At 37.7% G+C, this 576,716-nt stretch overlaps 12 protein-coding genes and 1 long non-coding RNA gene across 64 annotated transcripts; 7 read left to right on the forward strand and 6 right to left on the reverse strand.

Moving 5' to 3' along the window:
- Nucleotides 1–2,311: 2,311 nt before the first annotated feature.
- On the reverse strand, nt 2,312–7,788 carry mims1a (mitochondrial inner membrane scaffold 1a). Its single transcript, XM_088600852.1, has 5 exons — nt 7,647–7,788; nt 7,094–7,132; nt 4,591–5,028; nt 3,279–3,390; nt 2,312–3,024 (listed from the first exon to the last, which is right to left on the reverse strand). The coding sequence occupies exons 3-5, from the start codon at nt 5,007–5,009 to the stop codon at nt 2,740–2,742; spliced, it is 816 nt and encodes a 271-aa protein (XP_088456978.1). The 5' UTR covers nt 5,010–5,028; nt 7,094–7,132; nt 7,647–7,788; the 3' UTR covers nt 2,312–2,739.
- A 90-nt stretch (nt 7,789–7,878) lies between these two features.
- rnmt (RNA (guanine-7-) methyltransferase) lies at nt 7,879–21,815 on the forward strand. 4 transcript variants are annotated; one of them, XM_088600853.1, is made up of 11 exons: nt 7,879–7,959; nt 10,073–10,419; nt 11,847–11,982; nt 12,587–12,709; nt 14,025–14,140; nt 14,792–14,973; nt 15,397–15,561; nt 17,236–17,353; nt 18,742–18,843; nt 19,368–19,401; nt 21,484–21,815. In XM_088600853.1, exons 2-11 carry the CDS (start codon nt 10,186–10,188, stop codon nt 21,519–21,521), a joined length of 1,248 nt encoding a protein of 415 aa, XP_088456979.1. In that variant the 5' UTR covers nt 7,879–7,959; nt 10,073–10,185; the 3' UTR covers nt 21,522–21,815. The 4 variants fall into 4 exon arrangements, with proteins under 4 accessions (XP_088456979.1, XP_088456982.1, XP_088456980.1 ...); XM_088600856.1 differs by having other exon boundaries at nt 7,946–7,963; XM_088600854.1 differs by lacking the exon at nt 7,879–7,959 and adding an exon at nt 8,015–8,232.
- A 25,372-nt stretch (nt 21,816–47,187) lies between these two features.
- mc5ra (melanocortin 5a receptor) lies at nt 47,188–58,342 on the forward strand. Its single transcript, XM_088600857.1, has 2 exons — nt 47,188–47,508; nt 56,347–58,342. Exon 2 carries the CDS (start codon nt 56,439–56,441, stop codon nt 57,423–57,425), a length of 987 nt encoding a protein of 328 aa, XP_088456983.1. The 5' UTR covers nt 47,188–47,508; nt 56,347–56,438; the 3' UTR covers nt 57,426–58,342.
- A 3,719-nt stretch (nt 58,343–62,061) lies between these two features.
- Nucleotides 62,062–62,970, reverse strand: mc2r (melanocortin 2 receptor). The gene has a single exon (XM_088602301.1). It carries the CDS (start codon nt 62,968–62,970, stop codon nt 62,062–62,064), a length of 909 nt encoding a protein of 302 aa, XP_088458427.1.
- A 20,081-nt stretch (nt 62,971–83,051) lies between these two features.
- Nucleotides 83,052–103,399, forward strand: fzd6 (frizzled class receptor 6). 2 transcript variants are annotated; one of them, XM_088600859.1, is made up of 7 exons: nt 83,052–83,312; nt 86,207–86,628; nt 93,711–93,907; nt 94,544–95,561; nt 95,833–95,978; nt 96,338–96,727; nt 97,914–103,399. In XM_088600859.1, exons 2-7 carry the CDS (start codon nt 86,443–86,445, stop codon nt 98,041–98,043), a joined length of 2,067 nt encoding a protein of 688 aa, XP_088456985.1. In that variant the 5' UTR covers nt 83,052–83,312; nt 86,207–86,442; the 3' UTR covers nt 98,044–103,399. The 2 variants fall into 2 exon arrangements, with proteins under 2 accessions (XP_088456985.1, XP_088456984.1); XM_088600858.1 differs by having other exon boundaries at nt 83,052–83,299; nt 86,195–86,628.
- Nucleotides 103,400–105,119: 1,720 nt separating this feature from the next.
- On the forward strand, nt 105,120–118,159 carry cthrc1a (collagen triple helix repeat containing 1a). 2 transcript variants are annotated; one of them, XM_088600863.1, is made up of 5 exons: nt 105,120–105,379; nt 107,203–107,271; nt 114,193–114,402; nt 114,898–115,114; nt 117,722–118,159. In XM_088600863.1, the coding sequence occupies exons 1-5, from the start codon at nt 105,263–105,265 to the stop codon at nt 117,862–117,864; spliced, it is 756 nt and encodes a 251-aa protein (XP_088456989.1). In that variant the 5' UTR covers nt 105,120–105,262; the 3' UTR covers nt 117,865–118,159. The 2 variants fall into 2 exon arrangements, with proteins under 2 accessions (XP_088456989.1, XP_088456991.1); XM_088600865.1 differs by lacking the exon at nt 107,203–107,271 and having other exon boundaries at nt 105,122–105,379.
- On the reverse strand, nt 118,058–125,712 carry slc25a32a (solute carrier family 25 member 32a). Of its 2 annotated transcripts, none has more exons than XM_088600861.1 (8): nt 125,489–125,712; nt 125,194–125,404; nt 124,004–124,154; nt 122,912–122,997; nt 122,229–122,389; nt 121,253–121,366; nt 120,812–120,957; nt 118,058–119,243 (listed from the first exon to the last, which is right to left on the reverse strand). In XM_088600861.1, exons 1-8 carry the CDS (start codon nt 125,504–125,506, stop codon nt 119,117–119,119), a joined length of 1,014 nt encoding a protein of 337 aa, XP_088456987.1. In that variant the 5' UTR covers nt 125,507–125,712; the 3' UTR covers nt 118,058–119,116. The 2 variants fall into 2 exon arrangements, with proteins under 2 accessions (XP_088456987.1, XP_088456988.1); XM_088600862.1 differs by having other exon boundaries at nt 125,499–125,708.
- A 173-nt stretch (nt 125,713–125,885) lies between these two features.
- On the forward strand, nt 125,886–151,586 carry dcaf13 (ddb1 and cul4 associated factor 13). Its single transcript, XM_088600860.1, has 11 exons — nt 125,886–126,079; nt 129,298–129,497; nt 131,637–131,744; nt 132,129–132,218; nt 132,978–133,133; nt 134,436–134,513; nt 134,622–134,704; nt 135,124–135,288; nt 138,232–138,367; nt 146,285–146,448; nt 151,313–151,586. Exons 1-11 carry the CDS (start codon nt 126,010–126,012, stop codon nt 151,398–151,400), a joined length of 1,338 nt encoding a protein of 445 aa, XP_088456986.1. The 5' UTR covers nt 125,886–126,009; the 3' UTR covers nt 151,401–151,586.
- Nucleotides 151,587–158,105: 6,519 nt separating this feature from the next.
- rims2a (regulating synaptic membrane exocytosis 2a) lies at nt 158,106–425,858 on the forward strand. 43 transcript variants are annotated; one of them, XM_088600907.1, is made up of 42 exons: nt 158,106–159,224; nt 201,364–201,396; nt 201,982–202,068; nt 210,757–210,967; nt 212,757–212,768; nt 228,529–228,842; nt 276,083–277,038; nt 292,401–292,609; nt 295,923–296,042; nt 300,365–300,464; nt 301,895–302,018; nt 302,806–302,852; nt 303,907–304,019; nt 306,432–306,479; nt 310,784–310,914; nt 311,427–311,619; nt 313,219–313,372; nt 314,363–314,386; nt 317,641–317,709; nt 320,095–320,251; nt 321,798–321,908; nt 323,773–323,838; nt 325,511–325,618; nt 329,319–329,381; nt 330,998–331,060; nt 333,729–333,779; nt 334,932–335,006; nt 338,449–338,628; nt 342,636–342,745; nt 343,461–343,493; nt 347,004–347,060; nt 354,999–355,031; nt 358,255–358,293; nt 361,385–361,491; nt 362,912–363,084; nt 363,653–363,934; nt 389,422–389,636; nt 419,731–419,872; nt 420,316–420,428; nt 421,537–421,638; nt 422,342–422,481; nt 422,874–425,858. In XM_088600907.1, exons 1-42 carry the CDS (start codon nt 159,058–159,060, stop codon nt 423,087–423,089), a joined length of 5,748 nt encoding a protein of 1,915 aa, XP_088457033.1. In that variant the 5' UTR covers nt 158,106–159,057; the 3' UTR covers nt 423,090–425,858. The 43 variants fall into 43 exon arrangements, with proteins under 43 accessions (XP_088457033.1, XP_088456992.1, XP_088456994.1 ...); XM_088600866.1 differs by lacking the exons at nt 329,319–329,381; nt 330,998–331,060; nt 333,729–333,779; nt 334,932–335,006 and having other exon boundaries at nt 158,107–159,224; XM_088600868.1 differs by lacking the exons at nt 329,319–329,381; nt 330,998–331,060; nt 333,729–333,779; nt 334,932–335,006 and having other exon boundaries at nt 158,107–159,224; nt 358,258–358,293.
- On the reverse strand, nt 211,192–256,993 carry LOC148651065 (uncharacterized). The gene is made up of 3 exons (XR_015925650.1): nt 256,735–256,993; nt 212,648–212,750; nt 211,192–211,502 (listed from the first exon to the last, which is right to left on the reverse strand). It is a non-coding gene; the product is annotated as an uncharacterized LOC148651065 (long non-coding RNA).
- An 8,598-nt stretch (nt 425,859–434,456) lies between the features above and the next one.
- dcstamp (dendrocyte expressed seven transmembrane protein) lies at nt 434,457–441,637 on the forward strand. The gene is made up of 4 exons (XM_088600912.1): nt 434,457–434,528; nt 437,080–438,139; nt 439,023–439,355; nt 440,912–441,637. The coding sequence occupies exons 2-4, from the start codon at nt 437,102–437,104 to the stop codon at nt 440,972–440,974; spliced, it is 1,434 nt and encodes a 477-aa protein (XP_088457038.1). The 5' UTR covers nt 434,457–434,528; nt 437,080–437,101; the 3' UTR covers nt 440,975–441,637.
- An 8,018-nt stretch (nt 441,638–449,655) lies between these two features.
- Nucleotides 449,656–474,278, reverse strand: dpys (dihydropyrimidinase). 4 transcript variants are annotated; one of them, XM_088600914.1, is made up of 11 exons: nt 473,438–473,573; nt 472,919–473,232; nt 469,991–470,149; nt 468,815–468,994; nt 464,843–465,032; nt 462,650–462,806; nt 461,593–461,734; nt 458,399–458,541; nt 453,950–454,157; nt 450,508–450,631; nt 449,656–449,868 (listed from the first exon to the last, which is right to left on the reverse strand). In XM_088600914.1, exons 2-11 carry the CDS (start codon nt 472,946–472,948, stop codon nt 449,780–449,782), a joined length of 1,422 nt encoding a protein of 473 aa, XP_088457040.1. In that variant the 5' UTR covers nt 472,949–473,232; nt 473,438–473,573; the 3' UTR covers nt 449,656–449,779. The 4 variants fall into 4 exon arrangements, 3 of the variants coding, with proteins under 3 accessions (XP_088457040.1, XP_088457039.1, XP_088457042.1); XM_088600913.1 differs by lacking the exon at nt 472,919–473,232 and having other exon boundaries at nt 473,438–474,260; XR_015925651.1 differs by lacking the exons at nt 449,656–449,868; nt 472,919–473,232 and having other exon boundaries at nt 453,950–454,171; nt 473,438–474,274.
- A 4,292-nt stretch (nt 474,279–478,570) lies between these two features.
- On the reverse strand, nt 478,571–495,518 carry lrp12 (low density lipoprotein receptor-related protein 12). Its single transcript, XM_088600917.1, has 7 exons — nt 494,302–495,518; nt 485,797–485,853; nt 483,574–483,709; nt 482,647–482,849; nt 481,199–482,300; nt 480,629–480,761; nt 478,571–480,381 (listed from the first exon to the last, which is right to left on the reverse strand). Exons 1-7 carry the CDS (start codon nt 494,372–494,374, stop codon nt 479,533–479,535), a joined length of 2,553 nt encoding a protein of 850 aa, XP_088457043.1. The 5' UTR covers nt 494,375–495,518; the 3' UTR covers nt 478,571–479,532.
- Between the last annotated feature and the right edge of the window lie 81,198 nt (nt 495,519–576,716).

Raw genomic sequence — 576,716 nt, forward strand, 5'->3', positions numbered from 1 at the left:
ACAACCTTGTACGTAGTGCCCTCTTAAAAACACCCCGGTTCTTTTTCACGTTGACGAATGGGCTTTGCATAAAAAGTGCAACAGTGGTCTTGTAGTTCGTAAAGTTGCAGATTCGAGCCCTTTTGAACACGTGGCTCGACTGACGGGTCGAATCTTTACACGTCCCTCGGTGCGCTTCCCTCCATCAGTTTTCCAAGCGCTTTATCCCGCTCACGGCCGCGAGGAAGCAGGAGTCGAGAAGGGAGCGAGGCCTTACCCGCGACTCCGGTCCATCACCGGTCACTCCGACACAGACACGCACACTCGCACCAATTAACCTCCCGGAACGTCCTTGGGCTTGGGAGGGAAAACCGGAGCACCTGAAGGAAAACCATGCAAACACTGGGAGAACCCATGAACTCCACGCAGCTAGCGCCCCAGGAATTTAACCCAGGGCCCCAGCAGTGAGGCAGGACTGCTGGCCATGGTGCTACCCTCACACCAGGTATCAGAAATCAAAAAAGTAATTGGCAATTATAATGGGTTTTTTTCCAAATGGAGACACACTCTGGATCACTCCATCACACAGATTCATTCTAGCCCACAGTCATACAAGGGATCATTTAATGATGTTAATTAATGTTGACATTAACTATGTCAGATTTTCAGTTCATATTTCCTACATGATCCGTTTGGATCACTGGGAGAACTGGAGGACCCTAAAAATGGAGTCAAACCCAGTACCCAAGAGCTGTAAGGCAGCAGTGCCAACAACCACTCCACCATACTGTCCATGTGATCTCACACCCTACACATCTCATCCATAGCAATCACACTATTTATTTTCTGTTGCTGTTTTCCTGAAGAAAAAGTATAATATTCACCAAGATACAAAATACCCTGTAAGCCTGTTCATGTCAAATAAGTTCTATATGTTTTCTAAAAGTAACAATGTGGACTTTACATTTACACTTATTGTTCTGGACAGAAGACACGCGTGTTTTTAGTGTAAAAACAATGCAAATGTGTTAGTCACCAACATAAAGTCACTTATCTCAGCCAGTGTATGTTTGGATTCATCAACTGCTGAAGCAGAATTGACAAGTCACAAATCTCAGAGCCCACTGAACACTGCCCTTTTTTATGTTAAATTTCTTTTACCAGATAAATACAGTGTCTTGGATTTTATCTCAATCTTGTTTAATTGCCTTTGCCACTTATTGAGTCCTCTTATTATCTCACCTGCAAATGTGACTGGTGTTACAACCTAGTGCAGAATCTAGATTTCATTTTTCTTCAATCTCCTCTGCTTCTGCTATGTCAGATTTTCAGTTCATCCGTTTGTTTGTTTTTTGCCACACGGGAGATGTCTAAAGAACTTTTCTCTTTGTTTACAACCAGAGCTCGCAGATGGCCTGGTGACAAGGACACAGCCCCTGCAACACAAAGTCTTGCACCATAATAAATTCAGCTTTAGAAATTAAATGTCCTTAAATGAAGAATTCCACTGAGATTCATTTTTATCAAGTCTCAAGCCACTGAAATAGTCACTATGTCAGTGAAGATGGACCACTGTAATCTCATACAGGAGAAGGGGAGTTTCACTGTTTAATTTTTCCCCTGTCCCGCGGTAATAATTTCTGCTCTGTTGTTTGCTGTCGCTGGCTGGTAACTTTGTCAGGGTACAGTTTTCAAAGGTCAGAAATAATTTAGTACTAGTGCCTTAAAATAAGTCTGTCCTTGAAGAGATTTGTGCTGTATGATGTTTTCCTTCATCTTATATTTACTTAACATGCACCGTGCCTTAAGCAAAATAGTGGTAGGACACGGTATGTACTGTAACATTCTTTCGTAAAGAAGGAAGTTGAAAATGCAACACTAGCCGTGTATAGTGGTCTTTGCATGACAGCATTGATACATCAAGCACTGAATGCCAAGATCCCAGCATGTCCATAATGCATATTGCACCAACCATGTCCATCAAGGACTGTACACAGCAATGAACACTTTTAAATTCAGGACAGCATTCGAAGTTGAAAGCAGTGGCTATTGATAATTCCTTTATTGTGTGTGTTTCTGGATTAAATACGATGCCTGTCCACGTCGTGGAAATCTTCACAATGCAACGTAAAATCCAGCTATAAAGGCCCTATTCAAACTTGGAATTTTTGTGTTACTGGGTAGTGTTGATCTGAATAGACAATCACAGAACAGTTAATCAGACATATTATTAAACTCTGAAACAAATGAATAATTCAACGTCTTTCTTGTCACAAGCACAAGGCATTTTAAAATGTTGAATATTTTCTAAAAGCAAAGCCAACCCAAAGCCCTTAAAACGTGAATAATTTATTATAGTGCTGTACAGGCTGATGAAAACAAACCTTTAGAGGTTTTAGTCTCTCTTTTTAGCATTTGATCACTTGTATTTCATGTAAAAACAATTATTTTTCAAACCTATATATTGTACAGAAGTAGCATCCCTTCCAATTTGTGATATATACCGTCATCACTGGAAGAACACAGGACAGACAATGAAAGAGGATACTATTACCTTTCAATCAGATCTCACCAAGATATTTCCAGAAGTTCATGAAATTGACAACTTTGATGGTCGAAGAGATTTGTTAACAGAGTGCAGGAAATCTGCAGACATGATGAGTACCTACATGGCCAATTCACATTCAACACGCTTTCTAGTCATCCTGTCCCCAGAAATGACCAGAACTACCCTTTTCAGTTCGAGACAGAATAAACACATTATTTTTTCCTCCGGAAAGCCACTTTGTCTTTGGTTTCTTGTAGTTTTTCTGAGAACTTGTCCTTGGTTTCAGTAAATTTGTCCTTCGTCTCCTCCATCTTCTCCGTGATCCTCTCCTTGGTTTCCTCCATTTTCTCCGACAGACGCTCCCTCGTCTCCTCCATTTTGTCTTGGATATAGTCCCTGACGGGGGGTGGTGTGGACAGGTAGCCATGCTTGCGCAGGTATTTTACAGAGTAGGATGTTCCTCCCAGGGTTACAGTGTATCTCGCTGGGGTGGCAATCTTCAGGAAGAGAGGAGAAATGAATATACAGACCGCAAACCCCAGAGTGTCCACGCTCTGATTTCTGAGTCATGTATTCCAATGAGAATACTCCAGAATTATTTGTGTTAAACGATGCTAATATGTAATCCCAATCCAAATAACCGAACAACCGTTGAATACAGTTCTAGTCTAACTGTCTTCGGTTCTTTTGTTGATTTTAACATATTCATTCAAATTCGTTTCCAGCATTTCAAGTTAAGTACAATACTCACCTTATACATGGCGTAGGCTGTCAGTGCATAACCACTCTGGGAGTCCTTCAGCATGCTTACGAGCCTTTCGGGCAATCCGACAAACTCCAGAAAGGGAACCAAGTTCACTCCCCTGAAGAACACATTGAACACAGTTGTTTCTTCTCCAAATTCAACTACCGTCATCAACCACTTCTGATGGGGCCCAGGCAATGCTAGCTGTCAATGCAGGATGACGGCACACCGCGGAAATGATCCTGAATTCCCCGCCTTTGTCAGTTACCAGTTATCCTTTGACCAAGCAATTGACTTAAAATTGGCTTAGAGTATTGACTGTTCCCATGTGACGACACTGGTCACGATCGTCAAGATCAGTTTGTGCAAAAGCTCCGCTGCATCACTCGATCACATCATTACACAATGAGCTTGATGCTAGCTATGCTCAAATCAACCTTCATGCAAATGGGAGGTGATTAAATTGAGAGACGGTCCTCCGGAGACCTTTAGATCTGATGTCTGATCACTGTCGCCTTTTTCAAATCAAGAAAGGAGTCGTACAGTGAGATGTCAGATGATGCATGGGTGGTAGGCCGGCGCACACAATGGTAAAAACAAACAAGCCAAACTGCAGACTGCAGGGGAGGGAGAGACCGCACAAGCTGGGTGCGGTGAATGTATTCAAGCTGAAACTGGGTCTGTGGTCTTCACAGCTAAAGAACAACATGACAGGGCAAATCCGGAGGAAACCCTACAGCACATCAACGAGAGAGGGCTCCATCCAGAACCCCTGGACAAACTAGAGGATACATTCAAAATATTATTTCAGGAGGTAGATCTTTGTCTTTATTTCCAACCTTCTTCTTTAAGTGGGTATTGGAGGGCTAATAGAAAAGTTTCAGCTGGGGAATGAGCACTTATTTTTTTAAATAGGACAGTGACCAACTTAGCACTTACAGCCCACCGACACTCTTTTAACTACAAGGTATGTTCGTAAGCTTGTCTTTTCACCAGCAGGCACCCCATTTGTGCAGGCCATCACTATTTGAAGCCCCCATGTGCATCTTATTGGAGATCTTGTCTTAGGATCTGTGGGAAACTCAAAAGTAGGTCCTGTATTCCTGTAGTTTACCGAGTGAAATACTGACAATGCCTCACCATAGCACAAATACCTTTAAATTATTTTTGCCTGGCATTATCAATGGAGCTTCCCAGGCAATAAATGGTTGTTTCCTTGTTAAACTCGGGTTGCAGAGCGAACAGCTCTTTGTGAAGACCCTTAACAAAGTGGAAGCCACTTTCCACACAGGTCTGAAGCTCAAAGCTCTCCACTTACTTCATGGCAGCATAGTAGAATGAGCCGAACCACACTGTAGACGTCACAAGATGCACGGGAATCATGACTTTTCCGTACTGCTTGAAGGTCTTCTTAAACCTCTGGTAGAGGCCGCTGGATGTGTCCTGAAGGGGGTCCGCCTCTGTCTCAGGGGCTGCGCCGGGTGGCGGATCACTGCCCGTGGCGCCCAGGGCCCCTTGTGGAGACACCGGCGGGGGCTCGTCGTTGATGCCGGCCTTGCGCGGCTCCGCGGCCGTCCGTGCGGAGGACGCGCTCACCCATCGCCGGGAGGGAGACAGCCACCCCTTGCAGGGACCTCCGGGTGGGACACCGCCCGCTGGGCCTGGAGCCGGGCACAGAAGGAGAGGGCGTGCCGCGTGCACCTGCCGGAGAACAGTCTGTAACAGAAGCCGCTGCATCTCCAGGCTCCAGTACCGTCTGGGAGCAGATTACAAAGAACAAGAAAACGCATTTACTCCGGCGGGGTCTGACAAATCCCCGCGATCAGCATCAGCGCATATCAACCTAAATACATGTTTTTAAAAGATCTGTCTTCATTTGAATCGGGCGACGTACATTCCGGCCTTCCAGGAAAGCGGACTTAACTCTTGTTAAGTTACTGAACCTGGGACCGAACAAAAATATTTCTTTTAATCAAACACGATCGTGGTAATGTACCCACTTGAGATGCATTATCAGATGCGACAAACTGCTTTCTTGTAAGTAATACTAATTAATGCTTTGTATTTGTTGTGCAATAATGTTTACAAACACCTATTTGCATTTTAATGTCGAAACTGCTTCCTTTACCTTCATTGAAATAGAATGTAGCCTGAAAATTAAGTTCTGGCCTTAATCCTTTACACCGTATAATTGCTATTATCCCAGGAATAGACAATTTAACTATTCTGGGGGTAGATCGATTTTACAGATCCGTTACGTGTGAACTTTCAGCTCGATGTTTCCTGTGCCACATCTTTTCCATTACTCTTGATATCCCACTGAACTTCTGTTAACTGTACGTTCTACGGTTATGAAGATGTGGCTTTTAGATTATACAACTAAAAATCCGTCCACAGTATTTGTGTTCTAATTCTTACTACAATACTTTTGTGTAGCACAGTGCAGACAGGTTTTGCTAATCTTATTATCCTTACTCCATATTATTTTTTTTTGTTGTACTTGCATGATTCCAGAGCAATATTTTGTATCATGAGGTCTTGCTGCAATGCAATATTGTAACATAACATTTCTTGATTTATAAAGTTACATTTTTAACAATGTATCCTCACATTTGATCACTTCTCCCAAAGCTGTCTAGAAGATGAAAATGATGATAATCTTTCTCAAAGCCAGCCTATTCAAACTGCGGTTTCCCGTATTACATTTTATATTTGGAATTTATATTTTTGCTACCCAAAGGCAAAACCCTATATCTGTGTTAAATGTATCAGTCAGGCTTTTGACCAGCCCTGAGTTCTCTGAATAGTAATGTTCTCATCATCATTTGAAATCATTCCCATTTTTATCCCCTAGACAAATCATTTCTTTGTGTTTTTTTGTTGTTGCAATACTGGAAAAAACTTAATATTTATTTTAGTCTCCTTTGCAAAATTCCTTACTATCTTTCTTATGGTCTAATATCCTTTTTATCTCAAGAATGCATTTCATTAGTTTTATAACTTTTTTTTAACACTTTATGAAGTGCTTCATTTCTCCTTATATTCTTCTTAATTTACTTATTCAGCATTCTGGGCCACTGTTTTCCTGACTCTGATTTGTTTACTCGTGAACTGAATCTGTTCTGTGTTACAAGCAGAATACATATAAACCTTTGCCATACACTTTCTAGAAGATCTATATGTAGATTTTCCCTTTCTACTTATGTACTGTCTCATTCCTTCATTGTCTGCTTTTCTGAACTTGCAAATGTTTGTGTTGACTCGCCTGCGCAGTTTGAAGACCTATTCGAAAACATCAATACTAAGACAGCAGTTCCCTGATGTTTCTGTTTTTCTTACTCCATCTTGTCAGAAGAGACTACATCAATACAAGTATTTACTCCGGGAGGTCCACTGACGCAGTTATCTACTAGATTCCTAAACTGACATTCCTATTGGTTTTTCCCAATCTTAATGTTAAAAATCCTCCATGAAACCACTTCTTTTTTCACATACTGTATATATATATCCTTAGTTTCATCATATAAACCTGCATTATAATTAATTTCTGAATTTGGTGACTTGCATTCCACACAGGAATTTAATAATTGTGACCAACACAATTTTCAAGAACCTTTACATTCACAGATTTTGATTCACAGTCTGACAAATCGATAGGTGATTTTTTTTTGTCAGTCCTATGAACAAGAATGATTAAGAAAGTAACTTTCACGTTGTAATTTGTCATAAAACAATCATCAACTAGAGAGGAGATCCCTTTAGGTTGTAGTAGTCCAAAAAACTAAGTGTACTAAGAAAAAAAACTTAAAAAGCAGTCTTACCTTAAAAGAATGATTGATTCAACCGTTTTATTACCTGAGCTGAAATACAAAAATATTTTGGTTAAAAAAACATCTGCGAAGCCGAATATATCAAGGCCGGATATATCAATTTTGATTAAAAAAATCGTATCACTCTTTTAAACCATACAGTATATTCTGGCTACGCAGAGATTCTTGCATTTCGGGATGTCCAAGAGTGAAATTATCATTGTTCACAGGAAAAGAAAACAAACGTTCAGCGATTAAACTTCTAAATGCCTGGTTTCTTACACTGTATATTGGTTTCATTTGTGATGCCTACGTTTCTGTTCACCTAATTTAAAAGGCCTCTCGAGACAATTGGCATTGACAAGCCCTGGCTGGAAGATTTGTACGTGACTGGTGATTTCTAAGCCTTCGCCCTCACAGTCAAGTCCAGCTTTAGAAGCAGTTAAGGCCCCATTCTGAACACCTGCCAAATATATGTCGGCAAAAACTCCCCAGCAAATAAGTAAAAAACACACGGGGTTTTTCGATTTAAAACGCAGTTCTATTAAATGTTCAGAGTACGTACGTTTAGAACTAGGTCCAGCATGATGTGGTGAAATCCCAACTAAAGTTTGAACCGAAAGACAGACATGCCCGCTCTGTCATTCAGAACACACCAGCTAGATGGCATGCCTCCCCGCATGGTGGGAAACACGCGCGGGACTCTGGGAAATGTAGTGCAACGAAGCCTCAAAACTAGTGTGGCACTATCCTCTACTTTCATCATTAAAACTACAAGGTCCAGCACCGGCGATAGGGCGGGGATTTTCTCAAATAAGGAAACAGGATCTACTGCTTTCCCAGCATGCTTAGGAGCGGAAGTAGCATGCCGTAACAAAGTAGGTATGGTGCGACGGTGAAATGTTAATAGTGCGGATATTATTATTTACAGAAATTAAATATCTTTTTCAGTATTTTTAATTGCGCGTGTGCTAATGTTTCAACAGAACTGGTTCTTTCCCTAGTTAGATTAGCTCGGAATTAGCCTCGGATAATTTTTGAGTGTAATGTAAACAACTGTGTTGTAATGCTTCGTTCGTGTTCCTGGGCATCTTCGAAAATCTGCTATCAGCTATAATCTTGGATTTAGACGTTTGAAAAAAAAAACCCACGTAAGATCGTTAGACAAACCGCGGCTCGATTTGTTAAACGACTAGTAACGAAATGTGTGTCGCAGTTTGCAGTCTAATCCCTATGAATGTATTGTTTTGGTTTAGTCGGTAGCTTGATGCATGTTCTCTTTAGATGTTTTTGTTACGTGTTGTGCTCGGAGTGGGTTATTGAATGATTTCAGGACGTCTTGAAGCCGGTGTGTGATACTGAGTTGATGGTATATACTGAAGAACTTCGTACGCGCCCCACGTTTATCACGGTTGAGAATTAACGACGCAGCGCTAAACGTGTATTATCTGTTGGAGTAGACTATCTGAACGTGAAATGGGGGAAAAAAACCTGTTTTAAAGACGTGAGCAAAAAGGAAAGTTTTCCATGGAGCCGGAGTGGGGAAACAAGCTACGTTTGAGGATGGGGGAGGGGCAGCGTGAACCTGTCCGCTTGGCTCTCTCACGAATTTCATGGAGTGGTTCTTGTTTCTCGGGTGCGGTGTTTTGCCATGTTACGGTCCTTTTGGCTTTGGCCGATTTTGTTTCCCAGTGAAGAAACGCGAAACACCCGCTAAATCCGAAATAAAGCTGGGCGCTTTTCATTTCACCTCAGCCTGTCCGGTTTACAGGTGACGCCGGTCATTAATCTAGGATTAATCCTGCTGTTGACCGCTTGTACATGTGGTGGCGCATTTCGCCTGTTGGGCAGGACACCGCTACATTGCCGTTTTCAACAGAAAACAACCACAACTACAATATTTAAAATCGTTTCATAATAAAAAAAACAATTATGGTAAATAATGCTACAAATCATATACCCAGAGAACGACATGTACAGCAAAATTCTAGCGAACACTGTTTCCTTTAAAGGACCATAAAATATATAAAAATACATTTTATCTAAATTATTCACATTATATTCAAAGTATAGTCTCCAATACACCCTGCGTCTCTGGTATCGGCATGAATCGATTTTACTCGGAATGGCGTTTATTCATCAACAAGTAAAGGCGTGGAAACGGAACCTGAGTGAACGGTCATTAGGAGTCAAGGGTGTAATGAAGACACGGTAGCTCTCCTGGACTTCGTGTATCGGTAAACTGCCACATACAGGATCCATCCATCCAATATAACTCCGTAACTAACACTTTAGTATCTGCTTTGGGTTCTGCCATGGCTTCTGCACACTGAAGAATTTACTGGCATTGTGTGAGACCCATTAACCACACTGTAGTCTCCAGTCTCTCCCAACCCCCTTCCACTCTGGTATCATCACATGACTGTTATTTATTCAACAAACTCCTGGATATTGACAAAGAATGGTTTGGGGTTCCTTGTCGTTTGGCAACGGTAGAGAGCATGTACGAAGGCGACACTGCAATTTCAGCGCTGTTTTGCTGGTATCGGGGTCAGTCAGCGCCAGGTTTAGGAGTTGGCTTGGTGATGCTGTAATCTTGCTTGGACACTGTTTTGTTTGCCTCACTCTGCGACCAGTGCACCAGCTGTTGTTGCAGCAATGCCAGAGGAATTCCTTAATGTTTTAGCAAGATAACGCAAGTCCCCATATGGCAAGGGTCACTCTAGCCTGTAACATCAAGGACCTTCCGGCTCAAATCACATATTTTAAACCATTCGAGAGCCTATTGGAAATAATTGAGTAAACCAAACATGATTTTTTTTTATTCTGGGGCGCTTGCATTTCTGAGGTTTTTCAGTATGTGCATTGATTTCACCGTTCACTGTAGAGTCAAAGAGGTGCAATGAAGAAGAAGTTTACCTAAGAAACTGTAAAGGTCTCTGTTGGTGTTTGGATGCACTCGTGTTTACAGATTTCGCCTTGTTTTCGCAGAAAACATAGCGAAGGAGGAGTGAGGATTTGATTCAACAGTCGACACATCTCTAGTAGTAAATTTGAAGGAAAAGAAGAAAAGCTGCGTGGAGAATCGGTGCTCAGGAGTAGCCATGGAAGGTGCGGCTCAGAAGGAGGAATGCTCTTCGGATGGAGGCGTTTTCCAACCGGAGGACCGCAAGGATTTAAACAGCGCGGCTACAGAAAGGCACACGGAGGGAGATGGAAATGGCGTCGCCTGCATTAGTTCTGGCATCTGTGGGAAAGGAGAGGGTGCCAGATCGGACCAGCAGTCCCCAAGGAAGAGGAAACGGGAGCCGGAGGACGAGCCTCTAGCCAAGAAGCTGGTAAGGAACCTTAAATATGCTGCTTAATCACTAAGAGGAGAGTCTCGTAGGTCTGTACACTCCGTGCACAGCTCAAAAACAACCTAATCGAAGAAGGTTTCATCTTCTAAGCGAAAGGTCCTGATTTTGTTTTCAGGTGGCGCAGTGGTTAGCATTGCTGCCTTGCACCCTGGGGCCCTGGGTTCAATTCCAGGCGCAGGGTGCTGCCTGTGTGGAGCTTGTGTGCTCTCTCCCGTCTTGGAGTTGGGTTTCCTCCCACGGTCCTCGGACCTGCTGGTAGGTTAATTGGCTTCTGGGGAAATGGCCCCTGGTGGGAGTGCACCCTGTGAAGGACTGGCATCCTGCCCAGGGTGTACCCCGCCTTGTGCCCTTAGCCTGCCGGGAGAGGCTCCTTCTCCTCCGAGACCCTGAATTGGAAGAAGCGGTTAGAAAATGCATCTTGAAATCGTTTTCAGCTGTCTTACCCTGTACGGCCACAAAAACGTTGATTTGACTGAGTAGGAGTAAGTGTCTGGGGAGAAATGGCGCTGGCCATGTGCACACCTGACGTGTGCCTATAGGAGCATATTGAAAAGAGCTAAATGAGCTGGAAGGCCAGGTAAGAGAGACTGTAAGTAGCAGGAATATCCCTATGGAGAGTGAAATGTCATACTTTGGATAACCATTTTACACAGGAGTTAATTAAGGACGTACCTCGGCTTGAAAGAGGAAGGTGCTCAGTTTTGGAAAGTCTGGGTGCAGGTGTCCTACAGCGGTGGCCACAACCAGGAGGCCCAGTAGAGATGTGTGGCTCGATTTGTGTTGTGTTTTCTTTGCGCTGGATGTGGCGTTGATAAGATATTGAAAAAGCTTTTTGTTAGGCTGCTACGTTGTGGAGGGTCTGTTGAAGATGTTCAGCACTACAGAAATTCCAAGAGGCACTTTCTGTACTCATCAGAGGGGTACAGCAGCAGCTCAGCTCACCCTGATGTTTGTAACCAGTATCTTACACGTGTCTTAAAGGCACTTCAGTAAATCTCGAGCATCAGGAAATATGTTTCCAGTTGTTCAATTCACTCATCTCTGTAAGATAAGTTGGAGATCTTGAATGATTGTCACGTGTTTAAAGATCAATGATATCTGCGCCATCTTATATTCTTGTAGTGTCTTTTTCTTAATGTTGTTGGTTCTTATTATAGACATTGTTTCTATTTGGCGTTGTGCTTCCCTATGCTGAAAGGCACTTGGTTCCATCTTGTACTTCTAAGGAGCAGATGTACTCTGCTCTGCAAAGGTCTTTTATCCCGTGGCCTCAGCAAAGATAGGGTCCAGATGCATTACCAGTGGCAGATGAAGAGAACGCATTTTTATCTTAAAGGTACGTTTGGTATTGCTATGTTGAGCAGAAGATTTGGTCCCTCAGTTTTTATTTCTGCGTCTTTTTGCAGCATTCAGACCAAGGCCATAGTGAAAAGGTAGCCATACATTATAATACACTTCAGGAAGTTGGCTTAGCAGCTCGCAGCCAAAGCAGAATTTTCTACCTCCGGAACTTCAACAACTGGCTCAAGAGTGTGCTCATTGGTGAGTTATTTTCTGATTTTATTTAGTCCTTTTGTATGATATTTTAAATGTAGGGAGCTGTTGTTAGGCTAAGAGCAAGGATGTGATCAATACAATTATGAAATAACTCAGTGAACACATGAAACTTTTTTTTTGCATTCAGCACCTATTGTCCTGTGAACATCAGAATAGCCTATAGATTCGTCGATGAAATATGCATGGATAGATTTGTTCATTCTCGTGGTTAAGGTATAAATGTGAACCACTTCACTGTTTTTGTTCTCATTTCTGCAAAGAAGTTTTCAAATAATATTCCAAATAACACATCATACGTCTCACAGTTATGTTTTGCGAAAGGCAACAATTGTTTTGGGGAATTATCCCCTGAAGCAAAACAAAACCTCAATAATTGATAAATTACCATTCATAAATAGAAAATGTGAGCTTGTTGTTTTTTAATCAAGGGCAAACGTGTAACAGACAACAACAAAGACAAAATGGTTGCGGTCCTTTTTGTTTCCTAATGATGATATTATTTGGGAGCCATTTAAAATGTATCTCACAGAGGCACCACTGTACGACGGATACGAAAGAGATGTTGGTTAATTGGATGTATTCCTTGCAGGGGATATCCTGGAGAAGGTGCGACAAAGCCGTAGGGACCTGACCGTTCTGGATCTTGGCTGTGGGAAAGGGGGAGATTTGCTGAAGTGGAGGAAGGGGAGGATAAGCAGGCTTGTGTGTGCAGGTAGGTGGAGTCCCGGGTCTGGGGGCACTGTCCTGAGCGTCGGAATGATTGGAGATCGTCTCGGTGTCATTTCCCAGCAGGCTGTGAGGGCTGTGGCTGAGGCAGCGGTCTCCATCTGCCGTCCTGCTACCTTTGGCTTTTCACCTGGGGAGCTCTCATCTGCTGAACCAGAACACGCCTACTATCAGGCGACTCAGGATTTTTAAAGACGCAGAGTTGCCCTTTTAGTCTTGAGTTAAAATCCTCAAGTAACTGTTTTTAGATCGTGCATCTTTGTTTTATTAATTTTAAGAATTTGAACATGTTTTTTTTTTTTGCTCCGAATCCTCATAATTTGAAATTGACTCCAGTTCCCTGCCCCACCGTGTAGGGAATGGTCCCTCTCCCTCGCTGCATGCTCTGTGGAGCTGCGGGCTTCGCAGTCTGTGCCTGGAGAGTGTATGGAGCAGAACAGCGCCGCTTCTAGCTGATACTGTACTTGCACGTGTGCTCACATGTTGGGTCTCTCAGGATCCAAAAAGAGAAGCAAAGAAAGCACACCCAGAAGTCCCAGAGGTCCTGTCCAGAGAAAAAGCAATATACAACTATACAACAAAATAAATTTCACTTAATATCTGCTCACTGAAAATGCACTGTATTTAGGATCCCAACCTTCCTTCCAGTTTAAAACAAATGGTGTTTCACTTTCACATTTGGTGAGGATGATTGGGGAAACAGTTCTATATGTAGTTGGATCTTCAGTTAGACAAATAATATTTGTCCTGACAAAGCCTATTGTGCCAAACCATTACATAAATGTCTGAGGACACGTTGATTGACTCGGCCCCTCAACCCTCACTTGGGAAATTCTTGTCATAATCGTCTAATAAAATAGTTCAGGCACGATCAAACAGTGCATCTATTGGACATATTCCTCATTCTGAGCAAGCCCCCTTGCTTGTTGAACCAATACACTTTTTTGTCATTCTTTTTTTCTTCTGCTGGCCTATCGTTATTATTGCTGACCCTGTTATTTTAACTTAGACTTGTGCAAGTGCCAGCCTCTGGTATTAAAAGGTTTGCATGATCTTTCTGAGAATAGACTAAAACTCATTAGATGACAAAGAATGGAATAGCTGCCAGTTGTTTAACTTTTAACACTTCAGTTATTGTGAAAGTGCTTTACAGGCTTAGATGGGTAACTCCAAGGAAAATGTCTGTCAGTGAGGGGCTGATAATTTCATTTTCAGTTTCTGCTCATTCTTATTATCCTCTAGACATGCCTTGGTTCTTAAGGTAGTTCCTTCTCAACACCTTGCTGTGGCGTTTTTCACAGATATCGCCTCGGTGTCTGTAGACCAGTGCCAGCAGCGCTATGAGGACATGAAGAGTCGGAACCGGCCCAATGACCATATCTTCAACGCGGAGTTCATTACGGCAGATTGCTCAAAGGTGCGCATTTAAATTCGGCACAAGTTTGCGTCTTTGTTTTATAAATGATGCTCATCTTGCATGTTTTACCTACAGATAAATGAGAACTTAGTTATAACATAATACATTGTGCATATTAAGAAACAATAATATAGAGACATTAGAATAATCAGTAATATGATAAGACATTCCTCCTATCCAGCTGAAATGTCATGTCTAGGGTGGTTTAATACAATACTGCAGGTGTCCATAGTACACAGGGTGAATTGTTCAATGATTTCTGATCGATACGATCCTATTTTGTGTTCTCATAGCTATTTTGATAAGTAAAATGAGAAAGTAGCCTTTGTAATTGTATTCACCTCCCTACAGTTTCCATGATTCGTTGCCATCTGAACTTACTGTCATGACCCCTTAAACCAGATTGTTACATTTTAAATCTAAAGCAACATCCAAACAAAATGGTAAACCACTGATAGTTAAAAATGCTGTTTGTATGTAAAGTTAGATTTTCAGAGAAAATTACAAGATTCACAGTTGCATGAAAAATTAAACCATTTAATAAGGGCGGCTTTAATGAGTTTGAGTGTAAAGGATTTGAAAGGTCACGGCATCTGTCTTTGCAAGTTCTCTCGGTAACAGTGACATGCTGTTTTTTCCCCCCAATTTTAGGAAGTCCTGGCGGAAAAGCTAAAAGACCCTGAGATGACCTTTGATGTCTGTAGCTGTCAGTTTGTGTATCACTATTCCTTCGAGACGCGGGAGCAGGCTGACATGATGCTGAGAAATGCCTGCGAAAGGCTGAGACCAGGGGGCTACTTCATTGGCACAACCCCTAATGCCTTTGAGTTGGTGTGAGTGCCTTTCTTTAAAATCTCTTTTTTTTCCACTTTCCATTTACAATATTCTGTCATCTGTATTGATGATTTCTTCATTCCTGCCTGACGCTTGAGGTCTGCTATTATGCATTTTGCCAGCTCTGTCCCAGTCACAAAATCTTCCCTTCAGTCCAGTGGTGCCTTGTTTAATATCCACACGTATGCTAATGGCACATCTTCATGGGCATAAAACTTTTTCTAGGCCTGATAATAGCAGCGATTGACTCTTGGAAATTGAGGGCTGTTGCCCATTCATGTGTATAATCTTTCAGAACTTAATTTGATAGTACAACTGTAACGTCTAGCTCCCAAGTTAGAGATATTACAAAGTATTTGCAGGAGTAACTCAAATAAAACGTCATTCATGCTACTTCAAAGACTTTTTAACTTTGTTTTCAGAAAACGACTTGAAACTTCAGAGACTAATTCCTTTGGAAATGATGTCTACAGAGTCACATTTCAGAAGAAAGGGGAGTATCCCCTCTTCGGCTGCCAGTATGACTTTAACCTAGAAGGTGTGGTTAATGTTCCCGAATTCCTCGTGTATTTCCCATTGTTTGAGGAGTAAGTACTTTTGTGTTTTGTGTGTATACAAAGCATCCAAAACAATGCAGTTTTGACTGTTGTATAAGCACTAAATCACCTTATTAGTGCAAGATTGGACACGAGCCATGAGCTGTTCTATGGGTTTAGCTTATGTAATGGTCGAAGTCACTTGAGCACTTCATGCTCATTCATGCCTGGTGAAAACTGAGAAAGAAAAACCATACTTGCTTCTCAAGAGATCGATCCCATTTTTGCATCTGTGTGGGTTGGAGGCTTGACCTCTGTGTTGGAGCCAATGAATCTTTATTTAGGAGTCAAGGTTTTATGCAGATCACCTTGATGAATGTCTGCAAATGTGGTGTAGATGTGTTGGTCTGAACACGAGCTTCTTGTCATCATGCAGTTTGGCCGTAGCGTTACATCGATCAAAGTCTGGAATCTCTCTTCCTTTTTGTGGCGCATCATGACATGCTGTTCCAACAGGACAGCGAACGTCCTCATGCTGCTTGCGTAAAAGTGCCTTTCTTGCCAGCAGAAGTTGTGAATGATGCGTTGTAGATGCCCTACATGCCACATTTGATACCCTATGAGCATTTGTGGGATGAAGGAGTTGAAGGGGTCTAGCATGCAGCATCTAGGACTACAGCTCGGATCAATGACAGGCGCATGGTTCTCAAGCTCTATGAGCCTTCATGTGCAATCTGGTGTGTTGCATCCATAGCAGATGTGAAGCTCGTATTCCTTCCAATGGTGGCCACATACAGGTCTACACACCTTTTCCAAAGTAACACGTTTTGTGGCCTAACAGCCTGAAATCAAGACGCATTAAATCAGAATGTATTTTACCTTTATGTATGCACTGTAACACAATCCCCAAGTGAAACAAAAAGGCTAAAACATACATACATTACATATCCCATTTGAATCGAAGAGCTGAGAGCAGATTTGAAAGTTTGCCTAAATCGAAAACTATAATCAATTCTGGATCAAAAGTTAGAAGAGACGGAGGTCCTGTACAACCTTTTGTTAACTGTCAGGTTTACGTGAGATTTTGAAAGAAATCCCTGAAAGTTCTTGGAACTAATAGATGGAGTGTCAAGCTTAAGGTGTATCGACGCAAGGAAGAAAGATAATACATTTTACAGGTGATGATGCGACACATTAATCAAAGAAGAGACAGAAAAGCCTTCAAGCCTTGCTGGAGTCTAGATCACACTCTCCTTTTCTCCCTAAAATGCAGTTTTCTCTTGGTACCAGCAGGTGTCACTCTACACCTTTTGGTCTGTGAAGCTGATGATCAGGCAAGGTTAAAAACTGTACATCTGCTCCCTTGTAGATTCATCTAATCTGTTCACCAGAACCTCTCAGGTTAAAAACCTATTTTTATTCTATTTTTAACGATCACAATTCAAGAGTAAACCAGATAAAAGTACGTTCAAAAAATAAATTTAAGTTCTGTAAAAAACATTATCCAGAAAACATGTCTTTATATAAATGAACTGTGTCATTTAAAGAATATAACTTGGCTCCACACAGAGGGGTAGCTGCAGGAGCCTACAAAAATATAACTGATGTAAATAGGTATAGTACTAGAAGAGAACAGACCAGTAAAACAGTGTTGTGAAATGACAAGACACTTACAAATAAAGGACTGACAAACCTGCATTAATAATAATTCACTTTTTTTTTCAGAATGGCTAAGAAGTACAACATGCGCCTGGTGTTCAAGAAGACGTTCTGTGAGTTTTTTGCAGAGAAGATTCAGAATGAGGAGCACAGACTCTTAATGAAAAGGATGCAGGCACTGGAAGTAAGCTCTGCTTGTGTACTCTTTTTTTTGTTCGCTCTTGGGTACTGGTGATTAGAATAATATTTTTCTGTGTGATCTTATGGTTAGTAGCAATCTTGCATCCAGAGTCACCCTCTTCTGCAAACCCAATGTCAGCCATCTTTCTCTTGTACAGCCTTTCTTTGTAGTCTTATCTGTTAATGTATTTTTTACTTTTTGTGCTGCTGACATCTATGCTACTTAGATATGCAAGACCTTATTGAGTATTCTGATTTGGGTTTTGCTTTGATGTAGGTGTAGATACATTGAATCATGCGCCAGGTGTTCCAATGTTAATGAAGAGAGAAGCCAGAGACTGAGTAGGAACTCTGTAAAGCTTCAGAAAAAAATCTCTACACTTAGTTGTAACAGAAAGAAATATGGAAATTTCTAGTCTTTTAATATGTAAAACATTGACATAAGAGATATAGTTTTCAGATTGCATTTCAGCATCATTCACACATTGCTATAAGTGAGCAACTGCAAGGGTTTCTCTACTGTTATGCATGTTGAATAGTTTATTGCCTCAAGAAAAGAGAAATAAGTACATAAAATGTTTAAATGTTTTTTTCAGATTGAGGCCTAACATGCTTTTAAATGAGTTTTTATTATAAAATATAACATTGTTATTGCAATGTCTTTAACTATTTTGTGAAATATCTGTGTTTAACAGTTTGTGATTCAATTCTGATGTTTCTAATAAATATACAGGTCAAAGTCACCTTTTTTACAGGGTTCTTTTATATTTTCTATATATCGGCAAACAGCATGCATTCTTTTTCTGTGCCTTTGACATCAACAGGCATAAGTCAAATGGTTCATCTGAATTTTTAACCAAGAGAGATATATTTTCTATAACAGATGTAGTATCAGGACACTTGGAAATTATTAGAAGACTGAATAATGCTGACTAGAATGCTTTGTTTGCACTAGAATTCAGTTTTCTTCTGTCCATTCATCCATTTCCTAACTGCTATATGTAGTACAGGGTTGCTGGGGAGCCAAGGCCTATTTTAACAAGCAACTAGCGGAAGGCAGGATACACCCAGGACTGGACGCCAGTCCGTAATAGAGCACACACAAACTCACACGCCAGTTAACCCGCCACTATGTCTTCAGACTTGGAGGGGGGGATTCGGAGCACTTGGAAGAAAATCACATGGACATAGGGAGAACGTACAGACTCCGTGTCGATTGCATCCTAGGAGTTGAATCCAGGGTCCCAGCACTGTGAGGCAACAGCACTAGCCACTTTGACATGCTGTTCAGGAGGAACTCGTACAAAATCAGAACCCATATACTGTCATTAGGGAGATTGCTTGAAGCAGTATTTAAATGATTAATCAAACAATGTTTTCTGTTGCATATAGCAATACCCTGCTGATGGAAGAAACAAGTTAGTGTCAGACACTCCGGGAGATTATGAACATGCTGAGGGAAAAGCAAAATCCCCTGATGTAAAAATTCCTTTGGTAAGAACCATGTTTAGCAGCAATCATTTGTTTAATTTAGTACTAAATAATACATTTCAAACTTTCCTTCAACTGCTTCATTTCCTTATTAGTATCGTGGCCATGTACCTTGTGTCTTTCTTTTTTTGTGCGGCTTGATTTTTCTTGGCTAAGAAATAAGTCTGAAACGTGGCAGTGGTTTATTCAGGTTGTACATGGCTGGCTCAAGTCCCATCAAGTGGCATCTTTCTGAAGAAACTAAACCTCTGTCTTGCCGTACACTGTATATAAGAAACATATAATCTGCTTTTTATGCCAAAAAAAAAGTAATGTCAGGTAATTGTCAGCTTCGAGCCAGTTTAAATTAGGTTTCTGTTCCAGTGAGACTGTGAACTTAAACCCTGAGCCTTTGTTTTAATCTAATTTATGATGTTCTAAAAAGCATAATAGCAAAATCTTTGAGCTCTCTGAAGATACAATCAATATAAAATATATTGTGTAGCAATGTATTCTGAAAAACTGAGAGCATTGTTTTTTCTTAACAGGGCACTTTAAGCAAGTCCGAATGGGATGCAACAAGTAAGTTAAAATCCTTCTGCTGTTGTTAAAAGGAATCCAGTCATTATTTGAGAGAGTGTGTCTTTATTTCCCCCGGGGGGGTGGGTGAGTTGTTTTACAGCAGGGGTGTTGGTGTACAGATGGACAGAAGAAGAAAACATGACGGGAACAGCAATATACTTACATATTTGCATAGAAGGTCGAGTGTTGAGTAATGATATGGCTACAGGTATGAATGAGAACTTGAATCTGTTGGTTTTGGAGTTGGGTCTCTGTGTTCTGATGGGAGTAACTGGAAATTCTTTTTAGCTACTTTTGAAATTGTCCATTTAAAAATAGTTTTCATTATGGTTTTTTGTTTTGAAAGAGAGAATGGTAAGTTTTTTTTCCTCCTGTGCACTGTAGGCATTCATTCAAAAGGGTAATATGTCCTTTTAGAGGTAATGTCAGAAGTGAGATTACTAAAATTGCACTTGACCTCAGTACATTAAGGAAGAATGAAGAGCTGCTGTGTTTATTAAGTTACTTGAATGCAAAGCAGTTTTCGTTCTCTCCAGTAAACATAAGGTGCTTTTGCCTAATTATTAAATGACTCCTTATGCTTCTCAAGAAATTAATACTTGACTTCAAGTGGTTTGTTCTTAAAGAATGGAAAAAAAAGCCTGTACTTACCCTGTTTTGTAGAATGCTATTCAGTCCTCTTCTTGCTCCTATTATCCCTGAATGGATATGACTGGGAAGTACAGCTGAGCTGCGGTGAAATGAGTTTATCTGTTTCCATTGATATACCTTCTCAATATGTCTTAACCATTAGATCAAATCTAGTGACTGTTTTTTTTTCTTACCTGTGAACATGCCAGGTCTCTTTTCTATATTCTTTGCGTGTGTGCTTTCTGATACCTCGAATAAGGTAGTAGTGATCTGGGTGCTGGACTGGTGTCCATTTCCCTGCTTTCTCCAGTCATTCCTCCTCCTCCTCCGTAGCTAGGAAAGCTAAGGTTGCTGCTGGAAGAGCCTGGTTAGGGGGCGCTCACTCTGTTGTCTGTATGGGTCCTGATCCCCAGTATGGTGATGGGGACACTCTACATCCTTTGGATGAGATGTAAAACATTTTTAAAAAATTAATTATTTTTTAATGTCATAGAAAATCCCAGGGCATTTCTTGAAAAGAGTGGAGTGTCCTGGCCAAATTTCCCACTGGCCATTACCAACCATGGCCTCCTAATAACGCCCATCTATAAATTGGCATCATCACTCTGTTCTCCCCACTGATAGCTGATGAGTGGTAAGCGTCCTGGTGCCATAGTATCATCCTGGTGGGACTGCACATTGGTGGTGGTGGAGGGGGGTCTGCATTACCTGTAAAGTGCTTTGACTGGAATGTCCCAAAAAGCACCATATAAGTCTGAGTTATTAATTATCACTATTATTCCCAACATATATAAAAATATCTGTATTTCATGGAGATTTAACCTGTGTACCACCCAAGTGGAGTCATGTGCCTTTAGTTCACTTACTGCTACAGACAGTGGGAGAGTCTTGTAAAAATCGTGAACATTTAATAGGCTGTTCACTATGTAATACTTCATTAAGCTTAGAAATAACTAACTTTAAAAGCAAATCACAACCAGAAAATGAGAGGCATTGAATGAGATTCATGCCCTGTGATTTAAATAGCTTTTTTTTTCCCTTGAGAAAGCAACCACAGAGAAAGGCAGGACTGCCTCACTGTGGCTTTGAGAGGGTTCAGCACAAGCACTCTGCCTGAAGCATACTTTGAGACTGGTGGGTTGTGTTTGTGTTGCAGGAAATGGGTTATAGATTGATAAAGTCGAGCTTACTTTCGTAATAGGTTTGCTTCTCCTGCAGTGGAGTTCATGGCTGGAATGACTCACGACAGTTAAGATGCTGAAATCCTCAGGCAGATCCTAATTGCTAGGTGCACACAAATGAAAGACCAAAGAGAAAAATGTTTGTTAAAGCAAAGTAATGCTTAGTTTATAAATCTGAACAACCTTCAGACTTTCTTCATATTTATGCATGTACCGGGTTTAGGCTTTTATTGCTGTGAACTTTAAATGGATTTTTTTTTCTTTTGTACAGGCATATACCTGGTGTTTGTGTTTGAAAAAACATCTTGAGCATCCTGTGGGAAATGCTCCCTGCTGAAGAAAACCTGCATGTGGCTCAGGATGGGACCATAGGATGATTACCTGCGTAGTTTGTTGTTTGTTAAAGTAGTCCTAGTGACTTAAAACGGGTCTCAGCACGATGTGTAGGAAATAGGAGAGACTCGGGAGTGGAACAGAAGATCAGCTATATGTAATATAAATGAGCAGTATCTCAGAACGTCACTACTGTATCAGAGAAAGGGTTCGTCCATGGTTAAGGGTTAACTTTTGAGGGTTTTTTAATTAAATTTTTTCAAGAAATGATTGCTGGTGGTTTGTCCTTTTTGTTTTATGGCAGAAGCGGGGGTGCCGATTTTAAAGCGGTATTAAGCTTTATAATTGCTTGCTGTGCCTGGTGATTGTTCAGGTCTTCTGCTTTGTTGGCTCTTAAGTCCTCCACGGCTCTGTGTTTCTCACCTTATAGTCATTCAACCATCCCTACTGAAATGCTGTGAATAAACACCGAATCAGCTTCTGGCATATATTCAGTGCTTTGCCTGTCCATATATCCACTTAACTGTTTTTTTTTACTATTTTACAGAAACCAAAAGTAAATTATAGGTAACTTCTCCCCCCCAACCCCCCACATACAGTACTGTTTGATAATGTTTGATGTTCCCATATATGAGCGCTCAACCCCTGGTCTGGCCTGATGTTCAGATTAAGATTTTGGACTGGACTGAACTACCCCCCCCCCCCAGATTATTTCTGGTAATGGTGGCATGTTTATGGTGGTTGTGAGTTCTTACCATTGTATTTCAAGGTCAGTGTCAGGCACATGGGAAGACTGAGGCAGCAAGAATATTCTGACTGAACTAGTTTAGATTTTTTTTTCATGGTTAGTCAAGCTATTAGTTGAGAGTCCGAAGAATACATGCAAGTTCCCCGAAGATCACATGCAGATATCTCCTGAGCAAAGCTAAGGTATCCACTTCAGCAACATGGTTGGGTAGCTTGTTCCAGACTCGCACAATTCTGTAAAGAAGTGCCTCCTGTGGTGAGTTTTAAATGGGCTCCAAATCTGTTATGTTGACAAAGCAACTGCCCATACAACCTCCTCTCTACAGCCGAGGTGGCTGTCATCTGGAGCAATCTGGAGTGCCGATGAGTGAAGCTCTAGTGTCGGACTTTCTTCACGTTCGTTCTCTGCCTTTTTGTCCTCGATCTCTTGAACGCTCCGGTTTTGAAAAGGGATAGTCGGCCCCTAGCTTGCAGTATATTTTCTCACTGCAGTCCTCTTGGTCGAAACCCATGAAAACAAGCAGTTAATGAATGGGTTGAGAAATCTCAAATTTAGGAAATCAGCTGCCTAATTTCTCAATCAATTTGTTCTGAGTCTTTAAAAACTGAGCATTTAATTGGTTACCAATAATATCTGCTGGTTTGGGGTTCTCTTGCTCCAGCGTTAAAGACTCCTGCTAAATACCTAAAATGTGTTCAATGTAAAATTGTTCTCTACTTTCTCTTATCATTTTTCCTTTCTAGTTTTAAACTGAAAGTATTGTTACCACCATAAAAGGAAGACCAAGAGCTTTAGGATAACAGAGTAAGTTAGACTCATATAAAGCTCCTCATTGATGAAACCATTAGCAGGGAGCTTAGCAACACAAACTTGCTGTCATGTTACTTAGCAACCAGCCAGCCTTGTAGGAGCCTTTTCAATGAGTGACTCATGGACATGTTGTGCCTTGGACAGCGTTCAACCCAAATCATATTTTAATCTTATCAAAATTAATTACATAATTAAGATTGTAGGTGTCGTTCTTGTAAAAATAATGCTAATTAATGCAATGGCTGGTTTAGTTCTCATTTCCGCCACTTTCATTTCTGTAGGGCAAATATCGGCCAAAACATTATACCTGAATGTTAATTCTCAAGTCATGAGGGTTAAAAAAAATGCTTTGCCTTTGCAAAAATGTGAATAAGCATCCCCTGCTGTGTAACATTGTAATGCATTCAGTTAACCATTATGATTTGTAAGGACTATACACATTGAGAGGCATCGCAGTAATGTTTAGTGGTTTACTTTAAAGCACAATAATGGGAAAAATCACATCTATGGCCGAAATAATAGTAAATCAATGGCAGAGAACAGTTAATAATGTCCTATTTTTTTTTAAAAGTATAGATAAAATGGTTTTACTGAGGAATTGATTATATCCTAGTGCAGTTACCTATATAGCTGAACATTCTGGATGTAATCATGACAGGATATCTGTCATACTTTAAAATTTTAAGAATGAAATGGGACTTTGGAAATCAGATTTCTGGAGTAATACATCATTCAATGTGCTATTGTTTATTTAGCATAGATTAATACATTCCTTTTAACCAAAAAAGTGTTGATATAGTCCTGGACATATCAGTGTTAACACTGTAAAGGGAACGATAATTTGAGAACTGTTTTGTACACATTATATTTATACACAAACTGAATTCTGACACTCATCTCTTTTGCAGCTTTACGTTTCTAGACCTAACAAAGTTAGTGTTTGGTTAAATGCCCCTCAGACGGCTTTTAGTCTGTGGTAAAAAAAAGTTAATTTGTCAGTGATAGAATTACTGAATAATTTCCACTGCAAAAAAAATATTTTTCCCTTATAAAGGGAGGGAATTTAATTGCTTGAAGTCTGTATTACTTTCAGATTCTCAAATGGTACTGTATATGACAGCAGTTGTAAGGGAGGTTTTTAATATGCATGTATGGGAAACATTCTGTGATGGGACTGAGCAGTATTGGTGACAGCACATTCTTAATGAATTCAGCATAACAAGGCCCTATTAGAATGTCTGAAGACCCCTGCAGTGCTAAATGCACTAACTAATGAAAAGCATCAAAAACTCTAGGTTTCTCTAGGTTTTCAATTGGCAGGAAATTGTTAGGAGAACACATTTAAGAGAAACAAATTGTGAATATCTCTGGGGGAAGCAGCAAGCTCTGCTTACATTTAAATATACCTAAGGTTTCTATTATTCATGAGGAATCCTCTGGTGAAGCAGAAGCTGAAAACTTCAGGAGTCTTTGAAAGATAAATGACCTTTCTTTACATTACATTAGCTGGGATAATGAAGGGAATCTTACTGCCTTAACACCAACATGTGCAGCGTGATTTTACAGCTTCTGTAAAGTCAGAAGGTTAAATAGCATCTTTCGTAGTGCATTAGCTGATGATTTTCTGTGGTAAGGTTTAAAGGAGATTATTGATTGAGTTTGTGGATATCCGAAGTATGAGGTTGTCTGTGAGTTGAGAAAATATCAGGTATTCTATGCTTTTGAAATATTACATAAGATACAAAAGTACATAGCAGTGCAGTACCGCACACAGTTATCTCAGCTCCATCACAGCATAGCTTCAACTACAATGGTAGTTTTCTCTGTTGAACAGCTGACAATCAGATCTGTGGTTATACTGCTCCCATGACTGTAAGTGAAAGGGAAGAAGGCGTTTGCTCTTGGTGCATCATTTTCTGTGATTTTTAAAGTACAATCTCAGTTACAATACATCTTTAATAAGTTCAAGTGCTACTTCTTTAACGTCACCAAACGTCCATCTTTCTTTAAAACACCACCCTCATTTTTTAATTTCCATCAACTGCTTCTTACCTGTTCTTAGTTCTGCACACTTGACCACAAAATGTCATGAGAGACATAGATAAGCTCAGTAAAATCAAATTACCACATCTGCAATTGGAAATTTACCACACCGATATCACCACACTCCCAAAGTAAAAAATCATTTTCAAGTTCCAGTGAACATTGAATGTTAACTTGAATGTTCCTTACAGTAAAGTTATTATCAGGAAAACCTACCCCTCTGGTCAGCATTGAATTAAGTAAGCCTTAAGGCTTTTGATTCTGGAAATCATGAAACTCTGAAATATCCTCCTGAAGCATGGATGTCCTGCAAAATCCCTTGCCTGCTTCACTGTGATATGCCTGAAGTAATCCTCAGAAAATCAATTTTGGAGTCCTCTGAAGTGCAGAAAGGAGTCAAAGAAAGTTTTAAGATAAAATCCTAATCTTATACAATTTATTCTTAATCTGATGCACACTATCACAGTTATTGTAAGATCCACACTTAGAAATCCCCTTCAGTGTCTTGGTTGCCAAAAGATCTGTTTTCTTCCAGTTATATGATTACAAAGTTTGTCACCAATGTTGGGAGCACAAAGTAATCACAGGGTTATCATAGAAAATGTCTCAGCTGTTTCAAATGACTTTGTAGTATTTCCCACTTATTATATTTCTAAACAATTGTCATGACTCTCATGACTCAAACTAACACATTTTCTGTTTATTCTCTCTTTTACATGTTTTATGATGAAATTGAATTAATTTGCTCCAATTGCTTTGCTCTGTAACTTCTGTAGTAACTGTGTGGAAACTACAGTATATCCTGTTTGAATCTGTTGTTTATAATCCTGACCTGTGTAACCAACCCTTTTTTTTATTAGCTGAAATTGGCCAGAAGGGACACTTTTTTCCTAGCCATTTTGGATGTTAACTATAAGCTCACAAGAACCAGAGTAACAAAAGTATAATTTTAGTTGTTTATGTCATTGTCAATAATGTACTAAGAGGCAACATCAAAGTCAATCCAATGTACTTACAATGAATCACAAACGAGAGAACAAAAGTCAAAACTAAGGGGAAATGCATTTAAAACTGACAACTTTCTTATTGGACATGAAGTAAGAGACAAGATGTAAAAAGGGTTAACTTAAGTCAGTTCTGCCTGAAAATTAGACTTCTAAGCAACAGGGGTTTATGGCAGGAAAGGGGGTTAACTGATAAGGATTCCAGATGCGAGCTAGGAACCCCCTGGGGGCGTAATCTTAAACTGACCATTTCTCAAATACCATGACCCCCCCCCTTACCATAACACCGAATGACGTCCGAAGCAGCAAGGAAGGACTATATAACCTAAAAGTTTGTACCGGCACATGGAACAATACTTCGGTTTTGTTGTTTCTTGCGGGAAACAATACTTCGGCTTTATTGTTCCTTGCATGCAATAAACTCATCTGTTTTACTTCATCTCGGGATCCAGAACCTTATTCTTTCTGTTACAACAGACGTCATGCTATTACTTGAGATACAGATCTCAGTCCAGCCCTCTCTTTGAATTGTATAATTTGGCTAACTATTTTCACCTATTCATGGGCTTTAATCAATCGCTAATTAAACTATCAGTGCCAAGAACCGGGTTGATTATCCCTACGTCATTCTCTTTGAATGCCAGAAAAAAAGGACATCACCGATGGAAGAAATTAATTCTGTAAGATCTGACTTGGATAAAAGAAAAAAAAAGAACTATTAAATATGTCTTTTAGGAGCCTGTACACTGGAGTGTCCATGATATTAAGCTAGAATGATACTTATAATTTGAAAGAATAAAACATAATTGAAGAATAGAATGGAATAATGGAAAATAATTAAGGAAAGTTATAGTCATAAGAAATAAAATGCACCCTATTTTTGAGGGATTTATACCACATTGAAAACTTGTAAAAAACTTGTATTATTGCCTGCAGCTAACTTGACTGAATGGTGTGCCAGTGTATTCCACAGCAATGATTCTGACGGTGTATGATTTAGAACAGGGGTGTCCAGTCCTGGTCCTGAAGGGCTGGTGTGTCTATGAGTACATTTCTAGGCCTGTTTAAGGATCCAGCACCAGGGAGACAACTGTTAAAACTGAACAATTAATACAGTAACCAACAGGTATAGCTCTTTAAGAGCTCAGCTGGAGTGAAACTCAGCTCAAAAACACCACATCTCCAGGAACAGAATGGGACACACCTGATTTAGGACAGGATGAATGACCACATCAACATCACCCTCTGAAATCAGCAGATATTAGACCAGATTAAGGATGAGGCGAGATGCAAAATATTTCAGAAGGCACCTTGTTAGCTGTTTAAATGCTTAAAGAAAAGGAAACAATTTTGCATAAATGAATTACAATTAAAGATGGTGGGAATGTTAACTGCTGATTTTACATGTAGTAAATCTAAAACAGACAAATAATAAAATGGGCACTGTCACCTTGCAATGGCTGTACAGTAAATTTAAAGCACCTGAAATCCAGAATGAGGCTGTCTTAGATACGACAGTCTGTGGCAGCTGGGTCAGCTTTGTTGCTTTTACTGTTTACTTGCTTGATTTTGCTCTTCTGACCATCTGAACATGTTTTTTCACATAGTATACAGTATGTTATTATTCATTAGATGACAATCTGTACTGAGAATTATTATTCGAAGCTGTTGAAGCCTTGCAAATTTGCACGACAGCTGAACTGATGTCAGGATAGGATGGCAGTGCTCTTACTCCGGTCTCCTCAATCTGTATTTAAGTCGTGTTTTGATAGCAGTGGTTCCCAATCCTCAGACACCTGCTGGTTTTCATTTCCCACCTTCATTACATAACCGAAGCCTTACTGGATCTAGGAGGTCCGGCTGCTTAACTGAGGGCTCGTCTGGAACAAAACCAACAAGCGTGTGGGTCATCAGGACCAGCACTGGGAACCATTGTTCAATAGGCTGGATTAAAATTAAACATCACAGGACATTCTTTCATGTACATTAAAGATTTTTCTTAATGCAGCTCGAGATTTTCTCTCTTTTCCTTTACAAGATGTATCTGATTAAAACTGGTGTTTTAATTCCACTTGATGTGTCTGCATTGCTAATTTGGCTCTGAAAATGCTGTTGTTCTTACTAAGAGTATAAGAAGGCTTATCGTTCGCTTGCCCCATTAATGTAGACTTCCAGATTATTTAAATAACACTGTAAAGCTCAGAGGCAGAATTTATCCCCTCTGTTATATTTACATAAATGGTTTTGTTTCTGGATTTTTCCTCACTGCTTCAGTGACTATTACATTAGTAGTCTGCAGTCCAAGAAAATAAGAGTATTTAGCCTGGTATCAAACACCACCTGCTTCCAGTCACAAGGCTGGGAACAGCATAGTGGTTGATACCAGGCAGGAAACTTTGATAAGTTTTATATTGATTGCACTCTATCTGAGCCTATTGTCAGAGTTTATTAGCATAAAAATGACTCAGTTATAGACAGAATTGCAGAGACGTTTATCCTGGTAAGAAACAAGGCAGGGCACACACACAATTACTCCAGGACCAGCTTTCCCAAAAGCCAATTAACCTACCAGGATGTCTTTGGACTGTAGGAGGAAACCCATGTGAACACGGGGAGAACATACAAACTCCACGCAGACAGCAGCTCAGGATTTAAACCCAGGATTCCCAGCGCTGTGCCACCCACAGCAAACATTTTTACCAGACAACCTGCCTTTCCTGTAGGCCTTAATAACAATTGACAGTCCTATTGAAACTCAATTTTCAGTTTCAATATCAGTCAAGATGAATTACTTTCAATAAAATCAAGTAAATTAAAAATCTAATTCACAAATGACATCTGAGATGAGAAAATCCCCGTTGGCAGTTCATTATAACGTGTGTGCTGGAAAAGCTATTTTCATTTCTCTGAAAAGGAATGCTGAATCCATGCACTTTTTTTCTGGATTCTGCCATGACTTTGCACAGTGGCATGTTAAGAAAGGATATTTGATATTCAAAAAATTCTTTTGAATATATTTTCAAGAAGAAAAAGGATATATTCAGTCAGCCATAACAGGAATGAATCTGATTTTCTTCTAATCATTAGCGAAATAAAAAGCACGTAAACTCTATTTCAATACATTTCGAACAAAAAAACTTTCTCTTTTGAAAAGTAAACATCATTACTAATGTACTGTAATGAACGCCATAGCTGTGGATTCCTCTTAAAGAAAATGTTACTTGTTCTACCCTTATCTCACATATACGAAACACACAGCAAAGCTGCTTCACAGCTCCAGGCTCCTGGATTGGATTGGCAGCCTGTCCATGTGGAATGTGCACACTAGCTCCATATTTGTGCCAGCTTTCCCCAGGTGCTCCAGTTTTCTGACACAATCATGCAAGCTAGTTTTCATTTGCTACTCTGAATCGTCCTCTTCCAGGGTTTTCATGGTTAGGAAGTTTGTTCTCTGTACAGCCATTACTGAAATGGAGCCGATGAGTCAAATGCCTTCCCCTTTATATAGAATTCCATAATAATCATTCTTATTCCACTCATTCCGGTCATTCTTATTGTAATATCAAGAAGGAAGTGTCCGACTCAAATCCAGCACAGTTCGTAAGGAACATTTTTTTAAACCTGTAATCATGTAATGCTGACAGGTTGTTAAGTGATTTGACAATAAAGTTCAGAATTCAGTTTTACAATTAAATGATTTTCTTCTGTAAATTTATACTTCGACCTGAGTCAGAAACAAAAATGTTTGTCTTACATCTAACTATTCAATATAGAGATAAGAGGTTTGTTAACAATAAGATAGTTTTAATGTAATAGCAAGCATGATTCAATGTAAGTAGATAAGCAATAATTAAGCTCAATTAAACAAGGTAACCTGGTTTTCATTCTGAAACACTCAGCTCTTCAGAGGACAGAGAGCTGTATTTGGATAATTGTTTCTGGAGGTAATTTGATGAAAACCCAAGCATATTGCACAATGTACAGTAAATGTCAAACATCTTTTTCTTGCTCAGAAATGCACAGACCCTATAGTCAATGGAAATTCCTATATAACATATGACATTCCCATATAAATATTATTTCAGCCTTGAAGCTGTGCTGTGGATATGTGCCCAAAAAGGCACTTCTATCATATTCATTCGTGGTCTCATATAAAATCTCCTTGTCAAAATGGTGATCTTAAGCTAAAGATCTACTCGTTTATGGTCATGAAGTCCAGGGATGGAATGAAAAGCAGCGGACTTTGACCTTCCAAGATGGAACTTGTGTATCAGTGTTTCAAATGGAAATGGTAGCGTTCAGTGTTTGGGAAATAAATTGCTTGTTAACTGCAACTTACTTGTTAACTCTGCATGCAGATCATATTGGAATATTTCTGCAGTGAAACATCAGCTGCACACCCTGTACTTATTCGTCCATCCATCGCATTACATTAGTCTTGACAGTGACTAGTGAGCACGAAGGGCAGCGACAAGTCAAAATTCGTGCAACCCCTCACTCTTTCCTGTGGCAAGTCCGGGGGCTTGTGACAACATGGCGACCATGCAGGACTTTCTCAAAGTTTGTGATTTTGTGCTTAATTTATTTGAAATTTGTACAATTTTTCTATATCGTCAACTAATTTGTTAGCGAGATTTAATAACTGGTCTGAGAAATTGGGACTGCAGTTCCTTTTAAAGAGAGTGTTGTTGAAGGGGTATATTACAGTCTATGCCACACCAGGCGCTCGTACTTCCTGTTAATGGACCAATAGACATTCTAGTTCCTGTGTATTCCTGCAGGAAAAGAGCAGTGTTACTTCTGTGTTGAGTCGGATGATCGCTCAGAGTGGACCCTAGGCTTCTATAGTGAAACCTGCAACACTGTAGCTGTGCCACAGCCTGAACATTCAGCTTAGTTTGAGAGTTCATCTAAAGAACATTGTCCTAAATTAACACCCACTTTCATCCTCTAAGAGCTCATTCTGTAATAGGTCAAATAAATACTGGTGAGTAGCTGGGTTGTGCTTGAGCTTTTTTTAATATCAGCATTGATATTGAATATTGTTTTGCATTGGAGTCTGTTACCTTCTGTTCTTTTTCTACCTAAATATTGATTACTTTTATCAAGGGAGGTTTGTTCTTGATGTCTGTGAACATCTGCATTTCTACCATCTCAAACTCATGCATGTACATTGAATATTTCAGAAGGACAGAAAGGAGATGCTGTAGAATGCAAAATAAATTGAGCCTGGGATATAAATTGTTCCAAGGGATTCTTTGCTTGTTTATATTCAGTATAAAAGTTAATTAGCTTTAAAAAAAATAAAACAGCCTTCTTTAAACTATCAAACAAACCTTCTAAATACAGAACTGAAATGTATCCTTTCATTATCCTGTTCACGACATGTCTTTGAGATCTCTCTATATTCAGCATACCTTTGTGAAGGAAATATGCGACAAACACAGATGTACTTCAAACACATGCTGGGCATCAAAAGAAACTACATAAGGCTGCAACAAATTCACATATTTATCAGAACAATGACTGTAGCAGGTGCACTGACATTTTATTGAACTGGACTTAGGTACATTCTAAATGCTGAATAACATTTACCATTAACAGGGCTGATCAACATGGGATCTATTGTGAAAGTTACAGGCTAGTAACTTGTGTGGCTCTTATTGGAAGACATATCAGTTACTGTCCATATTTGCAACACATTCTTCGTTCCAGGTTACCAGTGCAGTCTTCCTTGTAGTTCTTGGACAAGCTCTTTGGTCTTTGAGCCCCAGATGTTAAACATCATTCCAGCTGATCACACAGATGTTCAATGGGGCTCAAGTCTGATAAGTGGGTCATCTATGACATCTCCAGGACGTGCCTTGCCAAATGTTGTCATGACAGGATGAGCCTGCAAGAAGGGCAGCAGGTGAGCTCCCAGATTTTGATCAGCATCAGGCAGTCAGGTTGCCATCAGTCACTACAAGAGGAGTTCTGTAGCAGCGAGACACTCCTGTCCATCATACTTGCACCTCCCCATTGACTGGTCTGTCGTACACAATGTACATTCAGCAGAGTGCGTTACATAAATTCTTGATTTGGCAACCAACAGTGTATTCCAGCCTCCAACATACTGACAGCACTAAGTGCATTAAGCTGTTAATATGTTCTTGTTTAGAATATGAACACTTGTTCCCATAATTACTGAGCACCTGTTTTGAGAAGGAGATTTAGTCCTGTTTAGGATCTAATTTTGTTTTAATGGGATGCAAGTTCTCTCTTTGCCTTGTAAAGTGTTTTGTGTATTAAGATTGTAGGGATGTAATTCTGGAACTGGTAGGGCTCTGAAACTCACAGACCTATAGATTGTGTTACTGCTGTATGTTGTATTACACTGTGTGTTGCAGAGTTATGCTATTTATTGTTATTAAATATTTTTGTCCTGTGTACTTTTGGACCTGTACATTACTCTATCATCAAACTGTGCTGGACAATAAAAGATCACACGTGCCATGTAACTCTGTAGTCCCTGACTTTAGGGGTGAAATGAATCATCTTTACTATTTGCTTGCATAACAAGACCCCAAAGTTGTAACAATAATGACGTTTCTTTTGATGTTCAGCATATTTTTGACTACATTCTTTCTATGAATTCAAGCCATAACTTGAATTAAATTAAACTTACTCAAGACAGCCTTACTCTCCTTCAGTTTCAAACATGCACTGTGTTATCTATATGAGGTAAATATCTGCACATCCATATGCAGACAATTAAAATGGGAAGAGATATTTCTGCAATACGTGTGTGACTTGAAACATGTGGGAACTATAATTAAAAAGCACCCCAGTGGCTCAAGATGGTGCCACAGTTCCTCAAGTGAGCAACATTAGCTGCTCGATTGTTCTCCTGGAGTGATAAAAGTGTGGCTCTGTCTGGTGTTCTAATGATGTCTCTGGGGTGTTGATTAACTTACGTTCACTGCTTTCATTGTCATGCCTACAAATACGTTTGCTACAACAACCGCAATACAGGGTTGTGCACTTAATTTAGCAATTTAAAAGAATGTTTCCCACTCCTTGCCAAGACTAATTTTTCTCCTCATCCTATTTTATTTTTGGTTGTAGTGGTAGACAATCACTTACAGTATCTGTGGTATCCAAATGTTCGTCCGTGACTGTGTCTTACTCTTATGAATTATCTGAGAGGATGGGGCCATCTAGTCATTCATAATGAATCGCTGCTTCTAAATAAGTCACCAAATCGCCAACAAATAAAATGGAGAACCCAATGAATAACTGACATGACAGGGGAAAATGTCAAGACAAGCATATGGAGTAGCCACGTGGCATTATGCAGAACAAAGAAACAGAATAGGAAAAGAAAAGTCATGTCTGATCACTTATGGCAAACAAACTGGAGGTCTGGGTGAAATGGAGGACTGCTTTTTTTAAGTGGGATTAAAGGTGTAGCCTGGCAATGTAAATGACTCATATGTTTTATTTTTACTTCCAGCTTGTGCTCTTGCCTAAGATGTCAGATCCAGAGAAACGGTGACAAAGGCGCACCTTGATTCCCTGGGTAGACAATTAGGCCTGTGGCCAACACAGGAGTTGTTTGCCATGTAAACGGAACTCACTGGTTAAGGCTTCTTTTTGTAGAAATGGTGATGCTGTGGACAGTGCAGTATGAACGATTTTAATTCATTTTTTCAGAGTTTAAATGTAAAGGAAGTTTATATTTTTTTCTGCTGATTATACCAGAGCTATGTCTATCTCTGACTTAACCAACTTCTGTATTTACCCAGCAGATTAATGTTACATGTCATATGATCACATCAATAGCAGTTTAATTACCTTATATAAGGCACTCCATCAGTGTTTAGAAAAAGAAAAACATGTAAGTACCATGGAGGAATGTTTATGAATAAAATGTTGTCCCTGGAAAGTAGACCCTGGAAAGTAGCATAGATTTGGCTTTACGTCTTTTATCTTCCTACAGTTTCCTTTGTGTCCATTTTTTCAGCCTTTGCGGTGTCATGGTAACTATAAAGGCTGAAGCAGGTTTTAAGTACTTCCTGCTGTAAAGCGTCATTGAACACAATTATTTTTCATTATTTTGTCAATATCTGCAAAGGCCACAACCCATTTCATTTTACTCGCCATTTCAAATAGATTCAGGAAATTGTAAAACTGTTTCAACGAAAGCTTTATGTTTTTCATCCACAATGGCAATTTTTAAATCATGTTTACCAATATTACTAGTAAAGGTTCCTTTTTTGTAAATGTGTGAATGTGTTCCTTGATCTAGATTGGAGACGGTTGGACTGAACAGCAGATACAGACAAAGTAACAGATTTTGCTGAGACTTGTCCCTCAGTTGCTCATGGGCTCAGAGCGTTCCTCCCTGGATTGCAGCAAACTCTGCTACACCCAAACACTGCATTGTCGGCCACGCGAGAATTCAGCACTGCCTACGTATCGAGGAGGTGGCCTTCTGTAACAGGCCCACAGCCACTGAGGCAAGGCATCCATTAGGCACACCATCAAACAATTTTTGAGCATATCCACATTCTTGGAGGAGGTGCTTTCATTTTCTCCAGTAAAATACCCAGCTGTATTTAATAGGTACAACAGCAGCATAAGAACTTCTTTAGCAGTATGACAAGGTTACAAGAGCAGTACTCCACCCATGATTTGAACCCACAGTCTTCCAAAGTGCAGAGCCCTGACTACTCTTTCACACATTGGCCTAAGTGCACTTCAGGCTGAAAACACAAGGGATTTCTTTACACGAGGGATGTGGGAGTTTCCGACAAGCGTCCTCGCCGTGTTGTCTACTCCCATTCTGTACAGCTTCTCATTTCCTTTTCAGGAATGAGCTACTGAAATCCAAAAGGAGGCGGAGGCGATTAGGCCTGTGATGCCTAGGTATCGAGGAGGTGACATCTGTAACAGGTTCGCCGCCACTGAGACCTGTTACACAAGAAAAGCATCAGCCAGGCACAGTGTTTAAAATACAACCACCGTCCTTCACTCAGGATTTGAGCCCACAGCCTTCCAGCTAAGAGTGCAGAGCCCCTGACCACTCTTCCACACTTCTGCCTAAGTGCATTTAAAACCGCTGACAGGAGCCACTTCTTTACATTCTGCAACACGCTTCCCAGCCCAAACTTTACAACTCCGCATTTCCTTTTCGGATCAATAAACTACTGAGATCCGAAAGAGCTAATAGGCCTAATCACCTCTTCTACCTAAGATGCACAGGTCTGCGAAGGCCCCATTACAGTCTCCATCGGCCTCATTTTTACAAATTATTCTTTTTTCCATTTGTTGTTCTGGAAGATTCCAGTTCTTAGTTGTTTTCCCCCCACTCTTGTTTGATTCTTGTTATTGATACTTAGCCTTCCCCGAGTAATCTGTGCACTTCAGGGCTATCGTATTTATTTTAAGTTGTTATCATAGAGAAGGGACATGCGGCGCTGCTCTTCTTAGCATAATAATGACGAGACGAGACTTTAGTGCATCGAGGGGCTTTTCAGAAAGTTCCAATTATTTCAAAGGTCAAGTTTAACCAAAGTGGAGACTTCTTCTCCCAGCTCTATGATCCTGAGAACTTTGTAAGGGATTTGAAATGACCGAGGTTTGTATAGAGAAGGGTTTTAAGGCTTAGGAATCACTCAGTCCAGAACGAAAAATATTCCCCTTCAGGAATTCTGTGCTGTCACTAAAGATTAATTTGCATGCCATTATTTTATTTCATTGCTTTTGATCTGCGTAACATGTCCTCCAGCATATTTTATATTAACATCTGATGCAGACTCTGATTTGTGTTTTTAGCTTTTTGTTGACATTCGTAAACTATTCCCTGTTCTCATTTTAAAATTATTTTTAATATAAGGAATATAAGTTGCAAAGCTGCAGTAGCTTTAATATTTGCTGTCATTATGTTCTGTTAATCAAAACAGGAGCTGTTGATAGAGTTCAAAGAAGATAAACTTACAAATGAGAGGAGGCTTTTCTGCCCATTCAGTGGTTTCCACAACCACATACTCTAAGGACGTCGGATGTATTGGTCTTTAATGATTTGGTTCAGTGTTGACATCATTTTTATGGATGGGCACTACATTCATCAACACAAACCAAAGAGAAAAAACAAAGAAAGGCCGACACATTATTGAAAAGTCTCCATGTATAAATGGAAAGTAAAACACTTAATCACTAACACATTCCCTCCTCGCTCATGGCCAGACAGGTACATAAACAGCTAGAATACCATGACATAAATAAACACATTCATAAAACATACAATGCACTGCATGTTCTAGAGAGTCACAAAACAGAAGAGACAAAAAGAAGAGAAAAATTGAAAAATTCTACATCACACTATTATAAATTATACATGCGAAAGCACATCCCTATCAAAAGCTCACTGCCAGCCTCAATGAATAAGCCCCAAGTCTCTCAATATCCTGAAAACCACAAAGTCCAGCAGACCCACCGTCCAATCTTCAAGTTCTATTCAGCTTCTCAAGGACACCTCTCATCAGTCCCTGTGAATATAGTCTTTTAAATTGCCAAGTGGCAATAAACAGTGTCTCTTTAGACACCAAAGATCATCCATCCATTTTTTACTGTTTATTCATTGCCGGCATTGAGCACAAGGCAGGGTACACCCTGGATGGGACACCAGTCCGTCCCAGGGCGCACAGACATGCGCACACACTCGCACCAGGGCCACTTTACCTGCCAGTATGTCTTTGGACGGTGGGAGGAAACCGGAGCACCTTGAAGAAACACAGACAAACATGGGGAGAAAATACAAACTCCACTCAGCTGGGACCCAAGGCCCCAGCACTGTCCCAGTCCTTCCCATGTGACCTCCATAAGGTTTTCTTAAAACAAGTCCACGTAGTCCATTAACATGATGCCTGCCATGATTGCTTGAACCACTGGAGCTCCCTGTCCACTCTACACCTGGGGGCAGCTTCAAACGAATCCACAGGATTCTTCCAGGAACATTCAAAAACACCTAACGCCACTTTCCTCCCATTGACACAATCAACAAAGGAGCGTGTCCCATCATGCTCTGCAGGGTCTGAAGAGAACTGCGTCACAGCGTTCCATGACCAATTCCGACTACCATCCTCAGCCAATACCTTTACAGGGAGGCACTGCCGGCTTTCAAAGTCAAACGCTTCACCACATCTTTTGCCATGACTAGTTCCTCTCGCATTTGCACCAACACAGCCTAAGATCATTATTTTGGTCCATTTCTCTAACAACAACTGCTCCACCACCACACTTCTTTTCCCACACCCGTGAACTATTAAGCAGATCAAAAACTCACGTCCCAACGAAGACCCAAAGACAAATCGATAAGCAATTCAATTCCACCGTTTAAAATCCCTAATTTAATTTTGCAAAAACATTCCCTAAAAAAAAATCAATCTGGGCAATTTAAAAGAAATGTATGATTAATTTTCTTTCTTAACAGCAAAGTGCACACAGTGGTGACTGTGCATTCCTACCTCATGCCGAGTTGTTGTACCACAAACACCAAATTACAAGGAGGGGGGAAAAAGAGGTCCTTACCTCTCCATCCTGCAGTACCTAATCTTCTCTCTCAGCATCCTCCAAACACTGTGAGAGTGGGTCTTAAATTCAGCCATTACAGTGACTTATGGGGACGGATATTAATTAGCTCTAATTTAGTGCAGCTGCCATTCTTAACTCCCACCCTAATGCATGGAATGGTAATGATTCTAATGCGCTATGTCGGTGATGCTGGTCAAATGAGTACACCAGAGGGTTGAACAGCTGTCCGTGGCTGTTAACTTTGACTTAATATGCCGAATGAAACAGCTTGAGAAGTCATAAGTCATTTAATATTCTGATTGGATGAAGAGCCAATTAATATGCATACCCATAATCCATTTATTCGTCTTTGCTTGTTTAGATTTTACCATCATATAGGATATACTCACTGTTTATGATTTTATAGGGCTTCAGAGTATTCTAAGACTATTCTGGTAATTCTTGGACCAGATAGCACCACTCGGTATACAGATGTGTGAAAAACATTTTTAATTGCCAGCGTCAGTGCAGTGAACCATTTATCTCTTTAGTTTTGCTTCCCAAATGCCCACTTTCAAAGCTCGCTCACTGTCATTCAAGCTATGAGCCAATTAAAAGTTCTTTGTACAACAGACCTGCTCATGGACAGGCCAGTGTTCTCTAGCTCCTAGTTTAGTTGAAGCATTATTGCTGTCAGCAGTTCCTGCCAGTTCCTAATTTATTTCTAATTATCCAGATAGTGTGATTACTGCCAAAATAATTTTGTTCTTTCGGAGCGCTCATTAGAAGGCATGATTTGCAATTTTGTAATTAGCATATTTGAAAATAGTTTGGACCAGTTTGGACTGTACTGTATATATGGTGGTTATTAACTGATGTTCGGGAGGGATAACAAGGACAGTGAATTTCACACAGCTGTTCCTAATCAACATCACCATTTATGGAAATTAACTGTATGTCGAACACAAACACCTCCTTTCGCATTCGTCCCCAGCATCCCTCCTCCAGCCCATCTCCACGTCACAGCTACCTCTTGGTTCACTCACTCTGTCTGGGGTTCGATCCTCCCTGTTCTGCGGCCGGAAGGCTGCCCATTATCCTAGCAGGTCGAGCCAAACCGATCTCGCAGCGTATTCCGAACAATCACAAAGCATTCAATTCTTGGATGCTCTTGTCCCTAGTGAACTGTTAATAAAACAGAAACAAATATTATTATAGTTTAGTCTCATATAATATCAGTACATTATCTGATACTCACATTTTTCCAAATGGATTTTTGGACCTGGATTTTTCTTGATTCCTTTATTTCTTTACAAATTAAGTGCAACGCACCTGTGCCAGTTACCAAAAGGAGTCTGATTAAACATTTCCTTTGATAAAATATATACTGTAGGTGATTTCTGTATCTCTTACTCAGAGTAGTACATTCAAGGATGCCTAATCCTTGCTGGAAGTCCATTTAATAACACCAGAAAATGTTGCTGTCAGAGAAGTTATAGTGGACGAAGAGCAGAAATGTATTATTAGATTGCATGACACTTCAAGTCATTTTAGTTTTATATCAGTAGAAATCCTGTGGTTATACTGTATCAGCAAGAGAAAAAGTTCTGCAACTAAAATTGTATTTCAAATCCTTTGGTAAAATCAGCAAGTGAAATAGTGTGCAACTAAAATGGTATTTCATTGCACACAACGACTTGCCTAAATACACTGTCCATTTTATAGGTCACATGTGCTACATTTGACGTATGCACTAGGTTATGCATTAAACAACACCTTTAGATGTCATGAACGTTGCATAAGGAAGTGGAAGATATTTTATATATTTTAACTTAGCCAGCAGCCATATCACTCTGCAACTCACAGCTGGCAGCCCACTGAAGCTCAGCAGGTGTGAGCCTGGTCAGTACCTGGATGAGAGACCTCCTGGGAAAAACTTAGGTTGCTACTGGTAGAGGTGTTAGTGGGGCCAGCAGACACTGCAGTCCATGTGGGTCCTAATGCCCCAGTATAGTGACGGGGACACTATACTGTAAACAGGTGCCGTCCTTCAGATGAGACATAAAACTAAGGTCCTGACTCTCTTGTCATTAAAAATCCCAGGGCATTTCTCGAAAAGAGTAGGGGTGTAACCCCTGCGTTCTGGCCAAATTTCCCATTGGCCCTTACCAGTCATGGCCTCCTAATAATCCCCTTCTATGAATTGGCTACATTACTCTGCTCTCCTCCCCACTGATAGCTGATGTGTGGGGAGCGTTCTGGCGCACTATGGCTGCCGTCGCATCATCCAGGTGAGGCTGCACATTGGTGGTGGTGGAGGGGAGTCCCCATTACCTGTAAAGCGTGGAAAGAGTGGAGTGTCCAGAAAAGCGCTATATAAGTGTAAGCAATTATTATTATTTTTAACTTCTGTATACTGTAAATGTGTGCATTTTGATTACTTTCTACTCTGTTTATATTTATTTTTATATTATATATTTATTTATATTACTTTATTTCTGTTTAACAAAGTTGTTATTTTTGCATTCAGTTTTTCTTTTTGTAATTTCCTTCATTCTTGTACTTTCAAATTATTATTGCTTGTATTATGATTATTAGTTCTATATTGTACTTAACTAATCTTCTTTTCACACATTTTAACAAGTTTTCCTTATTTATATTGTCTTACCCTGATTACATTTTGACTGTTTACATTTTGACATCTAACCAGATCTTTTTGGTTTGTTACTTTTCTTGTGTCTTTTGGATGTCTGTGACTGATCTGGACAGTGCCCACATATTCATTGGTGTATACATTAGAGCCTATGATGTAAATTACATGTGCCAAATACATCATGGGAATATTTTACCCTGATTGGTGAATTTGAGTCATGTGATGAATTGCATCACTTGTGAACTTGTGATACAGTTCATCATATGACTCAAATCTTTTATAGCCAAAGCATCTCAAATTAGGTCATGAAGCAACGAATGTCTTTAGCTGAGACAAATGTGGTACAAAACAGTGGTTGTGGAAACTTCTGACCTACAGAGCCTGGAGAGTCACAAGCCTTTTGTGCTGAGTACCGAAAGAAAGCCTGATCAAGAAAGAAGATCAGTTACTGGCAGCAATTAGCATTGGTGATTAAGTTAGTTTGAACAAAAAAATGCAGCAAGCCATGGGACCGAGATTATCTTGAGTTCTTCTTGCTGAGAGCTTGAGTTTCGATTTCCTCTGCGCACTGTGAATGTCCTCATTAACTGTGCCTACGCTACCCCCTTATTCAACTCTTTTCCTCCTCAGCCGTAGACAACTGGTCACTTCTTGTTGCTTATTTTCTGATTGTGTTTTTCTCCTTTCCGCTGGTATACATACACTACTGTATATCCAGTAAACATATACAGCAATAGAATTTTATTTACAAGTACTTTTCAGGCAAATTCATGTACTTTGGAATGGCGCACTTGCATAAGACATTACATAGGAAAAGCAAAAAGATAAGGAAGGTTAACGGACCTAATAAAAGTCAAGTTATATTATACCCTGAAAGTGAAAACAGAAACTTTTAAGTGTGCTTTAAAAAGGCTGGAATAGCTTTGGGCAGAGAGTTTCACGGGCATGGTGCCACATAGAAAAAGTCCCTCTTTTTTTGTGTGGAGCCTGGTCTTCAGCAGAACAAAAAAAAGTGTGAATCAACAGATCTCAGATTAAGAGCTGGACTATACTCATGTAAAATATCCTTGTATTACCATGGAGAGCTAGGCCATTCAATGCCTTATAAACAAGTAAGAGACCTACAGAACCTTCAGGTCTACTTTAAATTATATTTACAGAGGGCAGCTGTCATGACTTTACGGTAATCTGTTCTTGATGAAAGAAAAGTGTGCCTCAGTTGTTCTTCACCAGGCAGGCAGAGCAAAGGTCTAAACTGACCTACATTGTGGGGATGGAAGAAAGATACACTTGGTTCTTGGTTCTTTGTGGCCCTTTGCTCCTACTGTATTCTGTACCCTTTTCTGTGATCGCCTCTCACTGTGTATATTCAATGTATATACTTTGTGTATCTTTTTCTTTTATTGCTGTTCTGAAAAGGTCTTTGAGAAGCCACTTTTAAAGGTGCTATATAAAAATGAAGTTCCTTGTTATTACTATACCCTTGTGGCAGATAAATGATCTGATCCAGAAGAAGAAGAATATGTTAGTGACTAAGCATCATAAACCATACCATACTACCTTAGGTGATAGTCAAAACGTATTGCTTGCAACATGTAAAACTTTCATTGGCAGCAGGAACAGACATGCCAGATTAGAATTCTCCAGACTGAGAAGTACAAAGATGAGGCCCTTTATGAAAGTTTAAAGCCTTCCAATGTACCTAAACGCTGAAAGAAATAAACCCTACTGTATATTTCAGAAGTTTTTTTTTAATCATTTCCGCTTCTTTTGTAAGATTAATTTAAAACAAACAATGAGAGTACACTCCATGACATTAATCTCATAAAAGCCACTCATTAAAGCTCACACTTTCACAGGGTTCCTTTTGTTCTGCATCTACCATTTCCTAGCTGTAACAATCTGCATGATTTTTCTGTGCTTTCAAGCTTCGCCGTATGAAGTAAACCGTAGGTACACCGAGTCTTAATCTCAGATAATATGTAAGTGTCTTTGATAAATTTTACAATTATATATTTATAATTATGCCTCCTGCTTCCTCATAACCCCACACTAAAAATGTGCTGGCCGTTTAACCAGAGCCAGTTAAAGGTTGTGTAAGAGAACAGACTTAACAGAATACCACTGCTATAAGGTAAGTTAAGGCATAAAATTGTAGAATTTCATATGAATATGTATGTGTATCAATACATAGATAATTTTTACAATAGATCACTGAACAATGGTATATTGATAGGGCTACTGTACTAATATAACCAGTAACCACACTGTAATTGTTCTTTATTTACACACCTGAATTGAGCCAAATTGTTTTTCCGTTTTTTGCAATGTTTTAAATTTGATCACTAAAATACAGAAAATGACTCGCTTAGGTTTTAATCAAACATATGTGGTTCACAAATGTTTTTACTGTCTTACTATTTATATGCATGCATCAGTTTTGCATTTCAAAATGAGTTTTTCTGCCTTTGCTATTTTATTGTGCTTAATTTATCTTTTACAGTGCTTTGAGATGCTGGAATGCAGAGCACTCGAAGGATTGATCAGCTGAAAATTTTCACATGGATTTTTCACACACCTGTCAGATCTAACTCCCATACATACAGTATTTTAATGAAAGAAATCATTGCCTCTTTTGTGACAGAAAATGCAAATCTTACTTATGGTGATATAGTACTGACAGACAGTAAAGCCCATCATTGCATGCATCATGAAATGGTGAAGAAAACTTGCCAAATGCTCTGGTATTGTAGGACTACATCTTAGAACTTTGTATTCCTTTGACATTTTGAGACCTTTTGACCTTTAAGCAATGTGAGAATCATAAAACCAGCTTTACTCTTTCATTAGAATTCAGTCTCACCACCTTCTCCCTTTGCCTTCTAAATTCTGCACTGCGCTGCAATTCTGAAATGACCAGGGTGCCGTTTCACATTACGCACAACAGAAAAAAAACACAGGAATAGCTATTACCAGTTACCAAATAAGTGAACATAGGCCCTCTGTAAATCTCTGTAAGACTTTTCAAAGCAAGGTTGGATAGCTCTGAGGGAATTAGGAAACTTTAATTACCCTGGAGGACAGTAGAAAAAAGGGTGAAGATTTAAAATATAAATCTTAGCTACTGTATGTGTTTTTTGGGCAGCAGGCTGGCTGACATTGATCCAGCTTACCCCAGCTAGCCGAAGGGACTATGCTAGAATATAAAACACTTACTGTATACTCATCAAAACCAAAAGCAATACACAGAACAGCAAACATGCGGAAAAATACAGAAACAGTGACATTTAAAGTTGTCTTGATTCTGATTCATTCCTTATGCTTAATTTTAATCATCCTTTTTTAGCATCCTGTGTGTGTATATATAAAAAAAATCCAAAATAAGTTTTCATTTTTAAATGCACATAACAGAAGAGGAAGGACAGACTTCTGTATCCTCAAGGATACACTGGTATCGGGTGTCAAGAAGAAAGTTGCCTTCTGACAGGGAGACCTTAAGCTGGTGCAGTTAGGCCCAAACTTCAGTTTGGAGATAATACTATCCTGCATTGAAATAGAGCCCCTTGTCCTTTGAGAACGATTTCTTGTCCCGTATAAGATATTGCAACAAAGAAGGGCTGATTATGTGTGGGACAGATTCTTGCATGAGGCAGAAGGCTGTGCAGGCAACCTCAGTTACTTTAGGAAATCCAGGAAGCCCATATCCAAAAGTGCAGGACCACCTTCTTAAACAACACGCAGTGTATCCTGTCTGATCGAGGTGTATTTAAGCAGCATAAAAGTTTAATATTATACCAAACTCATAAAAAAGTAAAAACCATAAAATACACATTAGGACAATTTAGTATAAAGGATAAAATCCCAGATTCCTATCAAAATCTAAGTTGTGAGGTATGAAATAATATGAGTCACACAGGAAAAGGTAGCATTGTGATGGGGAAAGACATTTTCCCTGTTTCTGTTTTCTTTCTTGTTTTATAAGTGAACACTTGTCCTCCTCTCATTTCACTTCTTAGTCAGAATCCTGGAGGGAATCCATCTCCTGCCAGGCCCCAGTTCTGTACAAACACTAGTCCATGCTGAGTAATCGATTTAACAAAATCTGGGCTTCCCATATAATGCTGTGGAACAACTCATTTATGTTGCCTTTTCCACCTCTTACTAATAAAAATGTGACAAGTGTAGATTAAATAACAGTAGATACTCAGGAAAAAATACTGTACAATATATTGTTATGCAGGTATGTTTTTAGAAAAATAAAGTATATGGATTTTGGATATTGATTAAATGTTTTCAGCTTTACTTGGATAAACTGATCATTCACAATTTAACTGTGATACGCATACTAGCATTGACAGCTGCAGAAGCACGATGTCACTTCCTTAGTGAGAGTTGATTGGGCACAGGTGATGAGGTGGTTTAACCTGATGAGTGATAAGAAAGGACCTAATATTTTCCACTCATCAAGACAGCAATGCCTTCAGGTCATTAGCATGATAGAAGCTGGACTAAATTAGTGCACTGTTACTGGTGTACTGTATATAGCCAGCACTTTCTAACCTGCCAAGACCTTTTTAGCCAAATACAGCCTGTTAATGATAGCCCATGATCTGAGTAATCATCAGTCATGCCACTTTACCTTTAGCAGAGTGATGTTCAGGGCAGAGGTGTGTGCCTGCTACAGAACTCCGCATGTAGTAATTGATGGAACGGGAGACAGGGATATTTTTACGAGCGTTCACTCTCCAGCCGGCTCTGCGTGAATGAGATCAGGCCAGCTGTCTTCTAATCATTTAGCCAATCAACCCAATTCCCAATTAGTCAACCTGTTTAAGACTCAACTGTCCGCTGGACCAGTGCTCTGACATGGGGCTACTGAGAGCTGACAGACAATCAGCTCTGCATCATCCACTGATGGCTTTTATAAACATAGCCTTTCAAAGCACCGATCCAGAGGAGAATTGCTTGTCCTCGGGCAAGTTCTCTATCAGCTGATATCCCAGGCAGCTCTCCTCTGGCCATGCTAATCAGACAACTGGCCATGCTGTCTGATTATCAAGACAGCCTTGATCCTTCTCTTCCGAAAATTCCCAGAGAGTTCTGAAGTCTTGCGGTTGGGTTTCGACCTCTGCTCTGCTCTTCAGTGCCTGCCTTGGAGCTAGATTGATCAAGTCCTGAGACCTCACTTGCTCCCCTTCCTGTGGGCTCATCCTGGTGTGACAGCCTCCCAATGGAATGACACATGTCCTTATTCTGCTCATGTAACAGCAGCTTTCCTGCATGTGGAGGCTGTGACAGCCATGCTGTGGATGCTTGAACCCATCTTACCACTTGTGGCATGAGCAGGGACCACACATGACCAATCTGACTTAAGAGACCAGTGAGCAGACACATATCTGTCTGTAAAAGAATAATGGAATAGAATCCTTCAAGACAGGATGAATCACATTATGATGCAAAGCACGTGTCACAGATGTGCAATTTGGAATGCTACCAAGGAAAGTGCACATGCTGATAGTCTGAGGCTTTCACAGTAAAGCCCCTGTTGATCAACACTGTTGATGACAAATGTTAATTACCATAATGAATTTACTTGGGCCATGTCTGTTCAATAAAATGTCAGTGCGCCTGCAACACATTTTTTGTCATTTTCCTGATGGTAACTTTGAGAATTTGTCGCTGATGCAAATAATGAGTCTTTTGATTTTCATATACTGTATACTGTATGTAGGTCAAACTTAATGGGATGCCAGCAGTGAAACAGTGGTTTTGCTGCTTATGATGCAAAAAATGTAATTTAAAAGCCTTTTCAGTCTTTTTCATTCTTTGCAATTTCAAATTGCAATTTCAAGCATTGCAATTTTGCCTCAAATATAAAGTTAACCCTTATGTTGCACACAAAGTGTTTTCAAGTTGTTGTTGCTTAAAATGAAGAGGTCTTAAAGTGATCTATTTTTCATGCAAAATGACAGAGACAAAGATGCAAAAAGACAAAGATTGGGCTTCCTTATTTTTTGTCCACCCTTTGAGAACATCAGTTTTACAGCAGACAAACCACAGTCACTATATGTCTAACACCACTCAAACTAATGGAATACATCTATTCTTAGTGCAATGGGTTTTTTATAAGACAATCCTTCGGCACCTTTGTGAAAATGGGTCAGCTCTAAGAAACTAGAAGCTCCCTTGAAATGTACAGCTCTTGATCCTGAAATCTACAGTAATTTGCAATGTGTGTTTTTTTGGGTTATTCCTTCTTGAAAAATAAATGTAAAATGTGCTGAAACTAATATGGTTTTAAAGTATTGGTGATTGAGCACTGATGCATATCAATTCAATTATAGTGCTTGATATCAAGGATCTTAACAGTCCGGGAATGCAGTGACAGATTAAAACATTTTGTTCTCTTCTGGTGACACTGTATTTGTTAAAGATAGATCAATTTTCCAGGAGGAGAGAGTGTTGTTCGGCAGCTCTCAAATCATGTTTTTATCACAGAAACAAGCAGGGTGATAGATACTGACATTCTTTCTGTACAGCATTCTAAAACGTTGAATCCAAATGTTGAAACTATTGAATTGGCTCTAATTGGGTACTAATTGGAAGGCACATTTGGTGTTTAGAAATCAGAGAAGAGAGAAATTTATGAATTATTGAAAATCTGGAGGAAGGTTTAGCAAAAAAGCGAATCCTACCGTCCTTGACTTGTGCATATGCAAGGGAATAATATGAAAAATAATATGACGTGATTAGTTGGGAAAAAATGAAACAGTGCAGGACTCCTTAGAAATTGTAGATGTGGGTGTGAGGGTACAGGTGGTAGAGTAAGGTGATTCTTTTGGAAACATATAACACTCAAACAGAAAAGAAGTGGAAAAACAAGCTCTTGTCTAACAGATGCAAACATTAATGTGGGAGGTGGAGTTCTTTTTTCAGGATCAAGTCAATCTCTTCAGAGGGTATAAATGCAGAGGAACTCTCACTCAGCCTGTGCTGTGCAGAATTACAAACCTGCTCTGTCGTATCGATAGAGAGGACTGAATGAGCAAGGCTCGGAGGGGATTAGGACTTCTCCTTGCAAACCCGTGAACACGATATTCCAAAGGACATCAAAAACCTACAATTTCTGAATGCGACACAAAGACATAGGTAAGATTTTGTCGATCCTTCTTGTAGATATTTCTAGTTAATACAAAAATGCACAGCCAATAGAGATCATTCCAATTGATGTCAATTGGAGTTCATACAAAACAAAAAAAGTAAAATTCTATGTAAAATATCATTATGAGCTACATTTTAGATATTTACATATACTGTATATATTGAAGTGATTTATTTATTTATTTATTTTTAGACTGTTATCTACACTGTAGTCCATTTCTGGTTATTCAGCAGCTATTGCAAAGTTTTGGTGACCTGACTGGTAAAAATTAAAAATACCATTTTAAACAGTAACCTTTAACCTTGGTAAAGCTGCAACCTTTTTTTTCCTCTTAAGTTGTGCAAAAGGATACAATATATAACATACTAGGATTTCAAAATGTAAGAGCCTCTTGCCGGAATATGATTGTTTTCGATTCTTTTTTGAAAGGAGTTTTTTTTTAAGCTGATTAAGCTCAGTCTTGAGGCATGATCAATACCCGTGCCATGTGCCAGAAGGAACACATGGCCTGAGATTTCCTGGTCCATGTCATGTGCAAACTGCGATGCCAGAATCAGCTGGGAACTGCCTGGGAACTGGCAGGGAATATGAAAATGGGGCTCAGCCTCTGGAGGATTAGGGAAAAGTAATGGAAACACACTTCAGTTTTGTTGGTTAATTTTGCAACCTGAAGGTAATTGTGCTCCGACTATCTCTCCTTGAGGCTGCATAGTCAGAATCTGTTGGCTTTTTCCTGATAAAGGCCACTGAGGACTTGGAAGAAGGAAGGCAAGATCAAAGTCCGCCACTAGAACTACTTCCCAGTCCTCAGACACAATAGGAAGACTATTACCCGAGGAGAGAAATAAGGAGCGAATGTAAATGTCAAAATGAGTATTATGATAATAATATCTTATATTGCACCTTTAAAAACAACTCAAAATGCTTTACAGCAAAAGAAAATGAACAAGGAGATGAAGTAACAAAATTAGTATGACGCATAAAAATAATTATGAAAAAAGTGAAAAAATTAAACCGTGATGCTTTAAGTGATGGCAGAAAATTTAGACGTTTTTTACAGGAAATACAAAGCTTTTAAGAATTGCTTCTAGAAAAGAATATCTAATGAGATACTAAATAAACATCCACAGACAGCTTTTAAATTGTAATCATATTAATCAGATAAATTAAGAGAGTGCGTACTAAACTAGCAATGAGAGTATTACCAAATAGTTTTACTAGCATAGGTTAATCACAAACCATATTACCAAGCTGACAGGCTAATACTGTACATTTTGTATTTTAATCATTAAAAATATATAATCACTGTTTTTTCTGTTAGAAATTGAGTGATGCTACCCATTGAAACCTAATTCTATTTAATGAATAATGAAGAAGCCAGAAGAAGCTAATTTGAACCCTCTTTCCTTTTCATTTTCTTTAAGTGCACAAATAGCTTACTGAATCTCTTTTATCATTGTGGACCAAAATTGCATATTAAGAGTGTTCTTAGGAACTCTGTTTCTTTAAACTGCATTTTATTTTACTTCTGCTCAGTGCGTTTGTGGTTCTTCTTAGAAAAGTCACAGTTTTTGCCTTACAGTGCTACTGAATGCATGCATTGTACATGTTTCGTGCTGATAAGCCTACTGCAATTTCTTCTTCATTGCTCCTGAAATCTTTGTCCACACATAATTAATAAGTACAGTTCCATCAAACTTGCCTTCTAATTTTACTGTCTCCTGAGTCTCCTATTCACAAAACAATGTCAGAGACAATGAACAGTAAAATATCTTGGTTGCTAGAAAATGGCTTTATCAAACAGTCCTTCACAGAAATACCTTCAGATTCCAGGTACCTTGTTTGAATGTTCTGATACAGCCAAACTAGACAAAAAAGTGGCCGGCAAATATTCACTTAAAATGATATAACGGTGGCGATTTGAAATTTACTTTAAAAAATTATGAGTTGATTCAATTTATCATGAAGCCTTACATGTGAAGCGTGTTTTTATGATATCTAAAAGCTTAATTTTACTAAGGGAGATGTTTGTAATTGAATTCAGCTAATTGATAGACCAATGTGTTCAGTGATTAGACTTGGATATTTAATACGCTGATGCCTGACTACTTGAAGATTCTGTTCAAGGGCATTGGCACATTATTATCTTAGTAGCCAAAAGAGCAGCCTGCAGAGATGGGATTGGAGAATGTAGAATAACGGACTGAAATTGAAACAGCAGGGAAAGCAGGAAGATTAGTGACCCAGAGAGTAGATTGCTCAGAAAATCTAAAGGGAAAGAAAGGCAGAAAACACAATCACTGTATGAATGGAACATTGCTAATATTGCAAGAGGTGGAAGGAAGATTAAAAGTTATTTCTAGCTATTGGAAATAGAAGCCCAGTGTGTGGGGATCCTCAGTCGTGACTGAGTGAGGGTGGGCCTTATTTGGCTACAAGCATTTCTTGTCTCACGGTCATACCTACCCAGTAAGGCCAGTGAAGCAACTCATACCATTCCAGAAAGGCAACATTGTTCAACAGTAGGGTAGTGAAATTATGCACATTTGATAGGTTGAGGCATAGCGGTACTGTGGTTAGCATTGCTTCCTCGCAACGTTGGGGCCCTGGGTGCAGTTGCTCATCTGGTCTGCTACCCGTGTGGAGTTTCCTCTGGGTGGTCCAGTTTCCTCCCACAGGCCAAAAACATACTGGTAGGTTAGTTAGTTTCAGGGAAACGTGACCCTGATGTGAATGTGTCAGTGTGTGTGTATCTGACCTGCGATGGACTGACGTCCTGTCCAGGGTGTATCCTGCCTTGCGCCCACTGTTTGCAGGGATAGGCTCTCCCATGACTCCGAACTGGAAGAAATGATTTGAAAATGGTTGGATAGATGATAGCTAGTCCCATGTATTCAGTTTCCAATCAAAACCACTTCAGCAATGAAGAGTCTCCCACACAAAGCCTATGCTATTTATACTAAATACATTATTCATCATTTATTTATTTGTGGCATGCCTACTTAAGAGGGGAATTACAGCAAATCTGCCATTAGAACCCTGGTATACAGCCTCTAATTACTTGTAAATAGCCACACTGGGTTTATTGACTTAATCATAGCATAATTGATATAGGGTTTAGAATGTCACATTCTTAAATGGATACAATTAGGCTTTTGTTTGCTGTTTAAAAGGTGTACATAGTGCTACCACAGGTATCGCAACCACGGGTGGTTGAAATGCTGTATTTTATTACTCCAGGATTTCACTAGTTCATGATAGTTGTGAGTTTTTGCATTTCTAGACACAGCTGCAGTTGAATAAGCCCTTGGTGCTATTTTTTTAGTTTTTTTTACTATTCTTATGCTTCTAAACGGATTAAGGGTTTTGATAGAAAAGGGGTTAAGAACGTATGGAATTGAGAATCTTCTAATGTCAGTTTGGAATAGATTGTGTAGGATCTAAATATAAAGTCCTACTTGAAATTGTCATATTTGCAAGCTCAGTAACAACAAAATGTGCAAACTCTGTAGGCAGGTGGGGGGATTGTGTGTGTAAATAAGAAGCTATATATATATAAACCTTTAAAGCTATACATTTTTATATTTTAAAATTTTGCATCCTAATGACGTCACTTACGAATGAAAAAATACTCAAACTTCAATCTTCTTAGTTGTTGACAAAGACTGTCAGAAATACTGTAGAAAAAGTGAACAAAAAACCCCCATCTGAAACAAAGACAGGCAGACGCACATCAAGTGGCTCACAGACGTCCTGACAATGAGATGCTGATTTATGCAGACAAGCTCTCAGGCTGTGCTCTGTACACCTCCATTCTGAAGTTCCTCATTTCAATAGTTGGTAATCTTAGCTGGGAAAGGCTGCACTTTAACTGAGAAACTGCAAACATCATCCACTTTTACTTCCAGTGAAAAGAAGCTGGTTTTCCCTGGTATTTTAAATGAAGAACTAATACAGAATTCAAAAAGTAGCATCCATGATATCTTACAAATATTATTGATTAACATCGGTGTTTCACCATTGCATACAGGGAGTGCGCCAGTGTAACACTGAAATGGGATAAATATCAGAAACACTTCTCATCTGGTGAAGATCAGGTTGCACACATAACCACACTGCATCTGTGTGCCTTGCAATTCAGAAGCAACAGTAAACTAAAAATGATGAACAAATCCAACAAGTACTGTTGATTTTGAAAAAATGTGATTTTTAAACTCATTTAAAGGTCAGAAAGTTAACCTCCTTTTTGGCCCATAGTGCATAGTATAGTCTGGATTTTGCTAGTGTGAAACAAGATGACCTACTGTAACTGTATTTTGTGCTACGTTTTTCTGAGGCAGCTTTTTTCCCTTCTGTTTCAAAGGACCTCGGTCCATTTTCTAAAAGGACATCATGAGGCTGAAGTACATATGAAGAAAAAGCTAATCTGATTATTAATATATTGACCCTGCAGCCAGGTTCTGCTTCACATTTTTCTGGGACTTCGAAAGTTTTTTTCCAAGTGACACATAGATTAATATGAATTATTTTTATGCTATCCTCCAACATCCCACGCCTGGCTAGGCACCTTCAAAAATGAGAAGAAAACACACAATCCCCTTGACCTACAAAATCCAATAAAAGACTCTTTATTAAATCCTTGTTGGTGAAGCTTAAAACTCAATAAATGGTGGAGATCCATTAAGGTCAGCAATTACAAAAATATTTTTTAGCATTGAAAGAATGGCTCTAACACTGTACACCACAGGCCACATTCTAATTCTGTTATCTGGTTAATTTCTTATTCCATCTCTGCTGCTCTGTGATATATGTGATATGGTAGTGCAAGTGAAGGGGTATTTGATGTGAAGAGGGCACAATTACAGTATCTAATTAATAATCTTTGTATTTTTAGAGCAGCTCTTAAAACCTTATCATAATGGTTACAGTCAGGAACTGAAGCCTAGGGACACGGGAAAACAAACACAAAAACAGTTTAACATAAAAGAGAAAGTACGAAATTATTCCATAATCTATCACCTTTCTATACAATTTTCTACAAAACTACAGAAGGCCAGATACTTAAATACATACTGTTATAATATTTTTATAGGATTTACCTTTACAAATTCTCTTATTTTCTGTTTAACAGGAGCCATACAAAAGAAAAAAGAAGGATAAAACACCCTTTTTCTTTACCACAATTAACGACTTAAGTCAATTTACTTTGGAGCCATTTCACATAGATAACTAGAAAGGGGAATACATTAAGCTTTTAAAAGATCTACAGATTCATCCAGGGATGTTGGTGGGGATTGCTAATTTGACCTTTTAAAAAACGGAACGCTGTGCTGGTCCCTTTCTTTCCATTTCTTCACTTTTTCACATCTTGGCTGTTTCCCAAGGGTCGCTCCAGTGATAACGAGAGTGTGGGCTCAGAGACACAAAAGCTGTGAATAGTCTTAGTGAAGCAGTACCTATCCATCTTAAATTATATTACTGTATACGCAAGACAATAGTTTGACAATGAAACTTTTTTCTCCAAGATTTGATTTGACTTCATTCTGATCAATGGGAGCTCTATGAAATTGCATTTAATTTTGGTCGATTGTGCCGGTTGTTTGAGATGAAATGGAATGCAGTATACTGTATGATTACACACACATATCTGTTCTAACACAAAAGACTATGGAAGAGAAATACAATTAGAGTGCCTCCATTTTTGTGCTGCTTTGACACCATAGTCAATAGTTTCTCTTCTTCCATTTTAACAGCTTTTCAAACAGCATGGTGTGCTACAAAATGTCCTCAGAGTACACAGATGTATAGAGAGACACACAGAACAAGAATGCAACGTGTCTTGAAGATGTACTGTAGTATGAGCACAGCATGTACTTGTCAAAATATTAATTTTTACTGGTATTTGTTTGCACACCCCATAGTGCAGCTAATAGTTTTAATTTGTGTATTTTGTATTTTAACATTATCAAGAAAAGTCAGAATAACAGCAGTTACACAGCAGAAATTTGGTAACCTAGTAACGCCAAACAGTTTTATTAAGGAATAAATCTGTAGAAAAACATCTCAGAGACCATTGTTTTTTTTTCTGTACGTGGGTAAACAGATGAAAATTACTTATTGGAAGATAATAAAAGACAAACTTCATAATAAAACAATGTGCCTTCTTTTCAGAAAAAAACTAAGCTAAGGCTAAGTTCCTTGCTTACACTGTTGTGATAAAACATATTTTTTTATTTCCTGTTATAATTTGCAATTGTATTCAAGGATACAGATTGCAATTTGTGTTAATTAATATTAAGATTAAACAAATATGATAGGTACTGTATTTGCATGTAGGATTCCTGAAGTATAATTGCTGTAATAATTACCATATGAAGGGAAGCAAAGGAACAGTGTATTAGAATGATGAGGAAAATCTGGTAGAAAAACTTCTGGCATGCGAGGGATATATTTGCATAATCTAAATAAGGAAAATTTATGAATAAGGGAATTTGCATGGTAATAATAAGGGTTTGTTGCTAAAATTGTGTGTATCTACACTCTGCCACAAGTTGTCTGGTTTTAATTAGAAATCTGGCTGACTGTTAAGTAAGAGTGTTACATTTCACACAATGTCACTTTTCAAGTTAATCACAATTAAAGCGAAAATATAAGGTTCTGTACCTGACATCTCGCCAATAATTAAGAAACAAAATCTATGCTGCCTGTCTTACATGAACATTAATCAGCTCTATCTGTTTCTGAATGCTGGAGACTTCTGCTTGCTCTTCAATATACTGTAGCACTGAATGTAAATCCTTTGTTATATACTAAGCTTTTTCACTGGTTAAAATTCAGCTGTGCCATGGTGAACAGTCAGCTCTGATGATGAAACAGCTGTCTATGGCAGCTTGCTTGGGACCTAACATTTAAAGTCTCTTAAGACTAGCGGTTCTCAATCTGTCTGTTGGTTTTTATTCTGGTCACAGTCTTCATTACCACCATTTTGTTTCTGTGTCTGCTGTGTTTTAAATGTACTTTTTTTTCAGGTCTGAATGTTTTGTGAGATTTGGAATCGGCAATAAAGAGTTACTGAACTCCCATTATTCTGGTGGGTTCCAGAAGGAGAAAAAACACCAACTGGTACAAATGATAGTGTCTGACACAACGTCACCTGTGATCATCAAACAACTATCATCTTAGGAGCTCTTTACTTAGAAAGAAGAAGGAAATTCTTAATTAGAAAGTTGAGGAGAGAATGTCTCATATGCTGAATTTGTTGAAAATACACTTTAATCTAGGGTATGTTTGAAACCATAGAGCGAGCAGTTTTAGCATAACAGTTAGATGCATCACTTATTACTGGTGATTAATAAGCTAGTTGAAACAAAAAACAATAAAGTTTTCTCAGGATCAAGAGTGGGAACCGACGATTTATTTTACTGCATATGGTTCCGCTATAATGCTGTTATGGTCAGAGCTCACAAATATCAATATATCCCAGGATTCTAAATCACTTCTATTTGCTCTTAAAATATTGCAGCTCTGAAAGTGGTTGCTTGTGAAATCTATAGTACTGTAACGCATACGGCCTCCATTGCTTGCAAGAGCTGGCTTACCAGAGCGGTGACGTCACCGCCCTTCCCTGTGAATAGCAGGGATCGCAGTCGCTGGGCTGATGGGAGATTTCCCTTTAGCTCAAGTGGCTGGGTCCCTGTTGAGTGACGCCGGAGGCCCAGGTTCGAGTCCCCGACGGTGGGGGTCCAACTAGAGGCGGCAGCATCGAGGGTGCCCAAGTGAACCCTGTAGCGTTACAGTATAATTGATAGATTAATTTGTATGACTTATATATTATATGAAAATATATGTCAATACTTTGAAAATAGTCTACATAGAAACAGAAAACTGTCTTCTCCTATGTCAGAACAGGGGAAAACACACACAAACAGCTTTTTCCAAAATGGGTATAAGTCATTAACTTATTAAGTCATGAATTTAGAAGTCAAGAGACTGATTTATGGTGTGTAAAGTCAGATGCTGTAAGTGAAGTATTTGTTAAAATGCAGTTTAAGACACCTGGGTTATTATCACTATTTAGTACTGTACTGCTTCAAACACGTTAAAGATGTGAACATATTTCCAATTACACTAGGAGTTAGAATTCCAGAAAAATAATCAGTTATCAAAGATGGAAGATCCTGATGGCATCTCCAGCTTGAACAAAATTCATTTGAACAAAATCCATTTGTGGCTTGCAGACAAAGAAACGTTCATTGTAATGGGGTGTAATAATTATTTAATTGGTGTTTATATCACATTTGGAAGCCTGGCCTCATTAAAGTAAAAAACCAAGATGATAATGTGAGCAAGTTTAAATGGATCATTGAAATCAATTTAACATAGGGCAGGGTAAGAAAAGACTGCAGAACTGCTCCTATTGTTATTTTAGACAATTTTAGATGAATTATTTGGTTATCTTATTGTAACTTTGCCTTTGTTATGTTTCTTTTTTTATCAAACTCTAATAGAGAGTTTCACATTAAATGAAAAAATCTATGATAATACTTCAAGAGCTTCAAAACTCATAATTTCTTGTAGGTTTTAACACATTGCAATATTACATAGTTCTAGATTTTCTCTGAGTATAAACATTTTACAGGTTTAAACTATTTAATTATAAGGGGACATATGACGTAACTTTCTCCTGAGATTAATGATGTGGATTTTAATCCCGCTATCTGGGTGTTCTCTTGTATTTCCTTCTAACCCCTGTGCTGTGCTGTGGGAAGCAATATTGAATTTATTCTTACTGTTGTGTACCTTTCTTCTTTTAATTACTTGCACAGAAAACAATCTTTCAATGATGTGCTTCTCACCAAGGCCCTGAACAAGACAGAATCGCCAAAGACCACTTCAGTAGTGTCCCTTTAAACAAAAAATGAATTCTTCTGACAAGATGCTCATGCAGGGTCCTCTGGCCACCAGCTCTAGCAACTCACAGAGCAATTTCACAGATCTCCCTGGGAAGACCAAACCAACAGCATGTGAGCAAGTCAATATAGCAACAGAAGTGTTTCTGACTCTGGGCATCGTCAGCCTGCTGGAGAACATCCTTGTGATCTGTGCCATCGTGAAAAACAAGAACCTTCACTCTCCCATGTACTTCTTCGTGTGCAGCTTGGCTGTTGCAGACATGCTGGTCAGCGTGTCCAATGCCTGGGAGACCATTGTGATCTACCTGTTGAACAACCGGCAGTTGATTATGGAAGACAACTTCATCCGCCAGGTGGACAATGTGTTTGACTCCATGATCTGCATCTCCGTAGTGGCCTCCATGTGTAGCCTGCTGGCCATCGCGGTAGACCGCTATGTCACCATCTTCTACGCTCTCCGCTACCACAACATCATGACTGTAAGGCGGGCAGGTTTCATCATAGCTGGGATTTGGACCTTCTGCACTGGATGCGGCATCGTGTTCATCATTTACTCGGACACCACCCCGGTGATCATCTGCCTTATCTCCATGTTCTTTGGGATGCTGGTCCTCATGGCCTCCCTCTACAGCCACATGTTCCTCTTGGCCCGCTCTCACGTGAAACGGATTGCTGCCCTCCCTGGATACAACTCCATCCACCAGAGAGCCAGCATGAAGGCCGCTGTCACGCTGACCATACTGCTGGGTATCTTCATAGTCTGCTGGGCCCCCTTCTTCCTCCACCTCATCCTCATGATCTCCTGCCCGAGGAACCTGTACTGTGTCTGCTTCATGTCCCACTTCAACATGTACCTCATCCTCATCATGTGCAACTCTGTGATCGACCCTCTGATTTATGCTTTCCGCAGCCAAGAAATGAGGAAGACTTTCAAAGAGATCATTTGCTGCTACAGCTTGCGGAATGCCTGTGGACTCCCGAGCAAGTATTAGAAAAGACTGGCTGCATTCAGAGATTCTCAGATTGATCAAGCATTTTTTTCCACCTAAGGTGTAAATGTATATAAAGGAAATCAGACCTTAAATGCCTTGTTATCCTTGTATCCTTGTATAGGATACATTTACTTGTGAAGACTCGGACATCTCAGTCTCTTTAGCCTAGTTTAATTCTGGACCAAGATAAGGTTTTAAATGCAAAATATTTTCGATCAAATTCTCTGAAGGTACACCTGTCAGAATGTCTGTAACCCCTGGTTGAAATCTGTGTGCTGTGCTGTATATACCTTGAAAGAAGACGGAATATAACCACCATTCCTCTCTTATAGCACTATATCAAATTAGTCGACTCCTGGATTCTTTAAAGCCAAAATGAATCTGATAAGTTGCTGTAAGATGTTGTTAAAAATAATCTAAGAATCAAATGTGTTTTAAAAAAACATTTAATCTGAAACACTGTTACAAACTACAAATAGTGTTAGGATGTACTGAAATTTCTAACAAGTCTCTTAATCAATCAAGACAGGAAGGATGGATTACAAAATGTAAAGAACTGCACATTTTACTGCTACCCAGCAAAACATTGGATGGGAACACAGAGATCTCTCAGCTCTCATGTTCTACTAAGATAAAATATTCCATGTTGTGATGTTGTTCCTGTGAATAAAGCTCCAATGTTGGATTTCACAATATTTTAGTTAGTCTTTGAATAAAGTGACAAATGCAGTCTCCTCAATATATTCAGAGAACATCGCAATTGTATGTTGTTACTGTTTTTGTCATTATACTTGAAAAAATACTTCATTTACATTAGTTTATGTATTAAGGTGGTCTTTTAATGAATTTATTTCTCTGTTGTTTCAATGTTAGATATCAAATTCTGTTCACATTAAAGTTGACATTTTTTTATCAAATCGATTTTTTTAATTAAATGCTTTGTCATAAAAGGTCATACTTAACATCGTTCATGGAGACCTAATGGTCTCATATGGCCAATAGAGCCTGACCCTAGCTGCCCCCCAAAATTGCACAAACAGGGGAACAGGGGAGTGAAAATGAACATCTGAGGTAACGTTCCAATTTAACAGAGAGCGGTATATTAAACACTCCATAGCACCATGGAGGAAAGGATCACTTCAGATCTAAATAACACTAAAAAGGAAAATCAGCTGCAGCATGTCTTTATGGTCAATCACCCCCTGTTTTAACATCTCAACTCCAAGAATTAAACACTGACTCACCATTCCTCTGTCCCATTGCCGTCTCTCTGTATACATCACGCCAAAAGAAGAGTTCATTGCTGGGGTACTGGGGTTACTGTGACAACAACTGAAGAGCGGGTGTTTGAATTTCATCAAAGGTGTGTGGTGGGATTTCCTTTGGCAACAACAAGGCTACAAAACGCATGCATGCAGCAATACAAACCTTACTATTCAGTGAATGAATTCAAATCATGCTCTCCTGACCCTTTCTAATTAAACCAAATGACTGCACAATATAGTCCAGTATCCAGTTATCAGGAAAACCCATCTTTTAGGTAATTAGGTAAGCATGGGAGGTGTGTATGCAAATTGAGATATGTGAGTACTGATAATAGATTATCTCAATGTTTAAATGACCATCTATGAGGTGTTAAGTAAGTTCTTAACAAGTTAAGTGCCTGAAGACCTTGTTGCTCAAGATCAGTCCAAAAGTAGCAAACTATCTCATCCTAAAAATACAAATATTCCTTGAGGATCCAGGCAGCTTGTAACCCTGTTTGGCCTTGGTGTGGCCCACATCTGCTGTGGACGGTTCTGCGGCAGTCCCTACTAGAAAAGAAACTGCGCTCAGTCATAGTCACCATTTTCTTGGATTTAAATGCAGTTCTCATGGCTAACTGTACGGTATGTCATAAAAATCTAATATAAAAGGGAAGTAATATGCCAGTTTGTTTTAAAAATGAGACAAGTTATCAAGCATAAAAGGTATGGAATGGTAACGGAAAATATACTACTGCTTTTTGAGAATAAAGCTAAGCACAAACTGGGCTTGTCTATGCATTTATTGCCCTGCCAGTGTATAATTAATAATAATAATTATAATAATTGCTTACATTTATATAGCGCTTTTCTGGACACTCCACTCAAAGCGCTTTACAGGCAATGGGGACTCCCCTCCACCACCACCAATGTGCAGCATCCACTTGGATGATGCGACGGCAGCCATAGTGCGCCAGAACGCTCACCACACATCAGCGATCAGTGGGGCTGAGAGCAGAGTAATTAAGCCAATTTATAGAGGGGGATTGTTAGGAGGCCATGATTGATAAAGGCCGATGGGAAATTTGGCCAGGACGCCGGGGTACACCCCTACTCTTTTCGATAAATGCCCTGGGATTTTTAATGACCACAGAGAGTCAGGACCTCGGTTTTACGTCTCATCCGAAGGACGGCGCTTGTTTACAGTATAGTGTCCCCGTCACTACACTGGGGCATTAGGACCCACATGAGCCGCAGGGTTAGCGCCCCCTGCTGGCCCCACTAACGCCTCTTCCAGTGTATGTTTGGTTGTAGGTGTATTTTACTATAAATAAACATTAAGTGTAGCAAAATGGCCATTTTTTAAGTGGATGAAAATGTTTAAAACGTTTCCTTGTTTAATTTTCTAGGTGTTCAAGCTGAGGATAAAAGCATAAAAAAATTCTCTAAATTTATTCATATTTTATGTAACACTGCTTGTTAGTTTTTTTTGTGAATTTTCCTTTAGCTGTTGAAATTGGAATAAACAATGAAATTCAAACATATCAACATATTTTCACTTGTGGAGGAGACACATGGAATTCTGAAGCTTTGTGAGATAACATTCATTCCTGTATGAACTTGATACACCAATTTAAGACCAGGTTAAGTTTCACCCCAGAAATCTAATAAATGTTGGATTGTCTTGCCTAAACCAAAGGCTGAAAGCAAAAATGGCACTCCGTCCTGACTTTTTTCAGTTTATTGAAAACTTTACCATATGAGATCTAGTGCATATATCATGATGAAATTAAATCCATAACTTTAAATGGAATAAAATGCTTAGAGAACTCAAAACTGATTGAGAAAGATAGTGCCTAAGTATGACCAATAAGCCACAGAACATGCAGACATTAACAGGCACCTGATTGATCGGTTTCCCTTTCTTGTCTTTACTCATCTTGCTTCACATGACAAAATTACTGCCTGTTACTCAGGTATGTGGTGCAATAAATTATATTATCTGATTGTCACAGCAGATGATTGAAACAGGTTCCTGTATACATCAACATTTTTTTTAACATGACTTCCAACTTCCTTTTCAACTTCCCAGAGATGGTCAGACCGTGTAAGTGTTTGCTAACAAATGAAGAACTAATTAGACAAACTGATTTATATAAAGTAGATTTATAGTAACTACCATGTTTACGCAAATAGTCTTCTAAATGTAACATGATGTCATGCACAGATTTGTTGATTCGTCGTCCATATGCAAATCTAGATTTGTTTTAAAGACACACCATTGAAAAATAAAAACAGGTGCAGTTTTCCTTGTGGATATGGTTTTGGATTTTCTTCCTCTTAGAGGTCTATTAATGTTACAAGGTATATTGCAGGTAAGTCACCAACTACAATTTCCATAAATGCATGAGGCACCCTTTGTTCCATTATAATGCATATGAGAATCTAGACATCTCCGAATATTTAGTTATCCATCAGGTATTTTACTACATGAACACATGAAAAATCAATGCCTAACACAAAGAGGCAAATGTCATGCAGAAATAAAGAATAATACTTTATTTTACTCACCCAACCACAACTTTTCATTAAAGCTAGAAGGCAGTTCTTGTGAAGTGGGTTTCTTAAACTTCTTTGGGAATTTATCCTGTTAGAAACATTTATAAACACTGTACTTTATGTGGTGGATTGCTGATTTGATCTTCCCATTTCTTTCAGAGAACACTAATGAAACTGATTTCAATCATGCCACCTGAACGTTCTATTAAGGCTTTGTACTCTAGATATGCAAACTCACCTGCACTCATATCAATGCACCCATCCACTCATAAATCAGAAATCCAAAAGTTACCAATACGAGTCAAATGCAAAAGCAGGATCTGTGACTGTGCATGTGTGTAATTTATACATACGCTTTCATAAAGTGAGCTGTTTATACAAAAACCCAAGCATCTTGTGAAGGTAAATTATCTAATTGGCTATTTTGCTAACTACTGTTCATAAGCCAGAAGGAGCCTGTCTTATTACATCTTTGTTGGACCAGTTTAAATATTCACCATAGTCCAAAAGCTGTGGATGATTTGAAGAAAACTAGAAAAAACTCCAGAACTATGGGACCCATAGTCCCACAGGGACAAGAATTGGGGAAGACACCTGTCATGGAAGACCAATGCTAATTCTATTTTAACTTCATTCTTTCTGTAGGTCAAAACTGTTGCCAAAAATGTAAGATCCCCTTGCCTAATATGTTGAGTTTTTTAAAAGAGAAAACTGAAGCCACACTTCCCTTGTCTGTACTGTATCATGTTCCATTATGTTATCACATTATATTAGATTATATCATATCTTACTAAATTATCTTAAAAGTTAAAGCAGAAATTTCAAAAAGAAGCTCAGAAATAGCCACCACATACCCGTGTACCTGAGCAAAAAAACATTTTTCTTAGTGTATTTCTTAGCTCCGCACTTCGGAAAGCATAAATGACAGGGTCGATCACTGCGTTACACATCAGCAGAATCACATGGACCTGGAAAAGGGACCGGTAGCATTCACAGTAGGGGTTAAGTGGGCACACCATTAAGATGAGAAGATGAAAGAAAAATGGCGACCAACAGATGATAAAAACGCCAAAGAGAATTGTCAGTGTGATGGCTCCCTTCATGTTGTTCTTCTGGCGGGCACGATTTCCTGGCAGAGACGCTATTTTCCAGACATGTGTCCGGGCCAGCTGAAATATGTGCACGTACAAAATCAGAATTAAAACAAGGGACACCAGAAAGAGCGCTATGAAGCAGGTCATAATCACAGTAGCGCGGAAAAAGATGATCATGACCACGCCGCTCCCCGCACAAAATGTCCATATGCTTCCCAGGATGACAGCTACGCGTTTCATGGTCATTATGTTGTGGTACCTCAGGGCGTGGAAAATGGTAATGTACCGGTCAACAGCAATGGCTGACAAGCTGAAAATAGATCCCGTGAAGGACATACAAAGCAGAGTGTCCATCACGTCGTCCGTTTTCGTTTCAAACTTTCCCCTAGAATCCAAGCGGCCCGCGTCGGTGAACACCAGCATGGTGTTCTCCAAGGCCTTGGACACGCTGGAAATCACATTGAACAGAGCGAGGCTGCAGATGAAGCAGTACATGGGGGAGTGAAGGTTCTTGTTCTTTATGACGGCCACCACCACCAGCAGGTTCTCCGTTAGGCTCACCATTGTGATGGCAAAAAATATCTCATTGGGAATTTTCACCTCCTTGCAGTCTGTTTCATTCACATTAGCCCCTGTGGAGTTGTTCATGGCGTTTGTGTTGCCCTGCTTCTCGGCCTAAGCTCCTATTAGGTCCTTTGTTTTTTCTATTTGAGATTTCCCATCAAAAGTCTCCTAGAAGTAGCAAAAACAGAGGATTAGTAGGTAACACACCTTAAATCTGATTCAGTTTATACTGTATTCTTCCCCGGGATTTGCAGAATAAAAAATGACCTTCACATTTTCATACAACACTCATTCGCGCCTTCTTTCTGAAGTCTGAAACCTTCAAAATTTTTATTAAAAAAGACTGCCAACAGTCTGAAACTGAACTTAGAGCGAGAAAGCTTAAGCGTGTGAGAATGAACATGTTACAATTTTACAAAAGACCCACAAAACTGTGTAGAGAAAGGTTGATGAATTAGCCACTTAAAAGAAACAAGTGACTCACCCCAAGCACATTATGAGTGTAAATAAATCTTGGTTTATTTTAAATGCAAATTGAGTCAGAAATTCTCATTAATCAAACGAAGGAGTGCTTGAAAAAGTACGTGCAGTTAGGGAGAGCAGAAATTGTGCCCAAATTAAAAATTGTACAAAAGGACTCCAGCCTGTTTAAAGGTGATCTGAGAAAATGAAATAAAAAGGGGACTGAGGTATGAAATCAATTGTCTCTGCCTCTGAAGTTCTGTAAAAACAGGACTGAAAGGCTCTGTCCAAAATAATCTTGGTCATGGCTTTTTGAATCCTTTTAATGAAATGCAAAACGTATAGCTCCTTAATACAGACAGGGCCATGTTAAAATTAGAACGCTATCATTAAACATCAGATATTGATTATACTTGTGAGAGCCACTCCTGAGACCATCCTGATTGTCATCACAAGAACTGAATTGTAAAGCAGAACTGTCAGATTTATTCTCTTGGTATTAAGTGCAACAGGAATTTTATCTGTGTAGAGAGAATGTGATAAATGACATATTCCTAATGGAAACCCTCACTGTCAAGGAGTAAATGTCAGTGATGACTGCTCATTTTTGTAATATTCATTCACACTCACAAAACATCTTGGCTACTCATGGGATGTCTTTTAACCTCCTGAAATGGAGTACAGAGCAATAAACTGTGAAAAGTGGATCTTCTAGGTAATGTTTATCATGTTTCTAGACATTATTTGGAAGGCAAAATATAAATGCACACCAATTTCTCTGTTCTTAGAAAAGATAATACGGACTTTGGCTGTATTATTTGGTCACTTTAGAAGTCTGTATGTTTCCGATTCATGGCCTCTTGATTTAGACACACTGTTCCAACAGATAAGAAGCTTATCTTGTCGTTGGTAAGATTTATTATAAATGGGTTTTTATGCCTTTCACTGCTTGCAAACTGTGCTCAAAACTTTAGATCTCATACTGTAAATACTTAATGAAAAATATGACACCAGTCTACCCTGCCTGCTATGGTACTGCTTGAGAAAAGAAGGAATAAGAATACCACTCAGTGTTATGTGTAATCAGCCACTCAATACCTGAAGCACACTCTTCACCTTCTTGTAGGCAGAGGCTATTTTATGAGCAAATGTGCTCAGTAGATTCTGTTAAGAAGAGCAATGTTAATAAAAGATAATCACATTTTACATCTGACCGACATAGCCCAAAACAGAATTGCTGTGTATTAAAAAGTGTTAAATGGGCTTCATGTCCGAGGCCTTTAATGTGTTGTAAAATGGAGAATTCAAATTCTCCTGTTTTGTCATAACGTACTGTAGGTATAGAACACAGCGTTATCTCTGCCCTGAGACAGAGTTCATGGGGAGAGGCTTTAACATTCAGGTTGTACTTTCTCATCTATCATATCGTTTTAGAAACAACACAGTCCGGTACTCTTCCGCATGTACGATTACTGATAGAAGCAATTAAGTTGCTAAAAAGAGAGTTTTGATAATCATTAAGATTAGAATTAAGTCCACAATAGTGGGTGTCTGTACATTTTTTTAAAAGTCAACAACATCTACAAATGCAATTATTTCAATCAAAAGGTATAATGAAAGGCATAATTACTTAATTGTGTTTTTTTTTCTGTTTTAGGCTTGTTACTACCAAAAATGTTTTTAATTACACTATTAGTTACACTAAAATTCTAGATCAGTTTAGATCAAAATTCTCTACATTGTGGATCCTGGCTATCTACAAACAGCTGATCAATATTGTGTTAGACTGCAGTAATTGGATCCTCTTTTCTAACCCGTGCTCTTTCTTAAATCAGTTACTTTCAGGGAGGCTCCTTCAATAAGACTTTGTCTTGTCTTAGGACCTTCTTCTAGTCAGTAGTACGTGGGCACTTACCCTCTCCTTTAAATCCAAAGTGAATATATTTTGTCTGTTCTACTTCCCTTGAAGCTAAACTAGCTTGTTATGACATTCTTTCATAACTTGTGGATTACTTTAATGTACTTTGTACATATCTAGTAACTTTTTCAGTGTAATTTTGCTATTCCTCAGTGCATCATTTCTTATAGTAAAAAGCTTTCAGATACAAGGACAGTCAATCATAATGTATTTTGTTTCATTTTATTATTTCAAGTCGCACAATGACTTGGAAATGCCAGATGGAGAGCTGTTAATTTAAATCTCAAGTCTGGTCTTTCATTTATATGTGTGCTCTAATTTTGAACAAAAAGTATTTCACAAGACATATCGAGCAATTGAGCAAAATTAATATGTACTGTAGGTGGGTTGAGTGTGAAAGGCTGAGAGAAGCATGAATGAAAAAATAAACTCTGTGGAAAGTATTACTGGTAAATTGACATACCAAGTGAGGCAGAATAAACTGAATGCTCAGGGAAGAAACTTTCCTTCTTGAATGAAAATGTCTTTCCATTGGGAGCCATCTACACATGGGTACTGTAGGTCCAGTCTGCTGTTTATCTGATTAAATTCAAGCTTCATAGACAAAGGTGAACGCACCTGTAAAATTACAGTCTAGAGAGGTGTCATTTTTTTTCTTAAAACATGAACTTAACTACTGTGAGGTGCAGCTGAGAATGTGCTGAAAATGTGGAAGGCGCTCAAAAACACAGAGGAGTCTTTGAACCAATCTTTGGCCAAATCAGTTAGTGATCCAGACAGATGAAGTCCCAGAGGCTGGTCATCCTCAGACCGGAAGGACACTAGAACATTTTCATTAGTAGTATTTAAAAACTTTGCCTTCTTTGTCAGCACGGTTGCTTCAGCAAATGAAGAACATGTAGAAAATGTAGGGTTTATTTTGAACGTTATGGACACAAAGGGGATATTCTTTTTTGTTTTTCTAATATGAGCAAGAATAAGGAAATTAAAATAAATCATTTATCAGTCTTTATCCTTTTGTTGATGCACTTACATATATCAGAATTCATTTTAACTGTTACACTTATTACATTTTGTCACAAAGAATGATGCATCATTACTCCGATCTTCTGTTTTCATAATGGATACCTCCAGGCATAAACCTTTTGTTCTTTGAGACAAAATTGCTTTGAAGGGCAATCATGCAGGATTGTTTCAGCAAAATGCAGATACTTCAATACATTTATTATCAAATTCAAAAGGATTTAGCAATAAGTGTTTCTAAGGTGTGAGTAATCAAGAGTGTGGACATTTTATGTCTGAATGCAAGAATTTATGGATTGGTAATGTTAAATGGCAAAACTGATTTGAATCTCCCTGGTGTGCTAAGTGCAGTGGTGCTTTAGAAACTAATAACTTGTGAAAGTGTGTGTTAGATAAATTATCATAAGTGGCATAAGTAATTCTTAACACTGTGTTTGATTCTCGTTACTCATGGTGACATCTCTTCCTTCACTTAAACGAAACAGCTTTTATACTAAGCTTGTGTACGTTTTATCAAGGAAATAGAATCCCTTGTCATCTTTCATACACCATGCTTCAATTTTTGGCAACGTTTGACATTTCAATAATATTTCTCTTTCAAACTAAAGAGCAAAAAATAACACCTTGGACTGAAACTGTATTCGACTTGCCCCTTTGATCTCATGTCAACATGCTCAGGCACTGTTCCTCTTTAATATGCAGTATGGCTTTTATTGAAACCTATTTGAATTCCCAGTGATAGATGTTGAAAATATTCTTTGGAACACCCCTGTTAGAATGTGATTGAATAGAAATATATGGTATTGCTTTTTTGGTTTGAGTAGTACTTTACATATGATTTGTACATCATCAAGCACAATAGGAAAAATATATATGCCTAAATATTAGTAGAATGTAAGACTGGGCAAATATCTGGCAGTTGACATTTAATGGAGATGAATGCAGAGTTCATAGAGAACACAGAGCTCAAACAGGTAAGATTCAGATGCTATGGTTCAAACATCTCATTTTCAAGACAAGAAGAGAAAGCAATAGAAAAATGAAAACAAAATGTTAAAGGCTGTACATATACAGGATGTATATATAGTTCAAAGCATACATTGCAGATTTACAATAACAACCTAGTCACAATAAAAAAAAAAGATTTGCATCTACTGAGAAATCTGAGCAATCACTAGCTCAATGTTACAACAGCAAGAAGAAACCAAGAAACATGTGGTCTCAGAGGATAATGCACCAGAAACTCCTTACTTATTTAAAGTAAGAACAAAGTGTTCTGATAAAGTGTTCAATTTAGCAAATGCTTATAGTAGAACCATCCTGACATTTTGATACAGTTCAGAATGTTCCCAATTTGCCTCAATAGCTGAACAGGAGGATCGCTTAGAATTGGTTGCAATGCTTGCATTTCTATTAACTTGTATTTTAACAGACCAGCATCCCTAATTATTTTCTCATCTGATCCGGTTTTCCAGGATGCCATCAGCCAAAATGTTCGTTCACCAGATGTGTCAGTGACACCTCACACTGACCTGCGAGAGACAACGACTGCTCAGATGTGTTTTCTCCCAGCTCTGCGACTTGCCTTTTTCACACTGTGATTGTAAAGCACAAACAGCAGAACAATGGACCAGAGGCAAAGTGTGCAAACAGCTGATCATTGGAGCCTCCCTCCCTTCCATTTCTGTGACCTATCACAAACGCTGCTTACACAGGGCCTCCAGTATAGTAGATGACCCCTCCCACCCCTCCCACAAACTCTTTGCTCTCCTACCATCTGGAGAAAGATATCCCAGTGTACGGGCTAGATCCAGACTCTGGAACAGCTTCTTCCCGCAGGCTGTCAGGCTCCTCAACATCCTGGAATCTAATTGCACCCACTCCAATTCCAGAAACAGGGTTTAAATCCCCCCCCACCCCCACCCACCCAGTGTGTTGTGGATATTGGATTATGTATGTGCCTTGTAATTTGTACTATCTGCACTTTGCACTATGTGTATCCTGTCTACAATGGCTATGTCAGTGTCCTGTCCGTATTTGCACCGTGGACCAGGAGGAACGATATTTCGTTCCACTGTATACGTGAACTTGAACTTGAATGGAGGGAGCTGAGCGATAGACTATTGATAACCTTCAGTCAAGCAGGCACCTAGCACAGAACAAGAGCTACATCTCCAACTGATCCCATATTCCCAGGGCTACCTTGACAATTCTGCACCACTACCGGGCAACTGACATTGCCTGCATTCAGAATAGTGACTTCTGCCCTCTGGTGAAGGGCTTTCACTGTGTGAGTCAATAAGCACACTTCTTCTTCTACCAAGGCATTTCTGCACTTTACAGTCCTACATGTACTGTAGCATGCCGCAATAGCTACAAGAACATTCGTCCGACTTGCTAGACCAGAACAAATAAACAGACAATTAATAATTGGATTTTGTTTCCCCCAGAAGCCTTCCATAGACAAGCTGTGGGTCAGGATATAACAGGAAGAAGATAACTTTCGCAGTTCTACTCTGTCAACCACTAATGGGCACAAAATAGCAAGCTGTCAGCCCCCCTACTGTCACTCTGGCATTTCTCTTCAAAAACCCCAAGACTGAAGGAGAAAACGAAAATGTTACAAGAAGCCAAGAAATGAGGGCAATGTACATCTACTTGACATTCGTTTTTTCACTGGGGAAATGCTGACTTTTGTGTAAAGGTTGGAGATTATGCTAGAACAAAGGAGATGAACTTTATACTCTGGTGCAAAGAGGTGGCTTTATATGTATTTTCAAGGAGAGGAGAGGTATGTGCACGTATGGATGTTCTTATTCAATTAATGAATTCCTATTATTAAGCCAGAACAAAGGATTCCTCTTAATATCCTAACTCATTCTCAAAGGTCATGGACACAAAGCTCAGTTATCGAGAGCCTCAGTCACATGACAGACAGTACTATATTCCATTGCATGCCAGTGCATTTAAAGAATAATAGACAGAACCTTGATCTGCTTCTGTGCACCTATTACTAATTTCTGGTGTCTAGAAGGGTTTGTTAGGACCGTGGCTCCATTACATTTTTACATGTACAGTGTATAAATATATTTGCAAGTGAGATTTTGGAGGAGACAGATGTAAACATCAACAAGTATGTGGCTCAAACAGAATTAAGTCAAGACTGTGGGGCAGAATGTCTCATGTTCTAAATTGGTTGTTCAGATACTTGAGCGGGTATACCGTATTGTGTGAAGAACTGGCAAATAATTGTGTGAAAGAAAATAATACAACAAACAAAAAGAACAAATTTAGTACCTTGTCTGGTTTGCTAGATTTCCAGTATCATCAGACATGTCTGACTTGCCCGTTTTCAAGTCTGCTTATTTTTTCTAGTGAATATCAAAATACTACTCATATGTAGATATCGAATTATGAGATACTGTAGATGCTAATGCCACACCTGTACTGATGCACCTCTGTAAGAAACCTGTGCATATTTCCTGCACCTCTCCATCAAAGTGCTCTAGAGTTACACTGCTTCATATTCAGTCCATTCAGTGACCCAGTCGCACATTAACTAATAGTCTGGGTTAGTATGGGATTAAGAGAATCCTGTTACGTCAAAAAGAAGGCTTGATTTAGTAGGTTAAACAGATTACTCGGTTCACATCACATAACATGCAGTACAAGTGGTCAAGAGTGTTAATACTGTAGTAATTAAGTTTTCTAAATTATTTTTGAACTTTTTCATAGATAAATTAACTCTTGCTAAATTATAGCCATTTTCACTGTTCTCAGAAAAAAAGAAATCGTTGAAAGACATACTCCTTCACAGGCAAGTTATTCCACACAATGCACAGGTCGGTGCAATACTGTACATCTATTTGCTTATCAGCACTTCAGTTAACTTAACTTTCTAAAAATCCCCATTCACTGCCATCCCACCCCACCTACATTCAATGTCTATTGAAAACGAACTAACACTGTAATGACGCTACAGAGAAATATCTTACCTTTAAAAAAGTGTTTTATACCATCTCTTGTACTGCTTTCATATTAAGAATTTTAACTGTCCTGTTATCCTGGCTGAAGTGCACAATGAGCACACAGTCACATGGGGAAATAGCTGAAAGGTCTAAATAATAACGACTGTTATTGTAACCTTGAAGAGCTTTATAATCAAGGGTGTCTGGGTTTCACGCAACTCATCCCTTCAGTTTCACCTTGTCGTCCATGCTGGTCTTCCAAGAAACACTTCTAGCTGCATGTGGTATATATAATGGAACATAATTACAGTTTGAAACCCTTTACTCATTGGCATGGTCTTGGGGAGTCTAATACTTACTTGTGTTGTGTTCCTAAGCATCGTGCTGCACTCCAGTAATATCAGTGAACCCAGGTGTTCAAATAGGACGGTACTGCTACACTAGTATGTTGGATAACCCAGGATGGTCTAGCATGTTATATTGTTATACTGGGGCTGTTGTACTCCCAGTCTGCTTAAAGACACAAGAATGAAAGTAATTTCTGCTCGTGAGTCTCTTAGGAGAGTGAAAGAATCTGATCATTTTTTTAAGTAGAATTTTCCCCCAATTAAGACTAAGAAAAGTTACTTTTGCTTTAAAAGCAGGTACTCATCCAGAGCTGAACTCAAGAAATGGCTGACCTCGGTTATGGTGTGAATATCTCTTTGCTTCCTCGGTTTCCCCTTATTTCTCTCATTTTGTTTCGTGCGGATCAGAGACTTTCAACCTCAGGCACAGAGAACACAGAGCATTTTATTAGGGAATTATTGAAGAAATCAATAACCATTCCTTCTGCTAGAGAATGAAGTTTCCCAAACCACGGGCATGTTTAAGAGCTTTTAAAAAAACATATACAATAGACAACAGTGAAGGAAGAAGGAAAGCAGGCAAAATATAAAATGGAAGCATGAAGTAGTGTGTCTGTGTGAGACTTAATTGAAGGAAAGAAGGTAGGAAAGACAGAAGATCTCATGGAGAGGAATTTGCTGATTCCATATAGTGTGTCTGCCATGACAGGTGCTGCACAATTCTTGATTGGAAATGTTAAGAAACTCTTTTCCCAGAAGAAGTGCCTGATTTATTTGAAATGTAGTTTTGTAATCAATCATATAATCCTCCACATGCTGTGTAAAGGAGATTGTCAGAAGACACCCTTGTGAGAGTTCTGCCTGGGAAATATTCCAAGCACTTTAGACTTGAATCCATTATGCCTGGCATTCTTTTTCTGAAAACATTCTTAGCTTTAAAAAAATGCATCAATTTATGGAGTACTGTAATTCTATTTCAAGGAGTCTCTCGACTATTATTCATTTCCAAACTTGATTGATGTTTGCTGTCGCTTGCTGTCATTCATTTGCAAGCCAGTCCTAAAACCACAGGCAGGAATGCATCCTAAATAGAACAAGCCAGCCTCATAACAAAAAACAAAATGTAATGACTGTGTTTTCTGATTCTCTATATCCTGGCCCTCAGCCTGTTAACAAGGCTAAAGGCCACAGTAAGCTTCAGAAAGCTTCACCTTTCCAAGTCAATGAAAACCTTTCTACAGCAAAGGCCATCTGTAGAGATGTGCTGGATTATATCTGAATGACATGGGTACCAGTAGGCTAGAGTCTAGGATTTACAGTGAACATCCAAGCACATTTAAGCTAGAATGGAAGAATGGGGAGAACAATCTAGAGACAATCTAAAAGGAAAATACTTACTTGGTAAAGTCAAAAAGAGAACTCAAAGACCAAGTAATTACATTCTTAAATCTAAATTGCATGAATATATGGAGCAAAATGCAAGAATAAAAGGTAATGCTTCAGCATGCAATTATGACGTCATCTGAATCACAGAAACACTGAGAACAGACTGGTGGTGAGGAATACGAAATTAGAGGAGTCTGCAGAGACCAGAAAGAGGTGGAAATATAGTGCTATACAGCAAAGGGAGCACAGTAGCTCAATGGATTAGATTGATAAAATTGACGTTAATTCCTTTAGTCTCTCTGACACGAGTTTGAAATGTTGAAAAGAGCGCCAAGATTTTCCACCTGCACAGCAGACCATTTTTCTCCAATTGCAACCTCGCCTTGAAGCATAAGACCTCCTGTTAGAAGGTATTGATCTTCGTAATACGTTTGAAGAAAAATGAATTCAACTTTTCGAATTTGCACTGACTGAATTTTCAGACATGGATGACAGCTGGGTATTAAAAAGGGTCACTGTGGGAGCCACTGTCTTTCATGCACTTGCTTGACTTTTGTCTCATCATGTGTAGGATTTTCCCTTGCCTTGCAGCCTTTATCAATGGCTGTACGTTTTGCAAAGTACAGTACAAGTGACTCAGCTTTGGCTGTGGCACTGACAAATGATTGGAGCTCTCTGCTGTTTCTGTTCATGGCTGCACCCAATGCTTGCAAGCTCATGGCTTTACAGAATATAAACTCATCCGGTGTGTAAATCCCTACTTTAATGAGTTCAAATTGAAAGGTGTTTTTCGGCAAGAAAGACTGATAAAACTAGCCCTGCTGCTGCCTGTCTCGTGGGCTGGAGAAAATTAGGTGATTTGTCTCAACAGGAGTCTTTCCCAATTAGCCTGTTAGAATTGTAGACTCTGTGGCACTTTGGAAAGAAAGTCAAGGTAAAAAAAAACAAAGTTCAACTTAGACTGTCTCTTTTACTAAGTTTAACAAGTGAATACCTCATGTAGCTAAGATAAAGCAGAAGTGAAGAAATGGAAACGTTATGAGAAGTTTGCAAAAAATATGTAAAAAAAAATCTGTATTAGAATAGCAATTGTATGATACAGTTTGTATTTTCGAATCAACTTTTTTTCAAGAAGCGATTACAGGTTCAAAGTCCTCCCAGGGTCTAAAATACTACAACGTTTCAAAAGAGTAACACATTTTGGACTAATTGTATTATCTAGACAAGCACTGGGAAAAACACGTTGAGAGTAAGACAAAAAAACCACACACAAAAACGACAATGAATGGCACGGCAATAATGATAATTTGCAGAGAAATAAGGAGGGAACAATTGCTGTAGGACTGAAACGATAAGTCAACAAAGGCAGAATATTTAATACGTTGTTAGTGTTTTATTTTAAAATGTTGCTAGCACTAAATTATATTCAGTCTTGGGCTTTATTAGCACACAAAGTATTAATTAGAATGTTAATCCTGTGAGGGCTGCGCGATGTTCAGTTGTTTCTCATTTATAATTAATTTGGCTACTGACTTTTGTAGGTGGTGGAAAATTACATTAAGAAGGGAAAACAGAAATGTATTCACTTAGTAAAGGGGAAGGATCATAAAGTATTTATAATATATAATAATGATTATAATAATAAATACCTCATAAGCGTGTATATGTTGAATTTTGATCTTTGCACTTTAGGATCCATGTGTTACTAATTGATCTGACCTTTAAATCTGATTCTTTGGCATGGCCCTAGATACGTCTAGCTGCTTAAATTCCAGTGACCCAACAACACAGGGAGCAATGCTATGACTATAAATAAGATTTTTATAACCTTGACCATTCTGATGCTCAGGGAAAAAGACACATCCATCCTGCACTGAAGAGACTGATGGACTTTCTAGACAATTTCTGAAATGTTTTACTTTTACTTGGTTTGCAAGGTAAGAAACAAAGCACCCACTCTACTGTTCTTATGAGAATCCACCAGGGGAAGATTTTTTCCTTAATTCATTTCAATTACATTTGCTCTCATTTACAAAAATATTATTGTTAATAGAATTACATTAATGAGCACCAGAATATGCATTTTGCATCCAAGCACTTGACATTTTCTCTTAATAACCTTAAAGAACCTCAAATGTATTTTTCTCTTCATTTCATGTTCATTTCCATGCAGGAAATTCACAAGTGGTCCACACTTCTAGAGCAACTTCACATTCCTGTAAAATGTACCATTATTGTGCTATTTTTGGAAAACGATTTGCTTTTGGGATTTCAAACTGGAAAAAATGAAAACAACAAGAAAACACATTCGCTATCAGTCTATTGTAAGTCTTTAATGAACTTAAATCATACCAAAACACTGGACAGAATATTAATCTCAACAAGGTGTACACGCGATGCTTGTAATCGAAAGACAGACGCTTAACGATAACTGTAGTGTAGTGAGTAGACATCGCGAGACAACAGAACGAGAGAGAGGGTGTGATGTGTGTAGTTAATAAAACAGTCAAAAGAATATAAGAACGGCTCTTTATTAAGATACACAACAATAACTGAACAATATGGTTGTGTACAGCACGAGTTAGATTTAAACTTCAGTTTGTAGGATAGAAGTGAAGACTTCTATAATTTTCAGGGACATACTGAATTGCTGTTTTTTATAGTGATTAGTGAACTGTTGAACTTGACTGTCGAAGTTGAAGATATGCAATGCATGATTTGCATTATAGTTGCAATGTTGTGAATAGTAGTCCGTGGTAAAACTGTTTGCATTAGAGTGCCCAATACTAAGTACGTAAGTAAGCAGTTTATTGCAATTCACCCCAATCAACTGTTGAACAAACATCAAAAGAAATATCAGAAAATAAACATTTGCACATTGTGAATGGAATCTTCAAGAACTTCATAAACGTTTTTTTTATCATTCGGCAGGTGCGGTTCACGTATAATTAATGACATTACTGAACAGCAAGCAATCAAAAATTCAGATAATGACTCAGATAATGTGGCAAAACAAAGAGGCCTTCATGGGAGTCGTTAAATAACACAATTTTGAAATAAATTCTTATTCAACTCAATAGGTAGTGCTTGAAAATGTCTCTTAAAACCACATATTGTAGGTACTTCCTTTAGTTTAGCTGGCAAACTATTGCAAACTTTCACAAACTTAGCAACAGCAATATGTCATTATGCCCCTTGGGCCTCGCCTTAGGTCTTTTCGTTCGATAACTGAGTTCTCACACGGGACTGTTTGAAGCCCTGCGCATCCTGCACTACAGCTTTTTTTAAGCCGCTCAGGTTTTTAAGTCGTCCACTCAGCAGGAAAAAAAAAAGATGGAACATTGGTGCTCCTATACTGCGGGTTTTTGTGTTTGCCGTGTGCTTACCCAGCCTCATATGCTGTCTTGTGTCCTTTAAAAAAGTTATATATCCATCAACTTTTGGATATGGCATTAATATACCCCCATGCAAAATCACTCTTATCTCCGAATTCTGACATATTCTCCATTTTAATATAATATAATACACATTTTGATCAAATCTGCTCAATGGCTATTGAATCTTTATTTATTTAGGATTGCTGTGGTCTTTCTTATGTAGTTATGAAATTACAAAAGGGGTTGTGTTCTACATTCTAGGTAACATTACAGACACTCCAGCAGTAATACAGAAAACAATGTGTGACCTAGGCCTCTCTAGTCATAAATCCATTACATTTCTTGTATTCCTCCTGCTCTGTATGGAAACCCATTTGGTTAATTACTTTGCATAGTTTTATTTCTTTATTATATATTTCTTTCTTAACTTTATTAGCTCCTGTCAAGTAAACTCTTTCAATCTTTTCAATCAGGTTTTGGATTCCCACATAGCACCGAAGCTGCCCTTGTGAAGGTTGCTATCGATCTAACACAGGCTGGGTATTGGCTTCTAACACAGGGCAATTTTCTAGCCTGGAAAATAATGAATCTCAGTGCTACTTTTGACAACATGACGCACAACAAAATGCTTTGGAAGGATCATCTTCTTGCTTTGGTTCTCTTGGGGCCACTTCCATGAGAGAAAGCAGCTTGCCTTTCAGGTGGGTTTGGGTCTGTTGCTAAACTGGTGTCCTCTGGTGTTCCTCTGGGATCCATACTGGGACCTAATTTGTTTAGTATTTATAGAGTGTGCTCCCGCTTGGCACAAATTCATCAAATTCACCAAAGGCATCCTGGTGTAAATCTTCCATTGTGTCCTGTTGCTACTGTCCTTGAGCTCATAAAATGGAAACTAATGGAAAAACAACTTGCATTTGAACAAAATTCAATTAGAATACCTCCACTGATGTTGTTTAGTGAAAGAATGAAAAACATGGGGAGTCATTTTGGAAACTGCTTTAACATTTGAGTCACATATCCAGAACATCGCCGAGATGGCATTCCACGAGCCCTGGAAAATTGTTCAGCTACACTATATAAATAGCTACTGCAGTGAACTGCATGTTTTTCTCTCATCTGAAATACATTACTGTACTGCCCTTCTTATCACGACTACAAAGTACACAAAAGTTTCAGAATATCCAACAGCGCCTCGACCAGCTGGAATTCATATAACTCCGGTCTTGAAAACTCAACGCTACTGTAGCTTCCTGTTCAAATCCAGATAGGCTATAAAACTATTAATTCTAAACTGAATAAATTCTGATGATTTTTAATATCTTGAGGCATCTATCTATCAGTTCTACTTTATTGCGTGCTCTATCCAGGTAGGGTTAGGTTTAGCATTCACACACTTCTTAGACAATTTTTAAACTCAGTGCTGGATTTTTGGAGCCCAAGTCAAGTTTAAAATGGCTGTTTTTTTCTCCTTCCTGAATTTTTTTTCCCGGAAACCCTCTGAGGCCTGGATGGCACGGTGCACAAGCACGGTAGTTGTATCCTGAAACTAAGTAGGTGGGATGAAAAGTTGCCACCAAGCATTATTGAATCTCATTTAATTGCAAGAGCTTTGATCAACGATCTTGATTGTTTCCCACTCATACTTTAGGTTTGGGGAACATGTCACTTTCTGATGCCCCAGGAGTCTCAGATATAGATTGTGGAAATGCTCAGTTGACACCCCAGGTAAGGGTTAGGGTTAGCATTCATACACTAGTTTGACAATTTTTAAGCTCAGTGCTGGGTTTTGGGGCCCAAGTCAAGTTTAGGACAGGTGGTATTGTAGTCCTATCTGAATTTTTTTTTTTCAGAAACTCTCTGGGTCCTGGATGGTGCAGTGCACCACACGGCAGTAGTATCCCGAAACTGAGTCGGTAGGATGAAAAGTTGCCAACAAGCATTTTATAATTTCTTTTAATTGCAAGAGCTTTGATCAACGGTCTTGATTATTTCCCACTCATGCCTATTGGTCTGGGGAACATGTCAAAATCCGAGTCACACATATAGATCGCGGAAATGCTCAGTTGACACCCCAGGTAGAGTTAGGGTTAGCATTCATACACAAGTTTTTTTTTCTCCTTTCTGCAATTTTTTTTATCCGCAAGCTCTCTGGGCCCTGAATGGCGCGGTGCACTGCGCGACAGTTGTATCCCAAAACTGTGTCAGTTGGATCAAATGTGGTAACCAAGCATTATTGAATCTCATTCAAATACAAGAGCTTCGATGACTGGTCTTGATTGTTGCCCACTCATACCTTTTGGTTTGGGGAACATGTCAAAATCCGATGCCCAGAAAAGTTCAGATACACAGTATGTTTGGAATGAGGGACCAGAAAGTCATGGCATACAGCAAAACGTAAGAACAATTTTATGGAGGTCTGTAACCATTAGAGTCTATGTTTTTGCCCATGAAGAAGCAGGAGGCAATTATTGGACTAGGATTGGCTTAGCAACCATAAATTAGAACAAGTGTTTTACTCAATGCTATCCAAATACAGTATTGGGAGTCACACAATAGATCCCACTTGTGTTTCTAAATAATGCAACATAGAGAAATGACTTAGAAGAATTAATATCCATAAGTAATATTGTAATTAACTTGAGATACAGTTGCATGTCTTTGTACTGAGGGAGGAACCCAGAGCACCCAGAGAAAACCCATGTAAACCCAAGGAGAACATACAAACTCCACACAGAAAGCACCCCAGGCCCATAATTGAACCCAGGGCCACCAGTGCTGCCAGGCAGCAATGCTAAGAGCTGCACCCTTGTGCTGCCCAATATAACGGGTATTGCCAGTGGCTATTTGATCTAATCCAAGCATTTCTTGGCTGTTTGAGAACAATAACTCACAGTTTCTTCTATTGCTTCTATTCTGTACATTGAAGTTTCCTATTCCCAAATCATTTAATAAAAAATGAAAACTCATTACATTAAAAAGAGCCATTACTTATAAAAGACACCTTTTCTCAATTAATTTACAAGTCTTCTGCAGCCAAGGAACCTTGTGAAATGCGGATTTAATTGTTTCTATTTTATTCCAACAAAAGATTGGTTTGTTTTTTATCAGTTGTTTACAGCTGCTGGAATCGTATATTTTGGTGAAAGGTGCTTAGCAAACTTTCAGCCAAGTTAAACGGATTAAGCTATTGAAAGGCTTTGTGTTTATTCTCAAATTCTGCAAATTGTGTTTTATGTCCGTTTGTTCTGCTCGGTTTTCTCTGTGTTCAATTTTAATTGTTTTTGAGTAATCTGTCATTTTAGTCTTGTTTTTTGCCTGCAGTGGCTCTGCTAAGTAATGAGTAATTTAATCACAACTTTTCACAATTTAGGCTTCTAACTCAATGCAAAAAACGTTTCAGAAAATGCCATGCGCGAAAAACTGTACTTACACAAGTTGTGAAAGGAATGAAAAAAATGTCAGTGACAGACCTTTACCCTACAAGATTGGTCATAAGTTCTGCACAGACAAAAGCTCATAATGGCAACGAGACATGAAGTTCAGAAGGCTTTGTTTGGTTTGGTTGGCTGGGGAGTTTTGAGATTTAGAACTACTACTTAAAGGGCAGATTAATGAGATAGGGGAGCCCCACTTCTTAGTGAATGAACAATTCAGAGTAGCCAGACCGAGAGCCTAGCTGTTTTAGAAGCTGCGAATACCTGGACATACAGCAGGTTACATGTCCTCAACAAGTTAGTGCAGCAACAACTTCCCTTATTTGTATTTATTTGTCAGATTTTCGATTTATTAACCGAGCCTCTCAGTTGAAAATATTGTAAATAGGCCCACATTTTAAGTGGCTTTGGATAAAGCACCAGCTGAATAAACAACAGATCTAAAATTCAACATTCTTGAAACGTGAGGTTCATGAAACAAATTAACTTCACATGTTCTTTTAAATGTAAATTTTAAATATTCAAACTCAAAATATTTAAAAAATAGTTTCCAAAAGACAGTATTATTGTTATGCATTATGATTTAGTTTAACATTTTCAAAGAATGAGAATCTTATTTGCTGCTTTGCAATTAAAATTTCCCGATAGATGGCAGGAAAAAACATCATCCATAAAAACATGAGCAATACTCACACTCCTGTCATCTTTTTCTCTGAAGCTGAGGTCAAAAGACCAGTGTTATGCAGCCAAATGTGCTGTCTCCTATTTGAATTGGAATAGATTAATAAAAATCAATTCTTCATTCTCAGTGTTTGCTGTCTCCTGCAGTCATTTCCATTAGTATATCACTGTCCTCAAATTGAAGCAATTGCTTAGTGCTCGCAGGTGTGATATTTTGCAAGGGTGACATTTACCACAGGCAGTGAAATTAAAATGGTAAAGATTGCTACTTGGGCTTCATATTACTTACATCTAAAAACTACACATTTGTTGAAAGTCTGCATGAATGCAAATTCCAAGGTGTTGCAGATGTTAGCTGTGTAAATCTAACTGAAACCCTATTGACAAATGGACAACTACTGTATGTTGTGGAAAAGTTTAATTCCCCTTTTCATAATTTGGAAGCCACTGATTTGGTAATTACTGTAATCAGATACAAATAATCACATATCATTTTTTACCCCCAGATATGAATTACTTGCAGCACTATTTTCTGTTACAATGGCTCATCAAAACGTCTTTATCGCTCACACCTGGGAAAAATGATAAACCAGTATTGGAAAAGAAAAGACAGCACAAACCTCTTCAAAAAGTGTGAACTAGGAGTAAAACCTGCCTCAACATACGTTTTCCTCTTTACTATAAAACTCTCACTGTATATAATGTGATCTAACAAGGGCACCTTCCTCTTGAAGTGCTACTTCACCATGTTTCTCCCAGCATGACTTCCCTTTACAGAGCAAAAGATTGTTTCTTTACTATTTTTTAAGTCTGGGTCTGTACAAGTTTGCTACTGTGTTTTTCTAGAATTATTAATTCCTTTGACAAACAAACTGTAAACGTTTCTATATAAACTATGCTTCAGGTGCCATTATTTCCTGAATTGAGAGCCAACACCTTATCTAGGGAGCAGTTACACTTCTGCACTTCGTGGCAATGTACAGTTCCTGGATACAGTCTTGAAACAGTAGGGAAACGGTATAACTACTGCTACTACTTAACAATATGTAGATGGTTTTAGTTCACTCTCATTAGTAGCTGACCTGTTCCGATTGGAGGCAGGAATAGATTGCTGGACGTATGATAGCAATCTGAATCATTAGATCAAAGAAGCGATTGATCAATGAGCCAGAATGAAATACAAAAGACCGTGGCCCTCTAAGAATCAAGCAGAGGAAAACGTGCCGTAATGATGAGATAAACATCATTAGCTCTCCTTCTGTGGCGCGGACGTAGCAAGGGACTGGAGCTGACAACTTGAAAGTGGGCATAAATACAGTAAATATCGTGGCACAGGTATTTTTACATTGATTGCATATCAGATCTAACTTTTGGGGTTTACATTTTTTTTTGATTCAGCAGTAAATATTGAGTTTTTAACAGTATTTGATTAGTATTAAAGAGTGACCACAGCAGTTTGGGTGCATATTGTTTAACATAACACTAGCATGTAGGTAGCACTTTAGATTAGGGATTCCATATCCCATTAATTAAAAGTATTAGTAGCGTTATGCAAGTTAAATAAAATATATTGTCTATTAGTTAAGCCACCTAACCCTCACTCATAACCTTATTATAGTTATTGTATAGCTTGTATATGACGTACAGTGTAAATATAACGTTTAAATAACTTGTTTTCCTGTATTAAACAAATAAAGGAATTTAAGAGTACTGAGCATAGCCGTGGCATCCTTTTCCACTTAAAAGGGAGGTTGTGTCTGCTGCCTTTTAATTCATCAGCCAAACATACGCAGAGGCATTTTAAACTCAAAACAGAACTGGCCCCAACAGCCGGTTGATATGTTAATACTTCCTCGGTAGGCTCCCGCACTTTCATTTTAGTTTTCAGGAGGTGGAAAATTACTCGGATAATTAATGTAAAAAAAAAACCAACAACCCGTCAGCGTTATGCGTCAAAGTCTCACACACAGTTAAGGTTAAGAGACTACAACGCACAGGCGTTATAAAAAAAAATACAAGACGAACGTCATCATGGAACCGATGTGCCACCTGGTGGTAATCTTCTCCACGTGGGGAATTAATTGCACGCGGTAAATCAATGTAACGTTCGGAAAGCGGCAGTTGCTAAGATACCTTTTCCAGCTGTTCAGTATAACAGCCTCGTGTTGCTACAGTACAAGAGCAATATTGGTAACACATTTTGGATTACTGACGGAACGTCATTATTTTAAACATTTGAAAGCCACATTAAAGGTTATCTCCAATTTATACATTTGGACCGCTTTTCTAAGTGCATAAACAATGTTTTGTTAAAAATGTTTCCGCACTTCAGTCTGTTCATGGGGCTTTCCGCATACCTGCAATTAATTTACTTTCCCTTTTTATTTTTGCTAACAGTTAATGACCACAATCCAGATTTGACTCTTTGATCTTCTCCAGCCTAAACCTCAATAGTATTTTTTTGATCATGGTTTAAATCGTTGTTTTTTCTTCTTGTTTTTCAGCGTGGCATTAACTTCTCCGTTTTTTCTCTCCTCTTTTATGTTCTCATGGGAACACTGATTTATTTTAACCTCTGAATCTATGATTAAATCCAATGACTTATAAGTAGTCTTAAAATAAATATTGCTCGCACTTTTTTCTACGCCTGTAAAAGCGATCGTCTATTTTATGCAGACTGATTACGGTACATTTATTAAATGGCGTGGATCTTCAAAAACGGGATCTTTTGGATCGAGGAGTTCTTCAAACCTTATCTCAAAGACTAAGACGATGAAGGTTCAAATCAGTGATATTGAAGACATTTAGAATAATCCGGGACTTTAGAGATGGTGAGAGCGATGTAGAAACAAACAAGCTCAAGCAGAATGAAAGGGGGATTCCCATGCACATCTCCCGGATCAGGGCGAATAAGCTTTCATGCAGGTGGAGATTACTTGCAGGAGCATTTAGCCACGAGAACCAGAAGCAGATTTTACACAAAGAGTTGTTGTATTGAAGGGTGTATTGATCCAAAGAGCTATATATTTATATTGAGGGAATGGCAGAATATGTGAAGAATTTTAATGGAGTTCTTGAATCATTAAACTATTAACAGCTGGTCTGCGGCAACGGACATTACATTTACCAAAAAAAAGTCTTATTAAAATTCTTGAATATCTTCCTCATTTGCCGAATGCCTTGAAAACATGTGTACTGTACATTGCAATACGAAGCGATTTATATAAACGTAGAGCGATTATGCATAATTTAACCATCTAGATCAATTGACTTAATGCTCCTTTTTGCTATAGACTAAAAAAGGATAGAGCGATGGTGACAATAGGACCGTGGCATAATTTGAACCGAGCCTTGTTTGGCATAATCATAAACGTCCTTATCAATTGGGCTGATGTTTTATTCAGAATGGCACAACGCTCATGCGGCTAGGCAGCTGCGAGAAAGTCTACAACGGCAGTGTGCCACACCCAGTGTTTCAACCCCCAACCTCACTGCTCTGTTCAGAGTCTAGAGCCCAAACCATTGTTCCACACAGCTGCGAGTCAGAGCGCCCAGCTCAACCTGCCTGGACAGCAAATGTAACAAAGTGACATATTACATTCAACTGCTGCCCCCAACAAGAGCTTTCAAGCCACGATCCACTTATCCCCCTTCTGGATGGTTTCCGAAAGTACAGGATATTCCCAGAGAGAGAGAGAGAGAGAGGGGGAGGGACAGAGCCAGGCAGGAACTGTATTGTGAGGAATACAGTGCCGTCAAGACGGAATGTAACCATTTTAGTTACAAAACAAATGGAAAAAAGTGCCGAGTAGCTAAGGTAAGCTTGAGTTGTTTGTACAGTCGCTGCTGTTGGTAACTTCTTTAAACTTCAATCAAGCAAGTTGATTCAATGAAATAAAACATGTCTTGTTAGGGAAGGCCTTTTCCCCAGCCTCTAGAAGGCGAGGGATGTTTACTTAACTTCCTGTACTTTGTTGCCGAAAATGAGTAAAAAACGACATCTTCTTTGATTCTCTCCGGGACTTAGCTTTCAAAAATCACAAAGCTACAAAGATATAATCTGAAGAAAATGCGTTGAATATGTATTGGGTAACGCGGATCAGCGTTGCAGTCCAGCAGTAAGTAGTTAAAAGTTTGCCCGTGCAGTAGTACGCGCAGCGAGGAATCTCTCCCAAAGCGAGCTGTTCGGAAAAGTAAATTATTCTTCACCTTTATGGCGCTGTGCCAGTGGGAACATACAATGTAACAATTTAAAACACTGCATCCTGTCACTGTAACAACCCCGTTAATATTAATCGAAGGTTACTACAGCAAATAATCATAAGCGTTGTTTTCATCTGGGATACCGTTTATCGATTCACCTGTCACACACTGATAACTTCGTTTATGATCTCGACAAATTCTTCACATTTGACCTGTTTTTTTTTAGGAAATGTTTTTAAATTGTCGAATGGGAATTTTACACTTTAAAAATGAAATTCAGAGAAAGACTGTCTCTTAACGTTTTAATATAGAAACAATGAGTGTTTTTAATAAGACTAGCTTCAGATTTATTCATATTATCATCTGTGTCATATTTTTACCCCCTTTTTAATCAGTTTTACTCGATGCAACTGCTACAGTAGTTCGAGTGCCGATGTCGCTGTGTGGAGTAACTTATGTGACACCAAAGAAGCAGGTCGTGTATCAACAAGTTACTAGAAACTGCTTAATTGTGTGCCAGACTGTGCATTCAATCGGTCTAGGCTACTTAATGATAAGATGTTTATATCATAATGTGGTTATTCTTTAAAAAGTGTTTAATTATAAGGACCCTGGGTTCTGCTTCCGTCTGCTTATACAGGCGAGTGGAGTCTGTTACGCAAAACAGTATTATTTGTACAAATAAGTACCACGTTGGAGTCGTCTGTATCGGTTAATCTTGCAGACTTGGTGAAGGAAAACGCAATAGTTGTTAACTCTCATAGATCTCAATTCATACTTTCTAGTTTTCGTGGCACTTGTGCTGCTTGTATGATTGTGCTATGCTACTATTTGTAATAAAACTGTCATCTTGTTAAATTATTTTGCTGTCCTGTTTACTTCAAAGTAAATTTACTTTGAATTTACTAGTCTCCCTTAATAAGGGTGTGAGCTAAGCAAGTAGTAAAAAATACTACTGAGTATAAATGATTCCTGCAACATTAACCTCTGTGATTTGTGCTCTGTGGCATTATGGGGAGAATGAATGAATGAATGATTGACATGAGGGTTTTGTTTTAACATGCAGCAGGAATGTGATGAGGTGTGAAAATGCAATCCCCCTCTTTTGGGGTATGAGTTAAAAATCTGCCCAACTCCCTTTTTCCTAACTGTGACTTGAGCATCTTCTTTAAACATAATAGCAATGCAGCTTTTTTTTTGTCTGAGGTTACAAATGATCTTCAAGTTCAAGTTAGCGTTTGTGTCATTCCAGCCATATACAAGTGTACAGTGGAATGAAATATCATTCCTCCCAGTCCACGGTGCAAATACAGACAGGACACTGACATAGACATTGTAGACAGGATACACATAGTGCAAATAGTGCACATTACTAAGGCAAATACATAATACAATATACACAGCACACTGTGGGGATTTAAACCCTGTTTCTGGAATTGGGGTGGGTGCAAGTAGATTCCAGGGTGTCGAGGAGCCTGACAGCCTGCAGGAAGAAGCTGTTCCAGACTCGCTCCACCAGACTTCTTGTCCCCTTCAGCAACCTTTTCACTAACACGTTGTTTCCAAGTACGGATCATACCAAGCAGGTCAGATGGCTGGATTATGAAACCATTGAAAGGCTTGATTTACAACTCATTACTGTAAGCATGATGGGGAAGATGTCTAAAGGATAGACGTTGGAGAAAAACAGAGGGAACGGGCTCAGGTTGGTACACTAGTGCCAGTAGGCTTATGAAGACTGAGAAAGATGACACAAGCTGTTGTGAGGAGTGTCTTTCTTCCCATCAATAAAATGAAATATAACCCTGCCCCAGAAATTAAAGACTTAATTTGAGGCTAAAAGAGAATAAAGTCAGTATAGTCATTGGCCTGGACAGAACATTTTCAAGCATTTGAAAGCCTTGTTTTGTTGATATTTGATTTCACTTCCAGTTTACTGAACTACAGCTGCTTTGATCTTGAACTGATTGACATTAAGGCCTGAATATTAGAAAAACGTTTGCGTCCTGTTTTTCCACTAGAATAATTAAAGAGATTTCGAACTAGATTGCAGAATAATCAGTCTATTTTACATTATCCTGTTTCCCACGTCTTATAAAAATGCTTGTCTGTCTTCAAAAAAGTTGGTAATACATTTGAAGGGATGATGTTTAGCTCTTTCTTCAGAAAAGCAGTAGAAGGTGTGTTGGTGTTAAAGCATAACTAGCCCTCGAAAACAAAGACAGCCTTAGAGCTGAAGGGTTTTGTAAAGTTATGTAGTTCTGCTGCTTTTTTCACCTTGTAGGAACAACACTACTGGAACGGAATTTCACCGAACTCAGATGAATGTCTAAAGGCACTTGAAATCAAGGGCTTCACAGTATTGTTTGAAATCGATTTTCCTTGCCAGCTCATTATAGCATTATTTGTGTCTGGAAGAAAGCCTGAAGAAGGAAAAAAAAACATTGAATGACCTGGAGCTGATATTTATTTTTTCCTTTTTCTGCGACGTCTTTGTTTTTCATTTCAGGAAAAATCAAAGAGGTTTGACCTTGTTTTCGCCAGGCGAGGAAGAGAAACGCACAAGCCCACTGGCACTGAAGGGCCCTCGCAGGGCTCGGCTGTCCTTCCACTGCCCGCGGTCGTCACGGCGATGACCGGCAAGAGCGAAGAATGTGGGCGACCGCCTGCCGCTGACGAGTGAGGTCGCCTCGCTTCTGGAGCCCAACCCCAGACTTGATCCCGATACCACCTGCTTTTAACTGAGCAACCAAGAAGATGCTGAGCCTGGGGTTCACTTTGATTTGCCTGGAGGTGATGGGGGTGACCCCCAGCTGGGGCCACAGTTCGTTCACCTGTGAACCCATAAAAGTCCATCGCTGTCTTGGTATGCCCTACAACGCAACCCTCTTCCCCAATCTTATGGATCACTATGACCAAGACATTGCAGCACGAAAAATGGAAGTAAGTTCAACCCTTTCATGATTCTGGTCTGACTGGATGAGCTTCCAATTATGCCTAACAGTTCATAGCTGTCATAGTTTGGGCAGCTTTTTTAGAAAGGCACTAGCTTACACAGTGGAAGGTTGTGCACTGTGAACAGGTGATCAAATACTATCAAATTCTTCAGAAGTGATTTTTGAAGGCATTTTATTTCTTTTAATACATATCAGTGAAGCAGACCTACTGTAGGAGGCTGTCTTTCTTTGTTATACCCAATCTGGGGCACATGATGATTTTTTTTTTAGTCTGGCAAAAGGGTGTGAAACTGTAGTTTTAAGACAGTCTCCTTAAACAATGCATTGTGGGAGCTATGGGTGGGGATTTATTCAACTCAGGGTCACTTAACACTGCTTCAGAAAAAAAGTTCTGTGATTTATTTTTGAAAGCAATGTCTGCTGTGTGAATCCCCGAATTCTACCTCACAACATTGTGGGGTGGAAAAAGGAGGATTCTGGGAAACTGAAAAGGGTTGGGGGTTAATTTTTCATCCTAAATTTACCGAGATTTTGCAGGACAACCCTAGGATATTTTATGGACTTCGTGTAAAGCTAAGCAAGGGATTGAATCATTTCAGCAAAGAATTGTGCTTGAACTAACAGAGGAAAATTGCCGATAGTTGAATTTTATGTTCGTGTGATTTTGTTGCAAAAAGCGGAGCTGTTCCACTATGGAAATCCTCAAGAAAAAGCTACTTTAAACCAGTTGTTCACAATCCCAGTCCTGAAGAGCTCCTATTTCTCTGGGTTTATGTTCCATATGGCCCTCAGTCTCTGCATGGTTTGATAACCTGGGTTTAGACTTTTTTCTACACTCAATCCTTGGTTTCAGAAATAACTCTCCAGGCCCAGAACTGAGACCTGTCTTAAAGCAAATAATCTGTGTAAGGCTCTATGACATAGTATTAGATGTGAAATGATACAAAGCACAATGCATTTTGTATAATGCGTTATACCGATAATACACTTTTAGATCATTAAGATCACTTTTAGAACATTTAAATTGTAATGGTTTAGGTTTTAAAAGTTTTCCAGTTATCCTGTAGTTTGTTTCCTGATGCATTGTTTCACTGGCTTAGTAAGGTTTTTAAGGGGTTTGTGGAGGTAAACATTTTTGTCTTTGCCTTGAAAGGTGAAGCTTGTAGACTCCTTTAATTGCATTTTATTAAAGCTGTGTCTTTGGAAATGTATAACAGTGATGTGCCCTGATTTCAATGCACCCTGTTGGTGGTTAAGATCATGTTGCATTTTGGCTTCGGTCATGGGCAAATTTTCATTCTTTGCTGTGTGGGGGCCTTTGATTTAGAGAGGAAGGAAACACACCCAGCAGCACACAAAGGCTAGCAAACATTCCTGCCTACAGACGCACACAGGACTTCATATTCACAGGCAGAGACTCACAAATACATATATAGTACATACACACTTACACCTGTACTAAAAATTGTCAAGACTTCGAATACATCCACTAGTATAAAATTTAAAGAGCATTTCAGCTGTGGTTGTTGTCTGTAGATCTTGAGGTGTGAAATTATCAGTATCTTTTTTTGATCATTTGGACTTGAAATTTGATTTTTTCTTTTTTTATTATCTCCCGGGAGGGATTGTACCATTTTATATGCATCCTCTAAAACTTGCATAATTAAGCCATGGTCTTCTATGCTTACAATACAAAGAGCAAAGAAGAAAACTAAGAAACTAGATTGAACACTGATGCATCTCTTGTAGGTAATATTTCAATTTCAAAACCACCCAGCTGGATGCATAGATTTATTTGGCATGACAAGCCAGGTCAACTCTTACTTCCCTCTTTAGTCCTTTGAGGAATCTCAGGCACAATTAGATGTTTACATAACCAGGTCCTAACCAGTCATTTCTGTATTATATGGATACAATATGACCTAGCCCAGATTTAAACCTGTAATCTCTGGACTGTCGGGTTATAATATGACAGAGTTTCTAACTGAATTAAGTTTATTTTAAAGTTTCAGTTGGCAGAAAAATTGATGTTTTCAAGCTTTATTTTAGCAGACCAATTAAATGTTTGTAGACACAACTATGTACTGGATCTTTGCACTTCTTTATAGTCTTCGTTATTAATTAATATTATTTGGTGGGACAGTATTCACAATTCCCTTTTCAAAAACAAGAATACCTTTGATATTAACTTCCAAAATTCTTGCCTATCAATAGTTTGGCTTTGTTTTTCCATACAACTCTAGTTTGTTTTCTTCAATGTGCTGGAGAGTTTAGGAATTTTGTCATTCTGTGAGAAATTGGTAAACAAAAGGTAATTGTTTACTTCACCTCCTTTGAATTGGGTTGGCGATTTTGGGATGAAGTCCTGGCAATGGGATACAGATGACCAGGTAATTCATTTTTCATCCCATAACATAGTCTTTTGTTATAATTGACACAAAAAAGGTGAAAGGTTTTGGGCTCATTTAAAGGCGTGCCAGCTTGCCATTCCATTAATATCTAAATAAAGTGCAAGAAATGTTGTGAATTCATTAACCTTTCACCTCCCCTAGGCCAAATTGTGAAAACCTTGATTTTTGTCAGCATTTGATATATTGTGCTTTACACCCTTGTCGGCATTTCTTGCAAGTTTCATTTTGTTCTCGCCCTTGTTGACGACGAGGCACACTGTTGACTTCAGAGAGATGTAAGCCAGGCCTCATACTTGCACTTTGACCAGTTCTCCCAGGGGCAAGCATGCATGGAAAAGGCACAATCAAAGAAGACTGATGTTTCTTGGCATTTGATTTCATATAGGATAACTCACTTCTATTTGAGGTGTTAAAGTTCATCAGACAAATACAATAAAGTCAGATTTGTTTTTGTTGTCAAACCTTGGCTCTATAGGACACAAAATGTTTACAATAATTATATATGGATGGTGTACCGTGTATTATACTTCTCATATTGAAGGGTAGAACAGCTGGAAATAGAAGCCAGCTAACAGAATTCTTATTTTAAAATGTTTAAATTGCAGGGTTCAAATCGCTACAATTTGAGGTTTTATAGCAACGAGTCAAGAATTTTTGTTTGGAAGAGCAGACCAAGTCAGAGTGGTCAATGAACCACGTGTTGCTCCAATAAAACGGCACAACTCTAGTTTTCAACTTTCTTTGCAGGAATATTCTCATTCTTGGCTTTGCAAGACTTTCCCAGGCTTAGCTTTTTATTTGTGAAATGTTATTGTTTATCTTTATTCAGTGTGAGTGTAGGGTTATTTGGTAAGTTACATGGCCTTTCTTGGGTGCTGTGGGAGAAAAAAGCAAACTAAAATGTATGTCTGCAACATTTATAAATTGCTGGCTTGCTTTGGAGGGGGAGCCCCAGTATTTATGGGTAAGATTTCAGTTGCTTTACCATTTTAATCCTCTGTTTTGATCTTTAACGACTTCAAAAACTTTGCAAAGCTGTATGAGCAGAAAGATGCAACAGAAAATACAAGTCAGAAATGTTTCCCAATAAAATGTTTCCAGTCCATTCGAAATAATCCTTAATAATCAAATTAACAAAGCAGGTCATTTTCTTTTTTTGAAATTCTTGTTAGCAACAGAAAACTGGCTTATTATTCCTATTTGTCTCTTGGTATGTTTTTTATGGTAACTTTTTTGTGAGTGGAAGGTACAGTGGGCACTGTTATTCACTACACCATGGAAAAACAAAAGGAATAGCATGTTGAGTTCATAAGGTCACTAAAACAGCTGGAACAGTTATTTCACATGTGGAAGGACTCTGTAAATACTACTCATGGTCTGGCTTTTTTTTTGTCCCACCAAAGAAGATTTAAAGAGTTCCAGTGACAATTTCCTCCTTCTACTGTAAAATCCAATGAATACATCTTTCTGGATTTTTAATGAACATCACTCTTACGTATTGTGAGACTTTGTGACAGAGTATATGAAGATAAGCATAGTTTGCCCTGACATGTTGGCCTGATAAGCTCTGTGTTGGAGAGTTGAATTGCAAACAGTTGCAAATGGCAACAGCAAACTGCAAAGTTAATGCATATTCACGAGCTATCAAGAATGAGGGTGTGGTTTTGTCGTCAAGGGGAAAATAAAGCATATGTTTAGATACAATGTTAGTGATGGAAGTTTCAACTAAACATGCAGAACTCACCTTGTCAACACTTCAGTCCACATGAGTGGATGAACTAACAAACATTCAAAACCGCAAGAAAATGTAGTGGTGCCTTTCATTCAGGCCAGAGGTTGTCTTTGTCATTACTATTAGTTACTATATTATACATTAATAAAGAAAGATCTGTGGTATATATTTATTATGAAGAGGTTATTTAAATTTGGAAACCTATAGTAGAATTCCTGTTGTGCTTCAACCACAGAGCTGAAAGAGCAGTTTGACATTTTATTGCACAGAAATACAGCACTGAACTGAATAAAAGTATACTGCTGCAGCAACATCCAGATGTGTAGCATCTCATGTCAAGTGCATTACAAAAACTTCTCGAAAGCATTATCTGCCATTCCAGTGTCCTTTATTTTCTCTTTTCATTAATTACTCTGTCTTTCTTAGAATGACTTTTATAGTGGCTTTAGATGGATTGGGAAAGAATCTGCACCCCTCCAGTGTTTAGATCGCACTTTACTCCGAGTCTGCTCCTTTGTGTTTCCAAATGGAGCTGCAACACTTTCCTGCTTCCTTCTCCCTAATACAGTGGAAGGAAATAATATTCAGTATTCTTCATGAAGGGCACCCTTTGTTGAATGTTATAGGCACATCTGTTCCTTTTTTGATTTTCTAGCCAAGCTATGTGTACAGGAAGGTAAGAACAGTTCTATTTTAGGATCCATCTGTGGAAAGGAACTTTGTTTAATCATCTGGCTTTAGAATTTTTATGAATACCACTATATGCAGTATTGAATAGCTTCAATAAAAAAAATGTTTTGGGCTGGATCTTAGGCTGGGTGTTCTTTTTTTTCTTTGAGAATGCACGTAGGTAAAACTGTTTTCTTCATTTTAATGGCATAGAACCTAAAGAAACAAAGTGTGAGAGTGTGCCTTTTGGTGAATTGTGTGAGCTTGCAGCTTTGATTTCTGATCAGCTCAGGATTGCCACGAGGTGTTTATAAAAACTGTAGAATGAAGTAACCGACAGCAACAACGTGTAATTCATCCATTTCCAAAACCCGCCTAGTCCAGGAAAACAAAGCAGGATTTGTTTCAGCAGCACCTCACTGACAGCTGGCTTGATTACCAAGCCCTGTCTGTCCAGGCAGTAAAGTTTCTGATGCCATTCCCCACAACCTAACTTTTGGAAATGGGATATTCAACGCTTGTCAAATTGAAGAATCAATATCTAAATAAACTTTGCTTTGAACCAGAAATCGCCTATTGTCATAGCCAGAACCTTATATACAGCATTTTTTGTCTTAAAATGACATCAGCCTTCTCATTATCTTTATCTTACTGGTCGGTCTGTTCCAATTAAAATGTCCTTACTGGACACAAACTCAGCATACAATATGCCATATTTAGATTTTCAGAAGGCTTTTAACTTTTCTGATCAAAGATTAATTTTCTCCCACATTTGAGGAGATGTGTTTGGGTTCAAAATGAATAGAAAACAGTACAGATAAGAGTGAAGGCTTCAATTGGAAAGAAGTACAGAAGAAAAGCTGACCTTGATGAGATTACAATTTACATTTACATCTTCTAGACAATGTGGGCAAACAGTGCTAGAATGTATAGTTACATTTTAGGTTTTAAACAAGGAATTGTTTGTTTTGAGCTGTGCAGTGCTCTAGTAAGGTTTTAAGGCAGCGCTTAGAACTTTATTTAAAATTTTGTTTACCACAATATAAGAAAGATTTTGCTGCTCTGGAATGCATCTAGAAAAGAGCAACAAGATATCGTATTATCTGTGGTTTAGGGGAATGTCCCTCATTGATAAACTGAAGGTACTCATCCTTCTTGAATCTTGGAACAGAGATGATTAAAGATTGTGGATACTTAGATCAGATTCCTTTTGTAAAGGCAGTGATGAAGTCAACCCAATGGAATTTTTCAGATTTAAAATTGAAACATGAGCCAGGGGACACAGGCTACAACTATGTAGAAATTCATTCAAAACCGGGAATAGAGGTACTTATTTACGCAAAGTGCTGTCGAAGATGGAACAAGCTACTCAGTCTTGTCATTGAAGGTGTCGCTCAAGTTCAGGAAATGACCAGTTCTTGTTTTTAAGTTTGTTTTCTTTTGTTCTCTATCACTACAATGTTTCCATGAAAAAAAGTCTGTGTGGATTTAAGAGGATGTGGTAACACGTCTCAGAAGTCAAATATATTTAGAGGTCAAAGATGTGAATGAGGGAAAAAAAAAGTAGGAAACTAAAGCGCACAACCCTTAATACATCTGCTCTTCATTTGTTGTTTCCAGACTTTTAATTTGTCGTGGTCTGCAACAGTATTGGTGTTTGGACTGACTCATTTAAGTGCACAGTGCACATAATTTTGGTCATGGTATTTTGCAGTTTTACAGAATACTTCATCATAGTAATTGAATGAGATCATTTTATTAATTCTTGCAACTTTCTGATGCTGTGGGGTGGACAGTGAACACAAGTTACAAACGAGAGGAAACCATTCAACTAATGCAGATTCAATAGCTGACTTGTCTTGAAGTATATCTTATATGATTCTCATTATTTTGCAGTTAGATATGATTCATGAGGTTTAAGGAGTTAGCTAGAGGTTTCTTTTCAAACAGCATAAGATAATAATACAACCCTATTTGTGGTCTTTAGTGGTTTGTAGTCTTGATTAGGGTGAACTATTTGCATTTAAAATCAAATAATTTTAATAGAAAAAAATCTTTAGATTGCATTGGATGTTATAGCTAATAAAAATGCCTTTTTGTTGTTACTTAACGAGAAATTGGACTCATTTTTAATTTATTTAATAATTGTCTTGTTTTAGAAAATTATTAATAAATGGATCATAGTGCATAGTTTGCCTATAAAAATTCCATGCAGCACATGCTGTTTCCATGACCCCTCTTTCCTTTCTTTTCCAGCCTTTTGCTCCGCTGATCAAAATGAACTGCTCTGCTGAAGTGCACTTGTTTCTGTGTCAGGCCTTTGTGCCAGTCTGCATAGAACCTACAAAAGTCCTGATGCCCTGCCGTGCCCTCTGTGAGAGGGTGCGTACTGACTGTAGGAGTCTCATTGACATGTTTGGGATTGTCTGGCCCCCTGAGTTGAGGTGTGAAAGGTAAGGTTCTGTGGTTGTGACGTACACACGATCTCACAAAACATCACCCTGCAGTGCAACGCCGTTGCCCAAGCTGTTTCAAAGTGCTGCGTCATAGTGTTGAGCACGTTTTGCCTGCCAGTGTTCAACCAAGGGACTGCCTAAAAGGGAACTGCAGACCCAGTTTCTCAGACCAGTTATTAAATCACGGTAATAAAATAAATTCATTGATGTTATAGAAACAAATTACAAATTGTGAATTAAGCACACAATTGTGAACTTTGTGGAAGTACTGTATAGTCGCCATTGTTGTCATAAACCTTGGCTCTTGCAATGGGCGAGAGTGAGAGTTCCCATGAATTCCGATGTGATGTGGCCCTTTCTGCTCGCTAGTCACTGTAATCGCTAATGCGATGTACGAGCGAATACCTACAGGCTGTGCCGCAGACATTAACCTCAGAAATTTTAGGTAAAATGGGAATGATGTTGGGAGGTTTCAAAGTTTCCAGATGGCTTCAGCTGAGAGCCCCTCTAACCAGTCAGCCCTGACCTCCACACTGCTTCATTTCGTGCTGTGTTTGTATCACTCAGGCTTATGTTTTCTCCAGTTAATTGTTCAGCGCTGACTTGAGCACCGTCTTGTGTTGGGACCTTCAGGTTTGATGAATGCCACAGTTCCCTGGATGGCTCAGCTGCTCCTCCCATGAAGCAGATGACAACACAGAAGCCCTCCCCCTCTGTGCAGAGAGACTTTGGCTTCTGGTGCCCTCGGCAGTTCAAGACCCCGCCTGGCCAGGGCTCGGAGTTCCTGGGTGTGGCAGACTGCGCTCCCCCCTGCACCAACATGTACTTCAAGCCCCACGAAATCGAATTTGCCAAGAACTTCATCGGGGTCTCTTCCATCGTCTGCCTGTGCGCCACGCTCTTCACCTTCCTCACCTTCCTGATCGACGTCAAGAGGTTTCGCTACCCCGAGCGGCCCATCATCTTCTACGCCGTCTGTTACAGCGTCGTGTCCCTCATCTACTTCATCGGCTTCCTGCTGGGCAACGGCACGGCCTGCAACCGAGCCGACGGGGAGCTGGGGAGCGTCGAGACGGTGGTCCAGGGCTCCCAGAGCAAGGCCTGCACGGTCCTCTTCATGCTCCTTTACTTCTTCTCCATGGCCGGGACGGTGTGGTGGGTCATTTTGACCATCACGTGGTTCCTGGCGGCGGGTCCCAAGTGGAGCTGCGAGGCCATCGAGAAGAAAGCCGTGTGGTTCCATTCCGTGGCCTGGGGAATCCCGGGGGCACTGACAGTCATGCTGCTGGCCTTGAACAAAGTGGAGGGGGATAGCATCAGCGGGGTGTGCTTCGTGGGGCTCTACGACCTGGACGCCCTGCGCTACTTCGTCCTGGCCCCGCTGTGCCTCGGCGTGGTGGCGGGGCTCTCTCTGCTCCTGGCGGGCATCATCTCCCTCAACCACGTGCGCCAGGTCATCCAGCATGACGAGCGCAACCAGGAGAAGCTGAAGAAGTTCATGATTCGCATCGGCGTTTTCAGCGGCCTCTACCTGCTGCCCCTCGTCACGCTGCTGGGCTGTTACATTTACGAGCAAGGCTATCGCAAGACCTGGGAGAAGACCTGGATCAGCGATCACTGTCAAGAGTACCACATTCCCTGCTCTTACCAGGTACTACTATCCCGCCCTTCTGTGACCAAATTAACTAAAAACGTGGATGCTGTTGGGTTTCTAGTCACTATAATCAAAATCAATTTATTGTCACAATAAAAACAGCCTACTCTAAACTCTAAATGATTATTTTTAGTTATTGGATTGATCATATGTTGTATTTAAAAATATAATGCGCCTTATATTATTGGTTTTACTTGAGGAGTGACTACTCGTGGATATTGAGGGCTACATTTCATTAATATTTTAAGTTTTCTTTCCTTTCTTTCAGAAAGTCTTAGACAGGCCCAATCTGTCCCTTTTTTTAATAAAATATCTGATGACGCTGGTTGTCGGAATCTCAGCTGTATTCTGGGTCAGCAGCAAGAAGACTTGCTCCGAATGGGCCTATTTCTTCAACAAGACCCGCAAGAGAGAGTAAGGCCATTGATTTCCAGTTTCCAGTGACCGGTTCATGTTTTCCCATGTTTTAATTGATGTTTTGTCGAACTTCAGGTGAGGTTTTCGACTCCTCAAAGGTTCTGGGTGATAACATTTCTATAATTCTGTGGTGTTCAGTGGAGTATGTCTATAAACGGAGGCAACAATGAAACATGAAGATTATTGCAACCATAAAAATCATAGATGCTAATGATTTTACACAATACTTTCAGTGTTGGAAAGGTAAACATGACACAGCCTACTGGATGCAAGTGTAAGTTAAGCAATGGCAGAATTTGCAACTGAGAGTTATATGGAAAGGTGTACGTTTTTAATTCAATGTTGCTGATTTGCAGCCCTATCAGTGAGAGCCGGAGAGTGCTGCAGGAGTCCTGCGAGTTTTTCCTGAAGCACAACAACAGAGTGCAGCACAAGAAGAAGCAGTACAAGCCCAGCTCCCACAAGCTGAAAGTCATCTCCAAGTCCATGGGCACCAGCACGGGGGCCAAGCCCAACCACGGGACCTCCACTGTCGCCCTCGCCAATCACGACGCCCTGGCGCAGAGCACCCTCTCCGAGACCCCCGGCCGGGCTCAGGCGGTCACGAAGGCCGGGGGTCGGGAGCCGGCCGGCCAGGCGGTGCCGGCCCGCGTCCCGTCGGCCGACACGCCCCAGAGGAGCAAAGCCGGCAGCTCTGGCAAAGTCAGCAGCCGCTCTGAAAGCCTGCAGAGAGTCCCGGATGGAAGGTGAGGAGTAACAATGAGCTGTACTACAGGCCAGAATAACCTGAGCCATAAGATAGCCTTAGTACTTCACAAGCCTAATACTAAGTTAGTCATAAATACAAAATACGTTTGCCATATTGTTAAAACAGAAACAGAACTGAAACAGAAAAACAGAACAGCTATTATGCACTTACACTGTTGCTGTTTTGTTTTTCATGAACAGTACTTATATATATTAGAGCAAAGACTACGTGAAATGAAAGCTGTTCAGAATTATGTGTTTCCTGTCCATTTTCTTTATTATTATTTGGATAAACATGAGTTTATCAAACGCCTAAGCCTGAAAATGCATGTTTAAATGTTTCCACTTTATGTTGTGTAAAATGCCTGCGCGCATAAAGATTCAGCGAATGGCAAAACCATATCCTTTTCTTTAAACCTTAATTCCCCCCAAAGCTGTGGGCTACATTTTCAGACTTATGTTGTAAAAATGTCTAGTTTCTCCAGCTTCTTTTTGTTCTCTTTATTATTTTTTTCAACAGACGGATTCTTTTGATCAGACAATTCCAAGTTAAAAGCTGTTACTTGTTACCACACGTCTTCTATAAACTTTATAATACTTTATACTGTTAAACAAAAAACGGGCACGGGAAATGTAATTTACAGACATTTCATCAGTGTAAAGGAAAATTCAAGGAAAAGAGTCTCATGTTTTTAACATTTAAAAGGTACTGCAACATATAATAAGCCAGCACGTGTGCTGAAACTTATTGTAGCCAAAGACTATTGTAGAAAACCACATATTCTGTGTGCAAACACAACAGGATTACCTTTGTAATACTGAGTTCTAGGCATGCATGGTGTCAGGGTGGATCCCGTAAGAATGTACTGGTACACTATGTACTTAAGAACATAAGAATAGTTAGAAATGACAGTAGACCATTTGGCCCATCTAGTCCATTTGATAGTCAGTAGCTGAAAAGTCCAAGAATCCCATCCAGTCATTTATTGAAAAAAATGAAAAGCAATTTCACTGGAATCTCTACATAAATGCTGTAACGTGTACAATTGAAGTGAAACAATTATACAGCACTCAAACAAAATGAGAACAATTTTCCTTAAATTGTCATTCAATCTAAGTAGTTTTAGGAATGTCCTGCAAAAAGTCTGTTGTTTTCTTTAACGGTAAATTCTCCGTTCTCTTGAGGCTGACCCCCAGGAGTGACTGGGTGGAGAGCCAGCAAGCATCCAGCAGCGTCAGGGGCCCGACTCCTCTTCTGGTGCACGCTGTGGCCGAAGAAACCCAGGAAAAAGACCGTGGCCGTTCAGGCACTTGATACCCTGTTTCTCGGAGAGCAAGAAGCAGTCTCCAGGTGGCTCAGGATTCTGCAGCACACTCTGTGTTCATTAAAGGGCCCGAATGCAGTTTTTCAAAATAGTTGGGAAAATGTTTAAAGACTGCCTTCTGGTAATTTATCCATACCGTCATTAAAATAAGACCACTAGAAAAGAGTAGTACATTAGTCTTGGCTAAAAAACATATCCGTTAAATGGTTTATAATCCATTATTTTCTTTTCTTTTCTTCAAAAAATGCTTTTGTTTTCCTTTAGTCAGTTTCTGCTGACTCCATCACTTCAGAGACTGCTTACCCAAGACATCCTGAAAATCTCTATATGTACCACTCCATTTAGTCATTGTTTGCAAACCATGTGCTTCTTCAGATAGAATAACCTGTTTTTATTTTTTTTTCTGTTTTTCAGTTTCAAAACATTTATCGGTGAATGTGTACTAGTGGCATAGTGGTAATTTTACAAGCTGTTTGCTTTCTGGAATCAAAAACGGTCAACACTGAAAGTCTAGTCTATACACTGGATTCTAGGGAAATTTAAATGTACATAAATGTTTTTAAAGTCACACTATTTTTAAAGCATCTTATTTATCTTAACAGTTCATTTCAATTACTTCTGTTAAATGGTTTTTATGACTAAGGATTTTAAAGTGCCTCCACCTTTTTATATAAAAGACATGAATTCAGTACATGTATATTACCTTCTCCCCATTTTAACTAGGCTGTGTAAAACAAACTACTGTAGTATGTTTGTGTGTGTAACGCAGTAACTAGTATTGAATAAGCATGCACATTCATTTTCAGTGTTGTCTAAAATCCTCATACCACTTGAGAGAAGTGGCATTTCTCTTCATAACAGATAAATTGTTTATCGCAGATTAAGTATTTGTTTAAAAATATGAAAAATGCTACAAGGTTAGGGGCATTTGGAACCAGAGAGCCATGTCTCTGGGACCTGAGATCAGGAGCAATTCAGTGATTGGTTTACTCATCAGCGGTCAGGCCATTAATTGCTGGGAGTCATTAGAAAAAACCTATCCCAGACCCTCTGAAACAGTAGTGTTAACAGGCATTTAATACTATGAAATATCGTTGTAATGGAGGAATAAATTCAATGTTGCATTCTGGGACTTCAAACTTTATTTTAGTTATAGGATTGTTTAATCAAAAATGTAGTCATACATTTAAAGCATAGGACAAGTTTAAACCAGTTATTACCTGCTTAACGCTGTTGAAACTTTAATACCACACTTTAATAGAATGTATAATATTTAAACTATTTTCTATTTGTATTTTGTGCTTGTGTGCAGTAGTTGTGAAACATTTGTTTTCTTTCTGGGTTTTGTTTTGTGCGAGTTGCTGATGCTAGAAGCAGGAGCTCACTGCCTTTGCTCAAACAAAGTGCTGCACAGGCAGCTGTTTCTTTTCTTCACTCTCCTGAACATGTATATCAAACACTCAGCCCTGAGGGGACCGTTTACTGTGCGGGCGTGAGGAAGTTTACCTTGAAACAGCCTTCTAAAGTGTTTGCTGAGTTGTAGAAAAACCCCTTGAGATAGAAGGCTAAATCACTAAATTCATTACTCTTGTCATCTGAATTATGAATTTAAACCCTGCTGTCAAAAGAGAAGATCTTGAGAGTTCAGAATGTGTCATGCTATGATTTAAGCTATGTAATGGACCAGCATTTTTTTTCTGCAATGATTTTATTGTTCTTTAGAGATTAAACTCGGATAGACAAACCTTAAACTAGCCTGATTTATGTACTGTACAGTATACACTCATACGCTTGATGAACTATAATCAAATGCAAATTAAGCATGGAATTCTAGGTGTACATGCCATGAAAACTGAACACTTGCGTGACTATCATCAATATTATAAGTGTAAACTGACCATCAGTTCAAAATAATTGGATTTCTAGATGTACATGTTTGCAGTTTTTAGACCTTGTGATCAGTATTGTGTGGACCCTGATTTGGCTTTGATGACATCAAGGATGTGCTACCCATAACGTTTCCCCTCAGCAATATGCAGAACTTCTCCAGGGTGATCTGCTTTCCTGATTCACACCAAACAGTAGATCACATGCGCACAGCTCCAGTTCTGCAGAGCCAGAATCCAGCTGTATTTCTGGACAGTAGAACTTTGGAAAGTATTGGAGTGAGTCCAGTTAAGTAATGATTATCTCAGCAATTATCATAAAGCATTGATGTGTAAGGAAATACAGTACTTCTATGGATGGTTAACTAGGGCACTGTGATGACAAATCAAGAATACTTATTTTTATGCCTTCTTAACCATGTGTTCAGTGTGAACAAGTCTGAGCTACCTGAAGAGAGGCACCACAATTTGGCTAACATTTCCTTGTACGCTTAAGAAAGTCTTCTGTTCCTCAGTTCTAATTAGGACACCAGGAGTAGAGTATGTAAACCAATCCTACAACAGAGCAGATCTGCCTCTGTTCTTCACAGAAGGAGTGACATCATTGTTTTTCAACATGAGCTATATTTTTCCATGCTAATCAGACTTTTGGTGAGACTGTCCAAAACACTCAATTTGTGTTTCAGCCACCCACATAATGTGGTCCTAGTTGACCTTGAGAATCAAGTTGATGCAATTTAACAAATGCATGTTGTTTCTTTTGATTTTGTCATGGAAGTTTGCCTCAGAATCTCGTTGATTAAGTCAACCTCGAATAGTAGGCTTGGAGACACTCATGATGCCAGAGGTTTTTGTATTTAGTATTGTTGCCCATTGGGTGAGATATGGCTTCCCAGACTGCAAAGTTGGGCTGAACATTTGTAAGTTTGTTCCCTGCTGGGGTAGTTACTGTCCCATCAGCCTTGAATTTCTTGAAGCAGGGACGTGTTATATTTTTGGAACTGTCAGAGTTGTTGAAGTCTTTTTTTTTTTGGAGCTTTGGACACTATTCTGAGTTTCCCTTTGATGACGTGGTTACTGTGTGTTTTGCTTTTGTGTTCAATCTCCTTTAAATACCCAGAAACAATCAAGGTGACGTCCAGAAACATATGTAAACTTTCTGAGGCTTTCTGAAACATCCAGAGTCAAAAAGGCATTAGGGAATTAAATTGATGGTATTTTCATTTTGAAATATATGTAATTATTTTTGTAATGCTACTGATATATTTAGTTCTCCTTCATATTTATCATTTTAAATTATAAATGTAATTTACACCTATGTTGTCTTGCTGAATCAAATTTCAGTTGAAGTTTGCATAGGATATGAAAATGGTAGCTACTGCATGCCTTAATATCAGTCAGTTACAGAATATAGTAATCAAAGTTACAATAAGGGCGTAATTCATACTAAAACTACATTAAAAAAAGTATTTAAAGTTTTTCAGTACATTACTGCAAGTATTACTAACCAATAATATGAGTACATTAGTTGAAGGCAACACCTACTGTTGAATGACTTTGAAATGTTGTCTTTGCATTTTTTTGGCTAAATCTATAAAGATCACACATTATATGGTAAAAAGTCCACAGAGAACTTTTTAGGAGTGGATTTTTAAAATAATGTTAGATCTATGATCTCCATCTGAAAACCTTTTTACACTTAATCACAAGGGCTAAAACATAGGAAATGGAGGCTGTGCCTGTCTTTTGCAATTGAACATTGTAAAGTTAATTTTATTTTTTTTAATCAAAATTAACAATGTTATTGGGGAATGCAAAATATAAGCTGGTGTGATTTATCTTACAAATGTTCTATTTTTTTATTGAAAATTGTTCATTTTTGACCACAAATGAAGGGCTTGATATGGATTTTGTATCTTCTTAAACTGGAAACAAAGCAAATTAATACAAATGCTGTAATTTGTGATTTTCCTGCCACTGACAGATATACACCTGGGTATTTACACTGGAATTGTGGGATAATAGAGGAATCTTTTTATTCTTCCATATTGCATGTGAAAACATGTCTTTTTCCCTGAATCTGTATACTGTATCTTTGTTCAATCATTTTATAATCATTTATAATTATAAATCTTGTTTTGTAATTGTAGGTTCACCTGTCTCAGTGTCGTGGGAATGACTTGAACACACTGTATTTAGGGTGGTTGCTGTTTTCTCTGCATTGTAGTTGTTCACTGAAGCTCTTCACTTCTTATATTTTAATTTGGTATGTTCAGTTAGGAAATGTTCTGAGAATTACTAGCAATATATGCACAATATTGTATAACTTATAAATGCTGGGAAAAGGCTTTGATTGAAAAGTAAGTACCATGCGTTTTTGTTAAACTTACATGGAGATCAGACTTTTTTTTTTTTGCATGAAAGACCTACAAAGAGAACACCTGTGGCAGCTACATTTGACTGGGAATTCACATTTTTTATTTTTGTAAGGTGTAGATTGGAAGTATTCATTTTGTATTGATTTGGGCTTGTGTTATTTGTCCTTCAGCTGTATCAAAGGGGTTTAAAGAGAGCTGTAAGACCCTTGGCAAGCTGTGTATGAAATAGGTGAACAGCAGGACATCAAGCAATGCAATACATGCAATGGTAGAATCCGAAAGCCCAGACAATAGCTCTCAGAGTTGAGACAGAACACAGCCAGTCCTCTTTCATTTAGGCCTTTATATGCTGTGTCAGTTTTTTTTTTCTAGAAGGCATATAGGAATGTAAGCTTGTTTCAGGAGGCTTTTAGTGATTATGGTAGGAACCCTGGAGCCATAAGTGCCTATTCATGTCCCTGGCCTTTGCAGTGCTCTCTGTGTGCAGTTTGTCCAACGTGTACTGTACATGCAGGGCAATAAACGTTTTGTGTTGTGTTTGTCCTTCTGTCAATTTGCTCCATTTCTTACATTATTTGTAACTGCTGTTTTTTCTGTAATGGATGGAGTATGAGTTTAAAGTACGAGTCTTAATGTTTTTGTAACTACTCATCCATGACCCTTTTTGCCAAATATTCTTGGCAGTGTTTTTATATTAAACCATTGTCTACACACCAATGATAAAAACATGCTCTTAATACCTCCTTTTGTGACTATTTTTCTCTTTGCTGACTTGGAGAAAAAATGATGTCCTTACGTTTTGACTTACACTGCTACATAAGTTAAGGACATTTTAAAATGTCACATATGGAAATAAAAGTACTGTACATATTCCATGCATGTGTTTACACACTGTAGGACCACAAAGCATTAATCATTTGTCTCACCTTCAGAATTTTTCACTGGTCAACGCTATTGTGTTCAGATATTTTATCTTTTCTATTGTCCAGCTCTTTTCCATTCCACTTTTGGTCTGAATGGAATTAAGTTTTGTACCGATTTAAATTTGTATTAAAATAAAAATTAAAAAGCTTTGAAAGGAATACTGTTTTGTTTGGTTGATATTGTTTGTACGCTCTATATGCGCTGACTGAAACAGCTTTATTTTATGGTATTTGGCAGTTAAAAATACCTATGCAGTATTAAAAGTATATTTAAAAGCTTACTTGATATCTATACGTGCAGGGCTGAAAAGCATAAAAGGCACCTATGTAATGACCACCTTCCTCAGATTGAAGGTTTACAGTTAATCCTGTTCACAGAAAATCTGTTTTACTAAACAAAGGTACCTTTTCCACCATTGTAAAACAAAATTTTAAAGCATTAATCATTTAAATTGCCCTTCATTAGATACTGATGGGTGTTGCTTCTGGCAATGTGACCATTTTATTAGCATTTGAACTGACAATGGAATAATCTATTTAAACAAATTTTAACCTGGTAAGAAATCCACAGTGTGGTACATCATGAGTCACAACACCTTCCTACCATGGACTTGCAGTGATTTGTGTCTACCTGACTGAAGGCCCCCACATTGACCAAGTCCTGGGATCTCACTTGCTACCCTTCCTGTGCACTCAGCCTAATGTGACAACATTACAATTTTCCAGCAGGACAACACATGTCCTCATATGAGTGTGGAACCCATCCAGAGTTAGTGCTGTAGATGCCCTACTTGCCAGACCTGAGACCTACTGAACATTAGTGAGGAAAAACTGGCACAATGTGTAGCATTTGGAGCTTAGAGACCAGTGAACAGGCACATGCTTGTTCAGGCTTTATAACAGGATTGGAACAGAATCCTACCAGACAGCAGTTCCAACATGTCACAGCTGTCACTACAAAAAAACTGCTATGAAAAACAGCATTGCCATTTTCCTGACAGCTTTAGAAATCTACAGTTACTGTAATTGCAGTTAAGCAATGAGAGTATTTTGAAGCTTGTACATTCCATTAACAAACGTATCGTCACCAATTTTACGTTTTAATTAAACAATTTCTGTGATGTTCTAACATACATCATTTGGTAGGGATGTGAGTTCAATTTTTCCTGATTTTAAAACATCAGGCGTGTCTATACGGGTTAACAGAGTGGAGTGATTATACAGTATGAATATATAATCAGTTTTAATAGTGACAAAAATATTTCGTTGTTTATAGTAAAACTGCGTTATTTTCATCGGCCTTTGTACGTTTTACGAATTTTCAATCAGAAGTGCACCCAAATCGGTTTTCAATGACTGAATCCGGTCATTTTTCGCAAACATAGCTTTTACAAGATCATTTCCAGACACGTTCTACAAAGGAAAAGGGTGGCAATGTGATCATAATATAAAACGCATTAGTCCACATCCTCCGGGCTTCTGAAGAAGAGCACTAAAATCATTGGTTCACTGAGTGAGAGTGACAAGGGGTGTACACTAATTTTTTGTCTCTTCCAGGGACGTAACTCGGTGCGGAGTGGAGCTGCTCAGCCAAGCGATTTTGGAACAGATGCCGCTTTGTTTCAGAAAGTCATACGCTGCATATGCAGAATGAAAACTTCAACCTACCTAAAGCATAACATATGCCTATAGGCTTGTGTAAAGGATATCTATAGAACTACGGCTGATTTTTGTGTCAAAATGTACTTAATGAATTATCCTAAGCTTCCAATAAATGCTGAGGGGGAGGATTCACGGTTACAGATGCAGGAGAGGTCTTAGAGATACATTCCGACCCCCACCCCCCCTCCCCATCAACCCTAAGGGGGTTTTAGTTTTCGTGATCCTAGACAAACATTAATTCACCAGTAGGAGACAGTGCGCACTTCACCTCCCTAAATCCTGCCTAGCTACTAAAACCATCTTTTCAAAGAAGCGCTGAGAAGCCTCACTGTTCTCTCTCGCGAGTTGCGCGGTTTGAATATGGTCTCCCTTCTGGCTCGTTTGCTCTTCTTTGCCTGGATGGTCCTTCACTACTGTGGGACAGAAAAAGTTAGACAGAGGGCTCTTCGCCAGAGGGACGCTGAATTCATTGAAAGAGTAAGTCCTGATTGTTTTGCACGTCTGTGTAGCACTTTTGAAATGAACAAGGACTAAGGATTTGTGTCGTTACAGAGACCCGAGTCATTTTTTTTTCTAGTGTCCCATAGTTTGTTCAGTTATGTGGCTCGTACTTCTTCAGCATATAGACCACCTCTTACATAGTGCAACCACACGTAGCCTTACTTTCTACACCATTAGACTTTACTTCATAACGGTTCTAGTTATAAAATTCCACCAGTATTTAGAAATGTCCAAAACGGGACGTTCTTACACGTTGTTCCGTGTTTTTTAAAAGTTTTCTTTTAATTTACTTCGCAGCGTATTGCATAAATCTGTTGAACTAAGGAATACATATAGTCAAGTTTTAAACTGCTAAAATAGTCGCAGGCTTCCCTTTAAGAATAACGTCAAAAGAGTATTTGTTTTCTGATGTAGACAGACCATTTCTAACACGGATTTAGCGCAGCGTCATTGACCAGCATGAAGGATTGTCTTGTGATTTTATTGTGTTACCCTAGAATCCTACTGAGCCACCGACTCCCTAAACATCCTAAAAAAAATATTATATTTCGTTAGATTAGATTTTTGTGCACTCTTTATCTATTAGCATTTATTCACTTATAAGTTAGGTCTGCCGTAATTTTTCAAAGGGTGCTGTTGTGTACTGTACAGTACCTCTCCATCATTCAAAACGCATCTATCAGTCACTTAATGTTTGCAAAGTTGACGTACGCGACCTAATGTAAGTGCATTAATTGCTTAAACGATTTAAAAAGTTATGTCCTTTTGTTATTTTGATATTCCCCGAAGAAAAATCGCAGCAAAAACAGTATTGTTCTTTTCCAATGTTTTACATTGGCGCTGTGAAGGTGACTGAAAGGGGATAGGTGATGATAGCATCGGTTATCGATTATCATCACTGTGTCATCTTGATTAGATGCTGAATAATTCAGATGTGTAACCTTTTTGGGAGTATATGAAATTCAAAGCTGTTTATACACAGGCAGCATGGGAAGAGCAATTTACAACTCGTGTGTTTAGAAAAAAATATATACTCAAAGGCAACAGCATAGTTTTAGGCTTTCCGAACTTTCCAGAACAGTACTGATTTCCTCGTCCTCATTGGATTGTCTTGTTCTGGCTGGTTGCCACAAGTTACTGCATTCAGTCAATTAACAGGACAGGCATCAAGAAGACAGGACACAACTGCTGTCACTACCCTGATAGAGGTACAGCAGAACCTGGCCACAGAGACTGCCTCAGACCTGTCGGCAGTAAATTAACATGTGCTGTAAAGTAAAATACTCCGAAAGAAAGACAGCTTTCTCCAGATTGGAAAGATAACTCACTGCAGCGCTGTATAGCACCGGAGGCGAAGCTGCCAAGAGTTTCCATTCTGACATGGCCTTTTCCATCTGGAATTCCTCTTTGCATTGAAGGAGGGGGCCGACCTGAAATACTGTATGTCAGGCAGGCAGTCCAGCCAGAGGGCTGATGCAATCCATTGGTCAAGCCAGGTGATGGAGGGAATCATAAAATGCCACAGGACTGGAAGGGAATACCATTTTGCTTCTTATGAGCTTTGCTGGTTGCTAGTTACAAGTCAACATGAACTCCTTAAGTTTTATGGAGAAAGATAATGCTTAGGTTCCTCCTAGACTTGCTTACCCTAATGAGCATCAGACAGTCCAAGATTAGTGCTAACTACTGGCAAATATTCTGCATGCATTTGCAGCATATTGTTTACAACATCCTGTAATGGCCAGTGGACTGGAAAACGGCATGTGATTTTGATGTACGTTGTTTATGTCACCTTCTAGTGCACGGGAAGTGATTCGAGCAGCCCGAACTGTACCAGACACTCAGCTGAAGCCTCTCGCCCCTTTCATGTAAATGTGGTAAACTTTTATTATAACCCTCCTGAGATCCCCTCTCTAGACACCCAGGCATGGCATTGTGTGCACCATATCCCTGCAAAGTTGCTTCTGTCTCTCCTGCTCAGTGCTGGTTTCAGTGCCTCTCACACGCCTAAGGTTTTGGTTCTTAACCTTGCATGCCTGAAAAGAAATGTAATAGTGATTTGCAATAATTTAGCGCAAGCTGAAGCCTGAGATGGGTCTTTCTGGGAAATTCATATAGGGATCGTTTTAACCCCTTCAAGAGCAGCTGCTTTTTGTCTCACGAGAGGAGGAGAAACTCCACCTGTCACTTGTTGAAAAGCTGTCAAAACCTTCAGTCCTTGGGGACTTTTGTGAAGCTGTCTTGACAAACCTTAAGAAATGTTTTCAATCTGAGATTTTTCAAAAGTGCACCGCTGCTTAATTGGAATTGCGTTTTCCTGTCATATGTGGATTTTAATTTTTCACCTCTGTGTTTGAACGACATAATTGAGCCATTCGTAAACCCTACTCCATGTCAGGGAGATTATATATAAGCAGCTGCTTTTCAGCTGAGGCACTAAAAGAATCCCAATTAAGTTCTTGAAAAAGAATTCCTCGCAATTAGAGAAAAAAGGTTTGCTCACAAATAATAGACATTTCCCTGGATAACATGGAACAATGTTTTTAACCAACACATAACATAAGAATGTATTTTGAGTAAAAGAAATAGGGAATTAAGATTTTAGAAGGGAAAGGAAACAAAAATAATATTTTGTGAAGGAATCTAACTGACTTGCTCAATATCAAGGCTTTACTGGCAACATTACCCAACTGAATTGAAGTTTTTTATGTCTGTGGATACCTAAAGAAATTTCCTCATGATAGAAATGAGAAAGCTGACACAGTGACACAGTGATTAGCATTGCTGCCTCACAATGCTGGGACTCTGGGTTTAGTTCTGGACCTGGAGTGTTATCTGTGTGGAGCGAATATGTTTTCCCTGTATTCATGTGGGTTTTCTCTGGGTGCTCCGGTATCAAACCACAATCTTAAGACATACTGGTCGGTTAATTGGTTTCTGGGAAGCCTGGCCCTGGTGTGAGTGAGTGAGTGAGTGAGTGAGTGTGTGTGTGAGTGTGAGCGAGTGAGCGAGTGTGTGAGTGAGTGTGTGAGTGAGTGAGTGAGTGAGTGAGTGAGTGTGTGAGCGAGTGAGTGTGTGTGTGAGTGTGAGTGAGTGAGTGAGTGTGTGTGTGAGTGTGTGTGTGAGTATGTGAGTGAGTGTGTCTGTGAGTGAGTGTGTGTGAGTGTGTGTGTATGTGAGTGTGTGTGAGTGAGTGTGTGTCTGTGAGTGAGTGTGTGAGAGTGTGTGTGAGCGAGTGAGTGAGTGTGTGTGAGTGAGTGAGTGTGTGTGTGAGCGAGTGAGTGAGTGTGTGTGTGAGCGAGTGAGTGAGTGTGTGTGTGAGTGAGTGTGTGTGTGAGCGAGTGAGTGAGTGTGTGTGTGAGTGAGTGTGTGTGTGAGCGAGTGAGTGAGTGTGTGTGTGAGTGAGTGTGTGTGTGAGCGAGTGAGTGAGTGTGTGTGTGAGTGTGTGTGTGAGCGAGTGAGTGTGTGTGTGAGTGAGTGAGTGTGTGTGTGAGCGAGTGAGTGTGTGTGTGAGTGAGTGAGTGTGTGTGTGAGCGAGTGAGTGAGTGTGTGTGTGAGTGTGTGTGTGAGTGAGTGTGTGAGTGAGCGAGTGAGTGAGTGTGTGTGTGAGTGAGTGAGTATGTGAGTGAGTGAGTGTGTGAGTGTGTGTGTGTGAGTGAGTGTGTGTGTGTGTGAGCGAGTGAGTGAGTGTGTGTGAGTGAGTGTGTGTGTGTGTGAGCGAGTGAGTGAGTGTGTGTGAGTGAGTGAGTGTGTGAGTGTGTGTGAGCGAGTGAGTGTGTGAGTGAGTGTGTGAGTGTGTGTGAGTGTGTGTGAGTGTGTGTGTGAATGTGAGTGTGTGTGAGTGTGTGTGTGAGTGTGAATGTGAGTGTGAGTGTGTGTGTGAATGTGAGTGTGAATGTGTGTGTGAATGTGAGTGTGAATGTGAGTGTGTAAGTGAGTGTGTATGTGAGTGTGTCTGTGAGTGTGTCTGTGAGTGTGTCTGTGAGTGAGTGAGTGAGTGTGTGAGCGAGTGAGTGTGTGTGTGAGTGTGTGTGAGCGAGTGAGTGTGTGTGTGAGTGTGTGTGAGTGAGTGTGTGTGTGTGAGTGTGTGTGAGCGAGTGAGTGAGTGTGTGTGTGAGTGAGTGTGTGTGTGAGTGAGTGTGTGTGTGCGAGTGAGTGTGTGTGAGCGAGTGAGTGTGTGTGTGAGTGTGTGTGAGCGAGTGAGTGTGTGTGAGTGAGTGAGTGAGTGTGTGTGTGAGTGTGTGTGAGTGTGAGTGTGTGTGAGTGAGTGTGTGTGTGTGAGTGTGTGTGAATGTGAGTGTGTAAGTGAGTGTGTATGTGAGTATGTGAGTGAGTGTGTCTGTGAGTAAGTGTGTGTGAGTGAGTGAGTCCATATGTATTGGACTGGCATCCTATCCAGGCTGTCTCCTGCCCTGCGCCCGATGCTTGCTGGGATAGGCTGTGGCTTCGCCGTAACCCTGTATTGGATAAAGCAGCTAGAAAATAGCTGCTTTATAGAATACAAATGAGAATGTTTATAGTAGCATTTCAACGTAGAATTGTTGCATGTTTAAAAAACTGTTAGTTCACTGTCAGGATTAAAACTGTCACTGTCAACAGGATTAAAAGGCATAAGAGTGTATTTTGTTTTTCATAATGAAAAACAGTAATATTTCATGTTTACTTCAGAGCCTATTTGTTCACTTACATTTGCAGTCTTATAATCACCAGAATATCAACTTTGTATTATTTTAACGCATACTTTCATGCTATGGTTTTTGCCAGCACAGATTGCGACAATGTTTTTTTTGTTTTCTATATGCAAGCTAATTTTGGTGAACAAACCATAGACTCGTTTGCTTTTGGGTGGTGTTCAGCCAAGATGTGAAAATAGATTGTAACAAAGAAGTCAGATTGATGTTTTATTTTATAGGCAGCCTTTAAAATCAAGTTGGTTTCAAATGAGTGTAAAAACTGCTCAACACAAAAAAAAAACATCCCAAATTGCCAAAGGCATTTCACCATCAAAACAGAAACTTAACATATCTGCCTGGCTTTGTTTTAGCCTTTTTCTGTGTGCACATTTTTAGAGTTTTGATCAGAAAAGGCATGGATTCAGAGGCTCTGATAAGGGTTATACAGGGAATCCTTCTCCCAAAGTGTAGAATGAACCCTGTAATGTGTTAGTATCACTGACACACATCCACATAGAAATCCAAAAGATAAATGGCCCAATTTCTGCTGAGCCTGAATTGATTGAGTAGCAATGACAGCTGGCGGGGGGGGGGGATGGGGTGGGGTGGGGTGAGGAGTAGTGGTCAGAGCTGAAAGGTTGTGGGTCCAGGTCTCGAGTGGGATAATGCTATTGTCCCCCTGAGTGCTTTGCTCAGTCTGCTCCAGTTAAACGTCCAGCTGTAGAAATACAAAAGTTATGTTGCTCTGGACAAAAAAAGCTTAGTCAAATGAACTATATCCCCACCGTTTAAAGGAGTGCTATGTTGCTGAATAGGCTCCTACAGGACCATGTGAGGTGTTCATTTTTTTTTCCATACTGGCACAAAATCCACCGTTTCCATATTAGTTCACACTTGACAAAAAAGCACCTGATCTAAGAACACACTGCCTCTGTGTGATTTCCACACAACATCTATTGCTTCAGTAAACTTCAGCATGCTATATCCTGTAAGAAACCTGATAATACTTGAAAGTATTGCACAATCCCTTTCATGGAACTGTGGGCTGCAGTATATACAGTATTTAATCATTGGGCATACCAGCACTTCTGTGAAAACACATACAACGTTTATTCTGAGAAATGCAGGGGAATGAGTTTCTATCCCTGTGTGGTTTCTACTTTCTTTGGTATGAATGTGTTGAGCATCTTAGAGTCTGAATGGCCTTTGTGAAAATGCCAGGACTTCTGTGTGAGATTGGTATGTCAGATCTGTCTCTCTTATAGATATGTGAGACATACAGTACAAGAGCTGAATTTTCAACAGATAAACATGAATGCCTTTTTTTTCAGTTTATTTAGTTTTTAGACCTTCAATCCCTGTTAGATTCTGTCATTTCTTTTTGTAGATTAATTTCAATCAGCACTTGTTTCCCAATCATCACAAGCATCCTGCTTTCCAACTTGCAGAAGTTATAGCCCAGTTCCACTCCAATTATCTGAGCATGGCCAGCGTAAAGTAAGAGGATGTGCCCTCAGATCTCCACCAGTTCAGATGTACAGAGCCGCCATCGCTACAGCCTCTCAATGCGCTGGATTAAACAAGCGGTGTTTTGTCAGAGCCCTTTATATAAATCAACATAAATTAATACAGATCCACAGGGAACAGTGCTGTTTTAGATGGCACAGATCCATGTCTGTGCAAAAGCAAAAGCATTGCCTTACATTCTGTTGGTAAATGTTTTTGTCTAGACACTTTCAAACTTACAGTTATTGCAGCAATTCTATAATTGCCGTTAATTTGATTTAGTTGCCAACTCCTCATTTTTTTTGCAAGGATAGACATGCATAGTTTTCTGAATTGCTTCTTTGTTGTGTAGACCTTTCCTATTTTCAGATTCATTTTTTTAAACCAGAGACTGACCTCAGATGGCAGCCACACAGATGTAGCTCCTACCTTTCAAATAGGCTTTTCAGTTTTTCGCTGCAACTAGTACGAAATTTCATTTAAGCCTGTCACGGCTGCTATTCCTTGTAAAGAAACATTTCTTTGACCTGTCAGAAGTTCTGATACACCCATAATGGAAGACATTTTTTAAAAGCAACTGATAATCAGCAATAAAACAAAATCGAATTGATTAAATCAATCTTGTGAAACTGCTCTCAATAAATAATCTACTAGATTTAAGTACACCAATGCTTTCAGGGGCTAAAGTGAAGTTGTTTATTATGTCACTTGTATGATTCTTTTCACACCGTAAATAGTGGAGAAAAGCATCCTGATACCCAACATATCTAACAACAGCCAAGAAATTTTATGCCATTTTCAGAATGGGTTGGGGACACAAATACAGCATACTGTACGTTGCACAGCGCTCTGAAGCCTGTTGAAACACTGTTTACTCAAGCTGACAAACCTCTACATCATTGTTGGCCTCGAAAAACCTTTCCATTAGATATTTCTGCTGCTACAGCTTGATAGCATTCAAATAATCTAAGCAAAAAATATAAATTATAAATTAAGTATAAATTAGTAAAAACACACATAATAGAATGTGAATGAAGTATTAAGAGATTTTTTATGTAATCTAAGCCTAAATGGCATGGTGGCATTGTGATATGTTGAAATAGTTTTATACCTTCTGAGTTATTTCTTCTAATGCTCACAAGCCCCAGATGTGCATAACTACCAAGATGTAGACTAACTTCTATCAATCTGAACATTATTTTCAAATTTTGAACCAGTGCCGTTAGACTGTATTTTTGATCTTTAAACTCATTTTAACTTTGTTTTTTCTCTAATAGAATATACATCATCTTGGGCCTTCAGAAAACATCTCCTAAAGGTTTTATTGAGATTCTGAAACAAAGAGTTTGATGTTGTTATATGTGTAATCACAGCATCTCAGTAAGCAATCAAGGGAGCAAATATAAAATACAGCTCTGAATCACAGGGTTGTATTTTAACTTTACTGTTTAAAAAAAACAGCAAATCCAATGCTTCATATATTTCTTATCCATTAAAGTGAAATTGAAATGCATGATATGGTGAGCACAAGGTAAAGTGTATTATTCGATCTGTTACCTTATTTTCTGTAGTGTTATTTTTTCTTCCTTTATCCTTTAACTACCACCCAGAAGAAACTAGGTCAGCATGTGTTTCTTGGTATGAGGATTTACTAAAATAGCATTGTTTTCTCAGAATATATAAACTAATTTTATTTACATTACACAAATTCCATGTATTTTTTAAACAATTTTGATCACCTTTTTAAATGAGAATGATATAACAAATATTCTGAATACACTCATAAACGAAAGCCTGAACAGCTTTCTGTGAGACGTGGAGGACACTGAATAATGTTCTGTTCCAAAACAGAATTGTATACCTCCGTGTCTTTGTGAGCTGAAATAATCTCTTTTTTTATGTTTATTTGATTATAATCACTTAATTTGTGCTTAATGCAAAAATAATTATTAAATTCCACAATTGCAGTTTCATTTATTACTATAAAGAGAAGTAGAACTTGATAAACTGGTTCCTAGTGCATTGTTTGGGTCATATTATGCTTATCTAACTTGAATCCATGTCGTCTCAAAAGCCTACTTGTATTTAATTTTAAGAATCAGAATAGATTTCATTTGCTGGATTGGTCAACAGTGTAAAACATCTATTTGTCACAAAGAATTTACTGTATGTAGGTATCTTGTTCTGTTCTGTTTGTGAACAATTACAACATTTGATTTGCCCTCCTTTGAGAATGTATGATGAAGATATTTCAAGGTCTCTGGGTGAGAGGATATTAGTGGGAGGTGTAAGTCTGTCTGGGGAAAACCTCAAGCGGAAATGAACTCCACGAGGGTTCGTGAGGACAGAGGATCACATCTGACAGCGACTCACTACGTAGCTGTTACTGCTCTGCTACTCCGAGGGGTGTTGTAGGGTTTGGCACAAAGCAGTGATGCGATGGTCCATCTGTGTTAGCTCCTGCTGGGTGAGCAGACGTTTCTCCATCCAGAGGATAAAGAGACAGGAACTCACTGACCTCACTGCACTCAGTGGGAGCGCTTGTGACTGCAGGCAGCATTTCTGGCAACAGGTCGTAAAAAGCCTTTCTTGTTGTTTTCCCATTGCTAGTACAATGGCTGCATGCAGGGGCCTGCAGGCACCCCAGGCAGAGACGGAAACCCCGGTATGAATGGTATACCTGGCATACCCGGCCGAGATGGGCTGAAAGGGGAGAAGGGAGAGTGCATGAGAGAGATTCTGGAGGAGCCCTGGAAACCCAATTTCAAGCAGTGCGCCTGGAAGTCCCTCAACTATGGCATCGACCTGGGAAAAATTGCAGTAAGGACGCCGACAGAAGCTGGAACGACAGGCTGGGCGAGACCCAGTCCTGAGGGGGGAAAAAAGTCTAGTTAAAATGGAAAAAAAAAGATTTGAATATGTGATATTAAAAGGCTGTTCATTTTTAAATTATTAACGGTGTACACTTGTCTCCATGTCCCACAGTAACTTGTTAGAGGGAAAAAAAAAGAATATCCCAGGAGACAACTTTTCCTAATAGTTTATAGAATTCTTTACATTTTATGGCTTTAAGTTGATTATAGCACCTATATAACTTATAGGGTGAAATCTGGGTGTAAATAATTGGTAAAGGTACCGAGTCAGAGGTTCAGCCTATAGTGTACACACTGTGGATTTAAGCCTAGCCCATGAAGAACTGAAATAAAGCTTCATTTTGAAATATTATTATTAAATAATTTATTATATATTATATTATGAGATGCTCAAAATGTTATTTTTAAAATTGTACATCCTGCTTTATGTTTCTAATTCTAGGAGTGCACTTTCACAAAAATGCGCTCTGACAGCGCCCTCAGAGTTGTCTTCAGCGGCTCCCTGAGACTCAAGTGTAAGAATGCCTGCTGCCAGCGATGGTACTTCACTTTTAATGGGGCTGAATGCACAGGCCCTCTGCCAATTGAGGCCATCATCTATCTAGACCAAGGCAGCCCTGAGTTTAACTCTACTATTAATATACACAGAACCTCCTCAGGTAAGTGCTTACAGAGAAGAATGGCGAGTATTTTGCAGAACTGAGCTAAGAACAGAAAACTCTTCTGTCACTCAGTGAAATGTAGATACATTTCTGAAGTGTCATAGCAGGTGGTGCAATGGCTAGCACTGCTGACTTGCAGCGCTGGGGCCAATCACGTGCCAGTTTCTTGCTGGGATAGGCTTCAGCTCCCCAATGACCTGTTTTGGACAGAGTGCTCAGACAAATATCAAAAAAGAATGATGGAAATATCATCATCAGTCATATCAATTACTCATATTATTGCATGAGGGAAGATGTCTTTTTCACTGACTGTTCTAACACAAAATGAAAAATTCTAACCCAACATTACATTTTCGATTGGCTTTCACATACATTTTCCACGTCACCTCTTGCAGGAAAAGATTATTTTCCTTTCATTCCTTGTAGTGGTGAGTGAGAACCTGCAGTAGGCTTTGTGTCTTTGCAAACTCTGATGCCCTTGCTTGAGAGCATGGTGGTTACAGAAAATATGGCTCCATAACCGTTAGTTGCTTTGCTACATTGTATTTGAAATGACACATAGTTTAGGTTTGTGAATGCTTGGAATGCTCTTACATAGTACTTTTCCAAACTTCCAATGGCCAGTTTTAATGTTACAGTCTAGCAAACCCACTGACCACAGACACTGATGCAGCAGTGTCTGGCCATGCAAAGAATGTTGAGCATTTCTAGTATAAAACGTTAAGAAAATTCAAACGAATAGGGAATAAAACAGAAGCACATACCAGAAATCAACAATCTCTGTAGTATGTCAAGTAATACTTAATAACTCTTTTCTGCTCTCAACTAAATTGTGATGAAAAGCGAAAGAGATAAAGCTAGCCCAAGTCGAAGCCTGTCTTATAGATGCCCACTGGGTGGTATGTCAGATGACTGTCCTGTTTCTCCATTGCTTAGTGGTTTGCTGAAGTCAGGTCCTCCAATGTAGGATGCACAAAATCTCATGACTCATGAATCCAGCCCAATTTAAGATTTAGTTGCAGAGAAACCAGGAATTCCTTGCTGGTCTCCTTTCCCATGTTCTGTAGTTACTTTGCTGAATATGCATTGATATTCAGCTCTGTCAACAAGTGCCCCACTTAATATTTTGGTCACAGCTGGGATTGTTATAGAACTCTTCATTTTTAAGGAAGGTTTTGGAAGAAATAATTTTCATGTGCGATCTCAGTCTAAGCCAGCCAGTTTCCTTCAGTTATTTGGCCTTAGCCATTTAGAGTTGGAGTCACACTATTAGTTTGTCAATTTGCCAGGACCTTGGTCAGTAAGGAGACAGAATGCGGTGTGACAGCTTTCTGTCTCATGGTCTCAGGTCATGATTGGTCAGAACGTCATCAGGTGTCGTGGCAAGTCCATGTAGTACATCCCTTACTGGTGGGGTTTTCCCACCCAGTCAGGGTGTGAGTCAAGATGGGCTGTCCTCCAATCGCAGGGTGTGAGGATGGACCCAGTTTCTAGTGGGTGATGTCGGAATGGCAGTGCATCCCAGTTATCGGAGCTCAGTCTGAGAAACACTGCAGGCTGTTGGCTCAGAGGAGACCAGTTCAAGGGTATATTTCCAAGACAGGAGAACATTTTATATAGTTAATTGTAGCCTTTCTGCTGCAACAGTTACAGTAGGTACTTCTTAACTACTGTATTTCCTAAGCATTTTGAAATGTTAGCTAATGGATCACTACAATGCAGGACAAATGTGTCAATTTATTAAAATGTTAAGAACCATGTTTTTTTTTCCCCCAAAATGGAATGTCCAATTATTTTGAAACCCAGATATGATTTTGCAGAGTGGCCTAGAGCATCTTTCACAAAAAAAAAATAATCACTAAGCCTTAAATCTTCCTTCCAAAATCTAATATCCTTTCATTCGTGGAATGCAGAGAAACAGACAGCTTTGAGACAGCTTAAGGCTATTTCTGATAACATTCAGTTCCTCAGACACTGGGTCAGCAAGACAGCACTAGCTTGCTATAAACCAAATAACTTCCTCATTAGCTCTTATCCAATCGGTCTGTTTCTAGGAGCACTTGGCTACAGATTAAGAATGGCATAACAGTGTTGATGGATTCATTCATGACAGTACTGCTAACCTCCTGACAATAATGGTTACCCTGCACTTTGGGAGGCTTTGATCGGAGAGCCACCCAAGATTCCCATGATAGTGACACAGCCTCTGGCAAACAGCAACCCTTTAAAACCTGTAGCCGTTTTCAAGGCATATTAATTTAGCAATGCTCAAGCTTTAGCCACACTAGGGACCAAATTAGTTGCGATTAACAAATTACTGCAGTGGTAGAGCTTTTCAGAACCCCAAAGCACTTTACACAGAGGGGAGGGGCCCATTTCACCCAATACTAAAGGTGCAGCATCTACACCCATTCTGTGCCCACATCCCCACTGTGAGACAGTAACTACTGAGAACCAGTCTTTGTCGTCTGCTGCTCAGTTAGGGTCAATTAGAATACACACCAACATTTACTTCAAATTATCCCTTCAAGTGTACACTCCATGTAATTTAGAAGCAAGCATTATTATGCGGAGTCTCTGGTTTGTGCTGTGTGTTGTCTGCAGTTGAGGGACTGTGTGAAGGCATTCATGCTGGTCTGGTGGACGTTGCCGTCTGGGTGGGGACCTGTGTGGATTATCCCAGGGGCGATGCGTCCACAGGCTGGAATTCCGTGTCCAGAGTCATCATTGAGGAGCTGCCGAAGTGAAAAGCGCCACCAATCCGACTTCAGCCCGTTTTTTTCCCCGAATTACACGGTGGATTTTCCTTCAATTAGTTTTTTTTTTTAAATCCGTACCCATGCTATATGAAACTCAAGAGTATTCAACAAAAGAATTTATCAGGAACCTTTTTTTTTTTTTGTTTGTATCACGTTAATGTCCAAATTACAATTCTACACATTTGTAGGATTCTGTCGTAGTTTTATTTTAGCATTCTTTAGTAACCGTTGTCAGAATTTCATTTTTACTCATGTCAATAAATGAAACTTTTTATAAAAAAAATTGTTGATTTGAGCAGTTTGAAAGTTGTCATTGAAAATAAAAAATGTAACAGGACATAGTTACATTAGATACTTCCACGATTACCAGGAGCTAAAATATTTCAATATGACTGCAAGTTAATTGGACGCATTGCAGATTGTTTGACAGACCAGGCTACAGCTTTGAATTTCATCCCAGCTAAGGTACTTAAAGCGATGGAAGATCGTTTGATTTTACTGAACTTTCTTTTACACGTCACTCGAAATTCATTAAATATTTACAAACAGGCAAAATATTAAACTTCAATTAAATAAAAAAAAATCAATTCCACTTCTAAATGAAGATTAAGCCAAAATGTCAAATGTAGAATATACATTCAATGTTTCTTTTAAAATGGAATACAGTTGCATTTAGTAAAAAAAAACTGTTTGCATGTTATTTTACTGATGTATTTTGACATTTGCAGCACAGCATCTGTACGACACCCTAAAGTTTTATGGTTCCCACCCCCCACAATCTCAAACACTTTAAGTGCATAAATATTTTAAATACAGATACATCGCAGCTTTCAGTTAGGTACTGGGACTGTGAAACCAGTCCAACTTACAGTTCACCTAATTTCTCGATGAATTCAAAAAATAAAAATCTTTGGCTTACACCTATGCACACAAAACTTACATGTACATCATTTAGGAGACATTCAGAGTTACGTACAGCTAGCTGTGTGCTGGTCATATTAAAATATCTACGCCCATATAATTTGACATTACAGCTTCCAGGTTGTGCAAACTGCAGCTGCGTCACGCCCCTTGAAGAAGCACAGCCAGGGCTGGTCAAGGCTGCTTCTCAGGTAGGTAAAGTACCGCTCATGGTAACACACAGTAACTGTCTCTCTAAGAGCTGGTACTGCTCTTCAGCGACGATCTCCATTGGGATGCCATTACCTCATCGCCCGGACTGACATCCTCGGTTTTATTTTCAGCCGCGCAGGCCACGCAAAAAACTGGACACATTTTCATAGACTACGAAAGTTATACAGCACGCAGGGGTCACCCTGATCACGTTGGGTACGATTCCTTTGTAAAATCCACGGACACCTTCATTGCTAAAAAGAGAGAAACAAACTTGCAATACAGTGTCTATGTTCCAGCCATAAGCCTCTATTCTTATTTCATTTACAGTATACAAAGTTGATTATAGATAGATACTTTATTGATCCCAAGAGGGAAATTGCAGGAAAATATAATCAGGATTGGAATTCTAAACAACAGCACCAATCAGAGACTTTTCCGACACCGTTAGATACTATTTACAATATACATTTGGAAAAAAAACCATTAGTAATTTTACAATACTAAAAATTTTGCTACATACATTTCAGAATAGCTTTGAAAAAGATAACTACATTATTGCGCTTATTGCATCTCAGATGCAAAAAATGTTTTTTTCCTAGTAATTCTTATGATTGAAACTGTTATTTTAAACTTAATTTACTTGCCTAGGTATCATGAAGAAAATCACTGTGCCCATACATTTTTCACAATATGTGCTTTTTATACCCCAATCAACAGTTGCATGAGAAAATGGATGCTGCATTGATTATCGTTATTCAGAAAAAAACAGAATAGACCTATATTTAAAATAGTTCTAGATCCACTGAAATAATAAGCTTACTTGATATTGACCAGCAGCCATATCACCCTGCAACTCACAACTGGCAACCCACTGAAGCTAAGCAGGTGTGAGCCTGGTCAGTACCTGGATGGGAGACCTCCTGGGAAAAACTAAGGTTGCTGCTGGAAGAGGTGTTAGTGGGGCCAGCAGGGGGCGCTCACCCTGCAGTCCATGTGGGTCCTAATGCCCCAGTATCGTGACGGGGACACTATACTGTAAACAGACGCCGTCCTTCGGATGAGACGTAAAACCGAGGTCCTGACTCTCTGTGGTCATTAAAAATCCCAGGGCGCTTCTCGAAAAGAGTAGGGGTGTAACCCCGGTGTCCTGGCCAAATTTCCAATTGGCCCTTACTAATCATGGCCTCCTAATAATCCCCCTCTATGAATTGGCTACATTACTCTGCTCTCCTCCCCACTGATAGCTGATGTGTGGTGAGCGTTCTGGCGCACTATGGCTGCCGTCGCATCATCCAGGTGGATGCTGCACATTGGTGGTGGTGGAGGGGAGTCCCCATTACCTGTAAAGCGCTTTGAGTGGAGTGTCCAGAAAAGCGCTATATAAGTGTAAGCAATTATTATTATTATTATTACTTATTATGAACATTACTAGACTCCAAACACTAGGCGTGGCCAACGCAGAGATGGGCAGTTTCAGTCCAATACCTTTACCATTTAGTGAAGAACAAAAATGTAAAATATATAGAATATGTATTTTACTAGAAACCTCAAAGACCAACACAGAACCATTTACAAAGAGCAGCTCAATATCTTGCCACAAACAAAGCAGAAGACAATCTTCCAAGGAATCTTAACCACAAACCTAAAGATGACTGTGTGAAATAACCCTGCTGTGTACTTGGTGATTACACAACTCAATGGTATGCGAGACCAAACTATGGGAAACAATTTTAGGTTCTGCTTGCTATCCAAGTAACAAATATGTGTGAATCTCTACCTGGGCTACACTATTCCACTGTACAGGCGAACACAGACGTACCTCCAGGTCCGCCTGATGACATCTGTGAGTCCAGCGTATTTATTATGCTGGTCCTGTAACCGGGCGCGGATCACTTGATAAGGATAGGTCACAGACACGGCAAATATTTTGGACATAGCTGCCATGGTCACATACTCCAGCGGATTCTGCGGTGAAATGTAAAAAGATTTCTTGTGCGACTCATTTCTTTTCAGACCTGCTGATAACAGAAGCAGTTGCCACTACCTCCAAACACTGAAGCTATAGTACATTTCAGCAACATGTCAACCCTTCAATAATTTCCATAAATGCAAACAGCTTTGGCCTATCAGCAGCTTCTTTCAGACACGCCATATTTTAAAGCAGGAAGTGGCTTTGAAGTTGTGCCTTGACTAATGTCAAGATGTACACAGTCAACCGTAACTTGGAACTTTGCTTAGAATAGAAGTTTCAATTTCTTACCAACTGAGCTTGCGCTGGCATGTTCTTGTATTTGCTGTACTTCCGTTTGAGCTCCTCGTATGCCATGAACTGCAGAGCGCCGTGTGATGTGCCAAACAAGCCAGGCACAAAACCCTATTGGACACACATGCGTTTTAAGAGAGCAGTCAATAGCATTACCTTCACAGTGCTTGGCTGAAAAAACGAAATACACTAATTAAAACTGAAATACGCAACACCTGGAAACTACAGTATGTGTTCGTGGAACAAGAATCACAACTAGTATCTTTTAAAGAATTATGGTTAATAATAAAAACTCCATAAACCCAGAGGGCAATGAATACGACCTGTTAAATAGTTATCCCATGAATATGCAGTGGCTGCTCATTTGATTTTAAATGTGAGTAAAATAAACCTTGAAAGTAAAATAATGACAACACAGGACGCTATGTATTCATAAATATTTCATAAAAGCACTCTTGAAATACTGTTTTGGGAGAAGTAATAGTTTAATTTAGAATCAGGAGGGGTTGAAAAGAAATTTCACCAGCTTCCTTTAGAAACATGGAATATTCTGGTAAAAAAATACATTTTCTGCTACGTGGGTCGAAGAAGCAGAACACTTTTTTTTTTCTCCTTCTCATAAATAGCTGGTCCACTTTGAAGAGCACTACCTCTAGTGGATTTGTTTGAAACAGCAGCAAGAGATTTAAAAAGCATATACAGTATATGGAACAAGTAATAGGTTTATTCCATGCTAAAAAAAAGAAGAAAGAGAACACACCTGAAGAAGGCTCCACGGCCGAAACGTTGTGTTCTCTTTCTTCTTTTTTTCAGCATGGAATAAACCTATTACTTGTTCCTTTGCAGCCTACGCATGCTGACGCAGCTACCCACCTGAACATATACAGTATATGCTCTGTGGGTAGACTTAACCCCTTTGGCCTTTGAATAAAATGCACCCATGCAATATTTAAAAAAGAAAAGTTCGTATTACCCTGTATAGCCCTGGTATGCCCTCATAGCGGTAAATCTTCAGCAGAGCATCAAACATGCCCTTGTACTGTCTTTTGGACGGGTCAATGCCAGCATCGTACTGCAGAACTAGGCGAGTCTTTGTCACCCAGATGGGGTTGGTTATACAAAGTGTCAGAGCCCCTGGAAACAAAGTCAACGATTTAGGGATACCTTAGAGACCATAACAAATACATAGCAGAAGTACTCCAATTTCGATTAATCAAAACCAATCTTTTCTCATACTCCTCTGAAAAAAAAATTGAATTCTGCAAGAATAAACATAGCAAACCTCAAAACGATTACATTCAGTTAGGCTTCATTTTTGCCACTTCATAAATGAAACTGCACAGCATTTTCCACACAGATGAGCTACTTCGATAAATTATATCAGTGATTGAGAAAATGTACCAAAAAAAAAGTCAGAAAAACTACCTTTAACTGTACAATAAGTCAGATGTCAGCTTGTTTGATGGGGTTCTTTATTTCACAATTTCATTACACTCTCCAAAAATGCCTGGGAATTTCTGTTAAAATGTCGCACAGTTACAATTATGACCTATACACATTGCAAAATGCATCTAATTATGTATTACCACAAGTACTTGTTTTCACTTTTAGTTTAGATCCTATGTTCTTGTATGTAATGAGTGAAATTTCACTCACCTGCCTGGGCAGCTGAAACCAGGTGCTGAGAAGCAGTGAGTTCAGACTGATTAGATTCCTGCTTATAACTCTTGATTGCATTGTAGCTGTGCAAAGGGAAACACACAAGGAGTTAGACCTTCTTAGTATGTGCTTGTGTTTATAGTATACAGTCTTCTTCATTTAAGATTGAAGAGGAACAAACGGCCATAAAAATGAAGCTATTGTGAAATAACCGGCATGAAGAAAATGTATAAGTAAAATTCATATCACAATTCTTTTACCACTCCTAATGACTTGAGTTTAACGTTCTAAATCAGAAAATCGAGCAGACAATTAAAATGGTGTAGAACAATTAATGTGGTTTCATAAAGGAAAACAATATTCTTACCTAGTTTAAAAAAGTAAATCTTTGAGAATTTTCACACAAGGTATCTTACAAAATTATATTTATAAAAACAATCCATTTATATTTTCCATTACATTTACAAATATGATAAGCATCGATTTTGAAACGCCACACACAAAACTCACAACAGCGCCAAGAATCGTCTGACCTACATATCCTCATTGTTTTATCTTCTTTAAATGAACAGTTGCTTCCTCAAGAACCTTCCCTTTGCAATGAAAACATTTAGAGTCAAGACATCCCCATTTACAGTTTGGATGCTATGCCAAAAGAAATTAAATTCTTGTGTTTCCTTTTTTTCCTTGTGGCAAAGATGAGGTTTGTTTTGAGTGCAATCCAAAAATGAACGCAGCATTGAATATTAACATTATTCACAAAACAAACAGTATAGACTTGTGTTTTCAATTGTTTTAGACCCACTGAAACTATAAAGTTACTTATTATGAACATCACTAGTATCCAGACACTAAGTGAAGTGGCCAACATAGAGATGGGCAATTTCAGTATAATATCTTTACCATATAGTGAAGGACAAAAATGCTAAATATACAGAATATATATTTCACTAGAGACCTCAAAGAGCAACACAGAAGCAGTCACAAAGAGCTTAAACAGATATGTAAACAGTAATAAAAAAAGCCAGGTTTTAAACATTTTCCGTCCTGTCGGGTCTTGCAAAGCCTGGCATTAAGTGTTATACGCACAAGAAAAAGTACAGCCCCCAGGATGCTCCAGCACCCCAAACATTGGGGGTCACTCCTTGGTACAACCCCCGAAGTCCCTCCAGTCTCCAGACACTTTGCATACAGTGGAATATTCCGTTGTACTTAGGCCTCAACGCCAGTCCATCGCTCACTGCACCCAGAAAACAAGGCAAATATAGTTTGGTTTCTTTGCACAGGCCTAATATGCTTTTCGAGCATGTTTAAATATACTGACATATACAGTAACTGCTGGAAAAAAAATATCTTGGTTTATAATCCCCATGATGTTAAATGCTGTTTTTATACTCCTCAGATGTCTGGGATTTTATTTTACATGTAAAAACGCGATTGTTAAAAGGCAACAGACCACTATGCTTAAGAACTGAAAACAGCCAAACAGCTCCAATTAGTCCTATTAATAAGTCAGTTAAGGGTTCAGTTGTGTAACAGAGCTCAGCTGGAACTAAAAGCATGGGGAATCTCTGACCCGATACCCTGATCTTCTTTCTCCAAGAGGGACATCTGCCTCCATCAATCCACCCAGTCATGTGTCCACAGAACATACAGTATTATTCTTATGAAGGATGTTAAGCATGGACTGTGGACAGTGAACTACGGAAGACTATCATTCACAGTCACTGTAACCATCATAATTTCACTGTGGCTGGCCAGTCAGAGAGTAAAACTGAAAAATTTAAAATGAGAAGAATGAATATCCTGAATCTACCTGTACCCAGGCAAACTTAGGACTCCTTATAAATGTCGAGGAATTTTCCCAAAGATGAATGATCTCCTCCACCCACTTTGGGGAGACATATTTCTGGAGAGTGCACTATAACACAGTCTTCCCAACATTGTTGCTTAACTGGTTTTAGCCCAGCAGTTCTGTCAAACTGGTTCACTTAATATTACTTCCGCATAAAAACCTTAATAGCAGTTTTCAAACCATGTCAAAAGCAACATATATCAGAGCTACCTTGATAAGCATGTAGACTCACAGGCCTTTGAGAACATTTTAAATGGCGAAATTAACGAGGGAAACAGGGTTTAATGCATTATTTTGGAAGATACCACATGTTACATTTATTTCAAACAAATGTAACAAGAACAATGTGATCGCGTTTGTGTTTATTTGGCATATAAAAAGGCGACAGTGTCTATCTTGCCACGTGGTAAGAGAAAGCACTTACCTGCGAATCTGATTTTGACAAGATCTAGCGGATGAAGCACTAGAGTCGACACCACCCCTCCGCTCAGACCGGCCACCAGGTTCTCGTATCTGACGTGACTGAAGAGCCGCTGGAGGTCTACTTTACCCGGGAAGGGCGAACTGGGTGCACTGGGTGCATCAGACAACGTTACGGTACTCTCTCCCGCAGCAGGGCTCATGTTTGATTGCAGCTATTGTAAAATAATATGCAAGTCAGGCAGACCGCTTTTAAACGTCATTCGGCGATACAGTCACGTACTGTCAGAAGACATCACCTGTCCCAACCTGTTCATGCAGCCCGTGGTCGCCCGGACCAGACCCACGTTGCACAGCTGAACTTGAACACCAAGTGCTCTCGCTTACGACTTTTCACCTACGACCTCACATACTGTGTTGCGTGAAGCTAGCGGCTCTTCAATTGGTGAAGGGGTTGCGTCATTTCTCTGATGCGAACGGCCTCAGTAAAGATGGAGGAACGAGAAGACGGGGGGTCAAACGGGGTGACTTTATCTGGCAACCTAAGGTTTATTTAAATTGTTGGAAGGTTTTTTTTTTGTTTTACTCCTTCATCAACTAACAACGGCGATTAAAAAAAACTAAAAGGAAGAAACAAAAACATTTTGCCCACAGTTATTATGGCCCTCCGTGGCTTCACATTACAGACCAAACACGTGATAATACGGATGTGACCCTTGACCTTTCACACGTGTTCATGATGGAGTAATGTGTATCTTTACTTTAAGTTTCGTTCGTAAAAAACGGGAGAGTTCATGTTAATCGCACATCACCTACCAAAATGAAGGTCAAAGTACTAAGCAGAAACCCAGATGATTATATTCGAGAAACAAAGAAGGATATACAGAGAGGTAAGGGCACGTTTTCTGTTTTGCAACTCGCGTTGACTGTTTTCTTTTCCACCCACAAAACCATGTAAGTCCATGTGTGTACGGCGTAGACATACTGTAATAGCGTTATCCCTATCGACTTGCCAAATGTACAGTAATGCGTGTAAAGTAAATACAGTCGAAAAATTAAAAAATAAATGATAAAAGTGAGGGAGGTGCAAATCAGAATTACAGTGCTTGTGCGGGGCAAATTAGAAACATCATCGACCGATAAACAACGTGCAAGTAAGAAATCGTTGAATATTAGTGTAAAAAGTAATTTTTTAGTAGTAAATATTCGCGAGAGTATGATGGAGACCACTAGTGCCGTCTGATCTAATGAGGATGATCAGTTCCGAATTTAATGGGCACTTCATGCCAGATTCACAGACTAAAATACAGTAAAAAGGAGCGTTAAGCAGTGTGACACTTAAATAAGCCACCTGAGATGCTGGGTCACAGGAGTAAGAAAAACAACGATCATAACAGCGCTTTTCGTTATTTCATTAGCAATCAGCTCAATGTTCGAAACATTGTGCTACTACGAACTTGGTTTATCCAAGATCCACGTTTTAATAACAATCTTGACTGAACGGTTTATAGTAATTTTGTCCCGAGTTACGGGATATTTGGCGATTCGTACGAACGTAACAGTCACCGAAAAACCATTTTTCATCGACACTGTATCCAGGGCAGTACGTGAACAGCCATTTGTAAAGTTGAGTTGCAGTTGCAAGAAAAAGTTTGTGAACCCTTTGGAATTACCTGCATTTCTGCATTAATAATTACTCATACAAATGTGGTCTGATCTTCAACTGAGTCAGAATAATGGACAAACACAATCTGCTTAAACGAATAACACAAACAATTGTACTTCTTGTCAATATTGAACACATCGTTTAAACATTCACACTCCAGCCTGGAAAAAGTACAGTATGTGAACCCTTGTATTTAGTAACTGGTAGAACCTCTTTTAGCAGCAGTAATCTTAACCAAACGTTTCCTGTAGCTGCTGATTAGATTTGCACTGTTAGGAATGGTCTAAAATTCCTCCTTACAAAACTGTTTCAGTTCATTGATATTTCTGGGATTCCTTGTGTGAACAGCTCTCTTCAGGTTATGCCACAGCATCTCAATTGGGTTGAGGTCTGGACTCAGACTTGGCCATTCCAGAACACAAATGTTCTTCTGTTTAAGCCATTCTGTTGTTACTTTACTCCTAGGTTTCAGGTCCTTGTCTTGTTGCATCACCCAGCTTCTATTAAAGAACAAGTAATAGGTTTATTCCACGCTGAAAAGAGAAGAAAGAAAACATTTCGGCCGTGGAGCCTTCTTCAGGTGTCCAGGTGTTCTCTTTTCAGCATGGAATAAACCTATTACTTGTTCCTTTGCAGCCTTAGCATGCTGAAGCAGCTACAACTTCTATTAAGCTTCAGGTGACAGACCGCTACACCGATATTCTCCTCTAAAATTTCTTGATACAAGTTTGAATTCATTGTTCCCTCTATGATAAGCTGTTCAACCAAACAGCCCCAAACCATGATACTTCCTCCACCATGCTTCACAGTTGGGATGAGGTTTTGGAATGCAGTGCAGTGCTCCCCCCCTCCAAACAAACATAGCATTGCGCTTTCTGCCAAAGAGCACAATTTGTCTCATCCATCCACGGAATATTGTCACAGAAGCGTTGTGGAACATCCAGGTGGTCTTTTGCAAACTTGAGACGTGCAGCAATGTTTTTTTAGCAAGCAGTGGTTTCCTCTGTGGCATCCTTTTATTAACACCATTCTTGTTCAGCGTTTTTCTTATAGTGGACACATGAACAGAGGCTTTGGCAAGATCAAGAGACTTCTGCAGGTCCTTTGCCATTACCCTGGGGTTCTTTTTCACCTCCTTCAGCATTGCAGGATGCACTCTTGCCGTGATCTTTGCAGGACGCCCACTCCTACTGAATTTCCTCCATTTGTACACAGTTTGTCTTACTGTGGATTGATGAACATCCAGGCCTTTAGAAATGCTTTTGTAGCCTTTTCTAGTGTTATGCATCTCTACAATTCTTCTTTCAAGGTCCTCTGATATTTCTTTTGATCAGGGCATGGTTCATATGAACAGCTCTTTCTTGAGAAGAGCAGACTGTCAATAACCAACCTTTCTGTGCCTTTTTTTATAGGGCAAGGCACCTCCAATCTCATCTCATTGATTGGAACACCTGACTCCAATTAGCTTTTGGAGAAGTCATTAGCCTAGAGGTTCACATACGTTTTTCAACCTAGACTGTGAATGTTTAAATGATGTGTTCAGTACTGACAAGAAGAAGTACAATTGTTTGTGTGTTATTAGTTTAAGCAGATTGTGTTTGTCTATTATTGTGACTGAGGTTGAAGATGAGACCACATTTTTATGAGTAATTAACGCAGAAATCCAGGTAATTCCAAAGGGTTCACAAATGTTTTCTTGCGACTGCAATTTCAGAATACCCAATTCATTTTGCTTTTGTTTCTGCACACATTACATGATCTTAGTTCTGCTGAATCAATTTCTTTGTAGTAAGTGCTCTTTTCGACATCGAGACTGTTCAGATTATTGTCATCTGCACTTGTGCAATGAAATGCTTATTTGCATGTATGCTCCAATACAGAGACATTAAGGAAACACCAAAAACGTAAACACAGAACAGCAGCAGCAGCAACAATGAGTTAAATAACATACAACTTAAAAACAAATATCAGTGTGAGCCAGTGGTAGGGGTAGAGTTCAGTAATCTGACAGCCTGTGGGAAGAAACTGTCTCTGAATCATGAAGATCGTGCCTTTATGCTCCTGTAAAGGTTACCAGAAAAATGAGAAACCAGGATGATTAACGATACTTCCAGCCTTCCTGAGACAGTGAGTTGTAAAAATGTCCCAAATAGAGGGGAGCTGCACCCCAGTGATAGACTGGGCTGACCTGATCACCCCCTGTAACGCTTTCCGGTCAGACAACTACCCGCTGCCAAACCACACTGTAATCCCACATGTGATCACTCTCTCAGTAGCGCACCTGTAAAATAGACCAACTGTTTTCAGCTGTCTGAGGAAGTAGACTACTCTCTTGGCCAGTTTTGTTAAGGGTCCTTTTGCAAACAGGCAACATACAGGGCTGTGGGTAAAATCTGATTTAAGTGTCAATTAGTACTCTTTATTTCTGCCATTCTCCTGCAGTGCCAAGGAACTATGACCCATCTCTCCACCCTTTTGAAGTCCCGAGAGAATACAGCCGAGCTCTGAATGCAGTCAAGCTGGAGCGAGTGTTTGCTAAACCTTTCCTGGCTTCCCTGGATGGGCACAGGGATGGGGTGAACTGCATGGCCAAACACCCCCAGAGCCTGTCCTCTCTGCTTTCAGGAGCCTGTGATGGAGAGGTAAGTGCTGAGTGCGACAGGATGTTCATTTGACTAAAGGGAACCCATGAGATCCTTGTGACTTGCTTCAGGCATTGTAAGGGTGGGTGAAAATGTGGACATGTTAAGATGCAGGCTTTTTGGTTGTCTGTATGTTTTTACAAAGAGGACGTCAATAATAAATATGTGACCAGCAAGTATTCCTACTATTCTCTATGAGTTTGGTTGAATGGTTCTTGAAGGAATGCTATTCAAAAATGCTGTCTGCAGTAATATTAAGGCAGCATTGCAAATACATTACTTATTATATTTTTTGGTTCTGGTGGTTCTTTTCAGCTTCATTTATTGATGTTTACTTTGTTGTATATGAGCAATATAGAGGCTTCCTTGTATTAAAACAGTCATCGATTAAAATGCTCCTGAAGTTTTATTTTACAGGTAAATGGTTGAAAGAATATAACAACCTCAGTACGGCTGCTTTAAAATGTGAGCGACCTTTGAAGCGCATCTCATTTGTACGATAAAGGATGGTATTTCGTTTTATTTAACCTTATCAAATTAATCTTGTCTTCAAATATCAATAAAACGAAATCTCCAGTCATGCAAGTGAACCTCGATAAAGCTGGAACTCTTGTGGCTTTATCGTGTTCAATTACCTAGACAATAGCAATGGGAGTTTGGATTAAGGGAGAGATGCGTTCACTTCTGGTGATGGTTATAGCGGTAGCATTTTTAATAGGGAGGACAAGACATCTTGTTCCTCAATATTACCATTCCTACTGGGAAATTCCCACATTTTTCCTGGCCCGCCAAGGAAGATAAGCAAGTCCTTTGTCCTTTGTCAAGAATAAGCCCAAAAGCACTGCGATGAAACCTCAGTTCTGCTGCTTGTAGCCACTACTTTTTACTTACTCAGACTTCATGACCACAATTGAGGACAGGGACATAGAGAGCAAGGTCTGAGAATTCAGCTCCTGCTTCCTCATCATCGACCAACATTGACCCTGCAACATTTGCCAACACCAGCAGTGTGACCTCGCTGTCCCTGTACCTGGAACTGCTCTATTAAACGCAAGACCTCTCCTCTGCCAGGAGAAAAGCTCTTCACATTCTTCTAGGAGAGAACAACCATGACGTCTCAAACCTCAAACCTGCAGCTTTACACTCAGCAGTGCCAAGCTAAGTGCATGTTGGAGATCAGTCAAGGGAGACGAGAAGGCATCATCACTACAAACGGCTGGATGCCAGCCCCAGGTCCCAGGACTGGATACTCTCTAACTCGGCTACGCCTTGATATCCTCTCCATGAAAATCATGAACAGGAGTGGTGATGGTGCACCCACCTTGAACGAAGTCGACTTATTGCGGACAACGCAGACACAGGTCTCACGAGTCCAAGAGGCAGAAGTGGCAGCACAAACTCCCACAAGACATCCTGAGGAATGTGCTCATGTGTCTTCGCTGGGTGTCTTCGCTGGGTCTAAAAAAACAGGGGAATTCTGGACTGGCAAAATCTCAAAAACTCAAAAACGTCTGTGTGAATGCAAGGAGCAGGTCAGTTATGCGACTCCTGGGATGAAATTCACATTGTTCATCCTCAGTCCCAAGGCTCACCTAATGGACAGAGTCCACGCTCCAGAGCTCTTGGCACAGGGAGTGTGATTCCCCCTATAGTTGGAACATGCGGCCTGGTCTTCCAGGAAGCACTGCCTGAGTCTGCCAGCCCTGAACTGGAGTTACCGGCTGGGAGCCCCTCCACTGCATGGAGGAGAGATGGACTGTATCTGGTTGGCACCATTGCCACCTCTTTCACCAGCTCAGGCTCCTTCCCCGCCAGAGATTGAACATAGTAGCAGTGCGATGTTTGTGTCTGCCACTTTCTTGGTTTCTGAAAGGATTTCTGGGTATTAAAATAAAATTCCCATTTCTCCTGTCCAGGTTTTTTTTATAGTAATATATGTGTTTGTGTATTTTTCTTCAGTCATCTTGTTACAGAATGAGGTAGCATCTTGAAAGTATGGTTGTTTAAGAATTCTTCATAACACGTGGGCTTTTGCCAAATGTGAATGACAATTAACAAACAATTGCCTTTTCTGTACTTACATTTTCTATATAGAGAAACAGTAGGTTTTTGGTTTCATCTTACGATTTGTGTCAACAGGTAAAAATTTGGAACTTGACCAAGCGCGAGTGTGTCCGTACTTTGCAAGCACACGAAGGCTTTGTGAGAGGGATGTGTGTACGGTTCTGCGGTACTTCATTCTTCACAGTAAGTCAGTAAAAAACAATCAAATTACCAGTTATTTTTTCTGCACTCACCTGGTTTGGAAAGACCAGTTATATGTTTTTTTTTTTACATCTCGACTCTAAAGGGGCTAAAAACCTGCAGCCGCATACGGGAGAATGAGGAGGTGTAGACCAACTCCCATGACCCACCCACCTTTGCGACACTTATATTTTGAACACATAGCATTTTTAAAAAATGTTCTCTAATCACTTGGATCAGACGGCACCCCGATTTCATTGTCGTCATTTCTTTTTGACGTTTGTGGTATATTGTAACAAAAAATCTACAGACTACAGAAAGTTAGAAAGGTCTCTTTAGGATGATGAATGAAGCTGACTTTTGGGTTGTTCTTCTAATGAACTGCAGACCGGCGATGACAAGACCATCAAGCAATGGGATATGAACGGACCTGGATATGGGGAAGAAGAGGAGCCTCTTAACACTATTCTTGGCAAGGTATGATCTTTATTCCATGATGCAGGTGTTTGAAGTGTCTGCATTATCCTGTATTCTTAAGTATTTTGAGTTTGTGAACATTTATGGCTTAAGGGTACATGATTGCCCCTCAGATACTGAAACTATTACTGATCTAGTAGTACAGGAGTTAGTACTTCCCGTCTTTATATCCTCGAGGCAAGAAAACCCAACTCTGTGACTCTCTTAACAGAATGTGCCATACTTTTAAAATGCTTTTAAACGTTTATATGCAATAAATGATGCTGGAAAATAAAATGCACAGCCTTTTCAACATGTAATTTTTCTTCTTACGAATTAATTGGCCTTAATCTTTCTACTTTTTTCGTACCCATCTGCCATTTGTACTTCTGTACTAATTGTATGAAGCATCGCTTAATTTTTTTCATTTTGATTTTCCTGCTCACTAAAGCTCTTCCCGGTTTTGAATAATCTTGAAAAAATTGAAAAAGCAGGCTCTAAATGCAAAGTACAATCAATACATCTACATCAATAAAATGTTTGAATCAAACATGGAGTAATCCCTGATTGTTACCCCCACAAAAAATGAAGTAATGTATTTACATCCCACAAATGTTTTTTCAGTTCATTTCCTTTACTTTTAGCATTGTTCCTTTGATTTACTGTAAAGATAACAAGCAAAGTATCTTGTCTGGCACATGCCGGAAATGCTATTCTGACTGTATTGGATAGCCTTTAATTTGACTACATGATGAGCCAGGCTTGCTGTTGCTTTCCCAGTCAGTGTACACGGGAATTGACCATCATTGGAAGGAGGGAACCTTTGCCACGTGTGGCCAACAGGTGGACATCTGGGATGAGCAGAGAACTAGCCCCATCCGCAGTTTCTCCTGGGGTGTGGATAGTATCATCAGTGTCCGCTTCAACCCTGTGGAGGTAAGGACAGGAGTGACGTTAAATCCTTTGTCATTAGACTGAGTGAGTAAGTGGGGAGAAAAATAACAAAACACAGATGGTATAACATAAGAGTAATACCATTTTATGATATTACTTTTTAATATATTCAGAACTCCATGAAACTACTAGTGTGCTATATTGAAGAAGACAGCCTCCATGAGCTAATATGTTACTTTGTGAAATACGGCTTGTAATTCTGAAAGCTCTTGAATTGCTTAACTCCAAATTTGGCAGGTAATTGTTCAGATATCAGCACAGATAAAATATGTTGAAATAAGAAACTCTTGAAATTTGGTGTTTTTAATCGCCTTCAGTCTTGCTTTGCACATTCAGATCACAGGTTGTATACATAAACTTTATGCAATATGAGGTATATAAACATAAAGGACGTCTAGTTTGTTCTTCTTGATATGTATGCTGAATTGCACCTGCTGGGATATCCAAAACTCCACTCTAGGTCTCTTGGGCATCAATTCAGTTGCATAGCTAGCAATGCTGTATAACTATCGAAGAATTCCTGTATAAAACATACTTTAAAAGAACTGGATCTGCCTCTGATGCAGGTTTTATTATAATATTACGATTTGTGTAATTTAAAGTTCTCTGTCTGCACGAAGCAGTTTGTGATCAAAAGCTCCAGAGGACACATTTATCACTTCTGTGAAAAAAAATAATTTTAAGAATGTCTATACAGTAAAATAGCTGTAACAGTTTTCTGTCCGATTGTGTTTTGAAGTATATATTGTTCAGTAAAAATAAAATTGTGAATGGTAGAAATGACCACACATTTGTCCTGGACTGGGAATATGAACACATTATATTGAAGGTTTATGCATCCTTCATTTATGAAATATACAAGACCCCTCCTCCTTTTTATTCGAATTTATCAGTTCACATTACTTGTTCTCTGAGTAAAAAGGGGATATTTTTATTCAGAAAACTCCCAACTTAATGTTTTTTTTTTTGTATAGGTTAGAATTATGTGCAGGATAATGGATTAATGAGCAGCTGAAGACGGTAAAATGTTCAAACAAAGCTCATACCCTATTTTTGCTTTGACACGTAAGGACATAAGAGGACATTTAAGGAGATCCAAACAAGATGAAGCCATTTGGTTTGCAGTTCGTAGTGAATTAATCCAAGGATCTCGCCCAGACATTTATTGACAGAATTTTGGGGCATCTTCTCTTAAGTGTTTTACGTCTTTAGCATTTATGTTTTACATATTTCTTTCTGCGTTTTTGTGATTCTGGGTTTAATGGCTTCAACATCCTCTTGCAGCCTGAACTTCTTGCGAGCTGTGTTTCTAACCGGAGCATCGTGCTGTACGACATGAGGCAGGCGACTCCGCTGAAGAAGGTGATTAAGAAGGGCCCAGAGCCTCTGCTTTTTCATCGCTACAAGCAAAGTTGGCAATCTCAGACATGTCTGCGTGTGGTATTGATACAGTGTGCTGTTACTCTTTAGGTCATAATGAAAATGCGGAGCAATGCTTTGTGTTGGAATCCAATGGAAGCCTTTATGTTTACATGCGCGAATGAAGACTACAAGTGAGTGGATCGATGTGTTGTCTTCAATTGGGAATTGTTGCCCTGTTTTGAAAACTTTCTATTGTTGTTTTTAGCAAGAAAAGAATGCAAAGCCCTTATTAGCAGATGTGTAAGTAGTTATCTTTTAGCATGTATAGCTTAATTGTAACATGTGGCTTTTGTTTAATTAAGTGAATTTGTTCCTAATTGTGCCTTCAGATACCAAAAGATATAACAACCTTTATTTTATCTAGTGAATTTAAAACCCTTACCTCAGAGTTTCTAATTGTTAACCAGTGTGTAGTTGATTTGTAGTACTTCCCAGAGCTATGGCCTGCTGGACTCTCAGAGGGACTAGATTGGATTGCCATCAGATGGAATAATTTGCTCTGTCTCGGAGTGTGCGTGGACTAAAACCATAACTTGCTTTTCCCTCACAGCTTGTACACCTTTGACATGCGACGTCTGGACTCACCCGTCATGGTGCACATGGACCACGTGTCGGCAGTCCTGGATCTTGATTATTCCCCGACCGGGAAGGAGTTTGTCTCCGCCAGTTTTGATAAATCCATCCGCATTTTCCCAGCGGACTCGGGGCACAGCAGGTCGGTCTCCGCCTGCCTTTTCATGGTCTTTGTCCTCCCCACCCCCCTCACCCCACTTCTCTCATGAGCACATTTGATCAAGCAGGACACAGGTAGCTGTCTGTCAGTGCCGGTCACCGCTACTGGTGAGCTTCCAGCGTGCAAGGAGGTGGTCACTTTTCAGTGCATCTTCACCGTGAGCTGCTTGAACAGCATGCTGTTAACTGTTAACATGCTGTTAACCTTTTTTGAATAACGTGCTGGAAAAAAATTGAAGTCAGAACAATTTAGGGACTCTGGATAGCCTGGATGTTGTTAGAATTGAAACATTTATGAAGATGTATACTGTGCATCTGTGGATAATATTATGAATTTACCTTTGTGTTAGGGGATTTTTGAGAATTTTAGTGTTTTTTTTGTACTTTCTATTTGTCCGATACAGAAGCCACTGGTTTCCAGGCCGGGTCTTTTGGAGTCAGTGTGTCTCTGTTTTTTGTTTCAGCCAAATTCTTAAAGGCTTACAGGCTTCCTGATTTTACTTTTCTGTTTGGGCCATATATTTTAAATGCTTTCCACTCTTGTAAGATCGGAAGAGATTTGTAATGATGTCATCCAAGTGCCAATGTCTGAGTGTCATACTTTGGTGGTGGTGGAGGGGAGTCCCCATTACCTGTAAAGCGCTTTGAGTGGAGTGTCCAGAAAAGCGCTATATAAGTGTAAGCAATTATTATTATTATTATTATACTTGCCTTTTGTAAGCGTAGTTCTTGAAATGGAATTGTTGTGCCCTGGCACAAGGAACAGAATTTCACTGGGGAGTGTTTCATGCCTTGTCTTCCCCCTGCGTCTGTTCATCATCAATCCATCATCTATTAAGAGCTGCTTAGCCAGAAATAAGGGCAAAGGTTAAGAAGAGTCCGCTTAATGTCCGGGATGCCGGAGTTATTGGAAACAGTGCCGTTAAACTAGGGCATGTTTGGAACTCGACACTGAGCGCAGAAATAAGTTTAAACACGCAGATCAATTAAAGCGATCAATTAGCACTGGGATTTTAGAGCTCAGTTGGAGCGAAAATTAGAAGACAGTGGTCCCTCGGGGTCAGGATTGGGGAATCACTGATCTGTGCAATGAAAAGCTGCCATCGAGAGGAGGATTTGGACTTTGTCATTGGCAGACTATTTATTCTTGGTGTTGCTTATTAAATTAAAATAGGTCCGGCTTTTCTATAGCTGTATTAAAAACCAGCACCAGTGCAGTTTGTACAGAAGGCCGGAGTTGGCGAACGCAGGAATAGATCGTACTGATACAGTGACAGTCTTGTATTTGTTTTTCTAAGAAGGTATTGTCTTGTGTTTTGCCAATATCATAATTTAAATTATTACTGTCAACAGAATTAACCAGTAAGTCTTTGTTTAAATATTCAGTGTCAGAAATTTGATGTGGTATACTCTCCACTTTGCCATTAAACCCCTTCCTCTGTATTGTTTTCTGAATTTCTTAAATGTTTGATGCTGCCCAATGTTCCCTAATATGCCTAATAGGTATTGCTTAAAACTGACACAAAACTTTTTAAATTAAACCGGTTAAAAGTTTCTGAGAAGTCTTTTCTTAGAAATGCAAATAAAAATCTTATGTGATTATCACATTATTGGCATTCTGAGGTAAAAATCATTGTCTGTATTGCTAATTGCCATACTTGGGTAATATAAAAATATTTTGTCCTGAGACCTCAGGGATGCAAATTTGTTCTCTCATTCAGTCAAACTACACCTAATTTGTTTAAAAGGATGCAGTGATTATTTAGAAGAGGATAGCAAATAGCAGAATAATCTGATAAAAAGGCTTTGAAAGTTTTAATGATGGCAGAAGAACTGTGATATGGATTAGAGATCAGTTCAGTGCTTACGAAGAATTAATTTAGCAATCTTCATGTAGTCCTACAGAAAATAATTGTTTAATGCAAGTGGTATTGATCCACGTGTTCATGGGAACAAGTCCCTTGTGTGGGGTTGTTAAATATTGATTTTGATGCAGTATTAAAATGTGTTTGGTCATGATTTAGCAGAATATTCCACAGTTTGCTGAACTTGGAATAACGTGTTTTATGAGGTCAGTGTAAATTGGGGCCTTGATTAGCAACTTTAAGATAACTGGATGCCAATTAGGATGACTGCTGAGCCCAGAAGAGAAATGATGAGTGAAGGAGACAGGGAGGATTAATATCAGTAGATGAATACTGTGCAATCATGCATTGCTCAAGCAATATTAGTCTGACCAGTTCTTCAGATGGGTCTACTGTAATGCAGAATGGTGTATGGTGGTATCTTTTTTTTTTTGGAATAAAAGAAAGATGTTGATTTCTGCTGTAATATTTACTTTCTATGTAAGAAGTGAAGTAAGTAAGTGAAGTACTTAGAATGTGATACTGTTCAGGTTTACCTTACACCTGGTAAAATGATCATTTAAGGTTCTTTATGATGTTGTTTTTAGTTTGGTCGTTGCAAAACATTTGTTTCTAGATTGGATTTCAAACGTTTAATCTGGCCTAAACATTTAAAGTAACCGTGACTTTGAAACCTTGCTTTGAATGTCACAGTCGTGTCCGGTTCTGTCTCGTTGCACGTTGTTTAACTCATGTAGTAAGTGATTACCTGTTGCTATCTGTGCTCAGCCCTGCTATGGAGTTAACACCTATTTTAGCAAATAAAACTTGCTTCCAACGGGAATATGATTGTCGAATGCTAGCTCGCGCTGTAACAGTTGAGGTGCTCCAGGTAGAGGGTTGAGCGTATTGTGCATTAGGTTTCGACCTCAGAGTAAGGCTGCTTTTATTTAAGTATGAGGACAAACTGCAGCAAGTCTGTGCAAGACGCCTTTTAATATGGTATTTTTAAGCCCCATGTGAAAGCACTCCTGTCTTTGCAACAAGGGCGGTGTCTTGACTGAGCTGTTTGTGTCTTCCAGGGAGGTTTACCATACAAAGCGCATGCAGCACGTTATCTGTGTGAAGTGGTCATCGGACAGCAAATACATTCTGAGCGGTTCAGACGAGATGAACATCCGTCTGTGGAAAGCTAATGCTTCAGAAAAACTTGGAGTGGTGAGTATTCAGTATTTCAAACTGTTATTTCATACCTTTTGGCTTCCATACTTTAAAGTCAGGTACCTCATTTTAGTGGATAAAATGACTTTTAGAGCCTGACCTTGCAGACATAGGGAAGTTTTTGGAGAATATAATAATGGGTTATTCTGGCCTAGTTTAATCTGAAATTGATCTTCTTTATGATGGTTAAAGACATCTATACATTAGAAGCTTCTGTCTGATTACGTTCAGTGAATCCAAATGCCTTCATCGATCTTCATCCAGTACCAACATCATTAACTTTTTGGACAGGCATTTTGACAAGTCAGAAGTCTTGATATTATCTCTCACAATAATGTTCATTAAAATTCCTGAATGCTCAAGTTCACATTTTTTGTAGTTTTCTTTGGTATACTTTAACATCAGTGCAGCATTAGATATAGATTTATACTGCACAGATATATAGGACACCACATAAATATCTGCGTATTGTCAGAGTGATTATTTATATCTTAAAATGGTTCATTATATGTATGATTTACAATAAAAAAGCAAACTCACAATTCACAAGGATCACCCTATTCCATAAATCAGTCTCCAGGGATTGATGCTTAATTTAATATGAAAAATAGATGCATCTTGGGCATTGTATTGGCCTGATGGTTAGTGCTACAGTCTCTCTGCTCTTTGGTACTGGGTTAGGTTCAGGTGTGGAGTTTGGTCACTTGGTATTCATGTGGGTCTCTCCGGTTCCTCTCACCTTCCAAAGACATGCTGACTAGGCCCACGTTGTCGCTGTGTGTGTGTGCAGCACACTCGGCCATTGTTTGCATTGTGACGACAGTGTAGATTTAGCACATGAAACCATTCAGGGCAAAGTGACTGAAGCCTCAGCTGCCGACCCCCCTTCCCCACAGCACGTTTATCTCTTCCACATGTCAGCACTACTAGGCGATGGTGATTTTTTATCTAGATAAAAGGAGTAAAGCAGTAAGTACATTACTGCAAATCTGGAGGGTTTTTTTAACACTTGGAAAAAACGCATGAAATTAACTTTACAGTGATTTCACAATGAAAAAGGCTAGTCCTGATGACAAAGAGTTTTAATCCGGAAATCTGATTGTAGTTAGTGTTTTTGATACTTGCATGGAGCCAGCAGTTTTTAAACGTGCATTGTGTGTGCTCACAATGAGTGTACCAGCTGCCACAGAGAGCTGCCCATTCGAGCCCTGTTGCTTTCCTTGTGAAGAAGCGATGTCCTCATGGTTATCCACATGTGTCAGGCTGCTTCCTGCCCTGCGTTCCCCAGTGTGGGCTTTTTTATGGGCAGTCTGGCTGAATGCCTACACGACTTCTATGGAAAAGAATGCATATGTGCCAGAAACTCCAGCAAAATACTGTGATTGATCACGGCAGGTATCACTTTGATGGGAATGTTTCTGTTAAAAAATCTTACAGTGATTAATGTCCGGTATTAGCAACAGCCTGGTGCTTCAAAAAGAAAATCTCTAACTACAATACTAATAGAGGTGAAACCGCATGAGTAGATGTTGTGTGACAATATCACACTCAGTGAACGGGTGACATTCTAGAGGGAACATCCTTAAGTCTGGTGCTTTTCAACCTCATGCTTCACAGATGTGCAGTAATTCAGACAGATGTCCACCAGGGGAGCACATGAGTAAGATCAGTGCAAATTTCCTGTGACCTCGGGAATGAGGACCTCAAATAGTCTACTATGGAGATTTTGCTTTTTTTTTCCAGGAGTGAATAGCCTTAAATTAGGCCCACAGCCAGAAAAGTCTGGTTTTGGATGACAGTGTTGTGATATAGAGATTGTATTGTCTTGCTTTGTTGGTGTCTTCACTCTGTTTCATGCGCTCCCCAGCTGACATTTTTACAAGATCATAACTGGAGAATACGCTACGAGCAATAGAATTAACAGAATTGAAAAGGCATTTTTTAACCTTCCTATTATTTTGCATTAATACGAAGTAGTCATGGAATGAAGACTGGAGTTGGCTCTTATGTTTGGCGTTAATGCAGAGAGTATACAAGTTGTCTGGAACCTCCTCAGCCCAAAAGGTGGAAGGGAAGTTTGTGAAATATTGTAAACATGGAAAGGTTTATTTAAATACTTCAAATTGTACTTCAGCCTAATCTAAACTGTAAGCATTGCTGCTGGACTCTGAAATGCTTTTTATGCTCTTGATTTAACTCAATATTGGGTGAGGGCCCTACTTTTGGCATGTGTTTTACTGTAAGTATATAGGACGAGATTTATTTGCAGGCCTTGCACTTAAAGTGATCAGCTGAGGGCTGCACCAATCAGCAGTTTTAATTGTCCAATCACTTAAAGCAGACCCTGTGAAATAATGACGCATTAAAAATCAAATTGTTCTGCATTTAGTGAGGGGTATTTAATTAAACAAGAAATGCTGAATCAATTCTCTGTCTGTTCTCGATAACTAACTGTGTGGTTGGATCAAGACGGTGGTTATGCGTGTGAGTCTTGTGGAGTGACCGCTTGAAATCAATGAAAACCCAGTGTCATTAACACCCTGGTGATGGAAATCCATGTCACAGATTGCTCTGGGACTTTTACAGACAGGAATTTGTTTTTAGGCCTGAAACACAGGGGACGTTATAACGATGGCCATATTTATGGTTCTGAATAGCTATCAAACATGGCAGATTTACATTGTCATATTTACATGGTGACAATTTCATGACCTTTGCTACCATATTTACATTACGTGGAAGAATATTATTTTTGTTAGGTACACAATTTTAGTTTACTTTTTTCCAGAATTTTAGGTGTTTTAGTTATCTAACCTTTAATTGAATTATCTTTTTAAAGAATTTGAAGAGGTGGATGACTTTTGCATTTATCCCATGTTGCTTCTGTTGTCCATAGATGCAGGGTTAAGTTTTGCTATGTACATAAATAGCTTAAATAGCTTGTGAACCAGGGGAGTCTTCGGGGTGTCTGTAAGTCAGGGCTCTCTCAATGGTTCACATGCTCATAGCTTTAGTTCCATTGAATTCCCTAATTAGTCTAATTTAGTTCATAAGTCGAACTCGCCACATCTTTCCAGGTCTCACAATTCTTTATAGATGCTGCAATTCAAATGAGATCTCTCTTCCAAAACTGCAAAAGACTGTGAAAATGTAAACTTTTTCCAATCAATTAGCTGCAGTCATTGAGACGTTCTGCTGGAGCACTGTAGCTCAGAAGGCCTGTGTGAGGTTTTGGCACAAGACAGGAAACTTGTGCTGCCCCTGGTTTCCACCCATGAGAATTCAGAGGTGTGCGTCACATCTGAAACCATTTGTCACGTTTCATTGCTGTTAGAATATGCCTTTAATTAGTAGTTTTATGACATAGAAAAGAGCAGTACATAGACACAGTGTTTCATTTAAGCAAAAGAGAATTTAACATGCATTCCAAAAATGGGTATTGTGACATTATCTATTTAGAACAGGGAATTGTTGAGACCTCTGTAAGTAGTGGAGTAACGTTATTAAGACTTTGCCAGGATATGCTGTAGTTATGACACCTGAAGAAGGCTCCAGAGCCGAGTTGTGTTTCTGTTCTTCTCTTTTTAGCATGGAATAAACCTTTACTTGTTCCTATGCTGTAGATTATCATTTGTAACTGCCTCTACAGCATCTTCAGGAATAAGGCCAAAATTTGTTTTGGTAAAAATACGTAATTTTAAAACTTTTTAAATTTTGTATTCAGTTTCTTTGTGGACTTTGAACATTAGTCCTTCAATATTATTTTTATAAAAAAAACAGTTTGTTCAGCTATTGGAAAACACCAGTGAGCTTAAAAGCTGAATTGACTTCAATTCTCCTCCCCACTGATAGCTGGTGTGTGGGGAGTGTACTGGCACACTTTGGCTGCCATCGCATCATCCAGATTGGGGCTATATACTGGTGGTGATGGAGGGGAGTCCCCATTACCTGTAAAGCACTTCAAGTGGAGTGTCCAGAAAAAAACACTATATCAGTGTATTCTTAGTAATATTTAAAACTTTATACATTGTTCCCAATCTATGAATAATACAAATTCAACTGTTTCATCAGTTTAATCAGCCTAGTTCAGTCCAGTGTCCTAAAACTAGTAGCTGATTATAGAAATGTTTCTGGTTCTAGAAACCCTTTCAAATTTGTTTTCCTCTGTGATGCTAGTTTTTTTTAAAATAGCTCTTAATATGTAAAAATACAGAATATGATTTTTATAGTAGTTCAGGTGGGTAGCTGCGTCAGCATGCATAGGCTGCAAAGGAACAAGTAATAGTTTTATTCCATACTGAAAAGAGAAGAGAGAAAACACAACGTTTCGGCTGTGGAGCCTTCTTCAGGTGTGATTTTTATGTTCAATTTGTTTTTTCAGGGAAAAGAAAGAATATTACATGGTAATTTTTTGTTATCATTTGGATTTGGATCTCCACATATTCGGTGAAACAAACATCCTACTTCATAGGAAGATTTTTCAGTGCTGGAATGTCTGCATACACCAGTGTCCCAGGATCCTCCTTGTCTTCCTTTTACCGGCCTAAAAAGCTGAAAAGAATTTCATAAATTACTTTTAACAAGCTCCTGTTTTGTCTAGGGAAGCAGTGTGGTTGGGCGTACTCAGCAGCAATTTGCTTTTCTTAAATTGAATTTAAGAAAATCATTGCCTTTAATTAAAATAAAAGCCCTTTAAGGGGGAGTACTTCAGCAGTCTCTTGCAGTGTAAGGCAGGGAGGCCTAGCGATTTATTAGAACAGGAGGAGCTATCAAAGTGATCTTACTAAAGTGAGCCTGACTGCAAGAAAAGAGGTTTTATTTATTAACATTAATGGATGTGGAATCTGTTCATTGTTGAGGTGTAGAAGCAAAAGCAATCATTTAATTAGAGGGAAATGATAACTCCTTTTTCATTTTGACCGTTCACAATTTCATGCACAGTGTGGTTTCTAAATATTATATTGCTCTTCATGTTGTCCGTTCATTTGCTTGTTTTTTTTTCTAAGACTGCTTTAAAGTTCCACATCACGTTGAAATTTAAATATTTTCTTACAGAATGTAGCATAGAATAATTCCTTACACTTTTATAGCGCTTTTCTGGACACTCCACTCAAAGCACTTTACAGGTAATGGGGACCCCTCCAACACCACCAGTGTGTAGCCCCACCCCTATGATGCGACAGCAGCCATAGTGTGCCAGTACGCTCACCACACACCAGCTATCAGTGAGGAGGAGAAAAGAGTGATGAAGCCAATTCAGAGATGGGTATTATTATGAGACCATAACTGGTAAAGGCCAGGGGGAAATTTGGCCAGGGCACCAGGGGTAACACCCGTACTGTTTTAGAGAAACACACTGGGATTTTTAACTACCAAAGAGACTCAGGACCTTGGTTTTATGTCTCATCAGAAGGGCAGAGTGCCTTTATACAGTATAGTGTCTCATTTGCTATACTGGGGCATTAGGACCCTCGCAGACTGCAGAGTGAGTGCCCCCTGTTGGTCCCACTAACACCTCTGCCAGCAGCAACCTTAGTTGTCCCTGAAGGTCTTCCACAATTGTGTGCTGGTTTGAATGTTTTACTCACCATTCAAATGTAAGTAGCTTCTTTTGGACCTAGCCTGATTTAAACAAGAAATGGCAAAGGTAAGGGTCACAATTTTTGAAATGAGTGATGTTTTTCACTTTAGCTTTCCCTCCCTCTTGGATTTTAAATAGTGATGATGAGGATTTTTATTTCCTCCGTTGCAAAGGATGTAAATGAACCACGTATGTCTGGAAAATGACGCGATTGTATGAAATCACTTTGCTTGTTCAGTGAAGTTTTATCTCCCTTATGGTCTTGCTGGAGTAGTTTGATTTGGGGTAGATAGATTCTTTAAAAATCCAGTGCATTTTTGAAAAGTAACTTTAAAAAGTTTAAATTATTTTCAACAGGTTCAAAAAATAAATGCAGTTGTTGCAGTACCTAGTTATCTGATCAAACTTAAGGCATAATCCAAGGCATAAGGGATAAAATCATTTATCCTATGAGAAACATTTTAGGTCAGGAGTAGTAAGCAGGTCTAGTTGTAATGTGTCCGTAATGTTTAAGGTGGCAGTAGTACATTTAAGTGGAGAAACGTGTGGCCAGTATGATCTCTGCAGTAAGCAAAAACTGTATACACTACCTGACACTTCTGTTTTGAACCTGAAAATGATCTTAGATTTATTATGCCTGTACCCTTAAGCGTCAACAATAATTTAATCTTAGTGAAGACAGTCCTTCTTTACTTTTTGCAGTACTCAAAGTTCCTGATGTTTTTGTTTTGAAAGTTTAGAAATGTTGCTGTGGAGATTGAATGTACTGTATTTGGAAAAAATCAATGTTATCCTCATCAGCACGCATTTATGTATAAATTTCGGAGTAAAGCAATGCTGAAATCACGCCTTAATCAATATGGTAAATAGCGTATCAGAAGTACACATCTAAAATATTTCTTGCTCAAATGAACAATTTAGAACACGGGGCACTAGTGCTGGAATGGTGTTATTCCATTTGCAGCTTCAGGATTCTCAGATACAATGTTTGGGTTTTGCACCATCCTAAACCATATAATGCAAATTTGCATCATGCATCATACTAATGTAAGCTCTCAAAGGGGACCTCTATTAAAACTCATTAACTTCAACGTGTTAACATTTATGATACAATTATGATATGATATTTTATTTTCCTGTTGTGTTTTTTTAGCTGTAGAAATCAAATAATTGTATCTATGTGTACTATGTGTATCCTGAGAAGCACTACACTAATATAATAATGACAAAATGAAACTACAGCTACAGTAACCAGTAGATATTGGAATCTTGCTGTTGAGATGTTTGATCATCAATGGCACTGAGGAGCGTTGCTTGAACACTATAGTCCAGTCATTGGTGGCTTGAGCCTGGACTAATCCATGGGATTGAGTCTACACAGGATTCTTCAGGCAGCAGTGCACTGCCAGAGCACCTCTGAGGCTGGGAGGGTTTAAATCTGTCTGGGTGTTTTCTGTGTGCTGCTCAGCAGTAATCTCTTATCAGGCTTGACAAAAAGCCAGTGATAGCTCTATAACTGCTCTTTCCAATGCTAGGTCTGCTGGATGTGCTGTGGAGCTCACAATGTCAGATAAATAGACAAATTAGCAGTCACAGTACTGTTCAGATTTCTGAGGATACTTGTGTTCCATGTGTACAAATACATGGATTGTAGTGGTATGTCATGTTGGCTGACAATGGGCAATTCCAAATTTAGGAGTATATAAGTTGTTACAAAGCGTAACAGTAGATTTCTCCTACACATCCATAGAGGTAGGATTTTACAGTACAGTTACAGATCAATTTAAAAGAACAAGGAACCAAACTCGCTACTCTGACATTCCTGCCGGTCAGAGGCATTCATCTTTTGACATGCTGCAAGTGCATGACAGGAGAGTTACCAACAATTGGAATAGTGGCATATCTCTCGCTGACATCACTGCAAGTGTGCCAACACCAGGTAAGTCATAAGAGTCAACGGTGATCTGGAAAGCTAGAAGACCCCGGTTGACAAAGCTTACCTTAACTTTGTGTTACTCTGTCAGTTGTGCACTGCTATTTGGAAAGTCCTGGTAACAGCTGATCTGTGACTCAGTGACTCAGTAGAATACAGTTGTGAGAGGAATAGTGGGTGGGGGTTTAACAGCACTGTTGTAATTGGAAAATTCCAGCAGCAGTCAAGTTCAGGAAGTGGGGGTTCTTGTGGCAAACAGACGGAGAGACAAATTCTTGGGAACTCCTCCGAAATTTTGGTGGGATAAAAATGTTTTTACAGCGATTTGCGTCATGGTCAAAGATGTGCACCTCACCGGGGAATTAAGCGGTAACGGTTTTTGTGTCCCGCTTTGATTCAGCTTGCTCCTCGGGAAAAAGCCGCACTGAACTACAACCAGAAGCTGAAGGAGAAGTTCCAGCACCACCCCAAAATCCAGCGCATTGCTCGTCACCGTCACCTGCCCAAAACCATCTTCAGCCAAATCAAGGAGCTGCGGATCATGAGGAACGCTCAACGCAGAAAGTAAGTGTTATAGCTTTCTTAATTAACATCCCATCATCATCATTTCAGGCATAGTTACACATCCTCCTCTCTAGGCTAGCAAATCAGAATGTCAGAATCCATCTTAAGGTTTAATGTTATCTACTGTTTGCGTCAGAGCTGCGCTGGCTTCAAAGCAAGCATACATGTGCATATGAAAGAGGAGAAAATCAACACTGATTAAAAGCCTGCTCAGATAATTTAATTCTGTTTTCAAACTATTTTTTGAATGAACAATTTTCAGTCTGTCTGATGTCTGCAAGAATGGAATCCTGTGGGACAAATGGAAAGCATAGCTGCAGGAGGCAATAACTCTAGCTGCTCCGAGGGGTTTATTCATACAGAGTTTCCAAATCTGATACTCTGGGCTTACTAGAACATATAGGGGGAGAGGTGACATTGAAGATTACCTTTAAACAGGCTTCTTCCAATAAAGAGCTGGATGATCCACATCCATGTTTAAAAAAGACTTCTCCCCCCATCAGTGCAATCCCATATCCCTTTGGGTTGACTTGAGCAGAGGAACAGTTTGTATAACCTTCACCGCATTACAACCAATGTAGTGGAGAAACTATACTGTAAAAAAGGTGCCGTCCTTCGAGTGAGAACCAAGGTCCTGACTCTCCTTGGTCAATAAAAATCCCAGGATGTTTCTTGAAAAGATTAGGGGTGTTAACCCTGGTGTCCTGGCCTTATTTCTCCAATGGCCTTTACCAGTCATGGCCTCTTAATAATAATCCCTGTCTATGAATTGACTTCATCACTCTGTTCTTCTCCGCACTGATAGCTGATGTGTGGTGAGCGTACTGGCTCAGTTTGGCTGCCATCATATCATCCTGGTGGGGCTGCACATTGTTGTTTGTGGAGGGGAGTCCCCATTACCTGTAAAGCACTTGGAGGGAAGTGCCCAGAAAAGCACTATATAATTGTAAGGAATTATTATTAATTATTATAAGAAAAGAGGAAACCATTCAGCCAATCTATAACCTTTGGTGGTTAGTATGTGATTGGTCCATACCACCACGAAAGGTGTTCACTGGGTCAGCTGTGATTTAGTAACTCAGCTATCAGCATGCTAACCCTGAATGCCCTCCATGCATACAGATCATTTTCATTCTGATGGTGACTTTCTGATGCACAGGTTTTTTTTTTTTCCTTTTGAAGCCATCAGTGTCTGAAAATTATCCCATGGATGTACCACACAGGGGTACTGATCTGGAAATTGTGGTCCACCTACTGACCCACCAGCACTACTTACAGCAGAAATCTCATTTTCTTTGGAGCTCTCCCATCCCTGACGCAGTCTTGCTTAGCTTCTGACTGTAAGAATAAACTGTAAAAAATGGGAACACAATTAAGAAATATCAGAAGCTAAACATCCTGCGTGATTATTAATGTATTACAAATTTTGCAAAAATTATTAAGAATTTTTTTTAATATGAATGGTGCAGTAAACCTGCTGCCACTTAAAAAAAAAAAATAAGACTGAAGTCGTTCCTTTCAGTATTGGCTGCATTTGATAGATTTTCAACCCTGGCAGTTATTTTCAAACCTTATCGTAAACAAGAAAGTTTATTTCCTATTGATGTGTTACAAATACTGGGCTTCCTTATGATAACCTGGAACCACTTTAAATCCAGTGCCACTCCAATAGACGTTACAGCCATCTTTAGATATTTGCAGATGGCTAGATTTGTGTGTTGCGTGGGCATGTGCGAATGCTGCGTGGGTGTAGCATCCGGAGATCCTCCTGTGCGTGAATTGTGCTAAGAGTGGCTTGCTTTTGCAGTGCAGCTATGACGGCTGTGCTGAAGTGGCCATGCTTCATGATGACTTAGAGTAGGGTCACCCTGAGACGCCATTAGGTCTCCGAGCCACCCAGGAGTGCAGGATGTAAATGGAACGAGTGCGCCGAGTGCCAAGTTGAATACAAAAGAGCTGTTTAGCAGTTAAGAGTTACATTGTAAATTGACTCTACACTGGCTTTCCTCCCGTTTTGTGAGCATAAATGGGGCTAAATACAGAGCTCCCTTACAAAGCGTTCGTTTGGATCAAGTGGTGGCACATCTCCGTTTCCACTCTGCGAGTGCTGTGGCTGCGTTTCGCTGGCTCCTAGAGAAGCCTACTCGAGCTGAGGGAAGTGGGGCTGCTCTGTCCTTTCACAATGGGGGAAGCACACCTCCACCTCTTGTCTTTTTATGGGGGCGCACACCTGATCATCGTCATATTGCAGTTAAACTTTTTCCGAACATAGCAGCAGACGAATTGTTTTCGGTAGCTGTGCTTGCATAATCCAATGCAGCTTTCCTGTCTCCTCTGCACACTGTAGTTAACTAAACTAGTTTCGGGTTCCATTGTGCCTCATGCAGCAAACTCAGGCAAGCACTGGACACGAAGTCATGCTTCCCTGTAAAATGTATGTCATGGGAAGATGTGTATTTCTCAAATGAAGCAGCAAGGTGTAATCATATAAACCCTGTTAAATAATTGGTTTTTCATTCTTCTTTACCTTTTTTGACAAATGAGCCTCTATGTTTTTATTACTTTCATAGCCAGCAGCTATATCACCCTGCAGCTCACAACTGGCAAACCAGGTGTGAGCCTGGCCAGTACCTGGATGGGAGACCTCCTGGGAAAGCTAAGGTTGCTGCTGGAAGAGGTGTTAGTGGCGCCAGTAGGGGGTGCTCGCTCTGCAGTCTGCATGGGTCCTAATGCCTAGTGTGGCGAACGGGACACTATACTGTAAAATGGCACTGTCCTTCGGATGAGACGTAAAACCAAGGTCCCGACTCTTCCTGGTTGTTAAAAGTCTCAGTGTGTTTCTCAAGAAAGAGTAGGGGTGCTGCACTGGTGTCCCGGCCAAATCTCCGATTTGCCTTTACCAATCATAGCCTCCTATTAATCCCCATGTATGAACTGGCTTCATCACTCTGTTCTCCTCCCCACTGATAGCTGGTGTGTGAGGAGCGTACTGGAGCACTTTGGCTGCTGTCGCATCATCCTGGTGGGGGCTGCGCGTTTGTGGTGGTGGTGGTGGAGGGGAGTCTGCATTACCTGTAAAGCACTTTGAGTGGAGTGTACATAAAATGCTATATGCAATATTTTATTGCCAAGTGTAGGGAATTACTTGTAGTTATTTTTGAACATATACAGATGTCTGCTATGTTTACCAGTGGGGCTGGCTGAGTTTGAGCTTCCTTACAGAGGTGTGGTGAAGATGTTGCTTACGATTCAAAAGAGCTCAGATGAACGCTGTGATCTTGATATTTTTTTAGTAATCGGGACAGTTTTTTTTTTCAGCCAGTAAGTACAATATGTTATTTTTTTGGCCTAGGTCATGAATGCTAAACACGTTATTTTGATTGTCAGCATTTTATTACTGCAGCATCAATATTAGTACACTATTTTGCTGCTTTAGTGCTGTGTACAGAAAATAATGGGTAGTGCAGAAATGCATTAAGGTGATAAGCTAACTTTGATTGTAGTTCAATATTACAACAATATTGAATGTAGTAATACGCAATGTTAGCGTATCTCAGTATTGATTAAAAGATGAAATGTAATTTATGCTGGGTGACCCTGCACCCTTCTCACCTCGTTTAGTTGTCTTGATCTTTAGAACAAACAGGGAATTCAGCTCACCTTTGTTTTTTTGGTTGTTTTTTGGGGGGGTGTTGTACAGAAAACTTACACAGGCATCACATTACTAAATCATGATTTTACCCCTCTCTTGATCAGTAAAGGAGACAAGGACAGTCCAGAGCATACTGTATATATAGGGTCAACCAATGTTTTAGTACAGCTCATTCTTTTCACATAAACAGTGCCAGAGAAAAAATAATTTGCATGTCTCCAACTATACCAGCTACTCGGGTATAGTTGGTGTTTTTGTTTACTACACTGAAAGAAGGGACCCAAATTGGTAGGGAATTCCTGAAGGTGGGGACAACAGATGTAAAGAAACAACCACCAAGATTTATATAGTCTTCAAGATCTTGGAAGATCTTAAGTTGTCATTAGGAGGTTGGTATGTCAGCAGAAGACTTTAGAAACAGCATAATATTTGACAGTGGAATATGGCCCGTTGGGCAGTAATAATTGTGATAATTGCTTTTGGACAGGATTCTGCCAACGTATGTGCCAGCTGTAGACCATGGGTTGCACATGCTGTAACACCAATGAAGAGCAAGTTGCTGTATCACTGATAATAGGAAACAAAAGCATAGCAAAAAATCTCTCCATCAGATAAGAAAAGATATGGTTGAGGGTCTGTCAGTACTTGGAGGTGGTAAATGGATGATTTTACTGCACAATGGATGGAGTCAAAAGCTGAGTCTGCAAAAAGAACACCAAGATTTGCGTATGTTTTTCCTATAAAAGCGTCCCTGTATCACCATGGTCCTTCTGATCTTTCACCAGTTTCACACTGGAAACGTGCAGATGGGTGTCTCCTGCAAGCTCAGACTTGCCAGAGATGAAGAGTCTGTTTTTCCCAGTTTCATCTAACAGTGAGCCCTCTGATTGAAGAACAGTACTTCTGTAGAGCACTATCCCATTGAATACAACCTGAACACATTTGTTTTATAAAGAAGAGTGTTCTCTGTGCGTCGCGTGTCATCACTGAGCTCTTTGGCTCTTTAAAGGAACGACTGGATAAGATCCTTACATCATTTAGCTACTGTCTTACGATAAGAGCATTGTGAACCAGCTTTCTTGCCTTGACTATGTTACAAGATTGGCTCTGTGGTTCATTTAGAACAAGTATCTTGTAAATGGCAGAATGTTTGACTGTGCTGTAGATACAAGTTGCTCTCGTCATAAGTTGTCACTTTTGTTTTCTTTCTAGGCTAATGAATGTTCGCAAGCACAGCAAGTCTGGTTCTGTGCCTGTGATGACGGAAAGAAAGAAACACATGGTGGCTGTCGTGGAATAGCTGAGGACAACCAGCGATGGGACTAAAATCTACCATTCCTACCAAGGACCCAATGAATCCCAGCTCATTTTCTCCTTTACAAAAGCTGAAAAACAAGATATTCCATTGCTCCACAATGTAGACTTTTTTTGATTCACAGTTCTGTTTAGTACCTTTAAAATAAACCTGTCTCCCATGTCTTCAGTATTTATTTTTAAAACCTGCTTTGTTTTTCAGAATATAAGAAAAGGTACAAATGAGAAGAGGCCTGTTATCTTAACCAATTTTCAGTCCAAACATGCTAATTCTTCCATGAATACAGACCAGCTCTAATCTGATAAGAAATCTTTAATAAGGAACTTTATCAAAACCTTCTGAAAATCTAAATATACTATATCAAATGCTTGATGTGTCTCCATTATTATCACTGCTTGTTAAAAGAAGTCTAACAAGTTAATTTAGGCAAGACCTTAACAAGTTTAATTTAAATGGAGCAAGACCTACCTTTTCTACTTCCATGTTGATGATGACCTAGGGTCTTGAAATGTTCATTTAGTACCCCAGTCTCCTTTCTTTATTTAGAAATCTCCCTTTATCTTTGATGCCTTCAACATAATCAATTACTGTTTTTTGGATGTTGTAATACTGAGAACCATTCTATTATTACTTCATTCACTCCATTATAGTATTCCTCTGATCATTGTCTGAAGTATTTTATTTTCCTGTTTTTTTTCCCCCAAATTCCCTCTTTTAAACATCTGGACCACAGCTATCCATCCTTTGGTTTACATACTGTTGTAAATCTGTTCTGTTCTTCAGGCAGAATATCTTTAAACTATTGTCATCACCTCTTCACGGATTCCATGTCTATCCTGTCCTGTTCTGCTCCTCTTAAACTCTGTTGCCTTTCTTCAAAATCTGCTTTCCTAAAATTGTAAATTTGATTTGGAGTAAAGTGTTGAGGTTCAAAGTATATTTCAAAGCACACTGTGTTACGTTCGCAGTTGTTTAATGGTTCTCTCTTCTATGTTTTTCCACTCTCTTGATTGCTTGAGAAGACCGTCATTCCCTTTTGCAGGTAATGCAATCTTAATCATGTTAACCATTTCAGTTTTGGCTGTTGACATTCCTATTGAGTTTTCCCAGTCTATGTGAGAAAAGTTAGTCTCCCATTATAACCACTTCTTCCTTTGCATATACTTAATTGTGTATCATTGACATAGAATTAATATGTGTATATGGTGGTCTTTAGCATACTCCTGACACTGTATCTTCCGGATGGTTTTTTTATAAGTATGATCCACATAGTTTCTTAGACCCTTGATGTCTGTAGCCTACACTTGTGAGCCTCTATAGTTTTTGGCAATGTAGTCCCACACCTCTTCCAGTTCCATCTTTCAGGCCTCTCCTGAGCACCCCCAAACCAATAATGTTGTATTTATCTCTATCATTCTCCATTAGTCAAGTCTCTTTTATTACTAAGTTATATTATAATAGCCTGCTAAAGTAATAGCTTCTATATTATGCATTTATAAGATATTAACAATTAAGTACCTGGTCTAAGGTTCTCTTTGTCTTTATCCCTAATGCTTCTTCCTTTTAGTTTTTCATTGGCTTCTACTCCGTTCCTATTCTAGTTTATATGTTTTTAGTACTTCTCTGTGATTGGTTGTTTTAGGACTAGTGGTGCCCGTCTTTATTTAGATGACCAGCAGATGTGTACTGGGCGATGACTGGAAGCCATCGAGTATGTAATTCCCCAGTCTTCAGGTTTGGTAAATTCAACTAATCGCAAAGGATACAACTTCATTCAGTGCCACCAGTAAAGCAAGTAACCCAAACTTAACCATTAGCGAAACTATCAGGATTTACCAACTTTATCACCTACCTTAACTTTTTAGTTTTTCCCTGAAGCTTTTGACCAGACTAGATGTACCAGACCTTATCTGGACCCAGAGGAAGAACGACACTAATATCTTTGAAGTGGTGAAAAGGGAATTAAAAATACAACAGTGGTGTTTAAATATGTCTGGCTGGTGTACAGTAATTTATTCAGCTATCAAATCATAATCTCGGCAAGTGTCATAGAGTGACAACTCTTGGGTGTGGGGCAACAGGTGTCAGGGACTATGTTGACTTTGAGTTTGCACAGCATGGCTTGTGTCCTTAATGATGGCACATTCGTCTTTCCTTGTTCTGGGGCTTCCTATTGATCACAGGACCTCCTCCTTGCTCAGACACTCCTCAATTGCCACATCGTTCTGAGGTGACATGGGATTGCAAGACGCATCAAGCCAGGCCTCAGACTGAGAAGGGAGGCTCTAGAACAGGGTACGAACACACAATGTCTCGTTGCACCTGGCCAGATGTATCAATGAGCCCTGAGAGGTTAGCTGCGCCCACATGCAAGGCATCAAAGGGACACTTCCACTTTGCCCCTGGAACAAGTCCTGCGCAGTGGATAGGGGGGCTTTAAAACCCCCCCCGATGAGCACACAGAGACTGACCTGGAGGGAAAACTGCACCCAAGAGAGGACTCTGGCCCCAGGGACTCCACAGAGATCATCCTCCTCCCTAGAACCGGACTCTGAGGAAGATAGGGTAGGCAGGCGCATAAAGGAACATGTTGTCTGGGACAGCAGGGACTGGAGAGGATGACCGAAGCTACTACTGAGGTTCTCTGGGCGTAAGGAGGCACGGCAGGCCATCAACTGGATCTGAGTTTAGAGGTCGGGGAAGCTGGACTGGTCCTCTGGGACATTTGGGTTTGGGTGACTGGGCTCCATGTTCTTGGGCAACTGGGTTCTTGCACTAGTTTGTGACTGTGTGTTATTCGTGGATAATTTGTCTAATGTTCTGTGTTAGGTGGACGGTTATAAAAATTGTGGTTTCATGGGGATCCTTTTGTGTGAGGGAAACGGTAGATTGATAGACTGTAATAAAATGTGATTATGTAGAATGACCGTCTTGCTGGGTCTGTAGTTGCACTGGTGGTTCCGGGAGATATAAATAACCTGTTGCAGGGGGGAAAGGGTCCTCGCACCCTTATATTTGCTAGGTGGCACAGTCGCCTACAGAAACGAAAATTATTCCTGCATTGAAGGGGTCGCCATATGTGACGTAAGCATAATTCTAGAGGGCAATGTCGTTGTCCTTCAGAAAATGCTGTGTTTCATGAACGAACGTAAACGCAAAACACGGACCGAAAACACAAAAAAAATGACACCAGGACTCATAGAATATAGAATAAAGGATTCGTAGAACAGTGTGCGTCTGGAGTAATTAAAAGAGACAAAGGATGAATGGACCACAGTTTCTGATGTCGACTCAATAGTGACGGAATTAAAGTTCAATTGGAAAGGAACAAGAGCAAAAGAAACGTGTGGAAAGGTTATATATATCGACATTGCATCTCCAACAAACGTACTGCGCAACTAACATAAGCTTTTGGAAGTTCCGCTACAAAGTATAAAAGTTTGCATTACATTTGATCTAGTTTTGCTTCATTCGCGCAGTCTACTACTTGTAGTACGGTGTACATCCACGAGGTGAGCATTTTATCTGAAACTGTCGTGTCGGACGTACAGTACCTGAAAGAATATAAAGTAAAACATTCATGCAAAGTAAAGATTCATGCATTTCATACAAATACATCCTGTAATCCTATTTCTACTTCTTGAAACACAAAACAGTGGATACAATTGAAAAGTACTTGGAAAGCATTTAAAACCAGGAACAGGATATATGCTTTGCGTGTAATGAATCAAGGATCGGTGTTGTCAATACAACAGTTATCATACTAGCCACACGTTTTTGGAGACATACTGGACCGTCTGGTTTCTATAACTCACGTCTTCAGTTGTCTTTACGGGTCACCCAAAACACATTCGTAGTCCGCAGTATTTACATCTGTCCACTAACTTGTCGTAGTACAAGGTTCTTAGGACACCATTAGACCTTTTATAATGTCGTTTAGCTTCCTAGTGTATGGAAGAGGCATAGCTACCTATAATCTCTCATCCATAATGATAATACCCTTAGGCTAGCGATAACTGGCCGTCATAATCAATACAAAACAATACAAACACACGGAAAGTGTATCGTACCTCTACACGACTGGACCATAGTTCACAACGGACTCCCCGTATGGTAATAAAATATTCGGCGGTTTTGCCAGTTGGTCTGAGCTCTCATTACATTCGGAAATGACACTATACACAGATTTTCCAACTCTGTTTTGCTTTCAAATCATCGACAAGAAGCCGAATTTTGAGCGAATGAATGGACTACTAAGGACTACAAGAAACACGCTTTCTCTCTTTCTTGTCCCTTTGCGTTAAATCAAGAGGAAGGGAATGGGCGAGTAGTTCTTTTATAGTCGAGAAATCTAAAAATGAGAAAACAAATTTGAACTTTCGAAATGTCAGCTTTACATAATTGCCGTTTAGTAATTTGCAAATAAATACAACAAATGCCGTAACTGAAAGCCGATGGGTTTTTTTTTTAATTCATTCACCACAACCCCAGTTGAACACGTTTCTTACTACAGTACAGCCTTCGCAGGCTCCATAAAAAGAGTATGCTACAACTTGACTGTATCATTAAAAATAACTCGCAAATAGTACACCCTGTAAATTAACCGTATGGATTGCCAAACTTCCGCTTTTCGCACACCACATAGACAATCTTTCTGCTTTTTTGACAGACCTTTCTACCAAATTATCCTGATCAATTTTCTTAGTGAATTGTTCAAAGTGAATTCAGTGGCACCAAAAATATAGACATCCTTGATCAGTTTTAGTCTTGTAAAAGTTTAGAAATTTGTTTTTTTTTTAATTGTACACAAAAGAACTGTTGTACACAAAAAATAAATAAGACAATCAGTTTGGATGCGTTTAATTCAGAAAACATAAATTCAATGCAGAGAGCATAGAAAATGCTCTTAAACGGAAAGATATTAACTGTAAACCCGACTAAAAGCGCAATCTTTTTGTTTGAATAACATTTTCTCAATTAAATTAATTCTTATTTCAATATTATAAACGTTTATTAAACATTATTTATGCAACTTCAATGGTGTTTATTAACTTTAATAATTAGTTGTCGCGACAAAATATATTTAACAAAAGAACTACCAAACTCCCTTCAAGCAAATATATTTAAACAAGTAAATTGTGTTAAAAATATCGCTCGGTGGTAAAGCGGTCTGAAAAAAGGAAAAAAAAGCTATTTGTGTTTTTTATAATTTTCAAAGCATTTCTTCGGAGTGTTTTTTCGTCCCGTGAGAGAACTGTCTCAAAACTTATCCAAAAAGTATGATAAATTATTAAGAACATTCTAAAATATTCTTGTATAGCGTCAGGAGTTGTGCGACTGAAGATCATAAGTGTATAAATCAGATATTTATCTTTGTAAGACTTTGGTCTAAGAACGAAATGCCAATCTCATTGTATGAAGTTGTATGAAACATGTGACCGCCTTCTGTGAGATCACTAATTTCACTAATCACTAATCACTAATCACTAATTTGTCTTTCTCTCAAATCCATTCCTTCAAGTCTCTTTTCGTGCCAACCGATCCCATACTTACAGAATTTAACGAGAACGTCACAATATACGAAAACATTCACATATGTGCTGACATAGTATCAAAATAATATGTAATAAACTTCACCCCAAATACCTAACTTTACAATTTACAAATTTACTTGAGAAAACTAACTCCAGTATCTGTAGTATCTTGCCTAATGAAGAAATCACAATTATATGATTATGATAACTATGCCGATGATGAAGACGAAAATGATGAATACTGTATATAGGCTACTAGTGGAAAATAATACTGAAATATAGCAAAAGTGATTTTAACGAATGTTTTATTGCTATACCATATGTCGTTGGTATATTAGTTTTTTTTTGTAATAGTACTGCATTGAGTATTATACTAGGTAAAATCAAGCAATGATAAACGGGGAGTAGATCTTGTCATCACTACCTGAAACCGATTTATTTGGGCAATTAAAAGAAAAAATAATATTTTGAAAGAAAATGTTTTCCAGGCATTGCTGAGATGTTTGAATTTTTACAATTTAAAGCAGGCTGTTAATCAAAATTACATTTAACCCCACCTTTAATTTGCAGCCAAAACGCAGTTTCTGACAAACTCCAGAAAGCATGCATACACAATATCACGACTGCTGAGAAAATACTACTAGAAATCCAGTCCCAGAAAGATAAACGTCAGGTAACAGGTCCCTCCTCAATGTATTCCTTGAGACAACGATTTAGCATTTTTAATTCAATCTATAAAGTGATTAGTTGAAGCTCAATACTACACATGCTCAGTGTCAAGCTACGGTTTTCGTTCTATGATCAGAATGCTCCATTAGCGAAAGTGGCCTCAACCCCTGATTTAACTTTAAAGCGTGATCCAGGAGATGGGAGAAAATGCATGGCTTTTGCTGACCCAGTGTGTATCTGAAGTTTTTTTTTTTCCTCCAACACAAAAATGCCAGAAAGGCTCAAACTAATTTAATCAGTCTGATCTAGTAATGTACGGGATCCTTCATTGTCAATTTCATTAATCGAATGTTTTTTTTGGAGAGCGCGAAAGTGTTCCGATTGACTCGGTTCCCATTCCATGCAATTATCCAGCCCGCGTTTTCGGTGTGATCACGCTGCCTGCTGTCAATGAACCAGCCTGGGCTCCTCTCTTCCGCTCCCCACCTCGGTCATCGCTCAGCTTTGTTCTACGTAGTTCTAATGCTCCGCCTAGCCTTCCTATCGGGATTTTTTTTTTCATTGCATCCATTTTTGTGCATTTAAGAAATCACCAAGAATTAAGAACCGGCAGGAGAACAAGATATAAAAGAGAAAACAAGAAGGACGTCTGAGAGAGCGAGAGGAAAAAACAAAAAGGGGGGACAAGACAACCTTTATTTCAGGAGGCAAAACAGCTCCCTCTGAAAGATGAAAGCAATGGGTTAGAAAGGATTTGACATGATTGCAAAATAAATAAAAAAAGGCAAGAGCATATTTTATATTCCGCTGCATATGCATCAATGGACGGAGAGTGAGAAGTATGTTTGGAATACTCGCAGCCGGTTTTTATACGACTCAGATGGGCATTTTATTCGCGTCCTCCTCCCTTTTATAGCCTCTAAAGCAGGATTCCGGTGTGCTCTGAAAACCCATTGTGAGACTCCTGAGATCCATCTGGCTTTTTGGCTGTTTCCTCACGCTGGCCGGTGATGGCAAGAGATGTCTTCTCCCGTACACTATCGATGTGACCCTTAGGATTTTTTTGGCAAATTATTTGATCTCCTTCACCTTTCAAAGGCACGGATATATTTTTTAGCTTTTCTCATTCTCTCTCTTTTTTAAATTATTACTGAGTATTGCACACCAGACGTCCGGGGTCCCCGTCACGTTGTCCTTTTTTTGCCGCTGTTAATAATGCAAACACACATACATTTACACCTATACATGTAAATAAAATACTACGATATCCGCTTCATAGTATCAGGGTCTTTAAATGCTCTATTCGTCCTTAGACCAGTGCGATAACCGAGAATGTGGAAGCTGGTACTTTAATTTTTTTTTGGCATTAGCAATTACTTCCAATTAAATTAAGTATATTCTATTGCTGGTTGTTGATCTTTTAGCAATTATATCTAAAGATGTCTGCTCCACTTGGGCCCCGGGGCGGGCCAACCTCTCCCCCTGCGGCTCCTGTTGTACCGGAGATGCCGGACCTCAGCCACCTCACGGAAGAGGAGAGAAAGATCATCCTCGCTGTAATGGACCGACAGAAACAAGAAGAGGAAAAGGAACAGTCCATGTTAAAGTAAGTCATTTAGATGTTAACAGTTGTGAAGCAAAGGAGTTAAAGGAGAGGAGGGACGGTCAATGTGGTGGCACATAAAAACCTTGTACAGGCTAAACCCCTCTTGCAAGCTGTTCAAACCGCAGCGAGGGGTCGCGCAGTTGTCTGGTGACCATTAAAATTAAATTATGCGTTTTCTTAACCATTTGTTTTTTTTTTTCTAGCAATGAATGGGGAGTGTAACTGCACTCCTGTCCACTGAAATCCAATATGGATGCAGACGCGTATAAGTACACTGCCGACAGATTTATTGTAGGTTTTAATGTCTGAACAAAATAGTGAGGATGGAACCAAATTTATAAAAGAGATTCGCATCTTATCCAAGCACAGTATTGTGTGGAATTTCTTTCACGTGTCCTGTTTTTATTAAGAGAGGGGGATACTGTTGTATTTTCCAGCTAATATAAGACATTTTCTAGTTAGTATCTATACCATGGGCCTACTTTTCACTCTGTTGGCTTTGGGTTGGGTTAGCAACGGCCGCCATCTTCGCAAAAAAAATTCCCATCAACTCCCTTTTATCGTAGACAACCCAACGTGTAGTCTCAAGCGAATCTACCGCTGCTGACATCACTATTTTAAACTTCACAGAATAACTGTGTGTACTTCTACATCATCTATATTTCCCAGTGTGTAGGCTTTGCTGTTGTAACGAAACCACAGAACTGTTTCTCCCCTGCATCTCTCTCGCTGTGAACCTTTCAGTACCACGGCGCTGTCCACTTTCCTTTAAGGTGGAGCTGAATTCTTTCGGTTATCCCTGCCTATTCCTGCGATTTAATGTTTTATGACAAATTGAATAAGGGTGTAAAACTCAATTAGAAAAAAAAATCCAATTTCTTAGCGTTGTCCATAGATGAGCCCGGCCAAGTCTTTACACTTGTGAAGTTAAAACGAATAAGACTTTTAATTAAAATTTACGTGTATTAACAGGGTCACTGTGAGTTGTTTTTTTTTTAGATATTTTATGCTTTGATGGGAATTGTAAATGGCACCGTATTCTGTAATTCTGTGAGTAGTATCTTGCTGATGTATTCATATTGGTATGCTGTGTAGTTAGGGTAAAAGCATAGGTTGCAAATACATTTTTTCTACATTGTAGTTATATTTTGTGATTTTGTGTCACATGCTTTGTTAGCATGTGGGGAGAAGGGAAAACCTTTAACACATCTCATGTTATTATGTATCCTAGTTTTATGAACATACATTCTGTGGGTTTTATGGTTTTTATTGGACACTCAGTATGCTGTAATTCATATGCAACAGGACACTATAATCCGTATTTGTACACACCCTATAGTTATGTACTTGTTATTATTTAATAGCTATTCTATCGTTAAATGTCAGATAAATAAGTACAGTTACAATGTCGATTTTATGATTGGTACACTTTCTTACATGTGATGGTAATTCATCTGGCAGCTGAAAATACCCCTGCCAAAAACACAGTACCCCAGTATGCTTTGCTTTTATACTAAGTTATAAATTATTTGTGAGGGGTGTAAATATATTAAGCATAAGCATTTAATATAACAAAAGTTGTTTGGTGGACACCAGTATGCGAGACATTATTTAATTGAGAAATGGTTTGAAAACAGTGTCTCCTTCAAAAAACAGCATAAGCATAATGTCAATATATTCAATTTCTTCTCCTCTCTCGATCTTTAGAACCTTATTTCTTTCTTCCATACCTTGCATTTTTGGGAATAAACCTTAGCTGACAGTGGTGAAGTGTAAGGAGTAAAAGCATGTTTATAAAACCAACTGATTTACAATTGAGTGGATCACAAGCACACCATAACGTTATCTGTTATTTTTATAAACTGTTAACTGTGTTTCTCAAAACGTCTGCTGCTGAAGGCTTGCTATTAAAATGAGCAAGGTTTGTGGGCGTATCCGGTCAGATCTGAAAGCAATACAGTCACAAGAAATTCAGTAGCATATTTGCAAAATTAACGTGAGCAAACTGGAATGTTGTAAGGTTCAGGTTTCTATCTCTATGAAAACCAGCTTAGTGATAATTATTGGACTACACTGCTTTTTCATGCCCATGATATCAATGTTCAATGAAAGCTGAAGTAAATGAGCAGATAATATTTCTCTGTTCAGTGCATTTTAACATGTTTTTCAATCTAAATAAGGAATTAGCTCAACATCTTTAGCCCATGATCCAAACTAGTTTTTGCATTGCTGTTAAAATGGCAAAATGTTAAATATTTTAGCACAGAGTTTTCTTCCTTGCAGTACATTTAGTGATGGGGTTGTTCTCAGCCATTGTCTAACTTTGTGTTCCTTGTGACTAGGAAGCACTGTGCTTTTTGATACTGGGTAAAACAATAGCGAGACAGGTGGTTAGTGGCGGTAGACTTTCTTTGGCCAACAAAGTAAATGCAGGGTTAAGTTTCCTACATACTGTAGAACCTATACAGATAATACTTTGCAAAACCTTTAGAGAAATATTATGTCTTGTGCACAGTCTTGTATTGCTCGCAAAGATACTAATAGCACCTGCATTTATTTATTTATTTCATACATATCGAACGTGATGTCTTTTCTGAAAGATGTTAAAACTCAATAGATAAAATAATTCTTCGAGTCATTTTTCAATGTGCCACAAGAGTTATTTAGTTTCCCTTCTCATGCTAAAATGCCCACTGCGTCATTATGTAGTAGTAGATTGTGTCTGCTACAGTAAATTACAACGTTCTGGAAGTCTCAGGTTTATTCAAAGTTTATCCTTTGTTTAGTGATCTAGTCACTAGTCAGGAGTAGTGTTAAAGAGCCATAAGAACACTGGCAGGTCTGCCCTCTTATGGACAAAAGTTAATTGTCTGGACTATTACTAGTCCTTGGCTTTTCTTTTTTTAATGTGATACCCCTTCAAGGATTATGCTATTATGTTTTGGGTAAGAGAACCAGGAATCTCAATCTAATTCTTCTGAACCACTTTGGGGGTACGGAAAAAGTGATAAATAGAATAAATAGATGGACAAGCAGGTCACATGAAATGCCAGTTTCTAAACGTGCATCAAGAAGGCCTGGTAACTGACTGCAGCAACACTAATTAAAGTTTTTAAACCAGTCTGTGAACATGCAAATTCCTGGATTAGTCAAACTTTTATAATTTGAAATAAGGATGTATGTTAGAAAAAAGACCATGGGGAGTCTTAGAATGTTTTAATGGGTTAGTGTTATTTCATGATAGTTATAGCTTACAAATGATTTCACTTTTAAGTGATAAATAGTGATGCAGTTGAATGGTGCTATAGAAAGGGTTCGCAAAAGGAAATTTGCGCATTAACAAACATCAAGATCTCTTTAGTAAAATGTTTTCAAATGTTTTTTTTAATGTTTTCTATTATAGGTCTTACTATGTACTGTTGAAATGTGTAAACTCTCAGCATCTTAGTTACACATACAGTATAAAGTCACTGAATATACAAAGACTGTACTCTAGATGAACATATGTCCATTGAAAGCAACAGTCAAGCGTAATTCAAATAATTCAACAGAAACTAAAATACAGTAGCTGGAAGGTGGAAAAAAAACAGATCACCTGGTAATACAAAAGTCAACTGTATTAAATTGTATTACATTTTGATTGTCTGTCATTGTACAGTGCTTTTACTGTGCATTAAAACTGCCCTCTTCTGACTTGGAGGATGAAGAAATATTACCAGAAATGTGTGTTAGATTGTGATAGGAGGTGCTGCGGGCCTAACAGTTCTTAACTGCTGCAGAATGTTGTAACAAGTTGCCCAAGGAGGTGATCACTGACATTCTCACAAAAATCAAAACATAACATTGAGGAAAACAAAATCAGCATGACAAACGGATAAGAAATACATTTAGATATGCTATTATTTCAAAGCAAATAAGTTATATTTTAATATAACTTATTTGCTTTGGATTTAATGTTTTGTTAAAAAGTCAGTACATGAGACATTACTTAAATCATTATCAGTTAGGAATGCGTTAGGCTTGGTGTTTAATGCAGTTTTGTGAGGACAGAATGAATTTGTGGAATTAATTGCATAGCTCATTAAAAAAAATGGTGTACCATTTTATAGAATGTGTTCTTGTTTGTGACATTTGGAAGTAAAAGAGATTGAGAAAAACATTAAAGTGTACCTGCAATGACATCACTTCCATGTTACACAACTCTGAGCTGCTTTTAAGCCTACAGGGTTTATTAACAGAGCCCTCAGGCACATTGGAGAGAGCAGGAAGGTTAGCCTTTACCATTGATGCATTAGTGCCACACTGTGACGTCACTGAAACAATGGAACACAAGACTGGAAATGCTCCTGTAAACAATTATTGCACGTCAATAATATTTATGTTCATTGAGATTACCTTTTTATTCAGATTTTCTTGCCCCACAACATCACACTAAAAGCTGAAAGAAATGAATTTACATATGAAGGTTCCAGCTGATAACTGTTATCCATAGTATGTTTTATCCAAAAACAATCACCATTTACTATGATTCCAAGATTAATATTATGATTCTAATTGTCTATGAATGATTAAATAAATCATTTAAATAGCTTACAAGCATGCATTGTCTGAAATGCTGTAACATAGAGGGACAAAATACTTGGGAGTAATGTTTTTTTTTACTTTCAATTATTTGGCACTTAATTTGTGAATGTTTAAGCTCATAGATATTCTGAATTTCTTTTCAGAATTTAAGACCAACAAACTGCACTGCAACACAAAATAGTTAAATAACTACCTGTTTGCAGTTCACCCTTAAAACTGTTTCCTTTATAATATGTTAAGTGTTTGTCAGATGAAAACTGTCTGAACATGGGTCAGTAACTCATTCCATGGTAGCTCCTTAGACAGATTGTGCCAAAAACAGGAAATGCCACAAATCCTAGGGAATACTCTGATTATAAATGTGTGTAGATGTTCATTTACTGTGTCACAAGTTGAGCTTTTCTGCCCTGTGTTCTGCCTGTTAGCCCAGTGCATATAAAAGTATTGTACGACAGTTCACAACAGCTCTGAGAGTATGAGAAGGAACAGTAGAGATTCTGCCTGATTGTACTTTTGATGAGGCCTGTTTTTCTGAGACATAGAAGAAGCTCTCTCCACTTAAACCTCTGCTAAGTCTGGATCTCTATTTTTTCCACGTACGTTTCTACGCTTAACCCCATTTGTGTTTCTCGTATAGATTTTAACATTCACTACAAGTAAGCCTGCTTCTTGTTTAAGTGTGGAACTGTTAAACTATTAAACTGTAGGCAGTATTATACACTGGTCTCTCATTGGAACAGCAAAACCCCTTAAAGGCTTGTTAGAATTATTAGATATTTTTTCAAGTAACAAGGAGAATGTATCTAAAAAATCTTACAGAATTTCAACCTTTGATTTTTATTTAATAGATTTTTATTTCACTATTATATGTATATAAACAACTAAGTTGTGTATTGGGGTCCCAATTCTTCATGTAGTGAGTGAGAAGATCGCTCTACAGGAAATTTAACATTTTGTGTTTACTTCCTGGATTTTTAACTGGGGGCTTTCTGTTGTTCTTTTGTGCATGTCCTTCTTTATCTTGGAAATTATATATGCCAAAACATTCAGTGAAACTGCACCTTATACTGCTCTTATGTGGGGACCTCTGTTCCACTAACTTGAAACAGAATTACAGAAAACATGTTGCAGAACATTTCAGTTTGTAAACGTATGCTTTTGTAATGCAATACCAGCTGAAATTATTTTGCTTATGTATTGGCAGAAGTACACATGCTGTATTTATTAAAAGAGAAACATGTCTTCATATAGTTTTAATACTTCTGTATATAATTGTCAGTTTTGTAAAATGTGGTTTGATAAATATAATGCATATAACGCCTTTGTTAGGCTTAGCAACTGCATTTTTATTTCATCTTAAAAATATTACCTTGTGTTTACCATTACTTTTAATATCTGGATGAACATAGATCTGTTCACCATTTTGCTGATGATGAGGTGTTGTGCTGTGGAAGAAAGAAAGTAAAAAATACAGTTTGATCAGGTTTCTTACACAAATACACCACAGGTACACCACTCCATGGTTGATGTCATTCCTACCTTTAAATAAAAAAGGTATCACAAAAAAACAAGCAAAACATAATTTGCGGATTCACTAGTGGTACCATGATTTTCAGTTGGCATATGGTACCCAATCATTCATAAATCAATGTAATTAATACATAAAGACGCACTTTTTCAGTTGAAAGTACCATTGTAGTCCTTTGGCCAAGTTTTGCAGTGTCATTTGTCATTTCAAAAACTGTCTGAGTCATAGTACCGTAGGCCAACATGGTAGCATGGAGTAAAAATTAAAAAAGCATTTCTGAACCATTAAAAGTGTAGAATGCATAACATGCAATATAATGTATACATAATACTTTAAGTGTGATGTGTGGCTACTACCACCTACCACTAAAGTTATTATTATTGTTCTTATTGTTGTTATTTGAATATATTTGACTTACCTTTGTTTCAAAGCGATGTACATTTTATATCCATTTTACTGAAGCAATCTGATCTTCGTGGTCAGAGGTACAACTGCAGTGAATCCACTTTGAATCCACAGCATTCGAGTTGTAATTTCAGAGCCCTAGCCACCACTTCACTCAGGAGAGAAATAAATAATTTAAAAAATGGAATCTGAACATACAGTAGGAACTGTACCATATGGATTATTGAAATTGTTTTCTTCTGATTTATACGGCCCTCAAACTGGTTCTGCCTGTGAACTTTGCACAACAGGTATGGGTAGTGTTATTTCTATCTGGATTGGATGCAAATTGTTAGTGACACACTGAAAGATGGACATTGAACAGTTTCAGTTAGGTTTTGTAGTTTTGTAAGGAATTTAGGAGAATGTGGTTTAAGTTCCAAATAAATGAAGTAGCTCAACAGCATTCTGTGATGGGTTCGTTTTCAAGGAAGCACAAAGTCTGAAGCTGCTGTAGTTTGCCTGAAAAATGTTCTAGTAACAGAGCACAGTACTAGTGTTAGGGCTGAAATGTGCATTCTGGGCTGTCTGAGAGAAATCACCTATGGCAACTGTATTTTTGTCCCAGTTCATTTACAAGTTCTAAATTCATAAGCCAGACAAACCTAAATAAATATTGCTTTTTAATACAAGACAACTTTACCAGCTGGTTTTAATCAGATCTGTTTAATATTTCTGGTTATGCATTGTGCCAGAGCTACTGTATATGTGAGCCATGATGAATGCACGTCATGATCTGCCTCATACTGAATTTCCTGGCATTTATAGTGTCTGTTTTTTTTGTACTTTGCAGAATGTGTCAGAGCAAATGTACTTCTGACGTATTATTGATTTTACATTGCACAATGTCTTGTGTCACAATACACAATATAGCAACACTCAAATGTATCCAGAATTGGTCTTTACTGGCCTTAAGGTTTTTGTCCATTCATAACACAGGATGAATATCTTTAAAATTAAAATTAAATTTTCATTTGCCATAATTAACAAATACTAGAAACAGGAGGTGGTGTATTTAAAGATTATTGAGAAAAGACAGACTTAGCATAAGACATTTTTGTTTTATTATGTGAAAGTCTAATTTAAAATGCTTGTGAACTTATTTTGCCTCCACACCCATGACTCATGTAAAACATTGACTGGAGTTACACAACTTTTAACTCCAAACATTTATTTAATCATCTGACTGTGCTGTATTTTATTGTATGTTTAGCAAGTAATCCATCTTGACATTTCACCAGGTTGCCTAGAACTCTTGATGATTTATCCCTGGAAATACAGTGAGTCATGTACAGTACAATATTTTCCTACTGTTGTAAATGTACTTTATCATTTATACACATTATACAGCTATATAATGGTGTGAAACAATATTTTAGTTTAACTGTTGTCTGTAACCTACAGTGACCACTGTGTAGTTTATGCATCTACTCAAAATAGGTTATTATATCAGTGAAACCAAAATGTGTGAGTTCCTCTTTCCTTTGGTTTTTAGCATGGCCTTTCTCCTTAGCAGGGGCTTTTATAATCAATTTGTGTGTTGGATTTCTAAAGAGTACAAACGAATATTACATGGTAGCACATACAATAATGGACAAACTTTAACAACCACGGTGTGGCAGACTGTATCAATCCATCATTGATATAAAAAGGGGAAGAAAGGCAAAGAAGGGAAAAAAAACCCAGGGGAGAAAGAGAAAGCCACAGGGAAAAGAGAAAGAATAGTGGAAGGACAGAAGAGAGTTTTTGTGGTCAGCAACCTTACCTCTGGGAGGCGGTGGTGGAGTTGTAGATCCAGACTTGGAGCAGGAGACGGAAACGAGCCAAGTTCTTCACATCCTCGTTTTTTTCTTCCTCAGCTGGGCTTCCCCAGACTTATCTTCACATCCGTAATCAAATGGCAAGAGTTCAAGAGCTTAAGACCACTGCCTCCGGGTGCAGCTAGTTAATCTGTCTCTGTAGCCGTGCCCCCTGCAAGCTATATATATTTATTTTGCTTTTTACATGGAAAATCTGCACTTGTTTACTTATTGTGTTTTTTTTACGCCCTTCCATTCGATATTCAATTATAACAAATAGGTACAACTGTTTTTACAAAAAAGGATTTTTGACTATTAATTTGTTTTTGGTCACAGGACACATTTCTCGTTAAATCGGGGTTTTTTTCTTCTCTGTGATGTTTCATTGGGAAGGCTCATAGATGAGCACATTGGCATTCTTGCACTTTTAGTCTTGACTCTATTTTTAAATCTCTGTGGGCTGCTTCATGTTTAGGTTACAGCTGTACAGATGGCTGCATTCAGCATGACCTCTTCCTGAAAGAGTATGTCAAAGCTCAACTGCAGGCTAGTATATTGTCACTGCTGATTTTCGTAGCATAAGTAAAAACTATTGGTTTTGTCCCATGTAAAAAAAGATTTTTGAGAGTTAACAGAACCACAGACTAAGGCCATCGTCTTTGAACAGTGCTGTAATTTCATCTAAATAGGCTCAATGCCTGCAAGAGCTCAGGGTGAGGAAAAGGTTAGAGGTTTTGTGTCAGATGTGTCCAAAAACTCAGTGATATTTTTTTTAGAGTGCATGTGCTTACAAATATGTAAAAGGATCGGTCACCAAGGAAAAGATATCTATAAATAAACAAATCTGTGTCAGTGAATGACTGGAGCACGAGAACCAGACAAATACAGCGAGGGGTAAAAAAAGAGACCAGCTGCTGCAGCAAGCTTAATGACAAAGGACTGCCCTGTACTGACAAGGTGTGTCCTCATTATGGTAATCATGATACATTAGGTGAAACTGATGAGATTGGTGATGTGTAACATTTGACTATATATCAATGTCTTTAATAAACTGCTGTTGTGTAACCAACTTGCATGAACTGTGAAGTACATTTTTTGCCTAGATGACAGTGAACACCGTCTGTTACAATATTATTCATAACGTACAGAAAGATTGATTTGTAGCAGCAGCGGTAGGCACATAAAAAACATAATTAAGAATGTTGCATATTATACATGTCAGTTAGTACTTCTGGTGCATTGTAGAGTTCTTGCATGAGAGGTTGAAGTTTCTGAAAGTGAGATTGTTAGGGAGTTATGCCATCCCTGTTGACGAAACCAGAAATACTGTATATGGCAGCTGTTTGGGTTAGAATACAGTTCAAATTTGAATTTGAAGTGAAATTGCTGGCATAATTCTAGCTGTACAACCTTTGTGTATGAATGTTCAGGTGATCTACTGTACACACTTTCTTATAAACACTAAATAAACGCATATTTACATTGTTACTGGTGATGTCAGTCTAGAGAAGATGCAAGATACTTCAAAGACCTTCTAGGTGGTTAATTCAGAGAACTTCCACTATGCAGAAGAGGCCTGTCTGTCACTTTCTTCCTGTATCGTGACTCATTAGTGTCTCTCAACCCACCATGCAGTGCCTCTGTTGACAGATCTAATTAAAATGGATATTTTATGTTCAAGAGTCCTGCTGTGTGCTATTCTGAGTTAAAACATCTACTGTGTTCTGCTAGCCTTTTGACTTCAAAATGACACTTTGTATGTAGTTTTCCTATATTTAATGTTATATGTAACTTGCAGTGCACAGCTCTGTGAACATGTATTTAAGTTTTAATACCATAATGTGAACTCAAGTCAAAAATAAAACTTCTTCTACTTCCAAGCAAGCCCCTCAGTCATCCTGCCTACATAATGACCACACTACTCTGGAGGTCTTATTGACAGATAGTGTTTATTTAGTCATTATGTACTGCCCAGTCTCCTTTGGGATTTTCAGTCTTTTAGTATATTTTCAAGGGGATTATGTTTGAAAACGTTTGATATTTTATCCCAAACACAAGATATATCATACAGGTTAATTCTAATTTTTCCTTTGTATTCGTGTGTGTATGAATGTGTGTCTTGCAAAGGATGGGCATCCTATCCTGCCATTACTGAATATTGATTCTGCATTACTGTATGTAGTATACAGTAAGTAGAGTTATTCCTCTATGAATACTTATGATTCAGTTATGTCACTCTTTTATGGTTGGGTGGGACCTTAGAAATTTTTCAGATGATGGGTATTATACCTGTGCCGAGTTGTTTAGTACAATTGGGTTAATACCATCAGATCTTACAGTTTTGTTACTAATGAGTGCTTGTAGCATGTCTGACTCTTCTTTTATAATATTCCTAAACCTGAGGCATGTTGTCTATTTTTTCCTTAGTAAATACCCAGATCAAATTTTCTTTTAATATATCAGCCAGTTCCTATTCCTGTTCGTATGTAATCATTTTCTTTAGTGCCTTCTTTCTCATTATTTTTTTCTGAATTGATTGACCGAACATTTTGGCTCACTACTCTCTAGACATTGATGTACTGGTGGCATGAATCTGGAGATGCTCACTGTTCTCTTGACTTTAACTTACTGGTGGGCTGAATCTGGCCTGTGCTTAATGTCTTTAAAATGTTTTCATGTTTTGGTTGTGAGGATGCCTGGACCCACGTATAGTAACCAGTAAAGTTGTTCATAAAAGGAGTGCTGGCTGAGCTCTGTAGTCTGTACATCATTGATTAAGTCTGAGATTTCCAAAGCAGTAACACTAAGTAAGGCTGTGTCTAATCGGTATTAAGATGAAGACCTCAAAGGAAAACTAGGTTGCTGCCGGAACTAGTGCTGGTGGATCAGTAGGTGCTACTCTTCCCTCTGGACCAGAATTTCCGAACTAATGGCCTAGTAATATGGAGATTGGGAACACTGTGCTGTAGGAGTTGTCATCCTTCACATGGCATGTTAAACCTACAGTACATGGTCATTAAAGAGGATCGGGTTGTAAAGGACTAGTCAGGCATTCCTAAAGATCCCTATTAACTCAACTGCCACTGTATTGCCCCACTTCTTCACCTAATCCAAGGTGGGTTCTGCACTTTAGTGGTTGGATGTAGTAAATCATCTCCTACAGGGGACAAGAACTGCTTTTAAAATAGAAACATTTTAAAGCAGGGTATAAAGCAGGTTATACTTCAGTCCCAGCAACCAGTACCATTGCTCTTACCAAAGTAATATACTTATGAAAAAGCCAGAGTCTATAGTATGTATTTCCATAGAATAGAATATACAGGGGTGGCATGTTTGTGTAGTGGTTAGCATTGCTGTCGTGTAGCCCTGGGTTCAATTCCTGGTGCGCCATCTGTGTAGTGTTTGTTTATTCTCCCCATGTTCACATGGGATTCCTTTGGTGCTCTGGTTTCCTCCCACAGTCATGCTGGTAAAGTTATTGGCTTTTGTGATAACTGGCTGTGGTGGTGCGTGTGCATATTTGTGTCTGTGAGTCTGCCCTGTGATGCACTGGTGTCCTGCCCAGGGTGTATCCTGACTTGTGCCCGTTGCTTGCTGGGATAGGCTCTGGCTCCCCTGCCACCCTGTACTGGAAAAAAGTGGTTAGAAAAAGGATGGGTGCAATACATGGTACGATATAAGTAAAAGTTTGAAATGTTTGTTTTGGTACTGATATACGAGATTGATATAGGTAGGTTTGTCATTTTGGATTTTTGTCAGCTCCTAGACTCCCTCTGCCTAACTATCAACTGGCATTGATAAATCATTCATTATCACTATCCTTCTGGTGTGAACACCAGACTGTCTGACCCCATTAGGTTTGTATATGAATTTCCAGGTTGACCAAATTCACATAAATCTCAGAGCAGTTGTCAACTTTTCTGTACACAAATGAGTTATAAATTCATCTTCCTTTGCCTGTCCTGCCTTTCCTTAAGATCAGGGTACTTAAAGATATGCATGAACTAGTAAATATAAAAGATTTACAGTTCCTTTTACTGTTGGAGATAAAGCAATGAAAATATACTTATATTAAACACGCATAGCCTTTCTTTGAAGAGAATTAGTATGTGAGATATATGTATATACACTAGATTGCAGTGCTGGTAAATTAATAACACTACAAACATAATTTTACAGTGTAGATCGATACCCCCAAAATAAATTCATATACACTGTTTTATCTAGAGAGCTTTTTTTCTGAACTACACCTGCAGTTTTAAACTTTGGCAGTGAGGAGCTCAAGTTTAAGAAGCAGGAGCCACGTGACTTTCATCTGTAGATGGTTTGCTGTGTGTTTTAGAAACTCTGAACATTGTTCAGACCTTTTCGTAATGAGAAGCATTTGAACATGTATTTGAACAACAAGTATTTGAAATGTTTCAATAGCTCAGTGAAAAATCCCATGTTAAATCATTATCAGCAAATGATACTCCTAACAACCAAGCAACACAGGACCATGTGGCTCAGTATGGTGGAGAGTTACCCTGAACCAACATCACATTGCTCCTTCAGACAGTTTTTTTCTCATGTCACACAGATCTACCGTTTTAAGATATGTGTCCTTCAGTTGTAAAGACAAAGCTGATAACAGTCCAATAACTCTTGCTTATTGAGAGGTTACAACAGGTAAAGAAAGTATATTACTTTTGCTGCATGAAGCTATTTACTTTGGCCGTTCCCTTAGAAACAAATCTGGCCTTTATGTGTTAGAAATACAGAGGAGCCACAGTAGCATTGTAATTGGTCTAAAAACAAGAAAAAGAGCATTGAATAGATCAAGTTATTCATAGAATTGTGCTGCTACCTAAGTTGGTCATTTTAGGAAGTGCCAGAATTCTGAAGTGACCTTGCAGAGTTCCTTGTGTAGGAACTGGGATATTGTCAATGTATGAACACTGACACTGACTTTGCAAATCTTTTATAGTTACTGTTGACGTTACAGTGGCATCCTTAACTGCTTTCCTGCTGGCTCCTCTGTTTGTAAAGGCATCATGATCTAAGTAGTGTCTGGGTAAGATGACTCCTTCTTCGCTGTACTCTAAGGGATAAGTAACCTTCTCCTGATCTGAGCCTCTCTAACACTTCATCCCTGACTTATTTCGAAAGCTCCTTGGACTTCATGGTCGATTTGCCATATAGCTCTGTGAGTTGTGACTTGAAATTTTATATCTGTCTCAGGGTACTTCCAGAGACAGATGCATTTATTCTGAAATAAAGTTAAAATTTAAAACAGACCATTACTCTGAATTTGTGACTTTTAGACATCTGTTTTGAACCTTAACAGTTTTAGGGCCTTCAAAGTAAAGGGTAAAATTCTAGTCACATTGAGTTTTTCTAGTAAAATCAAGTAAATAGTAACATTCTTTTCTTTTATTTATTTTCAAAGCTAATTTATTTACCTTCTTTTACCATGTTCTAGCTAAGAGTTTAACAGACAATTGTGACAGTTGTAAAAATAAACTCCTGTTAAAAGTATCATGATTACAAACTCAACACCAAAAGCATGTGGAGACTTTGTAGGTGGGTGAATAACTGTAAAAGGTAAAGGGCAAAATAGTCATGTCAATGTAAAGATTTCTGTTTTCCATTTTTTGGGGAGATAGTGATCTAGCACGATACAGGGCAAAGCACAGCTTCTGACTTTACAACATTACATAAGGAGCTGGAAACATGCTGGGAGACAGACCCAATAACTGTGAGAGCACAGACTTCTTGGCCAGCAGTACTGGGTGTAAAGCAGGCAGTCAGCAGTATTCTGGAGCAGTGGGATGGGATTCTGCTGTTGTTTATCACTTTTTATAGATTACTCAGTTACCCTTCTGTCACCTCAGAGCATATAAGTAAATGTCTTCCTGCTTTGGCAATATGTTTAACTGTATAGAGAATAATGTGAAACACATCACAAATATGTTATATGTGACACTAACTAGAATACATTTTTTTTCTTAAACTAGGATACCTTTCCTGTCCAGTTCCTTTCTTCGTTTCGTTATGGTGAGAACTTTAAGGTGGATTGACTGATGTATGGTGATGATGGCTGCTCTTAATGATGATGGCTTGCATCAGACCTGTGCCAAAAACACGATGAATACAAAAAGAACTAGAACTAGAAAAAAAAAGCTAGAATCTTTGAGTGCTACTTCTTGCATGAATGAGCTTTCAGAATATTTAAATAGTATTGTCCATGAAATATGATTTCACTTAATAAATTATGGAATATCATTGTTTAAGGGTTAATATTTGTGTCTATACTGTATATATACATGATAAACCAACAGTTCTATGTACAAATCCCTACATTCCATCCCCATTCATGAGATTGGCAGATTAAACATTAATGTTGCTGCGCATGACTTCTAGCTAAGCACTTTGGAAAACAGTTTTATTTATGTGAGAGTGGATTTAATTTTAAAGCAGCAAGTTAAAAGGAAATATTATTTATTTATGCAATTCAGCTATAAATTTGGTAAACATTATGCTTGCTTCATTTGACAGGTTACCCAGCAACATTTTGTTTTCCATATTGAACAAAGGTCACTGTTATCTGTCATGATGACGCACCTGTAGGCTGTTGCTAAATACCGTAATAATACCAGCTATTGCCATAGCATTTGGAAGATAAGAAAACAGAGTGCCTTTCAGTACTGCCAATGTCCCATGAAGAACATGACCTCTTATCCTTCTGATCTAGGCCCCAGACGTGTTGTAAGCTTGTACCTCGGTAATGCAGTGATGATTTTACTGAAAATGTTACTGACATCAAAGTACATGTCAGCAGTAGTTGTGAAAATGTTTTAGCATCTTTACTGTGCCTCTTTTGAAAAAAGAGTTTTTTTTAAAATCTGAATTCATGAAGGAGCTTGCCTGAGCACACATTTAACTCCATGATCCTGGGTTATGTCACTAGCTGACTGTGACTGAGATGCCACACAGATAAGATCATTTTATTGGCCTTATCCAATTTATTGTATAAGGAATTTGTCTTTTCACATATCCCAACTTGCTCTCCATGAGACACACAGACAGGGAGAGAAGCTTGGGGTCAGAGCGCAGGGTCAGCCATTTATACAGCCCCCCCAGAGCAGCTGGGGTTAAGGGCCTTGCTCAGGGAACCAGAGAGTAGTTCTGCTGGCTGCAGGATATGAACAAGCAACCTTCCCGCCACAGGTGCAGATCCTTAGCCACAGAGCCACCACTTCACCCCAAGCAGAGCTTAACAATTACCTGAACACCTTCAATGGACAGGTGGGAGTAGTCAGCTTAGGCTCTGTGCTCTCAGTGAACACAGTGACCCCTGTGTTGTTAATGGATACCCCCCTGCTCTTACTTTGTGGACGTGTTGAGAAGGCAACCATTGTTCAAAACTAGAAGTACAAGAGAAAGTTCCTTCCGTGGTTTATAGCAGTTCAAAAATGTAATTTTATTTTTCTTTTTAGAGGATGGAATGGCAGGAGAGGCATGTTGGTGTGGCAGATGGTGCTGCTACTACACATACCCTGAGTTTGAGTCTTGAACCTTGTGTGTGGAATTTGTATGTTATCCCAATGTTTTTTCTGGATTTCTGCTGGGTGCTCTAGGTTCCTGGCTGGCTACGTGGTATTCCTACATCCTCTGTGTGCATCCCATTCAGATCCCACTTTGTGCCCCATTATCATATGAATACAGTGTTTACAGTGCATTTAGGTACCTGTTCCTCACAGGATTGTATATAAGATTCAAACATTAGGGTGTGAAGACATCTTGTGTCAACAGAATAATTTTGAAATCAGAAGTTATTTTCATCTACTGGTTGCGTGAAGCACCAACTTGGAAGGACTTTTGAAACACTCAATTGTGCATATGTGCTTCACAGTTTGAAAATAATTAAAAGTATTAAACCAAATTAAGTATAATTTTTCATATACTGTACACCCCAATTTTTGCGTCAGAAAATAGTTGGTAACATACATTCCTATTGTTTTTAAACACATTACTGCCTAACGCACTCACAAAGGATGATAATTAAACAGTTGCCTGTTTTATGTATTTTATGTTTTTACTTTAAATCCAACTATAGCGAAAACTGTTTTAACTGAGACACATGAGAATAATGCTTTCATTTTGGGGCACAACTAGGGGTTTTCATTCTGTGAACTTTTTTCGTAGATTATACTAGAACAGGAGAGACATATGGGGTATGTGGCTTGCTGTAGTTATGTTTTTTTGCGACTGATGCATGACTATGAAGGCCCCAGCGCTATCGAATAATTATTTTCCCTGAGTAAATGTGGTTTTGTGAAGGATGCTGGTTGGCAGCACAGTGGCGCACTGGTTAGCATTGCTGAGGCCATGGATTCAATTACTGAGAGGCCATCTGTGTCTGTGTGTGCCCTGCGATGGACTGGCATCCTGTCCTGTCCAGGGTGTACCTTTCCTTGTGTCCGTTGCTTGCCTGGAGATTAGAAAATGGATGGAAGGATGAACGTTGGTGGTAAGAAAGCGGCGAAAACTATCTACATTTGAGATCAGCTTTGCCTCAGCAAACGAGGGGATAAATCAATAAGTAAAGTAAGTGATCATATCCCAAAATTTGTAAGGATTTCTCCAAGACTATACCCAAGCGGTTGGTACTGTATAGCTAAAGGCTTTATTCTCCGGCACAGTTTTGGTGAAAACAGAATTAATTCAGGCACAGTTGGTTAAACAAATATTTTTTAGCAGTGACAATACACACACTATACTAAATACAACATAAACATACAACACACAAGTTTCCCTTTGTACATTACAAGTTTACAGACAAGGCGTTTCAGAGACCTATGTCTAGACTACTTAGAAAACCCCAGACTGCTACCAAGTATTCCACTCTTAATGCCTACAGAGGCCAGAACAAGGTAAACCTTCCTTCTAAAGTAAACGCAACACAGCCTGTACCCTTTCACTCTGAAAACCTGCATGCCACAAAAAAAAAATCTTCAGCCTATCTTCCTATTCTAAAATGCACCCACTATGCAGGCGAGGCTGTTTTAACCAAGAGATTCTTCACTCAGGAAATCCAAGTTCCCTAAAAACTACAGAATAGCAAGCTCTCTTTAGCAAGATTCAAATACTCAATTCCAATCGGGTCTTTTTGGATGAGTTTGAACAAGGACCTCTTGCCTGGCACAAGCTGCATGCTCTGCCTACTCCTGTCTCCTCTCATTTGTCTCTGTGGTCTCTCTCTTCCCCCTGATCTCTGTTGATTCTACACATTTGACAGTCTCAATCATGTGACCGGAACTTAATTAATTAAGGTAAACCAGAAGTTCTCACACCCAGCACAACCAAGTAAACATCTCTTGGTCTGAAGCTCTAGAAAGTGGAAATATTGACACTAGTTAAGTGTTATTCATTGTGTCTAGGATTCTTAGAGACATCTCCATCACCTACTCCAGCCTCTAACAGTTTTAAGACTTCAAAAACCTGTTTCCCAAGCTGAAGCAACCTATTCACAGCAATAGTGTGGCATACAGTACATGTGACATTTAACATTAAAAAATAGTTAATAATAATTTAACCAATAAAATGCTATCAGAGCTATACCAGTTATACTATTTTTTTACCCCAGTGTGAATAAAAATCTCCTTTGTTTAAAAAAACCCTCTTATTTTATGCAGAATGATAGTAGTGCATTTTGTTACACACATTTACTAAAGAGAGTGAGGAAATTATTCTTCATCAGCCAGGCTGTGTACCATCTGCATTTGAATTCGTTTTAACAACTAGAGCAAGCCATCTCTACTTCCAGAGATTTTCCTAACCCTTGTCATTCTGGTTATAACCTAATGTGCTACAGTAGTAATTATAAATGGTGAAAAAGTTTGGATTGACACATCTTGGCTGACTCAGCCATTTGTGTCATCATGACTCAGCCATGTGTCAACAAAGTGTAAATTGGCTCATATTGGGGGAGGGGGGAACACCACCTGCTCATGTCCCATCTTCAGTAAAGCCCTCATTCCTCCCATTGGTGGCTAGAATTCAGGTGTAGAGGTGCTTCTTCATGTTCTGATGTTTGGTTACAGATGAGATGGAGTTTGTTCAGCCCAAGCTTGCTTGGTTTCTTATTGCTTGGAGGATCTCACCAAGGTGATTTGTTTAGTTTCACGGGGAGTCAGTGTCTAAAACATGGCCTGATAGCTTGATTCAGGAACCCACCTCTCTTTTTGAATAAGCACCTCATATAAATAATCTGCATTTAAGATTCACTCTTGTGGAAACCTGCGTAAAGGTGCTAGTGTAATGAGGATACCCATTTACTGATAGTCAGTTGTTTGATACTCCAGTTTGTTGTTCTGGGTTTCTTTGCAGATACTTGCAGATCATGCTGGGGAACCTTTAGAACTGTTCAGTGGCAATCACAAAATAGGTTATTACATTTTAATTATACTGTTAGTGACTTACCATTTCTTGTGGTTGGCCTACAGATATTATATGGTCTATATTTGTTGCCCTAGAGTTCAGTGTTTTTCATTGAATGTTTTTTTACTCCAAAAAAGCTCCATATAAGATGAGTGTGAGGTTAACCAATTTTTTCCACAATGACTACAGTAGTAGTTGTGTATAAAGGACAAAGAGATGTATGAGTATGAGTTTAAACAAAACACTTCCACCACAATATCAATATTATAAATAGAATTATTTCATATAAGGAGACAGCTTCTTTTATTTCTTCTTGCCATTTTCACAAGGACACCCTGTGCTGAATTAATATCCAGAGAAGCTATTTTAGGCTGTTGGACTCCTGGTAGAGTATGGCAGTGTTTCATTTCAAGCTGGTAGCGTACATAAAGAGAAAACCTTCATGCTGTTTACAGGGCTATAAATAGTTTGAATGTTGTCAGTTTTATCCAGGATGAAGCAGAAAAGCGGACAGATTGTTTAGAATTGAGTGGTCTATTTCAAATCTTGGTGCTTTTTTCTCTTTATTTAAAATACGTTTTAATGTAGTATAGCGCCCATATAATTTAATTTTTATTTGTGTTTTCCATATTCTCCGTGCGTGTAGTATTTTTTGTATTTTGCAGCAGAGGCACTCTTATCCCCACCCTAGTCAGTTTTGTGAAAAAAAAAAAAACCTTTGTTATTTCCTTTAGGAAGGACTTAGTGCCATTTGCCCGTCGATAAGACGATGGAAATGAAAAACCTTCAGTAAAATCTCACATCTGTCTCTTAGAAATAAAGTGTCCGTCGAAAAGACAAATGTGGCAGAAGGGTCCATTTCGTGATGAAAAATGTTCAGTAGGTGTTTTTATTTCAGAGCTCAAATAGAAAAAAGAGAAGGGAATGTCTGATTGGTGCAGCAATTAGCCTATTATCAAATAAACATGCAGCTCAGACAAGACAATGCAAAACCAAATAATGCAGAAAAGCACAGGAAAGCATATAATCACAGAGAGATGGTGAGAACAGTTCCTTAAAGAGTTGTGATACAAATGAAATTTTCAACCACTCCAGTGTTGTGTGGAAGTTGTGGCAGATTTCTCTGAAGAGCCCTGAATACGTTGTGCATTGTGAGTATATCGTATCCATTGTTTTAATTGCATTTTTAAAGGCATTCTTACAAGAAAGAACCGAAGACCAGTGACGAAGGAGGTTACCATATTCAAGACTGCTTGTTGGCATTAAATACTCATTAAGGCTTCACTTTCTAACAAGATTCTCAGTGAAGTAGTTCAGAATATGATTGTGGTACAATAAGAGAATTTCTAATTGCTGAAACATGGTCAGTTTTGAGACTGTATAGATGGATTTGAAGTCATTGGGTTGCAGATAAATTTTTGTCACTGTGTTCTATGATTGAAATTTTTACGTGGTTGTTAGTCACAACAAAGAGCTTTGTTTTAGTGATTTTAAAAACAGGATTGAACCTGGAGAATCTGGAGAAGGAATCCTAAGCTTCTATGCATCTGAATAGGAAATATTCCTGAGTGGTAAGGAAAAACAATTCGTGCTGACTTTATAAATACAATACATAATTCTATATAAGATTCATGAAGAGAAAACTAAATATAAAGCAGGCACATAGTAAATAGCCCTAGTTCACAGTAAAATGTTATCACTGGATATGCAGACTAGAATTATTTATATCATGATGTGATGTTTTTCAAACAACCGTTCAAGGAGTAAGAGGTGTATTCTAAAATCCAGGATTTTAATAACTGCTTGACAAAAACATAATGCATTTTTGAGATAAGATTGGAGTGTTTAATAATGGAATTAGCACATACTGTATGTACAGCACAGTACATACGTTGTGTTGTGTTTTTAATTCTATTTTTACAGATAAAGGAAAAAAGAGATATAAAGTGTTTATATGTGGATTTTCATTTTGGATTAATTTACATGCATGTGATATGGGTAACAAAAAATTCAGAAGTGCGTTGAAAAGGAAAGCCATATTCAAGACTTTAGTCATAGAAAGGCTGGATATCTCGAGGATAAGAGCCAGCATGGAGCTCTCTGTAGCTCGCTCTGCTCCCTCCCTCTTGTCCTGGCTACAGAAACAGGACACAGCTGGTTGTAGCAGGTGTCAGCTGGTGATTGTAGTGGAAAAGCATATAGCGTTGGCTATGCTATTTCTAAAAAAGACTGAGTGGGGATACATTTAAAGTAAAACTCCACATTCTGAAACGGGCATTACACCCACAAAACCATTCTCAATCTCTCAATCTCTTTATCACTCCTCTTTCTAGTATGGTTTAAGCCACCGTATTTGTTTCATAGGACATCTATCGGTTGGTTATATTTATGGCTCTGTTTAATTCCTGATGTCACAGAAGCTTCATTCTGCACTATTGCTGCAGGATATGATGAGGCTTCGGCATTAGATTCTAGCATTGTTTTGGTATCATGTTACAAAAACTAGCTGCTCTTTCTTTGTGTTCTTTTTTTTCTGCAATGTGTGTGTATGACGCCCCTTAGGGAGTGAGGTTGTCTGTGCACCCCGTGTGTAAATTGTTTGACTTCAGGGACAAAACAAAAGGATTAACTTCCTCTATGTATGTCTTTTTGTCACAGGCTTGATGTTAGCCATTATCTGTACGTGGCTTGGAGGTACTGAAAGGGAATGTAATAGCAGCTGACCTGCCACTAGAGTCTATTAAAGAGCTCTGTCTTTTGAAAGTAGACACACCAGGTGCTAATTAGTTAATGAATTACATTATTGGATAATAATGATAATTCCACATTCTCACATGGGGTTAATTAGTAGAATGTTTAGTTGTATGAAGGGCTTTCAGTATGTTAGCTGTGGTTGAGATTTTCATAGCATTCTGAATAAGTTTCTTTTGGCTCTTCTGGTGGAGATCAAGCCCCCTACTCTATCTGGTATTGCTATTATGTATTATGTTTTCAGAGCCCTGGAGCCACCTTGTTTAAAAGTGGGATCTGTCAAACAATGTTTGAAATATTGTAATTTCTCAAATTCAGAAGTTTTGCCGAAGAAACTGTATAGCTGCGTTTTAAGTCAGTAAATTCTAAAAAATATTTTTTCTAACATGCTTGTTTTTTGCATAAATAAATACAGACAAACAAATACAGACAAGTACACACTCACACCAGGGGCAATTTTCCCCAAAAACAATAAACCTACCAGTATGTCTTTTGGAATATGGGATGAAACTGGAGCTCCCAGTGGAAATGGGGAGAACATACAAACTCCATGCAGATAGAACACCAGGTCCTGAATTGAACCCAGGGCCCCATCACTGCAGGACAACAATTCTTTTTGTTCACAATTCAACTGGATTTTAAATGAACCAATTAATAATTTAAATTTTTAAATAAATAATAATAATAAATTAAGATGGTTATACTGCTCCATCTCCATTTTAAAATCACTAAAAACTTAGATGTAAACTAATTAAGGGTATCAGATATTTTTACTTGCTTTAGTTATTGGAATATTAGGAAGTAAGTGCTGAAAATCAAGAAATGTCATTTATGATCTCTAGTTATAGAAGCCTGCTGATATTCTAGGGTGAGCAAAGTTCGAACCACACCATATGTTATCCACATAGACAGGTGTCCATTGACCACATGATTATACATATTGTCTGTGTGAATGACCATGAGCCTAGTGTCATCCTGGCAGTCCTTGCTATGTTGAGATACAGCACAGTAAAGCCAAGCAGAACAGGAGTGTTGCAGATTCACTGAGGAAAGGGTGGAGTATCAAAGAAGATATTGGAGTAAGCGTTCTTAGCTTGGCAGAAAGTGTTTTGCTTTGAAAATGCAAGGACTGGTTACATTACAAAGTATGGTTCCATGAAGGCTAATGGGTTTTTAATGCCAGAAAAAATACAACTGATTTTATTTATATTCTTTGCTCCTCCTCTTTGTGCACCAGCTACAGAATCTTTCTGCAAAGGATAGTAATGTTCTGGAGACATTAATGGGGCATTCTGAACTGGTGCTACTTAAAAACAAATCTGACCATCAAATGACTTGTCAAAAACTAGCCATTCAAGGATCTTCTGGATTTTACCAGCCTTTTGCTGTCCCTCAGTTTGAGACATTTGGTGACCACATCTTTTTCTTTCAATTCAATTTCTGAACCAGGTTTGATTGGGGGTGGAGCAATGGTTAATATTGCCGCCTTACAGTGCTGGGGCTCTGGGTTCAATTCTTGGGGTGCTCTCTGCATGGAGTTTATATGTTCACCTGGGTTTTCTCTGAGTTTCCTCCCATAGTGCAAAGACATACTCTACTGGGAGGCTAATTGGCAACTGGGAAAACTGGTCCATGTGTGAGTGTGTACCCAGGTACCGTGCAATGGACTGGTGCTAGGGTGTATCCTGTCTTGAGCCTGTTGCTTGCCTAGATCCCCTGGATAAAAAAGTTTGGGAAAAATGGTTGGAAAATGGATGGATGGAAGCTGAATTGGAACATTCTATAAATTTTAATGAAACAGGGAGCACAGAATGCAAAGCTGGTTGAAAAAGATATAAACATGCAAATGAAGATTTGTATAAAGAGAGTATAAAGGAAATATTGTTCTGGAGGTATAGTTTTTTAAATTACTTAAATGTTGAAATAAAATTATATGATCCTTATACTGTATGTAAATGTCTTATCTCTTTGCTCTTGTAATTTTTTTAATTAAGCATCAAGCTACATACTTTTTTGCATGTGGGTGAAGCATCCAGTAGTTAGGTGCTTCAAATAGCCACTGTCAATGGAAAAAAAAAAATCATCAGTGGATACATAGCAGGTTTATAAAACAGTCTTTTACAACCTTTGTGCAAACTGGTTCCTATTATGAATTATGAAGGTGGAGGAGGGGGAGGTTTACGGAGTATACTGAATTAACCGGACAGTTCATTAAAAAGAAATTGGACAATCTATTCCTTATTGAATTATATTACAAAAAATAACCTAATGATGTTATGTTAGGCGATACAGGAAGATATTTCTTGTAAAAATGCATTTTTAGTGAAGCGTCTGTTTTGATTGCAAATTAACAGTTATAAGCTTGTCTGTGGGAAGCTGCAAAATACCGAGCCTCCTTTTGCAAAACGAACAGATTGTGTTGATATCTGTTTTGTTTGAGTTGGTAATACAAACCTCACTTGTGATATGACTCATTCTTGAATTGTTTTTTCCATGGTGCACATTCCCAGTTGGCATTATGGTGCCATCTACAGTAACTCCAAGTTTAGTTTTTTTAATTAAAACATCTGGTACATTTTTATAAGTCTTTGAAATGCTTATGGGTAGTTTAGTCTCTAATTTGCCCTTTGTATTCAGTCTAACATAATGGTGATGTTTTGTCAATTTTATGATTTGTAATTATGCTATACTACTGTCTCTTTGAAATTACCTGCAATCCTGTTCTTGTATTTTCTTTAAAAACAGGAAATTGCTTTGTCTGAGTTTGGATTTCCCATGACCAGAAAATGTTGCATTGTGCTGAAGGAAATGTTAATGTTAAATGTTAATCTGAAAGATGATAATATTAATGATAATAACAACAACAGTAATAAAAAACTTTATTTTATATACTGCCTTTAAAAGTGGCTTCTCAAAGCGTTTTACAGAACCCTTTACATAGCATGCATTAAAATATAATAAAGTTTGCAATTCATTTTTTGAGTATAAAATGTATGTGCTTAACATAAAATGTGTCCATTTCAGCAGTGGCAAAAAGATATTTCTGAAATAGCACCTACATGAATTCCAGTTTTGAGAAATTTTGTGATGCTTCGTTTTCACCTTGTATTTCTGAAAGAGTTACCACACCTCTTTGTGGAAAAAATGTGAAAAGTGTGTGATGTGGATTCATTCTGGAATTATAGAGATTGATTCTTCAAAACGGCAAAGACAGAAACTTTGCCCGAACTGATGCTGAGTGCAGATCTTCTGCTAATCTCATTATATTGCCAGATCTAGTGTGATATTGAAACAACGATGATCACTAAAAGCACTTAAGTGAGGATCTGATTATAAGAGCATATGGCCTTGCCGTAGAGCTGTTATCTAGAGGAGACAATGGCCTTTTGGTATAAATTTGTGTATGTGTGAAGTCTGGCCAGTTTATTCTGTGCAAGAGCTTTAAGGCATGTCTGTATAGGAGGGCACACTCAGGGGAATTGTAATGCAAATACGTTATTCCTGCATGGGTGCTTTTTAAAGTATGGGAATCCCTTTATTTATACCATTGCTAAAACAAATCATGTGGAAAGGTGCACTATGAGGTGAACTTTTTAAGTGTAAAAAAGAGTAGAATGGGTAGCATGCTTGTAAGGGTAATGAACAGAAAATATGAATAGTAGTATAATGGTTGCCTACATCTATGTTGTCCAGTTCTCGTTATATGTTTTAATTGGATCCACATTAATGTCATCAGCTGGGACTGGGAAACTTCTCAAGACTGATGGAAATCTTGTTCCCAAATAGATTTTTTAAGGAGAACTTTATCAGATGCCCTCTGAAAATCAAAGCATGTTGTATCTTCAAGTCTTAATGATTGTTTCCATAACTACACATAAAAGGCTTATTTTGACTATTCATTGGTCTATATTATAATCAACACATTGGTAACTGCTGTGAAGGTTTCTTTTTATTTTTGTAACATTGTTTGCATCTGTATTCAAATCTCCAAGTGTGATGCAGAAAAGCTCATGCATGCTTTAATCTGTTATTGTAACAATATGATTTCTGGTATAACCAAATATGTTATTAAGTTGCATCATGTTCAGAACTCCGCTACTCAGATCGTCACCAAAACTAAAATCCACGAGTGTGTATCACCTGTTTTAGCCTTTACGCACTGGCTACATGTTGGTTTTAGAATAAAATTTAAAATACGTCAGAACCAACTATCCAACTGCAGATTCTTTAAACTCTTTGGTCTCCTGCCTTCAATCAGTTCACTATGAGGCTCTAATCTCTGGGAGGCAGCGTCATCTGTTCTGTTGCTAGAAGGAAGACTATTCCAACCCAACGAGATTTTACAAGTCACTCAGCACTTTCATACCCTGTATTAAAACTAAATTTTTTTGTTCTAGTTTGTAATTCTGTTTAATTTACATTTTTACGTTGTCCATTGTCTGATTTATTGTACAGCACCTCGATATTAAGTACCACAAAAGACTCTACTTAAAATAAAGGACATGTTGTCTGCAAGTATTTGGTTCAATTTTATTATACAAATGGTAATGCCTATCTGTTCATCAACATCTTCAAGTCTTACACAGAATAAGTGACCTGCTACTATTGAAATATGAAAATAAAATATGAATCCTCTGCAAAATGATCAAACTGTACAGTATTTACAGTATACTGTTTAAACCTCTTTGTAACTTAGCTCTCTACCTGATATGTGTTGTCATGTTGTATCACGTGATATTGTACCATCATACTAATTGAGAACCCTCGCACTATAGCTTCTGGTTTACACAAGAATCATGGCTGTGATGAAACATTTCGCAATGAAGGAGCAAGAGGCCAGGTTTAAAAACAAGAGAAGGGATATCCATTACTTTGCTATTGTTAGCAGTGTGGGCTATTATTATAACCTGCACTAAAATAGATCACAGTCACGCTTCACTTTTGTTGTAACAATACCTGCTTTGTGCTGCAACCTTCAATTCATCTTTTAAGACAAATTCTAGTAAATAAACCTAAATATGTTTGGCTAATCTGTGTGCCAGAACAACATGCTACTGAGGCATCAACATATTCCTAAGAGAGGTTTAGATATAATGGCATCACTCTCCTGCGTATTCCCATGAGGACTTTAAAAATATATGAAGACACTACTATGTCCCTGTACAATATCAACAGCAGAGGAAATACAGAGTGTTACAGAAGAGTGTTAATTTCCAGCAAGATTTTTTTTTTCAAAGAACAGGTGGGAGTTTGAGGTGACATTAGGTGATGAGCTGCATTTATCCATCTTCTCAAATGTTAGCACCGGTTTTTAAAATGTAGCTAAATATGACCCCTTCCACCTCTGCAAAATGTTGACAGAAATTGGGTTTCTCCACATACTAATTTCTTGTCACTCATTTTGAAATAGCACAGCATTCCCAGCAGCTCAGCAAGGGATTCTTAAGAACTTTTCCCGGTGATCTTCAGAAGCATATATACTGTACAAACGAATCCTGATGTTCTGAAGGGAGCGTTCCTGCAGTTTTTCATACAGTTTCTTGAATCACTGTATTCTCCTCATGGCTGCATATTCCACCCATCTCTGTGTCTGCACGGGTGTCTTTGGGTTCCACTACCTCTTAGCATATTGTTTAAGCCAAAGCTTATTTTAATTAAAAGACTCAATAAACATCCACAAAACATCTGACTCTTTGATGTCATTATTCCTCCTTGAATAGTATCTTATGAATATAAGTAGATTATTCTGGCTAGTTCTGGTTTTCTGTGTCTCTGTTTTTCACTTTTTGTCATTTTGAAAAAAAAGTTACTTCTAATAAAAGACTTACTAATCAGAATTTGAAAACCTACAAATCTACAAATGGTTACCCAAAATGGGAAGTTAAGCATTATGAAAAGCATCAAAATGTATGTGTTTTAATCAAGAAAATCCCAAATGTATTTATATCTTAAACAAGACCAGTCTATGCAACTAAAAATATTAAACCTAACACTGTATGTGCAGTGAGGTCCACTTACCACAATGTGATCTGCAAGGTGCTGTATAAGGCAATATATCAAATAAATGAAATTGTTATTATTTCTAATGACCAGACATCTGTTAGTTTGTTGCATTCTGTCTTGATAAAGGATCTTTAGATGCTGTTGGTAAACTGTCCACATCTCCAAATCATAAATTATGTAGAGTATATTATTCTCAGGGTGGCACAGTAGTAAGCATTGTTGATTCGTAGAGCTGGAGCCCTGGTCACAGTTCTGTATCTAGGGTGCTGTGGAGTTTGTACTGTACTGTATGTTGTCCTCATGCTGGTAGGTTAATTGACTTCTATAAAACCTTGGCCCTGGTGTATGTGGATTATTGAGTCTACTGTATGTGCTAGACTGGTGTTCCATCCAGGGTGTATCCTGCCTTGTGCCCGTTGCTTGCTCTGGGTCACGATAATCCCAAATTGGATAAACAGTTATAGAAAGTGATGTGTCATTTCATTACATTTAGAAATTCACTTAAAGGGCTTGTGATGTGGTGCTGAATTAGTACTAAGATCTCCTATTTTGACTTTATTGGTTTCAAATATTTTTTTTCTTTTAAGTACCCAATATGTGATGATGTATGCTCATGAATGTCTCACAGAATGCAATCTCGAGCCCCGACACCCCAACATTTTTCTTTTGCTAGACACAAAACAGACAAAAACATGCTAGAAAAACAAACAACATTACTGAAATGGAATTTATGGAGTTATCTCTAGATTTTTAAACTAGAATGTTTAAATTTCTCATTCTGTATATTAACTGGCCTGTGCCTTAACAACATGAAATTAATGACTGACTTCTAAGCTTTGCTTAAAAAAGATAAAAATGTTTTTATCTTTACATTGTTAACTGATTTAACTTTATCTAAAATGCTCTTGAGACAACCTAGCACAAACCATGTATTAAAGAGTAGATTGTATAGTTTTTTACAATTCTGTTGAGTGAGCTTTAGAGGAATCAGAAGGTCTTTGCCACAAAAGCTTTGAAAACAATTGGTACCAATTAGTTCTTTCAGCATGAGTCTCCTTGAGAGATAAATGGTTTAGAATTAAAGCTTATGTCAAGCAATGAATGTTTAAAGATAGCTTCAACTGCCCTTAGGTTATTTGCAATTATAATACTGTTAGTTTTGTTAGTGGACAGTTTTTATTATACTTTGTTGGTTCCTCGGTTTGAATTTTTCTTTTCAAGGCAGTGTGCATCTCACAGTTAGAATGCTCATATTTAAGAGTGTTTCACTTGTATTGCTCTGCTGGGAAAGGGGGTTTGCTGCTGAGGTTATGTAACCTTTATTGTTAATGATGTATGTCAGATGTTCATCACAGATCCATGGGTAAAGTGACATTTAATTAGCTTCCCATTTCACTCTATAACCTCTAAAATCCTCTCAAGCCTATACTAGTATTCTCCTTCTCCTGCAGGTCTGCTTTTATCATGATCAAGAAGGCATGCAGGCTAGCCACCATGCCTTTGAAAACTCGCAAACACGCAAACTCCATAAAGAAAGTGCAAAAATTCAGGAATTGAGTCCACCATTATGGAATGTGCTGTCTGTATTACTTGAAAAGATACGTCACATAACCTCAGGTGTGATAATTTGATATACCTGTGGGATTTTGAAAATGTTCCTGTGGTAAACTGTTCCCAAATATCACATGCCACTTGGAATTATGCATACTGTAAGAGGTATTCATAATAATAATAATAATAATTGCTTACACTTATATAGCACTTTTCTGGACACTCCACTCAAAGCGCTTTACAGGTGATGGGGTCTCCCCTCCACCACCACCAATGTGCAGCATCCACCTGGATGATGCGACGGCAGCCATAGTGCGCCAGAACGCTCACCACACATCAGCTATTAGTGGGGAGGAGAGCAGAGAGTAATTAAGCCAATTCATAGATGGGGATTATTAGGAGGCCATGATTGGTTAAGGCCAATGGGAAATTTGGCCAGGACGCCGGGGTTACACCCCTACTCTTTTCGAGAAACGCCCTGGGATTTTTAATGACCACAGATAGTCAGGACCTCGGTTTTACATCTCATCCGAAGGACGGCACCTGTTTACAGTATAGTGTCCCCATCACTATACTGGGGCATTAGGACCCACGTGGACCACAGGGTGAGCGCCCCCTGCTGGCCCCACTAACACCTCTTCCAGCAGCAACCTTAGTTTTTCCCAGGAGGTCTCCCATCCAGGTACTGACCAGGCTCACACCTGCTTAGCTTCAGTGGGTTGCCAGTTGTGAGTTGCAGGGTGACATGGCTGCTGGCCTCACACATTCATCACACATTCATCACAGACAATATACTTCTAATTGTATGGTTTATATGTTGTTAACATGGTCCAGTATACCTTCTCTGCAGAATTACTCTAAACGGTAGATTACATAATCACATGTAGATTACATAAAATAAGTTTAGGAACTCCAGGTTTATATGATAGTTTACCATATGACCTTTTAGAATATTATTCATAATATCAGCAGCTGTGGTAATTGTGTTTTCCTATTTCCACAAATGATTGTTCATTATTCCTGTCATAATGATCCTGTTCTGATTTCTGTTGTGCTTGGTGACTACTACAGGAATGTGTGAGGCTGCTGTTGTTTATTTTCAAAAGGTCAGGACCCAGGAGGTGTGGGGCAACAGCACTAAACACTACGCCCCTGTGTTTTCCAAAGTGAACACAATCAGATAATTAAAGTTAGTTCCTGTATTGGACTGGGCAGGCTGCTATTAAAAAGGTTTGTGCACAAGCCTGTCTCAAGGAGTGGCTGAATTCTATGCCACTCAGAAGTGACACTATGAAAAAAATAGGAACAGCTTCGATTGAAGCTTGGCAGGTAATCTTTGCAAACAGATGGATTTTAGTTATATTTGGCAGCAGATTAGCGGCTTCCCCGCTGTTCTGATGATCCTTTCCCTATACAATTTGACAACGAGTAATGTTTTTTGTCAGCAAGTGTTGAAAGTCAAAGATACGGGTTGCAAATTCTAACAGAAAATTGCTATGCCAATATTTAAAGGCAAATACAATATAATATTCTCTTAGTATAATTAAGGTTAATAATAATGTTATGTGCAATAGGAAAAGCTGCTTTGTGCTCTGTTTTGCAGTACCAACCAATGAATATCTAAGGCTTTGCCTTAAAATCTAAATCTTTAAAATCTAATGCCTTAAAATGTACATTAATTAATGTAAAAGCTTCTTGACTTCACACTACCACTACCTGTAAAACAGAAAAGTGCTACCTGAGCCCAGGACACCACGTGCAAAGCAGCCTTAAGCACTTAACCTAACCTTTAAAGAGCAGTTTAACACAATCATGACAATAAGAAAAAAAGGATTATACTACCTTCTTTTTCTATCAAAGTAAAGACTGAACTTTAAAGTAGGATAAGGTTCGAGATTTTTACATTGGTGCTACCCACACTGTACTTCCTATGTGAGTAAATTCCATTCGCGATAGTACTAAGAGAGAGACTGTTCAGCTTACAATGTTGGCTTCCAGAATCCTGACTAAATATTTGTCTATCTTTATATGGGTATATCTGCTGTATGTTATGAGCTCACAGACACCAACATTTCCAATGATTTCCTTCACTAATATAGAGGTCTACTATATTTTTAATTCTCTGCATTAATGTAATTAGTTCCCCATTTCACTCTATAACCTCTAAAATCCTCTCATGTCTATGCTCTTTGTAGACTGAAGCCCTGCTTTTATCACAATTAACCCATTGAAATGTTGGTGAAATTATCCCTTTCAGCATCAAGTACTCTATTCGTGTCACGATCGCTACTCCTCCTCTTAAGGGCGCTCCAGCTTCTCCTTGTTCCGCACCATTACCCGCACCTGTTCCTTATTCCAGCCCCTCTTCAGTTCCCCCTTAAAAGCCCGACGCAGACGTCATTCGAGGCTCTTCATTGTATTCCGTTTAGTGAGAGCCCGGGTCCTGCTGCGTCTGGCTCCGTTATGGTTTTAACTTTCTGTTCCTGTTCCCCCCCCCCCGCCGGTCCCGACCCGGTTCCTGGTTTTTAATCTCCTGGATGGATCTCCTGGCCATGGACTTATACTTCTGTTTTGGTTTCCTGTTTGCACACGCCCCCCTGTCTCCATACCCGTCCCCTGCATGACTTTTTCCTAGTGTTTTCTCACTATTCCGGATTGTGTCGTCTGCATAGGGCCCGGAAAGAACTGTTCGTGACAATTCGGCTTGGAAAGCTAGACCACCATCAAAATCAACTCCCAAGTAGTGCAATTTATCCACGGACCAATTTATCAATGGACCAAAAACCCGTTGGTCACAACAGTGGTGCAAACTCTGTCCACTCGGTAAAGTTGGAAAGCTAAAGTTTGTAGATGAAAACATGCATAACAAACCAACAAGAGCAATAGAATCAATTTATATAAATGGTTGATCTTTCACTCTGGGATTACAAAGACATCAGTTACTAATATACAGTTTAATGAGGATAAGATTTGATATAAGAGTAGGGGTGTAACCCCGGCGTCCTGGCCAAATTTCCCATTGGCCCTTCCCAATCATGGCCTCCTAATAATCCCCCTCTGTGAATTGGCTTCATTACTCTGCTCTCCTCCCCACTGATAGCTGATGTGTGGTGAGCGTTCTGGTGCACTATGGCTGCCGTCGCATCATCCAGGTGGGGCTGCACACTGGTGGTGGTGTAGGGGAGTCCCCATTACCTGTAAAGCGCTTTGAGTGGAGTGTCCAGAAAAGCGCTATATAAGTGTAAGCAATTATTATTATTATTATTATTATTATTATTATTATTATTATTATTATTATTATTATTATTACTATTATTGTCTGTCTCGTAGGTAATATCAGTCTCATCATATGGTTAATCGCAATCATATTCTCAAAGACAATTAAATTTAGGACTTAGGATCGTAATCTTTGCTTTATCACATTTCTTGATAAAGATATTTATTGATGAGTTTTAGATTAGGGCTGGATTATCACCCTGGTCTGATTTCCTTTCGCTGCTGGCTCTGTGCAGGGACATCCCAGGGAGTGCCAGAGAGAGAAGGGGAGGTTTTGTTTAGGACTGTATTGAGAACAGCTCTCCAAGAAAGTTAGCTTCTTTCTGAACTTTCTTTGCTCAACATCTGCTTGGGTTCTGCTACAAGTAAGATGAGTGAGTGGGAGAAATTTAGTTAGTTCCGGCTATACCTTTTTTCTGAATATACCCGGATAGTCAGGATGTTGACAAAAGGAGTCCAACTGTATTAATTTCTTTGATCCGGTGAAAATTACAATTCATGAAACACAAGATATATTCTGATGCGGAAAGAATACATTGGGTGGAATTCTGTTCTTTACTGACTCACTCTCAGCCTGGTGTCTTGAAGGAAGTTAAAGTCCTGACTGGTTGCAGTCACATGATTGGTAAAGCCAGATTGCCAGGTTAGATAGAGAGAGAAGAAAATGAGCCAAGAAATTAGTTGTGTACTACCTTTTAAACTGGGAAATCACAGTTTAGGTAATTGGTTACGATGTCCTCAGGTATAATCTTGCAGGTTCTTCTTTGGTTGGTCACCTTTTGGGTGATGGACAGTGACCTCTGACCCATCATCTTGATTCCAGATTGAGAAGAGTCCTGCTGCACCGTACATCATTAAGGTGTTTCTGAAAATTAATGCAGCTGTATAATTTCCTTGTCTGCTACAGACATGGGGTATTCTTCTTATCAGAGAGGACCCTTTTAGCTGCATTTCTAGTGGTTGACAGTGCAGTAAAGAGTTGTAAGCTGATGAGTTACAGTCTCATTAAGGCCACAGAAAGATTTTTACAGGTAGATGTCTTTTATAATGCTTAATTCTTAGCATGCCTTGCTGCTACAATGCAGTATCCAAGCTCTGTGTAGAGTGTAATGTGGTGTTAAGAAAATATTGTGGTGCCCACTTTGGAAAAAGCAATAGCAATTTGTCACTGACTTTAGGAAAGAAAAGACCCTGTACTGTTAAAGATTGCCATTTTGATCCCAAATGGTAATCTTTAACATTATCGAGTGGAATGACAGCACGAACACCTTTGGGGTGGGGAAAATGCACCAGAGCAAATTCTTTACCCAGAGAAGACTGAATGTGTTTGGTGTGAATCCAAATGAGTAAAGAACGATTCCTGAAAGTGTGCTTACGTTCTCTGTGGTATGGATGTACAACGGAAATCGAGATGATAAGTCTTTGATCTGCCATCTCTTATCACACTGTATACTGGACAGACCACCAGGCTGGTTCAGCCTCTTGTTAATAATCACTGAGTTTCTCACACCTGACAGATGTTTTAGATCTATTAAGGCAACTACTGAGTTTGTGGTTCTATTTAACGAGGGGAATCAGATTTACAAAGTAATTGAAAATGCAATTTCTGACTATTGTTAATTCAATACTGAGGTGCATGACTGAATGGGATATTAAGAACTCACCTACTATTTTAAAGTCATAAGTAAACATAAACATAACTTTTTCAAAACATTTCTTCAAAATGTTTTTGTGAAGTTTGGTTTGAGGAGATCAGGCTACAGTCAATTTGATGTGTTTCTACTTAAAGATGCAAAAAGAAAGACACTTCAAGTCTAATTCAAGCTACATTTATAAGGCCCCAGGGAAAAAAAAAGATTTGAGCTCTGAATTCTACAACTTCTCAGGCAACTTGGCTTAACACTGAGGCATTAAGTAGCTTTTCACTGTAAAGTCTTCAGTTAAATGTATGCTCTCATTACAAAGCCATTTAACTTCATTACGTAGATGGGAAACTTTTTTTGCTTTATTCCATCAAAACAGCAATTATATTTCACCTGGAGTATTATTACCTAACCATCTACAAACTCAATCACGCTTTTGTAAGCAGGTTCAGAGCGAATTCACTAGCCTTCGTTTGACTGCAGCTCAGCTCCATCCTAGCAGATATCCATGTGGCAGAGCCTTAACCAGCTGTTATTTGTTGTGATTTAATTTAAAAAAAAGTAACCGAGTAAGCAGCCTGTAATCTAACAATCCTAAATCTCTGCCACAAAAGCACAAAAATGGTGGGAGCAGGAAAGTGGTGAATAACATACTGTAGATATTTATATCACTTTAGACAATCCTTAAGTGCTTGAAACACAAGAAGGCAGGCACAAAAACAATTCATCGGCGGCCATTACATTGAGTTCTAAAATAATCTTAAAATGAAACTGAAACAAACATAACTGGAAGTATTCCACAGTATATTTCATGCAAACATACTGTTTGTACACCACACCTGACATCATTACTGCTGGTAGCAAATGAATCTCACATCTTCTTTTTCCTGCACTGGATCTTTTTCTTTTTTCATTGTATAGGCTTTTGTTACTTTTTTATTCAATTGGGGAATAAGAGATGCTGGTGGATAGTATTACTGCCTTACAGTGTCTGGTCCTGGGGTGCTATCAGCATGGAGTCTGTATGTTCTCCCCTGGTTCACATGGGTTTGTTTCTCGTGCTCCGGTTTCCTTCCACAGTCCATACTGGTAGGGTAATTGGCTTCTAGGAAAACTAGCCCTGTTGTGAGCTTGTGTGTCTGTGTCCTACAGTCGACTTGCATCCCATCCAGGGTGTATCCTTGCCCGTTGCTTCCCAGAATACGCTTCAGCTCCCCTGCGACCATGAATTGGATAAAATGGTGAGAAGATAGATGGATGGGGAATTAGAACTCAAAGTTTGATCTTTTATCGAGGGAAATGAATTCTGTAACATTTTTGTTACGGTTTGTGTTATTTTATTTGGTGTGTATTGCTCCCTTGATGTTTTAGGGTTATTTTGCACTATGTTTTAAGGTTATGGAAGTTTGCAGTTACTATACTGTACCTCATGAATATTCTTTTTGATAAATTTAAAGCACAAATTTATTGAATGAATTCCCCGGAAACAAACGTAGAGAATCAATTTGGATACCTTTTTGTAGTATGATCTGTGATTTATTGTTAAGTGTCCTCTTGTAACAAATGCTACATTTTTACAATGTGTTCTGGTGTTTCTTGGTCCAACACCCGGTTGTGTTTTAAAGCCCTATAAAAAGAACCTGTTAATTGCTGTTAGAAACCAATTGGCTATTTTATTATATTTTAGTTGCTGGCGGGCAGAGTCAAGGAGAACTAATTGAGTGATGTCGTAGAGGGGAAGCGAGGAGTTTGTTCCCTCATTTGCCCCTATCCCTCTCAAATTTTGTGGGTGGGGTGGCATTCGTTTTGATGGCCTGCTTATGCAAAGTTGTTACGGTCAACTGGAAAGCAGAAGCTGCTGAATTAATGACTTGTAATGTAAAAAAGTAATGACTTTCTAGTACCTCTAATATATGGTTTGGAGTGGCTGAGATAATGAGTTTCCTGATAACATCATTGAGTTCATGCAGTCACGTACAGTATCATCTCTGTGTCACTGGCCAGAAAGTATAATACATTCTTCTATTGGCTTTCTCTGTGAAATCCAGAGACTTTTGCTTCCAGCAGGAAACACAATCTCAGAGAAATCAGTTTATCATAGATGGGTGTATATTTACTGTATACTTAGATGAAACAATATTTCAAATGAAGAAGAGACAGTTTCAGATCTCTCTTTAACTGATTAGCTTTTATGTGTTAGATTTTTAGAAATTGCTAATCTACAGCATGTTGCTTATTTGCTTTAGTTTGTGATGCTTTCTGTGAATGTTTTGAGCATATTATATTAGATTCTTTGATATATGGATATATGCTGTTTATGTTTATCTGCAGGCACTTTTTACTCTCTTCCCTGTATTTCTTTACCAATTAGAATTTATACCTTACTCACCTATCAAACAGCATTGCCGTGGTATAGCTAAAAAGTCCTCTACGTGGCTTTTGAACTATTGAAGCTGTAATGTGATACTTTTGCCTTTTATTTAATAACGTAAGTAAACACTAAAAATAGGACACATTGCAATTTAATCAGCACTGACACAAGAGAGTTGATAGTTGTGGTTTAATCCACAAAACTCACCCTCCTGGTTCCATTGCTGTGGTGTCATCTGACTGGTCATTCTGCAGGTAGTATGACATTCATACTGTACATGATATCTTTCTGAAAAATCATTAATAATTGACAGATACAAGAAAATTTCACCCTACTTTCTTCAGCTGCTGTATGCGATTTTTTATCGCAATATACTGTATGTGTGTTAAAGCTTTTGTTATTTGTACTGTATGCTCTATTTTAAAACCTGAACACAAAAAACAAAAACCTTTTTAAAAGCAACGTATCGCTGTTTTAAAATGATACGTTCCTAAACAGGAAAAGATAGTGGATTGGATTTCTGGATCATGTTAAATTCTGGGAGAAATTTGGCTTACAAAATGGGATGGAGTTTCATAGTTTACTGAGTTGGCTGGAGCCCTTGGTTTTGATTGCCTAAGAGCAGGTGGAAAAAGAAGTGAATCTCAGAGAACTGTGTAGTAAGGACTATCTCTTGTGAAGGCAGGCACTGAATAGTGTTCAGTGAAATGTAACATGCAGTGTGACACACAATTGTCTCATTTTACTGTAACTGTTTCAGCATTGCTCCTGATTTCCTACTAGGGGATCTCTTTCTGTGTGTGGGTTGAATACAACTCTTAAGGCTCCACAAATTAAATTGATCAGTTCTTCCAGTCCTAAAGTTTGTATGACAGCTCATTGTGTAATTTCTATGCCAACCGTGCAGCAAGAGAGCTGTCAGACTGATTCATTTTCAGTGTTTAGGCACTTGTCTAGAGTTAGCTAGTGTGATTGCCTCTGTTAAAAACTACACTTAACCCTACAGTTTCTGTTATGTTAAAAACTATAATTATTAAGTGTTTTTTAATATAGGTTTTTAGTTCCCATGATGAAGTTGCAGGAAGCCGTGACGTCAAACAGACACGCTATAAACTGGGACTTCATTCACTTTTCAATACATATTTTTATGAGAGTTTAATGTAAGAAATGTTCTTGTATAAGTATACCCACCGGCGATTCACCTTTTGTTTTATGAAATGCTTAATTTAATGTTTATAGATATGAAAGTTACCACAGCTAGAAATATGTTTTAGGATAAAAGCATCACAACAAGGATTACAACACACTAGTTAACCCAAATAAATTGTATTGGAAAAGTTCATGAAATTAACCATTTGTGACTGTATTGTGGTTCCACTGTCTCCCTCTTCTGGTGAATGTTGACCTGAGTCAAATTACTGTAGCTTTTTTAAGCAGAGAAATGCAGTACTACTCCCATCACATAAATGCAATGTAGTGAATTCACTATTACAATCTAAACATGTTGATTTCTCTAGTCTTCTGAAATGTATCATTAAGATGTGCCTATTACTGACACGTGAGACAAATGCACCACATGGAAAAAAATGAAACATATGTACAGTAATAGAACACCTGCTTGCTTTTTATCTGCCATTTCATTTTATTACATTTATATAGTTTCCTCATAGGTACAGGTGTTTAATTGAGCAATTCATTCATTATATATACTGCAATTAAAGGGCCAAGTGTTACAAAATCCAGCAGTATATTGGATAATTAGTTAGCATGCTAGAATTCTAGAACATTTTTAATATCAATGTAAGGATTAAAAACAGTTTGCAATATATTTTGGAGAGTTGTGCTAATGATGTATTTAATCCCTTATTCCTCTGGGTTCATATCACCAGATATTCTGGAATAATGTGTTTAATACTGAATGTGGGCCAGGGAAAAAAAACAAGCCCTTTTTAAAGGGGTTTTTATTTTTAAAAAGGAGGAGCCAATGAACAGAAGCAAGTGAGAGAAATCACATTCTTGTCAAGATAATTATCTTGGCCATTTGTAAATTATATACTTTTTGCTATAGGCCTTTTTATTTGCGGTTTTAAGTTTTTTAAATGTTCTTTTCTTTAAAAAAATGTTGGTTTCACTCGCTGCTATAACCTGAATGCCTGAATGCCAAGGGTGAAGTCAGTGCAGGGCTCCTCCAGAAACAAGTTCTGCTGTTTTCTACCCTGGCAGGGAATGTTCCATGGGGACTTGTAATGCTGTTCTCTTAGCACACCCTAGAGTTCACTGTTGAGTAGAAACTCAGGGTATCATTCCTGGGGGTGAGCTAATGGACTGCCATAATAATAATAATAATAATAATAATAATAATAATAATAATAATAATAATAATAATAATAATAATAATAATAATAATAATAATAACCCTATACAATTTATTGCATTAGGAATTTGTCTTTTCACATACTCCAGCTTGCTCTCCATGAGACACGGACAAGGAGAGAAGCTTGGGGTCAGAGCACAGGGTCAGCCATTTATACAGCACCCCTGGAGCAGCTGGGGCTAAGGGTCTTGCTCAGGGGCTCAACAGAGTAGGATTTCTCTGCTGGCTGCGGGATTTGAACCAGAAACTTTCCAGCCACAGGTGCAGCTCCGCCCCAATATGTGGACTGTAGAGTTTCCTCTCTGATTGTGTCACTTGAGCTCCCATTTGAATTACTTCTTTCTTTATTAAATTTCACTATTTTAATGCAAAAGTTGAAGAAAAGTCCTGTATATTCAAACGGGTAAAAAAATATAAGATCACTTTATTTCTTGTATTAGGAATTTGTCTTTTCACATACCCCACCTTGCTCTCCATGAGACACACACAGACAGGGAGAGGAGCTTGGGGTCAGAGCACAGGGTCAGCCATTTATGCAGCACCCCTGGAGCAGTTGGGGTTAAGGGTCTTGCTCAGGGGCCCAACAGAGTAGGACTCTTCTGCAAGCTGCAGAATACGAACCAGCAACCTTTCCGCCAGAGGCACAGATCCTTAGCCACAGAGCCTCCGCACTGCCCTAGGAAAGTGGTGGTAAATGAATGGGGTATATCCTATAAAAATCCTGTAAAACTAGATGCAGTATGTTAATAGTTGCAGTCTTACATATTGGTGTGCTATAACAAAAAATATTTATAAGATTTTCATTAAGTCAAATAGTTCTTCAAAAGATATGTAAAAGAAAAGTTTATCAAGTGGCATAGAAGGTTGTCTATTGAATTTACTAAGTTATAAGTTATTTGAAAGATATTTGGGGGTGGCCATACAGTACATGCTGTTAATTAGAGTCATTGATCCTATCCATAGTACATGTGCATCATATCGTTGAAGTGATAATGAAGTGTTAGAAAGGATGGATTAAGTATGTCTTAAGTTTTCTGAATTGTTCTTCTGCTCTGAATATCCAAATCCATTGAAGAACATGTACTTTATTAATATCTGTATCTGTTCTATGTCATTAGTTTGTTACTAATCCTGTTAATAGTATGACTTGACTGTGCAGACTTTCACTTGAATGAAAATAATGTTTTCGGAAGCTGTCTAGAATGCTGGTAATTACTAGTCACTTTGGTGGTGGTGGAGGGGAGTCCCCATTACCTGTAAAGCTCTTTGAGTGGAGTGTCCAGAAAAGCGCTATATACTTTAAGTGTAAGGAATTATTAGTATTAACTCTTGTAAAGCAAAAGTAAACCTTTGTTGCCTTATCTACTGCAATTTGTGAACATAAGAATGGTTACAAATGATTAGAGCCCCCTTATCTCTATGCCGTAATACAAAAGTAAACATTCTAAACACAACACGAAAGTAAAGATGTTTTTTTCTGTTGTGTTTTATGTGGAGACTGAATTCATTAATGTGAGGCAAGCATAGTCTTTGTTGACTTTTGTCCTTTATAGCTTGTTTTAAGGTCACACCAGGAGACTGTTACAAGATTTGAATGTAAAGTCCAAGTTCTTTTTTAACCTGTGTCTCTAACTTATTCATTTCATATCAGAGAAGACTTGGGTGCTTGCTTTCTATCCTTCTGACGAAATGAATGCTCTTTTAATGTGCTCATCTCTCTCCCCCAACATTTTCAGGGTTACAGCCTGAAATGCAAGTATAAATCTCTTTTTCACAAGCTATACTAGCATTATTTTAATCAGAGCATTGATACTTACAGTTGACTTTAAGTACAATTAATTAGTCTTTAAAGACATGTACAGTATTTACACTTAATGCTTTAATGTTTAAAACTTATTAGGATTCAGCACTAGTTAAATTTGTGCCACAGAGGAAGGTGAAGGACTACCATAATGTCACTCAAATCTAATTATGTTAGGAATTGTATACTGTAGGTCAAATCCACAACTGTCTGAACTGAACTACAATTAGGCCGTTTAGCTTAGTGCCTTAATATGAACAAACTCAACACAAAACATAAGCAAAAAGAAAAGGTGATTGTACACATCCAAACTGAGTGTCTTTGGGTCATGGCTTTTCCAAATTACCATTGTGTTAAGGACATAAGGTAGTTTGTGACTACATCCCCAGTCCGGATTATCCCAAAGGAATTAGCCCCTAAGAATGCTGCTCCCCATTTATATAGCTTGGTGAACTGGAGCAACGGATGTAAAGTACCTCAGTTAAGGTGCCTGTAGCAAGGACTCATAGCTCATAGCCTGTCTGTCATTAGTCCAGAGTCTAATACTAACCCACTACTCCATCCCTTCCCTCTGCACCAAGTACAACATATAGATAATTCTAAACAAATGTCATGTCTCCCTCATGAAATGTACTGGTTCCCACTTTGTAAAGGTACAATATCTACCATTTCATTTCATGGTAGATATCGTCATTTATTTAGTAAAGACAATTACAGATGAAGAGCTATGACAAATTGAGTACAGTAAAAAGAGCAGGAGGAAATGTTTAGGAGTGAAGGCATACATTTTTTAACATTTAGAAAATATATGTAATATATTTTTGTCTGTGACTGCCTTGAAATCACTCAAGATGATGGGCTGAATTACTCAGCTTCAGGGTCCTTGAAGGACTTTTTCCATGAAGTGTTTTTTTTCCTGACTTACAAGTTTCATAAAGAATGTGGTTATTCATTATATTTAACACAAATGATCTTTTTCTAATGTAAACAAAATAGTCTTTCTTAAATGAATTTAGATAAATAATTTTATCATGAATACTTTGGAAGTTACGGTATTCTTTTAAGTGCAGTCTATTTCAAATAGCAAATAAAATAAAAAGTATGCCCAAAAGCATTTCCATTGTCAGATGCTGTGCCTCATTTGTATTTGTTGATGATAATACGGGTTAAGGCTAATCAAGCCTTGAATGTACAGAGATGTAAATGTGATTTTATTTATTGCTCTTGGCCAACTTTTCAACAATTTTCAAGGGAGGGATTGGTCTGCTTTACCAGAATCTACTCCTCTGTTATACTGTTGAATGCTCCAAATCAATTCAGGCAGAGATTCAGTGATCGGGACAGTGAAATGTGGGTTTAGACATGGTCGCCATCACTCACATTGGAACCTTCTGTATGTTTGTGTTTCCTTTTTTAAGTTCTTATTTTTATCCTTTGCTTTGAGGACACATTTATTAATTTGTCTCACTACTTAAATTACATTTTCTGTTGCGTTATTCTCATTATTGTCATTCTCATTTGTTGCTTTTTCATTGTTTTCCTTCTCGTTTTGAGTTCTGTGTGCACTGAGCTGTGCAAACTTATCTTTTTAGGGTCAAAGAAGAACAAAAGCCTCAGCCAGCACAGTAAGTAATGCATAACCTGAAAGTGCTATAGGCTTTGAAGCGTCTACCTTTTGCTGTGTGCCCTGTGCTTCCTGCAGCTTCTTTGGTATTAGGTGTGTCCCTGATACCTCGATGGGCTGTACCTAGTGTGTCATCTGCTTCCTGATTGGCTTGTAAGAGAGCTTCATGCGGCTTCTTACTTCATCCACATGTGGGCTGGATGCGTCTACTCTGCTACCTGCTTTTTGAACAAGTAAAATGACACATACATATACATGTGTGACTCTCTCTCTCTGTACATATCCCCTTTTATACATTCTTATTGGCTGATTTCTTACTGCGGTGCCCATTCCCCATTGGCTGTAGCTTCCCTGCTTGATACTTCTTTTTACAACTATCACTGTGTACAGTAGTATTATTATTGACGCTAATAATTTTGTTATAATTACTATTATTGGAGCTATCATTGTTGTTAGCATTAATTTTTTAAAGACTACCTCTATTTCATTTTCCTGTCGGATTTTATTTAATACAAAGATTAAGGGCACAGCAATGTTTTTGTTTTGCTTTTGGTTGTTCAGTCACACTATTTGCTTATTTAAACAGGTGGTTTCCCTTTAGTGGTATCACTGAGCTGGTAAATAACGTTCTTCAGCCCCAGCAAAAATCGCAAAATGAAAAGGAGCCAGAGACGTAAGTAAGCTGCCCTGAGAAAATTATTGTGCCTCTAGTTTTTAAATAAATTGGGCCCTTAAATTAACAACACATAGGCACTTAAATATCCATGGCTTCCTATGGGAAATTTAGTCATCTCTGTGTTTATAGGGCCTATTGCACTTGAGACACATTAGTTGCTCAATGGTGTGTACTTTTTGACACTGAGGTACAAATTACACGGGACATTGTATTTTTCAAAAAAGTCTATTTTTTAGCTTATTTCCATGGATTGGGGCTTGAATTTAACATGGCTTCCTCGTTAGAGAAAGACAAGTCTAAAATGTATTGCCCAGAATACTAGGGATGCAAGCTTGATTTTTTAAGATCTTACATTCACTTTCTATATACATACTGTATATATAGAACATATTAAAATGTTTTTTACTAACTACTAAGGTTATATTTCTGTATTGAAACAATGACAACCGCTATTATTGCTGCTACAATATCATATGTGAATTACATGTGAAATGTAGGCTTCTAATTATTAAATTCGTGTAACGTATATTCATAGTAGATTGTAGATAGTAAAACTGCATATTAAATGCTGTTTCCTCACACTGATTCTATGTATCATTTTATCACATCCAAATGAAGAATCTGTATTCAATGATGTGGGAATTTCATTATCAGTACAGATTTCTGTGAAATTCATCATTTTGTTTTGGGCATATCATCTATTTGTTAACCTTTAAAGCAACTGAATCAATTGAGAGATCAGTGTTCCTTCAGCCATGTTTCATGTCTGTCTTATGAAGGACAGTGATAACTGTAGACTTATAGGTGTAATTAAAATTTCTAATAGCAGAGAATTTCAAGTACTGTATGTGGGGGAAAATACATAGACAGCATCACAAAGGCAAAAACTTTTTTTGGACTGGGATTCTGGACAGATATTTATAAAGCTCTAAATGGCCCCAGTGGTCTAAGCTTTGTCTTTCAATATATAGTTCATGCACTGTCTTTCTGTAGTAGTCAGCCACAGAATATGTGAAGTATTTGTTTTCCAAATGTATTCAGTTTACACAATTATATTTATCTATCTGGTTTGACTTATAAATATTTTCTTCAACTGAGCTTTTCCCTTAGTAATGTACTGTATAGTTTACCATTTACTTTGTTTAGCTTTAGTACTGTATGTTATGCAATATTGATGCTTCTTAATATAACTTAACAATGGGGTGTTAAGATGGGTTCAATTTGTTTCTTTACAGTTTGCACAAGGGTTTCACCAACATTAGTGGTGCACAGTAACAGTGTCCGGCCTTGCGCATGGTAAAATGATGTTCTGTGATCTACTAAACAGGCACAATGGGATGACTGGCCTTCTATCATTTGTAACCTTTCTTATGCCCTTAGGTTCTTAACCATGTGAGTTTTGACTAAGGACACAACAGTCCTTATGTCTGTATTTTATTTTTTTAATTGGTTCAACATGGAAAGCTTCAGAAAAAAAATGTAAACATTTTATTAAAAAGACTCTATAGAAAGAGCAAAACGGTTGTTGGTAAGTCTGTGGACTACATCACTCGGCCCTTTTCAGTTTGGTTGTTAGGAAAGAGTACCTTGGCAGGAGACTGTGGATGGCTTTAAGATTGTTAATACAGCTGTGTAGGAAGTTACCACTGCAAGAAACAAATACTAGAATCACTGTATGTATCTACCTTAAGCAAGTCATAATTTACTTCAACACAGGTAGCGAAGAGTTTGTTTTTCCACTTCAGTCATACCAGAAGAGCTTTTTTTGGAGTTTTCTGACTCCTGTCTGTGTTATATGAAAATATCGCTGTATGCTAGGTTTTTTTACTGTTGCTGCTCTGGTAGTGTTCCCTTATGTCAGCAGGCCTACTTGCCTGAAGTTAACTCTGGTCAGAGTTTAGAGCCTAAAGGTAATTAAACATGCTTGGGGTGTTCAGCGTTTGGGTGTGTGGTCCTTCTTTTGAAACAGAAGCCAAATGTTTTATTTGAATGACATCGCCGTAGGAGATGCTGTCTTTCAGATTAAGTATTAGACCATGGTTCTGAATGCTAGGGATCATTTAAGCTCGCAGAATGATTTGCAGGAGAAGGCAAACTCAACCGCTTTTTCTGAACACCGATTAAGATATTAAATAAGTCCTAACTATACTCCTACTATACAGTAGCATAACGGTTTTAGTTACATCCCACTTCTCCATGGTTTAGAGAAATACTGCAAAAATGACTTTGGGTCCTCAAACACAAACTGCTGTACTGTAGGTTCATGTAGTGACATACTGTAGTGTTGATAGACTGTGCCACAAGTATGACATTCCTTATAATCTTCTAACTGCTCTTGGCATGTTCCTGTTGTGATCAGATCTATTCCAGGCCTGATTAAATAAATCACTCAACACTCATAAAGTTCCATTGCCATCCTTGATCTGATGACACGCATATAACATATAGGATATCTGCCATCTATATTGCTCTGTGCCATTAATGGGCATTTACTGTATGTGTTTGAAGTTAGATTAGAGAGCAACAAGGGGAACAAAATATCTGATAAAACTTTAAATCATTTAGAACAAAATATAGTATTAAAATAATTTCTTCAGGAGGGATTAAGTAGTAGAATATTCTCTTATTGTAATACTGTACTGTATATTGTTGTGATTGTATTAGGATATTGTTCAGAGAGTTAAACTGCTGTTTTCTCTTGCATCTTTAATCAAGAGTATAGCTGCTAACATTTACTATACCAAATACATGTGAAATAATTGACCTTTAAGTTTCTGTTTAATTCTTCACCATCAATAGCCATGTTTATAGCACCATTTTTCTTATAGTTGAGTGTAATCTTCAATGATTACACAATGATCTGTGTTGAACAGTACAGCATGAATGACATGAACACAGAGAGCTTAGCAATGGATATGGCCCTCTGGTGCCTCTCCACATCAGGTTTAATCAACCACTTTGATCAGAGATATCTGCTGTCAAGTAGGAAGCACACAGAGGACATGTCTTTCATGTAGTTTTGTGAATGGGCGACCTCAGTCTTTATAATTGCCAATGCAGCTGAAAGAAGAGGCCTTAGTTTTATCTAAGGCCATGATGTTGAATCTGATACCCTGGCTTCTTCCAAGAAATGACAGGAGAAGATCCCTGGATCAATTAACTACTACCAGAAAGCTTTAATGGCTTCCTCTTTGTAACTGTTCTCATGTTATTATGTTCACAAAATTAATATAGTGTAGGAATAGGAAAAGCTGCAGACCATGGTGTGGAATTCTCCAGGAGGTATGTCTTTGAGATATTAATTGTAGCACCATGGAATTTATTTTCCAAAGACAACGAGATGCCAGTCATCAAATGGGTCACTATCACAAGCGTCGTGAAATATTGATGCTACAAAAAATGTAACAGATAATATTCTAGTATTACCTAGTAGAAAATGAAATACAGTACCATACATCCTGCGAAGATTTCAATGACAATGCAGATGTTCTGGTTAAATATTTATTACAAAGCTCTTCTTAGAAACCTTCATTTAAACATGCACAAAAAGAAGCAGGGCTTATTTTCAAATATCTGTTAGATATACGGTACATATGTGCTTTTAATGGTTTTATTGTTTTTGCTGTGGCTTTTGTTGCTCTTCAGTGGTTTATGAAGGAGCAGTAAAATTTCTTCCAAAGCATTTGAAAGCCCACATGTAATCATGCTTTTGGCTAGGTAACATGACCCACACAACAGGTGATGTCACTGTGCTGCTCATTCCTCTGAGGCAAGGTTGCTTAAAATAGGCAAGAGAAATGGAACCAATAAAAAAAAAAACTCCCATTTGTGTTTGATGTGTATTAAGACCTTGAAAGCACTTGACCTGTGTTGCAAAATAGTGGGTTTACTCTCCAATTGAGCTAATATTCTTGAATTGTTACTCTGATATACAATATGTCTGTGTTCTTCACAGCATAGATCTTAATGATTGAGGCTGTGACGTGTGGATAGTAGTCACTCAAACATTCTTGATACCAGTATCCTGAAGAAAAGTACGTCTGGTTATGAGAAGAATGTACAGTATTTTTCCATTAGATTTTTTCATCAGGGTGGTGGCTTACTGTATTACTGTATTTTTACGCTAACAGCCCAGCCTATGACATCCTGAACATTCTCTTCAGTCATAATAACAAACCCTTAAATCCCTGTATATACTGGTTTATATATTGTTTAAGTGTTTTAGTTCTCAGTAATTAATGGAAATGCCAGCTTTTTCACAGCCGTAGTTACCTTGTGAAATTTTCCAGATGCTGATAGCTGAGTCATCTTTTGTGGCTCAGTCATTGGCAAATTCGTTTTCTTAAAAAGATAAGTATATTTTATAGAGATTAGATAAGATATTTTACAAGCTGAAAATCTTACGGACTGCTGTATTGGTGTGTTTTGTTCAGTTTGGGTTCTGATTAGGTATTTCATCAATCTTTCAGATGGCAAAGGATGTGGTTTTAAAATACATTTGTGCAAATGAGATTGGTTTTAAAATAGCACATCACTGTAAGGCTGTTCCTACAGTGTAGAAAACCATTGCATTTAATTTTACGGTTTAGAAAAGAATAAAAGCACCCAACAGTCTTGCTAAAAGGCAGCCATAAAATGTGACACTTTAGTTTCCTTGTCTATTCTACATTGCTAATATGCAGTTTGCGGAGCGTGTGAGTAATGTACAGCATGAGGAATTATGCCAGGTTTTCTGTGTGCTTACTGACTGAGATGCAAGAGCAGGTAGACAGCTGTGAGTGTCAGTAAATGCCAAGTTTACTTTCTGAAGGCGATTAGTTTTGACACATTGATAATGCCTGTCCGTAGCAATTACATGTGTATTTTAAAGTTCTGTTTATGGGAAAAGGTACCCCATCAGGTTATCACCAACACCAAAGCATAGAGTAAAAGGAGAGGACAAGTTAATTATTAAAAACCCTAATAAATTTTGCAAAGGATATGTGAAGTGAACTCATTCTGATCGTGATATTATGAAGTCAGCCAGTGTTTGGTTTCTGGGGGTCCAGTACATCATGTCATGTGTCATACAGAATGCATGGAAATACACACATGCACTCATGTGAAAAATGTAAACATTTGAATTCCGTGTCCATTCACTTCTGAAGGCGCCTTTCTCAAATGGTTGTACTATGGAGCACCAATAATTTACTACTGTACAGTAGGGTACAGTATGGAGAAGGCTGCTGTCCCGTCTTTAAATGTGTAATATGAGAAGTTACAAAGATGCAAATGATGCAACCTGAGCAACTTGTCAGAAATATTATCTGTGGGTGTAAAGATTCTAAATTTAATACGATTCTGATACATTTATAAGAGTGAGTGTTAGGTGCAATTATTTCTAGCAAAGTGTTTTGGCTAAAATAAATATTAATTAACTTTGACTGTTAGTCACACTGAGATGCTAGTTCTGAATGGAACTGCTACCAGCACTCTATTTTAATGCCTCTTTCTGTTTGCTAAAGTAGAAATCCAGTGAGTCAAACCTTTGTATGCATTGTCACAGATTTAATAAAGACATGTGCTTATTATTCATTAAGCACCAAGAAAGCAGGGTAAGTAAAATTAACGGAAGCAAGTGCTGTTAAATGTGCAAAGAAAACTTGATGCCCACCTACAGTATGTAGGGTATGTAAAGTAGAATAGGTTTTACAGGTAACCATATTCAGTCTTTAAAACTGAACTATTATTAAGATACAGTGTGTTTTTATCACCAATTTCAGGTGCTGTACCCTGAATGTTATTGCTTTGGAGACCATTTTATACCATCATTTGGAGAAGTCAAAACAATGTGTATATAAACAAAACGTTTTGTGAGTGAACTCATCTGAGGACTTAATGGAAGTTTGCTTTTATTTTTACTTAGGCAGAGAGAACAACCGTAGTCCACACTTGAATGAATTGGATGTGATGACACAGATGTCATGTGAATGCGCAGGGTTTACCAATGTCTAGAAACAGGCGTAACCAACTTGTGCTCTGAAATCGACATGGCATCAATTGACATGGCTGTCTTATGAGTGTTGTGGGAGAGTTCTCCAACAATGCTTCAGAAATGCAGTTTTTTAAATGAAGCCCTTTTTCATGTTTTATAAAATTAAGCACATTTTCATATTGAGGCCAGATGCCATTATACTGTATATGAACTCTTCTCGCATATAAATAATAAGGCTTTAAGAAGTGTCTGGAAAAAATAAAGAAATGAGTTTGAATATTAGAGATAGGGACTCCATCAGGCAGTGGTCTGAGAGAAAACTTATGGGATGTAGGATTTTGGCTGGGTGAAGTGCTGGCTCTTCAGTGATGTCGACCAAGGTCACTCAAAGTCAGCAAGCAACAGGCTCAAGGCAGGACACACCCAGGACAGGATATCCGTCTCTCGCATGGCAAGTACAGACACGAACACTCATGCGCACACAATCACAGGGAGAACATACAACCGCTACTAAGATAGTACCCAAGGAATTTAATCCAGGGCCCCAATGCTAACCACTGTGCCACAAGACTAACCAGAAAAGGTCATATAGTTTGTAAATGATTTAACAAGGAATGGTTACAAAGGAATATATTGCTCTATCTTGAGTAGATTTTAAAGTGAAGCTTTGTGTCTGACTGTGATTCCCTTGCTTGGTTTATAAAACAGAATCTTATATTTTCCTCGATATTTTTTTTTTAAATCTAAAAATGCCAATATCAAAATATCTAAAAAAATAAAAAATACCCTTTCTTTGTCAGTGTACTGTATGGTAAACCATAACCTGTATATCAGTGAATTTCAATTTCAATAAATAACACACTATGAACATATAATAATGTATGTGGTGTTTCTTGGTATGTCTTAAAATGTATTCAACGAAAGTAGAATGTAGCAGTCCGCAAAAAGAAACAATACATTGTGTTGTACATCTATTATTTAAAGTTAGTAATATCAAAGTTTAGAGACACATACTGTACATCAAAACCATTATTTGTAAGTGTGCTCACGATTAACCAAACTTTCTTAAAGGGAGCATTAAAGAGGTGCTTATATGTACTTCAGAGAGTGTAGTAGCGACAGTTACATTTATGTTCCAATGAATGGTTATGTACATAGTGTATGTGGAAAGTGTTAATAGATGTAATCCAATCTTTAAATACAGTATTACAATCTAAGAAAATCCCTCATTCCAGGTAGTGGGAATAGTAATGTTTCAATTAAATGCACAATATTTGATTTTCTATATTTCTCGCAAACGTATGATTTACATTTGGTAATACAGATAAGAACAACATCTGTGCATCTACAGTATTCCATACATTTGGCATTGCATTGTGGAAATATTAATCAAGAGATTCTGAACAGTTTTGAGTGCTAGACATTTTAGCTTAGCAGCAACTCATGAAAACAGGGTTGGTAATAAAATAGGTGTATTAGGTTCACGTGTTAAATAATCAGGCTAAAACCTGTTAACAGCACTAACAAGTGCTTAAATGGTTATGTAACCTTTTCAACTAGGAGAAACTAGCATTTAGAGCAGCCAAAGACCGCAGATGCTTCCTTTGGGTCTGAACATATTTCAGTTTCAAATAATGCAAAACTCAAATGATGACTGCCCGATCACTCGATTTCTTTCTTAAAAGAGGCACCAGTTTTCTACCAGTTGTACTTTAAGACATTATATTATTGACATTATAATATTGAAGACAATGTTATAAACAAAACTCTTCAACCCCACACTAACGATGGGGGTAATCAAGGCATGTCATATTCAAATTATGCAATCTACTGGTAAGTTGTCATTTAGAATATTGTGTTCACTTTTGGTTACCACATTTTAAAAGAAGATATTACTCTTTGGAAGCCTTTCAGCCTGTATAGTAGTAAGTAGCTTATTGAAACAAGGATGTTAAGGATGTTATTACTTTAAAGAAGGCAGGGTGTAGGCTTCAACCAAATGGCTGAGTAACTTGTTCCATATCCCCACAACCCTTAAGAGGTGCCTCTATTCTCGTTTTTAAATGCACTTCCATGTAGTTTCCACTTGTGCCTTCTGGTTGGTGTTACATTATTTCCTTATGTAATCTAAACTGTATGAAAATAACAGAAAACTCAGGTTCTTATAGAGAATAAGGACATTTAATAGACAGCTTAAGGTTTCTTGTGTTGTTTTAAGAAAAAAACATGTACTTCTTTATTGTGTTTGACAGTAAAATGAAAGCTTACTTGCATTCTTAGTAACTCCACAAAAAAGAAGGAAAAAACAGTGTTGTAATAGTTACTGTAATAGTTAAGTCTGGCAAATATTAAGAACAGCAGGGAATCACCCATAGCCTGTTTTATGGGACATGATCAGCAACACAAAATAACTGGATGTTACAGGTAAGGTTGAATTAACAAAGTGTTCAAGAGACATAAGTGAGAAAGAATTCAATTAAATTAACTAAGAACAATTAACTGGGTCCAAACATGATACATGGGTGAAAAGGCCTCCTCTCATTTGTATTCTTTATATTTTAAAATTCTGAGAATTTTGGTGATGGCATGATACCAACTACCTTGCTGACAAAAACCTTTTTCCTTGTGCAAGTGGACTGGATTTAGACACAGAGCGAAGACGTCTCTGTCTCTGGCGGTCCTGACGATCTGGCCTTTTCCCGTCCTCGTAGGAAGTTGCACCAGCAGTTCGAAATGTACAAGGACCAGGTGAAGAAAATGGGAGAAGAAGCACAGCTGACGCAGGAGCAAAAGGGGGACGCTCCCACCTGTGGGATCTGCCACAAAACCAAGTTCGCCGACGGCTGCGGCCACATCTGTTCTTATTGCCAAACTAAATTCTGTGCTCGTTGCGGAGGACGCGTCTCTCTGCGGTCAAATAAGGTACGCTCTCTGTCGCCTTCCAAGCTTTTGCAGAGGTAGATAGATAAGACTTTATTGATCCCCAAGGGAAATTGATGTGTTACAGCAGTCCAGCCCAAGACAAGGAAAAATAGGTGGGGCCCTGGTTCTGATCCCTGGGGAACAACATCTTCCCCTGGAAGAGAAGCGAGTGGGAAGTTAGGGCACTCTCTTACGATAAAATGTTTCTTTCTCTAGTCAGGCTTTTCAACAGTTTGCTCAGAGATGGGACAGTGACAGGGGAACTCATGCTGGTGTAGAACATGATTTAATCTCAAGGAGCTGAAGGAATAGCGTTCATGGTTTGGAAGTGATACCTTTGGTCACTGTCAGAGGCAGGTTCATTATTTTCATTACCTTTCACTTTCACTAAATGAAGGTTCCACCATAGTGTGAAATTATTACTTTATTTTAGGGACATTCAGAAAAAAAATTGTTTATCCAAAACAACGCTGGAAATCAAGAGAGAAGCTTCTGGAAATAATCACCACCAGGCATCCACACACACATACATGTCCTGGGAACAAAATGATACAGTATCTTCAAATGTCCAATATTCGTGTCATGTGTATTTTCCTGGTTTCCTAGGTACCAAATACTAATTAAGCAGATTCTTTAGCAAGTAACAGAACAGTTATCATAATTATCTACTCTGCCCAGAACAGTGGTGTCTAATAGTATGGAATAACATTAGTTAGATTTTTATGACCCTCGAGTTACTGAACAGCCACTGTGGGCCTTTAATTCCTGCATTCCTGTATGTGAAAGATGGGGACACTAAACACTTTTTACACAAAGAGTGTTGGGAGTGTGGAACAACCCGCTCTGCCATGTTGTCGATACCCTTTTTTTCAAGAAACAGCTGGATGACACCCTCAGATCACTTAGCTAATAACCACAAAACATCTTAGGGGGACTGAATAACCTCCTCTTCATTAATAACCCTTCATGTCTTTTGTTTTGTACTAAGTTTCTAGTGTTTTTTTTTGTGCAAAATATTGGCTTTATAGATACATTTTTAGAAATAAGGTTTTGAGACTACATGTTTTTTAACAATAAATATAAAACTCTCTGATATACAGTATAAGAAAAATATATATTGTCTAAATTATGGTTTGAAGAAGTTCAAGTGGGTAGCTGCGTCAGCATTCATAGGCTGCAAAGGAAAAAGTAAAGGTTTTTTCCATGCTAAAAACAGAAGAAAAACAGTTTCAAACAACTGAAGAAGGCTCCACAGCTGAAAAGTTGTTTTCCTAAATCATGGTGTGTGCTGGTTTTGAACAAAATGTCCCTTATATTTCAGACAATCATAAGTATGATTCTTTATTATTCATCTTCTGTTACTAGCTAGAGCTTACATTCTGCGTTAAAAGAGAGCAAAAAGGCCTATTTATCCCAGATTTCTCGGTTAAGTCAAGTTCTCATGTTCAATACATTTTGTAGCCACCAGGGGGCACTGCTACCTCAGCAAAACTCCACCGCAGTGCAGAGACGTCTTTACTGTTTAACCAGTTACCTTTTCTGTTTTTTGTTGTTGTTCTGTGGTATTGTTGTTTTATTTATTCCTTCCCCGTCTTTGTAAACAAGACCAATAAATTACAAGCATAGTAGTTGCAGCCTCTAAAATCACAAGTATCGTGATAAAATGATTGCAATACGAACCTGCTGCATATCTTTGCTGCTTGCTAAGGCATAGGGAAACTATGCATAACTCACTCATGGTGTCTTTTTTTCTCTTGCCAACATGCTTGCTTTCCTGGACCTGCTGCAGGAGGACAAAGTGGTTAGCATATTCTTTTTATTACTTTTTAAATCATTGCCATATTTTTAACCCTGTGTGTGTTTTCTCTGTGTTTCAAATATCCAGTCCTAAAGGCCTTTGTGTATCTTAAATGATTATGCCCTGAGTACATCTAATTAACTTATTAACTAATCTAACATTTTACTTTACAATGCCTTACTCACAATAATTAAGGTCAGTTAAGGTCCCTAAGACATGGAAGACATGGACATGGTTATCAATTATCAATTAGGTTTTGAAGCCTGTGGTTTTATACATCAGTATTCAGAAAAATATAAAAGGTTTACTGTGGGATGAGATATAATCTTCAAATTATAGAAAGCAATTAGAGGTGAACAATCTTAAGGATTAAACTGGCACAGCAGGAGAAGAGTATGTAAAAGGAACATCCAGTAACCCCATATTAAATGTGTAGTGTTGCAGAGTTTGTGTAAAAAGAGTTATGTTTTATAAAATAAAATAAGATTTATCGTCCCCTGAGGGAATTTTTTTGTGGACACACAGCACTTCTGTACATTTAAATATAATGCAGAAAAAAACAAACATTGCACATCACTATATTGCACATGTACAGTATAACACATAAAACATTACAAAACATACAGTATGGCACACAAGTGGATTGTAAAGGTCAAAATTGTGTTTATCCTGGCCATTTGCATTGACAGCTTTTAATGGATAGTGGAACAAGGGAATGTTTGTATCGGTTTGACTTACATTTGGGAACCCTAAAACGTTTGCCAGAAGGAAGAAGTTGGTACTCAGAAGTGAGGATGTGGGAAGGATCTGATATAATTTTTTCTGACTGTTTGGTTATGGCTTTTTCAAAGATTGTCTGCAGGGAGGGGGTGCTGTTTCACTCCCATGACCTTCAAAGCTGTTTGGATGAGACGGGTAATTTGCGATCTTAATTGAACTGATAAATTACCAAACCACACTTATACCATATCTGATAATGGTCTCGATTACAGTATGGTACATTATTTATGTATTATGTTTTGTGTTCATTTGAGAAATTAAACATGATGGTACATATTTATAATACAGCATCAACAAAATATTCCTTATCCAATTCTGCTGGTTGTATAATTAAGGAAAAGGATTGATTACAGTACAGTAAGTTATCTGAAGTTTATGTTTATGACAAATCCTGCTTTTCAGCTTCTATGAACATATTATTGTCTTTTAAATATGTTGACAGAAACCATCCTTGCCAACTCAGAGTTAATTTTATGTTTAACTAGATAAATATATAAATGCTATTTGGATACCGTTTAAATGGTATGGTATTACTTTGTGACAAAAAGGATTGGTGTAAGTTTTTGTTTGTTTTTCTTAAAAGGAGAGATGATATTCTAGGAAATCAAGCTAATGTCTCAAGTCCTAGCATCAGAAAGAAAAGAATCAGTGTGTGATAGCCTACTTTACCTAAATCATACAGGATTTGCTGATTTTGAAACAGGAGTTTCAAGTGACAACGTTACAATGTGGTTTTGTTTTTCTGTGACTCTGGGTGTCAGAGTGTTTTTCTGTGTCACTTCTGCACTAAAATTCTTTATATGCGATACCTAGCGGTTCTGATTATCAGAGGTTTTGTAAAAGTAAAAGGTGTATAAGTGATTGGAGTAAAAACCTGTTTTTAAATACGCAATACTTGTAAATGCATACCCTGTCAGCTGAGTAATACGTAACATGGTACTGTATATGTAATATACCTGTCACTAAACAATTACGCAGTACACAGTTTCAGGTTAGCTCCAAAAGTGGTAATTACAACTGTTTACAGTATACATGTTCTACTGTTAAAAATAAAGTAATGGTCCCTTAACTATGAATGTATATTCTTAATCGCAGTGGTGGGTGATTGGTGCCTCAATTTATATCATGTGCACAAAGACCTTAAAAACAAAGATCACATATGTCATTACGTGATCATGAAAGTGCTATATAGGAATAATGCCTCAATTTTAAAGTCTCTGTTTCACGACAAAGCTCAAAATATGCTTGTCATCCGCCTCTAAGAAGTGAGCCTCCCTCGAGCTTCAGTGTTAAATTTCAGCACCACTTTGACGTGGTTGTGACTCAGGGTCAAACACGAAAAACGTTTCAGGTGACATCAGGCACGGATGTCATTACTCTTACCCACACAGGTTATCCAGTGAATGCAGCTGCTTCTAACATGAGAGCTCCTGACTTGTTGACAGGATCAGGATTAGCCTTGAGATGGGACAATTCAGGTTCAGTTTTTACCTGCTGCTCATATTCAAGTTAAGGACGCTTGTCTCAAGAAAGCTTCAAAGTAAGCTGTGTCTCTGCCCTCCCAAAAAATCAGTGTTAGGGGAGAAACTGCTCTCATTGTTAGCTCTTAATTTTTAAACCATTTTATTACATCTTAGTATGGCTGTGTTGAATTCTCACACTTGTTTTAGAATTTGGTGGTTGAGAATATTATTCTATTTTCATAATTTGTTAAAGATTCGACTTAGCATCTGTGACTCAGTTTGTTTTTGAATTTTAAAGTGAGATTGTGCTGTGCGTATTGAGGGACAGATAATGTGAAGCATATTTTGGTGCAATGTATAATAGCTACTATCTGTTTTAATGTTCATAACTAAGAAAACAAAACATCAGCTCAAAAAAAAGAATAGTTTATAATGTTGGAGTGAACAGACTGTCATGAGGATTCAGGACTCAACTATTAAATCACACCAGGAAAGGACAAAAAATTAAGTACTGGTATTTCATCACTGGTCCGAGATTTCATATCAGGCCATAAAATGGTGAATAAAAAGTAGAAACAAGGCAAAAAATGAGTTAGGATTTTGAAATCATCTATAATCGGAAAGATGCTTATTTCTGGCAACCCTGAGTCTATCCTGGGTTCACAGGGCTCAGAGTGCCTATCCATCAAGCAGGCACACAGACATATGGATAATTTAGGATCATTTATTGATGCTTGTCTTTGGAACGCTTTAGGAAACTGGGACATCCATCAAAAACCATGTGTGCACAAAAAGAGACCACGCTAATACAAGCACACAGAATGTGCCTTAGGTTGGGTTTAAACCAAGGGTGGAAAAGCTGTGAGGCATGAATGTTAGCCACCACACCACTGTGCTGCCCTTAAGCTGATTAGAAAAGTGAACACTAATAAATTATAATTATAATTAATCAAAAAATGTTATACAAATAGAAGAAAGATGGACATACAAGCTTTATAAGGTGAGTATGTGGCTACCTGAATTTCTCTCTGATCATCCTTCAGCCCAATAGAATGACAACTTATCTGGTGGTGGAGGTAGTAAATACTGTAATGTCCTGGTTCCTGTATGGAAAGGAAGCTATCATTGCACAAGTCAGGACCTGAAGTGTTAGTTTACCAGATGATGCCCCCTTTTAAGAAAAGCTGATCCCTTTAACAAAGTGCTTTATTATAACGCTATAATATTTCTGCACTACAACACCATACATACTGTAACTCCATAGTAAGCCTGCTGATAAACGAAGTGTATTTTTAATAGGGTTTAGTGATTTTTTAGTTGTTTTTTTTTTCATTATACTAGTGCTCTTTGATGGGTTGGATTAAGTTTTAGCCAAGGCTTTTAGTTTTGCACAAGATTACATTTCCTTTTCTTTGTGGAATTTTCTCTCTCACTGTAGTGGTGTTTAACATCAATACCTGTGCCACAAAAAATATATATTTTACTTTTGCATTTGGATAGCTCTCAAAAAGATACTCCTTATGATTCTAGCTTTTAAGCATCTACAAAACCTTGAAAAGCCCTGCACTAGAAGTGCAGTCTGGACCTTGTTTGGTTTGACATGGATACAGTGGGCAGTGTGTCTGGTTGCACTGTGGCTGGTTGACCCAGGTGTCACACTGTGGATTCTGTTCCTCAGCAGTGCTGGGTGACCATATTCTCTTTCAGTGTATTACCTCAGTGATCACCTGCAAAGCCATTTCTTTATGCGGCCATATGTGCAAACATACACTACAAAGGGGCTAAGGCACATTTTCATACTGTCCTTTTGAGAAGAGGAAGTGGTAGACAGAAGTATTGCTCATTGCACAGATTTCCTCTAGACCCAAAATATTCATCTACCTGGGACTTGGGCCTCGCTGTCCCTATTGGAAAAGAATGGTGGCATGAAATACTTCAAATTCTAGTGGTTGTCTAAAAGCTTCATACTGATGCTGTTGCTTTGTTAGAGATATTGTATGAGAACACACCATGATGAGGAAAATATACCATTAAAGCAGGACAGCCCCAGCCCAGAAATGTAAAAACTATTTAAACACTTAATTTTTACACGACACTGTTTAACCTGTTCCAGTATGATATTACAATACATAGTTGTGTTCTTTTGTGTTATGAATAGGAAATGACATACAATGTGTAGTGGTAAGGCATACAGTAGGAAATACTTGTGGATTTCTAGGGCATTCATGTTTCATCCACAATCACTAGATTTGAGTGCGCTGTCAGCTAGAGGAATCAACCTTGACTTCTTTACACTCAGTGTAACGATGCAGAATGATCAGGTGCGACATCAGTTTGAAAGTCTAATGTACAGTAGCTGGTTACCATTTGTGCAAACTTCATCAGTTACAGTATCTTGCTGTTGATAGCCATTACTGCATAGTGTTTGGACAGGAAGGCTTAGTGCATAATCCAGGTGTATAATCTAAAATAAATAACCTTACATTTGTCACAGCTACAGTATATACAGATTTAATGAGCACATGATCTGTATTTGTGGTGTTCTTTTATAATAATCTTGCAAAAAAGAACATCAGAAAACAGATTTATTCAGTTGCACTGAATACATTAGAATGTATATTGTAATGATTGAACAAAAGTACCTGTTGTTCAGGAAACCTAATCTCTGACTGCGTTACTCTGCATGTTGTGTTTGAGACTGTGCAAGGAAACACTGTTTACAGTATTAATAAAGTATAGATGCAGTTTGGTTAAGTTTAGATACTGTGCTTTCAATAATACACTTCCTCTGGGTGATCTGGTTTCTTCCCACAGTCCAGAGACTGGTACTGTAGGTTAATTGGCCCTGGCTTGAGCCTGTGTCTGTGTGTGCCCTGCGATAGACTGGCATCCTGATTTGAGAATTCATCTTTAATGAGAAGCTTTATCGAAAACCTTCTGAAAATCTTATATATACCACATTATATGCTCCGTTTCTATCTTTTACAGCTTTTGCTTGTTCACAGAGCTCTAACAGATTAGTTCAGCAAGACCTATCTGTTTTTAAATCTTCTTAGAATCCTCTGATCATACAGATGATCATCTAGTTTCGATTTGGTTATTGTGTCCATAACTCTGCGCACCATTGAAGCAAGAGTTATTGGTCTTTAATTACTTAGCTTGATTTTGCCACTGTTTTTATGGATGGGGGCTAAATCAGCCATTTTCCAATCAGTGGATATGAACCTCATCTCGAGAGACAGGTGTCAATACCCATTTCACCGAGACGAAGAGTTACTTAATGGTCTATGAGTAACACGTTTTCCTTAAGTGTAACTGGTAGAAAGCCTTTGGGTCTTTGAGATTTGTTTAACATACTGTAAGTGCTTCTAGTACCTTTTACCTCTTCTATGCTAATATTAATTAAACTCTTGGCTAGTGAGGAGGATTAAAGAATCACCACCTTTAAGCAGTTCAGCCCGTTACAGAAATTGATTGTAATCCTGTAACAGTACAATTCCAATTCACTCTGAGGAAGGTCCATATCAGTGGTCCAGAAGAGGAGAATTGCAGCTACATTTCAAGATACTAGATTATTAGACGAGATAGAACAAGAGGAAGACAAGTTGATCCTGGGACTGAGAGCGTCGCTGACAGCCATGGAACCAGGAGCTGTGGGTGGGATGACATGGTTCAAGAATCATATTTTAGATGATTTTTCATCAGGCAACTTTTCATTTCACTGAAGCTTTTGACTGAAGTTCGGGAGGGATAACAACAACAACAAGCCAATCTCACACAGCTGTACCTAGTCATCATCATTACCATACTAGCTACAGGTTCATCTCCTAAACTCAGATGCCTCCCTACAGATGCTTTTGTCTCAAGCATCCCTCATGTGCCCCATCTCCACCTTGCAGCTGTCCCTTGGTCTACTCAGTCTGAATGGAGTTCGAGCCTTAATGTCTTGTGGTCAGGAGGCTGCCCATTAACCTAGCGGGTTAAGACATACTTTTATGACCAAGTATTCCAATCATTCACAAAGCATTCAACTCTTGGATGTTGTCCCTAGTGAACTACATTTACATAGTTATGGTTCAATTCTGTTATTTAGGTATTTGTTATGCAGTTATAATGCACTGTATACCTTAGTTTTAATTTTATCCTGATTTAATTAGATTCTAATGCAAGAGTATGCAAAGGATTTTTTCCCCCTAATTCAGAGAGATTCTGAAAATATCACAGCCTTTAAAAAAGATGAAATAATCTTGATTAAGAAAGGTAAGGAGTCAATTTACTTTCAAAATCTTACTTTTGTCATGTCATGTCATTTGCTAAACCGCTTTGTACCATACGGTGTCGTGGGAAGCCGGAGCCTACCCAGCAAGCAACGAGCGCGGGGCAGGGTACACCCTGGACGGGACGCCAGTCCATCGCAGGGCCAGTGCAAGCCAGTCACACATGGGGACAATTTGGAGGCCACAGTAAAGGCCGAGGGGGGAAATTTGGCCTGGACACGGGGATACCTCCCTAATCGAGAAATGCCCAAGGATATCTTATTTTTGTAGCAGTATGATTTAATTACAATGTTTAATTACAGTCTACTGCATTTTTAGGACCTGCCACTTTTTATTCAGTTCACTCCCAGATACAAATTACACTAGGGAAGGGGGAGTGGGATTCCTTCTTGGAATTTGTTGAGTACTTTGGTATTTATCTCCAAAGATAATGGTCCACGTTTTCAATTCTAAGATATTAACAAAATATGAAAATTGTCACGCAGGCAAGTGAAAACCAGACATGAGGGCACAAAGACTCTGCTATTCTTAACATGAGGGTCGTATTTTATATGTCTCTACTGTGACGCAGACAGATGCTATAATACCTCTATAATTAAGGAGGGCAAGTCGGTTGGTGGAGTGTCTACATCCTGAGCGGTCCCCGTAGTAAAGTCAATAGATTGAGGATATTCCAGAGACAGAACTGAAAGGATCAGTAAATACAAATCCAAGAATATCTACAGAGCTGAGTGCAAAAAGCCTGGCACAGCAGGATTCTAAACAAGAAGATGAGCTCTCCTTGAAAACTGAGAAACATTGATTTCTGCAATCTAATAGCACAAAACTATGTGTTTTAATGTGCTTCAGAGCCTCTTTTCTGGTCCTGTAGAAATCATCTGTCATTCTTCCGAAGTACAAATGGTAGGATAGCTTGATACCTTCATATATCTCAATCCTTCCTTACACTGCCAGAGTTAATTGTGTTTCATGTGCCGTATAGTGAATACATATGTTTGGCAGTGTTTATGGTGAAACCAGATTATCCATCCAACAATTTTCTAGCTGATAGCTACACAGACACAAACACACACATCAAACCAGGGCCAGATGTTTCCACCAGTAATGTTTTTTCAAACTACCGGTATGTCTTTGGACTGCAGGAGGAAACAGGAGTACCCAGACAAAACCCACGCAGGAGGAACATACTGTACAAAATCCAAACAAATAGCACCCCAGGAATTGAATCCAGGGCCTAAGTGCACGGAGACAGCAATACTAAAACCACTGCGCCACCATGCTGCCCGAAACTGGATTAAGTCCTATTAAATTGCACACTGTGTGTGATTAGAAATAGCCCCCAAATTTCCCTTTGTTTGAGTCATAGGCGTGTAACTGCACACTTTGGATTCTTTGAACACAGTTGGGCAGTGCGGCATAGCAGGGGATGCTATGTATTCTTAATGAGCTAGAATCAGCTTCAGTTGCTGGAAACCATTGCCTATATTTATAAATAATGAAGACCTTACTAGTAAAAAAAGTGAAGAAGAAAGCGTGGTTGTGCTTTCTTTTTCTGTTTTGAACATCGTATTCCTAAATAAACGATATCAAAATTTGCAGGTGATCCTGCTTTCATGGCCCCATGGATTTTTTATTAAAAATTTCATCATTCTGGCTGTCTCAGCCTCTTCATGTGAAGCAGGGAATTGTGAGCGTATTTTCCTGTGCGTGAGAAGACTATTTTTAATGCATTTCGGTAAGAAAAAAATGTTCAAATTTTTAGGATAAAGCAGAAACAAGTGGGTCACTGGCTGCATATAAAATCAAGCAGCTCTTTGCAGGTGCTTTCAGTCTGAGCTGGATCTTTCCTTACAGGGGGAACAATCTTGCAAGTACTTTGTGTTGCAGAGTTACCTGGATTCTCTCCCAGGATGCGTTTTTTTTAATATTCCCTGCAAAGAGGATTACACACCTTTTGCTTCACCAGTGGCACAATGACTTTTACAGCTAATATGGGTAAGACAAAGTGTGAGAGCATTGTTTTTGTTTTTAATTCTCGTTTTCCTTTCTGGATTTACAGTACGTTTCTAATTGAATAGCTGTAATCTGGGTCAGGATGAGATACTGTGATGAGATTAAAACTGCACTTCAACCCAAGATTAAATGAAATTTGCACACATTTAACAATATTAGAAACCTATCAGGCTCAACAAACCTCATGTTTTTTTTATATTCGAATGATGACTTAATATTTTCTATGCTTTCCTTTGAAGCAACAACAACAACAAAAAAGTAATGTATATTCAGTTATTCATTTGAGATTACAGTTCATAAGGGGAACATTCTTGTATGTGTGATAGAAGTTATTTTAAAGCTTCGTAACAATACATACATTTAAGATTTAATGCATTCTCCTGCTGAAGGATAATGTTTGTAATAGGTTTAAGGTTGTTCATCTCTGACATAAGACAAGATAAAATACTGTATAAGCCAATTGTCTTGTTTGTACAGCATTTGCCCTTCTGTCTATTAGGGCATTTCATTTGGGATGCAGTTTTATACCATTTTGATGACATTTTTAATCATTTTAAAACTAGTGAATACAGTAATACTTTTTAAAAACTTTACATCTACTGTACCTTTTCGCTATCTTTCCATTCAACAACTCTGCCTGCCAAATCAGAATTTCATTTCAATTTCATTTCCATATTTTAAAAAAGGTTTTGTTTTCAATATTCATATTGTACTGTCAAAAGGAATTATACTTGGTAGAAACATGATAGCTTATTTATTAAGTGCCTTGTTTTGGGTGTGGCATGCGGTGATGAAGTACGTTTCTTGTCATAATGAGTCCAGAATGGAAACCAGAAACTGAGATATTTCTTAGGCTTTGCAAGCAGTGTGTTCAGATCTGTGGTAAACTGTTAGCCTTTTATTCGTTTTCTTCATACTGAGTGTTACTTAACATAGCTCCTGTGTTTAGGAAGATAAGGATCTTAAATATGCATATTTACTTACAACCAAGCATTAAAATTAGTAGGCTATATTTTTTATTGGAATTGCATTTTACATGCATTGCATTCCAAAAATGTAAATTTTCATTTTAAATTTAGGCACTGGTTAGTTAATGGAGACTAACAATGTACTTGTTACAGTGATCAAATGAGCTATAGTGGCATCGCTGCATCAGTACGGAACTTTTTATTGTACTTAATGCCCTTTTGTAGGGACAGGACAGTCTTTAAAAAAACTGAAGTAATGTAATTGGCAGCAATCAAGCTTCTTCTGTGATATTTCATGGTAAATTAATTAAGAATAAGATGCACAAAAATAAGTAAACTAATATGAATACATTAGAAAGGATGCCAAATGTGCATTCATTGAACACTGAATGGATGCCTACACTTTTGGCAGCCTTTTCAATGCTGCAGATCTCATAAATAGCTTGTGCTTGTTCCATGTACCCTTTTTTTACAGATGTACCTGCAGTTGCTATGATTCCAATGATTAAAAGGCTACAGTGCATTTTATGGGCTTCATCATGTCTCAAGATGGAAGCTATCATATTCCAAAAAAATGCTGTGGCTTTAAGAAAGGTGTAGCCACCTCTGATAAGACATGTTTTCAGGGGACTACCACTTATTACATTTTAAACCACTTCGAAGAGGCGATACTTGACAATAGCATGTTAATTGCTAAATGTGATTAATCATCTTTCGTGTCTTTTTTGTGGCATTTTCAGTGTTGCCTGATGGATTGTCATCAGTGTACTAACTGTGTGAACAATGTATTGATATTGTAAAACTAATTCTAATCTAAGTACAATGCTTTTACCTCAATAAAATATTTATTATCCTGTTTATATGAGTGAAAAAAAATGTTTCCAAGTACATGGAGTATGGCAGTACCTCATCTCCTATGGTATTGAATAGTGTGTTGACCAGCGTTCACTGGTGATGATTCAGTATTTCATTCAGACAAACATAAAAAAGGCTTTTTAGAAAGATGTGTTTATATTGACGTCATCTTGGGCGATTCTTTCTATACTGCATAGAGTTACCGTAATGTATACATGTATGGTATCCATAATGAGAAACACCTGAATTTTTAAAAAATGCTGGGAATTTGATGGCTAATGTCCACAAGAGGGAGCTCAATGAATGTGTAATACCAAATGAGCTCATTTTTGTTGTTTCAGATATAAATACACCGATGTTATAATAACGATAATAGTGAGGCACAAAATGCCAAGCTTGAAGGGTATGTCACGTCTTAAGGTAATTCTTTTGCAGGCCTGTATATAAAAAATACAACACATATTTAGCCATGCAATCCTAGTAACAACTCGTCTGTGGTGACGCCCATCTAGTTGTCATTGCTATAAACGAAACCACTAATTAATGAGCTTGATTTGATAAATAGCTGATATGTGTCTTTTATTTCTAATTTTGGAAACAGTTTGAAGTGGTTCATTGGTCATAAGATTTGAAACTGCTATCAGAAGTGGTTTCCCTTCTGGCAACTGCGCGTCTTTTGAGTCATGTCCTTTGTGAATCATAAGTGACAATTATTCTGTAGCAAAGGCACCTCAGGCCATTGCTGCTGTTTAATCCCTGTTCGGGTTTTAGGGAAAATTAGTAAAGATTGCAGCTGGCTGTTATAGAGCACTCTATCTTAGCAGTTTGTCTTCAAAATGTTGTTGGTGGGGACATCTGCAACTGTTTAATTTGTCTCACGTTTTTATCCATCCATGTCTTGAGAGTGGGGTAATTGTATCCAATACAACTGACTGCAGATGCCTGTAGAATATTAGATATCTAATCTTTACATGCATACACATTAATTTAGATGTCTCTGGAGTGTGGACCAAAATCATTCAGATATAGAGACCTAGTTATCATTTTTCACAGGCATGTAAGAGTTCTCTGGATTTTCATTGCAAGCTACCAAGCCTTATAAATTAAAACCTAACTGAAAAAATATTTTTGTCAAATCTCCGTGCCATACATTAGTCAGGTTTTTATTTTCAACCTTTTTTAAGAGGCACTTTTATACAGTATGTGGTTTGCTTGTTGGTAAGACTTACAAGCATCTGAACTACTATCACAAGTACTAATGATTATATTCTAAGGCTGGTGAACTGTATATGCAGTAACACGCTATAATCCATTTAGTTCAGGTGGGTAGCTGCGTCAGCATGCATAGTCTGCAAAGGAACAAGTAATAGGTTTATTCCATGCTGAAAAGAGAAGAGAGAAAACACAACATTTCAGCTGTGAAGCCTTCTTCAGGCTGTGAAGCCTTCTTTACCTGAAGAAGGCTTCACAGCCAAAACATTGTGTTTTCTCTCATCACATTTGATATAATTGTATTAACACATTACATTCTACTGTTTTGTATTTTTTAAATACAGTATTAACGGTTAATGTATGCCCTTAGAAAAACCTAAAGCAATAAGCTAAAAATGCAGAAAACTGTTCTTGGATCTTCAGCCCTTTGGAAACAATGCAAGATGTAATATGGTGAGAGGATCTAACCCCTTAAATATTGAAATCCTTTCACTTTTACATGCTCCATTTTTATCTTTTTGAAGCGATATTTTTTAGGTCAAAGCATTAAAAGATACTGTGAAAGGCCTGTATTTTGCCTAGTTACCATTACAGGACAGGGAAATCAGACTGCGACTGAGTTTATGCAAATTACACTTGTGAAAAATAAGTAGGTCAGGTCTAATATGCATTGCATTGCACACTGTAGACTTTTGCAAGTAGCCTAAAAAAGGAACATTCTAGCAAAAATATATAAATATACAATAAATGTCTGGAACTCTAACTTTGTGTGTGAATACTGGTTAAGTAGAATGGTGCACTTGAACTGCAGGAGCAGATCAAGGTTCCTGTGAGTGACCTACAGGTAATTGGTTTTTGTTCTTTGACTGAGATTAGAGAAATGACAGGAAGACAGTTGTACTGTACATAAGCAGATTGACTTATCACAGTGGACTTATCTGCAGTTGAATTTGATCTATTTTGAGTTTTTACACTTCAATTTCTTAAGCAACACACTCCTTTTGAAATTCGTTTGGTTCAGGCTTGCTTTCAGAACTGTTACTTGTATGCTAAGTTAGACTCGGGGTGGATTATCCAATTTAATGAGATATCTTGGATTTAAACGTGTTTGGGTTTTTTTTTTTTATTCCCAGCCATATATTGCCTCAAATTAATTTGGTTTTAGGAAATATGCTTCTGAAATTTGAAAGACTGAAGTTTGTTAGATGGGAGTACATACAGTAGGTGATTATTAAAATGAAATTTACTCTACAGGAGTCTTGATGCATTGCAGTTGTGCCATAGATTTAAGGAGGTAAAAGGACAGGTTGAATAAACATTTTAATAAAATGTCTTCTGCTAGAAAAGCCAATACTTTGTTCCACCATTTTGTGCAATATCCAGCACAATAATAAACAACAAATAGGAACACGTCTGGGTGTAATAATAGTGAGCAAACAAAAGAAATGTGCCCGTCCATTAGCTCAACTGGAGACTCAGATTGCAATGGTGAAGTTTAGCTTCTAATGTTTTAATGACCATGAAATACTCTCATGAAGATCTAATACTTGACGGTGGTGATGTGTAAATCAGATCTGCAGTGTAGCAGGGTCTTTGAAACAGGTAAATCTGCCAATCACAAAAATGGCAAGCGAAGGTACAAAATGAGGTGTATTATGCGATCTGATTTCCATTATGGGATTTGCTCTCTTCTGGGACTGTGACATCAATGTCTCAGAACGAAAAAAGAAAAGTTCACTCCAAAGCCACAGTGGTTCATTGAGCCAGAGCTCATGGCTCCTGGTCTGTGTAGAGTTAAGACTAGAGAGCTTTGAGACTCCCCCCCTGGATGGGACACTGGTCCATTTTAGTGAACAGCCCCCCAGCAATGCTGGTGCCCCACTTGTACAAGTGGGTGGATTAGAGCAACTGGGGTACAATACCTCCCTCAAGGTACAACAGTCTCTGTAGCAGAGACTTGAACCTGCAACACTTCAGTCATGAGGCACTGTGCTATGTTGTTCCCCTTGGGCTAGGAACACACAAAAAAAAATCACAAGCCTGATAAGTTAGTAGTTGTACAGAATTTAGTGACCTGTGAAGAATCCTTGCTTGATTAAACACATTTTTGTTATAATTACTGCGATGTATGCGCTAATGCCCTTTTTGATGGTAGTAGTATTTAAGCACACACAGGTGTGCTGGAGCACAACTCTGTATAATTAAGGTTGAATATTATCCTAATCATGCTGCTCAGTTACACGTGTCTTGGAACAATCATAGCCACTCCTGACAGCAATCAGATGCGAGAAAACTTATTTAAAGTGTGTGCTCCATTAAGCGCTGCAACCTTATTAACTGCTCACTGTAGAACCTGTGTCAGTAGGGGTTGCCAGCAGTAACTGCTTTGTTGTAGTGACTCATGGTTAGTGATTTTTACAGTACACAAACTGGACTGCTTCTTCCACCATCTGGTCTTGCCCTTTGAACCACTGGAATGACTGAACCGACTCTTGTTGCCAAAAGGTACCATTCACACTGCACAATATGCCTTGCTAGAGTATGATCTTATTATCGTCTTATCATCTTCATGGATTTGATAAATGAAATGCTATTTTAGCTCCACTGTAGATGTTTTCTATCTTTTTTGTGTAGGTAGTCAGCAGGGTTTGAAAGTAGCATAACCTTTTGAAAATTTGTTTTTAATTTTTTTAATTACACTGCAGTGTTGGCTTCAGATTGCTTTACAAATATCACAATTTAATTGTCTTCTCTGAGGACTCAAGGCATGCCCAGTTATTATTGGCATACAGTAGTTTATTTGAATTTCATGTGACTTACAGTAACTAGTGCTACTGCCTCACAGTTCCTGTGTTCAATTCTGGCCTTCAGCTGCATGAAGTCTTTATGCTCACCTAGATTTGAAAGGATTATTGCTTTTATTTCTTCATAGATTCAAAAAACATGCTTGTTAGGTTGGATTAGCTCTTTTAATATCATTCCTTTCTTAAAGGACCCAGCCCCAACTTGTGTCCTATGCTTCTATGACAGGCTCCAGTTTCCTGTGGTCCTAACTGGGATAAGCAGCTTTCTCATAATGGATGGATGTGTTTTTTTTTCTCTGCCGAACAGCATATGCAGTAAAAGCTTTATGATCCTGCTTCCTGCTATTTTTTTCATCCGTCTGTACTTGTAGTCTACTTAGCTCTCTGAACAATGATGACTCAGCAAGCCTACTGCTTTATTTTATTAATTTTTTGCAGCTCCCACTGCCGACTGTTGACATTGCTTTTTTAAGTCATGTGGCGGCAGTGTAATCTTCTGTCTTCCCTTACAAACAGTGCTCAGCAATTTTATGTTTTATAATCTTTCCCATCTCTCTTGTAAACCTCAGTATCCATTGGACGTCTTTCATTTCAACACACATAAAATATTAAATTGGTTTCTTGTGTAGAATAGTTTAGATGCCCATATGCATGCAAAATAATTGTAATTGCTTGAGTCTTCAAGCAGCAGAAATCTCTACCAGAACCTGTAAAGTTCATGTCTGTGTTGCAGATGCCATGTAATCATTTTTAAATACATTTTCAAGGAAATTAACTTCATTAAGTCAGGGGTGGTTGTTTACTGCTGGTCTGAAAGTGGTTGTTTTACTGCAGTTAGAGATAGAATCAATAAAACAATGTTAAAAGGGGTGTTAAAACACATTTTTAATTTCATTACTCCTTTTAATTTAGCTCCTTTGCAGGGTTATTATAACATGAACAGGTCAAACTGTTATTTTAAATGGAAGTGTTAAATTTTTAGAAGGAGAAAGACACACATTTGTTTAGGTGCAATATGCATTGCAATAAATGCTTTTTGCTTAAAACATTTGTGACCGCATATTTTGTAGAAAAACAATATAATTAAGCTAAGATTCAGATTTCATATTTTGAAAAGCAAAAACAATCATCCATTACAGCTTACACAGATTAGTGCTACTGTACAGTATATACTTACGTGAGCTGCTAGGAATGGTGTAGAGAGCAACATAATACTGAGTCACAATTTTATACAAGAAAAACAATGTTCTGATAAATGTTATTTTTTATACCATCTAGAATGTCAAGTACTATATAATGCGAACAAAAATACAGGTTGCTCTACTATCATTAAATAATTTCAATTGCATTTCCTTAAAAACAAATGTTTTTGTTCCCCTCTTCATGCTTAGGTAATGTGGGTATGCAATCTGTGCCGAAAACAACAAGAAATCCTCACAAAGTCAGGAGCCTGGTTCTACAACAGCAGTTCGAATACACCCCAGCAGCTGGATCAGAGTGAGGCCCCCAGGGGCCACAGGAATGAAGAGGCACCTCAGGAGAAGAAGGCAAAACTACAGGATCCGTCCCACTACCAGGGACCCTCAGGGGACATTTCCACACCAGCGTCAGACAAAAACAGACCTCAAGGGCTCGTCCGGCAGGAGTCGATCAAAAACGGTTCAGGGCTGAAGTACCCTGGTCCAGGAGACGCTTCGACGGACAGGTGAGTCCGCCGCGGTTTCGAGAGCACACAGGAGGCTTTTGGTGTCTGACGAAAAAGCTGTTCCGAAGGGGTTTCTTCTCTCCAAAGTCTTGACAGCGTCGGGGGTGTGGGGTGCGAAGGAGCCTTAGCTTTGAATTTTTAAGTTTGAGAGGTTCACTGAAACTTAAATATTTTGAGTCGTTAGTATGAAATGGAACTGAAGAATGACGATGGCGAGATGGGAAAGTCAAGAAGTACCAAATTGACTTGGCTGTGTAAAATGTAAAATAGCTGCAGCTGACGTTGAAATTATGTACTGTATATTGTTTGTAGAATATAGAGGGATCTGAGCAGAGATCTACTCAACTTTCATAGATAGAGGGAAATTGCTGTAAAACAAGAAAATATGAAAGCAATAGCTACAATTAAAAGGCTCCTTTTGAACCATATTGAAGGTTCAGGGGTTATCTGAGTTATATACGGTATTCTGATGACTGCCTTTGCTAAGTGAAATAGGATACAAGTGGATATCCATATATAGAGAAATAGTCCACACTTTGGTGAGACATTGCTCAAAATGAAGTCTTCCAGGTTTTCTTATTGGCTAAGGAGTGCCTCCCTGTTAGTAAAGTTCCTGTTAACTAGAGGATTTGGAGTAGTTTATATTGTCTGGGATATGAGGCTTTTAATGGGCTGGGCCAAGGGTTTTTTTTTTGGTATTTGGTATGAAAGATGTCAGGAATGCCTTCATGAATTTTAGTAACACCTGAAATTTTAAATGTCAGTCTTTTTCCAGAATCATCTCTTATTTTTATATCACCCCAATTTCTAATGACCATTTCTTAATCGACTCAGGTGATAGCCAAGAGCCATGTTACGTTCTTTGAAATAAGCTCTATTGAACTTAACCAGTGAACATGCATGTGTTTATCATGATTCTATCATAGGAATGGAGCAAAATTTCAGTGTATACGAAATGGCCCAATGCATGCATCTCAGAGGTGCAATTTGTATGGCATCTAGTGGCTACATGCAGACTTTCAATGCCAAATATTAATCTGCATAATGGGTTTTCCTATGTCATGTCACTTCAGTGCCCTTGGTACAAAAAAGATTTTATGACTTTCCTGATAACTCTGCTGTGTTTCTGAGAGCCAGGAGCTCCCTAGCCAACTAATCTAACCCTGTCGATTGATGGCTGTTCTCAGCCAATTGTGTACCACTGATTTGGGAATCACAGTTGGAGAGTGGCATTACCCAGGCTCAAACCCCTGATCAGAAAGCTCTACCTGGCCTTGCTCAAGTGACATTAACAGTGAGTCACACAGTAGTTCTCAAAATCAAAGTGTCTCATCCCTTTAATAGTGTAACGCATACGGCCTCCATTGCTCGTGAGAGCTGGCTTACCAGCGCAGTGACGTCACCGCCCTTCCCTGTGAATAGCAGGGACCGCAGCCGCCGGGCTGATGGGAGATTTCCCTTTGGCTCAAGAGGCTGGGTCCTTGTTGAGTGACGCCGGAGGCCCGGGTTCGAGTCCCCGACGGTGGGGGGCCGACCTGAGGCGGCAGTGGGGAGGGTGCCCACGTGATCCCCGGAGCAGTACAATATATTTTATTTAATTGTGTTGTATTCTGTTGCTGCTTCCATGGAAAGTAAAAGTTCACAGCTGTGACCGGTGCAGCTCTGCTCAGCTTTCTGCCGGGGCTCCATGTTGGTGGCTTGTGGGCTCCCATGTTTGTACAGCTCCATTGCCCACTCAGCTGATAACTCGGCCACTGCAAAAGACCTCTGCTACAAGAGGAGTCTACAGAAGACCAGTGAAACATGGTGCTCTTCCCTGCCCCTGCCAGGATTCAATCACACTTACTAGTGGGCCCAGAGCCACACCATTCCTCTCTTTAGATATATCAGAATCCACTGCACCAAAGGCCTGGTTCTCTGCCACTGCAACGTTTTCCACTGTCTAGGTTTCAGAGGGAGGTGACATAACTTCTTTAACTCGTTCAGCGCACTGAGCTTTTTACACTTTAACCACGGAGACAGGCATACGTAATCCAGTGGATGTCGGTTCTGTCTATCATAGATTTGGGGAAATAGGCTCAAGAAATCAAGGTTATCAAGGTTGTCTCTGTACATTTTGGTGACGTACTGACAAAAGTGTTCGTCTTCGAGGTTGTCGGTGTCTCACCGGATAATCAGTTTGAAGTTTTCTTGTTTTTCCTGGCTGTGTGGTTAAAATACCTTTGCCTTGTCTGTTCTTATTCTGCTGCAGTTTTGCTGTCTTACTTTTGCTTGTCTTTGAATGCGGAGGATGCACTGCGCTGCCATGTCACTGTTGAAGTGGCAGTTCCCCTGGTGAATAGCTCTCCTGTTTGAGACTGCTGCAGCTGTGAATTGCACTGAATATGCATGGGCCTAATTGTTACTTCCTAATATTCTTGAAATTTCATCTAATTCTTTGGCCTTGGACTTTTATGGTTTCGTGAACGGCAGGGGGCTTGTAAGAGTTTTGTTTGTGAAAAGCGTGATGTCTCTCATGTTTTGAGCTTTTCCAGTGCTGCTGTTTCAGCCCTGCAGTCTTCAAGAGGCATCCTGTTTCTTATTTTTTTTATACTCTTGCAGAATGTAAGGTGCAGTGGATCTGTTGACAATCATATCATGAGTGTTGCCAGTCTCCTTGTGTCACTCTTGATCTTTTAAAATGAACTAGTGCCATAGAACAGTTTATAAAAGGCAACTTGGTGTTAAACTTTTTAAATGTTTGTTCTTTACCTCGAGCACAAACAACAAATATCAATACATCTTTTTAGGTATTAGAACTATGTCTAATAGACAATTATAATTGAATGAAGTATGGTAGTTTAGGTACTATGTGCTCAACAGAAACGTGATTACATCAGGATGGCTCAGTTTCTGTTAATTGAAGCCTTCCCTCCTGAATTTCCCTTTTGACAGAAGCCTCATGGGGGAGGCCTTAGAAGGCAGCTTCCCCCATCTTTTCAGTTATGAAGGCTTGCTTTCCATGAGCAGAAAATCTGTGCTGATCATTTTCCTTTTTGCGTGTCTTGTGTTTACTGTTGAAACTAATGGTGCATTGACAGACCATCCTGAATGGATTCTTCTTTCCTGGAAGAATTGAGATTGTATACACTCTTGTATCTATACCCCCAAGGCTGTTGGAACTGGGGGATCTTACTGTTCATGTGGATATCTTTGTTGACACCTTTGTTAACATTTTACTGCTTTGTTGAATTCCCTAATTTAATATAGCACAGATCTCATACTGTATACTCAATTTAGCAATTCCTTTAGTTGCTAATATTACTTTACCTAGTGTAGGTTACACTGATCATTCCATGATTACTCTTGAAATTAGCCCCATGGAGTCCTCTTAACACATAAGTATGGCTAATGTTTCATTTGCGGCTGAAGATTGTACCATTTTTGTTGATGGTGTTGTCAATTTATATAAACTAAAAATGCAGAAGTCTTTATTTGTACCTGCCCCCTCTTTACTAGTAATCACTTTCCATGGTGTACAGAAGATTTGAAAAAAAAAAACTCCTAGGCTTGAAAGGACAAATGTTGGAGGAGAAATTGAGGAACATTGTGTGTTGATGAGGAAATTTGGAATTTCAATTTGAAGCAATATAGGGAACCGAAAAAAAAGGCTAATGTTGCTTACTTTCCTACTCTGATTGCCAAAGAAAAAAATAGGCCTGCAACCCGTTTCAACACACTTGACAAGCTCTCACGTTCCAAGTCAGTGATTCATCAAGGCACAGACTCCATATTTCAGCATCAAACATTTTTAATGATAAAACTCAGGATGCTTATCCACAGTACGTATTGTTCTGCTTTCTTCAGGCTTGTCTCCTATTAGTAGTTATCCTGTTAAGTCTGTAAGTACTGTTACGTCTTTATCTGTGTTCTTAAATCTTTTTATGGACATTATTAAAGAAATCATTTTACAATTCCATCCCAGTGCATCGTTTGGACCCTTCACCTAATTGCCTTCTTAAATATTTTACTGTCCTCGGTCCTCTCTTTACTTACATAGTAATGGTCTTTAAATTTAGGCTTGGATATATTTAATTTAAAAGTGGCTAAAATAATACCTTTTTTCTGAAAAAGCAGAATCTTGCTTTGGGGCAAGCAAGAAAAGGCGTGATTGAGCAATATTCTCAAAAATAATAGAATGTTGTCAGCATAAAGTGAAATGCGTTGTTGCATATTTTTAATGCTGATAGGGAGAAAATTGTCAGATTGGCAGAGTTCTTATGTGAGATTAGGTTTTAATGGTAAACAGTCATGGGTAGAGAGGGCACCCCTGATGGGTATCCCTCACGTTAGAGGACTGCATAGAACACTTGCATGAGGGTACTTTCAATGAGGGTTCGGATAAGAAAAAATGAATCCATATGTTCTAACACCAACTGTTGAGCCTATTTCCTTAAAGGCTTTTTCTTCATCTAGAGAAATTGTGGTTGAGGATTTGGCATCGGTGGTGAGATGAATGATGTGAAGGAGATGGTGAACATTGCCTGTCGCCAGCCAAGTTCTAATGAATCTTTTTTGGTCATGATGAATCAGTTTTGTCAGTCTCAAGGACATGTAAACACTTAGGCCTGTAGCTTAGTGTCCAAATATTCTACGAGCAGGGATTGATATCTGGCATATACAGAGGAATCATGATCTTTTTTTGTAACAAATGCAACAATACCAGCGTTGATGAGTCTAGAACAGCATTTTCCTCTCCATAACCATCTGCATCATCAAAGAGTAAGGGTGTCAGCTGATCACAAATGGTGAGGAGCAATGTGAGTGGTATTCTATCAAACATGGAGTCCATGCAAAAAATGGCCTCGTTTTGATTGTCACATTCCTTTTATTCTTTATCCGTTAACATGGAACAACTGGGGCACCTACTGTAGCTAGTTTTCCATAGAAGAACCGCTGTGGCTCAAGGCCATCAAGAAACTATTTATTGTCACCTGGCACCTGGTCACTGACACCTGGTGTAAATCCTTAATACCTTCAGGAGCTACTCATTCCTCTTGTACTTAATTGATCATTAAGGTCTGGATGAGAGTAGTCGTACCTGGACACTGTCTTTAGTCAGCTGGACTTTTAGATGCTACTGTATTCCAATCAATTTTAATAAATTCAGAAACACAGTGTTTTAAATTAAATGGAAAACCTATCCTTGTAATTAAGTTTTTTTAATGAAATGTATGGTTATTTGTTTTGCATTTTATATTAAATTTTGTACAATGCTCTGGGATGCCCTGATGTGCTATATATGAATGCATTTATATTCAGTGGAATTGAACCATTTTTTAAAAATTCTGGTATTTTAAAGAATGAATGGATATCCTTAGTTTAGTTTGGATTTCCTATTACTGTATGTAATGCTGTTTTCTGGTGATTTAAGAGAACTTTCATTTAAGCCCTGCTGTGTCAGCTCTGTGTAAACTGATTCACAGTCACAAGGTGTTTTTAGGAGCACATGGATAAATACGTCAGCATTTCTTCAGAAATATGCAGCTTCTTTTTCAACAGAGAGGTGAAAGCCGAGAATATCCAAAGAATCCTGTCATATTGTATATATTCTGAGGATCACAAATAAATTGCTGATATTGGGAAGTTTTAATTTTCTAAGAAAACTTTAAATGCAGCTCGTTTTTAAAATATATTAATAATTTTCAGATTGAAGAAAATAATTATAGATTGTGTGTTATGTTATAATGGTATAGGATAGAATCTAGTAATACTATCAGTTGTAGTATACATTTTGCACAGTTCTCAAAGCACTGTTTTTAAAGAATTCCAAAACACAAATTAGCAAACTATCATCTGTGTGGATGGAACATGTCTAGTGAAGAACACAGTGGTATGCTTCAGTGGTGTCGTTACATTACAACTGGAAATTCAAAGGTGCTTGTAGGTCAGTGGTATAAATTATGCAATTAATAAACTAATGTACAGGGTTGATGAGTCAGCTTCCAAGTCTGTCTACAGAGAGACATTATTTGCAGAATTATGATGTGAATACGACAACAACAGATATGAACAAAAGGTTTAAATGTGACATAATGCACTACATTATCTGCTGTTCATATTGGCAACATATTTTTTAAATTATTTCATTTTTTAAAATTATCTACTTAATAAAAAAGTTCAGTTACACATTTTGTGAAAGATTAGAAAAAGTCATTTACTGGTTTGAAAATATCCTAGACCCGTCTGTACACTTTTTTGAAGATAAAAATGATATTTTGTTTTTCTAGGAAAAATGTATTAACGCCTACATGTAGGCTGAGAATTCCTCATTCTCACAGTGCAGTACTCTTCTTGGTTAATGTAGTGGGTTGTTGTGTATTGGGAGCACACAGACTGACCCTTCAGAGTCTGATGAATTGGTGAGTTCAGGAACATGAGATCCACAGAATTTCTTTCCAAACAGCTGCTCTCATTATATTAATATGAGATCTGAATTGCGCTGATTAAGGAAAATCCTGTCTCACCTACCAAAATTTAAGGTGGTAAATGTTTAAGAAAGGTTGTTTAATAGACCATTTGACACTAGTCTTCCCTCTTTTACACTCATATGTGTGTCTGCAACAACTGAGGCTGTGGATCACTCAGACAGCATATTGTTACCCACTAGCTGCTTACAGTATACTGGACATATTTCTTTATTACAACTCGTTTCCTTTCATAAGCTGTGAAAAGACATTGGGAAATGAATCAGATAGAATCCTGGCTGGATTGGGACCACACAGCTCCTGCTCAGGGGATGTGAACGTGGAACACAGAACAAATATAATGACATTGTGGTTCATGTCATACTATATATGAAAGCAGTGGAGGACTTGTGATGCAAATTACTCCAATGAGTTGCCACTGTGTGTTGAATACAACAGTGACATACAGTACTGGCTTATTTTAGAAATAGATTGGATAGGAAGGCTAAATCATATACACTTAAATACAAGTTACTCTTTTTAATTCAGTGTTCTGAAGAGTGGATTAATGTCTTGGATGATCTTGTCCAGACTTGTTTTGCAAGCTCCACTGTATCTTTTAATAAATGCTGTTTGGACTGCACATACCTTGCAGTGTAAACTGTGCGATCATTTTTCCTTTATTGCCCAGTAACAGAAATATATTAGCGCAAACATTTAATATTGATCATAGCATACAGTATGAACTGTATTTTTAAGATTGTAAAACATTCATATTTATCCTGCAAAATTTTTAAAAAGGCATATAAAGCTATTCTCACCTTAAATGTCCTGGTAAAAGCCAGGTTACTAGTTGTGTTTCCAAACAAAGCCCGTGAACACAAGAGTAATACTGAATTTCTATTACTGTAACCTCTAGGAAACTTTAGCTTCAGTGTTGCTTGAGGCAGTCTGTGATAATCAATAGGAGCAAAATCTGTGGTAGGTAGTGTAAATACAGGTGTAGAATACCCTGTAAAACAAACCATCAAAATGAAAACAGAAAAAAACTATACAAATCTATGGAATTATATCTTTTATCCTATTTGATTTGTGTAAAAGACTGATCTGAAAAACTGAGGTGAAAGTATCTGGTGGAGTACAATTAGCTTTTTTAATGAGAAGAGAAAAGGGAAGAATTGATATTAAAACATGGAATGGTTAACTGAAGGGCTGAGTGCAAGGTGTCTTGGTGTCTTTTGTATTAGATTGTTTTTGTGAAACTAAAATTTGTTAATTAAAAAAAACAAATACAATGCTTACGGTATTTTTGAAAGCGAAAGCCTTTAAAAGTTTAATTTTTGTTTGGCACAACTATGCCAAACTTAAGAAGTTTAAAGAAAGAAAAGTGAATCTTCTGTGGCTTTTTATCCAGCATGCTTTTTTTGTCTCAAGGGTCAATAGCACCCAACAGGCCATTACTTGTACTGTTGGAAGCTTTGAAAAATCTGCCTCCTGTTGTTATTGCTGTGCATTTTTAATGAAAGCCTAAAATACAGATTGATAAAGAACAGTATGTGTTAATGAAACATTGAGAAAGATAAGCTACAAAATATGGTGACACAATATGTACAGTATGAGGATGAATGTACAGTATAATTCACTTACTACCACAGGGGGTATGTATTTCTCTACAACCAATGATATGTAACTAGCATAAATATATTTTTAATCTGCATGTTCTAAAACTGCTTTTTTAGACTTATCTTTATGCCAACCTTCTTAAGATGGAGAGATAAGCATGGCTTAAAAATTGATGCCTGCCGCATAAAGCTCTTCTTTCTTTTTTCTTTCCAAGGCCAAACGTACAGTATACCGTAGTATCTACTGTAAAGGAACTATAGGCCGCATTTCATACAGCCTGCAGCAGAGCAGCTCTGCTTCCAGACTCTGAGCAGGCTCTAAACAGAAGCCCATTGCAGAGCATTCAAGGACTGTGAGGCTGGTCTCTTGTGGCATCCATTCACTACCACGTGTGTCCTGTGATTGACCTTGTGGAAGTGTATTTTATTGTCCAGGGATGTTGCTGTCGTTGTGGGATAGATCTAGATATTTCTGCATTGCCTTGCTAAAGCACAGGGAATACGCAAGGTCGTATTTCTCCTGATTCCTTCTGAAATCGTCTTTTATCACATGAGGAAAGCAATTGGGATAGCCTGTGAAAAATGGAGGACGAGTAACTAAATGTTCGATGCAGCTGTTCATGCATGTCGGGTCCCCAGAGACTGCCATCAGAATTCTTTGAAACAGCACTGTATAATGAGCTCACAGGCTGCAGTTTTCCTGAAACTGGCAAAGCATTGGATTGTTTAAGTGCTGAAGGTAATGACAGGGGTTGTATATAAACTGTGTATTGAAAGGGAGCAAAGCAGCTCATATATTTGTAGGCATAACTTGAAGGGAAATTTTGAAATGTCTTGGTGTCAAAAGCTGATGCTACTGTATGTGATTTTTAATGTATTAGCTGTATTTAAATAGAGCAAGATGGCTACTTTGCAGAGCACATTTTTACCCACGCGTTTACATTCAATCCTTGTTTTCTCTTCTGAAAATGAGGTGTTATTTAAAACTGAAAACAGCAGGTGTTTCTTTACCTAAAGAGTTGTGGGAGTATGGAACAAGCTAAAAGCCATGATGTTGAAGGCCGTATCTATCAACTACCAAATGGGCCAGACAGACCTAATGGTCTCATATTGTATGTAACAGTCCTTATGTTCTTATGAAGTAATCAATCTGATTTCAACATTGTGATCTTGGTTATATTGTGGCACTGAAAACGTCTGCTTTTAACCAATTTTAAATCATTTTAAAATACATTTTAAAAAGCTGGATGAAAAATACTGTGAAAGATGGTACACCGATTGCCAAAATAATCAAAGTTTCTGGAAGACTCAAAAGAGTTTTTTGGTAGGTAATTGGAATGCAGATATTAACCCTTATTAATACCTTCCACAGTGGCATTAATGAATAAAGGGAGTACATTATTTTTGATTTCATATTTCTTTTAATGAATTTTCAGCAGTACAAATCTTACTTTGTAAAAATGTTATAACATCACAAGTGTTTTTAATTTGTCAAGAGGTCATGAAATTGCCTCAAAAAAGTGCATTTCCCCTAATCATCAGTATAATTATACTAATTCTCTGATGTTCAAAGTGGCAGAAATCTGCTTTCAATCCAAGTGCTTGTATCCACTCTCACAGATTAAAGTTTATTTACTGTTTTATTCAATTTTTCATGCTGTGATTGTAAGTTGATGCAAATGCCCTGTTTATGAAGCCGCAAGGTACTTTTTAATGTTTTCAACGGATTAAAATAAAGTACCCATTCTCTCCCACCTTGTAAGGACTTTACTGATATTTCTTCCCTGTAGGGCTTTCTTGATTCTTGGTTTTGTGTCTCAAGTGCCAACAAAATAGTATCTAAACTGTTTGCCACTCTATTTTAAATTTTGTCCTGTTAACTCTGTTATTCTGTATGCATGTGCATGAAATTATTAGCTTTCTGGCTGGTGTTTATTTACCATTTGAAGGGGCCTTATCACAAACCTGTCTTCACTGCGTACCCCATACCTTGGAGTTATTGTACTGTGGGGACTGAGATTGTTTAGTCAGAGTGATAACATATCTGTCTCACTGAATGATGAAACCATTGCAGTTTTTATTACAATATGTCTGTTTGCGGTAGCATTACATGTAGGACTGAATTTCACGTTTTCCTGTATTAGGCATCCTTATGGCAGTCTAATCATAATTCATTTAGAATGTAGGAATTAAAGTAAAAGATTCTGTATATCTATGTGTATATCAGTTTATTTCCAATTTTTCAACAGAAAACCTTCTAGCATTTATTGAATGTATTGCATGATGCACTCATAGCATTTGTGAGAGTAACAATGAAAATATGCAGTAAATAACTGTAACATTCAACTCAGAAGCAGTCCAGAATGAAATGTCGAAGTAAATTTCCAGGGAGACTGAAACAATTTATAGTAGAGTCTCCACATGTATAACTACTACAGCACAAGTATGAAGAACCCCTTTCATTAATCTTAAAGAATGTTTAATTTAACTTTGAATCTATTACACAGAAAAATCTGCTGACAGCCTATTTATAACAAAAAATAACTTGGGAAAGAGTCTAATTTATCTTGGTCTCAAAGGTGTCATTTGAATGAAGAAGCACACAGATACAGGGGATGCGTTGTTCTAGAGAGGTGGTTGAAACAATAGTAATTACAGTGGGATTAGAATTTAATTACTTACTTGTGTTTCCCAAGGTTTTGACTTTTATTCATTCAGTCTTTTGCTCTTTCCATTTTACAAATTCCATTAGCGCTGTCACATTAGAGAAATACACTACCGAAGCCCATTCTATGCACAAAGAAATATAATCCCCATGTTGTTGTGCTGTTGTGATTAGCTTTGCAAGAATTTCATGTGATTATGAGGCAAGGGGATGGGCATTGCATGCTTCAGAAAATCATGGAGAATACTGAAACAACATCGCTGTGGTAATAAACATTTCACCCATTGCTATAGTATACAATAAAATTAGTCAAGCACATGTGCCTTTTTTTTTTGCTATTGTGAAGGGTGTTGGATTTGCAGATTGGTTTGCACAAGTAAGCCACTGATGATGAGTATTTGAAAACATCTGAGATCTTTTCATTCGAAATGCTGATGTTCTCTTGAAAGCCTGAGAGGAAACATAATGATGGAATGCTCAGAATCACAGGTGTGCAACAACATTTACAGAGGGAATTTCTAAAAGCTGAAATTGCACATTCAAGCCCCAACAATGGAAGGGTGCTCCGTCTTGTCTGCCTGCAGACTGTGAGTTAGGAAGATGTAAGAGAAAGAAAGGGGGTAGGGCTTTCATTTGAAAGGGTCCATTGGGAATTTCTCAGGACAGGAATTTCTCCTGCTCTTGCCTGATGGGCTTTTGCCTTGCACAATGTGTATATATATAGCAATGTCTCACAGGAGTATGCATAAAATAATGAAGAATGGAGAAAACTGTTCTGAGGGTTCAAAGAAACCCATGTGGAGTTTAATTAAAGGTTTCCAATAATTACTAAAAAAGAGCATGATTAGTAAATTATAGTTTTTACTTTTTAGGAAGACTGAACTGCTGTATCTAACAATGATCATTTTAAAATTGAAGAAGAGTTCTATGAACAACTCTATTATTATGTGTATACTAGGATGGGGTGGACTACTAGCATTTTTATACAACAAAAAAATGCATTTGTGAATAATAACTCACACTAAATATTTTTGCCAGCCCATAATATGCATGCCAGTAATGATCAACACAGCAGAGGACTAGAGTCCCAACTGCAAGCCTATAACAAGAATATTCAGTCTTTCACAGTAAAGACTGTTTATAATGCTAATTGCATGCTCTCACTGCCTTTTATGTAACCATATTTCTCAGAAAAATATGAACTACAAATAAAGTATCATATGCGTTTGATATATATGCAGATTTAAAGAACTGGCTTTTACGTAACTAGTATGATTAAAACACATCCCGATTAATCTCTAGTGCATCACATGTTGTAGCTTTTTTTAGTTTAGCAGGCTCTTCTTTCTGTAGGTTTTTTTTTCCCTATGTTAAATTGCCCTGTGCATATTGCTACTCCCATCTGTGGGCTGGATGTTTTTAGACAATCCCTCTGTCCTCCTACACTGAATCAGCTCCTGTGATTTGTGAGTATACTCTGTCAGAGCCATTAGATTTCATCTCGGAAGAAATCCCGTCCACTCCCCCTTCCTCCTCTCAGACACTAGTAATGGTATTAGGATGCCTTGTCCTCCTTCTTTATTACTTCTGAGAGTTGATGGTTGGCAGCCAGATGTGGCTAAAATCCTGACGACAGCATCTAGCCCTGTGTGTGTGTGTGTGCGCGTGTGAGTGAGTGGGTGAGCGTGCGTGTGTGAGAGAGTGTGTGTTTAATAAGCTCAGAGAAATATGAGTAGTGTGTATGAAAGCAGCCCCTGATGCTTCTGCTGGGGATGCCTGTGAAGAGATGCTCTGCTGCTTTGCCTTTTTTTTTATTTTGCCTTTTTTTTTTTGCCTGCCGTGAAGAAATCTTGCTACAGTCAGGCGGAAAGCTGGCCCTGCACCTAAATCTTCCCAGGCTAAGTTCGGAGCATAATGACTGAACAATTAACTATCGACTGCTGCTCGTTAAAGCATACTTTCTACCGAGATCAGGAGAAATATGGAACTTGATTGGCGTCTCTGCGTTTGATGTTCCCCGTGAGATAGAGGACAGGTGCATGTGTTGTTTTGTGGTGGAGAGGGCCATAAAGAAGAAGGAGAAAGAAGGGGGGAAAAAGGAAAATGCAGTTTGAGACATTGCGTCAGTTTTGTAGCTCTGTTTTATCTCATTTTAATGGGGCTTTCTCGCCGCCTCAGAATATTTTGCAGACGGAGCTGCTGGAGCAGGCACTAAGCAACATCGGGTGAGTGATGCCTTTGAAAGAATGTGTGATTTATGAAGGGTTTCCCCCTTGGCAGATCAGCAGCGTATTCATGCCGAAGGGGGGACTCGCTTATTGATTGCTAGCCTTTGTGAAGTCATATTGGGAAATGCAATAGAAAATGTCCTTCAGTCGGGGGGCTGGGGGTGGGGAGGGCTCTCGAACGGCATTAATGCTTAAAATGATGAGGCTGTTAAATTGGCGAGGGGGGTAGATACGTGTGCTTCAGTGTGTTTCAGCCGCATGTGCAGCCTGGCAGCTGAAGTATCGCTCAGTGCAAGGGTCAGTTCTGTACCACAGCCCACCCAAAAGGAGGCATTTTCTGTACTCTTTTAAAAATGCAAAATTGCTTCCTGCAGCATTTCTAACATACTGTGTTTTTTTTAAACAAAAGTTTTAATAAGTGTTATTTTGGGGATGGAATTGTAGCAATTTGTGCTTTATAGTTTATAAAGCATTCTGTGAACATGTAACTTTAGACCAGGCCATTTCCTACACTGTTATTTTTTCTTATTCCTATTTATCTTTGATTATCCAGTTTGAAGTATTTCCGAAAGGCAAGATTCTGTTTTGATGTCCTGCTTCTGGACTGTTGCCCTAATAATCGAAATCTTCCATTTTCACGGTGTCTTTGTGCACAGAATAAATACATGTCAGCTCAAGATATGGAAATACTAATTAGGTTATGTAACAAGAGACTTTCATTTGGACCATGTCTTTTCCTTATGCTAATAGCATTTTTATGTCTTAAGTGTCTGGGCCCATCACGTTTCTATTTTTATTTTTGATTATGCATTTCATTTAATTTTATCCGAGGATGATCTCAATTAACCTTTTACTAGTGTTTACTTTCTTCCCTCTGCTCTGCAAGAGAGGAGATTTCTTTAAGCAATGTTATCCATAGGAGAATGGCCATGGTTAAAAAGGTGCAGTGTTACTAGTCCCTATAAAGTCAATGGGATTTTGTGCATGCTCTGTAAAAGCCGTGCTTAAGCTGTTTGTAGAGGTAATTTTCAGATGTGAAAGCACAGCAATGATGTTTGATTGGATTTTTAAATACTCACGGCCTGTTTTGCAAATGACTTGAATCTTCTCCCCAGGCTTGTGAGGGGCTGTCCTGAGCAGTCTTTTATTTTCTTTTAAGATTTTTCAGTGGGGTTTAACCCTGTGTTTTTACTGTACATAAAGCTTTATTGAAGGGCAAAGAAGGTTCTAATGCTTTCGTCTGTAAGATAAATATTTCCAAATTTTCCCTGCCTCTCTGCCCCTTTGATATATCATGTTGTACCTTTCCCCTAACATTTTAGCAAGGTAAATATGTATTACTCGAAGGGGTAACCTTATTAGAAGTTACGAGCTGCGTACATTAGATGATAGGGACTTTTGATATTTTTGTTTAAAAATATTTCATTTCTGAAACGCGAAATAAGACAGAATCTAGCACCAGGTTTCAGTGTAATTATTTTTTGAATTCATGCTTTGCCATTCAGCTATCGCAGGCTACTTTCTGCATGGAGTTTGGGGTCGGCATTAGGATATTGCTGGTTCCAATCCAGACTGTACCACCTCCCAGATGTGGCCAGGAGTTCCCAGCAGTGGCATACAGCTGGATGAGTGCCAGTAGAATTGTTGGGTGTGACGTTAGCTGTCACTGTTTGTGTGCATGCAGGACCAGACCACATCATTACGAGTCATGTCTGTCCTCAGTTCACACATAAGATCAACCAAAACCATGTTGGAACTACAGTACAAAATGAAGTAATTGATTTGACAGCTCGGAGACTACACCCTTACCTCTTTTTACGAATGTAATTAGTTCCCTGAATCCCTTTTGCATAGATACAATTCTTAAAAAGAAAAACCTATTTCCATTATTTCTTATGTGGAAAAATAATCATCCGTTCCAGACCCCAAAAATGTCACCCCTAATTTTACTTTTTTCACCAAAAACTTACAATACCTAAACATTAATACTGTGCTTTGCGTTTTTAGTAAGAGAAAACACTGCTAAGCTGTTTCATTACCTATGTAGATATTGTTTATCATAACTAATGATATCTGTACAGTAACCACTTCATTTAATTTTTGCGTAGTTACACACACACTCACAATTTTCATTTTCTTAATACCGTTACGATAAAGTCCAAACCACATTTATTCTTACAAAAAGAGTGCATGCAATAGCAAACAATGCACAAATAAAGGCGCAGTGAACTGTATCACACATGTCTCTGTGCTAGCCCGCACCCATAGTAGTTAGTGGAATGTCATGAGAACACTCAGTATGAAATGAGTGGTATGACATTTTCCTCTTCACTCTCTACATTTGGTGGAGGTTTAGAAACATTAGTTGAAAGAGATACGGGTGTATTTGTCTTTGATTCTCCTACTATACATCGGCACAGGACTGTAGTAATTAGCTGGTTTGAAGAACTGGTTATAGTCACCAGTTCTTCAAACTATCTAAGCTACTGTAGTTGTTTCCATGTGGATATGTAAGACACTAAAGTATTTGTGTCTATCTTACTCATTCATCCATCCATCCATCCATTTTCTAACCACTTCATCCAGTTGTTTAGGACTTTAGGGTCATAGGGTAACCGGAGCCTATCTCAGCAAGCAGTGGGCACAAGGCAGGGTACACCCTGGACGACACGCCAGTCCATCTGTCAGCAGGGAAGATAGCTACAAACCCAAACACGCACACACTCACTTCAGGAGACAGTTTTCCCAGAAGCCAATTAACCTACAGTTCCAGTATGTCTTTGGATTGTGAGAGGAATCCGGAGCACCTGGAAGAAACCCATGTGATCACGGGGAAAACATACAAACCCCACGCAGAGAGCACCCCAGGTCTGGAACTGAATCCAGGGCCCCAGTGCTGGCAGCAGTGCTAACCACTGTGCCACTTTGCTGTCTTTATCTTATCCATGATTTTTTTCATTAGGATTTATCTTAATTTGTTTTTGGACCATTCATTTTTTACATTTCCAACGTTTTTTATTGTACATAACTATTGTCCTAATACATAAGTAACTGTGCAGCTGAGCTTAGTGTGCATTTACCACTCAGGCCCAGTCATCCAGATGGTAAAGCCAACTGAAGTACTTAAGCATTGCTCAGAAGCTGTTATTAGGAAATTTGGTGTTACTATCTCTGTAAAAGGGTACAGCCTTTTCAGCTATCGTGTCGAGGTTATAAACTACATGTTTATGTGGGAATTGCTCAGGGAATAGAGGCAGGTGTGTCCCATTGCTTATCTCAATGTTTTCTGGTGCAGCGGGGACTTGACTAAAACATATCCTTGACCTGCTTGTTATGAATTTTAATAGTTAGTCAGGCCAGTGAAGTATAAAGAATTTGACATGCCACCAAAGATGTGCTCTGAGCATTTTTTGTCATGTTTTAATAGAACATTGCAACAGTCAAAAGAGTGGCAAGGGTTTGTAAGGTTATTCTGTAGGGCAGCAGTTTGGAACAGTGGTTAGAGCTTTGGACTCATCGCTAGAAGTTTGGGAGTTCACGTCCTGGGAGGGCTGTGCTTTTGTATCCTTGAGAAAGGTACCGTACTTGACTTCAGTTTAATGTGCAGCTGTGTAAATTAGATGTTTTGGATAATGAGATGTTGGAATGCACTGCTGTAAGAGGTGGATTTCTTAGTTTCTGCAAATTTCCTTCTGGTTTAAGAAAAGTTAGGTTAAAAGTGAGGTCAAAAGTAAGAATGTGATTATAGGCTATATAATGACTGACAGTTTTCTGTGCAGTTATTACTAATTCAGGAGGGTACCATGTTATTTTTTTTGTCACAATACATGCGTGTAGACGGAGTGCTTTGACAACAGAAGTTAGAATTAGTTCACACTTTCCGAAATTTCAGAATTTTGTGTGAATAAATAATTGAGTTTTTCCAATGAAAGTCTTAAACTGATTAAACTGATTTTCATTATATGAGAACCATAAGTAGTAGTCTAATCATTGTTAGAAATCCTGTCATTCAACATGAATTTGAAAAAGAAGCTCATTTAAATTGTGTTGAAAAATGTTACTTGTTTTCTTATACTTTTGGTTAATTTGGATTATTTTTCTTCGGAATACGGATAATTATGATATTGTTTAAAAGTCTTAGATCTCACATTTTGGGGTATCCTGAGATGCTGAGCCCAAGAGTGCTGGAAAGAATTTAAGTGATGCCATGTCCTATCAAGGCACTGTCAGATACTTAATTTCATAAAGATATTCACATACTGTATGTTCCCTTCTCCTTGTTCAAACTCTATAGCTAAATGATTGGTAATATGGGTAACGTCACAAGAAAATTTAAAGCGAGTGGTTTATCTTGAAGTACTGTAGAGTAACCCTAAAGTCAACCCTGAAAGAACCGAAAAAAAAGAAATACAGTAATGGAACATGTTTGCCATGTGTTATTTTCTAAGTGCCTTTGTCAGAATACTGGAGGAGTGCGTGCTAAAATGAGGTCCTTTGGGAGTTTGTGTAGTGGAGGCATCATGTGGTTGTAGCTAGACCCCTGAGAAACGCTGAGAGGCTTTCTTCTAGATGCAGCTGCTAGAAGAACTATTGCTTTCCCTCATACACCTAGCAAGGTACAGTATGTGCTATCTTGAACATGTGAGTCACATGTGTAGCTTAGGAGGTGGAATTGGTAAATCTAATTAAGACCACTGTCTACAATGGTCCCTCTCCCTTTGTTAACCTTTGAAGTCCCACTTTCAGTGTTTCAGCACTAGTGGTCTGTGTTTTTCAATACAATTATTATTCCCGTGCACATAAGAGGTTTAAATAGAAAACCAGGGCTTTTTGTGGATGTCTCGAACTTTCTGTTTTGTATTTCGAACTGTTTTGTATTGTACAAAAATACAATTTGTATTTGTATTTCTATTTTGAACTTTCCGTGTTGATCATAATGTTTATGACAGTAACACATTTTGTAATTTTAAGATTACCATCATATTTAAAGTGCACAGTAGGTAAAATCCGATACATTTCACTAAAAAAATTTAATCTGCACAGTGTGGATAAAAATTAGGCTAATTTGTTTGACCCACATGCTATTGTAAAGGAGGCTTTGTGTAAACTGGTGTTTTTTTAAGTCTCGAAAATCCAGCGAGTTTATATGGTTGTACTCTTTGGAGTAGAAATTTGGAGAGCAGTCTAATCTACAGTTGCTGTGTTGCATAAAATGTGCTTATTTAGCACACTTGGAAGCCCTGTATGTGCTGTTTGTATAGTAGGCAAGATTTTTTTGTGCATGACTAGGGGAAAATATGAGATTTCTGGTGAGAGAACTTCTATTAGACCTTCTCTCTGTAATGGAAAGATGGAGAATTTTAATTGTAAAAATGACTCTGATATACTTGAATGATATGTTATCTGAATGCCTGTAGCGGGTGACAAAAACAGGAATTTGGTGAAAAAGTCCCTTGATTATATTGATCAAAATCCAGAAACATGAATAGAAATGCATTGTGTTTAGTTACTGTACGTACTTGGACAAAAAGTACAAAAGTACAAAAAGTATGTTTCCGGAACTAATTACTGGCTTACAGTTATGGCATTGTTGTGCATACTCCTAACTGACGTTTTTAAATGTTGCCTGGATGGTCTGTATACCTGTAGTCTCATTGATTTAATGAAACCTTTTATTGTGAAATGATTACCAGATTTATAAATAATGAAGCTTCATTAAAAATGAAAATCTACAGCAGATATTTAAAAATACAGTACGTGTTTTAATAATTTCTTTATCATTTAAGGTGATTTTACAAAATAACATATTTTTTAGCCAAAATGTCCTAATAATACAAGGGTTTATGAAAATAGTTTCTATTTCAACCAGTAGGTGAAAGAATTGAAATGATCAAAGGACCTTTCTTGAGGTCTGAGGATAGACAATTTAAAACATACTGTATTTCCACTCTATAAGGTGCAATTGTCACTATGGTTTTGTGTGATCAATGTTGCAATTTATGTGTTCTGAGTTATTAATTATTAACTGCTGGCAGAGGCAATGGTATTGTGGGGGAAGGGTCTCTTTCACAAAATAATAAATATAAAATTGCAATTTACTGGGAACTACTTAACAAATATGGCCTTATGTTCTATACAGTATTTGCTTTTTCACAGAGGTGTGACTAAAGCAGTTTTACAAAATAAAGGATGACCTCTCTTTAATGTCAAAAGCTGTCTACTGTACGTCTGAAGAGCACAAACTTGAGATAGATTTGGCTACATTTGACACTATGAAAACTTTAATATTTCTAAATTTAATCATAAATATTTCTAATGACTTTTTGCATCAACACATATTCCCTAACCTTTGTAATTGAAAGTTCTTTTGGGAAAAAATCCTGTTAAAATATTTCTAATTTCTAATTTAATTTTAGTTGTTTGTATTAATTTATGCTGCATAATGAGTTTGTGTCCATCATCAATCTCCACATACAATATATGTCAGTTTCTTTTTAGCCTATATTTATATATACTGTAGCTAAGATATTGTAGAAAAATTATAGGACTTCATATTTTATCTGTAAGATACTGAATCAACCAAGGAATATTGTAAAATTACGTACAGGATTATGCGTCTTTATTTTTTAAATACGCTGTGTAGGGTAATTGTATATGTACTGCATTTCCAGATAAACATGCAAACGTGCTGAATTAACTGTCTGTTTTATTTGTATCAATAATAAATAAATATAATAAGTAATGCGTTATTCTGCAAATAGGTTTGCAGAGAAATGCTGGAGTAAAGAAAAAGCAGCAGAGTATCATGACAGGATAAGGTGTTAGTCTTCAAGGGTTAACCAGCAGCACTCACGAGCAGGAGGCTGGAGAGTGGGAGCAGCGGATGTTCCTGTTCAAGAACAGTCTCAACAGAAATAGAAAGGGAGATGACAGGCAGCAGCTTTGGGGAGACTCACATCTGCTTCAGTCCCAGATTAATGTTGATATGGCGATGAAGGAGCAACCAGCCAAGAGAGATCACGGTCAAAGGAATATGGAAAGGACTTTTAGGCTTTCGAATGTTTTAGAGAAGGAGTGATTAAAAGACAGACCTACGGCAGATCATCCTTTTTATGTCCGCTTGCAATTACATTTTCTAATGCCGTTTAATGTGTAGTGTTCAATCTGTAGGTTGGGACGGTAGTGCAGTGGTCAGCATTGCTGCCTCGCAACACTGAGGCCCTGGGTTCAGTTCTGGACCTGCGGTGCTGTTGCCTGCATGGAGTTTGTATGTTCTTTTCATGTTCGTGTGGGTTTCCCCCTGGTGCTCTGCTTTCCTCCCCACAGTCCAAAGACATACTGGTTGGCTAATGGGCCTCTGGGAAAACTGGCCCTGGTGTGAGTGTGAGCGTGACTGTGTTTGCGTCTGCCCTGCGATGGACTGGCATCCCCTCACCCAGCTTGTGCACCTTGCCGCTTGGCTCTGGCTCCCCTGCCACCCCGAATTGGATTAAGAAGTCAGAAATTAGATGGGAGGATGTTCAATCTCTATATCATACTTTCCATGAGGTAGTACTACTTAAGCTATAATAAAAAGCGATATATATATAAAATAATTTTATTTTCTTATGAATATTCTTCTTCTCTCTTCTCGTCTTCCCTCACAGCACCTGGTTTTATTTTGTACTTTCCGTTTGTGCCCCAAAAAACCCTTGCATTAACCCCAAGATTAATCCCAATCATGTACGGTACCTTGGAAACCAAAAGGCTACCTCAACTCTATACTAAGTTTGACTTTTCAGTACATTACGTGCTGAATTGCAAATGGTATTTACTCATTGGTCAAAGGCAGTATTTCTAATTATTATATAAACAATATTAAGTTTAGCAATAACTGGGTGGGTGCACATTTCCTGAAAGCCAGTTTTCGATAATACAGCCATTAACTGCCAAATTGTTTTGCAGTTAATATGGATACAGTATAAAACATGTTATTTTCAAACATGTTATTAGTTTATTTTTTACCATGTGAGGTGCAAACACTAAAAAGATAATTGGAGTTGAAAAACTGAAATGTTTAACTCCTTAAAAGTCTTCCAAGACTTACTTTGTGGAGTCATTTAACTTTGTTGTTGCTAAAGGAATGTTGCGTCTTGCCTCTGTGTCCTAAATGGTTGTTTGTCTCCTCAGCTCACCCCGCTGGCCCCTGTTCCAGTGAGGGAAACTAAAAGCACTGCAAGCTTAAAGGTTCCCAGTCTAAGTTCCAGCCAAAAGGATTGTTGCGTGGAATGCCCTGGAAGCCTTTAGGCCAGCTATACATACCCATGGGAGAATTTCAGTCACATCAGCTATTCATTTTGGACCAGTTATCTATGGTTATCTATAGAGCCACATATAATAGTTGATCCAGTCAGGGTCCTTACGTATTTATGACCTTTATTACTGAGTGCAGTTCATTTGTACCTCTGAAATATTTCTGTATTTAGCGTTTTTCCTCAGCTGTTCTGCAATTCCCCAGTTGTTATACAGTATTCACTATGATATATAGATTTTTTGGTGTATTATGTGGACACATAAGCTAAAAAATTGACCATTTAAAAATATGTAAACCAGGGTAAATAATCCAGAAGAAATCATCTTATACAGTAGGTATAATCGAGCCCCTGCACATTGTTTTTTTTTTTGTAGGAAAAAAAACTGCTGAACTTAAAAATGTTCAATTTATAAATAATTTTGTGATGTAAATCATACCTTTAGACATTTAAATGGCATCAGAATCTGATGGAACTTTTTTTTCATTTGATAATTTACCAAAGCAGCTGTCTAATGTTCAAAGCAATAGACTTCTTAATAAACAACTAATGACAATTTCACATTTCAGTTGAGCTCATGAGGTCAGTCCTGGACATGCTTACAGCTGTGTTGTCCCTCTGACTGTTTATACTGTAGCAATATTGAATATTGGTTATTAACTGTTGCACATTGTAACAAGGCATAAAAGGCAGTGGAGTCATGGTAAGTGATTAAATGAAAAGGAGAGCTTAATTTTTAAACATGATTGTCAGTGAAAGTGGCCTTTTGGACCTTTTGTGATCACACAGTAAAACTAATTCCATCAAAGAAAAAGAGTGCATCCACATCAACCGAATTCCTTCATAACTGTAGAAAAGGCAAGACTCCGCCCTTTAAATTTTCAACTCCAGCGTTAAAGACTATCACAAAAACTTGGCTGTGGTCTTAATTAGCCTTGGCTGGTTTTTATTGCTGTTTCAATGATGCTACTTACTATACAGTAGGAGGATATCAGGAATATATCCAGTTCTGTGACACGATTGAAGTAAAACATGGATTTGTGCTGAAAGTGCTCATTTGTATTTTAAAACTTAATGGATTCTCCAATCACTTTTTTAATGTAACACATTGAAACCAAACTGTAAGACCTCTGTTATGTTACAATTTTTAGAAAAAGCATGACATTCAGTAATCGGTGATGTCTGTTGAGCTTAACATATGTAAGAACAGCTTCTCCAAATCTTTACAGTTTACCATTTTTGAAGGTCATTTGGATACAATTTGACCAAAATAAATTGCTCAGGCTTTGTATGCTTTCCTTTAAGAGTCTCTCAATTTGATTTGGTTCTACGGCTATTGAGCCTATTGATTATAAATAGAGTTTATGGGATAGATTAAGGTAAATCAATGAACAAGGGATTGACTGCAATATGCCTTTCTTTTTACCCTAGCAAAATGTTGTGCTCACTGCTTTACGTTGCTGTAGGTGGTTCAGCGCACTGTATCACGGAGGTGTAGTTAAAATCGTGCTGTCCCAATAGGGTGCTTGCTATTTTTTTTTCAATTTGGCTCTTTGTTAAAATAGAATAGGTTAAAATAAAATAAAGGGATTTCTTAATCGTTTGAATGTGTTAATTTCATAAAACAAGCATTGTGCATTGTACTGCGATTAATTCTTTTATATCACAACGGTTAAACCTTTTTCTTCAAGACGTTTGTATCTAGGAAATCATTTGCTTTGAATGTTCATACAAAACTGTACTGTACTGTATGTCAGTTGGACCCACATTGTGTGCTAATGTTAAACTTCAAAACAGGTAGTGAAGATAAGAAGAACAGAAACCCAAATTACATTTTAAAGGGTTTGAAGGGCTAAATCAATATTTGTAAGATACATTGATTTACTTGATATTTTTTATTAAGGGGAGGACACTTATTTGTTTAGTAACAGGGGTGTAAAGTTTCTAATACAGAAGGGGAAAACGTTCGTGCTGAAAAGGAATCAAGAGTGATTTGTGCAGCAGGACTTAGTTCTTGTAAAGTGTGTCAGAGTACTTGCAACACACAAACTCCTATTCTCCTTAGAGGATCAGATCTTGGACATGAATAATAAATTCACTTGTGAGTGTTCCGTGCTATATTTGTTGCTCTTGGGTATAGTGTTAGGCAGTAGAAATGCAAATATCGTTAGCTGACACAGTGTAATGTGTAAGTGTACAGTACCACATGTACTGTAGTTTCTTTCCATTTGCAGAATGAAGGGAGGCATCGGTGGTGTGATCTGGTCACACAGCACCTTCGCTACCCACTATGATTTACTGGTCTCCTACATTTTAAGATTTTAATGCGATTTTTTATACCTTCTGCAAGACTTGTCATTTGAGCATTTTATATACACTCTGTATTACATTCTGTGCTACTGTCTGCTTTGCAACACATGGACAATCCATTTAATTACTTTGTGTTGCAAGTGAACATAGTCTTGTGGATTTTTCCTGTTTATTTTGAAAGCAGAGCTGATCAAGCGAAAGCTGATCAAAAGCCCATCTTCTGAGAGGGGGAAAGTAAATATGGATAAGCACCAGTAAGTGTCTCTCGCTGTACTGGCGAGACTTTCTAGAGACTTATATCATTAATGAAATTCAATTTAACATTAATTCGATTCAGCATGTTTACTCGTTCATTAGGTTTTAAGATTGATTTCGTCTCCTGGGACGGCAGGAAGCACTTTGATGATTTTTTTCAAATTGGGACAGAGAAGTCTCAGCACTGCAGGCAGTGCTCCTGGAATAGATCATGGGTTTTGTAGATAATCTGCAGCACAAGTGCTGTGTCACATACCGTGTACAAAATGTGCTCCACGGGGCCACTGCCATGCCTAGTAACATAAGCAAGTTAGATTTAAAAGCCATGTGGAAAGACAGAGAAGTGACTCAGTGTTGCAGTGCTTCAAATGTTGCAATAACTTAGCTGCCCTAAGCTAGAACACTTTTTAGAAATGAAACCTCTTTTGTATTAGTGAATCCACCACAAACAGTTTACCATGGAGGGTACTCTCACTTCCAAATAAAATGAGCTGTATTGCTGTTTATGTTTCCTCTGCTTTTACAGTGTATGATTCTTTTCACTGAATGTACTTGATCCCCAGACTGGGCTACAGGTTTAACCGTATTATTAATTTCAGAAGTTCTTGGACCACCTCCTACTGAAAAGTTCAACCGTGAGAGAGGTCTCTAGCAGTGCTGATCAAGAAGCCCTAGACCCATGGCAATCTAACCTCAGTGCTGGTGTGCCTGCAGATTTTCATTCCAGCTCAGCTTTACCAGCTTCTCCCAGCTCCTGAATTACTGCTGCTTTAAAGAACCCTGGAAAATCTCCAGAAACACCAGCATAGGCATTAGCTACATGTGTACTGGGTGTGCTCAAGCACCCCTAATATTGTAGATCATGTTATCATGGGATTTCACATTCACAGTCCTAAATATCTATTAAGGCATGTCTTGTCCTGGACTCCATCGGCAACTGATCTGACTATTTGTCACAGTTTCTGTTAATTACTGTACGATTATGACTATTATTTGTACTGATACCTACTGTATGATATAACAGAAGGCATATGATACGAAACAACAGATATGTCTGAAAAAGTGTATTGATCATTGTGCAAGTCACCAGGATTTAGATCAAATATTCAGTCACCCAAGTGTCAGAAGAACACAAAGGTTACAAAGGAAAGGAGACACTTTGGCTCATCTAGCTCATTTGGGTGCTATAAATGATCTTGGCTTAAAGCCCAGTTTTGCCCTGCCTTCAGATCATGTGCAGTTTGTTTGTTTTCACATTCTGGTACCCAGTTCGAAGCTATAAAAAGGGACATTGTTTCATAAGGCAGGAGGACGTGGTAGCATCTGTTTCTCGCACTGCAGTGTCGGTGGCTGACATTGAGAGGGGTGAGCGCTGGCTCACTTCACACTGCTCTCATTGTACCCCACGCTGTGCAGATAATGGATGATGGTTCCTGTGAACAGAACAACTGCCTGTGTTGAGTTCTGCCACATCTGCAGGAGTGTTGTGTGCTTCACTTTGCCCTCTCCTCTTTTCCTGTACTAGTTGTCTGCTGTTTTGATTTGGAACATCCAGGACAAAAGTATGAAAAAGTGGACACGCTTATGTATAAGGATACCGAGGATTGACACTTTTTTATATGAAAAATATCAATGTTCCTTTTGTTTTGACTTTGTGAATATATGAGAAGACCCTGTCAGATATTTCCTGAAGATAGTTGTTCAATGTAGACTTTATATCTGGCGATGTAATTGGCAACTTCTCATAGCAGCCTATCAGTGTACTGTATGTTTAACTGCTGTACTTAGTTGGATGAATCTTATATTTTGATGATTTTGTCTTGTGACTTCGTTATACCTTTCAAAATAAAATTTCTGTTACCCATTCATATTTCCATCTCTCAGTCCATATGTCCAGTAGAGTGTCCCTTTTTCATTTAACTATTTTCAGCAACCCTCAAGATCATACTTCTAATCTTTCTAGTTTACTTAATTTAGTTGTATATCTTACCGCAGTATTCCTCTGCTCTTTCAATCTCATGGCACAGTTACATAAATACAAAAACTGTGGTACACCACTCCCCTTACCATTTACTGTACACATACAGTATACTCTACTGATCACCCCAATCTGAGAATTCACACTTTGTACTTTTTTGTAAGCATTAACCAGTCTGTAATCTATACATAAAACACATTTCCCTTAATGTCTGCCAATAGTTTGAAAAGTAATCTTATTTATACTCATCCTATATGAGTAACTATCAGAAATCTTAAATACACTATCAAATGGTCTATATATAATCCCTGTTTTTGCTTGTTCAAAGAACTCAAACAAGTTGGTTAAGCAAGGCATACAAATCCATGTTGATTATCCCCTAGGATCATATTTCTATGTACTGTAGGTGATGCTCTAATTTAGTCCTAATAATTGTTTCCATAACCTTACATGCAATTAAAGTCAGACTTATTGATCCATAATTACTTGGTTCAATTTTCTCGCTTTTCTTGTAGATGGGGAGTACATTAGCAATTCTCCTGTCCAGGAGTACTACTGCTGTGTTGAGTGATTGGAAGAATGGCTGATGTATCACATCTCTATTTTGAATACAATTGGCTGGATACCATTGAGGCCTAGCGATTTATTAATCTTAAGTGCTTTTAGTACTCAAAACACTTCCCTGTCTTTTATGACAATAGTGCCTTAGACATGTTGATTTCTTCTTTGGTGAAATCTTAAGTGAAATTCTTATTCAGAACATGATCTGTTTTCCTGTACATTTGCCACTCTTTTCCTGCATAGATTTCACTTCATCCTTATTTATTTTCTGTTTTAGTACAGAACAAACCTTTTCTTATCTATTTTAGCTTCCATTACAAAATTCCAAATTTTCCCATCTTTTTCTTGGTCTAATAGCCTTTTTTAAACTTGTGCTTGTAAATCTTTATACTTATTTTCTTTAACTAGATGCTGTTTTTTTATACTTTTGTGAAGCGCTTTCACTACCCTTATTTTTTTCCTAGTTGACTTTTTGATCCATTTCAAATAGTTTTTTTTTTGCTTTTTTGATAGATTGACTGTTGGTGATAAATTTGTTGTGTGCTTCAAGTAGAATCTGTTTAAGATTTCCATTCTCCACTGATTTCATATCTCCATATCTCATGTACTGTACTGTATCTGTATGCCACTTTGCACCTCATAAACTGTTACTTAAAAATGCCTACTTACATAAACTTACAAAAACTTGTAACTTACATAAACTTTCCTTAAAAATGCGTTTCCTAAATATGTTAAAATGAATGGCATTAAAAACACCACATGGAGCAGCTGCAGTAACTTTTCATTTATTTATTTTATCTTGCCTATAGAGAGTGCCTTTTCAAGGATGACTCACAAGTGTTATATATTGTACTACATGTTGGGATAGATAAAGAAACAAATAATTTATTTAGCAGCCTTCAAGCTCTGTGCTTAATGCATGTTCCTAAAAAAGGAGACTTTGTAACCCAGGCTGTTGGTTAGAGGTTGGGGATTCAGTGGATCTGCTGTGTATGATGCTGTGGACATCAGTTCTTCTCAGCTGTTCAGAACAGTCAGAGGTAAATACAAATCTCTCTCTCTAGGCCCAAAATTTAGTTTTGCTGTTAAATTTCACAATATAACAGAATACCCTGTTTGTTTTGACTGACCACATTCTCTCACATACATTTTCACACTTCTTAATATACAGTACCACTGTTTATGCAGATATGCTAATTGACTCTCTCCTAAATATAATTCCTGCCTTTATCCCCTTTCAGATTTTAAATTAATCCCGAACTATGAAATTACAGAAATTGGCCTTAAAGGATCCGCAACCACTAGTTACTGATGTGGCAATAAAATACATAATAAAAATGTCAAAGTTACAAATAAATATGCATTTCAATATATAGCTGTGTACAGTATCTTCAGTCTAGTGTATCCTTATTTGATGTACAGTGCATAATAATATGCAAGTTAGAAAATTGTACTCTAGGAATAGAAAGTCACACTGGATAACAAAATTATTATAGGTATTTTTTAAGGGCTAAGGTGAATGGATTATTAACTTACCATTCCTGCTGTATCTCCATTTTTCAGATTTCTGGTATGTAGACAGTCACAATCTTTTCTTTTAAAATACAGCTGCTTGCTGAAAAAATGCAAACTTAGCAGAATCAAAGAAAGAAAAAATGGCTTGAAAGACATTTTTCAACCTCAGAAAAAATGGTTCATTGTGTATTCCATTTTATAAAAATCTTCCTCGATTGTGTAACTGTGAATAGGCTATATGATTAATTTTACCTTACACTTTTACATATCCACACTTTCCACTGTGTTATTGTCTTCTGTGATGAAAGGTTGAGGTTTAGAACTTCTAGTATTGTACCTTAGTAGGAGCTTAAAGCTCTGTGGTGACCTACATAAATTTCCTGTTATTTTCAGCAACTTTTTAGAGCCTTGAGATATTTTCTTATGGAACTTTTGGATTACTATATGAAAAAACAAAATGTTTTAATCTACTTTACAATTTCAGATTGACCTTTTTTTTTACCACACTGTAGGTACTTATATTTGTAAGCTTGTAGTTTGCCATTTAAATCTCAAATGTTTACTCTGCAGTTTGAATCAAATGAAATTCCAGATTTAGAGGTATTTTCAGCATACATGACACTTTGAAACTTGGTTCATTCTTTACAGCACTTTCTTCATGAATAATTTGATACTGTTGACAAAGCAACAGAAATGTATACCCACCGGGACATCTCATCTGCCCCCAGATGACACAGCTTGGAATTAATTCATTTATTAATTACCTGTACATCCCGTGTATAAATCTTTAAATTCATGGAGTTGCATTATTTACAAATATCATAAAAAGCCCTCATAACACAACACATTTCTTCTGAAAATGTCTAGGACTTGCATACCTTTATAACCATATTGTTTAGCTTACAATTGATTCACATACAGTATATATTAAATAAGTGGAATGTTATGCACAGCTTACAGATTTGATTGTTGATATACTTGCAAAAATGCTTTTATGTAGAATGTATTATGGCCACCTCTTTTCTGTAACCCTAAGAATACATATATTTAAAGAAAGAGGAAAACAGCAACAGACAGACCTTGGCTAATGATGATATATACTCTATTCCACACAATGTAAGTGATTTCAGTGTCAACTGACCACAGCAGCTATTTCCTTGTTTGTTTTACATTTATGTTTTGACAAATCCATAGGAACCAAAAGAATTAATAGAAAATAATAATTTTCTATCATGCCATGTTTCATAATGGTCAACCATGTTAAGTCAGACCATGGCAGTGCATGTTTTACCACATTTTTACCAAAGTGTAACATTATAAATTAAAACTTATACCAGGTAAATTATTCAGGTTTGCCTGTTTAGAGTCAGTCTACTTGTGTAGTACGTAAGTAAAATGGATGGTATTACCCTTTTATTATACTTGTAGACATACATATTGGTAACATGTATGTATGAAAGTATTTATGTTTATTAAGTATTTATAAATAAAATAAAGTAAATAAAGTATTTTTATAAGTCTAATAATGCCTACTCTAGTGAAATACTGTATTTCATTTGGCTTGCTCCAAAGGAGCAATCAAGATATTAATAATTCTGTGCTCCCATGCAGAACATGAACTTAATGAGCAGAACAATACATTACACTTTGGAGTGTTTTGCAGTAGGAGAAAAAAACTGTCTGTTCTGATGGCCAGAAATTAACATACCCCAATCCTGCTTAAAGCGACATCTGGACACCATTAGGATAGGTCCAAGCCAGTATCTTAATGCAGTCTGTCACTATGGGAAGAGTTCTAAGTTATTATTTTATAGAATACTCTTTGTCCTGTGAAGAGAAAAAAACGAACATGTTTAAAAGCTTGTGTCAGTGTAATAAAACATTTTGTATTTAAATTGATAAATTGATTCATTTTTCCAGATTAATTTATGTGATGAATACAGCTTTCCTGGTCCTGCTGGGATTCAGTCCGGGACTCTGAGTTCAAACAGCACCACTCCCTAGACAGAGGATGACTTCACTACACAAAAAAAAACAGTCCTCTACCACAGCCTTACTTTTCTAGATTTCAGAAGGGCTGATGCCACTTCTGTAACTTGCTCACCATACTGAGTCCCATTGCACTTATAATAAACAAACTTTGAAACATTAGCAAAAAACATTATAAACATTAATTGGTACAGTAAGAACAAAAGCAACTGGTTGATATAATCTCGCACAATACAACATAGCAAGTGTCACAGCCTCATAGAGTACAAGATGAGGCTGTCACAATAATGTTTTCCCCAGGACTCCCAGGGATGTTGATGGTTGGCCAGCAAACATCACTACCTTCACTACTGTGTGGGCCAGAGCTGATAATGCTTGTAAAATCCCTGCTTGGGGTTCCTTTGAATGCCACACGGGGTACTAAAATTATTAGAAACATAAGTTCCAAAGGTTCAATGTATTGAATGTGAAACAAAAGCAATAAACAAGTTTTAGGACCCCAGGTGTCTAGGGGGTAAAGGGGTGTAACATTTACAGTAGGATGGGTTTGGATGCAGGTGGGTTTCTGGTAAGGGACAACAAACGTTTGTACAAGAGTGATTTTAATAAAGTGAATAAGTGACTGGTACGTATACGGGACACAATAACACAAAGGGAAAAGGAACTTGAGTGGTGCCAAAGAAAAGAAAAATAACAAAACTGCCCAAGTTAATACAGTGACGGTGAGATCTGACCTAACCAAAACACGAAACAGAAGGTCTTTGGCGTCTTCATTCGCCCTAACGTCTCTACACTGAACGAACCAAAACCAGAAAAATACAAAGGTGGTACTCGCCCCTAGTGCATGTGCACAGTGTAACCCGACAACCTTACCTTTCCCCCTGGTGTACAACAAGTTCACAGTTAACAATAACACGACATGAGTGAACCAATTGCACGATTATGGGAAAACGGGTAATACCGAAGAAAATACACGAGCAAGGAATAGGGTAACAAAATGAGCACAAGCAAAGTAAAAAGAAAAGTAACAAATACGGGCAAGGTAATACAAAACACAGTTAATCAAAAACATCAAACAAACATGACCACTAGCGAGCAAATGCGAACACGAGTCGAAGCTAACCGAAGTTGACCCTTCTACAGATATTTAAACTGAAGATCTTGGGTTCTGATTGCCCGGGAGTAGAGATGATAATGATGTCACAACTGCAGCAATGGCGTAATGAGGGACCAATGGGGGAGGGGTACCTGAATACAAGAAGTGGGGAAAAAAACAAAAAACCAAAAAACACGGACGGGGACGTAAGAACAAGGCAGACAAATTGCAGTGTTAAATTCTCCAGTCTCAAGGACTGTTGAGGTGCTGGAAGGTCCTTTTACGTTGTGGAAAAGTTCATTACTTGTAGTTATAGAAGTTTCTGTCAGATCATCTGATACAATGATTTAGCCTACATCGCGAAAAAACCAAAGTAAAACAGCAAAACAGCAAATATGCCAGTTAAAAGGTAGTCGCCAGTTTTAGGGTTGATACATGATCTCCTCTACCTTACTGTATGTATGTACTGTATGTTCTTTAGAGCTCCTTCTAATATAGACAGTTCTCTTCGTTATAGTGATTCACTAACACACATTCATGACTGAAAGGGAAACTGAATAAAGAGCTTAATGTTTTCTGAAATATCACAGAAGTGCTTCTATTTGCTATTAGCTTTAAAATTCTTAAATATCATGGTATTAGCAGGGGTAATGGTAGCAATAATAGCAGCTATAGTTGTGTTGCCTGTCTTGTGTCTATTGCCCCTTTATGACGGGTGCACTGCTTTGCTATATACTGTAATTTCTTGCATTGCAATCAGAATTGACATTTTGATTCCAGGAGAATTTGTAACTTCTTTAGCTAATTAGCATAGCAAATATACATAACAAATATCAGAGCAAGCAGAAACACAGATAATTAATGATGAGCATTGGTCATAATCGTGCTAGCATCTCATAAAAATAATTATCAAGCAAAAGCCATTCATCTGCACAGTAAAACAAATGCTATGCACACCCCTTATCATTGTCCACTTGTTAAAATGTATCCTAAAATAGTAGGTTTATTGAAGTCACATATTTTCACATTATATTGCTAAAAAATGTACGTTTTCCGTTTCTCTACTATTAGATGCATTTTGAAAAGCACACTATACATTGATAACGTAGTTACGCTCGTGAGGTAAAATACGGCAACAGCCAGAAATGAATGTTATCTTTTGATTTAATTCCAGCAAAAAAAAGGTACATTTTTGTGATGATTGTCACTTTTTTTAATTAGAAAGAATAAGAACATTCTCAGATGGTGCTGTTTTTATAGAAGCCTTTTTTATGAAGAACCCTCCAACCCGAATTATTTTATTCATTGAAAAAAGTGTTTTCACTCGTATTTTGAATACAGTCATTACAAAGAAAATATATTCTTAATCTGCCATGAGAAATTGACGGTCATTTCTTTTAATTGAGATAATGAGAGGATGAAGGGTTTCAATGGGTTTCTTCACTCGGAGAGCTCTAAACCTTCCCTTTGAATTGTTCTGTTTGTCAAAGGGGTCGCTCATCCTGGAATGAAACTGCACAACTTGCACGCAGATCTTTGTGCTCTGAAACAGCATTGTGTTCCTGTATGTGGCCCACTGTGAAGTGCTGTGTCAACATTCGTGCTTGAAATTGTTTTCCCACATGCTCTGATCTGTCAGTCATGTGTCTCGTCTTATTCTTTAGGCAGGTATCACTTCGGCCTTAAGCACAGTACTGTATATTTCAAGGGACAACGCCACGCAGGAGGGTCTACTTCGTCTATTTACAGGGTGTGCTGAAGGCAACTTCATTTCATTGTAATCTCGCATGTACCAGAGCTGACCTCCTGCAGAAGTATTTGAAATTAAAAGAAAATGAAACGGAATTCACCTCGTCATCGTGGTGCATTTTGCTTTGAGTTTTATGTCCAGCTTGCAATTTCCAGGTCATTACAATAAGCTACAGAATGAAACAGCAGATTAAACAAAAAAAAAATGTTTTCCTTTGAGGCTATGCTTAAACGGTTACATGGATTATTTTTTGGGAGACTTATTTTCCAAAGCAATTCAAGGTAAAAGAGAAAATACCATTTGTTCTGTAGCAGGATAATTATCAGGGAACGATGTTACATTCGAATAGGCCAGATCTGAAGGCCTGTGTTTCGTAGGCAATAACTGCCAGCCAGTAATCAGCTAAGTACCATAATCCTCCTTGCAGGGTAAAATCTTGCTTGACCTCCAGCTATATACAGCCCATGATAACAGCATTAAACTGTAACACCACTCCATGTTCCCAGAATCCTCTACAGCAGGTCACCAACCCAGTGATTTTTAGGCTAGAGGAGCACCTAGCATTTGGTCGTGTCAGTAAGGGAAATGGTGCAATACCTGTACGAGAGGACAGTGAAAAATGGTTTTGGGAATTGCCGAATGTAGGACCCGTGTGGAAGACATGCATTTCATAACCCAAAGCCTTTGGATGTGATTTTACAAAGGCATAGAGGGATTTAGAGAAAAGTGCTTGCCAGCACAGGATTTAATGCATTCGTCTGGACGAGATGCTAGTGATTTTCCAGATGTGCAATGGTTGATAGAAAGGTAAGGACAAGGTTTATTAACAATAAAACGGTTACACCCAAAACAAATGTTTCCTTTAATTTCGTTTCATTTTGAAGACAAAGACTGTAAGAAATGTAGATACGGTTTGATATCTTTCCTGTGTTAACTCCTTTCAATACGGACAGCTGTATGATAAATTATCATTCGAAGGAGAATGTTCCTTAATAAGAGAGTTCACTGAATGTAGCATGGTCATACAGTATGGTTTTATTTTCCTTCTCCCCGTTATCTGTAAACTAGAAGCAGCAGAAGTCCTTCAGGGACACTACTTGTGTTTTCACCTTTGCTTTTTACTTTATTTAACATTTAACCAGGACTTTCAGAACAGGAGGCAATTCTGAAATAAAATATACAATACAATAGATAGAAAGAAAGTGAAAGAAAGAGAAAAGACTGCAAGTTCAAAATTAAGATAGACTAGACATACTTTCAAGTTCAGATTTTATTTTATTTTTTTGAAGGGGGATTGAAATTTAGATGAATCATCTGAGTTAATTCGGTTATTAGTGTGTGTCATGGCGTTTTTTTCTCCTGGTTTTATCTCACTGGTACGTGGGCTACAGTATTGTAATTGTGATCAAGACATTTACAATGCACTTTGTAGTGATGTAGTTTATCTTTTATTATACATAGAAAACAGCAGCAGAAGCACAGAGAGCTTTAATCTCATCCGACAAAAGATGTTTTAAGTTGTTTTTAACAGCAAACCAGGTCAGTCAGCAGCTCACAGAAGCATGTGCTGTATGCTCAGCAGGCCTGAGGGATCTTTCAAGCGGTTGATCTAATGTGAGAGAAAAATAGGTTGTTCTGGAATGCCATCTTCGCTTACTTTAAATTTTTGACCCACTTTTTTCATCTACTAAATCTACTAATGAAATATTTATGAAGTACGGTAATATCAGAACACTTTGGAACGTGTGGAAATCACAATCATTTCAGAGGTTTCTCAGATATCATAAAGGTTAAAAACATAGGAGAATACCAAAGAGAGAAGGCCATTTAGCTCATACAGTATAGCTTGTTTAGTTGCTAATTCATCCAAGGAACTCATGCAGCTGTATCTTGAAGAAACCACGCTATTGGTTCTGACGTGATTGGGTCACTTGCTCAATTTTCCTGTAGCTCCTGTACCCCACAATTGAAGTAAAGAAGTATCCAGAGTCTCAGTTTTAAATGCTCTTCCACATAGTTTTCAGTTGTCCTCAGGTCTCACTGTTGAATCTGAAGACGTCAAAAGAACTGGTTTCGACATTACCTTTGACTTGCAATATTTGCATCATGTTCTTTTGTAGTCTTCTCTTTTCAAGACTAAAAAGATATTAGGTTCATTGAGCCTATCTGTACAAATTTTATATATAATATGTTCCTAGTTTTACATTTAGTGAAAGTACAAAGTAAACAATAACAATAAACATATCACTCTGCAACTCACAGCTGGCAGCCCACTGAAGCTCAGCAGGTGTGAGCCTGGTCAGGACCTGGATGGGAGACCTCCTGGGAAAAACTAAGGTTGCTGCTGGAGGGGTGTTAGTGGGGCCAGCAGGGGGCGCTCACCCTGTGGTCCATGTGGGTCCAAATGCCCCAGTATAGTGACTGGGACACTATACTGTAAACAGGCGCTGTCCTTCGGATGAGACGTAAAACCGAGGTCCTGACTCTCTGTGGTCATTAAAAATGCCAGGATGTTTCTCGAAAAGAGCAGGGTTGTAATCCCGGCTTCCTGGCCAAATTTCCCATTGGCCCTTACCATTCATGGCCTCCTAATAATCCCCATCTATGAATTGGCTTCATTACTCTGCTCTCCTCCCCACTGATAGCTGATGTGTGGTGAGCGTTCTGGCGCACTATGGCTGCCGTCGCATCATCCAGGTGGGGCTGCACACTGGTGGAGGGGAGTCCCCATTACCTGTAAAGTGCTTGAGTGGAGTGTCCAGAAAAGCGCTATACAAGTGTAAGCAATTATGATAATAGCATAATAAGGCAAGCATAATCATTGTTAAATTACAATATCTGCTGACTTCTATGCACTCATGGCAAAAGTAAAGTGAATATCCTAGAGTTTGCAAAGTACACGTCTGTAGAATTTGCAGTTCATTTTGATGCCCCTGACAGAGGACTTCAAACAGGCTATAAATTATAAGCTAGGGGACAACAGAAAATGCTAGATGATAGATTTAAAGCCTAACTCAGGTTTCGGCGCTCCTGAAAATATGATACTGCTCTTTTAAAAAACACATATTAAGTGAATGCAAGGGCTGTCTGTACTAAAAAAGACAGTAACGTAAGTTTCAGACATTCTGTATGTTTTTCACAATTAGTCAATAGTAAAATCATGCGATAAGACTGCTGCACAAAGTGAGACTTAAGACTAATCTTAACGAGCTGTTGCTAAGCAACAAAAAAGAGAATAGAGGCACATTTTACAAATTTAATTATTGTATACATTTTCATTCTTTATTTTTTTAACAAAGATGAGACACCTCTAAAGAACAACTTTCCAAGCATTGTGCTTGGGTGTAAAAATCTCCAAACAGTGCTAATTTCATTAAAGCAGTCTAAACTTTTTACACTTCTGTTGTCTCAGGCACAGCTGGCATCTCCAACTTTTTATATTTATATATTTTTAATTTTTAATAGAAAATTAAAATAAATTTTTTACTGACGGCCAAACAGTGATAGATATCACCTTGACAGCTGGAAAATTTTAAATTATTAAGAATATAAAAATGATTATGGATCCAACACCACAGTTTGACATATGGTCATCCAAAATTTCATGTAGTACTGAAATTCTTCCATAGTAGAAACACTTTTAAAACAGTAATCTTCAATTTAGAAACCTAATATGTTGTATTAAGTCTTTCATAAGAAAGCAAGGCCTTTTTATTGAAACAACCCACCATTTTTGGTTTCATTTTTATTTTTAAGAGCAGGCTATTTGAATGATTCTTTAATGCATCTGCAATATGATATGTTTAATACGTTTTTGTAAGACGGAGTCACTAGGTACTGTATTTTGGCTGATCAGTAAAATAGAAATGATACAATACCTGTCCTGTTCCTGAAACTGTCACTTTCATTTTCCACATTTCACTTTTACCTACAAATTTAGAGTTAAAAAGTCTGCAAAGGAAATCTGAAAGTGAAATCTGAGAACGGTACATAATGTCTTCATGGCTGTGATAACACCATGTCATCCACTGGTACTGGGGTAATTGACATCTTTTCCCGTAAAGCAAGGTGACTCTTCTCCTGTCCATGCTTTCAGAAATGATGGTTCCCAAAAAAAGAAGAAAAAACATTGATTTTGTCCCCATTTGTGAATAAACTCTGTTAACATACCTTTCTAAGAGTTTTATGGAATCCCTGCTTCATGTGAGGAGGCCTTTTCTACATTCGGTGGTTGACAGAACAGATAACCTTGGCCTCTTTCACAATTTTAATACATAAACAATGCAATTTAATTGCAGTTTATCTTCGAAAATAATCAAATAAAAACGAACATCCTAAAAAATGAAAATCAAGAAATAATGAAGGTGCTTGTTCTCACATTACAGTATGTGCAGGATTTTGAGGTTGCTGTATACTGTACAAATGAATGGTTTTGTGGCAGAGTCAATCGATTTACTATGATTGTACTTACATTTACAGTACTAGATGTGGCTTGAATACATGATTTATGCCACATCCAGTGTATCACAGAGCTTTAATATTTCTATGCTTGTGGGGTATAAATAGTGGCAGAATATATTTCTGAGATCAGTGGACTGTGTCATCACAGAGCTAGAAGCTTCTATCTAACCTCAAGGCGCAAGTGTGGCAACAGCTGCACAGAACTGGTCGAGGCTGCGGCCGTAGTCATGACGCGAAAGAGGCAAAGGCAGGAGAAAGCCAGCCTTCCTGCCAAAACGTTAGACCGTTCTCCATTGGGCCGAACAGGAAAGGACAAATGGCCCCATTGCTCCCAGAGCCGTGGGTTGGTCCTGGGTCTCAGCCCTACAGGTAAGTGACTGGAACTGAAGTGTAAAGACCGAGGTGACAGACAGATGAAATGAGCGTCTTCCAGCAGTTAAGGCTGTCAGAAGCCTCTGCCCTTCGGACCGAGCTTGTAACCGAATTCTCTCCTCCCTCCACGCACCTCCGAAAGGTGCGTGGAGGCTGTGGGGGGGGGGGCCGAGGCGGTGAAACAGGAGAGCGATTTGCTGGCACCCTTCCCTCCCAGCCACACGGGCCGTGGCCGACTGTGAGACAGCGTTATGTAACGCGTGTGTCAGACTTTCAAAGCTTCGCAAGAAAAAGCAGCACATTATTTCATAACAGACTGACCTTGGACACAGAGAGAGCACAATCCCCGCGGACTGCTAAGAGCTCTTACCGAACAATTTACCATTCAGCCTGGTTCCTCCAGGGGGGAGCTGCTCCTCCCACACACCACACGATTCCTGCTTCAGCTCTGGCACTTAACATTTTTCAATGAAGCCCTCATTAATGTTCAACCACTGAGGAATTATATATTAGTCGAATATTTGTTGGTACGGAGGATACATGCATTGCATATGCTTGCAAAACATACTGTACAAAGGCCCTGTTATTATATATTTTATTAGGGAAGACTCTTGCAACCCTCCATTGCTTCCGTACTGTAGTTCTCATTAGTGTGCATGGGGAAACATACTGCGATTGAAAATCCTGCAAAACTGCACAAACAGGCAAATTATTCTTGCAGTCTTTTTTTAAAAAAAAAACGTTAATATGCTGTACTTCATACCATGCAAAGAAAGGTGTGAGAAAAGGAGCTCAGACACAAAAGATAAAAGATGTGGGATTTTTACATACAGTAATTATGCTCTAGGTCGCCATCACAAAACACCCGGAAATGTCAATCTAAATAAGAGGGGGTCCGTTTTGGAAGATGTTAACTGTGTGACATTTCATATGTGATGAACCCCGCCTCGCCTTTTACATCTCATAGACTAGAGTTTTGAATAAATGTCCTTTAAGATAGATTTACAATAGCAAATATAAGTATTATAATATAATATAAGTAATATAAAAATAAGTAATATAAGTATGTTTGGATACTTTCATATGTACATATTGTGTGCAAAATGTAAAAAATATATTTCATGCCCAGAACTTAATTTAAAATGTTTTTAAATCCAACCCCAAAAACAAAGACTAAATCTGTGCTCTCCTTATTTTGCAATGGCATACAGTACCTCAACACATCCTAAAAATGAAAATAATCATTTTTTAACTCAAGTGAACATGACAAAATACATTTATGAATAGATGTTAGAAGTGTTCTCTTGTATCGATAACTTAGTAGCCATCACATTGCTTTATTTTCACCGGTGGTTTCTTTGTTTCTGCTCTTTATGTTTGTCAAACAGAAGCAGAATTGATTAAACAGCTAGAAAAACTGATTAATCAGTATAAAATAATTGGTAATTTACAAACATTTTTTATCATTGTAAAATGATTGGTAATTTAAAAACATTTAAAAAAAAAATTTTTTTTGTGAAAGCCAGAATTGCCTTTTTTTCTGGAAGTCTGGAGGGATTGGCTTTATTGTCACATTGTCAGCAAAGTGTCTCGTTTTTAGTCTCATAGCAATATGTGAACTTCCAGTGAAATCACCAGGCTGAAAATATAAAGCCTCATATTAAATTTTTAGACACTAATCAAGAATGGACCAAGTCAGCATTTTAACGAATCTCATTTGAAAGAGGAGTATTGTAGAAAAGGTGTAGAATTAGGAAACCATTAGCTGCCAAGATTTGTAAATGCGGTAGCTGACCACAACAAATCAAAAGAAAGTGAATTGGTTGGAAAAGCGCAGGAGTTCAATCTGTCAGCGAGTTCTAGAAAACAGGAAACTGCCCATTATACTGTACCCTTCTTCTGAGTTGGAACTTGTCTTAGTTTTATGAAACTGCTGAACACCAGAAGGGGGAAATAAAGATAAATGACGGACAAAATATAGGACGCAAATTCACAAAATCAATGAAAAAGCATTCTAAGGGCTTGTCTGGAAAGGGATTTGAACTTTGTCTGTTACAAAGTAAAAAAAACTGGCTTTAAAAATATACATTGTGTCTGTCACACTTTTTTTTAAAGTGATACTGTACATATTTGCCAATTAATATGACCAGATCACCCCAGGCCAAGATTTACAGCATGGCTTTCCATTGTCCTTGATTTGCAGAAGAGAGGAAGAGCCAGGGCTAGAACTGCACCAGTAACCCAGAAGGCAGTGTCTGAATCCTATTAACAGTCCAGTGAGCCAGCCAATAATACATCCTTTTGAGCTACTGTCGCTAAGGGGACTTACAGTATGTGATTAATGTACCTCTGTGAAATTTATAGAAGGTTGTCGTGTATAAAATTAAGAGAACAGTTGAGAAAATGTCCAAGTCCAATGCGTTAGGAGCATTTGTTTTCTAAAAAACATACATACAAAAACAAAAAGATAAAATTTAGACCTTGAAAGTGAATAAATGCTCTTCTATTATTTTTCTACATTTTCTGAATATTAATATTGTTTTTGAAAGAGAGGTAAAATATACTTTGAATTTGGCTACATACAGTATTACACATACTACATAGTACGCATCCAGTGTATATGTTTTTTAAACATGCATGTCACTTAAACCACATTTTTTTCCAAATATGCTTATTCACTGCTTAGACCAGTAATGAGCATTTGCAGAAATCAAGAAATCTGGCAATTTTTAAAATCCTGTGCTTGTGGCACATGAAGCGATATTTACAAAATCTTGACATCATGCTGAGCTTGTTACAAAGTGTCTGTGTCATCACAAAGGGCAGAGTAACACCCCTACTATAAAATATGAGTGCTATAACAGGGCTCATAGTGTTGTAAGATAACCTTGTTATGGTGAGCTAACCTACAAGGCATCCCTAGTACTGAATTCTATTGCAGTGGAAGTTGGCCTTTAGGAACTGAAATAATGCTGTTGAAGGGTATTTGGCTTGGGACTAGGAGCATGCCTTTATTTGAGAAAAAGCTGATACACTGAGCCAGTGATAGAAAACTAAATAATAATATGAGACTGAGCCTAGGAGTTTTTGTTGTACTGTACAGTATATTGTGAATACAGAAAAGAAACCCTCCTGAAAAGATTGGACTTTTGAATTTTTGGATATACAGAGAGAATGATTTGAGTGCCTATACTTAAATGCGTTGTCCTTTCATTCCAGGTTCTGGCACTACAGGCATTTGTGTAATTTAGATCTTGGTTGATGTGGTAGGGAAGAATATTTCCCTGCCCTTAATTAGTTAAAATGGCTGGAGTGCAGGCTCCTTGGAGCTGCCTGATTGATTGATTGACTGATATGAGAATGCAGACACGGGCCTCATTCGCATTTTACAGGCAAACAGTCAGTCAGCAATTCTGAATGCAGCTCTGGCCTGCAAGGGAACTGAGGAGCTAACCTCTGGTCTGGATTCTAGACATTCAAGACCAGTCACAGAACCGTACTGGGCTCTATCAGTAGTGAGTCAATTTTCAGTTTGTTTGTTGTTTGTTCAGCTCTCCAAAGGCCCTGTTGTCACACAAACCTGTACCCGTCATAAATTAATATGCACTCAGAAAGCATACTGATTCCAGGAGGAACACAGAGGACATATTGGATTAGGGGAATCCTTGTCCTAGTTTTTCTGGAAATGCTGAACTTTGTTTCAAAGACCTCATAAATAAAACATTTGCTTGGGTTTTAAAAGATGAGTACATCCTACTCGCCTCTGTGTAGGCCACAGTAAATGTAATAAGGCTACGACCAATCCATCGGTAAGATCATTGCTTCAAATGTGTTTTTGAGGTTTCAGTGTAAAGTGTTTACATGGTTTTTATGCCATTCCACCATTCACAATTTTTTATAATACTGGAATAAATCAACCTTATAATATTGTCAATTGGATTAAGCAATACTTCCATCAGGGAGTCTTACTGATCAAAAGAGTGTCTGCTTTAATTTTTACACTGCTGACATTCACCTTTACATCTTGAATCTTGCCTGATCTTGCATGAGACTTCTCAAATCTGGCAAGCTGTGTGAGTGAACTCCAGGTTTGCTTGAGCTCAAATTTCTTCCATTTAACGAGGACAAAAACTAAGGCGATGTGCATAAATCCCAGGGAAGATACATCGCATTTATTAAAGTCCCAATAACATGGAAACAGTAGCTTCATGTTTTGCTCGACAATGGGAAGTCTGTGGGTCTCGTTCGATCAAGAGCTCTGTTTTGATGCACAAATTGATCGCACAGCTGCAGAAACCATGTTTCATGCCTCCCTAAACAATCTTCAAATGGTCCAAAACTCAACGGCTCAAATTCGAATGCTTTCAAGGCTCTGGGACCATATCGCCCCAGTTCTCACACATCTTCACTGGCTCCCCATTGCCCAGCACATTCAGTTCAAAATTTTACTTTTACATTTTTAAGGAAACACCTTTAAATTGTACCTTATACCTGTAGGTACAGTATAAGCATCTTGGGTGTGCGGTTTCAGCTGCCTTGCTCCACAGCTCTGGGATGAACTTTTTCTACTTTCCCACTTTTTTTATCTCTATCTTTGTTTCTTTATTTTTGTTGTTTTGATTTTATTTTTTGTGTGTTTTATGCTTACCCTCTTAAACTGCCCCAAACACTGGTGTACATGGGCACTGACATAAATAAATACTCGTAAAATACAAAAGTATGTTACTGTACAGAGCAGAGACATCTTCAAAAACAGAACTTCTTATTTTAATATGGTGAAAAAACCTAGCAAGTAGCAAGATTTAAATAACATTTCTATCAGTTTCCTATGAGTGGATCGGTTTTCTTTGACATTAGTAAGCCACAATGATATTCTGGAAACTTGAAAATATGATGACAAATTCATTGTTCCTTCCACAGTTGTCAAAACACCACCCCATTCCACACTCACACCTGCAATTTGGTAGAGAAACACTGGACGATTAAAAAAAAGAGAGAAAATACTAGATTAACACTTATTTGTTCTCATCATGGACGTATGTTTGACTATTGAAGTTTCCGGATTTTCTGAAGATTAAAAAAATCGAAAAACTTTTTTTTAGCATATTCTAAGTAATTTTAGAATCAATCTTCTTTTCAAATTACTTGAAATTCAGACTGAGAACAATAATACTCCGAACATTTTCTTTAATATTCTGTAAAATATACAGATGTAATGGATTATATCAAGGAAGAAGGGACATGATAGTTGCAAAGAACACACTATACTTATCACACGCAGACAAACTGTACAGCTGTCTTTTTCTAACCTTTCTATGCAATACTGGGTCATGGGGAGCCAAAGCCTATCCCAGCAAGCAGTGAGCACCAGGCAAGATACACCTGGTAGGTTATATCCTGCCTTGGTACACACAGACACAAATATACGCTCACACCAGGGCCAATTTTCCCAGAGGACATTTAACCTTCCAGTATAGCTTTTGTCTGTGGAAGGAAATCAGAGCACCTACAGGAAACCTATACAGTACGAACATGGAGAGAACATTCAAACTCCTTGCAGACAGCAGCGCAGGTCCCAGTGCTGTGAGACAGCAGTGAAAATCAGTGCACCACCGTGTTGGCCTACACATGGACATATGGAGCTAAAGGCGTGAAACATTTTAATATGGGAGTTGTCATTTTCTCATACCTTCCTTTTTACATTTTGTCTCTGTGGTGCTGACGTTCGCAATACGTTTGGTTTGCAGGCTTCTCGCAATGGTTTTCATCTTTATAAACTCTATTTCTTTGTTTCAAAGTGATTAGAGCATACTTGAAAAGAATCATTTGGGATCAGCTTGACTCTGCTGGCTCAGTCATCTGCCTCAGTGCACGCCCCCTTCCTGTGTGTGAAATCTTTTGAATCCCCAGCCACATGATAAAACAGCTTATAGAGTCTTGTGGTAAAGTCATTAAGGGTATCTGCAGAGTGTAGCTGTGCCATAAAACTTTCTTTACTGTTTTTGTTAGTTAGCTTTTTTAGTGCTGTAGATCTGACTGTTTTGACTATTTGGGTATTATTGTGCATTTCATGGCTTGTCTTTCAAATTACAAGGATTTTGGAAGGATTTAGTAGTGCTATCTGAGTGCGTGTAGTGGGGAGACCTTACCGATAACTTAGACCATTGTGACATTTTTTTTATATAATTCACACATCTGTGGCACTGAACTGCTTTTGATTACAAAATTGTAGAAGTATCAGCAGTCACACAAACAGGTTTGATGTGATCTATGAATCACCCCTGTGGAAGCACTTCACACAGAGATATATTTATTCCCAGTCAGCCAAAAAAACATAGGATTTTCATCTGTTGCAGCAGTTAAACTAATTTTAAGCTCTAATGACATTGTCATATTTGGTGTCATTTAATTATTTTATTGTGAGTAATTTCTTCTTCTTTAGAGGTATTGTAGCTTTAAGATTTACCGAAGCATACAGTACTTGCAAAATCAGAAAAGAATGTACTGTATATATTGTTCTGCAAATTCTATGCACAAGCAGGCCCTAATTAAACAATTTCATTTCTAAAATGTGCCTGAAGTGTAATGAATGTAATAAATAAACAAAACATGATGAAATATGAAAAAAAAAATCATTGTTCCTTCTACGGTTTTCAAAACATCACCCCATACGAACAAAATACCCACTCGTACCAATAGCACACCAAGTGTAACAGCAGCGAAAACTGAATTCTGTTTCGTATCAGAAATTCAGAAATTCTGTTTCGTATTCTGCTGTATCAAAAACCCAGTTTATTGGAAGCATTTACTGTACACTGATTGTTACTGTTTTGATCATGTATTTTTAATATATTCAATCTGGAATCCTTGAGTAGTTTAACTGTGAGCAAGACGTTTGAATCCAGAAAGGTGTTTGAAAACTACAGCACATGGAAGTATGACTTTTTTGCAAATGACATGAAATTTGAAGACGTTTAATAAAAGCCTTGATGCTGGAGCTTACTTCTGAAACTGAAGCAAAGGCAAAGGGCATCTGTGATGTGTTTTCTTAGAGACACTATTTCTGTTTATTTCTGGATAAAGGAGTGTGAAGTTTGAGGTGCAATAACTGCTTGAAATAGAACTGTGTTTCTAGCATCCTCAAAGTACTGCAGGGACTGGGCAGAACAGTTACAGTTTATTAGAATAACATAATAGCATCTGTGGCATTTTATGGAAGGCTAGTTTTATATTGTATAATTTACCGGGAGAGAACAAAAAGGGTAGAACCTAAAGTATCTCTTTATTGCTAAGAGCAATGTTCATGAAGTGATTATCTGATCCATGGAGAAGACTAACAATAGTATCTAATTTTAGGTATAGTTTTGATTCTAGTTTTTAGGGTTTTAGGTATTAGTATGAAGAATCGTGTGTTGCTTCTTACTTCTAGCACAGGTATCAATTTTATTTTGTTTTTCATTCTTGCATTTTTTAACTCTTGGAAACATTTCCAGTTGAAAACAAAGGTACAAAAATAAGGGTTTACCCTAGCAAAAAAAAAATGCAGCTCTCTGGCAGTGCGTACTTTTATCAAGCACTTATTCTCTCCCACTCAGGAGAAAATTGAGACTTGTTACATTGCTGAAAGCCTCGGGAAATAAATTATGAAATACTTGTGAAGCACTCATAAATGAGATGTCAGATCACCACCTCTTCTCTGACATTCTTTTGTGTTTTGTGCTCTAGAATTCTTTTTCTGAGAAGTGTTGGAAACTGAGGAGCTCTATTTAAGCACAGCAGCCACTTCAAAAGTTAAAAGTTTACTTGCAAAGATAATTGGTGTAGTTCACACAAATATGTGTGTGCAAGCTCTGTGTATGTTTATCAGCAGCACATAAGCAAATGAACATTAACATTTCAAATTAAAAAAAGGGTGTTATACTGTTAGAAATATAATCAATTTGTACATCAAAAATCAAACTTCAATATAAGAAAGTCTTACAGTTACTATAGGTAACTTTCCACATGCTAACATTATGAAAACATTTTTCACAGTGTGTTATTTATCTGCAACACAGTTAATGATACCTGGCATTAGCACACACATAACTAATAAAATGCCATCTATAGTGTCTTTTTGTGAAGTGTTGATTTGAGTTTACTCTATGAACAGATGACAAAACTGAAATTGTATATTGAACGATAAAGAAATACAGTATAATTATACAGAGAAAAGTATAAGAATGGATTAGAAGTACTGCATAACCATTTGCTCATAAATTATTCAAATTAATTATTGAATTATTTCCTTAATGACTCAATCTTTTTCCTTGTCTTTTTAAACTTAACATACAGCACTACTATGTTACTATAGTATTATTATTATTATTATTATTATTATTATTATTATTATTATTATTATTATTAAATATTATTAACTATTAGTACTGTTAATATTATACTATTATTGTGAATCACTATAGTCAGGGGTGGGACACAGATGTTAGCATTACTGCCTTGCAGTGCTGGGGCCCTGGGTTTAATTCCTGAGTGTTATCCGTGTGATGTTGGTTTGTTCTCCCTGTGTTTGTGAGGGATTTCTCTGGTTGCTCCAGTTTCTTCCCACAGTCCGAAGACATACTGATAGTTTAGCTGGCTTCTGGGAAAATTGGCACTGTTGTGTGTTTGTTGGTTGCTGAGATAGGCTGTGGCTCTCCATTGACTCTGTATTGGATAAAGCAGTTAGAAAATGGATAGATGCACTGTAGCCAGACTCTGATTGTTAAATCACTATGTGTATGAATCACTGTTTATTGCAAACTTTTATTTGCTTTCTTTATATATACAATTGTGCACCCTGTTTTCAATAAGCTACGTCGTCTGAAACCAAGGCCTTCAGTAGTTATCCGTTTTAATCTTGAGTTACGCATTTAATTTAAGTCTGTGCTTCTCTTCCTGGTTTTGCACACTGTGACGAAAAGAAAACTGAATCACCTAAGCCCGAGCATAATAATGCAAGTCTTTAATGATTAGCATATCTAAATCATGAATGCCTTGCGACACATTTTCCAGAAAAAAAAAATTAACTTTCAGTATCGATTTTTGTAATTGGCCTTATTACAAAATATATATGGCCTTATGTAACAGAATATAGAAAAATGATCCTTATTAATGATCATACCTGCATAAATAACATTTACTTTATGAAACACCAATAAAAACATGCTATACAGTATGTTTTAATATTTAAATGGAAATTCAGAACTACAGTATGTGTTTAGTTATGTTTAGCTTGAAAAAAAGGGAACAAATAGAGGAAGTTTTGCATTGAAAAAGCATAGTTTTGCGGCCAAGTACTGTACAATAGCCATTAACTATTGAACAGCCAAGGAAAATAACATTGTGCTGCAACACGATTGTGGACAGCAACAAACTCCAAACAACAGAAACCACTTTTATATTTTTTTAAATAAAAAGGAGTGATCTTTTTTTATCTCATACTTTAAAATGATTCAGGGAAAACATAGCACCCAGTTTCTCCATTTTTTTTTTCAGATTTTCCCCTTACCTAGCCGTTTCATGATCAGTGGTCCTTGACCTGACTTTTTGCCCACAGAGTTCACCCTTGATTTTAAAGTTTTTTTAGAACCATCGTTGCACACTCTCCCTTCCCATTTGTTTTTTTTTTTCAACTAACTAATGTCTTTGTTTTTGATTGGCAGGAAAAGAAGCCCATCAGCATCCAGGGATCCAAACCAAAAATACGACCAAAGGGAGGAGAGGGGTGACCGTTCGCAGTATGCCCCGGTGGATGGTGGGATGCCCAGGTCACCATCCGACTACGAGGAGCGAGAACCGCGGAGGGTACCACGGGGCTCGCGGATGTACGAGGATGCAGAGGCGGCACGGGGGGAGTACCGGGACCGGCGCGGACGGCGGCGGTCCCAGGAGTATCCCCTCGACGAGGAACTTGACGGCCAGCAGAGCGAGTACGAGACGCAGCGGCAGCGGGAGGAGGAATACCAGGCCCGCTATCGCAGCGACCCCAATCTCGCCCGCTACCCGGTCAAGCCCCAGCCCTACGAGGAGCAGATGCGCATCCACGCCGAGGTTTCGCGGGCGCGGCACGAGCGCCGGCACAGCGACGTCTCGCTGGCCTACACCGAGCTGGACGAGCCGCAGGGGACCGTGACGCGGGGCGACCGGCAGTCGCGGCAACGCTCCACCACAGAGAGGCGGATGCCCATGGAGAGCCAGCGCTCCTACTCTATGGAGAGAACTCGAGAAGCTCCCAGTCCTGGCCAGCGGACCTCTAATCACAGCCCCCCCACCCCACGTCGAAGCCCTGTGCTCGGCGAGCGGCCCGGGGATATGCGGCGCGGGGGAGGGGGGGATACCATGTGGAAGCAGCAGCAGCAGCAGCCGCATCATCTGGACCCCAGCTCCGCCGTGCGCAAGACCAAGCGGGAAAAGATGGAAACCATGCTGCGGAACGACTCGCTCAGCTCCGACCAATCTGAGTCCATCCGGCCCCCGCCGCCAAAGCCGCACAAAACGAAAAAGGGAGGCAAGATGCGGCAGGTGTCACTTAGCAGCTCTGAGGAGGAACTAGCCACCACCCCGGAGTACACAAGCTGTGATGACGTGGAGATCGAGAGCGAGTCAGTGAGTGAAAAAGGTAGGCTTCCACCTTTTGTCTGGGCGAGTTTGATGATGAGCTCTGTTAACTCTGTGCCCTTAAACTTTAATTTTCTTTCCTTATACTGGGAGCTCGGGGGGGTATAAGAGTTAATCTCTCTGTAGGCTGCTTAAAATTGTTGGAGACTATACAGTGTACAGTATATAACTATCATATAACTACTGTATATAACTGAAATCATTCATTTGCACTGCTTAACTACAGTAGTTGACAATACCTGCATTTTGTGTGACTAATACTTTTCACATTTTTTTCACAATTGTTTGATATTGCTGTTTTTTCTTGTTCTCATATCCCGTATCCCATTGTGAATTATAATCCTTAACACCAAAGGATTTGTTCAAAGTGGTTGTTGTTATCTTTGTGTTTTCAAGGGCTATTTTCATGTAGAATTTACTATAAAGCACAGTGAAAACTGTGAAAATGGCTAATTTATCTTTGTTACGATCTCTGTAATTTAATTTGCAAGATGACTAGATAAAGATGTTTTAACCTCTTGTTAGATTCGGTAGTATCAAGATGAACTAACTGTCTGGCGAATGTATTAAGTTGCTACCAGACCTTTCAATGCACTACAGAAATAACTACTAAGGTACTGTAACTGCTATCACTTGTAAGTGGCATATTTTTTGCAAACATACATTTGAATAATAGTATCTTAACAAAGTTAATTGCATGCAACACATGTCACTGTATACTATCATGCACAAGTCTCGAAACCGTCGTTCATTTCAGCCATCAGAGGTGTGCAAACCCTCCTCCCTGGCCTTCCAGTTCACTCACAGTTCTGATAGCTCATTCCCCTCTCTTGCTGTTTACCCCCTGGCTTGTCCTGTTCGGCTCTTAAACTGTCAGATCATTCACAGCAGCTGTTTCGAGCTGGATGGTTTGTGTCCCAAGCCTTTAGCCTCTGTGGAAGGTCCGCTGTCCTTTTCATTGCCCCTTCGCAGTGGAGAATCCCATCTTGCACACATTGTTCTTAATCCTTTCTCTTAGGTTCACAAGGATTTTCCCCTCCAACTCCTTGACTGTCACAATGTCTTGTGTTGTAAACTTAAATATGAGCCATCAGGTGGCTGTGGTAATGAAGGGTTCAGATATTATGACTTCGGGCTTCATTTGTTATACCTGGGTTTGTAAACTACTTGTTTCCAACAGTCATACAGTCCGATATTGTGGGTGCACTATGGTAAAACAAAACAGCAAAGCATCTTTTGATTTCACCTACAGTAACATTACTTTTTTCAGAGATAATGGTAATTGGAAAAGAGTTTATATTCTGCTTTAGTATTATATTTTAACTATTGTCAGTATCGCATATTTAATTAAGTGAAGTACAGGAAATGTGATTAAGTGTTTGAAAGAAATTACACCGTTCCCTCCTGATTTCTTTTAAAGCCTCCTAGAGTGAGGCTCAATTTGATCAGCCCAACTATTAGCATTCAGTGGCATTCCTGATTTTTTAGTTTCCCTTTGAGTTGCTGGTTCCAGAGGCTATGAGCAGATCATCTTTTTTGCATAAAGAGTACTATCCAAAGTGCAGTGCTTTATTTCAGTGCTGATGTCATTGCTTTAAACATCTAATGAATCCTTTTCCCTGGCAGATGCTGGATTGTACAAAACAAGCACCATTCAAAGCAGTATATTTTATGACTCAATGTAAAAATGATCACTAGATTCATTTTTGATACATAAGGAACTGAATATTAATCACACTATAACACATACAGTAATATACACAGAATTACTGCTATTATTCTAATACGTTAGCCCAAAAAACAAATATAAAAGATACATGTTTTACAATCTACTCAAATTTAAGCCCTTTACATTTATCTTCAGACAATGCAGCTAGTGTGATCTTCATGGGGTACAATATACAGTATAATGCCCAGTCTCATACAAGCAGGTCCTCCCCCCTGTTTAGAATAAGCACATGCTAAAAGAAAGGTTAAATTAGAAGGTTCTTCCAGACAGCAACGTTAACCTTAAGAAGTACTCTACAAACCTTTCTGTTTATATAACTTAATGCTGCTGACTGCCGTTGTAATTGCAAATTGATTTTGTTGTCAAAACCTGTAATTACACGCTGCTACCTGGCCATGTCAAATGATGAAAGGAAAAGAGAACCTTTTGCCTTGTGCATTCAAGGAAAGCTATGCCACAATAATGAAAGGGCAACAGAAGACTGAGAAAACTAGAGAGAATAGTAGAGCTATATTATGTAACCCATAATGCCCTCATCACAAAAGCAAACGGAATTTAAATTATTAATGCTAGGGCTTCCCTGTTTTAATGTCTGTACAGGGGAAAAAAACATTCTGAATATTGGGTTTTCAATCAACTCAATCTTTATTTGCAGTAAAGAAATAATTAGAAAAATGTTGGTTTTGTTTTCATTGCCTCCCTCTGAAGACAGGCTTATATCTTCTGCTTTGTACTGTTATTTGTTTTCTTACTGATACTTTTGCATGACTAATTGGACCCAGGAATAAAACAAGATTGTGCATTGCTAGTCTGCCCCAGCAAATAGCAACGCCAATGCCACATTTCTTTTTCTCTTGTTCTGATTTTATCATCTGTACACAATTCACTGCGACAGTTTTTGTTTAATCCATAACTTATCCATCACTGATGATTTTTCACCTCCCCACACACACAAACGTTTGAAAGGAAATGTCATTAACGCTTTCAGGGCTGACCTTAGAAAAGCTTACTGGCCAGACTCTCCCAAGCAGTTTTGCACCACCTTACTTCCAAAATTATAGCATACTGATTTTCAAATTTAACAAAACTAAATCAAAACATCTGAAAAATCATTAAACTTGTGTTCTGGTCTTAGATTATAATTATTATTTTTCCCCAGAAAATGTATTCTCAGAAGGTGTAGCTTGTCACATTGGTCTTATTTTCCTGAGAGTGTGTATAGTAAGTGGAAATAAGTAGCAGTCCCAAACGTCCCAAGACTATTTAGTCCCAAAAAATAGGACTTCACTTGAAATAAACTAGCTGTTGAAAAATGCCATGAAGTGGCAGTAGCAAAATATGTTAACAAAGTAAGGTCAATAACAGATTTGTTTTTTAATTCAATTCTTGTGGGTTCTGGAATTTTTTGTTAAACAAATGTCTTCCTAGTCTCACCAGGAATATTTATCGAGAGAAAAATGTTTTTATTTCATTTTTCAGTGCTAAAACATTGTGTTCTCAGAAAGTCTTGCTTAGGCTATAAATTGAATTACCTTACTGTTTCAAATCAGTCCCTTAAATCATACGTGTCCTCATTACGTAAGATCAGCATGATGAAATTGTCAGGTTCTTCACTAAAAAAACAAGGTTAACGTCTTTAATCAGGTTAGAGATCCATCTGCTTGACTTTCTGCCTTGGAGTCATCCATTTCTATTGACTTGTGGCCTCCAATGTATTTCAGTTGCACTTTTTGCCTGTTAGGCTCTAAATTAAATGTATTTAATTACACTAGACCCAGCGATAAGTCTGTATCAAATCCTTGTTTAGAGTTGTTTAGAGTTGGGAGGGACACCTCTCATCCAGACTAGAGTCACAGAAGCTCATCAGGCCAGAGATCATTCTGGTTTCTGTGGCATTAAGTGGACTAGAATTGGATACTGATTCGTCATAGGGATCACTCCCCAGCAATACTTATCTTATACCTGTATATTATAGCTGGGTAGATGGGAGCAGCTGAGGTACAGTACCTCACTCAAAGGTAACAGCAACAGCAGTGCTTTCTGCATATGATCCCAAATGCTTACTCACTAAGTCACACCAACAATCTTGTAAAGGACAATAAAATAATAGCAGACAAAAAGATTGACTCATATGAGACATACAGTATACAGTGTTGAGAAGAGCACACGTGGACTCTCTAGATTGGTCTGAATTCTATCATATTTTAGACCTAAAACATAATTACTGTAGATCTTTGACAAACCTTTAATAATAAATGAAGATAAACTGATTAAACATATACTGTGGCACAGAGACATGGGATATATTTAAATTAATCCAACTGTAAATATCATTGTGTGAATTAGTTCCTTAGATGCTGTAACTGTTGTGGTACTGTACCTCCTTGATCAGAAATTAATTACACTGGAAGTTGCCTATAACTCTTTCTCAGTCATATCATTGTAGTGATTCATAGCCGTTTCAGGGACGCCAAATATGTAATATTAGTGGTACTCTGAAGGCACCAGTTCTGTAGGGTTTGGGCATTTACTGAGACAATTATTAATTGTAGCAGTAAATCACAAAGTTGATTCTTTTGATGGCTTTAGAGTCCAACCATGCGACATAACTCAAACAACGCACACACACAGGTACTAATACACGAGGATACATTTATTAATACATAGAATATGCCTTAAACTAACAGATCTTATCGAGAGGGTTATCAGAATACAAAAGATATATATTCAATCAGTTACGAAGTGTTACATATATCAAGAGGACATACGTTCAGTATATCATTCATTAAGACCGTTTCATAAATGAACTTGGTTATAACTTCTACATTAGATACTCGAAACAAGTACATAACTCTTAGGAATTAAATTGATATCAACTGGTTGGGATAACAATTGAATTCTTGAGCTGTAATGCATTGAAGTTGAATACTCATCCAATCTTTGGGGATTCAGATCTCCTGCGGGCACAAAGAAACAGTTGCAGGCTGTTGCTGTCCAATCCGCGCTCTCTGGCTCGGTGCCAGGCTGTGCTGTGCGGCTTGCGACGGTGCGCTGCTGATGCTCACTGACCGGCTAGTTAGTGTTGGCTTTAACTAGCAAAGTTTGTGCACAGGAGAAAAGATGACTGTGGGTCCCAGCAAGTCAGGAAGAGGACCGGTTCGTTCCTAATGAAGAGCTAATTCTGAATAGTGATTCAGCTGTCCACAGTTCCGACCTGTTCACGAGGCCTGCTGCTGGTTACTCTCTGGCAACCTCCACTCTAGACTCTAAGAACAAAGGAAAGTTCTGGCACTCGGACACACTGGCCGTTCCGTGGTTGTCCGGGCTGAGTCTCAGGATGGTCAGGAGGCGCGCTGCGAGAATGTCCTGCCCTTGGGAGCCTTCTGCTCCTGGGCCGTCCTGCCCTGGAATTCTCCTTTGAATTCCCTTTAGAACAGTCCACAGAATCCTCTCCAGAATCCCTTCTGAATCTTGTTGAATCTCCCTTTCTGAATCTGAATCTCCCAGGCTCTCTGTGTTGCCTGTTTTACCTGGAGGAACTTCAGCTCATTGATTGGCTGAAAGTTCCATGGGCATCAGAGTCCCACGTGGGTTACTCGGCCCTACCAGTCCCTGATTGGTTGATCAAGGTGAGATATGAGTCACTTACTCCTGACACTTAGGAATGCAATCCAGATGTCCAACTCGCACTCCCTAGACAGATAGGCGCCAATGGATGACCATTGATCATGATAGCCAGGCTTAGCTAAGTGCATCCCCCTTTGGGAGCTGGTTTCTTATCACAAGAAAACATCTTAAATCAGCTTGCATGAATTCTTTCTCTGTGGCTGCACCACAGAGATGAACAGAGAAATTAGGCCTTATTTGGGAAAGCTCAGAAACACTTAATTCTGCCTTATTAATAAGCCTCACCGCTACATCATATTATTTTTAGGAATATTGGCCCATTGTTCCTTATAGGACTGCTTCACATCAGTGATATTTAAGGGTTTCCTTGCAAGGAACACCTTCCTTCACCATGTCTTTCCTTGATGTTTCAATTGGGTTTAGTTCTGGACGACTATGACTTAGCCAATCCAAAATGCAACATTTTTTCTTCTTCTTTAGCCATTCTGCTGTTGATCTCCTTGTTTGTTTAGGCTCATTCTCTTGTTGTATGACTTGGTTTTAGCTGGTGAATTGGTGGCCTGACTTTCTTCTCCAACATTTGCTGATACAATGCTTTCCCATTAGGCACTGTAGGCACGGTGTAGGCACAGTGCCTAGGGCCTATGAAGGAGGGAAACACTAGTGACTAACGAAAAACGAGCTGAAACAACATGCTTGCAATCGACCCTAGGTGTTCCAAATCAATAATCATACACTCTCCAGCAGCTATTCTAGAAACTAGAAGTATCGAAGTGACGGTCGCTCGAATCGCTCCATCAATCACGCGGTTCAGCATTAGACTAGTTTAAAATGCACCATGTCAATTGACGTCATGCAGTTGGCGTTTACCCCTCTTTTTGCACATTTCAGAGTGAAAGTGCCCAAGGTCTACGATTACCAAAATCCGGCACTGATGCTGATTTAATGTTTCTGTCAATGATGGTAACCTTTCTGGGTCCTGAGGCAGCATTGCATGTCCTTAGCTATTACACGGGAGTTATTTGTGACTTTTTTGGATGATTATCCAAATTTACCACTGGGAGATCTTAGCAGACCAAACATGTGTGTAGAATCTGGTCTTGAAATTTTTTTTGTTTGTTGACTGTCTGCCAGACAGATGGTTGGGGCCCCAAGTGTATAGAAATTATTTTGTAACCCTCTCTGAATTGCAAAGTATCAAATGCTCTTTTTCTGAGGGCCTTTGAAATGTCTCTTCATCATGGCATGGTGCATTTCCATTAAGCTGTACGGTGAAGATCAGACTCACAAAGTTGATGACCATTTAATTGACATTTTCAATTAACAATCTGATTTCAATTACCCTTTTAGTTAGGCTAAGTAAACTAGGGATTCACATACTGTATGATTTCACATATACTAACTCTTAATTATTCAGTTATTTTCTATAGCATACACCAATTCATAAAAAAAATTCAATAAAACAATTAGCTTATTGAAGAAAATATTGGTCTTGATTAACCATACTGTAGGTATCATGGTGAGAAATAGGAAGTTCCAAAATTGTAGTGGGGTTTCATAAATCTTTTCTCAGCATCGCGTACTGTATATATACTGTGTTTACAGTATGTGTGTATATATACTGCTGTGCCATTTTAATTTGACACATGTTAGTAAAAAAATAGTTACAGGCCAATAAAGTCATAGCATCCCTTTCCACATATAATGTAATTGTATTCGGGTATAGTATGAAGCAATGCAGACAGCAAAAAAGCAACATCTTTCACTGTTAAAAATAAACTTGTGGACAAAACAAGAACAAAACTGTACAGTAGCTGGAGTTTCAAAATAAGATACAAAGGTTACAGAATCTACATGGTGCGGATGGCTAAAAAATAAAAGAAAATGATGTAGATGGCTAAAAAGACCAAATTAAGACATTTTATTGGTACAGCTGACTCCAAAGAGAGCTGCTCATAGCAGCTGTGCTACAGAAAGAAATGGTTTTCTGCAAAAATTCCAGTAGGGACTCCCGTCCCAATTGGTACAATATTGCAGGCACAGAGAATGTAACAGCAGATAGGAGATCTACATTATTTTAAAGTAAATGGGTGGTGTCTGTGATGCTTTCTGAAGTGGCATGTTGTTAGGTGGACTTCTGTACATTGGAAAATAAAATCTGAGCATCATTATGCTGCAGTGCCATTTACTGAGCATTTTTAAAATAGAAGTTTGAGTGGGGGAGCTGCATCAGCATCCCTTAACCACAAAGGAACAAGCGAAGGTTAATTCCCCAATGAAAAGTAAAAATAAGAAACACAAGGTGTATCACACCTGAAGAACTTTCTACTTTTAAACATGGAATGTTTGTACTTTTAAACATCCTACTTTTTAACATTGCCCCTTTTCTGTAAATGAAATACAATTTAGGATTTTGTAGATGCATCTTGCTTTACTTTGAGACTACTCCTTTTTGAAACTTATAGTACATTTTACTGTACTCAGAATATTCCAATTAAACACCACCTTTTTAAAGGATCTTCTGTATGTAATCATTTTTACCTATTTATCTTAGCAGTTTAAAATAAACACATTATGATACAGTACATTAAGATATTTAAATGCAGTATTTTCCAAAAACGCAAGAGTTCAATTACTCCACCTCTCTTTATTTTTCAATCCTAAAAAGCTACATCTATCCCACTGTGACAAATTGATGTGCGCTGATTTCAGTTTTCAGTTCAGAATTAATATTAAAAATAACATCTAGCTGAATCTACCCAAAGGTTTTCTCTATAGTTATACTGTATATTATTGAAAGTGCTTCGCTAACATTAAACCTTTGAGGCACCATACTGTACTAGCCCAGAACCTTCACGTCCATCATATCCAGTTGTGTGAAAGGTTTCAGACTGCAATGGCTTCAGGATGAGAAATTCCTGATAGAAATATCCTGTGCATCAACAGAATGACTTAATTAGCATCTGGAATCAGCATCAGCTTACCAAAAAATATTGCATGCCAATCAAAATCAAAAACCATCTGCTGAATGGATCTGTGATACTGTTCATTGCAAATCTATTGTACTGTACTAAATACGCAGCGTGCTGATGGTCTTTACAGTGATGACGTTTGATGAATGTGATGATGTGTTACAGGGTAACATCGGAAATCTGCTTCTGCTTTGCTGTCGATAGGATTTTATCATTGCATTTTCAGATGCTGCTCAAGCAGAACTTTTTGTTTCTGCACATTTCACTGGAAAAAAAAAGGACTGTATATGTTAGCAGGTTGCTGTGAATTTAATAATTTTATATTATTGTTTGAACTCGGCCTTTATGTAAAATTAGACTGAAAGAAAGAAAAAAAACTCCTGTACTGTATATCTGTCTTTGTGAAGAGGGGGCTTTATTTGTACTGTCACTGAGATAATAAGTGGTATAATCTGTCCCTATTTAGGGTTCTGTTGTTACACGTACTGTACTGTATGCAGCGTTCAAATATTCCCATAGCACTTTCTCTTTGTGTTCCAGAGAACTTACAAAGAACTTGACAAAACGCATCAAATTAAAATGCAGTCTTCTGTTAAATACGTTTTTCAATAAAAAAAAATGCTGCAACTTTTTTTTTTGTATAAGTGGACATCCATAAGGATGTAAAATAAGTCTGGCAGAAGCAAAAATATAGGAAAGATGGAGAGGTGCATCTGGTTAGCTGGTCAGAGAATACAACTGAATAATGTCTTTGCATGCTTGCCTGACCTTTAGCTGGTGCAGAGAAGTTGCAGCACTGGCTCCTCACTCCATGAAAATCTTGTTTTGGAGGGTTAAATACAGCAAAACAGAAATGCTGTCATACTGTGCATTAACTGTACAGTAAGTATGAGTAGGGAGCTGCGTCAGCAAACAGGCTGCAATGGAACAGGTAAAGGTTTGCTGCAAGGAAAGAAAAAGAGGCACAACGTTACGGCTGTGGAGTTTCTTCAGGTGTGTCTCTTTTCTTTTCCTTTCAGCATGGAATAAACCTTCACCTGTTCCTTTAAGTATATGTATACTGTATTATATTCATAGACTAAACAGCGTAACACAGTCTTGTTTATATACTGTATATTTACAAATGTAAGAAATGCTACAAGGACACTAGAAGCAGAAATGGCAAGTGTGAAGCATATTTAAGGGACAACAGTTTTACAGTATAGAATAATCTGTGGTAAGAAAATCCTGATTGATCAGTGATCCAAAGTATTGTTTTTCCCATTTATGTTCCAATTTATCTGTCCTCTGTACCCTGTCAAAAACAATGTCTTTAAAATTATTGAGTTTTAGGTACAATCATGAAGAGCAGAGTGTGTATTTTTTGTAGTTCTAATAACACAGTAAATAATTATTTTTTATCCGTTTTTTATCACTATTGCATACAGCAGCTGATGTTCAGATATAATAGTCTGAAGGTTAATTTTTTAGATATTTTTTTTATTTTTGTCTGAATTATTATAACTAATAGTTATATATGCAATTCATCCACAAAGACAACAAAAAAGACAATCTCATTTTTATATGGTGATTACTAATTGCATGAAATATTTGATGTTGGACTTTCTTAAGACCTGCTTCAGACAATCACAATGACTGATTTATTGATTCATTTTTCTCTTCTTTTCTCCTCTTTATTCCGTGTCGGCTGTGAACTTGTCAAATTAGTTTAGACATAACAAAAAGATCTATATAAAATGTTGATTAAAGCATTTAGACAGACTTTAGCGTTGCATCTCATAAGTAAATCATTATTTTACTGTTACAGAGACAACACATAACACTTTGTTTTACCCAAAACACAATAGATGAGGTTATGTGTGTTAAAACATACAATATTTTGTACCATTTCAGGGTTCGACCAAATCGTAGTAAAAACAGCGTCAATAATTAATGATCCAATTAATAGTTTACACAGGTTTTTATTGAGTTGTCAAAGTGATGGAGAGTCTGCTGGCTGTGAACTCTTGCACTGCCTTTGCTGTTCTCCTGAATCAGCAGTTTGCCAACATGGAGCCAAGCAAACTGTGAGGCTGCCACAGATTGCTGATGCTCACAATTTATTGCCGTGATGAGTTTCCTGCTCCTAAACCACAGAACCTCACTGGAGATGAGAGACCATTTTGTGGTTGCCACTGTTAATAAACTATGAGGCAACATGTTTTCTACTAGGCTAACCTGAATCCCCTTCAATAGATAATGAAGAGAAAGAAGGGAGTGAGCTGTAGATGCTCTGTGGTGCAGTGGACTGTCGTACTATGCAGTTTATACAGTACGTCATGGTGAGCTGGATCTGTGGCTAATTTTTAAATACAAATGCACTATTTTTGGTATTTTAGTATTAATAAAAAACATGGTACCCTATGTCTCTGTATTCTCTGAGTCACTCCCTAAATAACCATAATCCTAGAAGGTTATCCTTATAATATGTGTATGTATACAGTGCTGTATGTCCATGTCACTAATCCGTCACAGTGATAAGCTACATGGGCAAAACAGTAGTGTGTGGCGGCCACATTTTACTACATGCATGATTGTATGTGCAAGAAGAGGCTCAGATGTCTGCTTAGACAGTTCTACTTATCGTATTGTGATACAGACAGTGCTATTTCCTAATTATTCCCATAATTCATAGTGACTGCTTGCTCTTAAAAAAATTGCCTACCTGAAAGATGCAAGTTCCCTGTTAAGATACATACCGTACATATATGTTTCTGTAAATTTGTGCAGAAATAAACTATACTGTCCGGTTGTTCATGATTTGTACAGAGAATCTAATTCTGAAAATTCTCTACAACTGAACATTTGAAATGTATGTGTCAAGCCCTCGGCCCTTTTTTTCTCTAATAGCTCTTCTCTGACAGCTTTTATGTCACATCAAAAAGACTTCAGAAACTCCAGGTGAAATATAGGGTACAATCATTTTATTTTCTCCAGGGTGTTCTCCTCTCTCTGTCTCCCAGATACACACACGTTACCTGCACCTTTGCCTTTCTGTGCACCGGAACAGTTTTTGACTTCCTGAAACTGGGTAGATAGAATTTGAGAGGTGTTCTTCCCCAGAGCTGTTTGGTGACGCCCCCCCTCCCTCCCACTAAAATATGATCTCTCCTAACGTCTTCCTGTACCCACAATGACTGTACTCCTACACCACTACACACACATATAAGCCGAAATTGTGCTGTCCCCTCGATAGCCCAGTAAAACTGTACCGGTCGTAATAATATTTAATATTTATTAATTAACCATACTGTTTTAAACCATACTATTTTTGCACTGTTCCAAGAATTACCTTGCACTGTTTTTGTCCTGTTATATTTTCTCTGTTTGCGGAATTTTGCACAGTTTTGATTACTTGATTACATGTTATTTACAGTATGTTATGTTATTACATGTTACTGTTATTGCTATTGTGTTACTGTCTATTGTCTTATCTTCTGTCCTATTGATATACTGCACCTGAGTGACTAATGAGAAACACTTTTCATTATACTATGCACCTGTGTAAGTTTAATGACAATAAAGTTGAATTGAATTCACAGTATTTTTTAGAAGGAAAACCATTGCTTCTCACCATGTATCACAAATAATCTTTTAGGGTTACTTCATCTCCCTGTAGCTGTAACCATGGCTGTTTCACATGGGCTTTGCAGCCTTCATGTACTGTAGTATGCAGTATGACCATACATTCCAAATTGGAATTAATTCCTGAAGAAGCAAGAAAAGTGCCAAATTAGAAATAATACTAGAGTAAAAGTAAGAAATGTGCTGAATCATATGCCCACAAAAAGCTAGTGCTTGTACAGTTTACAGAGAAGATCCTACAGTTGATCCATCTAACAGGTCTAACTGGCTGATAAATGTCATTCTTAACATTATATCAGTGTTGACTATTAAACACAAATATTAGCTTCTGGAATTCCACTTCAAATCTAGTACAGTATGTATTCTTATGAGAGTAACCAATGGCCTTGGGAAACTGGGCTTTGCCCTTGACGTAAGTTTTATCAAATATGTTATGCTGCAGATGTGGAGAAGGAGACAGTTGTTGGCTTCCTCACCGTATCCTACTTTATTTGTAGATGACATGGCCTAAATTGCAAAGAGCCAGAAACAGCAACACAACTGTCTAGTTAGGTCTGATAACATTAAGACTGATAGCCTGCAAAGTGTAAGCTAATGTTGCAAAGTTAAATAGATTCTTTCCCAGTGGCACTGCATGACCTTTTACAAGGTACCTCTGCTTCCAAAGGGAATTCTTTTCCTTAGTTCAGGTTCATATGCTTTCACTGCCTTTAATTAGCTCACTTCTGTAAGCCTCAAATAAGCAGCTACACAGTATTATTCCTTTTTCATTGCATTTATTGTACAAAGCTCTTTGATAGAAGGACCTGCATTTTGCAATTGAAATTCTTAATAAACCACATCCCAAAAATGCCACACATGTCAAAGTGGAGTCATTTAATGTGGTGAGTCCCAATGGCTACAACTCACAGGAAAATAATGGTCTAAGGATAGCCATACAATTATGTGGGGGCATTTACTTACAGTACCCAAAGAGAAATGTTTGTTTTCTCTCTTTTTTTGTGACCCAGCATGAGTAGCAGAAAAGCTGGATTTATGTTCCTCTACTTTCTGATCACTGTGACTTTGCAGTGTCTGTTTAGTTCTTGGTGTTGATTTCAGATTTTCCATATCTCAGTTTTTTACTGTTCATCATCATAGAAGAGGGAGGTGTCTGGTTCCAGCATTTTTCACCTGTGCTATGACATATTGCTAGGCTTGCCTTTAGAGCTTGGTAGAATTTAAACAGATCTGTTAGAGGGCTGTTTTAACCTTCACATCTGACTTTATTCTGCCAGTCCCACAGTAAGACATCCATCACTTGCTGGGGAATATTGAGTATTCCCTATCCTGATTTTTTATTGGTACACCAAAACTTTAGGTCAGTGCTTTTCTTTTGTCAGTGTGTCTTTTGTTTATCAGGCTTGGGTGGTAATTAAATTATTATATAAAGTGAACATAGTTGTTTACTGTATGTAATTCTTAAGATTTTAAAGCTGATGTAGCTTAATGTCTTCCTTAGCAGCATGAAACAAATTTTTACAAAGAAAATTATATTAGGCCAGGTTAGGGTTACAAGAACCATTAAATGTTGATTGCAATTACAGTTGTAATTGTAATTGCACTTTAAATGACAAAATTCAGAGAGTTTACACAACAGAACAGGTTTTCTTACAACTTTTGATCTGACTCAGTTTTGGGTTACAATTACTGAACGGTGCATTATACAATATAAGTAGCCAAAACAATCAGAAAATTCAGTTGAAGATAGGAGCAAATTATCACTCGTCATAAAGTTTGCTTGGGCCCCAGAATACAGCACTGAGCTCACGAAATGTCTACGTAGTGTGGTAATGCTAATCCTAACTGTAGCCCTCCGGTAATCGGATTTGAAACTATTCCTCAAACCACCAAATATAACTCTAAAACAGTCAAAACCATTGATGAAAACTCTTGGAAATGTATCTTCTTCAATAATCTATCTTCTTTAGGCAAATTTTCAAAAAAGGTGAAAAATGCTGTTAAAATAGTATTTAAAGGAGCAAGAACTATGAATAAAACCAACAAATGAGAAAAAGAGAGATGGGAGAGGGTGAAAGACTAGTGGAATGGCTTTCAATCAGCTGCTTTGATTGATTGTTTCCCTTTTATGGACTAAGCTACTAGAACAAAAAATAAAGTGCTTGCAAACATGTTTCGGTGCAACTAGGAGAAGGCGTGGTGGAAAATAAAATTGCATACCTTTACTATCACATTGCATGCGCAATGTTTTTGGTATGTAGTGTATTGTTTTTTTCATTCAGGTTCTTAATTAGTTTATATCAACAATTAATGTAACTGAATCCATAGGCCTTTATAGCCTGTTACAGGGACCTAACCTACCTATTAAAAAAATGATAAAAGGAGACAGTATTCACCAATGATGCCAGTAACGGAGAGTATTTTTTATATACAATTATAAGAAATTATAAAAGTAACCAGAAACCACTGGAATTATTTGATGTCTCTGAGATTACAAATCTTGCTTAATAGTTAAGTCATGTACAAATACTGTACAGTATATCTTGGTACGGAGTAATTATACTAACTTTGGTTTTAATGTTGTCTTTTGCAATCATTTTTAAGTATGAGAAAACATTTCCTGTTGGAGCCTAAAATCGATTTCTCTTTTATGAAGATAAATGTTGAAACCCAGAGGATTTCTTCAGGAAGAACAGGGGGCACATGTTGTTGAAGCAGATACCCTGTTCTCTTTCTAGAAACAGCTGGATGAAATCCTTGGAACAATTAACAATCAACTACCAAATGGATCAAATGGCTGAAAGGCCTCCAATTGTTGTAACCTACCTTGAGTTCTTATGTTCTTAAATGTTTTCTGGAATAGAGATCTGTTTTAAAAGCGACTGCAGGTGTATGTTGATATAACTTCTTGTAAGTCCCTGCAGGATGTCCGGAGCCCTAGTGCTATACTTTTCTTTCTTTTGTCTTACTGCGAACAATGGTGTCACAATAGGAATGATGTTCAGATAAACATTCTTCTTGATTCTTCTCACTTGAAAGGTGTTTGTCTTGGTTATTCAAGTTGGGAGGCAGCGGTACACAACTTGAAGATATGAGCTTCTGTTTATTTATGTGTGTTCCAGGGTCCGGCGGAGTGTGCACAGCACGTGTACATGCCAGTGTCTTGTAGGTCTGTCCTTTCCTCACCTGTCCTCTGCTGTACTTTCTTGTGTGTCTGATTCTCACAGGGGACATGGATGGCAACTGGTGGGACCATGCATCTTGGCATAGCAGCGAGGCCTCCCCAATGTCTTTGGTGAGACATGCGGAGCCTTAACCTTACAGATTCCTTTGTCATTTCACTTTTCCTTTGTTTTATTTACACCTCTGCATGTTTTCTTTTTTTTTTCTTTTTTTATCCCACACCTGTAGGGGACAGTCAAAGGGGAAAAAGAAAAACTAGTGAGCAGGCATTTTTGTCGGACTCAAACACCTTAACTGAGAGACTAAAGAAAATGGTGCACTTTGGGGGCCACTCATTGGAAGAGGACTTGGATTGGTCTGAGCCTCAGGTTAAAGACTCGGGCGTTGATACATGCAGTAGCACAACTCTTAACGAGGAGCATAGCCGTAGCGATAAGGTACTGAGACTATATAGCCTGCATTTTTTTTACCTACTCATCTGGTCTTCATTTGCTCTCTGTCACTAACTGTAATTAGAAAAGATTTTTTTTCAAGTTATGGTTTTATTGCAGGGATATTTCAGCAGCACCCTTTGAGGGTGTTGTTGAAGGAGGAAGTGGGTAACCTTCTGCTTGCTTTGCTGTTTGCTTTCCGGCAGCAATTAAATAAAAAAGACAAAATGTTTGTTGCGGCACACAGGAATGTTTGGTCCTACAGCTGCATGTTAGTCTTTCTTAGTATTTTGTGTTGTTAACATCTATATATCTCAGGGTCTGAATTTTCACCCAGATTGGTGTCCTTCACTGTGTTTATGAACCCTCTCCCACACCCCCAAGCAAGTAATCTTTCGAAAGACTTATCCACTGAGTACAAATCAAGCACAGAGTACAAGGGAAGATTGGATTTGTTATGCACAGAAAAAGTTATGTTTTTCTTTTTTCCCTTCCACTGTCATGCTTTGTTTTCCATTTCTGTGCTGTGGCTTACTGGTGGAATCCGTGTGGCATCAAACCTTTGAAAATATTTTTGCCATCCACTTTTTTCTGTTTCACTTTGAATGTATCAATGTTCATCATGGACAATAGACCAGAAGGATATACAGTAGATACAGTAGTGGGTTAAACGGGAGAGTTTCTATGTTGTTTTTTTGTGCATGGATTTATGCATGGAATTCACTCACTGCCCTACAAATTGTCATGATTACACAAACTCTTTGTGCCTAGTTAATTTTTATACAAGTTTCATAAGTTTATTTTAAAATTATTGCTTAGCCTGTGGGGCACAGAATGGCCTTTAACTTACTGTATGTAGTGAAACGAATTGCCTCTTTTATCGATTATCAAGTAAATTCACTGATTCTGAAAAACTTTATGGAGTCATACCAATGTTTTATATACAGTAAATAAAAACAAGGCATGATCAGAAATCGACTTTTGAGGAATTACATGTATTCAATTATGAATGCCTGTAAAATAATGTGCTTTTATTAAAAAATATCAAGGTACAGACATTTATTGATTTAGAATACCCCTGTGAATAATCAAATTTGGGATTGACATTGACAATCACATAACATTTATCTCTCTTTGAAACATCAGTCATGCATACAGGATGTAAACTCTACGACGTGCTTTTGTGGTCCACAATAGGACAAGCACAACTCCCTCTTTTTACATATGTTGTCTTTGGGAAGCCAGCTCTGCCCAGTGGTCTCCACTCAAATTACTGCAATACTTTTAAACTAACAATCTGAAGCTACACTAGCATAGGCTATGTACAGTATGAACCTGTAACCTGCACATGTAGAACCACTCCTACTCTTCAGGCAGAAGTTTTACCAGATGGAGCTAGTAGAAGTCTTTTCTAACCAATTCAAAACAGAAATTGATTTTTTTGTAGCTTTGTAGACCTTTCTTGTGTTTGGAGGTTGGAACATGTAGCTAGGAAATACATCTGTCAAACATACTTAGTCATAAAGATGTCTTCACATATAATACCACAATGCCTAAATTAAAAACACCTCACACCTTTCTAAAATTATTTTTAGCTACTTCTTGATTAATACTAATCTAAAATGAGTTTAAGTAGCATTCTTGCAAAGAGCAAATATCACTTCTTGAGAAAATTAAAGATATTGTAGGTCTGATATTAAAGTATTTTCAAACACCAGATTTATTTAAAAGGTGCTTCAAGACAAGACATTATAGTTAAACATTTTGCTTTATTATTCTCATAAGCATTTTTGCCATTTTATTGTTTTTGTCACATTTATGCAAATTAAATATTTCACATTGCAAGTACTTTATATGCCTTTTCATTTAATAAAAAAGTGTCCTTCAAAATAATTGTACATGATTTCAATGCATTCCCGGTAAAGACATATACAGTACCTTCAACAGCCAGCCTAGATAAATATACTACTGTATATTGAACAATCACCAATATAGCTATATATTTTCTAGCTTTTCTCAAGTAATACTTAATAGTAAAGAAATAGTCTGGAATCACCGTGTTTCACTTTACTAAAATAAGATTAAAATACTCACAAGCCTTCATAGAATTTGCATTTGAAACAAATTATTTAATGGTTACTACAAGTAACAATTTGCATTGGTTAACTGCTTCATTTATCGCTTGTTGCATATACTGTACCACTAACTCTGACTTCCGGTTATCTTATTTATAATTCTACCTACAGTACTGTATATATACAGTACCTTTAAAAAATGGATTTTCAAAACCAAATAATGACGATAGTGTCAGGGATGTATAGTATACAGTATACAGTTTGCACTGTGATTTGGTGGAATTTTTCTGATTGGAGCAGTTTTCCCACGACCTAATTCCTGGAAGCCTGCTTTGAATTGTCAGTTAATTAAAATACTATTCAACATGGAAAACATAACTGTCAGTTGAGACAAAATCAGAAAGTCACTTACAATGTACACGTTGCTCTGTACATGTTAACGACAATTTCAACACATGGAACAAGTTCTGAAGTATTCTTCTGAGAGCAAAATCTGGTTGACAGAAAATGAATGCTGAGGTCAGTCTTAAGGGTTACACTGTACTTCTGTTGTGATCTACAGAAAGATATGTGGCAACAGTTAAGTTGTTCCCTGATGTGGTGAAATGATGTATTTTACACATTAGAATGATAAAACAGGATCCTAAATTTATTAACTGGACAGCCAGAAAGGGACCTTTACAGTATTTCAATGTTTTACTACTTCTCCTGTCCACCTCTTGTCATCAAAACCAGATGACCAATAGGATGTCAGGATTAGTTGAATGCTGAGAGCACCACATACTGTATGAGCCATAAAACGTCACTGTAAATAAAGTGGTAATATCATTCTTTCCTATTTTGAAATGCATTCATATTCATTATTGAGTTATTTTACTACACATACTGTACATAATCAAACCTAAGCCTGCCAAAAAGTACAGCTGTCCCTCCTTACTGTTAGAGTACATTTTATGATAAAAGAAGAAAATTGGAACCCATACTCTTTGAGGCATGTACAATATATTGATTATTTTCTAAAACTGCAAAATAAAATGGATCACAAAGACATGGTTGTTATAAAGTGCTGTACAAGCTCAGCAAACCGTTATTTTGGTTGCTTTTTTTTGTACAAGAGTTTGTGTCATCATCCTTATGTTTATTAATATGGTATGTGGACCATTTTTTTTCATTTTCTTTTGAAATGTGATAGAACATATGTTTGTTGCAAAATATAAAAATGTGTTGTTGCTCTGATCTCATAGCACCCTGTGACATGGCAGACATCCAAAGATGGAGACCGTTTAATAGGGCGGATTTTACTAAACAAGAGGCTGAAAGATGGTAGTGTGCCTAGAGACTCAGGAGCATTGCTTGGACTGAAGGTGAGTACTAGGTTTTTCAGATAGTTTTCTAAAATTCTGAATCCCAAAACTATAACCATGCTAAACACACTGCAATTACAATCTTACTCAACTTTATAACCAATGACTTGCTCCCCTGTCCCTCAATAGGACCAGCCTAGGCATTCATACCTAAGGTGTCAATGAAGGACACATTGCATGTTTTACAGTAGGGAGAACGCACCATTTTCTTACATGGTAATTTTGGTTAATTTTATGGTTATTTAATTGTTAATTGTTCAAGTCGTTTAAGTCAAACATATTGTCTTTTAATTGTCTCATGACTTGTTTTGTTGGCTTTTGCTCAGAAAATGTGCAGGTTTTTGTAAGGCTTTACGTCTGTCTCTATAAATCAGATCAGGACTGTAATATAGTCCTTGCTGCAGAGAAATAGGACTCCTCCTCATTTGAAACTTGCCTGCTGCAACATCACTTCTTTAATCAAATCTCCTCACTGCAGATGCGTGGGCGGTTGTAATTTGTTTCTTTGATCTCAGCAAACAAGAAGGTTTTTAAAAATGGAGAGTAACCCTTTCTTGCATAATTTCTCAAGAGAAAAAACTAAAAGAAAATACCTAAAACAGCAAGTTCCATTTTAACAAAAGACCATTAGCAATGTTTTCTTGTGTTTTTCACACAGAAACTGTGCTTATAATTGTACTGTACAGAATTGCATGACCTTAAGACCCTTAGATTCTCATATCTCAGCCACACAAACAACATAATTCATATTACAGATACTTCCCCACAGGCAATCATCTTGTGATGTTTCCCAGGTTTTTTCAGCACACAGAACAGTATTTTATAGTGTTCTTGGTTCTCATAATTGATACTTATGATTCTAGTATTGCTATTAGTTTTTCAGCTCTGTCTTGCTGCCTTTCTCCTAGCTACTTTTAGCCAGTAAATCATGGTCCTCCTACACAGAAAGTGGAGACTGAGGGAGGCATGCTTCCCCTCTATTGACTCCTTCATCATCACTCATGAAAAGTAGGGGTTGACAAACTTCCAAGGCCTTTCTATACAGTAGCAGGCTGTCTAGCTGCTTGAAGGCTTTTTTCACTTCACCCCTGACAAACAAGTTTCTGCTGGAGCTTTGTCCTTTCTGGCTGAAGTTCCAGCTGCTGTAACCATGATGGCCAATGATTCTGGGTTTTCCAGGATTGTGGCAGAACACTTCAGCATTTTGAGCATTCGGGTGAATTAGAGTGAATGCCATCATTTTCCCACTTGGACAAAGAGTTCTTGAAGATACGTGGGGACACTGCTCAAGCTTGAACATCTCCATCACAGACTGGTAGATCTTATCTGTAGATAAACGGTCTACAGGCTTGTCTGTTTTGCTGGGGGTCTGGATGAGCCACGATGTTTCGTGGGGCATCTTGCTTTGATAGAGTCAAGATTTTAAGTCCTCTTGAATACTGTTCTGTTCACCTGTGGTATCTAGTGATGATGATGATGAACCTTTAAGCTCATTTTGATACACATTTGGGAGTTGCAAAAGCCTGCTTTATCTCAAAATCAAAGTCTGATATTGAGAAGAGTGATGCTTTATCTGCAGGATCACTTTCTCCAGGTTTTTATAGCCAGAGGGAAATTTTGACAAAGCTCTCCTGATTCCTCTACCACAGGCAGGAGGAGATTATGGTGATAACTAAAGAAAATAGGGCTTACTGTCCTAACAGAACCAACCATGACACAAAGACATATTTACCTCTCAATTCTTCACTTTCTCTGACTCCATAGGGTGATGGTGTACTGGGACAATACAGCATCAGTGGCTGAAATCAACAGTTAGAAATGCATAAGGCAAACATAACTTCTCATTTCTCCACAGAATAACTGCATACGAATCAAGGTCATACATCTCCTAGATTTGAGCAACAGTGATATGCTGTCCACTAGGAGTTCCCTAGGAAAGAGTGGAATATGCAGCATGGTAGAATAATCCATAGAATGATAAAGTATTATACTACATCCTTAATCATGGGGAGTGCACAAGGTTAATTTGACTATGTTACTTTGGAGGTAAAAAAATACTAAAGTACAATTCTTCATCTAGCAATAGGATATTGCTTTCTCCAGAATGTAACATGTAAGGCAGGAAAGGCTTTAATTTATGGATTAAAATAAATTATTTAGATTTAGCTATCTACTCTTTGGTATGCTCAGTAGAACCTTACATACAATAATTACTTCAATAATTACAATAATTAGTTCCCAAGTGTGATTATCAGTAAATGAATTTACAAGTGTTACTGTTATGAGGGAATATATATACAGTATTTATATATGTATTAAATGTATGTTTTCAAAAATATAAGATCAAAACACTGCAACTGAAATACAAACAAATCAATCCCTGTTTAAAATAAAATCTAAACAGAAGTATTTGAATGTACAAGAAATGAAACATAAGATAAACAACAGCATTGAGCAGATAAATAAGGAAATATTATACACATTACTAGGTATTTTGGACCGAGCATGCCATAGTTATGCTGGTGTCTGGGTATGTATGAAATATTCAATGTCAAAACTGCCAGATAGATGCCTCAAACAAGAGATCTAACAATAACTTTACAGTTGCCTTGTCTCTTGTTGCAAAATCCTTTCTGTAAGTAGTAAGCAAAAATAGCTTTTCCTGGGGCAAGTGCTCCATGTATAACACGGAGAAGGGAAAGCACAAGGAGAAAAATGTGGTATATTTTATTTTTAACTTTGTACAAAAAGATGTTACTTAAACATAATCCAATAAATTCTGCAATAGTCTATCTGGCAAATCTGTAATTAATTTAAAACAAAATGATCATTAACATAAATATGAATAAATAAGGAAAATATGTAATACATGGTACATGACAAGGTATTATTGCATCCCTTCTTGTTAAAAATGATTTCTCTTGTGACAGTATTCTAAATAAATGAAGGATTTCTATATAATGTACAGTACAATAATTTTGGAGGTGATTGAATTAGACACTGGGGGTTAAATTTCTGGGGGAGATTTTTATGTACAGTACTTTTAAAGTCATAAATATATTTGCCATTTTCTTTGTTTAACAATAAGTGATATAAATGTTCTGGCTGTCGATATTTTATTGCATACCATGTTGTATGCTGTTTCTAATGGTTTTTGAATGCCCGCAAACGACTTTAATGTTTAGCAATGAATTCAGAAGACAAACACAAGGCATAAAGAGGAACTATACGAGAAAATCCTTACTGATTGAATGAGCTTCCTGAATTGGCATATTTGTATCTGGTCACTGCTTATGTATGAGTTCCTTCCTGTGCGGCACTGCTAGCAGAGGTCCTGCAGTTAGATACTGGTTATATAAACCCATTTCATTTTGCAGATGTCCTAATCTCCTTTTGTATGTTTGGTGCAGCTATGATTAATTGGGATTTGTTTGAATAATGCTCATAATGGAAATCAGCCTATGGATATAAATGCTTCAGGTTAGACAAGTAGATTTTTCAGAACCATTGAGAGGTACTTCTTTCCTTTTCCAAAATGCAAGTATTGTTATTCCTCAGTAGTCACACTGAAGTACTGGAAGCAGTAGTATTGCAGCTGTCGTAACGTGAAAAAAAAAGATTAAAGAAAAGGTTTCAATTAATAAGGAATCTGATTAATGGAAGGGGGTGAGGAAACAGAATTACCACAGCTCTGATAGGACTGATTAAAGGAGATATTAAAAGAATGTAACATCAACAAAGTGAATAAAACCCAAGGTAATTATTAATTAACCTACTGTAGCTGTGGTGAAGCTGGTTAGTGCATTTGCTCTAAATTAACATTTTGTGAACTAAAATGAATACAAGATATATTTACAGTTTACTTTAGTGAAGGTTCTCATTTCTTCTATGTATAGTCCGTCTTCATCAGGCTTCATTTGGAAATAAGGAGATCATGTTTCCATGCCTTTATTCTTTCTAATGTTATTTCTGTTGAGGTTTCCCTAGATGTTGTCCCATACTGTGAAATTACAAAAAAATAAAACTTTATGTATCATCTGTATTTAAAATCTTTCCACAGATTTTCAGTAGGATTCAAGTCAGTGTTTTGATTGGGCTACTCAAGGACATTATTTCTTTTTTAGTTATTAAGTCACTTCAATGTACAGTAGCTCTTGCCAATGGGTCATTTTCCAATTTAAGCAGGAATTCTAGTCCCTGCTAAAACTTTGGCTGTAAGTTTTCCCCTTGGATTTTAATTGTCGTTGCAGTCTTGAAGTGTCATGTGATTCCTTTGATATTTAAGCTATACAGATGTAACACCTGGTTTCTGTTTCTAACAGGTGGTCGGGGGAAAGATGACAGAATCTGGTAGACTGTGTGCTTTTATTACAAAGGTAAAGAAGGGAAGCCTAGCAGATACTGTTGGACACCTCCGACCAGGTAAGGCCATTGCTCTTCCAGAAGCATCAGTTGAATTATTGCATAGATAGCGACTATATCTTTCACCTTGACTAACACTAAAGAGATATTGTTACTCATGTGCACTGTGTACTAGTATTAGGTTAATTTTATACTCCCCAAAGACAAAAAAGCACATTTAGAAGTTAGCAGAGAAAGAATTTTGGATTGCTTGGCATTTGGATAACTCATGCATATCATTCCAGCCAAACCATACAGGTCTCATCGTATTAATAAAATGTTAAAAACAATAGTGTCTCAGGTGATACTTGGAAACAACGAATTTTAAGGGGTGCATTCCCATTTTATTTTATTCACATGTTATTTTGCTCAGTCAGGCTGAAATTTCTTCAAAGGAGAACTGGCCAGTTTCACTTGAAAGAAACATTTAAATTGATCACTTACAGTATGTGATGCAAGACAAGATATGTTATTTTAAGGAATTTCTGGGTGTTGAGATCCTGCTGTATATTCTGGAACACATATGATGGAGACAATTGCATGTACATGTAGAAAATAAAATCATAAACTTACTGCAGATATAATATGGCACTATATATTTATGAAAAAATGAGTGTTTAAGTTGGCACATCATTTTAAATTTCTAGACACTATTTTTATATTTTAGATAATGTGGGGAGCAGCCAAAAAGACAAACAGAATGTTAGGGAATATAATAATAACTGTAGAATTTAAATCATGTGATATTATTGTTAAAGTTGCACAACACACTACTAAGGCTATCATATTCAATATTACTATATCGTAATTGTATATTGTATATTGGTTACCACTGTTACAAAAGCATATGGTTTTGCTACTGTATGTGTTCATAATAAGTGAGTAGATACATTTCCAGGCTCAAAGGAATATACTTCTTGGACAGAATTTTAAAAGACTGAATCTTTTTAGTCTTTAACAGAGACTATATTGGTGAAGTCATTGCTTATTCGTGACCATCAGTGATACATGAGCAGAAGGACCCAAGCAGAAACTAAGGGGAGGTGCTTTAAAATCACTAAAACTAAAATCAGGAAGCTATTATTTTACACAATGGGTTGTGAAAGTACAGGACAAGCTACCAATTTATGTTGTTGACACTGTTACCCTGGATCCCTTTTAAGAATTGGCTACATGAAATAAATAAGATCAATTAGCTACCAGCCACCAAAGGAGCAATTTGGCGCTACACGGTCTCCTATTCTTTGGAATCTTTCTTGTGTTCTTTAGAAGGCAATGTATTCATAAGGCAATCCCCAATTAAATTAAAAAGCTCTTCAGATTGCATCACAATACCAAAAGACAGTCTAACACGTCTTATTTCTTAATTTACCAGCCTCTTTTTTGAAGTGAATGTGTGATAATATTTCCAGGTTTCCAATTTCAATGTTCTGTTCCTGATGTTCTTTTAGGTGACCAAGTTCTAGAATGGAATGGGAGGCAATTGCAAGGAGCTACTTTTAAAGAAGTTTACAATATAATTCTGGAATCCAAGCCAGAACCTCAAGTGGAGCTGTTGGTCTCACGACCAATAGGGTAAGAGTTGTATGTGTTTGTATATTAAAGGAACATAGTGGGTGGACTTTGTAATGGTTTTAGAAAATTACTATTTGATGCTTAAAATGAAATGTAACTTTTTTAGTAGGTACCACATTAAGATTCCCCAACACCATCAACCATAAAACAGCCAGAACGTATTGTTTTCTAGAGTGCTTATTGTCTTCATGCTGCTGTTATACAGTATGCACCCATTACATCTTGACCAGAAGTGATTGTAAGTCACTTTGGTCAAAAGCAGCTGGCAAATTCATTAAATTTGAATTTTTCAAGTAAAATGTACTGTACATGTAAGAACACTGGAAAGGTTCAGAAATAAGCACAAATGATCATGAAACAATGAATAGATTTTCCACAGAAGTAAAGCAATAAAAAATTAAATGGGATTTTAATTAATTTAAAAAATAATTTATGTAAGGTTTAGCTGCTTATTGAATATGATTTTCCTCTTTATATTTGCAGCAGTTTTAGTTTACCAGGTATTTAGTCTCAGGTATACAGTACAGTTCATACAAAAATGAAAAGCAGTTATACTGCTGCCCGAGTTCCTTCTCCTAGAAGCAATGGGAAATAAATTGCTTTTGAACACAGTGACACCCTAGAAACTGAAAGCCCTGCTTTGTCAATTTACATATTTGACCTGTTTTGTATTACAGTGAAAACTGCTAGGGGAATAGAGATAAATGTAGTGCTTAGGGTCATTAAAGTACTGAACATTCGTGCACCAGCTTAAAATTGATTTTGACTTTTTTTCTTCGCTTTCCAGAGACATTCCCCGTATTCCAGACAGCACACATGCACAACTGGAATCAAGTGAGTGAAAAATCCTCATAAATGATATTCTTTAAGAAACAATTTCATTCTTCAGCTTATTTCTCAGAGTACGATGTGAAATTGTAACATACATCTAGGAAAACCCCAGGGATCGTAAAGCAATACGCCAGTTTTAATTTTTAAATGTTTTTTTAAAGTGTGAAATATTTAACCAAATGTGTCTTTTCTAGCACCATTTTGTTTTTTAAATTAAAAGCATTTTCATTTAAGCACTAAATGTATTTCCAGTAAAGTACTTTGCTAAAATATTTAACAAGTATTTCTTCCAATTGCAGATCTTATTTAATGTGTGATGTGTGGCGTTCTGTCACATGTTTTTGCTAGTTTATTTTATTATTTGTTAGAGGTTTGAGTGTTGGAGCTGTGGCAGTTTGCAGGCTACAAAGGAGCAAGCACTGGTTAATTCAACACTGAAAACGAGAAAGAAGGGAAAAACACAACCTCTCTGTTGTTGAACCTTCTTCTTAACCTCAACTTGTTCCTTATTATTTGATTACACCAGCAAATACCCTGTGAAAAGATCTGTTGAGGTGGAAAGTGGAGAAATGTGCTGAAGAGCTCATGTGCTTTTCAGAAAGTATATTTCTGCTAAAATGTATAGTTTCTGTAATTAGTAGTACATAGTGGAGGTTGCAGAGATATTCTGCAGTAAACAAGGACATGCAGGCAATAAAAAAAGAAAAATAATTTTAACCTCCTCACATAATACGCAATAGGGAGTAATATGATGTGGTACATACTGTACGCATTTTTGAAGCTCTCATAATTGTGCTGTCTTCAACAGAAAACCACATGTTGTGTTGTGTCTGCTTTGTCATGTTAAAGGAAGAGGGACTGGTGTCCTTTAGATTGATACATTTCTGATATGCTGTGTATCAGTATTTTGTACAACATGTGCTGTACACAGCATGCTGCCAGCTTATAGCAGACTTCACTAGATATTATGTTAAATGTGACAAGCAACAGTAAAAAGACATTAAACATTCTTACAGAGAACTTAGTTTACGGTGCTTCCCTTTCCATCTATTAACAGGTTCGAGTTCTTTTGAATCCCAGAAGATGGAGCGCCCCTCTATCTCTGTCACATCTCCCATGAGTCCTAGCATGTTACGAGATGCACCCCAGTACTTGCCTGGACAACTCTCAGTATGTACCATTCATGTTTTTGTCAAGTGCTGCTGCTCTTCGTTGTGAAATAGCGCAGGAGTTTTTTTAAGTCTTCTGTCTGAACAAAAACGTTCTTCCATACCAGACTAAAAAAGTGAAAGACAGATGTTGGACCCAGAGATCTGGTGTTAAGTCCTTAGCAAATTTGCAGTTGCACAAACATTTTCTGTTTAAGAGGTATCAGATGAATAAGAGGTATCACCCCCTTTAGGTTTTCTTTAGTTACATTGTTCTTTTTCTGCAAGCAATTTATGAAACTCTTTTTTTAGCCCATAGCTTCTGTTCTTTTTATAGTTGTTTGATTGCTTTTCTTTAAAAAGTGTTGTGTAACATTTGTGTTGTCTGTTAAGTTTAAAAAAATTAAATGTTGTTTCTGAAAATGTAGATTTTCCTTGAATACATTACATCCCATACATTGTGAATTTACATATTTAAATGTACATGTAAAATTACATATAAATATTGATATCTTTTCTCAGTTTTGCAAAAAACGCAATGCAAAATAACATCATGTATCCTTAGTGCATTTCAATGAAGCGATATAATATACAACAATCAGTAATGAATTAAAACAGAACATTAGAAAATTATGAGAATTTGCATGCCCAAACTCAGCAGGATATATATTTCCTTGTCACATGCTTTGGAGTTCTCACTGTGCAACTCCCAAGAAGATTTTTGCATAAAGAATTGCTTTTCATTACAAATTACTGTTTTTGGAAATAATGAGGTACTCTGTGCCCGATATCAAAATCAGAAAGGTTAACTTTGATTTCAAGACTGTGGAAAGGTTTGCAGACACTTCTAAGAAGAGCTGTAGTGACACAGGCGTGAGATACAACTTTGGAATCTATCCATGCTACAAGGCCTGTACAGCTGGATCAAACCCAATTCAGCATGGGATAATATATCATGTTACCTTTTGTGGCATGTAATTCATTGTGCAACGTAAAATATACACTGGGGGAATTGCACTAAAGCTTGTAATACATGACAAACACGTGTTCCATTATGCCAGTGAGCAAAGAGAAGTTAGAGGTAGGTGTAATATAAAAATGAATATACATTCAATGTTGATTGAGTTCAGTCACTGTCAGGAAGGAGCACTGCAGTACTGTGTTTTTTTCATCTTAAATCTAAAAAAAATCTGTAATATCATGTTGTACATGTCTTTTAAACAACTGTTATTCGTACGGTAACAATAATTGCAAAGCTCTTTTCCATTTGAACATTAGCATTAGGGTTAATTGCTTGCATCAGATGGATTTAAGAAATAACACTGCTATGCATATCAATGAGTGGTCAAGATTAATTTTCTGCTAATGGAGGGAGCTGTGTGTGTTTAATTTGCCTGTCAGTAAATGTTTTGAAGACTTTGATATCTAGTAAAATACACTGTATGTGTAGTGTATAGAGCTTTGAAGTTTTTAGTGTTCTATTTGTCATTTCTTTTCTTCGGGGGGAGATTTAAGCTAAATTGCCAAATAAAACTAAGACACTGTAACTTTCCTTTCTTCAGCCACAAAGTTCACTTTATGGGTCTAAAGAACAAAATAAGAAACAGATGTGCCGTAAATCTTTATAGTATCCGACTTCAATTCTTCTTGAAAACTGATGTCAAATCATTAGGGAACAATACTAATTTACCAAGTTCACCTTATTACTTTCGGCCCATGTAAAGAGGAAAGCACGTCATACAGTTTGTAGTTATAGTAATTGATGTAATTGTACACAAATGTTTTTAGAGAATAAAAAAATCTGCAGTAAATTACATTTTACTGTATAACCTCGAATTTTCATTCTAAATACTTTTTTTTATTTTAATAACCCTCTAATTTGGAATCGAGAAAACGTAGCTCAGTGTTACAAGGGTGCCCTTGGTCATCACATGCCTGCTTAACCCTGGCATGTATTAGCCAGTTGCACTTTACCATTTGGGGAATCACAGTCATCAAGTGCGATTATAGCCCACATCTGAAACAGAAATACCTCGGTATTAAGGCCTTTCGATGACTGGGCTTAAAATTTAACGTGAATCTGACAATATGACTGATGTTTCCTACTGTAAAAGGAATGTTTCTACATTTATGTCAACGAGAAGGGAAAAAAAGTCACATGCTGAATAATAAAATGAGGAAAGGGAACTTATTATGCAGTGAGTCTCATTCATCTGTCTTGGTGGAATTCAACTGAAAAGTATTGAAGGCTAGATTGTCGGCCACATCTGCACACAGCTCCTTCTGGATGTAAATCAATGCAAATGAGATAACGGCACAATTAGAATGAATCTCCCCCATAGTCTATTTTTGTGTTTGTGTGTTTCCAGTGTGTGTTGTCATTTTGATTTTGTTTTATGGCATTTTTCTTTGTTGTTTAATTTTGCTTACCCAGAGCCAAAGCCTTAGTAGAAGAACAGCGCCTTTTGTCCCTAGGGTCCAGGTAACAGTTCCTGTCTGCCTGACAGAATTCTCTCTTTGGTCTTTTTTTTTTCCGTTCTTTCTGCGTTTTGGAAAATGCATCACAGGGAAATGGCAGCATTTCAATCTGTTTTCCCTTTGCGTTTGTTTATTAAGTGCAGTGCTTTCTATCATTATTCTAATAATTATTTTTAACACGTTTCATGTAATCTTGCCAGGAGCCTGGAACAGTCTGCATGACTAACCAACCCAAATGAAACAGTTTAAAGAGACAATCTGCTATCGCCTTCTGTACTCCAAAAACACATCTCATCTATCAAGGATTGGCCGAAAATAGTCAAACAAATGAAAGCGTAATGCACGCTTGCTTTTCTTGGTGCTTTTGACAAAAAGGCCATAGAAGGTTAGGTCTCTTTAAATGTTTTAATATTATGTACAGTTTCTGGGGCAAATAAATTTTATGTTTTTCCATGTAGCATGAAACAGCTTTCATAGATTTTGTTTTTTGTATCAATTGGACTATCTCTGGCTTACCAAGGTATCCTCAAGTAACACATTGATAGACTTATTTTCTGGAAAGCAAAGAGCTGATCTCTATAAGTTGTGTGAGATTAGATTTTATCTTGCAGTGGACAATACTTACAGAGGCTTAATGGATTAAGTATTCGTAATGAGTGATATTGACGAGAGCTCTTAGCTCCCGTGAAAACCACTGATAGAAAAATCTGGACTGAGAAACAGTATTCACAAATAAGATATTCAATGTATACATTCATTATTCTAAATGAATTTGCAAAAAGATAATGCAAGACTTTTAAAGGATAGATTGCAGTGCTTAATCATCTCTAATGATTTTAAAACAGTTTACCTTGCTTAGAGCAGAGGAAAATGTTTCATGTTACAGTGAAAAGGCGTGCAAAGTTTACTGTCCCGTTATAAAAGAACATTGCATTTTCCAATAAAATATAGAAATGGGTTTATTAGGACAAATAAACAAATTGTACCGTATGATCAGAGAGGATGTACAGTTTAAGTCAAGATGGTTTGCTGTACTACCTCTCAATCAGTGTACTGAATAAGAAGACGTTGGTGTCCAACTTTTGTGAAGTGTCTGGAGAATCCTTTTATTCTCTCTGTGTTTTCTGTCTTTGTGTGAATGAAGACTGAAGTAGTACTCCTGTGTCTGTCATATTAGTGTTGATTAATAGTAGGAAATGGAAATTAAGACTACTTACACAGCAGTGTGGGAATTGTTCATGTTTATGAAAGACCCGACCCAAGATATTTGTTGGTGCAGTATATTTTTCAAATGAACATTCATATGCCAATGCAGGGTACCCATTTCTTATTTTCTATCTTACTATATTTTGGCTGTATTTTCTTAACGTTTGTTTTCTTTACGAGAAACTTTACTTTCTTTACTTTCTTTACTTTCTTTCAGAAGCAAAAAAAATACATAGAAAGCATGGCACTGATTGATAGGATTGTTAGTATGTTTACAGGCGGTTTTTATTATAATATAGACCAACAAATAACTGAAAATGTTTAATATATTTAATGAGAATGTTTCAAATGTAGAATTAATGAAAATAATAGAATATTGATTGAAAAGGAAAGTGGGTGTATAGATAACCTAAAGGAAAATTGAGACCTGCCTAAGATTCATTAGTATTTATCTCTGAGACTCCTAGTCTCCATGCCCCATCATTTATTGATGCCATAAAACCACTTGAAGATTTTCCACCTGCTGTGCACATCTTGCTGCCTTGGTGTGTATGGCTCCTAACACCACCTAACCTATTGCCCGCATTCTCCACCATACAGTATGTGACACTGCGTGGGGTGGCTTTTTAAAAAGGAAGCAAAACCTCCAAGTCAGCCACGTGATGCAAAAACACCTCTTTCAATGTACATGTAGAACGTGAAGAACACATTCAAACAAACCTAAACAAAAGCCTAGTTTCTTCAGATCTCTGACTCCTCTTTCCTGTGAGTGCCTGTGAGCCAGGCGGCCAAGTGGTTTACTGGGTTACCACAGGAAACCCCAAAATGTGCAAAGCCAGATTGCAAATCCTCTCACCTCTGTCAGTGTGGTCACTCGTGCTCTTGCTCCCATGTGATTCTCAGCCTCTCTGGCTTCAGCCTGGGGTGCAACTGCATCTTCCAGATTCCAAGTCCAGGTTCGGGTTTCAGATGGTGCGGAGTTTGATTACTTCTATAGTGTTTGCCAGCTCCAATTCCACCTTTTCAGGAAGTATTGCTCTTACTGTTTGCCATTGTCACCTGAACAATCCCCCTTGCTGGATGAGACAGGTTTATTAAGCCGAAGGCATGCAGATAATCATCCCCAAAGGCATTTTGGGGATGTGTTCGGAGCAAGATCCTCTTCCTTGTTCCTTTCTTACTGTAATGCCACATCCTTTTAAAGACAGATGTTTGATTCTAAGACTTGATAGTTCTCTTAATCCTCTCATATTATATTCAATGTTTTCTGTGCTTAAATAGAAGGATAATGGTACAATTTGTTTGAAGTTTGTATTCCCCTTAATGTCTTAACGTGAAAGGTCTCCAGTTTGTTCTAGTATGTATCGAATGCTTTGTTTTGCTTTGCTGCATGCTTTGAGAATTAGATGGTTTAGAGTGATCAGTATGCTGGTTTAGTGTCTAGACTTGAACTTATCCAGTGAGTTTTATGCAAGTATGGGCAAGACCTTTGAAGTTTTTTTTTTGACATGGTAGAAATCTATTAATGAAACTTTCTAAACTCAGTCAAATACCAGACTTCAGTATCACATGGCAAGTGTGATACAGCTTTTGCCCATACTTCTCTGAGATTACTGCTAATTGTCTATAACAGTTATTGCAACAGCATGAGTGAGAAGCAAAGTGCTTTAAGTTGTAATATTTTATATTTTCAAAGGTTGTGCTTATTTAATAGAAAATTGACTTTTCTTTCCATGCACACCTGCATTTCTGACTTTCAGAGCTTGGTTTTCTTGAGTGAAAATTTGCATTACTTTTTCCTGAAACAATGTAATTCTTATATTTGTTTATTTTTCTTTTTGTGTGTTTCATTACTATTTTTGCTTCTTAATCAAGCATAATAATTCAGGATTTTTATTTATTTATTTTTTAATTTTGTACTAGAGCTTTAAGCTTTGAAAATCATTCCGTTGAGATGTTGGAGTCTTCGGACTGAGAGAGTTTTTAACAGGCTCTGCCATAAAATAACATATGGCCAAATGCCGCAGTCAGATCTCTTATTCAGGGGTGTTGCCAGGAGGGAACTTGCTTTTTCAGATCGGCAACCTGACTTGAACTGTTGCTTATTCTCAAGACAGGGAGTGAATGTCACCTGGGAGTAGTAACCTTGCATTAAAAGGTCTTTAGTGGGACCAGACAGTAACCACCTAGACTGAGCTCCGGTTCTTCTGGACTCGGCATCTCCGCAGGTTTTCATTAACTGATGGTGTCATGGAACAGAAGTCCAAGTGGAGATCAAATTCTAATACCGCACTTCTGCTTCTGCGCATAAAAGCTCAATGGCTGAACACCATGCTGCCCTGCATCCTCTCGAGCCCGTCTCCCTCCGCCCCAGCATCACCATTGCAGCAGTTCTCCCTGGCTCATACCTCCAAACTGGGGAGGGGGGGAGAGGGAGGGTAAGGAGTGGCGGCTCTGAGCTTTGCCCAGCGCCGTCATGTCCTCAGCCAGGCGAGTTAAGGCCAAAGTACCAGGCACGCCGTCTCTTTTTTCTGCAGCTCATTTCATCATTATTACAATTTGGCCAATTAGCTGACATGATCTGAAGACACTGTGCAAAGGACACTGGGGTGTCACCAGAGTAAAGTTAATTCTCAGAAGCTGTTGAGAAATGTGTCACGTGGTAGGAAAAAGGTTGGGGATAGTGAAAATGAATGTAATCAATTTGTCTAAAAAGCCTTTGAATCAGATGATGCTTGCGATAAAAGGACTGATTGTACTGTATGTTGTACAGCAGTACTAACCAAATACATCTACAATAAAATACATGCTGTACATGCATACATAGGACAAACTAAATTTACATGTAAATCAGAGCAACGCCGCATGGTATTAGGTCTAAAACGTAAAAAAAATGATATATTTGATTAAGGCTGGTCAATGTCAAATAATGAAAAGATACCTTTAACAATTCGCGCAGAATCATAATTTGAAAAGTCCCTGCACTCTTTTAAACTATCTTAATGTTGCTGTAGAATGCTAATCTCTAACGTTTCGTCGCTGAGCATGTGAGCCTTCATGACCAGTGCAGTGATGGTATAAAACTCATGTCTTTTTCTACAGATAAAAGTCTGGTATGACAAGGTGGGCCATCAGCTAATTGTTACAATTCTGGGAGCAAAAGACTTGCCTCCAAGGGAAGATGGGAGGCCAAGGAACCCTTATGTTAAAATTTACTTCTTGCCTGACAGAAGGTAAGACGAGAAGCAGTGACAGCTAGTATTGTATCATGCATGATGTAGTATCATGATTTAGAGGTTTTGTTAATTTAGTTGTGGCGTATATTTTTCGTAGTCTGTAATTTCTATGCAATAAATGCAACTTTTCATTATTCTTTTACATTTCTATTTAATTGAAGATGTTATTCCTTATTTACTTTTTTTTTTAGGGTGGGGGGGGGGGGGTGTCATTTTGATCTTTTCTAGGTTGTTTAATTTGAAATGCTGCTTGTCTTAAAGTCATGATATGTCTTGTAGAGAAGCGTCCTGCACCTCCAAAACTGTATTTATTTGGGAGAAGGTGGAGCTTTTAAATGCCAAAGTAAAGACCAGACTTTATTGGTCACCAGCATTTCGAAAATGATGAGATGTGAGAGGGAGCCAGTGATCTATTGTTTAAAATGCTTTGACTTATTTTGCTACCGTCTACTAGGTCTGGAGTGCTGGCGTACTTGTGGGTTTCTAGCATGATGGTAAAATAAAAACAGTTTGAATCATTGTTCCTCCAGTGACAAAAGTAAGAGAAGAACAAAAACAGTAAAGAAATCCTTAGAGCCCAAGTGGAACCAGACATTTATGTATTCCCCTGTGCATCGGCGGGAGTTTCGTGAACGGATGTTGGAGATCACACTCTGGGACCAGGCACGCGTAAGAGAAGAAGAAAGTGAATTTTTGGGAGAGGTATGGACATTGGTAGCATTTCCAGATTATTATTCAATTATTATTATTTTTGACATGGAAAACAAGAGCAGAAAAGATGTTCTGGGAGATAAAGAATGCAATAGAGGTCAGGCTAACCAGCTAGGATCATGGTGATGTTTTTACACGTTGAGAAAGGATTATAGTAGAGTTTGGACTAAACAAGGACCTCATTGACAGTCTTTGCGTCCTTCGGGAGGCCAGCGGGCAAGAGCAGGGGGGTGAGAAAAAGAAAAATGTAGGACAGAGTTCGAAAAGTAGGTGTGAGCTCAGCAGATGAAAGGGTTTCTAAAAAAGTGTTAACAGAAATTTAAGAATTTCGAGGGCTGGATAACACCTGTGAAACCTAAGAAAAAAATCAGGCTTTGCTGTGAGAATAGTTCAAAGTGTGTTATGATTTTCCACATATTTAATCTTTCTCATTGCATGTGTGCAGTATACCCATTCAGTGTAAAAATTTCCTCTGCAACAGAATCTGTAACATTGATCCACATCTGCAAATATTGATGTTATTGACTACTAAGGAGCAATTTCCATTGCTCCAGCTGGAGAACATTCCGTAGCTCTTCACAGTTCATTGAAATTAACTTAAACTTCTCTCACAAGCCCAGAAGTGGTAAAGGTGAGATGGAGACAGTTGTTTCAATATGTTCATTAGCTTGCGTATGGACATTCATTGGCTGAGTGCCTTGTTCCGCTTGGCAGGTGTCCAGTAAAAAACTGAGCATTCCATCTTTCCCACATTCCAAGCTCCAGCGTTGAACTTTTAAAGAATGTACTGCTCAACAAAACATTTCAATATGTTATTCCAACACAGTCAAAAACGAAAAACGCTCCACATAGTACATTACTTGTAGCTTGTAGTAATGCAGTATACTGAAATTGAGTTACTCAGTTTTAAAACCATCCATACTATATACTGTATTTTATTATTTCCCTTTGTGTATCAAGTATCTCTTCTGGCTAATTGCTTATATAGTTGTGGGTGGTAGCACAGTGCAAACAATCACAAATTATTTTTCAGCTATTTTTTTTTCCCCCCAAAAAAAATCATTTTCAAAAGTGTTCTAAAGTACTCTATGACAATATTCCTGCAGCCCTACAGTAGGTGGTAGACTAGCATGATAATTGCATTCCTATACAGTCAAAAAACACTTAATGAGTTTTAGAATTGTTAAATGAGGTTATGTTTTCTCACCCTTAATAAGTATAACAACATTTTATTTTGGAAAGCATAGTTTTCCTTACTATACAGACACATTTAAATTAAATCTTCTTAATCTTCTTATTGCCCTTGTGATTATAGTAGATCATTATTAATTAACTAAGGTTAAGATTCATTAGACAATGATTAATAGATATCTAATGGAGAGGTCATTTGGATTTAGGTAAATCTGCCCATCCTCTGCCCAATGGTTTGGGGGGACACACTCAATAGAAGATGTGATAGATGCATTATATGTACAGTATGGTGTCCTTCTCACTTTCATCATTTTGACCCATTATCGTGGGCACTACTGTAGTTCAAGGAATACAATATGAATAGCAGTATGGCTCATGATTGTCATGGTTGTTTTGTAGATCCTAATAGAACTAGAGACTGCGCTCCTGGATGACGAGCCTCACTGGTACAAACTACAGACACATGATGTCTCCTCTCTGCCACTTCCTCTCCCTTCGCCATACCTGCCACGGAGAAAGCTACACAGTGAGAGCCCGACTCGGAGATTGCAGAGTAGGTTACATTTGGGTTTTCTATAAGTGAAATTAAGCAACTTGCCTTTTGCATGCCTTTTGTTAATCTGCAGTATACACACAAAATGTGTGTACTTTGTGATGTGGTTTTAGAGGTTTATAAGAACATGCACATAAGGATGTCCAATGGCTTTGGCACATGATTGTATCTGTGCATGACAATTTGAAGTTAAGAAGGTAAATTCAAATTACCTCTGAAAGGAGACCTGCTATATGAGTTGTAAGGGGTGAAGTTCCACAGAAATTGTAAAAAAAAAATATATTTTCAGAATTATAGTTACAAATGAATACTGCACGGCAATTTGCACTTGAGGAATAGTGTTTTAATATACTTAAAGTTTAATACTGACATTTTTGCTGAATAGTTTTAAAAGGTTCCCCCAGGACAACTTGAAGATGAAAAATAAGTGAACCAAATATGTCAACTTCCTAAGTAAGGATGAGAAAACCATGAGTGCCTCAGCATATTTCTTGGAAAAGTGTAAAGTAAAAAGTCTCAAAGGTTATGCTGGTTGTATCAGTTTTCGGTAAGAAAAGTGCACAGGCATTATCATCAAGCATATTATACAGAGTTTAATAATTTCTTTGAAGATTTGAGCATTTTAGTGATTCTTCGGAACATTACCTTTATAACTTCACATTCCATTCACAGGAGTGGAAACATAAAACCAATTGAAACACCTTGCATGTCAATATTTATTTAGGGGAAAATGACACAATGTTGCACCTAAGCATGAGCCCGATCTGCACAGCCTATTGCAGGCTTTTGGGGGTGGAAAACATACGTGAAGTCCACGCTTGTCTTTCATCCCAAGGGTTGCGTTTGTAAAAACTAGGGATACAAATGAAATGATTGAAAACAATTTGTATCACCTGTGCCATGATACTGACTTGATGTTCCTTGAATGCCCATGTTCTTTATGGTTTTTGTCTGTTTTTTTTTCTTCACTTCATCCTGATACTTTTCCAGATAAAGGCCCGTATTACAATTCAGGTAAAACAATATGCATGCCTGAAATGACTTGAAAGACTGACTGAGTTTCCCCCCTGCTTCTGTCCCAATGCTGAGCTCTAAAAAAGTGTGGTTCCCCCCATTAGCTAACCCATCTTACCCTCTTACCCTCAACTGCTTCTCTGCTTCCCCCTCTGTTGCATTCAGAGGACAAACTAGTCTTACACTGACACTTTGTGATTGTCAGTGTCTGAGACCTTAATAGCTTCTGGGTGGCTTTTAGAATTATAATAATTCTACTTTCATTTATTTTTTTTTAATTTCAAGTAAACATCTAGAACATTTGTTTTGCTGTGTGTTTTAAGGACGATAGATAAAAATATTAAACTTTGAAGTTTTCTGCGCTATTTTATGATGACTTTCTGAAGTGGCTCTGGAACATATCAAAGAGCCCAGAAAGGTTCTACAACCATACTCACTGTCCATCTTTGTTAAACTATGATCAAACTATTTGGAAAAGACCAACAATGGCAGCAATGAAAACCCTGCTCCAGCACAGGGACTGTGTGCTAAATACATCAGTGCACAGCATTGTGTCCCATTTTAGAATGGTAAAGTATCATGTTGTCTTCCTGGTAATCTCCAAGATGTCTTGGAAGAATTAACTCTAATACTTAAATCCTATGAAGAATTTCAGAACTTGCCCTAGCCAAGCCTTTGACATAGTTTGTCCCAAAGACACAGGCATAAGTATTGGTACTGTTCACATTTCATCACATTTACCCTGCGGCCCTGAAAAATCACTGTGTTTTTCCATATTTAACTGTGCATTAATAGCAAAAGAGATTTGATTTGATGCTAGATTCATTTCTTCAACTTTTCAGATAGCCTGAATCATACTGCTCCATAATATTTGTTCTTGGTAAGGAAAGTCTGTTGCATGCATTAAGAGCAAGTAGTGAAGCATTACATATACCCTATGCTATTCATCTACAGCAGGAACTTGCTGTACTGCTTGCTCTTTATGCATGGTGTTAGTGGGACCAATAGACGCGTTTGCCCTGCAGTCTGTGTGGGACCCATTGCCCCAGAATAGTGATGGGGATACTATACTGTAAAAAAGGTGCCATTCTTTTGACATAAAACCGAACTCTTAGTGGTAATGTTTCTCGAAAAGAGTAAGGGTTTTACCCCAGTGCCTTGGCCAAATATTTTCATTGTTTTATAAAACGTGAAGATAAGGCTCGTAATATTGCCTTTTAACAATTAAAGACTACTGTGGCTTGATTAGTATTTGAGAGACTCATTAAAGTACAATTGAAAGGATTTGTGCTGCCTGGAAACATCATTTGATTTCAATCTGACCAAGAGCTCTGCCATACAGTAACTTCAGGAATCTCCCATGACCATTCGAGACGTACAGTACACCATGATATCTGTCTGATCATTTAAATCTGAAATTCGGTACCAAAACAGCACTTAATATACCTCATGTACAGTAGAGTTTATTTTATGTAGAAATATTAGACATTTTAATAACAGATCAATAATAAAGTGTAAATGATGTGGGTAAAACTGACCCCTACTATTTGTATATTTATTATCAAAGTCTATCATTCTGTAATGGATTTCTTGTCATCTTTTGCTAGGGCATTATTTGCTACAGTATGTCTTTATAAATCCCCATGTTTTGTTATTTTCTATTTTTGTAAGTGAGGGTTGCATCTAGGACAAAAAATCTATTTCTGTATTCCGTTTCCTGAGACAGATCTCCGACGTGTGTGGTATAGCTATGGTTAATGAACCAAAAAAGTAGTCATAAACAGCAGCAGTGTTGTAGGAGGGATGTAAGATGTACTGTAGTAGAGAATTGTTTTGCTGTCTCTGACTTGAGAGAGAAATTAAATGATTGATGTACAGTACCTTTCAAAATCCATGCATAAAAGTATCAAAGTATGAATGTACTGAAAAGGGGTTATGCAGCGATATTTATGAGAGTGTTTGAGCTATATTAAGATTTTGAAACAATGTTCAGCAGTCATTTAAAGTCTTGCTCAGGGTGGTGGCTGAAGTTTTAACAGAGACATGCAGAATTAGAATTGTTCAGATTTTATTGTGATCTATAGCAGTGTAAAATACTAAGTTATGGTTTTATTGGAATCAGATTTATGATAGACTTGTAGAAACAGCAGCATAAACCACTCATGCAAGATAGAAAGGAAGGGCTCTGTATTATAAGGCAGTGCTTAATAACAGTGTCTTAATTAGATGTAGTCTTGTCCTCTTTTCTGATACTGATACGTCCTCTTACATTTTTAACTTAGGGGCTATATAAGGAAGATTTGCCCAAAGTCTGTTTTCACATTTGAAATTTTGTTTACATTTCCTTGGTTTACATTTGTTGGTTTATGTTCTTAAAAAGAAAAGTAAGTAATCTTAAAAAGTAAGCAATGTACTAATAATGTACTAGTAAGATGAGATACACCTTTAAAAAAAACATTCAATAATGAGCATCTAACTGAAATACTAATAAAAAATGTCTCTGTGGACATTTTAAATTATATCTGGACCAGTCTTACTTATATTTGGTGTTGACACTCCATTTTATCCATTCTTAAAAAAAGAAACCTTTAGTTGAATTCACCTTCATTCACATTAACTTTCTAACAATAAAGTAACATCATTTAGAAGTGTTTGCTGAAATGGTTTAAATGGTTATTATTTTAAGATGTTTCCTGATTTTTCTCAAATTTAGGACTGCTACACTTAAAGCTAAAAATTAAGATACCCATGAAGAAATACATTCTAAAGTTTTTTGCTAGGATGACTCATGCCCTTCTCAAATCCCGCTTTATAATATCACTTATGATTAGTAATATCAAATAAAAAGCACCCCTCTTTGAAAATCAGCCATCTTGTAGCCAGAATAGGCATTTTTGCCTTCTTGATTTGTTTGACTGTATGTTGGTGATGTTACATTTATATCTTACCAGCTTCATGGACCCCCCCTGTTGTTCCAAAAAGTGTGTATCTACTAATAGTCTGTACAGAGTGGAGTGTCCCACTGTGTTTTTCTTTGGCTTTTGTTTTGGCTGCATATACTGTATGTATTTTTTAATTTGCTGTAAAATGGTAGCCCACGTAGAATTAATTGACCATTACTGACCTCACAAGAGATCACACTCATAGATCTGTAATAACGCTTTACTAAAGAGAAAAAAACAGCTACATCCAGTCCTCCCTCCTGCTTAGATGACACTAAACAACCCTTTTTTCTTCTCTCCATTCTGTCTCAGGATCCCAGAGGATTAGTGACAGTGAAATATCAGATTATGACTGTGACGACGGAATTGGAGTTATATCAGGTAAAGTGATACGGTAGTATCAGAAAAATGTAGCATAAAAAATCATTTAGAAAATGATCAAATCTTATATTTATTATGAGCAAAATCACAACGGTGCTGATGTATGTCATACCTGCATCTGCAGTTTATACGTACTGTACATTTACTTCAGTTAAGGTATCCCTGTTCAAATGACAAAACCCCTACTATTCCTATTGTAGAATTGTTTTTATAAATAATATTTGTTGAAATGATTTCAATGGGGGCAACATGGCTTTGCTGCAGCACTGGGTTCAGTGCCTGGGGTGCTGTCTACGTGGAGTTTATATGTTCTCCCCCTGTTCGCGTGGGTGTCCTCTGGGTGCTCCAGTTTTCTCCCACAGTCCGAAGGCATACCGGTAGGTTAATTGGCTTCTGGGAAGACTCGCCCTGGTGTGTCTGTGTGTGTCCTGTGACCAACTGGTGTCCCGTAGGGACTTTTTTTGGATGACAAGTTTTAGAAAATGGAGGGATGGATGTACTGTAATTTTGAATGACAATAACGTAATAACATAACAGTTATAATTGCAAATGTACCATATACAGTATGAGTGTTTTCTGTCTAACATACTGTATGGTTGTGCATATGACTAGTACTACTGATTACTGTATATGGTAACCTAGAATCTTGACTGACTGGTATATTTTACAATCTGGCAGCCCTCAGATAGTTAAGCTTTGCAAGAAATAGATACTGATTATGCATATAATGACACCGATGTACTGTAATTTTAAGATAGATAAATCATTGTCTATTTGTACCAACAACTATAAAATAAAATAGACAGCTTACATAGCACAGGTGACCAATCTCATCACAGCAAAACTTTCCACGTATAATAGATTTTCCATGGATAATTAGATTTTGTTATGATAAGGAAAAGGGTAGAAAGGTGTTACTATACAGTATATACTGTACAGTATAACTTGTATGTGGCTACACTCTTGCTTTCTTTTAACACCAAGATAATAGGCTGGGTTATTTAAAGAAACTGAGCTATACTGTATTTGATTTCAGAAAATTATTTTTAATGTGTGGTTTTGGGTTTGGTCACTTTTAATTGCATAATACAGAAACTGAATATAATACATCATATTTGTCTGATAAATTATTGTACAAGGAACAAAAACGATGTCTTAATATTCATGCATTTCAACCTAATCCACACTCTGTTGAATGTAAATTAAAACATACTGTACATTGACCTTATTCCTGTTAGCCACTCCTGATTTTTAAGCTAATTAACTTCTCAAGTTCATTGGACTGCACACTGTTATTCAGCAGTTCAGTAAACTGCGACATGGAGACAATGTTTATTCAGCAGACCTTTCCTGGCTGAGTGAATGGCATCCTGCCCCTGAGGACAAGGTACTCCCTCAGGAGTAATGAACCAGGGAGATGCCTCAAGGGTGAAGATGGGTACAAGTAGGGAGAAAGAAGTGGGAAAAGGGAAGGAACAGCAGTTGATACATACTTTATCTACATATAGTATATATATATAGAGTGGAAGTGGGTGAAATTAGAAACGTAGCCTCTTCCTGAGCTTCTGTTTCAAAACGATTCATAGTATTGCATTACATTAGGAAACACAATATTGTTTTTTTTATTTTAAAAAGGTCCGTGTGTATCTACTGTAAATGCAGTCCATAGGATATTTGTTTTTTCAGTTCCATAATCCAATCAAGTCTTCCAAGATTTCCCCTTCCTCCATTGAAGCTATTTCTGTATTCTGACATTTTGTTTAAGACTGGAGCCTCCGAATCCGAGCCTCTTCATTTTTACAGTTGCGTTTGACATCCTGTGTTGGAAAATATTTAGTACACGGGTGTGTACAGAAGAAAATTACTAGTACAACATGCCTAACATCTTAACTTTGTTACAGTCCTCCTTCACTATTCTGATCTTTACTCTTCAGTCTGGGATTCTCCCTGATTTACCATTTATTTATCTCATTTATTTCTTTTATAGTTTGAGCAGTTCAAACTGTGTATTTCTTTCTTGAACAAATCACTGATAATTCCTATTCAACCCTGCAGAATTTATTTGAACAATCATATTTATATTTTCAGTAATTAAAATCAGAATACGCCTCCAGCTTTTGAAGATCAAAGCAATCTGTTTTCCCTGATTTGGTTTTATTGTCGTGGATTTCTTATACAGTACTTCTGTTCTGAGGAAATATGTCAAACATAAACCCTGGGTCTTTTCTAAATACTGTCAGAGAGCTTGCCAGTACAGTGTTGCCAAAGCACTTCAATGGTAAAATCCTCTTTTGCTCTCTGTTTTAATCATTCCCTACACAATGGGGAGAGGGGAGGTCATAGTCCCTCCCACTCATGGCATTTTGCCTGCGATGTTTTCCACAGAATACAGACATAACGGCAGGGATCTCCAAAGCTCCACACTATCGGTTCCAGAACAGGTGATGTCATCCAACCACTGTTCCAGATCAGGGTCACCTCACCGGGGTGACAGCATGGGCAGGACGCGGTCTCGGTCACCCAGCGTCCCCCCACCTCAGAGGTAATTGAAGGCTACTTTTTTGGGCTGGGAGTGTTTCTCTTGTAGGAGGCATTACACCTGTACATCATCACCCAGTGGTTTGCAGCATAACACAACTGGGAGATCTCACTGGCTCCCACTCATAGGAAAGGCCAGTCTGTAGGCAAGCACGTGAAGCATAAACTATACCCTATGCTACTTGTGTTTTTGTTTTTCGAACATGAAATTTGCAGGAAGTTCGAAATGCACGAATCATTGATTATGAATAAAAGTTGGAACTTCAGCAGACACACGGAGCCTATAACAGAAATCTTGGGCTTTTGGTGTAGTGCAATTCACTAATGTCTAAGGAGTTGTACTGTATCTGCTCTGAGTCTGTAAGCCACTGCAGGGCAGATGAGCACCCATCTCATCAATGCTGTGAATCGGCTTTCACATTCTGGTGACTATCAATTGCTCTGATTATTGCGAAGGCAAAAATGAAAATCAGAGGTAGAGACTATAAAAGGGCTCACTAACACGGAGCGTGTTACTAAAGGTGATATCACCTCCTTGAAACCTACGCAGTGCCTTGTGATGTAGCAGAGTTCACTACTGCCCAGGGATTGGTGTTGTGTATCCTCTGAGCCTGGGAATGTACAGCAAGTACTGCTGTTTCTAATGACTTTTGATACCAAAGACATGACAATAAGTAGCATCAGTAACATGGTATGGACAAACTACTGTACCTGCTGATCTTTATCACCAAAGTGTGACAGCGGTTTAGCCTGTAATGCTCAACAACTTCTAGGTATCCCCTGTCAAATTATAAAGAATCAGGCATTGGAGATCAAGCCATCATCTGTGGTAGAGATCAGGAAAACTTCCCAGAAGCACTTGTGTCAACTCACCGTGTGCATTTGCATGCAGCCTGAAATTCAGATTCTTCAGGAAACTTTATTTTGCACGGTCACAATAGAATTCAATCTTCTCTAATATTTTTTCGTCTGAATACTTCTTTTATGGTCGTGTCACGATGGCTTCTTGAATGACAGCTGGTCCATTGAGTACCAGCATTTAAAGATATATATTTTTTCATTACTTAGTTAAATCTTTCAATCTCTCCCCCTTTGAATACGTATAGAGTACTGTATATAGTGTAGGCCTATTTAAATTACAGTATATTTACTGTATAATAACAATATCAAATAAAGCCATTCCATTGCTCTCTATAGGTACATTTTTTAGCATTTAGGACTCAGAAGGATCAGTAGTTTATATTTCCAGTGGTTCTTTTTTTTCTGAAAATCAATATGAACAACAGACCATTTTTCTCTCACTTCTCTTAATATTTTTTGAACTGAGAAATGCTTCAGAAAATGAGCAAAGAATGTTATCCTTAGAGCATGAAATTTTAAATTCTGGTTAGAAGGTGCAGCTTTCTGAAACAGTGGATTTGACACACTTGGATATCCCATGTTTGCAGATTAATTTCAGTAATCTCTACCCTCCCCCTGCCTTGACTTCCGGACTGCCTCTCTTACCATGAATAGTTGCGTGAGAGAGCTAACGCTTTTCTGTTCTGCAGCCGCAGCTTGGATCAGCCTTCGCGTGGTAGCAGGTCCTCCCCGACACAGTACAATACGATGAGTCGAATGGACAGGCATCGCATGGCAGAAGATCACTACTCCCCAGACAGGTAGTCACTGCCCTAAGCACTTTCTCTTCTAGGTTTTTGCAAAGTATCCAGAGCCAATTGTCTCATTAAGGAACAGTTGATTTTCCCTCTACACTGCAATCGACTATTACTATTGTATTCATGGGTGTTATAAATGACAACTTTTTCCATGGAATGGGTTGCACTCTGTCAGATTGTTTTCTGCCAGCAATCATGTTTAAGGGTAGGAAAATTAGCAAGGCGAATGTCAATTTCTCCTGTATGTTTTTCCAGTGCCTAATCATCTGTTAAAGTTGATCTCACATGAATTGAATATAATCTGCGTGATAGATATCGATATAGATATACAGTAGATATAAAGATATAGATATAGAGTGCAGGTGAATTAGGAAGTTTTACAAACTAGTATTATGTTGGCTAGTGTTGGTTCATCAATTCTGTTTTTTTCACTTTGGTGTGCTCATCATCTGAACTATTTGAATTAAATCTTTTGCGAGTGATGGTTTGGTTTAAAAAGGAGAACTGATAAGCTTTGAATACACAACACCACACCAAAACTTGATTTTTTAAAAGCCTGACAATAGTGTTTCTTAGTACTGTAAATATCTTCTCCTTAAACAGCTGACTGGTGAATGCCCTGATCCCAAAGTTTTTAGGCACGCCCGTGAAAGAAACCACACCTCTGAGAATTCAAAAGAGTAATATGCTGTACGCAGATCATTTATTTTTTACATCTTCCCTTACAATATTCTTACAGGTTTGCAGGATTGTTTTATGGCTGCTTTTCTGTGTGTCTTTTAACTGTGGTCATTTTATCTCTGAAACTGGAGTAACTCACCGCCTCTGCTATCCTCCCTGTCTTCATGAGGTTGACGTCACCAACTTCCTTTTGGGCAACATGTCTGTTACCAGCAATAACAAGCATCTGGATTGTAGTGTGTTACATAACTATGTATAGATCTGTAATCAAAAGTGCATGCCCAGAGTTGCTTGGCACATATTTTCATACTTTATTCATTCCAATTAACTTGATTTCATATTCCAGAAGCAGAGATGTAATCAGAGTTGTAAGTAAAGAATGCACTTCTCTAAATTGTATGTGACAATACTCAGTAAACTGTTTTCCAGGTTTTAATGAACTGTTTTTCTTTCAAACAAGCAATTAAAATGGACTTTGTTGAAACTTTGAAAAATAGAACAGCCGGTCTTTCTGAATACTGCATGTCCATAGTGTTGTCTTAGGAACAGACGAACCAAAAGGAAGTGTTCACCTAAGCAGATGTAAACACTTCTAACTGTCTTACTAATATGCAAAGTCTTAGCTTATACAGTATGCTGTAAAATGAACATTCTCAATATCCATTGGTTTTTATTGGTAGAAACACAAAACATCCTGAGCGTATTCTGTCAAATACAATATAAATTATTATGAATATATATTGTGTCATGAAAAGGTATATGAACCCTGGCTGGGGAACCCCTTTTACCATAAATGTACTGTAGATGGAAAAGTTTATAGAAAAACAAACATTTTCCTGCAGTGCTGAAGGCAGTACTACAGGGTTAAGTGAGAATGTTGATTTTACACACTAGGTTAAATATTTTGTGACTTTTCAGATGACTGACCCATCTGCTGAGACGAGTCGTAATTATAGGCTTTTACCCATGTTTGTCAGACTTGCTCAGTGAGAGATATACAGAAGAACATTGGGGGCTTTGGCGTTTTCAGAACATTCAATCATCTGGTACAACTCATATTGCTTTTCCAGAACCACATGTTCACATATTCTTCTTCCTCTTCTTCTGTAGTGCCTATGACTGTAACCTTTCTTCATTCGACTCCATTCATCCGTTTTTCTGTTTTGTTTTTTTGACATGAATGCAGACAGTTTCTCACTCTACCTCGGTCCAGACACAGTCAACCTATTGAACATCATCACAAGGAACCCAGGTATACTGTTACCTGAGTCTGATTTGGTGTACAGGTGCATGAGTGTCCAACTCGTTCAAACTGTCTGAGGTATTGCTTGAATGATGACAGTGCGTGTTGATATAGTGGCACTGGCACTCTACAGCATTTGTATACTGCAAATACACACAAATAGGGTATATATCTTACTGTACAGTATATACCGTATTGTGATGTTTTACAGTATGTTGCATTCCAAAACATGAAAAGAAATTAATTTATAAAAATTAGCATACAGTTCAGTCAACATTTTTATGCTAAAAAAGGAATAAGAAGTCACAGGGTTAATATCTGTTATACTCTAAATGACTTCCCTAGTATTACTGCAGTATGTGTACTCACTTCCAATCAAATTCACACTCAGCTCCCAAATTTGTGTCATTGCCATTGACAGCACAATGTGTGTGGTGTGGTGAGGAAGTACAGTATATATTTTCCTAGAAATGATAAATATATACTGAACCGTCTACTATACTGTAACTCACGTGTCTGATGTTGCTTTCACTAAAAAAGGTAAGCTCTGTGGAGTGGTAGCTGCTGTGCATTTGTGCTCCCCTCAGCTAAGCTCTCCCAAAGTCTGTCATATTCTATCATATAATTGATCAGCCCCACATCTCTACATTGCCCATTATTCATGAGCTAGCCGTTTCATCAATATAATTTCTGCTTTCAAGGTTTAACACACTGTTCTTGCTGGGAAAGACTAGATCAATACCGTGCCTAAATATACTTTGGGAGGCTTTTTCTATAACATCAATCGATTCTATAACCCCAAAATGTACTAAATATTATTTATGCATATTGTGGCTAAGATAAAGTATGTTTGATTTTTTTTAATGAGAAGTAAATTATTACATTCGTATTACAAATATATTTATTTCATCTTGCAGTGCAAAGAGTCGGAAGAGAATGAAAGTGATTGATCATGAACCATAAGCTACCAGCCTTTAATGTACACTCTGTTGCAGAATGAAAAAGAACATTTTGATGCTATAAACCAATCTGAAAATGTCCAGTGAGATCAGTTCTACAACAATTGAGTTTCACACTCTGCAATAATTTATGTATGAATACCTGTTAATACACTTAAACTCCTGTTATCCGTGCTTAGAAGCCCAACTGGGCCCAATTGGTTTGCTTTTACAACAGTGCCACAAGAACTGAGAGTTGTGCATGAAGTCATACAGTGCATAATGTTGTTTTCCAATGGAATTCAAAGAAAACCAAATCCCTATCAACCTTTTCCTTCGAATACACACAAATGCACCATATTACCACTGCTCCTGCTAGTGTGACTTAAGCTAAAATGGTGTATGAATGTAACATAGTAACTCATGTAATTCGTACCATGAAATGTAGACCAGCAGAAAGAAGTTCCCCTTCTTTGTTTGCATTGTATGTAGTGTATACAGTATAAAGAGTTTATACATGCTATACACTTACTCTGGGTTGCCATGGTAGCCTAGTGAATACTGTATATTGTAGTAGTTAGCATAACGTATTTATGTGATAGCTTGTTGTGGATTGCCTTTCATTATTTTGTCGGTTTGTTCCTTAAGACGGTAAACAAAATCTCAAGTCATTCAATATTTTCCTTCCCCATTTTTTTCAATGTTTTGTCTGTCTTTTGACCAACTGTAAAATCTTTTGGCAGCAACAACCATGCCATGTACCCCCTCTATCGTGAAGATGCAGTCAGGTTACTGCGTTCCCATAAGATGTCCCGTACATATTCTGAGGGCGCATACAATGATCTTGAGAGGTATTAATGCTAAGAGTTCCTTTTCTTTTTTTTTCTTTTTCTGTGTCCCACATTATCCCACAAATCAGGAAAAGTTCAAGCTACAGTAGCTTGCCAATCTGCTTTTAAAAAAAAAGCACTCAGCAACTATCATCATAGTTTACTATCGCCTCCAGTACATTTGTTATCGCCTTTTAAATTAAAATGTCATCATTCATTACATTATTTTTAAAAGACAAAATCCTGATCTTCTGGATACTTGTTTATGGAATTTTAGAAATGTGGTACCTTCTGAAAAAAACAGAACAAACTCAAATGTCATGGTAGTACCTTCCACAAATCAGTAGAACTGGAAGGATTTAAACACATGGAAACAATTTCAATTTGAAAAAGTGACACTGTCATCAGTCATTTTCCCAGGGGTGATAAATACTGTATACACTGCTTAGACTTTGTATTGTTCTATTCTTTTAACAGTTTCCCTTTCATGGTTTCCCTTCTTTCTACAAAAACCAAATTCTTTGGTCAATTTCTATTGAACTTTTAACATTTTAAGCTAACAAATACATCTGGCTAGTTTTGTATATTTGTAGTCCAAAAACATTGCCAGTAAGCTCAGTGGATGTGTACAGTACAATGACACCAGTTCAGATTCACTGCTTGTGTACAATCTATCGTCTACCTTACTGTACATTGTTACAATCTAATTTTTGAAGATTCTGATCAATAAGCAATCAGTAAAGATAATAATTGCTTACACTTATATAGCGCTTTTCTGGACACTCCACTCAAAGCGCTTTACAGGTAATGGGGACTCCCCTCCACCACCACCAGTGTGCAGCCCCACCTGGATGATGTGACGGCAACCATAGTGCGCCAGAACGCTCACCACACATCAGCTATCAGTAGGGAGGAGAGCAGAGTAATGAAGCCAATTTATAGATGGGGATTATTAGGAGGCCATGATTGGTAAGGGCCAATGGGAAGTTTTGGCTAGGACGCCGGGGTTACACCCCTACTCTTTTCGAGAAAGATAGGCTATAAACATATTTGTTAAGATTTTCTCTCAGCTGTGTCACACAGCTTTTCTTCTGCAAATTAAACTGTATTAACAGTCACAATTGTCAGAATAATAGAAACATAGTAGAAGCTTTGAGAGCATTGGTGATGCTCTTTACACATACTTTAACTTGTGATTGTATCTAAGACATCTGAACAATAGGGTATGCTAAAATATTTTATACAGTACTAAGTTGACATTTAATCCATTCATCCATGATGTTCCATGAAGTGAATAGCATTTGCTTTTTAAGAAAAAGTTGACTCCATATCTTTGAAGATCACAGATAGTGATTGAGTAAAAATAGCCTTTTGTTCAAGCCCATTCTATTGCAGTGTCATTTACTGCAGGAGTAGGGATAAGGTAACACATGGATAATGTGCTGTCATATTACCTATTTCAAAAAATAATTTTCAAAGGAACTTAGAAAAATAAAGGAATTTGAATTTTTACATTATTTGAAATTGATTGCAATAACTAAAGCACAGACTGGCTATAGACAAAAAGTTGAAGCTACTATTTCTTAACTGTCAAATTAAGATTAAGACACATGGAAAGTTAAAAATAGCTTTCCACACTGACAGTGTATTGACAATGTATTGACAATGTTAATGCTAATGAGGAAGTTATAATTTTGGTTCTAGATATTAAACGATTTAATGAACTGACTTTAATTATAAATTCTATCTGACATTTCTGGCTTAAAAGGGGCATCAGTGAAATCTGATACAACTTAACATCTTCAAAGCTGCTTCTGTCAGACTTTTTTTTACCTGTGATGTAATATTTTCAGGTGATTTAAAGTTCTGGATAATCTGGCTCGAACCTGTGCTCATGGACCTTAGCCTGCATGCAGGGGAACACTGGAACCCCCCTTCCAATCACTCTCAATGCCAAAATAAAAGTGTACAGGAAAAGAAATGACTCAAAATTAGGGGTAGCAGAATATATTGATTATTTATTATATCAATTCTCCAGATCTTTAAATCACCTGAAAATATTACAGTTCCTCATGAGCATTAACATTGTCAATATCTGAGTGTGGAAAGCTGTTTTTAACTCTCCATGTGTCTTAATCTTAATTTGACAGTGAAGAAATAGTAGCCTTAACTTTTTATCTATACCTAGTCTGTGCTTTAGTTATTGCAGTACATTTCAAATAAAAAAACACACAACTGACTGGGTATAACAAAATAATGATCAATACTAAATTTGGAAGAAAAAAGCATTTCACTTACTAACTGATAATCCGCTTCAATGTGTTATTCAATTCAGTTTAATACAAGCTTTATTATCCTTTTGGGAAACGTTGTTTCACAGCACAATCCAATTCAAAATTGCAAGAAAGAAAGATAAACATTACCAACAAAAAAGACAGTACATAAGTGTTTCAGGAGACCGAAGAATTACATTACATACGACTCTTGATCTACCCCAATAGTTTTTACTGCTTATCTGCACTAGTTTCCCCAGCCTTTTACAATAAACAGTACTGGTGTTGCCAGGCCAACAAGGGAGACAGTACAGTATTTTAAAACACTTTCAATAAATTATATGATTTTCATTTTTAACATTTGTGGTATATGTGGGCTACAATTATGAAATTGCATATACTGTAGCAGACTTCAAAGTGATGAAAGTTTTTTATCTATGCTACAGATCTTTCAAAGGGACACTATAGTCTAAATAAAGATAGAGAAATATAGTAAGGAACTCAAGCTGGCAGAAAAAAAGGGATGCATTCAATGCTATATATGTTGTGATGCCATCTTCTGCCTCTTACAGTATATTATGGAGGCTGTTTTCACATAAATAGGAGACAAATTTATTTCTGATATTACTAAAACAGTTTTACAATAAAAATATTTTTAGAATATTTTTGTGTCAAATATATGGCTTATTTTGGATGAAGAAGTAGTGTCCCTTTCAGAGTTCTGAAGAATGACTTTGTCTCTTCTGTGGGTCTGTGTAAAGAGCTTTACAGTACGTGACTTAAAATCAAACCTTTTAGTTCTTATCAGGAGAAAGAAGGCAGTTTGGGACAGGAAGAGGAGCTGGTGTGTTCCATTTGCATACGTGATACTATTTTAATTGTTGATCTGGGTTTCAGACTTAGTTAAAAGTCACATCTCGCTTCAGTTCCTTGAAGCATCCCTGTCAGAAATGTCATTTCCATGTTCTGCATTTTTCCCACTTTATTAGATTTAGACGTTTCTTCCAGTTTGGTCTATATCATAATATCATTAAACAGAGCTAGTTGGGAGAGCTACTATATAGTGCACATTTAGTAAAGCTAGGAAACTGGCAGGTATTCCTGAGCCAGATGGGATCCTGAATGCTGGTCTTATGTTAACACACCAGGTGGCTGTCATGCCAGAAACCATATTACACTAGATATATATAAACTAAAAGGAAAGCTGTGAACTTGTTCTACCAAAATGTTCTACCATTAATTTTAAGATTATTGCCAGTAATCATTAGTATCATTAAATATTTGTATTGTAAGAATGACTGCCATGCTTCAAGAACTGAAGCAAAATCTTTGGTTCCATATCATAATACTTAAAATAATGCTGAAAATGCAAGGCTTCAGGAATGTGACTTCTGTGACATGAGTAGATACAATGTTTCCTTGTCTGTCTTGTGTCATGGTCCGTTCAGGAGGATTAGGCGGGAAAGGAGAATGCTTAATGCCTATGACGACTCATTCAATTCTCCTGAAAGGTACATTTGAAATACAGTACTGTACTGTATGTGCTGCCCTAGATATACTGTAGATTAGAAATGCGTATAGAGAGATTCCAGGTAACTTTGTAGATTAAACAAAGAGCTTAGATTTACAGCTGTAACCTGCTTTTAGTGATCTGCTTTCAATGTATCAGGCTGTCATTTTTTTCAGCACCTACTGTATGCTATCTTCTTTTTTTAATGTTCTTCACACACTGAGAAAACGGGTGGTTTCTTCTCCAGAATACAGTAGCCTGGAAATTCCTGTAAACCTAAAATTGTCATTACTTTCCCAAAAGATGAGAAAATGCTTTTAGAATTACAGTTATTATTTAACAGTTGTAAGTAGTAAAAATCTTGATTATGTTTTGTTTTCATTTTTTATTTTATCTAATTATTTGTTATTTATTTCTATATAAGTGAAAGTAACTTTAATATTCATTATTTAATATACAGTACTGTATGTACTATAATATATTAATTATTTTAATTCTGTGCACAGCAATTATTCCCATTGTCATAAATGCTGGTAAATACAAATAGCTATGATATTGCCTATGTAGCCCTAAGCCTTTTAGATTAAATAAAAATTGAAAGAGTAAGCAGGCTGAACATACTGTAATTCTCACCAGCTGGTCAACACTTGTTTAAATAAAGATGGGATCCAGTATTTCAATATGCCAGGAGAGATAATGTAATCTGAAATAAGTGTTGGATGTTATATAACCACATATTTCTTTAGGAAATGTAAGACAGCATTTAAATACAAATTCATCATGCAAAGATTTAAAAACCTAAACCTCAAGAAAATGTCAATGAGGTCAGAAGAGACAGAGTCTTCAATACATCCTAAAACAAATGAAAAAAAAGTCCTAAAACTTTAAAACAATAAATTAAATTAATTATCTGACTTAAAACTAAATTATCTGACAGAATACAGTATGTGATATTTTTGTGATTACATGTGAATGGAAGAAATAATAACAACACAGTTTTATTTAAAACGTGAATGCATATAAGAATTGCCAGCTCTGTCTATGTAAAAATGCCTTCTTCCTGTTGACAATTACGAATATCCTTGTGAAATTTTGTATGTACTTTAAGGTGTTAGGCACATACTATATGTTCAACATGCCATTTGATAAGCACAACTACAAGGCTCGCCTGGTCAGTATGATTGAAATCAAACAATTGCTACTGTATACATAATTCTGGGAAAATCAGTGATGATGGATTACTATTTTGATTGTTAATCAATTATAAATGTAAACGTTGAAGGTCTGAACCTTACTCCCCCCATTTTTTCATTTTAGACAGAAGCTGGTGAGAACTAGTGTCTTTCGACTGACTGTACAGTAATTAGATCAACTCTTTTTTATGGCAGTTTCAGGCATGTATTATTATTCTTCAAAGTACTGATTACTCTCCCCAGCATTGATAAGGCTGAAACCTAGAGAAAACACTGGTTAAGGACCCTCTCACACTCAAGTAGTGCTGATGCCTTTCTGTTGAGAATTTTTTTTTTCAGGCATTTTCTTTCCCCACTCTTCTATATCTGTATTCCCAGCAGACACAACCTTTTAAATCCACATGATGTGTTTCTCTTTTTAAAGATGGTACAATGGACCTAGCACTTGGTCAAATCATGTAGTGAATGGTACATGTGAGGATTACAGGTAAGCAGAGTGGTGGCATAAGTGTCAGTTTTCAGCTTTCTCATAGAGCTGGCAGCATTCTTATGCAAAGCAGCAACTCAGAAAAGTCGGCTGCTGTTTGCATGATGACTGCAGAGTGCTGTTTTGTTGCCAGTGTGCCGTGTTTGCCCTGATCGTATCAAAGGAATCTTCTGACAGCGAAGCGGTGAATGGTTTATTTAATCGGAGAGGCGTTATTGTGGATCTCCAAGTAGCATTTCTATGATTTCTTTTTTGAAATTGAAGACTTTATTTATTTTTACTTTGAGTCGGAGTCATTGGCTTTCTCTTAAGATGCTTGAGATTCAGTTAATGTGCACAAACATTGAAAGTCACAATAATATGAGAAAGTACATCTGCAAACTTTAATAATCAGTGCAGCTGGCATTACCTGCTAGATAATTGACCACGGTGTATAGGTCATCTTCTGATGGTATCAATTACACTGAGCTTCAAAAGAAACTTATCACTTAAAAAATGCAGCAATTACAGTTTTTTTTTTATCAGGATAACACTTAATACATTTTTTGTAGGCAGTGCACTGACATTGATCAGACATAGTAAATTCATAATGCTGAATGCCGATGACTGTTATCAAAATACAGTAGTTAATCTGTAGCAGGTCTGCTGTGAAAGTCACGGGCTGGTCTTGTAAAACTGTTGTAGGAAGCAATATAAGCTGTACATCTTACCAGGCTGCAGATGTTGTTTTGTGGGATTCTTTTCCTCTTCTTTTCCTCTTGTAGAGCCCAGACAGACACATGCCTGTCATCCTAGCTCATCCCACTAATGTTCAATGATGTAGAAGTCTTGTGAGAAGGGCATCCACAGCATACCTGTAAATGTCACCTTCTCGTCTCCCAAATACTCTGGTACTACTGCATATGAGCAGCTTGAGCATGTGTGCTGTCCTGCTGGAATGTTGTCACACCAGGACGGATCCGCATGAAGGGCAGGAAATGAGGTCCCAGGGTTTGATCAGTGTATCCCAGTGAAGTCAGATTACCATCAATCGCTACAAGAGAAGTACGGTAGTGACCAGACACTCCTTGCAGAACATCTCATTTGGACCTAATCGGAATAAATACTGAACGAGTTAAAGCAATATGCATACATAGAATAATAAGTTTCTTTTGATGTTCTGTGTACAGTATGTTCCCTTTTAATTATAAAATCTTAACTCGGGTTTATGATTACGACACATTCTCATTTGTGTCTATTTTAGCAAAGGTAGCTTAGCATTATACTAAATAGGGACTGTTCATATATTTAGTGAATCATTTTGTGGTCTGTAAAAATGCACAATCGTTCTGAAGCAATTTAGAAATGCAATACATATTTGAATGGGTTGGTATTAACTTTGCAGTTCTGACCCATTAATACTGTATGTTTGATATTATATAAGGAAAACTCATGACAGACCTCTAGAAAGTGTTAGAGCTCACACCCTGTTTTATGCACTTGTCGTTGGCTGCTCTATGGGCAATCACAAAAAGTTTTTCACTTTCAAAATGTGTGCTAGCTAGACTGAAAGTGCAAAACTGATGTCTGTACACTTTAAAGTCCCAAAGGTCCACTGTTTAAATACATTGTGCAGAAGCCATGTCTTTGCCATGATAATGAGATGTCTCTGCAACATTCATCTACCCAGAACAACGCTGCTCAAACACAGAAGCTCTTAAATTACAGGAATTAAGTTTTGTAGGACCATCTACTGTATACAGTAAGAGTAACAAATGACTTCTAGCACAACCTGTGTACCATGGATATCCTTTAAATCCAATTACAGTTATCAGGCATCCCAACACGACTAATGTCATGAGCCAATGTTAAATGTACATTGGGCTGCACAGCTACAAATATAATTGGGTTTTTATTTTTTTGGTCATGAATCTAGGGTGGCTTTTTGAGACAGTTTCTGTACATGTGCTGTATTTTAAATGGCAGTTTATAGTCCAAAATAGAATACAGCCTATACTGTATACACGATTGGAAACTTGGTCAGTTTCTGCCTATTACTGTTTACATTTACTTTTACATTTACATTTTCCATGAGAAAGCCATGATAATTATAAACTATCTTTACAACACAGAATAATGTCCTTTATTTTCTTTCACACAATTCACTAAACTTGAAACTGATGAAACAAAAGCCATCAAAGATAATTGTTAATTCATGTAATGAGAGTATCTTCAGATACTTAACCAACAAGAAAGACCTAACAAACAATTACAGTACATTTCAAGTTATATGCGTTTAAAATTTCCAATGTATCAGTTTTGTATTTTGTGTTTCAGACTTTAGAAAGGAGATATTACCATTCCCAATTGCTTCTCTGAAACAAGTTGCCAATATTAAATCTAAATTCTAAATTTTTAGTTTAATCATAATCCAATATTAAAAACAGAGAAATGGTATAGTTTCATAACAAATATTTTAAACAATGCATCCTCTGTTTATCTGCAGTTTTAGTTATGACAATTCATAGTGCAACAATAGTGGACTGTGTATCCTGAAACTTACAAGCTAAACACAAATATACAGTACCCATCTGTGTTGTGGAGACTAGCTAGATCCACACATTCTGGCCCTGACTGAGTGCAAGTTTGTCTAACTAATGTGACTAAACAGCAAAGTTCATTTATCTAGCAGGAAATGTCCAAGGATAGAAATTCAACAGCCTTCCACGGACACTGACAGGTATTCATTACTGACAAATAGCTGAAGTAGTTCCCAGTAATAGTAGACATTAGATGTATCCTGCCTCACTTGTAATGTTCTCAGTTCAGGTTCAAAAGTACTGTAAAGCAACTGTTTGCCCTTTTCCTTGAAAGTAAAGCCAAACACCATCTTGACTTTTCTTAAAATAAAGAAAAGGAAGACTTAAATTTCAGTCAGTGCAGAACTAAAGCTTCAAAATGTAATGGTTACAGAAGTTGTTGTGTGTTGTGTTTTGTAATGCTGCTAGTTTATAAAATACTTAATATTGTTTTTTATACAGTAGGTCAGGTTTTAGCATTTTAAAATAAGTATACTTATAACTAAAGAGGACTCTGTTTAACATTAATTTACTGTTACTGGCAATTAGTAGATGGATACTGGTTTTTGGCCAGCTGGCTGGAGTTGAGGTTGCAGGTTAGAAGACCCACATGGCTTTGTTTTAAGACAGGGTTCAACTGGCAGGATAAGGGAAATATTTAGATGTAAATTAATGTACTGTTGCTAAGTACCAGCATCAATCATGTTCTGCTGTTATAGAGGTTGTAATTAATTTTTCTCATCTTACATAACAGACATAAAACATTAAAAGGGAAAAATAACATGAGAACTGGGAAACTGTAGAGCATTTTGTTTCTATCAAAACATCCAAACGTTAGGATCATTCACATTTATTGTTATATCACATGTATTGTTTACAGTGTGGATGGAAAGGGGCATACAGTTGCTTGATGTTTGTTAAAGGGATTTGAAACATGTACTGTACAGTGCATATGAAAATCACTTAGCACTGTTCAGTTTGATTATTCTGATGTAACATGCTAATTCTAGCAGAAAAACATCTGTCACTTTAAATGATGTCAGAGACACTTGTTTGCTCAGCTGATCTCAGGAACAGAAAATCAATTTTATTCATTTCAAATTGTCTATCATTTACAACTTAATCCTGGTGGACAGTGGTAAATGACATATGCTGTACAGACTGTGTATCAAAACAATGAGAATGGATTTTGTTTGAGAGTTTTGATTTTGCTATACTTATGAAGGTCTCTTAAATTATATGGACTTTTCATGTAATCTGTGTAATTCCTGTTCAGTATTTATTAAAGTCTGCTTTCCAATTCCTATATAAAGAGAGACAGTGGAAGCTTTGGCAGAATTACAGTCACACTCTGAAGCTGAACAGCCTGATCCAGAAGAAGACACGAGGTAATAGTTTAGTTTAGAAAAGACCCTTTTCGTGTTCTAGCTGATCGGTGCATTCACTGACATTGAATCTAAAACAAATAAGTACTAATCATCTACAGAAGTAATAAGAAGCAGAAAGCTACAGGAACATATTGTCCTGACATTTTTAAACCCTGTTTTTTAATATAAAATAAATAATAGTCTTTTTGCTGTTTTTAATTGATATGCCTTTTATACTATTGATTGGTTGGTTTACTTATTAATTGATTTGATTGATACAATGTCACTTGTATGAATGCTTTCAATGACATGCCAAAGACTGTGAGGTTTGAGCCTTTTGATATATTACAACCTCTGTTTCCTACTGTTACACATTTCCTTCTGCTCATGGCTTTAAGAGTCAAGCCAACTCAGTTAAGAGTTGGTGGTTATTTATTGCTGAAATTTGTAATGACAGGTTTATAATGAGAGAGTACTGCTGGACTACTTTTCACAAAATGGGTTTATTACATGACCTTTATGTCTTTTTCTTTATCATACAGTATATTCCTTCTTTTGAACCTGAAAATTCAATGAAGGCCTGGTTGTCACTTAAAGGTTGGATAGCTGAAATATATATTTCATCATTCAATTTAAAAAAAAAACTGGGTCAGCACAGATAAAGCACCGTGCTCTTGTGAAGGGATCTTGTGTTCAACAAACATTGAAAAAATATTTTTAAAATACACTGCTTGATAGCCATATATTGCCCTTAAAAAATAGGATCTGCATTTGAAAACTGGACTGTGTGTGACCATTTCGAAATCACATATTTTTCCATCACTCACTCATTGTAAAGGTAAATAAAACCTAATCTATCTAATAATATGATGATGATGCTTATCTTGTATACTGTATGTACAGTATAACCTTAGTACTTCCCTCAACCTTAATGATGAATAATCTTACTGGATTTCTAATTGTCCGCTGTTTTTCAACAAGTATATATTTAGTATTGTGATTATAATGATAAAAACTGGTTATACCACACAGATGTTTTCAGAGACTTAAAGCATGATTGGCTCACTGGTCAAAGATGCCACCCTTGTGCTCAGGTTTTAAAATGATCCATTTCATACTGTTAGATATTTAGTTTGATACAGTGTTAAATGCTTATAACCAGCTTTAAAACATTTGTTCAGTTTGATCAAATCTCAAGTGCCACCGTGTCTAATTTTATCTCTGGAAAGAGCAACCTGCAACAAAATGGCATACAATATCTGCTAAACCTTCACATTGAAGCAGTAATTCCCAGGCATGAACTCCATTGCATACAGTATGTGAAAACACAATTATCAGCATTTGTATTTAATTACTAATTGCCAAACCAGGGCTGAATGGCTCATTTGTTACTTTTTTATGTATGTCTAAAGTCTGAGTTGAACCTGTTAATTTTGCTCATATTATTATCAGATTATCATTCAATGCATCTTCAATGATTTTAGCCACAATTGGTCCAAACTAAATTGTAAAGAATCTACAGATATAAACAGAATACACACGTTTTATGTAAAGCAAAGCACAGAATTTATAAATGGAATTCACAACCCGTCATAGAACATTTCTTTCTAATAACTGGTATTTCCAGGAAATCAGGATTTCAGGTGTATGTATATCTTACATTTTTCTAAGAGCTATAATTTTACATAGGTCTAAAAGCATTTGTATTGTATGTGTTATATACAATTTAGCAAGGTGGTTATATACAATTTTCTACACTGAGCAATACGTACAGTACTTTTTTTCTTTTTTCATTTAATGCTATTGTTTCAGCTCAGGGGCTGTCTTTATTTTCCCGGTGGACATTTCTGATATACTTTTACAATGTATCACAAAAAAAAGAAAACTTGTTTTCTTACAGCTCACAGAAGATGAGGATCCCAGCATTTCCTGTTTTTAACTATTGTGTTGTTGTTTGAAATGACCAAAAATGGTATCTATGACTCTTTCCAACAAAAACTCTTTTTAGCATTTTGTAAAATATATGGCATTCTATATTTCAGGAATGAATTGAAGATTTAAACTACTGTATGTTGCTATGGGGTACTGTAGAAAATGCAAATCTTTAACCTTATTGACAAAGGCATTGGGGGTATAACAATATTTATCTGGCTATACCAGTGATTCCCAAAACAGGTCTTGGTGGACCACAGTCTCTGCTGGCTTTTATTCCAATGATCTCTAACTCTCCAGTGCTAATTGACGCCTTTATTTGATGTGCTTACTTTTTGTATATACCACACTTCTAGGGGACTGCTGTATTTCCAATCACTTCTGCATACTGAACTTCAAGATGTCTCTCCTTAGGTTACTTGTTGAAAACAAGCTCCAATTGGAAATTTGCAATTAATTAGCCTGGGGCAAAACACAGAGGATACTGGGGTTCCATAGGCATGTCTTGGCATTGGGACAGCATTTAAGTCATACAATGTAAAAGAGTGGGGCACTGTGGTATGGGGCAAAGCTTAAAAGATTCAGACATTTTGAATCATGAACTTAAACACATTTTCCACACATATGAAAGTCAGGCAATTCACTAGTAAGATCTCATTTACAACAATATCTAGAGTTTTGGTCACCAAGTTACTTTAAAGATATTACTGCTCTGGAAGAAATCCTAAAGAGGAGTGAAGCGATACTGTCCCAGGCTCAAAGAAATGTCCTACACAGTTAAAACTAATCTTTTTAGTCTTGAACGTAGAAGGCCTGATTCAAGTATTCAGTATTCCTCAAAAGGACTAACAAAGTCAACCAATCCAACTCCAGCTCAGACTCAACGATGAGCTTGAACCAAGGGGATACATGTGACACAAAGTGACAACTACTGGGAGATGCATTGAAAACTGAGAACAGGAGGAGCTGTTTTGCAAAAATCTGTGTTGGAGTCTGGAACAAGCCACCCAGCCAGGTTGTCAAAAAATGATAGCCAGCATTTTCTTTTTTGAGAAACAGCTGCAGGAGATCCATGTTTAAATTCACTGCTAGGAACCGAACTAACTAGATTTCATGCTCATGTAGCTGAATGGTCTCCTCTGGTTATCTTTTTATTTCTTATATAAACTCATCTCGGATTTGCCTAGTTAAGTAATAGTGTTTTTTTTTTCCTTGTATTGGTGATTTGATGTTATCAAAATGTACAGACTAAAATTCACAGCCAGATCATTGCAAATGTGTCGCACTAATAGGTTTATATTGCGCTGTGTATTACATCAATCGCTATGTACACCCCCCCCCCCCCAAAAAAAAGCAGTGTTCCCTCGAAGTGCACAGTGCAGTCACAATGACCCCAGGGCTGGTCCACTCAGCCAGCTGCTGCTCCACGGGCGTTTCGCCGCGCAGGGATGACCTCGTGCCATGTGATGTGCCGTATGTTGTTTGCTCTAGGAGCTGGGTCAACTGAGTGGTTTTCTGAATAACATTGCAGGAATTGCGAAGCCCTGGACAGACATGAATGTCAAAGGTCCAGATCCACAGATCAGCGCCCTGTCCTAGAGCGGACCGCCTCCCGCTCCCGGTCCACTGAGCGCCCCGACTCAAACCTCATGAGGTCGATGCCATCTTTACCGTCTGGAAGATCTGCCCCTCCCTCACCTGCCTTGACGAGGTGACCCAGACAACTCAAAAAAAAGCCCAACTAATTCAACCCCGTCGCCACTCCCCTTCCACTCTTCCTATACACAACTCCCCCGCCAGCTCACCTTTTATTTTCCTGTAGTATAAGTGCTGTATTTTTTCCATCTTAGACTAGCCTCTAGATACTGTAGATACTAACGTTATTTCTTTTACAAACACACACACACTACTTATATTCTGTACGGATATAATGGTGTGGGATTTTCATTGTTGTTTCTTTACTAACATAACTAAAGATTTTACAGCATCTGTTTTGTTTTATTTTTTTCCTTTTCTGTGGTTCATTAGGAATAAGCTGGGTAGTGTCCTGCATTTACACTGTAAATCCTCATGGCTACCTACCTTTCTTGCAGCTTAAGACTCTGACGCCAGTGTTTTGACATTTGACATCACCTTTGTTGCAGATTTCATAATACCTTTCAGTAACGGGATATAGCAGAATGTTAAATCAGATTATGTGCAGCAATTGTACTGCTTGTGGCTAATCTACTGACTGTGCTCTTAATATGTTTAACAGGTAGCAAATCTTTGTCCATAGAGACTTTGATGAATGATATTGATGCTGCCTGTGTATTGAAAATATTGAAAATTTAGGAATGGATGTTTTAGTTTGCATATGGAGTTTATTTTGAAATGATCATGATTATCCATTTACTATTATTGATGAAGCAAAGAAGCGATACAAGTGAATAGCAGTAAAGGTGCTATGAATGTTGTTGTGCTCCATCTTGGTTTATCTCATCTGCCATTTTCTAATTCATTGCTCAGACAAAATGAAAATAATGAAGCTTAATCGTAAGTAAATAATGTAGTTATGACTAGATCATTTTATTTAGAGATGTGCTGTATATGACTTTCATTCATTTCATGTAAAAGGTCATATACACCTCTTTCAATTAGCAAAACCCAAAATACCAAAATCTCTTGCACTTAATCACTTTGTTTTCATATGATACGATTATTTCCTATTTTGGCACAAAATAGTGTATTTTATTACATTATGATGTGATTAATATATATTTCTTTATCTGCTATACTGAGTTCAGACTTTGCAACAAATCAGAGGCCGTGATCAGAGGTCTTATACTGCAGCTGATCCACCTGGCCCAGTTTTCATTCCTCTGGTGTTTTACAGTGCCCTGCCCCTGGAATTCTTTATTGACAGCAATTATTTACCAGAGCAAAGTGTGATGCATTTGATTTTAATGAAGTGTGCAAACCATTTACATTTCTCAAAATACATTTTGTATATGTACACTGTATGTGTGCATATTTTTATACTTTTATATGTGATCACATACAGCATTCATCGACATTTTGAAAATGAGTGTTTCTGGTTTTCCAAATCTGTTGCATTTAAGAAAAAAACGATGAGTTCGCTAGAAATTCACAGCAGATCTTTTTTAATTATGCAGATTTTGAAGTGTACAACATTATTTTTCAGACAACTCTTTGTTTTCAGGCAATATCTTTTCAACTAAAATGTACAGTATGCATTTGAATAGAGTGACTGAGTGTGTTTTTCTACTTTTCTAATAGCTGCCCTTATGAAAGTTTACTATGGTTCAGTTTGCAAGGATGCTCACATGGTTTTACTCTCACCTAACCATGGATCATGAATCCTAGGGAATCCTGTGATACCCTGAACAATGAGAATATCATTATAAAACTGCCTAAGGAATGTTTCTGCTACACCATGATATTCCCATTGTCAAATGTAGTAAAACACAATCAAACTATTAAAAAAAACATCCATGGGCAGTATGCAGTAAAAGTAAGAAAATAAGATGAATGCCCACTTTCTAAAACAAAAAGAAAATAATTAGAACTTGGTAATGTCTCAGGAGATGCAAGGCTTCATCATTATATTATATTTTTGGACAGGAAAGAGTGTAGATCCAGCTCATCTTAATACATTTACTGTAGTTTAACCTTATAATACTATTATCATTATCATTATTATCATTATTATTATTATTATTATTATTATTATTATTAGTATTATTATTATTATTATTAATAATAATAATTGCTTACACTTATATAGCCCTTTTCTGGACACTCCACTCAAAGCGCTTTACAGGTAATGGGGACTCCCCTCCACCACCACCAGTGTGCAGCCCCTCCCTGGATGATGCGACGGCAGCCATAGTGCGCCAGAACGCTCACCACACATCACCTCTCAGTGGGGAGGAGAGCAGAGTAATGAAGCCAATTCATAGATTGACCATTGGTTTTATTCATTCTTACTGGGCAGCACCTCAAAAAAATGTGGATGCGCATTCTTCATTTCTCTTAGCAGTCTACAGTAAAACCATGTGAAAATCCTATGCTGAATCTACAACTGTACAATGCCATAAGCGTGGTGTTAGGATAAACTAATTAGAGCAACCGAGCTCCTATTATCTTCAAATTCTGATTTTTTTTCTCCAAAATCCTGTTTTGCATCCTCATATACGTCATGTGCATGTAATATATGTAAATATATTTTGCACAGGTGTATTTATGTATGGATACATGCACATACTCAACTTGTGTTTTTTATCAACATCTACTGTATAACATAACATTCCAACATATAATTTGTATACCTTTTCACTAACAATATAGCTTTAATTGACAGGAAGACAAACAGTGATTGCAGGAGTGTGACCAAATACAGTATATACTGTAGTTTTTCATGACTGCATTATATACACTGACAGTCAAAGTATTTTTATAACTTAGTTCTCTTCTGTGTTAAAACACAGTGTGAATAGCTGTGTACAAAGTTACTGATGCCTCTTCACTGCAAACTTGAACTAAAAGGGTGACAAAAAAATTTTAAAGTAAGACTAAAAATATTTCACAGCAGAAAAAAAGAAAAAAAACTTGGCAAAAAGTCAGCCTCTGTGCATGAAATATGAAGTAGGACGTACTATATTTGGTCAATATTCATAAACCCAGTTGTATTAAACCACTTTTCAGAAGAAGAGACACAACTGGGAGCTTTATTCAAACTAATGTAGAGAACAGCTATATTTCGTTAGAATGGACAGGATTATAAGAACTGATCACTGTAATCCAGTTTGAATAAATCATGATAAAACTTGTGGGATAAATATTTTCTGTAGGCATGTTTTTAGAGTTCATCATATTTTAAAATGACAATTATTGCACTACTACTTACATATACTGTATGATTTACTACCAGAAGTGATATGCAAATGAGGTTAATCTGTTTCTGGGTACAAGCCATGTATTTGCAAAGGCACAGCCAATACTTAAACAATTTTTAACTATAATACCATGTTATTATCGATTAAGGATTATTATTAAAAGTTAACAGTCATTTATTATTCATACTAATACTGTGCTTAAACAGTTTCACTTATAATACCTTTACTGTGGTTTTAAGCACTGCTTTCACAAAGCAGATATTCCAGTTACAGTCATACTGTAGGTGGAGCCTTGGGATATACTTTAGGAAGCCTGGAGCAATTCTAAGGTAGATTTAGTTGATAAAAGGTCTAAAAGTAATCACACAACACACGTTTATGGTCATGCAATCACTGTTTAGTTTTCTTCTGGTGAAAATCAGTTTCAACTAATTTTGTAAGCAGACAACAAATTTGAGCACCTTCACTGTTGCGTATGACAATGATTGTACATATATGCACCGTATGTATATGTACAGTAAATGTTTCAGTTCTACACTCCATCTTACTTCTGGAGCTTGTATAGTAAAATAAATCTGTTTTATAACTATTCATCCATGTCATGTTTTGTCCTAAGGTGTGTGGTTTTGGCTTTTGTTGTTGCTGGCTTTTTTTTTTTCACTGATAACTGGTAAGGAAAAAAAAAAACTCTTTTCCTCTCACACAGCAGTACTGTGGAATCACTGGGTGCTTGAGGAAATTAGGCTGCCCACCCGAGGTATGCTTTTGAGGGAACCCTGAGTGCTGCTCCCCCCATCGCTAACTGCTTTGTGTCCTGCAGGGCACACCCACGTAGCGGATCGGTGCAGACTAGCCCCACAAGTACCCCCATGGCCGGGCGAAGAGGGAGGCAGCTGCCACAGCTTCCTGCGAAGGGCTCGTTGGAAAGAAGTAAGTGCGCAGCTCTTTTCAACAAGTCTCTTGCCCGCACCTTTAGACTGAGAAAGAGGAATAGTTCTGTGAAATACTCACCAGCTGAGCTGCGCTTTGGCGTTTGACTTTGCTTATCACAGTTAAAAACAAGAATCGATTCTGTCGGTCTGTTTCTTTGGCAGTGTTGATTAACACCACAGATCTCTTGAAGTACCATTGGTGGTTGTATTAATATGAACAGCGGTGGTTGTGGTGGGTTCATGATCAGAGCCTTGAAGCTTGTCTGTTGTTTTTTTTTTCTGACTAACAAAAATCTGGGTTAAGAAATGTGCAAAACTGTTGCTGCTAAATAGAAGCAATAGTTTAACTGGTCCTGGAAAATGCTTGCTGTCATTGTGTGGTAGGCTGGTATATTGTAGTAACGGATGAGAAAGCTGTATTTATATAATGGTTTATGTTAGCTGCTTGGGTACAAGAAAAATAAAAGGAAAAGATTTGTTCTATTCCCTGTTAGAAGGTACAGTTGGCATTAGAGTATAATAGAGTATATGTTTTCACATATGCAATTTGGAAAATTGGAAAATGCAATTTTATACTGTATATTTGTCATTATCACTGGAATACCCTAAAATGAGTTTATCTTTTATAGAGATTCATACTATTGTTGTTAATTAATTTTCTTTAATTTCTTATTAAACATTTCTGCTTTGGTTCCTTTTTCGTTTCTTCCCAGAAAATGGAGACGAAGGATTAGAGCCTTATGAAGGTCTGTAACTAAAAGTCTAGGTTTAGTTTTGCAGACAGAGTCTGAGAGAGCTCAGTTTGCAAGAGTAAACCCATCTGCAATAGGTGTTAGCTGGTTTCATCAGACTCAGCTCACTCTGCTCCCATTCTGTCCAGCTTGAGTTTTTGCAGTGATACAGTATTTTTGCCTTTGACTGCATGAAACCAAGCGATGTCTGTTGCGGTTTGTTCTTGTCTTTTGTTTGAAGTGTGTGTAATAGCATCGTTGGACTTAATCTTGTCAATGTCATGATTTCTACTCTGTCCAAACACTGCTTTTCTTTTTTCCTGGTAACTAACATTTGCTTACATGTTCAACATTTCCAAAGTTGTGAGACATTACACTATTTTGCATTTCTAAGAGGTTAGTTTACTGGGACCAGTCTCCTTGATTTAAAGGACAAAATACTTATTTCATCCCTCTATTACATTCTATAGGACCTAACCAGATTTCTTTATCATAAGTATAAGATGTAGTTTTGTATGTACAATGCAACACTTATTTAAATGGAATGTAGGGTCGTTAAGTTAAGGCTTGATTGTTTTTATGTAACAGCTGCTGTTATCTGGGTAAAGTTGTATTTTATACAGATTTTGACTTGTTGTATTCCTCATTTAATTTATGACATCACATTAAGCGAAACAATTTCTACTGAATAACGTTTACTGTACAGTTGCTTATCTGTTTTTATCACAGCTACAAATGAAATTCTGGGAAACTGACTTTGGATTTTCATTCAGATTTTCAGAAATACTGTATCTTTAGTCATGTGACATACTGTTATAGGTCAACCTTCAATTATACAATAAGTACTGTAAATACAACTAACTATAAGTTCAAAGTTGTTTTAGGAATGGTTGGAAAGGCAAATATAGTGTGATAGGACTGTTTGTAAGAGCCATTCATAATATATTTTTATATTATCATATAATTTTAAGGCATCATTTTAAATACCATTAATATAATTTACTGTATTTGGATAAATATTTTGCAGATACAATTTTATGTATGCCCACTTTGCATGGGTTTCAGTTTTTAAATACCAAAAAAACCCACAGTCACTTAACTTTGACAATAGTTATCTTTCTAGTAACCGTGGTACAATTATTATTCTACTCTGTGCCACATTACAGGGTACTATTGTTTAGTAAATGAAAGACAGCCCTATAACTTATCAACAGTTAAAACAGTTTAACTTAATTCGTTTTACTTTACTCTCTCTTATGCCATACTATCAGGTCCCACACATTTTCAACCATCGATAACTTGAAGGCTCTGCTGATCGGCACTTGTTAATTTGTTTAGGAAAGGCTGCGTGACACAAATGACTTTGTACACTGGACTGTCACTAACAGGAAATGAACAGATTATATTCCCATGGCAGTTCTGTTGCCAGACTTCTCCACACTGTAAATAGCGTAGTGTACAAACTTTAGCACTAAATTGTAACAGAGCTTATTTGAAGAGGGACTGTTACAGTGACATAACCCTGTGCAGCTCAAACAATATTACAGCATAAACCCTCTGGGATATGTGGCTGGTCTTTTATGCTCAGTAGATTTGTATGCTTCTCTGTGGCTCCAGTGCCTAAAATACAGCCACATACTGTATGAGACAAACCATACATACAGTACTGTACATCCGTAATGTGTGAATGAAATGCAGTTTGTGACAGTCAGAGGTCAATATGCTGAAATTGATGAAAAAAGAAATCTGAAATACCTGTATCTGTCACAGAATTATAGAGTCTTGTTAGCAACACTAACCCCAAAGAAAGATAAATATGTCTTTGGCCTTCGATGTGGTTATACACTAAGTGCAAAGCTCAACAGATACCAACATCTGCCTTTCTTTTAATCTTATTAGGTTTTTCCAGTTGACAAGGAACACTTTGAAAAGTTTTAGTTAAAGAAAATGAGAAGGTGAAAACAACACGTATGATGGAAATACAATTGAAAACACCGGCTTAGGGCCGGTGTGGAACCTAAAGTGTTGCTGAGAGAATTTTGCGGTTCAAAAGTACCAACTCCCTGCGTTACGTAAAGGGTTGGTTCCTCAAGACTACGTAACCTGGATGTAACGTAAATCGGAAACAAGCCATTTCTGAGCCATTGGGTGAATACTGTTCATATCGTAGATAATTACCAACGTGTTATTATGGCAGTCCTCCCTTATTGCTCTAACTGTGTCAGGGAGTGAGGAAGGAGTGCCAAGAGATGAGAATTAGAGGCTCACCAAGGTTTATTGTCTTTTAATGATTAACAGGTGTTTGTGCTAATCATAGATGGGAGTAGAGAGCAAGAGAGAGAAACTAGCAGCAGGAGCTAGCCATCCACGGTGAAAGGAAAGAAAGGAAACTTGCCCGATTTGTATAGGGGAAGAAAAATGAAATACCGATGAATGAAAAACATATTTTAAACCTACAATTAGAATAATTAAACACCAAAATATAGAATCCACTTCAAAATATACGGCAAACAAATTTGAATTATTATTAAACAAATGTTAAAAAACCGTGCAGTTCATTATTGTTCACTTGTTCACTGTACTGTTCTTAACACAAACAAAATACCCATCAAGTAATAAAAATTAAATAAAGTCACTTGGGTGCCACCCTGAAATTTTTGCAATAAGGATTACACATAATTTCCAATGAAAAGTACAAGATAACATGCAAAAGATATCTACACATGCGTGAAAGCAGAGTGAGACTTAAGGGTCTAACAGAGCCCTGTTCTGGACCGCATTATGCTCCCTCCACATTATTCATCAGTGCAAGAAATGTGCTGGACTGCCTGCACTATTTGCACGTAACATAAACTCTCCTTATCCTGAAATTATTGGAAGTACAGTATAATTTCAGTAAATATGTAAAGTCGAATTTGCATAATTTGAGTCTTGCATAACCTGGGATGGTTTTTTACCTTGTGAAAGTTGGTCATGGCACATTTATCATTCTGTAGTCAAATCTTACCATGATGAGATCTTTGTTAGATTCCTACGTTTTTACTTGCTTTACAGCGCTTTACTATACTGTGTTGTTTTCCATAATGTCATGTTTATCTGTTTGTTTCTGGTCATGTATGGTAAAGCACATTGAGAGCATGTTAAAAGCATAAGAAACCACTGGAAAAGTGGATGCAAAACTACTTTGAAACTTCAAAAACGAATATGACAAACTCATAATGGTACATTTTCAGTAGAGTCCATTTGTTAGTAGGAAAGACAGAAAACAGGCTGTTGGTTTCTGTGAATATATATTTTTTCTATCGGAAAAAACTAACATGAAAACTTGATATAAAGGGATAAGTCCTGTAAACATGTGTACTGTACATGTTCATGTACAAATACAGTATATGCATATGCAGTTATTGTATATGTGCATATTTATTTCGGCTTTGTTGTTGTATGCCTCTCTGCTAGTCCCTTGCCTTATCAACCATAACCATCCGCCCTGTCTGTGTTTTTGTCTCATGATCTCCATGCCCACAGAGGAAGCAGGGGAAGAGAATGAGCACGGTGAGCTGCAGGGCTCAGAGTGCGAGGCAGGTGTGTCTCATAGAAATGCCTTAGCCTAGACTCTTCCCTGGCCCTGCTGGAAATTCCATACAACCGAATTCAGCAGCTGCTTGAATGCTGTCGCAACTGATAACATGCTGGACATTGGCTATCTAATAGTTTCAATACTCCACAGATAATACACAGACTTCTTCATTGGGTTAAAGATTGGTCAATCCATGACGTGCATTCTTGTATTATTGCATGCATGGTTTGGGTTATTTACCTCTGAGAGGTGTGGACTGCAGTTACCATTTTGAGCATGTACCTGTCCACTAGAATATTGTAAGAAGTTAATGCCTCAATCACCTAAATTCTAGATGTTCATCTCAGATTCGTATAACAATAACACAGATTACAGGTTCTCTTGTTTCCAAACCAAGAAAACACATCTTTCAGATTATTACAGCCCTGAGATATTTCCTCTGTTGGCACATATTATTAAAATATGTAGATTTATGGTCTGATGTAGAGAAGTGCAGTACAATTAAAAAAAAACGTATACTGCTGAGAAGAAATACTGTATACTATTCATATTTTCTTTTTATATTAACAGTATTTGTTTTAACAAGTTTTAAGAGGTTCATTGGCAAATGCTGGAATTTCCAACAGTAAAATTATTCTCCCCTTTTTGTGCTTCTGTGTTTTTGGTGTTTTCTGTTTATGTATCCTGCATATTTGAATCTGAAATATTACTGCAATATTTTCGCTTTTGGTTTGTGTTATTTAATTGCCTAGCACAGAATGCTATTTAAACCATTGTAAATGTTTCAAATAGCAGCATTTCTAATCCTCTATAATAATTTACTTAATTAATTATATTATATGTTTTATGTACAATATTGATTTATCACCAGCAGCCTTCCTTGCTTTCATTTTCAGGAATACAAAACCTACAGTATATACACCAATAAGGAAAAATAAATGATATTGTATACTTTTATTTTCTTGTTTTTTACCACTTATTTCTTATAAGTGGTACTGTATCCTCAACAATTATTAGTAGATCATATAGTTTCTTCACTCGGTATTTTCAGATTAATTTAGAATATAAGCATTCTGTGAAATGCAACCTTACTGCACAATCAAAGAATGTATTTTCTACACAACTACAACCTAATTTTCACACATGTTTTCAAAACCTGAGTGGTGTGATGCAGCTCTTAGCTTTAGTGTAGTTTGCTAAGGTGGTTTAATGTGTATGTATGTGGTTTTGTCCATGAAGTATTTTATCATTCTTTAACATCATTATCTGTTTCCAAATTCCATTAAGAATATGAGGAAAAACCTCAGTGTCCACCAGTTAATGGGAGAAAAGGCAAGTTAACCAGATACTCCTTTGACATTTTGAAGTGTGACGGTGGTTTTTCTTAGCATTGTGATTTAGAGCTGGCATGCCTTTTGATGTGTGTGATTTAAATAGACTGTTTTAGTATGTACTGTCTTGTGTATTTTAGAGCACAAATAGCTCAGTGATTCAATTTCTTTGATGGAAAAAGTGAGAACCGTATTATACTGTATGTTCGGTTTATGCAAATTTAGTCAAAGTATTTTAAGTTTGCTACACAGGTGTAAAATATTAAAAAGTATCTTAATGTTTGTCCTCCTACTCTATATCTTAACCTTTAGGCCTTAACTCAATTTAATCTGGATTGATATACTCAGAAGAAACTTTAAAGTACTCAGCTAAAATGTTTGAAGAATGAGCCATTTCCTTACATTTTAAATGGTATGAATTTAAACTCAGAAACAGCGTCATGTGACATTCACAATTGAACCTATACTATTATATCAAAGTAATCACAATCAGTGTAATCTAAATATACAATTTTGAAGTAGTTCTTACTACTCTCATGATTGCTTACTCCTTTCAGTGTCTTCCATTTGATAAAGGACATACAGTATATACAGTATACTGTATTCTTATTTGTTTCCAAGTTCTTGTGAGAATAAATCTTGAATACTTTATATGAAGATCTGTCGATTTACATTAATAATTTAACAGTAGAAACATCCAATTCATTGAAATATCACAAGACGTACAGTAGGAAGTTAAGTGATGCTGCTTTGTGAGGGAAAATGTTTTTCTTCAAAATACCAGCAGATGGAGCTAAAATATAGGAGTTCCTATATTTTAAGAATAGGAGCTGTCCCATCATAAGTGCTGAAAGCAAAGAATCAGGTATCCACAATATCAGTGCGAAATATGAAGAATACTTATTTCTGCATGTCATTCTTTTTAGATTCAATATAGGCAGTGATGAAAGTCAGTGGATAAGTGCTTTGCAAATTAGTCTACATGATTATTGTCAATAAGATAAAATAGATTGTGTGATTAGCCATATTTAATCTCAGATATTTAAAATCCAAGTTTATTCAGTCCAAATAGTAATTTTAGTGATTCACTGTTTATTATTTTTTCTGAAACCTTTTGGAAACATACAGTAAACCCAGATTTGAAAATAAACATTTATTTGAATCTGACAGTAATTAAAAAAAAAAAACATTCAGCAGCAATATTAAGTGTGCATTATTAATCTATACAATTTTAATTATTTTATTATAATTAAAACTGGAACTGAGACATATTTTATTATAATTGTGATCAACATACATTTATCTACAGGTATGTGCTATACAGTATTTTGAGTATAGCAGTAAAGCAGCTTGGTAGAAATCTAGCAATAATGTGAAGACAAAATTACCACAATACACGTTTTTTTATCTGTTTTGTACTAAGTTACATGAAATTATTATGGTTAATAACTTTTATGTCTGGACTATTAAGGTAATAAATGCTAGTTTAGTTCTCTTTTCTGTTTCAGTTGTTTTCATTTAGTAAACAAAAAAGAGCTAATGCAAAGGAAGATGAGAAGTGATGGAATGTTATATTTACTGGTTAACGGTGGAGCAAAAGTAATATGTCAAGTCTTATGTTTGATCTTCATTCAAACATCTATTTCTTTGACGTTGAGCAATCAATATTCATAACTATTATCGTTTTTATTATCCTAAAAATACCAATTTCTCCAAAACATAGCAGAAAGCCGGTTAGTTAATCTGAAAATGATTGTGATATATTTAAGCAGAGCTCAAGCAGTGGCTTTGCCTTGAAGAAATTACACTATCAATATCATTGTGCCTTAATTGCAGCATCAGGAAGTACAGAGTGCAAAATATTTGAAGGCTCCCTCTACTTTTCATTTACATTCACACACTGTATCTATAAAACAGAGCTGAGTAAGAGTTTTGTAGTGTGGAATTTAAAAGGCATAATTTTTAACATTTTACTGTTTCCTGACAGGTATCACTTTAAACTAAGCCATTCAGAGTTATGAGGATTTTAATTGTGGTAAAACTGTACAGAAAAAAAGCTCAGATAATTTTGTGCTGGTATGAAGTAAAAAATGCCTACTTTCAGTTAAATTTGCAATAAGCTCTTTTATCACATTCTCACTTCATTTAGTTCACCTTCAAAGCCCAGTTTCATGCATGCAGACTGTCTCTAACCGTATATTTTGTATGTGTAATTTTGCTAAAAAAGAAAATTTTTAAAAGTCTTTAGCCCCACTGCTGTCAATGTGACGTAGCTCAGGATTTGTATTTAATTAGCTGGAACATTTGTGTTTCGCCGACTTAAGTTGTACATGATGGGCCATCTTTCCTTTTGGTTTGTATCAGAAGTGACCTGGGAGGACCAGCAGAGAAAGGTGAATGGTACGGTAACTGAGGGCAGGACGAAACAGAAACGCCCCTCTGAGCCAGGTTTGTCAGGGTGTGAAAAAGTGTGGCAAAGCGAAGCATGAGGATGAGGAGAAAGGAGGGTGGGAGTCCGGGGGCCTCATGCTTTAGTGCTTGTCGACCTTGTGTTGTTCTATTCAGCTCTTTCTTCAACGTTGTGATGTGGAAAGGTAGTATTGTGGAAATAGATCAGTGTGGACACACAGTAGCCAGCTTCGTACAGGAAACTCTTCCAGGCTGATGGTACTGCAGGTTTTAATGCATTTGTCCTTTTGTCTAGTCACTGTATTATATGTCGACGTGTATTATTTATGTCACTAAGGAGTAAAAAAACAAAATGGGTTTAAACCGCATCTGTGGTTTCATTGTGCAAAACACAGTACTGAAGCTCATGTGAGACCTTGGTAAATAATCACTTTAATACAGATGTCATGGTTTCCAAAGCTTGAGTGTAAAAATAACCTTGTTTTGCACGTGACTGGATACAACCATTCCCTGAACTTAGATAATTGGGAGCTTTCCTTTTGTTTGTGTAAATACATTCCCAGAGTTTCATTCAGCCTGGAAAGAGTTATAAGGAATGAGGAAAAAAATATACAATTATCTAGCTTGATAATTGTTTGTCATTAATGTTTTCTTCTCTTCCCTTCTTAGCTTTCATTGTCTGCTTTCTTTTCAAAAGTTCTTTGTGTGTTTAAGATTGCTTTGAACCATCACTATGCTTTGAGGGTTTTTTTTGTCAAACTTGTGTTCTGGAACTACAGTATTGCACTGCCTCAGTGTCGGTATTCCAAGTTGAAGATTACATTCAGTTTGTTTCCCTAGGTGATAAATTAATTGAACTATTATAAATTAATTGAGCATTTTATTTCTTGATTAAGATTGCATTCAGACATTGATTGAATTTGGTTTTTTAATTTGTTGACCTGTTTGTTTTAATTTGACTCCGTACGTCATTAAAACAGAAATAGAAGCATAACATAATTTGCCCTCTGCAGACCCTCACTGTGAGTCTGTCCTGTGGTCAGTATGCCCAGCTCTTCATTGTAATTCCCAGAATGCCAGCTCTCAGATGGAAACCCCTCCTACACCAGCAAAAGAAACATTTCACCATGTTAAGGATCACTATTATTCCACGTATTTTTTTCTTGACAACTGTTCTAGTCAGTATGTGTAAATGATGCTCTTAGAAATTGCTTCAGCTTTTAATTTAAAAATATATAATGACATTCATTAATTTTGAACGATGTCACTTTGTTATAAATGATTGTATTATTGACTTGTACATTGAGAAGTGAAACAAGATTGTCATGAAGGCAAAAGAGTTTAGAATGCGTGGGATGTGTACAGGCTGCTGATTCGTTTTATATATATGTGTGTAGAAATTAGATTTTAGTGCTGGAAAGAATATAATAAAGAAATGAAAAAAATGGAAAAAGTAATGCATCTGCAGCTGTATGGTGTATGAAGTAATTACAGAAAGAATATGGATACTTTTGCAGTTTTCTTATGCCAATATATTTTTATTAGTCTCACTGTTACGATTGGAGCCATAAGAAAGAAAAGGTTTCCGATGAAATATACATACACAGTATCTCAGCATTTTAAAGCTATACTAAGGCAGATTAATAAGGATATTCATGAAGTTTTGAGTGCACAATAAATATATCTAATAGTGCACGTACATAAATATAATTCCTTTAATAAACTATCCTGTTCTTCATTGCATGAAGCTGTGATGACATACTGACTTGGATATGACATCCACAATTACACTACCCCTTTGGTCTGGATACTGTATCACTGTGTGTGCAGTATGTTGTTTATATACCAACTGCAAAATAAATTAAAAAGTGCACTGAATTGTTGGGAGTCAGACAGAAATGTCAATTTCAGTAACATTTTCTTGTCACCATATTCTTTTTACACTTTTTAATGTAAGTGGAAAATACTTGTTGCAGTAATGAAGGGATGCTGCAGAACATTTAGGGCAGCCCAGTAAGATTGTCCTAAAACTGCTCTAAACAATGTGTAGGGATCAGGTAATGTAGCGGAAGGGTGTAACGGTAGCGTTACTTTAAAATTTGGCTGAATACCGTTATCAAATGAAATTAATATTGCTGCAGAGCTGCATTCCATGGTAAATATAGAGTAATAAAAACGGAGCTTCTTAATACAATCATTAATAAGGTGGAGCTTGGATTTTTCCTTTGGAGCAGTGATGAACCAGGGAAATTCATCATTTCTGTGTACAGTACATACAGTATGAAAAGAAGGAGGTTGTATAATTACATAACCTACATAATACTGATTTTCTTAGACTTAGATCGCTATTGATAAGAAATCCAGTGTATCAGGAGTTGGTGTATTGAGTGAAAAGTTTTTAAGGCTAGATTAAACAGGTTATTATTTATGTGACTGTTTTTCATGACTGATGCAGTGTATCAAGTGCTGGAGGGAGCCATGCCTTCACCACCTTATATGCAGCTCAAAAACATTTTTGCAAATACCGCATGATAATGTAACAGCAGTGCATACACTTAAGACTCAAATGATTTACTACTGCTGTTGACATAGCAGCTCAAGATAGAGTACAGCACCTTTTGTACATCAGGAGAATAACAAAGTAAATGTACTGTATCGTTTCAAAGGCTGTCTCTTTTAGCATTGCACTGTACTGTATGTTATCTGGCATTTTAGAAGATTAATTGCACTTGCATTCCATTTTTCCGGAAAATGTGTTCAGAATTCTTCCCTTTTAACTCTTAACACTCCTTTTATAGCAGTAGTAGCAAAAAATCATAATCTGGCAATTTGCATGTTCTGTGCAATTAAAATCAGTTTACTTGTGGGCTAATTTGTGCTATAAATAATATGTACCGGTGTCTTGTCGGTCTTACTGTCAGTTCAGTTGTGTGTATATATACAGTATTACAAAGCATATTTAACAATAATTGGATAAGATAGCATCTGAAGGATGTGTGAATAATAACACAAGGATTGTTGGCAATAAAAATGGACTATGTTTCCTAAATTAATTATTCCACAAGAGTTTGTCATAGGTTTAGCATTGCAGATTTTCGGTTACAGTATCTTCATGTCTTGTTTTTTTTCAGTAAGACAAGTAGAATGCAGTATAACAGATCCTCATGTATTCAGGGTAACAACAGTTTTAATTTGCATTAGAAGGACTACAAAGAGTTGTAAATTGTGGTACTTTGTTTGCGGTACTTTGTACAAATGGTGAGTACCTCTCAGCATCTAATTATGACCCCTCTGTACTTTGTTTAGACATTGTGTATGCAATTATTTAGACTAGAACTAATGAAATGCAAGCAGATCCCTCTTATGTGTAATCCGACATCAAAAAACGCATCGCTGCATATGATTAAGAACATTAGGATGAAAGCACAGTTGATCATAAAGTCCTCAGCAGTTTTTCTCCAAAGAAGGCAAGAGTGGAAAGCGCTTAATTAGAGGAAAATATTCACGACTGAAAATATTTCCTCCTCCTGAGCTAATGAGAAAATACATTAACTGTAAGCCCTAGAGATGTATTACATTATCTGAATAGGCAATAGTAAAATAGTTTAATATTTCCATAAAATATACACTGTTTGTCTAAATATTTCAGTCATAGAGTACTGTATATAATTACAGCATTTCCAAGGTTTGGCGCATTCTGTTGTGTTTGTTTATCGTAACGGTATTTTGGTGAGCGGTTTTGTTGCAGCTGAAACTAGAGCCTGTCAAAGCAATTAGACGTATCCTTAAGAACCTGACTTTTTCGCTCCGTCTTCCAAGGTCTTCAGGTTGTCTGTCTGGACTCTTTTCCACGTGTTCTCATTAACATTTCTTTAACCTTTCAGCTCTCCTCCCTCCGCCGTCAGTAACACTCTTCCTTCCTTCGTCAGCATAACGAGCTCTCTTCCAGTCTCTCTCTCTCTCTCTCTTCCTCGTGGTCTGTGTTTTGTGTGTGCAGTCTTTTTTTCACCGTGCTGTTTCTGGCGTTGTTGTTGTTGTCTCCAACTCCCCGCCCCTCTTTTCCCTCCATTTTTGATGATGTGGTGGTGGTTTCCTCTCTGGGCCCATTTGCTCCTACCTCGGTGTCGCTTCTCACCTTCTGAAAGCTTCCACTCATGCCCCTCTCCTCTGTCTATGTCTGTCCATTCTGTGGTGTGATCCCAGAAGACACGGATTCATCCCGTCGGAGGAACTCAGGTCTGTCACTTCTCCTTCTCCTGCTTCTTCCCCCCCCCCCCTTCCTTTCTTATTTTTTACTACCCACTTCCTTCTCCTCCTTCCCTTATTATTATTCAACGTCTCCTCCTCTTCTTTCCTCCATCATTAGCGTTCATTGCTCATTAGTCATCAAAGTCATGGCTTTGTTTGTCTGTGTGTATATTTGAATACACACAGATATACATAATATAGACAAACATGTACACCTGCCTTCAAGCCTAAATTTCCATTTCTGCTTTAAAAATATGCAGAATGCTTTCATTAAAAAGCTGTCTTTTTTGTGGGTATGGTGGTGGTGGTGGTGGTGGGGGGGCAATTATAAGATATATTTTTGATGTGCTACAGGTTTAACACTGAGCTTCGCATTATTAATATTGTAATAATCATTTTAGTACCGAAAAGAAATAAAAGCTAATACTAAAAACAGTGAAAGGGAGAAACGTCTGGAGTGTGAGTTTGTGAACATTTTCATTTTTCTGTGGAAAACGACATGTACTGTGCAAATGACATGGTAACAGCCAACTGAGTATTGCACAGTATGCATTAAATATTTGCAGGTACCTGTGCTCTCATTTCTATACTCATCAAAAATCTCATTTTTATACTATATTTAGTAGTCTGTATTATAGTCTCATAGGAGTGATTATCAGTCATAGGCGATATATTTTTGATCAGAAAACAAAGTCACATAATGTCTAGTTCTAAGATTTTTCTACCAGATAATGTGGATTTATCCTTATGTAATATTTGCAAAAACACTTCCAGCTAAATGCAATTTTCTTCAAAGAATATGTTACAATTTTACTATAATTATTAATACTTTTAATAGCCATTTATATACTGTATTACTATTTTTTGCAATTGTACAGGGTACCAGAATCTAACAGCTAATTTATTAAGTATCAAGTATAAAATTGGTGTTCAATATTTTTAGAAATGTGTGCTGAATGGTGTTTTCAGCATTAGTTAAATATTGCTGGTGACAAAACTGTCTTATACGGTACAGTATATTGCTTAAATATTGGTGTTTACATGAAATTATACAGACTGAATTGCTGCAAACTGTATTTCACTTTATGTTTGCAATTATTTTCTTTAAACTCATTATAAATATTACGTTGTCTCCATTTTCTTATTTAATTACTCTAGTTGTATTTGGGTCTACATGGAACACAAAAACCCCTTGTTCTTACATGTTTTTACATTATACTGTAGATTGTATGTGTGAATGTATTTGTATATGAATTCAGAATGTATCCCTGGCATTTCTGGCTTATGTGGTTTTATAAAATCATATACAGGCTACATAGGTATAGAATGTTGTCTAGTCTGAAAGACTTTTTCATTTGATCTGAACAAACAATACATTCAGTATAATGCATTGTCAGGTATTCGTGCCATACTGTACATACAGTAATTATCTTTTGATTACAAAATTATAACTTTCATAAAAATAAGTTATAAAGGAAGCATTGTTAGACATGGTGGTAAGTGCAGAATGTTTGTTTATATTTGCACATTTTTAATCAAAAGGTCATAACATATTTAATATTTAAAATACATTAATGCATAAAATCATTGATATAAAATATACAGAGTTTAAAGTATGAAAACCCCTAAGGTTTTAAAATAGTAAACATTTAAGTCTTCGTCATTTCTATGAAAATAGAACATAGCAAATTAGTTCTATGAAAACCGAATCACTGATAATGACTAATAATGCAATACAGTTCTTTCCAGGAAACCTTTGTAGATAATTCCAGTCTGTTAAACAGTGTTTGTCTGGTGAAACAATCAGCGTCTAAGATCTAAAAAGTCAGAAGTCTGTACAATAATAAGACTTTTCTTAAGGCAATTGTGAAAGAGTGAAAGCTGAAGTAGAATCCTTCATACATCCACACACTTGTTAAAAATTATTTTAATGCACTAGAAACACTACTGATATTTAGAACCCTAAAGTGGTGAGAAGGTTTTGCACGATGTGCTGTTCAGCTGTGATTCTGGTGCAGCTTTGATGATTGTCCTGATGTACAGTACCTGCCAAATTAAAAGAAAATAGCTGAATGAATGATGTAGGGTGATGATATATGAGCAATGTACTACATAAATGGCTGAATGTGCTATATAACAGACCAAATAAAAACTTAGTCCATTTTCTAAAATAAAGGGGAGTTAAAATCACATGTGGATCCAAATGTAAAGGCTGTCTTGTCTTGCTAAAAATCTAGCATAAGCCAGCTAAAGATTCAACCTTTATTTGGCTCATAACAAATACATCTGTATAGCATTTGCATGTTATTCTAAAAGCTAAAACCCTTGTTGCTTTTTACTTAAAAAATCAAAAGTAAATGAATTAGCCAATGGGTTCTGCAGGAAGAAGAGAAATAAATTAAAATACGAGCTACAGTAAGAACCTCTGAGAAATACTTTGTAGTTTAGTCTGTGTGCATTGCCTTCTATACATCATGTTTTCTTCTGTCAAATATACTGGTAGCATTGGTTATTTTTACAGAGAAAGATAAAAGTTGACGTTCATTTGGATTTGGGGTAAATAGTGAGATCATAGACATACCAAATGCCTTAGCCACAAAACAATGCTACATACTGTAAGTTAGAAAACAACTAAAATCCATTATACTGTACATTACTATATGTGAATATAATTAGATGGGACGTCTTGTAACTACTTCATTATAGTGCAAAACATTCTGGTTTTACAGCCCGTAAAGCAGTATTTTCTAAATCTTTGTCTTTTCACTTGTACAAACTCAAATCAGAAAAAATATTTCAAAATTTTTCCTGCATGAATGATTTGACACAGTATCAAAAACAGAACTATATTTTATTGACCTTTTACAAGCGTGGCAGGCCCAGGTGACTGTTTTTCAGACAAACAAATACTGCATTTAAATGTTCAAAGGTTTAAGAGTTATGAGCTACTGTTCAACAAAATATCCGATCACAGCTATTCTGCTGCATTTCAAAGATTTCATGTTTAATGATTATGCAGCACAGACGACAAAGAGAAATATCATCTACAGTATGAGGCCAAATAGTTACTTACATAAATGTTCATGTCATTTCTTTTTCTCTTTTTGTTAACGCCTTGTTTATTGTTCTTTTTTTTAACGTCACTGTTTTATTGTTCTGTTTTTTTTCTCATTTTTGTGTTTCCTTTTCATTGCCATCTTAAAATAAAAAGTAGAGAGGAATGAAGCAGAGCCAGAGAATGGAGATCCAGGTAGGACAGTTGCAAAGTCTTTTCTAATGTTCATAGTGCCTCGTTGTTTTTTTACTTTTCCTAAAACAAGGGGAGCACAGGAGCTGTTTTCAAAAAACAGATGTTAAACAACTTAGGGATCTCACACACTTGAAGGGGTTGTAAATTACTGTATATATATATATTTTATTCAATACTGTTTCAGTGGTTTCACAGACCCTGATATGCACTAATCTTGGATCAATGTTATTATGTCTTGGTCTGTGAAACCATCCATTGAGGTGTTAATGAGAGAATACCCTTGATCGTCTTGTCTAATTTGAATTAGAGAAGTTAGTTTATTATTTATGGTACTGTATATCTTGCATAAAAGATGATTAGGTCAAGATTTGGGTTCATTTGTTCAATTCTGAATCCCTTCAAAACTTGATGTCCATCTTAAGTAACACGCCAAAACAGTAAAATGTGTTTACAGTAAACCAATCCACATCGCAAGTACTGTACCACACAATTTAAGACCACAGCACATGTTTGAAACACTACAGTATATGCAAAATGTAGCTTTCCCTGTGTGCAGCATAATAGCATGGTGGTTCATTCTGCTGCCTACAGCTCTCCGGGTCTTTGGGTGGATTCCTGACTAGGATGCTTTTTTGTGCGCAGAGCTCAGATTTCTCCTATTTCCGAAATACATATGCTTGTAATGTGCCCTGTGATAGACAGGTGTCTCATCCAGGGTGTAGGCCCACAGTATATAAACCTGTGCTTCTAGATTAGGCTATGACTTTGCTTGATTGACTATTCTAAATGGACTCTTTTTCTGTGGCCCTCTGATGGAGTAGTGTGCTGTCCAGGGTTAAAAGCAATCATGTGCTAAGTCTCTGGGACAGGCTGTGGGTTGCCATAACTCCCGACATGTGAAAATGGCTAGATCATTTTTCTTTGCCCAGAATAATTTGTCAGCAGATTCTCTTTGCAAAGGGCATTTGTTTGCAAGTATACCGAGTCTTTTATTATCTTGCCGATAACTTGGTTGGTTTTACACTCAGTAGAGTTATCCATCGGGCTACTCTCATGTTTTCCACATAGCTGGGAGTGCATGTTAGGATGTGAGAGTGTAGCGGAGTGTTGCGTGGGTCACTGGTAGTAAGCACTGATTCAGTCACTTGTGCATGAACATCTGTGGGATTTTATTCTAAGTCACCATGGTCCAACCCCTTGTTGTAGCAGATGCACTATCGTGGAACTCAATAGATACTGTATTTCCTTAGAATATCAATGCATTTTGTGCAGGATTGCAACAATTACAATGCAGTATTGATTCTGTATAATACTATACTGCTCTGAATTACAGTCTGATGTAGATGCCCATTACCATCTGCTGTACTCATTGATTTGCAACTATTTCAAGTTTTTGCCATCTTTTCATGAATTTAAGACATGCAGGGTATAATTAGTGTCTGTTGTTTCCGTTAAATGTGTATGATGTTCTTTCAAAACAAGCCGGAGCGTAGGGCATGCACTACATTTATTTTCAGACAATATTGCTGCCCATGAATGAATGTTACTCACACTGTGCAGGAAAACATTCCACTTTACATGAAGACAAATGGCGCCACAAAACAAAATGAATGAATGATCTTTGTTTCTGATATAATGATCTTGTGCCCAAGAGTACCAGATCTATAAAGGATTTATTTATAGTGAAATATGGCATCTGTCTATGTGATAAAATTAAATTTGAAACTGAAAACATAAAACATAACCAGATTATATACAGACATTTTAACAGTACAAGTAAAGTAGCAAATGCACTAGAGGTGAACTTCAAATGTCAAATCAGTGTGAATGAGATGTGGACAGAACATGGACAACAGAGAAGACCAGCCAAGTCATGTAAAATTTAAAGCCTACTTTCAGCTGTCCTCATCTAACTCTTGTATAGTATGTAATATAGTATTTTATTGCCACTATTCAAAATTTTGCTTTTAATTGGTTTTCTTCCCTTTTAAAATATTTTAAGTTATAAAGGTTTCTTTTTCAAATGTTAATTTCCAGAAGAGTTCAGTTGCTATTAAAGTAACTTCTAACATACAGAGAGAAGGCCACTGCACCATAGGGGTCAGTTCTTATTCCTCTTCTGTGGTGCCTTCCACAGAATTCCCTCTTTTCACCTCTGTTCCTGCCTAGATTTGCATCTGTTTGCTTTGAGATTTTGGGATTTTTCAAAAGTCAAGCATTTGTGCAGACTTTTATATAACTGAGGGTGGCGCATCATGTCTAAGTGATACAGTGTGTATATTGTATATGTACTGTATATTGTCATTCAACTTATAGAGAGTAACATATCGGAATGCTGGCCATTTATAATTAATTTAGCCAAATGAACAATCTATGGAAATGGACAATCTCTGTACAATTCCCTCTCACTATCTTTAGTTCCAGAATTACTTTGCTAATGCGTCATTTTAGTAATTCATTACTTCTGTGCCTAGTTACAAGAATGTACACCTGATCCATCAGCTTTTTAGGCAATTAGGCTATGAGGGCTGTTGGATTTGGCATTTTCACACAAAGCAGGATTGATGTGATCTACAATTCACATGTTCCGAATGAAGTATACAGTATGGTTTTATCTTCTGACTGTAAAATGAGCTTAAAACTAATCTGACATTATGTCCACCTCAAGATCTGATGGTCCTAGTTCTGTGTCTATTCACTTTCTTTTTTCAGAACAAGCATATTATCAACTCAACATATATACATTATTTGTTATTTTATGGAAAAAACGTATCGTGTTTGTTCAGTCAAGGGGAATGCTTTGCTAGGAAAAAAATGTGATGTAGAGGAGTTTAAATTTGATTATTTATTAAAATCTATTTGTGCTCATGGCTTAAAAGTAGTAGTTGTTTAGCTGGAAGAGTTTGTTAGGAAAAGCTAGGGTTATAAAAATTATATTTTATTTCTTTTTTTATTTCATGCTTCACATATTTTCTCCCACTAACACCATACTGTAGCTCATTCCACATCTCACAAGGCTTCCATCACACATGAATGTGTCAGATCTAAGTACAAAGGACTCTGCTGACTCTGGTACCTTTCCCCTTTTCAGGTGCTATGGATGTAGAAGAGAGGACAAGGCAGATGAAGCTGAAAATGAACAAATACAAACAAGGAGCTGGCTCAGACTCCAGGCTGGAGCAGGACTACCATTCCAAGGCAAGTCAACAAACTCATCTTTTATAAGGAACAAGTAATAGGTTCATTCCATGTTGAAAAGAGAAGAAAGGAAACACAACATTTCGACTGCAGAGCCTTCTTCAGGTGTGTCAGGAGAAAGTGAAGGCTCCTTCAGGAGAAGGCTCCACGGCCAAAACGTATTGTTTTCTTTCTTCTCTATTCAGCAAGAGTCCTAGCAATAGAGTAGTGGCAGCTATCTTCATATTATTTTAGCACCTGATCTCAATTTTATGTACTCATAGCTTTATGTGTGATGCTGTTTTTGTGTCAGATTTTGATGATACTCTTATGTAAGATGTTGCTGTAACTTTTGAAGGTAAGAGAGCAGTTTTTTTGTGGTTCTGCTGACTACAAAACAGATTTAATTCAGTTTGTTAGGGTTTTCCAAGGAATGTATCACCTTTAACTACATTCTTGTATCCTTTTAATTTTGCAATACAGTTTGTAAGAGTAGAGATGGTAATACCATCGTCCTGACTAATTTCTGCTCTAAACATGCACAATCTGGACTCCCTTAATTCAAATGGTAAAACACATTTTCACTTGATCTGCTGTGGAGTGCGATGCTTTGGGATAAAAAGGACTATATCAAATAAATTAATTGTTTAAGTCAAGTTAAGCACTTAATCTGCTTTATGTGCAAATTATTTTAATTAATTTTGTGTTGATATGCTGTAGTTTCATCTCCATCTTGGTTTGTTGAAATTCTGCAACTATCTCTATCAAAGAAATATTTATACCTATGAAAAGCATGCAGTATACTGTATAGTTATAAAGTGGTGATCTCAAGACCTCTACAGGTTCATATACGTATTTTTAACCATTTAATCTTGTATTTACCTTAGAACTTTATACATTTTGTCGAATATAAGATCACTTTCTTTTAAAAGCATTCATTTTGTTTTGATTTGCAGTATAAAACATATTGTACATTTTATATTACTAAAGGTAGTGAGTGTAGAAATTTAATCAGTTTTTTTATTAAAATCAGTCTAGAATTAGGATGTAATTATGTAATTCTACACTGAGGCTTGTGTATCCATACAGTAAGTGATAATGACTAAATATTTAACTTTAAAAGCATGAAGATAATATGAAGATAATAAATTAATTAATTTATTAATTAATAAATAACTTAATTTACAAACATTTAATTTTTTTAATAAGTCATATATATAATTAGTTTGGATTTGAATATATAAATCTGATGCAATATACTGTATGTATGTATATCTAAATGTTCTTGTATATTTTTTTTCCTGTATTGTGACTAGCTGATGCATATGCATATGACTCTATGCATATGTCAAAAAATATGTTTTCTGTTATTTTCTCGATAGCCCCATGTTTCCTTTTCTGGTGAAGAAGTTAATCGAGAATGCCTGTGTCCCTCTTGCAGCACCGGTCGGGGAGAGACCCACAGAGGGGCTCGGATAACATCTCAACCAAGTCTTCGGACAGTGATGTGAGCGACGTGTCCGCTGTGTCGAGGACCAGTAGCGCCTCTCGGTTCAGCAGCACGAGCTACATGTCAGTCCAGTCTGAAAGACCGCGGGGTAACAGGAAGATCAGGTGGGGCACCTGACATGCAGACACGACCAATAGAACAAAGTGCAGCAGCCAGGAGTGAGCAAACGTACAACTGGATACTGAACCTCCTTGATGTTCTCGGGTTCAGACTTAAGTTGCCAAGTTCAGATATTTATACTGTCAAAAATATTTGGACTGGGCCCCTATCCATGAAGGAAATGTCTGTTTCAGACAGACGCATTTCCAGCAATTCAGTGAGTTCAGGTTTGGCTCTGCTTATGTGAGAATTGAACCAAACGTCTGAACTTTACTTTTGTTTGTTGAGGTTTGCCCACACTTGGCAGTGCACTGTGAAAGTGAACATGTTGTGATTGATATTGTAAAGGGTAAATAAGTGATATTTATAACATGGAAACAGCTAGAGCTTTTTTCTTCTAGTGTATGTGCTGCAGTCTTGCTTTATGTTTTACGTCAACTTGGAATGCTATCATTTTTTATTTCTTTCCATTTTAATGTCTGAATGTTTCAGTCTGGTGGTTGTTCTTATTTCTGTTCACATGTTTTCCTTTCTTCTTTTGCATGCCTTCCTGTCTATTCTGTGCGCCGCCAGGCGCTCCAGAACAATGCATGATAAAAAGGAGGGTGGGAGGGAGGGGGAGGAGGTTTTGGAAGAGGTTTTGCCTGAGGAAGAGGAGGAGGAGGAGGCGGGGTCAGAGGAGAAGAGGGAGGGGCAGGAAACCGAGAGCTGTGAGAAAGTAGAGGATAAAGAGGAAGGGGAGCAGGAAGAGGAAGGCAAAGATTTGGTGGAGGAGGAACCACAGGAGGAAGAAAAAGAGAAAAGACAAAGAAAGAAAGAGGATTTGCAGAGGAGGTTCTCGGAGAACGATGTCAGGTAAAATCTAGCCAGTGCCCCTTGCTTTTTTGGTAGTGGTAGATTTTAGGGTGTTGTAGTTACCCTCTCAAAACAAAGCTTTGTCCCAATTTTTATTGCAGTTTACATCAGATTGCATCTAGCCAGCCTTCTTCCATTAAATAAGAGTTAAAATGATGGAATTGTCCAAAACCTATTGACCAGGTAAATAAAGATCAGATGCCGTCTATCCAAATGGCCATTAACTAAAATGAATTTGCCATAGTGTCAGTTATTTTGGGTGTGCCCTGAAAACACCAGGATGGCATGAAATAGAAATCTTTAAATAATAATAAAGCTACTGCAAATATTGTGTGACTCAAACAATTGAGACAATCTTTAGAAAATTGGGATGAAGTTTGTTTTCCTAAGGGCTGAAGCAGTGGTGGAGGAAGATGCAAAACCAAGGTGTGATATCATTATCTCATCAGACGTCCCACACTAACCACAGAAAGTAAATTGGGCACAGTCATGCATATTGTATTTTAAGGAAGGTGGTTTTAACCTGAGTTTAATTTTAACACATAGGTTGCATAAAGAAATGCAGAGATTACTCAAGATTTAAAGGTACTGGCAATGAAAATGTATCTGGGCAACTTTAAATCTTACTGAAGAACTAAACTATGCATAAATGTTTAGGTTAGAAGCCTGGAAAGGAGTGAAGGATGAATACAGTACTTGGCAAGTACTCATAATGTTCCCAGAAAGACAATAAAATGCAATTGATTGTGCATCTTCATTATACATCAAAAGGAGAACAACATTTTAGGATATATTGTTAGAAATGCAGGATTTAAAATCAAGACAATTTAGGTTTTCACAGGCAACTTGTAAAATCAATTTATTCTATTGAATTACTATGAAAAAGAGCAACCAGCTATGAGGACTTAATGGAATGAAGTGCCCTGACATTTTAATAAAATTGTATTGAATGGAGAAGACTACAAGAATTGGTTCAAATATACAAAATTCTGAACGGTATTCATGAATTTAATCCACTTCTTCAGGATCAACAATGAAGCAAGGTCCAGAAGGCCCATATAGAAAATTCTATAGTTCTCTTGTTCTCAATTATAAAAAGTCAATGTTTTGCAGAATCTTGTACTGTATATGTAAACAGACATCAGAAAGTAGAGGCAATGCAGACCAAAGTGGAGGATGTATTCTGGGACTACAGCAAACGTCCTACACTGAAAGGCTGAATACTACAGGAACTGACCCATTTTAGACTTTACCACAGAAGAGTACAAGAGCACTTAATGCAAGTATTCATATTCCTCAAAGACAGTGACAAAGTCAATCCTATGGACTTCTTGAGTACTTCTTTCCCAAGGAGTTGTGGGATTACAGAACAAGCTTCACAGGTTTATGAAGACTTCTTTCAACAAACAGCTGGATCCAAGGTGGATCAGTTCCTTGGATGGATTATCTACCAATCACAAAAAGGAGCTATGAGGGTTGAATGGCTCCCTCTCGTTTGTAACTGTTCTTATGTTTTTAACTGTCAAAGATGTGAAAGTAAATGGTGAACAGAGGTCTCCATAAGTTGGAGTAGTGTGGTTAGGAGTGCTGCTCTATATTACAAAGGCATAATAAGAAGAGCAAAGCAAGGACATTCTTGTAAAGTAAGAAGTGCCTTGTATAGCGTTTACTGCTAGATATTGGAGAGGTAACTTGGACGTTTGAGGTGTTTTGCCAGTGGAGAAGCTAGATTTATAGAACTGAAAAATAAAAACTACAGTTACACTCCTTGTAGAGAAATGGTATATCATTGGGGTTTTCCACTCCATGTAGTGCTCTCAAGAAGGCAACCTTGGGAAGAGTATTTAAGTTTGAGAATTTCCACAGTCAAAGTAACTCATGATGACTTAAGAATAAATAACTAAGTAATAAAATAAGAATAAAAATATAGCCTCTGCAGTTATATGGTCCTTTTGACAGGATGGTATGTCTGTAGGCAGTATAAGCATGATCTGGTCATAATTAGGATTCAAATTAACATCATAAACAATATGTTTTACATAACTGATTTGACAGAATGCATAGAATCTGTAGCTGTGATATTAAGAGTAATTGTTCTATAAACTGAGTGCATTCTACTGCATTTTCCTTTAAGAATGAAATCAGTTTGCATTGGTTTGCACTTATTTGTCCATAATTAATTGCATTTCAGTATGATGTCCAGGTGTCCTCATCATTTTAGCTGCCAGTATATATGTTTTTCACCTGAACTGCAGTTCAGTAAATCATTGACTACACTCAGATTCCTTTATTACAAGTAGTACTTTTGTATTAGGGATTTAATTATATGAATAGAATGCTAAGGGACAATAAGGATATACTGTACACAAACAGTACCTAAACACCAGTGAGGGAAGTCTGATATACCTTGCAAAGGCATCTTGCACCACTGTTTTAGTATTTGTGGCTGTGTTCTTGCCTGCTTAATCTGTGCCCACTCTCTCCTCTTCCATAACTGATTGTATTTATCACTGTAACTTTATTAAGCATGCGATTCCTTCTTTCTAAAGCAGCAGCACTACACTTATCAAAGATCAATATAAAATGGACAGAAGAAGAGGTCAAAACACTGCACTCTTCCTCCAAATGAGTTTCTTATTGAACTGTTTACATTTCCCCATTTTTTATTTTTTATAAGTGACCCATTTGTTTGGTTTTATTGACTTTGAGAACTATCAATAACATCATATTGAATCATCTAATAATTCTGCTTACCTAAAATATATATTTCTTTGCAAAAGTGAGCTTTGGAAATTTTTTTGTAGAAATATTGTCTTCATACTGCTCCTGTTTTGCCAGAAACTTTCCTAACAAGAAAAAAAGTCATTACTTTTACATCATCTACTATCTACATCTACTTTTCTAGGTTACTTTTTTATTGAATACTTTATTTTGTTCTCTTAAACACAGTAGTGTACTGTATAACAGTACTGTTTAAGAGGAGAATTGAACAAGAATCTCATAGGCTTACAGTGTATGTGATATGATCATGAAACACAAGCCCTGAAGGAAGAATAAGAGAAAAAAAGTAGCTTACTGTACAGTATGTCATCAACAGTTCTCTTTGATCCTTATGTTCTTCTTATTATGGTTCCTGTGATCCTACATTGTTGTTTCTCTATGGATTATCGGTTGCATTATCAACTAGTTATTAACATAAAGCACTGATGTATTTAATGTGAAATGAACTATTCCTTTAAAATGTGTGGAAAATGCTGCCTCAACCCCTTACATAGCAGGCCCAATCAGATTGCATGTACTGTAATTAAATTGCAGATCTTCAGTAAGTTGGTTTGTGCATTTTCTAGGACAAATAGATGATTAGACAGCCGTGTGATTGTGTTTGTTTCATATTAACAATAAGAATGAGAAATACAAATAAGTAAAGTTTAATGTGCTTTAGGACAATCCATCATTACAATCAAACAGCAAAATTTGCTTCTACACATTTTTATAATCCTTTAAGGTTGTTCTTATTCTTGATTATGCTATTATGGTCATTTAGTTTTACTTCATTCTGTTTTATTCAAGGTAAAACATTTTCTTTCAGAAACTAGTTCAGGCGCTTACTGTAACTAACTGGACTGCATGTCAGCCCTCAGACTTGACAACAGGACAGGTTGAATGGATTATTCTCGTGACTTTCTATAACAATTAGATGTTACATTCCAGATTTGGAAAAGAATGTTCTCATTTTGTTTGAACATTTTCAGTGTATTCTGAATACTAAATATTCATCACATGATATGTACAGTAGCAGGTATTAAATATGTTTTGCAAAAGTATGCACACCCCTCCTATTGTGTCCCATTTCATATGTACAGTGTACAGTATATGCAGTACATACTGTATACTGTGCAATTATATGTAAAATAATACATTTAATTCTTATTTAAAACTTGAATGTTGAAACAGAAAACTGATTAGCTCAAATTCTCAAAAGGTGCTTATTGATTGTTTATGGATGGCAGTTTTCAAATCTTCACAAGTCACATTTTCAACACTTCACAATAAGATTGAAGTCAGGACTTTGACAGGGCAACTCCAGTTGGGCTCTGGCCTTGTGCTTTGAGTTATTCTCCTGCTGAAAGGTGAATTTCCATGACCAGTTTTAGGCCTTTAGCAAACTAAAGCAGGTTTTCCTCCAAGACTTGCCTGTACTTTGCTCCATCCATTTTCCCTTCAATCTTTACAAGCTTCTCAATCCCTGGGGATCAGATAACGAGGGGCAGTATTATGTTGTGGGGCTACTGTCACAAGGGGGGTTTGACAGCAGGGATGGTGTTGCTCTGTGAATCACTTATTCACAGTAGACCTTACATTTTACATTTAGACCAAAATATTCCTATTTTGTCTCATCTGACCATAAAACAAATTTTGACAGATGTCTGCAGTACACTGTGTGCATTGTAGGAAACTCAAAGAATATTAATGTTTTACTTTCAGAATTGATGTCCTCCTAGCCCAATTCATGCTTTGAACATTTGGACATTTTCTCTCATCTCAACCACTGACTTTTTAAAATTTACTGTGGGCCTTTCCAGTTTATTCTTTGCCTTTGAATTATTCTGCAATCATGACTTTTCAGTTTTTTTCATTATCCACAGTATGTACTGTACATACACCTTTTTTGGGGGGCTTTGGATGTGCTCAGTTTGGAGATACAGCCTGAGCTACACGGTGTCTGGATAATACAGTACTCCAGCAGCTATGCAGGATCACCCTGCAGCTCACAACTGGTAACCATGAAGCAAGACAGATTTGAGCCTGGCCAGTACCTGGATGGGAGACCTCCTGTTAGTGGGACCAATAGGGAGTGCTGACCCCAAGGTCTGTGTGGATACTAATGCCTAAGTAGAGTGATAGGGACACTTTACTGTAAAAAAGGCGCTGTCCTTTGGATGAGATATAAAACGGGGGTCCTGAGTCTCCAAAGAAACCCTGGTATTAACCCGGGTGTCCTGGCCAAATTTCCCCAGGGCCTTTACCAATCATGGCCTCCTAATAATCCATAACTATGAATTGGTTTCATCACTCTGTTTTCCTGACCACTGATACCTGGTGTGTGGTGAGTGGGCTGGCACACTATGGCTGCCGTCGCATCATCTAGTGGGAACTACACATTTGTGGTTGTGGAGTGGAGTCCCTTATGACCTATAAAGAGCTTTAAATGAGTACTATTTACTTTTAATAGCTTCACGTCAGGCCTAACAACGTCTTTTAACTGTATTCACGATATAGCACGGCCTCTCGTGCTTTATTGCTTAAGTGTAAGGATTATTATTCCCCTTCATTTCCTAATTAATGATTGACTTCACCAAAGCTTAAAGAGCTATTCAGGATCTTTGAAATGTTTTTATATACTTCCCTGATCTGTACCTTTACACAACTTCACATCCCTGAGTCGTTTTGATAGCTAGTTAGTTTACTTGGTTGAATCTTTGCTTGAAGTTCAAATAATTGTATGACTTGTTAAGGTAATTTTGTACAGCTAAATTAATTTAGATTTGCCACAGCAAAGTGTTTGAATTCTTCTGCTGAATCAGGACTTTTAATTTTTTATTTCATATTTATTATCTATTTAGTTCTCTTTTTTTGCTTTGGATGTGTGGTTCACATTGTGTATCTATGGACAACATGAGTTCTGGGCTGAATTTTTGTAGATCTTTTTAAATTAAAACCATTAAAAAAACAAAGATATGTATTTAATTAGAAATACTTGTAACTATAAAGACTAAATTAATAGAATTTTTGTAGTTTTATTTTGGTTCATTACCATGGTAAAATTAATTTCGGTGCTTTTAGCTTGTGTTAGATCAGGTCAGTACTCTTTGCAGGTTTGTGAGGAGCTTTATCGTGTTAAGAAGAAGTTGATTAGATGACACACATAGTCAGCGTAACAACGCAATTTTTATACGTTAGGGTAATGCTGTGCGCTATCTGTGCGCCGATCCATTTGAGCCAAAAAATGTATATAATTAATTAACTTTTGAATTCTTCATGACTTTTTTTTTAATTGAAGGTCATGGAAATTAAATACTCAGCAAAGCCAAAAAGCATCAGATGATATTTTCATAGAAGTTATTTCTATGACAATAAGGAGCTACTCTGCTAATTAATTGCCTTTCTTCTCTTATGCTCTTAATTAGCATTTTAATTACCAAGGAGTGTGAAGGGCTTTTTATTTTTGTAGGTTATAATGAAAGATTAAATGGAAAATCCAATTCAAAAGAAAAATTGAACATAAACGTTTCTGGATATAGTTCAGAATATATTCGGTCATTTCATCATAATTTGGATGCTCCAGATGTATCCATAATGTGACACAGCAGGTTTCAAAAATGGTTTTCAGTAAGATCTTGTCAGCAGGTTTGTGGGTCTCTAGGATCAGAATTGGAAATCCCTTTCCAATGACTTCCTCTTGCACCATGTGGAGAAAGTGATGTTTTCTGAAGTATTCCCAATACAGAAATACTAAAAAGCTCATTTGGAAACATCAAGTGTCTACGTACTGTATGCATGGGTACACAAAGGACAAAGGTGGCAGTGATATTGTACATTCACAGTATCTCATTGTACTTTCAGAGTATCTCATTCCTTATTAGATTGTTAGATACTATAAAGCTACTATACCTTTACCAAGGACAGTAATCTGTCCTGATTGTGGTAGACAGGCAAGCAAATAACTGAGCAACCAGGCAAGGAGGAGGGATACCCCTGAGAATCAACAGTTACCTTGAAAAAGCCAGTGGCTGAGCTGGGAGAAAACGTCCATGAATCAAAGCTGGACTACTGTACAGTATGTGGCAGAATGGCATGAAGGAAGCCAATACTATAAAAAAATTACATTAAACTCTGAATGGCATTTACAACATAGCATATATATATATAAGATCAATTGTTTGCGATTCCAAATATTTGAGCAAAATTATGATTTAACACTTTTTTTCACATATGCTGACCAGATTCGCATATTATTAAGTCTCACATGCGTACTTTTGTCATTTGTGGAAACTTTAAAGTACCTACTGTAACTTTCACAGATACTGAAGTTTTTGTACTACAAACATGTGGCAAAATTTGTTTTATGGTCAAGACAGAACTTTAACGTTTTGGTCTAAATGCAAAATTCAAGAGGCAAGTTGGATCGCAATCTTCCACTTGCCTACGCATATACGTCATGCACGCTGGGCTTCCCATAGCACTTCTGTCTCATATGGCACGCATCCTTTCAGCGCTCTGCGTCTCATTTGTCACCAACAGCTGTGTTTCACATTCTGCGTTGCTGGCATCTTACCTGCAACCAGGAATGGGGTCTCACTAGCCTCTTCAGCTTCAAGGCTCCATGCAAAGCAAGCAACCCACCATGCTGTCTGTGTTTTTCTTGCAGGTTTCCTGACATCAGCAAACCTCACAGAAATAAACAAATGTGGCAGCTGCCCATGCTGCATTTTCCCCCATCCCTCTCTCTCTTCCTCTTGCCTGCTCTATTCCGGTCGAACATCCAACCTATCCCATCTACTGCCCCAACCAGCATCTGTTGTACCGTCCCCTCTTCCTCAATCCTTTTTTTCTCTGTCCACTTCAAGAGCCCCCTGTCTGCCCAACAAGCGTGAGCACAAAGAGGCTGTCTGTACCAGTTCTGGACTTCGTCATTCTCCCCCAAGTTGTCCTTAGCACCTGGGATAGGCACCCCCCCATTTAGACTGGCGTCCGACTGGTCAGTACCTGCCTTCGACTTTTCCCCTCCCAAGCCTCCAGCTGCATACATACTGTAGCTGATAATCCACCTCTTTTTAGGGATTCAGTTCAAAATCAGTCTTATCTAGCCAAATTCAACAAGTAACAACTCCCTGCCTTGTTGTGCATCAGGCTATTCTTCTGGGCCTTGTGACAGTAGTACTTCTGGTTGCAAGTTCCTTCTGGTTGCAAGTGCCTGCCAAAGAATTTCAATCTTAAATTAGCTAGTACTGCTACATGCAGCTGGAAGCTCTCTTCCAGATTCCACGAAGATTCTCTTCGGATGCTCCAGCACCTTCTACAGCACAAATCAACATTTCAGTCTAATCTATCCAGTCCTGCTACTACTGCTAGCTGCTAGTGCTGCCACATGTTTGCTGACTTGCATTCCGTCACTCACAGCTTATGTGCTCCTCAGGCACCATGTCTGAACCCACTAGCTCATACAAGCATCACACACGACCTTTCACTCCATACACTCATCATAACACTTGTTATGTTGGGCTAAAAATGTGCTCATTTGCCGCAGCTGAACGTACTTTCTCTTAGCTCTGCACTTTGAATGCTACAGCTGTCTTTTTGGGCATTCTTTTGGGGGGTCTCCCTCAGCCAGACGCTATGGCTAATACACTCTGCATATCTCATCTCTCTCTTGTATATGTTAGGTTCTTACCAAACTACTGAAATGTTGAAACACGTTGTGGCACTTGAGGCTGCTTCTCAGCAGCAGGGACTGGGAAGCTTGTAAAGGCAGGGGAAAATGGATGAAGTAAAGTACAGGCAAATAATGGAGGAAAGTCTCTTTCACGTACAGTATCATCTGGACTATGATCCAAAGCACAAGGTCAAAGCTGCACCGGTGTGGTCCAAGAATAAGAAAGTGCATGTCTTTGAGTGACCCAGTCAAACTCCTGATTTGAATCCTATTGTGAATCTGTGGATAGACTTGAAAGCTGCTATTCATAAGCAATTCCTAATCTGCTTGAGAGCACAAGCAAATGTGTCGAGAAGAATGGCCAAAACGTGCACAGAGGCAGTGTGCAAAGTTAGTAGGAACGTATCCAAGAAGACTTGCATCTCTAATTGCAAAGGTGCTTCCATCAAATATTGAGTTTATGGGTCAGAATGTGCTATCAACACATACTGTATCCCACTTTTGCTCTTTAGTTTTTTATGTCATTTACTATAATTTATCTTACACATACAATGACTTTAGTTTGAGAATTTAACTTTTGAATGCAATATTAAGTTTAAAAAATCGTATGTGTCATTTTATAATTTCACAAAATGGAACCACATAGGTCTGAATACACTTGCGAACACTGTAGTGCCCATCCATTAAATGGGTGGCACAGCTATAACAAGACATTATAGATAGACCAGTTCGACTGCTATTGCATGGTAGGTTATGGAAGCAATCATTAGGTGTAAATTAGAACTTCATCCTTGACACATCATTTTACATTTAGACAATGCAGAGAAGAAATAAAAAAGGGAAACAGAAGGTTAGGTATATACAATATAAAGTAGTTTCAAGTGCTGAATAGAAATCCAGACATGCTATGTTTAAATTGTACAATGCACTAGTAAGATCTCATTTTGAATATTGTGTATAATGCATCATCATGTTACATGCAAAGATTTGCTACTCTGGAATCAGCCCAGAGAAAAGCAACTAGATTGTCACGGGAGCCGGTCCTGACTCCTGTGAAATGCGTAGTACAGACCCTATGCAGACTGTATAATCCAGAAGTGGCTGGAGAAGGACAAAAGGGAAGGCATGGCGAGGAATGGACGGGATGACGAACAGGGGGCAGCGCCAACAGTGATCCAGGTGCATGGGGGGAACGCAGATGAACAAGTCCAAACAAGAGAAGGCCAAACGGGAAACTAGGGCGCAGTCCAGGGTCCAGGAGCCAGGAGATCCATCCAGACAAACATAGGAAACAGGGATCCAGGAACAGAGAAGGTTAAAACCATAACGGAGCAAGGCGCTCCGAGCCCCGGACTCAGATGGCCAGGGTGCGTGGGGAAAAGGCCTTGTCCTCGGCCTCCTACTGAGCCCGGTAGATGGGCGGATCTTCAGACGTCTGTCTTCCAATACTGAGCCTATTTTTTACGATTTAAGCCTGGCGTCTCTGCTATTCTAGGCTCAGTATTGGAAGACGGACGTCTGAAGGCACTGTCGGCGCTGCCCCTTTTTCGTCATCCTGTCCATTCCACGCCATGTCTTCCCTATCGTCCTTCTCCAGCACACAGGTGTAGGAACCTAAACTAACCAGAATACATAAAGGTACAGTAGGAGTGCCCTCTAGAGGAGGGAAGACGATCGCGACACAGACACAGTACAGTACATGCACGATGTAACGTAATGTCCCGAGTGAGGTGCTAAAAGAATTAAATCTATTTTGCCTTGAACGGAGAACATTATGAGAGACCAAACTCTAGTGTTAAATATCCTCTATTGACCCTAGGTATTTAGGGTTAATCAGTGAATCAGCAGTAAAGCACAACACAGTGTACACAACATGGCAGCTATAGTGTATAGTGAGATATGGTATTATGGAGCAAGCCACCCTGTCATCTTGAAACCAGTACCCAGGTCTACATTCAAGAAACGGCTAGGTTTAATCCTTTGTTTTTAGCAACCAAACAGGATATATGGCTCAAAAATCTCCTATCATTTGTTTCCTTTCGTATCATGTTTAATTGTGCTGCACAGTGTGCAGTCTAACGTAGCTACATAAACAACTACCAACTAGGTAAGCATACTGTAGATATACAACATTCAGCAATCATGGATTGAGGACTAAATATTAAAGGTCTCTATTTAAGTGGAATATTGCTGCCAAGTGTCTTTAATGAGGTTTTTAAATCGACCTGTTAGTGGGTCTACAGAAACTGCTCTGGTTATGAGTCAAGAAAAGTCTGTAGAAGAATACCGCTATCTACAGATAACCATGAGGGCACTTTTTCTGTTTTTTTTTTCTCATAGTCCAAGCTGTTTCTGTATATTTTTCTATATGCACCTTTAAGTACATCCACAGATTTTGCCATGGGCATGTATCGGTCTTTTGTGTGAGGTACAGAAAGAAGACATTTTGTCTTGCCCCAGGAGGCTACAGTGAGAAGATTTTTTTAGATTTGCAGCACATCCTTTTACAGATATTTTGTAGCACACGATTATTGTAAAACCAGATAATACTTTTTAGTTTATGCCAGGCAGGTGTTTCACCCCACAATTCCCCTTTAAGTCACTTCTGAAGAATAAATTGCAGCATTCTAATTCTTACAAGCGCTGCTGTGGAAAATAATGTAAGTGTGGCAAAATCCATTTAGGATTATGGAGTAATCATACAGCTGTTGGATTTAAAGAGAGCTGTTTTGATTAAAAGTTTAGTCACATTACATTTCTTCATAATTACTACATAACTTTAAAGCATCTAAATACGTGTGCTGTTCCATGTTCTTTTCTCATCACACTTGCTGAGAGATCAGTCTGTATATAGCTAAGCTAATAAGCAAAAGGAAACACTTTGTAATTCAGTAGTGTGCAGAGGTTTGCATTTAATGAGTTATTAAGCAAATGAACCACCTTCTGTAGAACTACTAGGGTTTTCATTTAACAACTAGCAAACAAATGGGCTAAATGAGACTTTTCACATCTGAAACCTTTTTAAATATATTTTTACAAGCCCCAAAACATATGAAAGCTTTTTCTAGAACATTATTTTCCACAAAGAGTATATACAGTATATACTTTCTGTAAGTTGTGTCTGTAATTACAATATATACACCTGAAAATAACCTTGTATTTAGCTACTGTATTTGCAAAGCTTTTCAGTTGAGATCTTAATTAACACAGAAACTCTGAAGCACATAAGCCTCAGCACAAATATTACACCATTGTAATAATACCAGGATTTAAAAGCAGTTTCAGTGTTTTGAACAAACATATAACCTCAGATTCACATTAAATACGACCCTCTTCTCCAACACTGTTCACTACACCTTGCAGCAAGGCTGGAGACCCTTGTTCTGTCTGCTGGTTTTCATTTTATTCCCATTTATTTTATATAATTTTTGATGGCATTTGTTTTATTATGCCAGTTTAAATGATGACTCAGTATTCTACACTGGAAATGTCAATGGCCACAAGTATATTTGCTGATCTTTATACTTTGTCTTCATCTCCCTTCCCAAACTATAGTGTCACGAACTGAACTTGAGGAATGCAAATGGCATGACAATGTCAGGTTCAGGCAAAATGAACTTCTAGCGTTGGTCTGGTCTGGTATCTGGGGATAGAGGGCGAAAAAAATGCCGGACTGTGGGCCTGTGTGCAACTGTGAGTGTGTGTGATGTGAGTTTTTGTGAATGGACCCCTGTGTGGTGCAGTTACTTATGCGAGAATTTAGAAAGTTTGTTTCTGAAGCCTGGAGACAGATTATTTGTCAAGCTGCGGTTTATAGTGAAGGATTTTATAGAGGAAGCACAGTTAGGACCTCAAAACTAGCTTAGTCTTTTATTTTGGTTATGTTTTGCAGGGGTTTAGCTCTGTGTCCAAACATTGTGAATGAAAAGCATTTGTTCTGCACTGTTTGGTTGCTATTGTCTGTTTTCCTGAAGTCAGCCTATGAAAAGGTCACTTGTTATAGCTCTCCAATCCCCTAGTGTGTCACAATGCTTTTAATACATACAGTATATAAATATACTACTTAATAATATTTTGTATTATTCCAAAAGAGTTGCTGTATAGTTACAGTACATTAGCACGTATAACAACCTCGCTATAACACACTTACCTCTCCTTGCTGAGAGAAGCTCATCCCCCCTTTATTTGGGAATAAGCCAGGAAGCTCCTGAAAGAGCGAAGATGGGGAGGATGGAGAGATACAAAATGACCCATACAAGTGGGTAAAATGGAAACAAGAAATGTATGTGGAATTGGGTGAGATTAGGATTTGACCTCCTTATAAACTTTTGTTTAAAACTTCATTCACAGCTCTAAAACTTTACAATGCATTTACAATTTCCCTTTTATGTTCAATTTCCTGCAGGATGTATCTGTGGTGTGAGGATTGTGTTTTTTATTATATCATGTCATGTTAAAGTTGCAGTTTTTACAGCTCCGTATTTACAACAGTGTGGTTTATTTTATTTGGGAAAAAAACAGCAAGGCTATAATGGTTCAGTCAGTTAAGACAGGAATAAAGAAGTTTCTCTGAAGGAGGTGTAACTCAGGTTTGTGTTTCTATGCGGACCTGTATTTGGGGAGTTTAGTTATTTTCATTTCAAAATGAAACAAAAATAAGATCCTGTTCAAGTGTAAGAGTGACAGTTATTTAGAAAAACCTGAGACACCCGAGACGGACTCAGCGATAAAAGAACTGTGTTGTATAGAAAGATGATAAAGATGCTTGATGCTATTTTTTCTTCACTGCCACAATGAAAAATTGTAATGTTTTAGCTGTAGCTAGTATAACAATAACAAAAGAAAATGGGAGAAGCATTACACAGGAAAAGTCTCAATTTTTCACTTATTTTCAGTGTAGTCAGAAAATGCAATGATTACCTGTTTGTAATTGCACACTTAACTGAATGTATGTTACATTAGATCAAATTTTAATGCTCGCTGAAGGTTCTTGGATATTCCTAGAACTTACATAAGATCTGCAATTATTTGGTAATAATTTGTGAATAATACAAAAAATATTAAAAACTGAATGCTGATCTTTTAGAAAAAAAAAAAATTTAATAATTTTAGGCTTATTTAAAGATTTGAGCACAGATTTTGCAAATTAATGTGATAGACTAGAGATTCTTTGTTTTTAATTGCGCGTTAACAGTTTAGGTACTCTGTTTAATTCTGAGCCGTTTCTGGTAAAATACTTTTAGTTTGAACACCAAATAGTGAACACCATATTTAAAGATATATGTATATACTGTACATTCTAATTTACATTTTTCAGAACTACAGTAAAGCCAACAGGTGTAAATAGGGATCATGCAGAGAAGGAGTAGGGAGCTGCATCAGCATGCGTTTGCTGCAAAGGAACATGTAAAGGTTTATTCCATACTTAAAAGAGAAGAAAAGAAACACGTTTTGGCTGTGAAGCCTTCTTCAGGTGTCATGCAGAGAACATTTGGGCCAAATGGCCTCCTCTCACTTGTAACTTTTCTTAATACCCAATGATACTGTACTATGAATTTCCTAAGCATTATTTCATGTGTCCTATGTGTTTTTAATTGTAATTCAATTATTTAATTGTTGTATATGCATATCCTCTGAGTTCCCACTCTGAGTTTGCTTTGAGTCGTTTCCAGGACAGGAAAGGCCGTGGTCTCCTGCCTACTCTCATAAACTCCACCCCTCATACACATTCTATGACAACAACTCCAATAGAAGATGTTCTTTTAGTCCATCCTGGCAGCAAAGCATGAGACTAGCAGACACATGCTTCATGTAATACAACCCACACTTTAATTGTAAGCACTACACAATTAAGAACATTTCTGTTGCAGACAACAATGACTCAATTTGTTTTATTTTTTAAGCAATTTTGTTTTTTGTGAACAGTTCTAGTGCCATTCCTTAATCCCCTTTTTAAAGACTGATGTAAACTTTTAACACTTAAATTAAGAAACTTGAATTGGAACATTTCTCTGAAGATCAGTGTTGTAAATACAGTATACAATATATACATACACACCCTTCTTATCTTATATATATATTTTAAAAAACATAGCTTTCATGTTGAGTTACAATCCAAAGCTACAAAACAATCCTCTGAAAATTGGTCACAGGGTCTTAGTTGTTTGAATTTCAATAAAGAAATTCTTATGATATTTGCCATATGTACAGAACTACATAGACACCTAAGGCACAGTTTCCATAGAAACAAATTATTCTGCATCACCACAGCTATAGAAAGGCTTCAATCACACACTTTAGAAGATCTTCAGTCAGGTGATTAATTATCTTGCAGAAAGAAGGAAAAAAGATATCTTTCCTTTAGATATCATCTTCTTCATTCACAAAAAAACCCACAATTGCCAGGTTACTCTGTGCTTCACTTTGATAATAAAAGTGGATAAAAATAGTGGTGCAGATTACAAAGAAAGAACTTTAAAACAGTTGCATTTCCAGCTAGCTGCTTTCCTCCTACATAGGATTGCAGAACGATCATTTTGTGTTGTGATGTATAAAGCAACTTATATAATTTATAGCCAAAGAAATCAGGCCATGTTTCAGTTATAAATGTTCTGATAGATGTTTGAGCCAGTGTCCCTTAAAGGTCTAACTACTGTAGAGTGGGCAACAAACCACCAGTATTATTTCAGTAGTCATGTGAAATAATAGTGACAACTAACAAATGTCTTAAAAATGCAGGTGCGGTGGACAATTGTAGAAGAACCTCCTTTACATTGTAGGATGTCAAGTTGGGTAAACCCAGCTGTCATTCAAAACTATGGATAAAGTAAAGGCAGATGTATTGCATCCCACTACTGTAATTATGAGGTTTTGCTACTTTTCTTATGCTGTTATTTTTTGGTCAATGTGATCTTGTTTTTTAAGCATGATACCATCTATATTAAGCAGCATAGAACAGCTCGAGTCTCCAGGTATGATATTTATTTAGAAATGCTTTCTCTCTCAATGGTGCTACTTAACATAAGATTGAGAGGAGGTTAAAATGATAACATAGCATGTCTGGCAGCACCCAACTCTTCTGTTGTCAGAGACAGACATACTCATTGATAGAAAGAGCTAAGCCAGGACCAGACTCACTTTTTCACATCTTCTGTAACAAGCACCTCTTCCACCTCAAATTATGAATGGTAAACAATTGGCTCCTGCCATGCTCTTGTCTTTAAGTTCTCCAAATGTTGTCAACCTTCCCAGGAACTCCCAACAACTGGCAGCTTCTTCTCCTTATCCCCCTTCTCTCTTCATCTGATCCAAATTGCTCTGTTTTCTCTCGCCCCCATCTTTTCTCCATTTCTGGATGAGTATCCAACCTTCTGAACCTACGGTCCCAGCCTATATACATTAATTCATCTCTTTACTTTCCCTAGTTCTCCATTTCATTGGCCCTACAGGAGCCTCCTGGTTACTGACACTCAGTCCGGCCCGTGAATATTAGTGCATGATATCCATCTACACTAGGCCAAGACCTTCTTGGTTCAGAGCCCTGGTCCATCCCTGATGCCTGTGACTCAGTTGCAGCTCTGGATGCTGGTGTAATGGGCGTCCCTCACTGTACCTTTGGTTGGTGTCCTACTGGTGCGGTGCCATCCCTTGAGTCTTTGCCCCTCAAAGCTTACCCCCATGAACATAGTTGATATTTTCTTTTTCTTTTGAGTGCTCTGCTTGCAATATATTTTCACCCATTCAGTTCTAGCAAACTTTAGTAAGTGATAGCTCTCTATCTACTTCCACATCAGCCTACTTTTCATGGTTGCTGAGGTATTTTCTGCTGCCCACCAATCTTAAGCTAGCTCCTTCTAGTGCTGCCACCTATTCACTGATTGAGTTCCAACATCTACAGCATACATACTTCTCATTCAGCTCATTTTCCATCAGTGTTTCAAAATCACTGTATATCTGAATCTGACTGCATTGTGATTCATTTCATGCTGCTTATACATTCTGTTTTCAGTTCAGGTGAACCTTTCCAGCCAAACCAACTTAGATCAGTTTTTGAAATCTGAATTGTGTTTTGGGGATCCTTTTTTGGGGTAACTGCAGCACTGACCTTTGCCCAGTGGTGTTACTTCCTTAGCCCAGCTAGTTATGCCAAAGTATTAAGTATGATATCCCTTTATATTCGTTGGCTCGTTTTGTCACTATCTGAATTTGATTGAACTATGGATTTTTTAATGGTGTGCATCTGTCAAGGCTATTGTTAGAGGACACATCCATTAATAATCCGTGGTTTGATTTTGGAATAGTAACATTAATTGACAACATTATCTGTGGTGATTGAGACTAGATAACTAGTGTAATGACCATTTCATGTTCAGAGTGTACAGTATATTACTAGGTATCTTTTTTTTCTCTTGATGTACTTGTAAACAGAGACAGAGAGTGGCACTGGAGGTTATTCTCCCCTTAGACCACTGGAACAATAATATTATTTCACCTCTAAATAACTATCTCCTTTTTATAAATATATTAGTATATATATATAATATATAAGTATTAAGAATAGAAGACATTATCTAAATAATGAAGAGATTATCTTATGTCTAAATAATCATGGTTATAGTACACAGACCATCATTATATGAAACAACTTCTACTGTTACTCTTTTTTTAAAAGAAATGCACTTAAAATTCAGTAGAAAATTGGTTCCAATATGCATGTATTGCTGCTCTTTATACAGTACAGTATATGATACATAAAATTATAAAATGTATTTTTAGCACAACTGAGAAAAACATTCTTGTGGTGTACATCTTCTTTACAAATGCACATAATTTAAATGGATTTTGTTGTTTTACAAAACTGTATAGCAAGTATAAAGCGATATTTTACTATAAGATGACATTGATTACACAGAATGTCCATTTAGGATATAGTAATCAGTAATATGTTTGAATGATTTGCATATTTCTCTAAACACTACATAATGTGCAGATATTTTTAACCAAAAAGAACGTTATGGCTTACTTATAAATAAGCTTAGCGGAATATGCATGAAGTGGGAAAAAGACTACAATTCACACAGGGGAATATGTTAGATTTTCAATAAAAATATGTTCCCGAGATACTTATTAAGCTGCCAAACAAAAGCTATGTCTACGTTTATCTTTTTACTTGGATTGGAAGACTCATGCAAAGAAGTAAAGAAAAGGATACCTATGGAGTTGCAGTGATAGTGGCACCCCATTATCTTCATTTAATTAATGAATATGAATTACACATAATTGAAAAACATGGTTTTATGTGTAGTACTTATATGAATAGACTGTAATATACAGCTACTATCACTCATTCAGAATCATATACAGTATGCTTTGAGACTATTTCTTATTTTTTTCTACTCTGAAAAAATTAATGCTGGCCCTTTTTTAAATCAGTGCACAGTGACTTTTACTATGACAGACAGAGTTCTCAGACATCTCTTAAAGGCGGGTTAATAGGGAGAAGATCTCATCTAGGATGGTGGCATAGTTGATTTATTACGTCAATATGATACGTTCCCAAAATTCTCATGCCTATCAATAAACCAACTAACACCACCTTAGCAGATACTTCTCCCTGGGTTGATCTGTATTGCAAGATCCTGGAACATACTGTAACTAATGATTTCCTTTCTGCCACGTCTGTCAACTAATAACATCTCAATGCTACCTGCTGAATTACAGTGAGATTCTGTACACTATTTAGCTGCACTTAGAAATTTAAATTAAAAGTCTACAGAATGTCTGAGATGGAGTTTTTCTTTACAAGATCGTTTATGAAGGGAGGATCTTTATAATTGTGATGGGGTGTACACTTAACTGTGTTTGGTCTTTGGATAATTCCAATTAATTTCCAATACATTTGTGCACTTTTAAAGACAGGTGTAGTCTGCATAACATACTAATTCAACATTCTGTTTTTAAAATTAGTTTTAGGTTCTCAGCTTAATTATTTGACATCTGAGAATAAGTGTGTAGTTGCTTTCATAAACATTAAAAACAACCACACATAAAATGTACTCTGTATATAATGCACTAAACACTAACAGTCATGTGTATATAAAACCCTAATATAAATCCACGTGTGGTGAGAAATATCTATTGTAAAATTGGTCTATATAGAAATAAATTAAATTAAAATTACATATTTCTGAAATAATGATCCTGTACCAGAGAAAATGCAAACTGTCTTTTTTTATCTAATTATAGAACAAAGCAACAATAAAAGCTGTACCTTTATTTTATGCTATGGAAAAATAATACATATGTCTTGAATCTCTCAGTTGGAGCCAAGAACCAAGAAGAGGTAATAATAATAATAATAATTGCTTACACTTATATAGCGCTTTTCTGGACACTCCACACAAAGCGCTTTACAGGTAATGGGGACTCCCCTCCACCACCACCACCACCAATGTGCAGCATCCACCTGGATGATGCGACGGCAGCCATAGTGCGCCAGAACGCTCACCACACATCAGCTATCAGTGGGGAGGAGAGCAGAGTAATGTAGCCAATTCATAGAGGGGGATTATTAGGAGGCCATGATTAGTAAGGGCCAATTGGAAATTTGGCCAGGACACCGGGGTTACACCCCTACTCTTTTCGAGAAGCGCCCTGGGATTTTTAATGACCACAGAGAGTCAGGACCTCGGTTTTACGTCTCATCCGAAGGACGGCGCCTGTTTACAGTATAGTGTCCCCGTCACTATACTGGGGCATTAGGACCCACATGGACCGCAGGGTGAGCGCCCCCTGCTGGCCCCACTAACACCTCTTCAGGTGTATGGGTCACACTGGTAGAAATACATTCAAAAGCCATATTGTTAGATGTATAATAGATTTCAAATTCAAATATCAGTTACAATGCAGGAATTAGGGATATTTAGGTTTTTTATGTATTTGAAGTGGTGATCATGGGAGACTTTAATTTTCTTCACATCCATTGGGAAAAACCCATCAAGGATGTTAAAGGATAAAACTACAATGGTATGCATGCAGAATGATTGCTTTCTTACTCAATAAGTTTCCAAGTTTTATTAATTTATTGGCTTTCCCTTGTGGTTGGGGGTTCATTAGATGTTCATTAGAACGGAGATATCTGATTGTATACTGTGCAATCAAGTCAGCTTTCTTAAATGAACTTGCATTGCTCACTTCCTCTGATAGTTGTGGGTCCCAGGATACAGGGCTCATTCCCTGATATTTTTCCTCTGGTTGGGACAAGGATCCTAATCTCTCAGGAACTAATATTGACATTGTATTTCTTCATGTCTGTTTGTACTACATCTTTAAAAAAATACCCTGTCTTCTGCAAGTGTAATGGCTAAGCAAGGAGAACTGAATGCTTTCCTTGGAAGACTGGAATCTGATATCCAAAAGAAATGACCAACCCAACTCTCCTGATGATAGTGGATCATGGCTTTAATTGTTGTAACAAGTGCCTGGGAAAGAACATTGATTTTTGTGCATCCATAGCATACTCCCACTTGATGCACAAAATCTTCTGTGTTGGTGGTGGACTGCAGCCCTTTTAAATGTTTCCAACATATTGTCCTCATTTCAGTCCCATACAGTAAGACAAGAATGGAGACTCCATAGGACATCAGCTTATTTTAGTAATGTCACAATCCTAAAACACTCACTTCTTGAGGCAGCCAAAGACTACACTTTCAAGTTCCAAGTGATGGTGTATTTTCTTTTCAATATCAGCCCTCTGTGAAAAGTAGCTCTGAAGGTATTGGAAGATAATTTGCTATATTCTCCACACAGTCATTCATGTCTCGAGGTCCATTTCTGTGTAGGCACATATTGCTGTGTACTGGAGTTCTATGACTGAATTCCAGGTGGTGTTAGTTCTGGACCACAGTCATTAGAGATTAAATAATTTACTGTCAAATTTGTAAATCAGTTGTTCTACAGCAGGGAGCCTGTATGTAATGAAATGGAGCACAGTACTGAGATATTCCAAAAATATCTGGACTATTACTGCACACCTGTAATGGATCTATCACTGCACACATGTCATGATGAAGCAGGCAAAGGTTCTTTCTGAATTTTCCCAAACATCCATACTTCAGTAGAATCATCCAGAGTTCCTCATAATTTACTGTGTCAGCCATCTTTGTCTAGTCATACAATGCTGTTAGACATGTTAGTGTTGCCCGTGACATTTATCTTATAATTGACAGGCTGTAAAAAGTGTTGGCTGTGTCTCTTGAGAGTCTGAACTTACAGTTATTTTAGGAGAAGCTTTACAGCAAGAGGAATTACAGTACTGGTACAGATATTAGCTGCAGTGGGCAGCTGAAAGATCCATCTGAAATTGTGTCATTGGATTTGTCTCCTTTCTCCCAGATTGTTGTGATCATAGTATTGAAAACATTTAGGGTTACCATCATTCCAGAACTGTATAATAATCAACGAGGGTGAAGTGTTGGTTTCTGTTCACTGTGGTCATCAGAAAGTCATTCATGTCCTGCCAAGCTCATCTCTAATTGGGTGTTGTGGGACAAAGTTAAATTGACAGTGGATTCTAGATTGAATATACCCTCCTTGGATACTTTGGATATTAATAGTTCTTGTTAGTCTTTGTTCTTCATGTCGTGAGATCTTTGAACCTCCTCCTATACTTGGAGGTAGAATAGATTTTTAAGCCACTGTGCAATGAACAGATAGCCTTGCAATTGTGATCAGAAGATTTTTATCTAGCCAATGCTAGTGTCTCCTCATATAAAATCCAGGTGTTGCTTTGCAGGTGTTGGTGGTATTTATCTCAAGGTCTTTATGAGTGGTTTGAGTACTTTTCTTGTGTTCCCAATTGGTGCATGAGAGCTGTTCCCTAATGTATTCATTGAGATTTTCTCATTTGGTTAGATCCTTGATCCTTGACATTTAGTGGATGTTGCTCCTTCTGCATACATTTAGTGCCAATTGGCTAGACATAACTGAACAGATAATATGATATTAGGTCTAGAAGTTGTTATCATTGCTTTGGTTACTGGGCACAGAGAATGACACAGTCAATCAGGTGCCAAGGTCCAGAGCACAGAGTTTCCAGGATATTTTGAGTGTGTTTTCCTGATGACATGTAAACATGTCTGTTAATGCTGACAAGACTGTATGTATACTGTAGTTCAGGTGGGTAGCTGTGTCAGCATGCGTAGGCTGCAAAGGAACAAGTAATAGGTTTATTCCATGCTGAAAAAAAGAAGAAAGAGAACACAACGTTTCGGCCGTGGAGCCTTCTTCAGGTTTGGCACCTGAAGAAGGCTCCACGGCCGAAACGTTGTGTTCTCTTTCTTCTTTTTTTCAGCATGGAATAAACCTATTACTTGTATGTATACTGTATGTACTCTATCGTTAAATTCATTCAAGAGCTAAATTGATGAAGCTGCAGATTTAGTAAATAAAAGATATACTGAAGCACTCTTTTTATTTATGTTGCAACATAATACTGAAATTCATCACTGCTGTAACTACAGTATTTGGCTGTGGGTAGCTGTTTTTAATGTTGCTGGTAAGCAGAACAATAATAACACGGGAAAAATGAGTCTTATATTGCTAGGTCTTTTTCCCCAAATAAATCCTTTATTTAATTTAGCAACAGTGGTTTGTTGAAGTTATTAAACATGGAATATATTTCATTTTTGTGAAGCTGCCAGTAGGTGTTTCTGAGCATGAGAAGCACCTTTGTATTTTATTATCCTAAGCAAAATGGTTGTTTTTATAAATGCCCAGAATTAAAATTAAACCAAAATTATATAATTGGACACTGTGAATACATTATATAAAAGACAGGGATGTTCCTACAGATTTTTTTTTCTCTCACCATCTATTAAGACTCATAACTTGAAAAAGGTACATAAAGATGACAACAATTTCAATCATGTATTTTATAGAGTAGTGATTACTACTGGATTAAGCGTTTTTGGTTTTTGCCCGCTGGAATACCAGAGAGATTATTAACAAACCATACTGTATACTGTATACGCCTTGCATTCTAGCTTGTAAGTCATAGGCATGAACAAATTTGATCCTTAAAGATGTCTGTAATTAAATGAAATTATAATATAAAAGAACAATTACTTTTGCTTCATGTCGATATTTTCACAGAAGATAGACGTCTTTCAAGTTAGTGGTAAAATGTATTCAGAGATGCTAGAGCTCTCAAATATATTTGATTATCTCATGGAAACACGATTTTTTGCAAGAATGTAACTACGGTATAAAATCTACTTTAAACCTACTTACAGTACTAAGAAATACCTTGTTTGTGAGACTAAATAAAGCTGGGATAACAGACTACATTAAATGTAGTTCAAGTACTGTAGGTAACTGCATCAGCATGCATAGGCTTCAAAGGAACAATGAAGGTTTATTCCTTAAACTGGAAAGAGAAGGAGAGAAACACAACGTTTTGGCTGTGTAGCCCTTTTCAGGGCATTATGATTTAAATTCATTATTAAATGATAAATAAATTATGAATGTAATTAAATTTGGGTCATTATAATTATATTATAATTCCATCAATTGTGCATGTAGTCTATCATCCCTTAATTTGAAAGGGTAAAGATGAAAATAATTGTAGAATCTAAAACTAATTTTGTCATTTTGTGCTTGAAAAGCAGATGCATGTTACAGTATTTTGTTTTTTCTTTTTTACTTAAAAAAATAAGCATAAAAATACAAAATAGTGTAGGCACTGGATTTTTTTGCTAGGTAAAATGGAAATTCTAATAATTAAATGAGGATTCTTAAACAACATTACTTTAAACATATACTGTAAAGAAATTATCTTTTGTCTTTTGTTTCCACTATAAAGATGTTTTCTACAGTAGATGTAAAGATGAATTTGATTTTTGGTTCATGTATTGAAGAATGAATTCAGTATACAGTAATAACACCAGAATATTGAAAAAATGCTTCCATCACATCTGTCTCTGAATTCAGGTGGTATATTGGTTAAGAGACCCGACCTTCAATATATTCTTGCAGTAATTATTTTTCATTAAGAATAAAAGGAACATATTGGCAATATCTCAGAATCCACTAGGATTTGTAATAGCTCTTCTAGAAATTTCAGAACATAAAGTAGAACATTTGGTGTCAGTTTCCTGGGAACACAATGTGCTGAAACAAGACTGCTGTTCTATTCTTTAAGTATAATTTCATAATACTGTTCTTCAACTGTGTCTAAGCCAAAGTACACTACCAAATTTTTAAATAGTACAGTCATAGTCACAGTTAATATGTCTTAGGTGATTCCTTTGGGCTTAGCTTTCAAAGCGTGAACATTTATTAATTCTAATGCCAGAAGATTTTAAGTGATGATAAAGGTTGTTTTGCTGAAGTACAGGTTAGACGTTTAAAAAAAAGAGTTCACAATTGTTGTAGTGAGGATTTTTATTTAAATTCTAAAGGTGGCTTTAGATAAGGAACTTTGCTTACAGACAGTTTAAGACAGCAGCTGATTTACAAGATGATTTAAGATAAACAGGGAGTTGTTTTAAAAGCAAGATGGGAGTAATCGTAAAGTAAAGTCAGCTATCTGAAAAATATATGAGCACAAACCTCTGCTAACAACATCTTAAAGTACCATATGAATATTTGAGTCTTTTGCTCACATACTGTTTATGTTGCCCAGGGCAATAATCAATAGGCATGCTGGAAAATGTTCATTTCAACATATTATAACATTCCCAACTGCAGTGTTTTCACATCCTCAGAGAAGTGTTTAGATATTAAATAAAAGTTTAATGAAAAAACAGATAAAATGAGAACTGAAGCTTTTGAAAAATCATATGTATGCTCTTCCATTCCACATATTTGTACTGTATAGCTAGCAATTTAATCACAAAGTCTCACAAGCACATACAGTACCAAGGAAATAAAATGCATTAGGCTCAAATTACTTTTCTGACATCCTGTATTTCTTAAATATATGTTTATTGCATCCTGTGCTTTAATTCTTAGAGGAGGGTTATTTAGCTCCTGTGCAGCTCTCCTAATCTACTCTATTGCAATGCTTTATTTTTTATCTTAATACTATGAATTGACAATTACATAAAGATCTGGTTTAAGCAAAATTGTGTAATTGAGTGGACAGGAGGGGCTGCAGGTTAGTAGTCTTGCTGTTAAAAGATTTGATTCTGGAGAGTCCTGGTTGAAAGTTCTTTGAGCTGCTATAATATGTCTGTTACAGTTCTCTCTTTATTCTCCATTTTTGGACATTCCGTAGTTGGGTATACATCCATTATTCAAAAGATTCCCTTTAATTAATGAGAAATGTTTTGAAAGTTTAGATGATCTCAACAGCCCCACATACTAATTTGGGGCAGCAAAGGTGTCAAGCCAAGCTCATTCTAAATAACTTCCACAGATGTGGAAAGAGAGGCTATATAAAAAAGGAACACTTTGGCTCTGACCATACAATACATATCAAAGGACAAATAAGTTGGTGAATATATTAACCTTTCATTTGAAGGGGTCAAGTATCACTATTAATCACATGAATCAACTTGAGTTTTCTGTCTTTTACTAAAATAAAATGGTATTACTTTATGAACTGTAGTGCCTAGGAATTCTGCACTTTCCAGAACTGTTTTTTTTTTGTAAAAAAAAGATCCTTTCATGGACATTTGCAAGTGAAAGGATGTTCCTGCAGTTAGTGATGGTATTAAAACATTCCTCAATCTACCTGTTGACCATTGTTTGATTATTGTTTGAATTGATCATGGTTGATCGTTGTCTGATATGTCTGTACCGAGGAGTCTGTAGTATCATGGATTGTGTCCACGTACTGTAGCACCTGCTGACATACCTCTCAGCCTAGCCACACTTCAGCTTCCCAAGACCCTGTAGCTGAAGCCTGTCCTTTTCTGTCTCTCTTGTTTTTCCCCTGTCCCCCTCTGCTGTCCTCCTCTGTCCCCATTCTTCCCTGCTTTCTGACTCCGCCTAATAAAACCTGTCCACCGGGGGGGGCTGACAGTGACTTTACGTCCAAAATGAAAAACAGGCAGATGGGAGCGCCCGGGAAGAACATGACGAAAAGCACCAGCATCAGCGGCGACATGTACAGCCTGGAGAAGAACGACGGCAGCCAGTCGGACACGGCCGTGGGGACGGTGGGCGCGGGCGGCAAGAAGAGGCGCTCTAGCATAGGTGCCAAAATGGTGGCGATCGTGGGGCTCTCGAGGAAAAGCCGGAGCACCTCGCAGCTCAGCCAAACAGGTAGGAGCCAGCCACCGTGTTTTCCTATCTTCAACCGTCCGTCGCTGATGCGCTTCTTCTTTATTTCCTTCGGGTGGCTCCCGTGCCTGCTGCGTCTTTCCGCCCACTCCTGCTGGGGTGACACGGGAGCCGTGGACGAGCTGTGGTGGGCACAGGACGTGGAGGACTTAAACACACGTTCACTCAATTTCTTTCTCTCCTAGATCAAGGAAATTCGGGCAAAGTTGCGGGAATGTTATAACCGTTCGTTTTTCTCATTCGGCTGTGTTTTTGTATGCAGGTGTGGGTATCGGCCTAACTCTTATTTTCTTTGTAGGCATAACTAACCAGCCGCTCTTGGCTGCTTTTCTGAAAACAAAGGCTTCTCCTCAGTTTTTTGAACTGTTGTCTGAACTGTTCGAAACTAGAATGAATTTTTGGGTTTGTTTTTGCTTCCACACTTTGCACGTATCATTTCAGGAATTTCTATGAGCTTCTTCGTAGAATCACAAAGTCATCAATACGTGCTGAGTAACAATATATTTTATTCAAATCTATGGCATGATGTACCCTTCTACTTTCCCCTTGCACTGTTAATAGTTGTGATTTAATCTGATTGCAGAATCCTGTTAGTCTGTTGGAGCTGATCACAACAAATTTGTTTTATAAGTTCATTAGTGAAACTACTGTAGTTCTTCAAGCACAGAAGTCAACCGTTTGGTTTGTTTGCATTTTCAGACCTTCTTTTGAGGTGTCCTTATTAGACTTAGAAAATTGTATGGAAGTGGTTGTTTGTTCATTAGTGTTTTTTATAGTAATTATGATTATGATTGCGATATTATGGTAGGGTTATGGTGATATCTCCAGACAAAATTTGATCTCTTTAGAAATCATTAAGGTTTTCTAAAGTGAAATCTTTGTCTGTAAACTATCAATTTCCTGTAATGCAGGGTTTTCCAATTACATTTTTGTAGCATAGTCTGATTTGTTCAGATGATGCAGAAATGGCTTTAAGTTAATCGAATCTAGATATTTTATAGAATCTACATGTAAAATTTCACTAATTGATATATAATATTAATTATTTATGCAGTGACACAACTGAGAGAATCTACTATACAGCATTGACTGGTTTTTGTAGGCCATGCAGAGAGGGATATGTTTCCATTGAATACAATCGCTTTTTAAGACATGTTAAAATGGGCTGTTAAAGATTCTTGTAAACTTGCTGTAGAGAATGAGAAGAAAGAATGAATATATTATGGATATAAGCTGGTTTGAAGTTCACAGTTGCTAACAAATACTTCATTGTATGTTTTTTATGTTTACTGTAAGAAACCCCTTACTGACACCTCAGATATCTTGACTTTGTCTGCTCTTGAGCTGAATATTCTTTTTCAAGATTTTCTTTGTTAAACATCAAGATGTACAATTTTTGCTTAGTTTACCTACTTACCAAGAAAGTTTTAACATCAGGCACAGTTAGCAGTAGTAGCCATAATAGTGTTCTCTACATTAGTGCACATTGCTGATTTATTATTAATAGACCGATTTAATCTACGTGTTCAAAACAGGTCAGCTTTAGTGGCCTACTTTACAACGAATGCATAAAGATATTAATGTATATTGGTTTAGTTTTTTTCCACAGTAGGACTGATTTATGTAAGAAAGATCTAGTTGTTACTGCTCACTACAATGGATCAGTGTACAATATTTTTTTAAAGAAATACTGTAGTAAAGCATAGTAAATAATATTTTTCAGATGATGAGTGCGCATACTTTGCATACAAACTGTAAAATAAGTGCAACAGAAACTTTCCTGTACCTGAGGTATAAAGGTTGATAACAATAAGGTTATATTATTTCATCTTGCACATTACACTATGCCAATGCACGCTGGTAAAATTAAATTGTAAAATATTATATGACAGATTGCTAATGTTATTACAGGTAATATCATTTGTGATGTCATGACATCTTTTTCCCTAAAATTTAGACATTGCTATCTATATTAGTCCTGCAGAGAAGTATCTGTTCAGACTGATAGGGCAATAATGGAACAGAACAGGTCATTTATTTATAAAAAAAAACTATAGTATTTTCCGTTTAAAGCAATATCAGAGATTATATTTGTGTGAGGTTGTTCTATTGTTTCTATCCAACAGTATTTTCTTAGAATAAGGAAACTTCAACCTTGGGTTCAAGAAAAAATGTATAGGTTTATTAGCTGGCACTTTTATTATCCATTACTAAAATGTCATTTTGTAATTCCTTAAACTGAAGATTTACAGACGTAAAATACTCGACCCCACTGTTTACCTGAATTATGACGTGCATACTCTTACTAGTAACTAACCAGTGAATCTAACAGTGTTGTTCCTGTCAAGACATTTTGATGCATTCCAGGCTTAATGTTCCAGGAATAATCCTTGGATCAGGCATCTAGGATAAATGGCTTTCTCTGGTTGCAGGGAAGCTCAAAGGAGAAAAAACAAGTCTCAAAGCTATTATACACCATTTAAAAATATATATATATATAAAAACAAAGCATACAGTATGTTATCCCACATTGTCTCAGGTGTCAGGGAAAGTAACATTAGCCTGTTAATTTCAGGATTTGTTACTGATAGCTTTTTTACATTTAATGAAGAGGATGAATTCGATCATTTTTACAGCTTTTTGCTCCAGTGAAGAACTTTCTATTCTTTTTGGTAAATCTTAACTTGCATCCGACAAAACAACTACAGTTTAAGTCTGTACAGTCAATATCTGTATGTGCACATACTGTACTTTGTAGCCATATTTAAGCAAGCATTTAACTTTTGCAGCTAATTTTTTTCATTCACAGAAAGTAACCCAATTAGCTTTTGAGCTGTGTCCAATTAATTTAACTCTATTATAATGGCACAACATTCACCGAGCGTACTGTATGACTACCAATGTGTTAAAATGCTTCATAAAAACCAGAAAAAAAGTGTGTATACTGTACTTGAAATTATTCTAAATGATTACTAAATACCACAGTCTGCAGTTTCATCATACTTTCCTAAAAAGAAATGTTTGTCATGATGTACATTTCACTTTAACATCCATTTTATAAACAGCTTTCCCTTTTATAGTACAGCATTTCCGGCTAAACCATTGACATAGTGCAGGTCTTTCAGTGAAGCGCTACACACGAGTCTGTACTATTCAGGTGACTTTGTTCTTGTGGAAATTTTTTAACCTTGAAAATCTAATTATAGGCCATCAATGTGTAGACGTCAGTGTATATATGGATTTTTATATATTTTTTTATTTTCTGTGGTTTTAGTGCATTGCCTGTTTGCTTCTAAGATAGTGAAGTTATTTTTTTTTTAATATCCTTATTCATATACAATTAATTAAATATCTTAGACAATACAGCTTAATCTGCCACTGAAATCATACCCAGTCTTGTATAGAGATGAGGCTGGCTGGTTAGGAGTGAGGGGTTAACCTTTGTGTAAGCTTATATAGAATTGGTTAGTGGATTCTCTGTAATATTTAGTGCTCTGTTAAACCCTAATTCCTGATTCAGCTAATGGACAATTCACAGCACAGAATAAGCTCCACTATCAAGCTTAATGAGAATACACTGATTAAAAACACGCCTTGCCTGTTTTACTGTTGAAAATGCATGCATTATACTGTAGAGCAATAATAATATACTCTTACTTTTGAGAACAAAAATTGACCCATGCAGCATCTTCCAATCAATTAAATTTAATGGAGTCAGATTTTTTTTTCTGTATCATTGCACTCATTCATGGAGACAACATCATTCTGAAAGTCTGATCTTAATCCTGATTCTGTGGTTTTGAAACTTTGGGCCCTAGAGCAGCTTTCTGATTCTTCAAAGCACATGGGACTTTAGACTATTTTCTCTAGTTAAATGAACTGCTGAAACATGTGTTTGCTGATTCATTTTTAAAGTCTTTTCTATTGCCCTAAATAGAAACCACTACTCCTGCATCTCCATGTGATCAAGGAGACACGTGTACTACCGTCTTGTCTCTCTTGAGAGCATTTGTATCAATTAGACACAATCATCATTCACCTCTAATGCCATTATTATAATGGACTTGATAATAGTGTTCTTACAGCTCAGTCCTCTTAACATTTGGCTTTGTTTCTGTTGTTCAAAAAGGAAGGAATACCTCTTTAGCCTGAAGTGGTGATTATTTAAGGTTTGTGGATTTGTACAGGCTGAACTACTATATATTCAGTAATAATGAAAAGAAAATGCTCACTTCAGTTAATGAACACACTATCAGGACGCTTGAGAAAATGTTACAATTACCGTATTTCCCATACTTCCAAATATGGCTGGGCTTTTATTGTTCAGCAACAGCTAAGTACTGTTTCAGGCTTCACACTGTTAACTTATGCTTGAATTCATGTCACAATGAATATTTTATTGTAAATAATATATATATATATTATGTGACACTTAAAAAGGTGTGCAGTGCAGTGCAGCTTTGCATTGCAGTCTAAAGAGATCATTCCAGCACAGTGTGATATTTTAAAACATCCTGTATAACAAGGCATAGTAGATAATTTTGTAGAATGTAAGTACAGACACTTCGCAATGTTATAATTCCTATTTCGAGCCTACAGCATATAGTAGAAAGTCTGTGATACATCTGTGGTCACGTGCACAGTTAAGAAACAAAACTTTGACATTATTTTAATCTTTTAATCGCAGTTGAGGCTGAGTGAATAGTTAGCTCCCTCAGTGTTGTTTGTAACACTTACAAAGCCACAACCAGGGCTGAGATTACCCAACCTTTGCTTTTTTCATGGAATGTCATGTTCACATTTAGTTCTTAGCAGTTCTGCCTGATAATTGCAATAACCATCAGTCTATATGTAATATATAGACTAGTATGTTACTTTATATTATTTGACGCACCCATCCCCTTAAAAAGGTTCATATCCAAAATCATATTAATGGTTTTTCTGGATGCTGTTAAGAATAAGACCACAATAAGGACAAAATAAGACTGCGTTTGAAATTCCTGTCCTGGACGTTTAGCAGTAGTTGGCCTGCTGGGTTAAAATCTGGAAGAAAGAAAAACTGAGAGCTGCCCTAGTTTGTTGTACACTTACCCAGAGGAGCCATGTTAGAACTTAAAGTGTGTACTCAGGGCGTACAATATATCATAGAGGGTTTATTCTAGGATTGACCTCTCAGTATAAGCAACTTTTGCAAGAACAGCCCTCCAAAACATCAACATTGTTCCAGAACACCAAAATTTAAGACGGGGTGTGCAATTTCTCTGCCCAGGGAAAGCTTAAGAAGAAAACAATGTTTTGCAAAGCTGTGTTATGGTGAATGTACATTGTGTTCAAAATTAGTACTGTAATTTACTTCTGGAACCACTCTTGTAATGTCAGCCTGACAACTACTTAGCTTTGATCAGTCAGCAAAAGCTGGCACACCGTGAAGTCCAGAAACAAGGAAGAGGTTGGAATGAAACAGAAAAACAAAGGAGTAACACTACTGATCTGTAGGAGGAGCTCAATGTGCTTATAACTCAACTGGCGAATACTGAACTAGTGTGATAAGTTAAACTGGGCTATCAAGCCACCCACATTCTAACCACTATATCCAATATAGGGTCACAGGGATGCCAGAGCCTATTCTGGCAAGCAACAATATATCTAACCCTAACCCTGGAGGGGACACCGTGCTATGTGTAAACCGAACATTATACAATAGATTCATAGTTATATTGATTTGAAAACTAGGAATAAGTTTCATTGCTATTAAAGGAGAACAGTCTTTGATTGTCTTGTGAACCTGGATTTTAGAATTAGATAACGCACTTCCCCTTGGACCATCATTTCCTTACCAGTACCCCAGGGACAATGTTGTGCTGTAGGGGAAACAATGGATGAGATGTTAAACCAAAATTCAGCCCACTTGGTCATTAAAAACACAACTGTGTTCATAAGAATAAGGCTGTAAGCTGTGGTATCCTGGTCATATTATATTCTGGGTTTCCACAGTGTGGCCTACCCATACTTCCCAATGAATTGAATTTGTAGAATATTTCCTCTCTGCTATACCTGATATGCTGTTTAATGGCCGGTTGACATAAAATGGCGAATGGCAGTACAGTACATTACCCAGTTGATGCTGCTCTTCAGTGCCAGATGAAGTGTAAACCCCTGAAATATATAAAACACTTTGCAAACCTTCAAGATGAAGAGTTCTACAGAAGGGCACAGAGTTATTATGAACTGTTCGTTTAATTGTTTATTGCAGGAAAGCATTTATTAACTTACATGTGTTAACACATGGATTAACATGAATCACTACCACATTAAATACAGTATTTTCCACCAGTGATGTTGAGAGCCTGCTTTATTTATAGTTATGTGGCATGTTATGCAATAAAACAGTGATTGCATAATCAAATATGACCAAGTGCACATCAATTATTTCCTCTAGGAGAATTTTAAAAGCAGGACTTACAATTCCGACAACCAAAACAATGCCTGCTTGTGTTTCTTGAAGAGCGCTCATAAATACAATTATATTGTTGTTTTACTGTTAAAGTTCACACCAAACAAAGCATTTTTTATAAAAGTATGAACTTTAGTAGTCCACCCTTGTAGTCACATTCAAGTTTGGAACAGTTATGGGCTCTTCCTCCCTCCTTGGGCCTTGTGCTTCCAGGTTCAGCTTCAGGTTGACACCCTCCATGATTGCGATCTCCCTGATAATGGAGGGATGGATTGACAATCTACTTAAAATTTTCATGAATTCGTGTTGGTAAATTATTCAGATATACGGCTCATCTTACGTCACTGAGCTAATAAGTGAAGACCTGATTTTCATTAATTATTATCATGTAGTTACTAGAAATGCTCCATTTCATTCAATAAAAATTTACGGAATTTAATTTCTTCTGGGTTCTACTTTATGAGAAGCACTGTAGTACTTCTGGACTGTTATTTCCCATGTGCCTACTACAGTACCTCCTGGTTAAGAAAATAAGGTGTAGAAGAGGCTTTGGACTGAAAGATTGGGCCTGATCTTTTCTAAGTCATCAACTAAATTAAAAAATGACTTTCTTTGGCTTCATTTAGCATGGAGCATTCAAGGATCCTGGAACTTTATAAGGTCTGAGGTCTGAATGTACAGCCTGAAGCAAAGACCAAAACATGGCAAGAAAACAGGAGATTGAGTTTAGACCCTGAACGTTTCTAAACTTTTAGAGTTTTTTAAATGAAAAGTAAAAACAAGCATAAGCCTTTGCATATGAATACAAAACTTCGTTTCTGAATTGGATAAATTAATAACACAGTATCTCAGTTTAAATTTCACAAAGCCACTCCGATATTACCTAGTACATTATCTTCAATTTATTATTAATAGCCAATATTATTATATTAGATAGTTCTCTACATTACTGTATATGATTATATTAATTGTCCGCTTGTCAACTTTACATAGAAGAAAGCAATAATGAAATGTACTTCATGAAATTTTAGACAATGCCTAAAATTAACTAAAGCACAATTAATAAACAGTCTATAGAAATTCATATTTCTCTGAATTTTGTAGAAATGATTTAAGTACCTAATTGTTGTTCCTCTAATGTTTTAAAAAGTACAAATCAAGTGTAAAAAATATTTTCTTTTATATATATATAATGAATAGAGTTATGCTGCTTAAAACTTTTAAAGGATAATGGAATAAAGTATAGAAAAAATGCCATCAACGTTTTTGGAGAATGTTCAGAAAATGGACTTATTCCTGGATTGTAAGGCACAGGCTACAGCATTATGACAAATTGAGAGCCTGCAATATTTTACCCTACTTAGGTACTGGCTCAAGGGAGACTGAATTGAGGTCTTTAGAATCTTAAAAGGAATGAAGGTTGATTCCAAAAGCAATTTCAAACTTAATCTCAGAGTCATAAATTAAAACTTGGTAAAAGTAGATTAAGACATGATAAATTCTAAAAAGTTTTTATACATTGAATTGGTTGATGCTAAACAGAGTCTTTGAAGTATAGTACATTGTAAGCCTTCACAAATTAACTAGACAGCATTGAAATATCTGTTGACAGAACTAACTTTCCTGTTTGGGAACAGAAGGAATATGAAGGGATAGGAAGTGAGCACATAACAGTTAAACCACAAATCGTTTTCTATAAAAATGTTCATGGATCTTGCTTTTGGAGATGTCCAGTTAAAAAACAAATAATAAATAAAATCTAATCAGCCAGGAGGAACAAACAATTGATTGATATAATCTCAGTACAAATCTGCTCTGCTTCTGTCAGGATTCAATCAATGTCATTCATAGACTCGGAGCCACAGCTCTCCACTCCTTAGATAGTGACAAACTCCGCTGTGCCAGAAAACCAACGTTTCCACCAGTAAGAATTCTACACTGTCTAGCTTTCAAGGGAGAAACGTCACTTCTGTAACATGCTCAAGGTCACCACTGAGCTGTGTTATACCAAAAGTTGTATTTTAGCCTTTAGAGCTAAAAATCTATTTTAAAACACCTTTTTGACAACTGTCTATTTATATTTGCCTAAGACATAATTGGTTTGCCATATGGAGAACAAATGCGGATTCTCAAAAATCTGCTTTTTCTTGTTAAGTATCATGGCAACCCTGAGACTATTGTTCCATTTCTTTTACTTTGAATGTATAGCACTGTGCCAGGGAGCAAGAAGCACTTATTAGTTTCCTTCCATGCTTTTTCAGAAGATAGATTTTTGCATTAGTTCCTAATGGCAGAGTGGTTTATCAAATGAGCCAGCAGATTTTGCAGCCAGATGCAGTCTGCTAAGGCAAAAAGCACAGGCACTATAGATGTTTACTTACTAACAAAAATACACCCTCTCTCTGATTGCATACAGGCAGTCTTGGAAGGCATGCTGTTTGAGGCCTGATCTCAGCCTGATTCTGTGTAATAGCTTCCTGCTGTGCCAGCTGATTTTAGCTCTCTCTGGCCAGCAGGGTAAAGCAAATAAATCTTTAGTTGGAACAAGGGCTCTCTTTCCAATTAAAAGACTCTGTATGAAGTGGGGCATTGATTGTTACACGTTATAGGAAATATACAAGGTTTCATCTTGTTTGGGAAAAGAAGGAAGCATAGTGTTCTATACACTGACTAGCCTCTGGGGGAAACGGAGTATGAAATGGTAGTGTATTTAAGATTTTAAGGATATTGTGTGGGTAGCATATGAGGAGCCTAAATGGACCGTTGTTTTTGTTAGGTCCCTTGTGCTGTATAGATAGAAGCAATGTAGTGGCTCTTGGGCCACACTGACGTAATTCAGATATCTTACATGGAGGAGATAAAGGACTTAATTAAGGATGTTCAGATGAGGACTGAGGTGCTTTTGGTGGAAGCCTCATTCTTTTCAAGCACAGTCAGTTCTGAGCTCTGTCTGTCCTAGGTCTGACCTAACAGGAATGCTTGTGCAGAATCTGCCACTGCAGGGCTGATAGATCACCGGCTTCTGCGCATGCCCTAATGATGAGCCAGGCCAACGTGTTGATGGTTTGGAAGTTGCAGCCAGGCTGGTGACACACATTTACCTCTGCTTATGTCAATGGTTCAGCTCATCTTTCCTTGACTCCTATGATCTGTTTGTTTGTATCTTAGTACCATGGATACAGGTCTGGAACAGAAAGGTAATTTTGTGTTGCATTTCTAGTGTATACCAACAGCAATAATACCAACACTCTGATGTCATTATGTGATCCATTCAATAAGAATAATATTTTCATGCTTAAGAGAGAGAAAAACAGCACAAACAACAGAAGAAACAATATTAAATATTTCCCTTGGTATTAAGCCTTTCTCGTTACCACCATCATCTGAGTATGGTATATTTTTCCATGCCAGAAGAAGGCCCTTAGTATCATCAGTTGTTTTATGAAATACTTCCAGTCTGTGCAAAAAGGAAAAGGGGGGCAGTTTTGACAGTATTCAGTCCTGTCTTGATATGTGTTTATAACTAACATGCCAGTAAACTCCATAAATGAATCTGAAAAAATTACAAGATGATAATAGCCTTCCAGCCATGGAAAAAAAGATAGAACCTGCGCTTATATTCTGTATCGTTCTTTGGTTTTGATTAAGTGGAAGTGGTACTAACAAAATCTCTGATCACTAGATGGCATATTGTGCTGCATTGCAGGAGATCCTATTCTGCTATAAAGCCGCATCATGAGAGAAAAAATTCCTGTCTCAGCATCTACCTTATATTCCGCCAAGTATAATTAAAATGAAAAAGAGTGATTCACTCAGAAAGTGCTGAGAATGCTGATCATTCTTCCACTGACTTATCTGCTCAAATCATAAGAAAGACATACAATCAAAAATATTTTACTAATACACGTTTTGGGAAACATTTGAAAATTCTTGATGTTACTGTATTATCAGAGTAAATATAAATGCTCTTTTTAACTTGGGGTATGTCTAAAACCTTACTCTTTTAAAAATGGTTTGGGTAGAGGCACTGAAATCTGAATAGGCAGATATCTTCAGAATGCTTTTTAAGAGGCTACATAACAAGTTATAAATTATAATGTCTTCCAAGAGACTAAATTTATTCCTAAACCTACAATAAACCTAACCATAGCACCAAACCTTAAACACCTTCCACTCTTTTGCCAGTGTTATTAAGACTAATGTATCAGGTTATGTCCCTTGGAACAATATTCTTAAAGGGTTATGACAATTGTTCTAATATTTTATGTAGCCTCTAGGGAGGATTACACAGGGTACCTGAGGCCTAATTCATAACATTTGCACATGTTATGTAATTAATCAATCTTTATAACACCCTTAAAAAATTTCAAGTACTGTATAGCAGGGCAGTGGTTATATGCCACAGAGAAAAGGGGAGAAACTGAATCCCTGGGGGTCAAAGGCTCAGTGACGTCCTCCCCTCTAGGTAATGGGTCTCGTGAACCTTCATGAAAAGCAGGTTGCAGATTGTGAGTTAGTCCTAAGGTGTTTCATCCAGGGCGACACTGATCGAAAAGGAATTTGATTGTTATCAAAATCTGATCTTGTCAAGGGTCTGTTATTCAGAGTCGAATCTAAATCCTTCCATCGCCATAATTGTAATTGTAGGCCACAAGGCTGGGATCCAGACCATGGAGTGATAAAAAACGGAAAAATGTATGAGTGTGACCAGATAAAGAAAACTGGGGTTGAAAAAAACCTGTAGCAGAACACGTTTTTTGATATGAGAAAGGCATGTACCTGTTTCACCTGCCTTGGAAGAAGCCACTTTAGTCTGGCAATATTTTATAACTGGGAAAAAGACACTCTAGACATTTTTTTTTTGTCTCAAATAAAATGTTAGGATAACATTTTGCATGCAAGTTATGTTTTGTACATTTGGTGCCAAGATTATAACCTTTATTGAGACCTGAAAACATCAGGTTGTCTTCCCTAAGGCCAGAATCTCTGTTTTATCTCTACAAGGCAGGATGATAGATTATTAATGGATAAGGTGTCAAATGGATTTATAAATAAATACGGTTGTTTGTCATGGGTATAACAGTGAAAGGTATGTCTTTGAATAATGTCCCCTAGAGGAGACATGTGTAATGAGAAGAGTATGGGTCCAAGCTCAGTGCCTGGATGGACTCCACGCATTACCTGTGATAAATGTGAGTGATTATTTTTGTTAGGTTACATTTAAAACAGGAAAGGACATGGCTTGAGTGTACAATTAGGGTCTCTTGGCAGTCGATCAATATTCAGGGGTCATTGGTATTAAAACTGCACTCAAGACTAGAGGAACATCATGATCTGTGTAGAAGACAAAAGGAAATCATGTACTCCTCTGATTAAAGTTGTTTCACTTCTATGGGTGGCTCAAAAACCATCCACAGAAATGAAATGTTCAGATAATTTGAGGTAAGGAAATTATATTGTTGCAACATCTGTTTCTAAGATTTTAGTTGTATATGGGAGATTTAAAACAGGGCTATAATGTAATGAGGTAGTGGCTTTAACTGCACGATTTACTGAAGCTTAATCATTGCCTGAAAACTGAGGTATTAATTGTAATCAATATGGGAAAAAACAACTGTTGAGATTGCATCTTTTTAATAGACTAGTTTTTTTACAGGGTCTAATGCACATGCTGTTACTTTTGGTTTTACTCAACTTCAGTATTTGCAGATACAGTACTTCATTCAGCTCTTTCCTGGAACGAGCTGGTGACAGGAATAGATTCAGGGATGGTAGAGTTTCTGATGGCGAATGCTCCAATTTGCTTGTTGATGTCAGATTGTATTTCTGTGTGGGTCTATCGCTGTTGAATAGTGGCCTGACCATGTGGAAGAAGTACATGTTTTGAAGGAGCCATGGAGTATATGTTCCATTCATAGAGAAGTGATGTTTTAATAAGTGCTGAAAATTCCTTATGGCTAACTGGAAGAAAATAAATAATTCTGCAGGGATACACTATTTCTTGTCTCTATCTTATCCTGTTACTCTTGGATAACCTAACTTACCTACTGAGATAATTTAGTTGATAAATGATCTTTTAAAATATCCATGCATTTAATTTTTCAAAGGCAAAAGTACTCTTTTTCCTCTTTTTTTAGTACTCTAGCATTTCCCTGCCAATTTTAATACTGTAGAATTCCATGTTATATATCACTTTCAAAAATCTTTGTTAGAAAATATTTCATTTTTTTATTAGGATATGGTTATTTATTATCATTTGCTATTTATACAATGTTACTTTTTTATTAGCCACCTGACTGATTTGATGTAATGATAGATAAACACAAATTTTAACTATTCTTTGTTGAATCTGTTGTTGTGCAAATTATATTAGTTACTTTCTTTGATAAGTAGGCATAAAAACCTTTTTTAGTTTTATATATATTAAATGGTTCATAAATTCCACTGGAGTGTTTTTGCTATGGGTATTTGTCGAGTAATTCACTCTGATGTCCATTCGTAGTTCTTTAAACATTTTTATCCTATCTCCTAGACAAGGTTTTTGTAATTCAGGATTAGCCTAATTAATGTTACATATTTAACTTGTTACTTGTTAACAACATATACTGTAGCATATGCTTAATTTACAGTCTGGAGAACAGTTTGTTTTTCCTTGAGTTGATATCGGAGGTCTCTGTGTAGTCATGGCACCCAAGATGTGTTCATCTGCACAGCACAAGTGCCAGTGATCAGCAAAGAGGGTCTACAGATGTATTTTCTTTGTGAAATTGTTCCCCTTAACTGTTTCCACACACTGTCAATAAGAAGTGTTAAGCTAAGTGTGCCATGAATCGTAAAGAGTTTGGAACTAACAAAAACTGTTTTTTAACAATCTGTGATATTTCACACTCCAATGGCTTTCCTGTATGTATTGCACGAGGAGTTAAGCATACGAGACCACCTACAGTAGCCACAGGAAATTAGGCCCTAAGCCTAAGGGTTAAGCCACATTTTCTTGTACCTAACCCCATAGTAAGAAGTTAACCAAGGAGCAGCTAGAAAGGTGGACATTGGATTGAGGTGTGATGTAGGGATGCAGAAATGAATATAAGGTAGAGAGAGGCTTACTATGGTATTCATATTTTTTATAAAGTGATGTCATGGAGAATTACAAGTTACTGTAGACTAGCAAAAGTGAGGTAGATCTTGCATTCAGTCATTCCTCCTCAACATTCATTACAAACTCCATTTCTTGTCTTCATCGACTTTATATCATATACAGGTATATATAAAATATTTATATTTTAGACTGCTTTGTTACTTTGATTTGAACTGATACAGCACACAGTAATTGTAATTGTGTTAAGTCAAAATTCTCTAGATTTATCACATTCACACATTACATTTTAGTGACTTTTATTTTTTTCTGCTGTATTTTAACAGGGTTAAAGCGCTTAATTTACAGTCTTCCATTATGGCAGGGCAACATCTCTTTGTCATTATTAATGTTATTTAAAAGAGGAGGAATGTGATTTATGTTAGAGTGTTTTTTGTGGTTGAAATGTATACTATGATGCAATATATTCACATGAAATGGCTGGTTCTGACATTGCGATTCCATGAGTGTGTAGAACTGCTACTTTTTATCTGTCTATTGATGGCAAGAAATTGATTAACGTAACACCCTTTGTGATCAAAGCCAGACCCAGCAATTCATCTTCACGGCAGATCTGGGTGCCTGTTCATTTTATCTCTAATTAATCCTCAAGGAACCTTTTACTAAGACATCGCAAGTCATGGCACAGGAATGGGCAATTCACTATGTATTTTGACAGAGCACTCCATATAAACTCTTTATCGTGCAGTGTAATATCTTAGAACTTGTCAGATTAGAGAATGTCAATACTTATGCCTGCAGAATCTGTAGTTGAAGGTATTATATAAGAACTTTTGTTATAGTTTGATTCTGTCAAATTACACTGCCACCACACAGCATAACCTGACGACGAAGATTTTAAGTAGATAAAATAAATTGTTTTATAATAAGTGAAATAAAATGTTCAGTTTGTACTTATTGCACATTGAATGGTTATGTGAATCTATGCTACATTCAATTGATTCAGTAGGTTCCAGTCCAGGTTATGGGGGAAACCTGTGTCTCCTGAAATAAGGAATTCTAAACTCAAAACAAAACAAAAACCTGTAGTCATAGTAAGATATAGTGAGGCTGTAGCTCACTGTATCCCTCTAAAGATAAAACAGTTGCTGAAAATGGATGAAAGTTTGCAACTCAAATAAGAACTAACACTTTGGAAGAATGCTTACATAAAAACACACAGTATATCCAATGTACAAAATGTTGATCATTTCCATTGCATGTTTGTCATATACAGTACATTAAACACATCCCCGTAAGAGATGTAGGGTTTTCTATTAACTTAGAGCAGCAGGGATTTTTGTTTTAGTTCTTTCTTTAAGATTCCATTTTAAGGTAATTCCTGGCAATCTGCAGTCTGTAAGCTCCTTCATCGGACCTCTGCCCTCCATGCATAGCGTACAGTACATGAAAAATACAATTTCTGATGTTATTGGTTGGACTGTTGGTTGGAATTTAAGACTTCACTTTAAGTCTTAATTTTAAAAAGTCTTAGGAAATATGTGAAAAGTCTACAAAACAACACCTTCACAACAATATACATCATATGATATATATATATATGTTATGGACATTATATATGTACAGTATCTGATAAAATATATTAAGATGAATACATAATATAGTGAATATTATGTTATTGTTATTTAAATTATTATAAATTATTTTTTAAATTATATTATGTTATTTTGGCATAGTTTAACTGAATGTGTTCAAAAGTATATTCAAATATATACCCACACATTTTTCAATATGCATTATCTCCATAAGAGATTCCTTTAAATTTTGATTAAATATAATACTGTAGTTTTGCATGATTATGTCTTTCACAGCTTGGAGACAGTTATCTTGAAATCACTAACCAAAGCTCTAAGTAAAATAAGAAGGGTACATTTTCAATTACAGTACACAGACTGTTTTGCTGGCCCATCAACTCTATATCACATAATACAGTATATAATGTCATTGAATATCATTGCGAGTTAAATTCACCCTATTGGTTCTCTGTGGATATTTTTATATACTGTATTGTTGTTTGACTGCAATGCATCTTTTTTCTCTCTTGTTATTTTACATACTTGCCACACAAACACTATCAAAACCAGTTGCATAAGAATGCAGCATGTACAGTAGGGCTCTAAGGAAGTGTATTGGGAAAACAAAATACTAGATGATGTGCAGATCAAATGAAAATTTGAGACAGCCTGCAAACTGCAGATTGAAAGTCGAATGCTTGTCAGTGTCTTTATTTTTTATACATTTTTGTTTCTTCTCAGTGGAAATTGTGTTTATAATCCATGACATGCCAGTTGTGTATACCTATAATTTAATCCTTGACCAATTCTGTCCTTCACTTTGTCAAATTAATTATTTGCTAATGTGGACCTTTTTAATGTTTCTACCCAGTCTTACCAGTATTGCACAGTACTTTAAAGATGCTTATGCAATGTGATGGGCATGAAGAGAGCATAAAGTCCTTCTGGGATTAAAATTTCAGTTTGTCCTTTGTTAGTTCTACTTGTGGGCAGTCAACCAGAGTCAGTGGAATATTTGCAATTTTTGTTATTTCTTTTCTTATTGATACTGATTAAGATTTTATTTGAATGTACTGTATGACCCTGGACAAACGGGCATATCCTTCAGTCATGAGGCAATACCCACTGATGGACCTAGTTTTACAACTTCCCCATCCATCTCTTCTTTTAAATCTCATTTGAAAACATTTTTTACTTATTTTAATCAAACTGTCTGTTTTCTCTGAAAAGGCATTAAATGTGGTGATATTTGACATAACTACTGCAGACATTAGTATACAGTAGTTCTGTTTTGTTAGAAAAGGAACACTTCAACTGGGGAGCAGCATTCATGTACAGTACGTTTCCAGTAAAGAAACACATGAAGATTAATTCCATGATGGGGAGTACAAAGAACAAACAACTTTTTGATGCCTTCTTCAGGTCTAAGGAAGATAGCAGGGAACTATAACGCATAGTAGAGTACATTGAGTGGTCTGTAGGTGGTTTTATTCTGAAAAAATAGGAAAATTCTTCTATATCATCACTGTCTCCTTGTAAATGTTCTTTTACCTCCTAGACAAAATGTTTTTTTCTATTACATACATCAGAATACAGTATGACCCCTGCTCTGAAGTGTTTGAGAATACAGAAAAAATAAATTGCTGTCATTGCTTTCTAGAAATGACCTTTTATAGTTTTATCTCCGTTATTACAGAGTGCCTTGGTGGTGTAAGAAAAAGAAAAAAGTCATGGATGCCATGGAGTTGACATAGCCAAGTTACTCTTGTGAACAAAACCATTTAAGTATTTTATTTGCATTATTAAACATTATTATATTATACAAGTATTTGGAAACTAGCACATACCAAACCCTTTCTAAAAAAAATACACAGTCTAAAACTAATCAAAGATTTAAAAGTTATAGTGCCCATCAAAATGTAAATAATGTCATTGATAGTTGCCTTTTGTTCCTAGAACATTATATGAAACATTGACTCTTAATGTATTTCTAGCTTGTCAAATGACTCATTTGTCCTCAGAATGCCTATATTATGGTAGTCCGGATTTGAACTACCCACGTTTATGAATGGCTCTGTCCTATCTAGTTCAGTGTAACTCATCCTGCTGTGGGAATATATTTTGATTTTCTATTTTAGTCCAAATCCATGAATGAGTAGGAAGACATGGAGCACATCATGTACAGCTGAAACATGTTTTTATACAGTATACCGGGTAAAGCATTCCCATTTATTTTAATTTATAGGCCTAGTGTAATAATAGATTCTTTCTTTTCTTGCCTTTCCTGAGTTTTTGTCACGTGCGGGTCTATGTATACTGTACATGAATATTCACATGATTTATCACAGATAATTATGATTATAATGTTTTTGTTCTATTTAGGCTTATATTGCTTGTTATAAGATGCATACAGACACTTGTAAGAAAAAGCTGATCTTTTTCTGATTTTTTTCAAATGTGATTTTTAAAGAAATGGATGATTTTCAGCAAGAAACAAATAATCAAACCATGTTGCTTTGCTGTTCCTTTGGATATTTACTTTTTCTCTGAGGTGCAGTATGACTCGCCCTTCTGCTCACTTGACAGAAAAGTCCATTGTGTTTGTGACAATAAAATACAGAATATATCAAAATAATATATTCTAAGTTAGAAAAAAAAACAGCACATTGAAGCACATTGGACCAAAATCAAACTGTTGCGAAGAATTAAAACATTACTTGATTGCAATAACCTTTTCAATGTTGAGTAATTCCGTGAAATTCTAGACAACATTAAACATACTCTCTAAAGCTTCAAACCATGCCTCTAAATACTCTCAATATAAGATATGGTAAAGATAAAGAGATGAAACGTACATTACAGAGTATGTATCGCTAATAAATACAGATGGGTACTAAAACTTATGGATTTTGTATAACACCCACAGAAGAATGTTATCAAAAACACTCTGGAAAGCCTCTTCAGAGCTATGTTAGCAGACAGCTCAATCTGTACCTCACATTTTATCATTCTACTGTACATTAGCCTTGTGTTTACCTTTGGGACTAGTCCAGGTCATGGCTCCAGCAGAGCTGTTCCAGTAAGATGTGAGTCTTTTCTCTATCTTCTCATCAAACTGCCATGATATATGTGGCAGTTTTTAAATACAGCATTAAGAAGTGCTGCTCAATTCTTTCAGGTTGATCTCTTCTCTCTCTTTTTTTATCTAACACTATTTTACATTTAAACCTGTGAATATACACACAAGTTTTAATGTAAATAATTAAGGTTGTGTGGTCTTGTAAGCAGCAGAGACTGAGAGCTGAGCTATAGGTTTTTTTTTTACGTTTAAGGTTAACAACTGTAGCCCATTCAGAGGTTTCACCCTGGAAAGAATATCCCTGAAATAAATCACCTGGTTCTAGAATATTCAGAAATTCTCTGCAGACATTAATGCTCATTATTGAAAGATACTGTACATCTATTTTTATTAGCGCATTGCTATGGTGATATACTGTACAGTACGTTCAAAGTGTGAAATGTAGTTTGGTGAATTTTTGAATGAGAAAAGCTAAGGAGTCTTCTGCCCCCTTCAATCCCACCAGCTCTTGTTTTGAACACCTCAAAGCAAATGTAATGTCAGAAATGTCAAATGTAGTCCTGCTCACCTATCGCGTGGCACCTCAGTATAGTGAGTACAACTTGTGTTGCACGCACAAGTGTATTATGCATTCTTGTTGTGGTTTGTTATTTTTATTTGAGCTACACTTACACAAATTCCAATTGGGTTGGCATTTAATTTAATTGAGATTAATGAAGGAGCTAGTCAGTGGGGGATGGAGGTTACTTATCGTAAAGGTTTAAATATCAGAGGGTTTGAGCACATCTGAGTCTTTTATTATTTCACACACTGCAATCATCAACAATTTTACTGTACACGGAGCTTTATTTCATAACTGCTGAGCAGAATCTACGTGATTTGCATGTCTAGGTGAAAAAACACTGTGCACACTACACCAGCTGGTTTGAGTGGTAGTCGTATTCTTGAGGGCTCTTCAGCCAGGAAAGCATGTGATCTTTTGCAGTGACATTCCAAGTGCACATGGAAGCCCATCACAGCAGAAGTGAATCAGAAAGGCCATTTGTCAAGATCGGTATCACAGGCTGCAGGACTCGCAATATAAACAAATGGGAAAACTCCATTAAGCTCTGTTTATACGTTAAGGAATTGGGAAAATGCGTTCACCATCCAGAGATTTTCATCCATCAAAGAAAAAACCCTTCCACCATGTGACGCACTTTCTAATTCTCAGTACACAATGAAAAGCCATGAAAGGAGTATTGAAATAATTTCTCTACCTACTCATACACTTTGCACTGGGACATGATGAATAGTTTACATTTGTGCTTAGTGGAATCCTTAGAATGCAGTTACACTTTCAGTGTCTGTCTCATAGCATCATGTGTGCGCCTTTCTTCTTCTCACTGGCAATAGCCAGTGCATCCATTCTGTCACACTGGGGACTGCTCTCATCACTTACATTGAATGAACTGTTGCTTACTAAATTGAGTGCATTTACCCACTCCCTCAGTTTCCCAAACATACAAGTCTGCTTTCTCATCACACTGAACCTACAGTACATTTCTACTAAAAATGTCATTCTTAAGATTAACTGCTTGTGGCATTATGTACGATGGACCTTAATCAGTGCCGGTTATAAGCTTTTAAAAGATGGCTGCTGTATGTAATATTGCTCCTTCATTCTACAAAAGTGGTGATGATGACTTATTCATTATGATTTTCATCATTCTAAGACTAACATTGGAAAGGAGAGCAATATAATAGTTATGACTTCGCTGTCTCAAGATCTGTGGAGGGGACAATACAAGCAAGTAGCTGTTTTGTGTAATGTCACTCGTATATTTGGCAGAAAATGCTCATTATCACACTAAGAACATAAGAAGGAGGAGAAGAAAAAAGAGAAGAGCATTAGAATATCTAGTCCATTTGGGAATATACTATTTTATATAACAGGAACAAACAACAATAATAGATGTACTGTAGTTTTTCTTGTATTACATATGGGTTAACTGAAGTTGCTTCTAATTATCAGTTTGTGAATTGAGAGAATTGCCTAAGGAAGAACTTATACACTATATTCTGGTACTAAAACAAAAGATTAACAGATGAAGCAGGAAAACATTTCTGTAGAGTAGCTCCTGACTACTTCTCTCTTAGCTGAATGTTTGGTTTCTGGAGGTTGTTTTGGTCTAATTGTATTTTTAGTTGTCCTTGTATGAGGAACATGCGAAGCTCCAAAACAAATTGCAGTGGCTGCTTGTAAATTACTGTTAAGATATGTTCCCCTTGAGTGTGCATTTAAGGTTAAAAAAGAGGTGAGTTCAAGTATTTTCTGGAACCTTTGCTACCTTGCACTACTTCAGTAGATTTGACAAGCACCAGGCCCCTGCTGGAAGAATTTCTCTGATGAATGGAGGCAAACATTTCCTCTCTTTCTAGGTCTGGATTGTTGCATTCAGACCTGTATATGTTAGGGATCACCATAATATCACCTGGGACATTACCATTGCTGTTTTTCACATTGTCTTTTGTTTTAAACAGATTTCGGGGGTGTTTCTGTTTTGTTTATACGTTTATACTTCAAAATGTATTTATTTCATGTGACTTCACCAGATGTGTGCCCTGTTTGATTTAATATGAACGGGAGTCATGCATCCAGTAAAATCCCATGGAATATAAGAGCTTGAATATTTGCCATTTCTTACCTGAAAGCATGATATTCCAACAACTAAATGTTACCACAGTACATATTTCCCACACTCAGTTTTGACAGTATATACTGTATATTACATACTTAACAACTGTGTATTAAGGTTAGTCATATATTCTGTGTTTTAATACTGATGTCAAAGCATTGTTGCATGCGGAGCAATTTAGGATTTTGTTGTGTAAGAGCGTCATTGTGCATTAAAAAAGAGAGGCACTAGCCGAACACTAGAATCACAATTGGTAAATAAGAAGTAAAGCTCGTTCAGTGCTGTTGTGGCATGTAGTAATTCTTTACTTCTTGTGAAGAAAAGGAGTAGGGGTGAAAACTGAATTCTTAAGTATAAAATTAACACCCTGTGTAGCTGGTAATTACTTGTTTTTCTTGTTTCGACTAGCATTTAATCACTATGATTTATCGTCCTTCCTGTAAGCAAGCTTCACATTGTCTGTGGACAAGAAATATTATATATCTCCAAATTACATAAAATATTTAATCATAATTTTTATTTTACTTCTTTGAAATTAGATGATTCTAGGGTTGTCTAAACTCACTATCCATGGCTGTGTGATTTGTTTGATAAGTATCCAATGATACGTCTGTTTAGCATAGTTCTGGGTGTAGTGGAAAATCACATTGAAAAAGTATGTTCTGCTCATGCCTGGTTTCCTCGGCTCTAATACAGTATGTCTCTGTGGCAATGGAGGTAAACAGAGGGGGGTCCCTTTTAGAATACTTATGAACCCAGCTCTCTTTAAACTTAATTTTCAAAGCTCGCTACTTCCTTCTCCCTAGAGGTATTAAAATTGGGACTTCAAATGAGACAAGTCTCCTCTGTCTTTAGAACCATCTACAACTGAGAATATATTTTTAACAATATTCTTATTAGAAGTAATTCTGTGTTTTTCTTATTGAGTAAAGCACATATAATGCTGCATTTAAAAACTGGGTTCTACTTTTACTCCAATGTGAACATTTACTTATCTGATCTGCTGTGTGCATAATGTTTACAGTAGAAAGCACAAAATAATGTCCATTGTGTTTTTAATCTCTGCTTTCAATTTCCTATCTTGTTTTTGGTCCTCATATAATTCATGTAATTAGCCTACTGGTAAACGTCATATACAGATATCATTTGCACGCATTGTACTGTTGGCTCTCTAAGTCTGCACTGTATACATGCCTCAAAGGGAGGAAGTGAATTTGGTTTTATTAAGGTCATGCTTGCTTTATAAAGTTTAGCAACTCGGTTAGCCTGTGGGGGAAAATGTCACCAGGAATAAACTTTGTTCACAGAAGGATAACGAATAATTTTTCCCTGTAGTTCTCATTTAAAAAGAATTGGAAAGGTGAAGGATTTTTTTTTTCAGTCTAAAGCCATTATTGATGAAGGTGTCAAGCTTTATAAATTGTTGTGAAAATTGGCGACATTCCTTCTGTGAAAAAACTGTAGAACATCACATTCTAGCAAATTTTAACACATTTTTAACACATAGAATAGTTGGCCATTTCATTCAATGATACTGCTATTTTTCTAAACTGAATGGAGGTTTGTAACAAACCTGCCAAATCAGAACATTTTGTATTCTGTTTCTTTTCATTGAGAAATATGTGCTGAATTTGTCCAACCCTTGCTTATGAATAGAGCTAAGAGCATAAGAGCCTAATCTTCAGTATGTTTTGCTAAAGCTGATTGTTTTAGCCAAAGTTATTTGTTTGTGTATTTCATAGAAATACCCTGAATGTGTCACAGGCACACCAAGGTAATGGTTTCATGTACAGCTGATGTTTTTTCTCGAAGACAAACAGCTGTTTGTTGCCATAGAAACTAAACCTAAGTTCCGTTTCACCTTTTGTTTACAATGAAAAACATGCAGAATGTTCCAGGTGTTGAAAAATAACCAAGAAAAAAACTCCACCTTTTGCTATAATAAGGCTGCAATTTCTCAAAATAAATGTACCGTGGCGTTGAACAGTAGGATAAAAGACAGTTTGTACAGAAGTTGTTGTACAAACTAGGACTAGGGGCAGCACAGTGGTTAAGTGGTGAGCCTTGCTGCCTCTCAGTATTAGGGCACTGGGTTCAGTTCTGGACCTGGGGTGCAATCTGCTTGGAGTTTGTTCTCTCTGTGTTCACATGAGTTTCCTCTGGGTGCTCTGGTTTCCTCCCACAGTGCAAAGGGATAGGCTTCAGCTCCCCTGTGGCCCTGTATTGCTTATAGCACTCAGAAAATGCTTGAATGGAACTATTATTAATACTTACTTTTGCAGGCACAACTTTCTAAGATGTTTTTTTGGTATTTTTGTAGATTAAATTTCTTTTTATTCGAAAGTATTTTTATAGTTCACAACTGATTTTTTTTTTCAAACGTGTCCTGTAGTGTACATTTTGTACCACAATAATCTCATTGCCATAAGTGAGTTCAGTGAAAATGAAAAATTCTATGAAAGTATTTTGCTCCCTCAAAGAAAGAAATCTGAGTAAATGCTGCAACCCTTTCCACATCTCTAAGCTTCTATTTATCAGTGAGTTTATGGAGAGCAGCTGTAAACGAAATGGCAAGAAGGGAAACAACTTTACTCAAAGATGCTGAAATGAAGAAAAAAAAATGGGTTCTGTGAACACGATAACAGTGAGTGACTGTTGGGCTGCCTGTTGCTGATCAATCATTAGTGAGGGGATGCAGGAAGCTGTCAACACTCCTAATTGCGCCCTGCGATGTAGCTGCTGTCATTTGAGTCTTGCAAGAGAGATAGCTCAGGCAGCGTAGCAGTGGAAGAATAAAGAGGTATCTGTGAGCAGAGCTCTGTGTTCTGGAGAATGATTCTGTGTGCTTGCCTGCAGAGCGCCGTCTCATTGGCTGACACAGAAGAAGCAATAGTCCAGTCAGCATGTCTACCCCCCCCTTGCTGAAGCAAAGAGGAAGGTACAGAGAGAAAGAGCTGAGTGCCAGAACCAGCAAAGACTAGCTGCCTTGACAAGACATCCAAGCATTGCTCTTCTTTCAGATAGAAATAGGTTTGGATTTGTGATAATAATTTGTTATAGATGTTGATTTCCACACAATTTGGACAGAAGACATGCAGCGTCTACTGTGTGGGCTCTTAACTGTGACGCCGACCATTTAAAGCCCAGTCGCACCTTCGCAGCGTGCTGCCACTGAGTCTCAGCTGAGCATCCCTGGAAAAACTCCCCCACCGCCACGCCTGCGAGCTGCAACAACGCCCCGCATTGTTTTGAGAGCGAAAGGAAGGCCGGTCGAAATGGGCAGGCAGGGACACGATGCCAGCGCTGCCAACCCCAGCATGCGCATGCAGCGCTCTCAGAGCCGGATGAGCCTCTCGGCGTCGTTTGAGGCACTGGCCGTCTATTTTCCTTGCATGAACTCCTTTGACGAGGATGACGGAGGTAAGACGGTTTTGCCTACAGAAAGAGCTCCAGTGTTTGAAAAGCAGTCGCTTACTGCTTTGCAAGGGAGCTGCAGAGAGATATTCATTGCAAATTATGTCTGCGTTAATCCTAAGTAAGAGAGCAGATAAAATTCACAAATACCCAATGAGTATTTGAGGTGATCTGTGTCCAGCATCATGTTTTCAGTGAATCCATGTATGGAAATGTGTGTCAGTCAGAATGCTTAATGTATTTTTATTAGTGTAATACTCACTGTGTAAATTTATTAACCAAAGGCCGGGTCAACTAAAATACTTTAAGGTATGCTGTATAATGCATATTTAAATATAGTTGACTTCAGGACATTTGTCATTTTTATTTAGGCCTCTTAATAAGTGGAATTAAAAATGAAAATAGTAATTTAATAATAAATTGAATAATCTTTTGGCAAAGTTCAGAAATAGAGATGGTTTGCATAAAAAGTCCTCCACTACTAGTGCAATATGCCAGTATCTTACCTGAGACTCAGGAAGCGTATGAAATTCATTACAACATTTACTTTACTTGGTCCGCTACCCAAGATCTTAAGGGGCTCTGTACTGTGAATTCCCAAATGATCTGATTAACGTCGGAGCCTCAGCAGTTCATTAATTATGCAGCAAAAGACCTTTTAGTTTTTTCATTACCGTCTGCCTTGGGAAGCAATAAGAAAATCGGCAAGAATTGCTTTGCTTGCACTGTTTGAGCAACTCGACATTCCTTGATTGCCTATAACCATTCTGCAAAAGTAATTTTAATCAGAAAGCACAGGGCTTTATGGCTTTTATGTGGCAGAGTCTTGGCCACCCTGACTTATTCAATTGGAGAAGAGTAAGCAAGATGAAACTTTGCTTTGCTGTCTACCTTTTTTTCTCCGTGCCTGTGTCTGATACTCAGCTCCTCAGACAAGCTTGACTGGCTGTAGCTGATGTGTTCTTATACTCTAAAATACTCTGTATACTCTGAAATTTAGTATAGATGCAGTATGAGTGTGTATTTGAAGAGTGGTAGGGCAGATCTTAATTAAGAGAAAGTGTGTCTAATACTGAGCCTTTACAAATCCGCTCTAAGACTATAAGACTCTCTTCAATAACAATCAATGACACCTTTGTGTGCAAGTTTATCCACACTACAGAATACTTGGTTAAAGTCACTGTTTTTTTGGTCTATGAACCTTGCTATCAATTCTATGAAAACAGGCTTACGTCCAAGTAATATATCCGATATAAAGAAATTGTTCCAGTTTTTCATGTTGTAGATACAAAATGAAAATACTACCATTTTGAACACAAACATAAACACAATCAACTAACTTGTGACAAAACAAGAAGCTAATAAAAATTTGGTGTCACAAACAAACACCAACTCATGAACACAACCTTTGACCTCTGCTCTTGTTGTGAAAGCAACTGCAAATAATGAGAATACATACTGTATCAGCTCATAGATATCAACAGTTTAAAAGGTCTGAGAATTAATTCTCAAACCCTAGTATGGCATTAATTATTTTGGTTTTCAGTTTCATTTCTGAACTCTAGTATATAATCTATTTAAAAACAGAATCAGTAAAGTCCTCCCATCTGTCCATGTATCACCAAATGCAGGGTTTATTGGCTGAGGGGGAGCCAGAGTCTATCTCAGCAAGCAAGAGGCACAACGATACACCCTGGACAGGGCGTCAGTCCATCACAGGACACACACAGACACGCACACCAATTTGAAAGGAAACCCATGAGAGCACTGGGAGAGCATACGGTACAAACTCCACCCACATTTCATCCCAGAAATTGAACTCAGGACCCAAGCGCTGTGAGGCAGCTATGCTAACCACTGCACTGTCACTGTCACTGAAATCCGTGTTCGATCTTGTAGAAGACCCTATGCGATGCGGTAAGAGCTGGAGAAAACAGGAGGCGTGGTAAAAAGGAACACACAGGGGTTTAATAGTGCCCAAAATAATAGTGACAGTCCGTGAGACAGTGTATGGGGAAGACAAAACGGCATCCAAATCCAAACAGGTCCAAGGGCAGGTCAAAGCACAGTCCGAGAGTCCATCAACTAGAAATCCATCCTGGGATGCGACAAAGTTAAAATCCCCGGGAGGGGGGGAGCACACGGACAAACGAAACATGGAGGTCCAAGGGTGACGGGGCGAGATCCTCCAGACCCCGGGCTCAGGAAGCGGGAGGTGTCGGGGATGAGGCCTATGCCCTCAGGAGACGGACGTAGGGTTTCCTGGTGCTAGGCGGGCCTCGCGACATCTTACCCTAATGATGAGCCCCGAGGACTGGAGGAGCTGGTCTTTAAATAATAACACTAAAAGGGTACACCTGGAGAGCTTAATCACACGAACAATAATGGGAGAAGTGGAGCGCCCTCTAGGGACGGATGTCGGGCGTGACATGCACCACTGTGCCACCCCAGTAAAGAAGATTCTAGTACAGTATATCAAAGTTTAGATACATTTCAGTGACCGTCATTTTTATCTTAACGCTCCTAAATGCCAGCTCCATGGACAAGCATTTTCGTCTGGAAGAAAAACTCCACTTGAACATGAAATGACTTGAATTCTAAACTAGCAGCTCTAAAAGTAAATGCGTAATTTATTCGTCACAGATCTTTTAAATTTTCTCCATCCCCAAGCAAATGACTGCAAGGACAAGAAACAGTTCAATAGAAGCTCGAATTTAAAATGATTGTCCTTGCAAATGGCTCATCTTTGAAAGCACTTGTAATTCTAAACCATTTTTATTGCTAATCTTGAGTTAGCTGTAAAGTAATATTCTGAACTTATATAAAAACACGTTGCAAATTAATTTACAAATATCACGCTAACGACTGGAATGTACTTCATAAAAAGCCAGGAATACGGTACACCTCAGTTGTGTTAATTAATTAACATAAACTCTTTGTGTTGAAATGTATTTATTGTCCTTGATTTATACAAGAAAATATTTAGGTGTGATTTCTATTGTATTTGAATTTAGAAACCTGATTGTTTTTTTAATATAGAATCCATTGTAAAGGGGGGAGCGGGGTTGAGAAAAGAAGAAGTTAAGGTAATTGAAAAAATACGCTTTGCTTAATGAAACATTAATTTAAATATAATTTCTGTGAAGGTGTTACAACTCAGTTTTCAGAAAGTGGCTCATTGACAGTTCAGTGATGATTTTAAGTCCAAGCATAGTTGAGTTTCATCAGTCAAGTTGTATTTTTAGGTGATAGATTTCATTACTGAGATTATTTCACTAATTTAGATCGTTTTCTGTTCTTCCAACAACGAGTAGTGGTGCTATGAACAGTCAGTGGCATTAGATAATGATGTGAGAATAGGTATTTTGACATGTTCTGAATAAATGTTAATTTTGAAGAGTATACAGGAATGTACAGTAGATGGTTCAAACAAAACCAGCATTTACACAAAGCCCATTAAGGTACACAAATGTACCTTAAAGTACATTTTATTCAATTTAGTGAAAAGAAAGTAATTTTAGGACATGAATAACTAAAATCCAGATGATTAATACACATTGATTAAAGTACGGTCTTAAACCCGCAACGATATAAGCTGTAATTCAAAAAGTTTATTTTTTTGAATAAATTAACTGTCAAATGTAAATTCTATCCATAGATTTTTACAGATTTAAAGTTGAAAATTTGAGATTGCACTTCCATAAATCCTCGTCCTGCAAATGAGCTAGTTCATGTTTCAATTGTGCTCGATTAGGTACAGCAAAGTGTGGAAGTATAAGCTTCAAAGCGTGTCAGGAAAAAATGACAACCACTTTTTCTTTGTTAAACCTTCGCTGCCTGCATCTGGAGGATTGTTTCTTAAATTAACTTATTTTAGTTACATGTATTGAACAGGGACAATACAGGGCTCTTTGGCTGCACCAGGGCTAACTAAATGCTTCATTCTCAGTGTATTTTGCAAATAAAGACTATTCGTACAACACTTAATTTCTTCCATGCTTTTCAGGTATAATTCTCAAGGCGGGTCACGTAGGGCATTAATGCATTACTTTCCTTCTGTAAATGCTGCTCATAGAAATAGTATATTTTTTTTTCTTTACAATATTTTCAGTAAGAGCTCCATTATTAAAATAATACCTTCTGCATAAACTTAAATATTAGATAGACATATTTCAGGAAGTCTTTTTGATGTAGAACGCAAAGTGGTCAGGTAATGGGATGCAACTATGGAAGAAAACTGGCATTTTTTCATTGTTTTCTAGCAAACCTGACTTTCATTTATTTTGTCCTTTAGTTATTTCTTTGGATGTTACAGCTGCTCAGCTGTAGCATAAAGTCCAGTGCTTGCAGAGTTCTGTGTGGGAAGTCTCCATTTATGCAGAGACAAAAAAACATGAATTGGTTTACCCCTGTCAAGTGTATTCCATGTACTGTATTCATCCTGCAAGGATTATTACTCATTCCAGATCACTGCTTCATTTCCAGTGCCATGCTGACGTTAGAAATAGCTCGACAAGTTTGTGCCCGTGCTTGTGTCTTTAGCCCGGGCCTGTCGCATTGCTTGTATCTGGATCACAAGCAGGTTCAGTAGAAGACGTCAGCAGTCACTTTACGTCACCAGATGGGTACTAGAGCATTTTCAATGGTCTGACTGGATGAAAAAATAAAACCACTGTACAGTCCACCCCCTGACAGCTCCATATTTCTGGGGCCACCGAGGTATCATAACTCTGAACACGATGATCTTTTTCATTCAAAACAATATTCTTTTGCTGGAATATTGATATCGAGTCTGAACTAAAAAGGTGCAGGGCTGCCTTTGAACGCTAAGGCTAGTCTATCTATTAATGTTAATAAAAAATTGATCATTTTTGCCATGTGTATGCTAATTACAGTTCTTTTTGGGCTGTCAGTCCCTTAAAATTAAAACTTTTTTGTGAGTAGTTTTCATTTGATTACATCATGATGGATGTAACAATAAATGTACTGTATGTAACAATAAATACTGTAACAGTACAAATACAGCAAGAAATACAGTGGATGGCATTTTAAGGAATAATTATTTGCATTCTCCATTTGTACTTTTTTTTGCTAGTTACTCAGAGCTTAACATTTAATGTTTTGCTTGTATTTATTCTGACTGTATATTTTCGATTTTATATTAAATTGTTCTTTCTTCAGAAGCAGGATGTAATTGCAGAGCTTGGCTGAATGTAATCATCTCAGAAATGCCAATGATTTGTAAGGAAGAGGGAAAGGACTATACAGCTTGTTTTAACACACTGATCCCCAATCCTGGTCCTGGTGAACCTCACACCTGCTGGTTTTCGTTCCTTCCCACCTTAATTAGATAATTGAAGCCTTACTTGATCTAAAAATCTATTTCAGTTTAATATTTGCATTTTTTTTTGTCATCACAACTTTGGGATTTATTTCCACTAATGCAATACAGTGGATAAAGCTCTAACATGTTTAATCTTATTATTAAGCCAGTGAAGGGTTTGAGTGGAACAAAGGGAACTGAAGGCGTGGCTGGAACAAACCAACAGGTGTGTAGGTCACCAGGACCAGGGCTGGGAACCACTGTTTTAATCGGGCCCAGAGCAATGGAAAGGAAACCAAAGAGTGATTTCTTGCTGTTTTCGGTGTGGTGGTTGTTTTTGTTTTGTTTTTCCCCAGCATTCTTTGGAACAAAGAGGCAGATCCAGACGGGAGAGGTGGAAGACAACTGGGTGAACAAGGTCGGATTCATATTTCTCTTGCTCTTTGTTTGTCCAACAGAAGCAGGGGGGAAGAAGCTGCGCAGCACCATTCAGAGGAGTACAGAGACGGGCCTTGCAGTGGAGATGAGGAGCCGGATGACTCGGCAAGCCAGCCGGGAATCGACCGACGGCAGCATGAACAGCTACAGCTCAGAGGGAAAGTAAGCGAGGCTCTCCCGGATGCTTAAAAACGCCGTCACGTCGCCGACTTTAGTCCTGCAAGGTCTCCAGCTGTGCCCACAACAAAACTTTTAAATTATACATACACTATATATTCTTCAGTATGATTCTTAACTTCAGCCAAAAGCTTCTCCACAAAAAACATTGGTAGGCCAGACAAACAAACAGAACAGGAAATTATCCAGGAAAAAAGCAAGATGAAAAGCAACTATTCCACAAGCTTTTGAGTCCGGCTATTGTGTCTCACAGTTACGATCTACACATTTTCAAAATATCATAAGCACAACCCTTCTTTGGAGAAAGTGCCCCTATGAATTTAGCCTAAATCTGTGTTGCCGCTGAGAACTTCGTAGTAGCTGGGCTTTGGTGAATATGGGTATCAGGTAATAGAGGTGTTAATTGCAACTGTTTTCTCCCCCCCCAGTCTCATTTTCCCAGGGGTGCGACTTGCGTCAGATAGTCAGTTCAGTGACTTTCTCGATGGCCTGGGCCCTGCTCAGCTCGTTGGCCGACAGACGTTGGCCACTCCATCTATGGGTGAGCAGTGCTTGTTGTCTTTATTCTTACTTTCCAGTAATTGACATATATAATATAGATAATGAAACTGGTCTTTGTAGGTTTGTGGGGTTTCATTTAGGTTCACATAGACAGAGGCAGTCCTGAAAGTCATATGTTTTGAGGGATCCTACATATGCACTTGGGAAGCAATTTGCACAGTTTTTTAAGAAACCAAAATGCAACTCAACTCTATTTCCATTCTTGTTTTAGCTTAGTAATTCTCTGGCAAACATAGGCTTAAGTAAAACTCAACACAGTTTAACCTCAAGTATGGTTCAGTACTTTTTTATATTTGAATTTTGTGCTGCTTATAAAAAATGCTGTAGCAAAATGCTTAGCTTTTAAACATAATTTTATGTATTCAACTTTTAACACCTTTTAATTGCCTCTGAACCAGACTGAAGGTTGGGAAACATCTTCATTTGAAGTGATTAATATATGTTAATTGGCTATTTGTTTGTGTGTGCAAATCTTCAAATTAAAGCAGCCTAAAATCACTTAATTTAGTCATAATGAAAAAATGCCATTTAGCCTACTGAATATTTATTGAGGACTCACATTGTCTGAAGCATATTTAATTTGCAAGTTTTAATGCTGTGTGGTTATGTTAAAAAAGTTTAAAATAAATAAATAAAACTTTGGAACACTCGTGTTGAATAATAAACAGGTTAAAATCAGTAAACTAACCAAAATATAGACATTGAAAAGTACCAAGTCAAACACCCAGGCAAAATTTTATATTTGTGTACATCTGTTGTTCAAATATTATACTATATGTAAAAATATATATTTTTTAAATTGGTACGCATATTCATCTTTTGTATTTTTTTGTATACAAGTGATGATGCTATTTATATGTAATGTCATAGATTAGTAATTTTATAGAATCTTAATAATGTTGTGCACTCAGATACTTTTATAAGAATATCATCTCTTCTGAGTGAGAATGCACTTTGACCCTATCTGTGTCTTTACTGAGACATTCACATTCATCTGTGTTATCGATAAGGAAATGGAGTAGTGTAGACCATGAGCACTTCTTTATTAGCTCCAAGAGTTAGTCAATACACTTTTTGTATGGTTTTAGGTGACATCCAGATTGGAATGATGGACAAGAAAGGTCAGCTAGAAGTTGAAGTAATCCGAGCTCGTGGCCTTGTGGGAAAACCAGGCTCTAAGGCACTGCCAGGTGAGGATCTGAGTTGCATGTACAGTAACATCACTTAAAAAACTGGAAAGAAAGGTTTGCGAGTCTTGAACCACTAAAGCCAAAATAAACAATCCTCAAGAACTGCTTTTCCATGGGATATAGTGGGTGCCAAATTGGAATTATATCTGGATAAATAGATTAATTAGAATCTAGCCTTGACGGGTCTCCCTGTTGGTTTCCCTGCCCCTCCCTAAGACACACTCTAAGATTGATTGGCTGTTCCAGACTGTCCCTTTCCCTGTTACCCTGCATTGGGCTTGGTTGGATGGGAAGGGACCTCTGTCAGTCCTGCCTCCAACCCTGAGCTTCCAGGATCCTCAGGAAGGATAGGTAGCTTCAGGTTAATGGTTGGCTTTTTTTCTGTAACTGTATATCTCTTGGTTCTTCAGTAGCAACTTCCTGAAACAAAACAAACGGCAGAAGTACCAGTAAATGCAAAAAAATACAAGAATTGAAACAAAAGAACAAGGTGGTTTATGCATATTTTATATCGGCCTATCTCTGAAGTGCAGTGGTGGATTGTGTTGGCCATATTGACCTCCTTACTCCTTCAAATGCTTCCGGTTTACATACTGATGCTGCAGCCTTTATTTTATTGAAGCCTTTTCATTATAATAAAAAACAAGTTTCTACCGTCCATTAGGAAGCTTATGTCTAGTAAATGTACTTTCTCTCTTGAAAGCACCCTATGTTAAGGTATACCTGTTGGACAATGGAGTCTGCATAGCCAAAAAGAAAACAAAAGTAGCAAGAAAAACGTTGGACCCCCTTTACCAGCAGCAACTCTCGTTTGAAGAAAGTCCAACAGGAAAAGTTCTCCAGGTACGTTACAGAGCTAAAGTCACTTATACATACTTGAAAAGTAAATTAACGACTCTTGATGGGTTCAAAACCAATCACCTAAAACAATGCGTGGCATAAATTGAGGTACAAAACTATAGTCTGACACTTAACATAAGCACATAAACATGACACTTTGGGTAGACTGCTGTTTGCTTTATCAGCTTTACAACTAAATTAAATAAAGTATGAGTAAGCCCGAATAAACCAGGGTAGCAATGTGCCAAGATGCATTTTGGTTAGCAGTTTTAGTTTGTTCACAGTATTTAAGGTGTTTCTTCCAGTGATGACATAGTCTCATCTTGATAACCGTGTGTATAAGACGTTTAACACGATAAACACACATCTTCTTTTTTCTGCCTTTTTTTTTGTAGATTATTGTGTGGGGTGACTATGGACGCATGGATCATAAATCCTTTATGGGAGCTGCTCAGATACTTTTAGACGAGCTCGACTTGTCCAACATGGTGATTGGCTGGTTCAAGCTCTTTCCCCCTTCCTCATTGGTGGACCCAACCTTGGCACCTTTGACTAGAAGAGCTTCCCAGTCATCGCTTGACAGTTCCTCCGGACCTTATGCTCGTTCATAGCAGTGCAAGGAAAATAGCATTGTTGTAGCAACCAGCGTTCAAGTTAACAGTCTTAACAGGTCACGTGCCCTGGTTACACTGCATGCTTAATGTTGTGTCTTCTGAGCCCGTTTCTAGGGATGCAAAAGTGGTCCTGTGTTTTCAACGAATGTTGCACACATTGTGCGCACAGAAGCCCTCTGGGGAGAAACAGGTGGAAGCTGTAAAGAACGTCAGCACGTGGAATTCAGTGACTCTAGGTTTTCATCCACTTTGAAGCCATGGAAAAAAGAAATGAGAATCAATTGATGAATTCAACAGAAGCCCCTTTTTTAAACCCATGTCATGATTTTTGCGTTGTTGTTGTTCTTGTGCCCTTCTGGGTCACAATCCTCCTTAACCGGAAGCTTGGCTACGCCACTCCAACGAACCCAGCTGCAGACGTGGAGACTTGAGGACAGTTAAAGGAGACTAAGGGACGTCTGTGCATTCATGAAGAAAGAACGACACCAGATAAACCTCCAGCCCAACCCACCGATAACTCCAGGATATGCTCAGAATTACAGCGGATCTCGAAAGACAATTTTCAGAAAAAAAAAATGGCAATACAGATGTGGCTACACCCCATGCTCCAGAATATATTTACACCAGAACCCACAATGAAATGAACTTTTATGATCTAGCATATTAATTTCTCTGTTGATATATTGTATGAAATTTAAAAGAAAAAAAAAGATTTTTTTTGCATGGACACAAGTTTAGCAGAACTTACAAAAAAAAACTCTTAAAATTATTTTCTTGAGGCTGCAACTTGCAAAAAAAGAAAAGAAAAAAACAAACGGATCAGCCATTTTCAACAATTTATATTATTTTTAAAAAATAAATTTCACTAGTGCATGGTTTTCAAGGGGAGTGAATGCAACAGTGTGATTAAAAAAAGACTCCATGTTTATCATCCTTTAGACCATACATTAGTCTGTATTTTTACGGACATTCATTTAAGAAAAGCTAGGAAGAATACTTTCTAGAAAATATTAAATTAACAAGACCTGTTTATGTGACAAAGAGAAGATTAAAATAAATGTAAAGTATTTATTTCATTGTAAAGGCGCAAGCCTTATAAAGATGAACATTATGTGCAAATTGTACACTTTTTCTCTTTATCCCTCTTCCTAGGGTGACCATAGTACTCTTCATTGCTACCTTTGTCTAATTCTCCTCTTATGCCCCATGTTTACAGAGCTGTAGATTATTCTACAATTCTGTATTGTTTATCTCTATTTTTTTATTTTATTTGTTTAACAAGCATGTTGAAAAGGGTTTTTGCAACATGGCTTGGGCACACCTTATAGTAACTCAGCATGTTTTGATAAAGAAGATATTTGGAATTTTTGCAGTTTCTTGTACAGTGCATGTAAACTAAGTTACTTTTCTCCCTCACCTTAAATTGAATTCTACAGCAAATTAGAGACTGGGCTTTGACGGCCACTGTTAAAACGTTTGATGAAACATTCCACCTCCCAGCGTCATGTTTTATTTCTGAAAGAAAATTAAAAAAAAACATTTTATATATAAAGGAGGTTGAATAGCAAAATATTTAAGGTTGCAAGTATATTTTATTTTACTATTGTTACAAAGAAAAGTGAAACAAGCAAAAAAAGCAGCCCATAAACTCGCACTGTAAAAAGTAGTCTACTCTTGAAAGCAACAGCAAAGGTTACATCTGTAACAATCTTTTGCTGTACAGTTCAATTTTACAGGCACTATTTGTGACTCAGTGAATGAATCACACAGTATGTAGGAATGGAAAGTTGCCACGCTATATGAATTTTTAGTTCTTTCTTGTTTTCAGAAAATAAACATCATTTACTATATTTTTGTTAGTTTATTTACATGCCAAGACCAACTACCAAATACTGAGAGATTATGTGCTTTGCACAAATGGGAAGTAGTTTAGTTTAGAGTTAAGTCTAAAGGTTGAAAAGGTTTTTAAAGATGAAACAAGGTATTCTTCTTTTTAAAAAGGTTTCCTTCTGACATTACCATATGCAATCATTTTTGTTACGGTAACTATATGTGTTTCAAGTGAAATGTCCCATGTTCAAATTTAAATAAGCAACACTGCTGTTCTGAAAACAAAAGAGTCTTTTGAAGATAAAGACACACATTATCTACATTTTGGAATGCCTTTTTTCTGGTTTAATGTGTTCATCCCAAGGCTATATATTGGTAAAGTATGGTTGAGATTTCTGAGCATTATTTTTCAAATTAAAAATAAAAATAGAAGTTACACAGACAGTAAAGTACCAGCAAACCAAGACAAAATAAATACTATAGCATTAACCCTTAGTTATTTTTTAAATTATCTGAACTACTACTGTGAGGTACAAGTTATTTTACCAACACTTGTGCATATTTTTCAGTCATATATATATAAGTATATATGGATATGATTTTCATATGCATACAGTATGAAGAAATGCAGAGTATGGAAGATTTGTACATACTTATCATTATGCAGTATTTATTTAAAAACTTGATGTATTTTTTTTTATTTTTCACATAATGTCCTCAACGCTATGATTTAGTCATGTAAATGTCACAGCTCCAGTGAGCACAGCTGTCTTGTACATAGTACAAAATAACCGAGGAAAAGCTATATTTGGAAATGGGGCACTTCAGGCCTTCATGTGACTTTAACATAAATACAAAAAAACAGCATAAAAAACATTAAAAAGTAATTCTGGTAATGGTATTTAACACTGATAATAAAAACAAATCTTTACATAAGTTTGGAATGGTGTTTGATTTTGTTTGCTTTTTTCGGCTAGCTCTTTCAGTTAAAAGGACTTTATTTTGGATTTTACTTTTGTTTTACATATTTAAGTTGTGAATGTGTTTCCAATGCGGAGAGATCGAAGAGACCAGCGAACACCTTTCCAAGTTTCTTGTACTCGACAGCTGTCCATTTGCCATTAGGTTCTACTCATTCACTGAAACCATTTTAAGAAGTGAATTATTTGGCTGTTTGCACTGTCATGCTTCTGTTACTCCTTTGTCTAAGATTGCCACCCAACTAAGTGAATCTTGATCTCCATCTTAAAATCATTGCACAGTTAACAAATTTGGATTTGAATGTTGGTTCTCTGGTGTTAGCAGGTCTCTTATGCTCTTGTTTTTCCTAGCCAGCAGCTAAAACCATCTTTATGTTGAAATTGTCACATTCAGCAATCAAAAACACATTTATTTTTCACCACTCTTTCGTATTTTTCAAGGTTTTGAAAAATTCACAAAAGGAGATACCCACATGTTTACATAGTAAAAGGCCAATGTAATTATTCAGGTGAGTCTGTCCGGAAATTATTTTTTACAAAAAAAGGAAGGCTAAGAAAAGCCTCTTCAATTTGTAACATTGGGGAGTGACAGTATCTCTTGAGAATCACTCTTTTAGAGATGTTTCTGCTTGTGGCGTTGCATTACCTGATCCTTAAAGTACACATCTTGCTTTACTTAATGTACAGTGTATACTATTTCTATTCACCGGCTGTCTAGAAATTCTCCACCTCACTATTATCCTTAATGCTCCTGCCTCCAGAAATATAAGAAAGAATCAGACTTTATTAGTCTCCTAACATTAACAATGCTGCATATTCTGAAGGGTAGATTTTGGGGATCCATTTGAGGCATAAAATGAACTTCCTCTTTTTAGAGGTTTTTGATCATGTCCTCCCTAGATGGACAACATTTAATAGTATACAGTTTCTCCATTTCAAAGTTCTTAGCTTTGTAAAGCACTGTAAAATCCAGAAATGGTGATCCTTAGTTATTACCTCTTACACTTGACACTTACACTTTAAATTTACAAATTAGTCTTCAAACCGAATTTGTTAATTTAAAGCTCACAGAATAAACTTGCTGAAAACAAAAAAGAAATGTTGAATGAATTGAATTATAAATATGGTGAAGGCATTGGCTGTATTAAGTTTTCAATTAAGGAACAGAAACCAGGATGAGTTTCAATGACCTTGGGATCCCATGTGTATCGTAAACAACATGAGAAGATGAAAGAAATGGTGGAAAGCACCATCCCAGAGTTTATCCACCTCTGTAAATTGTGAGAACTGAAAATACTCTCTTCCCACCAAAAGCAAAGCTACAAATGCACAGCTATTCAAAGCTTCCTTCTATAGCTTTCAATTCTATACGCTTTCTAAGTAAGTCCCAGTTAATTTTTTTAGTTTTTTAAATATTTTCTTCAAAGGTCTTTCCCATAAATACCTAATTTCATTGTAAGATATCTACTGTATATCATCCCGAAGTTCTGTGAGTCACAAATCTTACACTCTTGGATTCCCCTGAGCTTCTTGAGTTGGTTTTCCTTGGTTTGAAGTTCTGTTGTTACTTGTTCCCTTGACTCACTCACAACAGTAAACGGATGTGAGAAGAAGCTGAAAGGAAAGTTTACAAACTGTAGCCAATCCTGATCATTTTTTTGTTTAATTTAACATCTCTTCATGTGTCATGTCACACCGATAGTCACTTTTAAGTTTCACGAAATTCTCACCTTGCTTGTTACAAAACTATAATAGAAACATCTAAAGTGTTTTTGAAAAAACAAATACCATTGAGCAGCAGGGGGTGGATTAATCAGTGATTAATCAGATTAAAAATCAGTCAGCACCTGTGCACAAAACATGACTTTACCACATTCCAAAAAGGCTTTGACCAAGATAAGTAAGCAGAACTTTGCTCCATTCTGTTATCAAAATCCAAGCCAATCTACAAGCAGATGTACAGTAGACTTCAGCTTGGACTTCAAAGCAGATACCGAGCTTCAGATGTAAAGCATTAATGTCACGCACCCAGTTTCCAGGTAAGTGATTAAAATACAGGATATACCTTTTATATACAGACTGTCATAAGAACAACCTTGTTTCCACACTACATCATTTTGTTCATTTTAAATTACTGCAAAATGTATTGTTGTTAATGACCTTATTAAGACGTCAGTGTCTGAAAATTGAAACTTCTTGTTTATCATTTGTACTCAAGGCATTAGAATAGCACTGATAAGCAAAGAATAATATAAATAGGCTGTAGATCACACATCTTTATATACAGCAAGTTCCTCAAAACTGCTGGGAAACAGTAACATGGACTGGCTGTATTTTGTATACAAATTCCCCAAACTGAATGTGGGTTAAAAAAACTGGCAGTTATCTCGCCAATGAGTCCCAGCAAGTACCAGCTTAGTTTTGTCTTAAAAGGCAAACCCACTGTAATAACTAACTCTTCTTACATAATTATTAATTTGTTATAAATGTGGTATAATCTGAGAAACATTAATTTCTTCCAGAAGCTGTATAGGTTGAGTGATGTACACATATTGTGCATGTACTTTAATATAAGTATAATATACTTAAAAAGTACAGTCATGATCAAGAATCAGTTCTAGCACACACGTTTATGAAGGAGAAAAAGTTCATCTTCCGGTTCCGGTCGAGAGGGAACGCTGGCGCATTTGGCTGCCGCTCCTCTCACCAGTTTTTCATTTCTATCTACTTATTTATGTTTTTTTTTCCCTTTTTCTCCTCGATTGCACTGATTTCTAGTTTATCTATTTTCATCCGCTTCACGTTACAAGTTCACGGGTGCGACTTCCACTGCATTGTGAACTTACTCAACTGAAGACTTTCACCTCTTGCTACCGCCTTCTCTGGATTTCCTTCCCGTCTCGTTTCATCAATCATGTCTCTGAGGTACACTGCACTTCAACTAAAACAAAGCTACTTCCTGGTCAAAGACACATTCGATTACTGCCGTTTTACTGGGATTTTACGACCGACTCGCTACATCCATCGCAGCACAGGACACCGTTCTCTACGTTCGTCTGCCTGCGGAGTCTCTATCCCTGCCTTTCGCCGCACGTCTGTAAGTCCATCACGTACCGGCGCCGATCTAAAAAATCTCCTCTCACTACCGCACCTGGACCGCACTCCGCTTCCCCCCGCATCCCCGAGACTGGCCAGATCAGCGCTACTCAACACCCGCTCCGTTAACAGCAAGGCTCTTCTTTTATGTGACATTATCAAAGAAAAACAACTGGACCTTCTGTGCTTAACCGAAACATGGCACAAACAAAACGATGGACTCCTGTTCAACCAACTAGTTCCTCCTGGATATGGTTTCTTTGACCTTCCGCGTCTTTCAGGCAGAGGCGGGGGCATCATTGTTATTTACAACCTTTTTTACAGTCTAAGTCCTATAGCTATACCTCCTCCCTCTTCTTTTGAGTGTCTTGTTTTAAATGTTTCTATCCCCCAATCTACTATTATTGCCACAGTTTACAGACCACCCAAACCCAGTGGAGTCTTCTTAGGTGAGTTTGCTGATTTTCTCTCATTCTTATCCCTTACATTTAAAAGGATCCTTATTCTAGGGGACTTTAATATACACATTGATTCAACTTCCTCCAGTCTGGCTAAAGACTTCCTTTCTCTTTTGGGATGCTTTGACCTTGCTCAGTTTGTTTGTACCCCTACACATAACAAAGGACACACCTTAGATCTAATTATTGCAAATGACTCCTTTGTCTCCCACTGCTCCCCCCTTGATCTAGGCCTCTCTGACCACTTAGCCATTCTCTTCAATCTGGAATTACCTGTTTCTAACACTTCCCCCTCACGCTCTGTAAATTTCCGCAACTGGCGATCAATTGATCACCCAAGGTTTGCAAATTCTGTTCTGTCCTCCTTATCCTGTTTCTCTTCCTCTGACCCTCTAGAGGACAAAATACAGTTACTTGACAATGCTCTTTTATCTACCCTCGACACCTTTGCTCCTTTAAAAACTCGAACCATCTCCTTCTCTCGCCCTGCCCCCTGGTACAATGACCATCTGCGTTTCATGAAGGCAGCCTCTCGCAAACTTGAGCGTAGGTGGCGTCTTTCCGGCCTAAATGTACATTATCAGGCCTGGAGAGATTACTTATCTGATTATAAGGTTACTATAGAGTCTGCTAGATCCACCTACTTCTCTCACATCATTGAAAATCACCAAAACAATCCCAGACATCTTTTCTCCACCATCAACAGACTGCTCAAGCCAAACTGCCCCACCACATTACCTGCCTCATCACAACTTTGCAACACATTCTTAGATTTCTTTAGTTCTAAGATTGACAACATCCGGCATCACATTCTCTCCACTACGGATATAATTTCCACACCTCCTCCCTCCTCATCCAACTTCTCTGGTTCCCGTCTCTCCAGCTTCTCTCTTCTTGACTCAGCATCCCTAAACAAACTAGTTACGCGCATGAAACCCACCACATCTATTTTAGATCCCATTCCCACCACTTTATTCCAGTCCTGTTTCTCTTCTCTCTGTCCCATTGTCCTCAATATAATACATGAATCCTTGAGCACCGGCATTGTACCAACGGTCCTCAAAACTGCTGCTATTACCCCAGTGCCAAAGAAGCCTAACATGGCTCTCGACAATCTTAACAACTTTCGCCCCATCTCCAACTTACCCTTTCTCTCTAAAATTCTAGAACGTGCTGTCACACTTCAGTTACATAACCACCTCATGACAAACAACCTTTTCGAACCCCTCCAATCTGGCTTCCGTCAACTTCACAGCACAGAAACCGCCCTAGTCAAAGTCACCAACGATCTCCTAATAGCTTCTGATTCTGGTTCTCTTTCCATACTCATCCTTCTTGATCTCAGTGCTGCCTTTGACACTGTTGACCATAACATCTTGCTTTCTCGTCTCGAGACTGTGTTTGGAGTCTCTGACACTGCCCTCAAATGGTTTAAGTCTTACCTCACTGATCGCTGTCACTTTGTCTCTCTCAATGGGTACAGGTCTGAAATTGGTCTTGTCAAGTCTGGTGTCCCTCAGGGCTCAATACTGGGCCCCTTGCTCTTCAGCATTTACATGTTCCCACTTGGTCAGCTTTTAAGATCACATGGCCTCAGCTTTCATTTTTACGCTGACGATACTCAAATATACATCCATACCAAACCCGACACTGATGTGGCTGTCTCTATTCTATCTAATTGCATCTCTGACATAAAAATTTGGATGACTCAAAACTTCCTTCATCTTAACTGTGACAAGACTGAAGTCATGCTTATTGGTACCCCCCATCAACTTCGCAAAGCCAGTCCTGTAACCCTGTCTGTAGATGGCTCTGTACTTGAGCTCCAATCAAAATTGAAAAACCTTGGGGTTATATTCGATTCTGGCTTAACATTCGACCCACATGTACAGCATACTGTCAAAACATCTTTTTTTCACCTTAGAAATATCGCAAGACTACGCCCTATGCTATCATTAACTGTGGCTGAAAAGCTGATCAACATATTTGTATTCTCTCGAATTGACTACTGCAATGCTCTGCTCCCTGGGGTATCTAAATCTACTCTGAACAAGCTGCAGTATGTCCAAAATTCAGCAGCCAGAATCCTGACCAGATCTAGTGCAAGGGTTCACATTACTCCTATCCTGGAGTCCTTGCACTGGCTTCCGGTCAAATTCCGCGTAGACTTTAAAATCCTCATGCTCACCTACAAGGCTTTACATGGCTTGGCACCTCAATACCTGTCTGAACTTTTATCGCCCTACTCCCCACCTCGCAACCTCCGCTCTTCAAATTCTGCCCTCCTTACTGTCCCCCAAGCCCGTCTACATTGTATGGGCGACAGGGCCTTCTCCTGCTATGCCCCCAAGCTCTGGAACTCCTTGCCCAAGGATATTAGAGAGTCACCTTCTCTAAACTCCTTCAAATCCAGACTCAAAACCCTCCTTTTCAGAAAAGCCTTTACTTAACTGGTTCCATTCTTCACCCCTCTGCTCTTCTTAATACCATCTTCCACGGTCTCCTCTATTGTTATTGTTGTATTGCTGTAATTATAATTGTGTCCTGTCTTGTGAAATTTTCTTATTTATTGTTGTAGTCTTCTTATTTATTGTTATTGTCATCCTGTAAAGCGCTTTGAGAAGCCACCTTTAAAGGCGCTATATAAAATAAAGTTTATTATTATTATTATTATTATTATTATTATTATTATTATTATATATACATAAAAGAAATCCATAGAGTGAATATCCTAAATTAGCATCATTAGTATTTATGAAACACTTTGTAACCTTATTTTGATTTTATATTTTTGGAAACCTACCGTAGGTGTAAACAGCAATGGTAAATGTTGTATAATTCAGAATATGACTCTGTATGTCTATATTTAAAGGTATTACTTTACTAGTGGTTTATTATTCATGTGATGGGAGCATGATTCAGAGGAGCAGAGCTTCTTCCAACAAGCTATTTCAAGGCAACGACCGTGTAAAACAGCCAGACAAATGTGATTTTACAGAAAATAAACTAAAGATAGGACTTGACACATAACCGAGAGAGTAAGAAAATTGTTTGGCTATTGTCACGGGAGCCGAATCCGACTCCCATAGAGCGTGTTGTAAAAGACCCCATGCGTGACGGTATAATCTGGAAGTGTCTGGAGAATGACGTCAGGGAAGGCACAGTGAGGTAAGGTGAGGATGACAGACAGGGGGCATTGACTGAGGTGCATGTGGGGAGGACAGGCAAACAAGTCCAGAGACAGTCCAAAATCCAGAAACCAGGAGGTCCATCGGAGATGGTTATAAACAGGGACCAGGAACACAAAAGGTTAAAAGCATAACGGGGCAAAATGCGCCGAGTCCTGGAATCAGAGGTCAGAACTCCGTGATGAAGCCTGTGCCCTCGGGCCACTCCTGTGCCTGGTGGTAGGCAGGCTTCTGGGCGTCCATCTTCCAAAGCTGAGCCCGGAACTATGGAGACACCGGGCTTAAATAAAGGAAAGAGAATGAAACACAGCTGACACTCGTAAATCTAAGAACGGTACGAGAAAGGTAGAAGTGCCCCCTAGAGGAGGATGACGACCGTGACAGCTATGTTATATTTTATAACAGGAGTGCGACACATAAACAAGCCACTCAAATCACTGGTCACAAAATCGACTATTTCTTTCCCCTTTGTAATCCTTGCTCTGCCTCCCTGCTCCATCCCCATTCGATCGCCATTGCCCTCTCGTTCACTTCACCTGAAGGGGCGAAAACCTTGTGCATAAAGCTGGGTGTCACACCTTCAGTGACTACAGGTTTGTATGAATCTTCTGAAACAACACAGACAACATCACTCTGACATAGAGTAAGCCATACTGTAGATCATCCCTGACATACTGTACTATAGATGCACAGACGACATCATCAAGTGACACACATATGGCCTAACAGGGCAATAGGAAGCATTTTACTATTAATAAAGGTCATAAAGAATTACATCAATCTTTTCACTTTTAATTTGAATAAAAAGGCCTCAGCATATTGCTCTTTTCTGATCAAACAATTGTTTTGATGTAGCTCTTTACATTGAAACTCATACATTTTTTAATGTGTCCCCAAAATGAAGAACCACTTTGTGTCCTTCTGACATTTTTTTTGGCACAATTTCAAAATTGCTGAATTCAGGTCCTGCATTCAAATTTTGTAGCAATTTATCTGTCCTTTGCTCCAGTCTACTATTTGCCAAACACATGAATGCTACAGATGACTTTTATGTTTGGTACAATTTTAGTTGTGTGTTCTCTGCAATAAGAAACGGTTTCAATACAGTATATCAACCTATAAAATGATAATTCTCTGATGTAATGTGATGTAAATAATTACCATTTTAGGAGTGTAGTGCAAAGGTTTAAAGCTTTAGAAGATTGTAGTTTCATAATTCTGTGTGAAACATAAAATGCACGATGAAAAATAATATATGCATGTATAAAGTGGTAATTTGTCTCTGGAAGTTTCATTTTGGATGAAAGGGACAAGAGGCAAAAATCTTCATGAAGTAAAGACTTAAATCTTTTTTGCATATCATGAATTTACAAATTGTATTTTGACCGCTGTATGCCAAAATGTTAAGTAGAAATGTACTGCAATGTTGTTCTGCAATTTCATGCAGTAATTGTAAATAATCTAGTTAATTAAAAGTATTCCTCCTCAGTTGCTGTTTTTCAAATATTTGAGATATCCTGTAGTATTTTAAAAATCGAAGCAGTATATAAAGCATGTGTTCTCCCAGTTTAACACAGTTTTGTTTTTCATTCTGGGAGCGGAATGTACTGTACAGGACAAAAAAGTCAATGACAAATGACATACTTTAAGATTAGATATTGAGAAAATAATGAATGCACCCGATAGCAAAATAATTCCCTTATGGTTATTTACTTCATTTTTCACATGACTGCTCTGTGATCAGCTGTAGCCTAATATGAACATTTTGAAACTTTTCAACATGCTGCCTGAAGAGGAGGAGCTTTTGTGGTTTTTAAGTGCTTGATAACGGTAAGAGCTCTAGACCTTTGTTCATTTGTACTAAGAAAATTACTGAAATAGCAGGTAAGATGATTTAAATAAACACTAATTGATTGTTTTTTTTAACCTAGGTTTTCAGCAATGTCTTTGTGTTTACTGTTTAATATACTATTTATTGCACATGTTTCCAGATACTTGTAAGTAGTATTTAGATGTTGCGTTTGAAGTGGCAACAAATAATATGCTTGAATAAGTTTTCTAAAATGTTTTCAGGATTTTTTTACTTGTTTAAGTACCCTTATAACTATCTTATTTTAATACTCAAAATATTACATTGAGTTACTTACTAAGCTGTTTGTATAGTTGAACAATTTAAAATACTTCAAGAGCATTTTCATCTCAATCAATATGAGCATGTTCTAATATGAGTACAAGAGGCTGACTTGGTGAAGCAACATAATTTATTAAAACCATGATAATTCATATTAAAAACACTCCTGACAAAGTGAGCATGATTGGCATATTTAAGTACAGCGTCTGCGATAAGTTCTTAATCTTTGATGATTTATGTCAGTGTTGCACCATTGTAAAATCAAAGGCAGTCATCAGAAGGACTGAAAGAAAAAAATTCAGTATCTTAGGTAGAGGAAGTTGGGAAGGCATATGCATCTTTGTATTACAGATAGAGTGTGCTCAGTAAGCCATGAAACATCAATTTTCAGAAAAATGTATGCTAAACATAACGATTACCTCTTGTGCCTATTTATACTCATCTAAACAGCTTGCACACCGCTTTGAAAATTAATAACATATGCCATTTTTCTCCTGCTGTACTTCATACATATCTGAAGAACGGAGAACATGAGCACAATACCAAATACAGTAAATGCAACAAACGATAAATATTACCATAAAAGCATTGATGATATAAGTAGAAGTCACCTATCTCTTCATGCTCTGGTTGTCTGCAGATTTACAATTCAAGTAACTCATCTGACCAGTCCAATGAATCACCACATGATGTGTGGCAACTATCTGAAAAAACAGCTGTCTCACTGAACTCCGTAACTTCTTTTTTCTTTTCAATTAAATGGTTTCGGAGAATGGAAAGAGATGGCAGAGAGCAGTCAATAAGTTTCAGAACTCAAAACTACAGGTTATAGGGTCAGCTCTCTGCTGGAGTGCTGTTGAACCTTGAATGAGAGACTTTACCCAGGTTGTTCCAGTCCACCCAGCTGTATGAATGGGGGTAGGCCCTGTGATGGGTTGGTATCACAGGCTCTGAGTATGCTTACTTTCAGTGCTATAGCTCGATGAGCCAGTGTCAATAATTTACTAAACATTGTCGCTGTGGAACAGAATACATCTGAACATATTCCATGTACTGTATTCTGCTTTAGTCCAATAAGTCAGCCCTCCCTCCAGAGACTTTTGCGTATCAGGTAATAGAAGTTATATTGTGCAAACGTCCGCTGTCTCTTCAGCATCTGCCTACAGCAGGAAGGATGAATCACTCTGACGTTATGTGAAGCCACACATTCTAGTGTTTCCTTTTTTAATGCTCTTACATAATTTTACCACTAGACCTTGAAGCAAATACACAAAGGCTGGGATGAATTTGTAGAGAATTATTTCCTAGAGCGTACAATAGGTAACTTTTAGGGATATTTTGCAACCTTATCTATGGGCAGAGTTTTCGTTTTCACGTCACAATTATAAACATATCATAATTAAATCCCGCAGTATCGAAGCAGAAGGAAATGTACAGCCTAGGCATAAATCTCTGTCTCTATAGTGAGCTGGTGAACTACCACAATATGTATGTTCAATTACTGAATAGTACCATACACTCTTTTGTAATAATCCTGCCAGCAGTTATGAAGCGCTGACACTTTTTCTTTAAAGGCATACCCCTGTAATCCCTGTAATGTAAACTCCAGCTGTACCACCTGTATTTATACATCTTTCACGATTCATTTAACATGTCACAGGCTGCAGAGCCCCTTACCAGACGTTCAGGACTGATTGCTGTATTGCTCCCAACTCCCTCCTCCCACCCTAAAATCAGTTACTGTATGTGCAGCTAGTGACATGAGCCAGGCTCAAACCCATGATCATAAAGCTCAACCTGCTGACCCACCCAGGAGGCCCTTTCCAGTGCAATCTTAAACTTTCCGTGGCCTGTGAGGTTCTTGTAAGCAAGGAGCCAAGTCAAATATTTGAATAATGACTCAAAACAATGCTTTTAAAATGTAGCTTTAAGAAAAATGCTGTCAAACACTTGTGTCTTTTTTTATTTCTCTTACGATTGAACAGGGATAGTTTGGTATGAACCTGTAATGGCGATGTGACCCTCTAGTGTTTCTGCAAACACTGGGTCATATAACCAGTCTTTTGATTCAATGGATGTGTTCATTTGTCTGTGTGTAGTTTTTCTAGCCCTGGGAGATGTCTGAGGGATGTTGGATGTCGAAAATGTTTTCCAATTTCCAGAAGGTTATTGATACCCTTAGGGCTTTTCATGATCTACTGTACATGGTCTTTTTGGAAACTGCTGATTCTCACATAGCTTGCATGAAGTTTCCATTGTATTATACTGTGTCATGTCAATTCTTTATTTTCTGTCTTCTTTTAGAGTTTAATCCTCGGAGAAGAAAATGCCACTCAAAACTGCAATATCTCAAACCTGGGCCATCATAGTGGACTTGTACACATCCAGTAACAGGCCAGACTGGAGAAACAACCGCCTTCTTTTCATTACTTGTTTAGTATTAGGCTTTACCTTTGGGTCTCTGCTCTTTGTAGGCTTATATTATTCCTTAGCATATGGAAGCGTTGTCTCTGGGACTGTTTCTGGTATGGCTGCTGTGATTGTGACAGGAGCTTTGTTTTGCTCCAAGCGGGTTCGTTGTTTCAGTGTGTTATTTTTGCTTTCTTGCGGCATGCAGGAAGGGAGGAACTTCCTCATTACAGCTGGGACTGGCCTGGTCATTTATTGGAATGTTAAAAACACTTTTCAAAACCTACAGGGCCTGGCCAGCAGCATGGTCTGCAACCTGGAAAAAAGGAGGATCTCCATTAAAGTGACTCCCATTGACAATTACATAAAACTCCTGAAATGGGTTGGTGAGCAAGTTAAAGGGTTAGGCGATTTTGTATTTGTGAAGTTTGACTCTAAATTAGAAGTAAGTCAGAGAATTTCATCTGATGAGGCACTGGAAGAAAAGCTTAGAGAGGCAAAGCAGCAACTGAACGCCACTGCAGAAACAATGAGTGGAATCCTGAACACTGTGTCCTCTGTAAGCCAGAAAGTTCTGCCTGCCGTTGGGATCATTTTTGTTGTGTTTTGTACTGTGCTGTTCCTGAGAAAATACTTCCATAGTAAGAAATTCAAGAACATTTTTATCACAAGGAAGTTTATTCTCTTTGATGAGAAGCAAAAAGCCACCGGAAAGCCTAATGTTCTTCCCCTCACAAAGAAGGAAAGCAAACAGTACATTGCCATCCCTTCATCCCACTTAACAGTCAAAGAATGGAAAGCCATGGGGACTTTCATCATTCCAGTTATAACCCATGTGTCAGCCTGGGCTTTATTCATAGGTGTTGATTCACTGCTGTACTGGCTCATTTTGACAATTGGCAAACACCTCCAGAATATTGAGCCATTTGAGGTTCCTTTAAAAATGTCTGTAGACGTAAGTATGTTCATCGTTGAGTTTTTGCCCTGTCCAATGTCATACCTTAGGCTTTAACTTGTACTGGAAGGCATATTCAAATACCAGATTAACATACTGTATAATCATGGCTTAATATACTGTATGAATAAACAAAGGTTTGCTTAATTAACCTAGATAAAAATTTACAGACTTGTCCTGGGTTTGATGTAAGAACCTTGTAAATACATTTAGGTAATGTGATTCCCCTCACAAGTTTATTTTAGAAGGACATGCATTTGTGCTTTTTGTTCCTATCATAAGAACTACATGCTGTCCAAAACAGTATGAAAGATATGGTCATTGTTTACTTTTTATGATACCACCTAAGGGAAAGTTGTGAGTGAAGAAAGGTTTCAAACACATACTGTACTGTACAGTATATCCTGGGTCAAAAATCTGTTGATTCTGTGTCTAACAGAAGGAACATTTTTAATGAGTGATCTTGGGGTGTTATTTTATTTTGACTGGGTAGTGAATAAATCTGATTAAAAATGCAGGTTTTTTTTTAGAATTGTTTTATATTAATTACATCTGAGACTCAGGATGAGCTAGTTAGAAAGTAGACTGAACCACTTACATTTGGCTTAGCTTAATTGAAAATAAAAATTTAAATTTAACCATGGGCATAACACTACATGTTTGTGAAATATAAATGCATTTTCATAGTAAATACAAAACAATCCATTGTATTTCTTAGAGTTAAGTTAAATTAACTTATTATTTCGAATACCTTGTAATTAATTTAATAAGTTAATAAGTTAAATTAAATTATTATTTCTAATACCTTGTAATTTTTAATGTGTTTAACAACTTCATGTGAAGTATAATACTTATTCTGTGTACTTTAACTTATTTTACACAGAAAGGAAGCACAATTATTGTTATCAAGACTGGCTCTACCAGTGAAGAGAATGATTTTTCCTACTCCGTTCCTTTGATTGAAAAAGACTGCATTCCTAAACCCGAGCTCTTGCTCTACAATTCAGTGGCTCCTCTCCTGGTAATCATCACCATTCTGATCTTGCTTGGCTTGTTGTCAGCCAAGCTAATTCAGCTGAAAATCCTGGTGTCTTCACTGTTCTATCCTGACAATGCTGATGAGAGAGTTCAGTATTTACATGACAAAATTCTCAGAAAGAGATCAAAGAAGAGATTATGTGCAGTGAAAAGCACAGTGGTTGCACTTGCTAAAAAGGTATGTCGACATTTCTGCTTTCTAACTTAATTTGTTCCGATTCATCAGATGGTGTGTCTATGTACATATATATATACAGTATATGGTCTCATTATATAATACAAACACAGAGATAAAGGCTAAAAATGGCTTGAAGCAGAAAATGAAGGACACCTTAAAAATATATTAATATATTTAAATAAAATGCTAAATAAAGGGACACTTGTATAATCCTCATTTATCAAAACTAAGAAATATTTTTAAAAAGTAGTACTGGACCTCATGCTCATTGATGGGTGAAGATGCAGTTCTGTTATTATAGTAAGGAAGAAAGCCAAAGATGGCAGAGTACTGATAGATTTTACTTACAGGAACTTTTAAAAAAAATAACATGGTACGAAACACAAAACACAAAATAATATCAAGATATAAAGATAATATAGAAAGAGAAAAGTGTGCTATTTGTCTCACGATCACCTCACACATTATTCACCTCCTTCTTGGCCCCAGCTCTGACTGACATCCTATTCCTGGTTCAGCCAATTGGCGTCCCACATCTTTTAATGTCTGCCTTCTCTTCTTAACATAATATCCACATTTCCATACTGTGCCTGTACGTTCCTGCTGTCGCTGCTTCAGAACAGGTCGTTTTTTAGGTCCACATTATTATTTTTCTTGGGTCTGAGCCTCCTCGTCCTATGGCCAGGAGGGTAACCCCTTAACCACCGTGGGTTATGCCAAAAGATATTTGACTTAAATACTCAAATACTCATTCACAAAGCATCTTTCTTGGATGCCATTATTCCCCCCTGAAAACATATTAGTGAGTTCCACAAATCATGGTGCTGTGGTTAGGGGTTAGAACTGGTTAAAGACCACGAAACAGCGCAAAAGTGCACGGCTTCTAACTGGGAAATTGTGAGCAGTTTTGATACAGGGTTCTTGTTTGAGGCCCATTGCTGGTCAATGAATGAATAAACCATTGTTTATTCAAAAATAATTTTAGGTGCAAAGTCATCCACACAGAGAGTAGGAAGAGGCTCTTTACATATCACACGGGAGACTCCAAGCTGTGGGTAGCTACAGTACATGTGAAAGGGATCTGGAGTTTAAATACTGTAGATTCCTTTATGTCATCAGCAAAACAATGTGGGAAAGCAATAAAGATGCTGGTTATATAGCACAATGCAAGGGAATTTAATTCAAAGTTTTGCCCAAGCTTTAAAACACTCTACTAGGAACTCCTTTGAAGAGTATTGTCCACTTTTTGGTCATCATACTACAAAAAGAAATATACTGTAGTTTAGTGGGTATTTGGAACACGTAGTTTCCAAATTTTCTTGTGTTTTTTTGTCATTAAATATTGTATATTTCAAACAATACAAGTGAATGAGTTTTACGTATCAAAAAGAGCTTACACGTTTTTTGTTTTTAGATTTTTTTAAGTTTTAAATGACCTCCTAGTGCTTAACAAATAGACTTTATAAGAAAAAACAACTGAATTAAGAATTTTCAAACAAAGTCAAGTGAAAATAATTCTAACAGTTTGTGCATTTTGTTTTCTTTTGTGTTCACAGAAAAGTTTCTGGTTCCCAATATTCTACCAGAACCAGGAGGATGACACCATTATCTTAACCTGAATGTTAAAAAAAAATAAAATGACCGGAGAGCACTGAAGGAAAATCAACCATAATATTCCTTCCATTGTAAGAAATATTACAGTACAATTCTCTATTCTCTCTTCCTTACGAATGACATTTTCAAATATGGGCACACATATTTATGTACTCTAAAACAAGTGAAATGTACTGTATGTACATATGCATTTTCCAATTATTTTTATCATATACAGGTATTTATTATCAGAACAAATAAGTAGGTTTAACATACTCGAGCAGAATTGTGAGGTGTACTCTTACTCTCCATCTTTTGATCTTGAAAATCAAAGCATTGACTTATCTGGTGACAAAATAAGTGTACAAAAAAACAATTTCCTTCCACATTGTCATTTTGTACATGCGTGAGTCACACCTTGCGTTTCAATACACAATCTTGAAGATGTAACACTGCTTGCAGTGAAGCATACATTTCGAAAGGTAAAGCAAAATACTCCATAGGCCAGTCATCTTTGAAGGTTTATACTTTTTTACCAAACAGGCTTTTATGAAGTTTTTTTTTTTAATAACAATGACAACTATACATTATATATTTTTTTAAAGTATGCAGAATTTTATTTTAAATCAGTTTCTGATTTGTTGTTCAATGTAGCAAAGCTGTTTAAGATTAAAGAGCCTGCAAAATTGTGAACTTGCCTTTTGTCCTGGTGTGTAAGTGCCACTGCAGTTCAACAAAAAAAATCTTCGTGAGGTTATTTGATATTTTATTATTTCTCATCATATGACACCTTCACCACCAAAAGGTCTCTGAACCTCTCGTTTATGCAAAAAGAAATGTATACATATTGTCTCCTGCTGCAAGTCACTTTGTGCATTTCTTTAGCACCACACCAACCACCCCTCTTTACCCTTGCAGCAGCTCCCTAGCTCATTCCTCGTGAAAAGGTGGAGAATTCGGTCAGTCTCATCTTCATGGTTAGGCTGCTATTCCCTCAGTGGGTGAGGTACACTGAGCACTAACATTTAACCGATTTTGTCTCTATATTGCTCATATCAGGACCAAACTCTAGCAGTTAAGTAATGTGTGACTTCAAGGCTTTTAATTAATCAAAATAAAGTCTGCATACATTTAACATTTGTCTATTAGTATTAACATGAGCATCAAGTACAAAACACTAGCTGACATAAAAACTGACAACCCACAATTCCATAGACATTTAAGCTTGTTACTTTCTGGCGAAAGTTTTTTACTTCCAAGGTTTTGCATACTTTTTAGTATCAACTAAACAAAACAAATGTCACAGTCTTCCACCTTTAGAAAACATCCATTCTCCACCTTAGCTCCTTATTAGTGACAAACTACCCAAAACAGACCTATTTTACTACCCAATTATCTGCTGTTACCTACTACCCATTAGACACCATCTGTAACCCCTCATCTGCCAATAACATATATTGTACTGAACTTCATTTATCAAAACTGGCATTAGCTTGCTAATTTTGCTTATTCAGTGCAAACACAAATCTACACTATGTGTATAATCTTTGAGTTTATATTAGTTCATTTTACATTGCTTAGCATTTATAAAAGAGAGTATTGCTTTTTTGGCTTTGTGACAGCTTTTTTTGCTATCTGATCATTTTATTGTACTTTTGCATTTACTTCCCCTGTACATATAGTATAAACTTTGCATATATGGAAGTCTCTCAGGCTAAAGCTAAACAGTAATAATACTAAGACGTATAACTGTGACTATAGAAAGGGCGAATGGGGTGGATTAGTCCAGGTCATCAATCATGAGGGCACATGAACAATGGTTCTGTAATGTTTTTGGATGAACATAAAAAGAAACATTAGTCCATGACATGCCTTCGTACAAAATCCTCAGCGCCCCCCCCCCAAAAAAAATTATATTTTCTAGTTTAATATACTTTCTTTACAGAACGCTATATGGAATTTTGTGGGTTACCTTGGATAATTTATTTTTCGCCATTTTGTATAATTTTAAGTCCTTCTTCAGATTATTCTACAACTCACAACATAGTGGTAAACTTCGTTAGCAAACATTTTCCATTATTTCATTTCATTGACATTTTACTTTTCCTTTAGAAAGTACAGTACTTGTCATCCTCTACTCTTTCATCCAAAAGCCCCAAAATAAAGGATTCCTAGAAAAAGGGTTAAGCTGTGTCATATTTGATCCTTTAGTATACTTTAAGTGCACATGTCCTACTGCTCCATGACAGCTTATTTAAAACCGAATGCAGAAATACACAGTCGTGTTCATTGTTTTATAAAAAGTCAGGTCAAAATGTGTGAAAAAATAAATAAATCTGATTGCTTGCAGAAGAGACACTTCTAGGTAGGAACTCTTTTAGTATAACTTGACACTTAACCTTCTTCCCTAGTTGGGATAGAACTACTATATACAGAACAGCTGAAACATTACTTTAGGATTAATCAAGCAGTCAACGATTACAAACACTCCTTATCACATAAAGAAGGTCACACAAAAGAGGAGGTTGTTAGGCCCATTTAGTTGTCTAAATCTAGCCGCTGACTGTTGATATAAGGATCTCATGCACTTGTTTCCAGCCATGGTACAGTGACACCACGACCGGGTAGTTTGTTCAAGACTTCTGTTCTCAGTTTTTACTGCACATAAATACTGATCAGAAATTCACTCTTGATCCCAAAGACGTTAAGTGGGTTGATTAAGTGGATTCCTAAATTAAGTTGTAGTAATGCATTGGACAATTTTAGTATAGATCCACTTGAATTATATACAAAATTTACCTTAAATGTCTGTGACAGACTCCCACTCTTACATAAGGTGACTCCGGGGATCAGAACGTATTAAAAAACTCACAATGGCAATATTGGACTAATTACCACCCGGTCTGTCTTTTTACAAACGCTAGAGGCCTTTGACAGCCTCATGGGGCAGGCCAGGCGCCTGTCAGAGTTTTGCCTTTTTATTGCTTCTTCACATTGTATAGAGGAGAGGAATATGTCAAAGCCCTAAATATTTTATTAAAGGTATAACCATCACAATGTCTCCCATCTTGAATGTAAAGTTTGTCTTTTCTACAGAAATCTCCTGTATTCCTTGTGCCTGTCTTCGTTAAATGTAATTTTTCAGGTGTCTGCCCAATCCTGAATATTTAAGTTTTTCCAATTATTTTATTTTTTTTTGCTGCATCATCATTCACTACAAATTCCTCCCACTTCGGTATCATCCCAAACTGAACACCTTAAGTGGCATTCAGTAGGACACCATCTCATTTTCTTATAAAACTATTTGTTTTAAAAACAATAAAATGCAAGAGGGGTTACACATGAAAGGAGACCATTTAATGTTTCTGGGTGGTAGTAATCGATTGATCAGACGATCTCCTCTAGCTACTTCCTGAAAGAATCCAAAAGAATTTGCAAAAAAGGTGTATCAGGAATGGTAGAGGCAGGGCTAAAAGGGAAGCCGCAGAGTCCAAATACTGTAAACTAGGCAAAAAAAAAATCTAAATCCTATAAACGAGCGATAAAGCCAAAAACCGGTAGAGGGCGGTAGAACGAGGCGAACAAATCCAAAGACGTAAAGTGAGATCGAGAAACAAAGAAAACAAGCGAAGGTCAGCAATAATCCCCCAAAATATAAAGGAGTTGGAAAAGTACGCGCATTACGGGAGCTCGTGGAGACTAACCACGATAAAGAGCGAGGAACAGGGGGCCAAGAGGGGACTAAAATAGTGAAGGCAGGGGAAAGTGATAGGCTCATCACTTATGGCCTGAGCGTTTGTGAAAGCGTGGATACTGTATGTGAGAACGAGTGGACTGCGTGTGGGAATACGGGTGCGCGTGGAATGCGTCACGAAGTGCCTCTGTCAGTTTTCAGCCTTTAGTCTCCTGTTGTGTCCCCTGGTTTGTGTTTTTGTTGCTCTGCACCAGCAGGTTGCATGAGATGGGACGTAAAATGTGGGTTGAAAAGTACGGAGATTATCCAAAGCTATGACAGCAGCAGTTTTAAAAGCAGTCAGCACTACACCAGAGCTCAGGGAGCCGTTTATTATAAGTAGGTCTTCATGCGTAGCCTGCAAAGGAAGAAGGCTCCACAGCTGAAACGTTGTTTCTTTTCTTCCGTTTTCTGCATGATATATATATTTACTTGTTAATTTGCTATTACGTTAAGCACCAAAGGGCAAAGTTAAGAGCAACACAAGGAAAATAAAACAAAGGGAATAGGATCCAGCAAACAGGAAGAAATGTTCTAATGATTTTGGGCTATAGCTCCTCAAATGCAGAAGTACACAACCAGAAACTTAGCTTTGGCCTTAATATTAAGTTCAAAGGAAGTGAAAAGGCATCACAAAGCAAAACATTTTTTTTAAAAGAAAGATCCTTTTCTGATCAACTTTAATCAGAAATGCGAAATTCCAGATGGTGGCTGAGAGCCTAATAAATGGGACAAAAGAAAAAAAAAACATGTTACAATGTCTATTCATAAACATAATGTTCACAATTCTGAACAAAACACAATAAACACAGTGTCTGGGTGGTTTCATGTTTTATGTTTATATGAAAAATGACGTCATACTTTAAAAGCATAAGTATTTAATATTGTGTTGGAACAGCTGGATCACTAAAGCAATGACCTGCAGCAATGAACAGATTTAAGGTTTGGGTTTTGTTTGCTTGTGTAAAAGATTGCTCATTACTGTTGTTAATTCATTCTCACGTTTTAAAAAAGTATGCCCCTCTGACTCCGCTATGACAAAAAGATTGTCTTTTTTCTTTTTTTAAGTGATATACAAATAGTTTTATTTTTTAGCAGAACTGGGAGTTTTATTTAGCTTATCTTTAACCACCATATTGAGTTTCTTCATGCTCTAATAATTTATATTAGGTATATAACTGAAAAAAATCATTTTACTGTTTAACAGAGAGGCCTTTTGATTGTATATTTGTCGATGTCTAGAATTAAGAGGCAGAGATGAATGTTTTGTACAATACCTATTTGTAACTGTAAATTTGGAATCCTCCAGTTTATAAGAAGTGTGCACATGTTGTTAATGTGTTTAAAGATCTTTCCTCATACTGTAGCTTAGCATTTAGACTTTCCTTAATTTGTCTAAAGTATGTTGCTCAACTTCTTGGTTTTTTTACACAATTACAGAAAGTAATGTTCTGATAGCAGTATATAGCTCACCATGTTTTCTAGTTAATTCACTCTTGAGTAAATGTGAAATTTATAAAATTTTACAAACTTTCTAATAATAATAATAATAATAATAATAATAAGTGGTATGGTACAGTGATTAGCATTGCTGCCCTAGGTCCAATGTTAGGCCGGGAGAGCTACCTACATAGTTTGTATGTTCTTCCTGTGTTCGCAGGGGTTTCCTCTGTGTTTCCTCCCACATCTCAAAAACATATTGGTAGGTTAAATGGCTTCTCAGAAAATGGCTCCTGGTGTGCGTGTGTGTGTGTGTCTGAGTGTATGAGTTTGAGTTTGTCCTGCTATGGACCAGGGTGGGTACAAAGTGGTTCCACCAAGCCTCCAATCACACCAGAGCCCAGTGCTTTGAGGGGCCCCACTGGAAGGCACTGAATATATGTGCATAAGCCCCACTGATATACAGGTCTGAAAGTACTTACTGTATACATTTAATCAAATCAGAGAACAACATGTTTGAGGTGTGGTGGGCCAGGTAGCTATGGGACTTGTGAAGGGGGTGGGGCCTAAGTTTTGTTCTCTCAAAACCCTTGCGGGTCAGGGCTACATTACACTGTTTTCGCATTTTCTCTTAGCCTCTTAAACATGAGAAATTGAATGTGAAGTCCGGCTTGCAAAAGTGAAAAGGAAAAAAAAACGGAATAATATTTACAAAATGTGTATTATTACTGTTTTTATGTTTTCAGGTTTTGAAATTCTTACATTTAACACTCCCTTATTAAAAAAGGGTAGTGAAATAAGAATATAGAATTATTTAGATGAAAGATTCTGAAAGAATTGATGAAAGCTTCATAGACCAAATATACAAATGAAGTTCCAGGTCAAGAAGTTTTTTTTTATCTTGCCAGAAGTACTGAATATTGTGAAAACATAATATATTCACAATACTGAAGGAAAAGCTTTTTAAAACTTTATTCTTACATGAACTTACACTTCTCTACAACCCGCCGTATTCATGATGCAACTACAAAACTGGAAGAAAGTAGTTACAGAAATGCAACTCTTTTGGCTAAAACTTTGATTTCGTGTGACTGGATGTCTGTGATAGGAATGTAATGAGTTAAAGTGGAGATTTTTTTTTGAAATTCCTGCACCTGACAGTGAGTGTTCAGTAGAGTTTAATAAATCGCATGCGTCATATACAGTACAGCTACTATGTAAGTAGATGAGTGGGCTAGCTATGACTCAGATTCTGCTCTTGACCCATAAAATCCCGATTAACTTGAATTCAATCTGAAATGGCCTGTGGACCAAAACCTCAAAAACCACTTTTAGAGAAAACAAAAATGGCATCATTTTAAGTCTTTTTAACACTTTATTGAAATACAGAAACAGCTTCATTAGAGTAGATAAATGTAAACTGTAGTTCAACAAGGCCTATAAATGACATTCAGCATGTTGCATCATAACAATAGAATAATTGTAAATAAGAATTCGTTGGGCCAGACTAGCTCATTTGATTTTTAGTAGTTCATTGATCCGTAAAACACTCATCAAGCCGTTTCTTGATGGAAGCTAGGGTATGTTCAAAAACATGGCTGGATAACTTGTTTCAGACTACCACAACCTTTTGTGTAAAAGAGCGCCTTCTGTTCTCAGTTTTTAATGAACTTCCCCTTACTTTAAACTTGTATCCTGTGGTTTATGATTCAATGTTGATTTTGAAGAAGTCCGCTGTGGTGACTTTGTCAATGCTTTTGAGGTTTTTGAACACCTAAATTAAATCCCCTCATAATGTTCTCTCTACAAGACTTAAAAGATTCAGTTGTTTTAGGAAGTCACTGTAGGATTTTTAAATGGGTCCGGGAATGTACTGTATTGTATGCTCTTCTCTAGACTGGTTACAGAAGAGCAGCATTTTTCGTATCATGGTGTAAATAATATTCTGAATAAGGTCCCAGTGGAACATTGTACAATACTTACAGAAAAATCAAAATAATAAACGAACTTTCAATTGTAAACTTTTGAGCTCAATACAGAAATACTGTAAATATTTGGAATACTAGAAAACTATTAAAACTGTACTGATTTGGCTTCACCTAATAACAATAAGAAATATAAGTGACAAAGCTTTTCTAATTAAAATAAATTCATTAAAATCTTAGAGCTTAGTATTTGGGAAGTAAAATCTTATTTAACTGTTATGTACAGCATACAGTAACAGTAAAAAAATACAAACTATTATTTGGGTTATAAATTCTAATTTTAGACCCTATGTAAATATCACTGCAAACAAAAGTCCTTTACCAATTCCCCAGACTGCTCTGACCAATGGGCATTACTGTTTCAGATTTACTTTGGAAAAATGCTGACATTCAGACAAGCCATGTCAGAGAAGCAGATAACACACTTTCCTTCAAAGTAATCTGTCTGCAGCTTTCTAATGGTAGGAATTCTGATTTTTCTAACAGATAAGTCAGTATTGTACTGACAGGAATGTTGTATTTAGCCACTTCAGTTTCAGTTCCAATCTAACAGGAAATGTAATTGAACCCTGTCCTGACAGAACCATGTTTAATAGCCTTTGTCTTCAATAATGTCTAGTAATACCTTTCCTAGCACTAACTGTACCTGATGCTCTTGAATTATAAATAAGCCCTGACGAGAATCTGCTCTTCATTTTCATTCTGACAGTAGACTCACAACATTGTCCGCACAGCAAAGTATTGCATAAATGAAAGCTTTCTTGCTGAAAATGTCATTTGGAAACTCTTTGGGTGCCCCAAGAGGCTACTTTCCATTAGGCCATGTATTGAAAAAGGCTCAAGTGAGCTATGATCCCTTGCTTCACATGCAACAGCTACTCTCAAAGGTTATTGGGGTCCTGTAAGGGTGTATGCTAGTCAAGAGATGTTGCCTGTCCTTCACAGAACTAGGAGAACAAAGCTCTACTGTTGCTTTTGGTCTGGACTACAATCTCAAAAGTGGTGGACGACTGTGTTTGAAGGTGTTTGCTCCAGGTCTCTTCAGGGAGTTTCAGGGATGAGTCAATTGACATTTCAAACTAATTATATAAAGGAATACCAATAGCGCTCTTTAATATTTTAAACATCCCTGAATTCATAAACAAAAATAATTGCTCAATGATTATTGTCTGTGAGGTTCATCAAAAGTCTCTTGATTAGCACAGAAATCAATTTTTGTTTCAATCACACGAGTAGTCAGTGTTCTAAGAAAGGCTTCCTTTTCTTGATCAGGAGGACTCCCACCTCCTGGTTTTTATTACAGCTGAGCTCTTTACTTAAACCAATCCTTAACTGAACCACAACTTTGCTGGTTTAGAAACTTTGCAAGTTTTTTTTCCTATTCAAGGGCTGGAGATACTAAGGTGTTTCAGAAACGCAGTAGTTAAATGCAATAGTCTCATATGTGTTTATAAACTGAAAACAACAATTTCGATTAAACCTGTACTATTATTAGGTAATAATAAAGCACATTTAAGACATTGTCTTTAATAGCAGCGTCTCAAGAGAAAAACCAGCAGGTACATGGGGTGCCCGGAGCAGGATTAGGTACCTCTATTCTAATACATTCACATTCATGAAAGCAGGTATTGATAGTCGATGGTATTGGGACACTCCTTCAACACCTTCATTGTTCAGAAAGCAATGCTGGACTTTCCACCAGGGGGTGCCAACACACGTTTTGATGATTGTGGGGGACTGGAGCTACTTCCAGCCACATCACCTGGTCAAACAGTAAAAGAAAGAGCAGCGTGAAATAACGTTTTAAAAGATGTAACACTGTGTGGTAGATTTGATTATTTTTTTGCTAACTGTCTCATTCATTTCAAGTGTTGAAGCAGAGGAGATATCTCTTACATCCACAATTTCATTGGCTCATTTTACAGTATAAAAAAGTGGTCAGCTCAGATACCACAATTTAAACGTATACAAAAACCCGGCTGTCGACTATTCCGGTAGTGGGCTGTATGTGTTCTACAATTCTTGAATAATACAGTAACTCATTATACTGTAGCAAGTGGTCTTATCTATAATAATTTAAGATGGGGTCAGTCATGTCTACATTTCCACAAGCACGTTTATAAAAATGTTTGAGGAAACTATTCTTTTAAATAATTTTGGGATTCCTTGCATTTGTACTTTGATTTGGGGCAACTTTACCCCAAAGATGAAGGCTTTCTACTTATGTATTAGGTCGTAAATATACAGAAATAAGGACCAACCTTGGGGGTTCAAGGTTCAGATCTTTCTTGGATTTGAGCAAGAAATGCAGGAGGCTGTAGTGTAGCAAGTTCAATAAAATGTTTCTCAGAAACTCAAAAGGTCTCGCGGCCTAATCATTCTGTGAAGAGAACACAAGCACCTGCAAATGTGAATGTGGCTTTGTGTAGGTCTCTCCCTGCATGTCTGGGACTCTTATTCTGTGAAGTCACTGAGATAACCTCCCCATCATAAGGGTCTCTCTCTACAGCCTTGGGCAGTGCCACCTGAAAGTCAAGGAAAAACGCAAGTGGTTAAGTTAACTGAAATTCAATTTACTCTATTTTAGCAACAACAAGAAAAGCATGACCTGTAAACAAAATGTAGATTCACAAGTAACTCTGCTCACTGAAAGAAGGCGGATCAAAAAGGTCTCTGTATGAAATAGAGGAAAGCAAATCAATTTTAGATGCAGAAAATAACTTTTTTGTTTAGATGACTCATTTGCATTTCTAGCCAAACGGAATTATTAAATGACACAGTAATGCCAAACTAAGAGGTTTGTATCTATAGTATCTGCAGTCGATATTTGAATATTTGTATGCAATATCCTTGTAAGCCTTACTCCTGAATCTGATTTGAGAGTCCATTAAATGTATTAGCCACTGTTACTCTAACAATCTGTTATACTGTAAGTAAAAAGTACTGGACCTCCAGTTATTGGCAAAATGCCTCATTTTCTGTTTTTTTAATTTTGGCCACGAGTTAATTCTGATGGAAATGAAGGATTGAAAGTACCTGTGCCCAAGTTAACTCTTCAGTGAAAGAGATTTGCTGCTGAACTCTGTATCATTACTTCTCCTTATTCCCTGCGATCCAATTTTGTCAGATTATGTCTGATTTTTGAGTTCTCTTGTTACGTCTGGTCTCCCTTGGTACAGTACTTCATTAAAAGAGAAGATTAGGTTTTGTGTCTTGGCTTCCATTCACTTCCATCCAGAAGGTCTTTGGATCTGTCTGCTTTCCTTCTTTTCTCTTCCCTCTGTCTCTTTGCATTCTGAATTAATGAAGGCCGCACCACTACTCAAGCAGCTTTCTTATGACTCTCCACTCTTTCTCACACTAAATCTTGCCAAACCAAGGCTCCTGTTCATCATTATACATCTGTCCTCTTCTAACTTGCCAGCAGCTAGTATATCACATGCAACTCACAACTGAAGCTGAGCTGGTGTGATCCTACCCAGTAACTCAATGGGAGACCTTCCTGGGAAAAACTAAGTTTGCTGCCGGAAGAAGTGTTAATGAGGCCAGTAGGGGGTGCTCACCGTGCTGCCTGTGTGGTCCTAATGCCCTAGTATAGTGACCTAGGGACACTGTACTGTAAAAAGGTGCCGTCCTTTAGATGAGAATTAAAAAGTGTCATTAAAAATCCCAGGGTGTTTCTTGAAAAGAGTAGAAATGTTACCACAGTGTCCTGGCCAATTTTCCCATTGGCCTTTACCAGCCTTGGCCTGCTAATAATTCCTATTTATGAAATGGCATCATCACTCTGTTTTTCTTCTCCTCACTGATAGCTGGTGTGTGGTGAGTGTACTGTGAACACTATAGCAGACGTTGCGTCATTGAGGCATGGGCTACACATTGGTGGTGGAAGGGGGTACTCATTATCTGTGATTAAAAGTGGAGTGTCCAGAAATGTGCTATAAAAGTATACAAATTAATATTTCTAGCTCGGTTTTGTTTGAACTTTAAATGTTATTCTCGATTCCACTTTCTCTTACTCTTATCAAGATAAATCTCCTTCCCTGGTGCTAGCTTTTTGTTTGGGTCTGGATAATATTTCCAAAACCTGTTCTTTTTGTCACTACAGATTCTTCTTAGTCTTTAGTTGAGGCACTGCGTCTGTCTAGACAGCAGTACAGTAACTCTCTCCTGGCAGGCCTGCCTGCTTCAACCATCTGTTCTCTTCAGGACAAACAATTTTGTGGTTCATATCTCTGTTTATTTCTCTTATGGAGATCCTACAGAAGGTACTACTAAGGAACCAGGACAGACACTAAATTATGTAATGGACCCAAAAGTTAGGGTGTCACAGCCTGGGAGGGGGGCGGGGGGGTTGATGGCTCACTGCACCTCACGGCCAACACAGGCTGGCACAGTGCAAGCCTGAAGTGAGACTGTCCAGGGATCTGTGCCCAGACTCCAGGAGCAGTGGCTGCCTCGGGTTGAAGGGCAATCCAACAGGATCGCCCAAGATGCAGGAACTGGAAAGCACAGGGAACAGGGAGAGCTTTGTTCCAGGTTGCAGTGCAGGGAGGAGTGGTCTGGCACCAAAGCCAATCGAGACAGTCATCCACAATTCGCGTCTGTCCCGAGCTGAAACGAGTGCATGCTCCTTGGGGAGTCTTTTCCTTCAGACCAGACCATTGCGGGCAGTCGGGGTGGAGACGAGCCACAGACCGGGCTGAGAGAGCTGCCTGTTGAGATCTGGGTCCATGGCAGGGTCCCGACTTTCAAATCACGGACAGCAGCCTGGAGAAGCCCTGGGCAGCACAGCAGCGGGCAGACTCCCAGACAGAGGGCAAGAGAATGGGAAACCAAGAAAAGGACGGACTCCGCTGGGAAGCCAGAAGGTGGCTCAGGAGTACAGTGTGAAGAACGTCAATCCCGCGTTAAATACCCCAGAGCACCTGCTGCCATGAGGATTCGCACAACAGTCAGGTGCTGTGCATTAGCTGTCTACATGGCAGTCAAGGCAGAGTGGAGGCGTGGCCACCGGCCACTAGAACTGCGACACTGTGATGCAGCGGGAGCAGTGCCACAGAGGGGCAGTGTTGAACCAGCCCACTGTTATCACTGCTGCTGGTGTCATTGTATTTCGCACAACTGCATTTTCTGTTACAATCGGTCTTTCTTTTCTTTGCATTGTTTCTCGCACTTTGCAAGTTCCTTTCCAGCACTATATAAATAACTGCTGATTTGTTTTCTGGTCTCAAAATGTGCTTTATGCAAGTACAAGGCATTATGGCAAATCTACATGAATAATAAAATGATTCGGAAGACTGGATCCATGAGGAACTTTCAAAAACAAAACTGTCAAAATGTATTTTCCTGTGTCACTCAAGAACTATTTTTCTCTTAATTTGATCTTCTTATCTATTCAAGTCAATATTATTCCTTTAGATGGAAAACAGGTAGAAAAGAAAGACAGAAAAAAAGGGAAGAATGAACAATCTACAATGTTATTTTTAAAGCAAAAAATATATTTTTAGAAATAAAACCTCTCAGACAATTGATGGAATTTTCTCATTTTCCTTTAAACTGTATGTCTCTTGAGAATGCTCTCAGACCCAAGTGCTCTGATCTAATTTTAGAAGGGAACATCAGTAGAAACACAACGATTTTCACTGCAATGAAACACGTATTAGTTAATGAACTGGTGGTGAAATCGCAGAATTAACGGCCACAGACAGAATACAGATCACAGAGAACGAGCGCTGCTGTGAACTGATAACAATCCACATGTATCACAGATAGCAACCCCTACCTCCGTACGAATGAGCAGAAATTCTGATAAGATCATAAAAGCATGCCCTGGGTCTCACCTGGTCTCTCTGTTTCACACGTTTGTAGACATAGTCAGGGAAGGGCCTGCAAGGAATGAACTTCCCTTCTCCACGGACAGCCTGCAAGACCCCATGCTCATAGACCACCTTCCCCCTGGAGACTGTCACCACTGGCAGTCCATGGCACACCATGCCTTCAAAGATGTTATAATCCACTGCATGGTGATGGGTTTTTGCAGAAATCGTCCTGAAAATGGAAATCTATTTGGACGCATATCAGTTTTGATGTTCTATCAATATTATTCTGAATGGGAAAAATATATTTAAAAGCAAACTGTACAGTACATACATATAAACAGTACAAACAGAAAAAAATTACATTAACCTTATCTGCTGATGAAGAAGTTCGTTCTTAGATTTTAAATGTTTAGAACCCACAAATCTATTGAATTCACACCCATAAATTGTTTCTTTATTGCTCATACTATGATACTATATGATTCTGTAAAAGGAAATCATAAGGATGCCCTGCATTGTACTGGAGTCCTGAATTGAACGAAGCAAGTTAGAAATCATAAAGATTGGTCACGAACAACAATCGCCTGCAAAATTATAGAAAGACAAAGATTTCTATAGTGTGTTGAGGTTTGAGGTTGAAATATACTGGGGCATTAAAACCACAACAGCTATTGGAACCAATAACATCTTTTGTGTTTTTAATGCCTTCAATATACTCTCCTTTATTTTAATACTGCATGCTTGGGACAAGACATCTTCTGTTAAATCTTCATAGCAGAAAATAAAATTTCAATCTGAATTCAAGAGAATGGATGTTAACCCTAGTGTCTGGCTAAAGTCCACTCTTGTTGTGTATAGTTTGACCTTCCTAACAATCCTATTAATTCAAAGGGGAAAACATTATCTCTGTTCTCCACTTGAGCTGTTGTGTAGTGGGGCTACTAGGGCATAAAGTCTACCAAACATCACCCAGATGGGCGCTGCACTTCAGTGATAGATGAGCTGGGTCTTCTGTAAGTCAACACCTTTGAGATTCTTTGGAATGAAAAGCATGGTACTGTATAAATGGGAGGAATTAATTAGCAGCAGTAGTAACCCATAATTATTTTTTTGCATCAAACTATTGTTTTGCATCATGAACTCATATTCAAAATTTTAAAACTTTCCATGGATTTTAAAGGCCTACAGATGTCCATAAACATTCTGATATGTTCTAGCAAACTGCTGAAATCACTAAAATATAATTTTCCCAGAGGATCAATAAACCTTTCTGATGTTCCATCAGCTGTTCCAAGGTTAAATGTATTTTTCAGATTTGTTTAAGAATATAGGATTCATTTACATACAGTAATGACACAATAATTTTAAAAAACTTTAAATTGCTCCATACAATATATTGTCCATCATCTCATCTTAAAAGCTTCTGCAGCAGCAATCATTTGAATTAAATATATAAACATATGCTATGTATATTTATATACTCTTATATATGATAAATATACAGTAATGTAAAAAATATATACTGAATATATAATATTCAGCCACTTTAGCCTGTTTGGTTGTTCATAGCTAATTGATCCAATGATCTCATTCAACAGTCTCCTGAAATAAATCAGAATACCAGCTTTAACAATATGGCTGTGTAGCTTGTTCTAGGCATAAAAGTCCCTTCTTTATGTCCGTATTAAATGATCAGGTCCCTGAATATTCTAATTAATTACATTTTCTTAATATTATGCAGTATATTTGTAATGTAATAGGTTTATTTTATCCTGAAAAGAGAAGAAAGAAAACAGAATGTTTCGGCTACCCACCTGAACTACTTCAACATATTTTTAATGTATTTAATATGTATATTAATCATGTCTTTGCAAAATCTGGTTGGCTTTCTCATTTCTGATGTGGTACAGCAGCAAAGCTGTTTTGTGTACAGCAGAATTGTGCTTTGAACTCTTAAGTCTATAAATTGAAAGATTTACAGACTTAATCTGTATTACAGATTAACTTGTAATACACTGACACTTCAAATCCATCCCAAACATGTTTGACAGATTAAGGTACAGTAGGTAAAAACCCTGAAAAAGTCAGTTGGCAGTTAAATGGTTGGGTGTTTTTTTTAAAACTAATTATTTTCTTACCATTCCTAACAAAACACCAATGATAATAAATAACTCCAACTATTATATTCTATCAGGAACCTTTCCAAAAGGCATAAACAAATTTATTTCAGGAAGACTAATATAGCAATTGTGCAAAAGGTTGTTTCAGTCCAGTTATTGTTTAAAAGACTTAAAAGGAAAAATAAACGGCGATGGGAAAAATTGCATACAAATTCAAAATAAATGGTAATTGACTCAAAGAATTCATTATAACTTTAATTAAACTGGCTGTAATCCTTGCTGTAGGTATACTGTAAGAATGCAATGATAACATTCGCTACTAAAACTAAAAAGCCTGACAGACATCCAGTTTTTACCTCAAACCACAGATACTGGCAAAAAATTGAATTAGGTGAGGCTGAGTAATAGAAAAAGAACACTCGTTATTGCCAGAACACACATAAAAAATTCACAAAATATTCAAATGGAATGCCTGTAAGCCATGCTTACACAAGAACTCAAATCATATTAATGATAACTTGATTTGCTTTGAGTTTTCCAGGTTTCTTGCTCCCTGCTATGCATCAGCAATTTCTCCTTTGCCTTCAGGGATCTAGCCCAGATTCTATAGGAAAACAAGCAGCGCAGCCTGTATTACATAAATCGGGTTCGTTAACTTCCAACACTCAGAACAGCTTTTTTTTGCATTGTTTGCAATGGTTGCAATACAAAAAAAAAACATTACCAAAATTACCAAATTTGACTGAACTGTTCTGTTTGCATGTGTGTACTGTACGTGAGGTAAATAGCTTAAAGGAATGGTTAGAATTGGACGGCACTTGCCTTGTTTCTGTCATGAGCTTTGGACACTTTGTCAACATTCATTACTGCATGTCAAACAAAGAGATCATAAATATTTTAAAATCTCTGCTAGAATGTAATGCGAAAGTAAGTCTATACTGACAGGTCAGAAACATTTAATGATTTTCCTGTCACTGTTGACTCAGAGTGGCAACATATTTTTCACCTGATGTCACATGGGATGAACAAATATTTTTTAATATTTTTTATGAACTTATTCCCTAATCATTTCATGTTCTTTCACTTCCTATAAATCCATTCCGACCTCGCACTGCCTCACTGGGCTGCTGACAAATGTCAAACCTGTCAAAGCATTAGATTCACTCTCTCCTTTATGAGAGAAAACTGAACAAACATGCAAAGCAAAGCAAGAAGTTTAGTGATCTGAATTAAAGTGAATCCTGTAAAATAAAAATCTGAATTGGTGTTGTGTTTGTGTTAGGTTAGCATAAGCAACAATACAACCAAGTGAGCCCAACATAGAAACATCTTGTTCATATTCTGCAAGTATGCCTCATACACATGAGCATAAAAACAGAAAGTGTTTTCTTAAACATATGACTCCAAGCTGTCATTATACTATTATAAATAATTAAAAATGTCATTTATTAATAAATCATGCAGAGGCTAACCACATATGTGAATCTTTTTTCTTTTTCTTGGATTACACTGACAGGAATAACCAGATAGGAATTAAAGCTTCTTGCATTAATCCGAAAAATCATAATTTAAACGTATTTACAGAAATGGTATTTTGCTTTAAATCAACCTTTATATATCCTGAATCCAGTCCCAATCACCATTAGACACAGCAGTGAGCAGTGCTGCATTATTCAAGCTGTGGGCACCCTCTACTGTTTAGCATTTAAATAACTTTATTTAGTCTTCTTCTGTGCAATGAAATGATGTGTTCCGCAGATTTTGCATGTATTTTGGGTTTTAGTGTACTCTACTGTGAATGTCTAGACCGACTATCAATTTTAAAATATTAAGATAAGCAGGACAAACTCTCTGCTCTAATAATGTTTTAGACTCTGTCTATCTTTAAGCAAACAAAAATCGTCATTACAACTTCACTTGGTTTTGCATTAACATTAAGTAGCTGAGTACATCCCAAGTGAAAGGAAGTCTTCTTTCCTAATCAAACAATCAAGAACTGAATTTATCAGTTAGTATGTAAGTATGTTAGTAAGCATGAAGTAGCCTATTAAGGCAAAAATTAGAAAAATGTAAACACACATTTACACAACAACTAGAAATACTACAATTACGAACAAATTGTTCACTCAAAGAAGGTCCAAAGTTCAGCCATGTTGTACATACACTTGAACACATTATTTGAAACATAAAATATTGTGATTGACCAATAAGTATTTAAAATAAGAGCTTAAGGCCTAATCCAACCCACTCAGTATTGTAGTGTCAAGATAGAAAATCCAATTAAATATTCAACAAAATTTCTTCTTAAATTTAGTCAAAACAAAATGATTTGAAAAAAACAGCATATTACCTTTTAGCAGCTGGGTCCCACACCACCACATCAGCATCAGAGCCTTTGGCAATTCTGCCTTTTCTGGGATAAAGGTTAAAAATCTTTGCTGCATTGGTGCTGGTGACAGCTACAAATCGGTTTTCATCCATTTTACCAGCATGCTGAGGAAAGAAATGAAACACAGTATATGGGGAGTTTGAACATCTTTGAATTCTTATTACATTGCAATGGACTACTGCACAAAAGGTCAGTGTTTCAAAGATATGCAGTTACAGTTGGAGGTCTTTACGTTTTGCTGTCTAAAAACAATTTTAAACTATGCGTCCAGTCTGTTGAGGTATTTCAATTTAATGCTAGTAAGTACTTTCAGTGTGGCACAGAAATCATCCTGAACATTTTAAAAAACTAATATGCCATACAGTATGCTTTTACTGTATATTAATGGTGTTATCTTCAGCATTTTTTATTTCTTTAACTAAAATATATTAAGCTAGTTGTAATCAACAATGATACTGTATAAGGAAAAACTTTTTTTTATTTTTAACAGAAAGTTACATTTTTAAAAACAAAGGTTCCTTTTGAACTGTCAATTGACTTTCTGATTTAATTCCACACCATTTAAAGAAGAATTAAAAAATATCACTTTTCTAAATATAATAAAATACTATTCTAAACATCCATAAATTCAGAAAGGGCAAACCGTTTTGTGCACTTTATTTTAGCATACTTGTTATTTTCAACATTCTAGTATTACTCTATGAAGGCATTTCTTGAGTTAATCTCACTGGAATGTGTTTTTAGGGTCTACTTACTGTACATAAAGAAAGCTTTCTCTATCAAGTCTGAGCACTAGAAATAGCTCTCTGTCTTAAATCTACCACCAAAGCTTGATTCTTTGAAAAGAGTCCATTTTGCTGAAATGACCATTTTAAGGGGAAAAAGGCTGTTGTATGTCTTTGCTTTAAATGAACAAAAATCAGGTTTTAAAATAAATCATTGTCCCCTTCTGGGAGCACTGACTTGTAAAAGATTTAAATTTGTCCTGTATGTGAAATGGGAGGATTGGAATTCACCAAATAGTCAGCTCTTCCTGTTTCTACACTGTTAACAAATACAGTATGTACCATTTACATTTAAAAATAACTCTTTAACTCTTCTCTAAATGTAAAATTAATTAAAGTGATACCGTTAATTATAGTTTGCTACATATTGCACTTCATCGTGTTTTTAAGCAAACTTTGAGCAAAAACTCTTTATTTTTATGTTTATTCTTTATAATGTAATGTGATGCTAACAATACCATTCATCAGTCCAGCTTTCTTGACCAGTCTGCTTTCAAAGATATTTATTTCTTTTGAATTCACCCTAACAAATACTCTGATCTTTCACAGTATATTGTAAGATCTAGTTTATCTTGGTTTATATCTAATACTGTGAATGTCCTATGACATTCTCCTCACACTTGAGTTGAAGTAATTCAGTTTTCAAATGAACACAGCAAGTCAGGGGGACCTGGGATTTCACCTTCTCTTCCCCACATGCTTTCCTGCACAGGACATACCTGTACAAAAAGCAGCCAAGCCCACTACTCCAGAAAGCCACAGGAGACTTCAACACTCCTAGGAGTAGCATTTTCCAGTATAAAACCTGCTACAAAACCTATGAATCTACAGTAGGACTTAAATTATATGAAATAATTTTTTAACCACCAGTGTGGAAGCCACATTTGAGGAAGTTTAGCTTCTCCAACATTTAAAGTACTGTATTATGGTAATTATTTAATAAAATAATGGATACTCCTTTTAACAAAAGAAGATCACTAAATAAATGTAAGAAAACTACCTTGTTGCATATTCAGTAACCGATTATAACTAAACTTTTATATATACATTATACAAACCTTCCCCTTTTTTAAAATAGTTTACCAGTTAATTTACTTTTCACAGAATGCAACTGGGTAACAACAAAGTCTGAATATTCTGCTCTTCTTGTTTTTCCTAAACCTTATTTTCCTTGAACATTCCTTGATGTGTGTCCTAGGCCATGCCGGCATGAATTAAGACCCCTTTTACTACGGTGAAAAAGAGAATGATGTATTTGACAGGAAATGCTGTACAGTATGCTATTTTGCTGCCTTTAGGGTTAGGTGTAGTAGCTTTTCCTATTTATTCATTCATTCACATTTTGCAGATTAGAAAAGGGCATATTGCATTACTATAACATTTTGCAGATTAGAAAAGGGCATATTGCATTACTATATCTTTTAAATAGACTTCTTTAACTCAATATTAGAAAGGATGATGACCACCAAGTTACTTTCTTCCTATTCTAAATCATAATAATTCCTAACGTCATTTCCTCCTCCATTACATCTTCAACTTTATTGCCACCCCTTGGTTGACCCCTCCCTCTGAACGGGAGTCACAGCCTCCTTGTTTAGGGCCATGGGCTTGGCACTCAACCTAATGGATTAAGCCAAATCTCGCTATACCTAAATACTCAATAAACTCATGTAATTATTGGGTGTTTTTTGTAAAACAAAGCCGGCATATAGGAGAAAGTTTGAGGTTGCATTTTAGCTTCAAGGCTATTTAAGCTACTTAGTACAATAAGAAAGTAATGTTCCCAGAAAACTGTTGATGTACAACAGAGCCTTCATTGCTGACATTTTGAGAAATCTGTTTGCAGCTCTCTAGTCAGAGTAATTTTAATGAAAAACAAAAGAAACTAAAGCAGGAAAAATCTAAGTCAATCAGTATCTGAAAATATTTCTCCCCTTCATGTTAATTTGCATTGATAGCATTGCTCAGGTTGCAAGACACTTAGAAAGATAAAATACTGCATATTTAACTGATGAATATGACTAAATTTCCACAATGACAATGTGCCTTACACATCCCCTTAACCACTTCCCTTTTTCTGTTCTCAAAAAAGCAGTTCACAAAAGGACTAACACTACCTCAAATACAGTCACGCGACATATGAAAACACCTCAATCTGTCAGACTACTGAAATAACATTTTACCATTAACCCTTAAAAGTAGGAAGGATCTTCACAAAGGGAATGAATGTGCCTTGCTGCTCTGAAGAACCATTGTTTAATAATACACTCTTAGAAGGGAGTATTATTAATAATTATATTATTACTCTTAGAATAGCATTGACAGAATTTAAAAATCTGAAGTGTTATTTCTGGGGCAAATACATCTTACCACGCCATTTTCCCATATAACGGACATACGGTCTTCCACCCCGTTCACTCCGTTGGGGATTTTGGTGAAGTCATCTTTTCCCAGTGCTTTCTGGCAGATATTGAAGGTGCAGTTGTCTGTGCCAGTCACACTTAGGTCATCGCTATAAGAGAAAGGAACAACAGGTCCTTCACACATTCAAAAAACGAAACTGCAGGAATCATTTTACTTGCAGAAAATCAAAATAACTGTGATGTAGCCGCAATTGTGTATAAAGAGTTTGTTCAAAGAAGAAGTACCATAGGGTAAAAGGATATACCACAAATGAATTATGTTGAAACAGATTCCAGAAAGTCACACCAGCCCTATTTACTGTAGGAGCCAATATTAGAAGATACTCAGGATATTCAGCAAACATTGTCCGGACAATCTCAGACTCTCTAGCCACTTTTCTCCACCAGCACTGAAACCTTAACTGTTGGCAACTTTCACAAGCTGTCATGATAACGTTTACATAGTGGGGAGAGCAGAAAGCATAAAAGGATACATTTCACTGAGGTTAATTGGTTTCAAATATATTTAAAATATCTGAAAAAAGGTGTTACACCTGTAACCTGTAAGGTTGGGGACCTTCACACCTCAGAAACTGCTCCAGTAAAATTGGGAGCATTGTTAGTGTTGAACCATCGTTTGAATCTGGATGTTGTTGTGCAGATGCTTTCTCAAGATAAACATGTTTATAGACATGCTGGTATAAGAAAAAAATGATAGGGTAGACTAATGATCTCAAGTGAAAAGTAAACAGAAAAACTGTTTTTGATGCAGAGCCTTCTTCAGCAGGCTTCTTTTCAGCCAGGTATTAAGCACTAGTTGTTCATTTCATGATCTAGTCTAGCATGTATGAAACAGTACTTCTAATGCGAGCAACAGCTACTTTATATGGTTTTTCTAAAAGTCAGGACTGATTGTTAGCATTGTTGATTCATAACTCAGTTACTCAGCACACAAATTCCTGTTAAAGGTGGGGTGAAAAACGCCACCGTTCCGGAGTCAAGATGTAAGCATGTCAGCCCCTAACTTGGCGAGGAGGTCCATGAGGTATCCGGGTGTAGTCGGATCCGGTCTCAGTGGAGGGCCCATAACAAAGCCCGCTGCATGAGCCCAGTCCCTGTTCCAGTAATGAGTGCCATCTGTGCCCAGGCCTGCAGCGATTGGCTCTCCAAACACGATCCTTCCTGTCAAACATGACACAGCACAGCCTTCATCATCAGCAGTTGAAAAAAAAAGAGGAACAACTTTTTCATCCAATTGCAATAGGAAGGTTTTTTTTTTTTAGCTTTGTTAATATTTGAAACCTTAATTTTCAGAGAGTCATTTCAGACCTTCGATAGAGCAAATGCAAGCTCCTCTAATGAATCCTCTCCATCAGTTAGGCCTACACAGTTAACTGATTCTCACCCTCAATATGATTATGTGAGGGATCACAAAGCCTGAGAAATTAGGCACTGCATGAAAATGTTCAATAAAAGTGGTTGAAAATAGAAACCTGTTAACCTGTTATAGTACTGGCGTAATGTTCTATTTATTAAACATCTCAATCACAATTCAGCCCATTTATTTCACCTCATTAGTTTAATCCAGCTGTTTCATGAAAGAAGCCAGTGTATGAGAACACCATGGCTATTCCAGACTCCCATAACGCTTAGTGTAATAAATGCCTCCTGTTCTCCTTTATAAATGCACTTCACCATAGTTTCCAGTTGTGTCCTCTGGTTTGCATCTCACTTTTGGTTCTGAAGAAGTCCAACGATAGACTTCGTCACTGTCTTTCAGTGTTAAATTAATTTTAAATACACAAACGAGATCTCCACATTGTCTTCTCTGTTCAAAACTTTTAAACTTAAAAAATTCTGCGTCTTTACCTTGTCAGAATAGGGTATTCCTTTCACCCCAGGAATATATATCGGGTGGTTCTCCTCTAGACTGATTCCAGAGTATTAAAAACTTTGTTGTAATATCTTGACCAAAATTGTACACAATGTTCTAAACAAAGTCTAACTAGGAAAATAAGTACATATTAATAGCATGAATAATTCATATCTTGTCACTAGCCTCTGCCAGTAGGCACGAGTATATCATTTTTATGCCATTTTCTGAGGGCACTGTGCACAGATTCTCTCTGTCTCTAACATAAGGTACAGCCCACATTCCCCTAGACTGTCAGACAGCAGAGGATGCCTAAGAAATAGGCAGCAGAAATCAGCAGATGTAGTGGGCAAACAGACCAGACAAAGATAAAACTCCATGAATGATGTACAAAACAGCATGAATGCAGTTAAACTGTCAATACGGCTCTAAGGTTCATAAGGGGAAAGCATGGTGGCAGAGTGGTTAGCACTGCTGCCTTGTAGGCCTGGAGACTGGGGTTCAGTTACTGGACTGCATGGAGTTTGTACAGTATGTTCTCCCTGCATTCACATCCAGTAGGTTTCCTCCAGGTGCTCCAGTTTCCACCCACAGTCCAAAGACATACTGGTAGGTTAACTGGTGTGAGTGTGTGTGTCTGTGTGTGCCCTGCGATGGACTTGTCTTCATCGTGGATAGGCTCTGGCTCCCCTTACAAAAAACTGTAACAGATTCCTCTAGAACAATATGCAGTGTCCATTATTTTTTTAAGCAGTCTGAAATTTGCCACATAAATCATCTCATTACACCTGCTCCAGCACTGGACCATGGCTGAGGAATGAGTTTAGCCAAATGAGCTGATAACTCTTTCTGTTTGCACAGTGTAATAGCTCAGGTTTTTACAGTTTGATTGACCCAACGGAATTCAAGATTCTTCTGCATTTCAGCCTTGATTATCCGCACAGAATCTTTCAACCACACCACTACAGCCTGCAGTGAACTATGTCGTCTGTGACAGACTAAGAAATGATTATCTGTTTTTCAGCTTCACCTTGAATAGCCAGATGGCCCATTGAAAGTAATCAATACTATAACGACATAAATACCAACAATTACTTTAAACTGTGCTGCTTCCAGCTGTTTCTAAGCTAGTACTGATTACTGGCAGTGGGCTATCCAGCGATTTAAGTTGAAGGTGAGTATAAATCTGGATATTGTATATTGTTCTTAATGAAAAATAAGGTAATTGTTCTGATTTAACTAAATGTATCAACCCCTTAAAGAATGTTGTTAACTCTACAGGCACTAGTCCCTGTCAAATTTTGTCCCGTCTGTCGCTCCTTCAAGTTCTTGTAAAGACCTTTACCTTGTCTGCGCGCATTAGCAACCACTTTCGCAGCGGACTTGCTCATCACATGAACCACATACAGGGGGCAGTTGACCGAGTGTGCGATGGTAATGGCCCGTTGTGTGGCTTCAGCCTCCACCTCCTCAGGGCGGCACAGCTCGTGTCCTTCTGGGCCTCTGATGCCCAGTGCCAGCATCTTCTTGGCCTCCTAAAATAATAAGGATACATTTTATATACAGCATTTAAAGGTGACTTCTCAAACCTGCAATGGCAAAAATGAAAAACAAATTCACAAGATAAACACAATGGAAATACACAATGAGAGGAAACAGTAGATTGGGGTACTGAATACAGTTGGAGAAAGAGGGGCACAGTAACAGAACCAGGTAAGTAAAGGCCCTTCTAAGAAGGTTTTAAGTCTAGATTTGAAAGGGTTTAGGGAAGGTGTCTCTCTGACAATTAAAATTGAAAATGCACATTTTAAAGAAAAGACACATTTACCACAGGGACACAAACTGAGTACTGTCAACCTGGAATTCACAACGGCTTGTTATTTTTTGTTACTGCTTTTGCACACAAAACTGAGTGTGTGCAGCATGAGGCTAAACAAGTAATGAGAGTCTAGAGGTCAATCATTTCTGGTATGATCTTGATTGCCAGCAACTGCTTCATCCACATAAAACTGAGGTACATTTTTACAGACTAAAGAAAACAAGCAAAACAATATGCATACTGATCTCACTAAGATGTGCAATGAATATATAGTGTATACAAGCAACAAATAGCTAATATTCTGCTTCAGGATATGATATGATGTATTAATTTAATGTTGCAAATTACCCACAAGGAAAGCAAATGCAAGAATTTTACATAAAGTATAACTTGTCCTAGTTACTGTAATTTTTGTCTGCCTAAAATCTTTAAGTTCAAAATAGATGTATATTTTTACTATTACACTTTTGGTTCCCCCTAGTGTTGAGCATACTGTATTACTGGTATTGCTTTAGCCATTAACCAGACGAAATACTTGCAGATGTGGGACAACTCCACGTTAAGCAGATTGCATACAGTATATAGTACATTACATAGGGTTTCATGCCATCCATATCTCATACAGGGTGCCAAATGACAATTCATTGATGGTAAATTAAAAAAAAAAACTTAAATATATGTTGATATTTTGACCGTCACGTTTTTACTACAATTACTATATAATGCTGCAGTCTGGACCTGGCTAAAATTCAAAGAGCATATTGTGTGTTTTTGACAAAAAGGCAGATATTTTGGACAAAATGGCAGCCGTTAAGAAATTTGTTAGATGTTCGCTCATTTCAGTTCTTTTTGGTGAGCTGAATATGTTTTTGCTTAACATAAAGACCATGCTACAGTATGTGTGCTCCGAGTGCGTGGATATACAGTACTGTAAACTACGTCGTACCGCGATTAGCAATTCTTGCGAGATACTGTAACACAAATGTAAATCGAGAACTGTGCCGCTTAAAACCAATAGATGGCAGTTACTGGCGGAGATGTATTAATTCATTATTAATTATTAATCATTTTGATGAAATAGGTATTAAGAAAATGTTTTCTCTGACAACCGACGGTGCCTCTACCATGGTTGGAAAACAGGGGATTCGTAAACGACATTGTGCATCACATTGGCCACCCCACGGTAATATTTCATTGTATTAGTCATCAGGAAAATCCCTGTGTGAAGTTACTGAATGATAAGCTTAATAAAGTGATGACTACAGAAGAGAAAACAGTTAATTTTCTTGTTGCGCTCTCTGCCTTGACACAGGCAGTTCCCAACTCTGCAAGGAGCCTGTGATGGGAGAGCTCAGCAAGGGAAAGCAAGGGCAGGGATCACAGTAAATGGCACGACCTGCACATTAATTTTAAATACAATTATATTTTAATATTTTTATTTATAACAATGTACAGTAAGTAGCGCTATTGTTGAAGTAAAAAAAAAGTATTAATGGCACGCAAATCTGTAAAAAAAAAAAGTGTATGAGCTAACGCTTGGCACGCACCTTCTGAAGAGCCTACAACCCCTGGTCTAGAGTTTCGAGTTCCCTCAAATTCTCTCCACCTCTTTCTCTTCCCTGACCTCAGGTTGGCAGCATCACCTCAACCCTCACTGCACTGTCAGAGAGGACCCCTGGCCACACTATCCCTTGTGCCTTCCGACTCTTATCAATTTACTCGCTCATCTCCTTGAATTCCCCTCCTTTTTCAGTCCCCTGAGGGCCTGAGCTCCCAGTGCCTCTCGAAGTGACTGTCTTCGAGTCAGGGGATTCCTTCTGCTAATCTCCTCTTCCTCCCACCCTCTAAGGGCTCAGCTCCCGGTTGTGAAGCAGTGCCCCTAGATGCGACTCTCTCCCAGTCAGCTTTGCTCCCATGCTGATCCCAGTAGGAGTATCTTGTTAGCCTGGAACCTTCCTTCCGTCTTCACCCCTAAGGGCTTAGTGCCCAGTCACGAGGCAGCGCCTCTCAGTGAGTCAGGGGCGTGCATGTTTTTGGGCATCCTTTTGCATCTGATACAGCTGATCCTCAAAGACCACGATCGCTCATTCTGGAGTTCCCCGTGCAGTCTGGGAGCCCATTCCCTGTACTCTATTAGCCTAGGCTTCTCGCGTGAAATACACAGTTGAAAGAAACACATACATAGTTGAAAAATTGGATAGTGCTGACTGGAACCTATAAACTTGGAATTTTTATTTATCAGACAGTAGGTAGAAGTCAAAATGTTCATCCTTCAAGTGGTTTCTAAATCACACTTTTTGCATCTCACAATAAAACAGAAAAAAAAAACTTATAACTGAATGCATAAAAAACCTATACATCTGAATGGTAACGTGTTGCAGTTCCGAGTATGCATTTGAAATATATCCAGTCACTGCTCACTACTGCTTACTGTCACTACTGTAACAACAAAGCCTCAAAACCTGTAGTTCAATCTAGAACTGTGATCGGTGGCATTCAATGTTTTGACACCTGTTTGGAATTAGACCACCTACTGTTCTAGACTTTAACTTGGCGACTGAGTTCTTTTAATGACATACAGTACCATGTTGCTTCAAGAATTAACACAACTATAAATAGTCCAAATTGTAGGGGACTCACATGGATATTATATACATTTAATCTCCATGCTTTTTCCCAGAATTCTAAAATGATCATTACACTCTTTATAAGGTCTGAAATTTTCAGTGGAAGAATGCTTCTAATCCTTATTCGTAATAAATGGACCATTATTATGTATTTATTCTGAGCAAGACTAACCAGTCTAGAAATAGCAACCTCACTGCAGCACATGGCACATCCTCAGCATAAAAGACCATCATATAAACAAGCATGCAAAATAATGTGCACACTTCTTGTCTGATGTCAATCGGTCCTAATGCAATCAATGAATTCACTACATAAGTTGATCTAGTCTGATGAATTCCTCTTGTGCTGAAGACAGAGTCTATCTTTGACAGTTTCTCTTTTGCCTTGCTAAGTGCCAATTCATTTTCAGGAAAAAGCATATGCTGCTATTTTACACTATTGCATTAAACAAGTTTATTAAGTATGATGATGGTTATATACAGTGTGTTATGTGATGCAAGCAAAATAAAGACATTGCTGAAGGACTATTTATAGCAGAAACCTGAGCAACACAGTTACAAAAATTATTTACTTTTACTCCTGACTGTTTTTCCTCTTTTGGAATATACTGCGGTTTTATTACCATAACAGAAAATATTCATTATTATATCCACTCACAAAATGATGAGAAGAGTTAAGATACCAGGAAAGAGAAAATCGTTTATATGGTACATGTCTTATGTTAAACTTGTAAATTTCCATCATGACTGGTTTCCATGAAAAGTCTTCATCAAAGGGTTAATTTTGAGTATTCATGGTTTGATTAAAAAATATTTAATAAATACATCATTTGTATTCCAGGTTACGATAGGAACAAAGGAAACTGCTTACCTCTGCTATCAGATCTCCATTTTCTGCATGCACCTGAGCAATGGCTCCAAGCTCTTTACATTGTGAAAAAGCAGCATAAAGTTCATGATCAGACAGCATGAACACATCCTTATAGGCCATAAACATTTTGAACGAATTGATGCCTTTTTCTTGGACCAGTGTCTCCATTTCCTTTTTAACCTATGGTGAAATACAAATAAAACTGGTGTAGTTCTTATATAGGAAATTGATTTTTTTCAACCTAAAGCAAACACCTTTACAGCCACCATAGACATTAGACTCATGCTCAACTCTAATGTGATTACACTTTAGTTGTTTTAGCTTGAGTTTATTTTTTCATACTTTTTAAGCTAGGACATATAAATCCTACATTTGTTTCTATAAAAGCACAAGTGTTTAAGTCGGGAAAGGCTAGTCATTCACAGTATATACTAAACCAATAAAAACCAATATAAATATAGCAATAAACTTAATCATTTTGCTTAGCCTAGCTCTAGTCACATTTTCTAGGCATTCAGTTATGTTTGTATGTGTATTAACAAAATCTGTCATACAGTACTGTACATTGCTCCTTAGGCATTACATCATATATTTATTCTAAGGCTAAAACGACTTCAGTACAGCATACAAGTCTGCAGCAATAATGACTTTTCTTAGATAAAATCTATTGGTATATGAAAATAAAAACATTTGCCTTTCGTGAGGCATCTGGAACAAAGTAAGCACTTCTCTGAAATAAACAGAGTAGAGCACAGCTTCAAGGACCAATGAACAGGAAGTTAATATATAGATCACTAGAATGTACAGTATGTCAGTGCTCAAATGTCACAGAACATTCTTGCATATAGGAATTACATATTCAGCTAAACAGAAGGTCTGAGTCTGAGTTTCTGTAATCGTAGCCATTAAGAGGACCTAAATTTTTCAGAAAACAGCTCGTGCTAAAACATTACCCTAACCTAAACATGGCAAGATACAAAGACATTTCAGAAAAAAATCTGGACAGAGTGTTGCACTATCAAGAACAGAATAGTAAAACTGCTTTGTCAAAATCCAGACCAAAATACATGTTTTCTGTCTCCCACACCTGTTGACTAAGATATAGTAATAGTATATAGATATATAATAAATAGATTTATAGATATGCTACAGACTTTGTTAAATCCATTGAAATACCTGTTCACTCCACCATGTGACGGCAACATGAAAGGAGTAGTCACAACAAACTTTGGGATCTGCTAAACTCCTCCACTTGTCATAGGCCTCCAAAAGAGAGGACCCTTTCTGAGGAATGACAAAGTCCAGGATCATTGTAGTGCCTCCAGCCACAGCAGCCTGCAAGCAAAAACACAGCTTCAAATAAGTCACCTGGATTCGTCAGAGGCTCTGATTTTGTTTAACTCCTGGTAGTTTTGACGTTTGATGATTCAATGTCAATCACAATTTTTGCTACAGCTTCCATTACGCAGTTCATTTTTTAAGTGGATGACGGGGCGCTGCGGTGGCTCTGTGGCTAAGGATCTGTGCCTGTGGCTGGAAGGTTGCAGGTTCGTATCCTACTCCCTTGGGCACCCCAACTGCTCCAGGGGCGCCGTATAAATGGCTGACCCTGCGCTCTGACCCCAAGCTTCTCTCCTGTCTGTGGGTCTCATGGAGAGCAAGTTGGGGTATGCGAAAAGACAAATTCCTAATACAAGAAATTGTATATGGCCAATAAAGTGATCTTATCTTATCTCTTAAGGGTGGCACAGTTGTGCAGTGGTTAACATTGCTGCCTCCCAGTGTTGGAGCCCTGGGTTCAATTCCAGACCTGGGGTGCTATCAGCATGGAGTCCATGTGTTCTTCCTGTGTTTGCGTGGGTTTACTCTGGATGCTCTGGTTTCCTTCCACGGCCCAAAGAAACATTATGATAGGTTAAGTGGTTTCTGAAAGGACTGGCCCTGGTGTGCGTGTGTGCGTGCCTGTGTGTCTGCCCTGTGATGGACAGGCGTCTTGCCCAGGGTGAAGTCTGCCTTGTCCCAGTGCTTGCTGGGATAGGCTCTGGCATCCCTTTAAAGCAGAAGAGAATAAAGCAGATAGAAAATATATGGATAGTGTCTGTTTCAGACACAGTAAGTGAACAATCAGCACTAAACACAGACTCGTTTACATTTTTCCAATGTAGAAGCTTATCAAAGAATCAATAAAAACTATTTTCAATTTACATAATTAAATTAACTTTGCTTGTCTTATACACTAAGAAGCATTACAGATTCAATAAACTCTATTAGTTCCAGTACTCATTTGTTGTATTTTCAATACTTAAATACCGTACGGTTGGCTCTAAAATAATTAAATAAGCACCTAATGAATGGTACATTAAGAAGTTATATTTATAATTGTTGCTTTCTCCTTGACCTGCAAATACAAAACATGGTACAGCTCAAGTTTTTTACCCTTATGGGTGTTTCACATTGTTCCAATAGTGAGACAAGGATTAATCACAGTTTGTCTATAACTTGTTACGTTACTATATACTGTATATTTTCAGAGGATTGAAGTCCAGACGCTTAGGCAGAGGAGAGTGCAACCAAATTCCCTTTAAGGGCTACTGATTTTCAACTTTTTCTTAACTGACAAGACAATGTACTACATTTGGATGTATTATATTCACTGGAAAATACAGATTTAAACAAAAATAAGAATTAAGCTATATGTGACAAAGGAATAAATGTTGATTTAAATTATGGAAATGTATGAACTATAAGGTTCATTTTTGAATATCCGATTTAGGACAACAATAAATTTAAAACGTTGAGTATCAACAAGGTAAATTTACTTTTTGTTGTTCTCTAAGTGTCATATTGGCATATATTTACAGTTCTGTCTAAAGGCTGGTGACGTTCAGTTGCGATTTTATAGTCATCAGTGAAATACTTTGACCAACACTAACATGGGGACAAGCACAAGTTAACACATATCAAATGGCCTTTCTCTTTATTGAATGCAGAAAACTGTAAGGGCCTTTATTCCAGCTTTTTTCCAAGTTTTTCATTTTGATGTTTTGTCTGGACAGCTAAATGACATACTATTTTAGCCATTAGCATTTAGTAGCCCAAATTTCAATTTTCTTACTAATCTATAAGTCTTTTAATCAGTTATCTTCATTTATCACATATATCATGAGGATATAACCACAGACAAAAGGTCATTATTTGCATTGTTCAGCCTGTTCAGCGATCTGAACCACACTTTCACAGTTGAGTATTCTCTGAGCCATGGTATCTATTTTTGCATCTATTCTTACTGTTACAGTTTTAACATTTTTAATTATTAAACATTAGCCTTTTATCAACCTATTTTGAGGGTTTTTTCTGAAATATATGCCAACATGATTTTTTTTCTAAACTAGCTACTTGAATAGCTCTTGCAAAACCTTGACAACTAACATCGGGAAACAATTATCAAGGATTCTGCAAGCACAGGAACAAAAACCTGCTGTAATGAGATTTTAAAGCTTTGGGTGAATGACATGCCATACAGTGTGTGGCACACAGCCTGTAAGTCTACAATCATCGACAGAGAAACCTGATCTGTAACGTGGTACAGCCCATCCCTCTGTCTGATGCCTGTGATGAATGTCACATGATGTTTAGTGATTGAAAGGTGCAGCTGAAACCTATTCACAGTATGGTCAATAACTGATGATTCAGTCATTTCTAGCTGGTCTTTGGGTGAACCATGAAGTTGCGTTCAACTGGTCAAAATGAATCCTGGACAGTGAGATTTCAAGATATGTTCCGTTTCTGAAATCCAAACAGCTGGGTTGTTTGGGAATAAATGTCTGCTAACCTATCAGAAAATACATGTCCATGTTTGAGATATGTTCATGTCTGATCAATGTGCAGTGTGCCAAAAAAAAGAGAGGCAGTGTTCTAGGAAAGGAGAAGGAATTAAATAACAAATCATTAGTGAAGTACAGTATAATAAATACTTCCAAGTTCAACATCTGAGAGACTTCACAAACACTGAAATGTACCACTGGTGAACTCTGAAACCCTCCAGCAGCATCTCTGAAGTATGTATAGTTCTGTTAGCACATTTCTTTTAAATATATTACTTACTGTACATCTCTCCAAGGTTACTTCAAACATTAATTTCTTCTTTTTAAAGGCTGTGTGTATTACCCTTCTGTTTTTTGAAAGCTACGGCAAGATTGTCCTATCTTAAAATGTTCAAATCATTTCATACAGAAATATGACCCTTCTGAGTAAAATGGAGGAATAAAAAACTGAGGGACACTATAAAAAGTAAGATGAATCTAATCTGGGGGTGATTCAGGGTATTACAACGGCCTCAGAAAAACGCTGTCAAAAACCAGCATATGTTCTGCCTTTGAATCAGTGAAAATGGAGTCAGTGGGAAGCAGGCTTTGTCACTGAAAAACAAATGTAAAAAAAAGTTATTGAGCTTCATTGTTTTGCGGTTAGTATTTTGCTTTAGCTGACTATAAATGATGCCTTCAGATTTGTATTCATGGTACACAAAAAATAAAATAACTTGCCAAGTATGAAGCTCTTTTTTCTTGTTTGGTGAGTAGAACACAACAACAACAACAACAACAACAACAATAATAATAATACCTTTGTTCCAATGTAGAAATCGTCTACTGCTTGGGTGCCCATAAAAACAAATTCCATATGAGTGTGGGTATCAATTCCTCCCGGTATTACAAGTTTGTCTTTAGCGTCGATCACTTTTACTCCATCCGGTATTTGCAGGTTTAAACCAACTTCTTTAATTATACCGTCTTCAATGTAGACGTCATTGATTTGAGAACAATCCTCATTGACAATTTTCCCCCCCTTTATAAGAATTTTATTTTGACTTCCCATTTTGGTTGTAAAATCAAGAGTCCAAAAAAATACCTTCTAATATCAGAAATATATACGGATATATTTTCGGCGTTTTAGGAATCGCTTAAATTATGATCGATTTATGCAGTCCTCTTGGTAGCGTCGCTTGATTAAGCAAAAAGAAAACTATTTTTACTTCACTTTACAAAAGCGTGCATGGATTTATAATCCAGACAGCTAACTAAAACCAAAGCAAATAATACTTATTTTATTTTTTTTAATTACAATTCAATTTTGTGTTCTACAAATAATTACTTAACAGCATACAGCCAAGATAACCGCGGCACTCGTTCTTTATCTCAGTACGGTATTTTTTTAATTCCAGGTAGGTCCATTTAGGTGCTAGGAGTAATGTGCAATACCTTGATACCCTGGAGCTGTCTTTAAAAATTCTGGCTGACCTCGATTATGTAAAGAGTCCACAGCGACCAAAAACCTTGAAATACTCCGATCTGCCAAGTTCCAACTATCCGCCCCCTGTCAAGAGGTGGATCATTATCAACGCAGGGGTAAAGTTAGCTTGAAGTTCAAAAACAATTTTGGCACGCCTGTAGCGCTTCCACGAAACCTCTTAGAGTTACGAAAACACTTGCTTTGTGTATAAAATACATTGTGAATGCTTTCTCAGCCTTCACTTTGTCGTTTTTATCACATTTTGTTGACCAAGCACGAATATTCTTTCGTCCATATCTTCGCAATGGAAGCGCAGAACGCCTTCAAACCAAACGCATTTTAAAGATCACGACTTGTGGACATTTCCACAGCCTCTACATCAAGCTCTCAGTGAGCCAATTATCTTTTTTTAAACCTCCGGTATAAACCAAAACAAATCTATGTTAGACATTTTCATCTTCAGCCAAAACATACAAACCTGTGTGTTGTAAAACACTGTTGGTTCAGCTCGTGGGCTTGGTGCAGATCAAGCTCAGGAGGTGCCGTATGTCCCCCAGCTCCGAGCCCACTGGGCCTGCTGGTGTGACCAGAGCTGCAGGATAGCCATGTTGGTGAGGGTCAGTTCGGCTTTTCTGTTGGAGTGAACTGGGGGGTTCCATGAGGGTGCTGTCTATGGTCCGGCTGTCCTGCTGGTCTGGATGAAGGGTACGTAGTGTGGTGCAGGTTGGAGGGCTGCACCGATTCTGAGTCTTGTTAGCTGGTATGGATGGGTTTGGGGGTGTTGATACCAGAGTGGTCCAGGAGGGGGGTGCAGGTGTCTCAGGGCCATTCTTGTTTTTCTATGAGTTCAGGTTGATTCTGTTGGTTCTGAGTGTCTTGGTTACATCCGTTTGTGTGTATTGATGAAAAAGCTATTGAAGAGCCCCCCCGCCCCCCCCCTCTCCACCCCCCACCCATCTCGGTGGAAGTTGCCATGTTAAAAAAATCCTAAAAAGAGAATTAAAGTTTCACACAACAAAGCATGACTGTGAAAGGTCAGGAGGCCTGCCTAGTGAGCATAACACTTGATTACAGTCAAAAAATCATAAAAAAATAAAGAAAGGTGCCACAACCCAAAGCAAGGTTGTATAAGGTTAGGGGGGCTGTCTGGTGTGTAAAACACTTGGTTGCAGCACTTTGGCTGTTGTGCCAGAAATGCTATTGAGCCATGAAGAAGACCCCCTATTCCAGTGTATTACCTGTAGTGTTATCTTCAAAAAATCATTAAAAATAAAGAAATTTTCCACCACATAAAACAAAGCTGGAAAAGTTCAGAGGACCTGCTTAGTGTGTAAAACACTTACTTGCAGCATTGTGGGTGCTGTGCTTTTAATGCTATTAGCTTGTGAACAGCATTCCCCTATCCCAGTGCACAGTGCCACATTAAATAGAAGCACGAGAAAAAGAGATTCAGAACGCAAAGCTGTGTCAGTCTTCTGTGTAAAAAATCGGTTTGAACATCATGGGAGCTGTTTTTAATAAGCTGCTGAGTAAAGAATATTGTAACGCTTACGGCCGACAGGCACTGTGTAAGAGCCGGCGTACCAGAGCGGGTGACGTCACCGCCCTTCCCTGTGATAGCAGGACCACAGCTAGTGGGCTGTGAAGAGATCTCTCTTTAGCTCACGGGGCTAGGTCGCTGCAGAGAGACGCGGAAGTCCCGGGTTCGAGCCTCCAGTCGGGATGGGGCCGACCAGATGCGGCAAGGGCGCCCGCCTGAGCCCCCGTTGCGTTACAATATTTTAATTTTCCTGCTATCAGCAGTATTGTGAATATACCGTAGTTGACCCTTACCTAAATGAAAACAGGACATAAAGAAAGGGTTTCAGAAATCAAACAAACTTTTATTCCCGTGCTTACAGTCTGGGTAATTGGAGACTGCGCTGTTCTGCTTCCTATGGTCATATACGGTTTTTCGCACTATGCCGTATTGAGCAAAATTTCTAGCGTTGTGAACGTCTGTACACAGCGGTCCCCTCGGAATTAGTGCGCAATTACGCATCGTTGAAAAACCGGAGTTTTAAAAAAAGATAATTAGCTCACTGATAGTTTGATGTAGAGGTCGTCTTTAAAATGCTTTTTGTTTGAAGGCGTTCTGTGCTTCCATTGCGAAGATATGGACAAAAGAATATTCGTGCATGGTCAAAAAAATGTCAAAAAACGACAAAGTGAAGGCTAAGAAAGCATTCACAGTGTATTTTATGCACAAAGCAAGTGTTTTCGTAACCCTAGGAGGTTTCGTGAAAGCGCTACAGGCGTGCCAAAATCGTTTTCGAACTTCAAGCTAACTTTACCCCGGTCAACAGCCTGGCTGTCTGCTCCTCTCTCCGTCCATTTTTTTTTTTTTGCATTATGGATCACTAACACCATAAGGAACAATTTCACTATACCACTCCTGTCAGGAAAGAGTAAGACTGGCAGTATTAATTTATCAGCAAAACATCGATATATTTCATGTTCGCTCAAAGACGGAGGAAAAGTATTTTCAGATCATATTTAAAGTGCGGTCCATGTGGGTCCTAATGCCCCAGTATAGTGACGGGGACACGATACTTTAAACAGGCGCCGTCCTTCGGATGAGACGTAAAACCGAGGTCCTGACTCTCTGTGGTCATTAAAAATCCCAGGGCGCTTCTCGAAAAGAGTAGGGGTGTAACCCCGGTGTCCTGGCCAAATTTCCCATTGGCCCTTACCAGTCATGGCCTCCTAATAATCCCCCTCTATGAATTGGTTACATTACTCTGCTCTCCTCCCCACTGATAGCTGATGTGTGGTGAGCGTTCTGGCGCACTATGGCTGCCGTCGCATCATCCAGGTGAGGCTGCACATTGGTGGTGGTGAAGGGGAGTCCCCATTACCTGTAAAGCGCTTTGAGTGGAGTGTCCAGAAAAGCGCTATATAAGTGTAAGCAATTATTATTATTATTATTATTATTATTATTAAAATGCTAGCTGTGTGTTTGTGGATATTTACGTTCATCCTCAGAAACGGCTTGATTTTATTTTTTCATTGAGGCTTTTCCCGTTCAAAACACTGCCATGATGCGCTGTATTGATTAAAGTTTAGAGCAGATCACACAATCTGACAAAGCGCTTGTAGTCTCCCTCCTGTGTGAAGGGACTGCAGGGGAATCTGTCGCTCGGTGAAGACGGTAGGGGGCGCAGAAGAAAACTCGCACAATTGCTTGGCAACTGTGAAGGAGCAGAAGATGTGCGTATCTGACCCCTGCACAACGTTGTTGGTCGCTTCTGACTAGGGTGAAAGTCATAGCCAGGATCTCCCTATCTTCCGAGTTTCACTATTCGAACATCTTCCATAAAGTACTCTAAGTAACTGCAATTCCTATCAAACATCAAAGGGACAAAACATCGAAAAATTTCATCGAACACTGAAAACTCCGGGGGAGGCATAGTAGTTAGCTGCTGCCTCACAGCGCTGGGTGCTACCTGTGCGTTTGTCTCCATGTTTGAGTGAGTTTCCTCCAGATATCCTGGTGTCCTCCCACTGTCCAAGACTGTAGGTTAATTCCGGGAAAACTGGCCCAGGTGCAACTGTATATGTGTGCTCTGCAATGGACTGGCATCCCATAACAGGGTGTATCCCGTCCTGTGCCTCTTGCTTGCTGGAATAAGCTCCTGCTCCCTCATGACCCTGGATTGGATAAAGTGGCTACAAAATGGTTGGATGAAACCCTGTAATGGGTAATGGAGAGGTGGACTAAGCTGCATATAGCACCAGTTGAACAGGGTTAAAATCTTGAGTCTTCTTATCAAAGATGTAGTGCCACATGCTCCTCAAATCAAAAAATGTATTGCTTGCCAGGGCTATCTGCTTTGCAGGGAGCTCCCAAGACTCTTGACTGATGAACGCAGTTCACTGATCGGATTCTTTCTCTAAAGCTCGATATCAACCAACAGACAGTGCCGGCTAGTGTTGCCTCCTTTGTATTTCAACAATTCGGGGCAGTTCTTGTAGAAACATCCTCAGCTGGGAGTCTATGTATAATTGAAGCAATATCAACTTTCTGTTTGGTCATAAAACAAAAAGCAATATTGATGGTGAGAATACAAGAAACACTTCTGACAGATACAAGGTTATCATTAACAAGTCTTTTCAAGTGCTGCAATGTCACAGTGTGGTGATGGAGACAAGTGATTTAGGAGCAGGTGCAACCAAACAACAAACTCGGCAAATCAAAAAGGGTGAGCAGTTTCTTTTAAAAGAAAACTACAGTTACTTTCTGAAGCAGAATATTTTCAAGAAATAGGATTACACTGATGACAACCCAGTAAACAATGAAGTGCTTTGATCTCTGCATATGATTGGCCAGTGCATCCCCAATTAAAAAAAAAAACTGGCAGTATTTATTTGAATGTGAAAACAAGATGAAACTAAGAGGTTTACAAACTGAGTGTAATAAGACAAGCATCATAATTTAGACTTTTATTTTTTCTCATTTCAGTAAACACCTTTTAATAACAGCATATCACTTAACAGAAATGCACAAGACATTAACATGCTTCTCAAATAACATCTACCAAAAGTAAAATTGTACACACTCAGTACCAAAATATTTAATTACCAAAACAGTAATGAAACAATAAATAAACAGTAGTGAATGTTACACATCATTCTTTATCCCACTTGTTGTCCTTATTGATAAATAAAAATCTAAACTCCATGTTTACACATGTAAAAATAGCTTTGTACCATTCCAGGGTGTGTAATGGGGAGAATATTCAAATAAGTGTGTTACCATTAAATGGTAAGCCAGTGTTAGTGCATTCCCCTTTACAGGCAGGCGGTGTATTTTGAAAATTGAAACAATACTTGAGGCTGAAAACCATATAAATACAACATTTAAATAATAAAAGTAGGTTAAACAATATAATAATTCAACTATTAAGCTTTGCTTAGGCCCGAGATCATTTTAAGATCTTTTTTTTAAGTCATCTGGAGTGAAATGTGTCCAATTGTGTTCTCAACGTCCTCATACATATACCTCTCCATACATGTATGCATTTAAGTAAAAGAAGACAAGCTGCATGTTCTGTGGTTGCATTTCATTCTTCATTTAAATTGTAGCTGACCATTGCTTATGTATAACATAAATCAGAAGTGCAGTCTTCAAAAGATCTCATTTCACACTCCTTAGGTAAGAATGTGGCGTCATCTCCTCCCTAAAGGGTTATGTTTATAATCGCTTCACCTTTTCAGTGAACTTGAAAATACATACAATTTTGGGGAGCACACGTACTGACGAGTATGCAACTACAGGCAACTTTTACGCCGTAGTTTTATAACACGTTAAATCCAAAGACAAAAAATAAAAACATGGCAAGCTTCCACCGGGCCCAAAGTTATATCGTGCCCAGATTTTAGTATAGTACCTAACAAAGCAGCAATGCCTCATCATCACTTGTTTCAGTTTTGACTGTGGCTTCCAAGCAGGCATCGGGAATCTGAGCTGTGTGGACCATGCCGCAATGTTCACAGGGTCCGTCTCTACTTGGGGGCCGAGCCCGAGGTGCTGTGGGCTGTACCGGCGCGCGCCCGTGCTCTGGTGTGGGTTCTAGCAGAGGCCTAGAACACTCACTCAAGTCACTGTCCGACGCCGCATCGGAGGCGGGAATCAGCAGCTCTACGTCGTCGTCATCTTCTCTCCCGCCGCTCGCGTGGTCGAGGTGTCGCAGGGGGCTCTGGCTCTGGCTGGCCGAGCTGGATCTGCCCAGCGAGAAACGGACCCAGCGGAGACTGCGGGTCACTCGGCTGAGGGCGCTGGAAAGCTGGTTTCTCCCCGGGGCGGCACACCGGGGCTCCGCCGTCCCGGCTTCCCTTGCGCTCTCCGCGGGATCCCTGCTCGCTTGCCGGCTCGAGCTCACCGAGACCGAGACGATGGCCTCCACCGCCGACACCGGCGCGACCTTCTGAGGTAGTGGGGCAACGAGACCCCCGACCGCACCCGGCATGTCGCGCCTGTCGCCTTCCGTGTCCGTGTCATCAGAATCGAGGGGGAGGAGCCCCCTCTGGGGGCCAATCCTTTCAGCCTCATGGGCCGTGCTGCTGTTGCCAGCACCTTCATCTGCAGACACCAAGGCCAGCGATCCCGAGCGGCGAGACCTTGTGAAGTTGAAGAGGCGTCTCCAGATGTTACTATTTCTCCCCGATGTTGGAAGCCGGATTGAAGTGAATCCAAGCTGGGAACGTACTGCTAGTCTAAGGTTTTCCAAAACAGATGCCTAGGAAAAAAAAAAACTTAATGGTAATACAGCCCTTTTATTGACAAACTTTTAAATGTTTAACTGAAAAGCTTTTTTGGGTGTTCAAACACGAGTGCTTTAAGTAGCACCTGACAGAACAGCATCTCAACAGTAAGGTGAGAAAAAAAACAAAAAATAAACTATAGTCTAATAAGTTTTGGTTTGCATATGCATGTTTTCTGCCATACAATTTGCTCCCAGAAACAGCGCCTGTTCTTGTACTAACCTGATTTGCCGAACACACAGGGAAATCCTCTACTGGAGGTATCAAACCCTGAGCAATCAGCTGGCCATAAGATGGGGGTGCTTCCCTTCTCAGCAGCTCAGCCTCCACTCTGGACAACTGGGTCTCGAACGATCTAAAAGGAGATAAGTGCAAATCAGAAAGGACTTAGTCGAAAAAAAATGTGAAACCTAAAATAGAATCTAAGGATATTAAAAAAAATCAGTCTTGCCATGGTAAATAAGATTAGACAAATAATTCTCTAGGATTTCCCCCTAGATTGTTCCCTATAAAACTCAGCTCCAGTTGAAGTGTATTCATGACTAGGTTCATTTAAGTCCCTGATTAAATGTTTCTATATAGCTCAAAGCAAAGAGTAAATCCAAACCAAAAATATAAAAAACGCCCGCATACCATCTGTGAATGCTATATATTAAAATAACCATTCAAAATATTCTAATACATTCTAGGTCCATCACGTAAACTTCAAGCAGAACGAAAGTTTCCAAAGGATATATGCATAGGGGTCAAAAGATGATGTATGACAAAAAAAGTAAAATCAATCTTGTGTACCTGCGTTCAAACATCCTTAAGGAATAAAGCTTGCAGGTGCAGCCAAGGGCTATGACCAGCAGCAGGCCGCAGATGAGGCTCCCAATGACGGCTGCCGTGATCACCCGAGTGGGGACAATCACCGGGCAGTTTTCCTCATCGCTGCTGTCCCCACAGTCGTCCTGCGCATCGCACACCCAGCTCTCAAACACGCAGCGGTTGTTCTTGCAGTGGAAGTTCCCCGGCTGGCAGAAAAAGCAGTTCTTCTCATCGGAGCCATTCGGGCACCGGTTCTGATAGTTGCAGCGGTCGGAGTGCGGGTAGCACGCGCCATTCCTGGAGCAGGGGAACTCGTCTTCCTGGCACGTGCTGCAGTTCACCTCGTCCCTTCCATTAGGGCAGTGCCAGTAGCCATCGCAGCGCTGCTGCTCCGTGTAGCAGCCCCAGTTCCCCCCACAAGGGATCTCCCAGGGCAAGCAGAAGCCATCCACCTGGTAGGTCACATTGAACCCGCGGGCAGCGTTGATCTTGTCCGCGTAGAAATGAACGCGGATCTGCCCCGACGAAGATACCACCGCTACCGGAGCCCTCGAATCGAACGCGGTCAAAACCCGCAGCAGGCGGCGAGGATTCTCCTCCAGCCCGTCGTACACTTTGACGTAGTCTCCGTAACCTGTGCCGTCGAGCTTGAAGTCCATGAAGCGCAAGATAACTTTCCGGTGGTCACCTGTGTCAATGAGCCAGGTGCAGTTGCTCCCAGGTGGGTAAAAGTCGGGGTAGTTGGGAGAGCTGAAGGTACCATAGAAGTTTCTAAGCAGCTCCCCGCAAGTGGGGACATCACAGTCAATCTCATCCCCCAAGTCCTGGCAGTCAATGCTGCCGTCACACTTCAAAGATTCTGGAAGGCAGGTGTATACTCTGGTGTAGCGAGAAAGACAAGGAAACTGGTTAAAGGCACAGGGCTGGAAGGAGAAGGCAGCTGAGGGGTTGGGTTGCAAGCACAGCTCTTCATCTGAGTTATCGCCACATTCGTCCATTGTGTTGCACTTCCAAGATTCAGGGATGCATTTTCCATTTGCGCAGTGAAACTGGTCGGAATCACAGCTGATCTCTTCCGATTTTCCTAAAATTGAAAACAGCGTAATTTATGGCCAGTCTCAATAGAACTATAAAGACAGAGAAACTGCCAGTTGGCTCATACGGCCAATCAATGTATCGGACAACAACATGCGTGTCACAGACCAGACGTCCTTGTGAGACTAGTCTAGATCAGTCTGCTTTGGCCACTTCAAGTTAATGATTATTTTGAAAACTATCAACCATTATACTTGCTCAACAGATAGAGGAATTAAAAAAAATGTTGCAAAAAAATGGTTATTTACTTGCAATGCTACCAATACTGCTAAAAACATGAATAAAATCAGAAAAACGATGCCACTCGAGATATAACCAGTTGAGATCTACAGTACCTGTTATGTATGACAGCCTAAAACCTTTTCCGGTTTGGCTGTCGTCAGAATGAAACTTGATCCAGACGTGGTCCTGGGACGAGATGTATGGAGCTGGAATGGAGGACCCACAGGCCCGATAGCCATCAAGATTCTTGGATGTCCCTATAGAAATCCAGTCGGACCCACATCTGCGTGAGCTCTGGATCTCAAAATCCTGAAAACTAAATCCCATATGGTATTAATCAACACACCACTCTGAGGAGAAACAAATACAAGCTCAGGAGTTTTTAAACTGGGTGGTATATTCACTTTAAGGGGCTTGCAAAGAAAAAAAAACTGCAAGAAAATATTTTAAGCCTAACGACTGACGGATTAAAAACCAAGAGGTAAAATATGATCTTGGAAAGAAGTTTAACTGTGTGGATCTATTAGTATGGTTATAGATTTGTCTCATTCCTAGAATTGAATCTAAAATGTATACATGTGAAGGAACTACAGTATATATATATGAATAGATATAAAACCTGTAAAAATCACAGAGATCTAAAGCAATAACTGGATTTTTATAATATACTCAATTAGAAGAGAGATTCTTAGTCTCTTACACAAGATAAAAAGTTTTTCTTTTTCCTGGTCATTCACAATTACAACGTTAATATTTGTCAACTAGAGCAGTTACTGCATCATATCAGACTACCATCCAAAGGTATTTAGAGTCAACTTAGTTCCCCTTTTCAGACAAAATCACAAAGCAGATCTACAAATGCACTTTTTTTTACATGTATAATTGTCCATTTGGTATTCAGTGACAACAGTGTCAGTCTAATAGCATTAGACTGATGATGAAAAAATACACATGATCAAATAGACATAGCAAGTTGTTATGGGAAAGACAACTTATTTTAAGAATATTTTAGCAAGAAACTCCTGAAAACAAACAAATACCTAATAGTGATGATCTCTCCTGGGTTAGCTCTGATGTTCCAACTGCAGTTGATTCTAGACGGATACTCAAAGGGCCAGCCGGGACTTGTGATAACACCACTTGATGCTCTGATCTGTTCGGCCACATCTCCGCACACTGCAATCAAAGAACACCATATCAAACAATCATGCGTATTTACAGCAAATGGCAGTCCTTTTACAGAAGTTCACTTTTATTTATTAACGATATAAAGGTAACCGGCTTCGGCTGAATTCTCCACTGACTACTAGGTCACAAAAAGCAGTATTAACTTACCCTTAGTGAAAACCACAAAATAAAATCATTAAAGTTTACTTTTGAGGTGCTAAAAAGACTAAAATAACCTCCCCCAAGAATAGCACAGAAAACCCAGCTCTCCTCTTAGTAAGCCAAGCAAGAAATGTGAAACCCTGTAAAATAAGCAGGTGTTACAGCTTTTTTTCAAGAATATCTATTTCAACATACAGCCGGGGCCTCGGATAATTCCTGGAGGGCCTAGCGTCTTCTGGTTTCTGTTCTGCCAGAGCCAGTTGATCTGATTATTGAATGAACTGCATAATTGTAATACAGTACTTCTAGCCAGGCTCGGAAGCGTTTGACGTTTCACACGTAACCGTGCTTTTAATTATGTGAATGAATTGAGTAATCGACTGTAAAAGACTTTTTAAGAAAGCCAGGAAATGTCCAAGTATGAAAATAATTAGGCTTAGTGTTCGACTGCTGAATTTGGAACTCAAGTCAGAACACGCTCTCCTCCTCCCCATGAAATGAGTCTGAGACCCCTGGCTCAGGGGAAAACGCAAAGCAGCAGGTTTATAAATCTTCTGCACTAGCCCAACAACCAGTCCACGCTTGCCAGTCGGCGTGTGATTCCAATAAAGAAAATGTTTACACCCGATTAATGTAAAAGTGGAATTTCACATACACCCACTGCCTGCTCATTGTGAGCCTAAGCATTACTCTACTGGGACCATTCTGCAAAGAAATGTCTGGGAAAAATAAAGTTTCCCCCCAAACCTCTGACAAACAGAGGCATCCTGCATGAATGGTTGTAATTTTTCCCCCTCACTGTTAAGAAAGACCATGCTCATTGGCAATTGTCAAATTTGAACTGGCAGCATAGCAAGTTAATAGACTGACAATTTCTATCAGTCTGTATAACATACAGATTACAGTTAAAGTACAGATTGTCTACCATGCTGGTCATGGCTTGGTAATTATTTCTGTCCATACATGTTTGATATAATCTCGCAGACATTTAAGCATTGTCTGGATTGAATTAGTCTTGAGGATCTTGTTAATCCAATGAAATAAAACTGTGATTTTGACAAATGTCTGTTTTATGCTGTTTGATAGATGGCACTTTAGCAAGGGTTCCTGATAGTTTATGAAGGCAGCCAGCTCCTCCCTGGTATTGAGAAACACTTGCAGTCTGAACATACCGTCTCAGCTGAAAGGTTTACTCAGGTTTATGTCAATCCATCATTGTTTGTATTATTACATTTGCCCTCCTGAACCTTAACCCTACAGCAAACAATTCATTCAACTTAAAAATGAGAAGCACTCCATGAAATACAAACTGATGGACTGACACCAACAAGAGCTCTTGTGAAGGTGAAGAAATAGCCATGGGTAGAACTAAAATTGCATACTTGTAACACAGGTGATCGTAACAAAATAAAAAAGTTTATTGGAAACATGAGTGGCATATAATACAGCAGATTGAAAACTACTGGCAGCTTTAGAAATGTAACAAAATCATACAAAATGGATAACCAAATTTTTTTTTTTAATTTTAGGTTTTAAATTTAGCCAGCTGCTATATCACCCTGTAACTCAAAACTGGCAGCTCACTGAAGCTCAGCAGGTGTGAGCCTGGCCAGTACCTGGATGGGAGACCTCCTGGGAAAAACTATTGCTCCTGGAAGGTGTTAGTGGGACCAGTAGGGAACACTCACAATATAACAGTTTAAAAATCAAACCGTATTTTGAACTATAATTTTAAAACAGGAAATATGCTCATGCATTTAGTTAAAAACTACCTTTTCAGGGTTTCTGTAGTTAATAATGTGCATATTAGGTGTAATGCAAATGTGTTTTTCTATTCAAATCACTTTATGTAATAGCTATCAGAACTCAATATTACCATGTGAAACATCGCATGACATTTACAAGCCCCAAGAACATAACTAGAAATTACTTACCATTTGAAATACCAGGAACATATACATTTTCATTGTGATCCGCATGAACTGCATTTCCTAAATAAGACAAAAAAAAAGAATTTCAATGCTTCCTAATGAAAGTCTGGATTAGAGTTGGAGTTTTAATCAGCCATGCATCCTATTAATAAAGCAAAAATGTGATTAACTTTGCAACGTGATTTCTGTGAACCAATATCAAACAATAAAAACAATTCACCTATACATTAATCCAAGCAGAAAAAAATTACTATGTTTTTTTACAATGTTTATATATTACGAAGCTAAAAATCTAAATGCAGATTATTTCTGGAATATAACTTTTGGAATCCTAATAACATTCAAAGACAATTCCTGACTGAAAGGCTCAACATGATCAGAGAAGATAGACTGGTATTCTGGGAAAAATGAGAAAACTGCTAGGTGAGAGGTCCTTAGATATTCCAGATAAACCAAAAAAGTACATCTGCAGATTTACAGGCCTCACATTTCGCTCATAAGGAACAGATTGTTGCTGAAAGAAGGTAAATGCTAACTAGCGTCATTTGGACAACTGCCGGTTTACAATCTGGCAATCACAAATGGCAGGAAGGTATTATATAAATGCAAATTTTAAAAAGATATTGGCATGAAAGACTAAGAATTCCAGGAATACAATATTCTATGAAATTTGTAGACAAAATCATTAATTTACTGAATGTCTATATAAAAACCCACACCCTGTCATCAACTACCCAATCATCATGTTAAAGCAGAACCCCGAATTCTTTCAAGGAACACCTGAATGAGACCCTCTGAATCACTATAGAAGAATATGCTATCGAACAGATGACCTAGATGGGCCAAACAGCCTCTCATTTGGAAACCTTATGTTCTCAATATATAACACTAACTCATAAGAAAAAAAAGCTGTTAAGATGAAGAATGAAATGCTTTATAGCTAGAAAATCTATCATCTTATCCCTAGCTAATGTTTATTACACTACAGGATAGCACTAAAGTGCTTCAGAAATATAATTAGGCTGTGTTTTCAATGGTAGTCTTTATAGAAAATCATAGATAAGGACGGTCAAAAATCTAGTCTGTTAAGCAGAAAAAAACGCAAATTAAATCTAAGTTTCTTTGTGAAAAATATTCAGCCTTTTTGCACCATTGAACTCAAATGCGCATAAAACTTTTTCCTCTGCTTGCTTAAAATACATGGTACTAGTGGTTCTACAAAACAGATTTTTAAAACCATTCCCTCACCAGTCGGTTAATAAGTTTGTGGCAAGTTACACTAATAATAATAATAATAATAATAATAATAATAATAATAATAATAATTGCTTACACTTATATAGCGCTTTTCTGGACACTCCACTCAAAGCGCTTTACAGGTAATGGGGACTCCCCTCCACCACCACCAATGTGTAGCATCCACCTGGATGATGCGACGGCAGCCATAGTGCGCCAGAACGCTCACCACACATCAGCTATCAGTGGGGAGGAGAGCAGAGTAATGTAGCCAATTCATAGAGGGGGAGTATTAGGAGGCCATGATTGGTAAGGGCCAATTGGAAATTTGGCCAGGACACTAAGGATTTCTAGAGCTGTTTTTATCTCTTACCCGGACTGGAAATGTTCTGGTTTATATTACAAATCTGACATGGACTTGTGGCAAATTACAGTACTATGAGCAAGTTTCTGATGGCTCCTGTGTTCTGTCCTTGGAACAAGACAAACCTGTGCCCTGTCAAATACACATGCTAAATACACCAAGATTAACAAGGCAATATACAAAACACTTTGTGAAGTTCCTCCATCACATCTAAAAAGGAACAGCTCAACTCACGACTACCTGAAGCTTGCTTTTTTAACCTATAGGAGAAAACCCTTGTCAATTTTTAAAAAGGAATAGCTCTGTATTCTTCGGGGATAGTAATGATCATATAGAGCCTACGTGCGTCTAGATTAGATACTGACACTGACATATTGAACATACAGAGCCAGAAGTGCATACAATAAAGAATTTTACGACAACGTCAGCATCAAAGAAGAAAAACAGCACTGAATATCTTCATTCCTGAAAGCAGCGACCCTGAGATACTGCTGACATAGTTTGTGCAATGGCAATCAAAAAATGTGACAGACCAAATCTTAGGTTTGCAACATCACTCATGGAAGTCTTGGGGAGTTTGACATTTGCTTAAAAAAACCAATTTCCCTAAAGAAAACGTAGGGATTAAGGTTGATATAATACAGAAAAATGGATTACCGAAGCGACACTTAGGTTTTAATTATAAAAGCAACGAACAGTTTCGAAGGCTTTTGACAGCTACAATGCAACAAGGTTGAACATTTCAACTCCTTTTGGCTTTTGAATAAAGAAACATAAAAATCAAAAGCAGAGAATGTCAGAGCTATCCTACTAAAATTGATTTTACTAAAGAGTTTTTAAACATTTTTAGGAAATGGGAAATTACACACTATTACCCCCCCCATGTAAAAAGTAGCAAAATTACTTCAAGAGCTTCTAGCAAGCATAAACCTTTTACATTAGGACACTAAATTAAAACAAAAACCCCAATCTAACTGAATTAAATCAAAAGCAACTAAACAATATCAAATAAAATAACTAAGGTTTAGGGGAATTTTATCTGCATTCTTTGTGTATTAGACATTTGCATCGGTAGGGGAATCCTGCATGTACAGTAACGTAAGGTACTTTCTTCTGTGAAAAGTGAAACTGAAACTTCCCCAACTGTGAAACCCCAGAACACGGCTCCAAGCTGAGTTTGACTCGTCTGTCCATGTCAGCAAAAAAACAACAACAACCTTAACTGAAAAAAAACAAACAAACAAATGTTAGCTCCACTACAGGAACTTGACCTGTATAAAATAAGATGTTTCTATACCAACATTCATACACACCTTGCTAAATACAGTACATGAAGTGTTAAGTATTTTTATTTACTGTAATTATCCAGATAGTTCCTCCAAGATCTGCTCAGAGAAACTGTTCACTGAGTGATGACTCAGGTGTTCCCTACTGGGGTCCTACAACCATGTCACTGACTAAGATTTTAAGTCACATTTGCTTACTGTCAGCAGATGAAGCTCCTGGACTACAGAAATGAAGGGTGAATGGATGAATCCTGAATGTCCCAGCAACCAGATTTTCCAAAGTGCATTCTCTATCACATTGAAAGGCTGTAGTGTTGTGGTATGATTAAAACCAGTGAACCCAAGCGCCTTTTATATATACAACCTCACAAGCACAGTGATGTGGTACATTTGGTCATTTCATACACGTAAGGTAACTCTGCCTTAAATAAAGCATAGCAGCACACATAACACAGCCCTTACAATCCAATACCAAAATATCACAACCAGAGAACAATAAAAAAAGACTCGCACAGTAAGAAGCAATATCTTCAAATCACAGAATTAAATGACATAAGATAAGATCACTTTATTGGCCATATACAATTTCTTGTATAAGGAATTTGTGTTTTCGCATAGCCCCAACTTGCTCTCCATGAGACCAACAGATGGGGAGAGAGAAGCTTGGGGTCAGAGCGAAGGGTCAGCCATTTATACAGCGCCCCCGGAGCAGTTGGGGTTAAGGGCCTTGCTCAGGGGCCCAACAGAGTATTTGTTTTTGATCGGCAACCTTCTAGCCACAGGCGCAGATCCTAAGCCACAGAGCCAGCGCTCTGCCCAAAATTAAATTTTGATTAGTTACATTAAAACTCTGAAAATTGAACATCAACAAACGACATACCTACACAAGTCAAGAGCATTTTCCCCACGGTCTTTTGTCACCTATAAAGAATAAATAATGCAAAGGCCATAACTGGCTAAAGCTTCAAGAAGCCTGCCAAGGCTTCTTTTAGCAGAAAGCCAACGCTGATAACAGAAGCTATAATACATTTTAATATCAAACAAAACCATGCAAATAATGTATAAAATATTCTTAACATAGCCATTTCTGTCTGGTCAATTATGTACTGTATAGCACTTAGACTGTGCATGTGACAATAAATACCAGTTTTCCAAATAAGAATTAGTATAAAGATATCCAATTTAATGTCAAATAATTAATAAAAGCCACATATAATGAATTACTACTTGAATAAATCAAGATAAAATAAATTATCCAGTGCAGGATTCCAATTGTTTTAAGAGGATTTACATGGTAATGTGCGATTGTTCCTTCTACAATCAGAGGAAATCTACTTTGTAGATTTACTAACAAAACATTTCAGTTCCATTTTTTACCAAATTCAATTACAGATATGATATAATTACATATTGTAGAGGTATCTTGATGGCATACCCTTTGTGTACAGAAGTGATTCAAGTTCTTGTTTTTAAATGCACTTCCATGTAGTTTCCACTTGTGTCCTCTGGTTCATGTCACACTGCTATTACTTGACTTCACAACCAGATTTTTACACTAATCTTGAGGTTGATAACCATCATACAGTACAAGTAAAAAGTCATAGTACAGCACCTTAAGTAAAATAATCCCAAATGGACTACAGTTAGTCTTATTATTAATATACACAAACAACCAAAAGCAGATACAACCCTCTTAATGTTGAAATTCTGGATACTTAAATTCATGCTTTGGGAATTTTTTACTTTTTTGTTGTTCCTAGAGACAATACTCAGTCAGGCTTTTTTTTCTGCCATTAAACTATACTGAATGTCTTGGCCTTTAAAAGCTATAAATGTGGCTTTTAAGACGGCAATAGCACAACTCTGCTACTTTTATATTCAGATGTATTTGAAAAAAAGATTATGCAGTAAACAAAAAAATATGCAGAACAATGAGGGCGAAAGTTCTCTTCTCAATACAAAAGGCACACTCCACTTACACAATCATTTAATTGTGACAGATGATAAAGGGTACTTGTCAAATATTTTTATCTTATTGTTTCACCCCACACGACAGAGGGCAACAGTGAAAGCCGTGTTGCCATGCAGAGAGCACAAAAGAACTCCCCCCCCCCCCCAAAATAAATCAACCTCCTCATCAATTTAATACTAGTGGGGGGACTGCAAATGCTTGAAACATCAGAATCACGAGGTAAACAACATCTGCCACTTCATGGGATGCAGCTCATTTTCCCTAATCTGATCACCATGACCAGAGAAACAGTATTTCTATATTTTTAGTATAGACGTTTTTAAATAAAAAAAACAGATAGGTCACGTGATAAAAGTCCCATCGTAGATCTCCTACCGATGTTGTTAAATTTACAAAGGCTTACAAAAAAAAAAAACATTTTTAGGTCATTAAGGCTATAGCATGGCTAGCAAAATTACCAGAAGCTCTGTTTTGTCAAAAGAAATGAAAACCAATATCGTTTTGGGAGTGTGTAACACTTGCAGGATGATTGAAATGCTTGCAATATAACAATGTGCTCTCAGGCTAGAGTGGTTCTTTCAGTACTTCAGAGATTCACACTGGATGTTTAGACCTAGCTGAGCAAAATGTAATTGTATGTTAATTTGCATGGAAGGGAAAACCACACAAATTTCATTGTAAAAAAGATTACCTTGGCAGTGGTAACGACTGGCAAGTTCATAAACAGCAGCTGTGGGACTGGGAACGTTTATTGCAATCTGGGTGTATCGCTATTACAAGGAGTTGGACAGAAGTTTAAAAAAAACTTAAAGACAAGTAATTACATTAAGTTTTAACTGAGCAATTGTGCTGTGGCATTTTCATTGTATTTGCAATTATTTAAATAGTTGATGGCTTAGCTTACTTAGTTCTCCCTCAGCTGAAGAAAAGAACCAACACGCCAATTTGGCACTTTTATGGTTTCTTTGCTATTGTATTTAACTGTTTTTGTTAATTAACATTATGTGTGCCAGATGACAGGAAAAAGATGCTTACAGTCTTAAATTACAAGTGTCTGCATTTAGTATCATGTAAACATTTATGTAACCTGCAAAAATGTGGACTGGGTTTAAATCATGTTTTATTAATGTATGTCAGGTATTTTAACTGTTCTCCCATAATCAACATTAACAAATTTGTACTGACCAATGCCACCAGATACATGCATATCTGATTTCACTGCAATCGGAAATGAGTGCTCTTCCACATTATTTCTTCGCTAGATTCAACACTAGTAATTCATTAAAACAGGTATTTGTAAATCTTACAGTAACTACATAAGGCTCAAATGTTGATCAGAAACTTTTACGATCAAAACGTAACCCGATACAGCTCTACAAGTAACATCAAGAACAAATGCACATACACAACTATTGTAGTTGGTCTTCAATGTAAAACAAAATAGTGTCCCTGACATTTTTCAATTCAATGTGGCTTTAAATGACATAAACCACCTCATCATTGGCTTAATGGGACCAATCAGGGTGTGCAGGCATTAGAACACATTTTATATAAAGATGAATAGATGGGCAATAGCACAGACTGGAAAAAGATAATTGGTGCATGTACAGTAGGTTAGGTACAGGGGAGCCATTGCTCGAGATGATGGTGATGTTTTAAGTCAGAATAACGCAGGCCATGCTGCACAGTGGCACAGCAGTTTGCATTGCTACCTTGCAGAGCTAGGGCTCTGGGTTCAATTCCCGGGGTGCTATCCGCATGGAGCTTGTATGCATTCAGATGGGTTTCAGACCCCGTTTTCCTCCCACAGTCTAAAGACACGCTGGTGGGATAACTGGCTTCTTGGAAAATTGTCCCAGGTACGCGCGTGCATGTGTGTTTGTGCCTGTGTGACCTCTGCAACAGACTGGCATGCCATCCAGGAAGTGTCCTGCCTTGCGCCTGTTGCTTGCTGGGATAGGCTCCAACTTCCGCTGCACAGGATAAAGTGGTTTGAAAATGGACGGATGGATAAAACAGGACAGAGGAGCAGCGATGAGACCACAACACACACACATCTCGCCTGGCACTTCATTCATTTAAGTTTCGGGTTACAGCACCAGAGGATGCAAACAAAGCTCTTGTTCCGATCACCTCAACATAAGAGCTTCCCCCCTTCGAAACCCATTTGCAAACCAATGTGAATGACCTCCATCTTTCAGGGCAAGAGTCTCAGACTCAGCACCTGGAGGTCTTTCCAGAATCGCTTTTCCCCAACCCACGTTAGTCAGTTCAGCAGTTCACCTAATTATTTTCTTAGTTGGATGCAATTAGGTTTTCACTTCAGGTCTTTTGAACATGATTATTCCAAGCCTTCACCAATTTAAAAAGTACAGTTGACCACAGAGCACCTAAAAGCCTAGTTTGAAGTATTGAGATCCCACAGTTAATTTAATGAAGAGATCAACAATGTAATAGAGGCAGAGTGGCAGAGATTCAATACCATGCAGTTACTGAGATTTTTTAAAGATGGAGCAGCAGATGCAAAGTGAGTTAAAGATTTCCATTACATAAACACCTACATCACTGTTAACGAGAAACCAAAGAGGGAAGAGGCTAAAAAGCTTTAAAGCAAGAATGAGCACATCAGTGGGAAAAAAAAAACCAACTAAATTCCAAAAGTGTTTCGACATCTCTTACCGATTCAGAAAAGCTGTAAAGTCTTTTGTGTATTTTTTTAGAAAGAAAACAAAAACTGAGTTTACTGTACAGACTTGCTAAAACTGTCATTTGGGCATTTAAACAAAAGCTTAACACTTTAACAGACCAATGGGAACAAAGAAGTGAGCTTTGTAGTTCCTCTTCATCAGGCGGTGAAAAGTCATCTCTAGCACCACAGGACATGCTCAGAACAGACAGTGTTACAGTGTGTTCAAATAGGAACAATCAACGTTTATGGCATCATAAAATATATGCCTCTAACGACAGTCTCCCAGCACATTAAGATTTGAACGATGACATTTTTAAATCATTATACAAAATGTTAATTTAAAAAGTAGGAGTCGACAGAGAAGAGCCGTAACTTGACTCAGAATCAGCTTTGAACGCTTGTCTCAGACGGCTTTGAACAAAAACCTGAATTTCACAAAGTACTTAACCTAAGCATTATTAGTCCGTACAGCAAACACTTCAGGTTAGTGTGTTACATTTCAAGTGAGTCTAAAACGATACAAAGTGGGTTCCTGTAACCACGAAGGTACACAAACCCAGTGTAACATTTAACGATCCTTTGTTATGGAAATCTCTCTTAAAGCCCAGAGGATTTCAGGGCGCAATGCATATTATAACAACTCCCCATGAAGGGCTCTTTTTCAGAATTGTTTTCTGAAACTAAGACGATACCACCGCAGTTTCAGTGTTTTTATAATGGATGGTTTTCATCCGGTTCACATCCATTTATATTTTAATAAGTTATTTGCTGTCATACAAATGTTTTATCCGAACAACGCTGTAAGCGGTATCCTACCTATTGTTACGGGGAACATGGTTTAAGATACGAACAAAGAACCGATACTGGTTGCTCTATTTCGTCTTGTAAAGTAACTGCTGTTAATACAGACCTTATATACAAAATATATTATATATAAAGTGTAACTGTGAAAGATACTCACCGATGACGCTGCAGCCGACGAGCAAGCAAACGTATCTCCATAATATCCTATGTGAGCCCAAACTGTAGGCCATAATAGCAACAGATGAAAATTAAAAACGCTTTGTACCTATTCTGTTGTAAGGGGATCGTGTCTCTGTCTTTCCAATACAAATATTCTTTTGTATACATAAAAAAAAAACTTATGACAACGTGTAACTGTGGTCCGTCCGTCAAGTCAGAACAATGGACAGAAACGGCCTCTGCTCAAGTGCCGGCGATGCGCTCTTATCTAAAATCTAGCAGCACATTATCGGGGTTTCGTGATGACATACCATATTGCTCTGGTAAGCCTGTCACGCAAATTCACAAGTTCTCACTTTTGCTCTGAATCTCCGCCCCAGGAATCCGAAAAGCGTGTCACGTCTCAACTCAAAAGAAGTCTACGGGATGTTCCGGACTGTGATAAAAACAACAGAGCAAGCCCCAGATGTGGCATTAACGCTGATCGTGTCCCAACTAGATCTACTCTACGCCTACAGCCGCTAACTACTCTACCTATAAATGCCCATGAAGAAGTACCGATTTACCACGGGCACTCGGAGGTTCCGCCGCCTTGTCATTCATTCTAGAGCGCCGGTGGAAGACAAAGACCGAGCCCCCGTGCTCTCTCCTCCTTCCTTTGTGCTATTCTACAGCTCCGCGTTTCGCCTTCATGGCAAAGCGAGAGAAGAAGAAAAAAAAAACTCTCTCCCTAACGATTACTCCTGAAACAGGCACAGGTCTTGTCGGGAACCGTATGCCCTTTTCTCAATCCTCAGGGGGGAAAAAATAAAAAACCTAAACAAACTGCTCTCGTCTTTCCTCTTTTTTTTCCTCCCCCCCCGAGACGCCTACACAGTCTCAGAGGCTACTAGTAACTACCATCAGCAAGCCCATACAATGAAATAAAAACTCACGAAGATGCCAGTAAATAACAATACTGCCGTACTAACAATGTCGCCGATTCCGCTTTGAAGAGCTCGCAAGCTTTAGTAAAAAAAAAAACACCTTTCTTTACAGGCGAATAATTTTGTAATTTTAAAAAAATTAAAAAAAACCCACACACACACAGCCCAATACCATTAAGGGCCCGAACAGCTGAATCTACAGCTACGTCGGCGTATGTTATTACAGCCGGGTCCCGACAGCCCCCTGCCTCCTTCTCTTTTTCCCCTCATTCACCAGGGGTGAAAGGTTGCGCTACGTCAGAGGAACACGTGGGTAGACATGCTTGTTTGGGTTTGCTGTGTAATAAGAACTGCGTCTCTTCTAAATATAACGCCGCACCGTGTAATTAATGTCATTATCCGAGCTTTTAGAGAACACTTTGGAAGGTGGCCGACCCCTTGGCATCGATGTGCGCTTGTCTCTCTGCTCGGAGAGATGGCAACGCACACGGCGTTATATAACGCCCGTGTTTGGACGTTTATGTAACACAAATGTGTTTCCTGAAAATAACAACAAAAGAAAATGTTTTTTTTCGTACATTTTACTTTGTGTTTTTTTTTTCCACTTTTAAAACCAGCAAGTAACCTCAACAGAATTTTATAATTTGATGGATTAGTCTGATTTTCAATCACCATGTCAGGAAGAAAGAATACGAAATAATTCATTTTAACATAAGCGATACTTAAAACACGCCTGAGATTTACCTCGTTAAATGAAACGTGTTAGAAAGTTCATGGCAATGTTGAATTGATATTGCATTCCTTGTCTCAGTTTTTAAAAGTATTGATTGTCTTAAAACATTCTTTTTTAGTTTTAATTGATCATGTTACCCTGAGTACAGCTATACGTAGTACCGAAGTACATAGTAAATAAAATTAGTAAAATATTTTAGGAATAGTGCAAAGATATTAGGACTGAATTCATACCTTGAAAGCTTAGGATTCAAATGCCAGGCAGTGTGCTCATCCTTTATCAAGTTAGCTAAATCAGATTACTTTTGAGTTTAATACTCTGTTGTTTTAAAATGGTACACGTGTAAGATGCTTTGGACAAAAGACATAACCGAATGAATATTTAAAATAAAAGTACTGCCTGACGAGAATCTCATCCAGTTAGTTCTTCTGTTAGTGTACTGTACATGATTACCATTATAGCATGTCACACTTTTTACCTCGGGGGCTGGGAGCAGTAAATGCCAATCCCCCCAGGAAGGCATTGTTGTGTAAATGATTGCGTTCGTTGTTTCTCGTTCTGTATCTTATCTTCGTTTCAACTGTGATAACACCATAGTTTAGGGTTAAAAGATTTAATACTTGATCAAAGTTCTGTTTCATTGTTTAAAAAAAACAACAATCTTTGCAGTACTTCATGTGCAATTACTATGAACTGGAGCCAATCTGCAGAGTTCTTCATCTTCATTATGACACCCCCCACCCTTAAAATCAAGGATCTGGAATGTCACAAAACACATGAAAGTGTTAGAGTGACAAATTGTAGTTTTCAGTGCTTTGCCCCCAAGTCAATGTGCTGTGTCATTTACTAAAATGAACCAAAGCTATTTCTAGAGGGATAGCAGAAGGATGAGAGGCACACTGGCGCAGTGGTTAGCATTGCTGAATTGCAGCTCTGGTGCGCTCTGTTTAATTCTGGACCTGGGGTGCTGTCTGCATGGCGTTTGTATGCTCTCCCTGTGTTGCTCTGAGTTTCTTCCAGGTGCTCCGTTTTCCTCCCACAGTCCGAAGACCTACCTTTTTTTCCCTTAAAAAAAATATTTTATTCCACAATAGACATCTAACAATGAGTACACACTCTAGCAAATCGTGCAATGTCTACTATATTACAAAAAGGTGATTGTCCTTTGTCCGTCCAAGCAAGTGGTTGCTGGGGCTGGATTTGCAAATGAAAGTCTCTCCAAGACCTACCACCTGCTGTTGTCCCTGCCTTTTCCCTTTGAAAATTAGCCCTGGTGTGAATTTGTCTGTGTCTTCAATGGACTGGCGTCCCCTCCAGGGTGTATCCTGCCTTGCACCAGCTGCTTGCCAGGATAGGCTCCGGCTCCCCTATGACTCAAAATTGGATAAAGCAGCTAAGAAAATGGATGGATGGGAGTAAAGGGATGTTAAATAGACTGATGTCATATATCTCTTTTCGAATTAAAATGTTTCTATACACTTTTTTAAATTAAAAAACTATTAACATATTTTCTGTGTCGATGAGTTTTCACTCTTGTTTTTAGTGGTTCCTTGAGTCTTTGGGATAGTTTTAAGAGAAGACTGGATGAAATCATATGAACAATCTGTTGATATCAGCCAAGTCAATAACAGGAAAAATGTAACATGTTTGTGAGCCCAGGTTAGTGCTTTCTTGAATGGATTAATACATTGCAGAACATGCAACAGTATACTACAGTATCACGACCAATGACTAAGATTGAAAATACTAATCTAACATTTGGCTTTAAACCAAACTATGTATGCCAGATTTTCTTTCCTTACAAGGCTCTACTCATTTTATCCTGACCTTAGGTTTTCTTTTTAACTCAACACAGACTGACCCCACTATGCATTTAAAAAATTTAAATAATTCCTTGTTTCCTTTTAGTGAATGACCAAAAGACAGCTGGTGCAGAACTCAGTGCTTTTACTACTAAAGACCATCTGTCTTTATCCTAGCAGCTATTGTTGAGCTATTGATTGTTATTATTGAAGCTTACTTCAGAATAATCCACTAAAGCTGTTTTCCAAATAGCAGGACATTCATTCTTTTATTTTAAAGTCAGGGTGATAGTGTACACTTTTGCACGTAGGGATCCAATAGATTATTTTGTTCTTTGTTCCTGGCACAATACATTGATACAGATTTCCTTAACCTTGCATTTAAACAACACCTAAGCAGTGTTTTTCTTTTATAAATGTGCAAGCATACCTGGGTTTTTGCAAATCTCAGTAAAAAGCAATGAGTCCAGTGTTAAACTAAGTATGTGATACAGCTAAACGTTTAGATGACCCCTCAAAAGGCTTTTGAAACACCTAGGTGCTTATAAAATGACTGAATATGATATTCTTAGAGTGGTCATGATTTTTGTGCTGATGCTCATATGCTTTGACATGTTGTTGATGAGAACTGCTGCTATATGCAAAAAGTATTAAAAGGTCTTCACATAACACTGAATGATTAGACCATAAATTATGGATTGTGAAACATTGTTCAGGGGTGCTACTTTTGCTGGTTTGCTACTGTATATCCATCCTGTCAGATTCATATAAAGAAACCCCGTAAAATAATTATTAGTGAAATCTTTAGCTAACGTTTTTTCTAGCCTAGTTCAATACCCCTTTTTTACTGTTCAAATATCTTCCTCCATAAGACACTGCTCCGTTTTGTTGTCTATTACTATACATCCAATTCTCAAACAGAGAAATGTCAGGTATCCAGCCAAAAATTACACCAGACTAATCTTTTCTATGGCTTTTGATTGATCTGAGCCTTCTGTCTCCAGAAAACATCATTCATGCTAAAAAGAGATTGCTATAATCTGTTTTTTTCTTGCCTCAGCCCCCTTTTTCAGAAGAAATGTCTTTCCCAGCTGTGAAATAAAATAAAACTAAATGCATTCATATGGGGCTGTGATCCTTACCTGAAAAGGCAGACTGGAAATGGATAATTGGATGGACATACCTATGAAATGTTACGAAGCTAAGGCAACATGTTTCTCCTGGTATAAATACATGTCACATAGCATTAATAGAGGACGCAGAAGATCACTGCCATAATGCCACCACAGAGCGGAAAGAGGAGAGGAGAATGGCTCCCGGCTAGGATGAATCAGACATTACTCCTCATCCGAGAGCCGGGACATAAATCTGCAGATGATGTTGCATAATGAAATACTGTAGAGTGACCCTTAAGGACAGGCCCTGATTTCTGAGGAACTGGAAAAAAACCTATTTTAATCCATTTCTGAAATACATGTCCTAACTGACAAAAAATGACTTCTGAAACATAATTTAACCAAACAATGTATAAAAACAGAAGTATGTGGTATGCTAAACCACAAAACACTGAGACACCTTTCAAAACTGTGCAGCCACCTGGCAAAAGTAAGGATAGATGCAAAGCGTTGCAGGTAAAACAATATGCTGCACAGGAGAGAGTCCTAGACCTAGAAGAATCTATGAAAAAGGATTTAGGTGTTTTTTGTAGATTTATCAATGGAGTTTTTACCAGACGTTCTGGAGGAATGACGGAAATTATAAACCCTAGTTTTCTGCTTCCACTTCTTGCAATCACCCATGACATCACTTCCAGAAATGCTATGAAAATCACAGTAATCCTCCACTTCCTTTTGTTCTTCTTTTGCGTCCCTCCTTCACCCCATCTCTGCCTTTATAGCCACCCTCTTGGTTCACTACCCACTCTGTATGGGAGTCCTACCTTCCTCAACCTATGGCCAGGAGATTGACCCTCAGTCAAACAGGTTAATAATAATAATTGCTTACACTTACAGTATATAGCGCTTTTCTGGATAATCCACTCAAAGCGCTTTACAGGAAGTGGGGATCCCCTCCACCACCACCAATGTGCAGCATCCACCTGGATGGTTTTGGTTAAGCCAAAACTCCTTATGTCTAATTGTTCCAATAACCATTAAGAAGGCTTTTTCTGACTGTCATTATTCATTGTGAGCTACAGAATCATACACACACAGATTCAATTAATTGGGCCTCTTAAGTCTTGAATAACAGAACCAGAAGAGATAAGTGCTAACAGTCCTCAAAGGTGCTGACAGAGTCAGCCCACAGCACAGGCCCAGACCCAACAAGCACAGACTAAGCACTTAGTCATATCACATGGCCTCAGCTTTCAGTTTTACGCTGACGATACTCAAATATACATCCATACCAAACCTGACACTGATGTGGCTATCTCTATTCTATCTAATTGCATCTCTGACATAAAAATTTGGATGATTCAAAACTTCCTTCACCTTAACTGCGACAAGACTGAAGTCATGTTTATTGGCACCCCCCCATCAACTTCATAAAGCCAGTCCTGTAACCCTATCTGTAGATGGTTCTGTACTTGAGCTTCAATCAAAATTGAAAAACCTTGGGGTTATATTCGATTCTGGCTTAACATTTGACCCACACGTGCAGCATACTGGCAAAACATCTTTTTTTCACCTTAGAAATATTGCTAGACTATGCCCTATGCTATCATTAACTGTGACTGAAAAGCTGATCAACACATTTGTGTTCTCTCGAATTGAATACTATAATGCTCTACTCGCTGGGGTATCTAAATCTACTCTGAACAAACTGCAGTATGTCCAAATTTCAGCAGCCAGAATCCTGACCAGGTCTAGTGCACGTGTTTACATTACTCCTATCCTGGAGTCCTTGCACTGGCTTCCGGTCAAATTCCGTGTAGACTTTAAAATCCTCATGCTCACCTATAAGGCTCTGCATAGCTTGGCACCTCAGTACCTGTCTGAACTATTATCGCCCTACTCCCCACCTCGCAACCTTCGCTCTTCTAATTCTGCTCTCCTTACTGTCCCCTATGCTCGTCTACATTGTATGGGTGACAGGGCCTTCTCCTGTTATGCCCCCAAGCTCTGGATCTCTCTCCCCAAGGATATCAGAGAGTCACCTTCTCTAAACTTCTTCAAATCGAGATTTAAAACCCTCTTCTTCAGAAAAGCCTTCACTTAACTGGTTCCATTCTTCACCCTTCTGCTTTTCTTAGTACCACCATCCACAGTCTCCTCTATATATTGTAATTGTGTTTTATCTTGTGTATTCTTCTTATTTATTGTTATTGTCATCCTGTAAAGCGCTTTGAGAAGCCACCTTTAAAGGCGCTATATAAAATAAAATGTATTATTATTATTATTATTATTATTATTATTATTATTATTATTATTATTATTATTATTATTATGTCTGTTTTGGACATAAAATGGAAGATGCTTCTTTGCAGAAAGAACTGTGGGTATCTGGAATAAACTAATTTGATACCATGGTTTATAAAATGTTCATACAGTATACAGTATGTGGAAGAGAAAAGATTCCAGGAATAAACTTTTTGGCCATTTAATTCCTACAGTACAATGCTCAATTCGGACAGAAACCTTTTAAAGCACAGGCAGAAACATAAGATCATGCAAGGGGACTACGCTAAAAAATCATCTCAAGCTGTAGGTGTATACAGGTAGGATTCAAAGATTGCAAATAACACAGAGTCATTTAGAAGTTGCAAAAGAGTTTCTTTCCTTTGGAAAACAAATATCATGTGGTTTGTGGAGTGAGAGGTAAGTATGTGAATTCTCACTCTAGGGTTTGATTTATTGTTAATGTTTAAAATCTTGGCTATTATCACAATTCCTTCCTTCCTGTAAACTCCATGCCTTCCCAGAAGACATTCTGAATGTGGACAGAGCAATATCGAATGTATCTGATTCCAGAATTTTTGTATAAAAATCTAGATTTCATCTTTATTACTAGGCCATCCAGTCTGAATTAGTGTCTTGAGCAACGTATAGAATTTGTTCTTACAATTTTGTTCTAGTTTCTGCTAAAATACTGTACAGTATATCTGTTGTGTTATGTCCTTCTCTGACGTTTGTCAAGAGTTGCTCTCAATTTAAAAACAGTCTGGTCTTTGTATACGTCAGCTACATTTTTCAGGCTTTTGTAGTATTTCCATTGCAGCAGAATTCTTTCTGGGAGTGGTGCTGGTTTGAGTTTTTTTTGAAAATGTGGTTTGTGATCCATTTCTTTATGAACGTTCTTTGGCAAATACAAACGCAAGGAAACCTTTGTCACCCAAACACAATAGCAAATGTTTCTTTATCTAGATATTCACAATAGGCTTGTGGGTTTGGGAAGTGTTTCAATGCTTTAGCTAAAGCCAAACTGTTTTCTAGCAATATTTAGATTAATCTGGGCATCAGTTTGTTAATTGTACTGGCTATTACACATCTAATTATGGTTGTAAAGTTTTAACACTGTCATTAGTCATTCATAATTTCAATTGAAATTTCTTGTTTGTACTCACAAGGAGAAAAGTGATGTCTTTCAGGGGCAGATTTTTGAATAAGCTAGATGTAGCATTTTTAAAGACATGGGAACAAATACAATAAGTAATTTAAGAGACATTATCCTCTTTTGCCTTACAGTAGCTTGTACTTTTGCTCTAGGCTGCGTTCTTTCTCTACTAAGTAGACTGAGCCTGGTTAAGTGTGTCCCAGGTCCTTAACGTCCTTGATTGTTATTTTGTGTTTCTCAGCAAGTTTAGTTGCCTTGCTCCATCCAGCAACTGAGTGAATCTGCAATCATGTTCCTTCTAATCAGAGTAAAGAGAATCAATGAAGGCAGAACCCTGTGCAAAGCCATCAAACAGCTGATTATTCTGCTTATGAACTACCATAACGGAACCAATTCCTCCACAAGAATCTCTCTCTTAAATGAGGTTCTTCCTGTGATGAGAGAGGATGACTCTTGAGTGAATGATGCCCAGTGACTCGTCAGTAAGTAGCCACAGGTGACATCAGATAAGAAGGAACATGTGGTGTGCATATTGAATACAGAGTGAATATTTGAATGCTTTTAGCAGCTTTCAGGAGCCATCTACTAAGACACACTATGAGACTTAACTGTTTCATTTGTCCTCTTAGTGAACATTATGGTAGGTAGGCTAGGTCCCTTTTTCAGGCCGTAAAGAGCCATAGGAAATGGTGGGCAAGGGCCACCATTTTGCTCAACACTGGAGGCAGAGGTGATGTGGTCAGCATCATGCTCCAGCCCGCCTATTACCCCCAGAAGGATTAACCCCCGGTACTTGTTGGGAAAGCAGGCTGTGTGGAACTGGGAGCCATCTGGAAGGATTTAGAGCAAGCTACATCACTTTCCCTACCTGGGAGTGAACCGGGACCTTCCAGTCAGGAGTTAGACGCTCTTGCAGTCTGAGCTACCACAGCTCAAATGAGCATTATAGAAATCCAGTTAATACTGTTTTAATAGCATTTTTCAAGTGAATGAAAAAAAGCCCAATAAATGTACAATAATGAAGAGGGTATATTTCTAAAAGTTTTATATATGGATTTACAGGATTAATACCCATATTTTGTGATTTGAGAGACATTTTCAAATCTCAGTAATGGGTGGCTTTCAGAGATAGGTTACAGAATTACTCTGTTGAAACACTTATTTAAGGTTAGGACTCCAACGTAGACAATTTTGTCAACAAGGCATCACTGTTGTATTTTGTGGCCCAACTGTATTGTAGGAAGAGTAATACTTCTCGCCACCTGTACTTTTTTTGTTCAGACATATTTCGCTATTGCACGGCACATTTCAAGAATGGTATTCCAAAACTGAGTCAAATTTAAAGTGTTAAAAAAGCCCATTCTATTGAGTACATCGACTCATTTTTGTCATTTCAAATAGAACTGGAAGTATAAAAGTAGTCAAAACTGGATGGCTCTTGTAACCCTAACCCTAACTTGGCATCATCAGGACGCTCGTGTAAATTCCATTCTGACAGCATTTTTCATGTATTTCCAAAACATGCTTTAGAAGGTACAATATTGAAGAATATATATTTTCAAAAGGTTTTCTGCATGAATTTGCTTGTTTAAGGCCTATATTTTTTGGTTTGAGAGGCATTTTGAAATCACATTGACTGAGGGGCTTTCAGACACTGGTTACAGAATTGCTCTGTGAAAACCCGAACTAGGGTTAGGGTTAGGATTCCAACAGTACTTAGACACTTTTTAACGTCAGTGCTGTATTTTGGGGCCCAAGTGTATTTTAGGAACAGTCATACTTTTCGCCCACCTGTACTTTTTTTGTTCGGATATAATTGGCTGCTTGTATTGCACTGCACATTTCAAGAATGGTATTCCAAAACTGAGTCAAATTAAAAGTGTTAAGAAAACCAATTGTATTGAGCAAGCTCTCAAATGTTTTTCATTTCCAGAAGTATAAATTGAGTCAAAATTGTATTGCTCTTGTAATCCTAACCCTAATGTACTATATTACATTGGATTTTCTGCTTTAGAAATTTTCCCCAGTTTAGTCATTGACTTGATCTCTTTTCCTTTTCCAGATGTAGACCAACATATTTTTACAAAATAATAATTTTTTGCTGACTCAGGTTTTAGCGATATGATTCCAGGAGTATAACATATATCTGTGTTAGGTCTACTGTTCCTCCAAATTTGTATAAATGAGCACATGTTAAATTAGGAGACGTAGCATACACTACAGAAGCGGTAAAATAAATTCTAACAGTTAAATTACAAGAATGGTCTGACATCTTTGTGTTGTGGAGATTTGCATATAGATAACAAAAGTATAAAGTAAGTAAAAATCAATTTCTGTATGTGAAAAATGAAGAAAGTTCATAAATATTTTAGGGAAATATTTTAGGGAAGCAATATATGAGGCAAAAATTTGCATATAGATTAAAAGCGTATAAGTCAAATGTAGGGATGTTATGTGAAAATTGTGTACCACTCTAATATTGTGTATAATTGTGAATCATATTGTTATTCTGTAATTAGTCCAGATAAGAAAGAACAGGTCAATTCTTTGTCTTAAAAGTACAGTAAGTCCTACGTTGATTGGCTCAAAGAACTGAATGCTGAACAATGAAGACTTCAAGGGCACTTGATTAAAGTATACAAAATACTTAGAAGCACTGAAAACAATTATAATCCAGTAAAGTGTTATTATAAATCCTCTGCCCTACACCAGTGGTATGTATGATAGAAGAATAAACAAGTGTTTCGTTCTCGTTTTACTTTTGCTAAGTCTCTGCATAGACATGTGTTAGCATGTATTTGTGTTATTAAGTATACACAAGGGTAATTTAAGACAAATAGAGAGGAAGCTGAGAGATGACTCACCACCAAGAAACATACTTAAAATGAAAGGACAAGATTGACACATTTTAAATGTTGCGAATGTTTCTGTTAAAAAACAATACAGTTTACTATACCCATAATAAATGTTACAACAATTTACTAAGTTTGTCATTAATAATATCATAAGTGTATGGCATCAATTGCCTACAAAAAGACTCCAAAAATGTTAAACTTTCGACAACGGAAAGAAATGGAAGGAAAACAATTAAATTATGCCTAGCGTGAAGTTTGCTTTTCATTTTGTGAAGCAAATTTAGTGCTATGCTTAATCATCATGCTGTCATACACGATTTGCGAAAATATTCAAGAGCTTTATGTGCCTGACTGCCCTTTCTGTATTGAAAAATAATGGGCCTCTATCCAATTAAAAACTGCATTAAATCTCTAAAGTATTACATGCACTATACTGGTATCTTTATGATTAGGCCTTTTTATATGTGCAGATGCTGACAATTCTTTCATAAAGGTCCTTTTAACTGACTGCAAGCCTGCTCATCTATTTTCACCATTGGCACTCCTGGGTCTGTGGCTTCTTTGTTGTCTGAGTCTTACTAAGAACTGTATTTTTAAAAAATCTCTATATCACAAGTGATGCCTCAAGAAAAACTTGATAGGGTGGATTAAATTGACAAAAACAGAATTTTTGCCACTAAAACTACAGTGCATTACAATATCCATTTGTTTTGACAGATAGACTTTTAGTAGACAATGCAGTGCCTCATTTAGAATAATCTATGTTATCACTTACTCTTATTATTTATTCGACAATCACACACCCTTTTCCAGGTTGACTACCAAAACCTATATATATTAAAATGATATGTGAGGCTGTTTTACAAGTGTTAAAGGTAAAACATCTTAATAAAATACACCAAATTAAGATGCAGTACAAGCTAAAATGCTCTCTGTAGTCAGGAAAGATTTTGAGTATGGTACCATGGTTCTTTTGGTCCTTGCACAGCTTAAAAAATAAATTAATATATATTTCTAACACTTAGTTACATCTAAAACAACAGAGAACTATTACTCATGTGTGGTGTCTACATATACCTCTACTCTGGATTCAACCCACATAACCACGGAAGATTTTTGTGCCAAGTTTAACAAATTCTTTCAGGAATACCAAAGGAGAACAGATTTACTCTAAGTAGAGACTTCAGTGCTAGAGCCGAAAGAGATGCCTGTCTCTGGAATGGAACCATCAGCAAGATTAGAGCTGGAGATGTCCACTGCAATCTCCTTCTGCTCTTTATCAAATGCTCAGAGCACAGGCTTCGTCATGAGCGACTCCTTGCTTCTCACCAGGAAAACAGACACAAAACATCCTGGTAACACCCACTGTCCAAACAGCGGTACCTGATTAATGATGTCACTGCCCATGCCTGGTCAGAAGACATATAGATCACCGGTGAAAGTAGAGGTTCTCAGTAACTGCGGGGCCAATCTTACATGTTCACTTATGTTTATTGCACTATTGCCTGGAGAAGAAGCAATGTCCAAAGAAGCACAATGTCAAAACACTGGAGGGTCACACCAAAAAGAGAACATTTTCAAGTTAGCATTAGGGAAAAGCTCTTATGCCTCAGGTAATACGTGTTTGTACAATTGGGATTTTATACCATGTAACACCTACTGTATACTGATTTGGTAAAAATGACCAAGTGATCAATGAACTTAGTGATCAAGACTAGCAAAGATTTCTTGCAAGACAGAGATACCTTGTATACTGTACATGTGCAATGAACAAACCAGATTTTCTGTTTGAGAGGTAGGAACATTAGTGCATTTCTAAATGGTAACTCAAGAATGTATTTTGGAGCTGAGATATCACAGGTACTGACCAAGTTCTTAAGTCTCGGACAGGTGCTCCAAGTGGTCAGGGACAGAGTAGTTCTAATGTCTGTGCTGGTTCTAGAAACATGATGCAGTAATAGTACAGAATATCTGACTAAAGAGAAGGAGTGGATCTAGTAAGATGAGGTGCAGAGAGAGATAAGAGGAAGAAAACAGACAAGAGCAGAATGATTGAAAATAATGGCTAGGGTTTTAAATTGCATGCATATACAGCAGGTGAGGCTAAAGTAACAAAGCAGCATGAGGAAAGGCAAGTCAGGCTGCACAGTTCTGGATAAGCTAAAGTGGGCAGATGGCTTTGGCAGGGAAACTAGCCAAAATGAAGTTAGAACAGTCTAGGTAGGAAAGTACCTGGGCTTGGACTAGAAGATGTGTATTACAGTTGGTATGGAAGTGGCAGGTTCTGGAAATTGTCCCTAGGACGTATGCCAGAGACAAAATGTATTAGGAATAGGAGAGGGAGGTGTCAAGACTGGCAGAAGATGAGAATGTGTGAATTATTTTTTTCTCATGTTTGTAAAGTTGCACACAAGCTGAATTTATTAACAGTATTGCTGTTCAGTCACTTCCACGTACTGTACCTTACGGATTTCGAGTGAGATTCTTTAGTGGTTTTGCATAGAAAAAAAAGTTTTTCAATTCATTTGTCAGTAAAATAATCAATGCACTGTAATCAAAGCCAGATGCAAACCAAACTGTTTGCTATACAGTGCCTTGCGAAAGTATTCGGCCCCCTTGAACTTTTCAACCTTTTGCCACATTTCAGGCTTCAAACATAAAGATATAAATTTTTTATTTTATGTGAAGAATCACCAACAAGTGGGACACAATTGTGAAGTGGAACGAAATCTATTGGATTTTTGAAACTTTTTTAACTAATAAAAAAATGAAAAGTGGGGCGTGCAAAATTATTTGGCCCCCTTGCGTTAATACTTTGTAGAGCCACCTTTTGCTGCGATTACAGCTGCAAGTCGCTTGGGGTATGTCTCTATCAGTTTTGCACATCGAGAGACTGAAATTCTTGCCCATTCTTCCTTGCAAAACAGCTCGAGCTCAGTGAGGTTGGATGGAGAGCGTTTGTGAACAGCAGTTTTCAGCTCTTTCCACAGATTCTCGATTGGATTCAGGTCTGGACTTTGACTTGGCCATTCAAACACCTGGATACGTTTATTTGTGAACCATTCCTTTGTAGATTTTGCTGTATGTTTGGGATCATTGTCTTGTTGGAAGATAAATCTCCGTCCCAGTTTCAGGTCTTTTGCAGACTCCAACAGGTTTTCATCCAGAATGGTCCTGTATTTGGCTGCATCCATCTTCCCCTCAATTTTAACCATCTTCCCTGTCCCTGCTGAAGAAAAGCAGGCCCAAACCATGATGCTGCCACCACCATGTTTGACAGTGGGGATGGTGTGTTGAGGGTGATGAGCTGTGTTGCTTTTACGCCAAACATATCGTTTTGCATTGTGGCCAAAAAGTTCGATTTTGGTTTCATCTGACCAGAGCACCTTCTTCCACATGTTTGGGGTGTCTCCCAGGTGGCTTGTGGCAAACTTTAGACGAGACTTTTTATGGATATCTTTGAGAAATGGCTTTCTTCTTGCCACTCTTCCATAAAGGCCAGATTTGTGCAGTGTAAGACTGATTGTTGTCCTATGGACAGACTCTCCCACCTCAGCTGTAGTTCTCTGCAGTTCATCCAGAGTGATCATGGGCCTCTTGGCTGCATCTCTGATCAGTCTTCTCCTTGTCTGAGCTGAAAGTTTAGAGGGACGGCCAGGTCTTGGTAGATTTGCAGTGGTCTGATACTCCTTCCATTTCAAGATGATCGCTTGCACAGTGCTCCTTGGGATGTTTGAAGCTTGGGAAATCTTTTTGTATCCAAATCCGGCTTTAAACTTCTCCACAACAGTATTACGGACCTGCCTGGTGTGTTCCTTGGTCTTCATGATGCTCTCTGCGCTTTCAACAGAACCTTGAGACTATCACAGAGCAGGTGCATTTATACAGAGACACAGGTGGATCCTATTTATCACCATCAGTTATTTAGGACAACATTGGATCATTCAGAGATCCTCGCTGAACTTCTGGAGTGAGTTTGCTGCACTGAAAGTAAAGGGGCCGAATAATTTTGCACGCCCCACTTTTCATTTTTTTATTAGTTAAAAAAGTTTCAAAAATCCAATAGATTTCGTTCCACTTCACAATTGTGTCCCACTTGTTGGTGATTCTTCACATAAAATAAAAAATTTATATCTTTATGTTTGAAGCCTGAAATGTGGCAAAAGGTTGAAAAGTTCAAGGGGGCCGAATACTTTCGCAAGGCACTGTATGTGTAAATTGTTTGACTGTGACATTTTTATCTCACAAAGTAAAACAGATATTTCAGTGAAGCCCTGTCACCCACACAACCAAGCAACACAAATAAATATCCCTGCCATTTCTGTCATCAGTACTTACTTAGAAATGATAGTTGCTTAAATGTGATGCATTTCAATTAGGCAATAAACCAGATGTAATAAACCCACAATTAAAAAGTAATTGTGAATCCTATATTACTATTAAACCATTGTGCTGCACTTAGTACTTAAGCACCAACACTAATCCTTTCACATCTAATCTGTCTCAATATATCCTGTTTATAATGTACTCACATCCCAAACTGTTCTGATCCATCCATTTTCTTACCTTTTTTTCTAATACAGGGTTGCTGGGAGGCTGGAGCCTGTCCTGGCAAGCAACAGGCACAAGACGGGATCTTCCCTGGATGGGTACACCAGGGCCAACTTTCTCAGAAGCTAAAGTAAAGCTACCAGTACAGTACGGCGTTGGACTGTGGATGGGACAGGGCACCTGGTAAAAACCTAACATGATCGTGGAGAGAACATAGAGCACAAACTCATACAGATAGCACAGCAAGTCTGGAACTGAAACCAGGGGCCTAGCCCTGCAAAACCTGTAAAACTATTAACGTGAAATAAAATAGTAACTTTTTTCCTTCCCAGTTTCAGCTCTTATTGACAGGATTATTTACAAAGTAGTTTTAACTGTTTTTCTAAGTACTACAGTTTTAATCCACATACTGTACATCATCATGGGAGACGAAATAGTGTAAAAAGCTCAGGAGTGCAGAAATGCAAAACCTTGGCAATGAAATGTACTGGACTATAATGAAGAGCTCTAAATAACAACAAACGTCAGCAAAAACAAACAACTGGTTGTCTTGGAGACTGCTGGAGAATATGGAAGTGTGTGGGCTAACCAGATCTCGTCCAGATATGCATGAAACACTTTTTACTTTAAGAGGCAGTTAAAAAGAGTTCAAATTCTATTTCATTCATTCAACAGGCAATCCCTCAGATGTAATCAGCGAAGATCAATTGGTTATAGGTGTATAGGTCAGGCAACTAATAATTTCTTAACAAAGTAATTTTTGTGGTCCTTTTTATCTTCCAAAATAACTTATTTTATCTTATTTGTTAGAATGAGTGTCTTATGTTGCCTATTTACCTTAAACGAAGCAACGTTTTATCACATTAGGAAATACGTTTCTTTCACGACCATAGCCTTGAAACCTTTGGCAAAATTTGTCTCGAGCTGAGATCATGTAAAGGATAACCAGAGAAGACAAGAAAAGAAAATCGACTTCACATAAGACTTCATTACAAGCACAGAGACAGGTTGATTATGCAGCGGCCAGCTGCTGTTCACCACCGCAGACGGATGACAGGCTGAGATCTACAGTATATGCAGGACTCAGGTGTCTCTGTGAGTCTTTGGAGGACCAGAGGGTGAATGAAACAAAGCCAAGAGAGTGGATAGGTGTGACCGTTGCGGTTCTGCGCGGGCTCGTGCCCTCCACTGCTCCGCCCCACCCGTTTTGTCCAGCAACACCTGGGGCACGAATCCGGGTCTTCGGCGTAACGCAACAGGGAACCAGCTGCATAAGCTAAAGGAGACCTCCCACAGCCCAGGTGGCTGAGGTCCCTGCCACGCGCAGGGAGGGCGATGACGTCACCGTATCCGAACTAGCTCCGCTACATAGGCAGGAGATGCAGCAGGACGGCAAAGGCTGAGCAGGGAGGCCTGGTCTGCTGAAGCTGACTGGGAGAGCCTGGCATGTTGAAAAGAGGAAGGTTGGGAAGCCTGGTAGAAGGAGACAGACCAGAGGTCTAGGGAAAAGAGGCAGACTTGGACGTCTGGTGAAAAGAAGCTGAAGGATGCCGCTGGATCAGTGCTGTGGGTGCCGATCAAGAAGCTGAAGATAGACGGCATTTCTGAGATTCTGCGTTGCTCAAAGACAGAGTTCCTAAAGCAGGTGGGAGACTGCTCAATGTCAGAGCACTGATCCAGCACTGTTCGGGGGCTTAATTACAGGCTTGATTGGAGGATCGGCTTCATAATTGACAAGAAGCTGGACGAACAGACAGGCCACCCAAAAGTGGTCCTCATGGGTACAGATGGGTACAAGCATGCTCTTGTAGGAATGTTGCTGTTTCCCATGGCAACCGCTGACAGCAAGCAAGTTGTTTTCAAAGAGATGGCGCCTCATCAGCAGCACCTGTCCAGGAAGTGGCAGAATTAGAAGTGTTTTGTGGAGGTAATAGTGCGGTATGAACAGAGTGTTCGGAGGTTTGTCTTATACACATGAAGCCGATAGAAGAACACTGCTACAGGATGAAACACATCTACGAAGCTCAACACCACCTCCTTTATTCGGCCCTCAGACTCAAATAGTAAAGACTTCCTTGAATATGGTGTCTTTTTGCTGAAAAAAAAAATAACAAACAGGATTAAAACACTTTTCCTTCAAGGAAAAAGTATCTTCATTTTTGGTTATCAAGAGCATTTTCTTTTGCACTCCTAAATTTTAATGAAGCTGCATTATTATAAAAACTGTAACTCTTGTTACCCTTGTCTAACTCTCTCTCTTTGTCATTTTTTTTCCTACCTGTGTCATATTCTCATGGCTTGTGTTGTTTTTATTCCAAGACTTTTATCATTTAGCTCACAGTCATACAAAGATATTCCAGACATGAATCACCCCAAATAAAAGGCAATCAACTACAAGATGCACTAGCTATACATGAATTCTAAGAAATAAGCAACAAGGACCTACTGTACTGATCCATGTTGTTGAAGAAAATTCAATTTGTATTCATTTTGTTATATTATATCAGTGTAAAGAGGATATGGAACATATTTACCAATTTCAGAAACAGTGTAAATGCATTTCATTTTCCTTTTCTGAAAAGTTCAATTTTTGGAACTTTTCATCAAGATGGCTAGGTCAAAGAAAATTTTGCTTTCATTCCTTCTTGAAGGTGAGTCCATTTGTGACTTTAAACTGGTTCATGCCAGTCTTTTTGCAAATTCACCAACATACAGTATGTCTTTTCTGTGCAGACCACAGATTTTCTGAACAGATTAAATAAACTTGAACTGGTTTTCTTAAAAATAAACTCTTATAAACCGGAATACTTTCAAAAGCTAGCTATCAACATTCTTCATGGTATAAGCTGTTGAAAACCATACAGAAATGACATGATTATCCTCATTTAACTCTATATACAGTATTCTAACAGTATTGTAACCCTAACCCTGACACATTAGACTACAAAATTGATTTTTTAATGAGAATTCAATTAGCTTAGATACTTTTAAGGATTTTGTCTCCATTAATAAAGGGCCTAATTATGTTTATATGTTAACTGCGAAGGTCTCGCTGATAAAATTGATCATTACAGCAGGTGATGGTTTTGGTGAGGGTGAAAGACTAAGATTTATTTATATATTTATGAAAGCATGAGAACTTCACATACTGTATTCACATCCAGCTTGGCTGATGCAATACTGGCTATATACAACTGAAGGAAAGGTTCACCACATGCTAAACAGTGTCATCTAGAGGCTTTAATCAAGCATTAATTTTGAGAGCTAAGCTTTAAGATTAAAGCTTTGTTTTGTTAAAATGTACTGTATAAATTCTTCATGTGTATGTAACTGTTATGTTAAAGGTGATTCCAAACTGTTTTGGACTTTTGAGATTAATGATTTCTCAGGTTTCCTTTCCTGAACTTTCTAAAAACTACCTAACTTGCCGCATCTCAACAGTGCAATTAAATTAGAGAAACTGAAATCTCAACATTGTTCAATCAACTAAGGCTACAGCTCAAAACAGGGTTGAAACGTCAAGAAAGGGCTAGAATTCACACATGCTTTCATTTGATTTAAAATGTTGTTAAATATAATATCCTGATTCTAATATTGCTCATGTACCTGGTAGACTTCAAATTCAAATGAATACTTTGCTCATAAAAAAATGTTACAATGCTATAATATTTTATAAACCAGTCATTTAACATTGTGGCAGCTTAGTACAAGACCATGAACTTAGCATTCTCTTTTTCTATTGAAAAAATATTAATATTGCATAAAGTATAACAACACACCATTCACTGTGACTTAAAACATAGATATTTACTCACATGTTTTAGGGTAATATTCTTGCTTTTTTGAAACTGCAATTAAAATCATAGGACGTTCACAATGTTTTCACTTATCAGACTCAATAATATGAGAATTGAACAAAATTAATGCATACCTACTTAAATTCATTAATCATGAATGTGCTTAAACTTACTATAGAAGCTTAACAGGATATTTGTATAAAGGTTAATAGGTAAAAGTGTACTTTTTACAAAAGAAGATTCAATATCTCTATGCATATAATGTGTTTTTGTTCTGTCTGTTTTTCATTGAAGAGGACCATTACAAAAGAAAGTACTGTACTTCCAAAGGATTAGAGAAAAGACAGGACTTAGTATTGTAATTCAGTGACCTGGTCAAAAAGCTTTTATTAGAGTAGGGCTGTTAAACCCATTGTCCTAGCTAAATTCCACTCTAGATTTACAGTACACAATCCAGCCTACCTAAAGTTCCCCATTTATTTCGGTGGGTGATGCAGTTTCTTATGTCTCCTCCTGATTGGTTGTGTAGTGGGATTGCTTGCACATAAAGGCTTGTATTTAAGACTCAGTGGGTGCTGCTCTTCAGTCATGTGACCCTTTGGGATGAAAGGTGCTACAGTATATAAATGGCCACAGGATCTTCAGGTTCTGGTTTCAATCACCTCATCTTTTTTTTATCTTATCACAGCACTTCTCCAAGTTCTTCAACTGTTGGCGATTTAGGGACAACTCCAAAGTTCACGTCCTTGCCCTGTAGGTCCTAGAATCATGCACGTCTGCATTACACAACAGGGACAGGGCTGACATGCACCACTTAAATGAATAAATGAACAGAAGTGCCTCTGTTTCTCTTTCAGTACAAAGATCTGAACACTTACTGCCACAGAATAAATGTGTAGTTGTTTGTTAAAATGTCTGGAAATTCATAAAGTGTGCATACAGTACATACCCCAGCCCTTCTGTTTAGAGATCTTGGCTTGTTATATTAATGTAATTGTAAAATATAATAGGGTTTGATCAGAATGAAAACACGCATGACTAATCACAACATATAATAATCAGTAGTTCAACACCAGAAACTCCATTCAGATCGTTCACACTTACAAGGGACTAATTTTGGTGAATTTAACCTTGTAAAATGGCCATCTTCGTCAAGATATGGGAAGTACAGTATATGAAAGATCTCCTAACATTATGTCCGGTATTTTTTACTTTTTGTTTTTGCAGTATTACCCATAATATGGAAAGAAATCTTCATGTTCAAATTGACCCACTGGATGACGATGATGATGAAGATGGTTATTATTATTATTATTATTATTATCATTGAAAAAAAAACCTTAATCTTTCTGAGGCACTGTAGAAATAATGTACTAATTAAAAGATTTGTAATTGAATGTTTTTTGATAGTGCTTTACAAAATGTAATCTAGTGCCTTCAAATTGCATCAACAGTCCAGAGCTTATTTGCTGTATGAATCTCATGTTTAGCCTACTGCAGAATTAATCAAACAATTTATGATTAGCTTGATTAAATAATATTTAATGTCATCCTGATAATTAAGGTTGGATGAACCGTGGAATCAAGAATTCAAATGAATACAAATAGAAATGGCACATGCTTATCGTTATTTATTTTGATGCTCTTCTTGGTTTTGTTTAATTCATTGCTTATAGCTCTTATAGCCACTAGATGGGGGTGTTGAGTAACAATTAAGCTGCTCGTACAGCTGTCCCCAGTTTCTTCTCCATTTTGCTGTCTTTATTGTGTTAGTTTACATATACAGTGCATTGCCTGACTCAAGGGAGAACTTTGAACAGCTTTACTTTCGATGAAAGAAATGGTTGTAACGTAATGTACAGTAGCCGTCACATAAACATACAGTAATTTCAAGACTCTGAGGAAATACAGCCACACACTTTATGAAAACGACACAGTTTAATTGTCAAATTTTCACTTTTCAAAATTTTGAATTGGCTCTGGAATGTACAATAAATTCTACTTTTATGTTAATATTAATTTTTTGTGTACCTTCGAGTGACCTTCCTTGATTCAGACGTTTTCAAATGGATTTATATTTTGCTATTAAAAAAGAATAAAGCATTTTGCCACTATGATTTGACCCACAATTGTAATCTTCTAAATGTATCTTTTTGTTTTTCTAAAAGAATATAATAAAATCATTTCGATACAACATTCCTCACAATTTGTTAATACATTGTGAAAGCTGTAAAATTATTGAATGCAAAAACAAAGATCGCAAAGATAATTTCAGGATTATATTAGGATTGATCAATGTGCTATAATGAAGATGATCAATGAACTATAATATAGCACAAAAAACTAAAACAAATAATCAGATGGTAAAAACCCCATTTATTACATAGAAATAGCATGTTTCTCCTTCCAAAAATATTTAATTTAAATGTTAATTTTATTAACTAATAACCTCAGTAACTAGGGACATTTTTTTCTTTTTCTCTGGAGTGTCTTCCTACTCTACTGTATGTAGGCCAAACGATGTATATAAATTCTCTTTAGATGTCTGAAACACTGCAAAAAAATAAATATCAATATATTGACGTTTCATTCCAGTTTTACAACAGATTTTAAAACCCCAGTGAATTGTTACATAACGGATGTGCTTTTTGTTGTGTTGCACAGGGGAGCTGCAACTCTTTAGACTAAGAGAGACCCTCTCAATGATTTCTCTTTCCTGTGTTTTAGGTTTTTAGGAAATAAATTCTCTTTCTGAAGACGGGTCATACTGCAGGTTTTGTTTAAATAAGCAAAGCAGGAAACCGGAGATAACTTTCTACATTGCTTGTTCGGGGTGACTTTCTTAGTGTTTTAGATTAACCCCCTTTCTCCAAAGTGATACATTAGATAATATATCATGAATTTGAATTAATATCTGACTTGGGTGTTTACAAATAAAGATACAAAAGATTTACAATTCAACTGTTTCACATAAAGTACCACTTGATGTGATGTATTAAAACATAGTATAGTTTTAAAACTGAATTTAAAACAGCAAAGGAAGATGTAAAGTGTATTATTGGAAGTTTGATTTGGCTCTGTGATGGCATAGTAAAAAGGATCATTACTTTTTAATTTTGGAAACATTCCAGATGTTCATAAATGGTTTAATGAGGTGTAGCCACATGTTTATAGATCAAAGAGATCCATTGCTTGTTCTGAAGGTTTTAGCAATGTCTGTGGGGTTTCTTTCATATCACTTCACAGACTAACCTACAATATAAAACAGTAGCTTCTTGGGATAACTTAATCCAGTACTATCAGAAACACTATATTTTGGCCCAAAACACCTAGTTTCCATTTCCTGCAAAATAAATTACACCTCCATACAACACATTACACACATGAGTGTATTCTGCATCTTGCATGGTAGCACTGTAATCTGAACTATCACTTTGCAGTAACCTCTAAATCTAATCAGTCACAGTGCTAACTGTTCTAATTGTGCAACCTCCACTTTTATTTGACAACTGTCAGATTTTATAATACACCATATGGTTGTGATGTTGGAAAAACCATAACAGTATGTGGATGTGCACAGTGTAGTTTTCCCAAAAAAACGTCTGTGTGTCATCCATAAGCAGTAATACAAAAAAAACTGTTTCCCAATGAATCACAGAGCAAAAGTTACAATGTATTAAGATTGTAAAAGAATAAGTACAAAATACTGATTCACGCCAAGCCTACACTGCAAGCATATAATTTGTTTTAAAAAGCCATGAAAATTATTGATGCATGAAACTTCTATGAAGTCTATGTAAACAAAATATTATTACAAAACATATAAAGGCTAAAGGCAAAGAGCGTCCTCTCACTCCTTTGTAAAAGTATGCTGGATCCTATCATGATTAAAACTTCTTTTGAATACTGAGAACTGCTCTGCCCAATGTACAGCTGTGGTGTATGGGTGAAGAAAGAATCAGCTACTTAATGATCGTGACGTATAATGCAATTTACAGAAAGTGCCCATTATAATTTCTAAGCATTGTACTTATAAAACATGTAATAATTCAGAGTACTGTATTATTGTCCATGAAAATGATTTTATTGTTCAGTTGCTGGGATGTACATGGCACGGACATGTGTTAAATAATAAGATTTCACTTACACTCCCTGTATCTGTACTTTTTATTTTCAAAGATACTGTATTTCATATCCTATCCATATCCTTTTCCTGATTTTCTTGTATTCATTTTTGTCAAGAAAGTCATTTAAGACCACAACAAACAGAAAACACAAAATCTCTTTTCCTGTGTGCTTTTCTGCTTACCTGCAAATTCAGGTATTTTTTGTTGTGAATCATTCTCTAATCCAAGATCCAAACATTTTCATTTTCAGTTAATCACAATCAAGGAATGGTGCACTTTTTAAAAGCAAGAGGCAGAAAGAATGCCCCAAATTCTGTGACTCTACTCTTCAGAGCCTTTTGCTTTTTAATTTTTTTCTTGTTCCATACAACACTAAACAGAAAACACAGCATATACTGTACGAACATTTCGAATGACGACTGAAAGTCTAAATTCCATTTTGTCGTAGTAAAATAATTTATGTTTTCAGGTAAAAGCTATGAAATTACAAACTTACTATATTTGTTCCCAGAAAAAAATATGAATAGCCTTGATTTATTAACTGTTTCCTTTAATCTACAGGAAACAAACCTGTTGTTTTAGCCTGTATTATATTTTTTAAGTAGAATCTCAAGTTTACTGCAAAAATAACATAATCCTTAAATCACTGGATTGATTTAAAATTGTTATTTTCTCTTTGATGGAATTAAAAATCATTTGCATTCCTTTTTTCATTAGAGATCATAGATGCATTTTAGTAAAGATACTTCGTATGTGTTGTCATGTATGTGACTCACTATGTGAATCTCCCTATTTAGATAAAGATAGGCATATGCCTCAAATCAGATAACTCTTCACTCTTCTGTTAATGTTTCTACATAAAATATAAAATAAAAGACTCATGCAATTCTCACAAACATGAGGAACTGTTTTACAGGATAAAAGATGAATCCTGTATTGCTGTAGTACAATGTATTTCTTTATTAAAAATTATTTACCATTGGTCAGATGAAACCCTTTTTTTCCAGAGAAAACTGGTAGGGATATCTCCTTTTTATCACTTTGGGTAGTAGCCCAGCCCCCAAATCCCAGAATACATGTAGTTTGAAATGTATAAGTCTCTCTTCAATTCATTCCTAAACAAAACATTGCTGACAGCAGAGAGAGAGAGCTTGGCCTGCACTGAACAGGGAATCATTACGAAGAAGTGAGCTGAACCCAGGTTTTATAAATAATAAGTGCAAAGGAAAACATATGACAACATTTTCATCAAACCCTCCTCTCAGGCAAAAAATACATTATATACAAATGGTAATGATATCTTCTTAACACAGTGCTTTGTTATTACACCCTTCATGACCACCATGGACAAAGTTCAAGAAAAAAAACAATACCTTCCTGTTCTGCTTTTAAAGCTGTAGTGTTTCTAATATCAAGACACTGTTTCAGTTACACACAACCCTCTTATTCTGAAAAGGTGGTATTACACAAGTTAAGGAATTACACATAATTTCAATGTTTCTATTACAAACATAAGGAGATATTTATATAATGTAATTTAGGAATGATTTAGGGAGCAATGATGAGGAAGAAAGTAGAGATGTATAAACAAATCAGCATAAAGGAATCTATAATGTACAGTAGTTATTAGTAATAATAAATTATGACAAATGAGGACTCATTACATGGACAAAAGCTAGCTCATATTCGTCTTTTATAAATGGGTGTCTAAATTTTAGCTTGCAACACTGTGCTATCAGATATCTGTTTCGTACTACATTACATCCACTTTAATGGTCTTTTGCAAATTATTCCTAACCAGTTCTGAAAATTGGAGGTCAAACAACATTATGCATAAAGTACATTCATCTTCAAGAATGTTTGATAAGTCAATCTTTCATATTCTGTGTTCCTAGTCAGACAAATAGTTGCCATGGAGCTACTGTTTGTGCTGTTTGCTGTGCATGCTACCCTTCTCAGTTTTGCATTTTGCAATCTTTTTAAAGTGCACGTGAGAAGACAATCTTATAAAATGAAAGAGAGCATCTGTACATAATAACCTATAGAAATCACTCTGATTTCTTTTTCTAATTATCTTGTGTTAATAAACAATCCAAAATGTTTTCTCATGCCTGAAAGTAGATGCATTGCTTGCCAACTTATTTTCAACTATCTTATTCATATTTATTTTGTCCAGTGGTTTCATCTGTCTGAACAGGTATATTCATATGTATTAAAACGAATTAGCAGAGAAGTAGAGATTAGCAACATTTATGTGCAATGTGCAGTTTTTCCATGAAATTTTAATTAAAAATGTTATAAGGGGTGTTTTATTTTCTGCTTCTTCATTTATTTTATTTGCCTTTCATCTTTGCTTCTTATTTTTGTTTTCTCAGATGATCCAGATGGTGAAATTGCACAAAACAAAACAATGGTAGACGCTGTATTTCTTCTCGGTCAAGATCATGGGCTGTGCTGTCTCTTACTTTCAGAGGAGTTGTAAATCAAGCAATAAATCAAAATGTCTCCTTTTCATCTTGGTTCAGATCCTACGACATTATTTTTTTCTTATTATTTATGGCAGTCCACATTTTCTAGTTTGCCGAATGATGAACCTATTTTTATCACAGCAATTCTTACTAGATTTTAACTTGTTGTAAGTTATTGTATTTTATTTCTTAAAGTTAATTTAGCCCTAATCTCTAAATTTCTTGGATCTAACTCCCAGTGATACAAGGTTTGTCTCTGGAGTAACAAAATGAATTAAACTTCTGATTTTATGATTTACTCACGAATGACATTAAAAGTGCACTCCTACTTGGGTACACTGCAAAAATGAATTATCAAATGAGTTCCAGTGCTTTCCATAAGTTTTCTAGAATAATAAAGTGTCTAGCAATTTATTTACACAGTATACTAGTGTGTGTAATGAGTTGTAATACTAATAAAAAAATTGAACAAAAGCAGTTTTGGTTACTGGTGAATCAAATACTAAATGGTATTGCACCTATATTGTGTTAGCTGTACAAAGCAGCCCCCAAAATGGAGTTTATTCCCTTTTCTCAATTTGAAAATTCCCAGGTCTAAAATTTGAAGAACCTGTTTCAGAAGGCTCATTTTTATTGATGATGTAAATAATGAATTCAGATATTTACTGGACTATTTTCTCTGTTTAAATACTTCCATACTCTCTGGGCGGGACTTCACCATGCAGCATGAAAATTGATCCAAAACCCACAGCCAATGCGAAGGATTTCATCAGGAGAAAAAACGGAAAATCTAAGACTGGCAAGGTCAGTGTCCAGATTTAAATCCAATTGAGCATATATTTCACATACTAAACAATACTGAAGTTCATTCTTGTTCTAGTATGATCAAACGTATACATGGAATTGCCCTAAAATAAACCATATGGGATATTATACTTACTGTATCATTCACATTAGTCTTACGATCAGAAATTTCTTGACTGTAAAACTATTGCAAAATAACAGTTTTGACAATGCTGGCTCAATAAATTTGGTGGGCGCTGTAAGTTAGGCTTATCTTGACAGTAGACCGATCAACAATTAATCTTTTAAAAAAATACCCATTTTAATTAATCCGATAACTTTCCTTTATAAAAACAATGAGTTTGTAGCTGTTACCAACAGAAAAAATTAAATAGATAATGAAGGTTTAATATTAGAGACTACAGCATCCTGCATCTGCTATCAGTGGGAGCAGAGTCTTTAATATACAAAAAATAATTCATTTCCCCTCTACCAATGAAAGGTGTTGTTAAACCTATGCAATTACATGCAAGTGTTATTAAGGATAGGAAAAGGGGGTGACATGTAAAATAATAACTGATGGTTAAATATATAACAATACTTTGAAGGCTTTTAAAGGTTTTGTGTTTACTGCTCACAGCAACCCTTCTATGAATACTTAAACACCAGCAATCACAAAACCTGTGATATACAGTACCTAACATACTGTAGAAATGAACAGGATTGAGCAGACTGTGGTATAACTGTAATGAGAGTGGAGCACACTTTAACTTCATGACTCTGAGGAAATTATTACAGAGAGCCTAAGTGGTCTGTAGTGCTACTATGTAGGAAAGAAAAATAGTTTGATGCGAAACCTTTCAGCTAATATAGGAATGCTTTTCTTTAGTCATTCATATAATTAAGTTCTGTTGGATCAACGTAAAGCTGGTTATCAATGAAAATTATTTCACTTCGCTCAAACGGCAGCAACATTGTAGGAATACTGTAGTATCTTTAACACTAGATTGGTGGATTATGTTTACAGTTTGCTTTAAAACCATGTTTAAAATCAAATGATGGGATCCACTATTAACCAGCCTCTTCTCTTTTTGTAACTTTTATACATTCTTACGGTCCTGGAGACTATGCTGTGAAGAAGGAACTAAAATGACATGCACCCTAAGCTACAAAACAATGAAATACCCGCAACTTAGTTGTGATATACAGTATAACTTTTTTTTACTGTACATAGTCAGAAGATTGATTACCTTCCAAATATTCTGTCAATAAACGGACAATGGATATTCACCCTGCATTATTTTATTACTACTCTACACTCCATGTTTTGGATAGGCATTATTTCTAAAGCGTTTTCAGATGGTATTCATAAAGGCAATTTATCACCTGTGATACCAAGATCACCAGAGGACTAGAGTAGAAAATAAGGGGAACTATATTTAAGATTTAGAGTAGGAGATCATCCATACAGGGTTGTGGTACTAGAGTAAAACTACCCATCTTTGCTTTTGTATTCTATATTCTGGGCTTCTTTCAACCAAAAGAGCTAGACATGCCAAATGACATGCACTCATTTGTATCTAACTTTAATTCTTAAGTATCCAATATACAGGTAGTTCCTTTTAATTTTGTTAAGATAAAACTGTTAAGGTCTGCAATTTATTCATTTTTAATTTTGCCGTACCAGTTGATGAACCACTAATGTGCTTTAAATGTTATAACATATACTGTAACATAATCCAATAAATCCAATCATTTTTTAAGTTTAAATTGATTTTTCTTGATACTGGAGTCATTGCTTTCTCCAACACAAGTGTCACTCAAATCATTGTGTCCATTTAAATGTTAGTAGTTTATTGATCTGAGGATCTCATCCAGTTATTTCCATTACGGTAGTCCATTTCCTATAGTCTACAAAAAGATTGAGGTGACTTTGTGAATAATTATTTGTATAATTATAATTATACAGTATTTGTATAATACGTGTACAAAATCCATCTTAATTGTTTTCACTCACAATTAAGGATTTTGTGTTCCTTTATCCCTTCTGTATTTGATATTCCCTTAAAACCACAAACTATTTGAATTTCTCTTCTTTGCATTTTTTGAGTTTCTGGTGCTCAGACAAAATATTCTAAATGAGTACATTGTGTAATCTTACAATTATTTTATTTGATTTAAATTCTGCACTTCTTACTGTATGTCATAACATTTTGTTGACATTGTGTTAGTTCTATACCTTGTTGTTTATAAAAGGCAAATAACAAATAACTCATTATTCTGCTATTTCTGCAGTTTTGACCCAAGAACTACAGTATGTGAATCCTCTCAAAGCCAAGGAAAAGTCCCAAGAAAGAGAGTCACTGAAGAAACACGTTGTATCATCACAAGCCTTCTTATTCTTTTAACTGTAAAATGCATCTAAAGATTTATCAGGAGCTAAAGCTGAAACTATTGTCATTCACTTTCCAAATATAATGTATAGATGACCCACTTTCTATCAAAATCTACAGGTTTCTATAGAGAACTGCCCCATTTCTGCAGAAAGCTTTAGAAAAGTTCTGGTTATTTTCATAAAGGCAAGACAATACTGTTCATTCCAAACAAAAATATTGAGAGTTCCAAAAAACACTTATGCGAAAAAATCCAATTTGTTAACATTATTTTAAAAACCAAACCCTGAAAAATGATTGGAGGACACACATACCTAAGAAAAATCACATTTGTGAATTTCTGCAACATCAGTATTAAATATCATGGATTCCCTCAAAGATTTTTAGGACTGTGTTTCCTTCCAAAATAAATGATTTAACCTCAGAACCAGCAGTAACCTACAAAAGGATTACTTGATTTAACCAGTAGTTGTCACGCCCTCTGCAGCCAGAGGGCGCTCCTTCTCTGTCCTGTCCCTAGTTTCCGGTCTGCTGTCCTTCCTGTCCCTCTCTTTCCCTTGGGCTATATATTTCCGGGTCTTGCACTCTGTCCTAGCTCAGCACTGAGGTTCGGATGTCCTGAGACCCGCCTAGCACCAGGGCGCCCCACGTCCGCTCCCTGAGGGCATAGGTTTCTATACGGCATTCCTGAACTCTTTGCACTAATGAGCCCGGGCCTTTTTCCCGTCTCGCCGCCACGCATATGGGTCTTTTTCCGCTCTCCTGCTCCCCACGGTTTGTCCCTTTGGACGTCCGTGACAGAATGCTGAGCCACCTACTGACCCCGCGAGCGGTGCTTTTTTTTTTGTCTTTTTTTGCCGCAGTTTTTTGTTTCTTGTTCTCTGGGCTGTTTTTTTCAGTTCCTCTATTCTAATCACTGGATATCACTCCGATCTTCCGTGCCTGTGAGCGGGTCCTGTGTCTGGCTTTCCTCAGGTTGTCCACTCCGATATCAGCGTTAGTATGCGAACGTGCCCATTTGCCGTTCCTCCATTCTTTTGCTGGATATCACTCCGGGCATCTGTGTCTGTGAGCGGACTTCGGTCTGGCTTTCCTCAGGTTGTCCACTCCGATATCGGCGTTAGAATGTGAACGTGCCATTTGCCCAGTCTGCGGTATTTTTCCCCGGGGTTTTTGTGTTTTTTTTTTCTTGTTTTTTGCCTTTTGTTTTGATTTTTTTCTTCCTGGTTTCCCCTCCTTTTTGGTCCCCCCTGCTCTGTGTCTCGGAACTTTGGTTCCTACCTGTTTTTGGTTCCTATTTTTTTTTGTGGTTTGTCTCCCTGGTCTTTCCCAGGTTTTTGTCGGTTGTGTTTGTGCTTGTGTACTTTTTTGTTTTAAGTCTCCGGAGCTCTTCTCTACCCCCCCTTCCTCCACCCAATAAAGGTTTATACCCCGGAGGAAGGGGTAGCTCTCAGCCGTGGATTCCCGGAGGTTTCCTTTCAGTTAAATGAGGTTTTTCCTCCCCCCAGTGCTGTGCAGCTTATTTATTTGTATGGGCGTCGGGAGCCGCCCATGAAGGGGGGGGTACTGTCACGCCCTCTGCAGCCAGAGGGCGCTCCTTCTCTGTCCTGTCCCTAGTTTCCGGTCTGCTGTCCTTCCTGTCCCTCTCTTTCCCTTGGGCTATATATTTCCGGGTCTTGCACTCTGTCCTGGCTCAGCACTGAGGTTCGGATGTCCTGAGACCCGCCTAGCACCAGGGCGCCCCACGTCCGCTCCCTGAGGGCATAGGTTTCTATACGGCATTCCTGAACTCTTTGCACTAATGAGCCCGGGCCTTTTTCCCGTCTCGCCGCCACACATATGGGTCTTTTTCCGCTCTCCTGCTCCCCACGGTTTGTCCCTTTGGACGTCCGTGACAGTAGTAACCTACAAAAGGGTTACTTGATTTAGGGTTAAGTAACAAACACATACTCTCCTAACTACGGTAGATCTGTGAATATCTGTGCCTACTACGTTGGGTGGCAGTAGGTGTGCAACAATATACTAGTTTGTGTTTCTTTTGAATTAACCTTGAAAACCTTTGTACCTTTTGAACCTTTCAACCCCTTTGAAAACTCACCTTGTGAAAAAGTAAAGAAACATTCCGTAACTTATCATGGAAAATATAAGAAATAAAGTAAAGCATGCAAACTTTAGAAATAAAACATTCATAATGACAGGCAGCTGCAATGCACTAGTGCTAGAGTACTGTTAAAGTTAAAGAAACAGAACTCAGGTCTGTACACAAGCCATGGGGATGCACGGATGATTCTAAATGCAGACTCAATAAAATCACATAAAAATCCCAGTGTTAAACATAGCCAGGAGCACATTAAGAAGAACTGGGAGACATTATAGTAAAGGTAACACAGTAATAAATAACAAACACAACAGAGTGCAGTGCATGGTCCAGAACCCAGGAAAGAAAGTAGGGATTGGGATAATAGGTTTTCACCGGTCTTGTCACAGAGCATTTGGCACTATAAAAAAAACATCTGGAGAAAGAAAACGACTATATTGGGTGCATTGGAAAAAATAATGCTCAAAGGCACTTTTATGTCCCCTTGAAAATACAGACTTTGGCAGATTTTGTATTAATTTGAAAAGTGTGATGTGCTTGGAATGTGTAGTTCAAAGATTGACTTTCCAAAATATTTTAAAAACTGAGAATTATATTCCATCTCTGCTTTTTATGAATGATCCATGATAAAAAATTATAATGTTCTGAAATTATAATGAAAGAATTTCTCATATAATTTCCCTATGTTGTTTTGTGAATTGTAATATACAGGTACTGTATATACTGTAGTAGCTTACTGTTTTGTGTAGTGCTATTAGAATGTAAGGCTTTTTTAGCCATTCCTTTTACATTATTGTTTGTATAGACATGAGAAGCAATGTACACTTATCAGTAGTCAAATGAATGCGACAAAATTCAGCCTCCCAATAAAATTGCCTATAATTATTTCATAACTGTCTAACTGTCAAGACTGTAATCATGTTTAAAATATATAGAAATACCAGAAAGATGTGTAGTAAAACTGAATAAAGCTTCACAGGAACGACAGCTGCTCTCATTCAATTTATGAGTATGAATGTATTAAACAAAGGAGCCTTTTTCAGCACTACTAGTTTTCAAGAGGTTAAACAACATGCTCAAATTTTCCTATAAAGTTTACATGCCTAAGTCAATTTCTAGGTTAATTAGTCTGTAAACATAAAAAGGAGACATTCATAACCAGCAAATTATTTCTCAGTCTTTATCTTATTCTTTTGTCGCTGAAAGACAGGAAAAAGTGAACCCGTGGACTGATATTAAAAATCTGAGGAAGCACTTTTTACTGACAGCAAGGTCTGAATACTGACTGACATCCTCTGAATGATAGTGAAATCTAGCAGGTGCATTAACTTACATTCCTCTGATCTGTACACAACTGCACTTGTCTTCTTAGCACGCTTCGTAATAAGCTGCTTCAAAGATCACTATGTAAGCGCTGGAGATAACATCTGGAGTATGTAGCGCTCCTTCCTTTCAGAATGCCTTTTTCCTACTCTTTTGGTTTTCTTAAGAAAATGTCAGTTTAATCATATCTTAATGCTTTGATAATGGGTTCTTTTGCATAATCGAAGAGCAGTCACTTCAGTGTTTTAAAAGCTTGAATGTAAATGTAATGAGAAAAATGGCAGTAAATTAGATTTGTAATAGCAGCATTGCCAGAGCAGGGTCGTTGGATTTTTTCAAACTTGACAAACAGGTTCTGGAATTAGATAAATGTTTAATTGTTCACATGAAGACATTCAAATCCCGACATGCAGTTTTCCGATGATGGTTGTGGCATCGCAAAATAAAGCATGTGAATCACACTAGTTAGTACTGAGCTTGGAGGAAGAAAGAATCCATCTATAAAGCATATCCAAAATAGAAAAGAGGGATTGGGAAGAATAAATAAATAATTGTAGTGTTGCCATTTGATCACAGGACTTTGAAAGACCTCATGGGATTTAGGAGTACGAAACTAAGGTTTCTACAATCTGAGATATTCATATCTACAGTTTGGTATAGAACTGTATACAATACACAAAAACATGAAGAATCTACTATCCTCTTTTTACGTCTCCCTTATATCCTATTTAACAATAATTAACACTTAATATTAGTGATGGCAATGACTATGGTGATACTTTGAGAGACATTTCAAACATATTTTAATGGGTGACCTTTGAGGGGAAAAAATAAATTATTCTGTTACATATAACAGTGCTTTTTTCTGACAAAATAATTTATACAGCATGCATCATCTTAACGATGATGTAAGTTGTGTAAGGTCAAAGGTGAAAATACAGCTGGTAAAATGACAGACATTTTGTATTTATTTTTTGCTATTTTAACATGATCACATTCTTCCTCTGGAAACATTACTCTATTTACCAGCTGAAGATGTTTTTAATTACTTTTTGTATGGTAACAAATATACTGATGGAAATAAGAAACGCATATATTTCCATATTTCATATATATTTTCATTCAGCATATATTTAAGCTATCAATATAGCTTATTTAAGATAAGATAGTACAGATAGCTATTTAAGCTATCTACGTAGTGGTATGCTGGGGCCCTGGGATTAGAGCAGTGGATTCTAAAAGTCTGAACTAGCTCATCAGGAGAGTAAGCTCTGTCATTGGGTCTGACCTGGACCCCTTGGACGTAGTGGCTGAGAGGAGAATGGTGTCCGAACTAGAGGCCATCATGGACAACATCTCCCATTCCCTCTATGACAGGCTTGTAGAAATGAAGAGCACGTTCAGCAATAGACTGATTCATCCACGGTGCGACAGGGAGCGCCAGAGGAGGTCATTCTTGCCTTCTGCCATAAGACTGTACAACGCATCCACCTTGCGTCTGGGCAGAGGCAACATTGACAGTGACCTGTTTCTGGACTGAACGCATCTACACATCTACTGCTACATCTGTTCTCTTTCTTTTCTTTTCCCGTTTACAACCGTTTTTTGTGCAATATATGCCAGGGACCCGTGCAATACATTTATATTTATATAAATCTATATTATATCTATATTTATATTCATATGTGTGATACAATTTTTCTGCGTACTGTTCTGTTCTAGTTTGTTCTTTGTGTGTCCGGACTGTGAGTAACTCTTTTAGTGCACCCCTCACTGTACTGATTGTATTGTATGTATTGTACTATTATTATTATTGTATCATTCGTTACACTGCATAATACGCTGTGTTATCTGTGTAAAGCTGCTGTTGCACTGCAGTTTCCCTCACGGGATCAATAAAGTATCTATCTATCTCAATAACCGTTGTTTCAGGACTCAGGAACCCAACTGATATCTACTCCTTTTCAAATCAAGCTTGTTTTATATTTTCTTCTTCATGGAAATGAATAATATTGGAAGTTGGAAACATATATGCCTAATTAGCATAGTGTTGGGATGCATGATTAGCATAGTGAAATCCAAGTCTGCATAGGACATAGAAGGATTTAATCGTAGAATGCATTCTTAATCAAGCAATGTTAATGAAAAGTTCAAATACAACTGCCCTGTGGTAATACAGTATTCAATTCCAAAGATCTTCTTTGACCAGTTACTAGTAGCTGTCACATGCAGTTAACAAACTTATGGGCAATAGAAGAAGAAAAGAAGGGGAAAACATTTGGCTCAACACCACTGAGTAACTCAGTGTCACTTTTCACTGCATTCTGAAGTCCTATTGTGGCAGAGTTGGTCATGAAGAATGATCAATACAAGCAGAATCCACTAAAGACAATGACTTTGCATGGTCAACTGAGATGTTAGGTATTACTCCACCTCTTTACACCAGTTGTTCTGTTCTGGAACCAGGATGGCCTCCATGCGGTCTTTCTGTAAATGGGCAAAGACCCGTGTCTTATAGGTCTGCGTTGTTTTTGGTCATTATACTTCCATGTTGTGCATTTAGTATGCACATGCTTTCTTGTGTGTCCCAGAGTGAGAGGAGCTACATTCAGTAATCCTGAAATGCTTGCCTGGCTGAGCTGCCTCTGTCTTTGGAACACCTGTTGCCTGCAGACTGCCTTATCTAAAACCTTGACTGTAGTGCATTACTGAAGACAGCTAAGTAAATATCCCTTGAATGATGAACATTTGAGTTCTGAGCGCTAAACCTGTAATGGATCGCATGCCTAATTCTCTGCCATCCCCAGACTGCCTTTCTTTTCTCGTTCGTTCGTTCGTCAGCCTCCTTGGATTCAAATTAATCCACCTCACCGACATGTCTTCTTCTCCCATCCAGCCTCCCGGATTACGCTGCCCCACCTCCATGGATTCGCTGTCTCATGTTTTAAAGAACCGGCCTCTTTTAAAGCTCCTCAAATCGCAGTCTGACCATTTTGGTCTTTTTTTCCTACTTTTATGCGATTTCATCTGGGATATACACGTACCAGTTCTTCTTCCTTCTCCCTTCTCCCTTCACTGCCGTTTCTTCAGATCCGTCTACTGCAAAACGGTCAGCTCCTCCTCCTTCTCTCGGCTATCCAATTCCACCTTCTCCTCACCCACAGCCACCAAGCTCTCTAGTAGATGACATTTCTCTTCAAATTTCCATTTACATGGAAATTCAATTTACATTTCTCAGATCCTCGAATCCCCTCCTCGCTCTGTAGCCGCCATTAATTCCCATCTGCTTGAATTTGAAGTTCCCTCCTTTCAGCTCCACCTCCTGCTTCAGCCCCGCCCATCTCCAGTCTCCCTCCACCCGCTCCCATGTAAGATTTCACCCTCAGCACAGCTACTGCCTCAGTCTCTATGCTGCTCTAAGGCCATCCTTGTTTTTTTTGCTCATCGTTTGCGCAACCAGATTCTTGATCGTGAAGATGTCAATCTCCTTTCTCTCCTATTAGTCAGCTCTGAATTCGATTACTGAGTAGTGGATTCTGGAGTTCATATTGTTGCTCTAAATCCTGGGATCCATGTCTTCTCAGGTTTAATCCTGTGGCAAATTTATTCTGGCTTTCCTTGTTTTCAGGGATTTCGTCTGTTCTCTCCACCCTCCTGGGCTCCAGGAGTGGACTACTACTGCTGATCTTTGTTCGTTAAGGTGGTTCTGTGTTTTATGCCCAATTAAATTTTCAGTCTAAACTGATTTGTAATTCAACCATTCTTCCTGTCCTAAGGTATGCCCCTATTTGTATATTCGTAACTGTCACGGACGTCCAAAGGGACTAACCGTGGGGAGCAGGAGAGCGGAAAAGCGTGGGGCGCCCTGGTGCTAGGCGGGTCTCAGGACATCCGAATGTCAATGCAGAGCCAGGACAGAGTGCAAGACCCCTAAATATATAGCCCAAGGGAAAGAGAGGGACAGGAAGGACAGCAGACCGGAAACTAGGGACAGGACAGAGAAGGAGCGCCCTCTGGCTGCAGAGGGTGTGACAGTACCCCCCCCCCCCCCCCCCTTCATGGGGGGCTCCCGACGCCCATACAAATACATGAGCTGCCCAGCACTGGGGGGAGGAAAAACCTCATTTAACTGAAAGGAAACCTCCGGGAGTCCACGGCTGAGAGCTACCCCCTCCTCCGGGGTATAAACCTTTATTGGGTGGAGGAAGGGGGGGTAGAGTAGAGTTCCGGAGACTTAAAACAAAAAAGTACACAAGCACAAACACAGACAAAAACCTGGGAAAGGCCAGGGAGACAAACCACAAAAAACATATAGGAACCAAAAACAGGTAGGAACCAAAGTTCAAAGAGAGCAGGGGGGACCAAAAAGGAGGGGAAACCAGGAAGAAAAAATCAAAACAAAAGGCAAAAAACAAAGAAAAAAAACACAAAAACCCCAGGGAAAAATACTGCAGACTGGGCAATGGGCACGTTCACATTCTAACGCTGATATCGGAGAGAGCAAGACCAGGAAGAGCCAGGCACGAAAACCCGCTCCAGACACAGAAGCTCGGAGTGATATCCAGCAATAAGAATGGAGGAACGGCAGAAAGCTTACCATTCTATCACTGATATCGGAGAGAGCAAGACCAGGAAGAGCCAGGCACGAAATCCCGCTCCAGACACAGAAGGTCGGCGTGATATCCAGCAATAAGAATAGGCAAGCCAGCTCAACATTCAATCACTGATATCGGAATGAACAACCTGAGGAGAGCCAGGTACGGAAACCCGCTCACAGACACAGAGGCTCGGAGTGATATCCAGCGATTAGAATAGAGTAACTGAAAAAAAAAACAGCCCAGAGAACAAGAAAAAACTGTGGCAAAACAAAAGGTTCCGCTCGCGGGGTCGAAAAAAATGGGCTCAGCATTCTGTCACGGACGTCCAAAGGGACTAACCGTGGGGAATGGGAGAGCGGAAAAAGACCCATATGCGTAGCGGCGAGACGGGAAAAAGGCCCGGGCTCATTAGTGCAAAGAGTTCAGGAATGCCGTATAGAAACCTATGCCCTCAGGGCGCGGACGTGGGGCACCCTGGTGCTAGGCGGGTCTCAGGACATCCGAACGTCAATGTTGAGCGAGGACAGAGTGCAAGACCCGGAAATATATAGCCCAAGGGAAAGAGAGGGACAGGAAGGACAGCAGACCGGAAACTAGGGACAGGACAGAGAAGGAGCGCACTCTGGCTGCAGAGGGCGTGACAGTAACTTAGTGGTGTTGCCGACTCTAGACTCCTCTGTCCCACTGCTCCAAAATGATTCTCTACTCTCTTCCAAGTTCATATACCCATCGACATTCCCGCCCTGGAACGTGCCCTTCAGGATCTTCCCCCTTCTTGTTAACTACATTCTAGATGGTCTCCAAAATTGAGTTTTTTTTTCTACTGGCCTGTCTTCAATTCCACCTTATTCTTGTCCCAATCTTCCTTCCTCTACTGCTAAGCCTGAGATGATTGCCACCTTGATTCAAGCTGACCTCCGAAAGGTTTTCTCATTCGTCCCTTCCTAGAGCCAAACTGTCTCTATTTGCTCCCTCCTTTCCTGTCCATCTTTCCTGTTGTAAACTATTTCAAAAACTAAGGATTCAGTTCTTTTGGCCTTTTAAAGAAGGGCATTCCTTTAACTAACCAGTCCACTGTTCTTGCATTACCATTCAAAGATAGCCCTATTGTTTGTAGTCTTAAATTTTTAATCTCCAAAATAATATCTGCTTTTCCCATGTCTGCCCATATTTCTGCTTAGTGTAGTCTATTTATCACATGGCATATTTCTTTTGGTATTATAAGTCAAGGCACTTGGGATGATGGAGATTTGGAGAGTGAAGGATGCAGACTTTGTCCTGTTGGGATTTCTACTGCTGCAGTCTGACATCCATTAAGGTTAGTTTATTTTGGTGATTTTTTCCTTTTACAGTATGTCTAAGAACTATTGTTTGCACAAGGAATATGTACAAATAAAATGTGCAATTACCATATTCTTTTGAGAGGGTTTTTAATATAAATCAGTCTGAATGTACATACCAGAAGATCTGTAATATAATACTTAATCCGCTTACTACACTTACAAACATTTTGTGTGTGAGTTGAAAAATATTATCTGTACTTCAAGATGGATCCTTGACTAATCAGTCCCTGCTCAGTTGGTCAGACAGGTCTCCTCTGAATATTCTGATAATTCTATCAGTGGAGGGAGAACGCTGCTGGCAGGTGAATGCTAGCAGCACGTTTCCTGCAGACAAGCATCAAGAAGCGTTAATGAGATGTCACCCTGCCCCACATTTCCAGAACTCTCCGTGACACACGAATACTACTTCTAAACCTCAATTAATTGATGTTTTGAAATGATAATTGCAGACATTTGGTTAAATGTGTTTATTGAATAACAAATACTGTTTGAGTGATGTCGTCTCCTTTATCTTTTCACTGATGAATGCGAGCTTAATAGTAGGAGCAATCTGGGAATTTCTTGTGCTCGATAAAATCAAAACTTTGACCTACCTGGTAATCGCAAATTCCAAGCCCACAATTTGATGCTGTGATTCCATTGGGAATACAAAGGAAGCTCCTGGTAAACAAAAGATTCTCGGAATTTGTGCCTGAGATTAAAATAAAATTTGGATTCAGTGCAGACTCTTGTTAACTTCTAGTTTATTGCTGAAGTACTACCTCACGATCTTGTGCATCCCTGTGCTATACTGCTGCTTTTGATTTCTTATATTGCCTTTAATTAAGCTTTTTATTACCCCTACAGAAGTCACAGATTGAAATAACACACCTGGTGTGTAAAGTCTTGATCAGACATAAAAATTCCAAGAGTCATCATAAATGCCCACCCACATTTGTGCCTGTGCTGGCAGTGTTTTTGTTTGTGTAAATCTGTAACTACAGTAGTTACTTGACGTTAGAAGGTTACCCACACATAAAACCAATGAGATCCCCAAAGATTTGTGTTAACTGATAAAAACAATAGTATAAATGCTTGCCCTGAGGACTATGTATTTACACCAGAGGTTCTTTTTTGTGGTAAACTGTAAAAATAATGATTCTTGTAACACAATGGGGGGGGGGGGGGGGGGGCGTGTTGTGTAATCCATAGATCGCTTTTAGAGGATACTGCCTATTTAAAAAAACATTTTCCCCATCTGAGCTGTCTGCTTCTCTTATATACCTGATTGTTCACCCTTCTCCAGAGACCCAAAGTAACCTGTGACTTATACAGTAGTTCTTCAACAAGATGGTTCTCCATAGATCCATTTCTTTTAGCTTAGTGTTATTAATATACTGTACAGCAGCAAAACTCTGTTACTCTGCTCCTCAGGTTATTACACAATGTATAGTAATTCTGCTTGTTTACAATTGGTAGAACATTCTGGCCTCTTCATAAAACAAATAGTCAGATTGGTCCAAAGAGCTGAGGAAAGGAGGCAAGGTGGTTTAGTGATCTAATTTAACCCATAATGAGCTGAGGTGGGTTATTAAGAGCTGAGCTGGAATGAAAACCTCTGGACACCAGCCTTGCAGAAATAAGGAATAGTGTTGGAACACCTTAGCATAAGCAACTCATACACAATGTGAATTAGAGGGTGTCCAATCCCAATACTAAAGCACTGCTGAGTCTGTAAGTTTTAATTCCATCAGACCGCTTAACTACCCAGTTCCACAAATTATTGGCAGAATTAGTGAGGCATTTACCAGGACTATATATCAACCTTTAAATGGTGGCATGGCGGCACAGTGGTTAGCATTTGCAGGGCTGGAGCCTAGGGTTCAAGTCTGGACCTGGGGTGTTATCTACATGAAGTTTGTATGTTTTCTATGTGTTCACGTGGGTTTCCTCCGGGTGCTCTGGCTTTCCCCAAAAGTCCAAAAACATACTGGTATGTTAATTGGCTTATGGGAAAATTGGACCTAGATGTGAGTGTAAGGGTCTGTGCCTTGTTTGTGTTTGCATATTTGCCCCAGGACAGACAGGCTCCCATCCAGGGTGTATCCTGCCTTGTGCCCATAGCTTGCTGGTATAGGCTTTGGCTCCCTCAATGCCCTGAATTGGAAGAAATGAGTAGAAAATAGATTGACCCTTAAATAACCAACCATTCTCATCAATGTTCCTGAACGTCACTTCTTTTGTTCCTCCAGTGACATGTGAACCACAGGACACAAGTGGAGAGTTTGCTGTCATCCTCACCAGTAATAAGCAGCTTTCTGATAAGAGATGCAAGGGTATGTTTTGTGTCCCGTAAACCAGGAATGAATTTAAGGTAAAGCATTTATTTGCCTACCAGACAGTGTTTTCTTGTTTTTCCCAGGCCAAAAACTTTTGTTGTTGGTTTTGTATGTTTGTAAGATGATGGCATGACTTTCAGAATCTTGCATTTTCACAAGGATTCCAAACTGTGGAGGTCCCTGTCCCTTTTAACAGTTGGGGTGATAATACAGTAGAAAAATGTATGAATGAAGGATAAAATTTACAACAGTCAAACCTGTTTAGACCTAAGTTTTAATATCAATAACTACCACATGCTATTCTGACCTACAACAGGAAGCAACAAAGTTTTTTTTTTCTAGTCATTCAGCGCTTGCCACAAAATTATTTTATTCTTAAAAAATTAGCATTCAGGTATTAATGATCTAAATCTCAGACTTCACATGTACTGTAATATGTACTGTATTTTAGTTTAAAGTAATGTGAATGTTTTTTTTCCCCTATTCAAATCTTACCAACCATCTAGTTCAAGTTCAAGTTCACGTTTATATGTCATTCCAGCCACATACAAGTATTCAGTGGAACGAAATATTGTTCCTCCTGGTCCACGGTGCAAATACAGAAAGGACACAGATACAGATATTGTATGCAGGATACACATATTGCAAAGTGCAGATAGTGCAAATTACAAGGCACATACATAATACAATATACACAACACACTGGGGGGGGATTTAAACCCCGTTTCTGGAATTGAAATGGGTGCAAGTAGATTCCAGGAGGTTGAGGAGCCTGACAGTCTGCGGGAAGAAGCTGTTACAGAGTCTGGTGGAGCTAGCCCGTACACTGGGATATCTTTCTCCAGATGGTAGGAGGGCCAAGAGTTTATGGGTGGGGTGGGTGGGCTCATCTACTATACTGGAGGCCCTGTGTAAGCAGCATTTGTGATAGGTGACAGAAATGGAAGGGAGGGAGGCTCCAATCTTTTCAGCTGTTTCCACAATTCGTTGCAGGGTCTTGCAGTCTGAAGCGTTGGGATTCCCAAACCAAGCAGTGACACAGCTGGTCAAGGTGCTCTCAATGGTGTTTCTGTAGAAAGTGGTAAGAATGGGCAGGGGTAGGTTTGCCCTCCTCAGTCACCGCAGTAAAAAGAGACGCTACTGTGCTTTCTTGGCTAGGGAGGTGGTATTGAGGGACCAAGTGACCAAGTCATCTGTAATGTGAACACCAAGAAACTCGGTGCTTCTAACTGTCTCCACAGGGGAGCCGTTGATGTACAGTGGGAAGTGATCAGCTTGGATCCTCCTGAAGTCAATGGTTATCTCTTTTGTTTTATTTACATTAAGAGAGAGGTTATTGTTTGTGCACCAGTCCAGTAGTTGCTCCACCTCCTCTCTGTATGTGGCCTCATTGTTGTTGCTAATGAAAATAAAATTACTAAAAATAAATTACTCTGAAATCTCAATGAAACACATGAAACAGACTACACATAAATCTGATTAATCTGCATATCCTTAATGGTAAATGTGCATGCAATGTATTAAGTGATCTCTGTGTGGCTGGAACTCCAATAATTGAAACATAGATTGCATCGGTTTTGTTTTCCTTTATAGTCTAGTGCCTTGGCCTGCGTGCTTAGCAGGTGGTTATTTGTGGTTCATTTATGGTTATGATTAAGTTGCTTATTGAGAATCATTTTCATATCCAAGAAACTGTGTCATAATTTTGGTAATTCTATGTCAGGTAAGAAGATCTTTAGAAGCAGCAGATTCTTCTCATTTGCCCCGATGGGTCTGTGCTTCATAGGAGGGATACAAGAGTCCAAATCACTGGACAGAACAGAAATATGGCGAAACGGCACATTTTGAGGTTTAGAAAAGAATCTCTAGAGGTAGGCACAGACTAGTATGGGCAGTTTTATAAGTGGAAATCAGTATGAAAACAGAATTCAGAGAAAGGGAAATATATTAAATACAGACAAATCAGAGTATTGTTGTTTCTAGAGGAGTTATTTTGTATGGCTCTAAGCTGTCTGCTAACAACTGACCATTTGTAGTTTTTTATTGTTCTGGCATTTACAAGACCAGGCAAGCAATACACCTTCACTCCTGCTCATGAAGCAGCCGAAAACATCAACTACCTTACTGAAAGCACGTCAGCTTCTGGAGTGAATTATGGTGATGATGAATGACAAGTGTGGAGTCTTTTGTGCGGTAGTTGAAGGCGTTTATTATAAAGCACAGCTTCAGATGTCAACCGGCACCGGTGTTTTCAGAGTTTTGGGAAACAAACAAACACTACTTGAATACTGCTATGTCATGAACACAAGCATAAGGACCTCGAGCCTCAATTGACATGTCTTATAGCATGCTTTTTTAGAACACTGACAGCCATCTGTGTAGATGCTTCTCCTTTTCTCTAATGAGCAGCGAGTACTATGCCCAATCTACACAGATCCCATGGGCCGCCTGCAGCTGCTAGTTCCATAAATACTTGAGGTTCTTCCTGGTGTCTTTCAAACTGCAGAGCAACTCACTTGCAAGAGCACTCAGAATATTCTATGACTGTATTTAGAGTAGAGTATACTGTATGTGAATAAGAAACAAAAACAATTTCTTTCAACTTAATACTAGCAAATACTGTATACTATTTTATGTGGTGAAATTTGGCACATGCACACACCAATAATATTCTTGCTTTCCTTATACCTTTTCTTCACACTTCTTTTCCAGGCAAATGAGTAAATAAAATTTTATGAGCGTTTCAGCATCTATTTGATCCCTATCTTGTACAAAAGAGGAGTGAAAACAGGAATGCTGCAGATATCGGAGTTGAATAGAAATGACAGAAACTGTCTAATCAATGTCTCCCAGAACTGGCAACTGACACTTCTTTGTTTTTTTTGCAAATACAAGCCTCTTTAACATCACAATATAAACCATTATCTCTGCTGGCAAGGTATGTTTAGAAAGTCACACAAAACATACATTTTCTCTTAGCTTCAAGATCAGTAGGTGGGGATCTTAAGTCATGCAAATATTACGGTAAAATGCAGGCAAACTCATTCTAATTATTCCATATCAGCAGATTTGTGAGGAATATAATTTATTTAAAAAGGGACCAGTTTATGATCAGCAGTGCTTGGGCACGGCTGTTTAGGAATTCAGTGCATTTTGATCTAATCACAAAATCAAAATATTCATGAAACACAATGATATCTCCCAGAAGCAGCCGGGCAGCCATTAATTTTGAAATTCGGGTAATTTATTAACACTTATCAGAAGCTGAAAAAGCCTTACCTCAGTGTTTGTAATGTGGGAAAAAGTGAAAGCAGTTTTAGAAAACTGATTCCTAATGATTTATAATGGTTCAATGTAATTTGAACCAGAAATTCAATTAAAATGTATGTCTAATTTTGTTTAAAGATCTTTAGTTAAAAATTCTATTAAACCCTATTTCCCTTGACGTTAAACATATCTATTATCGGCGTGTACTGCAAATATGAAAACTTTTTTGCTTTTATTGCTGTGGATTCTTCTACAGCACATTCATTTGAAACAACTTTAGACTGCATATGTGAAACATGTGAAGCATGCATACTGTATATAAAGGGAAGTTCTGCCTGTGCAAATACAAGTGTCGTGTTGACTGTCTAGAGCATTGCACCACATTACTTCAGAAGAAAAGAATGTTGAAAGAACATCCTTAGTCCACGGTAAATCCAGGTTATTCCTCAAAAAGCAAAGAAAAAAAGTGTTACTCATTCCAGTCATTTGGTTGTTAAAAGAAGTAATTGCAGCAGCTTTTCTTCATTAATTCTGACAGTACCTTCGATGCACATTATGCCATTGTGCACAAGAGTTGTTCCTGGAATTATGATCAACACTGAAACAAGAGGCATTAGCAAAATTCCTATATGACAGTATCACCGTGTATAACACAGGTATGTAAGCAAGTGTTATATACCATATGTCTGCATCACTGAAAATAAAATGGGTTTTACAACAAGTTTAAATGATCTCTCAGGTAAGAATTAAATGCCACAGAGCTCACCAGTACAGAAGGACAACCCGCCTTCTATGGTGTGAGTTGAAATCTATGGACTAAAAAAGCTAAGAAATGTAATCTTGTTTTGTTAAATAACTGTTGTTAATAACAGCTTAATATTAAACTATTCATGAAAACAGGCCACAATCAGAACAGGAGGTGTGTGAGATGGATGGTATACTCACCTTAGTTCTGCAGTTTGGTGACATACTGCAGAACGGGATAGAGTGGTGGCTCTGTGGCTTAGGATCTGCACCTGTGACTGGAAGGTTGCTGGTTCACATCCTGTAGCTGGTAGAGGAATCCTACTCTGTTAGGCCCCTGAGCAAGGCCCTTAACCCCAGTTGCTCCAGGGGTGCTGTATAAATGGCTGACCCTGTGCTCTGACCCCAAGCTTCTCTCCCTGTCTGTGTCTCATGGAGAGCAAGCTGGGGTATGTGAAAAGACAAATTCCTAATGCAAGAAATTGTATAGGGCTGATAAAGTAACATTAACATTACTGTATTCAGGTGCTTGATAGTTCATTTTATTTATACACACCTGATTTAATTATCACACCCAAAAGACTCCACAGTCAAACGCTGTGTTTCTTTTCTTCTGTTTTCAGTATGGAATAAACTCTTACTTGTTCCTTTGTATTTTATTTATATGCCATAGGCTATTGCATGGCCTCATTTTTAAACAATAAGCAAACACCTTTTCAGTGCTTGAATTGTTAGAACTAACAGAAAAAATGATATGCAATTCTCTCCATGGCTTTTTGATTTAATAGTATATCTTGTTCACTTGAAACCTGGGCAAAGAAGTGTGTTGCTAGGCCATACGTCTCACATGTTTTGAGAATGGAAACATATTAACAAGTGTCCTGTTCTGTAGGTTTTGCAAAAGGAATATCCAGAGGAACAAAAAAATTAACATTTCATTCAGTTATTGTTTTTGTCTTATTGCTTCGATAAAGAGTAAAATCCTGCTGTTCCCTTGTTGTAAAATGTGTATTCCAAAGAACAATACTGATTGTGTTCAGAGCGTTACAAGGCTGAAACATCATCTAGGGGTTCAGATGGCTTTCTTAATCAGTTTCATTCTAGTGAGTTGTGATGTTATCTGAAACCTTCAATTGTATTACTTGCAGTCTTGTAATAGACTGAGAAAGAGCTATTATTCTATTATTATATCTTAAAGTAAAAATGGAAGAAAAAAATGTGTAAAAAATAATAACTGGAGTGCGGGTGCTTTGCTTTGTCTTGACAAGATTGCGCAGTGAATTCAAACACCCAGAAGCTAAGCTGAGCTCCAAGCTCTGATCGGAGCTTGATAACCACAAAATGGATCAATATATGTGTTGTAAAGGTTAAATGATGTTATGTTGTGCGTTGTTATTGTACGATACGTGTCATGTCAGATGCTACTGACACCTTTTTTTTCCCTTGCTGCATTACATTTTGTAACAGTGCCAGCCAGACAAGGCTTCTCTACACCACAGACATGGATCGCACAGTACCTGGCCCTGACTCTCTGACTCCCTCTCTGCCTAGTGTAATATGACCAAATTGTGATGACACTAAACATCTCTACTTGGCAAGGTGTGTCCGAAATGTGGTTATTTTGTTTATTTTTTTCAAAGGAAAAGTGGTTAAAAACAATTTTCCAAGACGTCATAACAACCAAGTGAGGCATTTCAGAACTATATTGGGCTACATCAATGCTTTTACATCAAATGAGACAAAAGTATTCTTGAGAATGAGTTCCTGATAACAGTGTGTTATAGGTCTTTTGAGGAGATATACAAATCTGTTTTTGAACCTTACAGTAAACACATTAGAGACACATGTACACACATACAGTACACCTCTTCTTTTCCATTTCGCTGTTTAAAAACACCTGTTTAAGAAGTAAAACATTAAAACAGTAAAATAAAATTAAGTTTGCACAGAACTCTGAATTATCACAAAAAGATGGAACTTCATTGGTTTTGATCAAGTCATCAATGCATTTACTAAAAACTTTATACAATATAGTGACACAAGAGAATAGGAACATATCCCATCAAGCAGTGGGGGCAAGATGGGACACACCCTGGGTGGGACACAGGTCATCTCTGGGAACAGACAGACACAGACACTCACACCAGGGCCAGTTTTCTCAAAAGCCAATTAACCTACCAGTCTGTCTTTGGATTGTGGGAGGAAACCCACGTGAACAAGGGGAGAACATACAAACTCAAAGCAAATAGCACCCCAGAAATTAAATCCAGGGCCCCAACACCGCCAAGCAGCAATGCTAACCAATGTGTCTCCATGCCATTCTTGATCAGGTCATTTTAAGGAAAAAAATGCAAAGCACTGTATCTGTACTTTACCGTACAAACAGTACTCTTAATTGTGTAGGATCCAAAAATGCTTTACAAATGAAAATCAGCCCATTTCATCCATCACTGAAGTGCAGCTCCCACCTGAGTGAATGGTCATGGTTCAGCTGTAGAGCAATTGTGCAGAGCCCAAGAGGAATTGGTAATGGTTACCAGCCCCTCTCTTACAAACAGTGTGACTTTTCATGGCCAAGTAGGACCTCAGTTTAATATTTCATCTGAAGGATAGCAACCCCTACAGCGTGGTGCCTACCTGCCCCCACCACATCAGGGAATTAATCCAGAAATTGGTCCAGCGGGAATTGTGCCACTTTCCTGGTTTACTAACACTGCTTTCCCTGGAGCTCTCCCATCCCAGTAGGGAACAGATTCGGCTTTTACTAGCTTCTAAAGAGATCAGTTTCAGGTTAGATGGTGGGTGATAATGCAGATGTCAAAATGAACATTTAAGTTTCAAGCAAGTCAGGTTTCCTGACTCTTGTCAAGTTCAGAATGATGTCTGCAAAATGTCTGTTTGTACACATTTGCCATGTTATTACTGCAAAACAACAACAGAGTTTGATCACTGAGTTGAGGAAGCATTGTTGCAAAGTTTTGTCTGCGTTGTTCTTTAATCTACGTGAATGGGTTATTTAATCAATTTTCTAGACGTTGATGTATGCCTTGTGCAGTAACATAAACACATTGATTAAAAAAAAATTACAAAACATCTTACTACTTATCAATTACAAAGTGTCCATGTGCAAATATTTGCTAATGATTGTTCCCATGCAGTAGCATGGCAGTTAACAATTCTGCCACTCAGCTGATGTCTCTTAATTGTGTGTGTGTTCCCCAATGATGGATCCCATCCAGTATGTAGTCCAGCCATGAGCCCTCCATGTCTGAGACAAGCTCTGGGTTACAATGACCCTCAGCAGGAAAGTGTGGTTTTCCCATGATGCTAGATTACTTCTTGTAATATTGGAAATACACTATGTTTTAATGGGCTAATAGCTAGATGCTTCATGCAACATATGAAACATTTCTAGGAGAAACATTTCTAGGAGAAACATTTCTAGGAGAAAATGGAGTAGATATTAAGAGCTTCTTGCTGCATATATATCTTGTTTTCTACTGATGAAACTGACTTTACCACCCACAAAAATGCAGTGAAAAGATTTAGGTATGATAGGGTTAACCACAAAATTGTTTGGTGTTTTGTTCCCTACAAAGGTTTTAGCCAGCATTAATCAAAAATGGTAGTTTCAAGGTCATGAACAGTATTTGAATATAAAGTCACAATTGCTTGATGAATGGTAAATTATTCGTTGCTAAATTTAAAGCAAGTGTCATGGGTTGGTGAAGATACAGTATGTAAACATGTTTGATTACATCAATTAAATATGTCCCAGAAAGTGTTACTAAATTTGTGCTTTTGGAACAGGCTGGGTTATTTTCAATCATAGATCATGGCACAGTAATTGAGGATAAGTGATAAATACGCTATTGGAAATAGGAGACAAAAATAAACAGGGTTTCATTTGTCCCTTGCTATTCAGAATTAAAGTGCCAGTATTTTTTTTTTGTTTTTAAGTGTTTTCCATTTCCAGAACAAATGGTACTAAGTGAGCTAAATGCTAAAATTATACATAAGATGTTCAAAATGATACATATTTAAATAGTCCATGACAGATTTAATTCTTTTTTTTTTCAAAATTGTGACAAGAAATTGTAAAGAAAAAATTTTTTGTTTGTGCAAATTATGTACATGTAGAAATAAATGTGCTTGCAGCATTCTGTTCTAGTATTTTACAAAGTTATGGCTGAAATGCAAAGTGTTCAAAATTCCACAATTTAAATATTAAAGGAAAAGTTAGTCCTAGGAATATAGCACCCATGTCCTTACACCACCCCAATGGTTGCCAGTGGACTTCATGTTGAAAAACACATAATAACACATACATATAATAACAACAAACAACTGTTATTGTGCTTGTTGTTAGGTTTTTTTCATGAAGCTCAAAGCTGCACCAGGTTCATCTTCAAATTCAATATTTCATCATGCTTATTGCCTAAATGCAGAATTAATTTTTTAAAGTCTATGTGCACCAACAATAAGCAACTTTCTGATAATAGATGGGTAGATGGATTTGTATATCTTTGAAAATTATATAGACTGTGGCTTTCTACATAACAAATATATACAGTATATGTTATATATATATATCTGTGAAATTTGAGTGTTTATTAAACAGGCAGTGTTATTTCCCTTGATATAATTATTAAAGTGCAAATGAATTTCTTCTCATGCATCTTTTCATCCAAAATAAAAACTCTCTAAGCTTTTTAATGAAAAGAGATGACGGCATTATTTATAATGTTAAAATGAGCTTACCAATTGTAATTAATGTATATTAATTCCCTTATGGATGTCAGATGTGTTTTCCCTCAAATTAAAATCTACACTTGGGTCTCTATCATTGTTACTATATTACCTCTAGTGTTAATAAAGGGGATTTTTATACTCTTCCTTGCTAATGCAATGCTAATTGTTTTTGTTTGATTTCAGTGACACTTTATCGGAACTGTCCGTTAATTAATAGCCAATTATGCATTAACTATTAAGTAGGTAGCATATTAATTAATATACTCAGATGCAATTAAATTACAAATGCACACACCAATTTAGCAACTAACTTTATTTAATCCTGTGTAATTTCAAAGGGATTTTCAGAAAATGCAAAGCAATTCCATTATAATAGCTAGGTGTTAATTAAGCAATAACTAGAGGGTGCATCTAGAGCACAAGGAGATAACTGAGGTGGTTGTGGAACAAGAAGAGGAGAGTCTCTACACAAGTGAGAGGAGCTGTCAGGGAGTTCACTCAGTGTGCCCATTGACACATTAGTATAAGAGCGACAAAAAGCACAACAGAAATTCACATGTAACTTTGATTTATTCTTTACCAGCACTGAAGGCCCTCTAATGCCATTCAACAGAGAGAAGGTGAAAACTGTTTCAGATGTGTACCTTTTGAATTCCTGACGTGTGGGTTTTGTGATAAAATATGAACAAAAAAATGTCAGACATAAGCAAATGTCAGGTGTAATCCTTAAAACTATTAAATCATGTAATGAAACATTTCCTACGAAAAATGGTATTCTGTTTGTGATAGCACATCAAGAGAGAGGCTTATAAATGCTCAAACTCTCCATAAAATCTGCCAGAGTCTGTTTCTGCTTATGCTTTTATTAAAAAAAAAACATAATCTGTAAGTACTTGTATTATCTAATGAATATCTATTGACAAATAAATCAGTATCCATTTGAAATATGAGAAATATGCAAAGAAAAGTGGTATGACCCACTTCAAAATAATAAAAACAGACTGCTAAAAGATACAGGTACAGTACTTAATCAAGGCAAGAAACCACACACAGCTGTTTTATTCACATGAGACAAAATTAAGGCAGAATTAATGTAATCTCTTTAGGTGGTGCAATGTCACTCCTTTTTCCAGATACCCTAACTCTATATAATGTTTCTTATATCTATGTATAGTACTGTGCTTGTTCATTCACATATGTTGTATTTGGATGACAAATATTTATTTCAATAGCAAAAATATATGATTTTTAACTGTAATTTCTGTTCTGTAAATTTATCTTTTAATTTACTTCAAATACCAACATCCATGTTGACAATAAGTGTGAAATAACAATAAGCTGTACAACAGTACAAACACAAACTAATAAAAACGAAAAACGAAACTGTACTAAATATTGAGAAGTCCACTGTCATCTAAGAAACTGAAGCTTCTATTTTTAACTATTTTATTATTGTTATAAATAAAAGCTTAAGGGCATGTGCTGACTTTCCTCCAAGCCTAGCTATGTAAATAGGTGAAAATACCTCTTTCCCAGCATTTTTCACTCTCAAAACATAAAAAAATCACAAGAATCATTGTTTCAGAATCTATGTGGGTAAACTTTCTAAAAAAAAACATGTAAAGGCAGAGTGTTAGGAGTGTGCTACAACCCACAGTTCAAAACTGTACATTTTAAATCAAGTCTTCATATGCAAAGAAAGAAAGGATTTTTGTTGGAGACTTCAGCTTTTCCCACAGTAGACTGGAGACAAAACCTAGAGGAACATCAGCAGCATAAACTGAAATGACAGACATTTAATGACATTTTTTTTTTAATTCAGTCTGTTGGAGCACTAACTAGAGGGAATGCGTGTCTTCATAAAATCATAACACAGTGAGGAAAACAGAGGTGAGAGAACCATCGGCCTATTGTAATCATCATAATATGGAGTGCTTTGAAGTATACTGTGAAACTGTGCAGGTTCACTCCAAATCAAGTCTACTATTTCAGAAAAGCAGACTTTGAAGGAATGTGACAGCTTAAGAGAAGCAGAATGGGATGGGACAGATATGGAATTAGTGGAGAGGGGATGGCAACAGTTTAATATATTCTGCTTGAAGCACAGAACAGATTTATCCCAAGAGCGAGTAAAATCAAAGGGTAAAAAGCAGTGGCCCAAATGGTTTAACAAATCAATTAGGGAAAATACAAGGGAAAAGAGAGAGCTTTATAAAATGATTAAAAAACCACAGGATCCAGTTAAAGAAAAAGAGTACAATGAATTGCAAGAACAGATAAAAGGAGTATTAGCAAAGCCAAGAAAGAAATTGAAAGGAATATTGCAATAGAGGCTAAAATAAATAATTAAAACATTCTTTCAGTATTACAACTACAAAAGAACAGTCCTGGATGAAGAAAAATGCATCCCGGATAGTGACAGTAAACTTCTAGATGATGAAAAGGAAATGGCTGATGTACAGTACTAAATGAATATTTCCCTCAGGTATCCATCAATGAAGAAAACAGCAACATGCCAGCAACTGTGGAAGGACAGTGTTCTGCATTTAATAGTATTAACATAGAAGTGGCAGCAGTGTTTCAGATACTGGGAGCATTTGGGATTAACAAATCTCTAGGGCCTTATGATATTCTACCAATTGTACTTAAGGAAACAAATGTTGCTATTCTTAGGAAATTGACACAGCCCTTACATTGATTGCATAGTACCTGAGCACTGGAAAGTTAATCACCTTCAGTAGCATTTGTAGATTTTCAAAAGTACAAAAATGTTAATCATTGCATATTACAGTATTTCTCATTTCTAGTCTATATTTAATAATAAACAATAGATAATGGCTCAGTGATCCCCAGCTACTGTGTTGGGGAACAATGTTCCATCTTTCAAAATGTGTTCATATCATGTTACTCTGTATTATCTGCAGCCTTTGTTACGGTGTGCAAGCCATAGAGGTGTCACGAACAGTTCTTTCCGGGCCCTATGCAGACGACACGATCCGGATTTGTGAGGAAACACTGGGGAAAAAGTCATGCAGGAGAGGGTATGGAGACAGGGGGCGTGTCCAAGGAGTGCAGGTGTCCAGGGGAAGTGAATCCGGGGCGAACAATCCATATAGAAAATCCAAACGGGTAATCAAAAACAGAGGAAAAAGTTCATGGCCAGGCGATCCATCCGGGGGAATAAGCAACAGGAACCGGGTCGGAACCGGCAGGGGGAATTAAGAACAGAAAGTTAAAATCATAACGGAGCCAGATGCTGCAGGACCAGGGCTCTCACGAAACGGGATTCAATGAGGAACCTCGAGTAACGTCTACGTCTGTCTTTTAAGGTGGAACTAAAGAGGGGCTGGAATAAGGAAGAGGTGTGGGGAACGAGGTAGAACAAGGAAGGGCTGGAGCGCCCTTAAGAGGAGGAGTAGTGATCGTGACAAGAGCGTGATTACGTTGCTTTAAGCATACCACCTAGCAAGAAAGCCCATGGAAGTTTCTGTTAACAAGAACAAAAAAAACTTTCATGATTTTTTGTCTGCCCCACTCTCTCCTCTGTCTTTACTTTTTATTCAGGATTATTCTAAACGTGTTTAAACGCCATACAGAGATTGGGAGGTTAAATGAGAGTACCAAAAGTAACTCAATTTAGGAACATGCCCCAGCAACAATGGAGAAGTAAATGGTAGCCTAGGAGTCTTTGTTTTCTTTCTCTCTCTACAACACATTAAGCCACCTCCCTACAGTATAAAAAGTACTACAGGACCACTTAGCCTTGTATATTAACTCAGTAGAATCATGCATTTTTCTTTCAATTAAGTTTTATTGAACTGTAAAAGAAAAGATTCTATACTGTGAAGCATTTGATTATTGACTTCAAACATACTTACACATCCCATAAAAAATGATCTAAACGATTCAGTAGAAATATCCCAATAAATGGAGAACTAGGACATTTTTGTGGAAACCTATATAGCAGGTCATCTACAGTATATGTTACAGTATACTGTACACTGTATATACTACTTTCAGAAGGATTTCTACTTTAATTCTACAGGCATTCATGGTCTGTCAGTCCTGCAAAGCACATCCATTCATAGTTCTCAATTAAGGAAAAGATACAAATGGGACTGCCCCCAATGAATTGGTGGAAAGTATACAGAAGAAGGTAACTGGAATTACACAAGGACTGCAGGCATACAATTGCGGGACAATTAATTTTCCCTGATTCCAATCTAAGAAAGCATACTTTCATGAATAAGTACAATATATGAACATCTGAATAACTTTTTATTTATTTTTAAAGGCAAGATGTGAAGTAAATAAGAGTGATGCAGACATCATAAGCTATTCCATCAAGTGGTATAGGCTTCACTAATCCACTTATCCATTTCAAAACCCGTTGAAAGATGGTCTGACAGCCTACATGGGACGGTAGTCCATTGCAAGGTACATGCATGCAGACTCTCACACATACTCATGGAGGTCATTTCGGAGTCGCAACTTAGCATGCACCCAGAGAAAACATATGGAGACCATGTACATGTAAACTCCACACAGAAGGTTCTCTAGTCTATACTCCAGTCCAGGACTCAGGATCTACATTAGGAGGGCCAGAAGCACTTACTGCCACACTAAAATTCCACCCATTTACAGTATATTAATGGGAAAATCATATGAAATAAGCTTTTTTCAAGTCCTTTATTGATAATGAGAGCCAGTACTCTGAAAGGAGAGTTATTTTTATGGTATTAAACATCCTAAAAGAAGTCACAGACAGACACTGCATTTTGTTGATACTGTACAACAGAGGACATACAGCACCTGTACACAGCTGATACATGAGTATGAGAAAATGAATCTTTAGCTTATACCAGTTTAGCAGTACGGGGAATTGGAAAATCAACATGCACACTGTCTGATTATATACATAATAAATCCAATTATGCACTTACAGTATAATGCCTCTGAATGCAATAAGGATCATTGCCTTAGGGGTTCGTCTGTAGTGGTACTAAATCACGTTTAAACTTTGCATACCGGTGTGTTGTTTATCAGTTGATTTCCAGTAATGCATTTGAGAAGATATTTTTCTGCCATGAGCTCTCATGGCAGAAAATGTTTGCTGCCCACTTGGGCTGGGTTGTGGTCAGTCTAGGCATTATCACTAGCAAGTATTGTCATAAATTCAGACCTTATCTTTCCTCTGCTTATCTGTTCAGCTTTATTAATTCCAGTAGTCACACTCTTCTAACGAAGGTTGTGCTAAAAGTTAATCACTGAAGAGTATAAACATATACACTAGTAAGCAGATTTTCACCACTTTCTTTAAAGTAGCATATATCTTCATTTTCTCTTTCTCATTTGTAAGTGCTGAACATCCTGTTGCACGTGTTATACACAGGTCTCTGTTGTTGTTTCAATTTAGGTCCAGTTTATATCAAAAGACTGACCCAACAACCAGAGGCAGATCCCCAGACATGCCCAGTAAGGTGCTGTATAGATGCAAGAAGACTTAGTTAATGAAAAAAAAACTCGAGTACAGTGTCAAAGTTGGAAATTAAATTGTTGCTTGTTGTTTCAAAACTTTGATTTGAACCATGCCAGCTTTATTAACAGCCACAGAACAAGCAATTGACCTTGATAAGTGTACTCAGGAAGAAAGCCATCATTATACCACTACCAGCAAAGATTAAACAAATCTGGTAAAGTGACAATGTAGTTTAAGAACTTTGGAGATGTTTTACTTACAAAGCACACCTACAGACAAAAAGCAAGATGTTCATATGACATTCGGCTGCTTCAATGAGCTCTACTGCTCAAGTTAACAAAGCCAGACAACTAACTGTAATTGTAATGCTGTAATTCTGAGTTGTAACTTTTTTAAAGCTTGGAAAAGATTTTGAGAGACTAACTGAAATCTGAGTTCCTGTGATTTTTGATTGCTTTTTGACTAATTCACAATTAGAATGTACTGTAAATTAAAAATATTTGAAGACATTGTCAAGAATTTACAAAGTCTAGATTTAAGCAATGATGTCATAAACGCCATTGAAACATTTAAATGAATAAAATACAAATGGCATTAGTTAGCAAGCCTTAGACATGCACAAATGCACAGAGAAACCTTCATACATGTTAATTTCTATATGTAAAACATTTTTCTCCATAGTATTAACTATGTGCTTTCAAATACAATTTATTTCTTACGACCAGAAAACATAAAAGTCCCTTTTAAACAAGTAAATAAGCCACACACATTTTAACTTTTTCAAGCCTGTTTCTGATCCCTCTAGACGTCCTATCACTAACATGTCCCTGATCAGCAAATAAACTGTGAAACACAGTCAACCTGGCAATTAGTACAAATTAACAGACATTTTCAAAAATGTCTTTGCTTAGAAAATGGCTGCTTTGTAGTTCAAAAATCCCACTTTGGCCTTGGAGTGGGAGTTTTTCCAGCAATTGCTTAAATCCTAAAATAAGTACTGCAATCTTCTGGCACAGACTCACTGTAATGCTTTAAAAACAATTTAGCAACTGTCATCGCTGTAATTACAGTAACTAATTACCATCCTCAGCAAACAAATAGCTTAACATAATACGCAGGCCCAATCAATTTTGAAGAAATGCAAATTCCAAAAGCAAAAAAGGGCATTTTGGCAAACCTGAAAGGGATACAGGAAAATAATACACTTTGTTTTATCCGCACATAATTCCCAGGGAATATCATATCATAAATATTTGCATTCAGTTCTTATCAGGACATTTGCATTTGCTTCTTATCAGTCTGCAAGCCAGGCTCTGCCAGATAGAAAGAGCAGCTCCACACCATTCGCACATTTCTAATGAATCACGTCTCAGGCTGATATCATATTTTGGCTAGAACTTTATCACCAAAATGAGGAGGTCATTTTCTCGTGGAGTTGGCTCATCTTGGAACTGTCTTTGAGTTTTTGATGTGATTCAACTGAGATTCATTTTTTAAAGCCCACAAAAAGGATTATTTCCTCTTCTGCAAGTATACGGTTTCCTATCAGTAGCACATACAGTGCAATGATAATCACTGTGTCATGAAATATTGCCTTTTTATTTGTTTATTAATTTATTTACTGCAACAGTCTTGTAAAATTCCTGCTGAATTTATGGCCTGTTTAGTTTATGAGCCATTAGGCAGTGGTTGATCCCATTTGATTTTGTATACACAGTTGCAACAGTTTCAGGAAAAATTAAAGGTTCAAAATGATTGTCTGATAATGTTCAGAAAGTGTACTTCCTCAATATAATAATGTAATGCTGAATCTTACTGTATTACAATATCTCATACTTTATTCTTGAATCATTGGGGTCAAGAGATATAACTCAGGTAAATGGATGACTCATTAGCCCAATATTTTATTTCTCTTTTCTGCTGTATTGTCCTAGACTGTTTTCCATAAAGCAATTACATTTGTCATATTATATTATATTTAGCATTAATTAAAATATAATTTGTCATCATGGAAAATATTCTTTTGATAGCATATAATTATTTACATAAGACAATAAGAGAAATATTTTTATGCTTACTACTGGTTTTCAAACGCTCGTTGGCAGTTAACTGGTTTTATAAATGTCGCTTTTTGTGAGCAATTAAAATGCAGAAATTCATTTGCATGCTTTCAGTTTGGGAAGAGAAAAGAAGAATGGCTTGATGTTAAATTTAAAGAGACATGATGCATTTCAAGGTAGCAAGAAAACAGTATTTTGACAGAATGAATAAATGGTAGTTTTTTTTATTCTGCACTTTACCAAAATTATTCAATAGGCAAACGCAAGGTTGAAAACAAGTCGTTCCACACAGAGGCATAAAAATCAGAAGCCAACCAAAATACAGAAAGTCACAAAAGAGACCTATTATTGTCATTGTCTTTAATCTGACACTCTGTTTAATAATTTTGTAAACTTACAGTATACAGCAAATCTGATGTATTTTTGTGATGTGCATGAATTTGATTTATAATGAATGCCCTATAAGCATACCTTGCTTTGTGTACATTTCTGAAGTGGATTCTAACATCACTCATCTTTTTGCAGTGTTACAGGTACAGTGCATTATGCCATACTTTCATTCATTTACAGCTATCTATCGTCTTTCATTACGTTAACATCTCTGATGTCTTGCTTCTGCTTTGAAGTGTCACTTTGTACTTATTCCAGTATCAATCAGTCTTAATTAAGAATCTTGTCCTCCAAGTACCCTCATTTCTTTCATTCTCAATGGATTCCACACAGTATCTTTATGCAGATTGTCTCTCAACGATCTGAGCATACAGCGACTGTGACAAAACCAAGGCAACTTAACGGTGGAGAGCCGTTTTACTATTTTTGTTTTGTTTCTCTCAGCCTTGTGGTTTTGACTTCCAAAGCTCCTGTTTCATGTGTGATGAGGTCCTTTCTGAGCCTTAATGACAGGACCTGGCCTTGTGGTAGGCTTCCATGTGCCCTTTCTCTGACCAGCCGAGCTTGATGTGGGCCCAGCATTTAGCCACACAGCCATTCTAAAGACCACAGGCTCTGGTTTGCAGTGTCTCACAGCATGCAGCCGTGAACCTCAGCTGAAATCACAGCAAATGTCTGCCTGGCATGACAGAGATCTAGGATCTTGCCACGCAGCCTGGCTGCGCTCAGTTCCCAAGATACCAGTGCTGGGGTGTGAATTTGAAAGTGCCGGACATGGAGGGGTCATTGCATTAGTGCCCCCGTGTTTCCATTCTCAGAGAAGATTTGTAATCTATTCCAGCTATTAAAACTGGGAAGTTGCCATTAAAGTAAAACGCTGTTTATTAGAAATTCATGAATGACTAAGGCCTCACAGTCTGTTTGCTAATGATGTGTCTCCTGCTTTCTTTCTTAAATTAAAGCAGTAAAGCATAAGGTCACTACATGCTTTCACGGTTACAGATAATTCATTTTTTCCCCTGCTAAGACAAAAAGAGCTTTTCTTCCCTCTCCTTTTTACATGTCACATGTAAAAAAATCAATTTATTTTTACTGCTTTATATTTGATTTAATCATTATGTATTGTCTTGCAGTATATTTACATAGAGGTATGTGAAGTGATAATGCTCGCTACCGAGAAACAGAATGGAGTCTGTTCACTTACATCCTATAAAACACGGCTTATGTCACATCTAAAAGAGAACAGAACGTACTTTTTTGCACACAGGGCTGCGGGAGTGTGGAACAAGCTACCTAGCCATGCTTGTTGTCGAAGCTCATCCTGTGGCTTCTTTCAAGTTGCAGCTGGATGAGGTCCTGGCAACCACCAACTGCAAGCTAGACGTGCCAGGTTTCCAAATATTCTGTTGTTTGTTCAAATATTCTTATTTGAACAAACACTGGTCATCATCCTGATAGATTTCTTGATTGGCACATGATATCATGGACAGAAAGCAAAATGAAAAAAATATCAATCTCCATAAGATATTTATTAAGTCTTTCACCAGTCACATTTGTGCCGCTGTATAGTATTTTACAAAAGCATATGAGTTGTTCCTTGTTATACCCCAAACTGGGGGGTGTATTCCATAACTTACCATTTCTTTGTAGTTATTTGAGCAAGTTTTCTTTTGATCTTCTTATTAGGTTCAAACACTGCATGTGTATCATAATCAGGTGTAATATTTTTGTGTTTGTATTAAAAAAGTGACAATTTCAGACTAATCAGACAGACTGATATTTGAAATACGGGGAAGGAGAAGAAGATAACAAACTGGATATCTGGGAGTTGTACTTGTATGTCCTTGTATTCATCCCCATGGATGAAGTTTGGTTACATGTGATACTATGGAATACTTGTAAGATTAAACAAACATTTATCATATAAAGGGAAAGTTGTATTTGGGTTTATTAAGAACTATTTCAAAATTAACAAATAAAACGTCTAATAAACATGAATTCTACTAATGTGAAAATGCATGTAATACTCATGTGTACGTGACATTTTTTTTTTATTTCCCCAGATCTGTGTATTGTACTTTAATCATGAACCCTTCAGGATTGTTTTGGATGAAGACAGGATATTTTTACCAAAACTTGGCTTGGCTCCTTTTGAGGAAGTAAAAGGAATCATATTGATGCATCCCATGTCTTTGTGGGATGTTCTCTTTGTGTGAGGTAATAACGTTTCCCCAGGGAGAAGACACTTCACTTCACAGGTTTGTTTCTACTGTATATTGTTTTTCAATTCTGTCGCAGGATGCCGGGATGCTCTGCAGAAAAGCAATCTGAGAGGTTTTGCTAAGTGTCAGAATGTCTGCATGCGAGGTTCATAGAAGAAAGAAAAGTTACCACATAATGAGTGTTTCAGGTCTGCATGAGTATTACCAACATGTGGGCAGCACAAGGAATTGTCCATGAGAACCTAAAGTTACCCCTCTGAACAGATAGTCTGGAAGGGGTGTGGTGGAATAGGCCCGTTTATCCTGCTATGACTGGAGACTTATTCAGGTCTTCAAAGAACATGTTAATGTAACGCTTACCTCATGTGTTTTGACTGGAGATTGCATAGAGCTGTTTTTCAGACATCAGCAAGTTGCCCTTTCTTGCCAAGAAAGCAATGTACAGTATATACTGTCATGGAGAGAGGGGCTTGGATTTCCTACAGCAACAGAATATCCCAGTGCTTTTTGTTTTTACCAGCACGTTTGTTTTTTTTGCCCAGCATGGCACTTTTATAAATGTGTGAGAAAAAACATTGAAGTCAACTGTAACGTCATGTGCCAAACCTTTGGTATCTCCTAGTTGAAGGGGAAGATATTAACCCAAACTATTATACAGACAACTACAGTAAATTGATCAATGAAGTGCTCTTGTGTGGCCTCTTTTCCTTATATTAGTAATTATACTATTAGAACAGGTGTATATTCTTGATGACAGAAATTATACAGATCTGATACACTGATGTCCTACAAACCACATCTTCATTGTGACCAGCAAAAGTAAAGTCTGTTTGGAATTTAATAGCAATCATTCTTGAAATATATACTGTATTAAAAAAACATAATATTTTTAAGATCAAGGTTACTTTCCCTAGCATCTACAACTGTACCATATACAAAATGTAAAACTAAACAAATTTTGACAGCATGAGTTTTTACATAGATGGCCTGCCATCCACTCTGACAAGCCCCATGAATGCAGATGAAAATTCCAAAAAAATAAAAAAACTGGATTGTTCTTTCATTTAAAAAATAATTTTGAAATATGCTTCTTAATATCTCCTGACATGCCAAATACAGTAGAGTTCACATCTAGCTCTGCCTGTCCTCTGAAAATCTTATATTTTTCATCCATCCATCCATCCATCCATCCATCCACTTTCAAACCACTTCATCCAATTCAGTGTCATGGGGGAGACAGAGCCTATCCCAGCAGGCAATAGGTACATTGCAGGATTCACCCTGCACAGGGTGTCAGTCCATCACAGGGCACACACAGACACACACTCTCACACCAGGGGCTAGTTTTTTCAGGACTCAATTAACCTACCAGTATGTTTTGGAATCATGGGAATAAACCAGAGCACCCAGAGGAAACCCATGTAAACTTGAGGAGAACATGCAGATTCCATGCAGAGAGGACCACTGGTCCAGACTTGAACCCAGGATTTCAGTGCTGCAAGCCAGCAATGCTAACTACTGCACCACCATTCCACCCCTAATCTTATCCTTTGCACACTGTAATTTAGCCCTTTTACACAGCACACTCAAGCTGTGAGGGCAATGGATGGTTTGTGCAGTCTTAGTTGCACCATAACCTACAATGTTTTTTTGGAATATACCAAAACATTTAGTCAAGAAGAAATGAAAACACACAGCCATGTTCTGAATGCTTAAGCCCTGTAAATCTTTGCTGTGCTATGCTCTTAAGCAAAAATAAACCAATTTTTTACCAACTGCATGTTTAAAAAAATAAGATCTAAATTGACTAAAACTGTATTATCAGTATTATAATGGAAATCCATACAAGGAACAAATATTTAGAGTGGGAAATAGCCTATGATAGAAGACAGGGACTGGGGTGGAGCCTTGCTGATTAAGTGATTGGAACCATTCTGTTACTAAAATGCTTTCTTCAATCCCAAAGATAACATCATCCTTAGCTTTATCTCTGTTCTTGAACTTCTTTTAAACATTCCCCTCTGCTCTCTCTTCATTACATACTGTCCTCCTCCTTTGGCATCCAGTTTCATTACTGGGACTTATCTCATACATCCTTCCTTTCTGTCACTCTGTTTATTGTGTGGCAGGGATTTTAAGATTAGCTGTTCCCACATACTCTTAACACCAACGTATAATGAAGCATTCCTCATCCCAGTACAGGCCGGCATTTTGCTAGGAACTAAATATTTATTTATAGTTGAAGTAAATTAATTATGCTATCTGCTAAAGATAGGAGTGGTGTATGTCTAATATGATATGGCATATCTGGCATGGATTTTTTCATGCTATAATTCCACAGTAAATACCATCTTTATTTAAAATACATTCAGGCCAGATTATTTCCACGCTGTGTGTGTTGTGGGAAAGAAAGCTTCTTTTTAAATTACTGATATATATAAAAAAGGTGTATTGAAGTAACAAAAATAGAGTAACCAGGCTGAACTATGCACTTGCCAAACACAAGCACCTTGTCCTTTTAGGAAAAGCAGCAATACAATTCCGTGTTAAAGGATGACGTTAATATTTTATCCTCAACAATGGCACAGTTGAATTACAGTACAGTAGAAAGTGTATAATGCCCATTGCCAGTTGTGTAGTTATTAATTCACTTCTAAATCTAAGCATTAAACACTGAGATGTAGCAAAAAAACACCTCAGAGTAGAATTTTAAAAAATATTTTATATTATTTATATTTATGCAATAAGTGAAATTTGTAAAGTGATCACTACTGAAATAATTCCATATAAATTAATACTATTTATACTGGAAAAGTTATTCCAGCGCTGTTTTCTAGTGCATTTATTGATGATCAATCTTTTGGTTCTGGCATAACTGTTAATGTTTGTAACATCTTTAATAGAATGGTGACTATGCAGTAGCTGAGTTGCATCTCTTAATAATTGCTTCTTTTAATAATAATTCCTTTCACTTACAGTATATAACGCTTTTCTGGACACTCTACTCAAAGCGCTTTACAGGTAATGGGGACTCCCCTCCACCACCACCAACGTGCAGGATCCACCTGGATGATGCGATGTCAGCCATAGTGCACCAGCACGCTGACCACACATCAGCTATCAGTGGGGAGGAGAACAGAGTGATGAAGCCAGTTCATAGATGGGGATTATTAGGAGGCCATGATTGGTAAGGGCCAACGGGAAATTTGGCCAGGATGCCAGGGCAACACCTCTACTCTTTTTAAGAAACATCCTGGGATTTTTCAGGATTTCGGTTTTATATCTCATCAGAAGGATGGTACCTTTTTTAAGTATAGTGTCCACATATCTATACTGGGCATTAGAACCCATATAGATTGCAGGGTGAGCACCCCCTACTGGCTCCACTAACACCTCTTCCAGCAGCAACTTTAGTTTTTCTCTGGAGGTCTCCCATCCAGGTACTGGCCGGGCTCACACCCACTGAGCTTTCATGCGCTGCCATTTCAGAGTTGCAGAGATATATACTGTAGCTGCTGGCTTCAAGTTTTTGACTTTTGAAGTTCTTTGTAAAGATGTTTGGGTTTTTTTTTACATGGTGTTTTCCTAAGGAATCCTCATGCATCTAAGAAAAAACACAAATGTACTGCATGGTGTTTCCAAAGGAATCCTCGTGTTGATGTAATGAAAAGGTTGTTTTTCCATTGTTTTATTTCCTGTGTGAAGCAAAAGTTCTAATTAGAAGTAATTTGGGGCGAAGTTTTAATAACATTTAACTGGCAACACAATCCTAAAATAAGACAGATTGCACTGTGAATGTAAATATTCTCCTATGATTAAAAAAATCAACTGTACTGATTACTGATACTGATTTATCACCATACTTATATACAGTATCACCACACTGAGAGTGATTACTATCACGTTTAGCTATGTGACATGCTTCACAGATACCTGTACAGCATTTACAAAATATGTCAAATTTTCTGACCTTTTCCCTCTTCATTTTGACAATGTAAACACCAGAGAATCAGCGCTGAGCAAAGTTTATCGTATGAATATCCCATGTGCTTTTCCGGATGAGGACTTTATCTGTACACAGCTGGATATACAATACCACTTGCCATTTTATTCCAGGCATGAAATACAACGTTTTTAGAAATGGTGTATGAACAAAAATGGTGTACAAGCAAAGACCCATGAAAACAAAAAAGTATGAAAGGCTTCTGCTTTTGATTGGTGTGATAGCTCTGCAGTTAGTACTGCTGTTTCACAGCTCTTGGGCTCAAACAAAGACATGTTTCTGGTATGGGGTGCTGTCTGCGTTAAATGATCTCCACCATTGTCTAGTTATTCTCCACCTTCCAGATATGTTGGCTCAGCTGAGTTAATAGTTGTCTGTGAACTGAACTCATGTTAGATGTTCTTTGCTCTGTATGCAAGGTGTTATTCATGCATTTTCTAAACATGCATCCAGTCTTGCGTGGTAATATAAACACACACATTAACTTTTTATTCCTCTGATTTTTAAAATGCCTTCAGTGAACTCAAATTTACAAAACATCTGACAACTTCTCAATTGCAACAGGTGCATCTGCAAATATTTGCCCATGATTTTACCTTATAGGACAGCACTGTGGCATGGCAGTAATCTCTTCCATCACACAGCCACACAGGTGTCTCTAAATTGTGTGCTTGAGCCCTGCAATGGACCGGCATCACATCCAGGGTGTAGACTCACATTGTACCCTGTGGTTCTAGACTAAACTCTGGGTTGCCATGCATCTCGCTACTTTTCTGGTAGAGGATGAGTGTGTGGTTTTTAATTAAAATAAATTAATACAATTTAACTGCAAACATATTGTTTGAAATACTACCACAAAGCAAATAGTTTTAGTTAATTAGTGCTTTCTTGCATGTGTTACATTACTGTAGATGATGTATTTGTGCTTATAATATTAAAAAACAACTACTGTACGTAAGTGCTTAATGTCCATTGCTAGTTTTAATTTATTAAAATGCTTTAAAATATATTTTATTAAATCTTACAAAAACAAAACTGTAGTTATATCACAGTGTTTTTAAACAGAATATATTCCAACATATTGTAACGCAACAGGGGTTCAGGTGAACACCCTTGCTGCAATTAGGTTGGCCCCACGCTGACGGGGGCTTGAACCCAGGCCTCCTGCATCACTCAACAGGGACCCAGCCCAGTGAGCCAAAGAGAGATCTCTCCACAGCTCAGGGGCTGTGGTCCTGCTATTACAGGGAAGGGCGGTGACGTCGCCTGCTCTGGTAAGCCAGCTCTTACACAGTGCCTGTCAGCCGTAAGCATTACACTCTCCCCTGCTTAACTCGCCGTCCCCAGCGAAGGGCTATCCCATCCCACTCCTAACACCAATGTAACGCAACAGGGGTTCAGGTAGGCACCCTTGCCACATTAGGTCTGCCCTGCACTGACAGGGGCTCAAACCCAGGACTCCCAAGTCACTCAACAGGGACCCAGCCCAGTGAGCCAAAGAGAGATCTCTCCACAGCCCAGGGGCTGTGGTCCTGCTATTACAGGGAAGGGCGGTGACGTCGCCTGCTCTGGTAAGCCAGCTCTTACACAGTGCCTGTCAGCCGTAAGCATTACACTCTCCCCTGCTTAACTCGCCGTCCCCAGCGAAGGGCTATCCCATCCCACTTCTAACACCAATGTAACGCAACAGGGGTTCAGGTGGGCACCCTTGCCACATTAGGTCTGCCCTGCACTGACAGGGGCTCAAACCCAGGACTCCCAAGTCACTCAACAGGGACCCAGCCCAGTGAGCCAAAGAGAGATCTCTCCACAGCCCAGGGGCTGTGGACCTGCTATCACAGGGAAGGGCCGTGAAGTCACCGCTTCTGGTAAGCCTGCTCTTACACAGTGCCTGTTGGCCATAAGCGTTACAATATTTTAGACAGTTTTTGATACAGTGCTTTTAAAGTGGTCACAAATCTAACTAAAATCTAAAGAGCTGTTAACTGATGCAACGAGGGAGATAATTCCACAACATTCACATGGGTTTTAAACTACTGTAAGTCAATAAAAATATTACTAAAGTTACTTAATTAAGATAGTTTCAAATTATTATTAGCGTTTTTAATTCTGTTATTTCTTGGGATGCTTCATGAATTGTTATATTAAGGATAAACCAGCTATGCTCTCCTGTGACTTTGTTATTGCAGAAAACAATCAAGTTTCTTCAACAAATCATTTTCATTTCACATAACTGTTTTGGTGTCGTTTTTAATCAGCAGCTCATCATCGTGTGTCTTCGCTTAAAAGCATAATTGCATCATTCAACATCCAGGTTAAGAGGGGGCTAAAGAAATTAACAGTATTTTTTTATTGAACATTTCCCAGTTGTTTTAATAACCCATCTTAGACCCGTGATCTAATCTGTATGAACAGTGCAAGTAATTAAAGTTAAAATTAATTACTGCCAGTGCTGATATTCTAATAACAGCTTTGAATTTAGTAGCAGGAAGTTGATATTTTGTCATCCGTGTTTTATCTCCAGTGACTGTGTGCGATTGTCTGTACTTACAGATTATTAAAGCAGTCAGGAAGAGAGCAGGAAATGGCAGATAAAGAAGGAAAACTTCCCTCTCCAGTTCTCTTGACCAGAACGCTCCTGACAGATTTTTTTTCTTTTTACAGAGATTTCTTTATCGTGACAATATTTATAAAGAATGTATTAAGAATGGGAATGGCTTCTCAATGATTCTGATAGAAATTCTACAACTGTTCATTAGTGAGTAAGATAATGTTCTCTTTGCCTCCTTTGGGATCTCAGTTAACACTAAAAGCATTAACTGCGTTACAACAGACTTTATTTAAGCGACACCGCCTAAGTGTAGGTTTAAATGCCAAAGCTTAAGTCACTAGCACTTCAAATTAAACTCTAAATACCAAAAGAAATGGAACAAAGTGAAACGCCTACATACCATTTAACACCTACAGTATAACCAGTACTAAATGCTGATGGTCTGCATTTAACTTCTATATCAGGGTGATTTTATTTTGTTATATTACTACATATTACAGTAAATTACAGTCTCAAGCAAAGAGGGCTACACCAGAAGAGGTTGAACTTAATGCAAATCACACTGCTAGTGCCCTGATACCTCAGTGTGACAGACACTACTGCTATTACAAAGACCCGTTTCCAAAATGGATAGGATATTGATACAGTATTTTTCAGCATCATTTCATCTTATAAATTAAGCTCTTCGTGTTTGTATGTCAGTCCTTAATTCAAAAACAGCTCCACTGATTGTTGCCAGATCCGGCACATAGATGCAGATGGACAGGAGGAATGTTTTAGAAAATACATTCTTAAATCTCCAGTAATAACTGATGACTTGATCTTCTTGCTTGTTTAGACTTTGGGTAAATTTTTTATGCATTCAGTTCTGAGCTTCAAAAATACCCAACTTCAAAGGTAGTGTATCTAAACTCTTCAGCATGCAGCCTCTTTTCCAGAATCATGCATGCACATATTTTTTGTGAAAAATTCATGCATTACAGTTACACTATAGTAATAAAAAACTGACAGACACTGCACCAAATTTGGCAAACAGGCACAGGATGGCTTATTAATTTAAAGCAATTTCTTTATTTTTTCTTAACACAAAATAAAATGACTCAAAATGACCTTTTAAAAATGTTGTTTTTCCCTTGTTTTCTCTTAAGCACACAATATGAAGAAGACGCTGTCTAAGCCACTGGCTCCACCTTACTAATAAACTATGATCTTTAGTTTTATCTCAGCGCTATCCACATCTACCAAGGCTTCGTTTCTTGAATAACAATATCCTGTTCTACAACCCCAGAAGAAAGTTGGTTTTACCACATACTGTAACTGGAAATGTCCATTTCATTTAGCTCAGCCAAAGAAAGTTTAGTGCCACACAGATTCCTCCCTCATTTTCTAAAACATTTGTAAGGCGATTTCAGCATGCAGAAGATGAGCTGTTTCATGAGTCCCCTAGACTATGAGACAGGCTTAGAATCTCGGCAGGATCAGTGTGAGAAGGACGTACAATCAGAACCGAAGCCATCTGGGCTTATCTGCCCTTTCACAACTGGTTTAGTCTTTTGAGGGCTTCCTTCAGCAGCTTTGCTGAAAGATGTAAAGCTTTTGCATGGCTTGAGAAGTTGAACTTTGCTAAGTCAACCCAAAGTTTTGTCCTCCCATTGAGGGAAAACCATTTGTTCGCAAAAACAAAACACTACAAAGGTTTTAGTCATTACTTTTAGAATACTTCAGCAACAACTCTATTTTTGAACTCTGCAACTCAGACTTAAAAGGTCATTAAAGCTAAAAGCAGAGGACGAACATGATCAATACAATAAAAAGACTGATAAACAGACTTCTATATACACAGAAGAGAACAAAGAACAGTTACCAAAAACATTAGATTTCTACTGCAGTTCTGGAAGCATGCTTGGGTTAGACAATAACACTTCTTGTTTATACTGTAGGTGAAAGGCAATCACTGACTGCTCATCACAATCATTCACTTGAAGGAGTATTTTATCTGTGGGCCCAAACTCAGGGAATGATAATCCCTAATTTTGAGGTACTGTACATAGGTCCTTTATGACACTAACATGTAATACTGCATTGTGAAAAGATGATGCATATATTTTCAGTTATTTATTTTGTTATATAATGGTATTTTCAGGTATTACAAAGCCCAGAAACTTTGATAGATTTGGTGAGTCTTGACTCAGATTTCAGGATCAGAGTTTGCTGGTAGGGAGGATGTAGCTTGCGGGAGGACCAAATTAAATGAGGCAGAGAAGGACAGCATTATTGCTAAAGCATAATTTACACATTTCATTTCTGACAAACCAAACCAGACCTTATAAGACGAGTGTAAATAATAAAGGTGCAGTTTGTGCTAGAATGTTGATCACATTTAAAAAAATCCATGAAATCTAAAACCAGTTCCATTTTTACCTTTTAAAAAGGGAGTATAAGGCCTATTCAGAAGTCTTTTCTGGCACTGATGTGGGAGGGGAGTGAGAAGTCTCATCTTTCTAGATTAGTCAGGGATTGGAAGCCAGTTCATTTAGCACTCAAAAGAAAAGCTAACGTTTGTTTTAATTTCTGGTTGTTTATCTGCAGTATAAGTGGAAGTTACAGTACTGTTTTCCATAGCTTACATGCCTTGGTAAGCCTGTTTCCCGAGAAAACCCCTTATTTCAAGAGCCCCAACACCATGCACCCCAAACATGGTGTCTCAGAACAAGTTTCTGAGCTACCAGCATGCGTGTACCCTCAGCAGTCTTGTTCTTCACACCCTGAGAGCATCTCCAGTTAGTCAAAAACCTCAGAAACCCACTTGCATATCTTGTTTTCTTACACATGCTGATTTGGTGTCTAGGTCCCACACTAAACTGAGCCAAGCCCCAGACAAAAAACAACACATATTATCCAAAACTCCGTGCAATATTCCATTTGTCAGAAAATTGTTTTTTTAGTCCAAGAATTTGCTACATGTTTGCCAAAATAAATGGGTGGCTGAAAAAAAAAAAAATGCCAATGCACAAAATTGAGAGCATTGTAACGAACAGTTCTTTCCGGACCCTATGCGGACGACACAATCCAACGAAGTGGGGAAACACTGGGGAAATGTCATGCAGGAATACGGGGCTGAAGACAGGGGGGCGTGTCCAAGGTGCGCTGGTGCACGGGGGAGGTGTGGCCGAGGCGAACAATCCCAAAGAGTAATCCTTAGAGTATCCAAAAACACACGAGAAAGTCCAAAACCAGGAGATCCATCAAAACACGAAGTTAAAACCATGAAGGCCGGGTCCGGGTCCGGGACCGGGACCGGGACCGGGACCGGGACTGGACACTTCCAGGTCCCGGACTCGCACGATACGGAAATCAGATGCAGAGCCCGGATGAGCGTCAGCGCCTGGCTTTTAAGGTGGGCTGGGATTAGGAAACAGGTGCACAGAATAAAGTCTCACGTGAAAGGGCTGGAGCACCCTTAAGCATGTGTTGTTTGGTACTCATGAAGGTGCTGCCATAGATAATTTAAAACACGTACAGGTACCATATATAATCAAAACACTTTGAGCTTCTATCTATCCAGATTTTAACATTTTAGATTAGATTTTGCAAAAGTCACTTTATAAATGCATACTAAACATGTTATAAACTCTAAGTTATACATAAATAAAAACATATATTCATGACAATAATTGTTGATAATTATATAATAAATAATTTAGTAGAGGTCAATTGCTTTAAGGTTGTTGTTGACCGACAATCTATAATGCTACACCTAGTATACAGCAGTTCGTAATAGAAAATATAAGTAACCTCATTTGACAAATAATACACAAAAATGTTACTTTGTCATTATTTATTTAACAAAAAATCCACAGGCATTTAACATCATTGTGTGAAAAAGCAAATGTACCCTTATATCTGCCAGACAGATAATCTTGGCAGTGGAAACTGTTTTTTTTTTCTGAAGAGCTAGAATCTGTGCTGTCTTGCGTTTTGAGTTTTAACACAAATGTTAAAACTCAGTTTAAAACTCATCTCAGTTAAGAGGGTATGTAGAATCAGGTGCACCAAAACATGTGCAATTGATTAGTTGATCATCAGGAAGTTGTCATACCTGTGGGAATGCCAGTTCAAGCAACAGCACCACTGTCACTAAGATTTCGTTACCACAGCAACTCACTGAGTCTCCACTTGGCCTGCCAATTCATAGGTCGCCGTGGAAACAAAATCGGGATGATTATCGAAACCACAAGCTAGCTATTATACATTACCTCATTCCAGCGGGTATTTGCCTCCCACAGTAACAACATCACTTGTTCAGTCATTGAGTCTTTTCTTGTGTCTCAGTGTGTCTTGTGGTTTGTTAGGGGGTTCCTCAGGTTTTCAACTATAGCTGCATCTCAACCATTCTCTGGATCTTCTATCTACTGACCTGGCCTGTTCAACCTCGATTTCTCCTGGCTGCTCGCACTGTCTGGTCTGTGCAGTGAATCTGACGAAAGCGACTCCATCTCTATGTAACATCAGAAACTTTGTTTAATTGGTCTTAAGATTTGTGATGATACATCATGCCTAGATCAAAAGAAAACTGTGACAGTCTTAGAGAAGGAATTGTTGCTATTAATCAGTCTGTGATGGGTTACAAAGTCATATCTAAATAATATGAAGTCCATCATTCACTGATTAGAAAGATCATTTACAGATGGAGAGAAAACTCAAGACTGTTGCCAATCTTCCCAGGAGAGGCCTTCCTACTACCAAATGCTCTCCAAGAATTGACTGTAGGATGCTCCTAAAAGTCTCAAAGAAACCCAAGTTTACACAGGGATCTACAGGCCTCTCTCACTATGGTAAACATTACAGTTCATGAGTCCGCCATCATGTAAAGATCGAAAAAGAATTGCTTTGAAGGAAGAATAGCCAGGATGAATCCCTGCTAACTAAGGAGAACACTGCTGCATGGCTTAAGTTTGAAAAACCGCAACTGAATGAAAAGCAAGACATTTAAAAAATGTGCTCTGGACAGATGAGCAAAAATTGGAGTGGTTTGGTAAAACTCAAACAATGTCTTTAACCAGAAGAATATCATACCAGTCATCAATCTTATCTTATCTTATGGGCGGTGTGGTGGCTCTGTGCCTGTGGCTGGAAGGTTGCCGGTTCGTATCCTGTGGCCGGCAGAGGAATTCTACTTTTGTACATTTTTTATTATCAGATGCTGTTAGTTTTATCTACTATTAGGATTTGGTGAGGACTAGGTGAAGGAAAATATGTCAAAACACAAAATATTAAGGGTATTTACTTTTTCAGCTCACTTTGTCTGTTTGTGAAGTAGTAACTTTATGTGCAAAAACTGAATTGGACATGAAAGCTTAGTGAGTGACTTCCAGGATCTTTACCTGGAATAATGTATCTAATGCTGCTCAATTACAAAGGTAGGCAGCATTCAAAACAATTTGCCTACTCAGAAAGGTTGTTTGAATAGATACTCTTAAAATCCTGTGCATTCAGGAGATAGTACTTGGGTAAACGAAGGATTATATATTATGCAGCAACTCATTAAGATCTGATGAAATTACCCCCACTTTTACACAAGAGATTCCAGTAGCATATTATTTTTGCAGATTTTCAGAGGAACTTCTTATGGAGACATTGAACATCACATGCACAGTTCAAGTTTATCACAGTCATCAGCCTGTCTGTGTTATTGTGGTCATTGGGATTGTTAGGTATTCAGGCTTACTATTCTCAAATTCCTCTAGTCTTCATTGTCTTTCCCTTGTTTTTCTGCCATAGACAGTTCTCTAAAAGCAGGGCCAAAACTATAATCAAATACATTCTTCAAGATTCATTTATTATTGTCATGGAATGTGTGTCCACAATATTGTGTAGTTTTGTGCTATCGTGTTCTGCATTTACTTTTAAAATAGGAAAGGAATGAAATGATTCTAAATTATTGTTTGCAAACTGTGATAATTGTAAAGGTTTTGACCATCCTAAAAGCCAGCACCAATGCGTGCTACATTAACCACCATTTGAAACAAAACTTTTAAAATATGTCTTTTTTGTCCGTTAAACATCTCACTATATAACTGTCTTTTTTAAAACTCATTTCCGATGTTGCCCTGCAGCTTCAAACGGGGTTTGTAACGAAAGTTTGAGAGGGATAACAACAACCAAGTTCAATCAGACTCGGCCGTCAGAAATCAGTCATCACTCCCGATGTCATTTTCTCTCTTAAAACACTATAAATACTGAATGTGATCCCCTTCTCTTCTCTTTTGCATCCCACCTCCACCCCATCACTACCTCTACAGCTATCCATTGGCCAGCCTTCTCATCCTCTGGCCAGGAGGTCAGCCCTCAGCCACATTTTCACTGAACACCCTACAGTGCTTTCAGAACACTTTTTTCTTGGGTGCTGTTATTCCTAGTAAATAATAGTATGGGGCAGTGTGGTGTAGTGGATTCTGTCTCTGGACTGGTGGGTAGTAGGTTCAAGTCTCTGCTGCAGAAACTGCTGTCATTCATACCTGGAGTGAGATACGCATTGCTGAAGTGTACATGGCAATAAGAATAAGGACGAGCATTTCTTGTGATGGACTGGTGTCCTTTCTGGATGTGAAGTGTGTGTGTGTTGGGGAGGGAGGTCATGTGCTCTCCATATACTGTAGTTTCAATCTCCTATACTGTAATTTCATGGAAACTAGGACAGATGAACTGATGTGGCTTGAAAATGGAAATTACTTGCCATAATAGAATACTGCTACTACTACATCTTATAATAATTATAAATGACAACAGCAACTGTGGGTCTTCATCTTTAAACTTTTTTTAACACAGTTATATAACAAATAGATTTATATGAGATTCTGATGGAACTGACTGAGCAGCAGTTCCATCCCACAGCTAATAAATTATTTAAAAAATAAAACAGCAGTAGCCCACAATGGCCGAAGAGAAGAGCAGGGATGGCACTATTCATTTAATGCCTTATTTAGAAATGGTGCACTGTCAATTTCTATTACTAGAGCATGAATTTTGTGAACCTTAAAGGAGTTCCTCTTCTTGAGAAACACTCACCTAAAACACATCATGTCAAGGATTTGGTCATCAGCGTTAGATAACTGAAATGTGCGATTTAGGGATTGCTGTCCGGCAAATGTGATTCATAGTTCTGTTTAATTTAGTGTCTCCTTTTGTGTGACAGATAATCTTGGCAGTGGAAACTGTTTTTTTTTTCTGAAGAGCTAGAATCTGTGCTGTCTTGCGTTTTGAGTTTTAACACAAATGTTAATGATTTATTTCACTCGTCTCTGCACTCCCACCATACGGTTTATGATCAAACAGTGTTCTTGGCTGTCTTCCTCATCTCAGAAACGTAGGCTATGCACAAAGGTCTTTCTGTGTGACAGTGTTCTGTTCCTTTATGGCTCTTTTGTATTTATTTTTATTAGACACAGCCTCGTATGCACCCATGGATAGATCTTCTGTGCTAAGTACTGTACTGTAGATGAGACACTGTTTTTGCTGGGTAGCAGATTCACATTTGTTAAATGTTATGTGAGGTGATTAGAGCATCTCTGATCATAGCTGTGAGGACAGATGGAGAGGCTGAGGACATTCTGGAGAGGCTATGGTAATTAGAACTAAAACGAGTGAAAATAGCAGTGCAGAAGCCAGGAGATTTGAAAAAAAAAAGTCTTAACTAACATTACTGCAGTGGCATAATTACAGCTCATAACTGTAGGCCTACATTATTGCTCCATTTCAAAGTTTTTTTCTTCCCAGGTGATGTCAATGGGTTTTAAATAATTAAATCTTTGTTGCCTGCACTCCATAAAATACACACAGCCTTTGTCTCAATATTTTAAACAAATGTTTTACACAATTCAAAACAATTATGGGAAAACAGAATGCTAAGCTCCTAACAGAAGTTAGGAAGTCTTGGGTGTTACTCTTTTAAAAATGTGTCCAGGATTCAGCAGTATGGGCTGAGGTTATCTGCAAAGCTGCTTGTGATGTGAAGCAGGCAGGAGATTCTTTATGATGTGGTGTGTATTGGTTATTCACCCACTGTGATGGGAGCACTTTTATATTTCGGTGCCACTACATTATTCTGTAACACAATTCTGTAATACGGTGGAGATACTGTATGTACAAAAAACATTAAGATGTTTAAACTGGGTTAACACATAAGTGTGAAGATTCACAAAGCAAATAAAGTGCACCTAATTAGGTTTTTACTATAATTTTCACAAGTTCCAAAGGGATATTATGTGAATTATGAAATACATGCCGTATTCATTGGGGATACATTCCTGAACTGTCCGTAGATAACGAAAAAAGTGTCTACTGAGAAAAAGCTGTGCTACACAACCTTTATATACAGTTGATATACACCTAATACACAGTGTGAATCAAAATAAATATGCCAAATAACAAAATCACAAATGACAACAAAATAACATGATAGAAAATAAATACAGTACTGGCGTTTTCTATTAGAAAAAAGGAATATTATTGAAATGAACATGAAAAGCATACATTTACTTTGTGGGCACTGAGTACAGCAATCGTCAGGGAGATGTGATGAAGTAGGAGAAAGGTGATAGGTAATGTGGATGAAAACATGTGCACTAAATTTTGAATTGTGTCCTGGAGAAGCTTCTAAGAAGGTCTGAGAAGCCTCAGGCCACTCAGAATATTCTTGAAGCTTTGAAACTGCCTCTCATGCCAGGCTTGGCCTGACACCATGAAAACCCAAAACTGCAGATGAACCAACCGCTGATAAGGAGGAGGGGGTGGGTAGTGTTTTCTTCTAGCACTATATTCTTTTTTAGATTATGCAGTGTCTTATATAAATATTTGTTTAATTAAATTAATTAAATAAAATTGTCTTTCTGCTATTTCTTTAAGCATTTTTAAAATGTTGCTAAGACATTCATACTGATTGTATGCACCAGTATAATTCAATAATAGGAGTATACTATTATTGAATAACTTTACTTTCCTCTTTGACAGTCAAAGACACTAAAAACTATACATATATACAGGCCTAATGCGTAATGTTTAATATAGACAAGGCAACTTTATTTTTTGCTGAATTTGTAACTTAATTTTTTCCCTTAAGTTAAATATCCCCACGATTTCCTAAATTAATTCTCTTATGAATTAAGCATACATTTTGTAACTTGGGCATTTCAACATTTACAAGAAAATGTAAATATAAAACAAAGCTGTACCTAAAGCACTAATTTAAATGTGTCCATGTAACATATGGTTCTCTCTGTGTATGATTTGTTTAGGAGTTACTTAATTATTTCATGCAAATAATCCTAATTCTTTTTGTTTAAGTGACCAATATTGAGTTGTATTTAGAAGCCGATATGTGAATAGCTCAATTATGAGTAGAAAGAAGGGACTAAGTACAAAATGACCTGGAGTAAAATCATGAAACAATGTCTTCTCTTGTACAGTGGGCATGAGTGTTCCCCTGTACATAGTATCATGGCCAACAAGAAATAATAATTAAGTGGTTACAGATTATCTTGAAGTTCTTATTTATCATTCAAATGAATTAATAATAGCTTTTGAAATTATGTGAGATGTCGGACTTTTTACATTTCCAAAAGGGGTCTTCGTTCGCATTTTATAAGCTAGAGAGCTGCCTAATTTTCATATATGATTAATTAGTTTGTCACCCGTCAATCTCCCTTACCATGAAATAGCCATACAGAGTAAAGCCTGCAGGTTGTTATTGAAATTATTAGCATTCAAACCCCACGGGGCACATGATAATGAGGGTACACTGAGAGTTAACAATTCACATTAAATTTTAATGCATTCCTAAATTAATTAAGCTCATTTATAAACATCCAAGACTTTCCCTTCACTCAGAATCTGACCTAACAATAGCGTATTAATGTTTTATGTTAGAGGCATAACATATTTAAATGTCATTAACACATTAACAGCAAGATAAACATACCCGAACATTCTATTAGCAGTTGTGGATGCCTTTGCAAAAAGATTCATTACTGACCCTATTTTAGACTAACCATTCATTAAAAAAAAATCTCTTTTACGTTTTCATCAATGTAATTAATACTGAAAAAAGTCAAGAAGCAGTCAGAATGCATCAAAGGGATCCCTTTCAAAGAGACATTAAGATTCTTGTTTAACTTAAAATAAGGTGTTGAAAATTGGTTGTGGATTAAAACACACGAGCTCTTAATACCATACTGTATATACAGTATTTCTGGGGTAATAAGGGATATTTAATGATTACATTGCGATTTAAAGCACATTTCATTTTAATATCATCTGCTGTTTCGTATGTAATTTTCATTAAAAATTTGGTTGCATTGTGAAGTGTTATTTTTATATCTTCTTTTAAAGGTACTGTAGTTCGATTTCTGAGGGAGTCAGTGTTGCAAAGACCTTGCTTAGAGCTGCAATTAAGTAGTTTTGTAATTACATTAATCGGTCGATCACTGTGTCCAAAATCCTGTGAAGACTGTAGTTCAGTCGCAGTTTCTGTTGACACAATTTCCAAAATACCACCTGCATTTAAAACTAACATTTAAGACACATTCTGCAAAAAGGGATTTAGTCCATTTCTTTCCCACGTGTGTCTTAAAAATCAACTCTAAGGTCCTTAGAGATCTGTGCAGCTAACTCACACTTGAAGTCAATTTGGTAACATTGGTGTGGATTCAACACATACGCTGTAAACAGCTTGGTTATCACTGTGTCGGAAAAACACATTTATTAATAAGACATCTTTAAATGGTTAAATTCAAGAACAAAAAGCCACACGCGAATGCAAATTGAGGAGTGAGCTCAATTTGGAGACACTTAACATTGAGTATAGAAGGCAGTGTTAGAGAGCAAACAGAAGCCTTATGAGCAAAACAAAATGTATTCACTGAACCACAATCATTATTATCGCTACTGATATGCACCAGTAACAGAAGACGCGCCTCTTCTGTGGCAGTTTGAGGTATCTGAGCCTCTGTGGGAGTTCTGCTCTGGCACCCTGTCTTGTTTGCATCCATCCCAGTGCTTTTTTTGTCTTTGATGACTGGAATTCTTTAGGAGGAGATATTTGCATATGTATAAAATATTATTCAGAATTATGTACTAGAACGCAGTCATTTTCAGAAAAGACCTTGAACATGTAAACGGACATCAGAACAATACGAACAGGAATGGCCACAAGTGTTTTAAATAATTAAGACAATCCATTTGTAATTTTAATCCCAACGACATATTCACATATCAGTTATGGAAGCAGAATGAATGAATTATTGCCTTTGGCTTTGCTAAAAGTGCTGATTGTTGATTTTAGCTGTTCTAAAATGGGTGATTGCATGAACAGATAGTCTTAGGTTTACACACTTGTTAAGAGCTATAAGACTTAATGCACTCGCACAATGAAGATAAAGCATGCTTCATTTGTTGTAAATTATCAAGTTAATATCCTTGCACAGATTTGTGAATTAAAAACCAATTCCTAATATGATTCAGTTCATGCTTCAGAAAAAAAGCGCTTCACACTGTGCTGAACTGCTTTACAATACATTCCTTGCTTGAAAACAATTTTTTAAGCTCTGAAACACTTAAGTCAATTAAAAAAAGAGTCAGTAAATTACATTTCTCTTTCCAAGGCATTGTACCTCACAGTCTAGGTGGTGTTGAAAGATATGCAGGTTTTTTCTATAAAGGTGTTGCATCTCAGGCCATCAGGTGTCAGTATTTTGTTGAGTCTTTGGCAAAATATAATTGTCTCTATGAAAGATGGATGATTTGAAAATTCCACACATAATGGTGCATCTGCTAAATTTGCTTCATAAGCTGAGTTACTAGTATCGTTACAATGCCTTAAATCATAGTTTAAAAAGATAAATATTTAAATTTAAATTAAAACATATTTAGTATTATGAGGATATGGAGTTTGTGACAGGAAAATAGGCATTAATAGGCATCATATAAGCATTTATTTATAAAACAGAACCCTGAATGTTTCTGTATATGCAATAAAGTCTTGACAGACCTTCATGAATAGCTTATGAATATACAGTAAGGAAGGTCATCATTGGTGCTTAATGTTCTGCTTTGCAAACACGCACATAATTAATCTAATGCAAATCAGGCAGTAGTGCAGTTCACACATCTGTTGATTTCACCCAGGTAAATCCTCATTTAAAGGGACCATTGAATTTAATATGTTAGGCTATATAATTTTTAGGGTGAGAAAGGGCATGTGAATTAAAAACTGGTAAAATGCAACTCAGGGTTTTTTCCAGTGGTTTAGCTCGCTGTAAGAGGAGCCTGAGCTCCATGGCCCAGGTGTCACCAGCTGAAGCCTGGGTCATGCCACTAGGTGACTGTGGCACTCCGCCAGTTGTGCTAGTCAGCCACTATGCTCTTAGAGAAACAAGCTCTAGCAATGTCGTGGGTGCATCTCCTCTCCGATCACCGCTAGCCTTCTTGTCGGTTTGGTTTGACTGCATGTCAAAAGATGAGAGACCCAACGGGCGGGTTTAACAATGTCATTGTGTTTCATAAAGCAAGAGGAGAACGTGGAATACAACCAAAAATGTTAAATTGGTGTTTATTAGAGAGGCACGATTGCATACCACACAGCAGTGAGGCCTTGGGTTCTGTTCCTGGGTTGCTAAGTGCGTAGAGTTTGTACTGTATGTTCTCTCCATGTTCACGTGGGTTTCTGCCAGGTGCTCCAGATTCCTCCCACAGTCCAAAGACATACTGGTAGGTTAATTGGCTTCTGGGCCGATTGGCCCAGCGTATGCCTGTGTGTGTGTGTCTGTGTTTATGTCTGTGTGTGCCCTGCGATGGACTGGAATCATGTCCAGGGTTCACTCTGCTTTGCACTCATTGTCTGGCTTCCCCACAGCCCAGAATTGGATAAAGCAGTTAGAAAGTGGATGGATGAATCGGTGGATAACATGAAAGAATAGAAAACATTTTTTGCATGCATTTGCATGCATACAGTATCACAGACGAACCATTTTTCATGTTGCAGAAATTCGTGCTTACGTCTAAAGAGGAGATATCTTTTCATGATGTGCATAACTAAACTTATACTATACCAAATAGCTCTTTGCATTCTATTTTTATTTTGAAAAGAGTGTCTATGTGATCTCACTAAAAGATTATTTGTACACCTTGTTTAATAAACTTGACCTAAGGTATTAGATCAGGAATTTCCCTCCTACACAAAACATAACCATGTTATCCACTTCAGAATGTTGACAGCATTAATATTGTTTTACCTTCTTGAATAATAGAATCAATCATCAGTCTCTTTATTTGCATATCAATTAAAAAAACACAATACTGTATAAATCTAAATATGTTTAGAATTTCCTTGTGTGTACAATCTTTGGAAAAAATCAAAAAGTTAAAACCCAGAATGTTTACTATGATAAATTTTGATACTGGTCTGTCAAACGAAACTAAATTTGTATTTGAAATAAGAATAGAACAAATCTCTAACTGATACATAAATAATTCAACTCTTCACATATACTGTACAGACCCATTCTCTTAACTAAAAGCACTCCTTAATAATGGAATTTTCATGATGTCTGGATGATTTTAAGAATTCTTTAAAAAAACGATATTGTAAGTTTCCATTTTATAAACCTCATTTGGAACCATATCAGTTGTGCACTGACGAAAATCTGGATTAAGCACTAAGACATCCTTGCTTTCATTTTAAATAAGATATACAGTTTGTGCATCAGTGCTGTTACCTATGATGAACAAATTGAATTTGCAAGACTTCACTAAACCTGCAGTTCCTCCAGATGTGTGCGTAGTTCACTAATCCTTGCAATTAAGATGATTTAATTATTGTTGTTAAGTGATCCAAAAAATATTAATACTTTAGACCATGAACAAAAGTAATGATTAAATCACAACCTGAAAAAAAGAGTGAAATGTCTGGGCTAAAGTAATTGATTATCCATTTAGACATATATTTGAAAGTATGAAAGTAAAGGAGTGACTTGAAATTCTGTATCAGTCATCGAAGAGTATATACAAAAAAAAGGTGAAGACTTAATTTTGTAGCCTGTAATTTATTGTGTGTATTGAATTAATACTAAGGTTTAATAAATGTTTATCTACATTTAAAATAAAACTCTTCGTCCACATTCAAATATGGATAACATAAATCTCCTGCTTTAAATGGGACCGAATAAAATAAAGTTTGTGTTATGATACAGTAGATATAATCATTTTGTTGTTGATGTCCACTGGGAGGAACACTTGTCTGACCTTAGAGGTTGAAGGACACCTAAGGCTTCTGTAATGAAATAACCTTTACTTAACTCTTCCAATCTGTGGGTTAACTTACTATGTGGTTGCAAATTGATATATTTGCCAATTTTTCAATAGCAAACACTGCCAGGCAGCAAAGCACAGCAGGGGCTAGGGGTTTTGAAAGAAGTACTAATCTCTAAGGTGCGTTACCAAAGTACAGAGGAATGGCAAATCAAACAACCCTACATAAAATATTTCAGGGCTTTACAGGAAATTATTTACTAAACACATCCTTATAAAGTTTAGATAAGAATAATTCTGCCTGTTGACATTCCAGCTCTACAGAAATGTAACGTTGTTTATGTAGAATAACATGATATGAAATCTGGACTTTTTTCTCTTTGCACTATATAGTGTAGAAATATTTGCATGATTCAAAACACCAAGTAATACTTTTTATGTTTTGACAAATTATTCTTTACATTTGTCTACAATATGGATGAAGTGTATACAACAAGAATGAAGTTCAATTTGTGTTCAATTAACCCAACTCACAACTTTGGTGTAAAATTGTGCCCCATGGAATAATATGTTTCAATAAATCTATGAATCTCTATTAATATATCTCTACAAATTGACTGTTTACAGTGGCCTGGGAGCACAGAATGAATCTAACCACCACTTGTGATAAACAGCAGCTGATATACCGTTGATATACCGTTGATAAACCTGTCAGGGTCCAGTCATCTCTAAAAGTGCTTATTGTTGAATTATTTAGTTACTGAGCATTATTGATTATAGATATAATTCTGTATTACAAATAAGCAAAAGAAATCAGATCAATGGCCTACAGAAGAACATGGATTAAGCCTTGAAGAGAACTCTAGAATAATTTGTAGTTTACTCTATACTGTTAACATTAAAGGATTTTTCCCTAGAAGGTAGCTGTCTGTAGATCACAATAACCACGACTCCTGAGAACTATACAACATAATAAAACATTGTGCAATGGTATCCAATATTAACAATGTGGCAGTTACAAAATCTTTGTTCATAAATAATAAAATAATAATAATTATTAATTATTATTATTATTATTATAAAAATGTAATCTTCTCAGATTTTCTGCTGGTTGCAATTGCCCAGGGATCCACCGGAATCCTTAGGTCTTGCTATTGTCCAAGAATGTGGACTTTTCCGAGGAGAGAGATTTTCTGCACCTGAGCAGTGTCACGCCCTCTGCAGCCAGAGGGCGCTCCTTCTCTGTCCTGTCCCTAGTTTCCAGTCTGCTGTCATTCCTGTCCCTCTCTTTCCCTTGGGCTATATATTTCCGGGTCTTGCACTCTGTCCTCGCTCAGCATTGACGTTCGGATGTCCTGAGACCCGCCTAGCACCAGGGCGCCCCACGTCTGCTCCCTGAGGGCATAGGTTTCTATACGGCATTCCTGAACTCTTTGCACTAATGAGCCCGGGCCTTTTTCCCGTCTCGCCGCTACGCATATGGGTCTTTTTCCGCTCTCCTGCTCCCCACGGTTAGTCCCTTTGGACGTCCGTGACAAGCAGCACTCGCTTTGTCCAGCAGCTCATCGAGCTCCGACTACGACTGGGGATCACACGTGCCTTTGTGTTCCACATGCGTGGTATCTCAATCTCAAGTCCTTGTATTTGCTTAACTTTTTGACCTTTTTAAGACAGACATTTGTGTCATCTGGAACAGCTACATCGATGAGAAAATATCGCTTCGGTTTGCTCCAATGGTACGATCGGTGTTAACAGCCATGTCATACATGATGGTGATGTTCTCTGTTTCCACAACTGTTTCAGGCTGGTGATCGTACCAGTGATCAGGCACTGGTAGGCCAAGCTGCTGAAGCATTAACCAGTGCAGGTAGCTAGCTATTCTATTGTGCCGATGCGTATATTCATTCGGCGCTAGCGTAGCGCATCCAGCAACAATATGGCTGATATGCTCCTCTTGTTGGTGACACAACCTGTA

This window comes from Lepisosteus platostomus, chromosome 12 (genome assembly GCF_059453375.1).
Source record: "Lepisosteus platostomus isolate fLepPlt1 chromosome 12, fLepPlt1.hap1, whole genome shotgun sequence".
NCBI lineage: Eukaryota > Metazoa > Chordata > Actinopteri > Semionotiformes > Lepisosteidae > Lepisosteus > Lepisosteus platostomus.

What these genes read in the sequence shown, in the direction of transcription:
- mims1a (XM_088600852.1), bottom strand. Translation starts at nt 5,009, where the DNA reads ATGCAGCGGCTTCTGTTACAGACTGTTCTCCGGCAGGTGCACGCGGCA. An exon ending in TTCTACTATGCTGCCATGAA is followed by an intron (nt 3,391 to 4,590) that starts GTAAGTGGAGAG and finishes TGTGTTCTTCAG; the next exon opens with GGGAGTGAACTTGGTTCCCT. An exon ending in CAGCCTACGCCATGTATAAG is followed by an intron (nt 3,025 to 3,278) that starts GTGAGTATTGTA and finishes CTCTTCCTGAAG; the next exon opens with ATTGCCACCCCAGCGAGATA.
- rnmt (XM_088600853.1), top strand. Translation starts at nt 10,186, where the DNA reads ATGGAAGGTGCGGCTCAGAAGGAGGAATGCTCTTCGGATGGAGGCGTT. An exon ending in CCTAATGCCTTTGAGTTGGT is followed by an intron (nt 14,974 to 15,396) that starts GTGAGTGCCTTT and finishes CTTTGTTTTCAG; the next exon opens with AAAACGACTTGAAACTTCAG. An exon ending in GTCCGAATGGGATGCAACAA is followed by an intron (nt 19,402 to 21,483) that starts GTAAGTTAAAAT and finishes TCTTTTGTACAG; the next exon opens with GCATATACCTGGTGTTTGTG.
- mc5ra (XM_088600857.1), top strand. Translation starts at nt 56,439, where the DNA reads ATGAATTCTTCTGACAAGATGCTCATGCAGGGTCCTCTGGCCACCAGC.
- mc2r (XM_088602301.1), bottom strand. Translation starts at nt 62,970, where the DNA reads ATGAACAACTCCACAGGGGCTAATGTGAATGAAACAGACTGCAAGGAG.
- fzd6 (XM_088600859.1), top strand. Translation starts at nt 86,443, where the DNA reads ATGCTGAGCCTGGGGTTCACTTTGATTTGCCTGGAGGTGATGGGGGTG. An exon ending in CCTGAGTTGAGGTGTGAAAG is followed by an intron (nt 93,908 to 94,543) that starts GTAAGGTTCTGT and finishes TGGGACCTTCAG; the next exon opens with GTTTGATGAATGCCACAGTT. An exon ending in CAGAGAGTCCCGGATGGAAG is followed by an intron (nt 96,728 to 97,913) that starts GTGAGGAGTAAC and finishes CGTTCTCTTGAG; the next exon opens with GCTGACCCCCAGGAGTGACT.
- cthrc1a (XM_088600863.1), top strand. Translation starts at nt 105,263, where the DNA reads ATGGTCTCCCTTCTGGCTCGTTTGCTCTTCTTTGCCTGGATGGTCCTT. An exon ending in TCGACCTGGGAAAAATTGCA is followed by an intron (nt 114,403 to 114,897) that starts GTAAGGACGCCG and finishes TTCTAATTCTAG; the next exon opens with GAGTGCACTTTCACAAAAAT. An exon ending in TATACACAGAACCTCCTCAG is followed by an intron (nt 115,115 to 117,721) that starts GTAAGTGCTTAC and finishes TGTTGTCTGCAG; the next exon opens with TTGAGGGACTGTGTGAAGGC.
- slc25a32a (XM_088600861.1), bottom strand. An exon ending in GGTTTCAGCTGCCCAGGCAG is followed by an intron (nt 122,390 to 122,911) that starts GTGAGTGAAATT and finishes CTTTGTTTCCAG; the next exon opens with GGGCTCTGACACTTTGTATA. An exon ending in TGCCAGCGCAAGCTCAGTTG is followed by an intron (nt 120,958 to 121,252) that starts GTAAGAAATTGA and finishes ATTTCACCGCAG; the next exon opens with AATCCGCTGGAGTATGTGAC.
- dcaf13 (XM_088600860.1), top strand. Translation starts at nt 126,010, where the DNA reads ATGAAGGTCAAAGTACTAAGCAGAAACCCAGATGATTATATTCGAGAA. An exon ending in CAGGAGCCTGTGATGGAGAG is followed by an intron (nt 129,498 to 131,636) that starts GTAAGTGCTGAG and finishes TTGTGTCAACAG; the next exon opens with GTAAAAATTTGGAACTTGAC. An exon ending in GCGGACTCGGGGCACAGCAG is followed by an intron (nt 135,289 to 138,231) that starts GTCGGTCTCCGC and finishes TGTGTCTTCCAG; the next exon opens with GGAGGTTTACCATACAAAGC.
- rims2a (XM_088600907.1), top strand. Translation starts at nt 159,058, where the DNA reads ATGTCTGCTCCACTTGGGCCCCGGGGCGGGCCAACCTCTCCCCCTGCG. An exon ending in AAAGTGAATTTTTGGGAGAG is followed by an intron (nt 311,620 to 313,218) that starts GTATGGACATTG and finishes GTTGTTTTGTAG; the next exon opens with ATCCTAATAGAACTAGAGAC. An exon ending in AGCAGGACTACCATTCCAAG is followed by an intron (nt 361,492 to 362,911) that starts GCAAGTCAACAA and finishes TCCCTCTTGCAG; the next exon opens with CACCGGTCGGGGAGAGACCC.
- dcstamp (XM_088600912.1), top strand. Translation starts at nt 437,102, where the DNA reads ATGCCACTCAAAACTGCAATATCTCAAACCTGGGCCATCATAGTGGAC. An exon ending in CTTTAAAAATGTCTGTAGAC is followed by an intron (nt 438,140 to 439,022) that starts GTAAGTATGTTC and finishes TATTTTACACAG; the next exon opens with AAAGGAAGCACAATTATTGT. An exon ending in TGGTTGCACTTGCTAAAAAG is followed by an intron (nt 439,356 to 440,911) that starts GTATGTCGACAT and finishes TTGTGTTCACAG; the next exon opens with AAAAGTTTCTGGTTCCCAAT.
- dpys (XM_088600913.1), bottom strand. Translation starts at nt 473,689, where the DNA reads ATGGGAAGTCAAAATAAAATTCTTATAAAGGGGGGGAAAATTGTCAAT. An exon ending in TTATATGGGAAAATGGCGTG is followed by an intron (nt 458,542 to 461,592) that starts GTAAGATGTATT and finishes TTCTTTCCTCAG; the next exon opens with CATGCTGGTAAAATGGATGA. An exon ending in AGCCACATTCACATTTGCAG is followed by an intron (nt 449,869 to 450,507) that starts GTGCTTGTGTTC and finishes CTGTTTGACCAG; the next exon opens with GTGATGTGGCTGGAAGTAGC.
- lrp12 (XM_088600917.1), bottom strand. Translation starts at nt 494,374, where the DNA reads ATGGCCTACAGTTTGGGCTCACATAGGATATTATGGAGATACGTTTGC. An exon ending in GGAGAGATCATCACTATTAG is followed by an intron (nt 482,850 to 483,573) that starts GTATTTGTTTGT and finishes TATGGGATTTAG; the next exon opens with TTTTCAGGATTTTGAGATCC. An exon ending in CTGTGTGTTCGGCAAATCAG is followed by an intron (nt 480,382 to 480,628) that starts GTTAGTACAAGA and finishes TTTTTTTCCTAG; the next exon opens with GCATCTGTTTTGGAAAACCT.